Here is a 576,716-nt window from a genome sequence, read left to right on the forward strand (position 1 = left end):
TTTCTTGCCTGGATACTTGGAATGACTCTCCTCTAAGCACACAGTGTTTTCTGTGTTATCATTTCAAACTAGCCAGCAAGTTCTGTATGGCACCAAAACCAGTGCTGGAATGAGGTGCAAGCCAGAGATCCCAGCTAAGACAAGCAAATGCTTCTGAACTCACACACTTATTGTCCAGAGTTTGTGCTAAAATCAAGCCCAGAACACCTGCCAAAAATCATAAGACACTTGCACAGCTAGAAAGAAAAAATAAAAAAAGAAAAAAATATCTTGACCAAAGAGTCTTAAAACTGTTCTGAAAACATTAAATAAGACCACATCATCTCCAAGCTGGATTTTTCCTTTTTTCCTCTAAAGCAGCTATTAAAAACACACCAACCCTTTACAAATACCCTCTTCCATTATGAAGTCTCTCATTTTTGGGCCAAGGAGCTTGAAGGAAAGCATCAAAACAGGCAAGGCCAGGTGACTCAGGGCAGAGTGGTTTGCTTCCAAAGTCAAAGCTCAAGGGTATTTCATGACTGTAAATTCTTTTCCTCTTACATACAGGTCTGGTGAGAATTTACAGGAAAACAAAACTGTTCGAATCTTGGACTACATTTTCTCATATCAAATATTGTCATTTCAAGCCGATGTATTTCAAAGTAGCTAGAGGAGTGCTGTAGCAGTCATTTCTTGGGCAAGCAGCAGGTACTGCAGCATCAGGTTGAGGGAACTGGTAGGAAAGGCTGGGAGCAGTCTGGGTTGTGTCCTCCCTCCCTCCACATGCTGAGTTGCACAAGAACAACCTGGATAAAATGGGTTCAGGTGTTGCATTTTTTTTTGTCTTTACAGGTTGGGGGACTGTGCTACCCTCACTATTTTCTGGTCCTACAAGAGGCGACGTTTGTGTGGGATGAGAGAGGAACTTTGATCATTCACCACCAGCTTCAAACCCTTGTCAGGTAGTTATGATCCGTCAGCCTTCCATTAGGAGGAATTTTATTAAAGTAACAAAACAAGCCTTCCTCTGCAGAGGATCACAGGCACTGTGTCATTACTAATTACAACGTCCCATCTGGAATTCTGATAGATTTAAATGTGTTATTCCCTTTTGACTAATCTCTTTAGTTCAGTCCCTCCCAGCAGTGCCATTGCTGCATGACAGGGAGAGGGGAGAAGCTCTGATTATTACCAGTTGGTGTGGACACTCTTTTAGGTAAGAGAACTGAGAAGAGAATAATCAAGAACAATTTGCAGGTCCCTGAGTAAAGAAAAAATTTACAGCCTGGAAGTCAGCACCAGACTTGTAATTCCATGAACTTGTGCAGTTTACCTGTGAATGGGGCATCCAATCACACCACAGCATCATCACACACATACAGGCAAAAGGTGTACAAAGTGTTTGTCCAGTACAAGAAGGAGGAAAACTGATGCCAAAATACTCTTTGGAAGATATACACGAGAATTTGCATGATACTGTGTTTGTGTACCTTTGAAAGCTCTCCCACAAATTAATAACTAGTTAATAAACTTCTTTTTTTTTTTCAAGTCCAATACATCCAGTTCATATAAGAGATGGACTTTGAAATCTATATTTATGGGCAACTTTGGAAAACAATACTCTTAGGAAGTCCTGTTTGGAAGGGAGCTGTTTACAGAAGCACAGATACTGAGGAACAGCCAGCAGTGTTTTGGGCCAGGTTTGGTACCAACTGAGTTGTGTTCACCTTGCTTTGGGCTTGTCCCCTCCACAGTGGGTTGAGTACAAGACTGAGAAGCACAGAAGGGAGCAGTTGAGGAGTGAATGGAAGAAAGATGAAGAAGAAGACACAGCATATATAGAAACAATGTGACAGAAAGAAGAAACCTACTGAGCAGAACTTTTGTAGCAAAGGAGAGAATATCAGGTGGGACAGATATGAGAGATAAATATACTGCAGAGCACATCAAATAGAGCATATGATGATAATGTGGGCAGGTGGCATATAATCACATCCTATTGCAGACGTGGATGCTTTTTATCCATCTCACCAACACTGGAGCAACATACCCTCATAACAAACATGCGTGGCTGTATATGAGCCACTGCTTTTCTGCCTTTGGAAAAGGTCCCAGGTAGATTAGCTCCTTTGCTGGATTGTCTGAAAGACGACTTGGAGGGACCAGCAAGCATGTTAGATCAGAGAGTACTGTGTGCTTTGTATCTTCTTCCTCTATCTCCCATCCTTGGTTTCTGATTAAGAGTTATCCTCTCTCTGGCTTTCTCTGGAGATTACTGTTCATTCTCTAAGCTCTTGATCCTGGCAAGTTTTATCTGCTACAATATCTGACATGCTTACCACACAGATTTTCCCATGCTCTCTTTGCTCTAGTCAAAATATTTGCAGGAAAGCTGAATAGACAACACTTCGGTCTCCCTTTTACCTTACATGACCTAAATTAGTACTTATACTCTTCTTAGTGGTATAATGTGGTGAAGGCAATTTATTTGCCATTTCCGGGAATGTTTGCTTTTCGTTAGTGAAACTAAGAGATACTAAAAAACCTTCAATTGGAGACATATAATTTTACCAGGGGAAAGACCAAGAATCCTTTAAATCACATAAATGCATGTGAGCTCTTGCATATGGATGTACTTAAGTTTTTAGAGAGCTAGACATCTTTTTACAGTTAATGTGTTACTATAGCAATAGCAGTACTTACTCTGGTTCCATCTGACATTCAGACATTAATAGCTGACAGCATTTTGGATAGGTTATTTGGGGGTTTCATCCTCCATTTTGCCTTGTTAATAACAATGAAAATTAAGTATTGGGACAGATTCTGTTGATATTTAAAAAGAAGCTTATTCTCAGATGAAGAATTGCGTAATGTGATCAGCAGCAAAACTTGGCTTGTCTAAAATATATTAGGAAAATCTCTGAAGAAGATGAGCCCTTACCTTACAAGCTTTCTTAAATGAGAAGCACCAGAGAGCTAAAAAGAAAAAAGTTCTTTAGTTTTTCCAGAAAATAGGTTTATCTCAGTAAAAGTAAAGTTTGTACTGGCTCTCTCTTCTTTGCAGAATATAAATTAGTTTATGAATATTTGATTGAAAATACTCTTTGTTATCATGATTAGATGTTATCATATTCACTGCTTTGTGGATTAGAACTCATGGATGTTCAGAAGTCTAACTAAGCAAATTGGGAAACACCGGATACTGTTTGGTAGAACTTGGTGGATAACCCAGGGAATAATCATTTGCCCCAGAAATGATGTTGATGAAAACAATTTGGCCATGGTGACCGTAGGAAGCTGCCCTTCCATACTGAGAAGGCTTGGCATTCTCCTAGAACAAAGAACAGGCTATAGAGAAATGCTGTTACTTTTACCCATGTATAGTTTCACTGTTTTTAACACACAGATATATGCAGTTATACTACCTTTCTTCTTAACCAAACAAAAAATCTCTAATAATTGTCTGGAAAAAGGTATCTGTAAACATATCAGAACAATATTTGTGTCTACAATGCAATATAATTTCAAGGTCTTTTATTGAAAGTACAATAACTCTGTTTATGTTTCTGGCAGAGATTTTAGAGTACATAATACAGTATAGGAAACAGGTGGGACAGTAATTTAATATTCCCAGTGGCATACTTAATATCAGAAGAGGCCACTGAGAGTCTTCAAAGAAGTCTCATAACAAGAACCATTTACTGAAATGATGTGTAGTGTCTACCAGATTTTGCATCAAAGCATGTTTTTAAAGACCACTATAAAAAAGAGAAAACACCACTTTTATTGGGAAATCTATCTTTACAAAGGGAAAAAGTCCATCATCATTGCATTATCTAGGCTGCAGCTAGGAAGCATTCCAAGATTTGGGATAAGTTTACAGAATGGTAGGTAAAACATTTAGGCACATAATTCATGTTAACCTCAATGTCTCTCAAGTGGTGCAGTTACCGACCAACTTATTAGAAAGTGACCTCCTCAATTCTAAAGTTATATTAAAAACCTTAAAGGAAAAAAAGGTAAACTATTAAAATGATGGGTGAGGAGCTGGATCCTAATTTCTTGTTTAAAAACAGCAGGAGTTTTAATTTTGTTACCCTGCTGTAGTAGCAGTGCCATTGCAATAATGATGACTTAGGAATCTAAGTGATTTGTAGGGCTAAATAATGTGTTTCTAGGCTATAAAGCATTTCTTATAGCTTAAAAAACATAAGCCCTTTTGGCCTTTCATGTGTGGCTGAATAAGGCAAAAGCTACTGCTTATGTGAAGGACATGTGGTCTTTTTTGGCAAACTGGCAATCTTTTTTGCCTTCAAAAGACAGTGCTATTGCTGTCTTTCAAGACAGTGTGCCTCCTTTTCACCAGATGGTTTGTTTTAGCTGCTATTTATACCCCTGTATCTATTCCTGCACTGAAGAAGGGCAGGGTAAGGCCTTATTAAGGATTGGCGGTTTTATGAAAGAAATAGACTGGATTTTTCACTTGGAAGAGAGTCTCCTTCTTGTACAGTTGTACTGTGAGCAACTACCCAAATGAAAGGTGTGGTGGGATTTCTTTTTTATTGCCCTTCATTTCCTTCTGATTCAAATATTTTCCATTTGCTTACTTAAAGCTCTAACCAACCCTCTAACCAACAACCATGAAATATAGCTCCCAGTCAACACCCTCCATTTAAAGAGGAAATAGGTCTGTCACAAACCCAGTAATAGGAGAACTACTCAGTGCCAGTTACCATCCTTTTCCCCTGACAAACAGGCATTTTGCTTGTTTTGTCACACAGCCTGGCCTCAAGTTAAGAGATAAAACAGCCTCACAGTGGCCATCGAGATGGTGCAGACACAGAGGTGCACAAGCCCAGTGATAAATATGACATTCAAGCACCTCTATTCATCATCAACAATAAAAATTCTGTGAGATGTTACTAACCATCAATTGTTATTCCTGCTGCTGACAGGCAAAATTGTATATATCCTAGCTCAGCATCACAAGTCTGTATTGCTTTCTCCAAATTAGGAGCCCTTTAAGGGAACTGGATAAGTATTGAAATGTCTGTCAAACGCCATTTGTGAGTATGTTGCTCAGCCATCTCAGTAACTACCCTAATAATTTATTAAACGGAATGATTTGATTTATATAAGTAGTAGCCAAGATAGCCTTCTCAAGTGCAGTTATTATAATAGCAGATAACCCCCAAACCCATCCTTGGAAATCTTTGGAAAAGCTGCAATGTGGGCTTCAACCTCCCATGTGTCTATCCCCCACCTCTTCCTGTTTTGTAAAAATTATTACAATATGACATTAAAAGAGTAATTGTCTTTAAAAATTTCAATTGGAGATTCCACCTTTGAATAACAAGTCATGGTATATTTTCCATATTCAGGGTGGGGTTGCCAGCAAGCTAACGGGAGCTCATTTGTAGATGGTGCATAGTGCTGTGTTAATGCCTTCTCTGTATGCTTTCACGAGAGTTCTGCCAAAATACTGGCATAACACACTCACCCAGCAAACAGTTCGTTGCAGGTAAAAAAGGTTAATAAACATATGGTATAGATGAGGTAAAATATCTATTCTGAATTACATTGAGTAATTGGGAAAAAAAACCAGCAGAATAATTAAAACTTTACATAAAATTTACATAAAATTTTATTGTTTTATTCAGTGTGAGGCAAATCAGCTAAGAAGCCAACAGAGTAGTAGTTTCTTGATGTCAGGAAGGCATTCAAAGCATCTATATGAAGTGATCTGCTCTGAGGAAGAGAAGCAGGGCTGTGGGATGCTGAGGACCAGCCCTGCTTGCTGCAGCATCACTGGGGCCATGGGGGCTGACCTGGCCATGGGCAGGATACAGGGAAAAGGGGCAGTAGAGCCTGAAATGCCCTCTAGTCAGAGACAGCCTGGTCCCTGTGGAGCTGCAGAGATTTCAGAATCCAGCCTGATGCCCAGTTCAGCAGCATGTTTGGGGAATTTCAGATTCAGACTGAAAATAAAGAGATAAAAAAAAAGAAAAAAAGAAAGAAATCTGAGGCCAAAGTTCCTTTTCAACATGATAGCCTTTCTTGCCAGACAGGATATTCTAATGATGTTCTTCTGCTGAACAATATGGAACATCAAACAAGTTGCTTTACAATAACATGGGTGGATCTAACTGTCTCCATATGCACATTTTTACAGCATCATTCTTCAATTAATACTTTATATGGTAAAAAAAGAGTAACAAAAATATTTCATCTGGAAGTATGATCAAAGATTTGTTTCTCTCTGCTGAATATTGTGAGTGTATATAACATGGGACATAAGTCAGCTTCTTTTTCCAAAAATGTCTTTTGGTCTAATATTTTGTAAGTCTTATGGCTTTTATTGCAAAGACTATATGAAATGCCTGGGGAGTAGAAATATATATACATATATATACATATATATGTTTGTCTCAAATGATCCTGAAATCCCTCAGAGGGGGGAGGGGGAGAAGGAGAAATAGAAAGTAATTTTGCAGTATTGTTCTCAGCTTTAGCAATTAAATGAGCATGATGTAATATTGAATAGTTATAGGGTTACTGCAGTAAAAAAAAAAATTATTTTAAGGGACAAACTCCTGGAATTCTTGACTTTCTTTCTGCTGTTAAAGTCATACCTTCTAGTAAAGAGAGGGAACATATCATCACAGGAATAATAAGCTTGTTATTAGAAACATGAAATATTAATATCAATTTTCATCTATTTATAATTCAATGAGCCAATATAGATTAGAATTATGGCAGAAAAAACAATTTTCCATGTGATATTTCTTATTCTATGGCACATTTCATTTCAGGGTGAAGTTATGGCTTCCTATGATAAAGGTTGTGTTACCTGTAATTCCCAGTGATTCTGCAGCAGAGATGGCATCAGGTCTGCGGTCTCCTTCCAAGCACAACAAAGAAACATAAACTAAAGGTAGCCCTGGGATTGTGCATTCAGAGCTTGCCTCTGTCACCAATGTGATGTGTTACAAGGAGCAAATTCACTTCATACTTTCTAACTGTGAGTTGAAAAATAAGATAAATATTTCTCTGTACCATTATGGTAGGATATGCAGGGACAAAAAAAATCACCCATTGAGAAAATGAAGAGCAGAGAAACAGACTGAAAAAGTGATACTGAACTTCAACTGAACCCAAAGGTTATCCACATCTTTACATGGCTCCAAACACAGATAACCTGCAGCCTTCCTGTCAGCTGCAGTGCTGAAGCAGGTCGCTTGGCACAGGGTAGGTGTGAGGGCCCTCTCCTGTGCTGATGTAGGACAGAAGTTACAGAGGTCAGAGTAGCACATTGGATCTGGCCTACCACCAACCTGCAAATTCATCTCTTCCAGATGAGAAAGAGGAATTGCTAAAGATACATCTACTCAGTGGATTCAGGGAATGGAGGCATCGCCTATATTTTGAACTTGTTTCCACCAGGGAGGAACAAAACCATGTTTGAAATAAAGACAACAGCTTTCCTGTTCCATTTTTTCCCCCTGGAAGTCTTCAGAGAGAGAAATGTGGTGGGCTTAAAAATGCTGAAAACAGCAATGCAAAATAAAGCTGATTGAGCCAGAAGTTTTCCTATGGTGAAAATGAGTGAGGCAGATTATTGCTAAATGTAAAAAAAAACCCCAGCAACCTAAGAACTATAAATCTCACTTGCTTCCTCATGTTAAGGTATAAGCATCTTTTAATATACATATGCACATTCTCTATGAGTAATCCCTATCCTTCTGTGTGTCGTCCCCCTAGGGAAAATTTATGTTTCATGGAATTTTTGCTTTGTTCTCTGTGGTTTTATAATTTTCAGTTTTGCAGTTTTGAGGATTTCATTTATTTTGTATAAGTCACAACTCTGAATTCCTTGTAACAAGAAGTGTTTTCTTGATATGTTATCAAAGATGGAATAGAAAAAGTTTTATGTTTTAACCACAGGCAAAATGCCAGAATTTTGTCTGCTCTGGACAAAAAGTATGGGTCTAAACAGACCTGATGAAACATTTATTTTCTCCTCCTAGCAACAGTATGAATTCTGCTGCATATCATTTAAAAAAATAAAGTTGAGGTAACCCAGAAAACACCCATTTCATGACAGATGCCATGTTCAGTACAGGGACTACACCATGTGATTACAAACTCTGTTTACTACATTCTTTTGAAGTTTTAGGCTTCACCAATACTCAAACTAGATCAGGGTGTCTGGAAAAGGTCACCCGAAAAAAGGTCACTTGCAAAAAACTCCCACATTGCAAGTATAACAAACTGGCCCTCCTTAGCCTAGGGCCAGCTTGCAGCTGTAGCAGGGAAAGAAAAAGAATTTTTTTTTTTAAATGAATAATTCATTTAGTATGTCAAACATTTTCTAATTCAGCACTTCTTTGGAATACTTCAGTCAAAAATTTATCATCCCCACCTGAATGTCCTTGGGATGAGCAACTTACAATATGTGAGATATGCACTCCTCAACACATTTCAAGATGAAGCCTATCTATCTCTTTACTTGGCCCAAGCTTTCTGGCATCCAAATCTGTATTGCACCTGAGTAGACATTTTCATCCTGCAGACATCTGTCTGCATCTCTGTTGCAATGAAGTTGGTCGTGCAAATCCTGTAAAGGAATGTCACGTGTGTGATCTGCTCTTCAGCTGTGCATTCTCCTCCACATAAAGAGCTGAGAGGCCACGGGGAGGAGACTGCCAGGAAAGGTGATCCAGCTACAATATACTGTTGGTATCAGGTTAAAGCAACCCCTTCAAAACATACCCAGGGAAGGGAGATGAAAATGAGAGCCCTACCTCTGGTTTTGTGCAAGCCTTTCTCCTCCTTCAATGCAGTCAGGGCTTTACATACTGAACTTCAAAAGTTTGAAGACTTTAAAATTATTAAAATATCCCTAAGTCAGCTAAGTATGGAGACTTGTTCTTTATGTCACGCTAGTCTTTTCATTTCCAGGAAGGAGGAGATAATGCAAGGCTAATTTAAGCTTTGCTACTTAAAACTGAAAAAAATATCAAATCTGTGATAGAAACTGATCAATGTGACACCTGGTAAACTATGTCTTTGGACATCTATGTCTAATGGCAGAGCACACTTGAGCTTCTCATACATTCTGAATGAATGAAAATACACAGGGGTTTTATCTGTCACATTTTGGTGGTTGCTGCTGCTGGTTTTCACCCCTTTGTCACTCATACAAAGGAAGGCTATAAAGTCTTTTAAAATGCAATAAATAATGACAAAAGAAAACATACTTTCCCAAAGAAAATATGACCTTAAATAAGATTTGTTTTACTGCTGCAAGAATGACATAAACAAAATAGAAGTAGGATGATTTCCATCATGGCACATTTTTATTAAAGATAACACAGTGCAATGGAGTGGTGGGAGCATCTGGGCCATCTTCTATATAGGGACAGAAGTGACCAAGGGCCACTTGAGGAGCATGAGTCTTTATTGATGCTAACTTAATTGCTTATGAGACTCAACAAATACTCTTTTTCTCTTCCTGTTATTCTTAACACATAAAAATCAGGATTTGCAGATGGATTTTTTAGCACTTTTGAAATGAGACTCCTTACCTGCTGAGAGTAAAATGGCCCATGATGGCCCTTACCAAAAGCAGCAAAGGAAGTGGAGCAGCCCTATGGCCCAAAATTTCATCAAAGCAGCTCTGAAATGAACTGTCTTCTAGATGAACACTTCTTGCAAATACTTCATTCGTTATGTTTTGCTGCACAGCTGACTTTCCAAATGGGACTTGTCACAGCAACAAAGAATATGTAGCTGTGAATTAAAAATGTCATTCTAACTCTGCTGTTAGTGGGATGGCAGAGGAGACAATGCATACAAACAGCTGATGCCTCAAGCAAGCTAATGTGCTTGAAAAGCTTCCCTTCAGTTGAGTAAAAATATTTATCTGCTGTGCAATATTATTTAATATTAAGTTAAGTTCGAGTCTCCAAGGCCAAGCTGAAAGTCAGGAGGACCTTTCTTCTTTTTAGTCTAGTAGCCTATTAAGGTTATTCCTAGTTCTGATCTATATCTCCTATTCACTTGAGACAAAAGTAAGATAAAAATAAAAATGTAGTCCATCCCAGAAAACATTTTGATGTTACATCCACTCAGAATTACAGTAAAGAAGGAAATATTTCCCTCCTAACATCTCATGCCATTTTTCTTCAAACCTCTTCAGCTGCAGCCTCTACTACAGAACTGAAGACTTATTTGTCTATGTCACTCATACACATTGACATCTGTTAATTCTCAATAATTATTTCACCAGAGAGGTAAAAGGGAATTAAAACCTAAAACATTTGTGGTGTAGCTATGGAGTCTGATTCCTAGGACAAACAAGAAAAAATTGAAGTGATACTTTACATCAGTTATTCGGCCATAAGAGTAGCAAAAGAAATAGGGACAATTTTGACTGTCATATGACATTAATAGCCTTCTGTGGAAGTGATCGTTGTTCTTCTTCATGCAGTTCATACTTTAGGATGAAGGAGCTTACAATACCCCCTTGACTGAAGTACTGTCTAGCAGTTAAAAAAAATGGACTGTAATTTTTGTGTGTACATTTTGTAGTCTTTATATTAAATGATTGTATCTTCTGATGTCTAATTGCCTTAATTTCTTAAGGTAGCATTCAAAAGAACAAAGTTTTAAAATAACCGAATCTGAAGTTCTTTTGGCCGTGTCATCGTGTTGCTACACATGGGAAGATTCAACACAAGAATCTGGCACAGAGTCAACAAATTATTTACAGCGCTTCCCTACCTTTGGAGGTCTGGCACATACAGAGCCATATGTACTTTTTTTATTTCCTACTTCATAAGACAAACTCTGCCCATTTTTTTAACATATTCTAAGAGAAACTCCAATAGACTTATGGATCATCTGTATATTAGAATATTAACCTATTTAAAAAGATGTTTGTATTCAGAGCCAATACATGCCAGATTGTACGTGAAACAGACTTTACATAAGTCTTCACCTCACCAAGTGCAGCATATGGTTGATTTACACAAAATAGCAGGTCTTATTTAGTGAAGTGTAGCTTTCCAGAGCTTCCACCAATGAGGTTTCTTGTGTGTTTTTCCTTGATGGTATGGCCCAAGAGAAAATAATTGGGGTTTCTTATTCTAAGGACAGTAGTCTTCAAATGCTTAGAGGTATGCACTGTCTGCATCTCTACAGTAAATAAAAATATAAAAGTTCTGGTGGTCATTGCACAACTCCGCTCACGAGGATAACAAATCTTCCTAAAGACATGTTTGGGAGGCTGCAACATCTCTGGGAGACATGACAACATGCTAGATACAGTTCTGCCATGGTTCAGGAAAGATTCATGCTTTGGGGTAGAAGGCTAGATGGGATCGTTCTGGAGATTTTCTTCCTATTTTGTAATACTTTGTCTCATGCTTCCAAAAAACGAATCAATTTTTTGTTGGCAACATAAAAATATCTGAGTTACGTTTCCTGTGTCCCGATTTACTTCATGCTACCACCTGGAACAGGGTACACACACACACACACACACAAAATATTGAGATGAAATTTGACAAATTTGTTTTGTTAATTGACTACTCATCTGGTGTCTAAGTTCTATAAACAGTGCTTCAGGTGCAATTGAACTACACCTCCATCTTTTTTCTCCCCATTTCAACTATCATATTCCATGTTCCATGGAACAACTGCTGCTCTCATAAAGCATCAATGAGGCGAGAGGTTGCCAAGTGCTCATGTCTGCTATACCAAAGTTTTCTAGAAAAGAGAACTCTTGTCTGTCTTCAAAGTCAGGATAAAGCACACAGGAGGTTTAAATGGGGGAGAGATCTTTTGGGAGTATTCTTCAGATTTTCATTCATTTTAAGGAAATGGTGCAAATGACAGAAGAAGTGTGTCATTGTGTTCTTGATAATCCCTCACCCAATGCTTTTTCCTCAGGGCTCTGAAGACATGATATGCAAGTGCTGAGCAACGTTCCAGAAACAGCATGCTGCAGTGTATTTATTTCTTTTGCAAGGGCTTATCACCAGTTTGCACATCACTTGTGACCCACTGTTTCCCTTCATGGCAAGCAACCAAAGGGAACATAGGCCCTTAATAAGAAACAATCACTTTTGCAAATGGATCTCAGAGTAGGTTTAAGAGGCAGCAGGACTGCAAGTGCTAATGCTGTGAGGATGCCCAGGAAACATGCCCACTACATAGTTTTGGGTGTTAAGTACTCAAAAAAAACCAAAAAAAACCCTCCAACAAGCTAAAGAAGAAACATGTTGGCTGTTGTTGGGTATGAGCCTTAATAAGATTGTTTCTGCCATTTGTTGCTAGACAGAACCTAAAGCTATTCAGTGATATTATCTGAATAAATTCGTTTTTAGAAAGCAGCTGTTCACCAGATGTTCTGCAACCCATATAGTAAAATTACAGGTAGATATATTCCTTTCTTTTTAAGCCACAAAAACATATTGATAGGCATGGAATCTGACTTTGACTATCCTCTTACTATTGCCTTCAAACAAAAAATAACATTTACAGCATAGTATCCATTAGCAATCACATAAAAGCATATATGCATGCTAATTGCTTTAAATACACTGTGAAGACTCCTTTCATAATGTGCTGGCTACTGTCAATATGGAACTGATTAATCCATGAAAACTCTCCTGTGATTCCAGAAAGATCTGCCTGCAACATTCATTCTGCAACTATCACCATGGGAAGACCAAGCAATGTCATCTACCTAGACCTCTGTAAGGCCTTCAACAGTGTCCCACACAACATCCTTAACTCCAAATGGGAGAGACATGGGTTCATAGGGTGGACTATTTGGTGGCTAAGGAATTAGCTGAATGGACAAAGCCAGGGAGCTGTGGTCAGTGGCTCTACGTCCAGGCTGAGGTCAGTGTCAAGAGTTGTCCCTCAGTGTTCTTCAATATTTTCATCAACAACACAGACAGAGGGATCAAGTGCATCCTCAGCAAGGAAGCTGAGCAGGGCAGTGGGCACAACACAAGGATGGGATGCCATCCAGAAGGACCTGGGCAAATGTGAGAAGTGGGCCTATGAGAAACTCATGAAGTACAAGTCCAAAGGCAAGGTGCTGCACCTGGGTCAGGGTAATCCCAGACATGAGCACAGACTAAGGGAAGAACTCATTGACAGTCCTTCCCTGTGCAGAAGGACTTGGGTGCTCTCATGGTTAAAGAACTGGTCATGAGCCAGCAATGTGCACTGGCAGCCCAGAAAGCCAAAAGTATTCCGGGTTCCATCCAAAGCAGTGTGGCCAGCAGGGTGAGGAGGGGATTCTGCCTCTGCTCTTCCCCACCTGGAGTGCTGCATCCAGCTCTGGGATCCCAGCAGAGAAGGGACACTGACCTGATGGAGCAGGTGCAGAGGAGGGACACCAAAATGGTCATAGGGCTGGAGCACCGCTCCTGGGAAGACAGGCTGAGAGAGATGGGGAAGAGAAGGCTTTAGGGAGACTTTTTAGCACCTTCCAGTACTCGAGGGAGCACATGCAAAAAAAGGGAGAGTGAGATTTTACACAGGTAAATGTGACAGGATAAGGGAGGATGGCTTTAAACTGAAGAAATTCTTCACTGGGAGGGTGGTAAGACACTGGAAAAGTTTTCCCAGAGGAGCTGTGGATGTCCCATTCCTTGGAGTGTTCAAGGCTAGGCTGGATAGAGCTTTGAACAACCAGGTTTAGGGAGACATGTCCCTGCCCATGGCAAGAGGGTTGGAACTGGATGATTTATAAGGTCCCTTCCTACCCAAGCCTTTCTGTGTTTCTATATTTTTATAATTCTCTCAATTTTGTAAAAACAACTTTGATACATTTTGTACCATGCAGCACAATATATTTTTGATCAAACCTTAACAGAAAAAAATATTGAAGACATGCAAGACATGCATACCTGACCACTGTTATATGTGCTTGTTCAAAGTAAATTACTGGTTTTATCAGTAATTACAAAACAAATCAGAGCAATGATGCCTCATATAAAATTGAGAAGGGTTTTGTAGAAGATGAAAGTCTGACAGAAGTAGTCAAAGAGAGAGATAATTTTTCAGAAACAAAAAGTATTCACCAGACTAAGCCAAGAATACCTAAGCTTGACAATGTATGTGTTATCACAGTGTGTTAGGAAAATGTATTTTTTTGCTGCAATTATATTTCCCCTCTTATTTTAGTTTATCTTTCCTTAGATTTTTGTTGTCAGTCTGATATTTCAAAGTGCATCTGTAATAAAAAGAAATATCCATAGCATCTAAAAAGGCACAGAAAATGTTGATCAGATGCTAGAAAATGAAATTGAGAAATCTGCAGAGGATAACTAAGTCAACTGGACAGAAGTATCTTCTATCAATGAAGTCATCAGTGGGTTGAAGAAGCTACTTTTAAGAGAAAGGTCCAAAGGATGGTTATGAACTCAGATTGTTCAGGGACATTACTACAACAATATCTAGAAACCATTCAGAGAAAGATACTGTCTTTGTGGTGGGATGATGAACAACAAAGTGTCCCAATTCAGTATGTCTCATAACAAGTTTCTACTATATCTATGTTTTCAAAATAAGGAGAGGGGGATTGACGCCAGCCGGCAAAGTCAGCCTGGCTGAAGTTTCTTGTTCACAAATTTACAAGGCAACCATGAAAACCACACACACCTGATTGCCACCAAGATGAACCTGCAGGAGAACTGAGGGGGAAAATACATTGCAGTAGGAAATCTTAGTGTAGGAATTCAAGAGGAGCCCAGAAAAACTTTGGTCTACACAAACCTTAACAAGCTTTTGCTCCTAGGAATTCTTGGCTACCCACCTAGCACATCCTGGCATAGGCTGAAAGGGATGACTACAGAGCCTGTTTCTCCATACTGCAGGATGGCAATCCTTGAGCATCACAGACTCTGTGTATGGTGTGTGGGTGTGGGTGTGGGTGTGGGTGTGTGTGTGTCTGGGGGGGTGTGTGTGTGTGTGTGGGTGTGTCTGATCGGTTTTTCCTAGATCTTTGCAAGACCCAGGCATTGAGTAAAAGGGAAAATGGCATGTTCTGGAAAGATATTTGATGAATATGTTTGGTGATATGAGACACTAATTTCTACCTTATCATGAGAAAAAAACTATAGCAAAACCCCTTTGCATGCAAGAAGGCTTTAGAATAAAACACAAATGTGGAAAGGTAAAAATTTTGCTTCAAGTGGGGGCCTTGTAAAAGAGTTAGACAACAGGACATGATAGCTGTGCAGAAACATGGATTTATGGTTTTCCTTGGGACAGCCTAAAAATGCAGCAGACTAACTTTCATCTTAATAACAGGCACAGTGTAATGTCTGTCTCAGAATGTCTTTAAGGTTGGATTTGGTCATGGTTTGGATGGTAGAAATAGGAAAGAATTCTGGCAGTAAAATTCCCATAATATTTATCTCACTGGAACGATACTGCAGGATGATAACACTGATGTGTGTGTGTGTACATTTGTGTCTACACGCGTACTTTAGCACCCTCTCTAAACAAAACTCTGCTCTCTGAATACTGGAGCTATCTGATTAACTGACCACCTGGCTACACCCTCCTTCCTGGCAGCTGTAGAGACTGATAAGGATTTTCCTGAGCCTCCTCTTCTCCCGGCTAAATAACCCCAGCTCCCTCAGCGACTTCTCACAGGTCTTGTATTCTAGACCCCTCAGCAGCCTTGTTGCCCTTCTCTGGGCAAGTTCCAGCATCTCAACATCCTTCCCAAACTGAGGGGCCAGAACTGGACACAGCACACCAGGTGTGGCCTCACCAGTGCCAAGTACAGGGGGTCAGTCACTGCCCTGGTTCTGCTGGCCATGCCATTCCTGATACAGGCCAGGATGCCATTGGCCTTCTTGGCCACCTGGGAACACTGCTGGCTCGTGTTCAATGTGCCATCAATTAGTACCCTCAGGTCCCTTTCTGCTGGGAAAATTTCTAGCTGCTCTGTCCCTAGCCTGCAGCACTGCAGGGAGTTGTCGTATTCAAAGTGTGCCAGCACTTGGTCTTCTTGAACCTCACGTTATCGGGTTTGGCCCATCAGTCCAGCCTGTCCAGGTCCCTCTGCAGAGCTCTTCTACCCTCCAGCAGATCACACTCCTCAATATCTGGTGTCATCTTCAAATTTCCAAATAGTGGACTCGATCCCCACTTCCAGATCATCAATAAAAAAGTATTAAACAGCACTGGGCCCAACACAGATCCCTGGAGGACACCAGTAGCGACCAGCCACCCGCTGGATGCAGCACTGCGCACCAGCACTCTCTGGGTCTGGCCATCCAGCCAGTTCTTAACTCAGCAAAGGTCCCACCTGTACAGGCCGAGGGCTGCCAGCTTTTCCAGGAGAGTGCTGTGGGCGATGTTGTCAAAGGCTTTGCTGAAGTCCAGGCTGACACATCCGCAGCCTTTCCCTCATCCACCAAGTGGGGAGCCTGGTCATAAAAGGATATCAGGTTGGTCAGGCAGGATCTGCCTTAAACCATGCTGGCTGGATTCCATTCTACAGGAATGAGTGCACTGTAATGCAGGGAAGATCACTGAATGTGAAAATTGAGGTAAGTCTAGAATATGAGCATGGTGTAGCTCAGGGATCAGCAGCTGGGCTTTCTCCTGGCAACGGGCAAAAAAAGCATCCAGATTTTGAGCCTGATCAAAGCTTGCCAAAGAAGCAGATGCAGCCTGTAGTTTTGCCTTCAGGACCCCTCAGACGTCCTCAGGAGCATGATAACTCCCCACAGCTTGTAATGAGGTAAACACCAACCATGCACACACATGTAGGGGAGATTATCAAAGTCAAACAGTAATGAAAGGAGCATTAATGCAACATAAGCCCAAAATGTCATTATAGCATGTATAACTGACAGCAAAAGTGTATTTAAATACTTGTGCTACTTGGGTAAATTTTGGTGGCAACTAGAGCAACTTGACAGAGGAATTATCTTACAAAAAGAAAAACCAGCTAAAATATTTGAACTTCCACATTTTTATCTTATATGAAGAAATAGATTGTCTTTTATCTGGAGTTTAGCAGGAGGTTGAGGTGACAGCTTCCAGACTGCACAGCTAAAAAATGAATTGCAACAACAGAATTTTTTCCAAACTCAAAGTTGTTATGCCACTAAATGTTGATGCAAAGATACACAAGAGACAATGGCAGCTCAGAAACACATGGTCCATGGGGACTAAGTTTCCTAATACTTGATAAACATGAGTTTGCAAGTGTTGTATGCAAACAATTTCAAGTTTGCATATCTATGCAATAATGAAAGAGGTGAACATTTTCTCAGGAAACACGTTCTTCAGTGACAGGAGAGGGAGTGCATCCACAAATCACCACATGGGAGTCACATCCCAGCTCCGCTGTTCCAGAAACTCCTTCTATTTGCTGGTGTACTGCAGATAATATCCCCAGCAAATTCACTGCATGCAAAATATGTTAAAGGTAGGGATAAAAAATTATATAAACCCAAAGAATTTGCTTGTAGGTCACAGCAAATTAGAGACCTGTATAATGCTCCCTTAGCTATGACAGAATAAAAAGAAATCCCACAAATTGTTTTAAAACCAGCAACAAGTGCGTGTGCATTAATTTTAAACATTTTATGCTGTGTTTATGTTGACCTTGCCATCTGCTGCCTTCTACATATGGGGCCTTGTGGGTCTTGAAATCAGCATGATTTCCCTTTCCAATAGCCAGCACCTCTCTGGAAAGAGGGACTCCTTTTGTTTTTGTCAGTTCTTGGGCTGCTGCCCTTCTAGGCAAAACCAGTCCAATAGTCTCAGCAGGAAATCACAGCCAGTGCTGTCGGAGCCAGTTGGTCTCCTATTATCCTATTCATGTGGAATGGCTTATCTTGAGTCATTGTTTCTTTACAGCCTCTTTTTAGATTGAATCAATGTACTCATACAGTGTCTATCCTGTAATAAGGCCATCAGTTTTTATGCATTTTTATGGCCCACTCAACATCCTTCACAACAGTTAACTTGAGAGATTTCTGTCATTGCAGAGATGGGCCTTAGGCCCATAGAATCTTGGCTGAACTAAAAAATCAACTTTTAGAAAGACACACAAAGCTTAAATAATTTTTGGAAAATATGGTCAAATCCTTCATAAAAACAAATGTGTAATGAGGCAAAGAAATATAACCAGAAGAAGATGAAAGACTGGGCAACCCTTTTTCTTTGAGAGATGGGAATGTGATAGTTGAGACAATAAATAATATTAGAAAACAACTTCAACAACAAAGTAATAAAAAGGATCAGGAAGAATACCCTGGAGATCAACTTCACTGAGTCTGGTTTCAACATCAATTCTTGAGTGCACTAATATTACTCACTCCTGTCCTAAAACTGCTCCTTCCAAATAAGACACAGTTCTGTGTAGCCCCATTAATCCCCCACATCCCCTCTCTGCTGATTAAGTGGCTTAAAGAAGTTTATTTAGTCTCTCTAGCTTTCAAGATGAAAGGCTATTTCCTCAAATACTCAAGGCTTGTAGATACAGAAGGTTCAAGCTTCATTCCATATACTAGACAGGAATATCCTTGGCCAAGGACCCCCTCAGAACACAAACATCAGAGCACAGTGCACTGGGAAGTGCTAAAATGAGAAGAGACAGGATGACACCACTTACAGTGACACTCTTTAGTTCAGGTCACAGTGTGTTGTTCTTGCAAGATGTCCAAGATAACAAAGAGATAAAGAGAGTGAGGAAGGCAAAACAGAGCAACCTTCTGCTTCACTTGTCACCTTCATTCAGAGTAAAAGAGTGAATGCGAATCCACCGGTGAATGCGAATCCACCCTTGGCCATGGCTAAATGTACCAAGGGGCAGTGCTACTTAACTAGTCAATATTTCAGTAAAATTAAGGCAATATTCATGCAACAGCCAAAGAATAGCTCAAAGCTCTGCCACAGATTGCAAACACTTTTCATTCTGTGTGGACATTTCTCCTGTCTTGAGCCTTCTGGAGTATCTATCTCCTGAGATGCCTAACCTATCCAAAATTGCTAGATCTCCACATCATGAGAAGAAAACTTCCAAAAGGCTTTTTCATCCCTTTTTGCGATTTAAAATTAATAATTTATCAAATTATCAATATGAATACTAATGAGAAGTTGTATTGAAGTTACTATTAAGAACATGTGATAAAAATAAAAGCATTTTGGCTGAAAAAAATAAAAGTTAAACTCCAGGATTTGCATCAGGTAGGTATAGAACTCCAACATGAGGCCTGTCTGAAGGCTGCCTGGGCAGAGGAATGAGAATCTCCTTCCCTAGCACATGTGAATTTCTGTATGGACAAACCTGGGCCATACCCAGCAGGTTGGGTCCAACAAGGGGCTCTCTCACTCAGAGCACAGGAGCAAAGTTTCACCTTGGTGATGAGTGGTCTCGTCTCAGACACATTTTCAAGTGAAGGCAAGAGCATCAAGCTTTCACTGGTTCCATCCACACGTGCAGCTCTGGTGCATACAGAAATAGCGTTCAGCATGACTTGAACCATGCCTTCTGTTAGCAAGTAAGGACCAATAAAGGCAATTCTCCTGTTCTGTGAGGAGATACTCCACGTACCTTTTAAGCTAATTCACCTTCTCTCCAAGGCAATAGGGTAACAAAATACATGAATATAACTGGCAGGCTTGCAAATTGACTGAACTTTAAAAAGTAGACATTTACAGTGTTAATGATACACAATATTTATGAGGAGCCTTATTCAGAAAAAGTACACTTTGATTACTGACATTTTTACCATTTAAATTTTGCCCAATAAATCTCATAGAGGACAAGTGTGTGAATTTGTTCTAGGACACTGCCATGTTCATTATTTACAGCTGCAATTTTTTTGAATGTTCACTGTAACCGAATCCCTCTTTGCTTCTAGAACACTCTAACAATTTATAATTTTTGCTTCCATCTTTTGAAGCTTTTAATGGTAGATAAAAATATATGAAATCCCTGTGATCATTGCCAGCTTATATATGCAGGGAGAACATGTAAGAGTATTTTTGGTATTTAAGTCTAAAAAATGTGGAAGAGAAATAAAAGGAAATGGAAAATTTAGAGGAAAAACTGTGAATGAAAACTTAAAGAATTGTGTGAGAGCTACTGATTAGATAATTGAGTTTTCTGATTATCCAATGAGGAAAGAAGATAAGTTTGGCTAAAATCTTGTAATTTTTTAAATGGTAAAGTGAAATCTGTAAGGTGACAAATGTCAAATGAAAAATAAGATGATGGAATAAACAGGGCAGGGCAATGAATGTTAAGAAGGAATCTGAATATACTAGTCATTAATTTGTGTAAGAGGGAGGCTGCTTATGTGGGAATGTTGATGGAGAAAAGACAGAAGTCTTTTCTGTCACTAATATGAGACTAATATTTCTGTCACTAATATTTCTGACAGGGATATTTCTGTTCTGCATTTGAAAAGAAACTGAACAAGATAATCATAAGAGAAAAGTAAGATTATAATCACTTTGCTAAGCAGTATTCAGTGAGAGAAACTAGGAAAAAATCCAGAATATCTTGAATGCTAAAGTTCTGAATTTTTTTGCTGGGGGATCTTTAGTCCAGGGCAATAAACTTTTTATAATACTCTGAATACCAGCAGGAATCCAAATTGTGCAGGAGTCAAGGAGGGTGAGGGGTTCAACGCACAGGACTACAGCAGGCTTCTGTTAATCCCCCAGAAACTAAATGGAAAAAATTAATATGGTATTGTCTCAGCTGGAGGTATTCAAGGACAGTGATATAATTAATGTGTGTTGTAGGAGTTAAGTACATTTGTAGGAAATAAGTTCATTTAAACGAGCCCCACATGGGTGAAGCCTGTTTACAAGGGTGTTTTTATGCATGCAGATCATCTGTTGGCTTATGTTAGAGGTTGAGGAGGTGAAAATAACAATACTCACTTATGCTAAGTGATGATTATCTGTTCTGAACTGGGCTTTTCATGCTCTAAAGGCACTAGTTAAGGACCTTCTTCAGACACATTCTTTGCTTTTCTCAGATTTTTGAGAGCTACTAAAAGAAAAGCACAGCCAAATTTGTGCTTGTCCTGGCCAAGATACATCTGCAGCATAAACAGAGAGAGCACCCCACACTGAATGAAAGATGCTTTTCAGCTTCATAAAGCCCATCTAAGTGCTCTTGCACATCTCCAGCAGGTGCTGCTCAAGGTGATGCCTGGGTGACTTGAGCTGTCCTGCCACCTCTGTGAGGTGTGGCATCAGCTCTGCATTCCAGAAGCCTCCTTGATGAGAAGCTAATCAAATGTGCAGTATCCTACAGTGGGAAGTCCCCCACACAAAGTCCCTGGTGAGGTTTTCAGGACCATCTTCTAGAATTACTGGGTTTGGTCAGGCTGGGTTGGGTTTGGTTCTTTGTTTTGTTTTTTTGTTTCCTTTTTCCATTTCTGCCCCACTGTATGAACATCTGGGCAAACTGTCATTGGCACACTGTGCTGAGATGCAACTGGACTATAAATAAATATTAAACCCTTTGTTTACACACAGAGTGAAATCGTGAAATCCATCTGACAGGTCAGCACAAATCAGTGCATTATAATGTAAAAGACACACATTTTAGATGGCAGTGATATTTTGCAGCCTCATACACCAACTTTAAAACTTTTGAGGTGACACAGAGAGAATACTGTGATCATTAAAAAAAAAATCTCTCCAACTCCAAGAACCTGTGGTCAATGCCAATTATACTTTGGGTATAACTATATGCACAAGGTTTATCACAGCCAGTAACTTCAGCCAAAAGTTCTTTTCAAAACTGTGGATAATGCAATTTCTGCCAAGTATAAGTAAAGACTGAAAACACAAACTGCTACAAGGCAGTTATCCTGCAACCACAGTCCTCTTAGCTGAGTCTTGTATTCATTGGTTGCAACATTTAAAATGTTGACAGGGCTGCTCTTAAGGCTTATGTATTTTTCAAGAAGTCATTTGCTATCATTTGCAACAAAGAGCATCTCAGAAGAAGTATCTGTAGTTGAAAATACACTTAAGAATAACACAGGCTTTACTGACAGCCAAGTACTTTCAGACATTGGTGCACTCAAGATTGCATTCACATTTTATAATGGGAACCAGGAAAGATTTCCTCTATTCCTTGTGGCTGTGGCAAAGTGCCATTTTATCCTGTAGCCATTCTGAGCGCAAGCAACCTTTGGTCTGGTTCAACATCAAACTCTTGGTAAGCAACCTTGAGTAAGTATTACAGAAACAATTCTGTATCTAATGGTACTACAGTCTACTCTGAAATGCATTTACAGCTCCAAGTTGCAAAGATGTCTAATGTTCAAAGTAAAAGGAAGAAAGTCTCTTCTCCTTCAGTTTGTACTGTGAGGTCAAATTTACACCTGTAGCTCATAGAAGTAAGACAATATAATGATATCAGAATAAAGGAGTACCAAATTCAAGTTCTGTTTTCTGCCTGCCAAGCCCACAGAGATGGGTATACATAATTGCCTACAAAATTTAATCCATCACCTATTGAAAAACCATACATCCATTTACAGTCCAAAAGCATCACATCAGAGCATTTTGTTTTAAACTCCCTTTTACTGAGAATTACTGAACTCTTACCATGAGTAATGATATTAGTAGTAGCACCTTATAATCTTTCTGAAGTACAAGTGTTTTATATAATTTTCCATATTGTCCTGATTTTTTTCTACTGGAGTTCAACAGACTCACTCTAGTAAGGCTCACAGACTTATCTGAATTTTATTATTCCAGCTTCAGTTTTCTAGGTCTCAAATTCCCAGTGAAGATAGTACAATAAGCTAACTGTAGATAATAAGCAATTATTCCTTTACATAAGCAAATTCTATTCCTTATATCAAGATTTGCTTAACCTTCCCATCTATTACCTCTATATCTTAAAAAAACTTAATTTTCCTTCTTTCCTTCCTTCTTTATTTTTTTTTCCAGGAGGTTCACCAAGACTAACCACCTTTACAAAAATTGCTGGTTTTATTTTCCTCATCAAGAAATTCCAACTCCATTCCAGTTACTTTGATTTTGCAGATCAGATTCTACATTGTGTCACTGTATGTGCATCATCATGTCCTGTCCATCACTAAAAATTTTACCTCCTTCCCTTTGACATCATACTCTTACCAAAAAGTTTTCCTACAACTTTACTACAAGTTTTCCTACAACTTTCACATTGAACTTCTCCTTTTCAAAGCCCCTACATTTGTCTGTGCCACTAATCATAGAATAAAGTCTGAAAATTTTTGGCATGAACTAGAGGAGAGCATGAGCTTATTTCTCTCCCTCACTTTCTAGCAGTACATTCTCTAGTAGATATGAAGATGATATTAGAAAATGAGTATTTCACCCTGTGGTTACTTGGACCCCAGGAAGGAAACACAGAATAGGAGCACAGTGGTACTAGTTGGCAAATGGGATGTGATCAGGGTTCTGCTCTGGAGCCTCTTCTTACTCTTGCACTCTTGGGTCAGCACTCTGGTGTCAGGGACCACACAGGGAAACTTAGAGATCACTTGCAATGAATTCCTGGAACCTATTGCCAAAAAAAAAAAAAAAAAAAAAAAAAAAAGAAAAAGAATTGTCAGAAGAATTGTCAGAAGCAGTAACATATGATGATGAGTAATTGGAACTTTCAAGCTGATGAAAGAGAAAGCCAACCATTTCCTACCTGGACTTAGAAACATTTCTCAAGGACTTATTCTCTTTGTACTCTGACTATGTAAGAAAACTACCCCTAAATACTGCAGAGATGGCAATGTTGTCAGAAACAGTATACCTTCAGTGAGGACTTTTTAAGAGTTTCCTGCAAATTGTGGTCCTTATATGCAGAAAACATACATATTTTCTACAAGCAAATCTGCTTTCTCTCCACAATTACACCCTTTTAACTGCCAAGGTAAAAATTAAGCTGCTACCAGTCTGACTGGGGAGACCACAGAGCTTTTTCACTGTCATCTTCCTATTTCCTCTGATCAGATTTGGCAGCTGGGGATGAATTGCATTAAACTTTGCCTGTATCTGCTGACCCAAATGCTTTAGTAAGAGAATAACTTCTCCAGGGTGAATAAAGAGTGACTGACAAAGACAACAACCCCAGGTTTGACTGAATGTTCTGTTAGTGAGATTCCTGGATACAAGGGGAGTGACCAACAGCACATTTCCCTGAGCATCCAGAACCACTAACATAATCTCACTCTAACTTCTGCTTGCTCAGGGGAGCTAAATTTGCTACATTTGCTAAATCCTTCTAGCTGTGTACTGAAATACTTCTTACCAAGATCTGGTCCAATTTAAAGCACACTGCAGCCATCTCCACAATATTCAGCCCCCACCTAAGATGAGAGGGCTCTCTGTGCTCTCTTGCTGGGGCCAGAATACTCTTTGGCATCTTGTCTGCAGCCTCCAACTTGTTATCACCAGTTCCAGTAGCACTGTATCCTTTTTTAGCCATCCTAAGGGTACAAAATGTTACCTGAGGGAGCCCTGAGGCTACTTGATGTAAGGAAAAGAGAAGAGCATCTGTTACCAGGGAGAATTTCTGGCTTCTTCTGAATCCACTGCTGCTTCAATATAGATAATGAGAATGGGAGTCACAAGCCACAAAACTGATGATGCTGAGCAGAGTCCAGCCTCTCAGAGCTTGGGGAATACAAATTCCTGACACAGACAGAGGTGCAACACCAGCAGAACCACACATTATCCCATATACTCCAGTTAGGATTCTATTACAGTCCAAGAGGTGATGCCCTCACTGCCACACAGAATTTGTGATTATCTGAAGGCAGCAAGGCCCAGAGTAGCTCCTTTATATGAGCCATGCCTCATTGATGTTGCACTTATATTTTTGCTCACCTCAAAAAAGAAGACTTGGAAATTATCAAATTCTTAAAACAGGTTAGATAGTCTGCTTAAGGGAAATTCACTTAACAGCCTGTGTGATGTTCCCTTTCTTATCTTCTTTCTTTGTACATACAAACTGTCCCTCCCTCCTAATAGTGACAGAGGTCATAATCAATCCCCTTCTTTTCTTCATGTAGTTTAATACAAAATTTCTCTACAAGTAAGCCTTTCTACCTTGCACATTAAGCTAAATGTTCCTTTCACAGCCTTTCAGCTCACTCCTGCATTTGGGTTTCATTTATTCCAGTGCTTGGAGTTGCTGCTAAAATGATCTCTGCACTTTTCTTTGTTGGGTTTGCCAGTATATCAAAACAAGAATCTTGCCCTTGCCTTTGTTTATTTTTATCCTATACTGTCAATTTGGGATTTCCTTTCTGTTGCCCAAATACCCTCTTTCCCAGTATCCTTTCTGCCATGGGGAGTGCTCTTTGATGGAGTCTGAATTTTCATATGCACCTCAGTGTTCCCCTATACTGGGACTGTGTGAGTTTCTGATGTCTAAACACAGAAGAAGTTGTGATTGCAGAAGAGAACACTAAAAATGTGTAAGAAATAGGTGCTGATCATGCTTCAGGAAATCCATATCCCAGTGTATTAGATCTCCAGCCTCGTTGTTTGGAGAGCCATGCTCTGAAAGATACAAAGAGCTACTACTTTCTAATAGTGTAAATCCCCTTTATCAAAAAATAATCTCCAAAATTAAACCACATATATTACCATCTCATTTTCTTCCCACCCTGAAAAAAAAATGTTCTGAAGTCAAAGTAAGAAGTTACCAGATTATGAAATCCATTTGCATATTCAAAAATTCCCTTGTGGTGTGACAGAAACATAAATTATATAATGCTGTTGAGATATTTGAAAAAAAGGCTATTTATCTATTACATACCATAATGTAAGGCTCACTTTCAGATTAACTAATATCAAGTAATCACAACTTTATGAATACCATGATTACCTCTAGAAAGATTTATAGGATATTATAAAATAATAAGCTATTTGCTCATCATTATGTGTGTCAACTAAGTCATTCCTATCATAGAAAAGTAAGAAAACATAAAGATGTTGGAAATTAGCTTTGCATGGAAGATGCAGATTTGGAGAAGTAACTATTTACATTAAGCAAAATTACTTGGCAACAAACTTCTTAGAGTTCTTAAGACCAGGCTTAAATTTAAACTTGTTAGTTTATATGAAACTGTCTACCAGTGTCTTTTTGTAAAGAAATAGTAAACATTTTGTAAGAGTAATAGAGTTTCTACTGAAATTTTGTTTTCCTATGAGGAAATTTAATAATTGTCACATTCCATAGTAAAAATAAACAAACAAACAAACAAAACCCCAAACCAAACCAAACAAACCCCAACTCTCCCTCGCTACCAAAAAAACCCACAAAAAACCCCAAAAAAATAAAAAAAAACCAACAAAAAACCCCAAAACAAAACAAAACAAAACAAAAAAACCCAAAAAACAAAACAAAAAAAAAAACCAAAAAAACCCCACCCAACTGGCTTGTGCAGGTTTTTTTGTTTTCAGATTTTATAGTGTTTTGGCTTCTAGAAAGATGTAGAATTTCCAGACCATATAATTTTGGATGCTAACTGTGTTTTGTCCCATTTGCTTGTAATCTGAAGACATTTGAGATAATTTCTCTGGAAACAAGGATTCACTCTTTATTTTCAGGCTATGTGGTGCTGTCCATTCTTGAAAAAGAATTCCCCAGTGTAACTGGCGAGGTTAAAATGGTTAAGGCCTTTTTTGCCAGAGAAGAAATTCCATTTTCCATCTAGTTTAACATTCTAATAGTTATCTTTGGGGGCTTGATTCAGGCTTGCTGATGTCCATCAGGCTCTTTCCACTGCTCACAGAGCCAATATCATCAAATTTTCATTTGGCTTTAGTCACTGCTGCCTGATTTTCAATATACTTTGTCATTACACTTACAGCTACTTATATTTAGATAGAACTGTTGATACAGGAATTATTTAGATTTTTTTTATTAACCTGCACAGCCGTTGCTCCTCAAAATTAGCGCAGTACCTCTGGGAGGTGTTCCAGACAGACCTCTGTGAAGGCAGTCTAGTCCACATTCAAACAGGTATCTTGCCATTTTACAAGAAGAGTTTCTTTCTTTCTTGACTTTACTATGAGGTCAATAATTTTCCATAAGTTTATGTGAGGAAAAAGTTGTTGAAACAATATCCAGGGCCTCTTTTTAACAATAATTTTCCTTTGCTATATCTTGCCAAGATTATTTAAGCCTCCCAGTGCATATTTATAGGAAGCCTGGACAATGATGGAAGGAGGATTCATTTTTTTGAGATCTCCTTCAAGAGTCTCAGTATTCCATCGCTTTATTAAAAAGGAGACTTTTTTACCCTGCTGTAGCTTTCCGATTCCTGGGAGAAATGTGTTTTCACAGGTTTCTCCAAGGTCTATAGTACAGATATTTACATCCAACAGGCACTTAGGGTGCATGCCTTTACCGTGGTGGATATACTCCAGAGGTGGATCTATGCCAGACCCTTTGTCACCTGCTGGCCCCTCACCTGAGCCCTGCCAGGCTCTGGCAGAGCTTTGTGCTCCCTGTACCAGGGATAAGATTTCAAACCACTGCTGTAAAGCAAATGCAGAGCTCTTCCAAGACAGGCTTGGCTAATGCTGCCTTCAGATGGAACGAGTAGAATATTTACTGGAGGCTATGACATGGCTTTGACTCACCTTTGCCTTCAAGTTTGTCCAGTTTTAAGTGCCGTGGATTTCACTGACAGTTAATTTCCTTTATTGCTTGTTAACTCCTGTTCTTCTTGTATTAAATATGGACCAAAGATAGGAGAAGACATACAGAAGTGAAGACTAGTCATTATGTCTATTTTCTAGGCAGAAAGATCTGAACACTCACCAAGAGAGGGCTACAAACCTCTTTGCAAGATTTTGGCACATGCTTAAAGCACTTCTGCTCATTTTAACACCAATTAGACAGCAGGATATGCCCACGGATGTGTCCTGGGACACAGAAGGAGTCTCACCCTCCCCAGTGCTGGTACACATCTTCTGCACAGTGACATGTTCCATGGTGTTTTGCAGCTACATAACAAATTACAGGCTCTGGAACTGGCTCAAGCAAGAGAGCAGGCTTGGTGCAGCTGTGGGAGAGAGGTTGGTGTCGGAGAGAACTGGACTCTGAATAATGGAAACTGACAATTGGTATTTTTGAGCAGAATACCTCTTCAGATGGGTGAGTCCTGCTCCTACTCAAAATCCACTCAGAAAAAGCTGTGGAGAGGCCCTCACTGGCATGACACTTCATGTAGGCTGTGTTCTTTTTGGGATTTCCCAGCAGAAGTTCATCTCATCAGAGAAATGCCAATACAGGCATCATTCTGCATTTCCTCCAAAGCAACTTGCAAGAGGTGAAGCTTTGAGAACAGCCCTTTCCCCTTTCCAAACTGCATTCCCATCAGAAAACTTGAAGAAGCTATGATAGGAAAAAAATTTTTTTTTCTTTAGCTGTGTGTTCTCAAACTGTTTTGAAGGGTTTATAAACCAGGGCATGCAGCTTTGCAATGGATAATCTGCATACTTACTCATTCCCTGACTACAGGCCAGAGGCTTCTCTGTGACAACAAATGAGTTCTGACTGGGCACCAGGTCTGAAAAATATATGTACACATTGTCATTGCACATCTGGAATTTAGAACTGCTAATAGATATGCTGTGATAGAAAAGAAAAGTGTCTGGCCAATAAACTTGGTTTATATATTTATTTTAAAAAGCATTACCACATTTCTGGCTAGTAGCCTTTCATCCTCTAGACTTTACACCAGTGCATCTGGAATGCTAAGCAGCTCTTTCAGGGATGCAGCCATATCCCCAAAAGCACCTTTTAATTTGAAATAACTTTAAAAACTAATTAAAAAGGAGGAAGGCTTACATACCTAGCCTTGTATATCAGCTCCTACAATCTCAGAAACCACAGGTGAGAATTCTCTCTCAGACTCTCTGTCAACCTCCTTTATTTTCCAGTGTGCTGCTATGAACATGTGCAGCTGTCTTTGAATAATATATGTCGACCTCATTACATGTGCAACTCAAAAGAGCAATTGTGAGTTTCTTTTTCCCAGGACTAGCAGTGGAAGTCTGAGCATTTTGAGTTCCTACAAGTCACTTTGACCCCCTTGTCACCATAGTCATTGAACCCTCAGGCAGAGCTCAGCTCAACTTCTGTAGGGGCAGGGATGCCACTTTTGTCTACTCAGCCTCTCTCCAGTGCTGGGAAATAGCAGTAAAAGAAAGCATCAGAGACCAGCAAGGAGAGAAAACTGCACAACCACTGCCTCTCCAGGCATGCTCATAGGCAGCCACCAGAAAAATACATTTCACAATGATACATGAAAAGTACTTCAGCCAAGTTGAAGGCAAGTCTTGTTTACAGACCACCTTTACAGCTCTGAAGCTCTGTCAGGGACAGTTTTTCACATCTTGATGCAGAGGCAATGGGAAAAGCTTCCCCACATAGAGGTTGTCTTTCATCTTATTGATGTTTGCTTCTGTAAATCCCATACCTGTATGCTGTGCATTCTGCACAGAGTATTTTTTAGGCAGGAACCAACTCCAAGCTGATGGCAGTCCCATGTATAAGTGAAGATTTGTAGGGCTGGGGTAGTGAAAGCCTGGAGAACCAGAGACACATTTTCACTTTCCTCACTCAAGATTAGGAATTAGGCTCAAACTGTGGAACTAGGTATAAAAGATCAGCTTTTTATAATCAGGCCACTCAGATGGCTTATTGGCAGCTGTTTTGATGTCCACATGATGACATTGCAGGTACATGGAGGATATGAGGCAAAATAATTCAGATCCCCCTTCCCATCCATTTTTCACCCAAGCTCCCATGATTCGCTTCATCAACAAGCATTGCAGGTACATGGAGAATATGAGGAAAAATAATTCATGATCCCCCTTCCCATCCATTTTTCACCCAAGCTCCCATGATTCGCTTCATCAACAAAACCAGAACCAGCCCAGACAGTGCTTTATAAAGCTTTATTGCAAGATGTGTTTACATAACGCTGTAGAGGTGAGCTTTTTAACTACTTATATCAAGAACTTTTGGACACTGGTCTGCGGTCAGTTTTCCATATTGACCCTGCATGGCACAGAAAAAAAAAATAGGGTGTGATTGGATCTTTCCAGACAGTAAAGTGGGAAGAGTTGGGGGAGAAGAGGAGATAAAGATAAAATCCCCCCCTAGTTTACACTAAATGTGACACAGCTTCTGAAGGATCAACACAAATGGTAGGTGAGCTTGGTGTGTAATAAAATCTTAAAAGAGTAATTCAAGTTCTTTATGAAATAGAACAGAAACAAAAATGCATTTTCATGGACAATTGAATTTAACATAGAATGAGTTCAACTAAAATGAGAAAATAACAAACAAAACCAAAAACTCAACCAAAAGGACCTGTAGATAATATCTCTGACCATGCATGGCTTTTTTTTTAAATTACAATTCACAGAATAACACTGCTGGAGAGCCTATTTTACACTATGCTACACAGAACATGGAAAAACATGAGTAGTGACATTTACACAATTTTACAGTATTTCTCCTTCGTCTAAGAAACACGTCCTCTTCTACTTTACATTTTTTTTACAATTCCCAGCTCACAAAAAAGGACACTATATGCGCAAAGACAGTCTTTAAAAAGGAGAAATTTATCCAATGCTACAAATAAACCTCTTCTTTCACAGAAGCCTCTGTATTAGATAATGATTAAACAAAATATATCTCTATCTGCCACTCAATGTGAAATGGACTAATTAGAATTTTTTTTTTTTTTTTGGCATAAACATCCAACTATACATCTCTGAAACTCCTTGCTATGTTACTATTAAAATGCTTGCCACAAACTTCTTGGGGTCACATCTGAAATGCCAATTGAGCCAGTTGCTGCCCCAGCTGAAGCAAAGGAAGGTGAGCCTTAAATGCTGTTCAAATGTTTGTCAATGGTTTTCAATGGTTGCCTACAACCAAACATTTTCTCATTCAAAACCACTTCAGTTATTTTCAGTCAGAGACTGTAAGTACCTGGCAGTTTTTCCTCCAGAGGAATCTCAACATCGTATCCCTTCCACCTTAAACAAGTATTTCTTGCATCCTGGTGCTGCAAGCACAGAGCCACCATCTAACTCTGTCCGGGGGTCAGGCTGCCCACAGTGCACACTGAGCCTGCCTTGAAGGTAACGGGAGGATTTGAACGTGTGCAGTGAGCTAAAGGAGAGAGGAATATGCTCCTGCTTCTGCCTAACACCATGTCCCTGTGCACCCTTTGGATGGAGGTAGGCAGTGCCTGCGCCTGTCCATGAGCTGCAGTGGAAGGATGAAGGATGTGAAACTGGCGGGCTGGCACTTTGTTCCCATTTCATCTCTGTGAAATCAAGGCATTGCAATAGCCACAGCTGCACAGTGAACCAGAACACAGACAAAGCATTCTGGACAGCCACTTGCTATGGTTACATCCCCAGGGAGGCTGCTGCAGGGCAGATGACTGACAAAAGGAACCATTTGCTGCACCTACAATGGCATTGTGCCCCTGGGGGTTGCGGTGGTTGGTGAAGTCCTCAAATGTAACTTTTTAATAGCTTTTAGTGTTGGCCAGGGTACATTTAGAACACAGCACTCCAGGGATTTAAGGTGCTGTCCTGCAGAACTTTACAGGAGGCCCTTGCTGTTCACTCACATCATGACTGGCTCAAAATGTCAGTGAAATTGGGACGATAACTCATATCTTGCTATTCACATGTGAGTGTATATTATGTTAAAGCTAAAGTCTTGTCTATCTACAAAACTGAGAGAATCAACCACTGCAAGGATTCACTAAAAAGGGTGAAAAAGAAAAAAGAGAAAAAGAAATGCATTTTTGAAATTATGTTTGAAGCTGCTTCTAGTATTTAAGGGAGAAAGAAAGACCTTCGTTAAACCACCTTTTTTTTTGTTGATTTTGGATTATGGACAAGGAGCTATCAAACAGAAAGGTCATACATAGCAGCCAAGGGGCTATAAAACATCTGGAATCCATGAGCCTGGTGCCTGGCCTGACTGAAAAGTGAAGAGTGATGAATTTAACTTTTGTGAGGGATCTTTTACTCTCGAGTGTGGCGCACAAGCATTCCCTGGGGGTTTCTTCACCGCAACTGCTACTGAGTGTTATCTCCACTTGGGAGTGAGATTATAGAAAGTATTTGCATGCAGTCTGCTTTTAAACATCACGCGAGATGAAAAAATTAGCATAGATTCCCTTTGGAGGTTATTTCATGTGCTAAAGCTTACCTCAGCATCCAGATCAGGAAGGCATTATGCTGGCAGTCAAGCAAACACAGTGCTCTGGGCACTGCATCTGCAGCTGACTGTATCTATCAGAAAGGGGAGAGAGGTAGTTATTATGGCTGGAAGTGTTTAAAAACAGCCTTCATGGATCTCTGAGTGAGAAATGGGAACATGTGTTACTAAATTGTGTATTCAAGATTTTTACATTTGTCAGAAACCAATCCATATCTCACACAAAACTTCTCTTAAAACAAGTGTAACATCCTTATGGTGGGCTCTTCCAGTGATGGAAGGGCAGGCAGCATCTCAAAACCTGAAGGTTATAACCTCACTAGACAGAGAGAGGCATAAAGATATAATGAATTCCTCCACTTCATCTGGAATCCAGTAGTTAGATGAAGGGGAACAAATGTTAATCCCACAGTTAGGGCACTCTGGAGGAAATACTGCCCCCTTACAGATTAGTCGGTCTTTTTTATCAGGAACCAAAATGGAAATGTCTCCTGTAGTTACTGTGCTACACTGTGTCTGATGATCTTGTTGCAATAAATGGTGAGGACAGTGGAATTTATCTGACTGTATACTAGTGCATAAACACGAGTTATTCCTCAGAAAAGTTGCTATCAGTTTTACAGATAGAGAGCACAAACAGAAAAACAAATGTCATGGAAGAACAGAAAAGGAAGAATCTTCACATGTAGGACACATCCAGAGAATGTGAAAGAAACCACCATTTTTTTTTTCCCACTGAACCTATCCCAACCATTAAATATATTATTCCCCATATTTAATGTTCTCCTTGATACAGAGCATACAAAGTTTTGCACAATTTTTGCACAATTTGGAAAATACATCTGCCCAACTATTAGGGATTCACCAGCTATAGTATGTTTCAGAGACAGACACTGTACTATGCTTAAATGAAACACAAATATGTTCCCTGTTAGAAAGTGGCCACCAACAGCCAAGTGGTCACCGATTTTGCACATTCAGCATATTTTAATTAAAATATTAATTCTTAAAGACTTGTTTGATTTTCTCCCTCCAATCAAATCTAGGATCTCTGACAGCATAAATGTACTTTGTTGTGTTTTGCTTTTTTTATCACTTAGCAAGTAGCACAGTTCAACATGACATTTACATTCAGGGTGTCTTCCTCTTGTTTCAGACTTCAAACACCTCCACGAACCCCCATTACCTTCAGTTCTTTGTTCTAACCATCCTTAAGCAAGATTTTAAAAATACATAGTGGTGAGCAGCACATAAAGATCCACTTTAAAATCCAGATGTTTATAGGTCTTGCCTATTTTACACTGAAATTAATTATATGCCATTTCTGTTTCCTAACCAGCTTCTTCCTTTCCATAGCCTTCAAATACACAACATATTGTATTGATTACCCAACTACTGCCTTCTGTCTACTTGTAAAATTGGCTTTTTAACAAATTGAGGGGAAAACCACATCAAACTCAATGCTGTTCTTAAGAACCATTTCTCATTAGTGACTTTTGATTCCATGGGAGATTCAAGGCATTGGCAGACAAAGAATGAAATGTTACAATCAAGAGGGTGGGCAGCATAGGTCAGATGTTCAGCCACAGGTCTCCCTGCAGTGTTGCCAGCTACCTGGCTCTGTCATCACTTGGATGCTGTGCTCAATGCAATGTGATGAATGACCATGGTTTCAGAGGTTTATTGTGTTTGGTTCAACTCTCTTGAACAATCTCCAGTGATTATCCTGTCCTTAAAGAGCAGAGTAGAATCACTTGAAGTACCTGACCAAGCCTGGGTGCCAGAAGCAACTTTGCTATGGCATTAGGACCCCAGCATAGACTATTATTTAACTCTATTTTCCAAGTGTGTTTGCAGCCAAAATGGAACCCTGTTACCATGACTAAACTGCTGCAGTTCCTCAGTTAACCAGCTCGAAGAAAGTCTCAGCTGTTACTGCTGTGCAGACATACCCTTAATCTTAGAGGATAAGGCAATGGAAAAACACAATCCTGTGCATCCTTGAGGATCTATTGGACATATACAGACTTTGGCTTAAAAAGTTCCCTTTATGTTATTGTTGTTTGCAGCTCTCTTTAAAATACTTCAATACTGGCTGGGGTTCAATTCATCTTCACTGTTGTATATGTCCTCCACTTAAAGGCAGATGACTTAACTAAAGGTTCTTCAAACATGCTGGGGGCAGTTATAAAAGTCAGTTATAAAACTGTGAGATAAGGGCAAATATATTGGAGTTGTTTACTGTCGTACCCACTCCACTGGTATCAAGGATAATCACAAAAAACCAGTAAAGAACAGCAAAAACACAGCAGGCTTTTTAGCAGGGCTATTTCATATTCAGATTCATTAAATTGAAATAAAATCACCACCACATTATCTTGCAGCAGAGAAAAGCAGCATGAAGGGCACAGGCAAGTGAACAAAACTTCTTGATCTTAGCATCCAAATGCATTTATCGAGTATGTAAAATTGTTGACGTAGATCTCTCTGAAACTGTACAAATGCAGAGTACAACCACAGCTCAACAAGAGGGGGAATTATGCTCTCTCCTCTGTGTGCATGCTGCTGTGTACAGTATGGGTGTGCATTAATGCACATGAATTCAGGATCCCAAACTCTCCACTTGTACTGCAGGCCATGGCCTGCCCCACAGGGTGAATCATACTGAACAACACTGAGTTCCTGCAAAAAAGACATTCTTTTCCTCCTGTCCAGGTGGAACAGTAAGGCCCCACAGTGAAAATCATGGTCCAGCTGGCTTCAGCAAAAGCATGATTTCACACCATGACTGCATATGTACAGATACATGCACACGTCCACACATTCATTCTGTACATATACAAAGGTACACATACATTTTTACATTCTTTGGAGGCAAAATAATAAAATACCCAACAAACCACAGGGTTGCACAGACTGTGCATCTTTGCTTAATGAATCTACTTGAGAAAAATTTGGGTTGCTGTAACAGGAGTTATTTTGCCTCTTTAAGGACTGTTCCTTGCATTGACAAAACGCCACACATTTACAATGACTAAAACAGGGCACAAGGAAAGCCAACGTAGACACAGCTCATATAATGACAGATAACTTAGAGAGCCCCCTCCTACCCACATCAACACACCATGAGAAGAAGAAGCCATGTGCTTTCACTTAGGAACACTCAAATGCTTCCTCAGTTACCATCTGGATGTCATGCTGAGCTGTGGCACACCCTTCTTCTGCCCTGGATGTGGGGTTTTGCTTTTTGTTGCTTATTAAAATTGAACTAACAGAGGATGGGATGTTGGGAGCAGCAGAGGAGGCTGGCAGTTCAGTGCCACGCTGAAGGGCTGTCAGCCTGTGTGCTTCAGATGAACGGCTCTTCTTGTGGCCACCTCTGGGATGTCAAACCTGCATCTCAGAAGTGCTGATGAGGCCCAGTGCTTTGGCTTCTTCTGGTGTTAGCCCACTCTTTAGTGTCCTTCTCACTGCACAGTCGTGAATTCCAAAAGCAGACAAAAACAAAACAAAACAAAAAAAACCCACAAACAAAACAAAGCAAAAAACAACAAAGAAAATGCAAACAATTAGAATCAGTAATTACAACAAACAAAACAAAGCAAAAAAACAACAAAGAAAATGCAAACAATTAGAATCAGTAATTACACAAGACTTTCAGCTGCAAAATCCCCTGTTAATATGCAAGCTTAATCAAACCAATAGTTGCTATCTATTTAGGCAAGTTCAGAAACACTGAGTAATGCCCTATGCCAAACTCATGGGAGCATCAAAAGCAGCTCCAAACAGTCAGGCAAAAATACATTTGTCATTTGACATTTAGTCAACAAAAAGTTTTAAGGAAAAATACCCCAGCTTTTTAAGAATTTTTTTTCTGAAATCATATCAGTTGATTTTCAGTCTATAGCAAGTATCATCTGCCCTATTATTTTACAATTTCATAAGAATTTTTAAAAAGAGCTTTGGGATCTTTATAGGGATCTAGTGAATTTACCACTATCAAATAATTCAAAAATATTTTAATTTGTAAAACTCTTCCCCCACAAAGTTAAAAGACTATAAAAATAACTATAGTTGATTAAAGTAATTAAAACTACTGTTTTCATACATGCTCCCCTTTCTTTTGTAAGGTTCCCCCATCCTAGCGCCATTTGCGTCATCTTTGCTTTGGTACTCTGCAGCATTTCAGCTGAATTTAAATGATAAATCTAAGCCAAAATCTTGTTTCTTAATTTTCCATAGAGTGTTCTGAACACTAGCCCCGACAAGAGTCTAAAAATTTGTGATTGCCTTTTTTATTCAGAAACAAGTGACTGTGTGACAGCACACATTGAGCATCAGTGTCCTCCCAATTTTACTGGTGCTTTGATTTCCAGGTGGATGGACTTTAATTCAAGACAAAAGTGGGGTACTCACACTTTAATGTTCCTCAAGAACAAAATGCACATTGAGAAGTCCAAGCTTCATGCAAAGCACAGTGACTTAATATTGAACAGAATATATTTGGAGCCTAGGAACAATGAACTCTAGAGGAAACTAATCTTAGAGAAACCAATTGCAAAGAGCGGTCAAGGAGTTCTTGCATCATTTAGCACAATCAAGGTCTCTCATTTAGTGAAATGTTCAGTCCATGTAACTGAAACTGGGTGGTCACACTCAAGGGTTGAGCCGGAGTGAAAGAAGGGAATGGATTGGCATAGAAAACAAGGGGATAAGATAAAGGAAGAATATGGCATATCTGAACATTTGATAACATGCAGGTTGAATGTATGCAATCTATTTTTTATTGTCAAACCACTTTCATCAGATACTGATGTTAATCAAATGAGCTGGGAATGCCACATTTCTAGTTCCTCCATTATCAAACCCTTACTTGAAAACTTTTTTCCAAAGCTCACTCCTTTCTCCTAGAATATTTGTATTATTAAACACCACCAGGGTCTGGATGATAGCTTTTTAGGATACCCAGTTTTTCCTATAGTACTGATCAGCAACATGTCCCAAGTTCACCAGTACTTAGCTTAAACTACTACAAGGTTAAATGAAACTGACAAAGCTAAGTTTAAGAAATACCAAGAAAATTATTACCAGGAGAGAAATAAACTTCAGAAAATGCTCTGGTTTCCTTGGTAAAGAATAGCCAACAGGACTTTTGAGTCTGTTTTTATCACTGGTACTCTTTCTGGCTTCTCAGATTTGATATCCAAAGTGTCCATCGTGACAAGCAGTAATTTCTAGACATATGCTGTGGAATACCTTAGGATCTTAAGGTCTCAGTGAATCACCCAATGCTTATTTCTATATCAAAATAAACTGTATGAGGAGTAGAATGGAAGAAAAAAAATCCAAGAAAGCTGCAGTAGAAATATTTCTGTCATATTAAACCTAAAGATTTCCCTGTGTATTTCACTTGCTTAGCTGCCTACACTGCCTCTCCCCTGAATGCTTTTTTTCTTTACCCTCTGTAACATCAGCAGCCAAACATGGACCATAGCTTGTTTGACCATCAGACAATAGTGCCATGCTAAAAAATACAGGGGACCAAACTTGCCCAGGGTGGCTGGCTAGATGACATTTCTTCTTCCCACTGATGCAAAAGTGAACTAGAAAACCAAATATGGAACGAATTTCTACATTTTAGACACTTCTGTGGAAGTGTCAAACCAAATGCATTCAAGACTGCTCTCACACATATGCCCAGCTCTCTCAGACCACACTCACTCACTCACTCACTCACTCACTCACTCACTCACTCACTCACTCACTCACTCACATTTTCAAACTGAGCACAATAACTACTGTAAAACAAAGCTATTTTTTTTCTTGTCAAGCAGGAAGAGCAAATTGTTATTCCTGTTTGTAAACATTTCACAGGAACTGATGTACTCTGCTAACACTGGTTAGGTATTGGACTAAGCTAAATTCTGCTCTTATTTATAAGATAAATCTGGACCAACCTTCTTTAGGTCAGTACAATTGCTACTGAACAAATAATTGAGCTGAGACTCTATCTAAAGGAGAATGAGGGCCTCTGTAAATTCTACCAAGCAGAACACAGTTGCTAAATTCCTCCATCAGCATGAGTAAGAGAATTACTAGTTTACTAGGAAAAACCAAATGTATATACAATAATATATAGGTTTCTTTGAACTACAGGAGTTTATATTCAGAAACCATAATTAGGAGTTAAAATACCATGGTAGAAACCATCTTCATGGAAAAGCAAGTAGTCTTCTTTATATTAAACAATATAAGTCTCTGAGTCTCCAGATGCCTACCTATCAAACATACTAAAGTATTAGACTGACATGCTTTTGTATTAACCCTTTGATGACTGAAGAAAAGAAATCCTGTATGTAGCAGGTGGTAAAGATGAGTGCCCTGTTCTGGGTTTGCTATATCATTCACACAAGAAGTCTGGAGACCAACCCCACACTTGCATTTTTTGTGCCACTGCAAAACAAGTAGGAATGGCAATATGCAATGAATTGCTGGGACATACGGGGCTATAATTAAACGAAACAACCCGAGGTTCTAACTTAGCTCTCCTTTAATACAGAGAATGATAACTTGGGTTTAAAATATTACAGCAACTTAAGGTATTAAGCAGGAAATTTCCAGCAGGAAAAAAGAAAAAAAAAGAGGGAAAAAAAAAGAGCTCCAAACAATGCAGAACTTTGGTGGTCATAAAGAGATTGTCAAGAAAATAATAAAAAGCAAAGATGTGAAGAATATTTTCAGTGACAGAATGATTCCCATAAAAACTGATGGCAGCTGACTTGTATAAACTAAGCATGTGGGGCCAAATACTGCAATATACTGTGGCTACTGGCAAGATTAAAGCTGTCCACCGTCAATAGGCAACTGGAAGGATAACAGCTGACAGAACCATGGTCCAGACTCAAATGAGGGAATTCTTAACCCTATAATGTAACAGGACAGTATGACACAAATGAAGCAACTTAGTGTTTGAAGTATTATGTACTTAGGGAGATGAAAGTAGTTTAATAAATGGTCTCTTTGTAAAAAAATTGTATCTACTATGCAGAAATTGCAGTACATTTCCCCATATGAAGATACAGTGGGTGGGTGCAACATACATCGTAACACGATTTCCAGCCCCACTATTCTCAGTGCTGATTTGTTGAACACAAAGGCTGGGTGATGAAACCAGGAGAAGGCTGAGTTATCTACAAGAGCAAAAACTGCTGTGGGAGGTGGGCGAACCTTGTCTTGACATTCTGTTACACAGATGTCCTCAGTCATTTGTCTATTTCCTCATAAAGCTTGGTAGGGTTCCTCTACCGTAGGTCATGAACATGTTCTGTCATCAAAACTCAATGCAGGGAGATATTTTTATTCCATGTTTTATAGACAATGCAAAATTACATTTCTCAACCGAAGTCTTCACTCTCCGTGCTTCACTGAACCTTGTCATGTTTCTAACTGGACTAGACATAATAACTTGGCTTGTAAAACTCTTGGCCTGCTGCAGATCACATTAAACTGAGTTATGGAATGCATTTTGGAGGCAGTGACAATAAAAATAAGACTTTCAAATGACCTTTTAGGTTCTTTGAGCAATTTTTAAAACATTTGCTAAAGAAATATAACATAGAGAGAAAATAACTTTTACCCTTGTCACAAGCAAAGCCTGCTGAGATCCCATAACCAAGAAACTAAATGTTGTTTTTCTGGGGTTAGAGGGTATGATATTCTTTATTAATCATGAAATCTAGAATTCGATTTGATATTCTGGCAGAATGCAGAGTGCTTAGGATGAACTCAATGAATTTGACTCTGCCTGTTGGGTCAAAATCTACAGGGATACACAGCCTTCGCATTATACCAGAAAAGTTTTAAAATGAGTAATACCTGAAGGATAGCTTCTCTGTTAGTCAGAGAACATAATTATCTAGGGTTTGGTTGTTTCTTTAAAGAGCACATAGCACTTCTAATTTCCTCTCTCCACACTTTTTTTTTTTTTAAAGATTTGACATAGAGTAAAGATCAGTCTGGCTGGCACCATGTGTGTCTACACTTGTGCGAGTCACTTGTAAGGCAGCACAGATGTGACAATTCTCCTTCTCAGGCATTCACAGAATGAGTGCCATTCCTGTTACAAAGATGTGGCAGCCACAGAACTTTCCTTCAGTCCCAGCTGCAAAGGTAAAGCAGCAAGTTGCTGATTTGGAATGAAGAAAATTCCACATGCTGTGAATTACACAGTGAGGACAGCAAAAAGGGCAGATTATAAGAGACAATACCAGCCAGCTCCATCATATCATTTCATTTTATGTATCTTAGGGGTTTTGTTCTGCTACCTATCCACATTCAGCTAGCACATTTTAAGTCTATGTTTTTATATATTAATATTTAACATATTGTCTTGGACTTTATTACAGTGAGTCCAGCAATGGCAATTTGCAACTAAAAAGTTAAATACAGGCAGCCTTACTAATACTTTCTTATTTTAATCCTTGTCATATTTTTATGCCACTGTCTTTATAAATTATGTTTAATTATGTGTATATCATTGCTTAATATGAGTAGGCCTAAATACTTAATAGAAATGTGTAACATTATGTGCAGCGATTTTCTTACAGAGATTTGTAGGTGAATTTTGGAGTATATCACACACTTCTCTGAAGAAGTACGACAACTGAAATGTGGTCTTTGTCTCTGTCAGACACATAGAAAGCTCTCAGAACCAACATATTATCATGCATTATTATTCTGCAGCTTTGTTTTGAGTCCTGTCAACAGTTCATAGATGGCACAAGTCTCCCCTAACAAGAAATCTAGTAGGTCACAATCACCTTTGGGTGTTGCTTATGGTGGCTGTGACATAAAGAGGAGTCTAGCAGTGGGAAAGGAGAAACTGGCACTTTATAAGGAAAGCTCAATTTGCATTTTTCATCTCCAGGTGGCTTATATTATAGGGAACAAAAAGTAACATTGCTTTAGAGAACCTGGGCTGCATATGAAGAGCATATGTGTTTTCAAAGTAATATTTAACATGTAGTTGAAACTATTAAAGTTTCCAACTTTATGTATTTCACAGATCATCATTTACACAGTCCCAACAGTAGGGCAGAAAAGAAGATTTAACTCCTTCCTTGAAAGTCTTCTGTGACAAAATCCCCTTAATTTACATGAATTCCACTATGAAGAGTTGCTACTAAAAGCAATCCTGCTGCCACCTCTTTCATAATTTCTCCCACTCAACTTCACCAGTCAGAAGTGATTCCACTAATAATAGGTAAAGCATCAAGAGTATAAAGCTCACCAGCAACCAAGGCTGCATGACTGAGTATATATTGAGTCATGACAGAGTCACCATACACTATTTTCAAGATCTGACTATGCATTAAAAATGCACAGCTTGGAAAAAGACATGAGATGGGATAAAGAAAGTAAATAATCTACTGTAAGTGTTTAAGGCCTGCAGCCTTTATCTTTCATTTTGAATTTCAAGATGACCCACTAAGGGTATTTATCAGGGAGATGTCTCTTGGAGAGTGACTTAGCAGAGGAGTGCAACCAAGCTTGAGCACCTGGACTCTGCAGAATGCAAATTAATTATTCCCATTAGGAATCCACACTGGGGAATAAAACAGTAAAAGGCATCCTCTCTGTGAGCCCATCAGATGAAAAATAACTGTGATCAAATCAATCTTGTAAAATCACTAATCAGATGGTGTTATTCTGGTGTTATATATGGCCTAGAGAAAGCCATATATATATATATATAGATATATATTTCTTGGCCACACCTAGAGAAAGCCATATATATATATACATATAGATATATATTTCTTGGCCACAGTGCTAGGGCAAGATAAATGCAAAATAGCTTTTTATGAAACATTTTTGTTCTTCTAAGAGAGACTTCCCTCCAAACACTTCTGATGCTTGTGTCCAAGCAAATCCCTGCCTTCCCAGCTCCTCCTGCTAATCTGCTTGGTGGCAGCAGAGGGCTCCCTTTGGCAGCTGTAGCAGCGCCTGCCCGGGAAAGCCACAAGGAGATGGTGTTTGTTTGCTGCACCTCTTTAGAAAGGCAGCATGAAAGCTGCCTTGCACCTCTCTGCCTTCTCTCGTTCTCCGATAAGGTGCTTTCCAGAATAACTCAGTGATTTTGTCAGCCAGCAACTCACTGCTGCCAAGTTCCTACTCGGATGCTGATGGACACAATCTTTCAGGAAGGAAGGATGATGAAAATAAGAAGAGAAACATTTGCATTTTACTTTAATACCGAGAGAAAGAAAACAAAATACATATCCTATCAACTTTGGATTACTGGTATGCAAATCAACTATTTCTATTTTTTTTTTTTTTTAGATACTTAAAACTTAGGTATCCTACTTTTGGGAATGAATCCTGTGACAAGAATTCAAAAGCCTTTACCTGTAAAAGATATCAATTAAAATGAAATCAGAGGACAATATAGACAAATTCACTGATGCAGTGAATGGCAAACTGGCAAAAGTGAAAACAATTTCTATGTCTTGTAAGATGCAAACAAATGGAGTAAAGTTATTTCTTCTTCCTACAGAACTACAGTTGAAAAAGTAGCAAAACTGTGTAGCATAATGGTATTTATATAGAAAATATCAATGCCAATATGCTGTGATCAGGGAACAGGAACAGCCTTTTTTCTTACATGTAATACTGATAGCACTTGCTCTTTATCAGCTGCTTATCTCCTGCCAGTTTTCCCTGCATTACCTTCAGCTTGCTCTCTCCTGAAATTAAAGAAGTGTCACTTAGCTAAGAAGAGAGATTCCAGCACTTGTAAGTCCTTGTCTAGAAGCCCATGGGAAGTTGCATTTGGCTCTCCCAGTGCTGGAGACACAGCACAAGGATGTTCTGCCTATGCTGTCAGATCCTGGGGGGACACTGGCTTCACCTAGACAGACACTTAGACCCATGAGGTGACAGCTACTCTAAAACTACCTGGGATCACCCATCACAGCAACAGTTTTCTCCTTGTTCCTACATCACACCTTCTGTGCTTGGGTTGTAATGGACATGTGCATGTGAATGTCTGTGTAGTGTTCATATCTCTCTTTTCTCTGTGAAGTGAAATAAACAGGGAGAAAAGATACGTAGTTTTTGTAAGCATTGCATATTTAATTCTGACTTCCCACATCGATGCAATGACTTCTTGCCCTTTTTCAGGTGATGTATTACAACAATGCCGCCCCATTTTAAGCAGATACTACAATCCACAAAATCTCTAATAGTGACACAGGAATCCAACATAAAGTTAAGGAATGTACATATTAGGATAATTTGTTATGTGACCTCTATTAAAAAAAAAGAAAAAAAGAAAAAAAAAGGCAGTTTCAATCAGGAAGTTTGAGGCCAGGAGCTCCAACAGAAATAATTTCTATCAGAATAATACTCATTTTAGAAATGACTCACAGATTCCTCTAATATACTGATGGAAAATGAATTTAAGCCCCTTTACAAGCCATTTTTAAATAGATATTTAAACCAGCCTTTCAAAAACCCTTTTGTTTTGAAGGCTACGTGATGTACAACTGTACAGGATGATTGCAAGTTCCCTCTACAGCGCGAGGATCAGGCAAACATTCTTGAACAAACCCTGAGGTATGAGAGATATGGTCTGAAACTCATGGAGACTGCCAACAAAATATATAGGTACTATACATTTGAACGTGCAAAAAGTAGAATGTCTACCCCTATCTGTCAAAATCAGATATCTTAAAAGAAAGCTATTGAAAAACCCTGTAATACACATTGTAAAGCAGAAACTGAACACCTATAAATAAATGTGTGCCAACTTAGAAATGGTATTGACATCAACAATCACAATATGTATGCCATCAATTACAAGGGACAAAACTGAAAACATGGAACCAGCTATTCAGCCTCAAGAGTTAAATAAATTTATAACTATCAAGACTCATGACAAGTCCTATGGCTTATGGAAATAATGGCTAATGGTTGCGCAACAGAACGGCAGATATGGTGGTACTTAGGCAAAGGCTGGACTTGATGAACTTGGAGGTCTCTTTCTTCCAATCTGAATGATTCCTGTGCTTCTATGATTCTACCTCTCCTGTTTGCTCTCCTACAGCTGTTGATGTTGGCCTCTGGCATAGATGAGATAGGGGATTACAGAGACCTCACCCTAATCAGATACATCAATTTCTAGAGCTTACTGTGCTCAACTGCATTTATTATTAATCTATGAGGTGCTATTAATAATTTAAATTAATTGATTTTGGTTTTATTTATTGTAGATCATGGAGTTTTATTCTCCTACTTTTGCAAAGATCTTGCCATCTTGAGGATGGAAGAATGTATTACTTAAAAGGCATCCAAAACTCAAGCTGTCTTGGCATCTAATGGAGATAACCTTCCAGCTGCCAGAGCTCAAAGTGCTTTATCTCACATTCTATTTTTATTCAATAATTACTTTTTTTAAACCATGTACTGGCATTTTGAAGGCTCAGTACTTTGTGCAGGGACAAACAGACTTTGATACTGAATACCCTCAGTCATACATTTATTTTTTCTAAATGCAAAGAATGGCTCCTAAATATGCATCACTAACTAGATTACTCTGTCCCATACTCTAACTCCTGATAGGATCCAGCTACTCGAATTCTAAATAATTAATTGCAAATTCAAAGTGATGTTTTTTGCCTTTAAAGCATTTTATATAGTCCTTCTTCTTGCAAGGTTTTCATTTTTTAAAAAGTATAATTTCCATTAACTCCTGCTTTTAGACAGGCTATAAATACCAGAAGAACAGTCTCCCTCCTGGTATTTTGGCACTTCTGTACATTTTCAAAGCCAGAAAAAGTAAGTGAAGAGACATGAAACTGAAAAGTAATGAAAATAACAAAGAAAATATGAAGAAAAAAGTAAAATAATGCACCCTACAAATGCTCAACAAAAAAAAAAAAACATTTATCCCAACCTTTGGATTCAAATAATGTCCCATGTAGTACTTTGTTTGCTACAATATGTTTATTCCAAAGCACCACTAAAACTTGTCTAAAGCTGGTCTCCATGCCTGGTCCTTTGGCACAGCTCTTTCCCACATTTTAGCACCTGATGACACCAGGCTGATTCCTATTTCACTTTTACAGTATGAAATATGAAACACCTGATTGAGGATGTTCTGTAGTTTAAATTTAACCCAGCAGCCCTGAGTTTACTTGTCTAGGATTCAGGTAAACTTGTCTCAATTCCTATCTCCACCTACTCGAGTGGTGCCTTAGACCCATTTCTGTATCATGATTTGTAAGTATTTGTTACTCCCTGCAAGCCAATACACAAATAAATCATAAATCCCTATGAGATGTTTCCATACTCCAAGGGGCTGTCATTATTAGGCTAGCACATGATTTCAAAGCCTGATAAAAGAACAAGGCATTATCATGTCTCTCTCTTTTTTAAACATCACAAATCAGTTTGATCGAGTTATCTCACTCAAATATTACATTAAATTGTGATTCAATTATTATATGTTCCAGACCCTATTTTCTAACTCATATCTAAAGCAGATTTTAAATTTTAATAAAATCTAAGAGTAATAGGAGTGTGTGCACACACACAGAGACACTCTGAGATAAAACAATGTGTGGGGAAACAAGCCTCTCACTCTGCGCCGTCCCCACACAGTGTCTCCAGCAGCATCTGATAAAACCATCACTGTGCTACTCATCATCAAATACCAATCACACCCAGTCCTACATTAGAGTTCAGCATCCAGGGTCAGATGAAGATCTAGATCCAAACAGTGCTGCACAGTAAAGCCATCTTTAAAGAGCTATTTGCTTATAAATAAATAGCCCTGTTTGGCTATTTATTTCTAAGGAATTCACAAGTGTTGCTCACAATTTCTAAGCATGGACAAGTGTTGCCCAGCATATGCTAGAATTAGTGCAAATATCTTCCATATGCTTATTCATGTTTAATAAACTTGAGTGATTTTTCCTGATGCTGACTCATTGGAATTGTATCATTCTCCTGAGACAGATCCATCCAGTTCAATAAGACCAACACAGAGATGGCACCACAGCAAGAGCCTAATCCTGAGAAGACTGATTTTCCCTTAAGGGGTCTATATTTAAATAGACAGCGTGGACAGAAAACAGTAGTATCTTCCTACTTGCCATTATGGAGTTTTGGGGAGGCTCTTTAATTAAATACATGTAAGTAAAACAGTGTATCTTATGGATGATACTGCTAGTCTTTATGAACTTTGGAATATCAAGAAGAGTGATTCCTAAAACTTATCCCAACTTTGCCTTGCACTCATTGTTTGCTATGGCACCATTTGTGAAGGCTTTCCTGAACTTACTGGAGAACCAAACAATCCTAATTATATTATCTTTATTTCATTGCTAAGTTGAACATGTTCCTTTAATGTTATAGAAAAACTTCTCACAGAAAGCTGCCCTAAGACTGCAAGAACAGAAACAATATATTTTCATCTTAATTTTTATGCTTTTAAAACATGCTGAACTGAGATCTCTGGTGGCTGGAGCCTATTTTTTTTTACACACAGAATATAAATATAAGAGAAAAAAACCCCAAAAACAACACAGCAGAAGCTTCCCATGGCAACTTCCTTTGAAGCTGTATTTGAATTATTACCTAGCGGGGATGACAGAGCATTTCAGCTTCTGTGGCTCATTCAGTCCTGTAGCTTTCTGATGAACAAATACAACTGCAATGTTATTTTCTCAGATGTAATGCCACTCTAGAGTATCTGGTAGGCAGGTCACTGAACACCCGTCATAAGGCAGTGACTTCCAGTTGATGACTGTATTTCTAACAACAAATTTTATCCTGAAAATCTTGTGCTGTGTAAAGGTCTAGCACAGAATCTCTCCAGATCATCATGGGAACTCAGTTGTTATGCACTTATCATGTACCTTAGATTTCTGTAATTCACTTCAGCTCCTACTGAACAAATTCCTTCCTACTAGTAATATCTTGATTTATCAGTGACCTTTTCTATCTTCAACCAACAGATACAGACATTTCCATCTGTCTTTTGCTGGATGGCTCCCTGCCTTATTTCTCCTCCAATTTTATAGTTCTGATGATTACCCTGAGCTTTCAAACCAAGCTCTCTCCATACCAGATACAGTCACACTGGTCAACAACAATAAAAGGTAAAATGCTTCAAATGAATGTATCAAGATATCTCATTTTCCCATTGCAACAATTTAATATGAATTCAACATAACATTTTCTATAAACCTATTTCTGCATTCCCCTAGCCATAAAGGACTTGATTAATGATGAATTAGTTTTGTTTTTTGTTTGTTTTTTGTTTGTTTTTTTTTTTACTTCACATTTCACTGACTTTTTTATGGGAAAAAAATCCCTTGCCCATGAGCACCTTCTGCTGAAACCACAGCAAACATTTATAGTGCAACTGCATATAAATATTTTGGGTTTCTGATTTTGCTAAAAACCATGTGTCTCAGTTCATGCACACTAAAATCTTTGCTGAATGCTAAGTAAGACTGACAAGTTTTCCAGTTGTGCCCTGAAAGCAAAGAGACATATGCAACATGATGCACAGGGAAAATAATTCCTTTCAAGTGAGTTTCTCCTTGATGTTTCTGAAAAGATTGAATACCAAGCTCACGGCAAAAGCCAAAAGTTGTGCATGGGAGTCTGAAGATTGAAGGTGAAGAATCAAACCTATCAGATAATATGGTCTCTACAGGCAATAAATATTGTAGTGTCTGCTAATCGAAATAATTGAGATATGCCTAAAAATCTGCTTTCTTACATGTTTATGTGTTTCTAACTGGAATATCTTCTGCTCATTTAACTCACATCATGCATTAGCAAGGGATGATCTCTCTTCATTTCCTGGAGATGTCATATTATCAGTCCAGCTGAGTGTATTTTAAAGATAAACTACTTAATTAATTCATCATCCAAGTATATTGACTATCTATCAGAGAGAAACAGTTCAGTTGGGATATTCTCCTTCCACGCTTTTGCACATGTCAGCTAAAAGGGACATTAAACTGCTGAACTTTATGTTTGTTTTGAAACTGTCTTTTAATCCACTTAAGAGTCTCATCCAGATCTTGAAGAACAAACAAGCACAAGAGCTGGATTCTATCATGATTAATTACAATGGAAATCAGTCCCAGCCTAAACATTAACTGAATGTTTAATCCCTGTTAATGCTTTTACTGAGTATAAAAGACAGTTCAATTGAAAAATAATATAGTATTTTTATTATCATTATCCTGTTTTGTTGTTTCTGCAGCAAGTGCTTCCTAGGGAAAAAAAAATCTGGGAAAAATTAGGAATAAGAGGTTTTGGTATATGCGTGTATGAAGACAGTGTTGCCAACAGAGGAGATACTTTAATATGGGACAAACCATGGAAATAGGGATAAAGCATGGAAATAGGCAAACATACAGGAGATTTATTTGATTTGCACAAGCCAACTGCAGCAGTCAGCACGTGCAGAATGCCAGAACTGTGTGGGGAAGTGGGTAGCAGCAGGTGATGCCAGAAGGAGGTAAGGCACAGTGTATGACAGAAAGTAAGACAGACAATCCAGTGTCAGCTCATTTTCTTTGTTTAGAGACTGGCTCATCTAACCAGAGTGTCCACTTTGCCTCTGCTCTTGCCACATGCATGAGTTCCTTTTTTAGCATGTTGGGGAAAGTGAATATGCTTTCAGCACATGCTGATTTATAGCAAATACCAAATGTTTTTGATCACCCATTATGTTAGAACAACTCCACAAGAAAGAAAATCTGTGTCATTTTTCACTCACTGTTGTTGTCTCCTCTTTGTCCTAACTTCCCAGAAATGCTAAAAAAATGGATGGAAAGGTAGTCAAAAAGCCACATATGGTTAATGACGTTAAACACTAAAATCTTACATTCTTTGGGTAGTTATCCTTCTCATAGTATTTGCACTAGCTTCTGCACAAGAGGAAAAAAAAAAAAACACAAAAACAACCCAGAAAGTTCATCACCTCTTAAATATTGGATTTACTAAACCATGAAACCAAACTCCTCAAACTTGGGTGTTGCAGCTCATTCCCAAGGCCACACTACACCATTGAAAGACCACCTTATAAATGTGCTACCTTTTCTTCCCAGTGGAAGTTAAACTCCTCTATAACCACTTTGCAGCCAAGCAGCAGTAGACATTTTGTTTTCAGGGCTGCGGAAAGATAGCATACAGCACGAGAGAGAAAGATTTTAAAAGGCAAAATATCTCAAACTATTTTTTGCTTTATGAATAAGTTCAGCTACAGACACAACTATTAATCTTTATGCCAGTTCACAGTAGGTTACAGCATTTTAAGCAGTCTCCATCTGAGGTCCTGATCTGAACTCTCCAGTTATGCATAAGCACTGTCATAAATCACCATAAACCATTTTTCTTATTCTGCTAAGGACATTTCAAGCTCTGTAGAAGGCAGAGTCACCCACTGCATACAACACTGATTAAACAACAGTAAGAGGAACATAAGCCAAACGTCAGCACACACTCAAGCCACTCCCAATGCATGTCTGCCTACCAAAGGCCTGGTTCCTACACCAATATACATAAATATTTGCATGTTCCCTTACTTTGAGCAATTTAATAGCCTTGTACTCACATGACTTCCTATTTGCTCGCGACCGCTTCCTCTCTCTAGGCACCGCTCGCTGGCTTGGCACTTGGGTGGCGGACTTGACAATGCGATCCATGATCTCATCCGCGGCATCATCCGTTGCGTTTGGTGAATCATCATTGCCAGCGTTCCATGAACCGATACGGCCTGGAAAAGTCCAGCAAGTGAATTTGGGGAAAGGAAGAGAGGAAGTCTCTTGCATCACTTTGGTTTTGTGATTGGATTTTTTTGGAAATTAGAGCATGCAGCTCAGTCATCCTGACTTCAATTCGACCAAAAAAGAAGCAGCTGCCTAATGGAGAATATTTCTAAATAATAGCCTAGACTTTTTGCTGCACCAGGAGACAGCCAAGAGCTCAAACACAATTATAATATATATATATATATATTTATATACACACTTTCTGTTCCTTTAAGCCGTGGTGTCTTGCTCTTGAGCATACAACTGGCAAATGCCTGCTAGCGGCTGCCGATAAGCCAAGGATGGATCATATTGTGTGACCATGTTTCTCTCTGTTCCTATTACAAAGACACTAGAAGACATGGCACATCTTAGAGATTGATGCAAATCAGAAACTCAGGTCCTTTTGTACTGAAAGAAAGAAAAGGACACAACAATTTCTGAGCATCTGCATCACAACCTAGTGCAAAGGAGACAAGAAAAAGGCATAAAGTGTGGTTTGACATGTATTGTCCCCTTCACAATGAAGAATTCACCTTCCTATCAAAGAGCTGTACATGTCCTGGTGTGACTGTGTGTGCTCTGTTGCGAGTGGAAGAGTTGTTGGCAAGATGAAAAGCTGAAAGCAATTTTGGTTAAAACCACGAACAAACAAGTGAGCCATATTTCCATCCATGGCCCTGGCACTCCTCACCCCACAGAGCATTGTGTAACACATCTTTGGGTTCCTCCACTACTGGCTACTGTTCTATGTGCATTTTGTTTTTAAATTATTTGAAGGCTAGTGTGCAGTGTGAACATTAACAGCGAGCTTTGCAGGAGTGGATGTGGTACAATCGTAAGCAGCTAAGAAATCACCAGCAAGACCATTTTATACCACATCTCTGAAGTCCATAAACAGCTTTGATTAGGCCTTTACTCGGCTACCTTCTCTCCTTGCTTTTTCAGGAGCCGTTCTACTATAACAGTGCTCCTGACAAGCTCTTGTCTGGCTCACGCATCTTCTGTCTCTGCTGTTTTTCTGGGGAACACAAGCTGACTGTCACAATCAGGACACTCCCCTCATCAGCATTCAGAGGATTACTTCAGCTGTTCAGCTTGTTACAGTGCAGCTTGAATTATTTAATCTTTGTACTTTAGTTAGCTGACTGGCTTCTTACACTGGGGCTGTGAAATTTCTGAATTAGCCAGGATCATGGTTTTAAGCCTTAGTAAAGTACACACACACAGAGTTGAATGTTCTATCAAGTTCTATTAAAAAAAAAAAAAGTATCAAGAAAATGTAAGATATCCAGATATGAAGGAGAAGAAAATGAGGACTTGAATTTTGGTGCATCATCTTTACTCCAAAACCATCTTCCTTGTATTGCAAGTATGGGAGTGATGAGGGGAAGACAAAAGTGAATACCGGTTACCTTTGCATTTTAGCTTTAGCAGGGAGGTGGTTAAAAGACACATCACCTTCTTCCTACGCATTTTCTCCCCAATCTCTCCCCAGTCATCATAAAATACTGCAAGGTCTTTTCACTAGTGTTTGAATTGCTGCTTTCTACTTGCTTCTATTGCAAATAAAGAGAAAACCACATCCTGGATTCTCCAGATGGCCGATTTTGCTTTTGTGATGAGAACAAGAATTGGTGTGTTAGTGGGCAGTCACCATCTGTAGGGAGAATTGAAAATTGCTGCAGGCTTGGACCCCTACTCTGGCTGTGATCTATGTTTTGAAACGTCAGGAAAATTCTTCTTCACCCCCTTGCCTCAAATCACTTCTATCATGAAAACACCACTGGGATGTTCGCCTTCCCCTTCCACCTTTTCAGCTGTGAGTGCTATGCAAGGGGGACATGACCCATGTTTGGGCCACTGTGTGGCTACCACAGCACAAGAAATGTGGCCAAGAGGAAATTCTGGCACTTACCTCGGCTGGCCCGGCTCCGAGTGCGGACGCCGAGTGCCATGGTGCTGTCCCCCGCCACGGAGCAGGTCTTCAGCACAGCCTTCATGTTCTCGTGCTCGGCAGCATCCTCGGCATACTGCAGGCCCTGGGGCTGGCTCTGGCAGGGCGGGGAGCTGCTGGAGAACTTGCCAGACTGCGGGAGGAAAAGCATTTGTTGTGTCAAGTGAGAACAGCATGGACAATTGGCCAGGGGCTCGACTGCGAATTGCAAGGAAAGAAGTGTCCTCCCAGGCTTGGTTTGGAGTAGAGCTATTCCCAAAAGAGCCCAGCAACAGTTGCTCCTCTCCAGAGCATTCACTCTGACCAGAAATAAACCTGAAACAGGGTGACAGCAGGGAGCAGACACAGTCAGAGGAAGAACAGATGCATTATCTCGAGCTTTGTAATTTTGACCTTATGTCTGAGAGTAAAAGGTACAAAGCAAGGACTTGCTTTGAAACCGTCGATCCAGACTGGGTCTGATTTGGGGTCAGGCATAATGCTGAGAGGAACAGCATGAGACCCAAGAGAAAAAAGAAATTGCTTTTTTTCCCTGTACAATCAACTTTCACTAGCAAGGCAAAATGGGGACAGTGGTCTAGGAAGAGACACCTTTCCCTCTGCCTTGCTGCTCAGAAAACTCTCAATATGCTTGAAAACACAGTTATCTACAAGTAACTTTAATACACATTGCCACTAATGCTTAAAAAGTCCCCGGTCCCAAAACACCCAGACAAATTATTTATGACTGAAACACAAAAATTTCAGTCAGAAGAACAAAAAAACCTTACAAGAGATAGAGGAGTCTGCCTTCTGCTTCCCTGTCACCATGACTATGTGAACAGCAGCAGCTATACTAGCTGGGCATGCACAGTGTGGGTATGCAGCAGCCCCACCAGTGACCGAAACAACCACCTAGGAATGGGTGGGAGCAGCAGAAGTTGGTGCTTTCTAAGGAGAAGGGCTTGCATTGCTGGGCTGCTCTCCCTTCCCAGACACTGCCTCCAAAGGGCTTGGATGCTGGTATTTGCCACTGTGCTCTTATCTACAGAAAGGTCAAAGCACACTGAAAATACAGCCCTGACTGCAGGAAATACCAACCCTGTTGACAGCAAACAGGCATCAACAGATAATAATAAACGTCGGTACTCTCACTCATATCAGCCCAGAATCAGACACCAAAGTATGTTTTGTTATTCCTTTTAATCTTTCTTACTCTAATTCAGCACAGATGAAAGGACAAGTGCTGCATTCTCTTCTTCCTTTGCATAATAAACAACATTAATTATTCACTTGATGATAACATTTAAAGGGATGCAAACCTGCAAAGCTCTTCTGTCAGAGAACGGTAAATTGAAAGAAAAGACTGGGCCCTACTTTCAGAGCTTTGATCAAGTCCCCATCTGAAGACTGCAAATTGAAAAAGTTAAATCTGGAAACCAATGATAAGATGATTCTATTTTAACATAGTGACTTTTTGGGGTAAGATAGCAAGTTAACTGAGTAGCAAAACAATAATCCCTACAAGGAACTAAGCTAAATATACCAGTAAAAGACCTATTTTGATAGTAAGAAGTTTGTTTTCTTGCTAAAAGATTAGCTTGTAACATTTTGATGTGAAAAATACGCAAGTGCTAGAGTTTCACATGTGAAATTAATAGACAGAAAAATATTAGAGAAAAACTCCTATGAAAGGACATGCTATTTTTGCATTAAGACTACTCTCTTATACAAAGTGGGTTGCTCAGTAATCAATACAAGTTCCAAAAAATTCCAAAGGATAAAGTCTCCACATAACTATTAGTTCCTGTTCACACAGGTTAGTTACATATTGGCATAAACAGGCAAATTAATGTAATTTTCTTTCCATGCCCTAACCTATACAGCACAAACCATGACTGGGGGGCAAATCTCTAGAGCCAAGTTCTATTTAATTTCCTTTTTTTTCAGATGTTGCCATAAATTGCTGGCCAAACCCTAGCCTGGTGAGAAAATGACCACCACTATGAAACAGTGAGCATTAAGCCACATTGTTTATGTTCAGCAAATTGAAGAAAGCTCTAATACTGAACAAAAAATGCATTGCAGAAAAGATGCTCCTCAAACCAATAAACATTTATGATGAATACAGCTAGAATATCACCTTCAGGAGCACTTTATGATAGATACATGAACTACTCCATGGCTCACCTTGATGATGAATGAAGTGTCTCATTCTCTATTTATACAGCAAGGCAAACAGTTAGGGTTTTCTCAACATCCCTATATACTCATGATTTTGATGTGGGGTTACAGAGCTTAAGGAGTATGAAATTATCCTGGTAATCCATAGCCCATGGTATCTTGATATCCATAACATTTAGATCACTGATGTTTTGGGTAATGGGGATACTTTGCAGTACATTACAGACAGTAAGGAAAAGAAATGAGGAAACTTAAAATTATTAAGCCCTCAGATAAGGATATCCTTATTCAAGAGGGCAGGAATGCATACAGTTAAAGCTGACTGTAAAAATGCATTCTTATGATTGAGACAAAAAGGTATGAGAAGTATGTCATGGTTCATAGTTCTAGCTGAGCAGATGGAATTGAGCAGTCCATACTGCCTGAGTTAGAAATTAGACGGCACAGCACACAGAAGACATGAGATGACATGCTTTTTCAGAGAACCATACCTCAACATCCTCTTCTTCATCGGTCTGCCACTGGAAACAAAGGACAAGGTGGAGAAGGACAAACAGCAAGATTTAAGAAATACAGCACCATCAAACCATGACAGAGTAAGAGGTAACCATGGTACTGTTTATGCAATAGGAGGACATAAAAATAGAAGACATATAAGGAATTAATATTCATGCCTTAGACAACCAGCTTGCTCTTTTTTTTTTTTTAAGCTGATTGTATGTAGAGCAGACTGTCACTGTCAGTAGGGTATGTAGAAATTTCCTGATTTTCCTCACAGAAATGGTGAACTGCTACTACTCCTAACCTATCCTATTTCTCTCCCTTGAGTCACACAGTTGTTTGCTCCATGGAAGCTGACAACACTAGGTAGGGCTCCTTCTCTTCTTCCAGCTCTGTGCAGCACAGGGAGGTCCTGGCTGCTGTTCCTCTCAGTGCAGAGGTCAACTTCTTGGCAATTCCTTTTCTCTACACTTAAGTGTTTGTTTTAATTCCTTTTTTAAGCTGGGGTTTTTCAACTTCGAATTCAACAGAGCACTCAAATCAAATGCTCGGTAGTCTTTCAATAAATGCTTAAAGATATCCAGTAGCTGCCTGATACCTGATCCTGGAAATCAGAGGGATGCAATTATCCATTGTTATTCAAGGCCTTCGCATCTGTGACAGCAGGCATCTAAAACTATCTTGATGGTTGCACTACATTAAATGCACATACAAAAACATTGTGGGATATGGAGTATTCTTAAATTTGGGGATTTATAGGGAATTAGTGAAGTATTTAGATCTGTATTCCCAAATGTCTTTGGAATTCTTCACTGAGTTAGAAGATACCCCACATGGAAGTTTCCCAAAGTAAAACATGGCTTCTCAAGTATCTGGGTTCCCTGTTTCCATAATTTTCAGTTTGATTGTTTATAAAGTGCAAACATAGTCCAGAAATTTTATGCACTTCTTTATTTGTGGGTTTTGTTTTGTTTTTTATAGAAGAAGCATTCCACCAATAGTATTCCTCTCCCTCATGTTACTAATACACATTTTTGACCTTATCTCCATCTCAGCTCTGATTTCTGTCTGGGATTGATACATTCTGTTCCAGAAACATTAATCATTAAAAATGAAAGCCTGATTTACTTTGGCCCTCAGTTTAGTTTCAGCACAGTCTCCATAAGAAGATTAGCTGTGACTGCTGAGCAGCATATTAACATTACTTTTTAAGGGTATGTTTTATGCAAAGAGTGAGATGCTTATTCTAATTTGGACACAGTGATACTGACAGAAACACAGGCAGTGTGTTTTGCAAAGGGACCATGGCAGGTATGTTTCCTTTGCATTAAAATTGTCTGTTTGTCTTTTTTTTCTGTCCCCTGGGGGCCAGGGAATCACTCTATAAAGCAATTCTTCTGAAGAGGACCCCTGTTCACTTTTTGCCATGAGTAAGAAACAGAAAAAAGAATAGGAAATATAAACAGTGTTGTATTCTAATTCTATCTATCTATCTATCTATCTATCTATCTATCTAATCTAATGCATTATTCTGTACATTCAGCTAATAAGTAAAGGGCAGCAGGAGAGTAAATTCTTGTATTCTAATTCTATCTATCTATCTAATCTAATCTAATGCATCATTCTGTACATTCAGCTAATAAGTAAAGGGCAGCAGGAGAGTAAATTAAGCTAAACAATACAAAAAGGCAGTCAAGGCAAGGTAAAATAGTAGAGAACACACATTACCAAGACTGTGCTCTAAACAAAAGTGTATTATAGTATTACTTTGTATCAAGCTAGCTTTTTATAGGGTAAAGGACCAGCTGCTGACCTTCCAGCCCATTTAATCTAGCTAGCGGTGATTTGCTGTGGACTCACTTTAAGGGCACTTCTTTGCTTGACTTTGCTCATCTCCAGTACCTGGGCACTACTATTTATCTCCCTCCTGCTCTCCATGGAGAGCACTCGCTCCTAGAACCAGTGTCCTACACCCAAGGCTACTGCAGTGCACTGGAGGAATAGTTCACCACTCCCTTCATATTCCCATGTCTGAAGAGGAATTTGCCTCTAGCAAATACTGACAGCAGTAGTAAAGGCAGCAAAATAAATAAATCAACATTATGTTTCACAAGGGAATCTGCCCTCACCCTGGTGTGTATATTCTGTCTTGTATTTACTTCTTTATTTCATCATTATAAAACCTACTGAGAAATAGCAATCAATTAACAATTTTTTAACATATATTATCAAAAAGCAGTGAAAGAATATTGGTATGCTGAATACCACTTGCAGACACAAGATGTTAATTTAAAGGAAAAAAGGCCACTTGATTCTTCTGTCATTCAATATTGGATGTTGCAGGACAGTTTGAAATCTCTCTCCTCTTCCTCCTGCCCTCACATTTTTCCTTTAGGGTAGCATTTCTGTGCAACAGATTTGCTGTTTCAAAATATTATGTCTATTACATAGCAATTCTGAAATTGAAACTCTTAAGTACCGTGAAAAGCAGAGCTTCATAAATCTGGGAGACAGATGCTTATATTACCTACTATTACAAAAATCATTTAAAAGCTCAGACTTGTACCTATAATTGCATTTCTTCCCTATTTTGCTTGCTCCCTGAAATGAGTGCCATCACTGGCTAAAGCCAGATATAAGGTTACAGAGACTAGGCTATTTTCCCTGTGAAACTGTGGCAAAAAAACCCTTTTTTTTTTTTTTTTTCTCCTTACCCCTCTCCTCCAGACAACATTCACCACGATTTAAACTGACAGTGCCCAGTCCACTTCAGCTATTAAAGAATATACAAACACAAAGATATCTGTGGTAAAAGGCTGAAAGGAAGACTGGAAATGTTCCCCATGGTGCTTCTGAGCCCTACTCTGTGTGAGTAGTTGAAGCTGATGCAAGTTCTCCATGTAAAGAGCCAGCAGAGTCTCCATGCAACAAGCCAAGACCTTCTGCCTTCCAAGTCTGCAGGGGGAACAAGGTTTAAGAGATACAGGCCTTCTCCTTAAGAACCAGGCTGGTTCTGGCTTATTCCTTTCCTGCTTTTGTCAGAATCCCTCCTCATCGGCCTAAAAGCAGTACTGTGAGGTGATCAAAATGAGACCCTGAGGAAACTTTCAAAAGGACAGGGAGGTAAATTTTCAAATAACTGTGCAATACTTTTAGGTCACCAAAAGCAGAAAGTAAAATTCCATATGACTATTGCATATTATAATCACTTTCTACAAAGAATTTCTTTCCAATGTCAAGATCTCAACTTTCTTCTATCAGTATTTTGTAACTAGTGAATCGCTGTCCATGCATTACTGATCCATCTCCCCTTTCCAAGCCTTCAAATATAAAAGACTAAGAAAATCAAGACCAGATACAAACCACAGCCAAAACAAAACTACAATAAAATTCCACGTTTTCATAATTCTTCACATATAAATATCTTCCATCCTGCTGACTTGGAAACTTGTTCTGAGGTAGATATAGCTTTGAAGTTGTCAGAGGAAGCCATGACAAATAGTCAACTCAGTTTTACCATATACTGCAGTTTCAATAAAAGGTAAATGGGGCCATATTACTGGGCTATGGTCAAAGAGATTTAGCTAACTTCTGAAATAACTATGTGGCCACATTAATAACTCCCTTAAAGAATATTCCTGTAAGGGCAGTTTTAAAGACTGTTGGTTTTTACTCATGCAGGCTATTTGGTTTCAACCTAATAGGACTGTTCTATAATTATAAATTAGTGATAGGCAAAATATACTCCCTTTTTTAAGATCTGCAAGATATTTTTTGGTGCAACACTAACTGTCAGATGGCATTTAATTCTTGCCAAATCTCAACAGCATCTTGAACTTAACAAGAGATCTTCCTCCAATATTACTTTTGTTCTGGGAAAGGCCTTGATGCCTCCTGCCCTCCATTTTCAGGCCATTGTCCCTGGTTCTGCCCCTTGCTGACTCACTGTCAAGCCTGAGAGTTTTTGTAGTTTGAAAGGGTCCCATTTCTCTGCTCCCTGAACCGAGCTGCCAGTGACCAGAACTCCTTTCACTCTTGCATTTTCTGCAGGCAGGATATAGACAAGCTTTTTGTCCTGCCACAGCAGTTATTCTGGACAGATAATACCTAAGCACTACATTATATAGTAGGAACATAGTAGGAAAACAGGAATTCCTTTGTATCTCAGTCTTGCTTAAACTAGTAAAAAGTGTCAAAGCTATGTGAGGGAAGGAAAATTTTAATTTACAAAGTGCTTTGGTTAATGCTGTCTTTTGGGTCCTTTAGAACACATCAGGAAAACCAAGAAGCAATTGCAGAAGGTGATTTCACTTCTCTGGTCGTAGTTTTGTAAATCTGTATGATTGTATTATACCCTTGGTATAAAACCAGAGCCTCTTCCTTAACTTGAGACTACACCAAAAGAAAAAAATCTTTTGATTATAATGCAGGTTTAACATCTTCTTTAGATGGGGCAGATTTCCAAATGTAAAGAGGATATTGCCAGGAAAGATCGACAAATGATTGTGAGTCAATGACTTAAATAAAATCTCAATTCATGTCAGTCCCAATACATATATATGTATTTATATATTTATATTGACCCATGTTGCCTGAGCCATAAAACTGTAATCAGCTTCGGGCTTTTCATGCCAAAGGCAGGGGTAGCTTCATATGCAATGAAACACTTGCATTTAATCGAGACTCCAGATCTGGATTTTGAGACAGCTGGAAACTTTTATTAAGTACTGGCACTTCTTAAAACTCTATTTGGATTGAGTCAAACTACATCAACTTAAAAAAAAAAAAAGATAGAAAAAATATAAAAAGGGGATTTTAAAACCTATTATGCTGAGAAAACGGATCTTACTTTAATTTATTCTATGAGTATGCAATCTTACAGTCAAAAAGTTTACACAGTAACATGTACTGTGGACATAAATTTGTCCATCCTTTCAGAATCCCAAAGTAGTCTGTTGCCATAAAATTGGCTGGTCTGTGCTCTAAAGTTAAGAAAAAATGCACATGAAATACATGTATATGTGCATATTTATATACACAGACATAATAAAAATAAAATATTAACGCTCAAGACTACTAGAATATTTAAAGATGGAGAAAAAAATCCATTACAATTTGGCTTCAATCACTTATATAGCTACAATGATTCATCATCTAAATTATGTTCTCAATTAGGACTCTGATTTCTAGGTTTTTTTCTTTTTCATATTCTTGGCTGGTCAGATACACACTAATGGCTTCTGATGTCTTCTAGATATTCTGGACACTGTGCAGCACACAGAGAAGCACTTTTTGGATAATTAATTTCAGTTTGTTCTTTTCCTATACAATTTTATGAAGCAGAAATTATACAATCAAGGACTTGCAAGTTTTGTCTTCTAATGGAGAAGAGTTCACTACTTTCAGCACAAGGACCTCTAAAATTAAAAATAGAGTAGCAACACTTCATATACCACATGCAATGAAAGAAAGTTTTAAAAATCCACGCTATGGGAGATACCATTTGCCACTTACATCTGTTATCATTTTCCCTCTGGTCTTGTTTCTTTCCCTGTGGTTAGCTCGTTTCTGTTTTTGCTGCAGAACTCGTTCCCTGGTGGTGCGGTATTCCAGAGCAAATTCACTAATAATCTTGCAGAACTTATTGATGTTGACTTCACGTATCGCATAGGGAGGATGGCCCATAAATAACAAAAATGAGTGAAACCTGGAAAAAAATGAGTTATAAATATAAAGGGGAAAAATCCTTATTGATGGTCTCTTGGAAAAAAAAACAACAACCCTATATTTCACTGAATCCATTTATTACTTTACTAGCTCCCATCATTTCCTTTGTGCTACAGAATTTTCATGGATGCTTTGCATAACATTGGTGTGTTTTATAATTAAAACCATGAAAGTCTAGCCTATGATAACTTCATCCTAGTCTACTTTCCCAGGCTGATGCAGGAGATAAAATATTTATGGAACTCTATCACTTTATATGACTAATTTGGCACGTGAATGACCAATTTCATTTCTGTTATAGAAAAAAAATATTTATTAAGTTTCAATTCTATTTATTTGTATTAAGCAACTTCAAAGAGCCTGTTAGGGCTTTGGACAAAGTCTAGACAAGAAGAATGCAGATTTACAGGCTAGCAAACACAAGAAGGAAAGAATTTCTGGTTCACAAAACTGACCATAAAATTATATTATCTACCAAGTACATTAGTTTGGGGCAGTCTCAATTCACAGTTTTACTGCTTCTGTGGCATTCAGAGCTTTTGCACTATTTGCAATTTTTACTATTGCTTCTATATTGCATGATTTACAGCAGTACACTGAATGTGTAAAAACGTATGGGAATTCCTTTTTACTGCATCTATATCCCTGAGGACAAAAAGTTTTCCCAATCTTAGAAAGATACAAGTATACCAAAACATTTTTAATAACTATCATAGCAGTTGCAGGATATCAGAGGAGAAAGCTCATACTTTTTTAACTTACACAATGCCTATGATAAACACCATAGGAACCTAATGAATTCACTTCCCTTCCATTGCAATTGGGATTTCTGCTTACTTGTGTCATAAACCCTAAGTCATTATAAAAATGAAAGAACTGAATCAACTTCTGAAGTGTATACCCACAAATTTGGAATAATTTGGAATCCAGTTCTTAATTTTGACCACAGCAATTCAGAAATTATCCAGAAGTCGGAAAATCTCACAATTTCATTAAACCCAACTGCAAATCCGAAGGAGAGAAATCTTAAATCTGCCTTCAGCTGGTATAAGCATAAAACACATAGTCAACGATCTTGCAAATAGGAGTGGTTCTGCCTACAAAAGAGCTCATTGTATAAGACTGGTTTCAGTTTCTGCATATGATGAATTTGTCAAAAAAACTTCATTTTTTTGCTACAGTCTCTTTTTGTTTATCAGACAGTAAACCAAGCCTCCTTAAAAAATAATCCAGGGATAAACAGAAAATCTATCAATTTAACTATAAAGCTGCTAGCTTTTGGGGACTAGGAGGCAAAAGACACAGTTATTGCACCTTGGAAATAAATGACTGCCTGGATGATTGCTTTTTTTAGTAAAAAATATAGAAATTTCTGGAGTGGGGATTGGAGTGGAGTTTCTTCAATGGAGACTATAACAAAATATGCACCACATACAACCCAGCAACATTCCCTGCAGGAACAGGCATTAAACACTTACAAAACACATATTTATGATGCCATAACTTATAATTTTACCAAGTCATTGACTATCAAGGTATTGCTGTCACCAATATAATTCTGTACCTGTTAATTATTCTTCTATGAACAATCTTCAGGATTATGATTCTTTCTGCACAGTCTTTAAGGAACTCAGACATTTTTTGCTTCAGACTTGGCTTCATTTCATGCTTTGCTATAGCCTTAAGGTGATCCCATGATGCTTTGCACCGTCTTTCCATCTGACACAAGTTTTCCTGAAGTTGTTCAAAGTCAACCTGAAAAAAGAGAAAGGAAAAGAAAAGGTAACACTTGAAGTGAAAACACTGAAGTTGTATACTTGGATATCCGAACAATGCCATCTGTGTGTATGAAAGAGTCAAGGCAGTGGCAGCACAACATCAACTGACATTATTAATTATTAGTAAAACAATAAAAAATAGCTTTCTCTATCACACTATGTCTAGGCATGTAATATTAGTAAGGAAAACTGAAAACAAAGCAATACCCATACACATATATTTGGTTTTATTTCTGGAGGCCTAACATCTAAAGAAGGGGCAAAAAAAAAAATATTGTGATGTGTTTTTTCCCTTGCTAATAACTTCATGTTTGCACCAAGCAACTGCATGACTCAGTTCTTTCTGAGGTAATACAAAACTTTCTCTTTTTCTAAATCCTTTTCTCTAGTACTCAAAGCTTTTTATACCCTGTTTACTGCTCACTGTTTTACTCCGCCAACAATTCTCCATTTTAGGAAGTACTTGGATCTATTCCCTGCTCATGCACTGACTTGTTAATAGATGATCTAGTTCTAATCACAAAATTCATGGGCCAGAATTTTTTAAAGCTCTATTGAAAGTATGTGTTATTTAGTGATCTCAGCACTGACTTTCATCCCTTGATATACAATACGAATATACTGGCTTATAACGAGATCATATAACGACTCTGAAAGTCTCTCAACACAGTTAAAATAAATGATTACACCTTACAGTAACATTCATCAGGATAGATGCCAACACATTCCACAGAAGTTGAGGGAAAGCTTCTCCTTTATTCATCAACCAAAAAAGGTGTTCAAATTGTGATACTGTTACAGGAGACACTCAGGACGTGTTGCTAACAACTTAATAAAGTGCATCAATGACCCAGCCACAGCACACAACAGATGAGAAAAATAAAACTACCCAACATGTTCTGAATTCTGAAGAAAGGAAAAAATGATTTTATAATACCACTTCACAGTTCAGATGAACTCAAGCTATAGAGCACAGACTTAGCTCCCAGCTTCTAAACACATCAGTGTTTGGGATGTTACAGTCTCATAGACTGCAAGTTAATTCCTTAATGCTAAATGAAAACCAGCGTCAGGGGTAGGTTTTATTTCATTCTTCTTAGCTGTGTGCAGCATCCACTGCTGAGACCTATACTGAGAATAGCCATAAGAAATGCATTATTATTAAAATGCTCCTGGTATTGATTTGATTTGTTTATGCTGTGATTTATAAAGTGATGAATTCTTCCTCTTCCCAAGGAAATAGAAACATCCTTTGATCCACTCTGCTATTCACAAAAGCCCTGCAGGCGGAGCAGCTGTGGGGTATTTGCTTTCCTTATATCCATATCAATGCATATGTTAAAAAAAAAAAAAAAAAGTCCTTTCCAGGTCAGTATTTTCACTGCTGATGATAAACACATTGCTGCTCTCCACAGATGGTGTATCTAAAACACACATGGAGAAAAGTACTGGCATTGCTGTTAAGGAAAAAAAAAGAAAATCCAAGGTTTAGGTCTTCCCAGTAAGAATTATCCAACCTGGCTGAGGAAGAATCTCAGCCTCTGTAGCTGAGAAATTTAAACTCATGACATTTTATGGCAAAATGAGTTTGAATTTATCAAAAAGCTTTGAGATTCAGGCCTGTAAGGGTTCAAGAAACATATTTGCAGAACAACAAATCTGGGGGGAATGTGGTGAATTCCTGGCCCCTTGAAATCTGCCAACAGTCAGCACATTCACAAGAGTGGAAAGTTCCAGCAGGGACGGCGGCTGGCAGGTTGGGCTAAGGGACACTCATGAGTTTCTTGAGCACAAACAAAAATTCAGTCTTCTGTGCAAATCCTAAGCAGACTGCAGTAAGAAGAAGACCACCTGAACTCTCCTGGAATAAACCTCTGTGGAGCACAAGTGTGCTCAAGCAGAAGCTGTAAAGTCCTGGAAGGAGTAAAGTAGGAACTCCAATATAGGATAGTGCAGGCAAATGTACAGTACCTGAAAGAATGTGCCAAACCTTCATGGAATCTCTGTCTGCCAGCTCTCTAGTGTTTGGTCACTTGCTTGTGGACAGAAAGGAATATACTTGCAGAAAAACATCCTCATGTGAAATATTCAAGTTCCAGTTTTTCTTGGATTTAATCAGGTACCCCACCTGATACTTTAAGAAATGCTATTTCACCAGTGCCAATTTTGTGTGTAGACACAGGATCCATAACATTTCAGTCTGCCACAGGTCTGTGGTTCTGCTTAGGATATTATATACAAATATAGCAAGGGTGATGAGAAATCCCAGCTACAAGAGATCCCAAATCATGTGTTCATAAGATAAGGAGAACAAAAACTTGTGTGGAGTAATAATTCCAATTATTCAATATATTATGCATAAAGAAAACATTAAAAGGCATTTGTAATACCATTCTACCTCTTTACCAGTTCACACAGCATTGCTAAGGGAGCATGGGTTTCATCTTCTGATTTATGTGCTTATTTCCAACACTTTACTAAAGGAATTAATGTATAATAGTAGAGAATAATGATGTATAATAGTAGAGAAATATGAATCCTCTTTTTTGTTCTTTCTTTCTTGGAACGAAAGATGCACCAATTCTTTCCTGCAGGTGGATGGTCATGCTGGGACTAAGAAGGAACTCAGGTGAGTTGTGGCTCCAGGAGAGCTCAGCATAGGAGGTACTCAGACAAGAATTGCTGTGGCATTATTTTATAACTATGCTCTACTGAATAAAAGGAAGCAGTAATCTGAAATAGTTATTACAGCTTTCTTGACAGACAGTAGTGTTCCGATATTGTACCTGGCCCAAGGATTTGGAGGAAGGTGGAAACATATATTCTTCTTCCTCCTCAGTACATATATGTGCAAAAGACATGCAGCTTGCTGCCTGAATAGTTACCTTCTGCTAAAATTTTTAAAATGTTATTTTCTGCAGGAAAAAGAATGAGTGGTCTTAGGCTGTTATGCAAAATAGGAAAGTCCTTTCTTTCAAACAAAAATGTTTACTTACTTTAATTTGTTAACTAATTTAGAAACAGCAACTTTCTAAATGGTTCTGGGACATATTTGATATGTTCCTCATTTCTCTGGCCAGGTTCCTCTCCATTCACAATCACACTAGATAAAAAATATTCAGAACTATTGATATATGTGAAATCTCTTGCCAGGCCCACTGCTCAGTCTTCTGAGAAGTGCCTTAGTAGACACTGATCAGAGGGGAGTAGCCAGAGACAGTATATGCAAACAGGATGCAAAGGCCAGTTTATGTGACAAAAGCCCCTCAGAGTAAGCCTCAGCAAACCACTGCCCTAAACTCACTAATGGGCAACTTTAGAATTAAAAATCTATTCTTCAATTTAACACAGCACCATATTTTGCACAAATGACTCAGAACAAAGAATAAAACCTTCCAACCACATGCCAGAAACAGCAGCACTCACTTTAATCACTTTATATCATTATTTACTGCTTGCTACCATAGAAGCAGATGACTTTGCCATAAACAATAAAAATAAAAAGAATTCTACCAAGTTTCTCATTCCACTGGGCTGAGAATTCAGTACCTTGTGACAGACCTACAAACAAACACACCAGAACAAACAGCTTCTGTTCTCACTGTTTTTCACCTGACTCAAAAACTGCCACCACCATCAAATGGCCCATCATTTACTTCCCTGCTCGTTCTGGTTCCCTGAACTTTGGTCCTTACAAGGCCTAGTCTTTTCAAGTTCAACTCCATTCAACATCACATGCCATGTATAAAAGTTTAAAACTTTCTCATTCATGAAATACTATATCATGTTCCAATCATTCAGGCAGGACAGGGATCAGGGAGCCTTTCTGGTCTTTGGGTTGGGGTGTTATTCCTCTGTGTGGCCACAAATACCTCATGGCAACACAGGAATTGCACACTTTATTATTTGTTGGGACAGAGAGGAATGGCTGCTTTGGGAATTAAATGCAGTAGTTCAAACCTGAAATGCCTTCCACTATATATTCCCCAGGGAAGCTTATACAACTCCAGGTATGCTCTGCCATGCACTGCAATCAACTGCAGCCACTATGAGATAAGAGGTCATTTTTCTTCAGCTTCCCTTAGCTGGAATGTGCTTTACAAACAGGTTCTTCCAGCTAAATCTCCTCTAGTCTTTGGGCTAAGCTCCCCCATTGCTGCAAATACAAAACCATCCTCAAGTCAAAGCTGCCGCACCTAAATACACTCATTTTTCCTGCCTCCTGTGCTAGCATTCAGCTCTTCAACAGGGTCAAAGATGTCACTAGTGGATTGAAGCAAAAATATGCAAAACAAGTAAATGAATGGAAAATGATGAAGCACTTGTTTTCAAAATCACTCTATCTAAAGTTTGGTTCTGAAGGCCAGTGAATAACTTATTACATAGCCTCAGCATGCTTGTATAAGATTTCTGTTGTTTGATACTCTATTGTTTATTGGTATAGCTTGCTTCTTTTAGTGGTGAACATATAAAATCCAGTTATTTTCTAAGGAAGACCTGGATCTCTGCATTTTGTTCTTAGTCACAAGGTGCATTTAAGAGAAGATTGATGCTTTTGCAATGACATGTTGTCTTAAATGCACAATAAAATGACAACTATTTTATTGTACCTCATAGAAAGATATACATAACCACACACAAGCTTTCTCTTTTCAAAGTTCAAGATAGTTTCTTCAGCAGACTACAGTCTAGTCTGAGCTGTTTATAATTTAGGGTCAGACTGTTCATTCTCACATTATTACAGGGATGCATTCTGGCAGGGAACATGAAATTGTCCTCTTTTCCTGAGTTGGTGCAGTGCCAAAGGAAATTCTGAGAATTGCTCCTTGCAAACATACTGTCATCTGAGAGCAGCGACCTTCTGTGGCGTATGTTCAAAACTCCTCTAATATTTCCAGACTGGTTTCCTTCACCAAGTATCACAAGAATTATCTCAAGACCCTTGTTAGTCTGACTTGCACACTGTGGGCAAGCATTTTAAGCAAGATAGATGCCAGCTCTCTAAAGCAAGCAAAATATAAAGAAGGCTCTGCCCAGACATTTCTAATTTTAGTGCATGAAGCGGCATCCTGAGAAAATAATTTTGGAAAAGAGAGCACGTGAATCAACCCACTAATGAAAAATTACAGGACAGAGGTGGCAGAGGTGCTTACTGAGGTATGACCAGATGAGTCTGTCCAATTGTACACACATCTCTACTGTATTTTACTTCATTAAACAATATCCTAACTACATGGGATCTTTTTGCAGATGCTGTATGGCAGTTCCCACAATCTGGGACAAAGGGGAGCCAAACTACACAGTGGTGATGTAGGTCCCTTCAGGTAGTGTTATGTCACCCGCAGCAATTCCTGCAGTCGTATCACCTGGAATGTTATTGAAACACCACAGTGCTATCAGGCACATGTGCTGAACTTCATCTACTTTCTTTGAGACACGACCTCAAAGTTTGATTTGCCATGGAAGCTCCTTCCCCCTTGCCCCAGTATGCTCTGCAGCCAACAGGATCTGCCTTTCCCTGCTCTGCTTTCACCTCTGCTCCTGCTAGCCCATGCCACGATCTGAGGCAGCTGCTGGCATCACAAGGAATGACTGCAAGAAACCTTGCATTCCTGGACTTTTTTTCCATGGAAAATAATTTGACTTTTGGCATTTATTTTTGTTTGAAATAATGTAGGGAAAACATACTTGAATGATAACTGCACACTGTATTTCTGTCAAGTGAGACATGAGAAACCCCACTGAAAGAGTAGAGGAGGCAACATGATTTTCCCTACCTTTTTTTTAATATAATTTTTTTAATCCTTTCTGTGCTTTCCACTGTATCAGGCAGAAGCTACAGCATGTCAAATATCACTTCTGTTCCAGCCAGCTCCTGCCTCCTTATGCCTCCCTGCTCGGAGGGCAGACTGCTGCAGGCTTCCTCCTCCCCTGTGTATGCCTTAGGCTCATCCTAAGTTCTTTCCTATCAGCAATCCTTGTCCCCTCTTGTGCTGCTAACATTTCCTATTTCTTACTTTTAAAAGCTGCCTGCTTCTCCACTGCTTAGTAGCTGTGAGTGTCCTGTGCCAATGTGTCTTGCTGCAGGGGTTAAAAACCAGATGGAAGTTTGACATCTTGTAAGTCAATTAAAATCAGGGGAAGAAAATGACAATTACAGTTAATCTATAGAGCTGGCCAGTTTTCAGATTCACAGGGAAAATATTTATGGGTTAGAGAGAGAGGATGAACATTTTTAATAAGGACACATTTTTTATTCAGTAACAGAGGAGATATTGGGGTTGAGACAACCACTTCTTAAGGAAATTTCTAGGAACAACATTCGATCTTAACTGCAGAAATCTGTGGGTCTGCTTCAGTATTAGGTTCACCAGTTTTGGTACAACTTCAATAAAAAAACAACTTGAAATATCAAGAAAATAAAAAGGGCAAGTGATTTTAATCATGTGATGCTAAATAATCAGTGCTGTGCATGACTTTATAAATGCTTTTATTTATCTAGAATTGTATTTTTTCTTAATTTTTTCACTTGTGTCTGTTTTTTTTGGTGCCATTTATGACTTCAGTCCTTCAGTAAAATTTTTGCAGTAACTATACCATTTTGTTTCTGGTCTTTCTAGCTCCTTTTTGGTGGGGCAGCCTGCTTTCTTTATGGTTTTGAGTTTTTTTCATTAACTAATGCTCAGGAAATTCTTATATTATGCGCATTTCAGGGGAAGGGGCATCTCTGTTTATCTACAGGATGGAAATTGTTTAGCCTTTGTGGTTTCTGAAAGATGTTTGTAGGCAAAACAGAGCTCAAAATACAGCCTAATCCACAGTGATATATTAGTTCTCCTTTCCTGTCAGCTTTCCTAAACCAAGATTTTGCCTTGTCTGCGAACATTCCCTTGAAGAGGGCAGCTTGGATGGCTTCCACATCCTAACTCTCTGATTTGTGGCAGCTATGATCAAGTGGGAATAGAGCTTGTTACAGTAATCCATCAGTGGTTTAACACATGCAGGAACATCCCAAGGAGGGAGACCTTGGGCGACATGAGGAAGGTTAAGGCTATAATTTCTCTTAATGTGATTTTGTCTGGCCTTTTTAGATTTTCATCCGCTTTGGGCAGGGCCACTGGATCAGCAAACCACAGACTGAAAGACTGTGCTCAATTTTGCACGCTCTTAGACCTAATTTTTTTTTTTTTTAAGTGACAGCAGTAGGTTAAGCTTTCTTCCACTTTCTATGACTGAAAAACAGAAGAACCACTTGGGAGAATACCATACATGGTGGCGAGAATTTTGGAAAACAAAAGCTCTTCTCTTTTGTGGTAATTTTTCTTCATAGTGATCAACTTGATCTCAATCTAAGAAAAAAGGGAAATAACTTCTTAGCAAAGCGAAGAAGCAGGAAATGAGAAACTAATATACCTAAATGTTAAAAAACTAAGAATCACTCAAATGAAAAACAAAAACATAATAGAAAGTTAAAATCTTGCAAACATGAGAAACCAAACTCACTGAAGGCAATAAACCAGAGCCTAAATATAGGCTGTACAAGAGGAAAACTAGGAGAAAAGAGATGAAATCTAAAGAGAAAGTATCTAAGCATATAAAATACAAGCCACAAACTCCTTTATGGTACAAAAGAAAAAAAAAAAAAAAAAAAAAAGTAGGAGGTCCTGGATCACTGGGGAGATAAAAAACTGAGGAAGACAAAAATTAGAGAAGGGAAGCAAGATGACTTCTTTTCATCTGACTTCACCACAGAGGATGTTGGGGAAAAACCTACTCTGGTGCTCCTTTCCTTTTTCTGTATTATATTTTTAAGAGATGTGAACTAATAGCAAGGTTTGAAACCTTACTAGCAGAAACAAATGTTGGAGAGAGATGATATCTTACAAAGCAGTAAACAAGTAGAATACAGTAATTCTGACATCAAAATAAAGAAATTGAGCCACTGGCTAAAAGGAATATGAATATGTATGAAACTGTACTTGGTAACTTGGAGAATCAGAGGATAGCAAAAGTTTGGCTATCTCTAGAAAAGCAGCAAAGTTGATGCAGAGGTCTAGGTTTCATTACTTTATCTGGTAACTTGGCTGAAAGGATAGTGACAGGAAACTTAATACATAAAAATAACCACTATGTTCTGAATGCTTATAAAATAGGAAATAGATAAGACTAAGTAAAGAAAATTAAATCTCAAAATCTTTTCCAGGGAATCATGGGAGGCCACATATGAATTGTGAGGTTTAGAAGAGAGCAAAAGAAAAGAAGTACACCTTGATTCTCATTTGTTGACAGGGCTAACAGCAGGCATCTCTTGGTTTGTACTTTGTATTTCAAAATTATCTGGAAACAAGGAAGCACATCCAGAGGGTAAAATATACAGATGGCAGGAAATTATTCAGATTAATCCTGACTGAAGATTATTAGGAGTTTGAGAGATAAGCAGTAAATCTTCTTCAGCAGATCATGGTCACTGCTGTAGACTGCAATGAAGTGCACAGTGCACAGCAGCATTCGAGTCTGTTGAGTGTCCTGAATGCTCTGTGAGCTCAGGAGACTGCCTGGATGTCCTCGGGGTGTCCAAAGGGTAGCAGCAGTCAAAGAACACAGAGAAAACCTCAGAACATCTAACAAAACACAGCAGAATGGACAAACATAGTAAGATATGACACTGATAAGGAGAGGCTGGGGTACTGTACTTACTATTGTTTAACACATTCTAAAAAAGTAAGATGAAGGAAAAGTGTGGAAGTTGTCTTATAAACAAAAGCTATAAAAGGATCATTTAAGACTTAGACAAGGATCTGAGCAGTCTGGTTTATCTGGTCTCGCACTGAAAAGGGTGATGGATCATATGACCTTCAGAGATCCTTTCCAACCTAAGTTATTCTGTTAATTAGAAAGAAAAAATATTTTTACTGCTCAGTATGTTCAGACAGTAATTCCTGAAACCAGCAAACTGGATTGTGGGGGCAAACAGAGTTGTTTGCCCCCACACTTTCCAGCTCCTCTCCCAACATCTAAATAAGGTGGCCTTTGGAAAAGGAATCATTCCTCTATTTGATGCACATAATGAGAATTATGGCTCATGAAATAACATTTTTCTAGGAGAAATCTTTCATTCCCTTAGAAACTTGTCCTCTTTTGTCAACAAGCTGGTATTGGCCACTGTCTCAATCAAGACACTGGACTAGGAGAACACTATAATTATCTGCTGTAATTATTAACATTTCCATGTGACATGACTCCTAAAGAGAATTTTTATGGTTGCTGTCTCTGGAGATGCTCAAAACCCGCCTGGACTTTTCTTCTGCAACCTGCTTTAGATGAACCTGCTTTAGCAGGGGGTTGGACTAAGTCATATGCTGATGTCCTGTCCAACCCCAGAAATTCTGTGGTTCTGTGAGTTAAACAAAGTATTTCAAAGACTCTTTAATTCTGGAGACAAATTTTATTAGTAAAAATTTCCTGCCTTCCATTCGATTTAAAATACAATCAGTCATCAGCCTTATAAAAGAGAATCCCCCACAGCTACAGAATAAATATGTTTGAAGATACTGGTCAAATACAGTTTTGACCTGAAAATAGTTCCTAATAGTTATATACATTAATAATGTACATAACATTAACATGGCTGTCATAACCACTGGCTGCCTAAGAGTGCACTGATGAGGGAACCTTGTGACAGACAGAAATAAAGTTCAGAAGAGGTAGTACTGGTGTCTTTGGAACTCAGTGCAAATGACACAAGAAACACACATTTGTAAATAGTGCCGCAACGAGGGAGGATCAAAAAATCAAAGAAGAGAATAGAAAAAAATTTTAAATATTTCACTTCAGAGAGGTGTTATAAAAATGTACATATAGATGTATTTACCTACTGGACATACCTTGGCTGACCTAGTGATAGCCCCGATCTCTGAATAAAGATCAGTGCTGTCTGGGAACTTTTCTACCACCATAGTGCAGACGTGGTGCAGGAGGGACTGTTTGTGCACTGTGTCCTTGACTTCTGGAACCTTCTCGAGGTAGCTCAACTCAAAAGCTTTGGCCTGTAATGGAAAAAAAGACATTAAAAATAAAAGGACATTCAAAATAAAGACATAAAAAAAATTAAAAATAAAAATGCTTACTCCTTCCCATGCAGATTAGTAGACAAAAATGATGACCAATAAGGGGCAGAGGAGAAAGAAGAATCCTACAGGAGAGGAAACTCATTGCTTTTATTAATTTTTAACTTGCTGATGGCCTAAAATCAGTCCATTTAGAGTGAAATGACTCATGACACAGTTCTCACATTTTGAATGCAAAGCATCAACTTAAGGGAGTTATACAAGAAGAGTACGTAGCTCCACTTTCCTTCAGATTATGCTGAAAGAGGCAGCACACAACACAGAACACCCTAACATAGAATAAACGCACATTATAGTCCCTAAATTACTTTTCTTGCATAAAATAAATAGTGGGCTGCAATTTTTACAATGGTTTTGACTTCTGTTTTTTTGAAGGAAAAAAGCTGCAGGGGAAATGTTGGGACATCAGGCTTACGTTGGTTCCATTCAGAAAGTTCCCAATGGCTAGCAGAGTAGAAAGGATAAATCCCAAAGTTTTATTGTGCTCCAGTTGGTCCATTCCCTCCTTCAGGTCTAGCAGTGGTTCTGCAACTTCCTACCAGAAGAAACAAGAAAGTGAAGGTTAGTTTTTAATTCTATGGTTTAGATTAATTGCTGCAAAAAGTTCCTGAACTGGCGTCTTGCAGAGTGTAAACTGGCCATGTGTGCTGGCTTTCTTCCATGTTCCAGCTAATAAATCACATGCAAGGACAGCAAAAAAAGTACATAAAATATTTTCCTACTGTTATTCCTTTATGTATGCAACTGCCTTACTTGTCCTGGGGACTATCCTGTGATTCCAAACAGGAGACTGCTGCTGCATTTCAGTTAAATCCATGAACACACCCTAGCCCCAACTTATAAAAAAGCTTCTTGAGAGTATTTTTTCTAATCTTTGAACAACAAATTAAAAAAGTAAGAAACCTTGCTGACTTAAAATTTGTAGCTTGACTCCACAGATTTCTTCTAATTATAGCCATTTCTGTGTTTTAGATATGGTTCTGTGCTCGTGAGAATTTAAAACTGAAAAAAAACCAACCTCTGCTGTAAACATCAAGCTTTACAAATAGTCTAATTTCAGTATTTTAATTTAATGCATCTTCCACCTACACATGTTTTCTGAGTATAGATGTGCATACTGGTAAGGTCTGAAATCATACATTCTGTTCAATTACCTCAGGAAGTGAACTACACCAGAGAGTTCAAAGGAAGAGAGTGAGGGTAATTGAGTAGACAGAACTTATTTCTGTGTCTCTGTGTGAGGCCCAGGGTTATTTATTTTGTATGCAGACTAACAGTTCACATTGTTTCTATCTTCACATGCCATTCTAAGCATCTGTGAGCAGCATTCTCTTCACAGAATCATATTGGAAATTCTATTGGAAAAGACCTGAGAGTCATCTAGTTTCAACCCCTGTGCCATGGGCAGGGAGACTTTTTTCCCAATTTCCCAAATTGTTATACTCTTTATGAGCCAAGAAAACAAAATTAAGCTGCTATTTTAGACCAAGAGGCAAAGTAATTGGGAATTTAACTTTCTTGGAGATACACAATGGTTTGTTCAAGAACTGTAGTGATATTTTACCATAAAAGATGAATGAAATACATTTCTAGTCCCTACAGAACAATTTGTCTCTTGAAAAGAATATGGTAAATTAAAGACAAATTAAGAAATGAGATAGTGAGCTAAGTAGTTTATACATCAGAGGAGAGGTGCTAAATAATCCAAGAATTTATTAAAGTGAATTAAAATGATCCTGCTTCACAGTATTCTTTGAGTTGCTTTAAAGTCAGAGTTGATTTAGTTTGTTTTGTTGCATTATGGGATGACTCAAACTGCTCTGAATCTGTGGTAAACATGGGCTTCTGAACTATTTCATTTAGATCAATTTTCAACCTGTCAAAAAAACATTGCTAAAAGACTAATTTAAAACACTCCCTAGGTGAATAAGAAGGTGGCATAAGAGGCTTCCAGGCTAAACCAGGCCATACTGAGCCCTTCATTTAGCTATTTAGACAAGTTATCTGATCTTAGACTTTCTTGCATATAGTACACATTTAGAATTACTCTTTATTTCTTATTTTGTTGTAGGATTAAAAAACAAAAAAAAAAAGACTGTGCAAGATACTGAACAATAAGACAAATTTCTGATGTTTTTCAAATTCACCCACTCTTGCTTCCTATAAAATGCACCTTCTACCTAAAGAGGGCAAATAGATAAGGCAGAGCTACCTCATATCCTTGGAGGATATTTTTATTTTTATTTTTCAGCTAAAGATTAGGTTTGAATGAAATGTGAGGATTGGTCCAGAACTTCTGTCTGAAAGACACCTCATAATGCCCAATTCAATGTGGGATGGACATGCACAAATGAACTCAACTCATTGTACTTTTTTCATTTCTACACTTGCTTTTATTAATTTCGTGATCTTTGAAGTTGTCAGCAAAAAGGATATATTTGTCTGCAGTCATCTTAATTAAAAAAATCAAAGTTTCTATTGCTTTTTTAAAGATCTTTATAGCTCCTCTGAGATAACAGAATTTGACAATATCTGCATCATAAGTAATTCCGTATGAGGAATGAGTAGCAACACAGTGCAATTTTTTAACCTCTTTTGTCTGTGCATTTAAACTAGGATACCAAAAGAAAGGAGAGGGAAATTATTGTTCCGCTAACGAGTTTTGGTAAGCATTTATGTTAACATTCATTCATTTTTCTTTCATTTTAAATTTTCTATAGAGAGCAAAGAGTGAATATTTATTCATCCAGTTCAGCTCCTCACAGGCTGAGGATGCTCCCCACTTGCACATGATGCAAGTCAAGTACCCTGACTTGCTTCAGTTAATTAAATTCAAGCTAAGAAAGATGATTTCTCTTATTATGCCTGAAAAGCTTTTAATGAACATAAACAATGCATCACTTAACACATTTCTTGAACAATTCATATTATTTTCTTTCAGGTTGTCAGGGGTGAAGCTAAAACCCACTTAGGCAGAACTCTGTTCTTGGCAGGTTAGCAGAAAAGTCTCATGTATGAGAACCCTGGGCTTACCAATAACTCAGGTATTTCACACTGCTGGTAATAGGGACCATCGAAAACTTCCAGCCTCATGGAAATAATAGCACTCATATGTTACATAAAATGTATGTGTGAATTGGTAAACAATATGAGTGTTGAACTAATTGTGCTAATTCTGAACGGCTATGAGGTTTCCTTGTTACAAAATAAGATTGAAAAAGAAAAGATCAAGCAAAATGCCGGACAAAAAAAGAAAGGCAAAGCTGTGGAGCTAAGTGACTTTGGGACCTATGTTTCATGAAGCGTTTGCCCTTTTGCAGATAGATCTTCTGAAAAATCATAGTTTCAAGAACAGAAGAATGTTTGCAGCTCAAGGGTCTCTTTTATCATCATAACCACCAACATAAATTACTTCATTTTTAAAAAACTGAATATCACAGTATCTTATTTCAGTCTAAATAACATGTACATTTACTGATTACCTAGAACTCTGACCTTAAGCTTTTTTAACTGGAGACACCCAGGTGCTCAGTCTGCCTTGCACTCCTGATGTCTGATCCTGTCTCTTTGTCCTCACCCAAGACCCAAGCTGTCTGTCCTATCTATCCTTGTCTGCTAGGCTTATCATGTGCTCCTCATACGTTATCACAGTTATCATGTTACTTCCTCTACCATTTCATGGTAAGTACTGTGCTTAGTCCTATCTACCTTCAAACAGGGATAAAAATGTTGGGTTTGTCTTCCCTACAGCTGTTGCTTCTCTGAGTAATTTAAGTATTTGAGACATTTTGTACTAGTATCCATTCTACATGGATTTTAGCTGGCAATAAATTAACTTTATGGCAAAAGGAAACTCTCAGAATTTATGTATCTTTTAGCAATGCTTCAAATGTTGCTTTTTGATTGAGAGGACACTAGAAATTCTAGATATATGCAGAGATTAATAACTACTGCTAACTCATCTTACATGAAAGGTACAATTTAGCCTTGTGTAACTTTGAAGCAGAATAAATAGCTGTACCAAAGTGAAAACAAAACAAAACAAAACAAACTGGCAAACCCATGTTCATGCCAGATACAAGTATTTTGCTATACAAGTCAGAAATGTAAATGGATAATACTAAAAGATTCCAATAAAAATCCTGAGTACTGGTGTGACTGCATGTCCTAACATCTAAAAAAATGAAATAAAGATTGAGTAGTCCTGACAGTACCTCCTGCAAATCAATCCACTGTTGCATAACTCAATAAATAACCATTGCTGGGTAAACAAGGCATTTTCACAAGCATGTGAAACTTTTTTCACATTTCACTTTTTAGAATCCACATTGCACAGTTATACTGATTCTTCAATACACACCTATGTGTACAGAAACATATACAAAAACCAGTATGTAGGGGAGACAGCTGCTTTAATGGCAATGCCAGGTGTATAAACCAGAAGTGCAGCCAAAAGGAAGCTCCCGTGCAGAGATTCCTGAAAGACCTTGTGAAAGGCAGCCAGCACCTGAAATCCCCTACACAGTTTCATTCTGTCTTGTCTATGCACCAAAATTTTATCCTCTTTTTAAAACTTTTTGCCATGATTCATCATTCTTGACAGACACCCCAATTACAGTGTTCTTTGAATGAATGCCAGCCACAGAGAAGATGGCAACAACTGTGTGTGACTGAGCTGAAGTGTCTTATCTTTTGTTTAGAATCTTGAGAGCTATAAACAAAAAAAAACCTTAATGGATGGTGTTTTCCTTAGTTCAAATGGATGTAAGATCAATACTCTCATGATATAAGACTGAATACAGTAGTCCTCACTCAATCTTTACGAAAGAAAAATTCTCATTGCTCTGAAGTAATTTCCTGAATAACAACATCTGGAGAAGATGTGGCAGCGATTTAGCCCTCTTCTTTGTTTCAATATCATTAGTGACTAATTAAAGGAAGGAAGACATAATCTCTCAATTTTCTTTTATAGAAGGAAGAGATTATGAAGGATCAGTTTAGCTGTTTCCTGCTTGGCCACCAAAACAAAAGCGACCCATTTACCATTTCCTCAAAATGTCCATATAATACCAAGGTCAGGGAAAGATTAAGCAAAGCCTCGGAAGAGTCTCCACCCATCCCTGTGTTTTCCCCTCACCTTTTCCACTATCTCATAGTCCATCTTGAAAGCCCAGAGCTGGAGCCTGGCGGAGAGTTCGCTGATGGAGGAGAGGGTGAGAAGGAACTGCTCAGCGCTGCCCAGGGGGACATCAGGATTCGCCAGCTGTGCCTCCTGGATCTTCTGCTTTTCCTCCTCGGTGGGGATCATGGTCAGGATTTTCTGTACAGGGAGCCAAAAGGCAAGAGTCAGTGGTGGGGCTGAGAGGAGGGTGAAGGTTGGTTGCTGTGTGACCCCACAGCAGCCACAGTAGAAGTCCTAAAGTCCTTGGCTGTTAAATTAGGTCAACCAAGAACCAATACACTGCACAAGGAAGCAAAACAAGGACTGCTATCTCACACACCTGCAGTTTGTTTAAAAATATATCTGGATAGAATTTTTTTTTAAAAATCTGTATTCAGTAGATAGTAAGTGGCTAATCATGGGATGAAACACTGAAGGACATGGAAAGAAATTGGTTAGGACTGATCTCATCGACTTCCATATGTCTAAGTCAGAACTTAATATATTTTTGTAATTTACATATGGAAGTAAGGGTAGAAGGAGAACAGTTTTGCGGCCTGTGATTTACAGCAAGTCAGACTAGATTTTAAGGTCCCTTTTAGCCCCAATACCTACAAATCTTCTAGCATACTTGTAAGTGTACAGGAATAACTTGAAGACTCCTGTCCCTTGCTGTCCCCATAATTTCTTACTTTTTTGTTTAGTCTGTCTTGTTTTTCTTATGGAACATGGAAACTATTGCAGCTTACTAGGTCACTCCTAAAGATTCTACCCTAACCAACAACTTCTCAAGGAACACATTGAATTTAAAGCAGAATTATGCATTGCATAATATATGGCCTTTTTTTCTTTTTATCTGAAAAAGGATCTCAGTATTTTCAGTTTCTGCTGTCAGTGTGGCACAAAATATTTAAATTTTCCCTTTAAGTCATGAATTTTACAGGCTTGTTTAAATGTGGCAGCTTTCCTTCTGAAAGTATTGCTCTCTAAAGTATTGCTTCTTAATCAGTTTTTAACACAATAAATGCACTTCAAAATAAAAAAGAAAAGCAACAAAGACATCAGATAAGCTGAGGTTTCTGCCCTACTGATCAATGCCTCCTTAAAGCAAAGCAGATTTTTAACACAACTTATGCTTATTCATCTCTGGAATGACATGTTTTTGCTGTAGCCGTCTATAATGATAGAGGCTGTTTTGAATGGGAGGAGAGAATAATAAAAATACAGCCAAAGAGCTATCAGACCTGCCAATCCAAACTACAGCCTTATTCCAACACTGGACATAGCCAATTCATCAAAGCAACTGCTCCCTTCCAGTACTGATGGTTTCCCTGGCTGTTTGCAAGTACTGGAGTTAAGCATGGATAGAGAGCAAGGGACTTCTGATCAGGCAAAGAACAAGAGTTAGCAGGCAAATAATGTTCAATTTGTTGATCTGGGACTTATTTAATTTCAGCCACAGCATTTCTATTGCTGTGCATTTTCTTCTGTTGACTTCCATAAACTTTAATAAAGAAGCATTTTTTCTGTTAATGTTCTCTCTCTCTCTTGCTCTCTATTATAAACAACGACGAAAACAAAAAAAAAAGCCTCCTTCCTTGGACACTCAAGATTCTACCTCAACAAATAAATATCTTAAGTTAAAAAAAAGACGATGAGGAGGAAGATCCCTCAACACACTCTGATGCTTTTCCTTAGCCTGAAAATGATTGCTTGGAAAATATTCTGATGTACACCTGTTTCAACTGACAGCATTTGTGCATTGATTTTGCCATCCATCCATCCATCCATCCATCCATCCATCCATCCATCCATCCATCCATCCATCCACCCACACACCCACCCAAGCTGAAATCTGTACCTTGGGTCATATCTAACATAAAACTAGATTTCTAAATAGCTGCTTCATGGTCTCAGTGCTGAATCAATACTCATCTAAAAAAGTCTGCAAAAAACCCCAGACTGAGCCTGAAACTCATAAATAAAGATGTTTTGCAGTGTCCCTTGAAGGAGTCACGCATCTTAGTGCCTACTCCTCTCTTCCACACCAAGAGGAAGACATGCCCTCAGCTGAGACAGGGCAGCTTGTAAATAGGATCATATTGTACATCCATACATGGAGAGTTTAGCAGTAGCCATGTGATGGGTGTAAAAATACTTCTGATGCATTTCTGAAGGCTAACACTGCAGCGGTATTCTCAACTGAATCCTACAAATAACCAGGACTTTTGGCAGCTACCCAGAGATCCCACAAGTATTTTGTGGTGGGGCAATGCCTTCACTCCAGATTTTACACTGCTTTGGGGCATTTTAAAAAGAGCAAAGAAACAGTAAGCTTTATTTCCAAAGGGACTCTCCTCCTCCTTGAGCTTTATATAAACATCACAAGACAGATGGAACTGACAAAAAGCATTCAAGTCCAAGTTCTGCAAGACTGCTGTGCTGCATACCATACTATGTGAAACAGAGGATGCCAAACAAAAGAGCCTGTGCTTGTGGTGCCAGCTGCTGAGGATCAGCCCTGCTGCTGAAAGCCATGCCTTGGTGGGGCCAGAGCTGCTGGCAGGTCTCACACCATCCAGGGTGCAAGCGCCCCCATAACAACAATCTACACCAGCACTCCTGACCTGCTTGAGCAAATGATTCTGATCCTGCTGGCCATCATCCTTGGTGTGCCCCTGAGCAAGTAGTGAAATTCTCCTCTTCTTGATTTCCACTCTATGACTAATTTGAGCCATTTGTTCAGAGCTGGAAACTGATGAGTGTACCATCTGCCACTTTATTATTATTTTAATTTTTATTTCTATTATTTTTGAAAAAAACCCTAACAGTAAAAGTAGCATAAAATCACAGCAGGGCAGAAGGTTACTGGCACCTGATGTGACCATTAAATCACAAACAGCTTAGAGTCCAATCATTAGTTCATATTGCTCTTCCTAGTACACAGAATCCCAAAGTGGGTTACATTGGAAGGGACCACAGTGGGATTATTGATCCAAGCTCCCTGCTCAAGCAGGACCATCCCAGAGCACACAGCACAGGACTGCAACCAGATGGTTTATGAGTATCTTCAGCGAGGGAGACTCTGCAACCTCTCTGGGCACCCTGTTCCAGTGCTCAGTCACTTGCACAGTAAAGAAGTTCTTCCTCATGCTCAGGTGGAACTTCCTGTGCATCAGTTTCTATCCATTGCTCTTGTCCTATTGCTGGGAACTATTGAGAAGAGCCTGGATGAATCCTCTTGACACCTTTCCTTCAGATACTTAAACACATTGACACTCTTCCCCAGGCTGGACAGGCCCAGCTCCCTGAGTCTTTTCTTGTAACTGAGGTGGTGTCAGCAACCTTCAGGTCAGTGAAAGAACTGGTTATCAATAAAACCTATGCTCATATTCTCTGGTACATGTGACACATGTATTTCACCTTCACGCACTCTCACACAACTGTTTGGGCCAAAGCCTTATGTTTTGAGGAAAACATATGTGCAAATAATTGAGGAAAATAAGCAATTTTTGCATGAGATAATGGACCCAAATTATTCTGCTGCCCGACTCAGTCACCTGATTGAACTTTCAGAAAGGGATCAGACTGCTTATTTCCTGGACTCTGCCATCCTGAGGTATAATCTCCAAAAGTTCCTGAGAGGGAAGACTTACATATGGCTGCGGGTGACAGACCTCAGTGTGGGATGCAAGGAAGCACCTAAGCAGTGATGGCCAATAGCCCAGTTCCTGTGAGGAAATTAGGTGCTTAAGTTTTCTCTTTCATAAGATACTGGGGCTTCTCAGTGACTGTGAGGTTGCAGGGTGTCTCATCTTCGGTGTTTGGTTTCACCTGATCTTACCAGGTGAACAACAGCCTGAAAAAAATTAGTAACTCAAATATCTGTTTGTTGTTGTTGCCCTCAAAACCTTCTGTGGCTTGAGGACCACAAATACATAAGCTGCATCACCAAGTACACATAAGTGGGTATTTCACCAGATATTTGACAGGCCTCAGAAGACAATCCAACTCCTGAAAGGCTCTCTCATATTTCAGCTTCCCAGACAGCTGTTAACAAGACCCGTTGCTGGTTCACATTACCTGTTGAAATTCTAACAAAATGTAACAGCATATGAAGGTCAGAACTTCACTGTAAGGGAAGCTGCCTGCACTAATTTTATTATAACTCTTTCCAAAATGATCCAATTCTGAGAAAGAATTACATCTAAAATGCTGATGACCATCTCTGTAAATCAGGAACTGATACCATTGCCTCAGTCAGACCAGTCCTCTTCCTCAGGTCTCTACAAAAACACATGAACATGTCATTGCTGATCACAGAAACTGCAGATTATGTTTTGGTCTGCTTCAAGGAGAGAGAGTGTGGCTTTTTTTTTTTAATAAAGTCTGAAACAGATTAGGGCTGTGATATGCTGGCTGTGGGTCAGCAAGGCACCACTGAGGCCATTCTTTCTTCTGTCTAGACTTGTGAAAAAAGGTGTTCTTTCAGGTCACACAAGCTAGCATCATTTGAAACATCCCATCATACTCTTACAAAGCATTAGACAAACAAATTGGAAACTGCAAATGTTGATGTCAAGGATCAGAATAAAAATGTAAATACCTTACTTGTTTCCAAAAATCAAATTTTGATTTTTGTTTATACATATCACCATCCAGATTTTTAACATCAAGATGTCATTTCTTACCCCTTTTACATCTCAGAGCTATCTAGCCAGTCCAGACACCAATACCATTTTATTATGGGTATGCAGGGTGTAGCACAGCTGGGCATGGAGAGTACAGCACACCTGGAGAGACTTTTTTTTCACTCCAAAGATTTATTAAAAAAACTATACTTACTAATGCAATCAACATTGTGTAGCATCACAAAGCCACATTGTAAAGCAGAAATCAAACCATGCTAATTTCCTCACAGCATTACCCTAATTTTAGTCTTCTAAATTAACCATAGTCTTTGGTATTAATTGATTTTGGTCCACATTTCCTTAATGAGCAGCCCTTTATTGAGGGATCCACTCATTTCCTTCTCTACAGACAAGCACCAAGGACTTGTTTATTGGACTCCCTTCTTGCAGTTGCCTCTGATACATACAAATTAGGTGCCAGGATTTTAGGCTTGCCTCTTTTGCTTAACCCACAGCAAGACCTCATCTATTGTAAGGAGGCAGTTCTTCATTCTGCAGTGAGCTCCAAGTTGTTTGAACACAATGAATGCCAAGTTTTCAAAGAAAGGAAAACATAAACACTTTGGCAAATGTAAGGTGGCAATTTTTTTTTTTTTTAGCTGGACTGGCTCATGCTTGCAAACACATGATGTGCATTCCTCTGAAAATACATTTCAAACAGTGCCTGCTTTGCATACTAAATGGACTACATCTGCCTTTCTAGTGTCATGGCCCCACCTTCTGCTTTATTTCACAGCTCAGGGGTACCTAACTGCTTTAAGACCTAAAAATAGGCAACATACTTAGGAATAGAGGGCTTTAAAATAAGTGGAGCATTTTTTCCACTCAGTTATATATTTAAAGTTAAAAAGTAAAGTACGGAATATTGACAAGAATTCCATGTCAAAAGCAAAGCAGCATTCAGCAGGATGCAGGGTAGCAATGGAGGCTCTATTGGACCTAATGCTCTAACTGTGGACTGAGCAGATGATGAATTGGGCTATCCTGAAGTCGGGCCTGCAGCCCACTGCATCCTTGCTTGTTGCTAGCACTACTGCCAGCACTGCTTTAGTCCACTGTCCTTAAAGGAATTGTTAAGGTCAGTTTTAAGGCACCATTTAATTCACTGAGGTGCAGAACTAAAGCCACACACACACCCACATGACAGTGGCAATGCTCCTCAGCAAAGGACACAACACAGAGCTCACTGCCAAGGCAAAGGATGTTTAAGGTGACTTTTTACACTGTAGGTGCTCTGCTCTTTGTTGGATCTGACAAAAGCTGAAGATGATCCTAAATTTTAGCTTCTCTGAAATTTTAGCAGTGAATGTTATGTTGCTACTGCACACATCTCTTTTCCTGTTGTTTTTACATCTCTGTTCTGCTTACTGGATATGACATCTCTTCTAGACAATTATTGTGCAGAAAGGCTTTTGAGTATCCACTGTGGTACAATTTTTTAATTAGGCAAATTGCATACTTTTTTCCATACCAGTTCTGCCTCAATCAACCCACAGACAAGATATCAATTGCATTATATAGCAAATTGCTGCATTATCTGTGGGTTTTTTTAATATATGAAGCTGATTCTTACACTATTACTGATTCAAAGATGCTACCAATTATTTCTTTATATTTAGACAGAAATAAACCAGAAAACTTCTAAAAATCTAGACTGAAACAACAACCTCTCTTCCCTCTATGCTAACTCAAAAGCTAAAGCCAATGAACAGACAGATAAAGAGAAGAGACACAGGAAACAAAGCTTGCCTACGTTGTAGACCAAAGGGGCAGTATGGAGAACTGAGGTAGGGATCTGCTGAAAGCAGTGGGGCTCACAGTTATGAATTTTTGTATCAACCTGTGTGCTACCTGGCCAATACTGAATTGTTTAATTCAGCCCCGTCTATCATTATAGAGGTCTGACTCTGTAGCATACTGTAAGAAAAATATGTAATTTGGGATTGAAAAAGAAATCTGAATTCAGCATAGGGTTTTACCTGATAGGAAGTAAATACATATATATAACTGAGGTAATAAAACCTCTTTTCTCCATGGACATAATCCTTCCAACCAAGACTTACCCTTTCTCTTGATTTCAAATACCTGAATGATCACATGAGGAGTACTCACATCCTTAGCTTCAAGCTGTGGGGACAGACCTCAGCAACCTTTTCTTTAGCACTGGGAAAGTATATTAACAGTGTACAATTTCCTGGTTTCTTGAATTCTTCAGATTGAAACCCACCTTCATACATATTTTAAATGAAATTATGGGTTCCTGGCAGCTAATGGAAAGGCCACCCAAAGGAGGGTGTGGTCGTACAAAGCACAGCTGTGGACACCACAACAGCCCAGATGGGCAGCCCAGTGACCAATGTTGGCAGTGCAAAAGGTGGGCTGGGCAGAGCACCTGAAGCCAGAGAAGGACACGATTCTAAGGAGATGATACCCAGAAGTTAATGAAGACTTGTCCTCCTTTGTCAGCCATTTAATGTTGGACTTTGTATGGAAACACTGCCTACAGCACTGAGATCTAACTGGCTGTGAGTTGGGCTTGTCTGGAGGGGTCCTTCTCTCCAACATTTTAAAGCTTAGTACTGTAGACTGCAGTGGTGAGTACATGGGCTGGATCATAAAAGAATTACTGGTTTTGGAGTGATCTGGCACCTTCACAATACAAGTAAAATATGCATACAGCAAAAAGTAATACAGCTTGGGAAAGATATGATGTTCTAGCAGGGATAAATCAGCAGTTGTCTTCTAGCTAGAAGGATTTTTTGCCTTAAGTATTTCTTTTGCATGCATCTGTTGGCAATACCATTTTCATTCCAGGAAGTTTTTCTCATTTTCTTTTGTAGTCAGCAAGGTGGAGGTGGAAAGGGGGAAATCATGAAACACAGTGCCAAACCACTAAAAGGTGACTGTGAATTAATATATGACCTCTGAGAGCTACTGGTTGAGATTTGTAGTTGTGCAGATTACTCTTACTAGATGATACAGGCTTCTTGAAAAAAAATTAAAAAATTGAAATGAATATGACCATAATGAAAAAAACAGTGGAGCCACAGGCTTCTTTTACACTTCACAGAATAAAAATGTTTTGATAAAAAAAAATAAACAGAGTTCATCTTGGATCTTGGTAAGAATATCTGCAAAGTCAAACCTGTAGTGGTAAAAATTACATCATCTGTAATCTTTATACCAACTGCTTTTCTTCAAACAACAGTAACACAGAAATGCTATTCTGGGCAGAACTAGTTGCCGTATTTGTTTTCCATTAGATATACAATCTAGACTGACTCCAACAGCTAGCTGGGCATGAAATTTATTAAACCTTGTACCAGTTGCATCAGCCCTAGTAACTCGCTGCCTATTTTTGCTGCTCACAGTATTTCAGTCAAGCTTCAGATAATACTCTGAAAAACCTGACAGGAATTAACACCATTGCTACTCAAAGCAAGCAGATAATCCATGAGCACTGAGCATGCCCAGCCTCATGACACTTCCCGCTTCTGAGTCCACTGCACTGGTTCCACAAATTTCAACACTCAGACATGACATAATACAACCCCTTCTCCTTCTTCCATGACCAGTGTAGCCTGTACCATATGCAGCATGAGGAAAAAAAGTATTGATGATAGAGACTTGAAGACATCAACTGTTCTTTCTTACCTCTATTCCTTCCTTGTTTAAGGCATATTCATCAAAGTTCAAAATAGCAGTCTTGATGGTTCGGGGAGGGGGCAGCACAGTCAAGCCAATATTAATGGCGTTGCTTCGCTTTGAGTCCAACACAATGATCTCCTGTCGCTTCCCATCTGCAGCAGTTTTCTTGGTAAAGAATGGAACAAGGTCATTATTCTTCTGATCTGTTTTATAAAGGAAAAGTCACTCCTTTCACTAATGACTTCCCCCACTCAAGAAAGCTGACACTGAGTGTAAACCTAATTTATTTTTAGGCATCAAAACAAGCTGAATTCTTGTAGCACGTCCTTATCCTATCAACACGAGCTGCCAGGATTCAATCAGAGATCTGAACAGTGCTGTGCAAAGCAGAGCCAGTCTGACACAGTCCTCAAAAGGGCACTTTGGGGCAGGAGCCAGTCTGAAAAATACCTGAAACTGCCTCTGCCAGCCCAGAGCTCTGCTATGCAGCAGGACTGGCCAGCACAGGCCTGCTGGGGCAGCAGCTGGGCAGCCAAGGGGCTCCAGGGCTCAATTCCCTGTTGGATGAACCAGTCTGGACCCTCTCTCTCGTGTAGCTGGCTGGGAAACAGAGTAGTTCACACCTGCCTGACATCATTCTCCTGTGTTACAAATCCACCTGGGACACTGGCAAAGGAGCTGTAGGTGTCTCTCTGGAGGCACTGGCTTGCTTTTCTGACCTTTGGCTGCCAGGGGAAAGTTATACGACCTTGCTGCTCATTATATATCTGTCAAGTCCTTCGTAGATGCAGAAAAATATCAACCCTTGTGCTTTTTACAAAGTTGTATTTGAGACTATCCATATCCTTGGATCTTACCTCCAGTACAAATAATAATAAAATCACAAAGAATTCGCAACATATGCTTTAAATTCTATTCTAGAGTAGACCCAAGGAATTTTTTTCTCTTTCTCCCCATCCTTATAGTGGCAAAATGTGAACCAACTATGCAAGGTGACTCAAAATCCACTTATATGGCACAATGTAGTGTTGAATGTAGTCTTTGGCTTTACACCTCAGCATGCCTCTCTCTCACTCATCATCCCATGCTAGAAGGTGTCTCTTTGGTAACTATGTACGTTGTGCTGGGTAGCTGAAAGCTGAGAGGACTCTGCTCCTCATGCTCGGGTTTTTTACCTCCCTCTGCATATATGTGAACATTGTAAACATGTTTTCTGTGGTTCTTCTGCGTTATCCCTATCAGAGACAGACTGAGGTATGCTGTCAAGCACAGGAGTGTAGGGAGAAGTCCTGCACGCTGATGTATCAGTCTTTTATCTCTTGTGAATTTGGGGAAAGCCCAGGAGGAGACTTACTATTCGAGTCTCAATCTGTGGTCAGGATTATTTTTTAGACTACTGAGCTTTGTCCTTCACTTTTTTAAACATGCCTCTTTGGGTCTGCACCACAGCCACCGAGACACAAAATACCCCACTACCAGGCCTACGTGCTGTTTTTGAATTGGAAGTTAGTAAATATGATTTCATCAAAGCACCTCCAGCTGTGGACAGCACATAATGGGGAATGCAGCTGTATCATTAAAAAGATACCTTTTTCTGGCATAGCTCAGAACACTGCTTGCACAGGAAGAGGTTTACCCACTGCTTTCTGCAGCCTGTCCAGCACCTGTATGATACCACAGTCCTTTCATCATACCAGAACAACTAACGTGGTATGATGCAACTTTTGTGTGCAAGTAGGACTGAAGGTAGGTGCTTTTTTACAGGAATTTGGGAAAACCACATATGTATGATCTGAGAAAGTAAAAAGAGTTGTTTTTTTAAAAAACTCAAAAAGAAACAACAATTTTGCAGTAAATAGAATAAATTTTAGGAGAGCAAAGATAACATTAGTTTTCCATGTTTTTCTATCAGTTCTGTCAGATCTGATCTCTTCTTAACAGCTTAAAAGTATCCCTAAAGCCTTCTTGAATTTTCTCTTTTTAAAAAAATAGACTCCTCTTTTTCTTGGGGAGCTACCTGCAGAATGTGAGATGCAGCTTCTCCTTTAATGCAGTAACTTTTAGTCCCTGAGCCACTAATCACATTCTCAGGACCACAGTTAGTGGCCAAGACCATGTTAAAACCAAAGAGGGTTCACCAGAGACTGCTTCCTCTTGAGTTTGTATTGCACTAAGCCTTTTTTAAACCACCACTTTTTACCTTGTCCTTTGGAGCACAGAATTACACAGCTCCAAAGAATTTATGCAGAAGGGAAAAGGCCAGAGGAAAGGAGTTAAATTTAGGCTTCCCACATGTGGTATGGGTAAGTAAGCCTCAAATCTTCAGCTCTGTTTTTAGGCTCCCAAGTCTGACAAGAGAGACATATTCATTTAGGGGACGCAGGACTCTCACAGCTGGGATCATTGCGATCCCTACAGTGCACACACTCCCTAGGAATTGGCTTTACACCTCAGATGAGCTGCACAGGGCATGAGGGTATGGAGGTATTTTCCAGAGCTAGAACTGCATATAGGATATAAAATGTTGGGGTGATAACCCTTTTAAAAACAGGGGCTGAAGAGATTTTAAATCCATTCTTGGGATGATGTCTGAGTTCCAAAGAAATCCTTTCCAAATAAATAAAAGGATGAAGAAAAGAGAAAGATTTTACGACTGTGAACTTTACTACCTTACCACTAGGAAAAGAATTGCTTTTTGTCTGCAATGAAATTGCACAGGTGGAAGTGTCTGACTTTTAAAATAAGCTACAACTACTAATTTCTACTACAATATTTGGTACCTTCACTCTACGCTTTATAAATTCATTAACAGAGAGTTAAAATGCTTGAGGGAACAGTGAACTAGTGCACTTGATTTTATATGTTAATGTGTCAGTATGAAGTGTATCCCTGAACTTCTGAATATTATATACACTATATCATTATGTGTAATTACAAAGTAATTATAATACACAAACATATCAGGTAGTGTAATCTTTGGAAAACAAACACTTCTGCAATTTATTAACAATTATAGTGAATTTAGGCCTTCACAAGACCTAACTGGCCACATTCTCTTGCCTCTGGTGAAGACTGGGTAGTCCAGATGGATTATTTAAAACTTATTATTATCCCACAGAAAGTGATTTGCAGTCTGATGAGAACATAGTCTTAAACATGCCTCTTTGCTGTAATTAATGTGGGAAGCAGAAAAAATTAAATAACTTTTCAAGTGGTCATGGAAATAAACAATTATATTATAAGCATCAATTCAGAAATATCTTCTGCCTTTAAAGTTGCAAAAATCTACATCAGTAGCGCAGAAAAAATCTACCTTAATAGTGAGATGGCTTTTAAAATTTTTTTTGTTTAAATTTTATTTTATTTCTATCTCAATTAGCAAGGATTTAATACAAGAGATTTAAAATGAAATCACTCAGCTGCCACTAACTTTTTCCAAGATATTTGTATGTAATCTTTTTCAGAAATTCTGGTCCACATTTATGACTTGTCTTGGCATTCACTGAAATTGCAACAACTCCTTTCAAAAGGAATATGTGTCTAAGCATGTGTACATGAAAACAGATTCCTTCCTTTTTCTCTCCTACTAATTTTTATGTCTGTGGGCACATGATGGATTACTATATCCCAGAGGGTATACATGAATCAGCAAAATAATACTTTCATGCAAAACCAAGTGGATGGTAATAGGGTTGAACAACAGCATTTAATTGAGGAGTGCCTGCATGTTTTCACTTCTCTTCACAGAAAAGTAAACACTTTGAAGTACTTTGCCAAAATATCTGCTTTGTTCAGTGGAGTGGGAAGGAAGGAAATACTACACTGGTTTGGAGGGGATACCTAATCACTTCTTCTCTTGGCAAATATAATTCAGGGTGCTCTATTCTAAAAAATAAACCACCTGCAACTAAAGGTGCTCTGCTAAATAATATCAGTGTGCAAGTTTCTCAGTGTGGCACAGTTTTCCTAAAATCAAGAATCTCCTCTCCCAGTCCCAGCCCCCAAAATCCTGTATTATATCCTACAATTTTAAATCCACTTTATTTTATTACAGTGTATTGTGTTTAATGAAAAACTTCTCATGAGCCAGGAAGTAGCTGTTTATAGCTGTGTGTTGTGGAAATCACAGTGAAGGATTAGAAACTGGAGTAAAATTGGTTACAGCTGTATGAGACAGCATAAGCACAAGATATAGCCAAGCCCCCCCTTTATGCATCCTGACTTTGCTTTTCCTCTCATCCTTCTGGACTGTTCCTTTTCTATGCACCTACTTCCATCTCTGAATATGAAATTTAGAGATTTGACTTCTGGTTTGTTGCTCTGCACTCTCTTTTTTCAGCTGAACCAACTGAGCTGTGAGTCAGACTTTATGACATTATAGAATAAACCTGTTTTGGATTGCAGCCATTGGACAGGAGAAACTAGACACAACGGGGAATGTGCTCTCTGGAAATAAACCAAGCAGTCTGGAAAAATCGAGAGCTATCCTAATTTGAGTGTAATCTTTGTACCAAACATCAAGTCTTTTACGGATTCGGTGGTCTGCTTAATTATTCCCACTCTCACTTGAGGTAAGGACCATCTCCTGCTCTGGAAGATTTGCTGGTGTTCACAAAAACCAGGCAGGAGTTTCAAAAGCCTGCAAAGAGCTCTACTGTGGCACTCCTCACTCCCCATTGTCTTCTCTGCAATGAGACAATGAGACTTCTATGTCTGTGTTATGGGACAAGGTGGAAAGAGAGCCAAAAGTACAATGTCTCATGCAGAGAGCAGTTATTGGTCATCAAGGGGAAAGCACCTAAATCATTGCTCAGACTTGCACTAATTTCAAACAAACCTGCTCACTCATCTTCCAGCCAGAAGCCAAAAGCTCTGCCAAAGCATCAGGCAGCTTTGAGAAGCAAGTGTGAGGGAGGGAAAATGGCCAAGGGTAGTTTGGGAACATTCATGATGATTGACTGGAAAAGTAAACAAGTCATAACTCCAACAACTTAAAATTTTATCAAAATTTCATATAAGAATAAAAAATTAGGAATCAGAGTACTCCATTACAATGCTGGCACTTAACACAAAGCTAAATTTTGGAAATGGCAAATATGTTATCATTCCATATTCAATGCAAGGAATTAAATATTTTATGGATCTAAGAAAATGCTCTCATTCCTTCCATCTATGAACCATCTGTGTCAGATTTGTATTTACGGGGAGAGAGATGAGGAGTAGCATGCCACGATGTCACCAGCATTCCTTCCTCAGTAGAAAAGGAATCAGAGAGAGAAATTAATCTTGACCTTGGCCAGATGAACAATCATCTGAATGTGTTTTTAAAGGTGCTACACCATACGTTACAGATTTGCATGAATCTGTGTTACAAAAAAATCCAGCTAAGAGCAGTGATGGCAGTGCATGAGCCATCTCTTTATGTACCTGCTGCTTGCTAGGTAATTGTGGGCTTGATTATAGAAATTCCAATGTTTCCACTTTGTCAAGATGATCAAGAATGACTGTTAGAAAATTTTGAGTTAATAAAGTGGCAAGTGACACAGAGAACCTTTACTGTGAGACATCCAGAATCCCCAGAGTAGGAGCAAACAATATCTACAATACATAATAGATGTAACAACTCTCTAGCTAAAGAGAAGTAATATATTCAAGGTGCTGACTGTTTTTATATCACTACAAGACATATAGGCATACAGAGAAAACACACAAGCCATTCATTTATTTTAAGAGAGATGGACATTTTTTACTATCATTTTAACTGGAAAAAATATTGTTTCCCTGATACCAATTATGCTGCTTAGAAGAAAAGAGTTTATGTAGCCATGAAAAACAAATGTTCAGGCTAATAACTTTTATAATGCTACTTCAAGTTCCTCCTAAGTGTAACTACAAAAAACTTCCTTTCGTTGTTGATTCTAATGTTAAACAGCCATGTCATGAGCCTTTGTGAGTTTATTTTATAACAATACTAAAGAAGAGGGAATCCTAGCTAGAGGTATTTCCTGTGCCAGCTTCTATCCTAAAATTGCCACATTGTATAAATTAAAGATTTTAAATAGGCCTGATCACCAGTATAAAACAAAAACCTGACAACCCTGCAGAGTTCAGCTGTAAACATGGTCCAGCTGATAATTCCATCCTTCAGAACAAAGCACATGTGTAGACTCTGCAGCAGATCCAGTCTGATATTCTAAGCTTTCCACATAATGATTAGGAAAATATTACTAAGTGAAGAGCTGTCAAATACACAGATATGAATCACCACGCTGTGACCTTTTCATGAACGCAACAGAAAATATTTCAGATTCCAGCATCTAGTTTGGCACTCAGCTGTGGACAATCTAATGTAAAATTTGTTGGTATTTGCCAACTGGAGTGATATCCCACAACTGGCAGACCTGAGACGAGGGCAACCTGGCACATACACCACCCTAGGCTCATCTCTAGTGTCAGGGCATGGAATATCTTCCGTCATAGGCCAAGTTAGAAATACATCCAGTGATTTCCACTGGTTTGATATAAACAACATAAATCACCTAGATCTAATTCAGAATGAATACCAATACAATAGCAGAAAAATAGCAAACTGAATACAAGCTGTACCTTTGTGACAGGCAGTTCTTTGGATTTAGACTCAAAGAGATGCTCCAGTTTGGAAGTGTCTACCTTAATGGGTTCCAGTTTCGACCACAGGAATTCTCTGCAGCGTTTGTTGTTTTTACACTGCCACTCAAATGGCCGTACCTCATTCCAAAACAGACGGATGGTTTTCTTCTTCTTTATAAATGCTGGCTGACCCCTAGAAACCTGGGGTGACCCTAAACCCTGAGGAGTGCTGAACAGTGGAGGAGGAGCCAATAAATTAGCAGAGGGTGGTGGTGGAGGCGGACATCCAAATAAGGGGGGAGGTGGTGGAGGAGGCAAACCCAGAAAAGAAGGTGGAGGTGGAGGAGGGGGAGCAAGGGAGTCCCCAGGACCCATATCCATGTCCAACACATCTACATCATCCTCCTCCCCCAAGTCTGTAAAATCCATGTCCTTAATTTTAAGTTCTCGAGGATTAGCCATGAGCTGATCCCAGATGTAATCAGATTCCTTCTTTGTCTGTGCTGGTGTTTTCTCAGGGACCTGTTCACTGATTTCATCTTCAGGCACTGCTGTCCCCTTAGCCAGCTCACCACTGTTAAATTTTTCTGCAAAGGCTTTCACACTGCCTTGGTTGTCCAGATTTCCTATCTCCATCTTTTTGACACTTTCATCTTTGGCCTGCTTTGTGGCCTGAAGAATAGAGATCCTGCTGGCTAGGCTAGTGAGTGACTCCTCGTTTTCCTCCGTCTCCTTCTTTTCCTCCTTCGCCTCCAGCTCCTTCTCCTCTTCATCTTTGGGCTTTTTGTTATGCGCATACAACATGTCCAGCATAAACCGCTTGTTGTTGAGGATGTTGCTGCACTGCTCATTCACACCAGCATCCTGAATGGTCTGTGACCATGGACCTGCAATCACACACACACAGATGGGGACAGTCAAGGGAAGGAAGTCAGAGCACCAAGAACACTCTTCAACCAACAAAAAAAACCATGCGAGGGATGGTTTTTAAACTACTCTTAAACTAGGTAAACAGTTACTGTGAAAATTTTGAAATAAGATACAGCGCTGATATGGCCTGATCTTGATGGGTTAGGAGTAATTCTCAAAAAACGAAGGGGACTAAAGAACATCATGTAGTTTGGTAGAGATATAACTTTCAGGATTTGAATGTTCGGGTTTCTCCTGAAACCTGAAATCTGTCACCTGAAACCAGGTTTCATTTTGTACTTACTACCTCAGCTCATTTTATACAGTGCATAAATTCTCATAACCTTTGGTATTTCAAAATGGGGCTTAAATATCATGACAATGACACAAAACAGGTTATCATCATACTCTTCACCTGGCCATGTACTGGAACAACCTCAGGAAAATATTATCATATGAAAGAGATCTTCCTTGCCTGATGTCAAGGTTGACCTGTAGCTGTTAACTTCTCCTCCTCCCACCCCGCTGGCTAGGAAAGGGCAGCTTTCATACCCTCAGAACCCCCTGGCTAGGGGCCATCTCCACAACACAGACTATTGGAATTACAAAGTATGCTGCATACCCATGGTACAGCTCTCAGGGCAATTCTCAGGGCAAAGAGTGTAATCATAAGCAAGGTTTTAAAAGTTGTTTATGACATGAGAACCTTTACAAAATAATTCTGAACATGCTGCTCAACAACCACTGTTAACCTCCCTGTTATATGTCAGTGTTGAAAGGCTATTGGCCTTCCTACATTACAATCATTTAACATTTCACTGTAATGAAGCTTAATCTTTCTGACTACTGCTTTTCTCACCAATAATAAGCAAAATACCATGTCTGAGACAGCACCATAAATAACAAATTATAGTGGTCAAACTTGAAAAATATATGATATAAGCGTCTCTGTGACTCCATTTCCCTGAATTTAATACTACTAACCAATGTGGATAACGTGTCTAACAATTATGGTGCTCCTTTTTCCAGTGGGCATCAGATGAAGTGATTAAACATGCAACAATGATAATTCTTCACATTTACTGTATTTCCTGTATGGAATTCCTTCTGTTCCCCATAGTCCTTACACATTTTTCATAAACTCTGCCTCTTTTATTTCATCATTTTACTTTGATTGCTAGCCTGCCTTTTTGGGGGGGTCCTTCTGGTTAAAGATTTTCTTTTATACCTCTAGGTTGCCATTTTTCTTAAATTCCCAATTTATCTTGGTTTCTTCACTTGTGCTACCACCTTTTTCAATACCTTGGAGTTTTAAGTACCTTTTACAGCTTTCTCTGTCAATGGAGTTGCTTTCTTAGCACATCATCTAGTCCTGTGTTCTGGAGAAGGTGAGAAGGTGTCCTCATGGTGAGATCTACATCCAGGGCCCCACAACTCCCTGCCTCCCCTCCCTTAAAACACTTGCAGCACAAAGCGTATAGACAGCAGTGACTCGTGCCTCTATTTAGATCAAGCTCTAAACCATGTTTTAAAATCAGTCCAGAGGTTTAACCCCAGACAAAAGAAAGCCCTTTTTTTTTTCAGAAATGGATACAACCTACTTTCCTGCTGGTGGATTGACTGCTTCCATTATCTGCTCATTTTTCCTCAGACTTGATCTATGGGATTGCTTTCTTACCAATATTTGTTCACCTGAGGTAGTCTCTCCGACTTCTCTCTGAGGTAGCTTCATTAGACAGCACCACAACTCCTTCCCCACACTATAGATTCTACCCAGCTGTGCCCTCGCAGAGGATTTCCCCCTACTCTAAGCCTTTCTTTCAAAGACGTTCAAGATGGCTCCCAAGATCCATCCCACAAACCCCACATGATCTACCTCCTCTCAGTTTCACCAGATGGGATCCTCCAGTGTTTAATCCCTTTGCAAAACTACTCATCAGAATTAGCCCAGACACAATCTCTAATTTGCATTCCCCAATTCCACCCTCAACTGTCCAAGCTGATCAAAGATCATATCTGTGAAGACTCTTCCTACCTTGGTGGCCTCTTCTGCTCTCCTCTGCACAGGTAAAGCTTTGAAACACCATTGGAGAAACAAGACCTATCGGGAGCCAAATTTGGCAGGATGGCTAATGAAGAAGCTTGCACCAAGGGCAAGCCTTTGTCCTCAGTGCACCTGGGCAGAGCCAACAGGCCACCTCATAAATGGCAAAATGCTCCTTGGGAATGTCAAAACTGCTAGAGAAAGTGCTTGTTTGCTTTCCAGAACTCCACACTACACGAGAGCAAACAACTCACTACATGAGTCCTCCTATTCATCACTACCAAATAAATCTTTGGTCTACTGGTGGTGTAGGAGAATTTTAAGATGTTGATTTTAGTAAGAATACATTTCTTGGCTTTTAACAAAAGTACATAAGGACTTTAAATTAGAGTGGTAACAGGTTGGTAACAGACAAAGCAATGAGAAAAGGCTTGTAACTGTTCTTTATTTGCACTTGGACTATCTTGGACTATACCACAGTGTAACAACATCCTTCATTTGTGATCCCTCCCCAGCCTTTCCTACAGATATATCCATCTACATTCTTTATGAGTACAATAGCATTCTAGAGTAACTCAATCTTGGTATTGACTGAAAGAAATTAGCTCTAAAATTTAGGATGTAATTCATGTAATGCTTCCTGGAAAAAAAGTGACAGATTTAAACTTGAACAAGTCAATCTGACAGTTTATGTCTATGAGGTAATTGTTGGGATTTAGAGCTATCCCTCTTCTTTCAGGACACAGCAGGACTATTTCACACATCTCATTTTCTTATCTAGAATTTAGAAAATATAAGACAATGCATTCCATGCTTCAGACCAAAGAAAACTTGGGAATCAAATGCCCTAATTACATTACATTTCTTCACCTCTCTATAAAAAGGGGGAAAGAGTAATCAACAAAGTCAAAATCTGCCTTTTATTCCCTCTCTGCCTGGGCTGAAAGAAAAACTCTGGTTATCATTATCTCTCTAGGCAGAAACTTGGTACTTAAAGTGTTTCCCAGGCTGAGCCTTTCCAGGCTGGTACCTCGTGGCCTATTTGACTAGATAGAATCCCTCAGCTCCATGAAACTGGTCTTTTCCAGACAAGGTGTATTTCATGTGCCTCCTCCACATGATCTAAAGAAGGCCATGACCCACACCTATCTTCAGCAGCTCCTATGTATCTCTCTCTGATGTCCGAAGCCTGTCCAAGACAGGAGTACTGATGGGAAGGAACAAACATTTCAGCCCTCTCTGCTCCTCCTTTTCCACTAAAATGATGAGAAAAGGTATCTGAAAATTCATGACGAATCGTATTAGCACAGCCCTTTGTCTCACTGACTTATGTACAGAAAACCCAAATAAATTCTCCAGGAGCTAGAGATCCAAGTCTATGCACATGCTGATTCAGTAGTTAATATATTAATCTTAGGGGAAGAAAAATATCTCAAATCAAATGAAACTTCATTTCATCACGGCCCTATTGTCCCCCAAACACAGTAACCCCAATAAAGTATGGATGTCCAAGCAGCAAATAGACAAGACTTGGCCATGGTGAAGAAAGGCTTAGATAGGTGCAAATGGTTTGTTAGCTAATTAACACAATATCAGAGCTGCTAATTGAACACTTTTTTTCCACCAGAAACCCTTCATTATTGAAAAAGCTTCACTTTACCAGTTTCATTGTCACTGGTTAACTTGTCCTCTCTCTCTTCCCTCTCTAAAGTGCTGCTTGCTGAGGATATACTGGATGCAGAACAGTTGTCTTTTTCATTCACTTCCTCATTCTGCCTCTCCTTTTCACTGAGTATTGCACTTTCTTCTGGCTCTCTCTCTGGTCCTTGCTCCACCTCACTCTCTGGTCCCACCTCTGCAGCCTCTATTTCCTTGGGTGTCTCCGTTCCCTGCTTGGCCTCAGCCTCAGCCTCCTGCTCTGGTTCTGGTTCTGTCTCTGTCTCTGGTTCGGGTTCACTGGCACTCACTGGTGGAGAGAACAATGGGAGAAAGAGATTCACTTAACAACAGAGCCGTCTCAGGTTCACCCCTCAAAACGAGAGTGAAGTGAGAGTTGTACAAGTGCCTTATGGAAAGAAAATAAAACGCAAGTCCACGGTGTGCTTAGGAACATTAGGAGCAACAGACTGATGGATGTTGTGCGATGACAGCATTGCACGTGAGAGTGGCCTGGCAGGCCCCCTCACTCGCTGTCTGGAGCCAGCCCACTGTTTTTATACATACTTCCACAGCTGCAGTGTTGGACTCGCACAAGGATTTGAACGAACCAGCAGAAAATGGGCATCTCACCTGAGCATTGACAACTCAGTGCCTAGACAGAGCCAGGAAAGAAGAGATTAAAAAAATAAAAATCAAACAAAAAGGAGGGTGATTGTGGCTTTTGGTTGAATTTTCTTTGGGTTCTGGGAGAGTTCTTTTTTCACCTGATGAGGAACACTTCAACAAAAAAAATACAAATATTAGTTTTAATAACACACTTGAATGGCACAGTCTCAAAATGGCACTGTCACACATTTGGCTGACAAAAACCATATGTTCTTTCATGCACATTTACTTCAGAATAGCCACATCAAAATTCAGCAAAGTTTCCAACTGCCTGGCATATGGCACATATTTAGTTTCCAGTTGGCTGGCATATGGCACACAATGAGCTTTTTTATCAGTTGGCACACAGCAAACCCTGTTGATAGTACACTTGGTTTCTTCTTCCCTGCTTTCCCAATAAAAATAATTCATTCACCTTTAGGGTTTTTAGCAGTAACAGCAGATTTTCACATGCAAATATTCTCTGCATGCTGCAAAGAACCTCAAGAGCATCCACAGATATTCACATCAAGAAGCTCACAGTTCTGTAAAACCTGAAACGGCCATGCAAAGTGTGGCAAAAATGGACATGCATGTTAGCTCTGCATACTTCCCAAATTCCCTCTGTACTAAATCTTCTGGGTGGCTGAACTATAAAGACCAAGTCATATTTGTTTTGTCCCTCTGTTAACTATTTTTCATTACAATATTGCAAAAGAGTCTTCTGGATTTCTCATTATCTTTGGATTACACAAAATGCAACAAGAATTTCTTCAGGTACGACACAAACCTTTGAAGGAAAAAAAACCCCACACTGAAATACTGGAATGTAATCCAAATATTTCCGCTCTCTAGTGAGCAGCTAAGTAGATTTATCCTAAGTAAATATAAGCCAAAATAATGAAGATGACATTCTACTCCATTGAGAGCACCTAAATGTCTAATACTAGATATGCAAGCACCTCTGCCCATGCCTCGTTTCTCCGAAAGTACCTTACCTATGACTGTATCCTGGACACTGCCTAGGAAAGAGTCAATACTATAGAGGGCTGTCAAGAAATTGGCAGGTGCTGCAAATCCCAGTGATGTGTTTCTCACCACAGCTGTCAGTGTGTAGGTATAGAATGAGAACATTTTAAAGTCAAGCCAAGATTTGAATACGACTGAGATGAAAGCTTAGGAAATCTTCAGGAGTTCCTGGAACTAATGTGGTACTTCAGCAAGAAAGATTCTTGGCTTGCCATGGTTCAATAGTCCATGTCACCAATTAATCCATGAATAATCATAATTTCATATAAATTTTAGATATTTATCTCTAAAAAAACCCCTAAAAAACAAACCAACTGTCACGCAATAACCAAAAAATCAACTCCAACAGCTCAGATGGAGAAAACAGCTGATTAAAACATGGCCAGGATTCCTATGCTTACTGCAACTTTGTCATCATGAAGCCACACTGAAGACACAATAGAAAAAAGTCAGGAGAGATGTAAGAAATGCTTGAGAAAATGTGAATCTTCAAAAGAATTCCAGATACTCTCCTAACAAAAAATATTCCACACATACCAGAAATATGCAGCAACTTAGCAAAATCAATGCATAACAAAGAGTAAAGAGCACTATACTGACATAGTCTGCTCTTTTGAGTTCCAGGAATAACAAAATCCAAGAACTGGAACAAAACAAGGATATGTTGACACTCATTTTGACACCCTCATTCTCTCTATATATAGGTATAATATCAAACAATCTACCTGTAGCCAAAATCACTTGAAAATAGTGAGCTAAGTCCAGCAGCATTTCCCTTAAGGAACAGTACAAAAATAAAATCTGCCAAGAAACACTATCAAGAGAACAAAGCCAGCAAGCTAGACATGTGTCCATCACTTGCATTTCCATCATGTAATCCACTGCATTGACATTAGTGAGAACTTCTGAAGATGTTAAAAAATAAAATTCTCAGAGAATGCTTGGTAGTGGCCTATTTAAAATGACCTCAAACTTTCAGTCCCACACCTACTGGGTTCATTTTCATATCAGACAAAACACTACTCTCAGTGGCAACAGGTGGCAAGAGAAATAAATAACAGACCAGGCTCTGTCCCCTGTTTTCAGACTTCTTGCTGGTGCAGACTATAGAGGTTCAGGAAAGCAAGCCTGGTCAAATCAAAAACTATCAACAGCAAAGAAGGTGTGCCTGAGATGTTAAGGAGCACAATACCTTTATAAGCTGATCTCTTCTGAAAAGCAAGCCTAAAAACTTATAATGCAGTAGAGGAATATGGACATTTTCTTTAATACTCAACAATAAATCAACTTTGAAGCAGACAAAAGATGCTATATCCTGCTGATAAGAACTCAACCATCCAGTCTTATAAGCCTTCAGAAAGAAGAAATATCCCTCTGGGCTCACATCTAATCCCCTGTCAGGCTAATTGATTAGCCAGCCACATCCCCATCTATTTTCTCTGCCTTCCACTTGGAGGTGTGAGATACATATGCTGAGTGCCTCTTGTGGATGCATACAGTAAGTCTGAAAATGTCTATGTCTGCCCAAGACCTCTTGGTTCAATTGTTCAGGCACTACCTAAAGTCTTGAATGTTATCTCCCTTCAGCTACTCTAGCACAGGATTCCTCTTCCTCTGAATTCTGCAGGGACTCCTTATCTCTCCCCACTCCCAGTCCAATCTTTTCCTTCCATACCTTGTGCTGGTAAGAACAGGTGCAGACTGAAGTGGCTCTTTTTTCGTGCAGTCAGAAATGATCCTTTTTTGTCCTCCCACCCCTGTTCCTCCTCAGACTTTGTGTATCACGGTTCCTTTGGCTCTGCAACTGGGGCTGCATTGGCCTCATTGCATGCTCATGCCCTGGTGCTTCCCCACCTGCTGAGATGCTCTTATCAGCCATGCTTTGGGCAGCATTCAAACCCTGTTCAACTACCACTATGTTCAGAAGGTCTCCTACTGTCCACAGTGTGCACTTGGGTTGGCCTGTTTACTTTCTCAAGTGCTAAAAAAGCTGCTTCTTTCAAAGAAGGGTTCACCTGAAATTCCTTTGTAGACTGACTTCAGAGATGTCTCAGTTATTGTTGTTCCTCCTTGACTGCATACTTGCACTTCACAAAATATTCTCCAATGAAATTACAAAAGAGTAAGTAGCTGCTCTGAAAAAAACCTAAGTTCCTTTTTGCAGTTACAGGACTGCCTTCATTTCCTCTGAATGCCATAACATAAGTTTTACAAGAGTAAGTCCTACAAGACTTGATTACTTCAGTGGAACCAATTGTTTTATATGAAAAAACACTGCAGCTGAGTAAGCCTAGATTTTTATATTGGGCAATGGTACTGACATATTTCACAGTGTGAGACAAAGTTTCACAGACAGAATCTGTTTCCTCCTTAATACTAGTAGATACTGGATGGCCAAAAGATATTTCAGCACAAAAAGAATAAAAGTAATCTGACTTCAAAAATCCCTTATTGTTTTTCTAGTAGATGAACACTATTTGCCTTTGACCTCAGGTCCTGAATTCTGCAGATGAATATCACACATCTGTTAACACCATTCTTGCAGAGTCGTTAGAGCATTGTATGCACAGAACCAAGGAACTGTTTCCCTTCTGCAGTTTCATTCCTGCTTGGGAAGATGGTGAACTCCATATTAAAAGCAACTGTTTGGGGTGCAAGTAATTTGAGTTCTGTCCATGGCTCTGTTTCAGCTTTTCTTACAACTGACTTGAACAAGTTAATGCTTCATTTTCTCTACCGATTAAGTGGAATTCATAATCCTTCCTAAAACCAGTAAAATTGAGATTTTAATTCAGTATGGAGCATAAGGAAGTCAAGTAATAGTATAGAGACCATGGCACAGTGTCTACATTAAGCCTGTCCCCTGCTGGCAGATATCCAATAATATGGGCACTTCCAGATGGTGTATCCTGACCACATGCTCATGACTTCCTATGACCTTTCCAGTACTTTTGATAGGTCTGAAAAAACATTCCCCATGCCCAGATCTCACAGATTTCAGGCCTCTGTTCAGGTTCTGTCCTGGCCATCTGCCTGCAGCTGCCCTTGGCTGGAAGGCTATCCTGCCCCATCCATATAGCCTCTCCTTGTGGTCCATTTGCCAGGCTTCCAGGTGCTGCCCTCCAATGCCTACTATTCTGGCCCGAGTTTTAATAGAGATGTCCTGTCTACCCACATGTTGATAGCTTTGCCATATTCTGGCTGTCTGAAGCTGTCCTGTACACCTGCTCTAAATGTATTCTCCAAATGGTTTGTGCTGCTCCATTTCATGCTGCAATTTTTTTTTTTAATGCTTGCAGGAGAAATATGTTAAAATAATCATCACAATAGATACTTGCTCCCTACCCAGCTCTGAAATCCTAATGGTGGAAAAATCCAGCTTATTTGCTCTAAAAGCAATATAGCACTAAACAAAATGTGTGTTTGGATATTTCTGACTATCAGTATTGGAGGAAAATATCTGTGGTTTCTAAGTTCAAACGATTCCACTGAGACTCTTAAGGTTCCAAACAAGAAAACCAGGGAATATAATTGGGAAAATATATAAAACTAAATAAAATAAACTTCACCTACTTAGTACGGTGAGGACAAACATATGCAGCATTCAGTATTTGTAACATTTTTCTTAAATTGCCTTGCTTTATAGCATGCTACCAGCCATAACACTCCATAAAACCAAGCAGTGCAAGTTACAAATGCATTAATCACCAATAGCATGTAGCAGGAAATCAAATAAAATAAAAATGAGTGATGGTGATAATTTGCCCTCAACATGCATTCTAGCTCCCAATGTTAATGCAACATCATGTGGTGCAAATATAAATCTGTATGGCATGTGTTGTTTTGAGGACTGAAGGAGAGGTACATGATACAAGTGGCAGAATGACATACAAACATACACAGAAAGCATTGCTCTGTACACCAATAAATTATATGACAGCAAACCAACTGTGCAAACACTAGTTATACTTTCCTTTCTACTAATTGTCTGTGGTCTCTTTTAAGTTCTTTATGACTTGTGCTACAATTTTAAGAGTTTTTTCTTGGTATTAAAAATAATCAACACACTCCCCCTGCCTTCAATTCAAGAACTTTTCAGTTGGTCACATTCAGCCTGTGCTCTACTGAAAGGTTATTATAATCTTGACATTCATCTGTTGCATTTCTTTCAGAGAATCCACATAGGCAAAATCTGTTGGCAGGAATACTGTGTGTCTAGTATTCAGTAACTCCTCATATATAAGGAGCATGACATTAAAATTAAGACCCTGTGTATTCTCTATTTTCTAATTATCCCATTTGAAAAGCAACAGACAATGATAGTATGAATCATAGCTACAATTTCCAATGTATCCTATTATTGAACAGATTACATGATATCTAAATCAATGCAAAAAAATATGCAATTTAGGCAGGCAGGATGAAACAATGTAGACCCTTTAATGTGGCACCCTATAGATTGTATTTTTCCACTCATTCATCAAAAAACACCATCCCAAGAGATACTGATAAACCCAGCATTGTCTCCCCTACCCTCTTTTTCACTTACCTTCTGAGGGCTGAGGAGTTCCACATGGGATGGAAGGGGTCTTCAGCTCTTCCTGGGACCCTATGGATGCTGGGCTGGTGCACTTGGATACAGGTGAAGATGGAGCTGAAGGAGATCTCAGGTTCAAGGACAGCTCACTTCTGCCTCGGCTAACACTCCGACTCTTCAGCTCCTTCTCATACTCCTCTGCTGCCAACTTCTCCAAGTATTTGTATCTGAAAGTTAAATTCCAGAGGGTTTCCGTAAAGAAAAAGAAACCTGTGGCTGATGCTTGTTTATGGATGAAACACCTGCAGAGAATGAGCTGACTTCCTGACACAAGGAGTGTAGCACTGAACTGCCTGCTTGCTCAATCTGCCAAAAAGCACACACTAAAGCAAAGACTACTGCCCTGAAAAGTGTTAAATTGCTCATTACAATACAAAAGTAAAACCCAGCTGAGTTAAAGAACCTTTAGCTACAGTATTTTGTCTGCACAGTCCTCCTTTTTGGAAGCATTTGTCTGTCCTCCTTTTCACCCTCCTCCTTCACCTCCTCCTCCTCTTCCTCCTCCTCCTCTCAGCCCTCCCTCTCTCAAAACTAAAACGGGAGAGAGAAAAAAAAAAGAATAAAAAAAAACCCTCCAAACCCAGAGCCCCTTAATACTGGTGCAAATTGCCAAAATCTGAGACTTGCTGTAAGGAGAGGAAAATGCAGCAGACAAAACCAGATCTTCCTGAAAATAACACCAATAATAAACTATCTAAAGATTCTGAACCTGCTTCTATTTGCTCTGAGAGCAATGCACTGGAATTCACTTTGTTCTCTCCAGAGCCTACAATGGAAAGTTTTTTTTTATTCTGAAAAATTTCTCTGCCGGACTCAGACATCCAATAGCTTGTACCTGACGTCACATGTAGTTTATTCATCAAAGTCACTTTAAAAGAACAAAGATACATCTGTTTTGCATTTTAGGCAGGCAGAACTCACTAACTGTTTATTAAGACCAGCTACCAATCATATTCTTCATAGTATGCTTTATACATTTCGACCAAAATAACTTTTAAATATGTGCCTGTTCCAGATGTCTGCTAATTTTATCCACCATTATTTGCTAAGGAATAAATTCATGAATACAGCTGGATTGGGCTTTAGACTGTTTGCCTTATCCACAAGTGAGCTGTTAAACAGGTTAATCAGGACTACTTCTTCTGTCCCTGAAACACTCTGGTCATTCCCTGTAACACACTGTTGTAAACACTTCATAACACTGAACACCTCTCCTCCCCCATTCTGCATCACTGACAGCCCAAATTAGTGTAAGAGAGTGCACTAAAAGCAGGCAGGGTAAAGAAGTCAGCCATATGTGGCAAAAAACATGCTTAGTACATATGGTAGCCACACACGCATGCACATTTGCAAACATTCATATAGAGGACAGAAATGTGTCTTTGAAGAGCAGCCCTTGTGTTTTCAGAGGCAATTTGCCTTACTGCAAACAGCAATAATGAAGAACAAACTCATTTTCTTTTATTCCTCCAGAGGTATGCACAGGCTTTGAAAAAATTCTGCAAGAAAAAGAACCCCTACAGACTCGGGATGAAAATATAACAAGCTACATACTTGCATGGTTATAAAATAGGAACTGTTTACAGTTCTAACATGAAGCCAATTCTCGAGAATGAATCTTGCCTTTTCAATAGAGGGGAAAGCATTTCTCTGGCATTAGCATGATGTTTTGTTACAGCTCATGAAGCCACTCTTTCTTTCAATGTTGGTCACTTACGTATGGTGCCTTCCACCTTCTCACAAGCAGAGCAGATGGGACTCCAGACTCATAAAGAGCCATTCAAATTGATCACTTGGCACTAACAGGTACAGCCCAGCTGCCTGCTGCCAAGGGGGCTTTGCAGTTTGCCAACAGACTACAACAAAATCTGGATGGATCCTTATATGATGTGGGAAGCTACAATGTTTTATTGTCCTCAGCTCTTTTTCAGGTGCTTTAACATTTTCTGTAGCTGTGTGCTGCACCGCCAACCACCAAAGCAGAGACTATCATCAAGAGGCAACTTTTTGAAATGTGTCTGATTATTACACTGAAACAAAAAAGGGAACAAGAACAGCAACTCCAATGGCAGCACATCAGCAGAACTAGTTAACAAATGGGAAGCTTAATAAATAGGTATAACTGAGAAATTAAAAAAAGAGAATCAGTTATTAACACTTCACACTTGATAAATGACATTATTTAGGTTATTTTTGTTACTGACAAATATCTTCATATTGAATAAATGCCAGCAGCAGATATGCAAGGCCATGTAGACCAAAATCTGAAGAGGTTGAAAGGATGAGCTACCTTACCTCCACTACAGGATTGACAAATTGCCCCTGCATATGCTGCCATATTCTTTTAAATCATGGAAACCTGCAGACACCATCTCAGCTATGCTGACTCTTCTCTATAGACAATGAGCCAAAAGTCTGTGGCTATCCATTTGGTATTCCTCACAATATGAACACAATACTGGATTTATCATTTCAAGTAGAAGAAAGTGTCATTTTGAGCTCTCTAGGCATCTGAGTAATGCCCCGAGGGCAACTTAAAATGTTAAGGTACCAAAAAAGTCATGGGAGTGGAGAGCACACCTCACACCAGAGAGGGCTTGGGAGCTCACCTTTCTTGGTTTTATTCTTTAATTACCACTGGAAAACATCCAACCAAGCAAAGGGAAAAGGCCTCAAATCAATTGAACAGCCAGAATTGATATGGAGGAAACATACAGATCAGTTTTTAACTAGGATTTTAAGCATCTTGACTAGAGGATTTTCTTACAGTCTATGCACTCTACTAAAACAAGTTATCATGCAACTTCCCATAGGAAATAAAACTTCATTTGTGCAAAAGTGTCTGTAAAACGTAGTTACAGAATGTCATTGTAATGGACTACTGGTGCAAGACTTCATTTGCAGAAGTTTTCTCCAATATCTATCTCCTGTCAAAGCAGACATTTCTTTCCGCTTTATGAGTAGGAACTGATAGTTTGTTATCTCAGCTCAAAAGAGCTCTACAGATAACAAAACATTATTAATGAATGGTGAAATAGTCTCAGATTGTGCAGCAGTGATGGTGAACACTTCCCCAAAAATACTCCAGTTGGCATTTCCCCTTACAACTTGAAAGATCTGAAGAACTCACTTCTAATTTGTTTCAAAACCTGCAGATGAGCACGCTCACTGAAGAAAGGTTTTATTCAGCTCAAATCAGTCTATGATGCTTATGTGCTCAGATGCACTTCATTTCAGAAAATGTTTTAAACTATTTCTAATTGTTTTGGGATGGCAAGCACAATGGAAAGCCCATCCACCTTTTCTTAGAGATGTTAAAATAATTTTTTAATATCAGCTACTTCAGCCTCAACAGATAAAACTTCTGTCTGCAGAAACAACCTGCCCCCTGTATGATGATTTTGTGAAAAAAAAACCCCAAAACACAAAGACAACCAGAAAAAAAACAAACAAGTGAAAACATAGCAACACAATGATTTCTGAGATGGCTGCTCTCATATTTTGGTAATATAGCTCCAATTCTTGACAATCCAAAAGTATCTCCAGAGAGTAATCTCTAGAGGACCATAAAAGCAGAACTGAAGCACTCTGAATGTTTTTTCATCTATTTGTACAGTAACTTGCATATTTTCCAGGTAAAAACAAGCACTCCCTCCAGGATGCAATTATTAGCAGGGGTAGAGATGAAGCTACTGAAAGACAAAAGTCCTCAGTTGAGCATTCCTTGAAAAATATGCTTTTATAAGCACATACCTCCCAGCCTAGCCCAGACTTTCTAAACTTGTTCATTGAATTAAAAATAAAACCCAAACTCTCCATCCCTTCAAATATGCTATTTAAATAAAAATAAAACAATGCCCCAATGATAAACACTGCTAAGCTTTGTAGTTTACTTGCTGACGTTTAAAGAGATTGGCAAAGAAAACTTGGCTCTGAAAGATAAAAATATGCTGAGATTGGGTCAGAACCATTCCATCAGCCAGTTACTGTGGTTTTGCAATGCTTGTGACCCCAATTTCTTTATCCTCACTTGCCTTTTCTGACCCTCCAGAAAGCTTGGGACCCACTGGGTGAAAAAGACAGGCTTATTCAATTTATAGCTCTCCTAAATTTGGGCAAATTTCTGAGGCAAATGGGATAAGCTTATTTCCCACACAAATAGATAAATGATCATCAATCATTCTTAAGCATTCTCATTGCTCTTCATTTATTGCTGTGCTTACAGCTGGACTTCATTCTGCTCTTCAACAACTTCTTTCTTATAGAAGTCTTTCGGAATAAAAGTGTTTTATGCAAGCAGAGTTAAAAATGTAAACATATGACAGCTCCACACTAAAGAATATAGGAAGTACAAACAGGCAGAGGGAAGGATAGGGAAGGACAGATGTATGACATACAAACCTCTCTTCTCTTGCTTGTCTTAGTTCTTCTCTTTTGTCTAAATAATCACGGCTAGAAAGAGAATTACAGTAAATTGCAGCAGAAACCAGAAGAAAAAGGTAAGTAATAGAAATAGAAGTACAGTAGGAGAAACCAAGAGTGGTACACACAAACTAATTGGAGACAATGAAGGCTGTATTCAAAAAACCTGTTTGTTTTTGAAAAAATTGCAGAAAAGTGTACACTTATCCATATATACACCACCAAATATGTAGTTTGGAAGGTCATTAAAAGTAATTCTAAAAAAAACTGCAAAAAAAGTGAAAAACTTGAAGCATGCTTTGCAACCTGGTATCTGAAATGAGATTCAATGAACTGCACTTATCCATAGGGAGCAGGAACATGAGTGGCTATTTAACCATCCCTGATTTGCTCCATCTCAGAATGCCCCAAGAGAGTGACTGCAGCCCCTGGCAGGACAGACTGAGGCAGTGAGCAAACCTGTTAGCTTTCTTTCTAAGGAACCTCTCCTTAGTGAGTTTTGGTTGCCACAGCTGGAAACAGGACAGGGGACTGGCTTTACTAAAGTACAGGGGACTGTACTTTACTACAATTCTGCACTCCAAGAGAGTGTGTGCAGCATCATTGGACAGATAACAACCTTTCACTTCCTTATTTTTCACCCGGAGTTTGAGATACAAACTTCTTTTATGTCAGCTGTCACTCCCACAGCTCCTCAAGTAACCCATATATTTAACTTTTGCCAAGTCAAGTTTGCTGGATGCTTGAGTACTATGATTTTGGACAGGCCTGCCACATCCACAAACATGGATGCAAATTTAACTTGGAGCACAGCAGAACCCAGCAAATGTCCACCCTGTCTCATTGTCACAATGAGATGGTTCCTTACAATGTATTTTTCATATCTGGTAGACTGATGTGATCTTCACCTTATCTGCTAGGTTCTTTCACAGTGTAACCTGTGAGTACCAGAAAGATTTTCAGAACTACTCCTTTTATTAATAACCCCTGTTTTTTTTCCCTTTATATTGTGTCATTAAATGAATTACTTATCAGTAGTATACCAGTAGCTATCAAACATCTGCGTGCAAGTGGTCTTCAAAAGTCCTTTAATAGGGAACACACATTACTGTTTCAGGCCATCTCCACAGGCTTTGAATTCTGAACTGGTTATACTTTCACAATATTTTAAAAGTATTCCAGGAAATCTTCAGCAGGCAAATTTTAACATTACTCTTTCCCCTCTGACAACTTTCATTCTTCCCTACAGCTGAAAAATAACCACTTTATTTTAGGACATATTGTTCTACATATGCAATGGGTACAATAGTGTTTCGACTGAGAAAAATGTTCATTCTGCAAAACATTTCTTTAGTTAGGAATAGCTTATGAAGCTTTGTAGCTCCTCTCCTAATCCTCCAGCTCTCCTATCCTCCAGCTCTTTCACAACTAGTGATGCTCTCCTTTAAATTATGCTCAGTTTGTCAATAATGGTGCCAGAACCTAGTGCAATGTTCTTAAAGCAGAGTTGGAAAGAATGAGATAACAAATGAGTCACAATGGTAAATCCAGTACAGCTCACGAGTTTAAAGACTGAATTGCAAGTGCTATTTTTAATCAAAAATACATCTTCAGAAAGTGTGTTTCTAGCCAGACTGATGATATGATAATGAAATCCCAGGAACTCTTATGAAACTGTCCACGACTGCTTGCTGTGACTTTGCTTCCTCCTGCCAGACTGTTTAATCAACTGTGGGATGCTGTCTGTTTGTGAAGTCTGGTGGCTTTGGAGACCCTCTGCTCAAACAAAAGTTATAACTTCTGGGTGATCACAAAACTCAAATCCAAAAGATGAAAACATTGGGCATTGGAAAATAATCTTAAATATGGAGTACAATCATGAGATTTAATTAATCAGTTTCTGATTCTCAAACAAAGGGATAAAAATGTATGTTTTGAAATTTTTTTCTGATTTTAAGAATTCTCTTTTAGTAACAGAACAACCAGTGTAGCCAACCTCTACTGAAATGTGCAGATCTGTTATTCAAATAGGTCAATCTGCCAAATGCCCTGTTGGCTTTTTCGGTCTGGGAGTTTCCTTTCTGAAAGATGATGTTGGCTGTCCATGGCAGCCTGCTGCAGCCTGATGATACCACTTAGAGGGAGAGTTTTTGGAAGAGGCTGGAAGACTGCAACCTTATTGTTTCTGTTTCAGGAGGACTTGGGCAGCTGCTGGCTGCCAAAGATCCTATTATGGTGCTCTTCCACCTTCCCTCTGCCTCTCATTTCCTTCTAAACTAGCTATCTTCTGGAGCCAGGAGAATATCAATCAACCACTCCTCAGTTACTCCTCTTTCCAAATTCACAGAATCACAGCCTGTTTCCACTTCATACTAAAGGGATGATTACAGTGAAAACAATCCTGCATACTAATAAACAAGCTAACATGAAGCCCTGTGCCATCTTTTCTGTAACTACCAATTCTAAGGCTACAAAACATTTATATTACCATTCTTTAAGTTATTACATTATATCTTCTAACTACTAAAAATAGATTTGCTTTTCACTCCTGTCTATGAAGAAACAAATTGTTTTCTTAGTGTACACTCTTCAGACTGAAGGCAAACAATTTCAGGTATAGATTCCATATCTATCCTTGGTCCACTGCAGTTTTTGTTAAAGTCTCTGCTGGGATTTCTAGGCATGGACTGAAGAGGTTGAGGAGGCTTGTCTCTTACTATCCTCAGGCAGCACACCCTGGGATCCCACATCACACAACATTTTCTCAGATGTGAAAATGCGAAGTCCCACATTTAGCTATGACATTTGTCTGGCCAGGGTTTGAACAGTTATTTTGGTCATTACCTTCTGTCACTTGTTGATTCCAGGAGGAAGAGACACATGCTCAGAAACCCAGGAAAAAGTAGTTAAAAACCACTACCATACAGCAAGACATTTTTACTTTGCATAAAACAAAAACATGTTTCAGTGCTGTCCCTTCCTCCCTTCTTGATACTTTTGTCCCACTGTTTCACCTTCAAATTCTACGCCTCACTGAGATTGTAATTTGATGAGAATATTAGCCAATAAAATGGAGCCTCTGTACATACCCAGGCAGCGTAATTGGCTGCCTTAACAAAAAATAGCTTTTTTATTAAATGCCAAAATTCATGATGTGTTTAATCTATCAGTTTTTATGATAGTTGGATCAAGAAAAGTATCTAAATGGACAAACTATTAATCAATTCAATTATTTTGCAGTTGAATGTCTCAATGATTGATCAATCTATCACACATTAAAGCAAGAGACTGAGAGCAAATTTGGGTCCTACTTGAATTTGTTTCTTTCTTCACGTTCTATCCTTTGCAACCTTTCTTCTCTCTCCTGACGCCGTCTTTCTCTTTCTGCTGCCAAGGACTCCTGGTGCTGCCGAAAAGATGATGTAAGAAGACCACCCAAAGCTGGCCTGCAGAAAAGGAAGATCAGATTTCTCCGTGTCACTTTTATTGATTATACTGGCAAAAAATGAGTAGCAATCATGCAGCAAGTAACATAATCCTGACCAGCAAAATGACATGGCAATATTTATGTATGGATCTTTCAAAGCATTGGCTAAGCATCTTCTTGCTAAATTGATTATACATTCTGTGATGAGCTGAAGAAAAACAATTAGGGAAATTAGGGTAGACAGCCAAATTTCTAAAGCACAAATAAAGCGTGTGTAAAAATTCTTCAGTCTGTTTTAACTTCAATATTATCTAAATATTTTTTTAGCTTTATAATCCTGTTAATAGAAAAGCTGAATCCTGTAAAGGATTTTTGAAATTTTAAAGGAAAAAAACTGTTATGCAATGATGTTTGTGGAAGATGTGTCACAAACACCTGAGAATCGTCTCTACAGAAAAACAAAGGTAAAGGAAGATGTCAGAAGTGCCCTAGAGAATGCAAATGCTCTCTTAAGTATCAGGCATATTTTTCCTTTATACATTAATAAATTTGATTTTCATGATTTCCTTGCTGCATGTGCTGCTGTAAGAGCAAGATCAATCTCGTATTAGAACATACCAATAAAACACAAAGGAACAGTGTTCTCAAACAATTTTTAAAAACTAACAGAAATGATGGCCCCTACAGTAAAAACTATAGCAAAAATATGTAAGGCTACTTTTACATTCACTTATAGTTTGATGCTGACATAGATTTTTTTTTTGGCTTTACTCTAAGTAGTACTTTGTCTGGGAGAGTGGGTCCTCTTACACAACCTTCCCCCAACATGGTGGTATTGGTACCACCTACCTCTGACATGGCAACAGAGTGACCTCAGAGTAAACACGTCGTGTCTTTCTTTCTGTCTCTTAGACAGGAAAAATCCTGTATTGTACAGGGTAGCTTTATACAGATGCACACTGATTGAATTAGGCTGATAAAATCAAGAAGACATAACTCATGTAGAGAGGTTTCTGTGCATTGTTGTAACATGAGTTTTGCAATGAAAGGATTAATGAGAGAAATAGATACTGCCTTTTGTGTAAAAAGAAACTAAACCCTGCCTGCCTAGAGGAAGGTTCGTTAACCAGTAATGCAAACCTGAATAAATTTTTCTTATTTTTAAGAACTCAGACCCTGTCCCGTATTTATTTACTTGCCTATGGCTGCACAGTGTAGGCATTTAGCATAATGGCACCAATTCACAAGTGAACATAGGTGCAAAAGAAGATAAAAATATTAATGCAAACCTATCTTCCCCGAGAGTCTATGTCTGTATAAGCAGGAACACCACAAAACATAGCCATTTTAGCCCCAGTGGCAGCAGGGCAGCATGAATATAATGTCAATAATTTCAATAAATTGAATTTTAATATGTCATATCCCACCCGCATAAACATTACATAAGATGGTATAAAACTTGATATTCTGTAAGAGTCCCTGCTGGCACTCCTCCAAAGCTGCAGTATCAATGCTGGATCACACTCAAAACCATAAAAATCTCTAATATGCTTCAGCACTAAGAAAAGGGGGAAAAAATCCTCAAACCCTGACAGTCAAGTACGTGTGGTGAATTTTCCCTTGAGCATATTTTAAATTTATTTTAACTTTTGACCTCTTAGTGCATGTTTCAAGAGAAAGCTCTTAGCAAAAACAGTAGCACCACTGTACTAAAATTCAAAAGCTAGAGCTCCATGCCTGTAGTAGCACAAAAAAACCATGGCTACATGGTTGGATATAACAGCAGAAATTACTTTTGGAAGGGGAAACATGAACAGTGCCTCCATGTGAAGATATAGGGAAATTAACTAGGAGAGATTGCAAAAGAGGGTCCCTATCAAGTCTTTGTTTTTCTGTTTTGTGTATTCAGCTTGATAACCCACCCTGCCCAGCTGCCATGAAGTCTCCAAACTCCATTTAGAGTCAAAGGAAGGTATGGCTTAAAAGAAGACTGAAGGAAAATTAAGGGGAAGGATGGGGTGATGCTGAGAGACCAAAAGAGTGATTGTAGGTCTGTACATCATCTAGCAGGTTGGAAGCCTTCAGCACTGACTGAGCTCTTTGAGGCCCTACAATAAATGCACATTCTCATGCAGGGGATTATAGGGAAATCACATGGAGATGCACAGCTTAGTCCTGCAGACAGGATTCTAAGCTAACCCTGGTAGTAAAATACCTCCACACCTTGTTTGGAGGTTTGATCCAGCATACTTGGCTAGCATGGCTCACTGGGATAAAATTTGCAGATGTATGAAGAGCAGCATCACAATCTAAATAGAAGATCCACAACCGTATGTCCAGAAGAAAAGCCACTATCTAAAGAACTGAAAATGTTAACTGGCCATCTCTTCAAAACTAATCAAACCAACAACAATTTGTCAAGACTTGAATTTCTGTATTTCTCACTGGTTATGAGTGTGTACTTCAGCTGAATTACAAACTGTGAACACACATACCCAGTTCAATTCCTTTGTCCCAAACACAGCCATATTGTGTACAACACTTTGTTGCATGAAAGGGTCAAATCTAACAGTCCAAGATGCCAGAAGGTTCTGTACATAGAGGCCATAATTAAACAGACAGGAACACGGTCAGCTGACCCCTTGTGTGACACTGACTTCTTAAAGCACAAGTAGTCAAGATTTTGGGTGTTCAGTCACATTTAGAAAAGGGCTGGCAAAGAAACAGCACTGCTGTAGCTGAGTTAGTGCTCGCTTAGTGGTTACACCCACTCAACCACACAGATCTGCCCTTGGCAGGGACCACACCTCACACTAAACGCAGAGACCAGCTGCCTTATGAAGCCTCATGAACTCACAGCCTCACTGTAGATATCAAACACCATGGCTCAATTGGTGTCTGGGTGCACCAATACTCTTTTTATTGTGAACTGCAACTGGAAATGCATGATCTTAGTATTTAGTAAAGTCAATCAGTAATTTTCCACATGTGCATAAAAACCTGGGTAAGCAGATCACTTTCAGGGTGTACAAACCTGTAAAGCAGCCAGAGGAAAAGCAAGCATTAAGAGGTATTCCTCACACATTCTAATCAATTTGAAAAGGGATTTGGCTATGTACAGTTTGTCAACAAAATCCGATTTTTGTTTCTGTATCTCCCTGGCAATAACACTTAAAGTAAATGTTCCCTTTCAGTGAGCACATACTTGAATTGCAAATGGCAGCATGACTGACCAAACCAGCTGATGGGAAGGCTTGGGCTTAGCCATTGGGTAATTTTGTTGTTTTGATGCTGTTTCAAGGGTGACAGTGCCTTCAGGCCTCATGAATTTTTAGGTCTTATTGCTGCAGGCTGCATTTTAAAAATGGATAAGCAAGAAAAAGGCTAAAAAACTTCTGGCATTGAATCAAAGGTGATAAGAGATTTTAACAGTAAAGAGAATGTGAATGCTCAGTGAAAGCATAATAGAGTGATCACTTGCAAAATGGGGTTACAGCTAATATATGCTAGCATTTTAGTGCTGGTGTCATATGTTACCAGCTGGTAATATCAACCATTTGTTCAGCTCCACAAATACAATCCAGAAGGATGCTTACTCTGACTACTATTTTTAGTCTTGTAGAGAATGCAAGGCTATTAAGAGTGGACTGCTAATATAAAAAATGTTAAGAAAAGCTTTCTTATGCCTGCTGCTAAAACCAGTAAAAGCTAAACAAGCTATGTTATTACTTTCTCATTCCAGAGAGAAAATACACAACCAGAAAGCATCTAGGTCTGTGGATCTGTGAATAGAGCTCCTCAACATGGAATCAGGACACAGGGCCAAAGAGGTCATTAGTAACTTATCTTACTGGAAGAAGAGATAGGAGAAGGAAAGAATTGGCGGGGGGGATTGGAAGAAAAGAAGGCAAAACATACACAGAGCAGAGGATACAAAGCCAAAAGGTTGACCATAGGCCAAAGCTCTTCTGAATAAAAATTCAGCTAGCCTGACCTACAGCATTTAACACAGCAGTGAATCAGTAATCATTATTATAAACACAAATTGATGTAGATGTAAGACCTCTCACATTTTTTTGCAAGTTCTTGAAGTTTTCTGAAAATACTCCATCATGGACTATACATTGTGAAGGGGATTATGTGCCCTAAATTACACTAATCTTGCTGCAAACCGAAGAAAATATTTCTGTTTTACTGAAAGTAAAACTGAAATCCTGAACTTCTAACATTCTTCTTTCACCTAAATTCTGAGATACTATTTTGTGGCTGCCTTTCCCTCTGTTTAGTTGGGTTTTTAAAATTTGCTAAATAGAAATGGTTATCTACAGGAAGAATACAAAATACAAATGCATATTTTTATGAGCTAAAAAAAATTAACAGATGACTTACGAGAGGAAATCGCTTCAGGTCATAAGGTTAATATTCAGGATTGTCTTTAATACAACATGGGGCAGAATAATTAATAACTTTAATAAGGAAGCACTAATTACCTAATTTTGCAAAGTGCTCCTGTTCCAGCAGCCATGGGAATGCTACAGCGAGGGTACAACAGTCAGCAGCTCCTACTTGGCCTTAAGTAACTCTAAAGGTCTCTTGGCTTTAACAAAATAAATCCATTTTCCAGCTTAGAAAGAGACAAAAGGGGAGGCAAAGCTGCCAAAAGCCATATTGCTTTTCACAGTTAAAGAAGCTCCCTGTGTGTTATGTCTCCCTACATGACATGGCAAATTCAAAAGCATGTTGATATAAGACTTTGCAAACAGACTAAACATTACTTAAGGAATCTTTATAAAACTTCTCTCAAAAATAAACATAAAATTGAGAGCTAAAACTACTAATGCTTCCTGTAAGAAAGAAATTTGAGAATGACTAAGAGAAGAACTGATTTATGTTAGACTTTTAAGTGATACAGAGGACTACCCAAATTAGAGCTACAGCAGGACAGAGCTGCACACAAAGCCTGGGCAATGCACAAGGACTTTCTACATACACTCTCCTCTTCCAGCTGAACTGTGCAGCTTTTGCACTGTGCTTCTGTCTTCAACCTGCAGCTTCTCATTCTCATGTGAGTTACACCTTGCTTGGAAGTGAATTGCAGAGCCCAGGCGTAGATCAAGGCAAGGTGGATGAGCCGTGAGCATCAGCACTGCACATGGCATGTTCAGCCTGCAACACTGCAGTCTGAAACCAGACCCAGTTCATGCTTCTGTTTAAACATATGCCCTATGATGAAGTCCACAAAGCTGCAATCAGGAATATTGCTTACACAGTAGTTTGACAAGCAGCTAGGCCAGTGCTACTGTAGCAAACTACTGCTTCCCAAACTGTAAATCATCAAGTAATTCCTAAGGTCATTTTTCCGCTTAAAATCTCAGCAATAAAGTTGAGGCTTTTGCTCTGGGCCACTATTATCAGCTACCAAGCTATCCATTCCTCATTATGTTACTCAGTGAGAGATGTTCTTGGCAGTTACCACAAGGAAAAATCATCATGATCTTTGGTCTGAGAGCCCAGAAGCACACACAGAAAGAACAGAAAGCCAAGGAAAGAGAAGCAGTTCCTGGGAGAGCAGCATCTTTGTAGGCTGTATAGCAGGTTATGTTTCGTAGGTTTCTGTTTTACCTCAGTGCTTAACTAAGGGAACTGCAGAGCACAAACTAGTGATAAGTGATAAATGGCTAAAAAAAAAAAAAAAAAAAAAAAGAACCTGCCAAGAAGTTTCATCCAGCAGCATCTCCCTGGTGTCAATTATTGAGACCTTTAATTTTAGTAGAAAATCTACCTGGAAAGCTGTTTGGCATTCTTAAAGAGTTTGGTTTTGCTTTAAAGAGAGAAATTTGAACAAAAGCACCAGATTTCCAGCAAATCACTATTTGAGGCACCTGGAAAGGGAATAAAACTCAAAAGAAGAGTATCTGAAGACTTTTGCTGCACTTTATGCTTATGCTTCAGGTATGATGTTTAAGTGTCAGAGGAAAAAAAAACCACCTATAATCTAGGCATGCTAATCTCACTGTCTGTGACCTGTTTTAGAAATAAATGTTTGAAGGAACATTTCCTTTAAAACATATAGAAGAACATGGAAATGAACATTCAATATTCAAGGTCCTGCATCATGGGAGCCCAAGGTAACACTGCTGTAGATCACAAAGCAAGTGAGATGGAAAACATATTAAAGAATGTGAAATATATTTAATATTTCTTAAGCCTATTTTCTAACGCTCTGGAAAAGCTGGAGATGCTTCAAACAGGAATAATCTGCAAACACCATAGCAGGCCTTTACCAGGATTGGAGATTTGGAAGAACTTCTGAGGGACCAGCCAGAGGTGGAGACTAAGTTCACAGTGACTGGCCAAGAGCCTGAAGAAGTGGAGGTTTGCAAGCTGAACTTTCTGGCAATTGATTTAACAGATAGAGGTGAGACCATGAACTCCAGCTCCTTTGGCACACAGTGCCCCAGGAAGGCTTTCTGAGCTAGGCTGACTGCACTACTGCTGGACTGTCCAGCCCAGGGGGAACCACCTACAGGCAAATGCATCAGAAGAAACCCACCCTGGAAAACACACCAGCAGAATTTTTTTTTTGGTAATGGAATGAATTAAAGCTGGTGCTGAATTTAGGAGCTCTTGCCTGAGAAGTTACACTCCTTCATGATCTCTTCTAAGGATAGTCATGATCAACAACGTAAACACTTCACCAGCAAAAGGACACTATGAGGGGGTGTGAAGTTTTGCAAGTAACAAGTTTGATGTCCTGTGGCAGACTCCAGGCTGCAGTTTCAATTTGAGTGACTGTCTTAGATTCTGAGTCTGACAAAGCAGTCTGGCTAGACAGAAATATAGGTGTGAACATAAGGCATGGAAATACAGACTAGTCCTACAACACCTGACCCCAGGCAAGGGGCCAACTTTGAGGGACAGAAAAATGCTTTTCCCCTGATATGTCTCAGTCATGCACTGCTCTTCCTCTTTGTTATTAAAATTTATGAGGTTATGAGAGTGATTTTTAAATTTTTTTATTAACTGGGGAGAAAGAGTTAATTGGTGATTTAAGTTGTGAAGAGTGGGAACAGCGTATTTATGGAGCAAAAAAGAAAGAAACCAGGCAGACTGGGTTATACTTCTTATGCATTAGGAGTGACTTTCACAAGCAGAGAGACACAAGAGAACTGACACACTCCTTCTTCTCTCCCAGTAAAGGGCTGAACAGAAAGTGCCCTGCAATTTGCCCTTCTTCAGCAGGATTCCCATGGCTGCAATATGCACTTCACAAACATGGCTCTCCACAGGGGACCCAGGAAAATGAGAGAGAACAACAGCTTTGCAAGAAGTTGCCAAAAGGCTGCAGCTGTATTTAGAAATGGTAAAGTAAGCCTTTTCTTCTGCTGTACAATCAGAAATATATAGATGATGTGGATTTCAAAGAACAAAATCCAGCTACTCTTGCACAGACTTATACTGCTCTTATGATTCCCTACTGATCTCAGCCAAAGAGGGTTTTAAAAGTATGAATGTCAAAATGTCAACCACACTGCTTCTTCCCACCTAAGTTGTAGCTTTTGTTTACATAAGCAATATGCAGCCAAGGGTTTGAAAGGCCTGTCAGGGCAACTGGAATGGCGCATGAATCACTGTGCTGGTCACTGCTCTAAATGCCGCTTCTTCCTTCCTTGTCATTCTCGAAGGTCAGATAAATGGTACCAGGACGTGCATGTGAAGCTCTTCTCGGCCTGATAAAAGACAGGAATCTTTCTGGGAAGGCTTTGCATAACTGTAGCATAAGCTGAAATCAGAAAACACACCTTACAGCTAACCTTAGATATGCATCTGCTTCTTATCAAAAGTCTTCCTCTCCCTGCAAACACCCATCTTTTAACTTTTTTTGGGTGTTTGAATCCATGTAAATTTTTACTATCAGGAGGTAGGAAATAATGTTTACATAATATGAGGAAAACACCATTCATAGAAAACTGTGAAAACCTCCACAATACTTTACATTTACTAATTAGTGCCAAGCATTGTGTCATGCACTACATGGCTTACTCTCCAACAAGCAAATTCCATCTGTCAGTGTCTACATGGACATTTCTTCAGTGCATATCTTTCAGAACAATGAAATTAAGGGAGGCTTCTGCCCTTCTTCAACCTGTCAGTTCTTTAGAGCTTGCAGAATACATCTGCAGTGGCAGCACTCTCAAAAAGAACAGGAGAATGCAACATGGCATCTGAAACTGGAAACTTAATTATCTTTAAAGAAATAACTGCAGCTATTCTGCAGATAACACGCAACAGTGGTGTACACACATTTTCAGAGACTCATATATAGGAAGTATCAGGCTGTAACATCACTCAAATATAAAAAATGCAGAAACCCTGATGAGTTCATGAACTACCATGAACAGCAATCTGCAAATTTAAACAGGAGTACGGAGATTTTTATCATGTGAGGTGAAAAGCAGCAAACATAACTTGAAGGAAAAACAGAGATGTGATGCTGAGGACTGTGTTCAGTCATTTACAACATGCAAGACAGATCTGATAGTTGAAGGTAGAGCACTTTACAGTTTCCCAGAAAAAAGAAAGATGAGGTGTGTTGGGTGAAAGATGCTGCTAGAAAAAACGGCTTCAAAATATAGAATATTTTCCTAGCAGTGATAATAAATATTGGAATATTTTCAGGAGAAATCATGTGCTGCCACTTGAAAACACGTGAGAGTACAAGGGTCTTTCATTTAGCTTCTGTGAAACCCATTATAGGTCACAACAGATGATTGCAGAGTCCCCCTCTGGCCTGACTCTCCATGAATCTGCAAATTTTACAGCTTCATCCTGTGGGGCCGAGGCATTTTGGCTCCAAACCAGCAAGGCACTTACGCAGATGCCGAAATGAAAGCTGGCTTTCCTCACTGGAGCAGGGCCAGCACCATCAGCCTCTTGCAGGACAAGCCCAACCATCTTTAGCCATCTCAGCGTTTGACCACTTTGGGGTTTCTTTGCCACAGTAGCAATCAGAAGCTTACAATAGCAGGAGCTTGAAAATCTTAAACTTCCAAAGCAGCGGGATACTTTTAACTCTTGCTTATCTTGCATCAATTTTGCTGAGGTAAACAGGGGTTTATATGCTGTTTATGAATATGCTGGTGTGGAGTTTTTTTATTGTGGTTGCACTTGGCAATAATTTAATTGAGATCAGGAAAGACAAATCGAGGCAAGGTACTCCAGGAAGATGAGCAAATGAAAAACAATGCCTTTCTCCAAAGAGAAACTTAATTTAATTACTCACTTGAAAAAACAAGATTAAATCAATACCTCATGGCTACAAATACATATATGCTGGAAGAATCTAACTGGAACCATTCTGAGCAGCAGTCTGGAAAGGATGTGATGCATTAGGAAGGTTCAAACATATATACACACACACACAAACACACATACATATACAGAAATAAACCAAAGAGTCATTAACAAAAATAAACTGGAATGCAGAAAAAGGGTTCTGTAAAAAACCTTAAGTTCAGAAAACAGGGTGGAATATGCAGTTTTTATGAAACTGCATATTAGAGGCCAATTTGAAAACAAACAATCCAAACCCCATCTGGCCTAACTGGATACTATATACATTATTGCATCATATTATTAAATTAAATTAATTATAAGCTTTTACCTTTCCTTCTTAAAATCAGCATGATATCCTTTGAAGCTGTCATTTACTCTCAGGTTGTAACAGATAGTTAATTTCTGATGGTCCAAACCTCTTGCCAAGAATTTCTTTCAAGTATCCATAATATTTTCCTATCTTTTTTCTTCCCCTAGTGCCTTACATAATTCAAAAGAGTATTTTGATTCTTCAAAACAATTTTTTTTTCTGGTTTGGGTTTTTTTCCCCTTTAAATTATTTTCTAAAAGCAAGCTGATAACTGGTTGGTTATTAGGAGTTTGCTTTAGCTATAGCAATAAATATTTTGCTTTTGATGAAATACAATGAGATATATCACATATTTTCAAGAACGGACAAAATTATGGCCTAGGAAATTCTGAGCTAAGCACATTTCCAAGATTTTGCAGTTGATTTAAGAGGATAGAAGTAAAAATAGATCTATCTAAATTTATTTTTAAAAATGTAAAGAAAGAAAATTTTAATTCACCTTTTAATACTTAGAACAACTTATGTGTGAAGCAACTCTGCTTTATCCATTTAAGTGGAAGAAACAGAAGTGGGATGGAAATACACCCAACCTTTAACACCAAGTCAGACAGAAAGGCTTTAGAATGAGTGGGAAATGAACACATTTAGATTTTTTTCCATTTTCCCCCAATGTTAGAAAAAATCTGGCTAGAAGTTATTTGCAGTACTCATTCAGAACAGCTTACATTTATCTCCTTCATTCTGTCTGCAAAGGAACTGTTGTGAAAACACTGATTAATTTACAAACCTGTCAGATTTGGTCTCCTGAGGTGGTGACAGAGTTGTCCCATAACGAGTAGTGGGTGTTGTAGGGGCACTCACACCAGCATAAGGTCGTGGAGAAGAGTAAGAGCTGCTGCCATAGCTATTGTATCTGAAGAAATGGGAAGAAAAGAAGGAGAAAGGGAGAGACAGAAAAAAAAACTGTCAGCAATAGTAAATCCTCTTGTTTACGGGGTGATAATGACTCCATACCCCAGAATTTTTCAAACACTGACCTTCTGAAAATGTTGCTCTATTTCCAAATATGCAACCAATCATGTACTCTTAATATCAACTATGGCATCAACATACATGATGTATCAGTGAGCTATTGGTAAGGAAAATAATGAGAGATTTGAATGGTCCTCCCAGGTGACAACTCAGAACAGGAATACTTGAATACTGCTCAGTTACTCAGAATTATTAGCTGTTTTGTGAGTGATATCCAGCCATTAGAAAAGGGATCAAACCAGCCCACGACAGCAGTATCCATATCTACTAAAATTAAGGAAAATGGCAGCACTCCTGAGACATGATCTGAATATGGGATCCATGACTTGCAAATGCTTGTATTTTAAAGCAACCACATTCTTTTCAATTAAAGCCAGCAGTATTTTCTTTCCCCTCCCCCAACATAAGTAAGAGCTTATGTGCCATTTCTTACAATGCCTGTAAAAAATCATCACCATGGTTAAAAAGACATGTCTCCGGAAGCATGGCTTTAGAAATTTCTATCAGCCCTTCTCTCCATTAAAAAAACCCCATAAACTCACTTCACTTCAATGTGAGCTTGCTGATCAAAGAGAAATTGTTTCCAGGACTCCTGGAATGGCCACCTCCCCAGAGTCCTTTCTATCAATGTTTTCATCCTGGCTCCTGTACTGAGTAGGAAATTCAGTTGTGTTGCTTTGCTGTGCCTTTTAACCATTGTACTTAAACAGCATGTCAAAAAAAGATTCTTGATTTGGGAAAATGCTAATATTTCTCTCTTTAATACAGTTCACAGACAATGCCATTTTCCCACATGGAAAGCATATGGTGCTCTGAAGATCACTACTCAGCAGGGTCAACTCATCCAAATTGCAAAATTCATTTCAGGAAATAGAGCAACATAATTTTCCTTATACTTCACAAGATATAATATATTCTCCTTCACCATATCTTTTCTCTGCTGCTTCTTCCCTTGCACACACCAGTAATTTCACTCAGCAATTTTATTTGAAAAGCCTGGTTGGTTTCCTTCAGCTCCATTTAGCACACTCATCTAGCCATACAAAATTTCATTCAAAGTTTCAAGTTTTTCCTTAGAGTTCAACAGCACTGCTGCCTGCCAAGGCCCATGTCAAAATCAGAGTAGATTTCAGCGAGGTGCTTTTACAATGTAAGGGATCATGCTTTAGAGAACACGTCCTCTGAAACAGCAATTTCAGGTGAATGCTTTAGAAAACACCTCCCATCCCTCATCTGTTTTTTCAGACACTATACTGACCAGCAACAGGGTCTTGGAAAAAAATTCTAACATGCATGTTTCTGAGCCACAAAAGGAATTTTGCAGGAAATAATTGCTGTCTGGGCCTTCTTGCCCTACAAGAAAACTAACTACAAACCAGAGACAGTGGTCCATTGGAGGCTGTGTAACTGGACAGTGTGGAGCTTCCCTGGTAGCACAGACCTAGCTTGGGTCTTCTCTCCCACAGGTTCAGCCCAGGAAATGTTCTGACTGCACCTGTACTGAGTTACAGATGAGTAAACTCCACTGTCCTGATAAGAACTCAGAGCTCATTTGGTATGTTCCTGACACAGAAATCTCCATTTCCATTTCGATTGACTGCAAGGAGACTTTCTTATCAACCATTACATGTGCTTTTCTTTTTCTCTGCCCCATGAAAAAGCTGACATAGAGGAGAGCCCTTTTTCAGACCAAGGGTTTTCAGTTAGTCCCAAGATAACTCTCATGAAAATGGAGGGAATGCACCTCCTATGGAGTCAACAATTAAAAACATGACATTCAGAAGGACTGGTCTGGACACCACATCCTACGAAATTTAGAGGAACCCTGAGTTGCTGTAATAGGAGCAAGGCAAGACTAGAATACGAGGGTAAGTCTCTATGCTGTACACAAAGTTTATCTTTCCAACCTTCCTCTGATACTGACTATTGCTTCCATTTTCCCTTCTTGTCTCATGTACCAGCGTGGATGCAATAGTCTTATCCAGCAGCATTCACTGTCAAGACATGCTCTTTTATGGGCATATTATTGAATAAATTGTGCAGCCTTTGCCCTCCCTTTCCTCCAGATAAACCTGGAAGAATCCCCATCCCCACCCCTGAACCTCTGTCCTAAATGGAAGCAGAAAAGATGGTTAGAGGAAAAGAAAAATCACTGCAGAAATACTAAATATTGGAGGAGCAGGAGGTATTTAGGAATCTACCCTCTAAAGTATAACAGCAGCAGCAATGGGAGACCAATAAACGAGTTTGAGAAGTCTAGAGAAAAAATGCACCTATCAAGGAAAATGTAAATTTAGAGGAATTCCAGTGTTCAAGTTGCAGGTAAAGGAAAAATATGTGAACTAAGTCACTTGTCAACAACTACTTGGATTTACAGACTTTTCACAAAAATGAAAAAGGGACAAAACACACCCACCTATTAGGAGAGAAAGATCAAAAATTAAAAGGATCAAAAGAATCAAAACATTTGTTCACATGCAGAAACTCAGAAGGACTGCTGGAGAGAGGAAGAAATAAATATGCATGCAGTATAAATGTACATTTTCAGTACCTAATTCAAACAACACTAACACCTGTAAGAGACAGCAAAAAATCATCAACCTCTTTCAAGGTGATTCTCTGTCATTGTTTTTAGTGCTACTTACTGTCAGAAAACAGATGAGACAAAATAATATTTTTTGTTTTATTTTAGAGGGATGGGATGGGGAAATTAAATTTAAAAAGTAAGATAAATGCATGAGGAACAAGTAAATTCAACAGATGTTGTGGAGATACAACTGTCTATTCTGAAGTGCTTTCTTATCTTTATAGATCTCTTATTACAAGCATGAGCTGAAATTGCACATGAGATGGACATGCACTGTAATCAAACAATAAATTTATGATTTGGCAGCTCAGCCTTTGAAGCCAGGACTTCACCCCTGAATTTCAAGTGCTGATCTGACCTCTCTTGATTTCATAACAGAAGAGTCTCATTATTTTTCATGAAAACATGTCTGCAAATTACACTGTTGTACATGAGAGCAAAATGGTGCTCTTTTCTGTGATCTCCCAAACCAAGGGTTATTTGCCCACTGCTTACAGAGGAGGCCAGGATATTTATTAACTACAGACCTGGAAGAAGAGTAATGATGTCAGCAAATCAAAATACAGGCTTACATGGCTAAAATTAGTACAACATGTTCTGGAAATAATACAACAAATAGAGTAGCATTATTAGCACTGTAAAATTCTTGAAAGGTTTTATTACTTTATCTAAAAATTATTGTATGCTATATAAAATCTACCTGTTTTCCCTCATCATTTCTGCTTCCTTCTCTTTCACAGATGCTGGAGAGTCTTCAAAGTCATACGAGAAGAGATGAAAAGGAGTGTGTGGTACATAAGGTAATTTCTCCACTGTTGGAGATGCCTTTGGAGTAATGGATGCTGAGGAATTTTGGGGAGAGCTCAGCAATGCTGTTGCAGGTGAAGATGGTGATGAAAGGACAGAATTATGATGAGAGACAGATGAGTCAGGCACAGAAGAGGAGTTGCTAGAAAAGCTCTTTGCTCTAGAGCAGGTGAGAGGCCTCTCAGCTGGAGAAATGGCACTGGAGACAGCTGAAGAGTCAGAACACTGTGAAAAGCTTTCCTTCACAATCTCATGAACATCTGGAACCTCACTGCAGGAGGAAAAAATCATTAGAAAGGGAAGCAGAGAGAAAAATGGGGTGAAGGGAGATCACAGATAGTATCACTTGCAGGGGAAAAAAAAAGAAGAAGAGTTAGAAGAACAAAAACTTCCAAAATTTAGACAATCATCACATCTTTTTAAATAAAGATAACTCACATCTTTGTATCCCAGTGGGATTCTTCATGTTGTTGGAAGGACTGGGGGAAAGAAGCAACTCATTCTACAGGAAAAGAGGGGATTTAACCTATAGGCTTCAGAACTAATTTTCATGAGCCTTTTCACACCTATTTCTGGAAAAATTTTCATATATTTCAAGCTAGGTTTTAAACACAGCTGTCAGAGCAGTACAAAGCAGCCTGAGCACACTGGAAAATACTCCATGGAGTACAGATGCTTCAAGATACAGTCTGCAGGACTGCTTCTCCAAGTCCAGAGATCTTATATAGATATCTGGACTATGTGATATCTGACTATCATCCACCCTGGGAATCTGATCTTTTTACTAAAAATGTTCATCCAACAAAGATGAAAATAAAAAAGTACTCAATTAGCACTGTTCTGTAAAAATTCAAGTTTAGAATTATTTCAAAAGCAACACCTTAACAGATATTTTTTCTAGGTATGAAGGCACTAATTTCTGGTTTCTCTGAGTATCAGCATTCCAGGCTGGTCTTTCATAGAGACTTGCAGAGTTTGCATCAAAGAAAAGAGAAAACACATCTGCTTTGCTCTACTGAAGGCAGACGTTGGTGAGTGACAGAAGGCACAAAGCAGGTGAAAAGCCATGGGATCTGCACTGCAGGGTGTCTGTTTTCACTAGTAACTCCAGCACAATCACTGTGCATGGGCTTTGGTCTGGATCATTAATGTGGCTGATTTCATCCTCCTAAGACTACTTCTGCAATCCCCCAGCTGGCATGGAAGGCACAGTCCTTATTTGAGGACTGTGGGCTTGGCACAGCATAGGCAACAAAAACACAACTTATGTTAGATATGTTGGGATCTTATGCAATTAATCATCAGGTTTATACCAGGTAATTGTTCTCACAATGGAAAATCTGGAAACTTTGATCTACCGCACCTGCTGTGCTTGACAGGAGACACTGAAGCCGTGCCAGTCCTACCTGTCAGCATCTAACACAAATAGCCACATTACAGATTTTTTTTTATGCTGCAGCGACAGTGAAAGAAGGTACTTAGGAAAGTCATGGGAATATAATCTAGTTATCTTAAAGAGATAATTGTCTTAAAAAGACCAATGATCTAAAAACACATTATGCTCTTCACATTTCTTAGTGAGGCTCTTCCTCACTTTTTAAAGCAGTGTTTTAGTATACTCATGAGATTTACCAGTAACTTGTGTCTTAGCTTTGACTTTTAAGAATCAGATTTGAGGAAATTATCACTTAATTTTGAAGTTTCAGGCAGCCATTGGCAAGATTTGCAGACTGGAAGATAATAATAACAAAACTACAGTATTTTCTTTGGAATTCACACATTAAACAGTTTCCTTTCTTCCTTCTGTGCTGTACAGTGTCTGCATGAATGTGGTTTATTAAAAAAATAAATTCCAATCTCATTTGCTGAGTTGCAAAGCCAAATAATTTAACCTAAATCAAATGACTGTCCGGAACAAAGAATGTATTTTTTTGCTTTCAGTTTATTAGGATCAAGTTGCCAAATGCCAAAATCATATATATGATATATAAGTGGAATATTTTTACATATTAAGTAATAAGTGGATTATATATAAGTGGAAAATTTTTACACAAGAGTATTGATAGGTGATGAAGAATATTGATTGGTGATTTGCTTGTATCTGTATATACTCAGATAAGCAGACATTTATAATATTTTATATATACATATATATGTATATTTGTATATATTATATACACATGTATATCAGTTTTGCCTCAAAGTAATTCTTTGGTATTAAAACATGAACAAAACTTATATGGAATCTAAGGCAGCATTCAAAAATGTCAATTTACTGCATAGCAACAGATATTCCTAACAAAGTAGTACTGTGAAGATAGGGATGAAAACCTAAGAAACCAAGCAACATCCTCAGCTAAGCATTGCAGTGTTTCATCATTGCCTCAACTAGCAAGTTAAACCAAACCATGCTCAAAGTTACGCTTTTCACTAAAGCTTTTAGGATTTGTGAGCATCATCTAAAGGGAGTGAGTGCAGACAGCTCATAGTGCACTGAACCTATATAATTAAGTGTTTCCATTAGCACTGCCACCCCCCAGCCCCTTCCCCAAAGCTTTTAAATGCAAAAAATATTTTTTGCATAATGGGGGTGGCTTTAACGGGTGATCAAGGAATGTGAGTGAAAAGGTGGATGCCGCTGCACACTGTGCTTGTGAGTTCACGCCAGAGCCTGAAGAAAAGGTGGAGGGACAATTCTGAATCCTGGTACCTGGCTTTGACCTGCCTAATGGCCTCTTCCTCCCCCTCATCCTCAGTATTGGGCTCTGTGACTGGCTGTTCTTCTTCCTCCTCTTCATACTCGTCCTCTCTGAGGTCAGACCAAGGAAAAAGGCATGCAGTGGGATGGAAAGAAAGAAAGTGGAAGAGAAACAACATGAGTCCCCAGGAAAAGAAATGCAATGAAGTTAGGAATGGAAGGAAGAGATTGATGAAGAGGGAGTTATGGGCCTCTTATATTAGCTACCTAAAACTTCCTGCTAAGCATGTGCTTGCACAAGGGTAGCTACCGATATAAAACTGCTATCCTCTCCCCTATTTACATTTTTTTACTATTATTTGAAGATTCAAAGCTGCTATTGATTTTTCTTGAGCTTTACTTTCCATTTGCAGCTGCCCTACCTGCAGAGGCATTAATGGAAAGCATTCATGACAATAGCAATGTTCAACTCATTAGTCATTAAGTTGTGTCTTTTTGGCCTAAGGACAGTACACACTGTGCTGGCATGGGGCAGCTGGCACTGGACATCACTCTTCCTAAATTAACCCAAATAAAACATTCCTGCTAAGTAACCAATAGTTCAACTGGAAAACAGAACAGGGTGAACCCCTGAGTTAGAAATAACAGAGACCAAATCAGTTCAGGACTATTAGCAAATAGCAATATTTAAGTTATCAGATGCAAGTACAAGAATTATTTCAGTAAAGTCATTACTATGGTAAAAGCAGGATTCAGTTCAGCAGTAATTCTGGCAGGAGAGAAGTGTAAGTCATGCATAAAGCCTCCACAACCTACAAACCACACAAGTAAAATAGGAAAACTATATTAAACATAATGAAAAAGCTGTACTGTCTGCCTCCTATCCATCATATCTGTGCTTTTCACCTTCCCAAACCAACAGATTCACGGAAGATGCATTTGCAGTTGATACAGTTCTCCACTTGATTTAATGATGTATACACCATTAAGTTGTGCTCCATGCAAAAACAAAAACATACAATCAGTAATGAAGTTTGTAAGGCACTTATATCCTTGCATTTTCCTGATAGCTTGTTTTCTTTCCTCTGATTCTGAAGGGATGCTCTATGGCTTTTTTCCATTTAGAATTAGTTTCCATGTTATAAGAATAATGAATATTTACAATGTGAGGTCATGAACTCATTGAGTGCAATGCAAAAGGTCAATCCAAATCTGTTGCATTTATGTGGAGTTAGAGAATAACCAGGCAAATGGCATCACCTGGAACTTTTCCAATACACTGGCAAACATTTAGAGAGTAAATGCTTTCAACCATTCCTAAGGTGGCTTAGTGACATAGCCATCTCAGTTGTCATCTCATCATCTCCCTGTCCTGCCCACAAATATATACCTCCCTTACACAGACACCTCTCAACTTTCACACATTTACTCATTTACTGGAAAAAAGAAAATAAAGAGTTGAACCAGGGAGCACTCATATAATCCCTTCTTACTAGCTCAAGCTCTACTATTTCCTGTGAAGGGAAACTTCTGTATCTTCTTGTCCTACAGCACTCAGATTTAAGAAATAGCTCATGAAGCTCTGTAGGATCTTGGTTTTCTGTTTAGAGCACAATGCATCCTATAATGCTGGCAGCACAGCTATTGCTTATATGAACAAGTGTCCCCATTATTGCTGTGTTTAAAGCTCCCACCAGGATTCCACATTGGCGATGTCAAAATTTCTTCTCTCCTCAATCGTCTCAAAATAGCAAAAATCATTCGTGAAATACTCATTTGATTTGGTGGATCTCATAAATTTGAAAGAGTTCTTTGAGAATTTATTCCACCTTATGAAGGCATGGCTAAAATAACAGGAGTTTACACAGCATGGAGAAAGGAGCTGAAAAAAAAATTTAGAGATTCCAGAGTGATAATTCTTCTGTCACGCCAATGGCTCCTTCCTCAAAGGGTCCTTCAGTTCTAGGTCAAAATCTCAGAAGGAGCTTTGATTGGAAAGCTCTTTTCTTTTGCTAATATTAAGTGCAGGATGGCAGCAACTACATGGCAAGTGGTTGGAAAAGCCAGAGGAAGGATCTGGCTCTGTGTGACTTGGTAGCAGAGATGATTGGTGTGCACAGAGGCAGGCATAGCCTCCAATCTGGGCAGCCAATGTGGTCAAGAGAAACTTGCACAAAGAACATAAGTGATCGCATAGGGGAGATGCTCAGCACTCTTTTAGCAACTAAACTCACAGTTTCAGAGTCCTTGAGTATCCCCAGAAGGGGGCTCAGATACAGATCAGAGGAGAGGGGTAAGCTCACAGGCAGGAATGATGTGTGCTCTTTTAAACAAAGCAACAGTGGCAGCCATTTCAGCCTTGTCAGAGGACAGATATTCTGTCCAACAAAACAGGTAGTACCTGCTAACTAAGTCTTTCCTAAAAGGTAGAAAAGGAACATTTCCTTATGAATATTTATCAAAATGGGAAAACACTAACTAGAGTCAGATGCTCAAACACAACAGCAGACAGGTTTGTGAACTCATGTGAACTGCTCAGAGTTATATGTTCATTTTGTATGCAGTGGAGAAGGGATGGTGTGGAAAAGTTCATTGTCCCTCTCACATACAGATGCAAATTTGTAGTCAATGCAATAGTGGAATTAAATGAAAAGGACTCATAGGGAGGTTTCCAATTAAATGAGGTTGCAGAAGCCAGCATGATTTTTAGTAGCAGAGAAAATTGTCCCGTTTACAAAAGGCAAATATTTACCCAGTGGCAGGAGGAAGGCCTTCAGCTAATGTTGAAGAATCAGATACATTCAGCTAACCTTAAGGCTATTCCTGAGTTACTTCAGTTCCATGACAAAAGCATCAGGTTAGAAATATTTAAACAAAAGCTTTATAGAACTGAAAAAAATTTCAAAACAATCACTCTGTTTATTTTCATCTTTAAAATGCAATACTGCTCCAGGCTAAAAAAACTAAACAAATAAACAACCCCTCCCCCCCACTAATCTTTATAAAGTGTGTCATTGGTCATGGCAACTAATAAACATCTTCTAAGGCACAGGTTTTGCTTTGTTGTTTCAACTAAAATTAAAGTATTTATAGCCCCTTAAAATAATGTGCATATTAAAAAAGACTACGAAAATGCAGTTTATGGAGAGAGAACCACTAGATGGCAAAACAAAATAATGACAAAGGGTTTAGAATTAAAGGATTAACTTCCCTCCTTTTCAGAATGCAAATTTTCCCAGCTGATATTAAATAGCTATTCAAAGCTGCAAAGAGAAAAGCACTAATAAACACAGACTTATGAAAAGAAATTATAAGAAATGTACTCTTCTACAAGTTTAGCTGAAGGCAGGGACAGAGTCCTTGTGATGCCAGGCCTTGCACCTCACACACATCTAACATATTAAAAGTTGGATGATTTTAAAAGTAAGAGCACCCTGAAGACAACGGCTCTTAGTCTACAAGAACTCAAAGCACCAAAACTTGCTCTCTATCCCACTGGACGCTGGAGCTGAGTAATGTGTACAAGGTTTTCTATAGTCTCTGTCTTCTCCAGGCTCTCCTCAGTCTCTTTGCAGAGTTTTGATGAAGGCAGCTTGAAAGAACTTAGGATTTCTTTCTAGCTTGTAGCCCAGAAACACAAGTTTCTCACTCCTCGTCTCCAAAAAAAACCATAAAGTTAGAGCTAAAAGAAAAATCAAAGGCTGTCCTGAAGGAACAAAAAATGCCCCAAAACAAGCAAACAATCCCAAACAAACCAAACAAAAATCCATACCAACAAAATAAGCATGAGCACAGAAACATTCTCCTTTGCTCCACTTCAAAGAAAATGTTGAAAAGGTAAGATATGCTTCAAATAATTTTAATTCAGGATGGATTTAAACAGTAATGAACAAGAATATAGAACAATTGAAAAAATTATCATCTTGCCACAATTAGGCTGCCAAGACTTTGGTCAGCACATACAATGCACATAGAAGCTAACTCATGAGAACTAGCAGATGATCTTTAGGTCCCTTCCAACACCAACCATTCTATGATTCTATGACCAGGACTATAAGCCACATTCAGTGAAATAAGGCCACCATTACCCTTTTCACAATATTATTTTAAATGGCATACTACAGCTGATCTCATAAACTTTCCTTTCAAGGTTGTTTTCCACTCTCTCTCCTGAAAACCTCTGACCTCTTTTACCTCCTGCACAGCGGCATCCCTGAACTTCAAGTGAACAAAAAAACCCCTGAAAAATTTTCCATCAAGGAAAGATGTAAGTCACAGCAGATGCAATTTTATTTTCTCTTGCCATTGCTTGCCATTTTCTTAAATTTATGAGTTCAATTCCACTTTTATAGCTTAGATGGCACAATTCGTAACCATATTCCTAAATCCTTGTAAAATAAACAAATGCTTTGGGTACACTTCTGTTGCTTCTTCTTTTTTTTCTATCCTAGCTGCCAAAACAGATTCAACTAGTCCTTTAGGTGAAAGCTAAAAGTGGTAATAATTCAAATTCAACACTTGTAAGTCTGTATAAAGATAAGGCAATACACTTTCCTCCTCCATTAAAATAAAACTAAAGAAACCAGCTATTAACCCCACTACCTATTTCTATTCCACTGCAGTTGGTACAATTATGTGAAGATGAAATTACATGAAATAATATGGATAACAATGTACTTACAAAGCCTCAAAATCTGACTTTTTGCATACAGGAAGACTAAGGTGATTAATTACAAAGGTCAAAAGGAAATGATCCTGGTATTTCTGCCCTAAATAAAGAAAACAGTTCAGAAAGAAGGTGAGGCAATGTCAAATGCTGTGAAGTACATACACTCACTATGCTTTCATATCTGTCCTTTATCTTTAGGTTCCTGTTACTTTTTATCCCTAAATTATGGTCAGCAACAGCTTTGCACACCTAAATAATAACTAGGCAATGCCTCCAGACTTGTTTAACCGCTGCAGTTGGTTTATATAGGACACATCAAAGCAGAGCAAGACAGCAGAACATTGCTTAAGATGCTGGCAAGGCTTTGCAAAGACTTCAGGAGTCACAACTCTCTGATCATTGAACAGCATTGCTGTTTGTACATTTCTAAGAGCAGAGAGGTAAAGAAACAGAATAATGATGCAGACAGACTTTTGGACCAATATATACTGAAACATATACAGAAAGAGAGAAGAAATGTTATTTTCAGAGCTTGGAAGAACACACTGGTTAACAGTTGAAGGCCACTGTTATTCACTCTTCAAAGGGAAATGGCATCCTACCAAGCTGCTGTCTTTCCCACCTCCTACCACTGCCCCCACCCTGGCCCTTGCATCCTGTGTGTAAAAAACCTTTCCTGTTCTCAGAGGATCATGTTTACAAACACTGGGAACACACTGAAGAGGTGAACTCTCTAAGGCATGTACACTCCAGTGGATAAGACAGTACCATAATGATCAAAAAAAATGCATTCACACCCTGGTCTGGCATTGCATTTCCTCAGGTAGCTCATGAAAGCCAAACACACAGTGGAAAAAACCAAAGTAAAATAATTAGGCTAAGTCATGCTGTGATTTCATTTGCCATGCAGCTATAATCTATTTAAACTTCAGTGTTTTCTTGATTCTTCCTCAAGTCCAAATAGGAAAATCTACCATTGCCTTTCCAGCAAAGTGCACTGCTGTTAACTGGACTCTGCAAGTGTACCAAGCATAAAACATTTCCTTCAGCAAGACATGCAGTCAGAAGAGAGTATCCCTACTAGAAAACCTGACACATCTACGAGATGTTTTAATTCATATTAAAAAAAGCTGATATCAACTTGAAACAGTAATTGGACCTGGACCTGAGATACTCATCAAGTTGTAAATTTTAAATTTCTTTGTTATTATTACTTACTGGGTTGGTAAGTCAGTCAATCCCTATCTATATATCAGTGCAGTCCTTTTTTATGGTATGGCTTAAAAAATTTTTTTTCTTAACCTATTTTATACATTTTCCTCTACCGCAATGGGAGCTTCCAAGATATTCTTACAAAGAGTAAGATTGCAAATTTCACACTTTTAGGGTTCTCCTTTAGAATCTGCTTGACTTAATGCTTCAAATCCTACCTGCACTGGAGAAATTAATGTGTTATCCTGCTCCAAACCTAAAATAGCAGGTTGGATTTTTATATGGTATTGTTGTCAAAAACTAATAAAGATTTGATGCTACGAACAGACAATACCTTGGCTACCTTACCAAGCCATTTCATTTCATAGATCAATCTTTCCAAAACCTCTTCTTTTTTATATCCCATTTTCATTTTCACCCATACCAACCAAACAGTGAAAAATTATTATCTCTCTCGTAACTGATCATATGGCATTAAATGTCAAAGCACACCCAAATGCTAGGTGGCTCAGCTCATGTGTATGTCTATGTCTGTGTACACATATCATGAATTAAAGAGGTTCACATCCACAGATATGTGCCTGCGTGCTTATCCTGGAGATGTTTTCTTTGTCTAATTTCATGCCTCACTTGTTTAAAATATCTAAAACTAGGAACCCGAGACAAACATCAAGGAAAAAAAAAACCCAAAGTGTTTCTTTCTATTGCAGCAATAAAAAGGAAATGAACTTCTTCTCTCATGTGGGCCTTTAGTAATCTATACCACAACCTGTGTCTTACATCAAATGATGATGTTGAGACTCCCCACTTTGCTGTTTCATACCTATATATCACTCATCATATTTGACACCGACAGCAACTCTAAGAGTTCCTAAATAAAATAAAATAAACTCCACCTGCCACCATATCTTTGATCTATACCTATTAAGTATTTATACAATCAAATCTTTTGTTATAGTGTTGTGGAAAGTCACCAGAACTTGAAACATCATGACAAAAGCTAGAATTTTCCATAGTAAATGCTAGAGAAAAAGAAAAGATTAGTTATGGTTTGGAATGTCTGAAAACATGGAAAATCATGCTAATAATAAAAACAAGTCTCAGCTGTATCTTGGGCAAACCAACCCTGCAGCCCTGGCTCTACATGAAGCAATTTGAACAATCAGTTAATGAGGCCTAATAAGCAAACTAAGGTCTGTGCTGCTGGTTAGAAACTCATCAGGAATCCAAAGATGAGCCAAAAAAATGCTTAGCATCAGAGGCTCAGCTGTATTCATTGTTTTCTGGTAAAACCAAAATAGCATCACGATCCCTGCCTGCATCTTGGCAATCCTCAAACATCAGAAACATGCATTTTCTAACAAAGAGGACCTTACAACTTCTCAGCACAGCTTTCCTTTATTTAGACAACTATTTCCCTGTTTTCTTCTAGGACCATAAAGGGTGTTAAAGACCTTGAGCCCAGGGTGCACCATGCAATGGAGCTGTGTCCAGCTGGCCTAGGAATTTGTGGGCAACTTTGGAATTCCCTGTGCTACCCTTTGCTCAGAGGAAGAGTTCTGACAGGCTTCCAGGCAGGACCCTAAAAAAAGCAAAGTCCATAGATACATAATACCCTATTGGCTACTTTGTTGTTTTTACCTTATAAAATTAGCTCTCCTGAAGGCCAGCTTTCTTCAAATTTAAAAATCTGGAAGCCTCAGGTGGACCTGAACAGTTGGTCTTCCTCATATCTTTTTAGCTTCATAACCATGAAGCTTAGTAGACCTACTAAGAGAAAGCTTCCTAAAGCCAGCTTTGGTTACTGATGCAGAATGCACTGATGCAGGCTCCACTCTGGTAAGTTTTTAAGATGGCAGTCAGTTATTTCATTTGTTAGGTGTCAAACACAGGAATACTGAAAAGAAAGTTCTAACCATGGCCAAGTTATCTCTAGCTGAATGTATTTAGTGTTGTAAGATCAATCTTAGCAATTCTTTGGTGATTTTTGATAATATAAAACAAATCAAAGCTATGGAAATAAAAAGCAGACTCTAGTAAAGAGAGGAAAATAGCTAATCCTAGCTATTTACAACTTCATAAACCTCAGTGTTTGACCCATAACTAATTCCATAGTGATGGAACTGTTCATTCAAATGCTGGTAAGAGGTGTCAGTGGAAATCTCCCAGAAGCTTACTTGAACATGTTTGCTAAGGTCTGGCTGACACAGCTCTGATGGGACACCCAGGGTGAGAGATGAGTATGGTCTCTGTGCAGTACTTAAAAAAGGGAAATGCACAGGAAAACGTGAAACATTAATTTGAAAAACTGGGAGGAGCACTTGTTTCTGGTTTGGATGTACAGAACTCAGAGAACCTGTGCTGTGCTCAAGACAGCACTGAGAACTTCTGAGCAGGCTGCCTTTTACTCTCTGAAACCCAGTCAGGATTAGATTAAAAGACAGAGAGACAGAAATTTGCCTTTTAATGCTTATTTAGCCAGAAATCACTGCATACAATAACAAAATAAATCTAGTGCAAATCCCATGCCACTCCTTGCATTTTTCTGACTCTATCCATGGTGTGGCTGGAAAAAGCTAGCTTTACTTTAAAAAGAAAACAAATAAATAAGCAACACAACCCATGAAGAATGTGTTTAAAAGTCTACTGCATAAGAAGCAGCATGCTAGACCACAGGCTGAGAGCTCTCAGTTTGGACAAGGGCAGAAAACCTTAGGAGGTAGCTCCAGCACAGCATTAAAACATCATGTTAAATAGGACCGAAGTTCCCACCAGACTTATTGGTGCTGTATGCCATCATGGTAAGAGAAAGAAGTTTTAGCAAAGCAGACCTGCTGCTGGTCAGGACAGGCATCTTAAAGTATGCTGCAGTAGGTACAGATCTTGAAATCAACCTTCAGCCTTTCTTACTTAGTAGCTGTTATCAACTTCTTTACTTATTTATTTAGTAACGGGCACATCCAGGCTGGGCTTTGCTCTCCATGAAAATTATTTTAACACAAAGCAGATTTGGATCCTTATTTGTTTTGAACCACAGGCAAAAAAACAATACATTTAGTTTGGAAAAAGGCTGCCAAGTGGATGAAAAAGGCCTGCAAGTTTTCCTTTTGGTCGCCCTTAGCATTTACTGTCAACTTTTCCCAACTCAAAACCCAAAGTCTGCTCTCAATTAGCCTGGTGTAGATCAGACCAACTCCACTGACTTCAGACAACTTTTTTGGATATATGGCAATGTGAGACAGAACAGAATTTGGCCAATATTGTCTTTTTTTTGTTGTTTTACCGGCACCACGAATTTCTCTCATTTTGGAAGACTTATCGGTTGACACAAAGCAGATGACTGTGGAAAACCTGTTTGATGTGGTAAACAAAAGCAAAGCCATTTCCAAAACAGCTGATGAGCTAAAAAGAAAAAAAAAACAACCCATGAACATTGTGGGAAGGAGAATGATGGGAAAGAACTTGAACCTTCTCCTGATTTTGGTACAGAAGTCCAAAAATAACCTAGAATATTTCCCAAAATAAAATTTAGTACAGTGTATGACTGCGACTTCAATCTCTAACCGTGTTCATCAGAAGCAATTCCACTGGGTCTAATCCACTGTAAAACCAGACATAAGACATCTGCAGCCACACACAAAGTGTAGAGCTTTCAGCAGGAACAACACAGGAAGATTATCATTAGTACTGTTACAATTCCTACTGGGAAAGAAAATGTAGTGAAGGAATAAAGACTGAAATCCATTTTGTAACTATTTTTTGGGAAATACTGCACTGCAAAAACTTACTGCCAATTTTTTTTTTCCTCAAGAGGAACCACCAAAAAGTCATTAGCAGGAGACTGTTATTTCATGGCTGAATAGAAGTCACTTTCAATTTACAGAGGTAATAAGTAATTTTTATCCATTTGTATATATTCCTCTCTACAACATTAAAAATGGAAGCAACAGGGTCATAATGAGCATTTCTTTTGACAAAATCAAGCGATGCTTGCATCATATTGTAACACAGGATTTTAAAATTTAAATACAAATTGCCACAAGATCAATCTATTGAAGTCCTTTAAACCAATAAATATCTTGCATTGAAGACCATATGCTCCAATTTGAAAATGTGATTACAGAAACTTTCTTTCCATTTAAGTCTAATTCAAACTATATAAATGTGTAAAAACCTTAAAGGACACATTCAACTTCACTATTTTTCTGCCTACACATTAATGAATAGAAGCCATAAGGCTTTTCCTTTTTTCCTTCTTGGTTGTTTTTTTTATTTTTTTTTTGGTCGCAGTTTAGCTATCAGGTGTAGAGATACTGTTGCACACATCTGGACTATTTCACTGGAAGTTGAGACTTACTGGAATAAGATAAAGCAGGAAGGCTGTTTTTCCTCTTCCTACCACAACTACAGATTCAGGCAGATAATAAATCTAAAAATGTGAAGGACAGAATCTGCTTATCTGAAAAGCTTGTTTACCAGAAACACTTTACCAGAAAAATGAGAATTATAGAAGATCCAACAGTTGACTAACTTCTTTTTATGGTAACTTAAACAATTTCACTGAGCATAGAACTTGCATCCTCAAGTCCTGAACATACTTTGTAGTCTGTAATGTCCCATAGGAAAAAAATCTGACTTGCCAGTTACAAATAATTCTCTGCCTTTATTTGCTAACAGGACTGGAGAATGGGAGTGGGGGCTGAGGCAGTATTTTCATTTAACTAATATGCAAAGTAAAGATCAGAATCATATGCATTCATAATTGAATGCCTGTTTCCTTACAAAGCCAGGTGAGCAAGTTGGACATTCCAAATGGAATTGAAGAGAATTTAATTATTGTCCTACAGAAGATAACTGCAACACAAAATTAAAATTCACTGCTTAGATAAAGACTTATTTATTGTATTTAAACTTTAATTTTATGCTTTAAAATATGTCACTGTCAAAGAGTGTGTGGAGCAGAACTAGATAATTTTTGCTTTCACAAAAGTAGCATGATTATTGAAATTATGTTATGTTGGTTAAAAATATTTCAAAGAGCTTCTGGAACTAATCTGTTGTGGTTTTATTCCCTCTATTCTATTCCCACTAAAAATTAGCTCGAACACAAATTTATTAGAAGTTACTGAAGAGTGCAAAATAAAGCTAGCAAGCACACACGATAATAGTGAGAAAACATATTGGTAGAAGTTGTTGTCCTGGATGGCTTCTATTTGTTTAATTAACAGTAAGAGAATAAACAATCTCTGCAGAGTAGAAGCGTTTCCTCATTTTTAATCCGAATTCATAATTTTAACAAGAAAATCATATAAACCATATAACCATACATGTCTGTTTCACATTCATGGCTACAATTCCCAGTCATATTGTTAAGTCCTGAAGCAGGGCCCAAGGTCATGCACAAGGCATCCCATCCAGAGCAGCTGAAGTTCCCAGCTGTACTCACACTGAAGATGCTTTAAACTCATCCTCAAATGCACTGTCATCCTTATTATCAGCCTGTAACACCATGGGGCTCTCAGCTGTCAGCCCACTAAAGACCAGGCCATGGAAGGTGATGGAAAATAAGCGTTAATGTGTTGTCAAATGCCAAAAGGGAAAAAAAAAAAAGAAAATAAAGTGCAATATGTGGTATACAACATTCAACTACTATTTCAGTTATCTGCAGTCTTACATTTTCATATTACCAGAACCCATTAAACTTTAGCCAAGCCAGCTCTCTTTGCAAGAAGGAACTGCTTTACATGCAACATAGGATTTTAAGGCTCTAAGTTTACATCCCCTGCTAACCAAGAGAAACCTTAAATGAATTTCCCAAAAGTTAAAATTAATGCGAGATATGCTCTTGTACAGACCACGCTTCAGTTTTTCAAACTGCATCTTCAGCAGTGAGATGACAATGTCCAAGTTTGGCTGTCTGTAGCTATTATGAATCACCACCTGAGCTAGTCATCCAGATTCCCTTTAGAATCAACAGCCAGTCTCAGAGCTTGATTCATCTTGGTTGAAATTTCAGGCATGTAGAACACATTAGATAACTGAAGGCCCACCAGCACTTGCTGCACTCGGCTGACATCAAAGAGAGGAGAGCAGATCAGACATGTAACTGTGGTGAATTACTTCCAGCCCTCTTGTGCAGCAGTCAGACATGCTGAGGATCTGCAGCTCCCTTTTTTTCCTAAGCACACACAGCCTAAGCCAACCATCATAGAACTGGCAAAGACACCATCTTCGACTGACTCCACTGTTGCAGACCGCTGCTCAGCTAGCCATTACTGCCTTGCTTTTGCTAATTATAAAACATTAGATATATTCACTACTCTGCTGTAGCCTCAAAGGCAAATATTTATGCTGGAATGAAGAGGAGGAAATAAAATAAGAATGAACTGTAACATACACAGGACAAATAGCTATGAATTAATGTTACCATGCTCTTGTTACAATCTTCTGTTATGTGAACATAGTGAATAAAAAAATCTGTCGATGGATGAAATTAGGTTGAGTTAGTTCTCATACCAAATGCTCTGTGTCGTGTGGTTTGGGTCTGCTTAGGATGGATGGTGCTAAAGAACTTAGATATGCAAGTAAGTCACCTACAAATCCATTTCTTTTTTGTGCTGGTGTTTTAACTCTGAATATGCTTTTGCTTTTTTCATTTTTATGTCAATGAAAAGAGGAAGATAAAGAAAAGCCTATCATATTAATAAAGAGCAATGAGCAGAACAGGACGGGAGAAGAAAGGAGTATTCCTCAGCTCCTGCCCTTACCTCTCACTGAGCTCCTCCACGCGCTGCCCATGGCTCAGCACGAAGCTGGACTGCCCGCAGGGGCTGGCAGGGGCTGATAAAGTGCTCTTGACGTTCTGTGCCGAGTGCCTGCGGCTCCGCCGGCGCTCCAGCCCCCTGCGCTCCCCAGCACCAAGGCTGGCCCTCCTCCGATCCTTGCGCCCACTGGGAGGGGGCTCAACACTCTCATCTCCATCTTCATGCCTCAGTGTCACCTGAGAAAGAAAGGAAGAAGGCCGACACGGTCCCTTCAGCTACCACAGGTCTTCACATCTAGGCTTAAAAATTTCCTGGTCTCAACATGATTAACTCCAATTAGCATCACCATTTCTACAGCTATCCCTGAAAGTCACTGTCTATCCGTTAGTGCAGTGTGGCAGCTCTAACAATGGAATTATATACTGATGCCTTGCATACAACACTATAGGACCGGCAATAACACATTTATGTACCTCCTAATCTGTTTTCTTTTTCATGTGGAACCAAACTTTCAAAGAAGCTGAGCAGTCTTGGACAACTAGTTCTCTTTATATCATTCTTTATATCATCAAAATACTTAGGAGAAGACTTGGTTTTAGTAAAGTTCACAGGAAAAAACTCCATGCATTGACTGATTCAACATTTCCTCATGTTCAGACATGACACTTGAAGTTATTAAGTAGAAGTTACCATCTAGAGTGTGCTGGAATTAGCAGGGGACTAACAATGGGTGCAACGCCAAATATCTCAAACTGCTGCATGCCCTAGATGCGCCACTGTGAACTACCTCTAATAGAAACAGTGTTATCTTATGGTACATGAGGAGAGAGATCCCTGGCAGAAGCAACATAGTATCTAGTGGCTCTCATCTGAAATGCAGCCTAACATCTAAATAATCATTGTATGAGAAAGATCCACTCAAATGGGCAGAGGTACAGAAAGGGCGATGTGTGCCATCAGAAGAATGCCTATCTTCTTGTTGCTATCAGTCTTGTTACTCTGACAATTCTTACCAGAAGTTTAAAAAAAAAAAAAAAACAAACCAAAAAAACAAAGGGGGAAATGAGACATCTCTGCTTGGGGTGTAAAATCTATTTCTGTGAGGAAAAACAGATTTTTCAGGTAAAAAACAAGATTGTCAGATAAAAGGAAGAACCTGCATAGATGTGTTTAAATTTAATTTGGTCATCAAGAAAAAGCTGGCACCCAACTAAGTCAACTGCCAATTCTGTAAGTCATTCAGTAGGTGCAGCATGCACAAAAAACCAATCCATCCTTTTAAGATTAATCACTATCTTTTAAAAAGGGTGTTATAAGATGATGCTTCTGATGATAGAAAAAGAAAGAACATTACTGAGCCCTCTCATTCTCTTGTTCTTCCTAGAAATTGGTGTATATAAAGCTTAACCCTGCTAGTTAGTGAAGTGACATGGAGGTAGAATTGATGGATAAAATGGAGAATCAAATCTATTAAATTCTTCGCTGGACTTAGGCAGCAATGAAATAATTTAATTTTGTCATATGAGAACACTAATTCACATTTACATTACAACTTCAGCCTAAACCTCCTAGCTCCAACACTTCCCAAAATCTGAAAAAATCCTAATTATAAAGAAACTGGATTTCCTACCCCTACATATAAATGCTTCAGAAGTAGTTATTTTATACCTAGGTGGTAAATGTGCAGTCACTCATTACTGCAAACTGCATAGGATCTGATCCAGTGTAAACTCTTAAACAGGGACTTGCTGGATATTCAGTTGCAGAACAAATGGTACTTGTGAAGTTGAGCTCAGCCGAACCTTTTTGATGAGCTGAATACTTTTGTATGTGGTACGAACTTCTATTTGCTTCAGCATGTGCAACTAGCAGTTGCAGAAAGTAGGCTAGTAAATGTGCTGGCTTGCCTTGGACTATGCCCCAGCCTTAATACAAAATGCCTTTGCATTAAAGGCAGCTATGTGCCGTAGCAGGTCACATATACAAATGTGTACATTACTTACAGCAACCAGATGTTTTCCTTTCAAAATAGGAGAGATAACCAAATTTCACCTAGGTTACATTCCCCACCTCCTCTCAGCTTTGAAGTTTGCACAAGCTGTAAGATGCATAAAACAGGGCATGTTATGTTACCTCATAAATGTTAAATTGCTCAACTAAGTCCAAGTCTGTTCCTTTCTTGTTCAAGTGTCTCTGTGAAATCGCTTCAATGCCTAGCTCTTCCAGACAGTCCACCACATCGTAGAAAGAGTCTTGATCTGGCAATCCTGACAGCGTCTGAGAATCAAAGGAAAAATATTTAAATCTGTTTGTTTTGAAAAGAATTAAACAAAGGATTTTAAAAGTGGGTGGCAAGTGGTGCTATGTATGATTTCAATAAAGTAAAACCCATGACGTGGGATTAGAGACACTGATAGAAAATAAAAAACAAGTGGCACAGATTTTAACAAACAACTCTCTGCACTGTGTAGAAAAATGAATAATTGGCAAAACAAATCAATGTTGTTATTTTATACAAAAAAAATGGAAAATGTAGGTCTTTAAAATACACAGTTGGATTCTTTCTGGCTGCATTCAAGTGCAGATTTAAAGAACAGAGAATGTTAAACCATCAAACACAGGGATAAAAGCAAAGAGGGAAAAAAAAAAACCAAAATGCTCAGCTAAAAAGAGTAAAGCTTAGTTCCTATTGATTCTTTTAATTTTAGCCTTAAGAAGAAAAAGTCCAATGCACAGCTGTGTGATGTGAGGATAGCAGGAAATATCCTGCACCATGTGCCTACTGTCCTCCACACCTGCAGCATCTTCCCTGAGCACAAACTGGTTTGTATTACAGAGATAATGCCTCCTATGCTCCCTTTCAAATTAAAAAGTCTTATTAAAGGTACACTGACTCCTTAATTCCTATACCAGCTTGCTACTGATTCTTAGTCAGTTTGTGCTGATTTTTTACTGCTCCTTGTGCATGATGCAGAAAGACTAGTTTAATCCTGCACATGTTGAGCGGAAACTACTGAGTGTACCATGCCATCTACCTGCAAGGCAAGGACATCCCTCTGCCCAGGAACCAGTCTGGGCAGAGCTTTTGCTGCAAAATACCTGAGAGCGCAGGCTGGAGGCAACACAGTTTTTCTGGATTACCTCACCAGAGAGAAGTTTACTCTGAAGTAGTTTCCTCTCTCCCATTCAATTAGCTAAGTAATTTATCTATATTCCCAGCAGAGGAGAGAAAGAGCAAGGGAAAGAGATGCAAAACACAGACTCTCTCAAAGGAGAGTTACATCTTCTCATGCCTGGGATGAACTGTGCTCTGTGAATGCTGTTTTTCTGGAGCCCTTCTTTTCCAAGGTAGTTCTGAGCAGCAGAGAGCAGAAAACAGGAGTCCCTCTGGGCTGCCTCCCTACATCAAGAAGCTTTACATTCAGAAAAATGGGTCTGGATTACATGACTAATGAGAGAGAAACAGGCAGCTGATATAGATGTCTTGTTAAAGCACATCTTTCTTGTGATGTAAGCTACTGAAATATGTGCATCAACAATGTACATTTTAATTGAAATTTTTTCTAATTAAACACAACACAGCAACATTTTCTTCTTCAGTCGTTACAGGATTATTAACTGGTGAAATCCACCACAACAGGAATTGTTAGCACAAAACTCAATTAAGTGTTAAGGTTATACGTTCAGGCTTTAATTAAGAATTTGTCTCTTTCCAGAACAGCATTTAAGCCTCTGTTTAGAACTCACTGAAGACTATAAAACATCCTGAACAGTGCTGAAAACAGGTACCACACTTATTTTCTTCCTTCCTAAACTGACACCCAGCATTGAGTAAAAATCTGAGGATTCAGCAAATGAAGTTCTCACACTGCACATTCAGTGGAATGATAACTTGGATGTGGAAATATTATCATAGAAAAGTGTTCAATTATGAAGCTTTCAAATGAAAGACATGGACAGCAACTATTCTGACCCAAATGCCTTCATGCACAGTAGGATGCAATGCTTTATCTGCAGAACGATGGAAGAACAGTCAGATCTTCTGAGCATTTACTTCCTAAAATAATAGGAAATTATCTTAATGTTGATATGCAGATCACCCACCTCTAAGTACAGCTTTTTTTAAAATTCAAGGTAAGGTAAGCTGTAGACTGGAAAAGCAGCAGTATAAGGTAGTATTTACTGGCAACTGTTGCTGTCAGCAGCCTTTTATTGGTTACTATAATTTTAAACCACACAGTAGTGTAAATCCAATTTTCACTGCATGTTGTTGACCAGAACTGGACAACTGAACTCTCAAATATAGAAATATTTTTCCTTTGCACGGTTTGTCGTTACACTCACAGATCCACTTTCAGAGCCTAAAGCATATCAAATTCAATTTCTAACTACTCCAAGAAAAATAACACAGGTTATACTGGAACTATGCATAACAAAAGAGCATCAACAAAAGAGAGGGAGAGGATAAAAGGACTGGAGCAATTCTTATGTCTGGGCAGATATGTTTTCTGCTCTGGAACAGGAAGGAACACAGTCTGTAAATGGATACATAAAGAAAAAAGAGTACAAGCATGCCTCAAGACAAATCCTTCATGAGGACTGTGTCTGCACTGAAAACTTTGACATTTTCTTGTCTAGAGAAGCTGAAACCATCTGAGCCTTCTTTGTATTCTCTGTGGGGTAAAAAATTACAACTGTTACATGCTGCTTGCTGTTTTCTCTATAATCATGAAAAATATCCCATTAAAAACATCATAAAGCTGCCTATAAGCCAGATCATAATTATAAGTGTGGATTTGTGGGATTCCGCTCTTCCTTGATCTTCATAATTGCCTTGCTCCTTTGACTGTGACATGCTTTTTCTTTTTGTATGTTTTTAAAGAACTACCTCCCCCTAAAAATAGCTTTAAATGTACTGAAAAACTCAGACTAAAGGAATCAACTGCAGGATAATAAAAGCATCAGCAGGGAAAACCTTTGAGGAAGTCAAACACCAGGTAGGTTACAAGTGTGCAAATGATGAAGAGAACTATCTCAGAACAAGGAATCAGTACACAAGGGGTAAAGCAGAGTCACCTTGGCTTTAATAGCAGCTACAGACAGAAGCATGTATAACTGGTGATGCTTTTCAGAAAGAGTACAGCAGTAAGGTAAGGTGGTCTTTTAAACTCAAGAGGAACCTTACTACTGTGGCCTCTAGAGCAAGAGTGACTCAAAGTATAAGTACACTAAGATCAGTAATATCACCAGGAGAGTTAGTCTCTCTTAGACATATTTGCTGGAAAATACCGGCCATTAAGAAATCATTTTATTAAAAAACCCCCAAAAACTAACAAAACCCAACAAAAAAGCAACCCACAATTCCAATCATGTAGCCAAGAACCCAATTAGCTGGCAGCAAACAAATTCAGCATCTTCAAGTGAATACAATGAGTAATAATAATATTTCCTAATAATCTGCCCTATTAAGTATAACCATAAACCACAAAATTATTTTGTTTGCCAGGAGTATGCTGGCTTTCTGTGTTGTTTAAAAAAAAATTAATCTTTCATTTTAGTACCCCTTCTCCCTACAATTCGTCCATGACTAGATGCTGATTTTTAAGGAATTTACAATTATAAATTTTTAACTTTCAAGAACTTTCCATTTTTTCCCTCCCAATAGCATAAGCCAATATTTCAGAAAATATTTTACTTTATTGCAAAACTATGACTTGTAAAACTGGTCACCAAAAAATAGAAGGAAATTAGAAAAAAATGTAACCTTACTTTTTTTAAGCAGAAGCACCCTTACTAGCACTCACACCTGTTAAATTAATCACATTTATATCACAGCAAAAAGAAAAAGAAATTAAACTATATGAACTAGAAACTGTGCACAACACAAGCCTTTGTTAGCATGTGATCTTTTCATCAGCACTTACTTTCCTTCTCCCCTTGGATAATCTGTTGAGTTACTTTGTCATGTTTTCCTTTAGCACTGCATTGTCAGCGCTGGGAGAGGAGCCATGTCAGACCACAATTCCACACAACATCCACCAAAATAACACCTCTGCTCCCGGCTGCTGCCTCTGAGTGGCTGCAGCACAAGTAACAGGAGTGTGCTGATTGATTACAACTTGTCCTGCAACTTCTTGTGACAGGTCTCTTCCATCACATACTCTCAACAGGGAAGTTCATTACACAATTGAAAACACTAATATTATCTACACCAGTCATGCTAACAAAGTAAACAAACCTTGTTAACCAAGGTCATTGCATAAACCAGTAGTTCCGTATCAACCCCGTCCTTCTCCTCCAGTATCTCCATGATGTTGGACCATGGCTTGGCTCCTAGAGGAAAAGCAGAAACTATTGGTTACAGTGATCAAAATGGAAAGCTATGTAAAAAACTTCTACTTATCCAAGAAGTAGCACAAATTGGAACATGTGGCCGGGTGAAAACTCAAGCAGAAAGATCCAGCTTTGTCTACAGTTTCTCCTGCTCCCCTGAGAGTGAAGTTAATGTAGACAGTGAAAACTGCAGTCCAGCCTATTGCAGGGATATAAGATAGGCAGGTGGACTCTCTACAAAAGTAGCAGCTTCTCTACCTTGATGATGAAGGAAGTTTTGTTAGCACAGTGTGACTGACAATAAAAGTTTAAAAATCAGGTGACTGGAATTTTACCCAACCTATCATAGGTTCACAAAGGCTTTGATAAATCTTCAGCAGAGACCTACATGCTGTGCTTTCAGTGTGCCTGCTGCTCCTACTTCTAGCGTTATTGCTGAGTTGTGCTGCATTAAGGTAAGGCAGGTTAACAAAACATTGTGGCAGAGAAACAGTTTTCTCAAATAACAGGCTATATGTCTTGGGGAAAAGAAATGATCAACGAGGGAAAATATTTTTGCCATGGCTCGTTGTCAAAATACTTTAATAGGAAACATACCTACAGAACTTTCAGATATGATTCTCTCATTTTCCACTAAGAAAGGTCAAAATTTGTGCTTTTAGTTATTTGCTTGATTTGCATGTTGATTTGAATTTGCGTATTTCTTTGATACCTAAACCCTAATGGTTTAGTGAGTTATTGAGCTAAAAACATCAGGCAAGCAACACACCACCCAGACTCAGCCTCTTGTGTGGAAGGTAGCTTGTACAACTGTCCTGTCTCACTTGACTGAATGGCAAGATGGCTGTATGTACCAAATTTTATCTAGGAAAACTGAAATAAATAACAAAAGACTGCAATTCAGTGTTTTGTTTGGAGTAAAGTTAAATGTGAGGAGGACTAAGCAGAGAGCTAACCTTAGCCTTGAGATACACTCAATTCAAGTACACAACATAACTGTGACAGTCTTTCAGTTTCAGAAGGAAATATGCAGAGTATTCAACAGTCCACATCCCCTGAACACTATACAGGTGATGAGATTTTGAGTGTAATCAGGTGGAAAAATGCAAATATGCCATCACAGCCACCTGTTGCTGACTGATCAGTCACCCCAAGGTCTAAACTCTGTATTACCCTGTTACAGCCTTTGCTTATTAGAGATGATACTATATATGCACCCTGCTACACAGACATAAAATCTCTGCTAATCAAGGACCTGCATTTTCAAGGCAATGGCAGTGCACTGCATGGAAAAACCTGTCTAAAAGTGAATGAGCAGACAGCACTATTTCTCTTTTTCTTTCCTCTCCCCTCAGACAGTCTCTGATCTTTGCTATTTAGTCAGGGCTTTTTTATCTTAAGCAAAATCAAAGGAGGAAGGGGATTCACTCTGAGCTCTCCAGATGTATCTATATGCATTCCTAATTAAATACTAATTCAAGTATACATCTATAATGAAAATACACTAGACACCTCTTTACCAGATTCTCTATATTGCCAGATATTTTGTGCAGTATATGTTCAAAGGTCATGTGGAACAAATTCACTCAGCTTGCAAATGATATATGATCAGCAGGAATGATATTCTCACTACAAAAAGGTTTTCCTGTGGTTTTCAGTGAAAAAAATGAAAAATTGAAGGAAATAGGAAAGAGAAACAAAACGAGGAAACCATGCAAATCTGACTAAAAAAATGCAATTTGGAAGAACAGTGAGTTGGTAACAACATAAAAACATAATTATTAATCCACTGAATTATTCAGTGAGAGCCCTCTGTTATTGCAGGCAGGTCCTACTCTTATCGGAACAATCCTGGTTTGTTTTTTGGGCAGCATCCATGTGGATTATTTTTGTTCCCTGAATTTCTCAATAATTCCTCATGATAATAAAATAATCATAATTTCATGGTCACCTTGCTGTTTTCCTGCAAAGACGATATATAATATTTTTCTAGAAATGCTGCTATTTTATTTCAGAATATAATTTTTAAAAAATATTGTTGATTTAACACACCTGCTAGTAAGGCAGCGCTGTAACAGCTCATCTATCTTTCAAAGGCTTTCTTTATGCTTCTGCTACTAAACTTCCAAAATCTAGGCTTAAATTCCAAATTCTTCATCTATTCCCTAACTACAGTCAAGAGGAGGCAGTACTATCAATAACTTTGACAGAGCTATTCCAGTTTGTACTAGGTTAAACCGTTCTTAAACCTTTCTTTCAAATGCTATTTTCCCCATTTTGATCTCAATCTGAACAGCCAAGAAGTGAACATGGAAATAGCTGTAAGGCCATCTACTACCCACCCAGGATAAGGCAGTGCTGCTGTGGAAGTTACACTATGAGCTTAGTGCTTTGCTGTCCTTGAATATATATAATAAGAATCTGTAGTTTCCAACCTATGATCCGTACAGCATGGGACATATACACATCCAGCTCAGCTCCCCCTTTCAGAGCTTCCCCTTTGAGAGCCTGTGCAGTCCAGCATGCTTAAAGTGAAAAGAGACCTGTGCAGATTAAGATTATAATGAGGAAAATTGCATTTGAAAATAAAGGTTTCATCTTGTACATATTGGAGTAGCTCTTCCAAAGTCATTGATAGTACTGTCTCCTCTTGATTCTTCTTAGGGAATGGGTGAATTTCTTCCTTCACCAGATCCTGATGTAGAAAAATGATGATATAGAAGATTGATGATATAGCATCCCACTGATTTTTCTGGGAACAGATGAGGATGTTTCCATAAAGTTATGACTTTAATAAAAGACTTTGTGGGAAAATCAGTGGGAGTGATGAAACAGGCTCAGTGAAGAGAAGCAACAGAGACTGAGTTTTGCGTGTTTTCCTGCCTCCTAATGGGTAAAATGAGAACTGCTTGATTGCCCTTTAGAGGCTTGTCACTTGGAAGAGCTCTTTATCACAGCCCTTCTGACTGGGAGGCTGCAGTCTCTGATGCTACTTGCAGTGTTATGAATAACCATGCACGGTGTACAGACAAAGAACATTGAGGCTGCAACAATACAGCAAATATAAAACTAATACAGTCTATTTTCTGAATGACATTGCCCACTGTTTTAAGTCCCAGTCTTTTATCAGTTTTCTCTTTAAATGTTTTTACATATTTATTTGAATGCTTTTGTTCATGTCATACACAAAACCTTGACACTAAAATTACAACACAGCTGCACAGTTTGTATAAAGCATGAAATATCATGCACAAGGGCAGAACCTTGCATGAGAACTGCCACCAGCTTAGAAAGTGTCTGTCTCCAGCAGCTATAGGCTGGAAAGGTAGTGATACTTTTGTAAAGACCTTGACATCTCATACTTCTGGCTATTTATATTTGAATGGATCTTTCCATCGTACCTACAGTGTGTGAGTTAATTTAGTGAAATCTAACTATGAATGAAATTGCAGAAAAAGCAAATAACAGATAATGTTGGCTATTTGGCTTTAATCTCTGTCGTAAAATATGATTGTGATAAAGAAGACCCAGACAGCAGAGTGCAATGCCAGCTCCATTTCCCAGAGCCTTTGCAATCCAGTATGCTTAAACTGAAAAGAGACCAAATTCCTCTGGACTTCTGAAAAAAAAAGCGTGGGAGAAGGGAGGAACTAAGTGGAAGTGCAAGTAGAAGCTAATTCCTACATGATAGGGCCATGCAGTTATTCATTCATGCTGTGCTTGCACCTCAGAGTAAAGCCGGTACTTCCATGGTCTCTGCACTCCAGTTTGCATATGGATGTATTCACACATAGAAACCACAGCTGGGAGCGCTTTGAAACCAGAATGAGTTAATATGGGGTTCTGTAAGTTAATCATGTGTGCTACACATGTTGAAGAATTATGTCATATCTCATCACCTTGTATGTACATGAAACATCAAACTTTTATCAAAGCAGTGCTGAACTTAATTACATACCTGCAAGATTTATGACAATGGCTCAAGAAAAGGCATACTCCTTTTTTCTATTTTTCTGTTTTGTTTCATCAGTCATTAAAGACAGGTACTTCTCATTTATAGGCCACTCATTTAAAATTATAAATTAAAACATAGTATATCCACATCTAAAAATGAAGGGCTTTGCCATTGTATCCCACAGCATTCTTCTGGACAAACTGGCTGTTCATGGGGTAGGTGCACTGTTCACTGGGTAGAAAACTGACTGGATGGTTGGCCTAGAGAGTGGTAGTGCCCGGAGTTCAGTTCAGCTGGCAGATGATCACTCTTAGGGTTCCCCAGGGCTCAGTGTTGGAACCACTCCTGTTTAACATCATTATCAATAACTGGCATGAGGGGACTGAGGGCAGCGTCAGTCAGTTTGCAGGTGACACCAAGTTAGATGGGAATGTTGATCTGCTGAAAGGCAAAAAATCTCTTCAGAGGAATCTGGACTGGAAGGATCAATAGGACGAGGCCAGTTGTATGACAATCAACAAGGTCCTGGTACCTGGGTCACAAAGCCCTGTGCTGTGCTGGGGACAGAGCAGCTGCAAAGCAGCGTGTCAGAAAAGGACCTGGGGGTGCTGGTCAACAGCAGCTGAGCACGAGCCAGCATGTGCCCAGGTGGCCAAGAAGGCCAATGGCATCCTAGCCTGTATCAGGGATAGTGGGGACAGCAGCACCAGGGAAGTTATTTTCTCTTTGTACTTGGCAGTGGTGAGGCCTCATCTTGAATCCTGTGTTTGGTTTTGGGCCTCTCACTGCAAAAAAGACATTGAGGTGCTGGAGCCCGTCCAGAGAGGGACAATGAAGATGGTGAAGGTCTGGAGCACAATCTTTATGAGGAGTGACTGAAGGAGCTGGGGTTCTTTAGCCTGGAGAAAAGGAGGCTCAAAGGAACCTTACTTCTCTCTACAACTCCTCAAAGGAAGCTGTAGACAGGTGGGGACTGCCCTCTTTTTTGGTTAACAAATGACAGGGTGAGAGGAAATTACCCCAGCTTGCATCAAGGGAGGTTTAGCTGGATATTAGGAAGAGTTCTTATCACCAAAAGGGTTATCAGGTTTTGGAACAGTCTTCCCAGGGAAGTGGTGGAGTCACCATCTCCAGAGGTATTTAAAAGACATGCAGATGTAGCACCGAGGGACATGGTTTAATGATGAATTTGGCAGTGCTGTGTTAATGGCTTGACTCAATGGTCTTAAAAGTCTTTTCCAACCAAGATTACTCTGTGACTCTATTATAATGATGACCTAAAAAGGGAACTAAATATAAAACCAGAAAAAAAAAATCTCTAAAGGAACTAAGTACAACTGCTTAGTGAAAATAATTTTAAAAAAATAGGAAGAAGGAAAACCTCAGTATTTGGGCTAAGGTATTTGCAAGAGTTCATAAAATAATCTACCAAAGCACAGGTCTGAGAATTCCTGTAAAACCTCTCATTATGCTCTTAACATATGCTCATCCAGCTACATGCATCAGTTTTTTCAAGTCTTGTGTTGCTACTTAAGTTGTTTTATTAACTTGGGGCATGTAAATGATTGCCTAAGAGTGCTCTACAGATAGAGAAGGGAATACTTTGTTTCTCCTTTTTCTTTAATGACTTTACTTGCATGTTGCAGATATAGGGCATTTTGAATTCATTGAGAATACCAGTGAGTTCAGAAAGCTGATGAAATATTAAGAATGACTGAAAAAAGGAGTCATAGTGCTCACAGGTACATGAATATTATAATCATATTTATGCTTATGGCATTGTAAGGTTTACTGCTTTTAATTCAAAACAGAAAGCCAACCTGCAGAATTTGCTGTTTTGAATTGCCCCTGCCTGCTTCCATGCTGTAAGAGATAATTTGGGTTTTTTCTTTTCAACCCATTCTGATAACTGAAAGCAAAATCTGTCTCCTTTTTCCTGTTTCTGGCACCACCTTTCTCCCCAGCCCCCAGAATCTTCTTGCTTCACTTTTACCATATCAAGTCTCTCAGACAAGTTGAGTATGGAGGCAATTGCTCCACAGAGGGAAGCTCACTTTCAACCTCCATGTTTGAGACCACAACAATGGATCTCCTAACCTCAAAAACTCTCCTTGAGGAAAAGGAATGTTTTGCATCAAGAGAGAATGCCCCAGGAGCTTAGTGATGGCTTTGTGGGAAGAACAAGAAAGAACCATTTTTGTTCTATTTATTCGTAAAAAATACAGTATACATATTCAAGTATCTTTCATGAGCCTGAAGGGCAACAGATTTCATAGTATAATATCTGCTCAAGGGCTTTATTTTAATGTAACAACAGATGGTTTTGCTTTTTCTATAAAGCCTGTACTATTACTGACCTCATCTTTCTCTTCAAAGGGATTACACTGATTAGATATTTTCTCTTCTAAATCAGACTGCTGCTTCCCAGAAGGAAGTGGAAAGATGTTCTTGCCCAAAGGAGCCTCTGAGTCAGAAGATAGAGTGGGGATGGGGCTTACTTAGCATATGGATGCAGGGAAAGGGCAATGACTCTGGTACCCCAGGAGGTAATGGAGTTCCTCAGTTTTCACTCTTCACTTTCCCATTATAATTAATTCTTCAAATAACCTCAGATGATAGAAATACTTACAAAAAGGCTTTTAAGAAATGAAGGGTATGCTGGACAAAGCAGGCATCAATGACAGCAACTCTAGGACCACTGAAAGCAGTGATGAAATGCTACCTTGATCTCAGCGGTGCTGGGATGCTGCAACCCCCTGGTAAGACTACTCACCTCTCTTTTCATCCACGGTCGATACCGCCTGGATCAAAAGTGGTGCGTTGGATTCTGTGTACTCCACAAACACCAGCAGCAGCTTCAGGGCTGTCTTTACCACCAAGCGAAACTGGAAGAAAAGAGTGTGACTTGTCATTCTCCAAACCACAGCATTCCCAGATGTGGGAAATAACATTGGGCAAGAGGCAAGCCCAGCAGTCCACATCTGGTAGTAACACACAAACAGAAGAGATTAAGCTGTGACAGCACTGAAATAATGGAAGGTAAACAGCTGGCTGAGAATTTCATTCACTGGACAGTACTCTTCTAGGGAATCCCCAGTAGTCAAGGAATGCAAACAAAAGTTTAATACTGCCACAAGTAACAGAAAGGTGAACATCCCACCTCTGCAAATTCCCAACATTGCTGCCCAAAGCTTGATGTACACAGAACCCACTGAGCTAACAAAGCATATAGTTCGTTATTTCTCAACACATGTATTTCCTCCCTCTGCTCTAAGACTTTAATCCTGTCAAAATGCTGTATGATGGGATGATTTCCTCCTTATGCTTTCTTCTCTTCTTGTAATGCTACTGTTTAATCCCTAAATTATTAAATAGATTGATCTTCACTATTAAACACAACTTGGGAGGAAATGTGTTTAATATCCAACTATCCTACCCTGTCACAAAATGTGTGATTTACTGGAACTGAGCATTCTGCCTGCAAGTTTTCAAATTCAGGTTTTTGTACATCCTTAGGAGTGAGTGTTCTTCAAAGACATTGGTAAACGGATCTGGCCAAACCCTATTTCACCTCAGAGCTCCCATTTCCAGAGAGGATCATTTGACTAAAAGAGCCGAGTAAGAATTTTTAGGAATGATCAAGTATGATTACTTGGCATGATCAGGTATGTGAAAAACCAACTCTTTAATAGAGGAGAGGATTTTTTAATAGGCAAGGCTCTGCATGTTGAGAGGGCTTTTACTGGGGGAATTGATACAGGTTCAAATTTGCTATACTTTCAATCTAAATAATGGATTATTATACAGTTTCTGTCAATATTGACTAATTCCCATTTACCAATTTTTTTCAAGTCCTCTCAACACAACTCTCATAAGAGGCCAAAAATCATTAATAATAATTTCATAGATGTACACATGGTTGCAAGGCAGTGACTGTGTCTATATTCTAAAAAAGACTGCAAGTGCAACAGGCATAGACGTAAGCTGCTGGGATGTACTGGAGCATGTATAGATGTACTGGAGTGCACTTGAAGGTAATGAGCTAAAATGCAGCTTGCTGTTGTTAACACACAGTTCAGTGTCAACAGTGGTCCCAGCTATTTCCCTAGTTTCTTGGGGTTCACCCACTCATGCAGAATTGAGCTTAATGCCTACAATGGCACTACTAGCAATGCAAAGTAATCTGCTGTTGAATCTACACTTTTCTCAGGCTTTATTTGTTGTCAAATTGTTGAATTTTAGGGCTGGCAGCCAGGAAATCCCAGTAATAAAACTGACCAGGTCTATTAAGACTCTTGATTAGTCTAATTTGCAGTTATACTGCTGCAGTGATACTTCATAGATACATGGGGTAGTCAAACCATAGGAAATTGAAACCTGATAACACAGAAAAATCACTTCCCCACATTTGCATTGTACATCCATGTATTTGCCTGTCTGGCCAATACCACGGTGTTGCCAGTCTGCAGTGACATTTCTCTTAGGAATCAAGTTCAATTGTTTACTAAACACACTGAAAGAATTTCCAAAAAGTCTCCACTTGTTTTGTAAAGTTACTTTGTAAATAGGAGTTATACCAGATTACTATACCAGATTACTATAAATTATTCTAAAATTAAGATACTTCCCAGATAACCGTTTACATACTACCTACTAATATGATTAGGAGCTTTTTTCCTTAAAAATAAAAGCTTATATATTACTTTTCATGGTTCTTAAAGCTTCAAGTCTCAGTCATGTGGTGACAATGGGATGAATTCTCATGAAAGTGCTGCACAGCAAAGTTCGGCAAAGTTCCCATATGTCTCCAGTCAGTGGGAGACACACCAAGCCTAAGTCTGTTTTTGCAAATCTTTTTCTTCCAGGAAGAAGAACCTTTGGCAGTACCTTTGCTCAGATTGTTGCCTGCTGGCCATGGCAGCTGCTGCAAAAAGGAGCTGGTCCTTCTGCACCTGCCACACTGCAAACCCTGTGAAGCCCCAGGGTAGCCTGCTGCATTTGCACCAGACCAAGGCTCAAGCCAGCTGATTTCAGGTGCTATTTGCAGCTTCCTCTTATCTTCTGTGCTTAACAAGCTAATAGATGGTTTTTTAAGGAATAAATGCCACTTAGAAGCAGTCCTGGAGAAAAGGAGTGATTAGGAAAACTATGTTTTGCTTGCCATTTAGGTCTTAGAAGGACACTGTAAATTCAGTTCATGAATCTGCAAATTTTCAGGGCTTATCCAGCTCCTCACAAAAGATTTAATCAGCCCTGGAAGTGCATGTGCTTTCCACTGAAGGTGCATACCATGGCTGTTTTCTTCTTGCACCAGCACAAATATTAGCTTTCAGAAAATCTACCTTTAAAACAATGCTTAATTCTGCTTAATAGAAAATGGTATTTGGGACTCCTGTGGGCACTTTTAAGCCTGTCTGCTGCTCTGGACACTTTAGGCAAGGACAAAAGTAAAACACTGCAGTCCTAGATTAAGCTGTACAATGCCTATACTGAGGACTTACCTAACTACCCATGACCCACACAATCTTTGTGCTCATCCTACAGTGCCTTTCTAAACTGCACTAACAGTGCTTCTTGACAGGAGCAGGCAATCATTGCACAGCTTCACTCCCCCTAGGAAACTGAAGACTTCAGCCAGCCAAAGGCACTCCGAGACGTCCGATAGCCTGTCATACCCAGACACAAAAACAGTCCAGAGCCTCACATACTCACATTAAAATCAGCTCTAATTATCTGTTGTGGCACCAAACAGTCTCTGAAAGGTTTGTTCAGAGATATCTGGTGGCAGGACCCATGTAAAGCACAGGGAATTTTTTTTAATGTAGCCTCCCATATGATGTCCAATCTGTTAAATGTTCCCTTTGTGACCACCTGTGGGCCTGAAGTTCCCATTTGTGAGTAACTATTTGACTGCCAAATGAGAGATCCTCACAGTTTTCTATGAGTTCTAAAATGTGTTTGCATGACATACCTTTTCAATTAAGTATACAGCTAGATTGCAAATAAAATAACTAAATCTCAAAATTGAAAGATTGCTATACAAAACAAAAACCCAGCAGCAATTCACTGATTTTCTTGCTTCCTTTTGTGAAGTCATGGGACTTTTTACCATGATTCATTTTATGGTATTACCATATCATTTTATTTCACACGATTCACCAGATGGCACAGCAATGGGGGCAATAGAAACAAGTTTCATATTTCATTCACAAGCAGGTGAATAACTAATTAGCCGAATCACTGTTAAAAACTTAATGAAAACTTGTCACTATCATTTTATTTCACATGATTCACCAGATGGCACAGCAATGGGGGCAATAGAAACAAGTTTCATATTTCATTCACAAGCAGGTGAATAACTAATTAGCCGAATCACTGTTAAAAACTTAATGAAAACTTTTAAGACTGTTTGTGGAATTTTTTCCTGGTACTCATTTACTATTGAAGAGAGGAACAACTGCTTTCTGAATCTGCTTCAATAGTCACAGTTTTTTTTAAAACCGATGGGCCAATCACACTTCCATTTCAAAGAGGACTGGAAAGAAGCAGACATGCTAGTTCAAAAAAAGTCCTGTTATTATCACTTTGCAAACATTGGTTGATCTAATTAAATCCAAATTTTCATTTAAATATTGCTGCTTAGTTAAAAAGGAAGGCTCACTAAGGCAATATGCATACTCACTGGCTTGGTAAAATAATTTTTTAACAGTTCTGAGATTAAATCAGGATTCTTGAATATCCAAACACTGAAGCATCAGAACTTCTATTAAGCTAGAAAATAAAGTTCATGTTGTGTTTTTGTATCATGTGCAAGCCAATTTACAGAGAGGAAATGATGTTAGCATCTTCTGGCTAAAGATAAGAGCAAGCCAGCAACGTAAAAGGAAGAAGAAAAATTATAAACTATTTCCCTCTGACTTGCTTTACCTTATACAGTGCAGTTTGGCAATCCCTTTCCCTTTTATCTCTTTATATTTAGACAATTATAGACTCAGACAGGGATACCACACAACAGGCTGCAAAACTCATGTCTCATGGAAGGGCTTATCACAGTTGTTAATCACTTGTCTGGAAAGGCTTTAACCTTTACAAGGAATGTTGTCATAAAGTTCATTGACTTAGAGACCAAAGCAGTATTTGTAGAGTTCAGATTGAAACATTCAGGATTCAGTTATTTTTCCTTTTAAAAAGGAAGAAAGTAAAAAGGAAATTGAATAAAAATATTTTACTTGGGGAGATGTAGCTACTTCAGATTTACACTATTCAAATTTAAAGGAGAAATAGGCATTGAATTATTAAATAAAGATTTACTACTGCCAAATCCTCTGAAACCTAATCCAGGTGAAGACTTGGATTTACTGTAGGTCAGGTACTCATCCTTTTTTGTACAATACAGTCAGGCAGAGCTGCAGCTAAGGAAACACCCAGTGCAACCACTGTTCAGCCTGCCTGGGAGAGGTGCACAGGGAAGCTGGAATCCCTCTCTCTTGTGGGGTGCAAAGATGCCCCCGACTTCAGATCTAGTGCTGCAGGAAGAGCCCATTGGCATCCCATTAGCACCTGCAATTTGACTCAGTTTCATGTTTTCTAAGGGAATAAAATCACCTTCTGTTCACAAAAGGAGGAAAGATCTTCCTGGAATGAAAGGAATATATATTTATATAGTATATATATAAGGCTACTATATGGTAATATTGTAACATACAATATTATTATAATATATTGTTTTCCTTTGTAATAATAAAAAAAAGGAAGTATAAATAGTGAGCTTGACAGAATCTCAGAGTAATAATTTTAGTTGGAATGGCCCTGATAAGATTTTCCTTCTTATCTTTGGTGAAAAAATGCCATTCCTTTCCTCATATAGCACATGCTCTATCCCATCTCACCATCATGGTGAGCATCACTGCACTTGCTTCCTTCACCTCGGTGGCTACGCTCCCACCAGCTCAGCCTGGGATGCGTCTGACCTCCTTTCACACAAAGGCACACTATTAACACCTATTCCAGTTCATATTCTCTCTTATTCAGAATAAGTAGACAGAATCAAATGGTGCGATGCTAAAAGAAACACCTGCAATTTTCCAGATTTTAAGTAGTGAAGGGGTAGTGGCTTTGAACTGAAAGAGAGCATACTTATATGTTAGGAAGAAATTCTTCCCTGCGAGAGTAGTCAGGTACTGAAAGAGGTTGCCCAGAGAGGTTATGGATGCTCCATTCCTGCAAGTTTTCAGGGCCAGGTTTGATAGGGATTTGAATAAACTAGTCTAATGGAAGTAAACCCAGTGGCAGAGGGGTTGGAACTATGTGATCTTTAAGGCTCCTTCCAACCCAAACCATTCTATTGTGTGATTCTATGAAATCCCACTATTTTTAAATTAATATTAAATTTTCTGAAATCTCTGCAACAATGTCATTTCAGTATTTCCCACACTGTCCACCTGTATTTATGTAAAAGAATGTCTCCACTGCATCCAACATCTTAGTGAACCTTTCCCACATCTGCACTGCAGAAAGCCAACCAAGAGCTCCAGCACTGAGTACACAAGCAGGAAGAGCCACCTCTGTGGTGACTGAAGATCAGCTGTCTCAGAAGCATTCAGGGCTGGCTAAACATCAGAAAGTGCCTTAACACCTACAGAAAGATCTTTGGAAATATGCGTGCTTGCATAACCCAGACAAAAATTGGGACTGAGGTGCCAAATAAGCAAGGGGAAAGACATTAGGAGGTAAAACATTTGAAGTTCCCTAATACTAGGATTTGCAAATGCCTTACAGAACATAGACACAGCCCAAATTCTTTCTAGTCTCTCTCTTGTCCAAAACTGACATTTGAGGTCAGTTATTTCAGTTCAAAACTAGGTGACAAGTCTATTTAGTAATTCAGTTCCTTTTTGTTCATAGTTCGTGAAGGCAGGAATGATCACAAGAATGAGATCCTTCTGTGTCACTTATGCCAAAAACTTCCAATCACCCTTATTTTCCATCAGAACTTTAAAGCAGCATCTTTAAAGATGGAAAATTTAGAAATTCAAATGACCTACAGAATACCAACCAAAACTTTGCAAATGAGTGTAATCTTCCTTTACCAGAAGGAAGAAAGAATTCATATGGCCTGTGGCCCTAAAAGTTGCTTCATGGACCTCAATGAATACTGCCAATTCCTCCACCGCTTACTTTTCAGAGACGCAGCATCTGCCCAAGTCACAGGGTGTGCATGGCACAGGGAGGATCACAAAGCTGGGAGGCAACAGTCAAATACAGTGTGCACAAAGCACGTGAACAACCCCCATTCTAGGTACTGAATACTGTGAACACCTAGGCATTTCATATCATTAGGGATTTAACTATTAATCAATCTCTGTTTCTGTAGGCTGGTGTACCAATAGAACAGATAAGAATGCATGTGATGCCATATCTATATTTTTAAGCAATTTTTATAAGTTTTAATATAAAACAATGCCAGATTGCATTTTTATATTCAGCCATTTTTTGCTCAAATCTTCAAAGAGGGATGCTTAAATAAGATAAATTAACTGTTGCTAAGGGCTTTGCAAGCTCAGGACTGAAGCTGTGAAAGGAATTAGATTGAGTTGAAAACCCTTATAAACTTAGATGCAAGGTGCTCCAAAATCATCAGTTACACAACAGTCTTTTTATTCTGAAAGTTCCTTTAAGTTTTTTTCCTCCACATAATGTGTAATGCTAGGAATGGCAGAGAAATACATGCATTTACTCTTCTGAAAATGAAATTTCTCAGAACTTTGCAAACATACTGGATAAGTTCTGTGCACTGTTACATATGTGGAGTGTATCTGTCATTTATCTGTGGTGAGACTTCTGACATGAAGAGAAAGAAGGTCATTAAAAAGAAATTCATCTGGCCTACTAACAAAACACAGGGATGAGCAAATAGTGATTAGTGAATGGTCAACCAGAGAAAAAAGGCTCATGCCTGGAAATTACTATGTACACCATCAATCATGGTCCAGAAGAAGAAGGGGGAAATACAATAAAACATCTGCACACAGAAGCTGGCAACTCATACAACAAATCAAAGCCTACTGAAGTCAAAGTGGCACTCAGATGAATACATGCAGTTCTGATGGGAGCTTTGAAAGAATATGTTTGGGCTAGAAATCAGCCCTGTCTTAAGTCACTTCTAATGAACTGCTGATGTACTGCATTTCTCTTGCAGCAATTGCAACATCAGACAGACATTGTTTGAATAAACCTGAAGCTGCAGTGTTTGGAACAAGTCATGAGATGCTACAGGGTTTTTTTGAGCATTCCCCTCTCCTCCTTTTGGAATATCAATGACAATCTTGAAGAGGTGGGGAAGTGATGATTTTCTGCTCCAATAGAGTAGTCTAAAATTATTTTTTTTTTTTATATTTTTATGACAGGATAAATGAAAGACCATTTACAGCTCTCCAGGACAACACATAAAGTGAGAGCAATCTTATTGTGCTTTCCCCCCCTACAACCAGACCAATCACCCCAGCGTCTCCCACAAGAACTGTTCATTGTGTAAAAACCACATGTAATTATTGAGCTAGAAAGAAGGACAGGGTAGGATTTGGAGATTTATAGGACATAAAAGGATTAAACTTCTTTACCCTCAGGTGACTGCTGAGCTGGTGTCCTTGCACCTTTGTCAGGGGCCCAACCACAGGTCTATTAGGTGTTACACAGTTTTAAATGCCTTTCTATTTGGCTTTTTCAGATATTGCTGAAACAAAATGGTTTGGTTTCAATTAAAGTTTTAGTTTTTTCCATTGCAAAACACAAACCAAAAATATTTCACTGGAAATTTGCCATCAGCCCGTGTCCAGACTAGGAATTATGCTTCGCTTGTAAAGATTTATGCTCAGATTTAATTTTCTTTCTCTCTTCAAATAGTGCAGTTTCATTGAATCATCTGTTGATTTTTTTATTAACCATTCCCAAACACTGGTATCTTTTAGGACTCCAGGAAAATAAACACTATCAGTACCTCTAGCACTGTCTTCTCTGTCTGGATAAAGATTGTGATTGAATTATCTTAAATAAGGTATAAAACACTTAGCTTGAGAGAAACCACAGTAACATGAGAACCAATTTCTGGTTAAACTCATGCTTGTGTGTAATGTGCTATCAAACATGATAAGGAACAGACCTCTTTATTCTCTTTTTGTCTTCTACAAACATGTACCTCATGTATGTCTAGCCCCAGTTTTCTAGCATTTTCCTGTTATGGATCATAGAGTAAAATTGCCTAGTAAAGTCTGCTCCTTTGATTAGATAACATCTCGGTTGGGTACCGAGATTTTGTTATCTAATTAAATTAAATTAGCTTTATGCAAAAGCAACAACAACAATGTATTATTATATATATAATGTCATTCTAACACAACTTAGCATCTGGAAACATACTGCCTGAGTAGGCCAGTTTTTGGTAGTTCCTGCAAATCCATGACCCTAAAGTCTGTAAGTCGCAGTCAAACATGAGAGGTCTTTAGGAATTAGTCACATGTGTATTACATAAAATGTGTGCTTCTGATCAGCAAAATAAATTAAAAATAAGCTTCTCTTGAACATTAACCTGATGATCTGTTCAGCAATGGATACAATAAAGAGATTTAATGTTTTGGTAACAGTAAGGTAAGTAGATAATAAGCAACAGGATTTGAAGCCATGCAGCATCAAAATTCCATATTAGAAATGAGTTTGGAAACTGAAATGGATCACACGAATGGCGTTTCTGTGCCTGCATAGCAGAAATATGATTAAGGCCATTTGGCATGTCCTTTTTTTTTTTTCTTATGACACAGGAGTTACATGCAGAGCTTTCCCACCAGCCCCCTAAATTGATGTATGACTTTAGCCTTGAACTGTGCTGTCCTCAACAGATGGCCATTGGGCTGAACCTCTAGCAACCGGAAAGGTTTGAGAGATTGGCAGTTTCAGCAACTTCTTTTCCTTGGGCAGGGCCAAGTTGATATTTCCTTAACTGTGTTACAAAAAAAAAAAAAAAAAAAAAAAAAAAAAGAAAGGTGAGGAATATAGTTTTTATGAACTTAATTGCAGATAGGACTTTATCTTTGGTCCCTGCTCTGAAATCCCTCTCATATCACACTCCTTCCGCTTTTGTTATACTGCTGAATGACATCTTGGTTTGAAAAAACATCTCATGTAATACAAAGTCACCTTACTCCAGACAAAAAGCAATTAATTTTAAAGAGAGAAGGGATTCAATAGCCTATTACTAAGGTATCTCATGCAAAGCATGTAAGGATCTGAAAGTCATCTACAATTAATCAAGTCATGCAACAGCTCTTTGATGCATGCTGTGTTTGATCACATTTTATGTACAGAAAAGCTGAAGTACTGTACATTTAAAAGGCAAACAGAAGATCTAACATTGCATCTTTTTTTTTAGTCCTCCAAGTAAATATTTGACTGTGTGTTTTCAGAAATATTTTAAATTCCAAATTAAGTCTTTAAGTTTAAGATCAAATTACTACTGTATCATTTTCTTGAGTAACTAAAAATTATGTAGAAGGAAGTTCACTTGCTCCACATCAATCTTCCATAGCAAACTACTTTCTTCCAAGACCCACTCCCTATCATCTGATTTATATAGCTGGTGACCAGAAATTTCCTCAGCAGCAGAGAGGGCTTCACAAGCTTCATTATGTTTGATATGGGAATTGTGTACAAAGCAGAATATCAAAACTGTAATGTTTTCAGGATGTTAGTTTTCCTCCTGTCCAATGCAGAGTGGCTCAAGTAGAGCTCAGAGATCACCCTGTCCCTGATTGTGAAAGCCATCACCAATAAAATGAATGAATTACAGTCAAAGCCAGAGGAAAACAGAGAAATAACAGAACCATTAGAGTACCTTCCCTTGGAGCCTCTTAAAAAATTAAACCTACTGAAATACATGACAGCCAGGAGGAGCACAGCATTCTCACCCTTGTTTCCTTAGGCAGCTGTGCTGTCCCTCCCACTGCCTTTCCTGTACTATGGGATTGGACTTCTGGACTCTTTCCTGTAACTATGGGATCTATCTGCCCACTGCCCTGTCATACTTGACAGTAATGGAGCGATGTTCCTACTCAAGTTGAAAAAGGCATTACAAAAGACCCCAAGTCGGCAATCTCATAAGAGAAAAGGAAGTTTCCAGTCATTTTGAAAGGGGGACAGCTAGTCTCCCTTTAGTCCTCAGCCTTCACTAGCCATGCTGCAGGCTGCCATTCTCATGAAAGACAGCAGGCATGGGACATACAGCAGGACTGAGCCACCAAGACCATGTGGGACGGCAAGCAAAAAGCAAGGAAGAAGAAAAACAAAGATAACAAATTGCTTCATTAGTTCTACTGCTTATGAAACAACTTGCTAAAGTTAGTGGCCTTGGAAATGTCCTGTTTAAATAATATCAAGGTTGAGTTCAAGGACCCTAGGGGAGAAAACTATTTGAGTTTGCAAGTACAGTGGAAAACTACTCTATTATTATTCTGTGGTTTTATGCACGTGAAATTTGTTCTTTCAACAGTTTCATTAAAATGTACTCGTATTAAATACCCAAACTATGCCTGTGTTTAAATAACTTTGCCTGAAAACAACCGTAAGTTTAATGATATAGCAGTCCTTTCCTGACACTGCACAATCTTATAGACAACATTTCAACAGCAAAAACACAAAATCATAACAACCTATGAATAAAGTATGTAGAAACAGTTGAAGACAGTATGTCAACAAAGACTCCAAATTATAAAATATTACCTCTATGTCAACATCTTTCTTAAGCAATGCATTATCAGCAGGTTATTCTTTTTAAGCACCCTAAAAAGAAAATGTTAGTGGTTTGAACTACAGAAATGATAAAACTGTTGAAAGAACAAACATCACACATCAAACCATGGGACAAACCCACCACAAACTCTTCTTGAAAGAATATGTAATAAAGTAAAACTAGTGAAAGGGTATATATATATTCCACTTATTTCTATAATGATAAAAGCACTATTATTTCACTGTATGTATAGACCGAAGATTTTTCTCTACTTCTCTTTTCTCAAACTTCTGAATATTATCAGGCATAAAAAGTAATTCAGAAGCAGAGCTTTGACTGCAAAACCAGACATACTTATCTACCTTTGGACAACTTGCCAAATAAAGTTAATGAATAAAGACACTTTCTGGGGGACATGTGAACATAACAGAAATGGTCATATTTCTCCAGCAATCATCTGTCCCAAATCTGGAAGAGGCTGCTATCCTCAAATCTAGTTCCCATCATCAGTATAGTCCAGATGCTTTTTTTGTTAATCCAAAATACTTCATCATGAAAACAAAAATGTAACAGACCAGACACATTTCCAGCTTTCCTGAAGTGAGTAGCAGAATATTTCATGGAGCCATTTAGAAACCTGATTTATGGGGACAAAATCATTGCATATCAGCTAAGGCACTGTTTAATTACACAACCCTAGCAATGTCACATTATTCTAACTCCCTCCTTTGCCATAAGAGGACAAGAATGGAGATATTCTCAACTTTGATTTTCATAAATGCTAGCAAGTATGCAACTTCTGCATACAGCTAGACAACTGCAAGGATATATTATTGTAGGCTTCTCTCAACAGGGCTCTATTGATGTAAAGTTATCACATTACAGTGATAACTATTACAGGGATGTAAAGTTATTACATTACAGCGATAACTATTTTTTAAGAGTTACAAAGCCCAGTATTCGAAGAAATAATGTAATTCCTCTGTCTCACGCTACCTCCTTCCTCTGACTTTTATCAACCAAACTCATCACATCCACCCCCAATTTTATAGCAAATCAAACAAATCAACAAATTGAAATATGTATGGTAGGTTTTGAATCGCAGAAAGGTGAAAGAGCTGGAAAAAGACTCCTCAGATTCCTGCTTGGATAAGAGAAATGGAATTGTTTCCATACAGCACTTCTGGCGATGTGGCAAAGGCTTACCAATACGGGCTTAAATCTAATCACATTCATGTTCAATTGAGTTCCAAAGGTCTGCAGATTAGATGAAGTTAACTTCAGCTTCACTAACCTCCATGTCCAGATCCCAATTGTAGTTTGACAAAAGCAAATGCCTTTGTTACAACTCATAAAAAAGATCTGGCTTTTACAGTTTTCCTCAAAGCATAAAGCAAACGCATGTGGGTACCACTACAGCAGGAAAAGGAGGAGGAAGTTTGGGTGATTCACTTAAGAGTTGAGGGTGGAAGGGATCTCTCTGGAGGCCATCTTGTCCAGTTCTCTGCAAAGCTACCTACACTTAGTTGTCCAAGATGGTGTCTAATTTATTAAACGTGGCTAAAAATTAACAGATATACAAAATATGAATTTTAAAAATGGTGACTCTTAAATATATATTTTAAAGTATTCTTTATTTTTCAAAGCATGGCACTTGAAACTTATTTTCTGCCTCTCTCTCACACACCCATTCCAGCTCCCAAACACACATATACTGAAAGAGAAAAAAAAAATCCCTGACACTTATTTTCACCAGATCAGAGAGATCACCTAATTTCACTATAACAAAGCAGTTACACATATGCTAAGATTCAAATGCCCATACACGTGCCCAAAATGTAGTTCACAGTTCACCTATCATGTGAAGACAAGACCTTTTATGCAATGATATCCAAGTAGTTCTCTGGACACCAGGTGTGGTCTGGGAGTACAGTAAAAATCTGTGATATTGTACATTAAATGAATTCCATTTTCTCAAGCATTTAAGAGAATATGGAATGGTTTGCTTGGGTACCTCCAAAGACTCACAGGTTTTGTGTCTCAGTTCCTCAGCAGCACCACAGTAACAGCAATGCTCACTTTGGTTCTAGTTTGACAGCAGATGGAAAAGGATAGAAACACGTTTTCTATACAGCAGAATTGGAACATGGCTGTGGAAAGTAGTCAAGGCTTGGCAACTCATGGTCAGAACTGACAGGTCCAGAAGGGCCTCTGAACTAACCCATCTGCATGTGTAGTCTCCTTGCAGCCTATTTTTCTGGAAATCTGGATGTGCAGCTCAAAGACAAGACCGGACGAGGTTCCTATCTCCCAAGTGAGGTTAAAAGAGCCTCAGAAGTGCAACAGAGCTTCATCTGAAATGACCTGAGATATGACCACAAACACCAAACGGCAATGTGATAACTGAAGTCTAGAACCTGTGCCTGTGCACTCCTAAGAGGCTGTAGCTACCAAGTATGGTTGCAGCAGCAGTCTCGAGGACAAGGGATCAGATTCCAGAGCCTGTGTTTCTCTTCATCTGACCCTTAGTGCACTGATCTGGACCTAAATACTAAGCACATTTGACTAAGCTACTGCACAGTAAGATGTACCTTTATTTGAGGCATTGTTTCACATTTATTTCAGTTTTTGTTTCATCAGAATAAAATCTATTTTAGAAGTAGTATTTAAGAATTATTCAGCATCTGGGATTTGGATAGTTTTTAGCCAAGTAATTGCCAGGGTCATTCAAAAAGCTGAACCCACAGAAGCATGAGATCATAATCAGCAGTGATTTGACTTGCATCATAGATCAATTTTGAGCTGTTGTTTCAGTTCTTTGGGAGCAGTACAGAGGGATAGAGAGGAGACAGCAGGGCAGGGGGTGGGCAGGGGAACCCAACAAAAAAACCCCAAGACTTTCTTTTTTTTGAATTAACCACAACAGATTACTTCCACTTTCTTTTGAAATCAAGAGCAACTGCAAACAAAATCAGTAAATACAGCGATGCCCTAATGAGGGGCAGCAGTTAACAAAAGCAGTAAAATAAACCACTCCAGAACATGACCCTTTGTATCCAAGAAAGCTCAACTGAAATCCACTGTGGTAGCTGTGTAACGCCTGATGGGAATAGTTCCTATAGATTTAGCCAAAAACAAATGTAATTGAGATTTGCCCCTTTCAATGCAGTGGACTACAGGTTCTGAGAATGTGAGTTTACTAAGAGTACTAAAATCACACTGAACTCTTACTTTTGGTGTAATTTTGCTTGCTTTTAGAAAGTTTTCCATGGTAGGCTCTCACATGGAGCAACCATGAGAATAGCATGAAAGATACTACCAAGTAACCATGGAAACACCAGAAAAAAAAAAGAAGTGTTTTTCTGGTGGTGTTTCCATTCCCCCCCCCAGTTACTATATGAGCACATCTTTTATAAGAGCAAAATGTCTCACAATATTTGAAAGAATTAAGTTTCCACATAGTTACTATATGAGCACACACACATCTTTTATAAGAGCAAAATGTCTCACAATATTTGAAAGAATTAAGTTTCCACATAGGGATGTAGTCGCACAGTTCATGAATATTCTTCTTCCTATTAATAATAACAACACTTTTGCCAATGCTATACAGCAAATTAAGAGTCTTGATAGACAGTCACCTGCTTTAACCAGGAAAATAAGATCTCAGAAGCTGGAAAGGACTGGACTTCAGCCTTGCTGCCAGAGATGCCTCGGTACTGCCTCTGAGTAATACAGCAGATCAGCCTAATTGCATAATGCCAAACTAAAACTCTCTGCAAGCTGGAGGTCCTACTCCTCCTCCCTGATTACTGAATCATGTTTTTTTGAACCCATATATTCACAGCACAATTCATAAGAGAAACAGTGCTGCTCTGGCTCAGCATAACCAGCTACAACTCATACTCTGAAAGCATGACATTAATTGCAGCCCTGACTTTTTCCTTCAATCTCCTAAACAGCTTCCCATAAGTGGGTATTGCCAGAGTCTTTCATTCCTGCCTGTTTAGGATGGCAGGCTGAAGGCTAAAAGGCTGTGTAAGCTATGGAGATGAACAAAATTAATCAAAGTAGAGGCAGTAGGCTCCCATAGAATCACAAATAAATACTTCACATTTGCAGCTCAAAAGCAAGCGCCATGTTCTGGGTCCCCTAGAAAAACAAACATGTAAAACAACTGCTTTTGGAAATAGAGACATCTAGCAGCTGCAGCTTAACTATTTCATAATACATCTTTCCCTGCCATGGGAGTGGGATAAGGATGTGCTTAAGGATGTGCTGGCCTCTTCACAGTCTGTGCTCTGGCAGTATTCCTCAGCAGACAGCTGGGTAATTCCTCCCCAGCACCTCGGACTGATTGCAGACAAAAACATAAAATTCCATGATAAGTAATGCCATCATTTTGATTAAACTAGGTGCTTCAGAAATACATGGAGTTAAAGAGAAAAACTCCAGATTACAAAAAATACCCCAAAATTGAGGTTGCATTTCATTAGACATGCAGAGAGATTCATTAGCTGTATGAAGCTACAAATATCCAAACTAAATGACACCAGCTGCCTGAGGGAAAGAGAGCACAACTAATTTTTTATCAATAACCTGTGCTAGGTATTAGACGGAATCCGTGTTTTAAAGCACGTAGTCCTGCTCAACATTGTATTCTCGCAGGAGCATTTTCCTCCAGTTCTGTCCTCACACTGTTTATTCATATCGATCTCTGCCTGCTAGGTGGTGCTGTGGGATGGTTTTTCTAAGGCAGAAAATGCAAGTTGCTTTTTTCATTCCTCTCACTGATATTTTTTTTTTCTTCTACACAAGAACAGCTGGGGTGTTTTCTGTAGCTTGGCTGTACAGGATGTGTCCTGTCAGGTCTCTTGTCAAGCAAGTGGTGGCCGCTACTCAGTATGCTGCTTCTCCAGAGCAGTGAGGGAAAATGAGTGTTTCAGCTTTCATCTGCATGTATACATGCAGGAAAGCTGAAGCCTCAGATGGAGGCAGGAGGTATTCCTATCTAGTCTAAAATTTTCAAAATTTTCATTTTTCTTTGGTTCTAAAGATACTGGCCATTTAAACTAACTATTTTTATTGACAAAGAATGATTTAAAATTAATTTAGATACACAAATCAAAAGCACGGTTTCAAAGAAAAGGGAAAGACTAAAACTTCCCAGAGGTCCAACAAGTGAAATGCCTCCCTTTTTCCCTCTCAGACTGCAACTTACTTCTATGATGAAAAGCAACCTACTGCAAAAACTTTGAAGACACCCTTTGAAAAGGATGCTCATAAGAAGGATACTGGTTTAGGCTTCTTTTTATTTTTTTTTTTTTTTGTAACTAACCAATAACTCAAGCGGCAGGATGCTATCAGTGCTATAACATCTACAGTATCATAAATGTTGCAGACTGGGATTGAATTATTCAGACCTGTAGGTAAATTCTGGTCCATCTGTTCCACATAACTTCATGTTGGTTTAGCCAAAGATGATGAATAATCCTAACCCACCCTTCTGAGCAGGAGGGAAATAAAACAAAACAGCCTCCAAGATGAGTAACTGTAGTACTACATCCTATCATGACATCAGGAAAATCTTGTGCTCGGTTTTCAGATCCTGTCCCATGGCCCAATGCCTTGGGACACCCTCAGAGCCCTTGCTGTTCTTATACAAAAGACACATTAGTAAATGGCAACGTGTCTTTAACATAACCTTCAAGCCTTCTGTGTAGTGAATTGACATTTTTTGTCTGATGCTCTGCTAAGAATGATCTTCCACTGCCAGGAGCAGAACTTGGGCATTCATGTTGAATCCCTTCATCAGAAGGGGATGTAAAGGAACAAGAACAGAAACTTTTGCAGTCCAGTGACAAAAGTTAAAGTATATCCTGATTCTAAGGAAGTGTGCCTCAAATCTCTCGATTGCATCCACAGCTATTATAGACATCTGAGCAGCGCAGATCTGGAAGCAAACCTGCTTTCGGGTGGTGTAACATGTCTTTCCCCCTACAGCCATGCATAGTTCTTACTGCAAAAGGCTCTACAGTTCCTGTGTGCCTGGAAGGGTGGCCCAAGAAACACCAAACATGAGAAGAGTGCGTATTTGTGGAAGCTAGACTGCAGATGAGAAAGGGAAAAATTAAAAAATAACTGAACATAAAGCATTGCAAACCACACAGAGTGGCAGTGACACAAAGGAGCAAAAATTATGAAGAGAAATTCTATCTTCTCTACTTAATAAATAGAGAAAAACATTTTACTGTATTTAATACATATAATATATATTAAATAGTTAATATAGTTTTAATATATTTAATAGCTTCAGGAAAACACAGTGAAACTAGAACACAGTCCCCAGGGATTAACAGTTTTGAAGTTACTCCATACATTAATAGCTGTGGTAGTCTCTTGTCCCTCTTTACTCTTTCTTTACTATAAGAAAGCCTGTGTCATAGCAAAAGCTAAATAGGGGAAGCAGAAGCATTCAAACTGTAAGTTAGAAAAGTCTTACATTACCCTCCAAAATCACAACAATAAGATGCTTAGACAACCACACTGACATTTAAAGTGCAGTGGAGAAAAAGGGCTTCTGAGAGGTTTAATTTAATTTTAGGACTGAGCTAAAGAAGGAAGCAGTTACACACTGCTGGAAATGAAAAAGACAAAGCATACATTTACTACAGTTGTGTGTCTTCTAATAAGAAGAGGAAATTCAAAAATAAAAGGGACCAATCTACAAAAATTCCATGCTGGCTGAGGTATTAACAGTATGTTTTATATTGAACATCACATTCTTGCTTTTTATTAATGTGGTCTTCAAAAAGGGAAAATAGTGGAGAGATAGAGGGGGGCAAACCAGGAAGCATCCGAACTCCTTGTTCAATTGCTGTGATCAAAGAGGGTCAGAATATGGGAAGAGAGTACACAGCATGCCCAGATGAGGCTCATTTCAGTGTATCATGGGAGCCAGCTAGAAAACCTGCTGGTATGCTGGAAATTATTCTGAAAAGTCTTTATATGGTATAAACTACTCTTAGAGAACTGTGGATTGAAAAAAAAAAGGAAGAAAGAAAACCTATCAAAGAGCCTTTCTTTTGAACTTGATTTTATGAAAAGTAATTGAGATCCACACATCTTACCAGACCTTTTTCTTCCTAAGGATATGTCCTGTAACTGAGGAGATGAACATAAAATCTGTGAGGTAGCCATGATGAGCCCTGGGTAATACCCTGGTGAGGGACCTGAGCTGCTTGCAATTCAGAGGTTCCTTGGGGTGCATTACATGCTGAATATAGAGCCATCATGTGCGTTTTGGTAGTTTCCATTTTTGATACAGCATATTTTTTCTCTTATCCAAGTATATTCAGCTTTTGCTTTAAAAAATAGCTATTCTAAATAAAAGAATGACAAACATTTTTGAGTGATGCCAAAAGAACAGATATGGTAACAATTAGTATAAGGTTCAACTTTTACCTACGTATCTGTCTTCATATATAATCTGTCCTTGTACTCCCTTATGTTCTTCCGCCAGGCCTCTAAAATCCAAATACAAATTTTCCAGATGAGGGACCAAGGCAAAAAGGGATTTGAAAACTGGTTCAAGAATGTGCCTGGAAGCTGGATTCAGCCTGGGTCTCCCAATGTAAAAACTCTCTCCCTATCTGGGCCATTCTTCCAGGCTAAGCTACAAGCAAAACACTGGTATATTAACTGCTGTGTTGGCTGAACTGTCTCGGATCTGGTTTACATGACACTGCAAAAAATGTTGGATACCACCTTTCCTGCAGGCAGAATTCCACTACTGCACTACATATATGGGAACGAGGATAGATATGGATTTAAAAAGAAAATTAGGATGATTTTAAGAAGAAAAATAAAGTCAATTAACAGTCAATAAAGTATATAGTAACTCAGTTTCTGTTCAAAAAGAGGAACATTCAGGAAAATAACAGAGAGAAAATTAAGAAGAACAATTCTGCAGAAAAAAGATGGGTCCTCTACATCTCATAGCAGCAGCTGCAGAGTACACAGCAGATTCAAATCACACTCTTGGAAAAATAAGAGATCCTTGCACAGACAAACATTTGAAGAGACTTTGTGTGGAATTTCTGCTACTTCCATGCAAACTCTCCTTGCATTTCTTCAAAATCCTATAAAAAGCATGCACACCAATTGTACAGTTCTCAAAAATCTTTAATAACAATTTAATAAACATTGAAATAGAGGTGAGGGGAAGAAGTAACTTGTTAATGAAGTTACAAAGTTTACTACAGTTTGAGAAATTAAGTGATTAACAAAAACATCCTATCCACATTCTATGAATTAATTAATTCTGCTTGTACCAGAATAAATATCATACTACATTGAGATAAATATGTAAACTGAGCCCAAAGCTCTGTTAAAATAAGGACAGAATACCTGCATTTTTTAAATCTGATGGAATAAGTAAAAAATAACCATAGTGCCCTTTCTTTAACAGTTATAAAATCCCAGAATATTAACACCTACTCAAGAATGCAACATGTTGGCCACCTCCTTTCTTCTATAGGAGTGCAGGAGTCTTCTCAGCACCACCACTGCAACGCTCCACTCCCATATGCTGCTTTCTACTGCCAGAAAAACCAAAAAGTTCTGCCAGAAATTCAAGACACTTAAGTCTCAGGAGATCTGGATGCCAGGTTTGTTTCTTACACTGGTCTCACCACACAGTTCAGATGAGGTACTGGTACTTTGTGGAAATATATCCATTCACTATGATGCATTTTCACAGAACCACAGGATAGTCTGAAATGGAAGGGACCAGCAGGATCATGAGGTCCCCCTATTAAATGAATGGCCCATTCAAGGATGGAACCCACAACCTTGGTGCTATTAGAACTGTGTTGTAAACAACTGAGTCAATCTCAGGGCATTTTCTTATGTTCCATAGTGATAGTGATCTATCTCCTGTATCACACATGCCACTGACATGGTCCTGTCAGTGAAGGCAAGAAGGAATGACAGAGCACAGAGGGTATTTGCCAGCATTACAGCATGTTTTGTGAATGTTTATTGCAACTATTAAATAGATTAAGAAAACTGTATCACTTGACCTTCACTAAAGGTCTGAGCTAACAAATTTGAGTTTGGTGACATTTCAATGACTGTGCACCAGAAAAGATTTCCCTGCTGCTCCAGCCAAACTTTCTAATAGCCCACTTTCTAATGCCTTCTGCCAAGCACCACAGCCAGTATCATAAAAGATACATCAGTTTAACACCTAAGAGCAACAAGACCAGAAAATAGGCAGCCCTGGAAACTGAAGCATTATGCGCCAGAGTTCACGAAACAGTGTTCCCACAAAAGGTGCAGACACAGCTGCTTATTTTTCTTTTTAAACACTCCTGAAAATGCAGCTTATTAAACTCCTAAGTTAAGATTATTGCTATTTCTACCCTGAAAAATGATAACACAGCTGTCCCAAAAGGTTTGTCATAATGACCACAATATGCTTTATACTGGTCAAGTTGATTTCTGCATTCAGATATGCATAAAAATCTCATGTCTATACTACACCATAAGCCTGGATTATAACTAGCATCTTTTTATCCTTTGAGCAGCTGTCTTACATTTCTTCATTTTGTTTCACCTGACAACATATTTTCTATTTCTTTTGGTTAGGTAATTTGTTTTATTGTCAAACACATTTCCCACTGGTGGCTTCAAGCATGCTGGAAGAAGTAGGTTCCATTTTCTTTAGTCTCAGTCCCCAATACAGACTAACTTTCCAACTGCACCTTCTCCTTTCACTGCAGTGCTGGACATAATGCTTGTTAGAAAAAACTAGGAGCTAATAGCAGATATAGATATTAGTATAATAGTAGTTAATCAATATATTATCAAATTAATATATATATTAATAGCTAGAGCATGAAGCACAGCACTTTGCTCACACATGTGAACAGGCCTGTGACACTGAACTCCTGTAGTGAGAGAGACCAAGGCAATCCTAAAAGCTAGCAGTGACTTAAGGGCTGTTTTTCAGTTTTTACCCCACCTAATTCTAGTATAACTCTTACTTTTTTTCTCTCTTGCCTTTCCTTCACAACCAGAAATTTACACATCTGCATAGATGCATGGTATTTTCTGGGAATAACTGGACATATTTTATTCACCTCTAACCCGACACTTTCTTAAACAGTTTTGAACAGATGAGACTGAGTGAAAAGTTGTGTCTAAGCATTGGCCACATTGTTGGCAGTTAATCATTACATTTTCTCATTCCCCACTTCAAACAAATTGAAATCAGATCTCTGATGTCTTGTGAGGGAACTGTGTGTTTTCTAGTATCTCCTTAATCTACAAGAGCTCATTTTCACCACAGAAGAATGTGTATTCATCCCTTCAAAATACTCATAAATGAATGCAACACATGGAGGTTAGTGCTGCAGGTCTTAACTACTTTTATATTTGATGGAGGGACTTTGAAATCTACCTACAAATATGTTTGGTAAAGAGCAGCAGCACTCATAGCAGTCTGTCTGCTGAGTTGGAGACACCAAAGCAAGTGCTTAACACAGTCTGTGCTGGCTAGTATATCCTATTCCAAGTTTATTGCAACATCCTGATCCTCATCTTCAAAGCACTAATTAAATACAATTCAAAATAAACGCAGTTCATGCAACAGTGCTGATCCAGTTTCTGAGTGAAAAAAGAAGAAAGCTCTCTGATGGCATGGGTGAATATAGGCTCAAGACCTCAAGAAGCAGGAAACAGGGAAATTCCTGTAAAGCCAGTATTTTGTTTCTCCCTCCCATAGCTATTTTCATAACAACAGTTCAATGGCCAAATGCACAGTAGATTAACTATATGAGGCAGCTGCTAAGCTGAGTTGAACATTCAGGGTTTCAGTGAACTCAAAGCAGTTGTACCTGTTCACCACAGCCCAACATCTCAAGTGCCCATGGGTGAGACTGCAATAATTTTAGGCTTTGAAGGGAGATCTTAGTTTTGCTTTGAACACTTCCAGGAAGCAAAGGAGCCAGAAAGTCTGTTAAGACTGATACCCAGCTAACATTTCTACCTGATCTAGGCCTGAAAAAACAACAAAACTACAGGCTTGCCAGAGTTGTGGCTGGAGGTGAGAAAGCAATGATGCAATCTAAATAGCCTGTGCTTATATTGTATGGGGCATCTTATTTATCAGAAGCTACAGGAACCATCAGGGCAGCAGACTGGGAAGAAAACATGCAAAACCGATCACAGCAGGTCCCCAAGCTATGTGATTTTTCCTGGGTTCTTAATTCTTTTATCTAGACAGAGTTCCTAGATCACCTTCCAAACACATTGAGAATAAAGCAATAAAGAACTACAGTTGCACTTACAGTTACACTTGCTCAGGTCTACAGCACAATCTCCTGCTCACAAAAATTTGGCATATGAATAGATCACCTATAACACAATTATTTTTCAAAATATATGGCCATAAAATTGAATGAGATTCAGATACTTAGTATTTCCAAGATTCTCAACAAGAACCATCCAGGTTGGCAGTGATTTCATTCAACATATTTTGGGGTTAGGTAGTAGTAGTACTACTGTTTTTGATTTTATTCATATCTGTTAAGACCCTTAGAATTGCAACCTTCTCCATTACTACAAACCAATTTTTGGTATTTATTTGGAGACCCACTTTAAAATCCAGTTGCATAAGATTAGGTGAGAAATTTCTTGAGAAAAAGATCAACTTATGGTATTCTCAACTTTGCTTCAGCACATGTATAAATGACTTGTGAAATGGATACTAATTTAGTCAAGCTTTTCGACTGAGTATCTATCTCTACATACCTTAAATGATTAATTTGTGAAAAAAAAAATTAAAAATTATGTGTTTTTTTGGAAAAAATTTCTCCCAAAATTCTCATGAAATGACTACCAGCCACGTGCATGCTTTAACCCACACCTGGCACCATGCAGAAAAAGCAGCCCCTAATGGACTTGTTTGAAGCCATGCTGATAAGGGCCCAGAGAAACCTGGTCTAGTGGAAGGTGTCCCTGCATGTGGCAAGGGGAGCCTGGAATTAAATTATCTTTATGAACCCTCCCAATGCAAATCAATACTATGGTTCTATGATTTTATGACTTTCCTTTTGCACTCAACAAATTTACCCACTAAAACTACATTGTTCTATCTGAATGTGTTGGGTTTTATTTTTTCCTTTTGCTTTGAAATACGTTTTTTGCTTCTTTTGACAGAATTACATTTTTAAACATTCAGAAAGTAATTTCTTCAATACCAAAGAAGGCAAAAGGTTCACACAAGGCACAGGGAACAACTTGATAGTTAAAAGTTTGTAGTTAACTTTGCAATCTAGGACTCACACAGAAGCAAAGTAGAAAAAAAAAATTAAAACAATATGTGAGATAGGAATCTTTAATCAACTTCGTTGTATCAGCCTGGGCCCAGCATTCCACCCTGTCTTCTGAGGTTACCCAGCACCACTTTGAAAATGGATTATTTTCCACTGAAAACAATGCCAAAAAGGGGCTTTAGCTCCCATGGGGGAAATTAGAACAGCCTGGATCATCAAATGGGAAAAAAATAATCATTATCAGGAGCAGTAAAAAACTGGGGGAAAGAAAAGGTGAAACTAAACTCAGATTTTGGACCACTTTATGCCTTAGAAGGGGCTTTGAAAACCAAGATGGATTGGCAAAAGCTTGTGGGTTTGTGATGCAAAGCAATGTTTGCTTCTCTAGATATAGTGAAGCTCCTATGTTTTTTCCAAGATGTTTGGTCCAGAAACGTACTTTTTGTAAACAGTCAATAGCTAGCCCTGGAGGATTTAAAGCACTGATGCACTAGAAGTATTGTACAACTTCTCTTACCAGGCCAGAGGAATTACAAACACATATGAAAGATTTTATATGCATATATATAAACTTATACATGCCTACAGATCAGAAATACATTATATGGACTTAATAAGGCTTAACATATACACGTGTTTAACTTGGTGTCCCTTCTTGTGGGTAAAGATAAATTTTCTGAGAGCTGTCACCATTTACCTGCCAGTGATCCACCAAAGAGCTCCAGTGCCAGCTGCCAGCATAAACAAGTCAATTTAAAACCAGCCTAAATATATTTGCAATACAACACAAAAACTTAATTCCAACTGCAGGAGTAGTAATGCATAGGTGGCAAAACCACTGCGAAAGTGGTGAAATACTATCTCCCAGGCACCATGAAGTTGAAACATGAGTGCTGTTAAGGCATCATCTTTAACATGGCTTAACTGTTGAGCCAGTTAAGGTATCATCCTTGACAGGTTAGTTGAAAATAAAAATAAAATTAAGGAGCAATTCTGAAAGCACTGTTAACTAACATTCAATTGACTTCTAGTTTTGTCTTCTAAGAACCAAACTCTATTGCATGAATGCCCCATGCTAGCACCAAATGCTGAAAGACAACTTGGTTGACACCAATATTTCCTATTTACATAATTTGTAGCTTATATAAGATGGTTAGAGCCTTGGCCCTGCTATAGCCCTCTTTTGCATGCCTGCAGCAGCTCACTGCTGACCTCGGTTATGTATTAAAGCTATTTGGAAGCCAACAGCATGTAACCATACACCCATAATTGAGTACATACTTGAACGCTTTGTCAAACAGGGAACCACTGAAGAATTGCCCATATAACTAATGATGAAATAGTAGTAATGTACATTTACATTGGGATTATGCTGCCAATATTTTATGCCAGGGATGTATAAGCCACTGATGACTGGAAAGCAGTCTACAAGCAGCCTGTGAAAGCCCACTGCCACACACTGGTGTGGTCACTTATGGGTGGACACAACTTGCAAAGAACCAGCAGTGGGCCTAAGAGTCTGGGATGTGCCAGTAATGCTCTTATCTCCACATAATATCACTAAAGAATGGTACTGCTACCATCACACTTCCAATCTAGTGCCTATATAATACCAATCTTCAAGAAAATGCTCTTTCTGTGCCACAGAAATCAAGTCATGTAAGATTAACTTTCTTCCTGCTTTTCAGTTCTTCACCCTGACACAGCTGGTGCCTCTGAACTGGTACAATGACAACAGTGCCAGTGCAGTCACACCACTGGAATTCTAACTGCCTCCCTAATAACTTTATTCAGAGCAAACTAAAATAACAGCACTAAAATTATAAACTTCTGATAACCTATCAATGTAAGCATTCACTGATTCTCAGCAGGGTAAAACTGCAGCAGAATTAGCAATAGTAAGGAATACAATGGCAAAAATCTGGGGAGGCTTTCAGTAAATTGCTTAGAGGCCTTCTTTCATACAAATTTAAACTTTTATTTCACAAATCTTTTTCCCATCCCTATACAGAAGTATTGCTGGGTGCATAAAGTGATCTTGGAGCTGGGTACCAAAATCACAGCTATTGCAGTGCTGAGCATGCCAGCCCCCGAGGTGCTCTGCTGAACCCATGTGATGCAACAATCCACTGCTCAAAGTGAGCAAGGGTGACAGAGCCAGCAGCCCCTTGCAAGCAGAGCAGGGCAAGCAACAGTGAAGGGGCAAAACCACTACAGATTTTGATAAAACAAAAAAAATATCAGTGGAACCGATTCAATAACCTCCACTGCTAAGTATATTAAATGCAGTCAGCGCTCTTGAGAAGGCAAGAAACCATGTGTCACAGCTGTGGCAGCTGAATAGCTATATTGCTCCTGCATCCTATTAGAGGGATTTGTCCCAAGACTTAATTGGCAGTTTCACTATTCCTTTCTTGCTCAGTAATGTTAGCGTATTTTTCATCATTGCTGTGGAAAAGGCACCAGCATAGCAGGGCTGAAAATCAGACTGTAGGTGCATTGCAAATTCCAGGGCTTCATTTTTCACAGAAAGGCAAAACCACCTTTAAGTGAATAAAGTAGCTATCCCACCACACTGACAGTAAGCCTGCCATACCTTCGGTTAACTTCTGGCACACAGACAGGGACTTAGATCTCCTCCAAGACAGTTGAAGAATAATGAAAAAGCAACTTTGATGCTACCTGAAACCAAACTATTCAAAGCACATTGCCTGCATTCCTCAGCTGCAGGCACTGAGCCAGGACATGGAGATAATCATTCAGGCTGGCAGTGGGGGAGGGAGAAAGGAGCTTAAGGACCCAAGAACTGAAGTACTCAGAGCAGGAAAATCTAGAAAGAATTTAATCTGCACGGTAGCAATACAGTCATGTTTCTCTCCCATTCCACTCCCATTATGTGCTTTAGAGAATTAAAATAGTCACGGACATGGAAGTATTTTTGTTCCTTTTTTGCTCTTTTATCTGTTCCATAGAAAATGTAGATCTGTATGAAGCAAATGGTTTCTCTCTCATCTCACACTGCTTTTCCAACTGTGGCAACATCCCCTGTTTCAGAAGGGAAAATGGCTCACAGTAATGCCTAGACAACAGTGGAACATTTTACACTGAGGCAAGAGTTTCTCCTTATCTTTTCCCAATCATGAAGCCTGCCCTTTAAGCCTGAGATTTGATAACCATCATTAACTTACTTTTACTTATCTACCAGTATAGGTATGTCAACCCAAGATAAATCAGTTCTTTCAATACTGCAGCACCTGTTCTTTGACTTGACAATCTGCTGCAGCAGTGAAGTTTGCACATGGTAGAAAAGAATTGTAGTGAAAAAAGGACCCTTGGGACATCAAGCTCTTCCTCCTTGTGTTATGAGAGTTATCAGAGTTAAAGTGGAGAACAGCAGCCTTTCCATGTCAATACAGTACCCAACAGCAACTTTGTGTGACTCAGACACTTGAAACAGTCCCAGAAATTTCTTAGTAACTATAACTACAGATTCAATTCAACTCCGCCAATTCTAGCAATTTTTGAGTTGTAAACAACAACTACCATACTCTGCTCTATCTCTTGTGTCATACATATCTATCTATGTACAGGTCTGCACGGTAAGAGCAGCAGCAGCCCCTGGCAGGCCTTAATAAGCTTCCTTAAGCTTATTAAGAGCCAACAGGCCAGAGAAGGGTATATTTGTAGGTTTTCCTATCCTAGGGCCCTCAGGATGGCATGTCAGTAGAATCTGTGTTCTGCTTGCTTTTCAAATTCCAGCCAAGATAGCCTTAAAGGTAGACTGTGCACTATGTAAATCACTATTCTACTGGAGAAGACCTCTTCAAGCCACACATATTCCAGCTTTCAGCTTCTGTCTCAATATGTGGGGACCAACAAAGAATACCCTGTAGGCAGGCACCAGACATTGCCTTCTAGGGCTCTTCAGGCAAAAGAAGACTTGAGATTAGGAAACATTTCTTTGCTGAGAAGGTGGAAAAACACTGGAAAAGGCTTACTGGAAAGGTGGGCAAAGTCCCAAACCTGTCAGTGTTTCATAAGTGTTTGGACAATGACCTTCATAAAGTGAAGCTGTCGGGCATTTGGTTCAGATGATTGTTGTAGATAATTTTCAATTGAACTTATGTATTCTAGTTTAAGAACGAGTCACTCTGAACTGTCCTTCCCCAGAGCTTAGCTATGTAGAATGGTGAGTAGAGCAGTTCCAAAGAATGCCTTGGGAACTGCAACTACAAAACCAACACATTTTCTCCATGGTCAAATGCAATGGCAGCACAGACAGTAATGAGGGCATCTTTACTTTTAAGAGCAGAGTATGTGCTGAGAAAAGAGTATAAAAACAGTAGAAAATAAGTAACAGCTCAGTGTGACCTGATTTCCTGATATTATGGAATGTTTTAGAACCTAACAGTCTATTTTTACTCCAAAAGCATAAAAAAATAAAATGCATTAAAAGAACATCAAAACCATATAAAATGAGAATATGTGAGAGTCTTACCTTTGAGCCAATAAGTGTGTACAGCCATTGGATGGTTTCATTATGATTTATCACTCCATTCATGCCATCAACATAAAGCATTATCTGGCCCAAAGCTATTGCAAAGAAAAGAGATAAAATATAATTAGAGCTGGTGAACACTTTTTATAATTCTAAGCATTGCTGAAAATTTTCTCTGAGCAGGGTTTACCAGAGATGTGTGGAGCTCAACTAATGAAAGATATATTGGGCAAGATTGTGCTGAATGAAATCCTGGGAAACTGCACTGACTTTACTGACTTAATCTGAAAATATATCTGTGAATTTCATCCTGAGACAAGCCCAAACACTCGTTCTTTCCTAGAAGATGCCATATTTTATGCTCCTCAAATCTGCAAACAGTACTCTACACACTGCTCACTGTCACAATGAAGAGCTTTACATATTGTGAGCCAAGATTTTCACCATTTATTTCAGCACCATACATAATGTTTGGAATTAGTATATTTGGATTGACAGTTTCAGTGAATACCAGTGATATGAAATTAAAGCTGGACAATTAACATCAATAAAGACATTAACTATTCACTACTGCACAGTGCTCTCTTGAAAAGAAATTTTACATTTTACTGAGAAAATACAAAAAACTGAAGCATAGTCATAAGTGTCTTCATTAATTTATCCTAAAGCTTTTATAACAGAATTACAAAATATACTAGTAAAATATTTTGTGACAGTAATTTCATAGTTTGCAATTGTGATAATATGAGACTTTCAAGAGACAACAGCTATTAAATCTTTTCTGACTGATAAGGACAGACATTTTTTGTAAGGATTATGAAAAGTGAATTAGTTCAATTCATCTATCATCTTCAAAAGTTTCCACTGTTAGATCTTCTGCTTTATAGCAGGAGATCAAAGCACGGTGGGATGAAAAAGAAATCTCTGATGTAACACCTTTTAGCACAGCCTGCTGGCATAACAACTCAATTATTTAATGCACAGCCTGATGAGCCCCTAGCACACCGCTTTGTGGGGGAAAAAAGGAAAAAAAAAACCAAAAACAAACACTCAAAGGGTGAGGAAAATTATGACACTATTAATCTTCCAAACACATTCTGAATGTTTGCTAACTTTTACACAGGTTTTGCACAGCATCATTTACCCTGAGGACTGATTTTCAAAGACATGAATGCTAGGCAAGCACTTATGTATCCCTATAGCCAAATAGCTAACAGTCATTTTTGCACCATCTCCTCCTTTTCCCTTTGGTCTAGTTGGCTAATTTATGGTTAAAAACTTGAGGTACTATTTTACATTCTTTATCTAATCTGTCACACGAAGCTAGAAGGAAAGCCACACTCAGTGAATGCCACACAATCAATGAAGACTGAGAAAAAGCAAGCAATAGAGCTCTGGCACAGAGATAATACATTGCATAGGCAGGCACTGCCACTGGGGCATGCCAGGCACTCTCTGCTCCTCCTCTCCAGGAAGCAATCAGTCAGCACCCTCTGAAGACAGGTCTCTCAGGTGAATAAAATCAGGTGGGAGGGACACAGGCCCAAGTGTTATGGTAAAATAAAAGATGTAAGTCAGCCAGTAAAAAGAGATACGAATTATACTGCCTGAATAAATGGCTGCTTTGAAGCATTTTGTTGCAGGTAGAGGAAATGCTACTATCCCAGCAGTAATCAGAGAAAGTTCTTAATTCTTGTTTTTACTTCCTTTCAATGCTAAAAAGATTTGGCACTGGATCAGGATGAGATCCAGTCATGATAAGGTCAACAAATCCATTTTTTTCCCCCTTGAAAATTCTTTGGTTGGGGGTGAAGTGCTTTAATTTGAATTTGAAACAAATGTGAAACAAATTTAAGTCTTGAAGCATGTTTTCCAAATTAATATAGAAATCAAACACAGCAAAAAGTTTGCTTTAAAAAAACATGTACACAATACAAAATGACTTCACTGTTTATACTTAAGACTAATTAGACAGGATGGCTAAGTAAGATCTGGCATGCATTTGTTTTCAGCCTCTTAGATGTGACTCTTCATAACAGCAATATGTTAAGGCAAATCAGTAGACCTTAGAAAGAAGCCAGAAAATCGTTTTAGGGATTCTTGAAAACAAGGAAAAAACCACTCCCATTGCTGCTTGAACTAGTGGCCAGTAAGTTTCATAGGTCAAGGAATTACAAACAATGCCATGAAACAACCAAGATGTAGAGTTATGTGCCCACATCACATCTCCAGTAGTTATCTCCTACACATGAAGCTCTCAGCTGCTGACAAACCTCGGTATAGACGTTCATATTGCTATTTCCTGTCTTCAGGGGTCAGAAAAATGAGACAAGATAGGTATGGTTGAGGAGAAACCTGTTTTCATTAAGAGGTAGAATAAGATAAGGAAAATCTGTATACACTGTACAAAGCTGAAGCCCCATAAATTCTTAGGAAAAGAAGGCCAGAAGACCTAAAAGGAGGAGAACGATGGTTTTCATACCCCATCAAGTTTCTGTGCTGAGCAAGAAAATGTATTTCCTTTACCATAACCACACCACACAGCCAAAATGGAAGACACCACCAAAAAAACCAGTGCAGGAGCAGGCTGGAGGTCACTGGGCCCTTCCAGACCTTGGGTCTGGGTGAGTAAAACACAGCAGTTTGGCACTAAATGGAGACTGACAGAGGACATTTTACATTCTTTGAAGCTTTTCTACCCAACTGCTATCTCACCTCCCAGCCCACAACTGTACCCTGCTGAAATGGCTGTGGCTGAAGCGCAAGCTCCATGCACCAAGCGTGCCCACACATCCGCCACCAACATCCAGGGCCCTGATAAGGGAGGACAGCCTCATCTGCAAGACAGTTTGGAAGTCCAAAATAACTTAAATTCACATTTTTATGTGCCTTTAACCAAAGTTTTTTTGTTTTTTTTTTTCTTTACCAAAAGATGAGGAGGCTATTTAATCCATTTAATCCCATCCCTCAGCTAACTGGAATTCTTTTTGGAAGTATATCAACAACCTACTTGTATTAGGAAAGTTTACTTTTGTGCAACAAGGGGCTGGGAGAGGGGAGTTTAAATACAAAGCAGACCTAATTTGGAATTTCTTTGTTCCTACCCTTGTCAAACCCTTAATCTTTGAAAGTAGTGTGTGACTTTACCCATAGTTATTTTTGAGTGGAAAATTGCTGGATTTCTTAGGAAAGGTTTAGGCTAGAAAAGGATAGACCAGCCAGAAAGCTCAGAGATTTCTGTGAAGTAAGAGGTTTAAGAAAGCCTCTAAAAACTTACCAATATTGGCACTGATATTCTCCTGGGATATAATGTTTACAGGACCAAAGAGGAAAAGCTCAAGCACAAAACATCATCACAATGAACATCACCTTAACTTAAAGTCTCTTTATCCCACCCATACTGGAAAAAGTTTCAAAGCTGCTCTTTGCCCACGCATGCACCTGCTTCTCTAGTCTGCTCTGCTTCCATTTCATCACAAGACTGACAGAGAAAACAAAACCAGTGAATGAACAGAAAACTTATTTTTTAACAATTTCCCATGAGTGAAACCCCTACTCATCATGTCAAGAATTACAGCAGGGATGCATCTTGTGATTGCAGTTGTTTCCATCAGAACAAGCAAATGTACAGCGTGAAGCAGGCCAAAGACAGACCTTGTCACTGCAGGTTTCAGTTCCCAAGAAAGCTTCTGGCCCAAGTTCATCAGGCAGTTCATACCCGGCAGTAGTGGTGCATGTCACATGCTGCATACAACTACAGGCAGGTATGCACAACAGACAGAATGGTGAAGAAACTCATGGGGAAGAAGAACCAGCTGCTAAAATTCATATTTTCATTGCTAGCTGAAATCTTATCATCAGTGAGAAATCAAGGGTCTGTGTGATTGCATTAATTCCATTTGAAAACTGACTGCTAGTTTGGTTATGGTATCCTGGGCACCAAAAAGGCTTACTCAATCAAAGCAAACATCCTGATGAAACAAAACTCCGTCTGTGTCTAGTGAGGGATCCCAGGAAAGAGATAATACAGTTACCTAATATACTACTACAAAGCTACTACTATACCACTATTACTTGGTAGTAATGTCAAAGAAAACAACCATACTTCAATCTTCTTTCTTGGTGTTTCCTCATTAGAGAGAGGCAAGATCCCAGCTACCAAGTGGCACCATCTTGAATACAAAATCTCCAACTCACCTCAGCTTCCATATGCTGGATGTCAGAAGCTGCTACTTTTGCTTGTAGCACCCTATCATGCTTGCGTGCACACCCTCTGATCAGAGCTTATACAAAATCCAAGGATATTTAATTTCCCTGATGATAAATCATTATTAACTACAACTTCTGTACCATCCAGCTACTTGAAAATCAGCAAAATCACAGCAGAGCTCTCCTCCTTCTAAGAGGTGACATCAGATAAAACAGATGACCCGGACTCTCCACTGCTTCTGAAAATGATCTTACAAAGCAACACTGTGGCAAACCTCATGACTCACACTCAGTCCACATCACTAGAACCACCTACAATTTGTATGTTTGGGGGTTGGTTTTGTTTTTTCTTTCCTGTTACTATTTGTATGGGTTTGTTTTAGCTTCAGTGAAAAATCTGCTGTTTATAGAGCTATTCCCATTTCTTTAGTATTGTTGACTCTATATGTAATGTCATCCAGAAGCTAAAACCAATCTTGTTCCTGGCCACAAGTGCATGAATATTTTGTTTGTTATCAAATATTTTTAAATCCCAACTCTTTTAATTTTGCATTTTTGCCCTCTGTTAATTTGTTCTTTCTATTACAACACATATCATGGTTGATACAGGCTAAGGAATTAATTTTCAGAACTTCCATATAAACCATGGGCTGAACTTCTATTACACAAGAACTGAACTATCTCAGAAAAATCACACTGAAGAAATAATGCTATGAACCAAAGCTGCAAAACCAGTTCTGAACAGAAGTCAACGCATTAAGTTGCAATTATACTTCAGAAGTTCTTATGCTGGTCAACACTACTTTAAACTTGAACTTTTTGTCTTATGCACTTTGAAAACTTCTGCAAGCTAGTTTCAGACCTAAAGTATTATTCAAAGTTCAAATATTTTGCAGAGACAGAGTTTCCAGATGAAACTTAATCTTCATTTTTTCCTCTGTCTACTTTACAGAAAATACATAGAGACACCACAAGTCCACCACAAAAGAAACATTCTACAGAGGAATTTTCTCCTCTCCCTGTTTCCTCTGCCACCCTTTTCCTCTGGTGTTTTTGCCTTTAAAACAGGACACAGCAAAGTCAAAGGGGACACAGCCCCGTTATTCAGTTGACATGTTTCATCAAAATCTGATCCTTTACACACACTGAAACACCTGTGGCAATGCACAGACCCCCCCAGCAGAGCCAAAGCAGTTTCTCTTCTAGGAAATCTTTTGTGCAATTTTAGAAAATTTACTTGAGTGCAAAGAAATAATGGACTCTCACTTGACTCTACCAGTAGTTAAACTACTGACGGCCATTTTATATGAATTAAAACCCGGCTTACATATATGCATTATAGAGAATTGCATGATTAGTCATAATTGTTTTAATCATTATTTCATGGTGCAGCACTCAAGCTTTAAATGGACTATGTTCTAGCATGTTTTACAAAATTAATAACACAGCAATATAAAGTAAACTGGGCACTGCTTATATAGCAATAGGTAAAAAAATTTCCTGATGAAAAAGAAATGTCTAATTAAAATACCTTATTAATAAGTGAGTAAATATAGCTGAGAATTAGACTGCTATTTTGCAAGGTGACTAGAAGCATGAAAGGAGGAGGAGAAGGAGGAAGAGGAAGGAGAAGGAGGAGAAGGAGAAGGAGAAAAGATGGAAGAAGGGAAAAAAAGAAAAGAAGGAAAATGAAAGGTTGACTAGATGGCTTTAAAAGATACTTATTCATCCTCAGTGCTTCATGAAGCAAAATGCATTTGGAAAAAGAGATGCCTGGTGGCCTGTAATTAAGATGACATATATGCAGATTTAGAGCTGAATTAAGGCAGCTGCTTCTTAATGGAATCAATGCTGGCTGTAAGACTGAATAATGTTCACCCAATAATAAGTATTTCTTCAGAATTGAGCTTTTTTTTTTAGTTTTAAAGCATTTTCCGAGGGGACTTCCTCATTGGCCCTCAGAACTTAAATTCTGAGGGAGCAGGACGTAATGACAAGATTGCCAGATTTTCTTGTGAAGGTGAGCTATTCTGCAAAAGCACCATAACAGAGCAGGACACTGCCCATGCAAATACTGAAGACTTATCTCCAATGGACTTACTCATCTCCTAGCTATGGAGATATGCACTGAATACTGATGCTGCAGCCACTGAGAAATGGCTTCATTTTATGGCAGAAATTAGAATCTGTTTCAGGATTAGGTCTCTCTTCTTATCTTTACATGTATTTTAAACTCTTTATACTAGATTTATCATGCTAGAGGCTGCCAAGCCCAATCTTTCACTCAAAGTAGGGAAATCCAGAGCAGGTTATTTATGACTGTACATCTAGGTTGACTGTAGCTTCAGGTAGCAGCTCAGCCTCTTTGGGCAACCTGTGCCAGTGCTCAGACACCCTCACAAGATTTTTCTTTTTTTCTTTTTAAGTTTAAATAAAATTTCCTGTATTTCAGCTAGTGCCCATGGCAGACATCTTATCTTTTATTGTGTATCTCTGAAATCTGGCTCCGTTCTTACTCTCCCAGTCATAACATAACATCATAACCCTTTCAGAACACTGAAATTTAATTAAACTGAATTTAAACTGAAGATTAATACACAGTCAAGAAACCAAAACTACATGTTAAGCTAGCAGTCTCAAAAAAAAAAAAAAGTAACTTTAATTTAGGATTAAACTAAGGAAATTTAGTGAGCCTCCCAACTTAAGAAGTGATACCTTAGCACTTCTATTTTGGAGCTGATTGAGTAATTTAGTCTGGCAGTGTGCTAGATGTGATGGATTTCAAGGCCTTTCCCTTTCCATTAATCATCATGAACATAAGCCTTCTGTCTGTGTAAACAATACTAATCCTGACTTTGAAGGTACAAAGAAGGAAACACAAACCAACCTTTGCAGAATGGAAAAGATAATTTCTGCAGGTCCCTTTCTTGAGCTCCTCAGACACCTATTTACCCTGCACAAAGAAAAGGTCCTGCAGGTGCAAGCTGTCTTTTATCAATCATTATCAATTACATACAGCACAGCAGTTTGGAATTCCAGCATCTGCTTTACATGCCGAAAACCTAAGCTTTGAGAATGAACTCAGCTTTTGGACTGGGAAACACTGTGGAGTCAGAAGTGGGTTTGGAAGAAAATGCAATCAGAACTCAGTCTCAGCAAAAAGCACAGGTTATTTTGATTGTTGGACTCTGTGTGTTGTTGCACCTGGGGCAAAGAAAAGTATGAGGGAATATATGGAATTTTTTTTCCCTATTATACATCAGCAGGATCTTTGCTCACTGCAAGTAGGTTGCCAGTGACTATGGAAAAAAGTACACTCTCTTGGGGTTCCTGCCTTCTCTGGCAAGTGAAGAAGTGTGGCACAGCTGGGCTATTTAACAAATGGGCTAGAGCAGAAAAAGGACATATGGTAGGGTACAATTGTTCACATACCGAACATTTGTAGTCATCAACAGTATTTCTTCTTAGTACAATTGTAAACCTTCGAAAATGAAACCTGTGGTTTCAAACTGAGCAAGTGATAAATTCTCACTGACTTTTTCCCCCCTGTTTCTCTTGGGGGAGAAGCCACATTTCCAAATACATTTTTTTCCTGAAAATCGAGAAGATTTTCAGGGAAGCAAAAGGGGGAAAATCAACAATTCCAAGCATTTCTGTATTCCTCTTATTACACTAATATCTTACTACATTCTTATAATTTAATAATCTATAATATTAATATTTCCACACAATTCTTATTAGAGGAATATATTATTGTATTGTATTCTTCTTATTAGAGGACTAGAAGAATAAAAAATAAGATAAACAACGGTGCTCATCAAAATTTCAAACATTGCCCAGCTCTGTCACCATGGTCTTTGTAAAGCATAGCATTGATCAATGATTTCTTGCTGTCATGTAGCAACAAGTTAGCGCTATCATGAGAGCTAGTGTTCCCCTAGATAGCAGTTCTTTGTTTTCTAAGCTCAACTTCATTCCCTGAGGTCCAGCCCTGGGCAAACATGGGCTCAGTTTGGCATCCTGGGATAACAGTGTTGCAGTCAGTATGGTGGCTAAATACACTTAAACCAGTGTTCAGCAGAAAGGCTTACAGAGAGTTGCAATGATTTCCAGGGGCATGTAAATTTACCTCTGCTACTCCCATGCCAACAGTCAGACTCCAAAATTCATGTATTGTGGCATTCATTCAATAATTCTGTAATATTCAATGTAATAATTCAATAATATTCATTCAGTAAACTTGGACCTCTAAAAATTATACAAACTATGTTCCTGAAGAAGAGAAAAGCTGTGAAAGAAAAATTAATGTAAAGCACTGAAAACAGTAATCCAATCACTCGTGTTTTACATCACTTCTCACAGAGTGTTTTGCAGGAAACAAAGCATGCTGCCAAAAGTGACTCTCAGAAAGCCATCCAATTTTGAGTTAAATTGAAACACTTTTTATTCTAGCCACTAGAATAAGGCATGTTTGGGGAATACCAGGGTAGAGATGCACTGAGAAAAAAATACAAGTAAAATTCTGCAGCTATTTACTTCAATATAAAGCTGTTTTCTTAATTCTCACATAGTTCCTTCACCGGGACATGCATTCCAAACACAGTTCCCTCTTCTTCCAATGTAAGGTACCACATGTGAAAAGCACAATAAAAGAATGATTATTTTAAGAAGCACTACAAAAAACTTTATGTAGAATCACTTTTGTAATTTCCTGTTGCTTAAGTGACAACAGGTACATGACTTTACACAAATCCAGAAGTTCCTCTAAAAGGATCCATTATCATCTCAGAAGACAGGAATGCAACAAGTGAACACAGCACAAATGTATTAAGATTATTCCAGGGCATTTGAGTAGTGTTTGAAATGTTATTGTCAAAAAGATAAAGAAGCTGTCTTTTTCAAAGGTATGCTTTTTAATATAAACTTGAGAGTTCTTCAATGCTTTTATCATCTTCAAACCAACTGATTTAAAGACCACTGTAGAGAAGCACAGAAAGTCTTTTTTCTTAACTGTATTCCATACCATCCAAAATTCTTGAATAAAAGTTTCCTCCCCTGCTCAAGAAGGATTGACTCAAGGGCAGAAATCAGTAGGATGAACAAGAATTCACTATGCTTTAAATTTAGCAACTAAATTAAAATAGCTCCTAAGCAAAGTGGGAGAAAAAAATGTCTGCTCAAAGCAAAGACAAGACTGGAAGTAAGGTTTCCTCACAGCATCCCAGCCTCCTCAGCATACTGTGTTGGCTAAAAATGAATCAAACCCAACATCCTGAAAAGAAAAGCTGTTTGAAGCAAGATCTGTGTCTTTTATCTACTGAGGGATAGATCCCAACATCCAATGATTTTATGAAAAAGAATGCATCTGTCACTTTTTATTCATTTATCTGTCTTAAAACCAATAGTGAATGTATCTTTCTAATTTCCTTTATTGTAATTATACCATGACAGATGCCGAAACTAAATTCCTGATATACTTTTCAGATATTTATTGCTCTTCAGCATGCTCAGCCTGTCTCTAATGCTTCAGATAGACTCTACCCTGCAGTAATGTGCATGCCATTAAAGAATTCACTTTCATCTCTTGAATTTATGCTTGTTATGGCAAATTAATGAAAGACTCTATTCTTTAAGTACTGGCTAAACAAAGCCAAAGTCAGCAATAGAAAACAAACCAATACAACACTTCATTAAATGTGCTTTTTATTTCTTTTTGTTTCAAGTATGTCTGTTGCTATGTGAATTTTAGGGTTATACAGTCTCCTTTCAAATCTCACAGTAAAGAATGTGCTCAAGCCACAAGTTCATATCTCCCATTTGAAGTGGACTTCTCATGAGAAAGGTGCAGAGAAGAGACATAATTACAAATCCCTTTAAGTACAGAGCTCAAACTCTCCCAAAATATTGACTGAAAATGCTGTTTTGTGTCTCTGCTCATTCATCTCAGATAATGAGAAAAGATTCCTTCCAAATTAACTGTAATTCTCTTCTAATCCCTCTATTCTTTTTTTTCGCCCTTCAGCACAGTGATAGTGAGAACTCCTTCGAATTCTGAATCCCACCTTATCACAGCAATTCTTAGAGAGAAACATAACAAAATTATCTGTGGCATGCTCAGACTTTCCTGCTCTCTGTCTCAAGAGGTGGACAGCTACACAAAATGCACACTGGTCCTGTTTTTTCGCCTTCTCAAAATTCACAGTTGACATTTACAAAAAACTTTTTAATTCTAATTACTGATTGAAAGAATAGAGACTCTCTGCTTTGAAATTCATTTCCTTAGCATATAAAAAATGAATAAAATCGATTCAAGAATTAAAAAAAAGTATTTGGGGGCATAAACTTCCTTTGACCAAAGAATGTAAGGTCTGTCATTGGTAACCAGTTTTCATCTATGTGGTGGCAGGGAGAGAGAAGCATGTAATAGCTGAAGATGAAGGTGGTGGCTTTGACCATCGACATTTCTTATTTATCAGTAACCCTGTAAATGAGAAATGTAGTTGAATAACCATATTTTATTTATAGAGAATATTTTTAGGTGATTTTATTCCTTTTGATCATTATCCTATAATTCAGTGATCACAGCATTATTGGTAATCCTCATATAAACCATGCATGTTTCTATGACTGTATGATTGGTCAGCACTCCCTTAGCAGGAGTTGCACAGGACTGTATGGTTATAGGATCCCAGGATAACAACACTGAAGAAGACGGTGCAGAGACAATTTGGAGACAGGAGTGTTTTACAGCTCCTTGTGTTAGTTTGGAGCAAGATTGCTGAGCTCTGCTGTATGACCAATAACATCAGGCTCCACATAGAAGCAGCTAAATTACTTCCAGACCCAAACCAGTCCTGGAAGTATCACGGACACTTCTGCACAACACTTCTGCAGTAAGTGATGTGGCCTGAACCCAAACCATCTGTGCATAACTGGCGCAGAAGGTTATGCATCTATGGAATAATTAGTCCACAAACAAGAAAAATCCATCACGGGCAATTAGTTGTTTCTGGGTACTTAGAAAGAAGTTAAAAGAACATTAGGTATACAAAATTCGAGCACTTGAAACTTCAAGAAACACCACAGTTAAGATTCCCGCAGAAAACTTTGTTCAGCCTACTCTGTGCATAAACTTAACTATGTCAAAATAAATTTCAAGAAACATGATTACTGAGCTTTGGAGTACTTCCTCACTCAAAGTAAGTGCTGCACTCTCTCACTGTGTGGTCCTAGGAATTTTTAGTGCAAACCTACTGTGGAGACAGAATATTTCATTTCCTGCAGGATGATGTTCCTCAATACAGTGAGTGCTTCATGGGTCTGAATACTTTTTCTGCATAGCATATTGATGAGGTAAAGAAACTATTCTGTTCTGGAAGGAAACTGGGGCTTCCACTAGCTCTGGATATCACATCTGAGACAGCTGATAATCTGATTTGTATTTGAGAATATCTTTTGTTATCATAGTACTTCGAGTTTAGGTTAAGCTCTGCACAGTACGGTCTCAGATTGGCCCCTCCAAAAAACAGCAAACACACCTTGACATGGAACATAATGATACTTTCTGACAAGTTGAACTGAAATTACTTGCCTAGCAAGTACAATACATACTAACACTGTGGCAGAGGTTCAGTTAAAACCTCTCTCCTGTTACATCAGGAACTTTAAAATGTGTAGCACCACCATCGCTTTTCTCTCCTTGAACTTCGAGGACTGGCAGCCTTATTTCCAATGTCTGGAAAATTTGGTTTATAAACATTCTAATCCTTTAAGAGTTGGACTCAATGATCCTTGTGGGTCCCTTCCAACTCAGAATATTCTTTGTAATCTGTTTTTGTTAGATTGCTTTGTTTTGGTTTTGAGGAAAAAAAAAAAATGGTGTGTGTATAAAAGAATCCCTCATCATGCTCATAATTTCTGGAATGAAATTGTGAGGTTCATCACACTGGGTTTTGCCATTTAATTTAACAGAACAAATACTTTTCCCATTAACTTTTTACACACCCTAAAGAAACAAACATCTACAAGCTATTTCTGGTTTATGATAGAAGTCACATTGGCAGAATTTGCTTCACCAGCTATGATTTAAAAAGTTCAGGACATCATTGCAACAATACTTGGAGCTTGAAGAAGCAAGAGTTATTTCAGATGGACAGCAACTCAAATGAGGTACTTGGCTGGTCATCTTTGATACCCCTGAACTTCCACAAAACACCACCCACCATCCATCATTCACAGCTTTGTCATCCTCCAATCTATTCTCTGGATTCGGGACACCTTCTCTCTTTATCCATGTTTCTCAACAGCAAGACTGATAAAATGTCACAAAATGGCAAAACTTTCTCATTACCCTACTGAACCCTAAGAGAATGATGAGCATTCTGCTGCTCTACACACAAATTCTGGCAAGTGGAGATTATGAGAGAGGGAGAGACAACAGACCTCTGATCTGCTCTAAGCCACGGTTCCTCAAGGCTACTGCTCTGTGGCCTCCCACTTGTCCTGGATGGGCATCTTTAGCTCCAAGCATCTATTCAAAATACACCTCACCTTCTTTTGGGGCCGGTATCCATATGTCTGGGAGAATGCTGCTAACAATTTAATCATCGTTACCATCCAGAACCATCTGTTTAACAAAAGATTGTTTAAAAAAATCAGGTAAATTACTTGCATGTGAAATGAAATGGGTGTATGCTATCTTCAGCCTTCCTCCTCTTCAAAAAATGATGCCTACCATCTCTAGAATTGTTACTTTTATTTCACAGTTGCAACTGGGAATTAGTTTTAATTAATCTCATCCCTTCTGACTGCTCAAGGCCAAAGGGTGATTTTTTTATCACAGCATACAGAACATACAGACAGTTTTTCACTTTTTACACAGTACAAGTAATGCAAAAGTTAAAAAGTAAATAAAACACCTGAGTTGCTTTATTGGTGTAGAATATAAAGTGGAAGTAAAACATGACCATTTTGATTCACTGTTTGATCTACAGAAATTTATGTTAGCACAAAGTGTAAAAGCAACAGAAAAGCTTGAAAGCCAGTAATTCTCATTTTGCAGACAAATAGAAGAAAAAATAAAAGTAAACAACAGTTATCAGCTAAAGATAGGACAGAGGACTGCTGTTTGCTACTGTGAAAGAAAATTTCAGAGCTTTACAAAATCAACAGTACTATAGCTGATATAAACCTGTAAAAATTTATTTTGCAACCTCTACATAACAAATTGCATTAAACTGTTTCATATCTTTGCAATAAAGTATTCAGACTCCAAAATACCACTCTGTGTAAACTTTTGAAAGCTCAATTTTTGCATATCAACTTGGGAAAATGCTTCCAATTTAGTTACATAAATAAGTTGCCTATAATGCATCCAATCCAAGTGACCTTACAAAAAGAAATAAAATATGAAGTGGTGAGAGAAAGAATCAACATTACTGGTAGAAGCACTAAAAAAATAAAGGCTATTCTCTCCTGCCTCCCCTAATTTCATTTCAAGTTTAACATGCAGAAAGGCTCAGAGCCAGAATACTTATCCAAACTATATAAATCTCTAGGCAAACTCTCCTTACTATATGGTCCTGTCCCCATAAAACCTTGCAATTCTTCCTAATGGTGCTTTCCAGCAGGAAAATCTACTAGAGAGCTATCTTTTCTCACCAAATCTTCGACCAGTCTTTTCCTACCACATCTTTCCTTGGAAGAATTAATCTCCTTCCTTGCAATATGTTTATTAAATGAAATGGAAATTGAAACAAGCCCCCAAACCTAAAGTGAACTCTACAGCAACTGGGTACCCCACACTGCTGCTGAGGCTGCCTCTGAGAAAGACCCAATTAATTCCCTTATTCCCTTCCTGAATTCCTGAGCAGGGTCAAAGGGAGGCAACACCATTTACCCCCACACAACCCATTTCAGACAGCTGGTCCAGCTAATAATGTAAACATGGTAACACCTTGGAAAGGTCAACCAGAGGAATGGTAGCATTAGTAAAGCAATTAATTTTGGGTTGCATATTTCCCTCTCACTTTACTCTCCTCCCTTCCTTCCCTCACCTTCTTCAAGGAAGCATTTTCACTCATCTGAACAGAAATTTTCAAAAGGTGAGAGATGGGATTTTCTTGAACATTGAGAATGCCTTATTTTCTTGGGATGATTTCCAGTACAATATTTTATTTATCTGTTGCCAAAAGAAACACTTTTTAGTTTTCTCATTAGTCGAAAGGCTTTAAGAACACACTTGAGGGAAATGATCCAACTAAAAAAACAAGTAAAACCTTTCCCTGTACTTCACATGCTCCATGAAAAGTGGACACTTCATGGAATCAGCACCTGTAGAGCTAACTGCTCAACCTGAGGTGGGTTTACTGTCGCCTTAGCAATCCTCATTCACCAATGCATACGGAAAAGCCGTAGACCCTCTTCATCCATCCATCTATCTGTTCTATCATTCTATTGTTTTTCACTAAAGTGAAACTCGAGGAGAAGGGAAAAAAAAGTTCTAAACTCATGAGATTCAACACTCTCCTTTCATTTCTCTGAGGGTTTAATTACATGACATTTCATATAGATGGAGAGTAAAATGTAAACCAGAGACAGAGCAATTCACCAGAGTCCCAGGTGGATTTCCAAGGTTACACTGAGCTTGCTCGCCCTCAGAGCCCTCAAGAGCTATAAAGCTGAAATCAGATACTGCTGCATTTACCACCTGTCTTCTTTCACCACCTTTTTTTCTTAAATCTAGACTGCCAACTTTAACAAGCCTTCTATATGCATCACACACTGTACACATTCCTCATCTAATTGACGTGAAGAATATGGAGCTTATGGAAGGAAGAACTCACAGACTTACTATGTAATATAGTCTGTTGGTAGAGCTGCCATAGTGCTTTCCTGTTCTAGCTTTTGTACTGTGTTTTTTCTTTGCACAACCAGTCACAAACATGCCCGTAAATAAATGGATCAAGAACTGAAAGAATTTCAGACCCAACAAATTAATAGGAAATCAGTGAATTTAACACATTCTAGACCAGTGGATGGTGCAGAACACGGCAACAGACAGCAATAGTGCAGAAGGACCGGGAGGGAATAACATTTTGTTCTGCTTTTTTGCAACAGCAAACTAATGCTTTCCCTATGATCTCAGTCTGAAGTAGAGGCAGCAGAGGCTGTCTTTTTACTGACAGACATATATAATAGCCTCCACTGTTGCAAAGACATGCCAAAGGAAAGCTTAACGCCTGTTACAGTGGAAATATTGCTTTGTAAAAGCAAAGCTGTCTCTATGATTTTGATTTGCTGGATCTTATCTGCTTGCAGTAATGGTGATGTAAAGAAGATGGAAATCATCAAGAAGAGGAAATGAAAAACTGAATTTTTCTTGTCTTCGACTAAAAGCTCTCTGAATTTCATTTCACTGGAAAAATAAGACAGAAAAAAAATTCCAAAAATATAGCATGCTATGTTCCTCATTAGCAGCAAGAATAATATAGATTTAAAATTCTTTCAAGTTATTAACTAGCATATATAAAAAAAGACCTCAAACACAATGTGGTTCTCGTCATGAACACAAGTGTTGGGAGAAAACCAGAAATGCCAAACCAAAATAATCAATCACTCTATTTAGAGAAACATTAGTCCTATGTATTGTATATAAAGCATATAAATAAGACATCTACTGGAATTTCATTACGTATAGTAACGTGTTTGTGTTCTCAGAGGATAACCCAGAAATTTGCTGTTTTAATCTAAAGACTTTTTAAAAAAACTTATAAATAAACATGAAAGAACACAATTGAAAAATAAGCTCTTCAGCTAAAGCAGCACTGCATTATACTGATTAAACTTCAGAGAACCTACATAAAAAAAAGCTCTTGTGTTTCATAGTTTCTTTTGAAAAGAAAAATGGCCAGTAAATGTCAATACAACATGCGGGAAAAATAAAGATTACTTTTTCAATACGAACATATTTATCAAGATTGCTGTGTTTTTGTTGGCTTGAACATTACAAGTGACAGGCAAATAAATATGGAGGACTTGGAAGACTCTTATTTTTAGTTATTTAAGATTCTGGACAAAATTTGTGTTTTACATACATGTCAAGAGTTAACTCTTATTCATGTCAGTACAATAAACAAAAGCACAATCAAGCCCATCAGATCTTAATCTAGTTTGAAATAAAACTTTGTAAGTTACTACTGGTAAGAACCATCCTGGTTTACAACATTTAAAAGCAGAATTATAGGACTTGGTCATGACGCACACACCATGTGCTAAAGCAGCTCTTTCAAGGATCGTTTGCAATCAGAAGAAAGAATATTTCTTGCACCATCACCTAATATGGAGCAGCAACCTGTCTATGTTTTAACTACAAGATCAGATTTGGAGTGATGTCATTAGCAGACAATCTCCTCCATGCTTCTTGGTCTTTTGACTGCTGAGTAAAACTTAGAAATATTATACTTCTTCCATTTAGAAATCATTCTGAAAATGCAGAGAATCCAGTACATTTTATTTCTAATAATTCAGTATTATGTAAGCTTATCTTACAGCTTAAAGCATTGGTGTTCACCATGCTTTCCCTCAGTTACACACAAAGGCTAGAGTAGTCATAACTGTTTCCCTGACAATTGCAAGTGAAGAACAGGAGAAGAACCCATAAATCAAAGAAAGAATATGTGTTGCCTTATTCACATTGACCACATATCAAGAAGTTTCAGATTCTTGAGAGTAACCATTAGATACTCTTCAAGTACTCATGCAGTACTTGAGCATTTCACATCTCATCCTTACAGCTTATGAGCTTCAGTGTCTCAAGTTCAGACTGCTTTCTTGGCCCAAATATATCATACACATCCATCCATCCATCATGTACCTGGTCTTGTCTAAAACAAACCCATGATGCCAAATGCAAGTAGTGAAATATTTTAGGATAGAAAAAGCTCAAACAAAAGCCCCAACATATTTTTGTTTCTGCCATAACCCTTGCAAGGGGATGCATCTAAGAACAGCCCTCTTGGGTAACCACAGACAACCATCTGTCTAATTGTAACCAAGCAATATATTCTGATACGCATCTGGAAGAAGTCTGCCAATACTTCCAATACAAGTCCTAATGCCACCAAGGGCAGAGGTCGCTTAAGGTCAGTGGTTGATCACTGTGGTCAAATGAAATATCACATAAAGAGTACAGGCTCTAACTTCCTGAAATTCACTCACATAGGCATTCAAAAATGGTTTTCTCAGCACCATCTGGGAAAAAATCCAAGAGAGGACTCCATGAACACCTGTAGTACTTTCTCAAATCTACAGGAAGGAGTAAATTTTTCTAATCTTTCAGCATTTTAAGAGCCTTGAGTAGTTCTGAACCAAACACAATTGCACAGGAGGACTAAATCTGGAATGCCTGTGAGAAAAAGCTCAGGAGAGTTTAGCTGTTTTACATGCACTCAGTAATAACTGATTTGACACCAACTGTGTAGGCTTACAATGGTGTTTTCCAACAAGGCTGTTAAACCCCAAGTCGGCTTAACAGCCTTGTTGGCTCAGCTGCCCCTGTCCATGGTACTCAAAGAACGAGCTCTGGCCCAGCACAGGTCACTGTGTGCAATGACTTTGGGTTTAGGTGGCACATCCAGCCACTCTGGTTGCCAGGTTTGGAAGACATATACTATGGTTTTGTTGGCAAAAAAGCTGGCTTTGCTGGCATAGTCTAATTAACAGGATTCAGGTTTGCTCTTCTGAAAGACCTACTCAGGTCTTCCTTTAACAGAGGCAATGAGGCTAAAACGCTCTTGAAATAACAATTCTGCCATCTGTGAATGCCAGTCAGGGAAAGCGAGCAAGACCAGCCTTTGACAATTCACGGCTCTGGGTATCATTCAGTTCCAGTGGAACACAGTGCAGAACACAGGACTTTTTTTGACTGAGTCCTGTGGGGCAGGCAGATCCCTGTCCTGACTGGTTGAATAGTCCCAAGCATGCAAGAACAGTTGCATGTACTCATCAGAGATCCAGGAGATCTCCAATTTTACAGGTCCAAATGTCTTTCCCAACTTGTTCTTCCAGATCCTTCCCAACTTGTTCTTTCAGAATCAGCATGGCTAAAGATATGTATTACACAGGGGTGGTTGTTTCTATAGTGTGCGTCCAATTAGTATTAAATATTACAAAGCAGGCTCATAATCTTATGTTCTTTCACACATTGCAGTTCCTGCTTGCCTGGAGAGACCTAGGGAAAGGTGACATTCATAGTATATAACTTTGGACACCAAACACAGGAGGCTCAGTCTTCCTGAGCCCTTAAAATCAAAGGGATAGTCTTGCCCTTTTATTAGGTGATTCAGGGAACCATTACACCCACTAAACACATAATGGTGCCATGGTTTTTGACTATAGCACTGTCTATGCCTATTGACTACAACAATAATCATGTCACATCATCAGAATTTCTAAAGCCTGAAAATGTGAACTCTAGGTGTTTATGCTCTCTGATTTTTGAGCTCAGGAGCAGAAGACATGAGTTTGTGTCGCTTTCCTCATTTCATCTGATCTCCAAATACATACCAGATGCAATGGAAGTCACTGAAAGACAAGTACTTTTCTTAAAGGTAACTATATTCCAGCTTATTCAACCTCTTCAAGGAGAGACTGATGAGACTCATTGTTTGAGAGAAACAACCACCGATATTCACTGAGACTCTCCATCACCAATAGGTTTCCTGTCAGAACTGAGGGAGCCTACAGATCCAAAGTGGTTTTTACCGAGTTCCCTCAACTGGATTTGAGGAAGAGTTCCAATTAAAATGAAACAAATTGCATCAAATACTCAAGACCTTCCATGTTATATAAGTTCAGACACAGACTCATGACTTCATATGGAAAAAAAACCCTGAGAAACAAAAGATAACAGGAGATATGAAACAAACCACTAATCAAGGAGCAAATCCAGTTCAGTCACAAGTGTGTACTGGGTTCTTTCCTGCTCAAGGAATCCACCTAACTACTTGAGAGAAGGTAAGTGGAATTAGGTGAGATGAATTCTATCCTGTAATCTAACTAAAAGGGATTATTTTATGCTTCCTGCATCTTTAACTTTCATTATATATTTCAAAGGATTGATATAAAGGCAAGATTCCAACACACATTTCTGATAAACATTTACTTCTCCATCAGGTCTTGCTCTACTAATTAATGATTAAGATATTACACAAGAACTCAACATTAAAACACTAAATTAAAAAAAATGTTCTTTGTAGGCAAAATCAAAACAATTACACTCTCAGTGTAACTGATTCAGTAGTCACCCCATCAAATCACGTTACTACAGCTAAAGACCAGAGTAAAGCAACACAAGCCATTTCAACCTTGTAGCCAATAAAGCACTAGCTCCCTAAGTATTTTCAACATTTAATGTGAGCCATCAGCCTCATTTCACACAGAAATTGAAGGCACCCTTCCTATGGGACAGTCTGTTTGCTTCTAAAATAGCCTGTTAGTTCCCATGAAAACACTCCAGGTTTTAATTGTTCATAATCACCTCAAGTTTTAGGTTTGAACTGAAACTTTCCCTGCGGTGTTTGAATTACAACACTTTCTTGTTTTCATGGAAAATCTCCAACACTTATTATACTTGGGGTGAGTCTCTAAAACGCAGGAAGAAAAAGGAGGAAGAGAACTGGAATTGATTCCAGTTTCAACTGGAATTGAAAATACTGCTGAGAATATTTTCAGAAAGATGAATATTTTGGGAATTTGAGCTCTTTGGAATACTCAAAGTTATAACCTCATGTCAGTGAAAAAGTTCATACAGAAAACATTAAAATGTGCCCAAACTTTGTATATGTGACTAAAAGGTCAGTATATGTTCAATAGAGGCTGTTGTTTGACACTTGTAACAGCCTCTACTGAACATATACAATCAGCTGAAATCTCTGTATGCTTGATTCTCGAAACTCAAAATATCCCCATAATGCTCCTAGCTGCTGCCCTCCCATCAAGACCAACGCATTCAAAGAAAGAGCAGCAGCTTGTGAGAGTTTTTGGCTTTGTTTTAAAGAATTACCTTCTTACTCAGACAGTGATAAGAGGAATTCTCATCTGAATGCAGAAGGAAACAAAATACAAACCTAGAGATGTTCAAGGAAATGAAAGAGGGAGAAATTCTGACAGAATACCCGATGAGTGCCCAAGAGTTATGAAAAGAGATGAAGTGACTGGGATAAATGATGGAAATAATGGGAAAGACTAACAGCTATTTGGCTGGAGGAAACACACAGATTAGGGCTGATGTGAGTGACGCTGAGGAAAGAAATGTACAGAAGATAAGATACCAAAGCTTGACCGGATCCTTGATAATGGCACTGCAATACTCTCCCTTATTTGTTTGACTCAGATGAAAATCAGGGTTTTTCTGACACAGGAGTTTGTGTACCAACATTAAGAAGTGTAACAAGTAACTTATCAGTACTATAAAAAAAAAACAACAACAAAACCAAAACAATAGCAAAATTGTTTCATACAAAACAATAGCAACCGTTTCATACCCATTTTTCAGATGAACACGTTCCTTTGTCACGTATATTACACCATCACACAAACAGCTGAGGTGTCAGAAACCCAGGACAGACAGATGTGATTTAAGACATTTAAGACAGCTTAAACTGGTCAAGAAAATAATGTAAATTAATTATGAATATTGTTGAATGGATTGATGATGTAAATAAACTGATAGGCTGACGGAGGTCAAAGGAAGTTGACATGAAAAGCATGAAATAGAAACAGATCCAAGGAAGAAAATTAAGACAGACCGGACAAGAGTCTGAATAGGAAAAGAAGTGCTAAGAGTAACAATTAAAAAAGGAATAAACAGAAAATACCATATCAACTTGTAAAACCAGCCCAAGGACAAGCTCCAAACCAGAACTCGGAATTACTGAATCTTTCTAAAATCAGAATGTGTTTTGAAGTGCCTCATTTCCTTATCTGCCAAACAAAGATAACATTGCCCTTTGAGCTCTTGGATAACATCTAGTGACAAAACACAGAATCATGCATGAGGAAAACAAACGTTTTATAACAGAGTTTGCATAGCATGAAATAATCGCAAAGCCTGGGGAAGGACTGCTGATAAGAGCAGCTATTTAAAAGGTGTTCAGTAAGTGCACAGGTGTGATGGTGTTCACTGGCTAAAGCAGAGCAGCTGAGGGAAAAAGCTGAACCACTGTGCCATCAAAGGCTGAATCAACTGCCACACAAAGGGGGAAGGCATGTCTGCAAAGAAAGCTCAGACAGGTATTTTTCATTTTCAAGAGTTTTGTTTATCAACCTTAACAGTATTAGTGCATTTGTGCATAATCATTTTAGGAAAAAAAAAAAAAACCAACCCCAAAAACATTTATCACCAGCAAATATAAAAAAATATCCTTAGCAACCAGTATATATAGTTTATACACAATACAGTCAATGTTTCCATTATTGACATTGACCCAAATACTAAAGCAAGCTTATAGTGACCCACTACAGAATTTTGGGAATGTGGAAACAGTGTTTAGAAGTTGCAGATTTAAAACCAGAATTTCTGCCCAGTCAGTGGATTTTGCCCAAGTGAAAAACAGTGTCTACTCCTAAGACTGCTCCCTACATGCCGGGGGAAAGGTACTGAGACTGGGAACACTGGGGATGTAAGTATGCCGATAGGGAGGGACCCTTGTCATTACAGACACTTGATCCTCATCAGCAATAAGTGCTGTGCAACCCTGCTGTGCCCAAAGCCAATTTGGGGCATAAGTTTAGAAATCACAGAGGTGTCTCTGAAGAAGGGAATTGCAGGGGGGAGGGGAAGGGACAGAGAAAGCAAGAGGGAGTTGAGAGCCTTGTCTATGCTGGTGATAACATAAAGAAGGAGGAAGGTTAAGTAAGAGGAAACAGGATATTGCCCAGTATTGGCAGAAGTTCTTCAAGACCCCACCTGTCATTTAAATAAACCTACTTAAAACACACAATAGACACAGTATATCCTGAGTAGCACTTCAGTGACTCAAGCCAAAGTGCCGTAACAGAGCTATTTGGTGGCACTCCTCACAGCACACAACAGTATTTTTAGTGTTTCCAACTTCATGGAACCCAAAGCACTTATAAGGCCAGAGGACAGAAGAATATTTGTTTTCTAGCTGTAAACAAATTAAAGAGGCAAAGGAAAAAAAAAAGCTCATTTTATATTGCACCTACATCAGTAAACTCTCTTCACTAAATTGATTGGGAAGAAACCTCAAAGCAATAAATTATTGAAACACACACCCTAAACAACAGAGGTACTCTATTTTTAGGAGGTAGTGCAGGCCAGTGATCCTGTATTGCTTGAGTGCAGGAGGTAGGCATAGCTTTTGCTTCTGGCATGACACCACCAGCTTTAGTGCCAAGAATTTAAATGGAAAAAGCTGGAAATGCCTCACACACTGAAATAAGAAACAGAAAAAAAATCCTTATTGTCAGGCAATACAGAGAGAAAGAAATCATGTCACAATTAATAGTGTACCAAACCCCACTTTTTGTAAAACTGTAGGAATGGGATGAACCTCTTCTCCCCACTGCAGGCAGGGAACCCCAAGTACAACCCTTCTCCCTCTGGCGTGCAAAGGGAAGACAATATCCTGTCTGCCTTTACACAGCACCTTGAATTTCCTGCCTTACACAGTCTGCTCAGCCCCTGCCTGTGCATCCACTGACAACCTTCACACACACGTGGAGATGCCAGCCCCCACTCTCCTCACTCTAACACCATCCTTAGTGTCTCCAGTCCTCTGTATGGAAGGAGGTGGAGACAGCAGAGGAGGAGGATAGGAAGTAGAAGGCTGGCAGAAGGCAAGCTGGTCCTTGCACTTCATTACAAAACAGCAAAAAGTTTCACTCTTTCTCATTCAACCCCTGCATTTATTTGCTAGTTCTGCTTTCCTCAGGGGCATGTGCTGCTCCACTGATGCCTTGGGCTGCAGAGAAGTACAGGCAAGCAGAAACCCTCTACAGCAGAAACAGAAACATTATTACTCCCATGTGTTCATTAAGATCATCCCTAACTGTTATCAGCCTAAAAGCATTCTACAGTTTTTCTAAGACACATATGTATGAACACAGCACTTATCACCAGTTAATAATTAATACCATGGTAATACATGCAAGTCCCATGGCTTAGCTTTTAAGTTCTTCAATCATCTACAGTTTCTTAGTATTTGATACAGTAGTAATCACAGACTTAAAAGCAGGTCACTGCCTAACAGTAATGAAAAAAGTACTTTAAGAGCTTACAGTTCACTGGTCCAGCTTCCTGACTGTACCTATAAGAACATGATTGATCAAAATCCACACGCATGCACATTTGCAAGGATTCCAGACACACAGAACTAATATGCAACTTAAAATAATGTATCTGGACATGGAAATGAACTCCAAAGATATCTGAAGAACCTCATTTTTGTCACATTCTTATATCACACAATAATCACCTTCATGGAATAGCAGCCAGAACCTCTCAATTATCTTACACATTTGACTCCATCTCCTCCAATTCTCATTTAAAGTCTTTAATTTTCCCTGATTATGTATCAGGATGGAGTACTCTGTGTGGCACTAGCAACTACCACCTCAAATAGCTGTGAAAGTCTCTGATCTTGAAATGAGAATAATCAACCTCTATTTCCCAATGATATTTTAACATGTTTTATGTGCATATTTTCAATGTAAATAACTTACAGTGAAATTACCAGCAGCCATATACTCTGTGCAATTACTCATGTTTGTGCTGGCTTATGAATGTCTTTGCTTTTCTACACATTTTCTCCTTCTCTACTTTGGGGCTACAATATTACTACAAAAAGGCAGAAACACTCTGTAATATGCTCATAACCAGTTGGAATCGCTACATTGTTTTCAAGGCTTGTTCATGAAGTTTGATTAGTTAAAACATAAAATACCCACAATGGCTTTGAAGGCCTCTGGGAGTACTTCCCAAGTACTTAGTCTTTGCTCAATAGTTCATTTCAGGATGTGCATTTTTCATATTCAGTTCCTCATTTTACATGGAATCTGCATAGACTGAGGTGTCACATTTCATGGGAATTTCACAAAGCATAAAAAAAATTACTCAGAACCTGAAGATTCATTTTCATAGAGACAGAAAACAACTCAAAGGCTCCCAGCCTCTGTCAGCTTTAAAAACAAGGGAAATCCATAATTTTATGGTGTTGTTATTACTGAATTCCATGTAGACCCTACATCCTCCTCACAAACAGTCCCAGCATAAAAGGCCATTTCATATAATGCATGGTGCAAGGAACAGCTCAGTTTTTTTTTGTAGATGTGTAAATTACTATAGGGTGGTTAAACTTTTGAACTCAAATTTGCTTTGATGCTAATTCCCATCCCAGACTGGGAGGACTTGTACTGTATGGTCTGTGTGAGGACTATCTGGCTCTGCTTCCAGATGGATAATGCATCACAATCACATCCTGAGAGAAGGGAGGGAGAAGAAAGACAAAGGAGAGTGCAGTGCTTGCTCCAACATCTAAGGGAATGCCTAAGGTTGTATTCAGTAGGGAACTCAATGTAATGCATGCATAGAACAGATTTAATAAATATAATTTTAAAATATGCAAATGAGAAATGAAGAAAGGAAACGATAGAAGTGTAGAGTGGAAAGGAGAGAGGCTGTTTTCCCTCTTTTGAAACTGCATGGCTTCCAAGGTCAAGCTCTCATAACTACCTCTGTACATATAAACAAATGCATTTAGTCTTAAAGAGATATTTGCAGAAGTGAAGGAGGATTCATCTACTGGGACAAGGAGGTTTAGTGTTTATATTATTATTCATGGATATAGGATCGTGTGCCCTTTTCTGCTGGTATAACAAAGAGCATCTTAACATCATTACTTCTAACCTAAAGGGTTCATGAATCCAGATGCCAAATCTATCTGTATATTTTTTTTTTTTCATTTCATGGCTTTTCAAGAAGAGGAACATCTTGAGGTTGCTGCACATGTAATAGAAAGTAGTACTCATCCATGAGATATATAGGTCTGATTTTTCTGGGACTGCTACTTTTCATCTGAACTACAAGTGGTACCAACAATGTTCGCTGATGGAAAACTGGCAGTGCAGTCCATTTCACCAAGGGAGATGGTATGGCTGCATGCCTGCCAGGCTGTACCTCAGCTCAGCAGCACTGCTCATTAACAGGTCTTGTTAGCTCAGCTACACTAATCTGCTATTACCCTCATACAGCTGTGGCTTGGTTTGGTGTGTTTTATTTGTGGATTTTTTTTGTAGTGGTAGTAAGAAACCTAGGTTGTATCTCCATGTAGAGCTGCCCTGTACTGTGTGGGCATAACAACTTCCAGGTGGAGTTGCCACCTGTTGGTATGGTTCCACAGGAACTGTAGTCTGATGTCCAGCATAAAATTGAAGGACATGAATTTTAACATGCCCACAGGACAAGTGTCCAATTCTGATAAGATTTCTAGAAGGCCAAATAACTGAATTTATTGGGAGACTGTGCCAGCAAATCTCTCAGAAGAAACACTCCCAAGTAATCAAGCTACTCAGTTTGTCTTTAAAGTTCAGGCTGTTACGGCAGGTACTTTGAGATGGAGTGAGACGTTTATATCCTTTTAAATATTGCACATAAGAAGACAACTTGAATATGTAGAGACATATATAGGAACTTCACAGTTGCATATGGATACCTTCAACTGAAAGGTAAAATAAAAGAAAGAAATACAAAGGTAAGCCTAATCAAGTGCTTCTATTCCTATTTACTTGGGGCCGGGATACTTTTCTACAGCTGGAAAACTTTGAACAGTTCTCCAGTTCACACTAAAACAGGAATATTGCAAAGATATGGAGTAGTCAGAATTAGCTCCCTTTTCCCTACTAAACTTACATTAGTATCATCTGTTTTACTGCTGCAGTACCAACCAACAAGACACATCTATTTAGCACAGAAACAGCCTCTCACAGACTTGATTTCTTTTTTTTTCTTTTTTTTTTTATTTTTATTTATTTACACAACCCCTGCTTCCCATATAGACATTTACTGCAGAAGAACATGCTTCTCTATGCTAAATGTTTTGTAATACCTAACCTTTAATGCAAAGGCCCAAAGCAACACAATTTATCAGGCTGAGGGAGGAAAGTTCAAGAGCACTGGAAACATTCATGCCCTTGTAAATAACGAGGGCTCTTTTTGATAAAAACAGCCAGGCAATTCCTGGAAGCAGATCATCCCTGTGTTACAGAGAGCACACTTACAAACCCCAAGCATTCCTAGTAGCAGTTGGCTCAATGCAGAAATGCCACCAGCTTGCTGATAACTTCATGCCTGGCTTTCAGAATGAAAGGGTTATCAGCAGCAGCTTCCACTGCCTGCTTGCAAAACCTCATCTTCACCTTTTACTTCCTCTAGCTCCTTGACATGTTCGGGCACACATGGTGTCCTGGTGACAGACAGTAACCAGATGGTCTTTTACCATCCAGCACTGACTCGCTTCAGGAATTTAATCTGATTTCCCAGAATATGCAGCACAGCCCTTGGTTCCAAACTTGGCATGCAGGTGGGATTGCACGCCTCTGGCTTTAAAAATAGGCATAACTGTTGGTGGCCTTGGTATATGTCAGTGTTTGAGCTGTTTGCCTGTTAGTTTGGAAAACCTGACCCCCTGCCTGGGCATTCGCCTGTAGTTCTGACTGACTCTGGTGGCTCCTGTGCATGTCCAACTACCCTGTCAAAGAGTTCAGCATCTCCTAATTCCAACAGCAAAGCCACTTTCTGCTTTACAACCTAGTAGCTCTTACAGTAATTTCTATTTTTTATTGCTGTCAGCTACACTGTACTGTATAATTAAAAGCACATGCAAAATACAGATTTAGAATCACCTTGCTGCAGGAGGGAGCTGAGGTTACTAAAAGGGTAACTACCCAGATACAGCTACACTATTTCTCTCTTCATCCATCCCTTTGCAAAGGTTGGCTCCCATTTACCAGGTAGACAGGCAAGGAATCAAAATATTGCCCCATTCTTATGCCTCAGTGGGGGACTAGAAAGTTTCAGACTTCTCAGTTCTCATTGCTCTACCTTGGGAAGTCACTGCTCTTCTTGGGAACTTCTCCATCACTGGCAGTTCACATCTATGTGAATTGCAGCTATCAGGAAAACTGAAGGAAACTGTTTTGATGGATCCCTCATAATTTAAGCATGTACCAAGATCAAAATGTGCCTTGGATTTATGCTTCACATGTGATTTTAGTGTTTTAAGACACTCAGTTCTTTTTTATTTACATTTTAGGACTCATATAAAAGGTTTCAGGTAAAAGCCCCTCATAAAATTACTTAGAAGTCTCAAAAAGTCTTGCAAAACTCAGGAAAAAAAAAAAAAAGAGCATTATTATATACTGATTCTATCTGCATGAAGACAAAAGCATGCTTGTATAAATGCAATTTCAAAACAAACTACATTTACTATTTATAAGGAAAAAAAAATGTAGGGCATAATAACAGAGGTGCTGTTCTATCAGACTGAAGATGCTGTCAACTTTGTGCATGAGTTTATCAACATTTAATCCTTTTAAATGGTATGTCACTGCCCCTCAGAGTATGTCAGATCCCTTACCCAGGACCATTGCCATTATCTTCTCTGCTTGCACCAATATCTGTAGAAACACACAGGACTTCAGCACTTTATCAGAAGTGCACAAGATCTGTGACAGGAAAATGGTCTACTGCAACCTAGGGTTCTGCCCAGATTATTGACGTAAGTCTAAATTATTGAAGTTTTGACTATACTGTCCTTGGAGACACTTAAAGGATGTGCAGACATGGTGCTTAGGGCGATGGCTTCATGGTGGATTTGGAAGTGTTAGGTTAATGGTTGAACTCAATATTAAGGGCCTTTTTCAACATAAATGCTTTTAGGATTCTAATTATCTTTAATTTTAGATTATAGTAATGGTTTAGGGATTTACGGGAGAGTGGTTAACTTAAAGCACAAATATTACCTCAAATCATAATTCCTGGGCTCCTCCAAGCACTTCCTTTTCTTTATTTCTTCTTTTTAAAAAAACCCTACACTGGAAATTCAAAACTGCCAAACAAAATTGAAACCATCTCTCATGCAGACTTGACCCTCAAATTCTTATTCTCCATATAAGCACACAGCTCTCACTAAATTAGAGAGCTGCATCCAAAAGCTGAATTTGATTCAAGCATAGTCTAGTATGAGCACTGCATGACTAGTCTAGTACGACTTCTGTCCTACTTTTTTCCTCAGCCTTAGCTCCTTAGACCTTGCAGCAAGGTCAAGGCCTTTGCCAGCTCAGACTGAACACTTGGCCTGTGCTTTCAGATCACAAGAACAATATCTAGCTTTCATCTAATTATGGACACCTCTAAATACTGATCTGAATCTATAAGCAGCCAAATATGGACACAATTAGACTCTACAAATGAGGCTGGATGACCTTTTGACAACCTTCTCGTTTGATCTGAGGGACAGAACACAGGACCCCACCAGGCAGAACTCCTCATACCAGAGGGCCAGCAAAGTCATCCCTGAACCTCATAGCCTACTTATTCATTATATCTTTAAAATAATTAAGTCTTGGTCTACACAAGCTGCTTTTTTCCCTCACTTTCCCAACAGCACTGGCTAAATTATCAGAAAACATGAAGGCTACCATGGCATTTCATGTGTTGCTTTTTCATGCTAAGCAAGGAACACATGATCTCAAAATTATATCAAAAGAAATTTCAAAATTACAGTAAGATTTATATTAATCCTCATCAGTTATGGATATTTTCACTACCTTTAACCCATTCCTATCTGGTTTTGAATATTTAGGTAACATCCACCATACTGCAATCTTGTAACTGGGACAGAAAATTTTAACTTCAGTGTTATCAGTGAAGCTCTTAATCCTTGTGGATCCTCGTACAAAAAAAGGAAGAGGGAAGAACGAACAAAAGGAAAACAAGCCTGTTTCCATGTGGGGAGGTGGGGGGAAAGTCCCTCAAAACATGGTTTCTTTAGATGTCTATAATAACTAAAAGCAACACTGGAGAATAAATTTAGTTTTAAAAATTGTTAAATAAGGAAGATCAAAAGCTGTTTTCTAAACTAGTCTTTTTAAAAAATAACTCTTGAGAGAAGCCCTGGCTACTGTTAGCTTCCAGTCTATAGGTTACATGCTGACAGAAGGGAACACTTTGGGAAAGGTACAGTCAAACAGCCCTAGTTCAGGGGACCTGACTAGAAATAAACAGTCATTCCTTAGCACTCAACAATAAATTCTCTGGATTTCTCAGCATTGTATGTAAAAGCCACACTTACCTTCTCTTCACTCACCTGTTAAAGCAACTAAAATTTTCATTACTTATATTTAATAATTTTTTGGCACTCTGACTTGAAACAAGTCAAAACCCCTAAGCAGAAATTCACAATCAGGAAACATCAAGAGTGAAACAATGCAGACTTTTGGAAAAAGGAAAATAATATTCTCAGGAAATGACTTGTACCTGGAACTCACTGAAGCACCTACAGCTCTTAAGCATACATGTATTTCCAGACTATTTTCCCTCCAAAGTACAAAGCTATTTCTTTATGAGCACTGGCAAAGAAGTTGATATGAACACTGGGAAATTGCTCAGTTAAGATGATGGACAGTTTCATGTAGGTGAGTCCTCAAAGCAAAGGAGGCAATGCCCTGCCTAAGGCTGCCACTTACTGTTGTAAGCTCTGCAAGCTGAGTGGAAAGAGTGAATGACTCCAAAGGTGCTGGAGAAATGCCAGAATATGGAACTTAGGAGAAATCCCATCTATTTATGATTTAGGTTAAATGCAATGAAAATAAGGAGAATATTCCACTCCAAAAGAATCTGTAGAACAAGGACACCAGAGCAGGAAGGCACAAAATCTCTAAAAAAAGACTACTTTTTACTTCTTAAATCTCCACTATTTAATAATAATCTTAGAGCTTACAGGACTGACCTCTGTGCTAACTGTGATGTACCTTCACTAAAATTTATTCACCTATTTACCAGTACTCTGGGTTTAGTAAAATGCAGCACTGCAATAGGTACACACAACTGACACAAACAAAACCCCAAAAACCCACAAGCAAAAAAAAAAACAACAAAACAACCTAACCAATCACTTTGATCTTCCAAAAATAATATACCAGAAACACTCTTACATGATGTATCTGATGCTTCTTCTCAGCACCCTCCTCAATGTATTCAGATAAGATTGTTAGGCTATGTCGTACTTTGTCTCATTGCACATGCAGACCTATTCAGAAAGTACATGCTGCCTCCTGGAACTGCAAACCACCAGACATAATTTCGGAGTTGTAATAAGCTTTGAAATTCCTGAAACACAATCAAGACCAAAACTGAAACGAAACCCACGTCACACACAAAAAATTTCATGATTGTAAAGGATGCTAGGATACATTATCCAGAGAGAAACTTCAGCTTCACACAGCAGCAATGCAGGGGAAAAAAACCCTGATTTCTGAAGTTACCAATCCCTAAAAGCATCTTCCTAAAATAATGTTTTTACCTTTATAGCATACTTCTACTTAGTTTTTGTTATTGTTAATGTTGTTTTGTTGCTTTGTTATATTCATTTTGAACAAGCTGTAATCACTTGTCAATACCAATGCAACAAGATGAGTTTGCAGGTGCATTTGTATGATGCCATGGGCATTGACACTAAGTCCCTGTTTTATCATTCATTGAATTCTCACGAAAATTTCTAATTTTAGATCATGGAAACCAAGCTCTTGAAAGCCACCACAAGAAAGAGATTATTTCATCTCCTTGAATGCTGGATTAATTAGGGTATGGGAAGGGAAGGAGAATGGGAAGGCTCCTAGACTGAGGGCGAGACTGTCCCATACAGCACTTTTATTTTGCTTCCAGTCTGAATTTTCTGAGATGATCTATGGCCAGTTTTCTCCCAGAAACTTTTAACTAGACATGTTTCTGTGTTCTTGTCTTCTATTTAAGTACTTTTATGCGACAGCACATCTACTGACACAAAATATAATTCCTGTAGTTTGTTTCTTTCACACCTCCAAGCCTGGTCTTCAATATCTTCACATGAAGCCCCACTTACTATTTGAATCCTTGCTTTCCATAATTCAGCATTTCTGGTTCTTAGAAAATCCTTCTACTTATTTTTGTTGTTTGTTTGGGTTGTTTTTTTTTTTTGGTCCCTCAATGTGTAGCTTGCGTTTTAGCAGTTAAATACATCAAAGTGACATTTTTAAATACAGCTATATACGTCAGTCTAAGAAAACTTAAATGAGCAATCTACCACAACTATGCATTCGTAAGCAGCCTCCATTTACTATGGGATCATGCAGCAGCAAAGATCCCTTGGAGTGACTGTTCTCCCCTCAAAATACTGAACAAACTCTCCAAACTTACAGCCTAGGTTCTCTGGCTAGATGAAAAACACATGCATCCATTTGGCCCACAAAAGAGGAAATCAGCTTTCTAATCACATAGCACACCTTTTCCAAATCTCTCTCCAAGCCCTACCTTTGCTAGTTATCTTTTAAGTGCAAAGAACAGAACATTAACCTCTCATTACCTGTTGAACTCCAAAATGCCAGATAGCTTAAAATTGTTTCCAGTCAACTGACCCCTTAATGTATTATTTTCTCCTGGTTTATTCCATAAAGACTGCATGATATCCACAGATTCTGCTGCACCACAACAGAAAGAAAAGAAATAAGAAAATAAGAAAATACATCTCCCAGCAGGGTGATGGAGCAGGCTGGGTGCTGCCCCTCTGTTTCCCTGGTACTTTTCAACTGTCTAAGCAGCATGGAGAAAACCCTCCATCACTGCAAAAAGGGAGAGAAACACAGCTCCCAGAGAAACACAACTCACAGAGCTGCTCCTGCAGCGTTCAACCTACTCCCAGCAGCTCCTTTGTAAAAGATGACCACGCTCCAAGAAGTTACTTTGTTCTGTGCCCTCTGACACAGATATCCAGTAAAGGCTTTAGAATGCCTTTTCTTTCTTACAATTAGAGATGTGCAGTGTAATCTACAAGAAAAGGTGAACAACAGGGAGAATATCACAATTCCAAATATTAAAATTAATTCTGCTCAGTGGTGAGTATTAACCTTCTCTTAATTTTCTTGCATAACATGAAAGAATCGAGACCAAACTTAGAAGCAACTTCAAAGACACTTTACACAGCAAGCTGCTGCAGACCGGTGAGAGCTTCCAAGCAATAAAAACAACTTTTGGATACATTTCCTTTACCTCTCAGGATGTAGTTCTGATAATTCTGGTCAGCTTCTGCTCCCACTTTGATTAAGCATGTCAGACCTTCAGCAACAACAAACTCATGAACCAAGTCCTTGTCATCCTGTCACAGGAGAAAGAAAAGCTGAATTAGATTTTTGAAAGACAACGAAACAGATTATATCATAATGTAAAAAACAAATGCATACCTGCAACACTGATTTTATGTTTCACATGTTGTAAGCAAGTTGATATGAAAGTTGTTATACAGAGAATCAAAAACAGAATTTTGAGTTTTAAAATCAGAATGAAATACATCAGTGCAAAGCAAAAAAAAAAAAAAAAGCTTCAACCTTTCAGTCAACTACAGAAAATTAAAATCTGCAAAACATGACTTTTCTTTTTTTTTCATTGAAAGCTTGCAGACATTCTCCACAATACTAAATCTCTCATCACACCACATGAACTAATATCCTAAAAGTCCTAGTGTCAGGATCAACAAGAGAACACCATCTCTAGTCCTTAGCATAATTCCAGTTTCAGTGTTTTAGCCGTGTACAGCAAAACATTAAAACTGGTTTTATTGCAATGTAATATTACATGTATTACCTTAACATAATATTATTTCATTATATTTAGAATGGGAAAGTAAAGTGTTAAAGATAAGAGCACTAGTAGACAATACACTCACACTGTGATGGAAAGCAGCAAATACAAGAGAAAATTTCACAGGAATTTATGCTTGCTAAAGTGGCTCCCTGTTTTTTCATCATCATTCCTTTCCTCAGGGTAGCAGAATGATCCCATAACACAGTGACACCAGGGTGTGGAGGGGTGTCCTGGGCCTTACATGCACAATTATTGTGCCAAGGGACTACAGAGCACCACATCTAAAGCCTATCTGTTCTTAGAGAAGGCTCATGCAAGTAAGAAGCTACTAAGAGCTGGACTAAACAGCCCTTAATGAATTACGCATGCAAATTAGGCACAAGACCAATTAAAGATATTAATGGGAGAGGATTACTCTGCAGTCAATCCCAGTTGCCGACTGCCTTCTTTTAAACAATCTTAATTTATGCTTTCATACACAACAGTGTAACAGATATAAACACCAGCTTTCCAGTAATGCTGCTCCAAGAACCCAAGATCCACACACAAAATTTGTTGAGAGTGATTTTTGAATTCATGGCAAATGCTTAGCAAACTGCCAAGAGAAATCAAATAATCAAGCCCCTTTTAGCAAGAACATTTTACTTACTGCAAGTTTCTTTCAGCTGGATGGTTTATTTATTATGAATTTCCTTCTTTCACCAGAGAATTCACATAATTCTTACAGTCTCACCAAAGGGGATATTAATAATTGGAAGATGATCTATCAGTTTGTGAGAAGTTTAGAAATTATGAGAAAAAAAATCCATTTCATGTTTTAGCTGGTCAAATTTGTGAAATCAATTTGAAAAATATTATACAGTTGTGTACAGATACACAAATTTATCAAATGATAAAGGTGATTTATACTTTATTTAAAGTATAAAAGTACACGAAGTGGAAGCATGCAATCCCACCCCACATCCTGGTGAAAGGATATTGTAAAACCCCAAAATATATAAATTAAAATTCACCCCTGCATATGCACCCTTGAGCTAAAAATTCTTCTTATTTCTTAGTCTCAATGTTTTATCTTTTAGAAGTGCTATTTTTTTTTTCAGTAGCTAGACAGAAGCCTTAATAGTGTTTTCTGGAAAGCTAAGAAGATTACAAACTCACATGTCAGACCAAGGCCATACAGATGCAAGCCCACAATTTTATGAAGACAAATTTCCTCTATTAATTTTCACCACTAGGTGAGTGGTCCCTCCCATGTATCCCTTTATTATACAGTGTTTTTAACTCAAAGATACCTGAATAATTTCTTCTTCTTAAAGAATTTTGAAACCTGTTTCTTTTAAAACTCAAGAGAGGAAACATATCCATACAATCTCCTGACTATCTTAATGTAAAAAATATATTAAGGTTTCAGGTAAACTAAGCCTATGTGTCATGGTAACATGTTGTCTAATTTAAGAGGAAAAAAATACATATATAACAAATCTAATTATTGAGTGAAGCAATCACAATTTTTTTCCAGACAGTAATGTTATCGTAGTTCAAGAACATTTCCTTTTTCTTATAATGTCTTTTCTTGATACTTGAGCATAAATTTTGATTTTGCATTAAGTGTGTTTGCATAGTCCTTGATTTGAGGAAAAAAGGAATCTATTCTAGCTTGACACATAGTGAAATAAAGATCATTGGAAAAACAGGAAAATGTAGGAATAACTGTGGTCTGCAGATTCGGACTTTTATTAATAGACCTAAAATGTCTGTTTGGGAAAAATAAAGGATATTTGGATGAATGGGAAAAAAAAAAAAAGTCCATGTAGCAGAGAAGTTGACAGTACTCAGTCTTAGAGTCTTCCAGATTGAACCCAAAAAACAAAATAAAATTTTTAATACCATCTAGGAATTAAGGGCTGCTGACATTCAGTGAAAGATCAACACTGAAACACCCACTGTAACTTTAGGGTGTTTTCCCATAATCTCAAATAGTGAATACATTTCAGTGCATCACCTGAGGAAAATTAGAAATTAACATTTGATTGTCAAAATAAAGCAAACTAAAAATCAGATGTTTATGTTGATGGTATTTATTTGTCTAGTTAATTATTTAATTATTTCTTTTTAATATGGACCTTTCCAAAGCAAATTTGAGGTCTGTCTTCTGGGACTTTTTCAAAGCAACCAAGTCATAGAGTCACCCTAAACTGGAAGGAGATATATTGCAGGGTAATAGCAGAGGAAATAGAGGGGATGAGAAACTCTGACCAGACTGCTTTTGGAAAGCACTGAATAAACAAATCAAATCTGAATTTAAAAAATGGCTTTTAAGGTACTTCTCCTTTCCCAAATAAAAGGGAAAAAGAAGGTGTAATGACGTAGAGTACAAACACATCATGCCTTAGACATAAATTTCAACTCAGTACATTATCTATCCCATCATGTATATATGATGAGAGGAAAGAAGCAAACATCTGGAATGTGCAGAGAAAGATGAAAGGCATGCAAGCCCATACGTTCTACATTGAAAGGAGAATGTTTACATCAATTTTGGTCTAGGATAATCTTTTCAGGCCCATTAACTCACTGACTTGCCAAGTTAGGTGACCTCAAGAGTAAAGGCTGCTCTCTAGCAGTGGTTAAGAGGTTCAGGTTACCAGGAAGAGAGCATTCATTGTTCAGAATATATGGCATGAGCGTGACAATGATACCTACAAGTACATGCCACACATGTGTGATAGCAGCTAGAGGAGGCCAGGAAATGTTGCCGTTTGCTATGGAAATGGACTCCTCTGCTAATATTGCAAAGATTTATGAGCCCTTAATCAGCAGGCATTAAGGCACTGATGAGAAAAGCAGCAAACAGGCAAAGCTCTCTAAGCTTACTGCTAAGCTCCTGCCACCATAAAGATTGTGCAGTGACAAAAAGGCTGGCTACTTAAAGTCTTTATGGAAAGGTACCATTGGCCTCATCAGATAAATAGATTTTGCTCATTTATTCACTGACTTCACTTAGATCATGTCTTTTCCTTTTTTAGGCTTCTCAAAAAAGATAATGCATGTCTGCAATAGATGTCTATTTTCATCCAATGTATAACAGAAAAGACACTAAATATACTCCAAGTGATGACTTTAAAACTTGCTTACGTGGCTGTCAAAGTGCACAAACCATACTTTTTCACTTCCATAGCTCAGCATAGCAACTAAAAAGACCCCACAAACCCTGTGATCAAGCAGTCTGTACCATGGGTTCCTGTGCCACTGGCAGAAGTAGTGGGGGATTATTGTCTTCTTTCCCACACATTTGTACCATTTGAGATATTTTATAATGCAGTTTTGCAGGGTCTTACCTGAAGATGTTTTTCTAAGGAACAGCACTTTGCAAGAACATGTTTTATCTGATATGCAGCTTCCACATGCAAAGATAAATTATTTATGTACTGTTAAAGATACATTTTTCTGAAGCCTGCTATTTCTGTGGGCCATATGGTTGAAAGCTTTTACCCAAAGCATCATTATTTTTATGCCACAAGAAAGTTGCTTCATTTCCTAATAAGAATTGAAGTTTTAGAACTTAGTTTCTCAAGGGGATTTTTTTTAATCTAACAAGAACTGTTGAAAGCTTCATTCCACGTATTTGGAGAAACTGGACTAGAAAGTGAATATTCACACTTGGATATGCACATATGTATTTCTTTCTTACGTGGCTAACAGCTGTGCAGAGTACTATCTTTCCAAGGAATCATAAAGCAAAACAAGTTGCTTGTCTATAAGATTTTCACCAAGAAGAATCTCAATTTTATGTTTTGAGCTTCCCCCCCTTCCTTTAATAAGCTAACCCATTGTTTCTGTGTGCTTAAGCATTCCCATATTTAATTCTATCTTGTACAATTCTCTCCTGTTTCTGTTACAAAGACTGCACATTTTATAATGTTCATTTCTTTAAATAAGGAAAACTATGCGTTTCCCATGGTTTCCAGGTTCCCCAGCCTGTGCTCTCCACATGACACATTATTGAGAGAGCCAGCAATCACATTGCATACTGACCAGACCTTCCAAAATGAAAAAGTTGCTGCAATCCAGCCTAAAAGTGAGAGCAGCACAGGCAGAGCACCAGTCACAGACAAGAGAATCTCCTCGCTAAGCTTTGCCTGTGAGTTTATAAGAAGGGATTGCATTCAAACCAGCTCCAGTGGTTGATGCATTTCACTGCTAGAGGAAGAGCTTCCCTCTTCGCTCTGCCACTCTACAACATCCCTATTAAGAGAGATTTAAACTCGGATTATCAGGTCAGCTCTGGTTTTGTCTGTAGACCAAAAATTGTAGCTTCACAAAGATATACTGCATTCACAGTCCAACACTGTGATAATTCACCTAGACAAAAGATAAGATGAATATTGTCAATTCACTGGGCACCATGCATATGAGAAGAAATATGTACCGACTTAAAGAGGAGAAGAAACCTCCTCTGCAGCCTGAAATCTTTTGGGACAAGATGATGGCAGATACCAATACAGAATCCTATGAGCAGAAAGGGCACAGCTCATATTCAGATACTACCTGGCCTGGGTCCTTAAGTAAATATCCCTACTTTTCAAGAGGGAGAGCTAGTGAAATTTTGTTCATTCCTATGTTCATCTATGAAACAGTATCATGGCAGAGTGCACTGTCCCTAGTCCACATTATTATGTCAGAGCAAGGTCTCCTTGGAAAGCTCTCTTCCTCAGATTCCCCTGCCAAGAGTCCACACTGCACACCAAGAAAACAGAACTGAAACAGAAACCCCAAATGATTATGCACAATGTGAAAAAAAACAAAAAACCCCCCAAAAACAACAACAAAACAAAAACCAAGGAAAAATACACTGATCAATAAAATGCCAGTGCACTTTAGCCCTCTGAAAAACATAAAAGATGGCTGCACTCTTTAGAAGTTAAAGCACATTTTTTCAAACAGCCCTCATCTCCTCCCCTCTTTTTTATTTTTAATCTCCTGCAAAGTCAAGATAGGATCACAAAGTTCAGCTGGTTTTAGGAGGATTAAGGTTTAGGGATTAAGCTTCATTCATTTGGGGATGTAAATTAGCGGCAGAGGGACAGCAGCTGACTGGTGAGGAAAGGGAGGAAGGAGGATGCAGGTCAAAGAGCAAACCATGCACGACTGCAGGCTTTCGCTGGCATAAATCTCAAATGACAATGTATCTGGCACTCCACCACAAGAAAGTAAAATAAAGGAATATTGCCCAATATACTTCAAAACCTTTCTCTGTTACTGAGTGCATAAAGTCAGAATGATAAAATCCAGGTTTCTATTAGCAATAGCATCAACAATGAGTAGGTACTTGTTCCACCCTTCCTATACTTAATAGTACAAGGAGATTAGAAACAGATCTTTTCTCCTAAGCATTCTTGTGGATGTGGAAGATCGTCACATACACAAAAAAAAAAATCCCAAACCAACCCCATACTTTGGTCCTAATTTGGCTGCCCTGGGCAGCAGCAGCCATGTGGCAGCACAGACCAGAACATATTTCAAAGACCTGAAAGACCTGAGAGCCTTCATATCCACAGGCTCCCTGTAAAATTTGAAATGCTCATACAATTCCCCATCCCAGCAGCCATGGATAATTAACAGGCAATTCCTCTCAGCTGCCCTTTCGGCTGCCTACCTCTGCAACCTCAGTGACTGCATTAGAAATATATCACAACTCAGCCTCCACAATAATGTTTTTAACTATTGCTACCTGCCTTAAGTATGCATCACATCTGTTGAAGTTACCAGCAAGATAATTACTCCCACTGACAAGACTAAAATTATGTAGTAATAAAAGTTATGTCATGCTCTATTAGAAACAGAAATCCCAAAAGCATTTCCATGGTCCAGCTTTTTTATTGGCTAAGTGACAGGTTGCATTTTGGAGATCAAGATTGGCTTACAACGTTTGCCATTAGAAAAACTCACTCTGGCTTGAAACTGAGTAAACACAGTCAGGAAGTGATTGAAGGAGCACAGATTGCCAAGATATAATTTATAGTTGCTTTCCCACACTTCAAACTGTAGTTCTGTCCTTTGGATTCCAAAATTATTTATATAATTAAAATACTAGATTGCCAATCCAGAAGTGCCTGATATTATCTAATTCAATTGTCACTGTTTATTTCAGTCCATTTTAAAAGCCAAGTTATCTATTGCAAACAAATTTGGAAAGAAATCATTCCAAAAACATACACACACGCACATATACACATACATCCATACAATAACTACACACATCCATACATAAACTGAAGTCCTACGTGTCTCTCAAGACTGTGCTGTCATTTCAACCTCAATTATTTACAAAGCTACAAAACAATTCTATGTATGGACTAGATGAGCCAGTGGTTAAGTAGGCAGGTCTTGTACTAAATACGAAGCCTCAGCTCTATTTTGTGTCAGGGCATTGCTCCTAGAAGATGAACCAAATACAGGTCTGAGAGTCCTCTGCTGTGACAAAGAATTCATTTCTCTCAGACATGTATTTCCACTCTGTGATACTTGGTAACCCAGAAACTACCCCAAGATAGATGCTTGGCAGGTTCTCTCACTGTCTTTCTTCTGTCAAATTCCCACGAGCACACCTAGAAGAACAGCTCCTTGAGAACAGGATGCCCTGGACTGGGATGTCCCAAAACTGTTCAGCTGCTAGAAATAAATGAGGTAGAAGCATTTCAGTGGTTAAGGGTCTGCAAGGACCAAGCAGCTGGTTTGTATCTCAATGGAAGCTCCTTCCCCCAGCTCTAATTGATTGCAAATCACTTCACCCACTTTACGGATCTCACCAGCTTTGCCAAGCTTTCATTCTTCTTCCCTCCAAACTTTCCCCTACACTCCTTCATGCTGTGGCTCCACTCCTCATTTTCTTCTGTTCACCGTCTTTACACCTTCCCAACTCATTTCATATACATCTGTCTAGAAGCTTGGCGCAACATGACACAAGGACATCAGTATTTTTACATTGTTCCCTTTTTTTCCTATTCTTTCATCTATTTACATGGAGCAACATTTTACAACAACAGTGTACATAGAAATTACCATCCCCCACTACTTTCAGTGAGGCAATATACTTAGCCAGCCTGCAATGGCTTCTGGGGATGACAACAATGAATTTATCGCCAGTTCTATTGTTGGAGGGAAGGAATGCCATCCAGAAGGACATTGATGGGATTGAGAGGTAGGCCAATGCAAACCTCGTGGAGTTCAACAAAGTGACCTGGTCAATGGCAATTGCAGACACATTTACAGGTGGAGCAAAGAAGAAATTGATAGCAGCCCTGTGGAGAAAACTTGGAGGAACAAATATGGGGGAAACTTGGGTTGATGAAAAAATCAACATGAGCCAGCAATGTGCACTGGCAGCCCAGACAGCCAGTTGTATTCTGGGCTGCATCCAAAGCAGTGTGGTCAGCAGGGTGAGGGAGGGGATTCCGCCCCTCTGCTCTGCTCTGGTGACGCCCCACCTGGACTGCCATGCACGGATCTGATGTCCCCAACATAAGAAGCACATGAGACTGTTGGAGCAAGTGCAGAGGAGGGCCATGAAGTGGATTAGAGGACTGGAGCACCATTTCTACAGAACCAGGCCAAAAGACTTAGGGCTGGTCAGCCTGGAGAAGAGAAGGTTCCATGGAGACCTCATAGCAGCCTCCCAGTATCTGAAGAGAGCCTACAGAGAAGTCAGAGAGGGACTCTTCATCAAGAACTGTAGTGATAAGACAAGGAGTAATGGGTACAAACGCCAAGAGGGGAAATTTAGGTTAGACCAAGGAGAAAAATCAGCCTACAGTCTTTCATGTTTACATTTTTCTTACAAGTCAGTAAAACACTCATATTGGCACCTAACACGAAGGGAAGGAAACAGAGATTTGCACAATTAAGACAAAAACAAAGATTCCTTCAGTGGATTTAACTGAAAACCCCAAAAAATTACTGCTGTCTTAAGTTAATTAAAGACAATATTTAGAGAGGAAAGGGTTCTTAGCCTGCACAACGTAGCTGCTCCCATGCCACACCTATGCTCGTTAAGTTTGCTTTCTTCAATTACCAGGACTGAATTATTGTGATCCTGCCTCATCTTCACCACTATCTTCTTCAAAAACATCCTACTTCCCCTTTACTCTGAACATGTTGCTTTCCTCTTCTGAGTCTGTGACTTGAACTTCACTATTTTTACATAACCTGCCTGATTCCTGCATCTGATGAGGAAGCTGCAGGTAGAAACCATCCTACTGTGATGATACAAGGCTTACTTCTAGTGCTCCCACTGAACTTAACTTTGTACCTGGGATGAATGCCATGCTCACTTGAGACAAATTCCAGAGTTATCATGAAGTTCTACTACTAAAAATGTTGGGCTGCCTTTTTTGGATTGTGCAGAACAATAAACTGTGCTACAATTCTTAAAATAGGCTGAAAGAAAGAACACAGAAAAGAAACTGTGCTCCTGTTTAACATGTTGAACAATTTGAAAGCACCTTTCTGCTTTCAATATTTTATTTTATTCAGTTAATAATGCTCAGATAATTAGAAGATCTTATGTCTCCACATAACTTCCCACCCCAAGAGCAAGAAGCAAGCAAGCAAAAAAAAAAAGTCACACCTCAGTCTCACATTAAGCTACACAATTATTAAGCAGAACATCTTTGGTTGCCTCCCCACTATAATGGCATTTAGCAGGAAAAGAACAGAAAAAGTCCTGCTGTACCTATCTGTTTACCACAGTCTATCTCCCTATATACACTTCTATAAGGAGATAGGTTAAAGATTAAAATAGCAGTGAAACTAAAGACACTTTATGCCACTGACTTGATGGGGACAGAATTTCATTTTTTTCACCTTTCATAGACAGCAGATACATCAACAAGTGTTTGTCCTCCCAGTTACAGCAGAATTAAAAATTCCTAAAAAAGTCACCTAGAGCAGATCCTACCAGGTATATTCTTCATGGCAGACAAGCAATAAATCAAACAACATCCAGACATTGTATTACATACCTGAGGAATCTAAAGTAGACAGGGGCATCATACTAAACATTTCCTGCTACAATTCAAGTGTTCACAGTAATTAGAGAAGGAATACTGTTGGGTTCCAAAGTTTTAGGCTATCTTTATGGTGTAAGCAGTTCACATTTTTTACTCTCATTAAGCACTGTTTAGATCTTGGCCTGTAACATTGTCTAGACATGAAGAAGGCACTCTACTTGCTAATGAAACTGAGAAACTCATTTTGGCATTTAATATGTCATATCTATTTTATTAATAATCTCGAAACAGTAATGAGACATCTCCTTTGTAAAATAGGATTAAACAGATCTGTAAACTGCTACATAGAACTCTGGTGAATTTGATTTGTGAAGGAAATGAAGGTTTCGCTTTTTCATGACTTAAGAACACTTCCAAGAGGCTCTTAAAGGGGAAAGGTGGCAGGCAGCCTCCTCACAAGTGATGACAGCAGCCTCTAAATCAAGTGTCACACAGCTTCAAACCCTAAGGAGTCATCAGTCATGCTTGCAGGAGGGGAAGGAGCAGCCTCCTTCCTTGAGATCAATGAGGTAAACACAGAATACTCCTTCTGCACTCCTAAGGGTGATTGATGACTCCTTAGCAGCTGAAGTGTGTGACATTTGATTTCACTCACTGATAAGATTGTGTCTTTCAAACACCTTCTAGTTAATGTTTCCAGGGCCCCCACATAGCTGTTCTTTGTGACATTTTTTAACACAAAGCTCAATTGTTCAATGATTAATGAATTTCTCAACAACAGATGAAAATTCTGTAAGAGAATTTTGTAACTGTGTCCCTTGATAGTCTGGTCACAACACAAAACAGGAATCTAGGCTCCTTAAGAAAACTAATGGGAGATCTCCTGCCCCTGCCCCTGTCAAATGGCACTTGCAGGCAAGACAATCTTAAAAAAGAACTCTTTTTTTCCTGAAGACTTTAAAATATACACTTGAGGTCTGCTTATCAGAAAACCTAATACATTGATTGATACTGAGTGAAAATATTTTCAAAAATTTTAATAAGCAGATTTCCACAAGATTATCGATTTCAACAGACTTGAATTGTGCTTTATGGCTTTCTTATTTTTCTTACAGCATCGTATTCTTATCCAGTTATTTCCTATTTTGAAATGATGCAATCAGCATGATTTGAAACTGTGCTTTATAACTACAAGGTACACTTGCTTACAGGTTCTAAAGCATGCCTGCTTTATATTGCATCCTGTTGTATCACAGGCCATGCTACTTAACTTTTTTAGTGTCACTTAAATTTCACAGCACTATTTATATTAATTTTTGTGGTTTTGCTAAATTTTTTTTGCTTTTAAGAGTGATATTGAATTAAATGCTTTATGCAGATGTATTTTTAACTCTTATGAAATGAACATTTTTTGATCCTGATTTTCTAAGTGCCACTTTTGGCGGGATTCTGCTCAATGCCTTTGGAATTTTTAGCACGTTGCACAAAAGTCATGAGGTTTTGATAAATACAAGAACCAGGCAATTCAGAAGTCTGTCAGAAAATCCATTCAAAAGGAGAGAAACTGTACTGGTTTTCAATCCTATCTTACTCTGTGAGTTTGTTTGTCAAAAAGCATACTGGTAAACAGAGGAAGAAAACTTCAGTACAGTCCAGAAAAAGGTGATGGCTGGCTCTCTCACCCCTTCAGAATGAATGACTGGAGCAGAATGGCAGCCCTGTCACAGAAAAACGCTCCACGTAACCTTCATCATTTTGCCAAAACCAGTCCACCAGAAGAAATCAAAGAGAAATTCCAAGTGTGGACTTGCCAAATGAATCTTTCATCTAAATTTTGAAACAAAGACATTGCCCTTGCCAAACATTGCTAAGCTTTGCTGAGGCCTCACGTGAAAAATCAAGAGCTCCGACTATTTGGAATTCAAATTCAATGGAAAACTTGGACTTAATCCCAATTAATGCAAATGAGACACTGCACACGACTTGAATGTCTTTAAATTAAAAATGATCCTGATGTAGAACTGTGCCAAATTAAGTCAGCAATGATGAAATTATTAAAAAATGGTGTTATGAACTGTCCTGGCACTTAAAGACATGATGACGTCTCCATAACACTCGGAAACTTTGTTATTATGAAAACACTCTTTTTAAATCAACATCTTATTTCCAAAATGTTACACTCTCAAGGAATTTAAAATACTCTCTTTTAAGGGCATACAAAATTAAAAAATATATTCATGTTGAAAAATACACTTTAAAAATACTATTACCATAATGATAAATTTCTAATGCTGACAAACTTTCATGTCATATACAAAAAAAAAGAAAAAAGGACATTTTGGACAAGAATGTTTCATTTATAATATAACCTTATTATATTTACTTGTATTTTTCCTCAGTAAAGAACTGGAACAGCTTTTCTTTCTAAAACTGATACAAAATTACTTTACAGTCTCTCTCATGGTTCATTAAGAGAAAAACTAAAATGACACTCAAGGATGCCCTTTAGCAATGCTGTTGTTAAGGACAGCAAAGCTGGCAGGCAAACCTGGGTTGGCAGGGGCTTATTTTCCAATTGAAAGTCTTCTACCTCAAATACTTGTGCATATTCGACGAATACTCTCCAGGCCAAGGAACACTTTTCAAGCTGTCCCTAAGAGGACCTGTATTTCAAGAGTATATGTAGATTTTTTAAGAGTATGTTTGCTCAACAGTTAGCCACAGTTCCATGGAAATGAGCTTCTTTATGTGATAAGTCATAATTCCTAAATTTCTTTCCCTACCACATTAATCAGAAAACAAAGTTAAATTCTTCAACGAAAATTATGTCCTGAAACAGCCAGACAGGTTTCACTCAGAACTCAATTCATACACAGATATGGGTTTCTGCATCGCTTTTCCCTTCTCTCTTGTTACTCTTCAACACAGTCAACCCCCTTAAATTAACTAGGATAAATATTTAAACAGCATTTTCATTAGAACAACTGATTAGCTGGAAGTGAGAGTTCTTACTGGTGTGTTCTCTGAAAGCACTGAGCACTTGTGTTCAGAAATACCTACTAGACTTCAAATAACCTATAGGGAAGAGGGCATTTATGAATACCCAAACTGGGAGAATTCATGATGGAAGGGCATGGGTGGTGGAAGAGAATTCTTGATGGGAGGTGCAGGATGGATGGGAAGAGAGGCTTAGCCTCTCATTGCTAAATATGTGTGAATGCCCAGATTATCTGTGTAACACAAATTCAGAGAAATACAAACATTTCCCAGAAACAGCTGAGGTGCACAAAAAGAGAAGAAACCAGAGAAGACTCTTGGAAACCTGCCTGATTTCCTGTGAGCACACAGGCCACATGCTTGGCAACCTCACAGGGTTTCCACCTTGGAAACTCAACTTGCATCCCTGTGACTCTCAAGCAGTCTCCCTCTAGGAATGAGGGATGTTTCTTGAAGACAGTGATTTTCCCAATCTTCACTCATGAGATGACCAGACTGTTTTGAACTGGAACTCCTTTCTTTGTCCAAAAATTTCAAAAATCAGGGACATTTTTCTGACCCAGAACACATCTTCAACTACTGAGATTTAACATTAAATGGTCCACCCTTCAGCACTCACTCCTATTGTTTACAAAATTTTAATTCTGGAATTCTCTAAATTTGAATTTGAAACTGATAAATAGGATTCTATGTTTAGAAAATTTTCAATTCTGCAGTCTTACAGATTTCTTAAATGTTTTTATTCTTCTTAGAATAAATGTCTATTTAAAACAAGGCAAAAATGTTAAACCAAGAGTTTAAAATCTTTCCACCTATCTATTATAGCTAAAAAAAGGATTATAGGTTTTCATCCTCCATTTGGATCCATTAGTAAATAAGTGCTCCTCTTATTGTTCTCACTTATATTTACTGAAAATGGAATGTCTCAAATGAATTCTATTTTAGAATTGCATTGAGAGCATGCTCTAATTCACACAGATGGGAGGGTTTTTTTCACTTTTTCTGACCTCTTCTTTCCAACAAGTTTCCTCACAATCCTGCAGTTTGCCCAAGCCTTCTCCTTATCCAGTGAAACCAATCTGAAATCCAAGATTTTAATTAAAAGCAAATGAAGTGGCACCACACCACTTGTCTATCACATCGTCTACTTCCCCACAGGACCTCAAATTCTCCAGATTTCAGATTTCCTCCATAATCAACATTCACATTCAAATCCATGCTTTTCCTTAAAATGATCAGTCACTACCATATCCTCCTCAGCTCTTATGCAGTATCTTTCTGGCTTATCAGTAAATATTTTCCTCTAAACTGAGTCTAAATTCAGACATCTCCCAGTACATTTTGGTTCCTCATCAGAATAGTTGCATGTCTCCCACAAGTCTTTTCAGTTTTTGATATGGCTTAAACCCAGACTATTTGTCCATTATTAGGCCAACACCAGGCCATCACCCTAACTCATGGTTTCCCTGGCTCACCTGTTCAAGTTCCCCTACTATTCTTCCCAATACCAAGATATTCCACTGTCTAAAGAGCAGTCTATATTTCCACCCAAGAGTTCCAATTTTCTTGTCTCCCTTTCTGGCAGGTTTACACTCCTCACTCTGCCATTATGCCACATCTCATCCTTCTGACAGACTGAAGGAACATGGGAAGGGTTTCAGATCACAAAAACAAAAGACTCTAAAAAGGAATTGGCCAATTCCAAATTACAAATGACGTCTTAAAAATCTCTTTTGCCAGAAACTGCAAGTTATTCTCTAAACTAAATTAAAAAGAAAAATTAAATTCATGTTCAAAGTTCAAATCACAGAATAGACAGCTATTATTTGCTCACCTGAAATATTTGTTTCAAGGAAAAAAGTGCCCGTCTCAGTTCCCGTCCACTGGAATTGTAAAGTTTTTCTGGGAAAACAAAATAAAACAACAGAAAAAACTTCAGCATAAACAAAAATGATAACACAGCAAGAATGTAGTACAGTTTTGAAAGAATCATAGCAACCATTTCCCGTTAGGCAGACTTCTCTTAAAATTAGCTTTTTAAAATATAGATACAGGACTTATTCATTAAATGTGCATGTAAACCATGATTTAGTTGTCTATAACCAAGATGGCATCTTTCAGGTAAATTCAGAATATCTTCAACAAGATCAGTGAGAAACAATTGTCTCTGGAGTTTTTTAAATGCTTAAAAATACTGTTCTTTCTGTATTAAGTAAATTTAGGGTTTACTGAAAGTACCAGATTAATCTCAAAAGACTTGTCTGAGACCACTCTTTGCCTTTGTTATCAAAGCTGGAGCCACTGAATCCCATCCTTGACTGCCTTCCCTCTAGACATTCTTTTCTCATGTTCTCATCTTTCTATTGTTAAATCCTTTCTCCAATAGCAATGAACGTTAATACCAGAAATAGTCGGACAGTCTGTTCTTAGCATAATTCAAAACAGTGTTTTATTCTCCTGAAAACTGATCTTGACCTTTTTCTAAATGAACCAGAAGCCTTCTTTTCATCATCCAATACTGAAATGTATTACTTCATTTATTCCCCTACTAATGCATTCTCACAGAAATAATTTAAAGACAAAAGCAACTCTGATATCCTTCTGAACCCTGCTACAATGTTTGTGCTTTTGGAAGAAGTCTTGGACTGTGCCTCTCAAGTCTGTTGTTGCAAATTTGTGACTGTGCAGGGATAAAGCAGAAGGTGAGCTCTTCAAACCTTCCTGGTCTACTATACTTGGTGTATTTGATAGAAAGAGACTTTATGCAAAACATCTACAGTCCTAAATTTAATTTTATTACACTACTATAAGCCAAGAGCAATGACAAAGGAAAATCAAATCTTCATGGTCACCTCAGATGACACACTTGCCTCATCCACAAATCACCATGAAAGCACCCTCTCTGCAATCGGCGGAGTAGTGGCCTGGAGTGGTCAGCAGGTCCTGAGATCAAAGCTGGAATGCCCATGGAATGCTAATAATCTTACAGGAAAATTAAATATCGAACCCCAACATTTTGTATCTTACTTTCCTTTGTCCATTTCTCTTTCAATTACTACTTTACACTACAAAACCAAATTAAATTTCCCTGTCAGGAAGTTGCAAAAAAGGAAGTAGTATTTGAGGATTCAATGCATTTATAACTCAGTGACAATTTTTTACTTCAGTCAAGGAAGGCGGGGTTAATTTTAGAAAAAAAACATTTCTTATTCCAACAGTCATCTTCAACCAAAGGAAAAACACCAAACAAAGTGTCAGCAGAACTAACACTATTTTTTTTAAACTTTGAAAATGGTTTTTGTTCATCCCTAATTGCCTATGATTTCAAAGGCAGAATGTACAGAACTGGCAAAACTCTTGTTTTTATAAGTTGTCTCCTTTCTTGCACTTTCATAGATTCTTGACAAAACATTGGAGGAACAGATTTCACTTCAAGCCATAAACTTAGAGGCACACTTTAATTACTCTCACTTAAAAACGCACTGGCATGTGGGACCACATTTCTTGGCAGGATAAAGAGTAATTTTGTCAGGAAAGCCTAAAGAATAATAAAGATCTTCTAAGACCCGGTCTGTCAACTTTACATGCCACATTACAGAAAATATTTCTTTTTAAAAGTCACCTCCATCTGGCATTTGTTATTACTAATTTCCCTCTATTCATAATTCACCAGCATCATTATGAGCAGAATGTCTCCAAACAAGGCAGTGCATTATCATCTTAATTAAGAGAGGCACCAATTCTTAAAGTCCTGGCAACTTTGTACATAAATATCAATGTCCTAACAAATGCCATCTGTTGGTCTTGGTCTTAAACAGAAATCATCATCCCAGCCTGGGGTGAAGTCCTAACAAACCATTGTTATGATACCATAATGCTGGCTGTTTCACTGGTGCGTGAAGATTTTTGGTACATCTCAGAGGAACAATGCTGAACATTTTTTCTCCTTGGTGTTTTCACAGAGCATAACCTCATCCTTGGCAGTCAGCACAAACAATGCTCTCCCCGCTTGTCTGTAGCAAGGAGGACAGAAGTTACTGACTGGAGCTCAAAAAGGGCTCTATCATTAGAGCTAAGAATCAACAACTACTGCAAGTATCAAGTTTGACAACAGTTATGGCACATGTCACAAATGTTTGAGGTGGGTTGCCAATCCATCTGAGGAGTGACAGTCCAGTTAAGTCATCTCACTTCTGACATCTTCTACTAGAGACAATGTACACTCGCACGTACCTCCTCATGCAGAGTTGATCTTGTTCAATCAGTTCAAAGATACAAGTCCACAGCATCGTCACCTGTTACTCTTACACATGGGCGACACACTCTCTGCCTAAGTCTTGACACCCACTTATAACAGTGTTGGCAGCCACCAGAAAAATTCACTGACCATAACCCAAGGAGGAAAGTGAGGTGGCAATGCTACATCACATGACATATTGGTTTAGAAAACCTCAGTCCAGGATTAACCTCACCCAGGGGAGGAAAAGCTTGTGTAAGCCAAGGTACTGCATGGACCCTTAAAAAAGCTTGTACTTTCATTGTGTGTGCTGTTTTTCAGACTACTGCTGGGGGACACTTGCTAAGATGCTCTCAAGGCCTTAGAGAATTTCCACTTGCTAATAGTAGCTTTAGCACCCCAGGGACCTCAGGCTCATCCTGAAAGCTCTAGATGGCAAGTGAGGCTACAAAAATGCATCAGAAGAAACTGAAAGGCAAAAATCAGTTCCAAGCTCTTTTCCCATGGTAGAAAAACAAAATTTAAAAAAAAAGAGCAAGAGAGAGGAAAATCCACATGTGCTTACAAAGTTTTCACACTGCAGATGATTCAGAAACTAGATAGCAAATGCTTGTTAATGCTTGTTTGACATAAGCAGTTTAAAGTGTTGCCCTATGAAGCAGACCGAGAAATAACTTTCCATGTTAAAGCACAGAGGTGACTAATTCCCATAGTACCACCCTGGCAGAGCTGTCTATAATGGAAAGAAATGATTTCTACAGCTTTGAAATAGGAGTCTAGCCTGCTACTATCACCAAACCCAGAAAATTGGGAGATGCTCCAAGGACAGTCCAAAAGACTCACAAGTTCACTGCTTTGTTAGTAGGTGTCAGATAAGCTTGAATATGTACACCAAGACTGCTTTACACCAGCAAACAAACTTCTGCATTTCAAGCAGGAACATGTGCTGCAACACCTCTCCCTGAAACTTCTCTGGCCCTTTGGTAAAACACATTTCCTGTCCTTCTCCAGGCCAGGTGCAGGCTGGAGACAATGTACATTCATATACTTCAAGGTAAGATAAAGTGAGTTTGTAGGTCAGGGAGTTTGTGATATCTGACACATAGACTTCATCTGCCTATAATGACAGTGGCTTTGACAGCTGTGTCCTGATAAGTGACACTATTGCAGCCACTTTTACAACTTTTCTTCAAGAAACATAGAGCTGCATTCGCAGCTGTAAAATACTTTTAATTGCATATACACAGATGACAGAAAATTCTCCTTGTGGTTCTCGCTGACGTTAACTAACACTAGAGGGCACTGCTTATTTCCTTATTTTATGTAAGAAAAGTCACTTTGCCCCTCCATGGGCTTCCCACTGACACAGCAACACTGTTTGGGATAGAGTTAGTACACCAGTAACCTTGAAACCCTGTTTTTAATCTGTAGACTGTAAGATATCCAAAGAAATTGAAAAGCATCAGGTCTGCCAAGCTCCAACATTCAAAATCAGAGTCAACTCTTTTGAAACTGATAGAAAACCAGGTACTGGTATGGGCCTGAGTTTTATTTACTGCAAGAACTAAGAGTCACATTTATTAAATTATCCTCCACATCATAGCAGGGAGGTGTACACCCTTGAAAGACAGAGAGATTTCCTTAGCTCAGCACTTATTTCTAGAGGCAGAGAATCACAGATATCCAGACTTTTGGTAGAGCCAGACGTGTGACAGGTAGCAACCTGCAAGTGGCTATTTTGGCTATTTTTGGTTAAGAGAAGCCATTATGATATAAAAGAAAAATATTATTTGTTACTCTGTATTTTTTGCTTGTTTTTAGTTTTGTGGAAAATAACTCGGGCTAAGTAAAAAGGGATTAATATAGGTGAATTTGGTACAAATGTAGCAGTGGAGGGAAGGCAGTTTGGTTTGAAATCAACATGTTTTCAGAAAGGAAAAGAAGCCTTTAAAAATATTTTATCAGACAACTTGCAGCTTTCAAATGGATTTTATATTTTCAAAGATAATTGTCAGAGGCTAAAATTTCACTGGTTTTCACCTCTTTTGATTACATGGGAAAAGAAGCTTTTTAAAGAAAATAGTAATTTGTCCTTATATTCTTAAATAAAGTACTGACTTTTCTTCTGTCTTCTATGAGGAAAAAAAAAAAGTGTTTTCAATCCACAGTAATAAAAGAAAAAGTGGAACGGGCTAAACATTGCTTGGTTCAGTCCCATGTGTTACACCTGACCTCTGACCGACAGGGTACCATCCTCCTCCCTTCCTCTTCCATCACACCCATTGAATTAGTCCCTGGGATATAGTAATTTATACAGCATCAGCCTTTTGAGCTGTTGGCAAAGGCTTGTGAACATCTGGCTGAGCACAAATGGGAGTTGCTCTGCTTCACTTGCTGCTGCCTGAATGACCTCCATGTCTCCCATCCATGCTTCTTTTCTTTAAACCATAATTTCAAGATGAAGCTCCTTTCCTTACAAAAACATAAAAGGGAGATTAACTCCACATTTGATTACATTAGCAGGATACCTGGTGCAGATCCACTTAAATGACATTTGAAACATTTCCTGCCTTTCATTTTTACCTGGCATTGGACAGAAGTAGCAACATTCTCTGGCATCCAGTAGCCACTAGCCAATTAGCAAGTACTTAGAAACTAAAAAAATTAATTCCTCTCCCTGCAACAAAGTATAAAATATTATTTAAAATGCTCACTAGGAAGAAGTGTTAATAAAATTAAAAGGCTTTCCAATTTTAAATGAACTGCCTACCTTTCCAGCAGCACTGATGGGGAAAAAAAACTTGAAAGAACACAAAGAAGTATTTATAATGGTAACAAATTTTGTCATTCATTCTTTCTGTGAATGCCCATGCCACACTTCTAAATTTATTACTAAACTATTCCCATTTTAAATGCATGTTATTTTATCTGAATGAATGTATACAATTGTAGAACTAAAAATTTAAGTAACACAGCAGCAAGTCAGGCAAATGGGTGCACTTCTGTGAACAGGCATCAGGAACCAGCCAGGCAGACTTCACTCGAGTAGGCCCACGGGTACATACAGGGCTGCAGATCTATAAAACAACTGTATATAAAACTAATTAGCGTAGTGTGCCAGTCTTTCACTTTATGTCAAACAAATTAAAGCAGTTCTCTAAGAAAAGACCTGGTCCTGTGCCAAGAATAGGCTCTTAGTTTAGCTTTTGTCCACGAAAGCTAGTCATAAATGTGTTGGCCAGACAAGGCACTCTCCTTTTCTTCCCAGACCCCCTAGAAAATGCACGAAGAAGGGATTCATTCACAGGCATATTGCCCACTATTACATTAACACAATTGCTGCTTCTGCTGAGATTACTTTGTTTTGCATATTACAAATTTCTTTTCTTTCCCTCTGAATTCGATCTTATTTTGTTTGGATAAACGGTTAAGCATTAATTAGTGGAACATGTCACATGTGAACTCAAACTACATATTCTCCCACTGATCCAAGGATTGATGGTTAGCACTTTGCACAGAAAAGGAACTTTCTCACAATAAAGGACCTTAGCCAAAGCAAGTGGCCACGTACAAATTTTGGGAAGCTGAGCCCACATCATTGTCAGCACCGACTGCTTTGGAGGAATGTGCAGGCTGCCTCCAAGGAATGCTGCCCCAGCTCCCCAGCAGAGAAAAAACCTCCCTACTCTCCTTTTCATTCAGACACACAGCAGCTGCTTAGCTAATTATCTGGGACAGTGGGTCCCCTCAGCGAGCAGGGTCCTTTGCCCCCACTGGGAGAGGGGGATCCTTTGTCGGGAAAGGATCCTATTACGCCTGCATATGAGAAGAGCTCAGCTTCAAGCCTGCATCCTTATTCCCTTTCTCTGCAAAGGACCTGCAGGTGGGGAGTGGGAGGAGGGAAAGACAAAATAGTCTTGGACACCCTTTCCTATCCCATACCCTAAAGCCATGTTGGCAGAGGCCCAAAGTAAAGAGAGCAAAGAGCCACCTGCAAACCCCAGGGAGCCTGCGGGTTTGGACTGACAAGCAGGGAGAACTCCAGGGCAGGATCTCCCCTGGGAATGAAAAATACCCAATTTGGTCAGCACTTCAGAGCAATTGTATACACTCACGCATGGGATTTTATGCTTCTTTGAAAGTAGAAGTCTGCTTTCCTGACACTGCAAAAAGTACTCAGCTGAAAGAGTCCCTGGATTTCCACGGGGAGAGTACACATGGCAAAACTCCCACTCCAGGAAGATGGGTTGGAGCTAATATTTTTTGACTATTTCTCTGAAATGCCAAATGTCTTAACTTCTCTCACAAGGGAATTAACATAAGACTATCAGCACAAGAATGATTATACATTTAAATCCACTGAAAAATGTAACTGCTCCTGCAGGTGCAAATGTCCTCCCTCACTTCTTCCTCCTGTGTTTCTAGGAGATGTGAAATGAGACTCAATCAATTGTGGTAAATGAGTAATATACAAGAAAAGTCCGTAAGATCAAGAAGAAGCACGATGACCCTGAGGATGAGCAATCACAGACATGCAACAACAGGTCCTTTTCATTCTGAACATATTTCTGAATGTCCTGGTGACTCCCCTACCCTTGGTTCTAGGTGTTGTCAGTGCTGGAGGTTCAGCATAAACTACAGTAACATCTAAATAATTCCATGAGATTTAAAAGGAGGGTTTTATGCAGATATCTGGCAGAAGGGACTTTCCAGTCTTTATCGTACTCCACTGTAATGATTTAACCCCAGCTGGTAGCCAAGCTCCAGGCAGACACTCTCCCACAAGCGGGATGAGGGAGAGAATGGGAAGTGTAACAGTGACAAAACCTGTGGGTGAGATAAAGATAGTTTAATAGTAAAGAAAAAAGCTACCCACACAGCAAAGCCAAACACAGAATTCATTCACCACTTCTGATGGGCAGGCAGGTGTTCAGCCATCTCCAGGAAAGCAGGGCTCCATCACGCCTATGAGTGGCTTGGGAAGACAAACACCTTCATTCCCAGTGTTCCCCCCTTCCTCCTTCTTTCCCCAGCTTTATATGCTGAGCATGATGCCATATGACATGGAATGTCCCTTTTTGTGCACCCCCAGCACCTCACTGATGGGGTGGTACAAGAAGCAGAAAGTGCTGCTGAGCAGTAACAAACACATCCCTAGATTACCAACAGCATCTTCAGCAGAAATCCAAAACAGTCCAAAAGTCCAAAAGTCTCTCCCAAACTAGGTACTATGAAGAAAATTACCTCAGCCAAAACCCCTCTAGTAGCATAAAAGGAATATAGTGATCTCAACCATTTCTACCCAACTTCTGCATATCTGCTTGGTTTCAAGCAAACTACATGTCATGGATAAACCATTAGCCAGAGTTTCCGCTTTACAGAGCTCTAAATTATTATGCTTTTACTTCTACACACTCATCCACACGGAAATAGGAAGAACATTTGTTGTGCTATCTGCACACATTATGGCAAACAAATGCCAGTGATTTACACTAAAGAGAGATGTTAAAATGCAGCAAGTGTTTATACAGTTAAGTGCAAAAGGAAACCTTAATCTTCATCTGCTAGATTCCCGCATTTAAAGCTGTGGAAGATGGGGCTCTCTCTGTATGCTGCACTGCATTATGCGAGACATCCTAAAAACTGATGGTGTCAAAACTTCCTCTTACTGTTTCCATGTCTAAATTAGCATATTAAGGCCCCGCTTGCTCATAATCAAAAGAAAGGACATATAAGGCAATGTGGGCTGAGAGCAGGGTGAAGCTGCCTGACAAAAATGGCTTGTACTTTTCTTCTTAGTTTTATATGTCTTTGCTCACTACTGTTTCCCCAATACTTTACTGCAGAAACCTGCGTCAGTTGTCTTTGACTGCTGCTGTGGAAAGAAAGGACATGAGCAGGAAAGCCCAACAGCAGGAGAGCACAACAGCAGGTTCTACCTAATGTATGAAGTAAAAATGAGAGTAGGACATTAAAACTCAGTGTCAACAAAGAATCACTTCACTAAACAGAAAGCAAAAGATTCCAAGAAACTTGAATAGTTTGCAAATTTCCATGATTAAGACCCCCAGGCTTTTAAAATTAGCTGTAGCCGGAGAGATAAAGAAAATGCATGGGGTGTTCATTGCCAAAAGACCTTTTTTAGAACTGGCTTTCAGGGTCTGGCTGGGAAAAATATTGCAGGCCAGCGTGACAAAAAGCATTCCGTCTCTCTATGAGCCAAAAACTGTGACTGGGACAGTAAGTCAGCTCTTAATCCACATCCCATCTGGTTATCACCACAGCTTTAATTTCCAGTTTCAAATTAGTTGTCTCATGTATCCTTTCTGATTTTGTAAGCTAGAATACAGAATTCCTCTTTATAGTTACATCTGATGTAGTCTGATGCCTACTGATAACTTTGAACCCATGGGGACACTATGGAGGTCTATGCACACAGAACAAACTGCTCAATCAGCTCAGTCTTCCTTCCTTCCTTGAAATAAAAAGCCATATTCAAAAGTTACAGCCTTTCCAACATATTAACAAAATAAAGAGCCTCTGCCTCTTCAGCCTACTTATTCCAGCCATGGAACAGGCACTATAGTGTACTTCCCCACAATGATTTATTGATATAGGTCCTCTCCACTTGAATGCAAAAGGCACTAATATGCTCTTTAGTTCTGAGTTCTGAAGTGCAGGAAACAGTACTTTGGGTTGACAGCTTCAAAGGAGGGCACTTCTGCATGTCCAAAAAATGCTATGACTTCTCTTCTGTAAAAGTCAAAGGGTTACAAAAGGGAAAAGGCTGGGTAACAAGGTCAAATATTACAGCACCATATTAGAGCAAGTGGTGATGGAAAAGACTTGAGAGGTCATCTTGTTCATCCCCCTGCTAATGCAAAATTGTTCCCTAGAGAGTAATACAGCAGGAAAGTAGTTGTTATGCTAAAATATAGGTTACATAATTCAGGAGAATGAGGCTGGGGAAAATTGCTAGAAAAGAAAATAATATAGAAGAACTTACTGCTTCTTTAGAGATTACTGTAGCAAAACTGAGGCTAAACCATAATTTTAAAAAGTATGTGGAGACCAACCTTTAATGTTTGTTTCAGTTTACAACTCAGTCTCCGAGTTGCTGATCTGTGCGTTTGTGATTGAACAAGCACATTAGCCAGTGCCTCCTGGATTAGAAATATTTAATAAAAATATGCTAGTCGTGATTTGCGTTTTCTAGTTTTATTCCACTTTAAACACAGTGCCAACATGTTGCTCTGCATGTTCAATCAGTATCAGTAAACAAAGAGCAACAAGAAAATTATAGCAACCCATCACCAAAAAAAAGACAAAAAAATTTAGGCACACCCTCTAGGCACTTAGGCACTATTCCTTGAGTTATGGATGCCTTACCTGTGCTGACAGCTTGGCAAAAGGCAAAACATCTGAGTACAAAGACATCGCACCTTTGTGCCAAAAACTTGAAGGAGCTCCTGGGCTTAAAGCTCATATCAAGATTTTCTGTTGCATAATACATAACAAAATATATCAGATGCTATCTCCAAGACCAAGTTGTTGCAGTGATCCTAAGCCCAGCCTGAACAAGTGCATCAGAACCTAACTATTCCTTTCACTTTGGAGGATGCAGCCTCCTAATTAACTGCCTGCATTGAAGCATCAATTTGTTCAGAAATTTGGAAAGCAAGGATGAAACCATTCATCTGTCAGCAAGTCAACCGGCAAAAGAGAAGCAAAATGCAGCAGTTCACGTTGAAAACCTGATAAAGATGCTTCTTCTCAGATTGCTAGCAATTAAAATAGTGTGGGCATTTTTAAATATCTGAGCCTGCATTGCCTATGTGCATGTGAGACTTCCAGTCTCACAGCCATGCTGCTGGAAACAACTGGTTCTAAGTCAGTGTTAGGGGTTTTTTTGACCATTTGAAAGGCGAAGACCAAAAATCCACCACAAAATCCTCAAACACAAAAACCAGTAGATGTGCCTGTGATTGTGACACACCTTCAATATTAAGGATTAGTATTTAATTGTACTTCAGCAACCCCCAGAAACATCATCCACACAATTACAAAGATCCCTTCTGGAAAGCTTCTAGAGGTGACACCTGAATTCAGTGGGGCTTCGTCTTCACAATTTTTTTATCCAAAATTAATTTGAAAAGAGAATAAGGAAAGAATGCCAATGTAAATGCCATAGCATCTTCAGGATATTTATTTCAAATTTTCATCACATTTAGTGATAATATTGACTACTAAAACAATTTTTTATAATTTAAATTCAATATACAGACCTCCTCAGTCAAACTCTTGCAATATCTCAATACAACAGCCTCTTCCTTATGTTAAGAACTTCATTTGTAGCTTATCTTTTCTACACCTTCCTGTTCTTGTGCACATCCTCTAATCAATCCACATCTTTAAATATGTAAACCCACACACAGCAATACAACTAAGCCTTTACTGATTTTGAGTATAGAGGAGGAAGAGCATTTCAACAGACAAAGATTTGGTTTTGTTTTAGTGTTACAGCCACACAACAAAGAACAATCCCTTAAGTAACAGTCTCATAGTTTCTAGCAGACGTGATCTCAGTCAAAAACAATAAGCTCGTTAACCAGCTTTGTTCTAATAACTTAAACTGCCTTTTCCCATGTGTCTTGATGCATTTTAGAGTTTTTTGGAAGGATGCTCCTTTGGAATACTTGAAGGATATAGTTAAATTAACAGAAATTAAATTTACAGAGATGGATTTGCAACAGAGGGAGAATGAAGAAATATCAGATGTGCAGAAGGAAAGACTGCTGCACAAATACTTTTAGCAGATGTCAAAGTAATTCAGGGTCAGCAAGTTTCCCATCATTCTGAAATTGCTGGGACATATGAAAAACACACCATTTTGGCAACTGAAAACAAACCCCACAAATAAACTGGAACAGAACCACTACGATCTCAGGCTAAATCCATGCCAATGCATGACTCTCATCTGATGCAGATGCCAGATCAAGCACATGGCCAGTCCTCCTTCAGTAGGCTGGGGAGGCTTGGAGATCCCCGTTATCTGCTGGACAACTCACTTCCCAGGATTCCTATTGGTGCTGGACCCTGTGCCTTGCCATCTCCGGGTCACACTGGCACACAGGGGGTGCAGATGGCTGGCACATCAATGCTCCATCTGCTGTCCCAAGTCTTACAGCAGCAGCGACAGGAACAGGCATCCCAGGAACGTGGCACAGGCACCCTGAGCAGTTTAACACAGGAGGAAGGAAGGTGACAGCGTGGGGCAGCCAAGGGTCTCGAGCTTCACATGCTGCACACAGCAGGTCTGCAAGAGAGAACTGCTGCTGTCCTGTACTCCAGAGCAATCTCTTTGTCCTTCAGTTACTGTCTTTTATTATCACTCAGACTGTTAGAAATACAAAGGCTTTTTCAGAAGTGGAGACACCTTTGTACCCTCTTAAGGACCTGTACATCAGACTGCAAAGGTTTAACAACAGAAGTACTTCTGTGTCTCACATCCACATAAAAATTATGTAAAAGTAGTGTACGTCTCCACTTTCCAAGTACCATTTCCAAGTTCCATGATTAGGGTGAAGAAAAGTGTCCAAAGCTACGTGTATTAAATGCAGGAAATTATTGATAGAAGACTGTTCATCAGGTAGAAATTTCCCTTTTAGAAATTCTCCCCCATTTTCATAGCTGAAAAATATCCTAGATTTTCCAGAAACAAGATGCACAATGGTTGTAGGGTCCAGAAGAGTATGATTGGATCTTTGAGAGGGAATACAAAACCAATATCAGAACAATCATTTCACCCCCAATAACAAACACAACTATACACCTCTGTGCCAGATGCTTCTCTGAGTTCTGTTTGAAAATCAGTGAGTTCAGTTAAGTGCATTTGCAGCCAGAGAGAAGCTGGTATATGAATCCACCCACTGCTCCAGCAACACATTTTCCCTTCTGAAACAAATGTTGGCCGATGCCTCTCCAAGCAATAGTGTGCTGCCCATCAGGGCATCAGCTCTTCACCTCTCTCTCTGTCTGCAGAGACAGAGGCAAGAGAAACCTTGGAACAGTCTCAGCCTCACTTGAAATGATTTCCTGCCTAAGTTTCCCCCTCAACATCTCTACATCAACAGTTTTCACAACAAATAATGTAAATGAAAAGTCACTCAGGCTATGGGGTTCCTTTCCATATGGCCCCATCCTCTGCTGAATCAGGGCACTTTCCAGGCAAGTTTGCAGCATAAAAAGAAAGGCTATCCTCACAGCGCTCCAACCATACCACCCTACCAGACATTTACATTTTCAACATTCCTCAAGCACAATTTCTGTTTACCATACCATGCGGAACCCGGCCTGAACTTGTTTAACACATGTTTGCGTTATTTATCCAAACTCATTCATCACAGTTGTAAAACATCTGACAGATGATGGAGGTTTTCCAGTGTGTATCAGGCCTCTTGCTTAATTCAACCACTGATTATTTCCACCTCTAAGTAATTTGACCAAAGCCACACGAAAGCATTCAGCTATACTAAATCTTTCTCTGTTTGTTATTAACTCAGTCACTGGCTGTAAAGATCTCTACCTCTCTCTACTTATCTAATTAATCAGAAGAATATCTATATACACATATATAAGATATATATTAACACACAATGTATACCCACATATACGATACACATATTCTACACATATAAATACAATAGCTTCTTTTTAAGAGGCTCCATGTGATAAGAAAAGCTTAACTGATACATGGATTGAATTGTCATTTGTACCATAAACACTGCTGGGCAAAGTGCTCCCCCATGCAAAATGCACACACTACAGCACACTTTAGCTAAATGTGTGTAATGTGATTTTTTTTTTAATTCTCAGTTTTAGGAAAAACATAGCGGCATAAAATCCATGAATTCACAAATTCACTTACTATAAGCACAGCAAGCCAATGGAGCTTTGAATGAGATCTTGAAATTGGACTTTCTGTGATTGCTGAGCACAAGCACTGTATTTATTGCCTTTTTACTTCTTGTCTCTTGCAGAAGGAAGATTTTTCACTGTTCCCCCCCCCCCTTTTTTTTGCATACTTTCCATTGCTCATTAATCACACTGACACAAGTCTGTAACTATGAAACTAGAAGCAAGTTACCAGCTAAGACTGCAAGAACATCAAAAGGACCAAATCCTGTATTCTATCTAGGCTTCCTATATTAAAAAAAAAGGTTCAAAAAGTGTCATATTCTGCAGGAATTCAAGATCTGTTCACTGTTCCTCAGCTGACAAACCCTCAACTGTTTGCAACATGGTTTGGCTGCCTCATATGTTACCATTTTCCCCTTTGGAAAACTGTATAAAAAACCACTATGAACTACATCATCACACTTTCACTTGACAGCATAGGCTGGTTAATGCAGACATCAGAGTAAATAAGTAAGTCCCTATCCCTTCTCACTTCAGGAATTAGCTGTGTCCTGGGAGTGTGAAGCCAAGGTAAAAGTTGGGACAGTAAACAGAGAATGAAAAATCTCTGCTACTCTTAATTCAATGGTGTTGTGCCATTGCCTTTGAGAATCACTATGTTCCAAGGGCTAGTATGGATGTGACCCCTTTGTCTCCCTCAACTCCCACCCTATTATTATTTCTAAAGCCTATACAGAGACACTGGAAAATAAGGATGATGACAAGGGATGAGTACAGAAGACAGCTCCAGCAAGAAAACAATAGGGTTTGCACATCTGATTATATTCTATTACATTCAGAAAACAGGAAAATGTGGGTTCTTAGAAGAAATGTAGGATATATTATTACTGTCAGCTAGAGAAGGAAAACCATGAAGAAATAACCAGTTGCTCAAGGTTGCCTCAGTGATGTTTCTGGTCTGCAATCACTACTAATCTTTCATACAGAAAGCAGGCAATGAAGCTGAAGGGGCAAAAGACTTGAAGAAAAAAACAACAATATCCTTATTCTTTTGACTGAGGAACACTTTCTTACTGTATACTTTTTTTCATTGCTCTTGGCAAGGCTTTTTATGCAAATAAGTGCCCTACAGCCTACTGTCATATGCTGTATATAAGACAACCTCTCAAGTGTGTACAGAAAACTTAGCTGATGTAGAATTTGGCAACTTGTTTGTTAAGTGGCACTTTAGTTCATGAGCATATTAAATCCATGATGCATAATCTGCTTGGGCAGCCTACTAGTCTTAAGATGTTAGTCTAGACCTATAAAGCCCTAAATGTCTTGGGACCTATTTATCCAGGCACTGAGCTTTTTTGGAGGTTTTCTGATGAAACAAAAGTTATAATCAGAAAATGTCAGTCACTAAATTGGAAACACTGCATTCAAAGTCTCTCGCAGCCAACAAACTTTCTTTAGATTCAAGACAGGATCCCAAAGAAGTCTGCCTATATTCATTGCAACTGAGGACCCAGGATAGATATGATCTCCAGCCTTAAGATTGGTGCTGTGGGAAACTGTGGTGCTGCACCATGATGAGGCAAGTCAGAGGAGAACAAAAGTGCAAGTCCTAAAAAGCTGCACTGCAGACAACCCAATCCTGAGTGCAAGTGCCAAAAATCAGTCACAAACTTCAGAAAAGAAAAATCCATTTGTACTCAGACATGTTCACTTCAATATCAATTTTACGCAGAGGTATTAGGATGGTATTTCCTGAGTAGTTTCCGAGTCGTGCCACAGAATATTGGGTGTGTTTGTGAAAGCTCTGTCACTCCTCACTCCCTGCAACTTCAGGGTTTTGCATGTCTGGAACAATCTTATTTTTTTCCGGTGTTTCATTAGCAACCCCTTTCTGAGAAATGCCAGGTGGCACCATGCCCAGAATCACTTGCCAGCTAATCTCAGAGGATTGGGCATTATGCCATTTGAATTAAAAGAGCTCAGCTCTAACTCACTGATAACATTTAGGAATCAAACCAATAAAAATGGGAAAACAAAACGAATACAAATAACCTCTGAATGCACACAGATGATAGTTTTTAACTGAAAATGTATACAGTTGTGGAGAAAGAAAGTAAAAACAAAGCAGTAGAGGTCTTTTTCAAAAACTTAAACCAGGGTTCAAAAGAGAAAAATCAGCCATGATTACATTGGTTTCTGAAAACAGCAAAAAGAAAAAGGAGTTTGCACATTTAAGTACAAAGTTAATGTCACAGGGTTCCCTGCAACCAGGGAGCTGAAACTTTAGGCAAGCTGTGCTATGCCAATCACCCCATGAAGTGCAGAGGAGAAAGAGGAAGAAAAGAATTTGCATTTGAAGGGAACAATGGAGTTTCCCTCTCAATCCCTTCATTCTGCCATTTTGACATGTCCTTCCTAAAATAAAAGCGACATTTAATTCAGGACGACCAATAAAATCATAAATATCCCGTTAAAATTCTGCATAATCCTAATGTCCACATCAACAGTAAAACATGGGATAGTTCAGCATGTGCACGTAGACGAGCAGGCAAGAACACAGACTAACAGTTCTGTAAATTGTAAACTCTTCTTCTGTCATGGGTTTTTAAGTTTTACAGGCTAGAAATTCCCACGTACAACACACTTCACAGGAGGGGTAAGGGAAGGAAAAACACAAGGCTAATAAGGATGTGACTATTAGGAAATAAAACAATTCAAAACCATTTCCTATAACACAATTAAAGAAAAATATGGGAGGCAACTTTGGCTTACTCTGACTTCTGTCTTTATAAAGCATATCTGTATTATTTACATCTTCTCTATTCTTTCAGAGACCATGAGTCAGTACAGGACAGCTATTTTTCCTTTCACTTTGTCATACATGTCTTGGAGGGTCAGAAAGCACTGGTCTTGTAGTATTTCACAACTAATTAACAGAGATAACAGCTAATCAAATTAAATAAATCACACAGGGAAACTGCCTTTCTCTTGTGGCATAACAGCATCCAGGAAATTTTTATAGGAGAAACAATTGAGATGACAGGAGGTCTCTCCCCATCTTGCAAGGATAAGGCAATTTTAATTTTGGTCGTAACAATCCCCCAACAGTTCAGATGGATGAAGGCCCACAAAAGTTGCTTGCTTTTCTGGCTCTGTTTGCAAAACATGGACATCAGCCATGGGCAGACGCTTCAGCACCCTCCAGACAGAGGCTGGTATTTCACAGAGGATGCAGTCCTATGTAAAATGCCTTCCCTCTCCCTGTCTTTGCCCCTCATGTGTCCTGCTGCCCATGGCAAGCTGTAGGACTTGCTCTTTACAAAACACATATTTCTTCCAGTGAGAAACACATCTGACTTGCTACTGATCCAGGCAGAAATTCAGAGGGAAAGGGACTAGCTTCAGAGGTGCTATCCATAAATATGTCTGCTACCCTATTTGTTACTTACTAATCATTCTGGGGTTTCTAGGGTGACTTGTCAATCCTCAGCAAAGCTTGCTTGTGACAAGACATGCATCAAAGCAAAACCAGAAACAAACCCTGCTCCAAGGAGAGCAGGGCAGATCGAACCTAGAAATTAATGAAGGACAAGAAGTGGAATGACAGATGACGTTCGTACAAGGTCACTTCCACATCCCAGCTGTGTGTTTTTATACAGATCTTTCAGCTGCTGTGGAGTTGTACTAGTTACAGTGCTTACGCTAAGAAAGGTAGTCAGATTTTCAAATAATTCCATACATCCCATTTCTTTTAAGGACATTAACACCCCTTATGGAAGTCCTCAAGATATCAAATGCTACGATAGCCAGAAACTACCTTGATTTGTCCTCTCTATTATATCATATCCATCATCTACACTAAGCAGTAATATAAGATGTATTTGCAAGAAATATATGACACATACAAACACACCCATATAATCAAAGTATATTTTGCCATTTGCATTTTTTGATACCTTGTTTTAGTTACACTTCTGATCAAAATACACCGCTGTTTTCCTCTACCAACAATATTTATCCAATACTCGGATAAATAATTGGTAATTTATCCAATACTTGAATACCAAAAGATACATTTCACCAAAAAATTATATGATGTAAAACAATACCCACCACAACTTCTTTTGCTTTGGCATGCTAGCCTTCCTTGCATCATGATCTGTGACAGACAGATTACAGTTTACAGGTTGTAAGTAAAGTACCCTGAATAAAGATGATCACCGACTACAATCAGAAAACCATCTCACTTCAAAATCTTTTGCTCTAGAAAACAGTAATGAAAAAGAAATAATAAAGAAATCAAAGTTCCTGTGAGAAGCTACCTAGGATCTGAACCTCAAATTCAATTACTCCTTAAGCCCTAGATTCATAGATGAGCCTGAACCTGGCAAATGTGCTCTCTCTAAAGACTATCAAAACAAATGAGACTTTATCATGCAAAAAAAACCAAAAAACATTGCATAGTTTTTATATCATTACATCAGATTTTGCCTAAAGAAATCCTCATTCCCGAAGCTGGAGCAGTCTAGCCATGCTACATGTGCTGTTGGAGGCGGGTTAAATCAGTTGAGAATCCTAAATGCCTACTATCTGCCTTCAGTTTTCCCTGGCAGTTACTTCCTTAGCATTAAACTGCATTGAATCAGTACACTACTAGGCCTGTTTCCTTTTCCTTCTCTTTTTGTGATACTGTCCTGTGAAAATCCTAACTAAAAGAAATCTTTTGCAGGTGGATGGAAATTACTTTGCAGGCTACAGCCTTCAATACATCACTGTACTACCTACTCACCAAAGACTTTTGGCACTAGATAAACATGTTTGTGTGTCTCTTGGTCATGTTTTCATTTTCTCTCGGACTGCCTTCTGAAGGACAAAGCAAAAGACTGTGAACAGATTTGTGTAAGTGCTTTGGCATGGGAATGACTTCACACAGCAGCATTTCCATACCACCCTGATGAGGTAGGAGAGTGGTAGTCCAGCAGCACAAACCAAGTCACACCAGTTTGTTCTGTCTGGAGACAAACTGCTCTCCCTCCCAAGAGACCAAACTTGCAGAAGCCACAGACACAGTTCTGCCTGAATCAGAAGAGATTAAGTGACAGCAAAAATGAACTTTTTTCTCCTACAAGACAAGTACCAAAAAAAAATTGCCAAAAAGCTACAGAGATAAGGTATGCACACATTTGGTTTGTGCTTTCCTCCCTTTTGATAAACTTTTTAGTTTTAGTCAAAAGCAGCTTTCATGACAAGTCCTTGGTTGAAATCCTTGAAACTTTTACTCATTTGGCTCACTTACATGAAAGCCCAAAACACAAAAACTTTTGTTTTCATGCCATCCCCAGCAAGCAGAACCAAAGCAAAGACTTGACGGCTATTTTATGTTTGAAATATTGGCTTCAAAGCAATGGGGACAGCACAGTGTGGGTGGGCCTGACACTACAGCTGTCTTAAAACAAAGAGGCTATATATCAAAAAAAGCTCACAAGAGACAGGATTTACCCAGAAAGAATTACATCCAACAGAAATGAAGATGAGGAAGAGGACATGTATGCACATGTGTTCAGGGGAAGCAAGGGAAAAAGGGTAATGGTGTAGTTAAAAATTAAAAACAAACAACAGAAAGATACTGAAGAATGTTGTATCCATTTCAGCTGTAACCATTTCTATGGAAAGTATTTTTAAAGAGCTTTCTGACTGCATTATACTATTAGTGCAGTATCATAAAAATGAGAAGAGTCACTTGAGCTAGTAAGGGGGAAAAACACTCACAAAGGGTTTGTATTCAAATGAGGCATCCCATGCATCTCTAAACTAACTTGGAATAACAAGATCCATAGGGTAACTGAATAAAAATGTCAATGAAGTGGTTAAGGTTTAGAGCATTCTTTTAATCTCTATACTCCACTGCAATGGATTCAGAGTGATTTTGCTGTTTAAGCAATGGGAAGCAGCAAACATTAAAATACCACACCCACAAAATTCTTGTCAGCATGTATTATTAAAATAATAGAAAGCCTAATTTTAAACAGAAGTAAAGCAGATGAAGATTACAGGGGCCAATCATTACCACAATTGTGCCTGTGCCTGAGTTTGCCAATGGAGTTTATGACAGGTGAATATTTTGACTGCAGCATCAGTTTAAAACATCTGACAGGCTTCCAGGCAGTGGGAGCTGTTAAGTTCCCAGAGCCTAGATTCTCTCCTCTTACTGTTCCAACTGCTGAAGCCAGTGTGTTCACACACAACAGCAGTGTCTTCCTATGCTCATCCCAACAAAAACGCTAATCAACATGGGCTCATTTCTGTCCCTCCCTCCTGGGACTGCATGGGACAATACAACACAGCTGGACAAAGGCACCTTACCTCTGGAAGATTCACTTTGCAAATCAAAAATGATGAAGATATCACCTGCTGTTTTCGAAAGGTCTCCACAGTGCCACAGTGCACACACTGTGCTCGAAAATGGCATTTCATCAAATCTCAGAGGTAAGTTGGTTCACCTTTGGGTGAACCATTGCAGATTTAAGATGGGAAGTGAGAACTGTAAAGACATACACCCACGTGATGCTGAAATTAATACCCTGACACCTCCATCTTGGAAAAGCCAGTGCTCTGGGTTACGCTGCAACATGTCAAACAACATTAGAAGCCTCTCCCTTGGTGCTGGAATCTTAATGATCCACACCACACGTACCCACCACTCTCCACAGCCTAAGAGGGCTGTGGTTTTTTGGGCCAGCAATAAAGAACATCATCAGAAGGGGCAGAAGCACTAGTTTAAAGCAAACCAGTATATCTTTGTATTGTAAATGTCTCCCATCTCTCACCCACGCATGCACAAAAACTTGCTATTCATTGTCTGTTCAACAAAATTATTTCTGTTTCGAAGCTGGCACCCTTCAGCTTAGAATAGCCATTTGGTGGGGGCAGAGGGATCTCCTTCATGCCTAGAGAGAGAGGACATCCATAGCTCCATTTGCTCCCAAAAGGGCCCTTCACTTCAAGGGCCCCTACACAGAGGAAAGCTGAAAGTCTCTTTTGCAATCCTCTCTTTGTTTTGTTTTTCCCCTTTGCCAACTATGATGATTCCAGAGCCATTGATAACAAAAGCAGATGTTTACAGCCACATGGGAGGCTTCCCTGTATACAGTGGCTACTGCATTACACTGCATTAATCACTCCATGACATCTACCATATGTATCACATTGATTAGTAGGCATTTTAAATCCCATTGACAGTGGTAGGATTAGATGTGCACAAATATTAAAATGTAGACTCCTTCCCCATATGGTGGTCATAAAAATGTTTCTCTAAAACATTGGCTTTTTTCAGGATTCTCATTTCTCCAACTGAAAAGTGAGTGGATGGTTATGTATCTTGCTGAGAAACAAATATAAGGCTTTCTTAGCACTAAATGCAATTGCAGGATCTAAGATGAAGCCTTCATAGTCTTTTACTATTTTTTATATATTTTAGAAAACAGAATTTCCCTCTTATTTCACATATCTCTGGAGACAGTGCAAACACCTCTGTCATTCAACACAACTGATAACCTCAGTAGATTACATAGCTAGAAAAGGGCTTCTGAAACAAGAAACAAAGATCCTGAAAATGACTCACTGATACATTTAGATCATTGCTACCTGGCCCTGGCTGGCAAAACTCAATGTGTGAATGGCTTTCTGCCATCTACTTAGTTTTGTTTGTTTTCCTCTGGTTTAGGACAGATTATTGGTCTGATTCACTGACTGCCTTTCACTGACACCAAAATCCTCCATTCTGACCATCAGTTTTGCTTTCATCTGTACTGAACCCAGTGATGGGGTATTCAATCTTCTATGATCCATAATCATTATTACAACTAAGGCCTGTTAGTGCCAGTATAAATGTTAGGTTATTTGAAAATTATGGGTACAATTTACAGACTTAAGCATTTCCCTGAAATTGCAAGTAAGGCTTTAAATTAGTAACTCATACAAACATCAGTGCATTAACTGGAACAGAATTACTCATCAGCTGAGACCAAGACATCCTCAATAAACTTGTATTAGACAGATACATTAGACACATTAGAATCTGGTTATCCTATGGTGATGGAGGCACAGAGTTCATCTACCAGATGAGGATGGGTATCACACGTGAAACTTTTCTGGTGATGTAATTTACAAAGCAGACTAGTATATGATGGTGTGTGGGATCTGGCATTGTTACAACAAAATCTTGAGGAGACTCCTTCCAAGAAAATAGATTTTATAAACATCACCTATTACTGCAAACTCTGCAGTGCTGACTTCCAATTGCACGTTTATTTCTTATGCCAAGCAGAAATGTGAAATCTTGTATTATTATATTAATATAACTTCAGGGGATGCTGGGATTCAGCTGTTGTAACTAACAAAGCCCATTTTTAGTGTTCATATACTGTCATAATGGGAACAAGCTGTTTTCTTTACAAGGCTGATTTCATGCTCGGCATGGCCTACTGCAGTATATTCATATAGAAAAATAAAAGTAGATAAAACTATCAGATAAAATCACAGGTCTTTCCTACAAATAACTAAGGTGTTACAAAATCAGATAAAAAAGCTGTTGTGTCTTTTTTTTTAATGAAACACTAGGTAACAAACTAGACAGCCTGGTTCATTTTGCTGTACTGCAGCATGCACAGCCTGCTGTGTCTCCTGCCCATCTAGGGATGGGCAGGAGACTTCAAGATCCAAACTCTATCTAACGTGAGATACAAACAGGACAGCTCCTGCCTGTCCTAAAGATTAGGATGTTTGGGATCCACATGTTGGCAGGGCTCCACAAGGCTCTCCAGCACACTGGAGATGTGGTGAGAGCAAACACCCATGTTAAGTCTCAAAGTCCTGCTGGCACAGGGTAACAGGTAACATGCAGGGGCACCTTTCCACCTTCTGTCCCTGCCCTCCCCAGCCCAAATGGACAGGAAAAGGCAACTTTGAAAGAACTATGTATAGGGATAACTCCTTCTTTGCAGACTTCCTCAGAAGATGTGAACTTTTCTGAATATAAATGTTAAGTGATCTTAGGGGCAACTCAAGTTTTTTGGTAGGGTGAATTCACTGGCACTGCCTGCCCTTAGACTGACAAGCAGCATCAAAGGTCTATCTTCTCCAGTACCTCCTTATCTTCATGTCATGCAAAGAACTTCTGGGCCTACAAGCTCAATGCTGTATTTCATATCATTGTACTGGTAATAAATTTAATCACAGCTCCCTAGACAGCACTCCTTGTGCTGGAAAGATGGGAGAATAGAGCATTTACATTTGGGAACATTTTTCTTCATTCTGGCTCAATTTGTGCTTCGCATGACAAAACAACACTGCGTGAAAGACGGCAGCTGTGGCTGTGCCAACTCTCAAGCATGCCAGTGAACTCTGGATACGTTTTCATTTCACACTAAAGAGCTTGTTAAGTCTCATTGGGACCTTCCTATTAAGTATTCCAACTGATAGATTCTGCCAGCTGCAAGCTAATCCCATCGAGGTAAGCCCTTGGTGCAGCTCTCAAGTGAGAGAAGTAGGAGATACATCTGGCTGCGCACACGCATTTCTCCTTACATATATCAGCTACTGCCTCACTGGCTCTTACATTTATATCACAAGCATCTTCACAATCCTTTCCCCTTGGCCAGAATGAATTACAAAGAAAGTGATCTGGGAGGTGAAGAACTGAGGTACACTTAGACAGCCCTAACAGGTCATACCCCTGCGAGCAGACTATCCACTGACTACTAAATTCCTCAGCACTTGCAATTGTGAGTGAATCCCCAAAGCAAAAAAATGCCATTTGTGTGCAAAGATTAAATATCAGTCTTTGTTTAGCTATTTTTTTATTATTTTCTCATATTTAAAATGGGCAGAATAATATTTCCATACTTAACAGAAATTCAGATATGCCTTTGGAGCAGGCTGCTTTAAGTTGTTCATGACAGATTTATTTGTAAGGACAAGAGAAACATAAATAGATTTCTTAATGAGTGCAGGATGGCACCAAACATTTGTTACATTCAGAACAGATTAGTTTTACTTTAAAGGGAGCAGAGGCAAAGCTGACACATCACACAGCTATGTAAAATGCCAATCTCCAGTCCAAGAGGCATGAGATTCTGAGATTCGCTGCTATGCATTTCTTACACCTGGGTTTTCAAATAGCTGGGCAGTGGAGCCAAATGCCTTCATAAATTTTGTTGCACTTGGAACTTCACTTAGCAGCACGGCCAGCAATTTGCTCACTGCTCAGACCCTCATCAGAGGCCTGAATGGCATCTTGCTTTATTACTCAGCAGATTTTAGACTTGAAAATAATTTTAGAGTAGCAAGGGGGGTGCAGGGGGAGTTGTCAAGATGCTTTAGCTCCAATGGCTATGATCTAGGATTTCAATCTGCTTTTGAAACAGCATGATTCCCACATAAGTCCAGCGTGAGAAGTGAGCTCTGTTGTTCAGTGGCACCGCTCCTTCCCTAGCAGCAGACACTTGGAAACAGCAGAAGGTGCAAAACCCAACTGACTCCAAGTTCTCCAAAACATTAGAAAAACATGAATCTGAAGCTCGCAGCTGCATTTTATCAGATTTATCCATATAAATAGACCAAACCCAAAGTGGATCCAGACCTGAACTTTTCACCTTGTGTCCCTCTGTGACGAAAATGGATCTCATTTTGTTACTCAGACTAGAAATTCTTTAAAGACTTATATTATATTTCTAGCTAAGGAATGACGCTCTCACCAAAACCCTACTGTGCTATGGTGCCTAAAATAGTTAGCTCACTAATACTGTCCAGGTTTGGAGGTTACATTCTGAACAACACGTTTTGACTGAATAAGGATTTTTTAATAAACTTTTCAGTTTTCTCCCATAATTTATCTTCTCTGAGCATAAGCACTCTGAGCCTGGACTGGTTACAAATAGCAGTGAAGAGAACACTGCTCTCCTGTGGGCACTACCAGAATATCTTCAAGAGAAGAAGAGATGTTCAGGAGGATATCACAAGTCTTTTGTCTGGTCTTCAGTGTATCATATACCTTGAAATGTCTCATTAACTCTTGGATAAATGTCTCCCGTAACACATAATAAAATTACTGATGACTGATCAACTACCCTTCTTTATCAAGGCCTGTCTCTCATCAAAACCAGACACTTTCACAGTGATTCTGCAGTATTTCTTTCCCCAAACTTAAACCCAAAACACCACCCTTTCAAATCCACAAATAAGATATTTCAGACACCATTAAAAAAATTTAAAGAATACAAATCACATGGAAATCTCATGCACTAAACACAAACATTATTACCATATAGGTTTTGGGGAGGATTTTAGAGCACAGAAGTTGGGAGCTTGGGTTTAATTAACACATTTTCCTGGGGCCAACTCTCCTTGTGTGGAATGAGGGAGATGCTGATTTTCCTGTTAAAGAACAAGTATGGCTAATATTGCTGCTTTCCAAGTTCTGTCTCAGAGAGTCAAACTCAGACAAGCTTTGTGCTGCAGTCACCAATGTGTTTAGTGCCAAGGTGACAAGAAAAGACAGCAATGTCTGGTGCCTGAGCTACTGGGTCTCACTTGACTGAAGCCAGCCTGCACAGAGACAAAGTAAGGATCTCTAAGTGGTAATGCAATCTGGTTAGTTTCCTTATAACCAACACAAGATGATTTTTTTTTTCCACAAAAAAAATATTTATAGGCAGATGTCAGCTTTTTAGACTTAGTCAGATAATTAAATAAGATAAAAGCATCTCCAGGCAATTACCAAATACTGAGGGACCTACCTTCTTGACAACTGAAAGGGCCAGATAGCTCAATGCAAAGTCACTGCAAACATAAAGCAGCACCAGAACTTGCTATAGCCACAACTGGCTACAGTGCTGTATTTAAGTGTAGGATGGGCCATGCTGTTCAATCACTCTAAGTGGGACAACTTTCTTTAAAATCAGTGGAAGTTCTGAGTGGATGGCAGGATCCACAATCTTTTTATTTACCCTAGGTCTGTTTGAAAACCCATGCAATTTAATTTTTTTTCTGTTTATTGTTTAGTTTTGTGGAAACAGATACATATAAAGCAACAGTCTTGACTCATAGGAGATGGTTGAAGCAGACTGATTTAAAATGAAGTAACAGCTTTCTAAAGCAGTTCTGGAGAGCATCCACTATGTCACTCATTCACTTTTTCTCTGATGAATTTTTTTTCCTCAACTTAAATTCACCACTAGCTTATTTTTCTTGCTTTGGTAGTGATAGGAGTCAATCCTACCAAAACATAGTTTTTATTTATTAGTAAACTTACAACTCTTGACAGCAGTAAACTTACGTTTGTGTAAAACTCACAAATAGCCAGTGTTCTGCTCGACAGCCACACAAAAATAGAGGAAGCCTAACATACAAAAAAGAATAAGCAAGTCCTCAAATTATCTGCTGTATTTATCTACAGGGCACAACCACTGGAAAGGGGAAAGCATAAAGGAATTATTTTTTCCATCAAAGAATCAAAACAATTCAGATTTCCTAGTTTCTTAAAGATAAGATATCTGCCCCCCACCCCTCTTACCAAGGCTCACTGCTGCAGCTGTGACCCCCAAACAGATTTACAGCCCCCAAATTCACAGTACCTACACAGGAGGTGTGGAACTCAAGATGTACAAAACACTGCACTCGGTATACAAAAAGAAGATTCCTGCTCCTTGATCCAACCCTGTTACAAAGTAATTAAGAGCAACACCGGCTACATTGCTGTGCAGGATACTCACAGGTATTAGTTTGGAGAATCTACTCTTTTGTTAACCCATGAATAAGCAACATGAAGAACACTGAATTGAAATAGCCCTGACATATGTCTGGGTTTGTATATGTCACAAGATGACTTCAAGCTGGCTACCTGCACCAAGAGCCAGGAAACCAGAGCTCAGTCCTTCACAGAGGTCTGTCTTGCATTTGTTCTGTGCTGCTGCAGATGCAAAAACAGCAGGTCCTGCTGAAGGGCAAAGGAAAACATGGGAGCAGATTTCCATTTATGCTACACAGAGAAGAGTGGACTTTCTCTTATAACAACAGATCAACTCACTGTTGACTGTGTCAACCAAGAGCTCCTTTCCTCATCACCATGGAATCATCCACCCTTGATGGAAATCTTGAACTACCTTAATCACTAAATGCTATGGTTTCAATTTGCCATACCTGCTAGCAGCAATCAAAGCACAAACACACTTCTAAAACAAACTCAGCAAAAAAAAAAGTATAAAGTTACAGTCAAAAATAATTTAGGCTGCAAGTGAAGTCAAGAACACCTGGTCCAACCACCCACCCAAAGCAGGGCTTCAAAAACAGAGGTATGAGCTACCTGCTGCACTGCATGCAATAAAACAAGAAAATGTCAAGACACCCACTTCCAGCTTTCCCTTCAGTGGGACCATAGTTGGCTACATGTAGTTGCGAAGATGCCATTGTCCTAAAGAAAACAATCAGATCCGCTTTCTTCCACTGAATGTTCTCAAATGCAAGGGACATATCATTTAAATGGCTGTTTTTTCTAACCAAAGACATCAGTTACATCCAAGAATCTGCAGCTGTTAAAATTGCTTAGGCTCCTACACTGAAATAGCTGTCTGGGTACTCAGAAGCAAAGGGTGAGACTCTAGAGGGTGGTTAAAAGGAGCCCAAATTTAAACATGAGAGATTAAAAAGTACATACACTTGAGCTGAAAAAGCAAGATGACCTGAATGGAATTAGAAATAAATTTTTGCAAATGAGAGCATTAATGTAGACAATGTGTGGGGAAAAAAAGAGCAAAACATTAGTAACAATTGTCATTTTCTTGTTTCCAGACTTTGAAAGCATTTGAATAAATACTAAAAGACAGGGGTGCTTTAGAGATAAATGACCTTCATCCCATCTCTCTGTCTCTCTCACTGCATGAGTTAAAAAGGCAGAACTTCTCAGCACTATATATAACTTCAGGGACTTGCTCACATTGGTATGTCAAATTAGTATCTCCAACAGTTTACAAAGTTTATTCCATACACATTTGAAGCTCACCACACAGGCCCTCTGAAAACATGTCATGTGTAAGCAAATGGCAGAACAAGTGATATATTCCTGCTTCCTTAAGAAGCATTGAATAGCTTCCTGTTTTCCCCAAGAGGTTGCATGCAGCCATGACTATCTGGTTCCTTTACTGGTCTGCCTGATTTGCTTTAAACACTTTTTGTGCTTTAGTGCTTTCCTTTCTGGGTCTTCCAAGAATATTTGGGTTCTGCCTGAACCTTGGTAGTTATTTCATTACTGTAATGCCAATTAATGCATTAAGCATACAGCTTTTTTGATATCAAAACAGCTTTAAAGAAATCAATCGATACACTTTGCTTATTACACCAACCAGACTTTGTGATTTTCCATTACAGCTGCTTTCCTAAGGTATCCCTCAGTTAGACTGTGTAATGACACTATTTCTGTACTCTCCCACAGCCTAGACTTATTTTCTGACATCTTTCTCACCATTCAAGTGTTTGCTGTAATGAAGCAACAGACCTTCAGCTAAGAGCTGCTTTGCCACAGGGAATATATCCTGGCACAAAAGGGTGGAGGGTGACTTCCAACCAGAGATTACATGGACTGGAAATGCCCATGTCCAGCTGTTCTGCTTATGGACCCTGTGGTCTCCAGCCAGAAGGGCAGGATATTTCACACATAAACCCAAAATGCCAATTGTGCAATTCCTCACAGAAAATAAGCCTCTGGCCACTCAGATTTAGCCCCATCAAACAGCTGCCAGTGCAGCAAAAATAACCCAGTGATCCTGCAGAGAATGAAACAGTGAATGTTATCACATCACATTGGAACCTCAGCACCAACAGATGAAGAGAAACCACAAATACTTCAGCAACACCTTCGGTGAACGTGCACATTCAGCCATAATTCAGCACTGAAATAGAATGCTGCTATTTAGGTATTGTTTAAAATGTCATGCATTTAAAATAGCCACTTTTAAAAGGTCTCCTCAGGGCATACAAAGAGATCAAGTGTCCCACAATGAGGTTGCAGTTTGGACAGACGAGAGAAGAAATGTGACTGTCTGCAGTTGGATTTTTATAAATAATCATCAGTCCCATCATGAAGCTGATACTTCCTCTTTTCAGTTAGGAAGGATGCCATTTAACAGAGAGAATGAAGAAACTTTTTGATTCCTCTGAGAAACTCTCTGTGTAGGATTGTCTGGATCCATGTTAAAGGTTAAAAAAATACTAAATAGTCATGCTGAAGTAAAACATTTGAGTTTAAAACCCTGCAAATATCATTACCTGTTACATTTATGACATCTTTTCTATTTAAGCAGTTAAGATTTAATGTCATAAAATAACATGATTTTATGACAATAATTCTGATCTCGCATCAGAAGTTATCCATAATCAAGATTTTACAAAGTAAACTGATACCTGTAACTCCACTGATAATTTGCCTATGAAATTCTCATGTTTCCTGAAAATCTGAAATCCTTCAAAGGAATTTTTATTCAAACATGTAAATAAAATATTCCAGCAAATGAGTAATCAAGATTAACATACAATGGCTTACCAGGACAATACTTTTGATTCCAGTTCTTAATGTAAAGTTATAATTACTGCCATATTACTACCATAAATGCAACACAATTTGGGATTACAACTTTCCCAACTCTGAAATTACTTTTGCACACTCAACAGCTGAAGCTGTTTAATACATGTTCTAATCCTGTATAAAATCTTATAACTACAGACGCCTTTGTTTTTTTTTCTTATAGCTGAATTCTCTATCCAGTACATTTGAATTATTTCAACTTCTCCCACCCTGTCCTGAGTTCTTTCAGCTTCCACAGCAATGATAAATACACAGTTAATACAGAGAAATTAGAACCCATTTTGAAAAATGTCTTCAAAAGTCTCAGCAATTAGAACAATGATTCAGATTGAAAGGGGTAGCTCCCCAAGCCCAAGTTATCACAAATACTTAAACTTCCTCTCTGCCCCAGTTCTTCCCTTGGAAACCAGAGAGCCACTGCTGCAGCATGGGCATCTTATAGCTGGGGAGATAAACTGCATCTCCTTAGCAAGCTGTGAATGTCACACAGAAATTCCAGGTAGTTCAGCTCTTGTCAGCAATGCTGAGGCACCCATTGCATCTGCCCCTGCACTTCTGCTGATCTCTGAGTAACTGCATGTGTACGTGAGCAAGTCTGCCTGCAGTTTTCATGCCTGAAGCTCTGCTAATGCTGGTCAGCATTCAGCAGACACCCCTAAAGACATATTTTTAGGACTGTTGAGAGCCATAATGCAAACCTGCTCTCCTCTGCTAGCCATAACACAGTACCACAAATAGCTTAGCAGTTGGCAGTACTTTCTATGTCTCATAAAAAGTTACTTCTGATCACACACAGAGCTTTTCTACACGTACTATTCTGTCCAAACAGGCAAAATATATTGTGGGTGTAACGCTATCTTTTTGGGCAAATATCCTGGACAGAGTTTAACTTTTTAAAAATTTTTAATAGTTTCATCTAGAATTGCAGCCTGAAGACTCAATATGAAATTGCAGCAAACATTTTTGTGTTACTTCTTTCACCTTGGCTTATTCTATATTAAGGGAAATTCCACAGCAGCAGGGATAAGCATAACATTCGTTCTCATCACCTTTTAAGCTGCAAGAGTTGCCTGTTGCATCAGATCCAGTTTTTATTTACAGTCTTCTCTAAAATCATCATGTATCTGCAAGCAGCCTTAGGTTTGAAATAGGGTGTGAAATGGGGTCTCAGATGCAAGAGACTGACAAAAAATTACTGGGAAACTATCCAGGCGAAAAACTCTACTGGAAGGTCATCAATCTTCCCCTTATTCCTGACTTGTTCCTTTCAGCCCTCAGTTACACACAGCCTTTTGTTTTCTGCACTGCCTGCAGCAGAACAAAACCCATGCACAGTTCAGCTGCCTTCCCTGGAAGAGGGCCTGGGGAAAGCTGCTCCTACAATTGGCTCGCTGATGGGAGAAACCAGTCTTCCAGCCACCACTAAAACATAACATCTGAAAATGAGCAAAAGCCATCAGCCTGAAACATTCACGGAAATATGCGTACCAGTAAAGTGACTAGGTATCTCAAGATATGATCCATGTGATCATATTCCTGTGTTCTACAGGTATGGAAATAAAAAACAGGCATCTGTCTTATTTAGTAAAACATGAGAACACACTGAAAAATTTTACCTCAAGGCTATAAATTATGGAAAGCCTGAGAAAAAACTTCAAACTAGTAGTTGAAGCATTATTCCTCCAGTTCCCCCGGTATATGTGAAAATGTAAAAGGAGAACACAGCCAAGGCAGGCTCTGAGGGTGGGGGGGTTAAGAAAAATACAAATATTTTCAACTCAACATTCCTACATATTTTTCAGCTCTAAGATTAACAATAGATTGAGCTAAACAATCAAAAAGAACACGGAGTTGGTGTTAACTCTTCTACCTTGTGCCCTTCTGGTTATCTGTGCAACTCCAGCACAGACTGTGAAGGGCTGAGGGGAACAGGCTATTTTACAGATCTAACAAGTAACCAACCAAATAACTGCCACAAGTGACAAGAAGTACCCACCTGCTTAGTGCCCTCAGAGCACAAGTAAAGGAAGTTGCAGTACCCATGGAGCATGAGAAGTCCTACAGCAAGGGCCAGCAATCACCTCTTGAGCTGAAAGCTGGCCACAGAATCGTGCTGCTAGGATGTCGTGGGGAATCCTGATTTCCCCTAATACAAAGCATTCAATATTCTGGGGACAAATACTTCATTCACTTGAGCCAACAAATCAATGACTATTACAAGTGATTCCAATTGTCAGACAGATTTTCCTTTACAAATTCCCTATACACTGACCAGATTTTGTCAACAAATGAGTAATAAGCTCAAATAGGTATAAACATCTTAACCATGTACTTATCAAACTCCTACTTGTTTCTCTCACATAATAAAAGGAAAACTGACAGTGGACCTGCAATTTTCAGGATTTACCAAAGCCAAGTGGTATAATAAAAACTGGCTGTAGGGTTTAGGACAACTTTCAAAAGCAGTGAAGTGACTTAACAGCCAGGGTCAAGTTCTGAAAAAAGTGATCTGGGATACGGATCATAAATGCTTAAGCAGCAGTGTGAAATGGGTAATTTTTCTTTTCCATGCCAGTGGCAGAGCATGCTGATAGGAACTCAGCAGAAGCTGAGTCAGTTCCTGGAGCTGACACCCCTCTCCAGGTGCTATGCACTCCTGCTCCCAGGGCAGAGCTGGACCTGCTGAGCCACGCAACATCTACCCACGCACCACTGCCCGTGCCTAGCTGGTGGATACCAGTTTTGGGCACGCCTGCAAGAGGAACTGAACTCTTGCATTCATGGAATTTCACTGCTTTCAGACAGGAATCTGTCACAAATTCATTGATGCTTTAATTAAGTTGTCAGAGGTGAGAGAAAAGCACATACATTCAACACATCCCTTGCTCAAATTAAGCATCCCTGAATCTGGACCCAGCCCAGACCCAGCCCCCGGAAACATTCCCTCCTGCTGGACATGAGACCTCTAGTACAATGATGCTGTGCTCCAGAGACACTAACAGTCCCCATGATTGGACAGCATGCTTTCCAAACTCACGCTTGTGTGCCTTCCTGGTTTAGAAAGTGCTTCTTCAGCTACACTATGCAGTTGAAACAAACAATAACAAGTTTTCCAAGAAGTTTGTCTGAAACTTATATGCATTAAATTCTACAGACAATTATGCAGCACACATGGAGATAAAAGAATCAACAATCAAAAAACAGAAAAGCCGAATCTTTATGACAGATTAGTAAGAAGACATACATGGCAGCCACAGCCCTACCCAGAAGCTATAAAGGTCCATATGAAAGACTCAGGGTGGAGATAGGAAGGCACATTGCAATCAGGGGTGAAAAAAAGCAATACCATAAAGAAAAAAATGCAGTTTATACAGGTTACTACTATGGGAAAAGGGGAAATGACAAACAAAAAGCCTCCCGAAATATAATACATGACATACTATTTTGGGGGCATGTTTATAATTTTAACTAAAATAATCATAAATAGTTTCAGTTATGCTTTGCAATTATGATCCAGTTTCACTAAAATGATGTGACCATATAGGCACAGAGACTACAGAGTCATATAAAAATATTCTTGAATAACAAGGTTTATCTCTTTTTCTTGTTTGTCTCTAACAAGACAAGGTAGTCAAGGTAGTTTTCAAACAAACGCTGAAGAAAGCAAGGAATGTGCCTAAAACTCCTGCACTTTAAAATTCAAGGAAAGATGTCCTTCCAAAGTAGAGATGTGAATAGCAATCCTCAAAAATGATTGGTACATCTCATCTTTTTCACTCTACACACAAACACACACACACTGGGTTGCTGAAGCAGCAGCCCCTCAGCTAAGAGACAGGACTTCCCAGACCTTAGCTTGATGGAGCAACCTGGGCTGCTCCATTCCCACAGGAAATGCCAACTTGGGGAGATTGCACATGTAGTTAACTCCAGTTAGCAAATTATTTTCTAACAACACCAACACTTGAAAGAACTTACTCTGAAAAAAAATCAGACATGGCTGCAATACATGCAAATACAAGAACCTGAAGATTTTGAGATTGAGAATAAGACGAGAACCGAAGCTGCATGATACACAGTATTTTGCCAAACAAACATCAATTGTAAGAATGAGAAAACATATAGGACATATCTGTAATTTCTGCTTCTGGAACACACAAAGCACTGGTTTCCAATATTCCTTAGAAAGACTCAGCCCACTGACTTACATCTAGTGTTAAAAACAAATAAAACATTTTACTTCCACGTCAAGTAAGATGAGTACAGATGTTCTGCAAAAAGACCATACAAGGAGGTGAAGTAAGGAAGTGAAGAACATGTCTGGGTATTTTCTAATTGAGTTTCAGCTATTGTTAAACTAATTTTATGGCACTTGAATCTTTAAAGAAAAACAATACTTATAGAAAATTGTGGAGAACTGAACTTATTCAAGGAATGCTGCTTAGTGTACAAATCAGATTTTTCCACTCTGCTAGAATACCCACTGATGTGCAAACAGGAGCAGTAAGGGTGACATCTCTTGATCTCAACTCAGGTCTTCACCCGAGTGGGAAATTCTCACTTAAAAAGAAAATTAATCCCAAGAGGATAGTCTTATTTTGGTATGTTGTCCACCTTCCAGATTTTCTTTTTCCACAGTATTCAATAAACTCTTTTAGTAAATAAGAATAGGCAGTTTATTTCCTCACCTCCTTTCTCCACTGTTTCTTTACATTAACAGAAATATTGTCATTTAGTAATACTTCTCTTTAGAGATGAACATGGTAAAATCTCTTTTCCCTTTTCTACAGTGTTGTCATATTTGCTTTGAGACACATATCAGACAGACTCACAGACCTTAGTGTGGGACAAAAACATAACATCAATGTTTCTTTCATATTTCAATGGCTGATTAAATGCCTCAGATGAAAGTTATGCGAAATTTTAATCAAGACTAAGCTGACTTACAGCAGCGGAGCTCATAATGGCATTTTTGCAGGCCACATTTGGCAAATGTACTCTCTAACATCTATTTCAGCCACCAAAAGGAGATCGGAATGAAGCTCCTTCTATTCCCCACTTTTCATTACATACTCATGGCTTGATTGCTCAGGTTCTGATGGAGGAATACCTATGCTGACATCAGCATTTTCCAGATACCCCTCCAAATAGTCATCATATTTAAGGGTGGCTTCAGCACCGATTCCAGACAGGAAAACTAAAAGAAACCTGAACCCTTGTGTGGCCCAGGACTGTAAAGACAGAAAACAGCATTTTGAACTGTAACAGGAGGAAGCTGATAACTGCATAGCATTTGAAGGAATGATTGAAAGCAATTCAAGAGTCATGGAATACACGAAGAATAATTAGTCTCCTTTAGTCAGGCTATTTTCAGTGACAGGACAAGAGGCAATGGGCACAAATGGAAACAAAGGAGGCTCCATCTGAACATCAGGAACCTCTGAGTGTGACCAAGCACTGTCACAGATTGCCCAGAGAGGCTGTGGGGTCCCCATCCCCACAGATGCTCAAAGGCCATTTGGGCAGAATCCTGGAGAACAGGCTCTGTGGTGTCCCTGTTTAAGCAAGGGGTGAGAACAGGTTACCTACAGTGGTCCCTTCCAATTCTGTAGTCTCACCCATTCTGTACTTCTATCACTTGCATTTCCCTGCGTATACTATGTATATTCTTCCAGACACATTGATGGTTAGCTTCCTGCCAAAATTAAGACAAAGGCAGATGAAGACTAAGCACCAAAAATACAGTCACTGAGTGTAATTCCAATCTAAGACCTAGACTGTGAATACATGGATGAAAACAGAAGCAAGCACTGATACAAGCACTGGTACAAGGGTTCATTTCTCAAGCTTGGACTGGGGCCCAGTCCAAAGAGAAAGAGTTAATATAATTCCCTTACTATGTGAAAATTAATGTAATAGACCACAGTTGTTCTCATGTGAAAGAGGATATAAGGCAGACTTTGTGAAACAAAAAAAATTACCTAAAATGTATAAAAATTAATACTGTGATTCAGACTAAGGGAACTCCAGCTAAGAACTGGCTGATGCAAGGCTGACAGACCAAGTGGTGAGTGGGGGCTGAGACATGAGTAGAGTAATGAGAAATTCTGAAAGTTTGAGTTTACAAGGTTTACTAAAAGCACACCACAAAACTTGTATAAATGTACACTTACTGCAAAAACCTGGCACACAAACTATCCTCTAGTGCTGTAAAAGATGCTTGTTGGGCACTTCTATTTCAACCACCAAGAAATACAAGATGCGAATCACTGAGCCAAAGCCCAGCTTGTTGAAGCAACACAGAGCTGCAAGACTCAGCAGCTGAACAGCCACAGTCCATTAATGAAGAGCTGGAGGATCCATCCCTAAGGTGACCAAAAGCTCAACATAGAAACAATGTCCCAACCAGCCAAGACAACAGTTACCTTAGGAAGTTGAAGCATAATGCTCTCTCAATTGCAAACCCTGTTGCACGTGCTGTATCAGGTAAATTCCCCAAAGGCTGTATGCAGCAATGAGGCCATGGCTTCAGCACAGTGAGGCTCCCACCCATGGCACACAGCACATAGAAGATTATAGAATCACAGAATATGCCGAGTTGGAAGGGACCCATTAGGATCATTGAGTCCAGCTCCTGGCCCTGTGCAAGACATTCTGTCATCCCCTCTGAAGGGGTTCAAGAGCGAACCAGAATCAAAAGTTTTCTTGCAAACCTTCTCGGTAGGAGCTGAATGATTTTTTTTGCTGTGTCTGTACAATTCTGTGAAGATGAACTACAGGCAAGTCGCTACCAAAGGAAGAACTCATGTTCTTTCTTTTCCTTGCTGTAATGTAAATTGAGGAGATAGGGAACGGAAGAGAAAAGTAAAGCAAAAACTTTAAAGAAACAAAGACTGCAATCACTCAAGGGTTATTCTTTCCAAAGAAAGATTCAAGACCATATTTGTAATGGCAATAAACACTTTAGTTATATGCTTACTGTATTTCAGATTAGCAGATATGTTAGCAGTCTGTCTTACAATAGCTTTAGGGGCCAAAGAGTTTGCTCAATTCAAGTATCTACTCTGAGACCCACAGGAGAGTAAGTAAAACAATTTGAGCCAAGTATTTGCCAGCACCCTAAATAAAATAAGCAGAAAAATCTCAAGTTGCAACCTAAACACGAACATCTATTACCATTTCCTTGCGGTCTATAAATCTAATCCTACTGCCCATACATCAGACTTAGCCATACGTTCTGCAACTTCTCAAGTGTCCTCTCTTTTAGGAAATCTTAATCTGCATTAGCTTTCTCCTTCACGTGCATTTAAGGTGCAAAATTGCACCTTGCTTCCTGAATTTGTCTTTGAAAGGCCTCACAATGAGTCTTGGTTTTCTCCTCTTCCTAATGTAATAGACTAACATAAATCTAATCAAAAACATGGTGTGGCAGCTGTCCTGTGACAGATTCTGATGATCAGCAAATTCATCACAAAGCCAAAACCAGAGAAGTTCAGTGAGAGCAATTTTAGAAGCAAAAAGGGCCATCACCCTTTCTGAAAGCACTTTTATTCCGCCAATGTCAAATTACCAAAAGATGAAAACTTGCTTTTGATGTTAAAATTGTCCTTGAATTTAATTTGTTTTCTGCAATGTTGGCTTTCTAAACCCATCTTTTGTTAAAAGAGGTAGGTTTCTTCAATTCCTAGACTATCACTCTTATGGCAGTCTTAAACAGTCCCTTCCAACAAACAAATTTTGCTTTCTTTTTTTAAACGGTTAAATCATTCATCTAATACAACAATGTTCTGTACTTATTTTTATGAATTCATACATTTTATGCCCATATAAGTGCAAATCTCTAAATTTGAAACATTTGTGAAAATTACACCACAGTTTAATAATAAAAAAACCCAGACTACTTAGCATAATTCTTAGATAAATAAATTAATAATGAAAAAATAATGTATCAATTATGAAAATAGTATCAACATAACCAGTTACCGTATCCTTATCTATATCCTAAGTCTACAATTAACTAATAATAAAATTCCTTTTTCCCTTTAATTCCAGGCAATGTTTCCCTGTGGTCAACAAACAGTACAGAAGGAAGGATTAGAAAGCTATCCCACAGAAAGCAGCATGAATGCTTATTAACCTCAAAAGACTGACTCAGAGGAAACTAAATTCCAAAACTTGACACATCCTATTTCTTGTATCCCAACCAGCTTTGTGGTTTCCACCATGATTTCTCATTCTCCAGCAAAAACATCAAACTATTTGGAACCAGATGCAATTCAGACAGTAATGGAGATCCCAAAACACAGCTTTTCTGAGCCATGAACAGACATCATCATCCAAGACCGGGTTTACGCAGAGAGGCATGGTTAAATGCAGATGTTATTCTACTGGAGTTGCAAAGGCTTTGAACTTTTCCAACTCATTTAAGAAAGTTGCTGCACAGTAAGAATGCTGTCAGAATGCTGTCATATGCAACAAAACATTTACTGCTCACAAAACACCAAAACCACATCTTCAAACTTCTCTGCCTGCTCTTTATTAGCAGGACACAATGAGGCATCCATTTTTCTGAAAGCAGGACTGTATCTTACAACAAATTGATTAATAAGAGTGATTCTAAAACCTTTTTCCTATGATACTACAATGCAAACTCCTGATCTGGTAAGATATTTTTGAGGTTTTGTGCTTACTGCATCTAAAGCATCAAACACAGTATATTTTCTCTTTAAATCACATGAACTTATAAGAAAACAATTAGTGCATCATTTAATAAACACTAGCACTACGAAAGTTGTCAGACTGGAAGTCAGTATAAAGCCTTTAAACAAAAGTACTTCAAAAGTGCTGAACAACAAAAACCCAGAAAAGATAACTGTATGCTAAAACATTTTAATATTCTACCATCTGTTCAGCAGCTGCTTCCAAAAAAATACTCTCAAAACCTTCTAACGATTAAAATAATTTCATATTTCCAAGGAATGGATGGAGAATACATCTCAAAATAAACAGATTCAGCTTCCATTATCTCTGTAGTAGGAGCAATAAACAGTCAAGAATGGGAAGATGGTTTTTCATGGCCATGAACACACAAAGTTCACCATGATGTAGAATGTGCCACCATCTTTTGTCTGAAAAACATACAATAAAAGCTACCAAAGGATGGCTACACGTAGGAGGTCAAACCATGAAACAATCACAGAGTATCATGAGATAGCTCATCAGGTTAGAATATTTCCAGGTAAATAATGGAATCATACAATGGGATTGTAAAAATTATCCAGTTCCAATCCCTCCACCATGGGCAGGGACCCCTTCCACTAGATCAGATTTCTCAGAATGCTATTCAACCTGCCCTTCAACACTTCCAGGGATGGGGCATCCACAACTTCTCTGGGCAATCTGTTCTGGTGCCACACTAGAACCACCCTTTCACGAAATAATTTCTTCCTAAAATGCAATCTAAATCTCACCTCTTTTAGTTTAAAGCCATTCCCTTCTGCTCTACCATTATCTGCCTGTATAAAAACTCACTGCTGCTTTTTTATAGCTCCTTTTAAGGACTAGAAGGCTTCAATGAGTGTTGTCATCTTATTGTAAAAGCTCCACACCTTCTTGGTGATTTCTCATGGGCAGCTCTTCCCAGTACTGACTCCTTCTTCCTCACAGCACAGCCAACAAACCCCATCTAACTTCTTGACCGGCCAACCTACTCTTTTATAACACCCATCCTAATTGGATACAGCCGTGGCCTATTAAGGGCAGGCCTGTTCCTAATTTTTGATAATTAGCACAGCTATAACTCCTCAGGGGCGAGATTACCTTCATCACTATCTCTATTCTCCTACATTCCATCTGTCCACAAATGAGGTCTCCCACGAAGCCTTCTCTTCTCCAGGCTGAGCCCCAGGCTCTCTCAGCCTGTCTTCCCAGGAGCGGTGCTCCAGCCCTATGACCATTTTGGTGTCCCTCCTCTGCACCTGCTCCATCAGTTCAGTGTCCCTTCTCTGCTGGGATCCCAGAGCTGGATGCAGCACTCCAGGTGGGGAAGAGCAGAGGCAGAATCCCCTCCTCATCCTGCTGGGCACACTGCTTTGGATGGAACCTAGAATACTTTTGGCTTTCTGGGCTGCCAGTGCACATTGCTGGCTCATGACCAGCTCTTCATCTACAAGAACACCCAAGTCCTTCTTCACAGGGAAGGACTGTCAATGAATTCTTCCCTCGGTCTATGCTCATGTCTGGGATTACCCTGACCCATGTGCAGAACCTTGCTTTTGGACTTCTTGACCCTCATGAGGTTCCTGAGGGCTGACTCCTCATGTTTGTCCAGGTCCCTCTGGATGGCATCCCATCCTTGTGTTGTGCCAGTTGCCCCACTCAGCTTCCTGCCATCTGCAATCTTGTGGACAGTGCATTCAATCCCTTTGTCTGTGTCATTGATAACGATACTGAAGAACAACTGTCTCAAGACAGAGCACTGAGGGACAACACTCATCAGTAGCACTGGCCTCAGCATGGCCATAGAGGCACTGACCACAACTGTCCAGCTGTGTCGACCCAGCCAAGTCCCTATGAACTAAGCAATCCCCCCTTCAAATATATGTCTCTCCAATTTGCAGATAAGGATGTCACATGGGAAATTAAAGATCATCCTTATCCATTTTAGACCAGACTTACAAGAGAATTCTCCCAAGTACTATCTTGTGTTTCTAAGTTCAGCATTTAGAAAGCTTCTGATACGGTCAGAAATTTCATGTTCATACTAGTAATGACTGCCTTCTTTAGAGTGAACATTTTCCACAACCTCCCATGGCATCTAAGCCATTCTGCTAACCACAGACATATGTTGCATATTACTATTTGCAGTAACAATCTGTTTGGATTCATAGTCTCTGATTCTGGTTTATCAGTGAACCTCTGTTACACAGTGCATATTCACTTCAGTGGTTTTAGTTTATTAATTTTTTGTCCTGTCTTTGTTAGCTTGCTTCTTCCAATTTCTTGAAGTTTACAATTAAAAAAAAAACAACACTCAAACATTCAATGACATAAAATGGTAAGTAGAAACAAAAGAATGCTATTGTGAAATTTCAAATAAACATAATCTAACAGTTCTAGGCTCACTTTTATGCTCTCAGTTCCCTCATATTGCAGAAAATAATTTGTTATAGGTCTCATCTTTTATCTGCACACACTAATACTACCACATTTTTTAATGAACATGATAATTTTTAACATTTTTTTTAAGTACTAGGAAAAGGAAAAATAGTTAATTCAGCACCAGTTTAATGAATCCAGTATATCCCTTTTCATCCTTCTAATGAATCGGCAATTTGCTGAGGCAAACAGTTCTTTCTGTCCTCCTTTCTGGTTTCCCAAAGAGATCTGGCAGAATCAGACTTCTGTTTTGCCATGGTCAACCAGACCTGATTTTTCTGACAGCAAAATTCCTGATGATTGAATTAAAGACTTCTAAATGAAAGTTAGCCAGATGATTAAAGCTGCTTCTGCTAAAACAATGAGAAATACTTAATTTGCCTAAATCAGTATCCAAGCACCAGCCACAGAGTACATCAACAGCTCACACAAAGAAATTAGATGCAGCATCATCTACTTGAATGCAAACAAGTAGGTATCAGGAGGGTGGGATGGGGCAGGGAGCAGATTTGAGAAAAGGGAGATGGTGATTTACGTAGAACAGGCATCAACCCTCAGTTTTGGTTTCCCATTCTGTCAGATGCTTTGCCTTTGAGAGGGGCAAAGAAAGCCAGAAAGAAATCATTCAGCTTAAGGGTCACTGTCTATTCTGCTGCTGCTTTGAGCATAAAGACTGTGTGCTACCATATGTGCTAAAAATAAACACAGCAATTTTTTTTGCAATATATTCTTATTTTTGGATTTAATAATTTTTTTTTCACATTCCCCTTGCCCTTTTCCAGTTCACAGAGATTGCTTCCCTCAGCTTTTCTAACAGCATTCCTTTTGGAAGCCGCACAAGGTAGCCTGGATGCTGTCCTGTTTGGCCTGCTGTGTTCTTGCAGTAAATTTTGAGAAAAAAAAACACTACATCAGCACAATTGCAGAACTCAGGTTCCTTTGCAAATCACAGGAAGCAAAGAATTTTGCAAGTTGGCAAAGCATCAGAAGGACATCATCATAGTCAGGAGTGCAGCAGTTACAGATCAGAGAAAAGCCTGAGGACATTGAGGGATGCATTTCCAAGGGCATGGGTTTTACCACCACAACCAGATAGCAAGCAGACTTTTTAAGTGGTGCTTTCCAAATGAAGGCCAGTGGGATTTTTCCACCCTGTCAATCAATATTACAGAGTTAGAAAACATTTTTAATTGATCTATCTGGTTGTTCCCATCCTTCAAATAACCTCTGTTGACCTATCACTCTAGGCTGTACACTGCAAACTCCACCTCTGCAGAGTTCCACATTAAAACACTGCTGGTTTCCTCTGTAAATTAAACAAAAACCTTCTAACTGCACTTTAGGCAATTTAGCAACAACACACATGAAGTCTTTTAGTCAACAACCTTTCAAAACACACACTTTTTTCTCACTCAGAAAGTGTTGTTTAAATCTGAAATACTGTATCTCTTAAATCCTGGAAAGCATTCAGCTTCCCTTCACCATCACAGTTCATTTATCTTGCAAAAAGTTTCCGAGTTCTTGCTACAGAGAATAAATTTTTTAAAGGCACAGAGAGAGACAGAAAATGTCATGGTGCCTGACACTGGGATCTGGACCTGACTCATGCAGGCTGCACCTTGGAGAAGGCTGCACTCAGACCCACACTGGAGCCGTCATTTCAGCTGGCCACTATTTCACACCTGGAGTTGTGAAAGTGTGAACAGTGTCACCACAAAATTATACGCTCATTTTATTCAGGATTTAACAAGTCTTTCTCCACAGAACAATTTTGTTTCTTTCTGATCTCTACCCCAACATAAAGAAATTTTCATGAAAACGTCTAGATAAAAAAGACCTTGTGAGCTGACGTTATACAGAATGCAGTGAGCACAGACAGATCCCTGTAGTGACTTTTTTTTCAGTTCCTCTCATAGTCATCTTCATCCTATTTTTGAAAACAGAAATCCTTGTGTTGAGTACCTCTTCCTGAGTCTCTCCTCCCACAGGAGAAAAAAAAAAGTTAAAATAAAAAAAAAATGCATTGGCATGTCTGGCATAGTCATGGCTGAGACACAGCTAAGGGGCATTTAGGTACCCAAGAGAGAAATGTCTAAACTTTTTTAAAGTATGAGTTGCCCACACTTTCCTCTGAGGAAAATGGGAACACAACCTAGAACTTTCTGTGACCTTGCAAATAAAATGTAAAAAAAAAAAAGCAAAGTATCTCTCTGTGGCCATTAAAAATATTTTTTTTTAATTTCCAAATAAATATAAACATCCACCTTCTGTGAAGATGCAAATATTCAACTTCACCCTTTATCTCAGTCTTCAAAAACCTTCAATACTTTGGCAACAAAAAATACAGAACCTTGTATGACTGTGGCCAAGTAAAGAAAATGCATGCAGCTCCAAGGTTTATGTCACATTGATATGTCTTAAATGTAACAGATTACCACTTAAATTTAAAAGAGACTGGAGAGCAGCATAGGTAATTAACCAATTTGAGGTGAATGTTCAAAATGCACACATTTGGGAGTGAGAGCCACCAAGGCAGGGGTGGGATTCAGTTTTGAGAGGACCAACTCTTAGCACTGAAGGTAATGTATGTTAGCACTGAAGGTAATGGAAAAGAAAAACTATCACCTGAAATTTCATTGAACTTATTTTCTGCTCTACTGAGTGAGTTTTTCTTCTCTAAACTCTTTCTGGCCAAATACAGATATTTACATAGATCTCGTTTTGCAGCATGATAAGTAGAGAAAGTCTTTAAACTAGAAAGTTGTTTGGGCACTGATTACAAGAGTCTTTCAAAGTTTTGCTGTTTGTTTTTTTTTTCCACTTAGCAGTAATTTCATTTTTCACCATCTAGCCAGCCACACCATTCTGTGAATTGTAATTCACTCATCACCAAGCAGAGGCAATCTAATCCTTATCTTGTTAGTCTGTACTAGTTCCCCAGCTTCATTTATTATTTGTTCTGTCTGAAATACTTCATATAATGGATAGAATGAGGAATTAATATGGGGAATTTTCACAGATGTATATAAACATTTAATATGGCCAAGTGACGTGGAGACTGTGGACTGGGTCCAGTTAATTAGGGCCAAGGCACTGGCTTCTGCAAACGCTTAGTGTGAGTATTTGCTGGAGGAAGGGGGTCTGTAACACCTGTGAAACACATTCATTTTCAGAAAACTAAAAGATACTTCAGGCTCCTACTTTTTTCAGCCTGATGTGAAAGGAACTGAGTGGTTTTCTGTCTTAGTCCTAGAAAGCCTTTCTTGTAAGCATCTCCTTTACTCTTGAGACAAAACCAGTGCCAGATGAAAACAGCCACAGTGGATGCAGTGACACTGCAGAGGCAGGGGAAACTGGCATGTCCTCGGGTCCTGACCCCACACCAGCATCCATCTGACAGATCATCTCACTGTGGGGCTGACTGGGATGAGCCCAACCCACCAAGCCTAGCCTCCTAAGTGCTCCTTCCTTATTTCCCTCCTACTGATGGGCAGCGCACTGTTTGCAGCAGGGATCCTCAGCGAGCTGACAACACGACAAATGGTGAGGAAAGAAACAGCACCAGTGTCCACTGCTTAAATCACCAAAGATATTGAGAAGTCCTTGGCAGCACTGGAGCTGTCTCTCACAGGAGCATCTGCTTGGCACCCAGTTCTCATGCTTCATGTGGCTGTATTCCATGCATCTGTTGCCATATGGGAAGGATAGAAGGCAACTGAGATGGGATCATCTCAGAACATCAGAATTATTTCTGCCTTTCTAACATTTGTCTTAGCATCAAAGGAGTTTTGGGTTGTTTTTTTGTTTGTTTGTTTTCTTGTTTATTTTTTTAGTACAAGGACAAATTTCACCAATTTGGCCATGGTCTGGAGCAGGCCCCAAAAAGACAATGGAAGATGGTGGATACCTACTGACAATATGAATAAGGGCTTCAGAAGGCATAGAAATTAAAACACTGACTTTTATTAGAAGATTTTGGCAGGGGCAAAAGCCACCTTGAATGAAATTATTTCAAAAGAGACAACTCTCAGGAGGAATTTCAATTTCTAGTGAGGAGGGAAAGAAAATAAAAGTGGGGGGGAAAGCAGTACCATATTGAAAAGAAAAAAAAAATCTTATTTAGGAGGGACAAGCTGCACTCAGAATTTGCAAAAATAAACTTCTTTTAGGACCCCAGCTGGGATGGAAGTGTCTCCCATTCACGTAAGTTAAAGTTGCACAAGGTTTTATCTCACAATGACAGAAAATTAAATCTTCCGAAATTTTATCTTTCAGTAGATAAGCTTAATGATAATAGGAACTTGAAAAAAATTATTAAAACATGTCACAAGATTTAGCTGCATCTTAAATGTCATCCTCTAAATGTCATCCTCATTTAGAGTACATGCTTAAATCACTAAAACAAGACCTGAACCACCCAGCTAGAATTATTTAGGAATGATAATTTGATCAAATTATGTACTGAATACAACACCTGGTCATTCTGCTGTACAGGGCTGCAAAATCAGCTGATTATGTCAACATGTTTTCTCTTTGCTACAAGGGTTACTATGCCATTTACTCTGTATTAGCATTAGGTTTTCACAACTAAAGGAAGTATACTGTGCTATAGCATACTATAACATATTTTTATATTATAGAGCATTACCATGCTATAGCATAGTTTTGAAACTATTACCCTCTTAAAAGACAATTCTTACCATCCTTCTTTAAGATTTGGCTTGTGTCAGACATTTAGAAAATTTTATTCAAGCAGAAAAATAAATTATAAGAAAAAGTTTCTCAGTTCTACAGTAAGAAAATTACTGTAGAAAAACTGTAAAAAACAACAGCAAAGAAACAAAGAGCTTTTAATCTTTAACACCCTGTTTGGGCTTGTAAAACTCTCACTGAAGAAGGCAGGGATTGTGTGTCAGCAGCTGAACTTGAGACTGGGACCAGGAAAAGCCACTGTGCAAGTGTGGAGAAAAAATAAAAAGATTAACAGCTTCTCCAAAAAACTACATAATAAGCTACAGAACAGAATGTCATTTCCAGAAAAGATAAGAAGCTATTGCTTTTTTGGTTACCACCAAAGCTTAGTCTAAGATTTCAATCTAGCACATAGTTGCAAAAGAGCGATCTAAGGCAAGAGCAGGATATGGGCAAAATGCTTCACTAAATCAATTTCTAAATGTTTCATGAACAAAGGGTGATTTCAGAAAAATTGAATACTCCACATTTGAAGAGGCTTTTGCATCAAGACACCATACATAAATAAGATTTTGAAAACTGGATTTAACCTTGCAGTTCTGCTAACGGAGTTTCATACACTGACAAGGTGCTCTGGCAAGGAGTGCACACAGGCTGCATCCCCCTGGGCATCTCCAACTTTGGCTTCTATGGAAAAGTAAGTAATTATTTGTTAATTCAGCTGTTATTGCTTTGACTGCTTCTGTTTTCTCAAGTACAAATTTTGACTAGCTAAAAAGAAAAATAAATTGTTACTCAGGAAAGAAAGCAGCATATATTAAAACACTTCTCAGGGTAAGACTTTGTTCCTGTATGGTCTGAAATGAGACCCAGTGAGGAAAGTATTTCATGAATGTTAATCCAGGTCCACTGAGTCTCAGTCCAATACCCACAGGTTTACATACATCAGTTCCACTAAATTACACTTCTATGTCTGTCTATCTGAGGTAATAACCACGATTTTCTCTTCACCATTACTCTGCTCTGGTGAAAGTTATACTAATGCATGTATGTTTATTTTACATAAAAGTTCCTTCCATCATTTGTCTAATAAAATATAAATTAAAAAACATTCTGCAGAACATGGATGAAAAATAAAACAACTTAGTGTAATTTCCACACAAAACTTGACAAACCACACTAGGAACACTAAAATCAGAGATGACAATGTAAGACTAATTTTCACTTTCCTTTGTCTTTTCTTATTTAAAAAAAACAGAGCATGGGAGTCTTTAACTTAACTTTCATATGCTCCTCTAAAGACTATGTGCAAATGGACTTAATAATTATGATTTCTGGGACCTTACTTAATTTTTTTTAATACCTGCTGCAACTTGAATCTGGGGTATGTATTTATCCCGGAGCTGTAAGACAGAGTGCACTAATGCCTAATACAATGTAAGGAATGCTACTGTCTGCATAGTTTACATATGAATGGGGGGACACCAGCTCCTACCTGGAAAGCAAAGTCTGCAGAGCCCATGCCTTGGCATGTATATAAATTTTTGACCCTGAGACACACTGAAACCTCAGCAAGTACTGGTGCAGTCAACAATGGCTGTGGTTTCAAGTCCTCTGAATCCAGTTTGCAGCAGTCACTGAACTAGAGCCAGCTCAGCTCCTTTGAGAAGGCATCCATGTGGTCCAGGATGTGAGCAGTACTGGAAGAATGAGCTCCAAAAGCCAGGTGCTGCAAGAAGCCATTTGCCAACTGTGACAACTGAGCTATTATCCTGGGACACTCTGGAAAACAGACATTTTATCTCATCTTTTAGTGGCTGTTCTTTACTTTCAAAATACTCCAGTAACATCTGCCATACTATTTAGACATCCTAGAGATGTTCTCTGCTTTAAAAAAACTCACATTATCTGAATGCTAAAGCTTGGAAGTATCAACTACCTGCTATCCTCTGCAATATGGTAGAAATGCTAAAAGCAATGACTGAGCAGTAATGACTGGGCAGCAGTAGGGCTGAAAATGTTTTTCAGCTTAGTGTCAAGCACATCATATATGCTCTGAAGCTGGAAGATTAGAATATGGAAATCTAGGATGCAGATGCATGAATTAAACTGGAATTTTAAGACACCAAGCCAGAAGATCATAATTTCCAGGCATGGGACCAGGGCTGTCCTGCAGAGGAGATGACGTGGAGTGTGCCAGCTGCTGTTAGGCAGGGCAGCAAACAGCTTCTTCCATGAGAGGCCTCAGGGACTGAGGAGCAGGTTCATTGTGAGAAAAGTCAGTGTCACTGTGAAAGAAACCTAAAACTGACCATCTCCTAATCAAACTGCCTTGTCCCTTCAACACTCACAAACCAGGTTGTCTGTTTTATTCCATGGTGCTACAGTATGCAAGTGAAAGCATACCTTCCTGCTATCAGTATATCCACGAGTGATTGAGCCAGACCAACTTCTTCTGGAGGAAAAAAAGAAATGGAAAAAAGGGACCTGTTGATTCAATAACAGGAACAGGTTATGTTATCTGTTCCAGAAAGGTCTGACGGACTTCACTTTTCCAGCTTCATATTTCTTTCACCAATTTTATTTGAATGATACACATTAATACGTCTTAAAAAAAAATTCAAAGCAGGTATCTACTTGCCATAGTCCAGTGAAAACCAGACTGAAATCAAATTTATAACTGAAATAAGATATTAACATTTTTACTATGAATTTTTGATTGAAGAGTGGATTGTCATTCCATAATTCCCTGTGATGCTATGCACAGTTGTTGTCTGCTTATTTCTTAAGAAGTTACATTTTCAAGCATCATTGCTTGCTGTCCTGAAAAACCTGGTCATATTTTCTTCAAGGGAAAACACACAGACTTTTTCTGGTTGGTTGCAGCCTCACACACACACACAGCACCAAGACTGTAATGCAAAGTATCCTTTTTCAGAAGCAAGTGTAACACAACAAAACATATTTTGAGAAATAATATTTGTGTAGCAGTCTGTAATATTTTAAAATGTTCTGCTACAAGGAAAAAAACCACAACAAAACAACAAACCTCCAACTTCTAACTTGCAATGTCGTGGATATTTCAGCTCCTCAAAGTATCATATTATCATACTCAGACAACCTAACCACCCAGCCTGTCATATTAAATATGGGAGTAATTTACAGGCCAGACTTTAGGTCTAGTTTTACAAAAGCAGTCCCTCAGCAGAGGGATGTCAGATTCATTGATCTGGGCACTGAGTGACAACCTTCTCCACAAAACAGGAGAAAGGAAAGAGAGAGAGCTAGAGAGAAAAAGATGAAAAATTATTTAATGCAGTATTCATAAGTGCTCGTCCTCATTTTCAAAATACACCTACAAAAAACTTTGTATTTTTTCCCCTGTGGTTGTATGAAACATTCAGCAGAAGAAAAATTATGCAGCTACATATTTTGCATGTTTTGAATCTTTAGGAGGATTTGAACAGAAATGCTAGATACTGGTACTATACTCTTTCCAGTTCACATCTCTCTTCCTCACAAAGAGAAAAATCCTGTAGATGATTAAAGACACTTGCTTGTCATGGACATCCCACCCATCTCCCAGGGAGAAGGGTGCTAGACTCGAGCTCTGCTAACACTTCAGAGGGGACATGGGCTCAGGTACGTTTGTGCAGCTGGAGAGCCTTGGCAGGGGTCAGTGCTGTGCACAGATCTGTGGGCATGGATGTGTACTCTGGGTATCTATTAGTCAAATGCTGTTTAAGGGATATAGAACCCCAAAGTGGGACTTAGCACAGTCAGTCACCTCTAGCCAATTCTGAGCCATCCACTTCTGCTTCACATCTTCTGCTGAGGGGCAGGTAACAGGTTTAGCTGAACATGGATTTTCTGTATTAATTTTCAATCAACTTGTCTCCCTGGTCTAGCTCACCATGTAGCTGGACAAATACTGCTTGCTGGGAGGAAGAGGAGGACAGAGACAGATACTGCATTTCTATTACACTGAAGCAATTCTGGATCCAGCCCTACACTACCAGGATTCAGCTGTGCCTGTAGTTCAAGCACAGCCAGGCACACCAAATTTTAAATTCTCTCAGTGAACCAAGGCCATATCCAGTTCTGGCATATAAGAAACTGGTTTCAGGTTATGAAATACAGCTGTAAGCAAATATCTTATACAAAAAAGAGAAGGTATTTTCATAGTATGTGATAATTAAAAAATTAAAATACTGTTCAACTTCTATAGAAAGTAAGAAACAGATGGGAAGAAAGGGTGGGGAAGATGAGGGCTGCCCACAGTGAGAACACAATGGGTTGTCTTAGAAGTTCCTCTGAGGAAACCACACTGAAACAGTAAACCTCCAACACGGTGAGCAGGATCACTGCTAATGTACAGAGCCAAAGGGCCAAATTAATTCCTTGTGTAACCCCAGTGACTTCAAAGGAGTTAGCCCAGAGATGAGTTTGGCTTAAGGAATTTAAAAATGGACCCTAACCAATTCTCCCTAAGTAGATTTCAGATCTGTGGCTTCTTGTGTTACAAAATTGCCTTGGCTCTGCACTGTTACTGTGTCCTTTATCAGCATTTTTATTCATACAGAATGACTAAGAACTCCAAACCAGTAGCACCACCTGATTAATATCATCCACTCTTCAAAGCATTTGTCTTAACACCAGGGGTTGTTGTTTTTTCAAGCTGGTGGGTCTCAGCACTGATGACTTCATTGTGTGGTCTGTCTGGTCAAATTTGCTGCTGAAATCCAGTCTTTTTGCAGCTGAAGGGTAATATTTTAAGTTAGTCATGAGCAGGGATTGAATACTAAACTTGACCTTTCCACCTTTTCCAGTGTGTGTATTTCTGTGCTTCCTCTGCAGCCTCTGGATGCCCATGTGCAGTCTGCTTCTTCTGGCTCCCAGAGAGACAAGATTAATATTGCCTTGTCACGTATCGATAGCCAGCAGCGAAACATAAACAACCAAAAAGTTGTAATGAGTCCTACTTATTATCTTTATATAAAACAGGATTTATGGTGACAGAATACATTTCCAGCAGCCAAAAGATGTGTAAGGAGGGATCATACAGTCTATTCTGACTGCTTGTCTCTGCTTCAGCTCTAACAAGACTTTTGGGTGGCTTGGACTAAGCACACCATTTTTACACATTTCTGCCCTAATTGTTCAAAAAGCAGCACGCCTGCCAAAACCCATCTCTGCAGCCAAAATTACAATTTTAATACTCAAGAATGCAGTCAGGTGTGCTGCACTGCTGAAGCAGTTCCAGTCATTTAGGGGAGGAGAAAGGAACCACTCTGCACAGGAAAGGCCATCACTGTTAGGCCCACAGGCATCTATACAGCCCTTAAAATATAACCTATATTTTTTTTCATGGTCTGAGCAAAATTGCATTCTATCCAGAACATCTTTCCCTTTAGAAGCTTTGCTGTGACAGTGTGGGTGGCTGAAAGATTTGTTTGAATCTGCTTTTTCCTCCACATTGCTTCTTTCATTGCGATTTTCGTACATCTTACAGGATATTCTGTTTTTCATCAAACTAGGACAGACTTTCTGACTGCATTGCTACAGCCAAACTTTAGAAGAAAATATACATCAAAAAGTGGTATGAAGGTAAAAACCCTGTTAACAACATATATTCATGGCTCAATTCCAACTTATATCATGTGCTTTTTACCACTATCTTCATATAAACTCATTAGAATTCACAGCAAAAAATCAGTGACTATCAGCAAAACAAATAATTTAACAGGGAGCAAAAAGCATTCAAAATATTTATCTTCCATGCTCAAAGTGCATGGCAAGTAGGTGATTTATCTGGTGAAAGACCTATTTTCTTTTTTGTTAACAAATTCATTATTTCTGGCTCATTGTTTTCATTAAGTACATCTGGCTGCAGTAAGGAAAGCATGATGAATATTTTATACATGATTTTGCTCATCATTTCAGAAAAAAATGAAAATCGATTCACAATAGAAGTCAAAACTGAAACTGAGGAAGACAGGCATTGCCATATTAAATCAGAGTGGAGGCACTAGCTCTTGACAGCTGTACAGCCCAGCTGCTCGAGAGACAGCTGTAAGACCTCCACCACAGACAGATGTGGGATAGTCAGCCAGCATCCTGAGGCACATCTTGATCTCCAACAGATAAGAAATTGGATTATGACAGATAATGGTTTACTATATCTTCATGAACAGTAACCAGACACAGATTTACAGGCAAATGAGGAGGATTCACAGACAGGGGAGAGCTCTAATCCCATTCCTTTGGTATATTAGTATGTCCAAGAGCTTAGCAAAAGCACAAAGGAAAGTCAGGCATTTCCTTTCTCCTCTCCCCTCCAATTCAGATCTAGATGGAGCATAAGAAGAGAAAGCATCCTATGAATATGATGTCTGAATGAGGATGTCTGGAAATTTACTACAGAATAAGGAGAGAGTATGCACTACTATCTCACTCTGGGACATATCTGTAGGACCTACACAGTTTTCCTCTTCTCTCCACATGCTCTGAAAAACTGAAAGAAAATGAAAGGTGTCTCAACATTGAGCTGAAAAAAAACATTCTCCTCCTCCTGTCTTGCTAAATCCATTATCTGAAATCATTGTCTACATTACACACCTGCATAAATAAAAATGAAATGCAATTCTCACATACCTAACTAGGAAAACACACATGTGGCCTCATTTCATGACTTAAGCTAATCATTTATAGTCACTGTGGTGCTGTTATCTACTATCTAAATGACATGGAAAATTACCACTATCAGTGTCCTAATGCTGATATATTATCCCTATCAGGAGTAATTATTTGGTTTCACATGCAGAGTTTCAGTCAGTATCTGGGGTCTGTGCCAATAAGCATCAACAACAAATAAAAGAGCAGTCATGATACAAGCAGACCTTTACCATTTTTTGATAACTATCAGTAAATCTCTAAGAAATTTGTGGCTCTTCTTTAGGGCTTTTAGCTTTTTTAGAAAATACTGAGTGACAAAAAACAAAAAAGACTTTCAAATATTTTTTTAATTCCTGGACAAAGCTGAGGTTTCTCTTTTCAGCTAGGTATGTAATTATTATCTTAGAAAACAAATGTACAGTGATTTCTTTCAAAACACTGAAGTGCATTAGAGTCCTTTCTAGTGTTCAAAATTAACAAATATACTATCAAAGTAAACCATAATACTAGAAAATAAATAGGAATTTATTAAATTATATGATAGCTGGAATGGCTTCGAGTTCTTCAATTTAACTAGCTTAATCTTCTGAAATTCCTAAGTTAGAGCTGTTTACTGCAAATTCACTATCTTCTTTAAGGGGTCCTACAGGAAAAAGCAAAATTTGGTTTGATGAAATAAAACTTGACAGCTATAACTCTGCCTTCAAACATCACAGGAAATTCACTGAATGGAACTAAATCACACAAGTTGTTTTGATTGGTTGCATTTTTTTGTTGATTGGTTGGTGGGTTTTGCACATAAACATTTGACTACTAACTGTCTCCTCCAAAACAGAGCTGTAAGGTCTTTCTCAGGTCAGTTCAGGAAACATAACTGTTGCCAGATAAAGAAATCTGAATAATCCAGCTGTACCATTCATCTGTGAAAAAAGTTTTGTCTCCAGTGATTCAGCATATTACTGGCTTGAATTTTAACTTTTTAATCAAATTTATTTTGGTGATTCTTAGGATAGGAATAAGCCAAACATGGTCCCCTTGTTCCCCCAGTCTTCAACCAAGCACCAGAGCAAAAATTAATTTTCATATACAGAGTTGTTTTATTCAGGGTGATAAATAAGTGCACAAAATCAAGTGAATTGTCATACTGAAGCCATTGAAACGAAGCCTACTGCAAAATGAAGCTTCTTTTTCTCCACCTGAAAGGATCTGCAGGGTATCTTCAGACGTCCTAAATACAAAAATGAAACATCCCAATCCCAGACTTCAGGCAGGTAATTTAGTCGATGCACAAAATGCAAGTCCCAAGAGCATGCTACTTTTATGTATTGATTCTCCTGCAGTCTTTTATGCATTTGGTTCTCCTGGAGACAAGCAATATGTAATTCTTTCTCCAAGTCTGAAATGCTATCTACAAGTTACACATATCAGGCCAAAGAGATAAAAAATAAATCCCTTTCCTAAGCATGTAATGATTATCATCTTGGATATTTTTATATGTTTAAAAAAGACATTAGCTCCAGAGATTACGCATTGTATCTCATATCATTATCAACCTCCTTCTCACCATTTATGTTATAGGACGACAATAAAAGAACTTAATGGTTCCTCGAATTAGTAATTAAGGGCTGCATTCCTCTGAGACCAGTGTTCCAGTCTTGCATCTCTTTTCTGCAGTGCTAAGTGTTGATGTTTCAGTTTGTAGCATTTACACTGCTGGAAATCTGTCAGCTCCCATAAGAGTCAGATGATCAAATATAGCTCCCTTTATGAACTCATTCACTGCACATAAACATGGTATAAATAAATATTTGACATGCAAGTTTTATTAGTTACTTCCACTGAATCCTCACCAGGATCATGAAAGTACTGTATACAAAAAATTGAAAGTTAAGAATTTAGTGACACAAAAGTAAGGGACTCAGAAGAGAGAGACTGACTGGAGGAAGACAGAAAAATTATGTATAGCTTATATCCCATATGACTTACAAATACATTTTATTTCTAGCCAAATGGTCCTCCACTCTGGAAAGTTTTATTAATTCCGACTTTCCAGAAGGGCATTAGATTTTTACACTGTAAATACACAACGGTGCTCTAAAATACATGAATCCTCAATTTTGGGTACCTACTCTTTAACAAAAGATGATAAATTCAACACTTACCAAGCTCTGACAATACCGTAAAGTTAAAATTTCAAAGGTGTTACAGAAAAGGTTTATTTTGAGCCATCTCCTATTGACAAGTTCAACCTTCCAAGTAACATATGCCAAAAGACCACAAAGGTAAGGGAATATGTTTGTGTCATAAATAATGATAGTTTCACTTACCAAGTGATAGGTTCTTCAGTGATGCCTAACAAACAGCTCCAGAAATCAGACAAAAACAGAGTGGCTGCTACTGAAACATAATTTATATACAAGATTTACCTGAGTGCAATTGCTTCATGTGCTATGAAATACACATGCTTCTGTGCACATGTATATGCAATTATGTAGGGTGTGGTCTACTCATGTATATATGTGCATGTACACACATTTTGTTTGGATCATGTACAAATCACATGTACTTTAGAGTAAAAGAAATTTATATGTGTCTGTATGTGGGGATGCTGGTTTGATGTTTTTAAAGGGAGTTGGTTGGTTGCTTCTGATTTTTAAATGAGATAACAGCATATTCCTGTTATCTCATTTACATAGTCATGATGGGAATAGCCAGGAATGCAATAGCTCATACAGGATAAACCACATAAAGCACCACACCAGTGAATCCTTTCACAACATAAAAAATAATCTCCAAAAACTCTGTATAATATATACTGAACTTAACCACGCAAACAAAATGAGATTCCCTAATGGGACAAACTCTTGTCTTCTTCTCAGCGTAAGTGCTTTAAGGCAAATGTAATTTCTACTGCAATTTGCCAGCTACTTGTATTTTACTGATTTTTTGTTTTGTCCCTGAACTGCAAGCATGATATCTAAGCAGCAGAACAGTGATCTAAGAATACTATGTACATCTATGTAAATCTGTGAACAAGAAAGTTGGAGATTATCTTATCAGCCTATAACAAAAAGGGATAAAAAATCCTGAATTTCTAGGAACTGCATCACCTGGTCAAACATGGAACAAAATATGAAAATATGTCACAGTATTTCAAATGCTGTCTTTAAGAAAGTCCTTATTTTGCAGGTCTTGTAACATATCTCATTATCGTATCAATTTCAGTATCTCTTTCTGAGAAATTCATTCAATTCAGTAAAATTTCTGATGGCTTAAAGACATAATTGATATTAGTCATCTTTTTCACACCAACCTGTACATCTGTATAGCTTTAAAACACATTTTGATGGCTTCTTACACTTTTGCTGTTATTTCATACTATTATTTGTACAATATATATAATGTTATTATATAATTTTGCTATTCCTGCAAAATAAATTTTTGCTCTGTGAAGCCGGTGGTCTATGCTTAAGCTCTTTACTCAAGAAGCTTTTTTTTTCCCATATACTGGGGTACTGGAGTTAATGAATCATGGGAGTTTTTTGGTGTGTGGTTTTTTTTTTTTTTTTTAATGCCTAGGGTGGTGAGCAGGCTTCAGATTTTGGTAAAGATTGAGCATGTGACTACACTTGCTTACAACACTTAAATATCAATACATAAATAATTAGCTAGGCTAACTGTGCTTTGGGGAATTTCCACAGGCAGTAAAATTCAATGTCTCTCATTCAATGAGGAGATGCTTTTTGGAGCTTATGGCAGTACAACCACATCAGTTCTTTCAGTTTTAGCCAGAATTTCTGATTTGTGTGGTACTTCAGGCTTAATCTACACATAGAAATCTATTACTTACAAAAATTATTATCCATTATTTTTAAGTGTAGAGAAAGTGTGAAGAAAGGTCAAACACAGAAAGACTTCACAAGAACAAAAATTAAATGTGTCCAGAGGAGGCAACAAGGCTGGTGAAGGGCTTGGAACACAAGCCCTGTGAGGAATGACTGAGGGAGCTGTGGTTGTTTAGCCTGGAGAAAAGGAGACTCAGGGGTGACCTTATCATTCTCTACAACTTCCTGAAAAGAGTCTGTAGTCAGGTGGGGTTTGGTCTCTTTCACCAGACAGCAACTCAAACCAGAGGACACGGGCTTAAGCTGGGCCAAGGGAAATATAGATTGGGTATTAGGAAAAAGTTGTTTACAGAAAGGGTGATAAAGTACTGGAATGGTGTGCTCAGGGGAGTAGTGGTTTTTAAACCATCCCTGGATGTGTTTAAAAGAAGACTGCATGTGGCACACAGTGCCATGGTTTAGCTGAGGTGTTAGGGCTGGGCTGGACTTGATGATCTTGAAGGTCTCTTCTAACCTAGTGATTCTGTGATTCTGTAGAGTGTAACTCTAAGATCCTTATCACCAAATTTAAAACAGAAAACTTGACCAAAACAAAGTGAACCAACACCACCAGGTTGTCCATAAGTGACAGGCATAAGAAACCCCTGTGTTTTCTGAATTAACTACTGTACCATGTATAGAAAAGGATGGTGTTTGCTTGACTCTCTACGAGGCAGGTAACATTACAAGTAGAAAGTAGTCTTCACATGCCAAACACAGCAGGTATGTGTACTGCAGAAAGACCTGTGTGAACAGCATCTACTGTAGCCTGAAACCAGGTGTGTGCGCCACTTCAGAAGGACTCAAACATTAATGGGAATTAATGGATTTTTTTGTTGTTTTTGCCAAACAATTCCTAACTTTGGCTTTCTGTTGTAGTATAATTATTTGCAGAGTAGCAGCAAAATTAAATACATCTGTTTACCAAATGAAAAATAGTAAAAGCTCTTGTGTAGTATCAGACCATTTACTCCAAATACTCTTAAAAAGCTTATTCATCTGCTACCAGACCCTTAGGCCACCATACATTAAAAATCAATGACAAGTAAGAACAGTTTGGCTCCACTCAAGAGCTGAGTTCACTCAGAAGGAGCTGAAGTAGAAAGCTGTAATGATTAACAAAATGAATGAAACCTACACCAGTTTCTGAAAGCATATTTATAATTTAAAACACAGACATTGATAAAAAGCATTAAAAATAAAGGTGAACAAGAATCATTTCACATTTATATGCCAACATACACATTATTCCTTTATTAAGACACAAGATATTATATCCAGCACCACTGCAATTCTAGCAGTAGGAATATGGCTTTATTTTTAGCAGACCTTACATATATTCTTCAATAAAATGTGCTTTTTTTACTGCTTGCATTTCAAAGTCCTCACAATATAAAATGCTTTTAAGCAGCAAAATGGGTGGTTTGTGGTCAGAACACCAGCACACATTTTGATAATTTGTTTGTTTGGAAATTCTGTTTCCTTTATTATTTCTTAATGATAATACTACAACCATGAAAATTGAAAGTACTGTTATTCCAGACACCTTTCTCTACCTTATCAAACTTGTTAAGAGGGACTTAAACTGACTAACAGCAAGGGTTTTTTTTTTAAAGAGATTAGTTTTGAATAGATCTAGATAAAGTAATTTTCCAAAATAAACCTGTTAACTTGCTTGAAAATCTTTGCAAATAATAAAATCATTACAGTATAAAGATAAAATCAGTGGAAAATCCTCAGAAAAACTGGCAAAGAAACCTGCCCAGCACAGGTGCGCTAGTATAATCAGAGTGTGTTACTGTGGCACTGGTATGTGGTTGGTTGTGGTCAGGCGAGTACTGAGGAATGCAGATTAAGGCAATTGCAGATCAGAATTCCACTCTGCATTACGTAAACTTTTGTTACCACTACTGGACAAATATCTCAGTCACCTTGCCCCTCACATGGCTAAGAAAAAAATATTTCTCTGGCTTCTGTGTTTGATACCAGAGGTGTAAAGGCTCTTTGGTCTGAGAAGATCAATGGTCAAGGTCAATCTTGTGATATCAGTGACAGTGGTGACTCCTGGTAAGTCTGGTTAGCTCCACAACATTTTCCCCTGCAAACCTAACAGACATGGGGGAATCAATATGGTTGTGGCTGCTGGAATACCACTAACAAAACTTTGGTCTAGACTTGACACTCAGTAATGTTAGAGCAACCTAAATTTCGTTCCACTTACATTAACTAAGACAAAAATTAACTTGTGATGCCTGGCATAAAGGTCATGTTTCACAGCCCCTGTGGCTGCAGCTGCAGAGTTGGAGGATAAGTGCTTTCCACCCAGCCCAACCCCTGTGTCTGGCTTTACTTTTGCTCCTTTAAGGTACACAATAACATTTAAGAGATTCTCAGGGTTAGTTTTTCAGTTCTAGACCAGAAAAGGTCAATGAAATGGCTGAAGCATGTCACCTATACATGGTCAAATGGAAAGAACAGCTACAAGCCAGGTTTCTACGTAGGTCTTTATCTGCAGGTTTGACACTTGACTAGAAACTTGGATTCAATCCTAGGCTGATTTTTAAAAAAAAATGAAAAAATGAAAACTAATCTAAGACTCCTGTAAGGTTTCCTCAAACTCAGAGACTTCCAATATTTTCTTGTGTCTCCTGTCACTCTCCTGGCCCCTTCCAAAATGCCTGGCAGCCTTCTGGCACATTGCCAACAACCTCAGACTCGCCTGGATTGCTCACCTGGCCTGCCGGTACACTCCTCAAAGACTAAACCTTAATTTAAAGTATCTTTTTCCTTCCATTTTCCATTCCTGCCAGCTATTTTGCGCGCCTCTCCCCCCCCCCCCCCCCCCCCCCCCATACCTAAAAGGGAACTGGACATTTTTTTCTTTTATTCCTCTGACTCAGAAGTGGAGTTGCATGAAATTTCTGAGGGGAATTGGCAGTTACTTTATACCATCATTAGACCCTTATAATTCATCAGTTTTACACAGCTTTATTTGTTCATTTTCTTTTGATTTCTTAACTGCATTTTCCTTTATATGCAGTTGGATTGCAAAACCAGTTGTTTTTTGATATCCAAATGGCAACACCAGTCCCCACACTTCTTCACTTGCTCCTGCCTCAGGAGACTTGGTGGAAATGTTGAGCATCCCACACAAATCAACAGAAAATACTCCCAGTGTGTTGGAAATATTTTCAATAGCAAACAGATAGGAGATAGATAGAAGACTTTTTTTTATACTTTCTGGCATCTATATGAGTCTTTGATATGGTTGCCTTCCTTGTTTTCTAAGGCTATATTAAATCCCAAAAGGCAGCAAGTCCAAGAGAAAACACGCACCATTGAACATTATTTCTGCCACTTAAGCAATTCAAGTATATTAGTTTCAGAAGACAATATCTGGACACAAATGAAACTGAACTAAGGAACAGGCTTGAAGGCAAACTCAGAGATAAATTTTAGTTTTATTGCAGTCAAAATTCAGTAAGATGTTGAATGGCAGGAATTAAGAAGATGCTGTCTTGGCTGGATCTCAGTGGTGGGGGGAAAAAAAGACAACTCTGAAATGTAGCTAGAAAGAAATTGTAGGGATTGATTTGACCCCTGGAATTTGAATCAATTTTCTGCTTTGAAATATGAGAAATAACAGATTCACTTTAAGTTGGTCCTAGATTGCAACAGCAGAAGAAAAGCCTCTGACAAAATCGTAACATAAATCTGAGAGTGACAAAAAACACTCCTCCCTTTTCCATCTTTGTCTTCATGAACATCAAATGCAGAGCAGCGCCAACAGCTGCACAGTGAGTGATTAACTTCAGCAGAAGAATAATGCTGCCCCAAACCTACACTACACTACAGTTCAGAGCTTTCTGCCTGTCTAGACTCAAGGGAGCGTAAGATTTATGATAGATTTATAAAGCTGCTGCTAGATCTGTATTTGCTGTGGCTCAACCACAGAACACCAAATTGTCAGAAGAACATTCCCACATAAACAGACCCTGCTTTCTCTCTGGTTCTGTGCTCTGGGACCCACCATGGGCTGCAGCCTCTTACTCTTACAAATACACAAAGTGAAAGTACTTAACATTTTCAAATCTTGCCAGTATCCAGTGCTGTCAAACTCTGCTGGTTAGAAATCTTAAGATTGTTTTTTGGGGTTTTTTATAAATACTGAATGTTCTTAAAATTATTAAATTTGTGATTATTTTACTTCTCATTTAATTTCAAGTCTTAGGAGACATGCACAAACATTTTCATGTGACCTTCCAAGACTATGAAGTCGAAGATTTCCTTCTAATAAAAATTTACCCCAAATTTTCACCCAATCAATTTGCTTGTGAGACTGATTTTGTAAAATAATGAAAGGATTTGGGTGTCAGCCAGATCCCAGGCATGCCTGGTCTCCCACACTACCTCTGGCTGGGAGCAGCAGCAGCTCCAGAGGTAAAGGGGCAAGGTTTGTGGCAGTCATGCAACACTTGCAATTCTACCCACCAGCTCTTCCTCCTGGTTTGAATGCACAACAGGTTGATTTAGGGTCTCGAGTATGGAGTTTAACTACTTTACTGATCATTAAAAATACTTCCACTAGTGAAAGGGCAACAAGTCTTAAGAAATTTTAATCAAGTGTGAAAGAGCTTATTTAATTGGAAGTACTGAGTGCTCCTGAGTCTTCACAACTAGTTAAGTGGCTTTAGTGTTGAGTTTTGCACTGTCCTTCAATATTTTAGCAGCATTTTTGCTCCTTAGCAATAAGCTTCCCCCACAAAGCACAGCCCGAGGGAAGAAAATAATAATAAAAAAAAGAATGCAAAAAAAGAAGAAGGGCAAAAAGTGCCAAAAGTGAGTTGGTTGCCCCTGAAAAATGTCTTATTTTTCATGTGTTATGCTAAATATTATTCAGCACATTTCCATGCTACTGAGATAGAGAGAAATCATCTGTAGCAGAAAGTACTTTCTATCAGCATTGCATAGTCTATATTATATAAAGCTACTTGTATTCCAAGGAATAATGGGCAATCCTTACTCAATGTGATGGTGCAACCACAGCTCCCTGTCCTCCCCAAAGCAGGAGATTTCTGTCACTTGTTCCTGGACCATGGCAAATGAACAGGGGCAATCCCAGGTACACACGTATGCTCCTGAGCCAAAACAAGGACTCTGTCCTGATTTGCATTCGTCACTAAAACTTCAAAACAGGAACAGTTCCTAAAACTAAGTCAGATAATAATGACATAATTTTTCAGAGTATAAATAAATAAGCTCTGTGAAGTTACTCCTTCTGTTTACTGGTATTTCCAGAAAAGTTAGAACACTGAAAAAGATGAGATAGATTCACATTTTACTCACTCCCTTGAAAGTCTGATGTGCATAAAGTCAGTGCAAATTCAGGTTAATTATTCCAGAAGAAATGGCAGCAAATCTTGCTCTAGGTGTCTTGACTACTTAGCCAATGACATAAGAGACTTATGAATGCAAAACTGAGTTTTAAACAACAGCACAAAAATACCCACCTTTAGCAGCTGGTCGAGATGCAGAAGCTGCCCACTACAGTGAACAGCGAGAGCGAAAACCAGGTACCACCCAGCCAAAAATAAGCTCCAACACATCCCAAAATAAATCACGATATGTGAAGAATATACATGCACAACACAAAGAAAACAAAGAAAACCAAGCCAAACTGAGAACAGAAGCCACAATATATTGATGCACAGCAGTCGTAAAATTGCCATATGTAAGGAAAATCTTCCCAAGTGAATTAACAGCCTGACTGACAGCTGCCACTGAGCTTCTGGCTCTACCAGCCACTGCTCAGAAGTGGCAGTTTAGCTCTCCTTCAAGCATCTATCCATATAACAAGAAAACAAAAAATATGCTCAAATGAAAGGGGAATATGACAAGAAGGCTGTCAGACAGCAGCAGACAGTGGAAGTTGAAGGACAGGGACTACTTTTACAACAAATGAGGGAAGAATATGGAAACAAACACTGACCTGCATGACATGGAGTTCATAAATACCACAAAATAATAAGCCCATAAATACTATATAACATGCTTGCAAGTAAATATTCAGGAAGGCATAAAGAAGTAATCTCTATCAAAAACTGCAAAAATAAAACAATGCAGTATGAATACCACCAGTTTTGTCTACAAGAAAAAAGTATTCCACATTTATCTTATTTCAGTGAAAAAGCAATTTCCCCCAGGTTTAAATACACTGTGTTCTCTTTGCTTCTTTTATTCCCATTCTTTCTTACAGACCTCCATGCCATAGTGGGAAACAGGCCAATGGTGAGCACTGATCTATTTGCTTTAGCTGAGATGTCAATGCATTCCACTACAAGTCAACCTGACACAAACACAGTTATTTCTCTGTAACCTATACTAATTTAATGTACATTTGCTCTACAAAAAGACAGCTAAAAAAGGTCAAAGAAATATCTGCTTTATATTATTTAAATGAAAAGTTAAGTCTGCTAGGAAAACAACTTTTTGTACACAATCGTAGGTTTATAGATATATATATATATATACATATCTATATATATATATATACACTAAAAATCCCCACAAAAACAAACAAAACCATAACCTCCAAAAAAATCCCAAAACAACTACCAAATGCTGAGGATTTTCATTAAATGGCATTCTGACCCACATACTTGACTTATTCCAGGAAGAGAAAAAGCTTTTGCAAGGAAATATCAAATAAAATATTTATTAGCCTTCTCCAGGTTGCAAATTTCCCAAGCTCCCACATTTTGTAATGTCAGGAAATTGCTACTATAAACAGCCTAAATCTGCCAAAAATTAAAGTAATTGGGGCCAACGAAAGGTTTCTCATCCCTCATTTCTCATCCCTTGGGAGGTTCCTGCCTCAGGGACACACTGAGCACAGGTGCTGCCTTGACACAAGTGAAGCCACGGGCTGCAGAGAGCTCACCTCCCCCTGCCTGTCACCACAGAAGAGCTGCAAGGACGTGGCACAGGCAGCAGCTGTAGGCTGGAGCAGGGTGGGAGCCCCAGGAGCTGATTAGAGCCTCCATCCAGGCAGGGTTGGAGGCCAGGGGCTTGTGAGCCATGGCAGCCTGGAGCCTGTTGTTCACCTGGAAGGTCAAGCTTCCCAATTACTTACTCTGCAGCATTTTAGCTGCCCTTACACAAACTTTGGTTCTTGGATGTCAGATGCAATGTTACTTTTTTTTAATATCAAAGACAAGATTAAAAGATGTTCTGATTTTTTTTTCCAAAAGTCCACTTCATCTCTCGCTCCGTTTAGAAAGAAGAACAAGTCAACCATTTCACAGTAGCTTCTTCAAAATTTCATATCACATACATTCAGTGGTTTTATTTACTCAATAGTTCAAAGTTTCCTTTCATATCAACATTGCCCCAGACAATCCCTGTCATTATGTTAAGAAAAGCTAAAATTGGAAACTTTTCATGTAGCCCCCACTCAGGTTATTGTGGCAAGGCATGGCATTTCCACCACCCCGCCAACACAGGCGCTTTGTTAAAATGTGGCCAGACAAAGGCAAGGCAACAGAGCACTCATTGACTCCTTGCTGGAGCTATTTGGGCTGGCAGCAACCTCTGACTGACTGGGCAGAGCCCCTCCAAAGACAAGACTCTTGCAGAGGCGCCAAGGGCCTCCCACACAAAAGATGCTACTTTACAATGCCAATCAGAACTCAACTCTCTCCTTCCTCAAGGAACCAAAGTCAGGCCAATATTTACACTTACCAGAGAACACCAAAGACTATTCGTTTCTCTTGGAGGAAACTGCCCCAAAAAACACATTCTCCAAAATAAATCTGCTGCAAGGCAGACTGGAGGGTTTCCAGGGAGCTGGCTGTGCTACCACCACAAGGGACTGCCAAACTTGATACCAAAGATCAGGGCAGAGACAGGGACCCAAAACAACATCTATGCCATGATACATATTTTTTCAAGCACTCAGTCAAGACTGATGGAAACTGAAAACAACCTTGAATCAGATATTTTACAAAACTTTTCCTCAAACTAAAATCAGATGGGAGGGGACATTAAGCTTCTCAGCCTCACCTTGCAAACACAGTAATAGTTATTTCTGCTTTGTGGAACAAAACAAGTATCAATAATATATAATATTAATTAGAATAGCTTTATCCAAATATCTAGCTATTTTCTTTCTCAGGTATTTTGCTGGATACCTTATTTTCCTTTAGAGAATCCTGAACTACCTGTGTTTTGCAGGTTGGCAACACATCCCAGATAGTGGTTTCTTGTCTCAAAGAAGCATGTGACTCCCCCAAATTAAGCAAAAAGTATTTTCAGGTTCTATAGCACCTTAAAAGTTATTTATTGCTACAATTTTACAAGCAATTCAGAAAGTCTGCCATTGCGTGCAGTTCTGGATCCAATGTCCATCAGATCCACCTCTTTCATTTTCAACCTTAACCTTACATTTTGCCAAAGGTCATACAGAAATTGAATGCAGCAGATATTTCTTTTTGGCCTCTTATTGGGGAAAATTACTTACACAAACACATTATTTCAACTGAGTATGACTGAAAGAAAAAAGATCAGATAAAATGGTCTTTGAGTGAAATTATTGTAAGACCACTTAATTAGAAATACGCCAGAGATGCTGGTTTATATAAACATAAGCAGCAACTCAATTGCAGTCACCTCATTTGCTCCTGTCTTGAGCTTTGCCTGGAATGATTGCATCAATACATCTCAGGAAATTCATTTTTCCTCTTCAAATGCTTTTACAAACAGTATCAGATCCTTCTAACAAACTAGGAAAGCCAACATCAACATGTGTAAATGCATGACAACTCAGCATGCACTGCTTTAGCATTTACTAATGCTTTTTCTTTGCCTATTCTGTATTTGCCATCCCTTGCCTTCTCTATTCCTCATCCTTTCCTGGCTGTGGAGCTTGCTGCCACTTCCACTGCCCAGGCACTGAAGGAAGTGCCTAAGAGGCACCAAGAGCCAGGCCATGCCAAAGTGTGAAGCCAGCTGGTAACAGCTTTGGCTTCCTGACATGGGCAGACCATCACCACGCGGTCTCTCTTACAGCTGTTGTGTGGTTTTTTGTTTCACCTCATCCTCATCCCTACAATCTTCAGCACTCTCCTGCCACCCTTCCCTTACACTCTGATATAAAGCTTTCTTGAGTCCCTAAAACCAGCACACACTGATATCAGTGATTTAGAGGCTCAGTTATGCTTTCAAAGAGGAATACATTTGCGAGTTTTATAAATCGCTCTAAGCCTATGGTATATTCATTTACACTACATTTTCCAGCTCTTGATAACTAAGTCACCATTCCTCTGCCCCAGCCTCTATTCCTCATTCTGCAGAGGCTGCCATGAACAAGTTCTGTATGAAATAGACCACCTCAATTGCAATGCTTTATGTACCAGAAAGCAGAAAACATTGTTGCTGAAAAAATCTTCACCTGCTATGGAACTGGCTGCAGGGACTTATACAGGAAGGGAAAATAAGAGCAGATTCACAGAAGAAGATGAAAAAGAAAGTCAAACAATAGGCAAGGGCAACACAAAAACAGGTAGTTGCACACAGTATGCAGCTGCCTGCACAACAGGATCATTCTTGAGAAATTTCTCTACGAAATAAACTTGGAAAAATTAATCAGCTAAATAAGACACACAATGAAAAATAAAAATTTTAAAATGTATTCTATTTGCACAGAGAAAAAAAATGGCCACAACAACCCCCCAGAAAAATAGAGTTTTATTAACTCAGAAATGTCTGCCAAGTAATAAGATTTCTAAAAAGAGCAGGATTAAAAAAAAAAGTTTTAAAATAAGAAGAGGCAGCAATTTGTTTTGAAACATGATTCCAGCTGGCTTAGCATCTGAATGAAAGAAAATTATAGATCACAGTAAACATCATGTGTAAAAATAAAGAGTAATCAGAGTCTCTCTTAAAAGAAAAAAAAAGTCAGACCAAACAAGCTATCCATACAACCAATAATTCTGAGCCACTTCCATGCCAGCTGTAATTGCCACATTGCAAAATACATTTTTCTTAACAATACTCAACTTCTTTGTGAAGTTCGCCAAGTTACTATTGGAAAGCAGAAAGAGCAGCATGGTATTCTCAAGAAAATAAGTTAAAAGTATCATTGCAAGAAGAAGTATTATCTTGCGGAATTCAAAATACATGCCACATGAATGTGAAATGTTACAGCAAAAAATGAAAGGGGACTCTACTCTTTCTTTCAATGAAGGAAACATAAAAGTGACTTAAGTCAAACTTACAGCAAAAACAATTATAATATTCAATGACAGTATGTAAACCTGAACATGATCCATTTGCTTTTAGCATGGACAGGTCTTTAGGAAATCCCAAATGCACTCATCTGGAGGTGGAGAACCAAACCCATACGGCACAAATTAATGCTCCAGTTCCCTCTCCTCCTAGTTCCAACCCAGCATCCTCAACTATATTCAGAAACACAGAAATCAATACAAACATAAATAAGTTTTATTTCTTTGTAGAAAGCAGTTTATGGTGCAGAACCAGGCTGAAAGGACAAACAGTGCACTGTAAATTTTGGTGTACTATAAGAATCATATAGCACTTAGTCAAACTTTTGTACCAATTTAAGATAGAACATAAATTAAAAAGACAGGAGTCAGAAAGCAGCACTTAGGATACAGTCTACAGCTTAATTTCATATGCCAATGCCTGATTTTCTGTATGCTATCACCAAATACTACAAAGATTTGTGTTAATACACAGAAGGGTGTCCTGCAAAAGGGTGTCCAAAAGGCTTCACTGACCCCTTGTGAAGACGCTGGTCCCCTGTTTGTGGTCTACAGCACGTGGCAGTAACCCATGCAAATACCAATAACTACCTGTCAGCAAGGTTGGAGAAAGAATTCCATGCTCTAATCAACATACATATGCCATCAAAATTATGAAAAACCCCAAAGAAAAGCACACAAATAGATATATCCCAGTAGGTTCAATCTAGATTTGATAGGCTTTGCTATTATATAAATATTTGTTGGACATTTAATCCTCTTTCCCCTGCCCCTAATCTGCCTCCTCTATCCTGACCTTCCCATAGTAACAAGTTTACAAACCAATTTTACTGCACTCTTCAGAGTCCATTACCCTTCTGGGAAAGGATAAGTAAAATATGTCAGGTTTGCCTAGAAAGATGCCCTGCTCATAACAGCTTCTTAAAAATCAGTTCTACCACCAAGATTTTTTTTCATTTTTTACAAACTGGTCACAGATTCTTTTAGGAAGCAGTGGGATGAGATGGAGTAAAATCACAAGGGGCAGAAATCAAGGGGAGCAGAAGGGGGAAATGGCCCTGGTGCAAAATTCCCCAGTAAAATCTTCCATTCAACTCTTGTATCAGAAATCTGATATCAGCCACTTGTTCAGCAACCATCTATATTCTCAGACCTCCAGCTGCATAGCCCTTCCTTTTATCAAAACCTTCACCAAACACTTTACTACTGAGTGTTATAATGGCTTAATAACCCTTAAAAAGATTAGGTACAGAACACAAATTAGATAACACAGATTCATAAAACAAAGTCTCAAGATTAAGGTCTAGATTGACCATCTCTATGTCTAAGGTGCTTGGAAAAGCCTATTGAAGGGTAACAGTTTTTTGGTCTCTGAACTGGGCACTGGTTCTAGTGACAAATGTCTCTAGTGTTTCAGCTGGAACCCATCCTCAGCTGCAAATCAAACAGCTGGCATTAATCAGTGTCTCTTTATACACAAGCCTTCATCCCCACGGAGGAGAATTAAAAAACATGCAGGAAATCCAGCCTTTGTATTTGCTTGCAAGGCAGATAAAATGAGCTGTCATCCTTTCTCACAGCAGGAAAGACTAAGGACAGCTCAGATGAAAGTGCTGACAGGCCTGGCGGCGGGTGCTGGATGATAGGACTTTGAAAGCACCGTGAGTTCATAGAAGACCACCAGCTAGCAAAATAAAACATTGTTTAACACCAGGTACATTTACAATGATTAAATACAACCAATTTGCCTAATGTTGCTCAGTTCCAGAGAATTAGTTTGTTCCACTACTTTACAGGCTATCACAAATGAAAAACCATGAAAACAGCAAAATAAAAAGCTTGGTGTTTTACCAATGTGTAATTGGTAAAACAAAAAAACCCCCATTCTTTATATTATCTACCCTTTGAGTGACCAGAAACCAGTTAAAGGCTGAATTGCCCTTTTGAGTCGCCATCAAAAATTATCCATGTCACACTAGTCCACACAGAGTGGTCTTGTATTGCAGTGCCAGCACAGTACAAAACATAACTAAAAATGAAAACAATCCAAGTGAAAACATCCTGTAGCATTAGCTCAAAAGTGCAACATTTTATGACTTGGACTTCAGATGGAATTTTTAGCCAGCCATCTAAAGAAGTTAAGTTTCTATTGCTAGAAAGCTTTGAGGAGAATATTCATCATGGATGAGCTTTCATCACCAATGGTTTGGGTATAGGTGCCAGAAGTCTGCAAAAGGAAATGGACTTTTACCTCATAATATGAGAATAGAAAGGAAGGATTGATGCTCCAGAAAGTACTGAACAGTGTTTCATAATGACTGGGGGAAATATCATGAGTCAGCACCTATGTCTGCACAAAATTAAAAAATCAATAAGGTTGTGTGTCAAAAGAAGCAAAAGTCACATTAACACTCAAGCTAAATTACTAACAATTTTCACACTACATAAGAAGCACAGTGGATTATTTCAGGGTTTTTTTGAGATACTTGCTCAGTTTAGGCAGATCAAAACTTGAAGCTGCTTATTTAAAAAAAAAACAAACAAAAAGCAATACATGAACTTACGCTCCCACCCAAAGCTGAGATCTCCAATAGGAACCCACAATTCCAGGAGCTGAAGTTTTAGAAACTTCACTTCCTCAACATTTCTGACTGAATGACAAGAAAAAGGAGAAAGGAAGCTTTTAAAGCTTCAAACAAAAAAAACCAAAAAAAAACCAAAAGAAAACCCAATTAAAAAAAAAAAACAAAACAAAAAAAAAAACCAACCACAACAACAACAAAACCCACCAGAAAATATAAAGCAAAATTGCAACCAAACTTGTCAGGAAATTAGAGGAACTGAGTTTTCAAAATGCAAGAGTGCTTGATTGACCTAGGTCACAAATTACTGTTCCTATTCTTCCCTTTTCAAACTGAACAATGCCTTCATAAACCTATAAAAAGATAGCCTGTAATTTCAACTGGTTTAAAAGTGAAGTTAAACCACATGTTTTGTGTGTTGTTTTTTTTTTATAGCAAAGAGAAAGAATGCCAACTGATACATGGGATGAAATATATGACTAGCGAGATCCTTTGCCATCCAGACTGGATTCACCTCTATTCTAAAAAGCAAGGACCTTTTACAAAGAAATATACAGAGTGACAATAAGAGAAGTTCCACACAAACCCTCTTCTTCCCATGACCTTTAATATACTAAAACCCCAACAGGCTGCAATGCTGACATACCCATTGCCCTCCTCTGGCACACAAATTAATCACCAGAGACGAAGGATGACCCTTCTACTTCCTGTCCTTCAAAGCGGAGGCTTTGACAGGTATGGATGCTTTTTAGGCCTTACAGCTTTCTGCTTTTCTCCAAACATGGGCCCAGTTACTGAGATGCTACCAAGAAACACGGTAACACTCAATTATAAGTTCCCTATATGCATCACTTAAAGAAAAAACTTACCAAATCCATATCTGGTAGCAATCTGGTGTGGGAATCCTTAAAATAAACTGGTGTGCTATTTTGACTGGCAACATGAAAGACTGAAAGCCATTTTTGATCCAAAATGTATATAACCGGGCTGTATAAAAAACTTATAAGACCTGAATAAAGTGTAACTACTCACTACTGCAGATGTTTATCTTATTACAAATCATAGACTTAAGACATGGATTCTCACAACAGCTTTTCCCATAAGACATGACCACATCTTTGCTTGACAGTATCAAGACTACATGGAAGGACAGTGCTTTCTGAATAAAGGCAGAAATCAGTCACTCCGAGGTTTGTTCTGTGGAGCCCTCCAGAATACCAGCATTTTCAATCTCAAGCATTATCAACACGTATTTAGAATACAAACATGTCTTTGATAGATGCCTCACTATCTGCTGGTGTATAAACACTGCAAGCAGTCTCTCTTGTGTATGTCCAAGCTTAGCAGAGTGTCAGAGCCAAACACCATCATCCTTGATCCCTGGACAGCAGCAGCAGTTAGAAAGGTGATATAAAAGATGGCTTGAAAACCCATTTGAAAATCCTGACCTTTCCTCTGCAGGCTGGGGATATTGGGCAAGGGCAGCTGCTGCCACCTCTAAGCCAGACATCCCAGAGGACAGGGGCTGCTCTCACTTGAGGCACATGGCATTCATTGCCCTGACACTGCCCCATTCCTCCCAACTCCCCTACTCCGAACGCAGAGCTGTAGCAGGTGAGATGGGTAGAACAACTGCAGTCTTTCAATCACACCCATCTCATCATCTTTCAGTCCCATATGAAAAAATTGAAACAGAGGGCAAACATGTCTAGGGGCAAACATGGTTTTCAGAGCAGAGATCAAACTCACAGACTGCTATTTCATTTCTGTGCTGGCTCTTCACACCTTGTCCTGACAGTGTGAAAACTGATTAAATCAGTGAAGTTAAATGATGTGGTAAAGCTACAAAAGCCAACAATTTGACCTCTAAGTTAGATGGTAGTACCTTAAAACTTTCACCTAATTTTTCACATCTTCTCAGTAGGATCTAATATTTTCTTACAAGTTTTCTAGTGTACATTTGTTTAGTTCTCTTAGGAAACTCACTCCTGATATTATAATTCTATTTTTATTTAATAAGAAATTTACCTCCCTATCTTCTTTATGCTTCCCAGAACTTTATGCCTTCTGATCCTAATAAAAGCAAGAAATCACCATTAACTTTATCACCAGCTTGCTTTTGAGAGGATGATGAAATGTTCTATATGCTGCACATAAAAGACCTGCAAGTTGTTCTCACTGCTCAAGCCAGCCAGAGGACAGGCTGCACACACTCATTTGCAGCAAACAAGAAGTACACATGCTTAGAGTGGTTACGGCAGAGTATGATTTGAAACCTACCTCTAGTGATGTGATTTCCACCTATTTCTCTCCTTTTCAATAAAAATCAGAAGTTTGATGCGTATGTGTAAAGGCTGCCATTAATGTCAGAAGCAGTGGACTGCACAAGTTTGACTTTCTTTCTCTTTCCCTGGAGTTTACACACAACTTCTGAACAGCATTAGGGACAGAATGGAGTGAATTAATCTACCAAAACTATTTCCAATGTTTATTCAGTTTTAATGTTTTCTTTTGAGGTTTCTCTAGCTGGCTGACCTGAGACCTGTTTCCCCCTGGAGCCTGTGTTGTGGTGCCAGCCCTTTTATTACAGCAGGTTCACATCTAGCGGTGAGAGCAGACGAGGAGGAACTGCAAGCTCCCTGCTGCTGCATTTGGTTAGCAGCCTCCTCCTCCTCCCACTCTTCAGCAGATGTTTCTGCTGTTTTACCACAACGGGATCTTTTCATACCCTCACAATTCCTAAAGCAAACAGCAGCCAAAATCAGAGGCCCATCTCCAAAGAGCCACAGCAAAAGCACTGACCCAAACTACTACCACAATACAACTGGAATAAAACCTTTGGCCCTTTGGAGAAGAGGAGGTTGCACACAATGTCACCAGGACAGTGACTAATCTTTGGCAGATCATGTGAGAAAGTCCTGAAGTAGCTGTAGTGACAGAGAACAGCATGAAAACAAATGGATGATTCAGATGTGCATAATATTTCTTAGAAGTGATATTATCAGAAGCTCACATAAAACATTATCCAATCTTTTCACCATTCAGAAAAGCCCATGGCATTTACAGCCGTCTTCCAGATGTTGTGCATTTTCAGTTACATGTGTCTGTGCGCATGTGCATGAAATCAGTGGGTTCAAAACAGGTGGGATTTCTAGAATCTCCGTTTGAAAACAAATTCCTAGATACCACTAAACATACATCCCATAGAGTAGTAAAAATCAGCTTTCAGACTCTGTGCCAGGCTCTTGCAGCTGATGTCGAGCCCATGCTATGAATTTTCTCATAACAATTTCTGGGAATGAAACAGTTATTCTTGGGTTCCTCAGGTCTCAGTGGCTGGCAGGGTAGAAAAAAGGTCCATTTGGATTTAAGTACAGCTATGTATGCCAAATAGTTAAGCTAGTCTCCCTTTAAACTGCTGATGTACACACAAAAGGCCCTATATGAAGGTTCTCTGAAAAGTACTTAAACTAGTTTGCCCCTATTCCCTGCCCTCCCTCCCCAATATCATCTTAATTAAGCCTTATTGCCCATAATAACTAAAATTGCTCCTCTTTTTACATGCAGGAATAGACACCATATTGCTTTGTCCTTCAGACTTGTTGGATGTAAATAATCTGCGACTCTGCTATTGCAAATACAGCAAATCCTACATGGTGTGACACTGTCATGTATTTACTGACAGAAGGCATCTGCACCATGCAGTTCAGGTAATAATCAAAGCTATGGCTGTGGCTGAGCTAAGGTCTTTGCCTGCGCTGCACTGCTACTATTGCCTGCTTTGAAGAAGCCACATGTGAAATGCTATGAGGTGATGTGAACATTACCCAGACCTTCCATCTGGTTTCAAACACTCCTCAGGGCTGAGTGCAAGCACATGTGTGCCCATGCACAGATGTCCAAAGAAACTGCACAGCCGCAGTCTCGGGCTGGCCTTGTAGCACATCCTGCTGCCATGATCTCCACTTAACACATGAATGGCAGCGATGCTCTGCTACCATTTCACTCCCTCAAAACCAAAAGCCTGCTCACTCTCAGCCAAGCATCTACGCTTGCTGCTGCTTATCCATACAGGGTTCCTTAGATAGCTGCATTTCCTTATTCTTCCTTAGGTATCTGCTTCTCTTTGATGTTCAGGCTTTCATCTGTTGTAACAATGAGGAATCATCTGTTTCAGGAAGAAAAGCACAGCTCAAGATACTCTTAGGAGAGAGAGTTGGATGCCAACAGCATCTACAGTGGAGGATGACTGCAGGTCAATTACTATTTTCCTCCTGATCTTTAGCCTGGAGGTGGTTAAAGGGAAACTGAATGAATAATTTCCTTGTTCTAGCGACATTTGTAAATCCTGTGTAAACGAAGCTATCTTTGACAAAATCTCGGTGAGCCTTAAGTTAAAATAACAGTGGTGATGTCATTGACCGGGCAGTTGTACTGAATGTTTCCTACAGCTTCTGTTCAACTGTTCCATGAACACCACACTGGAAAATTGTCCATGTTTTAGCCATCTTTCAAAGTCTGCAATTTGATTTCATCAAGTAAAAATGCCTGATTTTTTTAAATTAGCTGTTCTTTAGATGAAGATTAAACCCAGAAGCAATAATTTTTGAAGCATCAAACATTTAAAATAATACTGAAAACAGGTATGCTGAGTTTAAAATCCTAAGTGAGTATGGTGGAGAAGGTTGATTCAGAGAATTTTAAGAAAGATGAGTTTTCATCAGCTGGGTTGCATAGAGCTGCTAGTGAAGATTTTTGTGGGATTTTCTGAAAAAAATGCACATTAAGTATTATTTTGAGAGCTTCTAGAGGGAGAGTTTTGAGAGCAAATACAAATATTTACACTATAAATGCACTTTAATCTTGTGGCTCTTACTTTGGGGAACAGATCAGAGTACCACCTAATCCATGGGCTTTATAATAGAGGTCAACAACACAGCTTGGGATCTGAAATACTGCTCTTCATAATAGATTTCTCACAAACAAGCTGGAGAACAAGCACTACCTGCAAGAATTATGCAGACCCTTCCCATTATAAGGGAAGATTGATACAATTTTAAAAATTTAAGATTTCTTGCAGAGTGAACTGTTTTCTTATTAAATAAATTCTTGCGAGAAGATTTATTAGTGAGATAAAGAGAACTAAGAGAACCCTGGCAGAAAAGCATTTCCAGCACCAATAAAAGATAAAAAATAATTAGAAAGCTGAAAACTGAGTTGAGGACTCATTAGCACAGAGAAATGAAAACTGAATTGCTAGATGACAATGAAAACAGTCATTTGTATCCAGACTATAAGGTATCACATAAGGATTCTTCAGGCTTCTTTGGTTTTTGTTACTTAAAAATTAAAGCTCAACCATTATTCAGAGGATTAGAATGACATTTGAAGCCTTTTGTCTGAAATTCAAATTCTTAAATCAAATGTATTTCTCAAGACTTTATTTTTGAATGGGTGGTGTACCTAGACTATTTGTTTGTTTCAGTTTTTGTCTTAAATCATTAAAAGGCTGTTTTGATACAGCTCTCACACCATGGGTACAGTCGCATTAGTGCCACAGAGACTGAGGCTGGACTGCTTCATTCTGTTTCAGTAAAGAGTGATTATTGGTACAGGATGACATTATTGCAATAAAACTGTGGCAACATTTGGCAAGGTTTTACCACACTTAGGCACTTATATGGGCATACTGTGGGGGCATACTTACTCAAATATTTGTCCTTGTGGATGTATCCTACACACATACTGGGCAAGGCAGGTGCATCCAGAAGGTTGTTGAGAGCAATCACCTTGGATGTCTAATGTTAGACTGGTGTTCACTTTGTGTGAATAAAATACAAAAATATTTTATTTTTCATTTTAAAGCTTGTTGAAACAAGCCTACGCTTGGCAACTGGCCTACGCTTCACAGAGATGGAAGATCAAGTGAAACTTTAGGCACCTCAGTTCTAAGGACAACTCTCACTGGAATCTAGCTTTCACAAGCAAAATTTTTAAAATTTTCTTAAAATCAAATATGTATTATTTTGAGACATTTCTGATGCACTAAATTATAGTGGTTTTGCTATTACTTTTCTTTTAAATGGAGGATACTGTTCAAACCAAAGTTTATAGGGTATAATAGCACAGCAATGGACTCAATTAGGAGATGGAAGGAAACACAAAGGAAATTCAAATGTTTTTTCAGGCCTAAAATAGAACTAACAAACTTCCAAGATAAACAGCTTGAGAGTAACTGCTTCAAGTTTAATTTGATAAACAACATTACAAAATTACTTTATAATGCTCAGCAGTTTGATGGCACTGGAGATATCTGGAAACAAGGAAAATCTGAGCCTCTCATGAGAAACTTTCCTGCTTAACATTTTAAATGATGAACTAAAAACAAGGCAAGAGTCCCTAATAGTACACTCTACAGTCTGTCTTAGATGCCCCACATCACTTCAGCAGTAATTAGCAAAATGTGGTCAGTAGAATACGTGGCAATGACTTTACAGAGATACTGAACTTCATAAAAAGCAGTATGTATTGCTAAAACTGTCTGCATTTGTTGTACACAGTGAATTTTTGAGTCTTAAGTTTTGTGTATCCACTGCTGCAGGCTCGTGGAGTCAACTTTATCACCAGAAGTTACTGCAGCCTGCAGCTTACAGGTCAGCCCCAGCATAAAGGTATTAAACCTAATTAACCACTTGGTGTTTTAATGGTAAGGTAGAAGTTCCTCTACTATGTGTTTTATTTCTTACAATTATACTCCTACTTTTTAAAATCCCATTATTCTACAGTATGTTTTTCTCAATACATCAAAACTCAGTTATTCCCAGGTGAGTTTTGTTGATTCTATTAAACTTTAAACTGTTGACTATCAGTTACAGAATCTGTATTTCCTTCAGACCTGAATCAGACGAAAACTTGACATATGTTCAGCAAATTAAAAAAAGAAAATTTCAAGGTGAACAGCTCAGCCATGGTACAACTCAAACTAGCTGCCTGCTAATAACTCCTATAACAGAAGACTCGGGAAAGCCCCTTCCCCATTCCAGACCAATACCGATACCACTGATGGCATTGACACCAAAAGTAAATGTTCACCCTGCATCTTCCCTGTTTCTCAAAACATCATGATTTCCTGGGGCTTGTGACTATCTGAAACTATCTCAAGTAAAAAGATTCAAGATGTACCATCAGGTTTTCAGTAGTCTCAGCCAGAAACAGACACAAGTACTCAGACACAAGTCAGAGGAGAACAAAGTTTCATAATATAGAGATAAGTTTGTTATTAGTTATGAAAATAACTACAGCCCAGCTCCGAAGATGCTGACACAAAGCTACAATAGGATTTCGGTGCTGTTTAGGCATGCAAGAGTTTGGACACCTCTATTTAAATATAAAAATTTAAAAAATTGTGCTATCAAGACTTTCATCTCTGTCTACGTGTTTATCACTGAACACCCAAGAACTCATCACAGCAAATTCAACCAAAGAAGAATAAAAGTCCATAATCTGGATTATGCAAAAAGTCCCATGATAATTTAAATAAAGTGCAAAGAAAGAATCTGAATAATGACATTTCTTAAACTGTGATGAGGTTGGGCATCTTTGTTTGTTACCTGGACCTCAGAATGCAAATAAGTAAAAGTACAAAGAATAAACAGAAGTAGAAATAGCACTGTCACAAAGAATTAAGGCACATCCAGTACCCTCTTCTGTATGATGACTGATGCAAGTAACATGTGAAATAGACCCACAGAAAATTAAAACTGACAATAGCAAGCCTGCATTTTTTGAGCCATTCAGCAACTTAAGATGTTAATCAATTTCTTTGGGACGTCTCTGCTGTTCATTACTTCAGCTTACTCTTCTTTATGCCTTACTACTATTCACTGAGCAGCAAACAAATACAATAGCACACAGGAAGCAGCAAACAAAAGTCTTTTTAACACTTGCTCACACTATTTGCTGCACATGTCAGGGCTGCCCAGAGGCTACTGGTTTACAACCAAACTGAGTTTTCTCAAACACATAGCAGAACAGTATCTCAACTTTGAAAGTCAAGAAAGTTGGTTTTCTTAAAACTTGAGGGAGCAGGGTAGAAAACAGACAAAATCACAGTGCTGACACAACTGGTTTCCTTTATGTTTTCTTTATTTAAGTGTTCTGAACATTCCACTGAATTCCCACAAATAGTTTCGCTGGAGGCATTTAGCATACATTTGCTCCATTTCACTTGCTCCTCTGCTAATACTGACATTTTTGGCGTTAAATCATTCTCACAGATGAAGACACATCATAGACTGCTTGTTTGCTTTCTAGGCTGAGCTCAGGGAAAACTTAGAGACCAGCCACTCAAAGTACTCCTTTTGTGTTTGTATGCAAAAGAAATTAACTGATAGGTGTGCTTAGCAAAGTAACAGCATGGTCTAGATGTCCATTCTGCAATTATTTTCAGAAATTTGGCTTAAGTACTTAGAAAAAATATTTCTTTAGGAAAAATTGCTTAAGTTTTATAGTGGTAAAAAGGTTAGAATTTATTTTTCAGTTTTTCTCTAAGTGGAAGCATGATGCATCAATACTGCACAGACTCCCAAAGCAAACTCTCAAAGGCCTCATTAAAAAATTTCATGAAAGCACAAATTTCAACAAGTATGATTTGGGAGAATTTATCACTTTGAAACTAACCCATCACAGAAATTTCTCTTGCAGCCTATACCCAGAAGCAGCATTACCAAGGGCAGTTAATACAGCAGGAACCTGATTTACACTGCTGTCCTGTGCCAAATGCTTTACCTCGTCAAATTCCAGCTGCACAAGCTGTCCTGCCTCTTACAGGAGAAAATGTCAGTCAGGGACAAATACCGTCCTGGTTTTTCTGGGTGAAGTTACAAAGAGAATAAGGCATTTCTGTACTAGTTTCTCAGAAGTTATTATAATGTCTTTTTGAAAGGGAGGGAAAGAGGAAGGATAAACAGGAAAAAAAAAAAGAAACAAAAAAAAACCAAAAAAACCAACCAACCAACCAACCAACCAAAAAAAACCAAAACCAAACCAAACCAAAACAAACAAAAAAACAAAACAAAACAAAAAACCCAAAACCCAAATTATTTTATTTTAAAGTTTTTATTATGGACTAACATTTTTTTTTCTTTTTGTTGTAAATTAACACCATGAATACAACAATGAAATATATCTCAGTGACCTGAAATTTGGTTCAGATGTTTTTTGCTCTGTTCTTTAAGCAGTAGCTAAGCACCAGCAGTGAAAGCCTCACCCCTACTTTGGAGTAGCTAAACTCTTTTGTAAAATCATGGAATTTTTTTGGCAAAGGATAAAATCAAAGAAATTTAAATGGTGATGGAGTCCAGTATCCATCAAAGTAAGGAAGACCAAGGAAAAATTCATGCAGAATTCTAACACAGGACATTATGTTACAAGCAAGACCCAAGCAGAAAGACTAATCTCAGTACACAGTCCCATCACCTTCCCATTTTTCTTTCTCAATGCTGTTGAAGTAGCTCTGAACACATGCCATAATGTGCCCTCAAGAGAATAAGAAAATTTTAAAAGTTTTGGGCTGTTTTGGTTCTTCTGTGTTTTGTTTTAACTCTTTCTAATTCTGTACCACAGTTTTGTCATTTTAAGGCCCTGAAAAATAATTTAAATCACCAGTAAATTGGACAAAGCTATAAACCCATAATATTAAAAAAAAAACATTGCACAAATGTTCAAATTTTACCACATAGCATTGCTGTTTGATTTTAGCAGAAAAGCTTTTTTTATGTTTAACCCATTATGTCTTGGCACTTGGGTGAGGGAGAAATCAGAAGGAATAAACGTCCCCAGAGGGGGAAAAAAAAACCCCAAAACAAAACAGAACAGAACAGCATAAATCAACAATCCAAATCTCTCTCTCTCCAGTATAAAAAAGAAGAAAAAAAGAAGAAAAAAAGAAGAAAAAAAGAAGAAAAAAAGAAGAAAAAAAGAAGAAAAAAAGGGCTCAGTATATCACAGCAACAGTAAAGCACAAAACACCTTATGAAAGCAAATTCTGCCCCTGTGAGACCACCTCAGTTCAAGCAAGCATCAGGGGAAGGGAGGAAACAATTAGGAAAAAAGAAATACTAGTCTTATCCTAGGAACATGAACAGCTTTAGGACAAGGCACATAACTCACCTTCGGGTTATAGAAATACATCTCTATTCACAGCAGGCACTCAGCCAATAAACCCCCTAAAACCCTTGTTATTTTTCAAGGTTATCTAACAAAGTAGACAAAAACGTATTCCACCTGCTCTCTTTGTGCCTCATTTCCTCCCCTTCAATCCCATCCCTCTTGCCCCTTGTCTTTCCTGGTTTTATATAGATCCAAAAGTCATGTTTCAAACCAGCACATTTATGTCAGCATAAGAGGCATGGAAAGTGCTACCACAAAGCCTTAAACTGAATTATAGTCATGTGTTTCAAATAACAAAGAACAAGAGCAAAATACATGGTTAGGCCCCAAGCCTCTTTCCATAAACACAAGCACAGCCAAAGGATGGCATACATGTTTCTTTAGGACCCTGCACAAACATTTGGAAGGAGAGGTACAGACATGCTGTCCAGCAGGGGTATGTGGACCTGGCACAAGTGGGAACCTCCTGGTAAACCCACTTTTTCACTCTGATACCAATGTAAGGGCCAGGCTAAGGGCTCCTTTGTCAGCCTCAGACAGACTTATGGAAAACCAACATGATTATCTGTCTTTCCAGTGAAAGGGAGACAAAGGAAAGACAAAAGGATTTGCTGCAGATGGCAAGGACATTTCTGCAGACCACTGGAAAGCTAGCTGCATTGGGAGCACCCTGAATCCACAGAAAGTTGAAGCAAAGTTGGCTGATGTGGAATAGTTAAAGACTTTTTCAAGAAATACAAAAAGGATCCTGGAAAATTAATTCCATAGAGAATGAATCTTGCAAAATTCACATGCTTTCCATGGAAGGGTGGCTTCAAATGCATCAGCAAGAAAGGTGAGCTTGTCCAAAGGCCGTCTTGAAAGCATTATGACTTGCTCATTAAATTATTCTCTTCACTTCAAGTTGCTGTCAAATTGATGTCAGCCTATTATTGTCAAAAAACTTAATCATGGCAACAAGTCAGCCTGCACACAAAGTTCAGACCTGAGCTGTCCCAGCCCACCTAAATGCTTCCACACCAGCACATCACTAACGGGGATGAGTGAACATCCAGCTTGTGTACAGCAGCTCCTTCCTTCTCCTTGTAACTATCTGCTGTTAGAGAAATACTAGGAAGAAGCTCAAAATATTACCCAATTTCTTAAGTGCACTGCAACAGATGCTAAATCAGACAAGAGCTCATTCTCTCTCTCTTACTCATTTTAGTAAGTTACACAAGTTACTCACTAAAAATCTCTTGATGAGATAGTGCTTTTGTTTTGTCCTCTAGCTTCCAGAAAGATGTTAGAGCACTACAGTATAGCAGGGCTGCTGTTTTAAAAATGTAATTCCAGAAGTGGTTCATCTGTTATAGATTATATATTCCAACTATGCAGCAGGTTTTTCAGAGGACAATTTTTTTTTCTGATCAGTTCTCCTTAAGCAGTAGCAGATTCAACATAAGCAGGATTTCTCAATACACCTTTCTTTATAGTGAAAAGAGAGGTGCAAACACTCATCACCCTCCTTGATATGCAGCCATGCAGAGGGGAAAGGACACACCAGCAATGTTGCTGAATTCTTTTCCTAAATTCCTTTTCTTCTCTCTGCTTTCACAGTATTTCTCATCAGCTATATGGCAGGTTAATCACATTACCCCATTTCATTCCTCTCCTTGCCAGTGAGGGAGTACAATAGGGGCAGAGTTATGATGTGTCAAATCCTGGCACATACTATTTCATTTTCCAGAACTGTTTGAAATTGTAAAACACCCCTATTGTTACTATTGTTTCATCTTTGTTAGGATTTGCATCTTTCTTTCTGCATGACAAGTAGACACTGCAATTTCTACAAGTCCAGTTGGATGAGCACACTTAAAACTGTTCCTGTTCCCACACAGAATTACTGCAGTCAGGAAGATGCCACGATCAGCTAACAAAGTGGGTATTCTAAGTTTCTGGCACCACAGAAATAAAGGGAGAAAAGACTTCCAAGCTTTGACTAAGTCACTGCATGTGAACAAACTGACTTTTTATTATTAAACATAAACCCCTTCCTCTTTTCAAAAATGCACTTACAAAATGTGAGAAGCCAAGTGGATAAAACTGCACTTGAGGCCCATTGAAGGTTCATGACGATCGCTGCAGGATCATTACTGACCAGTCTCTGCCTCTAAGCACCCTTGGAATTTTGCCTACCATAAGGACCTTCTGATAAACAGGAGACAGCAAAATGTTCAATAAGAATAGAGGATAAAGCCAAACTACTGAGAACAAAAGATATTTTTCCCCAGGAACATGAAGTTTCAGTACTTTCCACATAATTCCTAGCAGCTAACAACACATTCAAAAAAGAAAATACAAATTGGTCAAGGTTATTTCTCTTTCAACTGAAGTAGGAGAACTAAAAGGACACCTGAAGCAGCAACATCTAATTATCTTACCAGAAACCTTCTTGCAAACCAAAGAAAAAATGTTGCTGGCATTCACACTAAATAAATAAATACATAAATACAAAACCAAATAAATAAATAAATAGAATTAAGTCTGAAAACAAACAAGCAAACAAAAGACTCCATCAAAACTCTTTGCACAAGTAAGCCTAAGCACCACATTTCAGAAGTCCTTTAAGCAACCCTTTGCTATCTGTAAACAGACCAAGAAAAGAAATGGCCACTTAAATGTTCCATGTGCTATCGTACTAAAAGGTTACACAGCCCATTCAAAGGTTTGACAGGCACTTCCCCAACTTTTTATTTATCCTGCAGTGGTATAATTGCACACACAGAGCAAACAACAGACTGCCAGCTTGAAGAACATTTTAAACTGCATTTTGGAGAAGAGTTTTTAAGTGTTCATAGAATCATACAATATCCTCTATGGATAGTTGGAAGGGACCAGAGGAATATCAAAACACAGCTCCTGTTACAACAAACACCTTGCATTAATTGCAAGTAACATAACTGGGAAGAGAGATGGTATACATCTAATAGTGTTTCAAAGAGACAAAATCTTTGCCCAGATTATCACATTTTATTTCTGGATATTCAAAATAGCAAAACTTCTGCTCCTTCATGCAAATGTTCTTAAATACATTCTTAAAATCTCTGAAAGGCATTTAGAGAATAATGCAATTATCTGGCATAGTCAACATGGGTTCACAAAGGGCTAGTCTCTTCCAACTAAAATATGCTATTACATTCAAATATTTTTAAGGTACTTAGGATTTCATGACCTCCAAAAGAGGAGGAATCCAAATGCAAACCAGCACAAAATATTATTAGCATTTTATTGTAACTTCTTAATAACATAAAAGCCCAGACCACAGAAAACTAGATCAAAGTTGGGTTGCATTCATAGAACAACCACTCATCACACAGAGAGAGGTTTCTCATTCACAATCTGGTTATGGCTCCAGCTCTCAAGGTGACCAAGCAAAGTCAGGCAAATTTATAAACAGGAATTGGGCATGAGATGCTCTCTGAAACAGCACTCTGACCTTGAATTTAAAAAAGGGTTAGAGCTTTGTACCAGCTCCAAGGTGAAGAAAGATGAGCTCTGTTCACTGTTCATTGAAAAATCTCAGCAACAGTTCTCACTTGGGAACTAGCACATGCCAGAGGATGCCATCACAATGCAGCTTCCAGCAAGTATAGACAGTCGTCTGCTCGTGAACTTCTCTTCATAGAAATTCATGGGCCATTGCAGGAGCCTACCCTTGGCATCACAGCTAACACCTCTGGAGAGCACTACCAAGACACCGTACTGATCAGGCTGGCTAGACTCTGAAGGTCTGTTAACAACATGGATAGAAACTGTGCAACAAAACGCTCATTACCCACTTAAAATTTACCTTTAGAAATGTTAAAGGCATGGACACAGAGAAGGTTATACTAGATATGTAATTGTCAAAGCTAAAGGAATATACAGACAAGCCATGTATTTACTAGAATGTAACAAGCATATAACCATGGGCCTCTGTCAGGGTCTGACTTCATCCAACACTAAGAAAAATGAGGAGGTGGATTTTTCTCAGTTTGTCTGAAAAGGTTTGTGATGTGTCAGACTGAGATTTTAAATATTAAGTTTCACCCTGGCAAGCACTGTATTACCATGGAGGTACAACCTCCACAACCTCTGAAGCAGGATTCTACAGAGGAAGTGCCCTATATGTGCAGTACTACCAAGGACAATTAATTCCTGAGAAAGTCTTTTGGAATCATTCCAGTCATCATTTTGCAGAAACATGCACACACGATGCCAACAATATACATATTGGTATATAGGGCAATATACCTACCATTAATGTTTATTGCACGTTATTATACAAAAAACTTCCAAGGTCTGGACAGTTTTCTTGTTGTTGCTGTTGTTGGAATTTTTTTTAAGCAAGACTGATAAGAGGAAGATAAAAAGACCTATGTGAAAATACTATTAAGGTTATGCATATAGGACCAGAGACTTGGGTGGTGCTTTTCATACATGAAAAATGACTGCAATACGCAGTTTGTATTCTACCAGCTAATGGAACCATGAAAGTAGATGGTTTTTTTCATGAAGCATCTGTATAACTTCAAAACCTCTTTGTATAAAACTTCTTGAAAGATTACAAGCTCTGAAGACACAGACCTGATCATGCATTTCTGAGAAGGAAAACATAAATTAAACCAAGATGCAGAAACAGATCTAAAATTACTTATTTCAATATCTTTCCCATCCTACAAACACAAACTACATCCTATGCTTCATCACTGACCTTGTGTCTTCACTGAAACCTTCTCTCAAAAGTTCACAGTAAAATAAAAACACATAAGCAGCATCCGCATTTTTGCAAGAAGAATTTATTACATGGAAACTCTGGTTAGTGGTATGTCCAAGATCTTAATTAAAGAGAGACCAGTCTGCTCAAAAGTGTGACCATTCCCACAGGAATGAGAAGAAATCCTTCTTATTGAAGTAAGAACAGAAAAATAAAATGGAATTCATTCTTGTTTCTGGCAAGAAAGGCATTTTCAAATCCCATTTGGTGTTGTAATTCTAATAGCTTCTTCTTTCAACACTACACTGAAATACATATTTAATCTTTCCAAGACTCTGGCTTTTTCATTGTCTTTAACAGATTTATACATATATTAAATATGAGTACATCCATCCATACACATATCTCCCCTTTTTTTGTACATCCTACTTAAGTTTGTCAAATAAAGGAACTGAACTGAGTAACAGACTGATCTGGGAATTCAGACATTTCTTAAACTGTGAAATCAAACCTGCTGCTACTCAATCAAATAATGCTCATGACCTAACATTTCAATCCCCACCCTTATCTGACCTATACTAATTTTACACTGGCATCCAAAAAGGTCATGATTTCAACTGGAAATCACCTAAGGAGATTTTATTTTTTCTGGGAACTAGACATTTAACTCCTTTCTGACTAAGATATACAACTTCAAATATTCCTACCTTTAGCATCACCATGACTTCAGCTTCATAGTCAACTTAAATGACCAATACTGATCAGCAACATTCAGAACAAATAATGTTTTTCATTGTTCCTGAACTTTAGGGCAAATGCGACAATATTTGCAAAGTGAGGTTCAGCAGAGAACTGGCAACTAAAAGCAGTAATTAATATTCCAGGGCTAACACCTACAAACTGTTGCAATTTTTTTGTTTTGTTTTGTTTTAATTGCCAATTATTCATCTAATGGAAATTAAGTGGCTGTGTGATTTAATTTTCTTCCATTTTTCCCTCTGAATGTACAATGGTGTCATGATACCTATCAATGAAATAAGACTACTAAGAAAACAGTGAGAACGCTTTTATCTAAAGCTGACTTCAACTGGTTACAATATGAGCTTACAGAACAACTTCCAGCCCATGTGTTTTTGTCATGTCAACGGTTTCCAAAGATAATAAATGCTCTTCAGTATCATGCCTGGCATAACTAAGCCTGTGAGCAGGCTGCTAAAATTATATAGAGAATGTACAAGTGAACTCTTCAAGCAGTTCTCTAATGACTTCAACCCAAGAGCAGCACTCCAGCGAAATGGAGGGATTTGGGCAGGAATGCAGACTATACAATAGGCAGCCGTAAATAGAAACCAAACTTCGTCACCACTAGCATCCGCAGCGCGTCTCCACGTTACGCTGCACGATGCTGGCTCTACCTCACCCAGCTCCAGCAAGCGCTCACCAGGGACAGCATAGCTCTGCTACACTCCCTTGTATCTACAGCCCACTGCAAGGGCTCTGCTCTGAGGTGGAGATATATATATATAGTCTCTTTATCATCTTTTCCCACGTTTTACTGACTATTTTCAAGCCTTGGTACATGGACCATTTGAAAAGGGTACACAGACCACAGTTAAGAAAAGCAAGGCTACTGACAAGCTTTAAGTTATTGTGCAGATTGCTGCTCTGGGCTCTGCACCATCCACAGAGAGTGAACCCTGTGCATGTGGTTGTGGCATGGCCCATTCCTCACCAGCAACGATGTCATATGCTTTGCAGGCAATCCTGCTAAGACTAGATTATAAATATATATACACGCACACATACACACCAATTAGGAAAAAAAAAAAATTTATGAATTTAGCATAAGATAACATAGATGCATTAAAAAATATGTTGGGAACCCACAATTACTAAAAACAAAAAATTTGGAATCAGAAATAGGTAAGTTTTTCCGTACAAACCGCTGCAGCCTTTAGGCAAGATCACAATATAGCTAAAACTAACTTCACAACATTACAACCCATTTGAACAATACTTCACTTTTGAGAGAATATTATTTCCTTGAAGTTTCAGTTCCTACAATCAAGAAACTGCATATGAATTTCACCATTATAAATTAAATTAAAAAAAATAAGCAAATAAAATCACCTCAGTTCCTGAAGCTGGGAGACTGAAGATGTGTTATCTACTTCTTATCATTTGCAAAATACCAATCATCCAGCTCCTATGGAAAATGCCTGAGCAGGCTTATGTACCTTTTATACACAATTTACTGTGAAATCTTAAACTGGGCATCCAAGGGGCACTCTCAACCCTGAGATGTGAGATCTCATCTCAGGGCTGGATTCGATCCACTGCTGACAAAAGGCGAAAAAGCTTTCTCCTCTGACAGCATGGTCTCCTTGACAATTTCTTAAAGGACTCAGAAATGCAACTTCTTGAATTTCAAAGCTTTCTCAGGTTTAGTCTTTCTCAAAGCTGATTTTCAAGGAGCTGATCCAATGCTCAGGGAAGCAAGTGGAAAGACTCCAACTAAGTTCAGCAGCCTGTGGAGTGGGTTCTGCAGCTGGAAGAGCTATTCTTCATTTGGTTTTTCATTAAATACAAAAATCACCATAAGATAAAAGTATAATCTTAGTGATCGCTATGATACAATCTAAGAGGACCTTAAGATAAAATTCATACTCAGTTATGTCCTTCCTTTGACTTTTAAAACATTCAGAAATCTAAAATATATTCTTTTTTTCCTTTACTCCTTTCCTTTTCTTCATTGGCAAACATCTCCTCTTGCTATTACTTCTTTAAAAAACCCCAAAAAACCAGAACCGACACCCCACAAAAAATATTAATAAAAAAGACAGTTATGCAGAAGTCAGTACTGTACTTTCCAAAACTCATAGTAATTGGAGGCAAGGTAAGGTCTTAAAACATAGAGGGGGCAATATTTAAAACCACTGACAAAGTTAAATTTCTTCCACCTTTTCTGAAGAATTACAAACTATGCTCTTAAGCAACAAATGGTCAAAAGCAACATGTCAGAAATACATTATTACAAGACAGTAGTATTGCCAAAACCTCATTTAAGTTGCTACAGCCTACAGAAATATTCATCTTAAGGATTTTTCCACCTGCAGCTAAGAAAAACACTCTTTAAAAAAGCATGGGCTAAACTGGTCTTTGACTCCATCCAAAGAAATCAAGAGGTGTAATGCTTAGACTTTATTCCACCACACACAGCTGTAAATATGACACCATTGATCCCTTCCTTCATGCAAAAATTTTAAACAAAAATAACCAAACACCAGCAGGAACTGTAGTCTCAAGAAAATCTCCTTACTAATATTTTATCAGAGAGAGTTATGAATACTTGTTACTCTTTATTCATTTTTGTTCAGTGCTAACACCAAAGTGATGAACAAGGAAGACTTATGAAATTATGTCATTGCCTGTTGTTTTTCTGTCTCCATTTCAAAATACCTGAAGCATTAATGGGCTCATCTCTACAATATCCACATGTAGGCTCACAAAAGAGCAATAGTCCACTTGCAAACAAAAATTATTATAAAACTCACCATTAATAAACCATATGAACTTCAAGGAAACATTCATACTATTCTACTTTCAACCAGCTTTACGTTCACATGTTTTAAGTGATGATGTAATTTCAGCATGGAGAAATGCTGCCTGCATGCTGATCCAAGTGCAGTATTTCTCAGGTTGCTGCCTTTTGTCCATGGTGCAGTTAGGTGACTGCTCATGGGGCTTGGGCTTGAACAAAGCCAGCAGCACAAAGCCCTAACTGCTCTTGCTGCTTTCCCACAGCCCCCTGTGCCAGGGGTGGCAAAGGCCTTTCAGGGGGTGCCCTGGGACTCCCAGCTGCCATTTGACATGCAAATGGCATCAAAGATCTTTCAATCCCACCTCAAGGAGGGAAGATAAAGGCAGCAGTTCCCAGAGGAGCTCTGCGCCCACAGCAGAATTGCTGCATCTCTTCAGGATGCTGGCACTGCTGTGCACAAAAAAATCACCCTTGAGGTTATGTGAAGGACTTAAAGAAAGCAACTGAGGGGAACTAGAGGAAGGTACTTCAGGCTACAATTCTTCCCTTCACACATAACAACAGAGTATCTTAAAAACTTAACTTTTATCTTCTTATTTGCAAGCACGTGATAATTCCATCATTTCCATTCCACACTCAATAATTCCATAATTTCCATTTTATTTAGAGACCCAACACAAATGGTAAAATTCACATCTGAATTTCAGGCTCCTATTGCTTCTTGTATCTGTCCAGCTTCATGTGCTAGTATTTTCCAGCCACTTTCAGTGGAAATCAAGCTCTGCAAAGCAATGTACCTTCACAGACCCCTAAGTAGCTTACAGGTAGCTTACAAGGTTTTTAGAGTTTCTACTCTTATCTTCAACCCAAACAATTATTATATCACTTTTGTTATAAACACACCCAAAATCAAAATGCATTTTCCTCTCCAGTTTAATATGACCATCTAAACCCAATTATTTCCAACTGAAGGCTGAAAATTTAACCATTACTGAAATAAAAGTTGAGTAATATTCAGACACTCAAAATACAGAAATGTGATCCCATGACTTTAACCAGAAGAGCACCAGCTGATCCTTGTTTGTAAATTAAAGTTCTTCAGGTTAGGATGTTAAATATTGATATCAATATGTTAAATGATTATTAAATATTATAATTACTACTACCTTCAGAAATACAGGAATACATAGGGAAGAATCTAAGTTAACTAAACTCTGAAAGTTGGAAAAAACTTGTGGAAAATATGAGTATGAAAGAGAAAGAATGGTGGGAGCAGAAATAGCAAGCATGAACAGATCCTACCTACCATAGTATCTAATGGAAAAGGAGCTTTCTCATTTTTGTACTTTAAAGTACATCTATTTTTTTTAATGTGCCTTATTTGTAAATTTATTTTTACTTTCATATCCTCTTTATTCTTTTTCAGTCACTGAACAGAACATGACATGCTAGTAAGTAACATTAATGTCAAAATCACATGGCAAAAAAAATGTGACCAATTTCTTGGGATCAAACATTGAACAGCTTTCAAAGAACCCATTTCTTCCTTGCTTCTTGCACATATTGACAGAAAAAATACTGTCTTCATCTCAGTGGTACTGGTAAGAATAAAGATACATAGAGAGCTGAGGAGAATCTGAACACATTAGAGACATATACAGAACTAGATATAAAGTGATTGATAAAACCTTACCATGGAATCGATGCAATGGCCTCCGATCTCCCCATAAGAAATACATTAGTCAAAGAAATAAATCAGATATTTTTACTTTACAACACTCATGAAAAGGGCTAACAAGTAGCTTGCCTAGATTCTCCCTTATCAGCTAATCTTGCTTCCTTACAAACCACACTCCGTGTCTGTATTTCTAAATACTTATTGCAACATCACAAAAGAATCTGTACTGATTTGGTGAACAGCTTGATATCTTCCCAAAGCAATTTTCACAATCCAGATGATAGTTATGGATAGTAACTGAAGACTGTTGTAAGAAGAATGCACAAAGGATTCCTGTTTTAAATTCATAAGTTAGTCATAAACTCAGGTGGTTTGTTTTTCCCTCACCCCGAATTTCAGCATTGTCATGGATTACATATGTTTCCTCAGTCAAGACTTTGAAAAGACTACTATATATCATTTATTCAGCTTGAATGAAGCAAATGTGGATTGACTAAGGGTTTTCTGTTTATCTATTTTGCATCACATTTCAGCTTCCAGCTTTCTAACAGCTTCTAGATTGCTGGACTTGGTCATCATATTAGCATGGTCAAGGCAATGCTTAAAAACAGTATTTTAAAGCTTCAAGAAAACTAACAAAAAATTAGAAATCCAAAGACCCTGACATTCTGCCTAGGCATCACAGTTTGTGCATATTCCTGAAAGGAATACTCAATGTGAATCTGAATTCACACTGTATTTTTAGTCACCAAAAAAGCCCAAACACAATCCAGAAAAAATAAACAACAAGCCACCCACCCTATCCCAGTAAAATTAAAATTGAAGTGTGCAAGAACAAAGCAAGTCCAGAATTTAGGGATGTAGTCCTTTTGGTTGCAACATCTAACTAATTTCAATACAATTTACAGTTGCACATTTATAGACAGTGCAAACCACACAACCTAAAAATTAAGACACTGAAGAGATGCGATAGTGGTATTTTTCAGCATAAAAGACACAGAAGTTGTGAAATAGCTGGTACATGTTTTTCCCATATGACAGACTCCACCTTCACATTACACATACTCAGTTGAAATTACAGGAGTGCTTAACTCAATAAAGCTCTAAACCTGTTTGTATTGTTGAACACTGTGTAAAGAGAAATTCCATGGAATCAAGTACAAATCCTTTGTTCTCTCAAGTTTCTCAAGACAAAGAGCCACAGCATAATTAAGAGTCGAATGGGTAGTACAGAAAGCATTCTCATGCACATACTGGAAACATTTAATAAACACACGCAAATTACTACCAAAAGAAGGAAGAAAACTGAGAACTATGAAGACTGCATTCTGTATGAAGAAGTATGCTATACACCATTCAGGTTTAGGTATTCTTCAATCCTACAATGCAACAATTCTCTCTTCAAAGGTGCAAAGTTACTGCAGGCATGTCAATTCCACTGAGACCCTCATCCAAAGAACAGCAATTGCAGCTCAAGAGTGCACTGAGCACAACTGCTGAAGTCTGTTCATGCACTTAGGGTTATTTATATGCACCGGCACCCTGGGGATTAGACTCACAACACAGACCACTTGCAATCTCTCTGGGTAATTATATAGTGAAATGATCAAAACTAGCTCACTTGGAACATAGAAACTTTTGGGCATGTTCAATATAATTAACCAACATCCACTTTTGCCTTCTGATGTTAAACTGGAAACAAGTATCTTGCATCTTGCTCCAATTTTTGAATGCTTTATTAATGAAGTTGATGTGAAAATAGAAACATATAAAATAAATTGTGTGCTATTTTGAGAGTTTTCTGCTGCAACTCTTATGTTACTACAGTAAAATATACTTAGTGCTTTATATATATATATATACACACGTATATACACACTCTATTAAATACATGAAAATTTAACAAAGAAAGGGGTTGAAAATCTTCTTGTAGAGGGTGAGTGCTTATACACACCCAGATTACTTTTACATAGCACATTACACATTTGGGAAACACCAAATGTTCTAAAATAATTCTCCAGTTCATGTACTTGCATTTCCAGCCATGCTGCCTAACCAGCAAACACAACCCACTGCCACAATCACTAGAAATAACAGCCTGACATGGAAAGGTGCAGGATCCCCCCTTGGCCCAAGGCCTGACAACAGCCATAGCCAGAAATGTAAATGAGCAAGACTTCTTTATTTCACTGAACCAATGGTACCACCTTGAAAACAGCGCTAGAACATTTTCTGGCTGATAGTCAATCATTGCCATACCCCCAGGAGGAAAGACATCAATGGCAGGACTTTGTTGAACAGCATTTCTTTTTAATTTGCTCCATAAGCGACACTGCTAGATGTGACAGGATAGATGGAGAACTACAGCAAAGCATTCCCATCAGTTGATTTTCTGGAACCTCTCTTGACAGCTAAATTTGCCTTTGATAGCAGCTGGAGTTGTTTTGAAAGGAAAAAAAACTCCAGCTTGCTCCCACTAATCATTCATTGCTTTGGTTTACAGAGCAGTTTTGGTGTATGCTAACATATTCCTTCTTTTGGACATAAATTACCAGAAGTCATGATCCAGACAGACAACAAATATGTTCCAACTCCTAAGGACAAAGTGAAAGTCCACATCAATGACTGGTCTTTTATACAGCTGTGAGTGACACATAAACCAGGCTGAGAGCATCCAGGGGCTAACTAAATGCAATTTGAAGACTCTGAGTTGTATATATAGTACAGAAGTAGAGGCTTCCAACACCACTCATATCAGTGTCCACATTTGATCATACCTCACCAAATTACACATTGATTTGCATGTAACTAGAATCTTAATTCTAGAGATCCATTTATGATCAAATAGGAGCCAGGACTAAAAATCCAGCTTTTTAAAAAAACATCTTAACACATACATACTGTAAGTAAAATCTCCTGCTTAGATACTCTCCAGAATTATTGATAGTTCTCAAAATACAGTATGCCAAACTTTGCCTCAAGGTTTACAAAATCATGAACTAGCATTTTTAATAAATCTAACAAACAATTAGTACCATCAGAATCAATGAAAGAATTTACTCTCACCAGTTACATGACAAATCAAAACTAATTCTATTGCAGTATGCAGAAAAAAAAATCCATTGTCCAAACTCTGCTGTCATATTCATTTTATGAATATGACAGTTTCCTATACAGTAAAATTAGCAACTGACAAAATAGTCATTACAGACAATGGTCAGGAATAGTATTCGTGTTTAAATATAAATGTTTCAATAATCTGCAGAAGCTCAATAATCTCTAAACAACAGAGGATTACAAAGTTGTACTACAGAAAGCCTACAGACGCCTTTTTTGCCCAAACCTCTCTAGGACTCAGAACTTAAGCAGCATGGACTACATGTTTCCCCATACCACAGAATGCTATGCCCTGTTCCCATTTTCAGCAGTGCAACCAGAGGAGACCCAGCCCAAGAAAGATCACTCTCTGCTACAGGGAGAACACATCTCAGCAAGGCCAGTTCTGTACTATATACTACTGAGAGCTGTAATGACAATACTACCTCTCTGACAAAACTCTAGCATTCAGTAATAGCTTAAAATTTAAGCTACATTTTATTACTTAGTTACTAATATGAAGACAAAAATCAAAATATGTATTATGGAATAAGCAAAGTAACTAAGTGCAATGCTGACACTACAGGAAATAAATATTCTCAACACTTCATTACACAATTAACAACTGAAGGACACAGCCCAACATATTGACTTAAATAAAGAAATCTAAATGAAAAAAGCTCCTGTTGTTGAGGGCCACTCAGACACCCCTCCAGCCCAGCCAGAAGGTGGTGGCAAACAAGTGCTTGCCAACCCACCAGGAGTGGGACCTTTCCCTGTCACTACCCCACTGTGCATCAGAAAATAAGAATCATCCCTGCTTCCTACTTGAAAAAAGCCTTTCAGACCTGCTGATCTCACTTCAACCCCACAGACAGATTTCAGCCTGCACACCTCCTGCACGTGGCCTGAGCCACAAGACAGAGGGAGATCTAGGGATGCAGACTGTCCCCACCACTCCCAATAGCCTATGCACAATCTCAGCCTCCACACAGTTTGTTTTTATCCATCACTAGCAACACTTGAAGGTCTCTTTGCCCCAAAGGATGACGTGGCATTCAAAACTCAAATTTGGGCAGAGCTCTGCTCCTGAAAATGAAGCACTGGGACACCACAGGGCTGTGCTGACTTCATCTCAGGAAGGCAAAGACAGATGTTGATGCTGGGTTTTAAATCTTGTTCTTTCTTTACTCAATTATTTTAGTTACGACTGCTAAAGTACAAGCTCTCTTATCAGATATTCCATATCCCTTTGAGCTCTGAGAGAAGTTGTACCTGGTGGGTTTCAGGGACTGTTAACACCAAGGAAGAAAACAATTCCCTTTTGTATGCTGACCATCTGGACAATCTGTTAACCTTCATGGCAGTTGTTCTATGTAGAGGCTTGTGAGTGGTTACAAAGAACAAGCCTATTAGAAAAGAAAATATAAGACAACACCACTGCTGCATCCAACTTTAATTGTAATTGAACTTTCCTCCATCTTAACCTGGCTCTATTTACTCAGAGATCTTGATTTCCTTTGACAGACACATCAGCCCACTAACTGCTTCAGCAAGAAAAAAATATCTAATTACCTACATTTGCTATCCAAATTCTAAGAAAGAAAAAAGGTTTCAAAGGAGAAAAAAAAAAAGTAGTATTAATTTAACTATTTATTTCTGCTCACTCTAACCCAGGATGTATTTCACTAATCTGAAATACTAGTAAGGGAAGAAGTAATTTACATGTAACAGGACTCAGTTGAAATTTAGTAATAGAAATAGCAGACAATTAGGGTGCCTGATGTGTGGATCAAAAAGAAGTATTTTACAAAACTTTACAGAATTTACCTGTTGAATATTTACAGACCTGTTGCGTTGCTGTGGCATACCAGTATACAGCCTCTGCAAATTCAGAAACTCATTGATTCTGAATGAGCAACAAGTTCTTTGGTCTCTTTAAAAAAGAACAAACTATTTCAGAAAATGAAGATAAATCTTTACCTGACATAAGGGTCTAGTGATCTATCACAGAATTTGTCAGAGTTAGGAAACTAATAAATCAACAGATTTTTTAAAATATGTACAAGATAATCAGAGTTGATAAGTAGCAATGCAGATTTTATAACAAAGAAGTTACTTATTCCTTAGTTTCAGCTATCAGATTCCCTTATAGTAAAAAAATGGGGGTTTTAAATATATATGCATTAAGCTTTTAAAAATAAACAACCTAAAAAATCAGTGCAGAAAAATCAAACCCTAATGTCACTGCCTTTCTATTTCTTCTGGAAGAACCTCTCAAGGAGTCGAACTTGCTCATCTCAAGAGAAAAATCTCAAGTGTCCCTTGCTTTGAGAGAACAGCAACAAAAAAAAAGGAGGCAAGGACCCTTTCTCTTTCAAATACTGAGATTTAATTGATGTCCTCACTTACTAACTTCTTTCATTGCTGTCCCCTTCTGCAAACAGGTGTACAGTACTTCTCATTATGCTGAACATGGATGTACATATAACTGTGTATCTACACACACCTACAGGTCTTTCTTTTTAACAGTTGACCTCTTAAATATCACAGTCCTTCCTGAAGGTGGATTAACAAAAACACTACCTCAATGACTTTGTATTTTCTATCTGATCCCCAAAACATGATCCAACACCATTGTATCCTACAGCCAAAGGAACTGAATTTATAATACTGCAGTCAAAGGGTGTTTAGCATAGCAGCTTCACTATGCAGCTGCCGCAGAGTAATGTGAAATTGAGGAAGAAGCTTTTATAAATAGAGCGTGGGGATCCCCTGTCCTGTGGAGCTTGAATTTTTATTTGTTTTTCTTTAAGCTGTTGAGACAGAAATAGCATGGGCAGGGAAACATAACTGCTTGGAGACAACAGCAGAAACTTGTGTGCCAGCCAGACTGATTTGACTCGTGCTGTCCAGGTGGTCCAAGAGGACACTGAGTAACGTGGTGCAACAAACTCTGCCTCTAGCATACTGACTCCAAGGAGGAGGAGGGGGAGTAAGTGCAGCTCAGCACACAGCAGGACACACACTACCTGCCATATACAAAACCAATCTCCTACAGGCTGCCACTCTGGTCACAGCAATGTTGCAAAGCAGCAGTCCAGCTGTTTAAAAAATCTTTACTCACCCCCACCCCTGGAGGATAACTGCTCTTCCAGAGCACTTTCCATTCAGCCCATGGCAGAAGCAAGGAGCCAGTCTATAGGAGACTGCAGAACACAGAAATGGCAGGACAGGCACAAAAAGTTGGCCTTAACAGTGAAAATCAAGCTTTGGAGGACTAAGTGGTCCTTGTAATGCCTGTAACCATCAGTTTACAACACACTATTTTGCATTTCTCTCAGCCTTTTATTTAAGACTTCCACAGAAACCAGTTCTTTGAAAGGCTCTATGACGCATTCCAAATTAAAATAGAATACACACCGCTGTGTACCTGTCCTGAAAAGGGGTAATAGTGCAGATACACAATGAGATACAAAGATCCAGTGAGCTGCTAATACCTGAATATATGAAGTCATCATGCGATAAAAAAGTATTGAAGTGATACAACTAGATAAAATTTAGATTGCAAAATCCTTACAATATTATCCATTTACATTTAATTCTAGGATCACATACAAAATTTCACTCATTTTTATTTTAAGTATAAGAAAGCCTCTCACCTTCCCAACATTGTAGCCATGTCTAGAAAAGCTCATAAAGAAACACACAAATTATATTTTAAATAAACTGTATCGCCACTCCTGCCTGGTTTGCTATACTGGAGACAATATATTTATTTGTTTGTTCATTTATTTTGATAAACTGTTTATTTTGACTGTCAATTTTTTGTGTATCAATACAAAGAAGAAACAGATTTCTATAATCCTGTAACCTGTGAATACAACAGGGGAGAAGTGACAGGGAATGGAGAAGGAAAAGAAAATAAACGAGGTTAACCTGAATTGAACCTCTGAAATAACACATAACCTATACAATGGCCACCTAGAGCTGCAAACAGAAGAAGAAAATGCACAATCCAATGCTTGGCAACCAAGGGACTTATGTTTTGATGTGGCACTTTTCCTGCAATAAAGTGCCTGCTGGAGTACTGGCAGTCACACATGGTTTACCTCCACAAGACGTCCTTGGCAGTAACCTCCTTTTGGAAAGATATTCAAACAGTTGGATATGGTTTGGAGGTCAGCTCAGAGAAAACTCAAATGTCTATGCTTGTGCTAAAGGTTTTCTTGCACCGTCTTTAAACTCAGTGGGATAATTTACAGCTTTTGGTAACTACTGTCCTAAATATAAAAGACAGGAGGGGAAGGGTTCAACAGTGCACTGTGCCAACCATCTTCTTTTCACTTACAGTTAAAATAACACTTGTTAAATTTTTATTTTATGAGAATTTTCTCCCTTGCCCTATATGTTGATGGAAGAAGCAGCTGTTTTATCAGTCATCCTTAGCATCCTGTGAGTGACACTTCTGTTCCAGAGCATCATCGGTAGGTTAGCTACAAGTGAGTCTGGTAAGCTTTGCCACTTGTTAATATCACCTAATGCTTGTTTTTATAAGACCCTACTCTTCACTGTTTATTTTTTTTAGCCAAACTTTAGCCATCTGGTCTGCTACTGTCCCCTCTTCTCTCCTTCCTGGGAGGCAAAGAGGCAGTCAAGGAAAGATTAGAAAGGGAAAAATGGTTCAGTCATGGAAGAAAGAAACTTTACTCTGTTCTTTTCTCCTCTACCAGTAGCTAGAAAATCTAGCTACCGAAACAGAAAAACTTGGTGGTTTCTAATACATACTCCCTCAGCAACTGAAGTTAAATCTGAGTTTTTCAGCGTCAACATACTTTTGATGCCTGCAAATAACTGAGAAAACCACTGGCAAAATATGAGTTCCCACAGAGAACCTCAACCTTACCATGCCATCCATTAGGGTGGTTCCAGTTGTGCCAAGAAATCCACAACACAGATTCACCTATGTCTCCCCAGAAACCTTGCACTCAGCCTTGGATGCCACACAGACTTCGACAAGAGCCTTTCTGCAAGCTGAACTCTAAGACTTGTATGCCATGCTTAATTAAGGAACAAATCACATCTGGGAAATGCACTGCCCACTATCACTTCTAGGCTGTGATTCATCTGTCAGTACTTCACTCTGCCCTTGAATTGCCTGCAGGATGGTGGGAAGTGTGCCACGACCTATGGATTTGCTGCAAAGGTCCTTCTCACCCAACATCTAATAAAAACAGTTGTCTGAAACAGCAGAAGCTAAATTCCATAAGCAATTATCCCCATTCAGCCTTTTCTTCTTCTACAGCATGCATGGCCAAGAAATGAAACACAGATAAAAAGTACATAATAAATGCTTTGAAATCTACTGTAATTCCACAGTTGCTAACTTTTGAAAGTTTAACTCTTAACCATAACTGTCTTAAGTATTTTCTGGATAGGAAATTAGGTATTTAAACTACATATACCTTTCTACATTTCTGCAGTCAAAAAATGAATGCTTTAAAGCAGAGATTATCCTTTTCAAGTATTTGGAAAGTACCTTGCATGCAAGCATATAAAAGAAATCAAAATAGAAATAATGCTTTGTTTCCAGTTTTATACTCCTTCCTTTTGGTGTTACAGCCAAAGATCTCCAGGAAGGTTGCTGTTGATTGTAGCCCTAGTCATATACCTAGTGTCAAGCAATACACTTGGATCCTGCCCTAATTACCTCACTCTGTTTCAATCTCTTTCCCAAGCAGTTCTCTCTGTCTGTTGCAACAGTATTTTACCTCTACTCAACTGACCTGTCCTCTAGGAGTGAGCCTGTATTGAATTAACTCAGCTTCATTTCAACCCAGGTATCTGTTCACAGCAGCACTGAAAACTTCCCCAGTAACACTATCATTTTTTTCCTTAAGCAATAAGGAAATTCAAGTGTTCCATTTGGATATGAAGGTGACCAAGACCACTGTAATGTAAATATACACCACTTAGACATTCCTCATCCTCAGAAGCTGGAGGGAGGGAAGGGTGAGTGGGTCGGGGTTTTATCCCCTTGAGTTAGCTTAGTAGCTTCAACAGTATTTCTATATTCTCAAATTTCCTTTTTGGAGCAAAATAACCTACTGTAATCCCAAAGAAAGTTCAGTGGCTTTAACTGCCTTCACAGCTGCTCCACTGGAAATCTGCAGGGTATGCAACACAGCAGCATCCAGCACCAATCCGTGTCATAATTTGCTCAAGATAAATTGCTTGGATTCAGAAATTCAAGACTCATGGACAAACTCATAGTCTCCTCCTTCCCACCACTCTAGACATTTGTCCAGTGCTTCTAAGCTGCCAATATTCAATGAACACATGCCACATACAACACTCTGTTGATTAAAATAAATGCAATGAAAATATACTCAGCATAAAACTAATTCTACAGAATCCCTAAAGGAGAACTGCTGCTGTACAGAAATGTTCAATCTGAAATTTGAGCATAAAACCTTAGTTAATCTTTGTCTGCTGATCTCTACCTCAACTGTGTTTATCCTTATTTTATTCCACTCTCAGATTCCACGTTGGAAGCTCCTTGCTGCTTTGAACCCAAAATCTACAGAGCAACAACAAAGGTCAGCCTAAGTATTTCACATCTATACATGACAGAAACGACATACAGGCTGTACCAACTTCTCAGCTGACTTACAAAACAGTTAGTTTGCACAGGCAGAATATCTGACTCGGCACACTCAGCTGTTCCCAAACTTTGGATGCCAAGTCAGATCAGCAGTAATTAAATCATGGGTTGCAGGCCTAGTAGAAATTGACTTTTATTCGAGATCTACAGGGTGAACTTAGAAATCTGTAGATGCAACTGAAAGTAAAAAGAGTGGTTGTTGCAATATCCATGTGTATTAAGTAGGAATTTTATAGCAGAGATTAAGAAATGTGGGATAGCAGAGCACTGTTCTCAGAGGATGCCCTTGCCAGTCTTAAATCCTTTCATAGAGACTAGCAAAGAAACCAAACTTGACTAAAGTGATTTTTACTAGATGTGATATAGTAAACCAACTTTAATACAGAACAGTGCAAAATAGCAGTGATTTCCCAAAGCACATTCTTTATAGCACACAGGTTTGAAAGCATGCACAAATTTTCAAATTAACATCCATAAACACCCTCATGCATAAAAACTAAGGCTGCAGAGGATTCTTTTTTTCCTTGTGGAAAGCAATGCTTTTATCTCATGAGTGGCTTTATATTTCTGATATACAGATAGCAGATTTGCAGAGACATTTTGTGAATTTCCATGGTAAACTGATCTCCTCTGTAGACAGGGTGTATCAGCTGCCCTCCCTGCTCAGCAGTAATTGCCCTAAGAACCCCCATACCTTGCCACTGTGGGTCAGATTTACACATGCAAACAGACTGCAAAATGTTAGGATTTTCAGCCCATATCAAATGGAAATTCACAATGACTGAGCAATCAAGTAATAAAAATGAAGTAATCAACACATTTCCTGATGGTAAAAAAGTACCAGTGACTGAAGTGCACAACTCTAAGACACTGCAAAGCAGAAAGAGAAGAAAAAAAAAAACAAAAAGAGATCTTCAAATAATGAGTACTTAACAAATAAAGGGACTGATTTCAAGATAAGCTAATGTCCCAGAGCTTCAGCAGAAATTAATGCAACTGTTTCTGGCTTGAAATGGGGAAATTCTGTTCAGAGAGTGAAGATAACAGGAGGACAAGTTGATCAGGAGATTTAAAATATGTTAGATGTTTTAAAGCAGGACAAGGAACAAGTTTCCTCAACAGAACATTTTCACTGGTTTGGATAATGCATTCCCAGTTTGCACAGGTGATGCAGATTTCTTTTTCCTAATCCTCTGAAATGTAGCACCTATCTGAAAAACATTCATTTTTTTAAACAGGATGCTCATATTTTTTGGTTAAAATTGAGGCATGTATAAAACATCTTTTAGCACTGTGTTTGTAGTCCATCCCCCTCTTGTGCCAGGACACAGACCGTGATTATTCCCAGGAATCCCACTAAATTCTGGTGGATCCAGCAATGAACACAGTCTAGCAGAGGCACTTGTGGGACTGAGAGGATGGCAAATTGTGGTGGAGGGGCAGGAGGCAGCAAAGTTCCCCTTGGAAACCACAACCTGAACTTAGATAATCCTCAATACACACAGAATTCTCCAGCTCACCCACATCACCAAACTGACCAGGAGAAGGAAAGCTATTACTGTATTTAATTTTGTTCCCCATGTGTGCACAAGGCTGGGACATTAGTGTGCATTAGTGGCTGGGACACCACACTGACTCTTCTGAAACCCTAATTATTAGAAATCATCAATAGGCTCAACGAATTGCTGGACCTTTCCAAATAGGAAAACTTCCACAGCAAATGTCTGCAGAAAATTCTTGCATTCAAGCCTTATAAAAGTACCATTGTGAGGGAGAAGAGAAAAACACCTCTACAAGCACTGTACCTTTGGCAGTTCAACAAGTAGAGGGGAAACTACAGTGACAGAGGAGTGGTGTTATTTCTGATAAGGTAATGAGCTCATAAAGCAAAGACCTGTTTTCTGTCAAATTATAGTTATTCTTATTAAATAACATTAATTGAAATTTACTGGTAATATTCAAGTAATTTTCCACAAATGATCTCAAATTTCAGCCAAACACAGCAAACCTTTTTTCTGAGTCTGTTATGGACTCATAAAAAATCAGTGATGAGCAAGCAAAAAGAGGTATTAGTTACATTTTGATTAAAATGAAAAACAGATGTGTGGTGATTAATCACATTCAAGTTAAGACAAGCCCATCCTGGAACAATGAACAGAAGGGTTAGTTCTGCTCCTTTAATACACCTAAACATGCATCAGGGTACACCTTCATTTTCACATCAGAAGAGATATATTAGGGCAAGCTCAGATCTTCGTTACCTACTCAGAAATTCCAGAGCTAAAATTATATCCCATTTATACTCACAAAATTTTAATGTAGGGTCTAGCGAACTGATCTGATGAACAGGCCCTGTGCTGGTTACATGATCATTAAAAATGTGAACAAAAATATTACATGGAAAGGGAGAAACAGGTGAGCAGAATGAACAAAGGAGGTAAGAGTTTCAGCTATGAAGAAATGACATAGGAACACCCCATACTTACTGGGTAATAGAAGAGAGAGATGACATTCAATGCACAGCAGTGTTACATATTTGGTGTGTGTTTTTTTGATTTTGGGTTGTTTGGCTGGGGGATTTGTGGGCATTTTAGTGCGGTTTTAAAATCATACAAACTCTCCATATAGTGATGGCCTTGAATTGAATTTTATCACTCAGAAGCTGCTCAGATTATGCTGTTCTGTAGCAACACTCCTTTTTAGCTTCTCCAGAGCATAATGATCTTCAGAATTATTTTAAAAAGAACACAAAGACGAAAGAATCATGAAAGTACTGTTTGAAGAAATTGTGTACCCATTTTCAATAGCAATTACAAGTGAGATCCTGAGTCTCAAACATTACACATAAAGCTCTAGCTCTTCCAGTTTCGCCATTAGTCAACTTTGTCACAGCAGGTAACAGTTGAAATATTTTAAAGAAGCATAACACAGCAAAAACAGTCCAGTTTGCACTGGAGCCTATTGCACTGGACACCTAGCCATTCATAAATACTTTACAGGCCTTTCCCATCCTTTATGGGGATTTCCACTCCTTAAAGAGATGATCTGGTGAGAGTGAAGAAGAATAACTGAGAGAGATAGCTACCGAGCTCTCAGCAGAAGGCTGAAGTTGAACAGCAAACTCCTTTTCCAATACAGCTACAGGGAATAAAATTAAAGTTCCAATTACTAGAAAACAAATAAACAAACAAAAAACTCCAGAACAAAAACCCAACAAAACCAACCAATCAACTAACAAAAAAAAAAAAAAACAAAAAAAAACCAAAAACCAAAAAACCCCACAAAAATCCACAAAAAACCCAACCAACCAATCAACAAAAAAACCAACAACAAAAGAAAAAACCCCAAAAAAACCCAAAAACCAAACCAAACAAACAAACAAAAAAAAAACCCTAAAAAAAACTCTCCCTCACCCAGCGGCAGGGCTGCAGTTGAATTGTTTGAACTCATGCTTGTGATATTTTATATATGCTGAAAGTTTGAAGGGTGTCTCAAATGTAGCTGGGCAGGTTCCCAGAAGGAAAATCTAGAGAGGATGACAAATTTCACAGACAGCATCTTGAAGATACCACGTTTGAGTCCCTAAAGCACAAAACTGCCAGAGGATGGAGAACACTCTGCTGAAACACTGTCACTCTTCTTTATATTCTTCACTTCAACAACTCAAACTAGCTGTTGCAAAGAGAAGCAGGACTGGGGAACTGGCCTAGCTGAACCTTTGATCTGATCCAGCAAAGGCCATTTTCTCACACAGCCCATTTGTGAATCACTTCATGCTTGCCCACCCTTTTTAAGACGGAAGATGAAAATCAATCAGAAGATATCAATTGGGAATAATCCAATTTATGTCTCTAAAATAATCATGTACAAAATAAAACAATCACCTTCATAGTTTCCTTTGACCATTCAGTATAAAATAAGTCAGTTCTATACTTACTTGCACTATACCTGTGCACTGTATGTGCTTGCAAGCCTATTTTACTTCATCAAAGCACAACAGAAAGACCAAGTATTCACAATCTTACTACAAATAACTGCTTCCTGAAGATGCTGGAGTTATTTAACACTGCATTATTACGTGCTTAGTTTTCCAAACATGCAAACCCGTGTTGCAAGGGGGGGATACAGTATTATTCTTTCTACTTGGTTCCTAGGTATTACAAAGTTGTTTCCCTTTAGAAAACAGAACAAGTTTTTATGCTTTTACCTCACTTGCTAGCAAGGAATGCTCCTACAGCTCCTGCCTGTAGACTATCTGTTTTCTACCTGCACAGCTGCCCCCAGGCAAGAGACACTAAATTTTTTCCTATTGCACATGTGATTCAGCTGCAAAAGGGAACAGTATTCAGGTTTCAGGAGATGATCAGAGAAAAAGTACACTTAAAGAAAGGTGGCACCTTAAAAAAAATAAAAATCCAGGGTGGAATTTTCCAGACCTGAAAGCAGAGAACCAAGTGTCTCTAACCAGCATTTGTTTTGCAGCTGTCCAGAGGTGTTCATTCATTTTCTGTGAACATAAGCAGCACAATATGAGCACTTCCTACTCATGCAGTTCAGAGCAGCCAAAGTACCAGGCAGCTACAAAAATCAAGAGAACATGGAACAATAAACATAAGATGGAGAAAACTGGGCTATTCACTAACACATCTTTAATGAAAGACTGACGAATCAAAACGGAAAAGAAATACCCATTCTCAGGAAAACCCATTTTTCCAAGAAATTTAATCTCCTTATATTTGACCAAGACTGTCAAAAAAGTGAGCCTGAGAAACATAATCCTAATTACCTCATAAGGGAAAAATTAATCCAGTCACATGGGCACACGTGAGAAATCCACGGAACATGAACATCACCTTGTCCCCAGCATGTGTTTTGCTCAGGCTGATTAAAATCCCTGAAAGCCACAAACAAGCTGCCTGCTTTTCCAGGCATGAGGCAGCACATCGGGAGCCTCAGGTTCAGGGGAAGATGCCAAGTTCTCAGTCACACACTTCCCGCTGCCCCATGAGGACCATGGGATTACTGAAAAAGCACTAGACCAACAGAAAGAGATGGACCCAGCAGTTTAGGCCACTGCTTTGGACAGACAAAAGCAAGGTTGAATGCTGAAGGTGGGGATCCATGCCAATTTACACCAGCCAAGAAACTTCCTTGTAAAACTAAAGCACTCAAGTTCCAAATTGGATATGGTGCTCAAAATGGCGAACACACATCTGCAAGCAAATGCTCTATCCATAACAGCTACTTTTATTCTGAAATGAGAGGTTGATGTAAGTAAATATAAGAGGTTCCCTGCATAATTCTGATATTACTTAACCCCAAAGTATTCATGAAAAGAAAGGGTAGGCAGAGAGGAATTTGGGTTCTTCGTCCAAACTGTGCTACTGTTTTTCTTCCTGAAAAAAACAAGCTAACCCTGATAAGAAGTACTGAGGCTGTAATACATTTCATGTACTATCAATGAGGTAACAAAAAAAGAAAAATTAAAAGCAGTGTTGTCATGCATATGCAAGCACATGGACAGCAACAGTACAGACAGATCTGAAGAGGTCACCGGGACATAGCTGGGTTGCTGTAATGCTGGCTGTCATATCAAGAAGGCAGAATTGACAAGTGTAAGTCACAATTTCACTATCTACCAACAAGACAGGGTAAAAAGGGTGAATGCTGACATGTGCCACAGCCACCTCTGATAAGGTATGTTATTTAGATGCCCTGGACATTCAGCTGCCCTGAAAACAGATCCCTTTTTTTCAGTGAGGAGAAGGCAGGTACAGCTACAGCCCACAAAATGACTCTCTCCTCCGTATTAGTCTTTGGGAACACAGACAAGATCTTTCCAGCTGGGTGCTGAATGCCAAAGTACAGCTGAGTCGAGCCTCAGAGGCAGGACAGGCAGCAGGTCATGTACGCTGCCGGGGCTGCCTGACCGCCTGACACCGACCCATCTGTCAGCAGGAGGCACGGGCAGGCAGCTGGAAACTGCCAGCTGCAGGGCATCAGTCTCAGAAGAGGAGCAGGCAATGCCAGAAAGTTACTCTTTGGCAGCAATAGGAGAGACACAAAATGAAAATAAATCCCCTTTTTAAGCATCCACAGCTTGGCACATAACATGGCAGGCTCTGCAACACAGGAAGCTCCTTGATTCCTCTGAGGGCAATCATGTCAGAAAGACCAGAGTAAAACTCTTTAAATTTCCTCTTCTCCTGGGAAGGCATGTACCTGCACATCTGATCCCTGGGAAACTGGCTGGTACAAGTTATCAAAAAGCACCATCTCAACTGAGTACAGATGGTTTTTCGTAAGGGTAGAATGGACCCACTGTCACACCAAAACACCTTTTGGTGCAAGGGTTTGCACAGAAAGTCTTGTGCACCAACATTGATAATTCCTGTCTCAGTCTTAGCAAAGCTTTCACTACATGTGCAGAGCAGATTCCATCTCCATTTGATTCCTTATGATGGGCCTTACAGCCAGTGGAGGTAACTCATAGCCTGAATCCCTGAATCCTAGTCTTGCTTTCTTTCCAGTGAAACTTTGGAGGAGTTATTCCAGCAAGTTATTCCAAATTTACATACAGAAATTATGTATTAGATCCTGACAGGAACTAGGAAAAAGTAATCAGTGCACTATATGTCATAACCCAGGACATCCCTGTGGATGCCCTGGATGGCTCAAAGCCCTAGCAGGGGGGGGTCAGAGACCCAGGCATGCAGCCAAAGATCCATATGGCTTTGAGTTCAACCCATGGAGCAAATTACCAACTTTATATGAAGAATTACAAGTCACAAAAGTTTAAGTAGCATAACTGTAGTTGTCAGAGGGTGAAAGGTGGAATTTTGAAGAATTTTACTGTGGGAGTCTAGGGACAAGATGGAGGGATTACGGCATTGTCCTGTCCTTCTTTCTTCTTCTTCTTCCTAGCCTCCATCTTCTTGGTGATGGTGGCATTTTGGGATTGGTTTAGAATAGAAAGTCACTGTCTAACATAGGTGATAGGTATTGGGACATAACTGTAAATATCAAATACGTAGTTTGTAGTGTAAAAGACAACACCGGCCCCATGGGTGGGGAGTGTGCCTCAGACCAACCTGCAGAACAGACCTTGGCAGGCCAGACAGAACATGTTTTAGATAAAAAATAATAAACAACCTTGAGAACAACAGCCAAATACTTCTGATTTCTTCTTGGACAGCTGGGTTGGGGAAAAGAGACTTTTAACACACCTTGTGATCATCTCTCGACCAAAGAGAAAACTCCGAGAACTATATTCAGAGCTTGGCAATGAACCAAACTTCAATAAAAAGCTGCCATCATTTGAGACTATCAGAACTCTGAAGACAGAAACCAGAAATGGGCAATGGACCATATGCATACCTCTGCAATTCATCTCCCAAATCTGTTCCCTTTATGGTCAATGGAGCAAGAGCAATTCAGGGCAGGACCCTGACTGAGATGCTCTGGTGTGCCCTCTGGGCTGGTTCTGCTCCCCGTGACAGAGGAGGCCCAGAGGCTGATGCAGCAGCAAAGCAGCATGCCTGGCATCACTGGGAGGCTGACAACAAGAGAAACCCTGGCAGTGCTACAGCAGTAAACCTTCACCTAGAAACAGGTTTCTCCTACATAGTTAAAACCAATTTAAGCATTATGAGAAAGAATAACTCTGCCTGATGACTTGAAGCAACCTGGCAGCTGAAAAAAAATACTTGCAAGGGTCTTACTACTTTCCTACCTCAAAGAAATGAGGGAAGAACTAAATCCATGCTGTTTCCTTGTTTCCTTTGGAGGGTTTTCTGAAATGGAGGGTTCTCTTGAAGCCTGGATGATCATTTTTATGGGTTTTTGGTTTTCTTTTTAAGAGTAAGACAAAATGTTCTCAGTCTTCACAAAACAGATACAATTGCAAAAATGCTTTTTCTGCATAGCACCTGCGGTTTTTCTGTTTAGCTTTTTGTTTTGTCTTTTCCTACTGAGAAATTTAGAAACTGGGAATTTCTGTGTTTGAATTGCTCCCACTTCCCGCCTTCCCAATAAACATCCCTAGGGGCCAGCTGGAAACAGTACCCAGCACCACAAGGTAACAGGCAGCTAGTCAAGCAGGTACTGCCAACTCACAGATGGTCCTTTAGGTCCATCTAATCCCTCTAATTCTATGCATTTTAGTCGCTTAAAGCAAAAAGATTCAATCTCACAGCTGTTGGGTTAGAAAAACTCCTCTTAAAATCCTAGTAAAGATCTGCCAATGACTGAATGTCAGCCTGAAACATGCACTGTACAGAAGGGAAGACCACACACAACAGCAGCAGTATACAATATAAAACAGGAATACCATGGTGACAGCAATGTGCAGATCACTAACCTCAGAGTGAAAATCCAGGAGACTCAGTCACTGCTACCAGAGTGTGCTGCCTAAGGTAGCTATAAGATGCTTGTTATTCATCACTTGTACTCACCTTGTGTCAAAAGCACAGCATGTGCTCACAGCCAGGGCTTTAAGGAGCTGTTCAGAGTATCCCCGCAGCACCCTTTTCCCAGGTTACACTACCCCTGCAGAGAATACTGCAGTAGTACCTGACTATTCCAGCAAAGATATAAGGGCGGATTTTATTTGCTCACACACTCTTTCTAGTTCCAAAATATTTTTAATGTACTGTGAATTTCAACATATTGGTATTAATAAAATATACTGTAATATACTGGTTTTGAAGAGAATAATATAACAGACCTTTTTTGTGAGGGGTTTGGCAAAGTTTTTCTGGTTAGTTACTTATGGTGCTAGACCTTTCATGCAAACATACCCACATTTTCTATGGCAAGTTTTTCCTGAATGCAACACCAAGCATTTCAACGTAACAGCACAGCAGGGAAAAAAAGGTAAGAAAGAGGAAGCCTCCTGATGTATTTCTCATGCAGTTACAAGGAACCAGTCATGCATGCTCTGAGAAGCAAGAAGCAGAAAGGCAGTCACAGGTGGCTGCCATCCTGCCGGCATCACCACCACCCTCCCTACCCAAAACAGCGTATGCAGTCCCTACACATCACAGAACAAGTCCACCTGCTGAAAGGGCTAAAGAAAGCCCTAGTCCCTGGGCACAGGTGAGATCAGTCCCAAGCCTCCTCCCATGCCCAACCTGATGAGAACCCTTCCACACTCTCAGCTTTCTTTATTTCATACAAAGTCAAGGAGAAAGCAAATGTCTCCACAGGCATTTGATTCTGAATAGGCTTTTAAGTGTCCACTGAATTGAATTTAGGATTATAGGAAGAAGTAAGGAAGACATCAAACATTTATATTTCACTCCCTAGTACAGAAACAAGTTAACTGGATATGCCAGTTTTTAGACATTCTGGCCATTAAAGCCAATGTGTAATCCTTGTGTATAGCCACAGGGAGAAATAAACCGGCAGAGACAGGGTCTTTATTAAGCAAAGAGTTTACCAACATATTCCTCTTCATGTTTTAACACAAAGACCAGAGCTAAATATTTAATGCCTGAAAGGTTAAAAGAAACCTGATATATAACTTCATACATACCAGACTTATCTCAAACTGCTAAATATGAATTGACATAGCTTATGACATCCTACATCTTACAATAGCATGCTGCTCAGCCACAGTAACTACTGGGGTTCTAAATAAAGAGGTTGTAACTTTATCTTTTTGTAGCTTAAATTTTATGTGCCTTGTTGAGCCATAAGCAGGGGGAAAAAAGCCTTAAAGAAGCTGTTATCATTATTAAAATACAGATGCTGCACATCTGTATTTTCTTTTCACAAGAAAACAAATCAACCAGCCAACCAAAAAAACACCAAAACCAAACACATTCTCCCCCCCCTCCAAACAAAACACCCACACCCACAAAAAGATCAGCTCATACTTAAAAACACTTGAAGGCATGAAAAGTTGTGAAATAAAGCTAATTTTCCACATTGCATAATATTCCAAATTAAATATTGCCATCTCTCTCTTCCCCTTTTCCAGACAGAGATACCATGATTTCCTCAATTTCACCAAGCTCATGCAAGTACAAAAATCATAATGAAAATGAGTGGTGCTTCTTCCACCATTCATGACCACATCTGACCATGGCATGTTCTGAGCTCAAAACAAGAATTTCATCCAAATGCTTCCAGACGTACTGTCACAATATTTTTCATTATAGTGAACACTTTATTCTTGAAACTGGATCGATTTGGTATATCTCACTTGAGAGTCTTAGAGAAAACAACACATATTAAATTGGGGTGCTCTGTCACCTATTTAAACAAAGCTCCTCAATCTTTGAAGTATTTCTTTAACGAAATAAATAAATTGAGAAGCACACAATTTACAAATTAAATCATCTTAATTTCTACAGAAATAAAAGCAGCTGCACATTAAAAAGATGAAAAGAATATAAATGAAATAGGAATAGAATAGCTGAAGGCTGGGAAAGAACAGTACACACTACCTGAGTGTCAAAATGAAAATCAACAACAGAGAGCAACTATTTCTTGACTGCTGAATTATGAGATAGTGCATTTATCATTACATATCATTGTGGGAAGAAAAGTTATTAAACCATACAAAAAATCAGTTGAACTATTTCTTGACTGCTGAATTACGAGATAGTGCATTTATCATTACATATCATTGTGGGAAGAAAAGTTATTAAACCATACAAAAAATCAGTTGAACAGCATTATGAAACCACATGTATTTGATATCATCTTCCATAGTGAGATCTTCAAATGATAATAAAACTTAGCCTTCCTTTCAGTAAGTATAACGACTAAAACTACATAGCTCTGATCTAAACTATAATACTTGTATACCTGTACTTGCAGCAAGTTCACAAAAAGTTGGCAAGTGGCATTTGTTTGAAGCATCATTGACCATGAGTTTGCACATTTGAGTATGCCATTTTTAAAGATAATCAGTCTGACAATGTTCAAACATGCATCTCCAGACCTTGCATTTCAATGACATGGGCACCTTTTCTTTTTTAAGCTAATATGAAATAAACCATCATAAGGCATCAAAAGCTTAAATATAATGCTTCATTTGAAGAGAAGAGAAGCTTACTTTCCATACTAGCATGGTTCCCTGTTTTATGAACTAACACTTTTCTTCCCTTTTATTGCACTACATGTGCAGGTCATGCATCTTGCAACACCTCAGAGAGGATTGAACTACATTTAGCCTAATTCCACTTCAGCAAAATCAGCAACCCTCGGCCTTCCTTGCAAACAAAGATAAATCAGAAGTTGGGCTGAAAACAACATCACATAGAAATACCAACATTTCCTATTCCAAACCCACAGCTTTTAAGTAACAGCTTCTAATTTTGCTTCCATAGTTTATGTCCTTAATTTAGTTTTACTGTTCAGCAGGGTAAAGCTTAAAACATGAGAATGTGCTGGATTGTTTCAAGAGAACTAATCTGAATCCAATTCACTTGTTTGGTTTATATGTTAAGTATAGAACAGGTTTACATGGAGGCAGGAAACAAATAATTCAGTTCTTTTCCAAGTGTAATGCTAATTAATTTGAAGATATTTCATATGAACTTTTTTTCTCCCTAATTAAGGGCTTGAACATGCTGTACTTCAGTCTACGGCAAAATGAGTTCAACAGTCTGAATACCAACCATAAGAGGAAGAACTGCTTTGTCTGTCAATACCAATATCTGTAATGTATGTGGGAAGTGCAAATAGCCAAAAAGGGAAACTATATGAAAACTATCAACAGCTCATGATGTGCTATCAATAGCACTGATCTCATTAACATAGATACAACTGTTGTTACCAGTTTTTTTCAAAGGAGTCCATTATAAGCAGCTGTAAACTGTTGAATTTTTTTTTACAGAATTGTTTTTAATCCCCAAGAAGATATGTTTAGACGAAAAAAAATCTGAAACTAGTCTAAATGGATTTCTGTTGGGCAGTGGGAATCAAAGTATCATACTAATTTCTCTTCCTGGCTTTATGAGGAGATAGTTTCCTTTATAGTACAATTAAAGATGATTGAGGAAGTCTTATTGTTTTTATTTTGTTTAGAAATAGGACTTGTTTTAAATCTTGCTATTCAGAGTCAAAAGTAGATTTCATCTTCCTTGCAGATTTTTACATATGGTAAAAAAAAAAAAAAGGAAAGTTGTCAGGTAAAAAAAAAGTCAGAAAGAGGATAAGAGGATATCTGAATTCAAATACATATTACTCAATTTCTGCAGCACTTCCCAGTGTGAGTTGAGTCAGCTAAGCTTTCATATTTTAAAACAATGCTTCCCAAAACAAGAAAAGCATCTCACTAGCATGCCCCACAGATGTCCCTTCAAATCTGGAACAAGGCCATCTGATGCAAGAATCTACCACTTCAATATGAAAATGCCACTGCTAATGGAACCGTTACCTGCTCTAAAGCCTCTCGGTTCTTCTTGCTACAAAGTCTATTTAAGTATCATAATTTAAAACAAATATGCAGGGCAAATCTTGAAAATGTACCCTTGTCTCAAACAACTTCTGAGATCCTACAGAACTGGCCCAGTGGTTTCTCAGTGAGATAACAGAAGGCAAATCAGAGGTTATGGGGAAGTACCATGGTTCATGCCCACAAAAGAGGCTGACCAAATACGTGCACAAGGAGTACAACAGAAATCTAACATTTCAATTTAAAGAGGTGTACATTTTTAAAGCAAAACCACAAGTTATATATATGGATAGATTTTTCACAAAGTAATCTGATCTGGGAACCAGGGGATTTTACTTAGAGCATCTGCGTTCCACATACTCAGGAAAGAAAATTTAAATAATCCTAAAAGCCAAAAAAGGTATTTTTATCACAGCCTTTGCAGCTATTTCACATTTCACTCAAAGAGAGCTGAACCAGATATCTCAAATCACATCTGGATGCAGGCCCCAGTAAGTACTGTGTGCACTGCCTTAACTAGAACTCAAATTATTCTATTAAAAAAAGCCTAGCCCTTAAAAAACTCCCCCCAAGTTCTGGCATTCCTTCTCAGGTTTTTTCAATTTGTGTGATGTCAGTTTACATCTAATAAGTATGTTGTTTATTATCTTCATTTAAGTCAGGACTTTTACCAAGTTACAGCAAGAGTCATAGGAAGCGTATCACGATTACAAATCCATAATGCATGCAAGATCCCTGTGTAGCACCATTAAATCCATTAATCACAGTCTTTTTGGTCCCAATTATGCTAAGAAGATATTCGATAAAGCAATTTCAACTCACCTCTCTCTCTCTCACTCCTGTTACCATCAGTGCAAAGAAGGCAAAACCACAGCGCTTCCGACAAATTCTCAAGGCACCTCTTTTGTTCCCTTTAAATTAAATCCGAATTGGTTGCACGTTTTACTGAACTGCTAATGCTCTCCACATGTTCCCTCTCTCAGACTGAAAATGTTTTCTATTAGGAATGCCTAGCACTGAACATAAAACTGTAAAATGTCCTTCAAACAATCCAAAGTTCCTCTCTTTCTTTGGAATGTTTCACTACTTGCCCAAATGAACAGCTCATTGTCCTACAATTAAGCTTCCTTTAGGAAAGCTTTTTGGTAAGACTCCTTTTCTTAGTGTGTTCAGAAACTCCCTTATCAAAAGAAAGCTGTTCATTTTAAAATCTATTAAGTTATTTCCTTAAAAAAAAAGCACCAAGGTTTTAAAGCATGAGCTAGAGGAACTTCACATTGTCCATGGCCATGAAAAACCTACTCCCGCACTCAGCAAATGCAAAAATTCCAGAAAGATGAAATAGGGTGATGATATTTGTAGGGAGAAGCATCTCATGTGAGACAGTACCAAGAACCCAAGAACATGGGTTGCAGGCTCAAGCTTAACTTCGCTCTCAGAGAATGAAATGCAACATGGTTTCATATTTCCTTAACCATAACAGCACTGACTTTTAAACATTTCAATGCTCTTATGAGGAAAAGCCACGTTTCCCCCCCCCCACCACCACTTTCAGTCCGTGTATCTCAACTTCTCTGCAACAAACGGCCAGGTAAAATTACAGACTCAAGATAAGATTTTCTCTTTGTGAAAGCACAGTGGTTCCACTCGGGAGGAATTTGTCCCTCCACATGCTTGAGGTGCAAGTCCTACCAGAACGTTCAATAGATGTAGAAATAGTTGTAGAATCTAATCATATCTTCTCTAACACATGCGACAAGTCCACATAATGGATAACAGAAAGGAAAACTGCACATGGAAAAAAGGACTAGGTGCATAGCTCAGCTATTACAGGACAAATAAAAACAGCTGTCTTCTACTAGGCCCCTGGTTACAACCAGCTTACAGCTTCCCTCAGGTATCCCAGAACAATACAGGCTCAAGAAAATATTTATGGCTACATTTCATAAATGATATTAAGAGCAAGGGGATATCAAAAAGATAATCCCAAGAGCTCTGTGGAAAGGCTGAGTTATTGGTGCTAATACTGCTGGTTAACACAGATGCCCTGATAGTAGGGACTAGAAAGAGCTGCTCTACAGCACAGCAGCACTGGTGTCCCAGAGTTGGGAATAATCCACTGTGGAGTAACTCTGCATCTACTCACATGCAACAGCCAATAGAAGAGGATTATAAAATGGTTATAACAACTTATACCAAAGCTGTATTATACATTTTGCAAGACTCTTGCAATAATACACTTGCATTCTGTTTAGGGCCCTGGATCAAGCTATGAAATGCAATATACACAAATATCTATGCAAATTATTTTTAATCTATTGGCAGATAAAAGAAAATTTTGCACAAATATAGGAGAGAGATCTAACCATACAAAAACTTGATTTTATAGAGAAAAAGCATTTAAATAACCAACTGCGGGTCTTGGGTGTCTGTTTTGGTTGGTTTTGTTTGTTTATTTGGCTTGGGGTTTGGGGGGGATTTTTTAATAATAAACTGACACAAAAAGGTAGTAAAATTTAAAATACTCCTTGCAACATTTGCTAACCTTCCAAGACACAGTACTCTAAGTAATCCCAGGTCAATACATCCACTCAGAATCACATCAACTTTTGTTATTTGCATTCTTCTTGTATTACATTGTATTAACAACTGAAGCTTATACCATACTTCTTTCGGCAGAATCATTCTAAGTCATTGTCATGGATCCCTGTCCAAACATCACTCTCAGCATTGATTGCAACACTCCTGACATAACATCACAGGAATAAGCATTGTAGAAGAGGACATGGGAGCTCTCTTGGGTTAAATAAAGCATCCACATATACAAGAGCAAATGGTGCCTTTTCTCTCAGAGATCACACCAGAATTTGAGAAAAAAGCCATGAAGCAATGAACAAACAAATGAAGCAGGAGCTGCAAACAGAACTGGCCGACCAAGGACCTAATGGTTAAACCGAGTCCTTCTGCAGGAAAAGTGGAGCTCGTAAAGATCTTTAAAACTTCACTGTCATAATGTTGCTCTGACTACAGCCATCCATGTAGTTTCAGGGGCTAAAACTTTTGACATTGTTGGTGTTCATTCTCTATAGTTACATTCCCATTTACATTAGACTCTATCAAGGCTTCAGCTGAGCCCTGTAATTGTTAAATATATACAAACTAAAATAATGTTAAGACACAACTAATACAAAGTCATATGGCTGCCAAAAATACTAAAAATACTTTTCCCACAAGGGTAGTAAGTCATAATAAATGTGATTTGAATAAAAGGTCAAATTCGAAAGCTTGTGGGAAGAAAACCCTACAGTTGACACTATGTGATTTAAGGAGCATTCAGAGTCCAATAGGCCAATCATGTTCTAGGCTGCATCAAAAGTGTGGCCAGAAGGGTGAGTGAGGGGCTTCTGCCCCTCTATTCTGCCCTTTTGAGACCTCATCTGGAGCTCTGCATCCAGCTCTGGGGTCTCCAGCACAGGAAGGGCATGGACCTGGTAGAACAGGTCTGAAGGGCATGAAGATGCTCCAGCCCTCTGGTCACCTGTCCTGTGAAGGCTGAGAGAACTGGGACTCTTCAGCCTGGCTTCAAGGAGACCTTATAGCAGCCTTGCAGTAATCAAAGGAGTCTTTTTAAAAAGTAGAGTGACTTTATATATGGATAGGACAAAAGGCAATAGTTTTTAACTGAGAGAGGGCAGATTTAAATTAGAAGTTAGGAAGAAATTCTTTACTGTGAGAGTGGTGAGAAACGGGAACCAGATGCCCAGAGAAAATGTAGATGCCCCATCACTGGAAGTGTTGGAGGCCAGCTTGGATGAGGCCCTGCGCAAGCTGTTCTAGTGGGTGGCATCACTGCCCATAGCAGGGGGTTAGAACTAAATGACTTTTAGTCATTAGGTTAGAACTAAATGATTTTTAGATTCCTTCCAACCCTCTCTATTCTTTGATTCTATGATTCCTCCACTAAGGTCTTTGGACATCAACAAGTACAAAAATACATCTATAATTTTCAATTAGTTATGTTCTCTGAACAGAACTGGTTTCAGCAATGTTCCTTTGATTTAAAGAAACATTCTAAATATTGACGTTTGTATTAAAACCACTTAAAATTATTAGCTATTAATGAATCCTGATAATTTAATCAGGATTAAGCCAAAATGGGAGAATAGAGTAATATTTAAAAGAAAAATTATTCCTTTATGTTGAAAGTTCTTAGTATGCACATAAGAAAAGAACTCAAATTGAGAGTTGAAAAAAAAAAAAGAGAAGAGAAAGTAGTAATGCATTAAATTAAGGTAGTTAAGATGGACTTGTATTTAACAGGGTAGAAAATACCACAACTTCTACACTCAAGTTATTAAGTATTATTCCTTCCCTGCTCTGTTTGAAACCAAAAACTCTGCCCCACTTGACATGAGACTTGTTAATTCTTCCTGAGTCTCAGAAATATCAGTAGTAGTAGATGTAGTCAATACATGCTGGGACACTGAAGCCAAATTAATTCTCCAGAGATTTGAAGTCACTAATGATGGAAAACTTTATCTGGACATCTGAACATAAACACTTCTGTTATTTCCCACAATTTGAAAGTACAGTAAGTTAGGAAGAAGGAAAAAAATATTGATCCAGCTTCAAAATGGGAGAGTTTATGGCAGGAGAGCTATTCCTTTACACCTATCAGCTCTTAAGAACAAAGTAAAGCTCTGAAAACAAAGATGACAGGAGGCTCTGCAGAAAGGTCACAACATAACAAACCACACCTTCTCAGAAAGCAGCCCTAGCAACCTGTTGGGGACTTTGCAGACTCAGTAACATTGCTAACAACAATGCCTTCCATGGAGACTGTGAAGACTGAAAGAAAACACCCAAAGCATGACAATTTTACTCCACATAACACCATCTCAGATTCCTCTAGCTCCTGGCTTCTACTCCAAATATGTAACACATCTTTTAACATCTAAACCTAATGCTTGCATTTCAAAAGAGACGTTAACAGGGAGCTGATGTTACACACACACCCACCCACCAGCAGTACCCCATTGTGCCAGTGAAATAACCCTCTTATTCTGTGACAGGTTTGACTGCCAGGTGGCACACCTCTGCAAACAGTGCCAGTAGTATGAAAAACAGAATATTCCCCAACTCTTTCAAACTATCCCATACAAAAAAAAAAAAAAAAAGACAAACTTGATATGAAAAGAAATTAAAAAGAAAATAAGAGAAAAGAAACTACGTTACATCCAGCTAGAGGCTGAAACAAAAACTTACCCCAAAAATCTGAACTACAGCAGGGGGGATGGAAATTAGAACCAGAATGTGCATTTGGCTTTTCTGACTACAATAAACCAAGCCAAAAGCCCATATCCAAACACACCTCTTCTCTAGGAGTTTGAAATCTGGACTCAAGTTTTGCAGCCTGGCTTCCTCTGTACTCACTGCTGAATGCATCACTGCCGCCAGAGAGCAACAGCACCTGACAAGGGACTACACTTTCATACAGGAACAATTAAGATACATGCAGAGTAATATGGCTAATTGCCCACAGTAAGCTTGAATGAAAACAGATAACAACAATTCAACCACACGTCGACACTCAGAACCTTATGTGCTCCAATTCCTCGATGGCTGCACTCTGGAGAAAAAAAAAAGTAATGAAAATTCTTTTTATAAAACCTCAATCCGGGAAACTTATCAAATCTTGTCTTGCTGTACTGGTCTGTTTTGCCAAATATACTTCCAGACCTAACAAGAACAATCTTCTCCAAGCTGTTCTTAATTTCACTCACATTTATAAAATCAGTTTAGGCTTTGCATCATCTCTGTTCCTTCTCTAACACGTAACACGTATGCTTGCTCTACTTTTCTTCCCCAGGTCAATGATAGTAGAGGAGAAACTGTTCCTGCACAAGGCAGCCTAGAGATTGTTCTCAATGAGAGGTATTTGTGGAATTCTGTAGGTTGCTTATACTCAGTTCAAATTCTCAGAAATGCCATTTCATAACATATCCTGGGGGCAGGGGAAAATGTTTAGCTGTATTTAAAGCCTGAATCTTCGAAAAGTCACTGCAGAAATGACACAAAACTTTGAAATCCTCCTATTCCTTTTAAGGAAGAGACCTATATTTCAAGGCTTTATCTACAATACCTTGAAGCACAACCAACAAGTCAAACATATTACACTGTTGATTCTACTACAGAGAAGCTGAAAACAACTGTGGCACAGACACACATGATTTTTAATTTTTTTGTTTTAAACCAGCCACACATAGAATCTCTCATACTGTCACCAGGACATGAGCATTAGCTTTGCCACTGACTCAAACATTCTGCTGAATTCAGATTCCTTTCATGCAACCTCAAAGCTCTTTTGACACAGATGTTATGACTTTCATTAGACTTCTTCTTGTGACAACTTTGTTTTAACCAGGGTTTCTAAGACACTGACACTGTGATAATGACAACAATGCAGCCAAATTCTGCAAGATGTGAAGTAATAAACTTTATATGCTAGTAAAATATAGCAGTTAGCTGCCAGCCAACAATTCTTCAGATCCCATTCCCTAAGCTAGAACACAGTCTTTTTCAGGTGCACACAAAGGCTGTGACAAGACAGATAATTAAAGATTCTTCGAAGAACCACCCAACCATCTGACTACACTGTCAAATGCTATACTCTCCTGTGATATTTAACATGCTTTAAAGGTAGTGTAGCTAATACAACCTAAGTTCAGCATGCAACAAACAAAATAATAAAATCAGTTTATTGGCCATTACTGTCAATTTGGAACACAGCCAAGTCTGATTCATACTCCCCAGACTTGCTTCTTGGATATTGATTCTGTTTATTTGGTCTCTTTCAGACATGTGGAACTCAACTTACCAATGCAGGCATGGACTCTCACTGACAACTGGGTCCTCAGAATTATGCTGTGCTTCTTGCCCCTCCTAAAAAGAGAAGAAAAATATGTAAAGGTATAGTGAGGAAGAAGAGGAACTGGAAATAAACAAGTCAAGGTGAGCCTAGGGAAAAAAGGGTGGGAGGGAAGGGAAGACATTAGAAATTTTGTCTTTGTTTCTCATAATCCACTTCCATTTTAATTTGCAATAAATTAATTTTCCTCATCAAGATGGTTATATCTATGATAGCAATGGTTAAGTGATCTCTCCATCTTTATCTCAAACAACAAGTTCTTTTTATCCTATTTCCCCTCCCTCTTCTGAGGACAGGGAGCAAGAGAGCAGCTGGATAGGCATCTGGACACTTGCCAAGGACAGCCCACCACAATGAAAACTGTATTAGAGAAGTTATGACTGCACATTTTACTTTTCACAGAAACACTTTCATGCTAGGTATAATTAAGTATTAAAAGAAAATCCAAGGTTAAACAAGAAGTTGTTGACACTTTCACAGCTCTGCCTGCTTATGTAGCCCAAAGGGTCTTTAAAGCACAAAAGTAGATGTTTTTCATGCAAAGAGGCAAAACTGAGGTCCTTCCTCACTCTGACTCTCAGTTCCATACTGGGCTTCAATGGAATGACTGTTTTAATTAGCTGCTAAATACCTCATTTGGGTTTCAGCCAAATTACGTTTAGTTGCATTTCTTCAACCTGGACAAGAACACAGTTCTTGATTTCTAGTGCTACACCTGCAAACCAGTATGAGGGCACTGACAACACATTGTCTCTGCACGCAAATGTGCTCACCTGATGGAAGGTGGGAGGGTAAGAAATGCCAAATGTCTTTTATGCTTGTACAGCAGCATATTCTCCCTCTTTTTTTTGAAACTAAAAGGGCAGTTCCTGAACAAGTGGCTCTAGGTGGTCTAGAGGATATCCAGAGGTCCCTTCCTACTCAGCCATTCTGTGATTCAGTGAATTTATTGTGGGAAAACACTCACGAGGGCACACTGTTTTTACAACACTATCAGATGCACCTTAATTTGTGTCATGCGAACTGTAGACCTACTTTGACATACAAGTTAGAGCACAAGTCAGCACAACCTTCCTCAGTTACATATTTTGCAACTCTGCTGAGAGGATTCAAGCCCAAACCCTTTACACAGACACCCAGCAGCATCTTATGCTGGCTGTAACTTAAAACAGTTTTCTAGCAACAACAGAAGTTCTTTCCCACCTTACTGTTTTTCTGCTCAGTTATTTTGCAGAACAAAATTTTTTTTTTATTATTTTCATTAAAAAACTGAGCAAAACATCTTATATTACTTCTCAGAAAGATCTGCAGGGGAAGAAAGGAAGGTAAGTAGTAACAGGTATTTTCATAAAAATATTGTCCTTAGGAAATATAAAGGAAAACAAAGAAAAGTAAGGACCTGGAAAAAAGTGATTAATGTTGACCTGTGTACCTGCTAATAGAGGACAGTTTCAGTTCCAGTAATCTATTTCTCTATAGATTTTTAAAAAAGGTTAAACAGAGGGAGTTTCTTTTAAAAATAGCAAAACCAAAAACCTTTAATCAAAATTACTATTTAAAGGATCCACTTGGACATCATTAGTGGGCAAAATGTCACCCTTCTCTTCATAACTGGAAGTGCCAAGCAGCACATGCTATTTCCCCCACAAAAGCAGGCTGTAGTTTGGACTGTGAAATTCCCTACAGCAGTTCCAGGTTTAGGACTCACTCTCTGTCCATCTAAATGTCTCCTGTTGTTCTGGTAGAACACAGTCTTTTCCTGCATTCATATTCTTCAGATTTTTAACGTCTGTCCTTCCCCACAGGAGTGCCAGGATTCAATGTTCCAGAATATTGAATTTGCCAAGTTAGTAAAGAATTTTTTACCAAACCTCTTGCCCTTCACAACATCTGATTCTGTACAGAAACTGCTTCTCTTCATCTCCCTTCCTTGATGGACTTGTTGATACACCTGACATACACAAATCCTCCAAGATAAAATCAGAAAATGGAAGAATTGAGTCAAGATTGTTTATTTCAGAATTGTAAAATTATAGCCCAGAATTAGCAAAGAAAAAGGAAGTCTATATAATCAGACTTATTATTTTTCCCATCCTGAAAAAACTGATCAACTAAAAGAAATTGCTGTTTTAACAAATAATGAACATTACCATCATAGAACTCTCTAGTGTTTTAGCAGTCTGTAGGGTACAACGACTTCACCAATGTTCTGTTGAAATCTACAGGTCTGTGGTGATTTGCTGAAAGAACAGCAGGTGCCCAGCCATCAGAGAGAGACTAAACATGAGGACCTGAGAAATCAGCACCATTTTAAGGTCTGTAGAGATTCAGGCCCATTACAATTTAATAGAGTTTTTCCTTCTTTTCTAAAAATCCAATGTTCAATGTTTCCTGGTATAAACAAGGCCTTTTTTTTTTTTTTTGGTAGTTCTTCAACAGTGGTGCTACTTCCTCCTCAACCTCATCTCCTTACAAAGACCCCTGAAAACTTAAAGCAAAACCTAGAGCAAGCTCTCTTCTAAGGCTCTGTTCTACACTATCATTGCAACTGTAATACCTCCCAAGACAGAAAAAGCTCACAAACACAAACATTAATTTTTATCTCCCACTGGTTGCACTGGCAATTTTTCCAGCTTACCAAAATCAATGATTCAAGCCCCAGAAAGTACAAACATGAAGACTCACTTATGATGGTGCATTTCCCCCACTTCCCCCCCAGGCCACAGCATGATCATCACTATAGAGGCATTTTCTGTGGTTTAGGCATACTAGATTTACCACACAGCAGCTAATTCTAATAAGACCAGTCACATGTAAAATATTAGGAATGACGCAATTTCCTGATGAATACTTTTGACTGTCATGCAATATGAATAAGACTTTTGCAAAATGAAGATCACCTCTGAAAATTACTGCATCCCTGATTCTACACATACCAGTTTCCTGGAAAGCATATTACAATAAAAAATTCCAAGAAAAGGGTAACTTGAGATCCATCAATGATTTCACAGACTCATGAACTACCGGCCAAATAGTATTAAAAAGCATGCTTGTAATCAAGCTTGCCATGATATCAGGACAGGGAAGGGGGGGTACCACAGGACAGACAGGCCATTTGCATTAAAAACAAAGCAGGTTCAAAAATACACAGAAGAAAAGACTATTTCCAATAAACAAGGTTCATTTATTAAAAACAAAATCTAGACATGTAATAAAGTTTGTAATCTACTCTTAAGTAAGGCTTATATTTTTATTGATATGACTTTAAAAAAAAAAGTTTCAGTCAGTGCAGCTGGCTACTGTTTATTCAAAAAAAAATCCAGTAAGTATTAAACAGAGTTAATTTCATAGCTGAAATTTAGCAGAAGAAGAGTAGGCAAATTTCACATATTTTCCTGAAATAGCATTATGTTGATCTGTGTTGAGATCAGAATCATTACTGCTATAGGATTAACTTCTAGTCTTTGTAGTTACCAAGACACAAAACGTTTTCTATATTCAATTTTTCTAATAAATTAAACAAGCACATGCCAACTGCTCACTGAGTGCCTGTCTTATGGAATATAAATGCTTTATTTTGTCATTGTTTATGTACCACATTACAAATAGTTTCCCTCAATTATACATTTTCAAGCCTTGATTTAAGTGACATTTTGAAAATAGTACCTCAATTGACTGTTACTTGTTTTGAAGCAAAGCCTTTGTCTGAGCTAAGCAATCCCTTGACCAGGGGAAAAATACCAAGAATGTTGTTAGGAGTACAGAGGGGAAAAGGCATTAACAAACAAAATAATAACCATTTAACGCCAAAACCACACATTAAAAGAAATCCACAAACAGTCTTCTCTTAATGTTTCAAGGAAACTTTGAAAGGAAATTTTAAAAGAGTTTATTTTATCAATACATGATATCCTTCTTCTCAGACCTATACTAAAGACCTGCTGGTATAAAAAATTGGACTTTTATGTAAATATGTAATTAAGATTCATTAACGTTACTAGCAAGATAGACCATTATCATTTCCTTGAAAAAGCTCGTCTTGGTAAAATAGGAGAATGCATCAATTAACATACAATTTCTATTTCAATGTTTTCTTTCTTTCAGAAAGCAACTATTCAGACTTCCTAATATTCTTCCAAATGGCTACATATTTCAATTCAATAAATTTTGCTCCAAACAATCCCTGATTCTGAAAACACATTATTTTATAATTTAAAACCCAAGCACAAAATCACTTTTCTAACTTTGTTAATGATTACTTAAAAACTCAGTAAAGAAAATTCATTAGATTAAAGGTGTTAATTCTACAAAAGGCCATGCTATGTCCTTCTGGGCTCCTCCTGTTCTGTTTTCTACACAATACTTGACAGCCATGGAAAAAGCTACAGTTTTATAGCACAGCAGCAGACAATTGCAATGGTTTTAATAACACTGTAGTCTCACAGACAAGCAAACTTACTATTCTTCATTGTATTTGCTCAAAAAATAAAATCTGTTGCAGACATCTGAATCATGAAAAGGCCATCATAAGCAGAAGCTGAGTCCAATGCTGTTAGAAGCCATGATTAGCTCACCAACAATTTGGATTTTTCAGTTAATGTAGATAAGAGAGTGTCTAAGTTCTGCTCTTAGCCAGGGTCTGTACACTCTTCTATTTCAGAAATATTTAAAGTATATAAAAAAACATTACCCCATAAAGGCAAACTTGGATTTCAGTCTTTCATGCTGTGCTACACACATTCATATGGCAAAACAGCAACTAAGAGTGATACATCTTCTTAGGGTGACTCTGTTTTTTGGGGATTCTTTAAAAATAAATAAATAGATTATAATAGGCAACCATATCCTACCCTCAGAACAGTTTTCAAGTAGCATATTCTTATGACTTTCATTGTACTCTTTTCCAAGCAGGGATTTCATCCATTAAGATTAGTGTTATCAGTCAGTTGTAGACAGAGATAATTCTTGAGACTAACTCAGAGAGAAAAATCATTTCATGTGCTAGAAAGTACAATTATGAAAAACCTTTGAAAACTACAAAGTAGTTTGTTTGTGCACATAGAAGTTTGGCTATTTAAACTAATGTGCATCCTTTCCCTCATATCCTAGCCAAAATTCTGGACATAGAGCCCAGATGTGGTGGAAAATGAATACTAGAAGTTTCAATTCAAACGGACAATAGCAGTAAAGGGATTGTAAGAAGGGGGTTCAGAGGATGGACCTTACCTTTCCCCCTGCACAGGGCCAAAAGCTCAGCTGAGGCCCTTTCTCATCCTACCTTAGAGGAGCGCTGTAAAGCACAATTGGTTCCCAGCAGCAGCCTGCTTTTAACTTGTGGAACAAAACAAAAACCTACAGGTTTGCCCTCCTAAGTTTCACCAAATCAAGGAAAATAAAGGAAAATAAAATCATATCCTGGCAAACAGTATAGGTACCTTGTATTTTCATTATTTGTTATAAGATGGGAAGGTTTGCTGCTCCCCTAGCTTCCAGCTCTGCCCACATTTAGTTTTTCACACTGCTATGAAGCGCAGTATCAGTCAATCACTCACAGCAAGGCCAGCTCTGAACCAGAGGAATCAAATGATCCAGGCACACATTTACCTGACACCAAGGCTCTCTTGAAACAACCAGATGATTTTTTTCATTATCCTTCAGAATCACTACCAAAGCAAACACAATGGGTTACTGAACCCAGCTACACCAACACCATGAGCTGTTGCCTGTTTATCCCAAAGAGAGCAGAGGTTCGATGAAAAGTAACTTCAACCTAGTAACACTGAAACTATTTCCAGACTTGGACAGCATTTAACATCAGCCTAACCTGACAACTTACCCTATAACAATTTTGCAGCTAATTCTGCCTGATGTAACAATCTAACCATTATGAGAACCTATCTAGCACAGATGCTGCTTTCAAACTACACATGCACAACACATGCTTCAAATTTTGTTACAGCTTCTCATAGCACTCAGGTTTTTTCGTGGGCCATTAACCATCTCCAATAATCACATCCATGTTTTCCAACAGAAGTAGCTTAATGAGAACAGCATCTAGCAATTCCTGAGCTCAACAAAGAATCACTGACTCCCACAAAAAAAAAACCTAGACTACAGTATGCCACCAGAAGCAAACACGTGGCAACAGACTTGCTCCAGAGTGCATTATTTTTGCAAATGGCTTCTGCTTTTTCATTTTAGAACCCATCCATCTCCATCTTCACTTGCACACACCTTTTAGGGAGTGGAAAATGCTTCTGCAATGGGGTATTGCCTCACAGATGCTTCACAGCAGCAATGGAAAACAAACTGTTCCTTGCTGAATGTATGAAGGATGAAATTTTTGCCAGAGTTCAAGCACTTGAGTCTATCAGGCTTTCCCTAAAAAAGATCTGCAAGCCAGCACACACACATAATAAGGAAAGTGGTTTTTAACCTGCTATTAATCAGACAGCATAAATCCTAGGCTTTGATTTCAAAGCTGTTAAGATACAGTTTGACTGCCGTTTCACTATGATATGCTTCTCCAGTCAACTGCAGATTCAAGAGATCGGAAAAAAAATTCTGACACTTCAAAAAAAAAGTTGAATAAAAGCCAGGTTTTTTAAAGTGAGAGAGTGCACATGTGCATGGAGAGTGGAATTAATAATCTCCCTGAAACGCATCTGAAAATCTTATCTAAACAAGTAATGTTTTTGAAATTCTTAGGTGCTTATTATTCAAGGATACAACTGTCATGTTCAAGCTCAGGTTATTGCCATTGAATACTGGAAGCAGAGGAGCTCAGGACATAACATCAATAATTAGAAAGAAGTCTTTAACATGCTAATACCCTTCAAATGTATGACAGAACTAGCAACTTATTCTGGTACATGAAAGTCTGTACCAGGCAAACACACACACTCATCCTCATAGGAAGTCAGTGGACTTTTCTTTCCTACCTCATTTTTTCCATCTAAAAAAAATAGTGTGAAGTCAGAATGCGTCTGCATCCTGTTCATGTAATACACTTGCAAGTCATCTAATTATTCTGCAGGCTGGTTTTATTCAGAGCATTCCTGAATCATGACAAATGTACTAAAGTAACAATCATTTGACAAGAGTGGACAAAAATAAGTAAACAGATAGCAACCCATTCATGTCTGTTCACTCTGCATTGAAAAAAAACAAAACATAAAAGTAATTAAAACTTTACTAATACAAGTAGGAATAGTCCCAGCATATTCCCTAAGCAAAAACTGGGACGGCAAAATCTGGCCAATTATTAGAGCAACAAACACTATACAAAGGAACAAAGAATGCTTAATTTGTATGGTTTTTCCTTGCAGAATATTCTAATATTGCATTCTGTGTTTGTCAACATGATTCTAACAAATAACTGCCTCATTCCCACTAAAAATCTATAAACCACCACCATCTGAATGCCAGTGAGTGGAAGGGCATCCTGGCTGACACACCAGTCTGTACAACTGTGCAAATAAGGACTACACACAGACTGACACTACAAGGTGCTGGGTTTTTACATTGCTCTCACTCTTCACAAGTACCTTTACTAGGCAGGGTTGCTATTTTTCTTTTTCTTTTTTTTTTTCTTTTCATTTCCCCCTGTTTTTAAATGGAAACAAAATGTGATTGAAGGAGAAGGTGGAAGAAAATGAGAAACTCAAAAGTGTGGAGTGAAACAATAAAGAGATTCACCAAATATGGATTATAAGCCACATGAATATCACCAAATTATTTATTACTAATATTGTTAAAAGGTGCAGTCTTCTGCACACCTCGCCACAAGGTAACAATTTTTGCCAAAAGATAATTAATCATTTTACACTCTCTAAAAGGTAATGAGTTCAAAACAGGGGAAACATTTGTTCCATTTGTCCTTTTTAGTAGTTTATGTGCAAGCAAACTTCAGAAGCTGGAAAGTGAGAATTCCCTCCCCACTTCCTCCCCGTACTTTTTGAATCATCATGCTGGCTCCTTTTCAGTTGTTAAAGGCTCTATTTCCACAAATTAAAACAAAAACCTTCCAACAGCCCCTCAAATATTTGAGGGCTGACTGCTGCCTTCACAGTCAGAAAATGACCATTTTTCAGGAGCTGTCATTCATGAACGAAACAATGTGCCCTCCCAACCCAAAAGCTCAACTCATATAATTGTTTTGAGTGGGATGTTTATCCTGTCATTTTGTGAAACACTGATAGCATTTTCAATTAAATTTCCATCTTATATTTTTGTATTAAAAAAACACAAACTTCATGAGTTGGAAAATGGTGAAGAGAATTGCATTAGAAGACCTATTTTAACAATAATATTGTTTCTGGGTAAAACACAAAACCAAAAGCAATGTTTCCACACTTCTTGTCAACCTCACATCAGGTCTCCAGAGATGACACATCACTTGACCAATGCTTTCCAGTTTTTAGGTTATGTATTTCCCACTGCTGTCAGTAACTGTAAAGCCCTGGCTGTACATTCCTCCCAGGAATCATTACACCAGGTAATTTCTGTTCCTATGGTTTTGCCATCACTTGTACTTGAAGTTCACATTACATGAAGATTTTAGTTTAAAACTTCTTCACACTTGGAGAAACAGATGCCTTTGAAATATCTGGATTTTTGGGGAAAAATGTTAGAAGAACTGGTAACCTACAGGACAAGGGCAAGGAGAAAAGTAAAATTAATTAACCTCCAATAGCTGAGTCACTTGATGTTTCCACATCTTCAGGCAAAGAGTCCTTCCAGCGCTCCCAGCCACACTGTGGGACCCACAGTTTTGGTTCCAGGCCACTAGGAGTGGTCTGGGTGCATTAGGAAGAGCATTGCAGCAGGTCAAGGGAGGTGATTCTGCCCTTCTACTCAGCCCTGGTGAGGCCACATCTGGAGCGCTGTCTCCAGTTCTGGGCTCCTCAGGACAAGAGAGACATGGAGCTCCTGGAGCACATAGAATAGAGGACTACAAAGATGATTAAGGGACTGAAGCATCTCTCTTATGGGGAAAGGCTGAGAGTGCTGGACCTGTTCAGCTTCCAGAGGAGACAACTGAGAGAGGATATCATCAGAGTCTGTCAGTATCTGAAAGAAAGGTGTCAAAGAGGGTGGATCCAGGCTCTGCTCAGTGGTGCCAAGCAGTAGGACATGCGGCAATGGGCAGAAGCTCATACACAGGAAATTCCATCTGGACATAAGAAAGAATTTCTTTACTGTGTAGGTTACAGAGTACTGGAACAGGTTGTGCAGAGAGGATGTGGAGCCTCTTTCCTTGAAGATATTGAAGAACCAGCTGGACACAATCTTGTGCAATGGGCTCTGGGATGACCCTGCTTGAGCAGGGAGTTTAGACCAGAAGTCCCACTGTGGTCCCTTCCAACCTGACCTATTTGGTGATTTTGTCACCAACTTCTAATGAAGTTCCATTGAACTTCTAATGAAGTTCCATTGTTTCAAAGCAGAAACAAACAGCACCTGAATAATAATTTTCTCACAAAGACCCCTGATAGCTGACATTAATCTAAGAGTTCCAAAACAGGCACCAAATTTTTTAAAACTAAAAAAAAAGAAAAAAAATTGACTCTATTTGTAAAAAATAGTTTTAAGAACTTTTCATAAACATTTTCCTTTTACTAGAAATCATTCTCTACTACCTTAAGAGAAAAACCCTAATCTTGTATGTTTTTTCCAATGATGATGCTAAAAAGATAACAAAGTGAAGAAGATATCATCCAAAGCAACACAACACATTTCAGAGCAATGCCCTACTCACTTAATTGGTCATTTAAGCTTTATCAGAATGTGACCATTTTAACCAGACTCAGCAAGAACTATTTAAAAGCTGTCCTACCTTGAAGTAGAACATGCATATGATTATGTAAGTACAGAAAAATAAACTCTACTTTGCACTGATCAACATACTATTTTGTGTCTCCTTCTTTTGGAAGTTTTCCATTAGCCTTATATTTGGCAAGGGCTTCTTCCTAACCTGACATACAAATTTTTAAATATAAAACACTGTTCTCAGGCCACTTATTTCTCCACATTAATTCCACTTTGGAAATGGGCTTTATATTTATTGCTGGGCCATCAATGCTTTTGCTAGCAAGCACAATTACTGAGCAGTAAATGTGAAATAAATTAGTGTTTTGCTGTACTGCTGTGGTCTTAACCCTGGCAGCATTCACTAATTTTCATGGCTTCATTACCAGAGATCCTGGGCTAGTCACAGATTTGCAGCAGTTTAAGCTGTTAGCTCACAACTGGAGGCTAAATTGGAGACACTTATTTTTATCAGAAGCAGATTACCACCTTAGCTTAGTCAGGGGTAAACCAAATAAACACACACCACACACCGAGCACACAGACAAATGGATTCCCATGGGAGAAAAGCGTGTGAGCTTGCTTACACAAACCTTTGCGTTTACCGCCGGGTAGGAGCACATACAGGAACAGTTGCCATGGAATAGGAAGTGTAGCTAATTCACAGCTTTTATTAATTACCCAGCACAAACTCCCTTGGCTGCCCACACACTCTGGGCAATACTTCACGGGTTTGCCCAGGCAGACAGTGAGTGCCCACGGTGCTGGTACTGTTCCAGGTTTGGATTCTAAATCAGTGGTTCTACTCACAACAGGAGTTCAGAGCAGCCCTGCAGCACTTTCTGGCAGCTTTACCTGAAGCCCTGCAGATGATCTGTTTATGGAGAGAGGAAGGGATTTCCTCCTCACAAGCTGAAGGGAAACACATTTCCAAGCCTCGAGAGCCGCTCACTTAACTTACAGCCTCGTCATCGAGGAGGAGGGCAGAGTGCAAACACAGCCATTAAGCAGCTTCAATGTTAATAAAATTAAATGGTTTTAAATAGAACATCTGGCATCAGCTGTTTCCATAAGCTGTTTTTTATTTAAGTTTCCACCAAAAAATACTGGACTTCTCAGCTATTTTCACATGTAAATCTGAATGCCAGATTAGGCTATCTTTAAAAAAAGTTGTCCTAGCAAAAACCACGAATTATTCACACGCTTTTTGGTTTGGCACTTTATTTGGTATGTAACGGGCTGGGAGAGAGCTAAACACAACAGTATTTTTGCAATACATTTTGCAGTGGAAATTATTTTTCAATAAAAGTACTCTTGTTGCATTCATTTGCCAGCAGTAATCACTAAATTCAAAAACAGCAAATCTTCAAATGTTTCCACAGGTACTTGGTACAGATGTAGAATTTTTCCCTTAACAACTGAGTAGACTCTGGGGCAAAGTGGGAGAGAAAGAGACACAGCTGCTGCAGTATTGAAAAACGAAAGCTGTGAAATAATGAGTCAAGCTCTTAAATACCCCAACATTTAAACACCCTCAAAAAAAAAAAAAAAAAAAAAAAAAAACCACCAAACCAAAATCACACAAAGGGTACAGAGCTCATGAAGCCTCCTTGTCCAAGCCAGGGGAGCCACTACTATGGATGCTGGCTCCTTCACAGTCAGAAGGATGCAGTACATTTTCCAAGACTGGGACATTTGGAGAACAGCAAAACCAACTCTGCTTCCCTTTGAAGGACATGTTCAGCACATCAGTGAAAGTTAACACTATCCAGTCTTGCAACTTTGTTTTTGTAGGCTACTTGCCTGAAAGTTCTCCATCTAGACTGGAAAGAAGCTGTAGGGTGCACAGACTGCACTCCCATGGGACATCCCCAGACTTCTGCTACACACAGTAAGTTGTGATCCCTGTAACTTCTGTGCTTACTGTCACACTCCAGACCCCTCCTTGACAGCACACACCAAAACAGGGCAGCACAGCTTATTTTAAAAAGCTTGCATAGACTTTGCATTTTGTATCTTTTGGTGCGAGCAAAGAGGCTTGCAGTCTCTGATCTCAATATATGCAGAAGAGATTTACTTTTATACCATCAAGCCAGCTTTAAGCTGAAACTGTATAAAAACAGTTGCATCTAAGAAACTGTATGTAAGCAAAGCTTTGGCCTGCAGTAAAATTCATTCAAGTTTGTTATTATTTTGAAGATGCTTGTTTTCTAAATACGTTTTATATTCACAAATCAGTACATATTTCTTAACTACAAAAGTAGTAACATTTTATAATTAGTAGGAAGCCTTATTTGTCAATCACTTCTTCACAAGATACTGTGTCAAGGAGATCCACTGACAAGAAATCTCATAATTGGTGAATAATTTTCATGATGGAACTTTCAACTGTTAATTTTCTCCATCCTGCTTTCAGAGTACATCCCTCAAAGTCACATGTCTCTTTTGTCAGGCCTACAAAATATATGCACATTTGTGTAATTATTTTGATTACACACTCTGGAAGCAGGAATACTCAGAGATACCTTGCCAATTGTTCTAAACAGAGAAACCATATGGGACCAGTAATTTTATTTCATTTTTATGTCAATGGTTATTGCAAGATAACTATGAAAATTAATTACCACAGTTCCACCAAAAGATTAATTTCCATATTTTACCTATTTTTTTAAATATAAAAAATAAAATTGTATCAGGATTAAGAAGCAAAAAAGCTGCATAAAGTTTTGGAAATACAGGTGGTAATAGTTATTACCCTCAATCTTTTTGAGATAATTAAGAACAGCATCAACTTACTCATCCATAAAAAACAATGCATTTCTTTAGGAATATGAAATTTTCATCTGTATCACCATTTATTCTGCAACAGTAAAATTTTAGCAAAACATCCCCTTCAAAACGTGGCTCAACATCTCAATCTGATACATTTTAGAATGGAATATTGCTACCCTGTAGAAATTCTTACACCTTCCAAAAATTACCACAACCTTTTAGTTTGATGTTTCTAAGGAGCTGTTTTCTTGTGTTTTTGTTGGGTTTTTTTCTTGCTTTGTTGCATGCTTTTAATTGTGACCATCAATTCCATTTTTCAAATTCAGAATTTCATCAGACCTAATAGCTAAATATCACAGAAATCAAAATATTTGGGTGAACAAATGAGTAAATAATGTCAATAAGTAGTCACAGTCTCCTGTTCGTAACAACACAATGACAATCTTTCCCTGGTACCTCCCTTATTTTTCTTGTTGTTGGCACTGAGAAACATAGAAATGACATCAAGACAAAATATGGAGAAAAAGCTATCAGAAGCTGAGAGCATTTTCCACCCATGAACAAACACAAATACATTCTGTTTAATCTAATATAAAATCAGCATAGAATCTGCTAGATTTCAGTACTGCTTCAAGAAATAAGCCATACCATTTTTGTAAGACAAAAACTAAATTAACTTTAAAATGTAACCCCAAAATCCTTATGTAAACAAGTGACAGAAAGTTTTCATTCTCACAATTGTGCTATTTGCAAAGTCTAAGTGGGAAAAAATACAGCACATATGCAGGAAAAGAATGTTAGAGATCCTTGCCAGACTCCACAGTCTTCAACAGATTCTGAATCAAGACCAGAATGAACAGCACCATCAAGAGGGAAAAGGTCCGTCATGGGACTCACCCATCCAAAATGGCTTGAGATAGGGTGTCTAGAAGGAATGCAAAAACATTAGCCCTGAAGCCATTTTTCAGAAGTACTTTAAAAGAATCCCTGCTGAGCAGATGTCTTGAAAACATACTCCCTGAAGAAATTTTCATTGCTCATAGTATACTGCCTGAAGAAACTCTTGCTCCACGTTTTAGGAAAGTGTTACCTTGTGGGCTACCATGAGGGCCTGTTAAAACACATCCACAGAGCTTGAGCAATTATATGGTAATTTAAACACATCAGTTTCTTGACAATTCTTGCTTTCTCTGTAAAACTTCAAGGAAGCCAGGGAAAGGAGCTTTGCCTGTCACCAACACCTTAAAGCAGCCAGTCTCACTAAACAACGTCCATTGTGCACTACCCTACACAATGAAGCATCCACCAAGTAACCTGTGTTGGAAGCAAGAGAAAAAAGCCAAGCAGCTAAGCAACCCAACAAGCAAGCGAGGCATGGACACAATCCAGACTTGAAAAGAAAGGCTGTTTTCCTACATGCTCCTAATGACCATTTTGCTGGTTGCAACACCTTCTTCAGGACCAGCCTCATTACATGGCCAGATGTTCATCCTGCCTCTTCCAAAACCAGCCCCCCCAGTCTAATTCTCCTGAATCCCACAGCTATTCTCAAGGGTGCAAATGGCAGCAGATAAAGTTGTGGAGACTGGAAAGCCATCCAATTCCCACCCATGTTTTAGTTAGTCCTCTGCAGTACAAGGTCCTGTGTGATGTTTTTCTCCTTCACTAGACAGAAGTTTCCATTCTGCTGGAGTGGGCAGCAACTACGAAAAGCCTCTTTTCACTATATTCAGTAACAGAACAGCATTCATTTGAAATTGCACAAGTGCAGATGTTTCTTATACAGGTTATTTACAGGTACGCATTTCTAACCTCCAGCAACCACCACCATCCTCTTCTTTCCTTTTGAAGAAAAATCCTTCATGTTTCCACTATGCTAATCCAATCCCTCACAGAGAAAGCAAATGTTTAGAGCCTCTCAAACCAATCAAAATTTTTAAGACTTTGCTTTCTGCTTGTTTTCTTTTATTTATAAGTCTCCTTTCAACAGTGTTTAAAAATAAAATCTTCATCATTTTTCCCTGGATGAACAGGAACTTTTGGCAAAAAGATGCTGAAAACAGCCAGAATACAGGATATTCTGGCCACTTTGAGTAGGAGTTTCCACAGCTAAGGTTCTAAAATTTTGAAAATGCCATGAATATCCAGCTACTAAAGCCTTCACTCAGAGTTCAGCAAGCTTCAGTGACCCTGATGAGCACAGCAGCTTTGGCATGGCTGAAAGGCAGGTCCTGAGGTAGCCTAATCTCAGAAAATTAAAAGCTTTGAAGATTAAGAGCAGGACCTTGAAATGACCCAGACAGAAAAAGAGAGAGACTAAATGGTTTCTGCAGCCATTCCCTCCCAGACAGCAAGCTGCTGTTAAACTCCCAAGGTCTGCAGCCAGAAGGTCCAGCTCAGGAGCACTCCAGCTCAGTGTTCTGGTCTCAGAACTGCAGGGCCCAAAAATGGAGTTTAATCTGCTAGAAATACAGGACAAAGTAAGACATTACTGACTGCATTTACTACATTATGTCTAGAATATTCTGTTTTTCTGAATAACACCACATAATCTGCATTTACTGTGAAGTAACAATGTTAAGTCCTACAGAGAAGCTTATCCCACATACTTCCCAAAGCTCTGATGGTTTTTGTTTATCTTTTCTTCTCTCACAAAACATTGACAAAAAATGAAATGCAGAAATCCATCTGACTCCTCACCAGTACAAAACTTTAAGCAGCAGTTCCATGTTTTTTGTTTTGGGTTTTTTTTCCCTAGAATAGCTACCACAGAGAAAATTATAATTGTGCTTCAGGAACAAATCATATAATTGATTTTACATGCCCAAAAGAAGCATAAAAATAAAACAAGGTGGACAGTAGCTTGCCATTTCAAGAGCAAAGTCTGGCAGGAAAAGTGCCAAATGGTGTCTCACTTGCCAGATGGTCTGGCAGTGCCAAATTAGTTCTGTGGAGTGTTAAAAGTAGTGAAGTTAAAGTTATCAAAATTAACACAGAGACACCAGTGGAAGGGAAAAAATGTGACCAATTAAAAATGTATTGCTGCCCCCCCCAAAAAAATCCTTTAAATTACTTGCTTTCAGCTCATTATAAAGTTAATTGGAAATATGAACTTGCTGTTCTTTGCAGTGATTTTTAACACCTATGCACAAAACTGAAGACTATATCGATTTCAACAGTCAACACTCCTATTGCATAGGAAAGAAGGCTCAGTTCAGTTTGTATTGGCTACTCTGTCTATCAACAGACTCTCTTCTAACTGGTTTCTAACAGAAGTTTTTTATCTTGTAATGGTTATAAAACATGTCCCAAACTGGCCCCAAACTTATGTGCAAATAGGACATACACAAATGCACACACATGAATATCTGGAAAATGTTATTTAAAATTCTTCTCCACAAAAAATAATCTTCAGAGGCACAGTTCAGATTTATAAGGCATATTCATCAAAGGCAAGACAGCTACCAGAAGTGGAGAAGGAGTATAAGAAAAGGGCTGTATCTCCTACTGTTAACAAACTCTGACCAATTTAAAATTCAGTTAAACACACCCATAAAATAACCACAACTATCCAGTCCAATACAGTAACCAGAAAGACAAAAATAGATCTAGACTTTCTGTTCATTTTACATCTTAAGTAAGACAACCACCTGAAATAGCCAGAAAAGGAAAATTCTTCAAAAAAAACCCCAAATCTCCTATGTGCATTTACACAAACACACACTGATGCTAACTTCTGCTTTCACTTTCAGTTCTCAAAGAGATGATTATGGAAACTGTGTCATAGCAATGCATGTGTGCCAGCAATAACTAAATAAGAAAAAACAGCAAGAGAGGAGAATATTAAAGAAAAAAACAACATGCATCCCCATCCCTTGGACTGGCTCAATCAATCCCAGAAGTAAAAAAAGAAACCAATACAGGTCTTTTCTTCAAAAATATAAATGGAGGACTTAACTTATCAAGGCAAAATAAACTGAGTTTTTAACTTCAGGAACACCACCCCAATATAATCCTCTACATGACTAATATCGTAAGAAAGATCTCAGAGTTCTCCAAACAAACCATCCTCATTTATCAAGTTTTAAAGAACTATAAAATCTTACTAGACTAATCAAGATATTCATATTCATATATTTCTTTACAGTATGCCATATTTTAGAGAAACTGTAAGAGTGAATGTAGAGAGAGAAGTCATAAAATTCTTAATCATACAAAGGGACAGACATACAGGCATGCAAGGGAAAGATTTTTATCTTTTCTCTTCCTATGCTGACCTGAACACATGAAGTTAACCACATGCTTATTTATAAAAACTTAGTAAACCTTTACTTACCCAGCATCCTCCTGGAAGCCTTCTAGTTCATCTCTTTGTTCTGCTAGGGTGGATTCTAGATCCAGATAGGTACCATTATGAGACAATTGCAGGGTGCAGTCATCAAGCTGTAGAACAAAATTCAGACCATTAGATTACAGCAGTCTTTCTCTCTAACATATCTCTAACACTGCCCTCCCATTTACCACATCGCCAGACAAGATGTCCCTAAAACAAACAATATGATGGGAGCAGGTAAGAAAAATTTGTTGGCGATTTATTAAATTCCAAACCCATGTTCCCCAGACCAGGCTTGCTCACAACAATATCAACACAACTAACAAACACAGTGAAATTTATTAGAACATACAGAAGATTAGAGGGCTTTAGCATAGAGCCTTTACAATGTAATACAGAAAGAAAAGTTAATTTCAATGTGTATCAATTGTTCTCTGTTCTTACAGTACAGTTGTAAGTAGAGTTTCTGAGCCCCTGGATGCAGACAGAAGGAAGAAAGAGCTGTTTTGTGAGCCACTGAATGGCCCCTGTGAGGACAGATATAGCCAAGAGACAGAGCAAAGTGTGGCAGCCAAGATTTGGGGTCGTACAGTAAGGGTGAGTACAGTCAACCAAGTCACAGATTTTTCTGACATTCTGCTTTTAGGGCCAGGCACTAACCAGCCTCAGAGGGTGCAGGAACAACAATCCTAGGCAGTGGCTGGGGGTGGACTGGAAACCTGTGCCAGCCTCCTACAAAGGTACGGAGGTAATCAAGGACCAGACCTGAAAGCAGAAATCTGCCCACAATGATGGGAGGGAGGGAGGGAGACTAATACACTGTCTTTATTTCTTTTCTGTTTTCCCTCATCTTCAAGTTTTCCATTAATTGTTCCATCTGTTAAAAAGAGCCATATTTGACCAAAGTTAGAAAATAAATTTTCTGGGGTTTTATTTGCATGGTGCTCATCATAATAGAAGACCTAGGATGAATCATCCCAAAACTCTGGCTAACTCATTGACCAGGAACACAAAATAGTTACTGATCAAGAGAGAAAACTAAAGAAGCTGAGAGAAGAGCTAGAAAGGAACATGAGCTCGTCTCTCACCATGACATAACTCAATGTCAAATAACAAATAATGAGGAAAAAAAGCCTTCCCAGGGCAGGAGAACAGGACAACATTTACCAAGGGGCAAGTGAATGTACAGGGCTGTCCTGCCTCAGCACTAGGGTTAAGTGACCATCTGCTCAGAGAATCCAGCCCAGAAGCACAGAAATGGACATCTGTGAGTCCAGTTGAACGCGCTGCTGGGACCATCATGTGCAGCACTGCACTGTGGGTTCTTCTGCAACTGCTTCCAAGATCACAAATATTGTAAGCTCCAGATGTGCTGTACTGCTAGATACAAAATCCACTCTGACAGCCAAACAGAACAGGGAACGATTAAGGCTGGAGAGGACCTCTATGATCATTGAGTCTCACTGTTAACCCAGCACATGTTAATCACAAAAGCATGCTCCTCCATGCCACATCCACATGTCTTTTGAACACTGCAGGGATGGCAATTCCACCACTTCACTGGAGAGCCTGTTCCAACACCTGGTCACTCTTTCGGTGAAGAAATTTTTTCTAACATCCAATTTAAACCTCTACAGGTGGAACTTGAGGCCATTTCCTCTTGTCACAGAATCATAGAATGGTTTGCGTTGGAAGGAGCCTTAATCACCTACTTCCAATCCCCTATGTCATAGTTTTCCTGCTGCACAATGGGTTCCACTTCCTCCTGTTGGTTGCCCATGCCCACGCTGCATACGTATGTGTAGATGTACTTCATTTGGGTGATAAATCCCACTGCCTTTTCTTGGGAAGAAGCTCCGATTCCTGCATGAGCATTCCCAAGTGCTTCTGCAGTTTCTAACACATCAATAATCCTTGCTGCTGCATGGATCTCTATCCCCTACCACTAACAGGACAGCGGACCAAAGGACCTCATTAGCACACTGTCTCTCAAACAGTGGCATGCTGCCTCCAGGTCTGTCTTCAGTGATCATGATTTTATGCCCTCACCCTTCCAAATCTTGTTTAAAGCTGTAACTGCACCAGAGGGGGAAGTGCTGCAGCCGAAAGGCTGGAACTGGGTTTTCTGGTTCTGTTTGTTGTTAATGCTGTAGTTGTTGTTGTTGTTTGTTTATTATACACACTAGTAAAGAACTGTTATTCCTATTCCCAAATCTTTTTGCCTGAGAGCCCCTTAATTTCCAAAATTATAATAATTCGGAGGGAGGGGGTTCATATTCTCCATTCCAAGGGAGAATGGAGAATATGAACCTTCCCTAGCAGACACCTGTCTTTCAAACCAAAACAATCAAAGAACCCAAAATGAAGATGGTTTCATTCCTATGGATTTAGCAAAAACAAACCGACAGTTTCATTGCATGCCTCCGTCTATCAAAAGGCAACCATGGCAATGGTGATGTAACCATACATCCCTGCTGCTAAGACCACTTTGAGAAGAGTCAAATATTTAACACCATACTTAATGCCCATCTTCTGCAACAGGTGGCAGCCAATGACTCTCTGAAGGTGTAAGCAGGGATCTGAAACAGCCAGTGACTCAAGGAAAGGAAATTACCACCCTTTATCACTTCCATAGATTTTTCTTTCTGCTCTTTTTAATACTTAGAAAGAAAATCAATTAAAGTCTATCCTTGATGAATTACCTCTTTTAATTTCCCATCCAAGCTTTGATTCTCAGTACCTGTTCAGGAAAAGCATAATAAGCAGCCACTTGTCTTATCTGGCAGTCAATACCTAAACTTAGTCACTCTGTTTCCTGCCACCGATTTAGATACAAGAAAGGAAGACAAATAGTGTATTCTGGATTAGCTGCATTGGAAATACTGTAGAAAAGCTCATTTACAGTTAGTGATAGAGTGTGACTTTTGCAATTTGAAAGAAAATTCTCTGGAGAAAAGATAGAGGATGTCAAGTTGTATTTCAAAATTTTTTCCATTTTTTTTGCTTTTCTTTTTTGGATTTTTCCCTGTTGAAGGAGTAAGCCATTAAATAAGGTGACATAAGATTTTACTCTGATTCCTAGGGATTAAAGAAAGCAAAGAACCTGCAAGTGCAACCATCTAATATTAAAAATACAATAGCAGTGCTACTCTGTCTCTTTCCAGTTACAAAGGAGATTATTAACCTATGTTAATTCAAAATACACTCTTCAGAAAAGAAAGACTAAATACTAGTCTGGGAAACTTTTTCCAAGTAGTTCAGGGTATGTAATGAAATGCTAATTTATTCAAAGTAATGCCAAAAGGCAAACTACTAATTAGATAAGTGTTGTGCTGTCTCTATGGAGATTAGGAGATTTGCCCACAATTTCCATTTATACCGCATAATTAGAGAAAAGTAGTTGAGCCTTACTAATATCTTGTGACTTTAGGGTACAAAAAGCACTAGGGGAACAGGAAGTCCTTCATTGACAAAATAAGTAAGAATACTACATTGTACTTATGTTCATCTCATTTTCATAGTTTCAGCTGAACATGGTATTCATTCAGGCTTTAAGGATCTGTATATTGCATGCTGCATTTTGTTAGCAGGAGTTACAGTAATGAGAGAAATGGCAATATCTTTTATTTCCCTTACTTAATTCTGAGTCTTGCCAAAAAGTTGGGCGTTTTTTATTCTCTTTCATGTGTACACACAAAGATGGAAGCGATCAAAACAACACTTTAGAAGTTGGTAAGTATGAAGGCAATGAACTCTTAAAATCTTCCTTATATAGGATTACTTTGCTACTCTGCCTCCAGCTACACTTGTGCACATATATTACAGGCAGAATACAAAAAGAGAAGCCACTTCATGAATTATTTTTAATTAGTAAATTGACTGCATTTTTCAACACAAAGGGTGGCTGATGTTCTCTCATTAGTGCTTATTAGTAACAATTCAGGATGTTGATCCCTTCCCTTTGCCCAACATTAATCCCATGTTTATCTGCTACACATCACTCCTCCTGTCTCTAGAGACTGTCACAAATAGCCCCATCCAGCTCATTCATTACATGCTTCTCCCACTGAGCATAATTCACATTGAAATCCTTATTAGAAAACATCTTTTAGGAAAATCAAGAGGCAGAATTCCTACAAACAATATTTTAAAGAATATTTAACTGAGTTGTTTTACATCATCATGAATGAGATGTCTACTCAGCTTTTGAGAAATTATTTAATTTAACCCTTTTATTCATAATTTTCTTTAACCATTCAGTATTCCTTACTAGTCTCAAAATTCTGATCTGAATTTTGTTGTTATTAAACTGCATAATTAATTTATACTACTGCCAAAAGGTGAGATTCTCAAAGACCTTTTCAAAATCCTACAAAACCATTTGTTCTAAAAATCTCTAACCCATCCCTCCAAATTGTTTATCATTTTTTGCATGACACTTTACTGTACTGCCAAGAAGACCCAAAAGGTTGATACAAGTTTAAATGGAACTCATCCTATAGGCTTTTCCAAACTTTCGTATAATCACATTAGAAGGATACTACCAGTATTGTGGAACCATAAACAGAGAAAAGCACCATCAAATGGGAAAAAAGTAATGCTACTTCTCTGAGTTAAACACAGGGTTACTCAATAATCAGTCTTCTGCAAGATTTCAAGGCTTTTGATTTTAGTATAAGCATCAAATGGTATCAAAAAGCCATAAAAAACCTATGTGTTCATTTCAATTACGTTCTCATCTTTGCAAATGAACAGGTTCTTTGGAAAACATCCATGGTATATTTCTGAATCCGCATGAACATTTCTGAAATCTCTACAAAGAGTGGGACTGCCTAGGAGTAGTCTTATTCACACAAGTGAGGAAACAAAAACACATGCCACATTCAAAAAAATAAGTGCTTTAGTCAGACTCACCAGCTGTGGGTAGTCAGACCTGTGCACTGGGTTTACAGGAAGGAAGCAAAAAAATTAAGACTGTCTGTACTCAGGTCATCCTCATTAAAAATGTAATTGATATACTAATTATCATCTTCAGTTTCATCCTGAAATGGCAAGATCTGTACTCTGTCATGACAAGATCCATATCAAGAGGTAGCAGTTGCTTAGGTGCTGATTCACTGATTTATAGCTGTCTTTTTGAACAAGAGGAGAACCTGGAAAAAGCTTCTTAAGCAGCACTGACCTCACTAGCTACTCACTGATTTTCCATAACTGACCAGAAACACAGAAACAGTGAGACAATCAGATGCTTGTGTACAACAGCCTGACATATAAGTAGAGCAACTAAATCAAACCACCATTTCTGTAATAAAAGTTCTAGAAGAAGAACAGAGAGATGTTTTAACTTTTTCAGATTGTATCTGGTGTCCATACAGTGGTAACTGATCCACACCACCCACACACTACAGTACCTATGCTACAACCAAAACTGGCATGGAAATCCATGAAAGCACCATGCACACAAACCTAAACACCACCATCCAAACAATTCCATAGATAAAAAATGGATATAAATTATGCATGTATTTTAGATTGTTTTCCCTGCAGTTTAAAAAAAAAAGTAACAATTGCCTAAATTTGACAGACACATCTAAAACAGGTGAAGAGGAAGTACATAGATTACATAAGATCATAAGATTACAAACAATATTTAGATTGTTATATATTTATACCTACACTGGTTAAAGTTTCACTTAGTTGAGCACAATTCATTATGCAAAAGCAAATAAACATTTGATTAAAAGGTTAAAATATGAGAATATTTAAAAGCAGATCTTCCTACTCCTTCATAGTTTGCAATTTCCCCCATTACAGAGTGAAACTGTACCACACAAAAGGATAGAGGCATTCTGGCTTCAGTTGTTACCAGGAACAAGCATAACAAGGTCAGAGCTGCAGAGCTTGATCCAGGCCCTAAATCAAGGGTCACCCCCACCTCACCAGCACATGGAGAGCCCTCAGCAGCAACACACCCATTTGCAAAATTGAACACATACAGCTTGGAGAGAGCTAAGCAACCACTCATGCAAGTGTTCCTTATGGGAGACCAGTAAGTCAAGTACATAGGGCAGAAGCTCAGTTTGTCATCTTCTGTCTCAGGTAACCATATCTGGCTAGTAGTGGCTAGTTCCTCATCCTGTGGGGCCAAAATAGCTCATATTACAAGAATATCAAGCTTAAGAAGACTCAAAATAGATCAATAGTAGTACACCAATGATGACAATATTTTTTTCTCATTTCAAGCACTGACCCACATAAAGAGGTAACAGCCATTTTTCATCATAAGGAAGTCCTTATTGCCGTAGGACTTATTGCAACAGGAAAGCACTTTTTTTTTTTCATTTCACAGTTGAGGTACATTACCAAAAGGAGCAAAGAATAGCAGGGGAAAAAAGTAGAGCAGCAACAAAAAAAGTTGTTGAATGAGCCAGCTACCTGGTGCTGATAAATGACTGCTGTCGCTTTCAGAAACTAGTTAAGTAACAGAAATTAAATTAAAAAAAATATAAATGTGCATTCAGTCATTGTTTTCATCTACTGCCTTTAGCTTCTTACAATCCAAGAGAAATACCAAGAAACCAAGCACGAGGGGAGTGAGGAGAGAAGAACAGAGCAATTCCTATGTCCACACACAGACTGAGGATGGCTGCGTGCTCCTTCTAACACACCCTTGCGAGGCTCCATGTACACGAGTCTCCTCGCTCAAGAAGCCCACTGGGCACATAATTCAGTGCAAAGTCAGCACATACTTTACTATGCCAAAATAAACTCACACAAATCTGTTTTCCTTCAGAAGGCTTTGATAGGCACCAGTGTACATCCAAGTGGAGGTTCCTTGGTTTTAATGTCTCTGTCCCATGGTAGCAGTAGGTTGGCAGAGGTTAAGGCAGGGAAATGGCAGATGAACCTTCCACCCGTGTCAAAAAGGCACAGCAGACCCACAAGCCCTTCTCGTCTTCCTTGTTTATTCACAGACCACAGAGTTGTACTTTTCCAACAAACAATCATGAGAAATGCTCTTTTCTCACCCCCAACTCCCTGCCCTGAGAATCTATTCAGAAGAACATCTTTTGAACAAATCTCTCTAAGCAACATGACCAGTAGATTGTAGTGATTCTCCACCTGTGCCTGAGACCCCAGCTGGAGTACTTCATCCGGTTCTGTAGTACTCAGCCTAAGATGTGGACCTATCAATGGGCTCCAAAGGAAGGCCATGAAGATGATCGGAGGGCTGTGAAGAAAGGAGAGGTGCTTGTTCAGCCTGGAGAAGAGGAAGATTCAGGGAGACCTCCCTGAGGCCTCACAGTACTTAGAGAGTGCTTATAACTAAAAAGAAGAGCAGCTTTTTTTAGGAGTAGATAGTAAAAGGACAAGGGGGAACAGTTCTAAACATGAGGAAAGATTTAAATTAGGTATTAGAAAGAAATTCTTTACTCAAGAGTAGTAAGGCACTCTAACAGGTTTCTCAGAGAAGCTGTAGATGAGCCATCAATCAAAATGTTCAAGGCCAGGTTGGATGGCCTTAAGTAACCTAATCTAATGGGTAGCATTGCTGCCTATGGCAAGACGTTGGAACTAAATGATCTTTAAGATCCCTTCTAACCCAAACAGATTGATAATAAGCGTGAACAAAGTCTTACCAAGTTGGCAGCTAGTGTGTGCCAAGATTTAGCCAAGTACTCTCTTTACACTACCTTCTGTTTAAATAAAAGTAAGCACACCTCAAAAATGCAGTTCAAACAGTGATCAAGGATTCCACTCCTAAGACAAAGGGTCCTACAGTATGAGATGAGGGCACTCTTGTTTACTGGTGTTAGTACAAATCACCAAAACCACTCAGCTTTGCAGTCACTCACTGGAATCACAGCCAGCTCTTCACCAGACTTCCAGTAATTTGACCCACTGGACAGATTACTTTGTTCATTTGGTTGTTTCCAAAATTTACAGAGAAAGGGAATGAGAGAGGGAGAGATTAGAGTAATCCAGTATCAAACTGTGGAAATAAAAATCCCTCTTCAATTCTAGCCTTTGGCACAGCCTCTGAAAATCCTTATCTTACTCAAATGTCTTAGCTCATTTTTCATTTAAACATGACTGGCTTACAATTGCTCTTATTAGTGGTGGTGCACTCCTTATTCACCTATAGCATGTTCTGCAGAGTAGGGTTGATGAAAAGCAAAGTTTCTTTACGCTCAGTTTTCCCTTTCTAAATCTAAAGCCTTGTTTGGCTTTACACATCACGAGTCTGATACATTCACACACTTGAGCTATGCAGTTCTTAAACACTCTCCCTTCTGGTTCAGCTGTTTCCAACACAATGGGAATCCTGTTACCAGGGCCATCAAGTCTCAGTTTTCCCTTGGCATTCCTATATCCTCTCTTCTTTAATAAAACAAATTACTCCTCAGTAAAAAGCAGAAAAAGAAACTCTTCCTACTCACCAGCACAGAGGTATTCACTACTTCTAAGCAAAGTAGTACAAACTGATTGGCAGAAATATACATTTAATACTGTATCATCCAAGACCAAGCTTCACATGAGAATGACCATGCTGTTTTCAGAATGTGCCATATTTTAATGTTTTTCAAATTTTATTGCAGATCAGCAGATTCAGGTTTTCTGTACCTGCATACAGTGGTCCTTTGGTGGCACTTTAAAACATAACATGGTTGCTGTCACTGTTACTTGTCACAGACTAAGAAAAAATAGAAATGGTCTAGTTGCATCCCAAAGATCACAGCAAATGCAACAATTATTTATCTGGCTTCAGTTACAACTAACTGCTCTCTTGTGTCTCCCTTCTCATGTGAGTAGGTGCTACCTGGTCTGTGTTACATCATCATCACTTTGGGCAGTACGATGGAGAAAGACCAAAGCATCTAGGCCAGGACTGCTGCCACACAAACTTTCTTGAGTAAAAAGTTTGACATTCATGAGATAAAAGGAAAGTAAATAATCTGTAGGTAAGCCACATGTTAGTGCCCAAAATTAACAGTGGGCACTAAAAACTATTCTCATTTTCAACTATGACAGTAGCCCCACACACCATCACTATCGTGATCTAAAAGCGCTGTGTGCCAAGCAGCTCCACTGCAATTACTTGAAACAAAGCTATACTCTTTCCCCCATACCTTTCTCCTTTTTAAAGCTAATTTTGTAACTCAAAGTATCTTCTAAAAACAACCCAAAAACCTATCCTTTAAAATTCCAACTAGACCAATACTTCTGTGTGGTCAGAGTTTTAAAAGTAAGGTCAGGCACAGGGGCTGTACAGAAGGTCATTTTTGGTGATGGCAACTGTGCCACATTCAGTCATCCATGCTCACAAGTCAGTAGGTTGCTGAATTCTACCAAACTCACTCTTTCATACTCATTCAGGGGTTGGTGGAAAAACCCCTAATGACTTCCTAGATCTTAAACTTTACATTATAAGAAGTAATCCAGCATATGCAACAGTGTCCCAAATTTTTCAGTCCTTTAGGAGTCATTAGCATATCTTGTAGGAGTAGTTATTAATGCTAATGCTCATGTGATTTATTTTTAGCACAGTAATTGCCATTGTCAAAATACTTCATAAACTATGCTCACTTTGCAGAGTTTATGCGCAGTCACATTGACCAAGCCATGCCTCCACACAAAGGATAATCCAAAGTTTTGCACAACTGAACATAGGGACACAGGAGCACAATCACTTTAAAAGGAACTGCTACTCTGGTATGGAAATGGTGGTATTTTGAACATAGCCTGCACTCCTAGTCTGAAACAGAAGCTTTTATCTCTGGTCTGGTAGACGCCACAAAATACTCCTGGGGTCAGGTAATACAGGGCATGAAGTGAAACATAAATGCCACATTAGATCCTCAAGAGCCACTGGAAAAATACACTGCCAATAAAAATATTCTGCTGAAATAACAAAGACATTGAAAACAAACACAGAAAGCTGTTATATTAATATTATGGGTTTGACTTAAGAATAACAAAAGGAAGTTCAGAGTTCAAAATTCTGAGACTGCTATTACAGAGGTCTCAAATACAGACAACACCACAGTGAACACGTAATGAGTAGATGCCTACCTGTTGCTATTCTTGGGCAGCTTTGTCACTGACTCTCAGACCTTTTGCTTTGTGGTTCCCTTCAACACAGTATTCCCCAGGGACCAATTTAGAATTTATTACAGTATCTGCATCCAAGTGTGACACCACAGCTTCTAACAGCAGCCACACAGGCATTGTTGGAAAGCGTATGATTGCTCAAAATGTCAATAGCCATGAAACAAGACAGCCAAATTCACTTAGTGTTTAGTGCAATGTTTACTGTTAACTAAAAAAAAAGTAAATAAAAAATGTAAAATAATTGCATTTCTGCATAAAAACCCCTGATAATAGCATATGGAATGGGGAAATAACACACCTGATTCTACCATTTTAAGTTAGTTAAATTTGAGATGACACACAAACTAAACAGGGAACATGATTCAGCAAAGTCAAATTTAGTCTAAAAAGCTACATCTCTTTAACTCAAAAAAACCACATTTCTCTCACACTAAACATAACAAACCTATAGCATGAGAATAATTTAGCCTCTGCATCTATTCAAACTTTTTAGCATCTAGATTTTTCAAATCACTTTCCTCATCTGTGTTCAGCTTTTCCTAACTAATACGAAGAGCTGGCTCTCCTCACCTTCATGATTAAGGACATCTTCAGCTGAACGGAAAGGAGAGAGGCCATAAAACCAAGATTCTTTATTTGAAAGTACATACAGCTTTTTGGCTGATACACAGGGGATGCCTACAGCTGACAAGCTCTCATTAACATTTGGCTGGAATTACTGTGAAGGTATCCAAGGAAATGGAAATAATCTCAAAGAAGGAGATAGGTCAAGAAAAGTGAGAGGAGGAAGAGGAGAGAAAGGATTAGGTGCAATGAAGTTTATCATCCAAGGAATCTTTTGTTCAGAGTGTGTGTATCTGTGTGTGAGAAAAGTACTGAGTTAAAATCTCAGAAATCATTATTTTAAAGGTAAGTAGTAGTCCAGGAAGGCAAAAATGATAACTACTTTATGATAATTTCACCTATCTTTTGTGCATCTCTTATTAAACTGAAAACTGAAGTATTTCATATTTGAAAAAGCATTTTTGCAGTCATGTAGGAGAATGAATGTATAAATTGCAGCCTCTTATTCTTAATACATAACCCTGAATAAAAGCTTTCTATTGATATCCTCCATCTAGCACACAAGGATTATACCATTGCTATTCTAATTGCATCTGGGACACTGCAGGTAGCTCACTATTCTATCAGAAAACTAAAATACTGGACTACTTCAGAACCACCCACGCAATTTACAGATATGTACGAATGCACACAGTAAGCAATTACCCATTTTTGGCTGTGGTGGTTTCATTGCCATAACTGGTTGAACATCTACTAGACAATATGCCACAAACAAAAACAAAAACAAAACAAAAAAAAAAAACAAAAAACAAAACAAAACAAACAAAAAAAAAAAGGCAATATCACCCGGTAGTAGATGTAGATGGCATTTCCATCTATATGACCCATTCGACCCACATCGGCACTCTTTTAAAAATGGTGCAGCTGAAATGTCAGTCCTGCAATAAGATGTACTTAAAATCAGTATTTGATACAAGAGGTTATTTGCATCCATGAGCACTGCTCTTTGAAAAATGAAAACTAAGGAAAAATGAGAAAGGTAGAGGCAAGATACCAGGCCATTTGAAAACCTAGAGCAGGAAGGTCCTGGGGGAAAGAAGACAGCTTCAGAGAAAGAGGAGTAAGGAACAGTTCTGGAACAACAGCAGTTCCAGTAAAATTCACAAATCTTTGAGGGCCAAAAGAGATGGGAAGTTAATGAGAGTCAGAGACTGCGCCAGTAAAAGATATAAGAAGCCCAGGATAAAGTGTCTTGTTGTAATCAAACTTTGACTCAGAAGCTTATGATCAGGTGTCTAAAAGCTAAAAAACCCAACAACAACAACAAAAAACAAAATACTAGCACAAACCCATAGGTTTAAATAGAAGAAAATGCACTAAACATAATCACACAGGGTTTGCATGAAATACAAAAGAAAATAAAGTATGGCAACACTATTAAAGAGAACATCATACATTTGTCAACAGAATCATTTTTCAGATATAGCCTGAACCTTGGAGGTTTAAATGAAAGATCTGCTCTACTAACAGTATTATAACGAGTACAGTCATCAACTCTTCCTAATACTTAGACTGCCTCTTAAAGGCTTTGTGGTTTCTAAACCAAACATCAATTGCGATGTCATTAAAAGAACAAGATTAAAGTTTATGAGAATGAAACTCAATATAAGAACACCGAAAAGTGGGGAAATACATGTATCCTGCAGACTCTCAGTTCAAGATTGTAGAAAAGCACAAAGGATCTCAAGTCACATTTTCTACCCTTAAGCAGGATTTATTTGGCACTTATGCTTCTTTTTTTTTTTTTTTTAATCAGTCATTTCTTCCTTGTTTGATTAGCTGCCAAGAGGTTTCAACGCTCAGCTTTTAAATAGTTGTCTGGACTAGAACAGGCAAACAAAAAAAACCCCCTCTGAATTCATGAGGATAACATCTGAATAACACTAAAATGAAAAACCACACTGTTCAATGCAGTTACAAGTAAAATAACAGGTTTGTGGGGAAAAAATGAATGCAACACTACCAGTCATATCTCAACAATACTCATTCCTTGCTTACACTCTGATCACCCTATTTCAAAGTTCATCAGGAACATAAGTAGGAAAAAAAAAAAGGCTTGAATAATAAATTCCTGATCTGTTTTCCTTTAAAGTGGACAGACTCTAAAAAATACCATGGAGGACTAGCTGATGCCCTTAGTGGAAAAAAAAGACTGGAATAGCTTGGGGAAATAGCAAGTGAGGATCATGGTGCTCAAGAACACCAACAACAAAAAGAAAGCAAATTATAGTTTTAGCCTGATGGAAATGCAAAATTGTTTAAAAGTGAACATTCAAAACATTACATAAGGTGTCAATGAAGCTCATAATTAGAGTAAAGCTTAGATATCAAATCTAGTTAAATACTTTTAGGAATAGGAAGATTAATTTTTTTGTACTTAAGAACAAATAAAATACATATGTTTCAAGACATCAGCCATTCAACATATATTATTTAAATTGGTTCATTGGGGCGGTACTCACTATAGGTTATAGACTCATAGATGGTTTGCATTGAAAAGGACTTTAAACGTCATCTAGTTCCACCCCCCTGCCATGGGCAGGGACACCTTCCACTGCACTAGGCTGCCCAAATCCCCATCGAGCATGGCCTTAAACACTTCCAGGGAGGGCATATCCACAGCTTCTCTGGGCAACCTATCCCACTGCCTCACCACCTTCACTGTAAAGAATTTCTTCCTAATATCCAATCTAAACTTACTCTCTTTCAGTTTAAAGCCATTCTGCCTTGTCCTATCAGTACAGGACCTTGGAGAAAGTCCCTGTCCAGGTCTCTTACACCCCATATAAGCACTGGAAGGTGCTATATGGTCTCCCTGCAGGCCTCTCTTCCCCAGCCTGAACAACTCAACTCTCATAGCCTGTCTACAAAGAAAAGATGCTCCAGCCTTCTAACCATTTTTGTGGACCTCCTCTGGATTCTCTCCAACACATCCATGTCTTTCTTATGCCAGTGGGCCCAGAGCTGAACACAGTACTCCAAGTGAGATCTTATGAGAGCAGTATCTCTCTGGTGGCATCCCTTCCTTCCACATGACACAGCTGGGTGTCATCAGTGAATTTGCTGAGGGTGCACTCAATCTCACTGTCCATGCCACCAACAAAGATGCTGAACAGTGTTGGTCCCATTACCAACATCTGAGGAACATCACTTACCACCGGTCTCCACTTGGGCACAGAATCATTGATTGCAACACTTTGAGCAACACCACTCAGACAATTTCTCATCCACTAAGTGGTCTGTCCATGAAATCCATGTCTCTCCAGTTTAGAGAATAGGACTTTGTATGTTACTTTGTTGAATGCTTTGCACAATTACAGGTAGATGATGGCAGCTGCTCTTCCTTCACCCACAAACACCAGAACCCCATCACAGAAGGATACCCAATTTGTCAGGCACTATTTGCCCTTAGTGAAGCCATGTTAGTTGTCATCAATGCCCTCATGATTTTCCATGTGCCTCTGTGTAATTTCCAGGAGGATGTGCTCCATGACCTTCCTGGGCACCAAGGTAAGACTGACTGATACGTAGTTCCCTGGGTTATGTTTCGCCTTTTTCAAACAGTGAACCTTCACCAGAATGCCACAGCTTCTCAGATACAATGGATAGTGGTTTAGCAACATTATCGCCAGTTCCATCAGGACTCATGAATGCATCTCATCAGGTCCCATGGATGTTTGCACTTTCTGGTTCTTTATATGGTCTCAAACAGATCTCCTACAATAGGCAGCTCTTCATTCTCGCAGTACCTGCCTTTGCCTTCTGCATCCTGGGTGGCATGGATGGAGCATTTGTCATTTAAGACCAAGGTAAAAAAGTCATTGAGTACCTCAGTCTTTTCCATATTTTGGGTCTCCAGGTCTCCTGTCTCCTTCCGTAGAAGGCCAACATTTCCCTAATCTTTCTTTTATCACTGACATGCCTGCTGAAACTTCTGCTGCCCTTGACATTCCCAGCCAGTTTTAATTCTGTCAGAGCTTTAGTTTTCCTAACCAAATTCCTGGCTGCTTGGACAATTTCCCTGTATTCCTCCCAGTCTACCGTCCTTGCTTCCACCTTCTGTATGCTTCTTTTTTGAGTTTGAATTTGTCTAGATGTTTCTTGTTCATTCATGAAGACCTCCTGGTGGTTTTGCCTGACATCCTTTTTTTGGGGATGCTTCACTCCTGAGCTTGAAGAAGGTGAACCTTCAATATTAACCAGCTTCTCTGGGCTCCCCTTTTGTCCAAGGCTTCATTCCATGGTAATCTACTAAGCAGCTCCTTGAAGAGATCAGACTGCTCTTCTGAAATCTAGCTTGATGTGCAACCCCCTGGCTGCCCCAAGCATCTTGAACTCTACCAGTTCCTGGGCACTGCAGCTGCATCTGCCCTTGAGCTTCACATTCCCCACCAGTCCCACCTTGTTGGTTAGAATAAAGTTCATCATAGCACTCCTTCTCTATGGCTCCTCCAGCACTTGGAGAAAGAAGTTATCATCAACATATTCTAAAAACCTTCTGGAGTGCTTCTTCCCCACTGTGTTGTCCCTCCAACAGATAATGGGATGGTCAAATACCCCTTTGAGGACTAGAGACTGAACATGAGGCTTCTCCTATCTGTCTTCAGAGGGCTTCACTTACTTGGTCTTCCCACTTAGTCAGTTTGTACCAGACACCTGTACCCACTACAATGTCTTCCCTTAAATCTTGACCCATGAACTCTGTGTTGTGTCTTCACTCACCCCTAGAAAGAGCTCCATGCACTCCAGCTGGTCATTGACTAGTGGGCAACATCTCCTCCTTGTGTCCCCTCTCCCTGTCCTTCCTAAGGAGCCTGTATCCATCCATTCTAGTCATAGGACCCATCCCACCATGTCTCATGCAAGTGGCCAGCTCCTGGCAGGTCTTAGCACTTCCCTGGGATTTCCCTATTACAAGAAACACCCTTATATGCTGTGATCTCTTATTCTGCTGTGGTACCTGCATCACCTCAGTAATCCCTCTAAACCACCTGGCATTAGCTACTCTAGATCAATTACATCAGTTATCACTTTCTTTAATGCACAAAAGAATAACCAAGTACCTGCATTTTGCTATAAGCAAAGAAGTTCCTACAAAACAACCCACTCGGGGTCCTTGTTTTCAGTGCTTGCTACCAATGTTAAAAAAACCCAACCAACCAAATCTGAATGACCAAAATAAAGCAAAAAAAGAGCAGTTCTGATAAGCAAAATGGGTCAAACCCACTAAGACTGCACATGGCTTTCTGAAGTACTTGACTGGACTTAGGAAGTCTATCTGATTGATTTGAAGTGCATTTGCCTGCAAAAAAAGCTACTGGAAATGGTTACAGACCCCTACAAGACCTCCATAGGTCCATGGCACCTTTATGTAACCATGTGTCATCATCAGGCAAGCTGAAACTTTGTAGCTTCAGAGCAAACAAGTCTCATGTGTGCACTCCAGCTCCTGCCCAGCAGTCGCAACTTGTAACACAGATAATTTTGACAATTTACCTCACAACAAATGGTTGGGTTTCCTTGCGATGCAATTGGGCATCAAGCCATCAAAATAGCCCTGGACCAGCTGTTTGGAAGTGTCTGATGCAGATTTGTAAACAAACCCATGCATCATGGAAGAACTCTCCTTTAGAGAGCTGAGAACAAACAAGGAAGGGAAAGATGCTATTTTGAAAATTAAACTGTCAAAATTATTTCACAGATGTCCGGGGCTATTGTGCAGATCTGGTCCTTAGGGACGTGCTCATACGAGCTGGGCACGACCACACACAGTTCTCCACAACCAAATTAATTGATGTAATATTTTGTATCACAGATAAGCCTTCATACCCATGTGGTTGAGAGCTCAGATGCTCCTTGCTGCTGCCTGTAACAAAGTACCTTGAAATACCCTATTACATACAGAATATGCCCTAAGGCTGTTTGGATTACCTGGTCTAATATTTCCTGGAAGGTGCGGTAACATCATACTTGCACCTTACAAAACTAGGGACTTCCCAACTTGTGGGGCAGGACTTCTCTAAAAAAAAATATGAGGAAAAAAAACCTCAATAAGCACACTAAATACACTGATTTATGATTTTGAGTTAAATGGGAATGTGGATGTGGTTTATGAAGGGAACTCAGCTGCATGTAGATACCTTTAATACTAAAAGTTAAAATGACTTTTAATGTTTTCACATGGAGAAACATGCCCAATGCTTGAAGTTTGGAACAAAGCTAGGAGCAAATTTAAAACAGTGGGAAGAATCACACTTCCCACAGCAGAGGCAACCCTAAGATGGTCAACCCACAGTCACACAGCAAGCTTCTGGCACATCCAGAAAGAGCAAATGTTCTCCCAAGCCTTAGATCAAGGCATTCATCTCAAGCTTATCCCCTCTTTCCAAACATGGCCTTTTGGTACTTGTTTTGAGACCCGAAAGTCTCAAAACAAAAGTATAGGCTTTCTTCTAACACAGAATTAATTCTATACTACCTTACACTAAAAAAAAGCATCATGTTAATTAGTAATGATGAATAAAATAGGTTTCCCTCCCATTAAGCTGCTTTAACCTCATTACGAAGCATATGGCTCAAGTAAAATAGCAAACTCTCCCCTCCGATGAAAAAGCGCTCATTTTGAGCAACTAGTAGGAAGACATACCCATCTCTCACTTCATATATTCCCTCGATAATCACCATACCTTTCACTGACTTAAAAAAAACCAGTAGCACAACGATAAAACACAAAAACAAGTAAACAACACATTCAAGAAAAAAAAATAGCCATTAGTCTCTCTCTTCAGAATTGATTTTACTACTAATTACAACAAGAACTAATTTATTATCAGAGTGAGTTTAACCACTATTATACCGCAATAGCATACCAGAACTTTACCTTAGAGCTGTTGCTATTCATCCTTCCAGTTTCATTCACTACAGGCAAATGTCTCACATAGCTCACACTCTCTAGTGGGAGCTAGCTACAATCAAAAACTCTGAAATACGAAGCACAAAGCTCTGTTTTATTTATGGTGCTTTTGTTTGCCAATTAATTTGAAAGCAATTTTGACAGTGGGAAGAGAAGTATGGCTTGGTTAAGCTGCCCTCTTAGACTACACAATAAAAGGACAGAGGCATAACCCCTATATAATTTTAAAAATTAACATATAAACAACTGCAGTTTGCAAAGCATCAGAGCCTTTGGTGCCATTCTACACTCACAATGTATACACCAGTGTAACTTTATCAGCTCTGCAGAGATGATGTCATCTTCTCCAAGAGCTTGTAAGTGAAATAAGAAACTGGTTCTTTCAAAAAGCAAGAAGGCCCAATCCTTTTTTGTGGCTTTCATAGAATCATAAAATAATTTAGGTTGGAAAAGACCTTTAAGATAATCAAGCTAACCATTAACTGTAGTACTGTCAAATGAACCCCTAAACCATGTCCCCAGATGTCACATTTACACATCTCTTAAATACCTGCAGGAATCATGACTCTATCACTTCTCTGGGCACCCTGTTCCAGCGTCTGACCACCCTTTCCATAAAGAAATTTTTTTTTTTTAATATCCAATCTAAACCTCCGTGATGCAACTTGTGGCCAATATCCTCTTGTCCAGTTAGCTGGGAGAAGAGACTGATTCCCACCTTCCTATAGCCCCCTTTCTGGGAGCTGTAGAGAGTGAAAAGGTCTCCCCTGAGCCTCTTCTCCAGGCTAAACAGCACCAGCTCCTTCAGCTGCTCCTCATGAAGCTCGTGCTCCAGATCCTTCACCAGTTCCCCTGCCCTTCTCTGGACAACTTACAGCACCTCAATGTCTTTTTTGCAGTGAGGGGCCCAAAATTGGACACAGAAGGTCAGTGTGGCTTCTCCAGAGCCTAGTACAGGGGGAAAATCACTGCCCTGGCCCTGCTGGCCACACTGTTACTGATACAAGCGAAGTGCTATGGGTCTTCTTGGCCACCTGGGCACAAGCTGGCTCATGTCCAGCTGCTGTCAACCAGCATCCACAGGTCCTTTTCCAGTGGACAATTTTCTAGTCACTCTGTCCCCAGCCTGTAGTGCTGCCTGGGGTTGCTGTGACTCAAGGGCAGGACCTGACACTCAACTTTGCTGAATCTCATGCAGATGGCCCTGGCCCCTCGATTCAGCTGGTCCAGATCCCTCTACAAAGCCTTCCTGGCCTCCAGCAGTTCAACAATCCTACCTAATTTGGCGTTGTCTTTGAACTTATTTAGGGTACACATGACCACTCATTTATGATCATTTATTTATTGATGACCATTTATCATCAATAAAGATATTAAGCAAGACTAGCCAAAATAATGAGCCCTGGGGAACTCCACTTGTAACTGGCCACTGACTGGTTTGTAACTCCATTCACCACCACTCTCTGGACTCTACCACCCACACAGTTTACCCATTATTTTTTCAGTGCACACACAGTCCCCTCTTGAAACACTAGTCCTTCTCTATTTATAAGGGGCAAAACAAGGACTGAATACTGGGGGTGCATTCAAAAGGCAGTCTGTTAAAGAGCAGACAGTTTTGAAATTCTCCACAGGTGCTCTGGTGTTGTAGTTGGTTGGTACATGGCCATGGAAACCATGGGCACCCAGGAGCATTCCTGTGGCCATGGATACTCTATTCCTGCCTGCAGTACCTCTGGATGACTTTTTACTTCCAGAGAAAAAATAAATTTAAAAAGTTTAAAAAAAAATTTTAAAAAAAGGGCATGAGGCAACATTCAAGCCCATTGTGGCAGTGATCCAAAGGAAAAAAAAACAAACAAAGCACAAGCCAACAAGCAAAGATCTGCAACATTGGAAAAATGTTGACATCCTAAGTAGCAGGAAGTTTTGATAATACGAAAGCCATTGTGAAGCCCAATTAAAAAGAAAACAACAGTTATGGTTGCTCAGCTTGGCCAGGCAAGGAATAGATAACTCAGTCATCCTAAAATGGGAGAGGAATGACCCTTTTTGTCATGCATGAAGAAGGCTCAAAGTAAGAAATTAGAAATACAGGTTTTCCCTCCATTAAAAAAAATAAACAAACAAACAAAAAAACTCACAAAAAACCAACCAAAAAAAAATAAGAAAACATTTTCACTATGTGTCAGTTCAGTGTAAAAAGCAACTGTGAGCCCAAGACCTTCCCACTCTTCCTTTAATTTGAAAATGATACTTTAATTTTTGCAGCAGAGGCATTTCAGGTTGGGCTTTCTGAGTCCTTTTTTTCTGAAGCATTTCATTGCTCTTCACTGGTAGAGCAAACATCCTGGTAGTTATTATGTTTAAATACATGCTTCAAACAGTTTTCAGGTTATTTGGTTTTAGACAGAGAAATAAGCCCCAGATGTTTCACTGAGAAGGTTTTCCATCAGGAAATTCATGGCCCTTCCAGATGTCTCAGATATCTAAAAGTCGAAACTTATTTTTTTTCAAGACAGGCATGAATATGTTCTTTCCAACAAGTTGTTATAAAATTATTATAAGTGTATCCATAGGCTATAGGTGTAGATTGCACCAGATGGATTTGGGATTATTTGGAAGAGTGAGCAGCAACTAAATCTTCCTAGTACTTTCCTCTTAGAAGTGTTTTGCATATCTGTATCCTTGTTTGGCATACTACGGCAAGCAAAATTTGACAGAAATAATCTGATTAAAAAATACATCATCTCTACTTCTAATTACATTAAGTAGGTTAAAATGAGGGCTGGTTTTCATTTCTGCAAACTTTGGACAGTCTTGTAGCTTTAATGATATGTAGACCTATCTTTTAGGTACTAAGATGCAGAACCCTTGATGATTATGTTATTTCAGTAGCCAAACTTCATATCTTTTTCTGCTTTTCCTCATTGATGGATAACTTTTGGACATCTTGCAGGCAGCAACTGCTGCCATTTCTCCCCACCTTCGCTAGCATTGTCTCTGCATCCCAGTTATCAGCCATCTTCCCTCTCAAATTTTTTTTGTCATGTTAACATGATCTATCACAGAGTGCTCTGACATTCAGGCCTCAGAGTTCCTTCTTCTATTTCAGACCTGAGGAAAGGCTCACCATCTAAGAAAATAACCCTACTTCTCTTGGCAGCTTTGTCTTTTTTTCCTGAGACAGTGGCACAAGAATTCTAAACAAGCAATGCTGGGAAGAAAAATTAATACCGCATGCTTTTTTTTAAACAGGAAATATGTCAGCTGTCGTCTTGGGAAGCACTATACAAGACCAGGTCCAGGTTTATTTAATGTACTCTTGTTGGATTTTTTTCTGGCAGCAGCACCTCCTACTCCTCATAGATATACAGGCACAATTCCAGAGAAGATACTGGGACTCTACATGGCCACCTGTAGGAGCAAACAGATTGTGTACTCAGATTTCTTAAATGGCCACAAAAATATATTGAGACATATTAAGCAGGAGGAGATGAAGGTCCTGATTTTTTAGGAGCAAACAAAAAATGTTCTCCTCAGTGGAACAGGAGTGGGGTCTCTATCATTCTCATGGTTATACACCAACTTCTCATTCACACCATAAGCACAGTTCTTCCATAAATCTCCATGGAATCAGCTTCAATACCTCCTGAGTATTGAAGAGCAAAGCAGAAATCTCTGGCAACACAGTTTACAAGGATTTGCTTACAGAATCTCCAGAGCTAGAGCTCAAGGCAGTCTTTTCTTGTCTCAACTACCCGTTTTCCTGAACACACAAAGAGAAGATCATATTTAACTGATTTATATGTTTTATAAGACCAAATGTACAAAGCTATATCTTGAGTTGCACTAGCAAAAATTTTTAAATCTTGATTCATTGGGACACAAAACACTTCTAGTAAGAGATTAAATCTATGAGATTTCTCTTTTTCTCTCTCCTTTTCCAACTGGACACAGTGTTTACAATACGAAATTGCAGTACATTTATAACAAGAAATTACACTGATAAGTAACTGGATGAGTAACTACAAGCCCTATGAACCAACAGAAAAGTTAATAAACACAATTCATTTGTCCTGACTGCCCTTCCAGAGCCATATGAAAATATTGATTACTAGTGAATAAATAGTCCTCCTTTAGAAACCACTTATTAAATAATCGAGGTGGCGGGTTGTAAACAGCGTAGGGTATAGATCTGCAGTCAATTTCTACTATGCTTTGCAATTATTATGTAAGTGGCAACTTTGTCCTTATGCTGGAGGGGAACCACAACTCAAAGTCCATCACTGAAAACAAAAGCCAAGAATGTTGCAAATACATGATAGACAGAAATCCTGCAAGTGAAACTTTGCAATTTAAGCTTCTGTTGGATATCTCAATCCCAGCATTAGGCTCCCCTCATTAGCTTTGACAAACAGTGGATTAAACATTTAATCTGTTGGGCATATGCAGTAACTTTTTCATACTTGTATAGCTTAATGGCCCTGTGAGCTGTGAAGGTAATAGGGTTCCCTGCTGAGCAAAGGCAACCATTCAAGCACAGGTGACAGAAACAGAGTTTCATGAGACACCAAACCAGAAAATTGATTCTGTAAAACAACAACAAGGCTTCCACAGTACAGAGGGTCCCACTGCAGAAATGCATATAAGAGAACCTCAGTATATAAATGCGTAACATGCCAAAGGCTAACTCAGGTACCCATGCTTCCCTTCCACTACAGCCTTGGTTCAAATTTAGCTTCAGGTGACACAAGTTAATTTGAGAACAGTGGTATATTTCGCATGAAACATTCAAGAGATTATTTTCCCAGGTCACAGACCTTTCAGGTACACTATGATCATCTTTCAAAGAGACTAATCAAGTCATTCAGCAATTTCTGCTCCAGAAAGATCAGCTCTGATTGCTAAACATGACAAGCTGACCCTGCTTTGGCCTGATTAGACATAGTGATTGCTGAAATCTCAACAGGATGTGAAGAGAAAGGAATCCAAGATCATTACTAGCTATGGTTAATTTTCTGCTGGGAGGGTTTTTGGTTGACAAACCACTCTGCTGAGTTACCCTTAAACATGTCCAGCTTCACATACTTCTGTATTCCTTGGTAGCAATTAATTTGTTTGCAAAATGCAAAAAATATAAAAAATGCAACAGATTTCATGTAAAGCCTATAGCAGTTTTTGGATGACTGTTATTATAAGCCTAAATGATGGCTTGTGACAAAACAATAATTGTAATACCAAATAAGGGTATTTACTTTTTCCAGGAAAAAGAAGAAGCAGAAGGACTATCAGACTCAACAGACAAGTACAAACCATAAGCTGCTTATTCTTATATTATGAATACTGAATAATTTGACAGTATGATGAAAAACACTAACAAAGGGGTAACAGACAACAGAAGTACATAATCACAAAAAAAAGTAGAATAAAGAATGCACACCAGCACTAAATGTTCATTTAGTAGTCAAATGACATCTACAATATATTTGAAAAAAGTACCTGGAGTTTGGCTAGTAAAACAATTACTGTAATTTACACAAGGACAGTGCACAGAAATGTACTGTTTAAGCCATTTTTTCACTATAAAGAGCTCTTGGAAAAATAACATTTTAGAATCCAGCTGAGCTGCATATTAAGGCCATACTCATGGCCCACTACTCCACTTCATCCAATTCAAGATGATTCAAACTTTCAAGAAAAATGTCTCCTCTGACACATATCTAGAAAACCTCAGTGGAGATTGCTAAGCAAGTAGGAAAATGGCTCATTCACCACTGTGCTGTGGAGACACACACAGGAAAATACAAAAGTACTTAGTGTAAGATCTGAAGTCAAAGTTCTAGCCAGCGCTGTGTCATCAAGAGCACAAAGAAAATATCCTCACCTTTGACAACTGTCCTGCTACAATCTGTTAAGTAAGATTAAAATTAATTAATATACGTTTGTGCAGAGAGCACCTTAAATGTCTGGAGAGTCTTTCACCACATATGCCAACATGGTGTGCTCCTTCAACAGCAAGTATTTTGTAAACAAGTATCTTCCCATTCATTTTCTATGTGTCTCCCAAAACAGAAGGCAGCTCAAAAAAACTTGTTCTCAAATCAAAAGTTTAATTTAATATGATATTTTTATTTAGGTTCCCATTTATATGTTCCTTCTTTACCTTCTTCAGTTTAAATGACTTGAATTAGTAGCAAAAATATATACTACTTTTTAAACAGAGTTCTTACTCATTATTATAATTTCAAATATCAGTAACATTCTCACAGGAAACATGACAGAAGACTCTTAGGCCCATTAAAAGAAGTACATCCCAAAGGGAAGTCTCATTGACACCTTTCCTGTGTGAATGCTAGGATTCAACATACCAAAACTAGCATGATTGCAGATTGCAGCATGTGTCATATTATCAAACATCACCACTATCTTGTATGCTGGATTTCTATTTTTAATACAACTGTGGAATGATCCACATTTAACAGTGACAGCCCTCTCCTTAGAGATGAGAAATGCATACAGATTCCTTTGGGCAAAGGAAACTGAATGTTGGTAAGAGCCCTCTTCAAAAATCAACTGCTTAAGCAGGTACTGACATGACTATCCTGACAAATTCTGCTAAATTTTTCATCCCAAAAACTTTTTCCAACAAGCATTCAACTTTTAAACACATGAGGTTTACATTTGAGATAAAACAGTCCATCTAGATACAGTTTTATTGCACTAACTGGGCATTTCTAGTACATTGGACTAGCATATTAAAACCATGGCGTAAACATGTTTCACCCAATACACAGTAAAAAGCCAGTTTTCCTCACAGCAACTTTAGACACCTGCTGCTCAGACACTGATGAGACCATGATGTAAATTTAATTTTTCCTCTGGAAAATAAAACAACTGGATATCAACTCATAACTGAAATGAGTTCTAAAAGTTTTCTCAGGGGCTGGCTAAGGTATAACAGTTAGTTCAGAGAAGTTGGATAGACTTCATATCTTTTTCCCTAGCAAAAAATATATTTCTTAAGCTTATTTTCACTTTAAAAAGTTTGAAGACTTTAAAGACAACAAAATAATTCCCCTTCCTCCAAATCATAAAACAATAGATTATGTACAAACCTTTTTTCTCCTGAACAAGAACAAAACAAGGTGCAATAAAAGATTGCTTATCAGTTAAGTACTTTATTTTGTACTTTAGAAGATTATGCTAAGGTTGTAATATAACACTCAAAGGAAAACTACATAAACAAAACATTAACTCTGTAATCTGCATTAACTCTGTAACAGCAATGTTGCTATTCAAATGTCATGCCAATTTTGCCATTAGGAGCCATTCAGCTGAAATGCTTCTCCTGGAATCCCAGGCACTGCTCTCCTCTAGCACCCCACTCACTCCTGCGCCCAGAGAGACAATGATCCATGCTTCAAAACCTTTTGTTTCTCTGGGAAGATGAAATGGCTATTTTCCAAGACTTAATACAGGAAAGAAAATCTGTTTTGCATTCTTCATTATACCACAAACATACATGTGCATCCAGGGGTGAGGTATACTTTCTCTGTATTACAAGGCTTTTGTTTGGTTCTTCCTTTTTGTCTAGCATAGCAGCTCTACCAGTTCTGCCCTTCTATACTGATGTGCTTCAAAGCCTCACCTCTTCTCCACTTCCAACAGAAGCTCTTCACTCAGTGGCCTCAAAAAATTAACAAGTCATCTTTATGTGACAAGTCATCTTTATGTGACCCATTGCAGGCACATCTGCAACAAACAGTAAGCATTTCCCAAATGTAAATCAGGAATATGGGGAGTACAACAAGGCTTTGAATATTAGGTTGTACTGCATAGTTCAAATGCAATTTCCTTACTTGCTTATCCTTTTGTTAGCACTAGAGGTTACAGACACACCCTTTCATAGATGGCCCTCCAGAAATTGCTTCTGAGAATCAAGCAATTACAATGCTATTTCTGGCTTTTAAATAACCCTTTTCTTAAAAAAGAACAGACTTTCCTTCCTCTTTCACCTGTAGTGCATGAAAGGAGCAAGCCCTGGTTACTCAAGACAGTTGTCCTATGCATCAAACACCCATCACCATGGTGTCACCCATGAAGAAGAACAAGGTAGTTATCATCAATCACCAAAATCTGTCTCCTTGAGAAGGCTGACTCACAGCAAGCCACAAACCTACAGATTTAAGCTGAGCTTGCCTTCTGATATAGCACAGACTGCAATACTGAAAAACAGAAAGGGGATGGATAGGAAGAATGAGACTTGGCACAAACTACATAGCCTGCTTTGCTATACAGGCCTTTGTAATTGCCCAAACACCTCCATGTGTTTGCATAAACATTCTATGGTCGGGGATTTGCACTCACCTCCGTTCTCCACAAGACAAACAAACTAAACAGAGTAATTAGCTTCTGATTAAGTAAATAGGGTTTTCCGTTTCCATTAGTAGCTCATAAAGGCAGACACTAATATGAACACCACTCAGGTCATGGCCCAGTGGTGACAGTTTTACAGTCAAGCCAACACAGGTTCCACTGCTACAGCAAACATCAGTCAAATTCCCTGGTAGGACAGGCACAAGTTCACACAACTATGCTGTTACAGGCTATGGTAAGAACATTCAAGGCAAGTCACTCAGACTTGCCCAAGCAGTTAATTAGAACTTCTCACAACAAATCCCATCCATATTTAACAGAGATATCCAAAAATAAACAAGGGGTTTGGTTTGCTAGAACAGATTCTCCTTCAAAATATCTTGACATAACACCTATTCAAGTTACAAGTGACAAAGTGCAGTCTACAAGAGATACCTAATTGGGCTAGCAACCTGCTCATGGTTGTATTCTTGTTTCTGGACCAGGAAAGCTGCTCATGGTTGTATTCTTGTTTCTGGGCCAGGAAAGCTTTAGAGACTTTCTTTTCTTTCTTATCGTGTACCCTCACCCTACTCTATCAGTCTTTGGTTGTCTCAAAAATCTGCCTTCAGAAATAATTTGAACCATGCAACTTATTAGTAGCCACATGAACATACAGCATGAAATCAGTCACTTTATTTAAACTGTCAAACATCCAGCTGGTTAAAAAGCACCACAGGGGCATGGCTTCAATAATAACCTCCTATGACTCACCTACGGAACACACTTCAGTCTTAACTTATTTGAAGAAATGGACAAATAACCAACGTGAGAAAACAAAGGTAGGATTAATATTACTTTGACTGCATTTACATACACATACAAATGTCCAAGGAAGTAATCTTTTTACAGTAATTATTTGTAGCTTACTTTCCCTTCCCTGATTTTAACAGTTAAACACAGAGACTGAGTACCCATCAGCCTTCATCCCATGGCTTGTCCTTCAGAAGAATTCAGTGTGGAAAATGGTTGTTTTTTTTTTTCTTTTTGAGTATTTCTTCAAACCATAATTTATGAATTGGTGTTTAATTATCTCAGACATTTAGATTACTCTTTTTATTTCAAGAAATCTAATTTGGTGGATGAAGAACATGAAAGCATAATTTTAATCAATCTCCCTTGAAACTTCTTAAAATAACACTAGCTGATGACTACTCACAAGATAGTAAGCTATTTCCCTCTTCTCAGCTGCATTTATCTTTGTGAAATATTTGTTGGAATACCAGTGACAAACCGTAATAACATAAAGCAAGTAAATATAGCTCAAGTTACAGTGCACTGAAAAATACTTCTAATCTCCTTTTTGTCACTCAAATCACACCTAACTGTAATGATTTCCAAATGCTATGGTCTATTACCAGTGGCTTTCCCACAGAAGCAACATCAATCTAAAGAATAGGTTTAAGACAAGGACATTCTTTCAGCAACCTACCAGAACTATCGAAGAATAGTACAGTAGGTCATTTATTTGAGCTATAACCACGTGAGCCAAATTTATCAAGTTAAGAAAATACATTCTTTAAGCATTAAATGCCATAAATCATGGGAGAGCATTCTGCCTATGGCCTTTGTCAACTTTTAGTTATGTCATGTTACCAACAGACTGCCAAAGCAGAGTGCAACTGATAGCACACAGCATGTCTGAGTACAGCCTATTTTTAGTCTGCAATTCAATCAGCACTCTTACAATGGCAAGGATTAAAGTCCAAGAGAGCCACGGTGCTGTATATAGGCCAATGCAATTACATGTTGAAACACGTTGAGAGAACATGGTGGCAAACTGGAGTCAATGTAGGGAGCAGCAGCACCAGGCAGGCAGCTGCTCCGTGGTTGCTGATGTCTTTACTGGCAGAGCCCACACTCCCATCTCACCCATCTTTGTTAACAGACCACAAAGGAAAACATTAAAACAAATGGCAGTTTTACGGCAATTCCTTTCAATATGATTTACCACTTATGAAAGACAGACAACATTTTGGCAATCTTGAAAATCAATATCCTTCTACCTTCATTCAGAAGCTTTTAGCTTTGCCAATTCTGAGCAGCCTCCTTCAATCCTGCCTGAGAATGCTGCCAATGAAGAGACAACTCCATCCTCATTCTGGCTCTCCTGAACTCTTGTGCTGAGGTAGCAGTTGCAACATTTGCAAGGATGCTTTTAAATAGCTGTCTTTCGTAACACCGAAAAGAAAAATTAAGATTTTTTCAATATATTTTTACACATTCAAGTGCTAAATCTCAATTAAAAATGTTACACTCTTGCTGTGCTTTTAATCTTCAGGAGTCACATTTTTGGGCTTTTCCCATCCAACTATACAGACATATTTTTAATTTTTTTTTAAATGAACCTTGCTGTGCAACAAGGACCAGACTTATAGGACCTATAGGACTTAATGCTTTGAAACTATCAAAACAAAAACAGGTGACACCACAATGCAATCACTTATTCTCTAGGACATAGTTAAATGATTCATCACACAGTAAAGACTTTTGTACACTAAAACTATGGCTGAATACTAATCAATGATGTGAGGAAGCTTACAGCTGTGTTCCATTACCAGTTTCCCAGGACCAATAATTTCTTTTGATATAGCCTCTGAAAAGTAGCCTAAACAGTGTCGTATTCCTCTTAATCTTTATACAAATGATCATTAGGAAACACTTCCTTCAAACCCCTTGATTAAAGAGAGAAAAATACTAAAATGAACACGTACCTATTCTGAGGACTTTCAAGCTAAACACATATAAACTATGGGCACATCTAATTAGCGAAGAAAGAATTCTATACCTTGAGATAATTCTCTCCATTATAACAAGCTCTCAGATTTCAAAATTACTACAGGTTGTCATTTCTCCAAAGGGCACATTTTTGAACACTGATCACTTTTTTTTAGCAAAATTAAAGAGAAAATGAAGGCACCAAAATCCAGATTCAGAGTCTCTAAACAAGAAGTTCAAAAACTCGAAGATATGGGCACACCCCAGGCTTGACATAAACTCACATTGATAACTTGTGGCTTTTCATCCACAATTCAAAACTAAACAAAAGAAACCAAAACATTAAGAAAACAAAAAAAACCTAAAAGCATAATTCAGCAACATCTGAACTGAGACACCCATTTTAAGCCTCAGAAACTACACTTTTTAACTTCTAGAAGATGAGGAATTTCTTCTACCACTTTCCCCCACAACTCTCAGCTTTGTCAGAAAAATGAGTCATTTTTCTTCCCAGACAAGGCTCAGTCTAGAAGAAGCATAACAACAGTAATACACACACAAGGCAGAGTAACATCCAGTAACACCACCACACAGTAGCTGAAACAATACTGCAGACAAATTGACTTTTTAATTAAGCTAAAAAAAACCCAAAAATTGAAATCAGCATCTAAACATGAACACATTACTGTCTACAAGGCAAGTATAACAAATCTAAGTGCATTAATTGCAGTTATTCAAGCTCACTTCTGTGCAAAAATAAGAGGGACATAACAAGTAAAATAATGAGCAATACTACAGTATAAAGTGAAGGCTGTATATAAGACACTACAGGAGTGCTCGGGTCCCAGGCAAACACAACTGTGAATACTAAACTCAGAAGGGCTGCATTTCTGTCTGCCTTGTGTAGTCACAGACAAAAACACCTCATGTATTATAATCAAACCAGAACAAAAAAATTCACAGTAAGATGAGAGTCCTTCAGCTGTGACCAGCAATGATCATTGCAATACATTAATCATTTAGAATGCTCATACAGGATAAATCAGTCATGTCTGTCTGAAATAAAATACACTGCTTTTCTACCTGTGAATGAAGCCTGCCTGCCTTACTTGTTATCACTGGGATTACAGGTTGCTTGCATTTATAACTGAAGCTCAAATCAACTAGTAGCATGTTAGAGGACTTGAAAAAGAATGATGAAAAAACTAAAATAACACATGTAGAGACTAAAAAGCACAAACACTGTAATTTAGCAGCACCTTTTCTTCCTCACTAACACATTTTGTTTACAAAACACCTATTTTCAAATCACATTACAATTTCCTATAAAGATGCCTTAAGGTAGGAGTGTGATGAAATGTGCCTCATGAGGGGGACTTCTGAAATTCAGAAAACCTTAGGACTGGCACAGTTTCATAACAAGACATACATGAATCTGCATTTCCTTGGCACTCACAACTATAAAGCTCCCCCATCCCTACACCTTTTTGAAGGTGACCAACTTTAACAAAAATAAGCAAACCCAAACCAAAACACAGAGAAAATCCTCCAAATTCACTTACTTTTTATAGACAATAGTCAGACAATGAGGTCCTGCCTGCCTGTGAGACAGGGAAGCATAGAAAAAAATCTTACAATTTTAGGAATCTGAAACAGGTATCCTAAATTCTCTGCCTAGCAAACCTAGAAGGGTCTTCCATAACAGAGACACCAAGACCTCCTTTAAAGAGGGCAGAGGACTCAAGATTTTCACAAGCCAAGTCCCTCACAATGCTAGAGCTGAAGGGGAAAATAACAACCCTTTGTGTGTGGAGTCAAAGGTCATGCTCCAGGGCCAGCTGCTGCAGTATGGGAATAAACAGAGCGTAGATATGTGGTTTTTTCTGATTTCTTCACTACCCGTAAAATACCAAGTCTTTCCAAGTACTACAAATCTATTAATGTCTACTCCCTAGCTAGAATGGGTTTATCACTGGCACTTAAAGCAAACTCAAAACCTTAATTCCACACTGAGAAAAAACAGACACAAGACCCCATTTGTCATTTCACTAGCACAGATGAGACTCCTGTTGGTCTCCTGATTGCATACTCCACTATTACGTTCTTTCCTTGCAAGCCTTGCAGTAATGAAACAAAAAAGTAGACACAATGTGCTTTTGCAACTAGCTTTACCTGGCATGTGACAATCAGATAAGCAACCTGGCTGGCACAGCTGTGAGAGCTACAAGAACCCTCTTTGCCAGCCCCCAAATCCAGGTGGTTCAAACTGAACACACAGAGAAAGCCCACCAGAGAGAATCCAGGGACTTCATCTTCTCCTTGTCAATAACAAAGCCATCCAAAAAAAAACCTAAACACAAAACCCACACACACCTCACCAGCAGTTGGTGCAGCTACTTTACCTCCAACGCTGCTACTTGTGGCTGCAATAGCATATTTACAATTCTAAAGAAAATACTTATTTTCTCAATTTCACTTACATAGGTTTCAGGGCTCATTAGCAAACCTGAAGCAACTAGCTTCAAGGAACTGCACTGAATTGTCTCTCATTTTTATTTTTTAACCAATGAAGTTACTTAAAATTATCTTTAACTGGCACAGTCTGTAGCTTCTAGAAGAGAAGACAACACAGAAACCAAGATGAAAATAAACTTACTTTCTTTCCTAAATAGGGCAATACAAGCTATCTGTAAGTGCATTTTATTCCAATATAATCATGCATGCTGTGTACAAGAGGAAGAGCGTATTGCTTTATCTGTATCACTAGAGTTAAAGCAATACAACTGCACAAGATACAGCTTACTACTTTTGTGGCTGATGAACTTAAACCTTCAAGCCATACACAACCCTCCACTACTGCATGTAATCACACATATTTGACTTTACTTTGTGTTACATCTTGTTTATTTATGCAGCTTCTTCATAGCATTCTGATACTAAGAGTTTAATTGTTAATAAACACAAGAGTTTATTTGTTAGTAAACACAAGACAACACTGTCTGTTTCATTTTTTCAAGTATATATATTTTGTCATATAAACACCTCCAGAACTACAACTACAAGAAGACCAAGCTGCTTTTCCAGTCACCCCAATCCTTTCTGTTCAGCCTAACAATCATTACCATGTAAAATGATGACCAATATGACCAAAAGATTAATAATAATGTACTGCCCACATTTAATGATAGCAACTAGGCACGCAGGAGCAAAATTAGCAATTTTCCAGGATTTTGTGGAATAAAATAAAAAAATATCCTCCTCACAAAACAGCTAGAGGGTCAGTTGAGAAGTATGACTACTGAAGTCAAGTAGTCATACTGAAAGCAAAGGAAAAGGTCTAAACCTTTTTTTTTTTTAAAGCATCCTTAAAATGCTGGGAATGACAGAATTACTTCTTTTTAACTTGGACATTGGAAACTGCAAGGCATTTTTGTGGTATATATGTGTTAAGCTGATGATGTGGACAGTGAACTTCCAAGTCTTCAATAGTTTCATATGCCAGATAGTTGCAGATGTTTCTAGGTAGCTAGGCCTACTAGAGAGCTCACTGCTACTATTGTCCCAACTTGTTCCACTGCTAAAAATATGTAACAACATTCCTTGTGTCTTATTAATAACTGCAATACAATATAAAGTTAATATTAATATAACGGAATCCAGGTTGTGTGGAAAGTGATGACAGAGGTGTAAGTAGCTGGCACTCTTTCCTCTGAGCTGGTAATGAAGTAATATCTTAGCACATGGGTTCAGCCTACTGAAGCAGCATTTACCCAAGGAGCTGTATAGCCCCAGCCCAGACCACTTTTTTTCACTCAAAAAAATAAAATATCTTTTGAAAGAGTAGCAGTACCAACCTGTCCTGGCTGAATTCCAGCCAGAGAAATGGACTGTAAAACCAAGTAGGGTTGTCACCAGTGACAATGTGATGGATGAGTGAGTTACAGCCTGGCTGCCTTGCATACATTTGCACAAAGGTTGTAACACTCATCATCCCAACCCAGAGAGTGAGATCAGACAGAAAGAAAAGAGATTCTCATTTAGACCCTAATTACTGGCAAGTTAGGATGGCTAGGTGGATGCACTAGGAAGTGAAAACTCTTCTAAAACATTGTGAGAACTTCTGCTCTTATTTAGAACGCAGGAAGAAGAGGAAATTGCGATATGCCAGGTCCTACATCACTGACTATTCCTTTACCAACATAGATATGAACTGCAGCCATCCTAGTTTCTTGCTCAGCTAATCCACTAGTAATCTTTACACAAGAAGAATTTGGATAAAATGAGGTATCGACAAACTGGTTTTAAGTGCAAGCATCAAAATTTGGAATTGCAAGTACGAGATTTGTGGTAGGATAAATCAAGGTCAGACTTCTTCCTATTAATCTCCTTTCTTTGAATAAGAACTTCCAGGAAACACAGTGTGATGCAAGTTTCCAAAGGCTGCATCTGACCAATCTGTGATCTAAAAATTTAGTGGAATCCTGAGAACTACCAGTGCACTCACTCCTGTCATTCCAGACATGGAGTTCTACGAAGGCTCTTGAGTAATGATCAGCCAAACTCAGTGACCTGCAAGAGAGGTGTCAAAGTCAGGAACTGAATCTCTGGGATTTTACAACATAGCTTTTAAGCCTGGATCAAACAACTGAACTGAACTGCAACTTGTCCAAACCATAACTTGTCAGAAGAACCTTGCAAGAACTTCAAAGTCATCTTACCTTAAACTGCCAGAGGTAAACCCAGGCATTTGACAATTACTTTGTATCTGTTCTACGGCAATTTCTTCTCCTTTGAAGGTCCACATGCAGAAGACAGTCAGCTGGTGGAGACTGAGAAGCTTTTCACAGTTGTGCTTTAGGGCAGGTGTTTATACTCCCCCAGAAAAGTGTGCTTCAACAGGACTCATATGCAGCTTGTGCTGTCAAGTCAGGAGACAGAGCAGTATCCTATCCCACTCTGCCCTCATAAATAATTCCCTATAAAATTCAAGCACACATGTCTGCTACAGGGTAAATCTCCTGAAGCACAGGAATTTGTCAGCTCCAGAAATACTTGACTAGAGTCAGAATACTTTGGAAACCTTTTGGAAAAAAACTTTGTGTTAAATCCCCTCTTCTCTCGAAGGATGAAAAAAGGCTGATGTCCACCTGCTTCAGGCAGAATATGAAAGACTTATGTGTCTTGACAGCCCTCAACTACAATACTTCCCAGTCCTCAGCAGCAACACTTGCAGAAGATACCAGCCAGTTTTCCTTAGGTGTGGGTTCATTTTCGCTGGGAACATGACAATATTCCAGTTTCCATCTTCTATTCTTCAGCTCCCATTAGCAACATAATTACTAACTCAAAAATGCTCTCTTGAGAGAACAGCTGCTCTTTACCAGTACCTACATCAGGATCAGGATTCAAACCATACTTCTTTTTCTGCCTAGCATCTGTGGACCAATGCATTATTACTTAATGCCAAGGAAACCCATGGAAGAGGAGCCAGCTGGTAGGCTTACTGCTCTCAGAAAACCTGAGGCTGCTGCCAAGGTATAGCCTGGCACTGAGTTCAATGCCAGAGCTGAGCTCCATGCCAGGACACAACCAGTGGAACTATTCCTGCTATCAGTTTACATCACACCATGCCTCAGAGTGAGCCCTGGCTTAAATGTAGGGCTAAATCACAGCAGCTGAAGACGGAAACGTGGATGGCTTCTTTATGAATGAAACTCCCAAATCCCTCTAGCGCTCACTGGATTTATTTGCTTATACCACTGTTTTCTGAATGACACTGTTCCTAATTACAAATTCTTGTAAGGCATTTAAACACAGAAGTTGCCTCCAGTTTTCTCAGAGGGAATAGGAGATCAAAACAATTATCCTTACGGCACTATAACTCTCCTTTATGCCATCTCCACCAGTACCCCATATGCATGGAAGGATTTTTTGTTGCTTTCCATTGTTACACAAAGTATTTCAATTACGTTTTCATGATAAGTTAGGCAGTGTGATGTCCTATATAATTGTAAAGATATATTTCTTACAGAGGTGCCCCAACACTGAACACTACCGTGGCATGTGAAAACAGACTATGGCAACATACTCAGCATGGTGTAATTATGTGAATAAGTTATAATGAAGAAGATCTCTAAAAAAAGCACACCACTTGACATTGGCCATGTATATATAGCTACTCTCCTGAGCGACCCTATGTCAGCAAGTTATAAGTATCAAGTAACTCAAAGCAATTCAAAACCAACAAACCCAATGTACTGAATTAGATTCAAAGAGAATTATTGGCATAGGGCCTGAGCCACAAATTTAGACCCAGTTCTGAGTTTTCCCAAGGTTCACAGAAATGGGCAAAAGGGACATCTGAAGTCAGAGTCCAAACTAGATCCAATTCTACTTCATACAACAGACAGTAGGAGTGACCTAAAATCCTCATGAGCAATAAAAGCCAAATTCAAAATGGCACCTTAGGCAGCCAAATCAATATAGGCAAACCACAAAACTCTGCAACGTGGCATAGATACTCAGCAAGAATTTGTAAATGTGGCTAAAAATACTGTAACAGAATTTGTAGTGCTTCATTGTACCGTCAACTAGGATGGTGTGTTATCATCTAGGACCAAATCGCTCATAACCATGGGGATAGCTGAAACAAGCATTACTGATGGCAGTGCCCTGCCCCATGAGGCTCAGTGTGAATGCCAGACAGAACTGAGCACAACCCAATGAACAACAAGCTGCTGTATCCAGAGATATGGATGTAGAGAAAAGTATGTGCACAGAGAGAAGCAGGGGAAAAAACAGGGAGGAGGATAAAATTAGGCACCCAATTCCAAGTGAAAGAAAGATTACAGAGACTCTTTTCAGTTTTCCCTATCAAACCGCTCAGGTGCTCTACGTTATTCAGGGTAGTAAAGACCATCCCAAACATTATTCTCAGAACTCAGTTTCTTAACTGAGTCCCAGTGAGCCTGCATAAGGACCTAAAAACTTTGCTGATCAGAAGACAGTGTATAGATCTAAACTTGCATCCAAACTCAAGTAAAAGTGTGAGATTAAAGAAAAGAAGCAGTAAAACCAACATGCAAAATTGAGTTGTACTTTCAAAGAACTAGAGTGAAGAAATCCTGCTCTTTGGAATGAAGCTAGAACATCTGTTGGTTACAAAAAAGCTACTAATGACATACTATGACAGGTCCAAATGTCAAAGCATTTTTTGTTTACTTTTTAAATGGTTTTCTTAATAATTGTTTATAATGTTTAACTTACAATGACTTGCAGTATACAAGTTGTTTTACTAACTACAAAAATACCACTGTCACTACACTGTCGTCATTACTAATTTCAAGACAGCAATGGCGAAATCTGACCCCACTGAAGTGAGCTGGATTCCTGACACTGACTTCATCCTATCAAGTACATCCCACAGTGGTACATCATCTAAAAGATGTGCAAATCATCCAGTGGAGCAGAGGCAACAAGCTGGCAGCTCTGTTCAGAGAGTAAGTGAATGTTCACCCAAGTCAAGAGATGGCAGCTTAAAACTTGCTGGAAAAAAGCCTAGCACTGATCACTCAAACCTGCTGGCAAAAACACCTCCAAGTTTATAAAACTTCAGAAATTATTTAAACATTGGTGTTCCTATGCATTTCATCATTGTCATCATAGAAAGGCTTGGGTTGAAAGAGACCTTAAAGTTCCAACACTCCTGCCATGGGCAGGGACACCATTTGAGGTAGAAACTCCTAGGTTTGTTTCCAGAGATATTGCTCTAGCCACCGTGATGATACTAAATGGACCCTCAATCCATTAGCTCACCAATTTTCAAAGTAATTAATCAATCAAACCTTGGATGCCTCAATGTAAATGGACACCTGAATTTCAACCTATGCTCTGCTTTGACAGCTGCATTCCTCCAAGATCAGAATTTGCCCTGATCTCTAGGTGAAATGGATCAAAATTCTTCTTAGCCAAATAATGTGGTGATCTGGTCTTGAGGAAAGGCTGCAGAAAGAATATGCCCACCTCCCAAAAAAAACCCCAAAAATAAAAACCCCAAAAAAACCCAAACCAAACCAAAACAAAAAAAAAAAAAAAAAAACAGAAGAAAGCAACACAAATCAGTTTATTTTACAGAATTACAGGTACAAAGATTACAAAGATGTAATGCCAAACACAGAAATGCTGCTCTAACTTCTAACTGCAAGTGCAAACACGGAACTATGCTTTCATTATGATGAATAAAGGTAAACAAGTCTAATCAACCAACCCTTTTTTTTTTACCTTGTAGCAGCCAAGAGATAGCCAAGAGACATAATTAAGGCAGAAAGAGGCAGCTCTGCAAACACAAAGGTAACTGTAACCATGTAAGCAGATTTCAATGAGCTTGCCTACACCCTCACAACTGAAACAAAGTATTTGGAAGAGCCAGAACCTCAGATTAACAACTCACTGGGCCAGGACTTGCCTCTAGCAGAGCAGCTATCTTTCAATAGCCGGGTTTACAGCACCTCTAGAGACACAGGCCATCTCCCACCCCAAGTCTGCAAGTCCACTTTCCAAATATTAATTAAACTTGAGAAATGCTGCACACAGAAAGACTGGGCAGGAGGGAAGCATATACAAGTGGCCATGGATTTTGGCTGGCTCTTAGGACACTAAACCAAGTTGGTGGTGGTGTTAGTATAAAAAGTTACAAAAATTTCCCAGGGAAGTATTCAAACCAAAACAAAACATAACAAAGTGAAATATCTCTGAAAATGAAGTTGAATTAACTCTAAATCCAGATTTAAAACTATCTCTTTATTTACTTCATTAGGCGTCAGAATCCATCTTGCCTTTCTTTTAATTAGCTCTAACTCAAAAAAAAAAAAAAAAAAAAAGCCTCCCATGAAAACAATGGGACCACTCTCTGAATTGGGGACGACTGAGCACATGAAAACAGAATTGACCCAGCGCACCAAGAGCTTCCAAAGTTTTTGTGCTTTAGGCAGAGCTCTGTTCACTGGATGCTGTATCCTTGGCAACTATTATGTGAGGAAACCGTTCTACAAATGCAAAACTTCTGTCTGCTCCATGAGCTTTTCTCTGAAATGCTTTTATGGGGTTTTGGATATCCTTAAATCTAAGGGGACACACAGCCCTTTGTCATCTTTCCGCAGGCTCCCATGAGCATAATACAACAAGTGATGTTAAGAGAGTATTTTCCTCCCACTTCATCACAGAGCAAATAAAAGTTTTACAACTTCTACTTTGTAGAAAAAAAGAAAAAACGTAGGCATTTTTTCCTTTCTTCTTCAGTGCACTCTGCAGAACTAATGTGCAGATACAAGGTAATAATGAGAGGACATTATTATTATGTCAATCAATGGCATTGCTTTGAAAACTAAAAATTCAAGGATAATGCTCGGGTGCCTGATTTCAAGGGCAGGGCTACAAATGCCAGCATATGTATTAGAAGAAGCATGCAAGAAGAGATAGGTGAGACTTGACAAGGGCCATGCTGCAGTTCTTCGCAAGAGGGACTAGTAGCACCGATTGTTTCAAGGGCAGCAGACGCTGCTATTTTTACAAAGCCCCGGCTGGGACTGCCTGGCTCATTAAACCTCACCAGGCAAAGCCCGAGTCCTGCCGGCGCGACCGTGCCCGGCCGGCCCGACACAGCACCTTATCCAGCAGTATCCCCGGATACCCAGACAACGCTAAGCCAAGGACAGGCACCGAGTCCTTGATACCCAACTTGGCCTTTGGTTTGATGAGGTTCTTCTTTCTCCTAGGGAAAGAATGAGGCAGCTACAGCTAAAGCAGAGGGGGTAGCCGCCCTTGAGAGCGTTTGGGAACGCAGGAGAACAGCAGAGGGAACCCCTCCGCCGTCCCGCGGGGCCTCTCCCCAGGACTTACAGAGATGCCCATACAGCCGGGGCGAGAAATAGCGCCGGCGGAGGCACGGGAGCCGGCGGGCGGCCCCGGGCGCGGAGCCCTGGCTGCCGCCCCGCGGGGGCCGGGGCCGCCCGCCCGCCGCTGCCGGGCGCTTGCGGAGAGGCCGCTGCCCTCCGCCCGCTGCCCCCCCACTCGCAGCCCCTGCCCTCCCCGGTACCTTCTGCGGGGCGCGGAGGAGGCGGTGCACCCCGGCCAGCTGGGTGGCGAGCGGGATGTCCTCCCGGAAGGTGTACAGCGGCGGCCGGGTGGGCTCGGGGAAGTTGGTGCTGTTGAAGGGGTCGGTGTCATCCAGCAGCTGCACCCGGCACACCAGCGTGGCCATGGCGCATCCATGCACCGCCGCGGCCGGGCGCGGGCGGGGAGCGGCACCCCCGAGTCACCGGCACCGAGGCGCTGCCTGCGAGCGGCGCTCCCTTCCCCGGCGCAGCCTGGCCGGCCGCCGGCAGCCTCTGCCCCCGGCTCCCCGAGCGAGAGCCGGCCGCCTCACAGCCGCCGCGCCTCGGGGAGGCTGCCCATGGCCCCTTCCCCGCCGGGATCCGCGAGTGCGAGCGCGCTTCAGGCCGAGCAAGGAGGAGGCGGCGCCGGAGCCGCGGGGCGCGGGCAGAGCGCCGCCCCGCCTCCCGCGAGGCCAGGGGAGCTCCCCGCGCCCCAGCGGGAAGGGAGAACGCTTCCCGGGATACCCCCGCCTCCGCCGCCGGGCCCGCGGCACGGAGACACGCACCGAGAGGGAGAGAGAGAGGGACGGGGGCCAGCCGGCCCGCCGGCCGCGCCCGCTGCATCACCCTTGGCTCCCGGCAGCAGGGCGCGTGTACTGAGCTCGGTGTTGCTGTCACAAACATCCCAGATGTCCTGAATCTTCAGTGTAATATTTACCCCGTTCCAAATAAAAGCTGTAAAAAAAAAAAAAACCGCTTAAAAAAAAAGCGGCGGCGGCAGCTCCCCCATTCCCGGCCGCTGCGCGCCGAGCGGGCAGCGGGAATGCCGTGGCCGGCACGCGCAGCCCCTGTGAAGTTTTAGAAACTGCCCTGTCATGTGGGTATTCTTTAGAAACTGCCCTGAAATGTGGGTATTCGACACAAGATCGTTCTTCTGTATTTGTACTAAACCCTTTCTGCCATTAGGATTGTGCATACCCGGGGTTCGTCTGGCTTCCCAGAGCATAGGGCCTGGGCAGGCTTCCCATCCCGGACAGGGGACTGCCTGTCTTTGCATCTTGGCTCTCTCTTGCCTTAGGCCTGCTCTTTCTTGCTTTCAGGGGAAAATGGGGACAAAGTACCAAGCCCCTGGGTGGGCACTGTGCTCTTTGCTCTTGGAGGTGAATCTGCACTCTGTCTGCAACCTCATGGCTGGGGATTCAGGATGCACACCCTGGTCTTCACTCTTGGGGGCACAGGGTGCAGGAAAAGAGCAGTGAAATAATTCACAGGCGAAATACAGAGAATAAAGGGTCTCACCTGTGGGAATGACTGCTTTTGCACAGGCTGAGTATGTGCCCAAGGGGTTGCTTTAAAGCCATGGTTTATAGCCTTTCATCCTTGCCTTCTGTGGGGCAAGACCTGAAGCACTGCGAGAACTGGGGGATTTACCACAGAAATGCGTCTTAGGCAAGAAAGTATGACCTCTGGATCATAGTGTTTGCATGAAGCAACTGTTTCCTCCCAGAATGATTACTGGCTTGGGAGTATTTGTCAGAACTGAGACAAAAGGGGATTTCTGTCCACACTTGGTCTGTCGTTCTGTTTCTGTTATTCTTGGGACTAACTTGTCATGGTTCAGTTTTGCCAGCAGTTATGCATATTTCCAGAAAAGAGAAGTTGTATGTGGTTGCGATTTTTGCATCTAATTAATTTAAAATTCCTATTTTGCAAAGAAATCTGTTTTCACATCTCCTCTAGCAACAGGAAGTAAGTTTCTAGAGAAAACAGTACTACTTGTATATCTCTCTGCTTATTTATGTTATATATTTTTGTCACCATGTGAAGTGAAGGTTAAACAGGGTATTTTGGTTTTCTAAATCATAATTTATTAAATTGCTGTTCAACTTCCATTTTTGTAAAGCAAATTTCTATATTTGCTGCTAATCAGTGGTTAATATGAGGTGGCATAAGATTGCTATCCTTGCTATTCACTGGATTAACCCTGAGGTTTTGTAAATTAAAATCTGGCACTTGCCTCATTGAAGAGGAGTTAATACTTGGAGGGCAATTTTAAATAAATCATGGAAGCCAAGATTTTGAATAGAATCTATGTGACAGCATCAGCTTCTCTTTTGTCCAATACTGGAAAATGAAAACAAAGGATGGCTGCAATCCTTGGAGCTAACAGAGATAGAATAACTCTGAGGCTCAACATCTAGCCACAGGCTCTAAATCCTATAAGGAAGAATTAGACCTTGTATGTTATGCTCTTCAGCTGGATTTTCAAATAAAACATGGCCAGTGGACTTACATTTTATGACCAGGAAGGAAGGAAAATTACAACCATGAAAGCATTCTCAGTTAGCCAGAGCTTTTTTACAATTATTTCTTAATTGTAAACACCCCCAAACCACCATAAGCCTATGAATTTCAAAATCTGGGTTTTACTTGATTTAATTCAATTTATACAGGTAGAAAGTAAAAATAAATCTGCTGGATAAAACAGAATAACATTACAAGGTCAGTAAGTGTGAGTGTAGAGGGAGAGATACACACCTATATTATACATTTGAATATTTTCCCACCTTTCTACATATTTTTCAAAGGCCTTCTGAATCTGCAGTCTCTTCTCATCAACCCGAGCCAGGTCTGTATATAGTTTGCTCCCTCCTCTTCCAGTCACCAGTTTAAGCTTCTGCTGCAAAGCTGTGCCTTTGAAAAGTCCTTTCCTCACACACTGCCTGCTTTTGCAGACTGCAGGAAAGTGCCCTCTCTCCTCTCTTCTCTCTCTTCTCTCTCCAGGTTTAATTTATTCAATGCAGCAGCTAAACCAAGGTAAGCAGCCTGACTTTCCTTCTCACTGTCCCACTACAGCCTTTCAAATGAGATGCTTTTAAAAGACCTTAGCACACAGTCAGATGCAGACAAGCAGTCAGCTACCACCCGTTAGAAGTCTGTGGCATGAGGCACTGTGGGCATTGCATCTGGAAAGACAACACCTGACAAGAGCTGCACTAGAGGTGACCTCATCCCATTCCCCATCATGGAAGGGGAGAGACAGAGCACGTTTACTTCAGTCGTGCTGAACAGAATCAGCACTCAGAAGCTCTGAGGAATTGTCACCCCATGGAAGGTAAGGCCTTTCCAGAGAGAGAGAGCACGTTTACTTCAGTCGTGCTGAACAGAATCAGCACTCAGAAGCTCTGAGGAATTGTCACCAAAGGTCAGGCTGTGTTCCTTGTGCCTTCAGTGGTACCATGGGCTAGCCAGTCCCATTCCTGGAGGAGGCACCTGACATGGGCTGTGTTACCTGCTGACCTTGGGGTCTCCAAGGGGCATCTCACATACCCTTGCACGAAAACAAAGCTTGCACACTATCAAGTAAAGTTCAGTTTCAAGCTGACAAGTTTTTTTGGGTTTCGGGTTTTTTTTCCCCTTTTCATGAGGGGAAAATCCTTCATGTGCACATAATTATCAGGAATGAAACATAACAGGAGTTTTTGTTTTGGACAGGTTTATTCGTCTTAACTCATCCCATTATTGGCATTTCTTAGAAATACATTGTTGAATGAGTTAAGATGGTGTGTCAAGCTTAAATTTGAATTTCATTATTGTTGAAACCTCAATGTTAAAATAACATAGGGGTTTCTTGTGTTTAATTTCCTCCTTTTTATTAAAATAAAAATATGTATTTGAGGGAAAGTTATTGAAAGCATATTTTTTAACCCAAAGACCACCCAGACACAATGTAAATGTGTATTTAAGCATTTTTAAAAAATTATACTAGGTATCAGAGCAATTGGAAGAGCTCCACAAGAATATTATTTTTTTCTGGTATATCATTGTGTCAATACAGATCTAGATGTATTCTAAGTACGTGAAGTGGCCAGTCCTTTGACATTGTTTCTTTCTTTTGGACAAATTGAATTGCATTCCAAATTTCATTGTTTGAACTTAAAGCCAATTTTAGTTATGGGAGAACAAAAGCAATTTTAACTCCCATGATTTATTCACTTAACATTAATAAAGCTGAAAAATAGCAGTCTGTTTGGTAATGGTAATCAAAATGGGCTTGCAAACCACTGGAATTTAAGTATGGTAATGGAAGTGCTGACAGACCCTCTACTGTAGTGATGGGACCAGTATTCCTGCTTTATCCACGCTATAATCTGTAAATAGCGCTTCATTCTCTCAGTGAGATGTGGAGAGTTATTTATTGTCATTGTTAGCATGGACAGGCAAATAACCTAACACACTTCTCAAAATAATAGTGTGTAAGTGAAATCCAGTCTGTCACAGGACCAAAAAAAAATACTGTGGATTTTGGCCTTCACCATCCAAGGATCTCAAAGCGCTCAGCTACCATTAAATGTTGCCTGCTTATTGCCACCTTGCAGATGGGGAAACTGGGAAGCTGACAGGTCAAGGATACAATACTAATATGATTGATTTTTAATTTTTTTTTTTGTTACTGATTGCAATGGAACCCGAACTGGGTGTCATATGACTGGTTCACAGAAGACATCCACAGAAAAACCCATAGTAACAAAAACTTTTTCTTTGGTAGATAAGGACTTGTGATAGTCCCTAAGTTTGTCAGAGGTCTTCATCAAGCTTGAACTGCAGAATCACACACTCCAATTCTGTTGAGTCGTACTGAAAATTATTTTTCTGTAGTGGCTGGCTAATACTTTATATGAAGTAATACTGTATGATATTAACACTGGCTAACACTGCAGTCTGGTGATCAAGCTCAAGGTTCACAATTCCAAAGTCATTCAATATTCAAAGATAACACACAGATTGTAAAAACCAAGCCCTAGATCCATGGATCATACAACCCCAGGAGATAATCTGTTAGATGTTCTGGTGGTAATCCTGCAGATCACTTTCTGTGCAAGGTCTTCACCTAAGGCAGCCAGGTATTAAAGATGTAACCATTGCTGAAAGGGCTGAAAAGTGAGGTTTCTGTGATGTGAAGCTTTCTTAGTGCCACTTAATGCAGTTGTCGGTTACACAAGCATTTGGTCTCCTAAAGGACTCCTGCTTTTATCAGCACAATGACCAGGGGGTTGATCCATGCATGGAGGTATTTAACTTCACCTTCACCGTTTGATGCTCAAGGCCTCCTGCCATATCCATTGCATGCTACTTAAACCCTGTTCTGATGACAGAACTAATTTCCACAAGAGATTTGCTCTAGTGCTCCGTACTAAAATAGACAATTGCTTTGCAACTATTTATTAATTTATTTCCATGGCACTCCTCTGCAGAGAGAAGGTCATTTTTCCCCCCTTTGATGGTTGGAGTGTTACCAGACAAAATGCGGATGAAGTCAAAACTAACCACTGCTGTCAGCTGTTCAGTTCTGGGCTGCCTAAAACCAGTTTTCAAAACTTCTAGAAACATTATGCTTTGGAAGTGCAGCTGAGAGTGACTCGCCTGCACAGAGGAGGAGAAAACACAAGCAGTGAGACTGAAAACATTCCTGGAAGTGATTTTAACTATGCACTGGAATTTTACCATGGCAGAATTTATGGGGCTTAATCATGACTTAATTGTGGGGTTTAATACCCTTACCTGAGTCCAAGCCTCTGGATTAATTCACTTTAAGAGACTCAGCAAGTGAGGTGGTGAGCTTGCACAAAACAATCTTCTCTGTCAGTCAGCCATGGTTCTTTCTCGTAAAGAAAACATGTATATCATATGGAGTTGTAAAGTAAAATTTATTCTGATAATACTTTATTCAGCACCTGTGTAAGCCTGTATATCCATGTGCAGAAAAGTTTTTTTTAGATTCCAAGGAAAATTCTCACTACTCTTTACTCTTAATAACTGTACATCAAACCTCCAGCCAAGGACCATCCATGCTTTATCAAATTCCAAATAACTGTAATTGTTCAAGCTCTCAAGTCCCATGGATATCAGTGAGGTCACAAACATGTCTAAGGTGTATAAGGACATAAGTGTGAAACAATGAGGAAAAGCAAGCATCAGTTAAGAGCTACTTCTGCTTGTGGGGTCTTTTACCATTCGTAATGTTGCAGGGCTGTAACCACACGTGGGTTTTGAAATGGTGACTGATTGTCTAGAGCTGACCATCAAAATCAGACAAAAACACATTCTTCAAATCAAAGTACTCATTTAGTCATCTAGTTAGGTCTTTTATAGATTTTCTGACCATTTTTAATTATCCTTTAAAAAATCAGGGGCTGTGTAGATTCTTCCAGGTGACATTAATGTTGCTCCTTTCTGGGAATTGTCTTACTAGGGTGAAGGAGAGGAAGTTTCACAGCTTAAAGAATATGTCAAGGTGGAGAGTGAGGGTCCCAGGAGGGACCTCAGATGGAGAGGTTGCTGATTTGGGCACAGAACGACTGGAAAGAAAACCTGCTTGGGGGCAGAGAGGAAGGCACAGAGTTTGCTGCCACTTAGAAAATTAATGAAATGACTGAAAAGAAAACTGGAAGCCAGCTCTGACTTAACTCGGCCAGTGCATTGCAAGAGGAATTGACTACAAGCATTTTCTATTTCTGCTCTGGGTTCCTCGCTTTGAGTTTACTGGAAATATACTAACCTATATTCTCACACGTCTGGCTTTTGAATGGAAAAGCCATTTGATCCACTTTGGAAAGTTCACTTTGGGGAAGGGGGTCAGTAGAGCTTGCCTCACTTCATCTCTCTTCTCATTCTGTGATGCAGGCTGTACACTAAAGGAGAACAGTAGAGTGGTGACAAGTGTTTCTGAGCATTGCCTTCAGAGAGGATATGGGGAAAAGGCTATTTCCAGAAGCAAGGTGAGACTATAATGGGCCAGTTGTCTGTCCTGGTATGGCAAATTCTGTAAGGACTCTGAAAAAATTCAGTAATTTCCTAACCAGAAGTTAGTTGAAAACTTCTTCTTTTTTTTTTTTTTTGGCTCAGCAATGATGCTGATTATTTCTTTTCAGTAGGATAAAGAATAAAGCACCGTCCTTTTTCTCCATTATAAAAGAGCACCTGAACTGAAAAAAACCCCACATGCAGCAGTGAGAATAGTTGTTAAAGTGCTTCTTATTCCTTGGCACACGAATTCTAAAATAAGCTGACATTGGTTTTATCAAATATAATGTTATCTTGCTAGCATAAGATCTTACCATAACCTCAGTTAGTCAGTCTTTCTTGGAAAATGGGAAGACTACCATAAAACTCAGTCAGTCTTTCTTGGAAAATGGGAAGACATTGTCATAGATTATATTACTTAGCAAAAGAGTTATATTTTCATGTGTAATTTGTTATACTGCTCCTTTAATTCTTTTTTTTTTTCAAAGGAGAAAACTCGTGTTTCATACACATTTGTACAGAAAGCCTCCATCATTGCATGACTAAGAAGAAGAAGGAAACAAGGATAAAGCAACCTGCTTACAGGCATGCTGTAGCTGTGGTGGCCGTTTTTGCATTTTCAGCTCAATAGAAACAAGCACCAGACAAAAGCAGTGCAGACATTTAACAGACAGCAGCCAGGAATGCAGTGGCCATTTGCTGGCACATGACCATAACTGAGCACAACTGAAAAACTGTCAAGACCCAGTTCATTTTCAAAAGTATTCTCTATGATAAAAATAGCATTTCCTTGAGTAAAACCAGTACATTTTGGTTTGAAATCTGAGCATGCAAAATTTGCTTTAATTTGTGTGTTACCAACAGCATTTATCCAGGATTAATTGTTATCACATTACTTTTGTCTTATAAAGTAATGTTGTTTTGACTTGGTGACTTGTATAAACTAAACTTTGGACATTTTACATTTTGAGTTTCCACTGTGTATTGTGGGTGTTCTTTTGATGAAAATTGATCTAGAAACTGGGAAGGTTAAAATAAACAGATTTTACAGGGGAAAGTGTTTATGGAAAAAAATGCACAAATACTTGGTGTGCTTGACAATTTATCAGTCCTTTTGTCTACAAAATGAGCTTCTGCAGCTTTACAAGTTGTTTTGTAGTTGGACATTTGCACCTTAAGTTAGTTAGTTGCTAATTGAAATACTACTTAAAATATATTTTCCCTAGTCAGTGTGTACACACACAACAAGTGTATTCCAGGACTGGACCAAAAATAAATATTTGGTTTGATGAAAACATAGGGGAGTGTTCATATCAACTTTTATAAACAAGTGAAGTGACTGTAGATAATCCAGCATTATTTATTTTGACGTAAAGAGTCCTATGTTGATATAAACATCCTCAATGCAAAATTACTTATGACTGGTTTTGTAAACACAGGATCATAAACAAATTTCTGGGTACAGTTAAAGCAGGAGAATATTAGACTTAGTGACCAATATCACCTTCTGCAGGATGAGGAACAGGAGACTTCATATTAAGAAATGGCAAGATATTTTGTACATACTTTTTAATGATAAACACTGTTTGGCAGATGACTTTGTATATTCCACAACAGTTTTGGTTTCAAATATTCATCTTTCATACACTTTTCTAGGTTCATATATTCCCATAACTGTAACCAATCCCGCCTTTCTTGAATGCAGGCATATATTTGACCTTGTTGCAGTTTCACATTAATAAGTTCCACAAGCTGAATATGGATTTTTTTTTTTAATCCTTCCACTTCATCATTTTGGAATTCCTCTATTTTCAATTTTCTTTAAGCTTACATTATTAGACAGCTGCATAGATATTAATACTTTTCCTTTTACAGCATTCATTGTTTAAAATAGTTTTTTCACTTTTTTTTATTCCATTCCTTTGTAAAATAAACATGTCTAATATTTTTTTCCTCTCTTCAAATGAAAATTTTACATTCCTGTGCTATTTTGTAGTCTGTCTCTGAGCATGCTGTATGTTTGGCTTGTATTTTGGGGAGAGGAAAATTGAAAATTGGACAGAGAATTGTAAGAGTAAAAAGAACTATCTTCATAAAGCCATTGTAATGTTTTCTGTATTAGTTTTTATCCCATTCTTTATGCATCCAAATAGTTTTATTTATTAAATTTTTAGCTTTCCAGCCCCTGGTGTATGTAGAGCAGGAGTTTCATCTCTCTTTTCAGAGTAAAGCAATGCTATTTTCCTGGAATGGGCACAGTTACTATAGAATCTAGTAAGACTTTGTACCAGACACAAACTGCTTCTTCCAATGTATAACAGAAAGACATTGCATATTTTAAGTTTTCTGAATAATTTGTTGTAATTACTCGTCTTACCTCATCTCTCTTGTGTACATCAATCTCCTTGTAAATTTGATTATAAATATTTGTATGCATAGGCAGACAGAAAGCTCCTGCATGCCCCTTACTTATGGGAGCAATTAAACATCCTTCTTGAGTTGCAGGTGGCCATTTTGAACATGGGCATTGTTGAAGACTTACAAAATAATTCCCTACTAGGACCCTTATTTAGAATCTCCGGCTTGAGGGCTGAATGGCACAAGAATCCTGATGCCTCTGGGCCAGCAAGCTGTTTTCTGTTTTGCTGCTCTAAAATGTCTTCTGCCTCGGCTGCTTTCTGTGACTTGCAACTCAGTAAATGTCCATTTTCCTTTCCCTGAAGAAACATGAAGGGATCCCTATTTATTCCAGATGGATAAAAATCTGTTCTGCTGGCTAATCCTCAGACCTTTGCCACTTGACACTAGCCAGCTAAGGAGTTTGCCTTTTTGGATATTACTTTTCAAATCAGTCCTTTGGATTTCTGCTAAGGAAAAGTCCAACAAACCTGCACAGAGATTGCTTGTCTATCTCCTTGAACTGTATTTGGTTAAGAGGGAAAACAATTACACCTCTCTAACCATTTCCTTTGAAGCATTGGCAGTGCCAGGTAGTCACAACCAACAGGCTCTTCTCCAGCAGACTCTCCACTCCTCAGTCTGCATGTTAGGCACATGGCTTGGTCAGGGACTAGGTGTTAGAAAGGTCTTGATGTGCTCCGATCCCAAAACTTGGAACTGTTCTAGTCATGTGAGAAGTTTTTTATCCTGGTGAACAAGTCAGTCTGAATAGAACACTGAGGAAAATTTTGTAGGATCAGCCAAATGTTTGTAGGATGCCAAAATTCATCCCCTAAAAAGCAAGAGTGATAGCAAAAACTCCTGGAGCACTTTATAAGCAAAAGCAAATATTTCACTTTTTGAAAATATCATTTGTTTTTTATCAGTATTTTTAATCAAGAGAAAGGAACTCCTTGCAGGAGCTATTTATTTTCTTCAGTTTGTGCTATCCTGTCCTAACTCTGGGTACCAGCATATCCTGCTTACCACTTGAACTGCTGTATCAAAAGGCACTACACCCTATATTTTAATGTGACACCCTTTCCCTCTTTCCATCTTCAGAAAGAACCCCCAAACCAAACCCACAATGTGTAATCCTGGTGGTCTAATCCTCACCCCATATCTGCCAGCATCTGAGGCAAAGAGCAGAAACAATGCACAATGATTTAGGAGGACAGAGGGCATTTTCTTATTTTATCATGGGACATCCATTTTACAAAATATTTTATTAGTAGTATTGAAAATGTCCTCTGGAAACTCATTTGCATCAGCATGCTGCCCTCTCTTCTTGTTACTCTTTCTACTGTAGAAAGGTACTTCTCAGTGTTATCTGTATGAAAAGCTTTGAGGTTTACCTTCTTTAGTTTGTGGGATTTTTTTCCCCTTAACTGCTGAATAGTGCAAATAACCTGTAGATCTCTGCTGAGATAAGGAGTAGTGAATGGAATTTTTGCTTAAGGCCACTGTGTTCAAGCACAGCAGCCTGGGCACCTCCTACAAACCCCTGTAATCAAGATTCAGAAAATGACCTTGCTCTACCTCTCCTTCAAGCCCCCAAGTGGGTGCATGTGAGATTGTGGATACTGAAAGCTAATGAGGCTGCAGCTAGAATAAACCACATGTAAGATTGTGAATGAAGCACAGATGGCTGAGGAGGATCACAGACAGCTTTCCTGTTGGAGAGAAGGATAGGAAAGCTGCAATGAAGTTCAGACAGGACTTCAGTAAAGTGGTGAGAGTGGTGAGAGTCCTGATTCCCAGGGGGATACAGGAATTAGGTTGATGGGCTCAGTGTGTCAGTCAGCATGAAGCAGCTAATTTTGAGCACTGCATTAGCCAAAACAACTACCCCAACATCTGCACTCTCAGTGCCTCACGCTATTGCAGTAGAGCCATCCTCGGATATACCCAGATGAAGAAGTACATGCACAACACACAGATATAATAGGAATTTATTATGAATGTTGGATTGGAGAAAAGTACTGGGTCAGCCAAGTGACTGATCATGGACTCTGGAATTCAGGACAGTGACATCCTTTTTTGCTCCTGGCACTGAATCTTGGTATTTGCTTAATACTGATTTTCTTTGATTAAAAAATTTGTTGAGCTATCACAGACATCTTTCTTGTCTTTCACTTCTCATCTAAACTGGCTATGTAGCAAAAATGGAAACAACAGTCAAAACCCATGAAGAACAGCACTGCAAAACATCTGTGGAGTAAAAAGTTATAAACTCCCAATAATACATAGTTTGTTTCCTTGATTTTGAGACTGATTTTCATAATTGCAACATGAACCACTGTCTTTTTTCTGTGATATTCAGTTTAATAGGTAGTCCATCTTTTGGGTTTTAGTAGTCCAAAGCAGTTCGGAATACTTTTCCTTGAAGTGGTCACCTTTCTCCCAAAAAAGAACAAATCAAACTTGAAAATTATTTTGTGGTGTTGAAAAGGTAATAGATTTGTCTTCCCTTGTTTAGGGTGTAATCTCTTCTCCACACTCAGAGGAGATCTGCAGTCAGATTCCATGACAACAGAGTTCAGTGCCCAGCAAAAAAAAAAAGGATCTTCCTGAATTCTATGGAGAGTTACCTTGTTATAAAACGCAAACAAAGCAAAGAACAAAAGCTTAAATATTCATGTAAAAGTGATGCAACATCAAGAAAAACAACAGCATATGGATATAATTTTTTCCTCTGAAACTGGAAATTATGATTTATAATTGATAAGTTTTTTCACTTGCTCTATCTGCTCTATCTTCTGTTTCTAAAAGTAAAACAAGGTTAAATTCAGCTGATGACTCTGAATCACTTGCCCTATCTGCTCTATCTGCTGTTTCTAAAAGTAAAACAAGGTTAAATGCAGCTGATGACTCTGAAAGCCAAGAGCCAATCTGTCAGGTGAATTCAGAAGGATGACAAAGCAGAGGCATCATATTAAAACAATTAGAAGATCCATGGCAATTAATTAAAAAGAATTTACTTACAGCTGAGCTCAAGAATAGAGTGTTGTTGTAGTATTGTACAGTCATACAGCAAGCAATATATCCTAATTGGCTTTATAGCTAATGAAGAATGACATAGAATGCAAATCTCTTATTAATCTGGATTAAGTAGAGAAAACAAACTTGTTTTAAACCTAGTCTTATAAACAGAAGGTCTAATCCTGAGCCTGCTTGTATAGGGGTGTTAAACTAAATACAGTAGGAATGGTGTGTTTGCTCAGTGGTGGAGAACAAAGCAGGAGGCAGCCCTACACACTGCCAGTGAGGGGGTTACTCTTTGCAGTGAAATATGAGTCACGGGATCACACACACAATTAATAAGCCAAAATCAACAGAGGCAGGAACATAAGGCTCATTTGTTTAATTATTCACTACAGGCAAAGTCTGTTGTTCATTTGATTTCAGAATCTGGGCAGCACCGTTTTGCTCTGGATTGATCCCATTCAGATCTACCTCTAGACCAAACAAGGGAGTTTCTGATCCAAGCAATGGCCACATCTAAGAACTTTGGATAATGTAGTATTTAACTTTTGTCTAGGAGTTACAAACTGTCTGCAAGGTATAGTGGCTTAAATTGACACATGCCAAAAGATTACTAAAATTTCAACAGCTGTATTGCATATCAAGAAGGATTTTTATAAATAACATTCACAAGAAAACAGTTACAGACTAAAATCTGATTCATTCAAACACTCAGGAATTATGTGAGAATCTTGACTATTGTTTTTCTGAAGAATATTTATGCCATCAAAATACACAATTTTGGCTACAAGGAAATATTTAATGCAGAAGTGTCTGTGGTAACAGTAGTTTAAATGGAGTATTTTATCACATCTATAGGAAGGTTTTGAAAAGATAAAGATTATTGGTTTTAATCATCAGAATTTGTATGGCTGGAGAAAATTTGATTCTGTGACATTGTTCCAAAGACTTATGTTCAGCTCGCTGTAAGCAGAAAGATGCTCACACGTCATAATTCATCAAGAAACTGAGCAGTGATCTGTAAGCCATCCCTACAGGGCAGTAATTATTTTGCACAAAGGGAAACTAAGGTATAATTTATCTTTTCACCATTAAACACTGAATTTTACTATTCATTTATTTTCTAAAGGAAAGGTGAAATTAGCTAGTGGCCCTTGGGTACTAACAGAAGGATCTGGCCACCAGCCTAACTCAATGCTTGTGATAGCAAATGTCAGGCATCAGCATTTCTGCAACAATGAAGAAAATAATGATTACCTCGATAAAACTGTTACTAGCTCAATATATACACTAATATCATTTATCTTTTCACCATTAAACACTGCCTGATAAGAAGCCAACACTGAATTTTACTATTCATTTATTTTCTAAAGGAAAGGTGAAATTAGCTAGTGCCCCTTGGGTATTAACAGAAGGATATGGCCACCAGCCTAACTCAATGCTTGTGATAGCAAATGTCAGGCATCAGCATTTCTGCAACAATGAAGAAAATGATGATTACCTCGATAAAACTGTTACTAGCTCAATATATACACTAAGCCGAGTTAAAAGGAAGCACTCTGCACTGTGTTCCTGTGAACACACCCAGGCACTTAGTGCATGTCTGGATGTTCAGGAGTCCTGACCTCTCTCAGCTGGTCTGTCTGTGGATTTCAGTATTTAAGTAGCTGAGAAGGAGCTTGCAGGCTCAGCACTTCTGTGCATCAGGCCACCTGTTGAAGTGCCTAAATATAGTTCTCTGGGCTTAACCTCAGGCTTGACAACCTTAGCTATTACAAACTGCTACTGCACCTCTAGCAGTTATTCTAAAAGCAGTTCAAGGATCCTGTGGGTCAGGAAATTAGCAGGAAGACAACTGCAGCTCTCTCCTTGCAGAGAGAAAGGCAAAGCTGAACGAATTAGCAAATAATATAATGAGATTTGGCAAAGAGCTGAAGTGTGAGGAACCACCATGTTACCACTTAACGCTAACGTTGATGCCTGGCTAAAGCTTGCCACCCCTCTTTTAGTGGCTGTATCACATTTGGGCTACCAAAGGATAAAAATCTAACTGCAGTACGTAGCTCAAAAGTGGAAACTCATAGAATTTCTCTGGTACTGGATGTATCTCTTTGTCTCTTCTAAACATTGATTTGGTTAGATAGCTGAAAAAGTGAGTGGAGAGCAGATTTTCATGATTAAAATAAATCAGGTTGTCTCTAAGCTCTAAAGATGGAATTATTATGCACAGAAGTGCTTTCATGTGACCATTTGGTTTTTAAACAAGATAATTGCAGCAGCATAAGTAGATAGATCTTTGTATACAGCTGTAGTGTTATTGAGGAGATTCACACCAGCGTAGTTATTCCACTTCTACTGAAATGACCACTGACAATCCTGAAAAAAAAAATCCTTTTATAGTGCTGGGTCTGCAGAGATCTTACATTTGTGTACATTTCTGTGTATATTATGTAAGCAGTGCCACTATGCTTAAAGTGAACACAGCCCTTGGATTAGCAATTTTCACAAGATCATCAGGAAAATCTTGTCAATAGGATTAGCTCACCTAATTTTCAAAGACAGAAAACAAGAATCTGTTGTCTCAGCACATTTTGTAAGCACAAACAAAAATACCACTGCAGTACAGTCACTTCTCAGTTGAAAATAATACTGTTTGTCTGTCCTGAATGCCAGAGGACCCACTGAAGAACATGTGACAAAACACCAGAAAGGAATACAGCGTTACGAAAGGAAACGCCAGCGCAGTTACGGTAATGGATGTGCTGCTCTGCTGGGGGTCTTGCTCAGAGACCTCCAGTTCTGGAGAACGCTTTCAGCTGGTCTTGATTAAACAAAGACTGGCAGCACAAGTACTGAGGTCTATTTCCAGTGAGATCTTTGAACCTTGTTTATGGCTAGCTGCCCCCGACAGCAACCACCTGACAGTGGGTGATGTTTTCCCGTGTCTGCTGAGCATGCCGGATGCTCCCATACCCACGCAGCCAGGGAATCGCAGCCTCCAGCCAGGACACCAAGAGTCACTTCCAGCATCAAGCACTACATCCCATCGCATGTGCTCCCCTACAGCTGTGCCCCATGTACATCTCTGCCACGCTCCCCTTTCATACCCTGGAGATCATTAAAACTGCAGAAAGTTGCTCCTCAGAGACACTTTGCACTCACAGAAGGCTGCTGGACTGCTATGCAAATAACTTCTTAGCTACCAACTTTCATATGTAAATATTTTTCAGTGAACCTTACACTTAAATTGAAATTATGAAGATCACGCAGTGTCAGGCTGTAGGACTTGTCAGATGGATTGCAATATCCTCAGAATAGAGGTTTTGGTCCTATTATACCTCCAGTTAATTGATTACTAATTAACTTTAGTTAGCTGAATTCAACACTAAGTGCTGGTCTAGACATGCCACAAATGTTTGTTCCAGAACATTCAGAAGAAAAGCCACAAGTATTTGAATACTGAAAGAAAAAATGTGTGGAATATCCAGACTAGCATTTGCAATTGTGTTATTATGTCAAATTAGTATTGCAATTAATTACTGTGGGGTAGAGGGTACTAAAATGCTGGCACTAACATTAACTAATAAATTTGGTGTTCCAGATTGCCACTGACAGAAAATGAAATATTTCATGTCATTTGTAGCTGGTCAGTAGACATGTGAGAATTTTCTGATCTCAGAGTATAAGGTTGTAATAAATATGTAAATGTTTTGGGTAAAATAAACTTAGCTACAAAAACATTAGCAACTTTCTTGTTTGTGATTTCTATGTATTACCTAAAGTTCTAACAATGTATTTACATTACATCTTTGCTTAGGTATGTTAATTAACTTAAGCTTAACAGTCATAAACCACCAGGAATGTAATGAAGAAAACTAGTATTTGCTTTACTACCTTTTTCCATACTTTAAAATATTGATGTAAGCTCAGTTTTTACATTCTTATGCTTTTCTTGTCTTTTAAGTCTCTCCCCTTTGTATTCTTAAATCTTTGTTCTTCATGGGTGGGAGCAAGCAGCTCCACATTTCAACATTTTCCAATTACAGTAATATAATAAAAAAAAACATTGTAACATTTTCTATGACTGACATCTTCCAGAAATAAGTGTTATGATCAAATGATAAGCCAGTTCCTGCCCCATGCACTGCACATTTATGTTCTTAGTTGCAGCCTCCCACAGCCCTGCTGAGAGCCAAGTGGGATATCTCATGGTATTTGCAGTTTGCACCTAACATTTTATCCCCTGCCTTTCCACAGGCAAACCTCTTAGTTTCCTTGTGTTATGTGAAAAAGCAGTGGCAGATGTCTGGCCTTTGGCTCTTCCAAAGTCATGTAAATCCCAGAGTCTTGCAGAGGAGGAGTAATTAGCATTATGCTGCTCTCTGGGGAGTGGGCCTTTCAGAAAGTCTCTTTGAGCACAGGGCTGGAAGAATCCCCTCAACACCCACAGTGAAAGGGTGCAGAGCACACCCCGCACAGTGCTTGTAGGATGGGAGCTGACCACGAGCCTCAGAGGTCACGTCCTGATAAGTTTGGGAGAAGACTCTATCAGACAACTTGCCTCACATCTAGGCTGACCTAGCATGGATAACTCATACATGGAAGATCCCTCCCACAATGCCAGCTTCCATAATTCTTTTCTGTCTCTGTCTTGTACATGAGGCAAACTCTCTCAGAAAATCCCTGTACCCACAATCCCACATGCAATCAGATGGTGATAAATGGAATGACAGCAACTTTCCAGTACCTAAAGAAGACTTGTAAAAAAGGGAGAGGGACTTTTCACACAGGCATATAGTGATACAACAAGGGAGAAAGGTTTTAAACTGGAAGAGAGAAGATTCCAATTAGCTGTTAGGAATAAACTCTTTATTCAGATGACTGTGAGCCACAAGCACATGTTGCCCAGAGAAGTTCTGGATGCCTCATCCCTGGAAGTGTTGAAGGCCAGTTTGGATGGGGCTTGGAACAACCTGGTCTAGTGGAATGTGTCCCTGCCCATGACAGGTGGTTTGGGACTAGGTGATATTTAAGGTTCCTTTCAACCCAAACTATTTTGGGATACACTGATGTAGAATGGGATGCATCAACCAACAGTAAGAGCAAGGGCACTCCATGAAGAAAAACAAGCTGGGAGATAAGGATGACCACAACACAGACAAAAGTCTCACCCACAAAACACAGCCCTTGAGCAGGGACAGTGAGAGAACAGGAGAGCTACAGGCTTCACCAGGACCCCACTGAACACTAGGAGGTGAAATAAAATGTCAGGTTCAAGACCAGTTCAGGAAAACCAGCAGCAACTTGGAAGGACCAGGAGTTGAAAGAAGGCTTGCTGTAAAAGGACATGCCGGTCATATCTTCTGCCTTTGCCAGCTCCAGAGGCAACAAATTTTCTGCTGAAATATGTTAAAGTAAAAAAAACATCTTGTATGTAATACTCTGGCTGCTTATACCTAAGGTTTTGGGGTGTGTGATCTGGGCTGGTGATGAAAAAGGTCTGGGTGATATGACTTTAGCAGGGAAACCTGGAAAAAATAGATAGATTTGCAAAGACTGTGGGTGCTCAAGGAAGTTTGTTACTGGATTAATGTGATCAGCAGTGGGAAAAGGCTCCGTACAAAAATGGCCTGATTTGGCAGATGTTTTTTCTTAGAAAGCTGAACCTGGCTACCTTTGATAGCAAATGTCTGGAAATGTGTCCCTTCTGGCCCTCATAAATTCTTCTGGCACTATTTATGAGAAGACTATGAGCCTGGTGAAATTGGGCAAGCAGGCTGCAGGAATGTGGGAAGGGGCTGGAATATTTTGGTGGTAGAAACTGAAATGAACAAAGGATGGAGCTTTTGGTGTGGGTATGTGGATATTATTGTCGTAGGCAAAACTCTGACTGTTGAGGGGAGGTGACCCAGCCATCTTGGAGAAAGCTCATATTATGCTAGATATTGTTACAGGATTTCATTCACTCTCTTTGTGAGTAAAGCAGAAATGGGGTAGAAATCAGTCTGCCTGACTACTTGTTTCACAAACCCACAGAATAGCTGAGATTGAAAGGGACCTTTGGCAGTCTTCTTGTTAAACCCCCTTGCTCAGGAGCATAGGCCCATGTTCAGGTGGCTTTGTAATATCTTCAAGGGGGAACACAGTTTGGGGATGGTGAAATGAGGACAGGGGAGTTTACACTGGGAGAAGACCCATGAGTTTCTTCCAATACCTGTCTTTGTCTTGGGCCTTACCAGTCATTAAGGAACGATGGGGTAATTATTGCTTATTAGGACTTTTGGGGCACTGGTAAGGTTCTGGGCTTCCCCAGAGTAAAATAATGGTTATGAAGGAAAGCTAAATTATGCTGATGGCTTTTCTTTTTTCTGAAAATCAACTGAAAAAATGTTACCTGATGTTATTCTTTAGAGCTGTAATGTAGAGACTATATGTTTAATCTAGGAAATTCTTCCACACTGCCACTTTTGAGCCCATTGCTCTTTCTGCAAATTCAGGGAGATCAGCTCCCTTGCATTTTCTTTTTTTTGTATGTCCAAATCAGATTACTGGTTTGATTGTGTTTTCATCATGTCAAATTAGTAGCAGCAAAAGCCTTCACATCCTGTCCCTAGAACATATTTGCTATAAGGCATTGTTGTATAGCTTTTTTTCATGGAAATGTGCCTCTTTCAGAAAGGGAAAAGGGACTTCATGCCTTTGGGTGTAGCTGATAAGCTTCTTAATTCCTAACCAATGTTCTTATTCAGCATCTGTGTTTGTATCATCAGGTAGCTGTGCTTCCTGTAGGACTTGTGCTTATTTTCCATGTAACATTTGCACATCCAGCTGCATTCTGAATGACGGGTTATATGAATGACATCTCTTTTATCTTGATTTTGATTTTCTCAGATTTCGTTTTACCTGCAGTATGGTAACTTGGAGCTTCAGAGGGACTAAATTTTGAATCAAATATTAATCTTTGAGAACAGCAAAAAAGCAAATCTTTGGAAACATCTTCTTTCCCAGTTTTGTTGTTATTGATAAGCTTTTCATGCTTGATTTCATAATAATGCCAAGATGTCAGTGGGGGGTCCCACTGATGTAAGGCTCTTTCCAGATATGCATGGGAGCGTCACCAATTAAGTGATTACAATATAAAAGCTAAAATAGGCACAAAATGAGGGGAAAAAAAGGAAGCATATGGTCTTTCTGGAGCTCAGCAAACATGGGAAACGTGGCAAAGGGGGTAAGGGGAAGTTCTTGCACCCTCAGGTAACAGTCATACAATACAATAGTCTGTCTACCCACAAGACCTCCCAAGCAGCCTCATTCAAACTGCTTGTGCCTCTGCCTTCCAAACACAGGGAAGAATATATTAAAGATTTAAGGTGCCTTCAAAGGTTCAAGTCCTAAGTATTGAAGATACAGCTTTCTTAACCTGGAGAAAAGAGGTGTCCAAACACCAAGGGCTGATTTTCATACATATTACTTCACGTCAGTAAAATGCACAGAGTAGCAGTGCATGCAAGATGACTATAATAACTTCTTTTCAGATAAGGATCATTATTTTCTACTTAATGGATCAAACACAAGCTTTATGCAGCTACTGTGCTTGGAAGAAAGGGAACCAGTGAGGCCTTACTGTGTTGGAGGTGACTGATTTCTTTACTAGGTGTAGAGTGCCACCTGCAGCACCAAGTTTGAAGCTGAAAAATAGGTAAATAAAGCCATAGCCATAACTGAAGTGCATGCAATATTATTATTTATGTATTGTAAGGGACAAATTCACAGGACTGAAGCTGAAGAACATGTGAAACAAAACATATCAAGATGACTCTTATTTGTCTTTAAAATGACATAAGGAAATTAATGACTATTTAAAATGAGTAAATGAATTTATAAAGTCAATATATTATTTGGTAGGAAAATATATTGTTGATTTTTGGTGGGATATATCCAGAATGTAAAATGAATGTAAAATGAATGTAAAATATATATTGCAATTGTGTTTACTTCAAGGAGTCCTTAATAGTCTTTTAAGATTCCTTAAGACTTTTAAACTTATGTTTTGATTACTGTCAATTTAAAAAGTGTATTTGAAAATATACTGTTAGTATTTGTCACTGAAATGGATGGAAACTCCTTTATTCCTAAGTAGCTAGATGGGGTCTGAGCTTTTAAACAGATTTCATAGTTGTTTGTCTCTGTATGTGGACAAGCTACCATCCCATATTTCCACACACTTGAAATCAGAAAAAATTGAAGCTTATTACAGATCCCAGCTTTAAAGCTTGCTTTAAAAATATTTACAAATTAATTTGGAAACATGTCAAACATATTTTGCACTTTAGCAGTATAGTTCATGCAGCCATTAAGTAATCTGCAGATGAAAGGTGATGTTTAAAGACCTCAGGAGTACAAGGAATCTGCAAAAGAAAAGGAAAAAGGCAGATGGTAGTGGCAACTCTGGCATCTTTTTACTGATGCCTTGTAACCATCATATCTCTGGCTTTGAATGTGAAAAAGAAAAAAAGCAATAAAAGGCACTTATATGGTAAATATGCACTGGGCTGGAGCCATGGCTTTCAGATGCTGACAGCATATTGCTAAGGATTTACACAGAGCAGTACAAGGAAACTACCATGCTAACCCTGAAAAACCCTGGTGGCCTTGGGAATTCCTCTAAGAATTTTGTTTTAGTTACCACCAACCTGAGTTTGACATAATGTCATTTAAAGGCCAGTGGTAATTTTATTGTCAAGGTACAAGGACAGAGGAATTGGTCTGTATTTTTAGTGCTGAATGGAATCAGATACTACTTTTATAGCAAAACAACCTCTTTGCTGCTGTAGCCAAAGGAAAAAGAAATAAATTGGGAAGCAGGGTGTGATACAAAAATACTCAGTAGTACTCAATTTCAGAGACAAATTGCAGCTTTGAGATTCAATGATGTTTGTAAAAATACTTGCTGTGATCTACTAGTCTGAGAGACACTTTGTACAAGTTCTCATTTTTATGAAATACTCTATACAGGATTTTAAAATAAAATAATACTTCCCTTCCCTGCCAATATTTCTGCTGGCTTCTGGGCTAAACAAAAAACCAAAACAGCAAACAAACAAACATACAAACAAACAAAATCCAAGCTGAGAAAACCCTGTAATTAAAATCATCTTGTGAGCTAGGTGTTGTGAATAAGTCAAGAGGACACTGAAGACATCAGTGTTTTTTTTGATTGGGGATTCACTTTTCTAAATTGAGCAAAAAAAGCTGAAAACTCAAATGGAAAACTAAAATGGAAGTATAACCAACTTCTGACACATGGATTGTTTCTAAAAACGTCATCTATTTCTTAATTTTATTAGGCATAACCAGTTTAATCAAAATAAGCCAGTCACAGTTAACATGGCCATCAAGAGTGAAAAGACATTTTACAAGTTCAATTACTTAAGGGACAGAATGAAATATTTTAGGTTCTAAATGAAGGATCTGAAGAGGTGATGTTGTATTTCTCAAAGAAAAGAGTAGGAAAATATCACTCATTCTGAAAAAAGCTTTGAAATTGTAACAGTGGATTTTCAGCAAATACAAAATACTCAGCAAATAAAAACTGTAGCAGCTTGCATTTCTCTTCCCTTATTAATGTTTTTCAAACGTGAAAATACCTACTCTGCAGTAAAGGTAGAATTGCAGTGGAAGATTGAAATACTGATTTCCTCTTCCTGTACTTTCAATTTTAGCACAATGCTGATTTTTTGTATATATACATTCTCACTCAGTAAAAGTAGAATTGGTAGAATTTCAGTGGAAGATTGAAATACTGATTTCCTCTTCCTGTACTTTCAATTTTAGCACAATGCTGATTTTTTGTATATATACATTCTTGCATTATGTTGGGTAATATTCAAGGTTGCAAATTCAAAATGCAAACTGTGGTAAAATAAAATATTCAAATCTAAACAGCTGATTGTAATATTATAGCTGTATCTCTTACACTGCTGGTGGAAAAGAAGAGGGGAGCCTTTTATCCCATGGGACCTTAGAGAGAAAAACCTAAATTTGTGATAAGGATATTTCACTTATATCTGACTTTATTATGGTTTGTATACTTGTCCCAAATTGCAGTTTACTCAGTAGAAAGGTCATGAGTGTGAGGCAGGCTGCAATCCCAGCAGACCTTTCTGCTGCTTTTATCCGAAAAGGCACAGTTTAAAGCCTTGCAAGGCAGGCTTGGGTAGCCTAAACCATTTAGGTCCATGCACCACCGATGGGGAATAACAGCCCTTTGTGCTACATGGCCTTCCCAAACCCACAATTCATCAGCAGTGGTGTCCCTATCTCTTCCCTTTTACATTATCTGAGATACAAGGTGTTCCCTGGAGCGTGTGAGAGAAAGCCAGGCAGCACTGCTTCAGAGAATTTTAAGTGGGTCTCTAGGGAAAAAACACCCATCCCTGTGAGAACATCTGATTTTGACTAAGCCTTGAAATAAGAAAATGTAGTATTAGAATCTCCACAAGAGGGCATTATTAAATATTAACAGAGTATTAGTCCAGAGCCTGTGTGTGGAAGTGCTTGTGACACTATGATTAATCAGATTTATTTTCACTCAGTTTTTCATGGGGCTACTTGAGTTGAGAGATTAGAAAATCCTAAAACTGAGATAAAGGCAATAAGAGGCAGCAAATATCAGTCCTCCATGTTATCTTTAGCACAGATTATGCATGTACTATTGCCAGCTCCCAACATCCTGGTGTGACTGAAAAAAAAATTATGAAATTAGATCCTGGAAGTCAGTGCTCCACAAAAAATAACTCCTGCCTAGTCAATAACAGGAGGCTCTGCTTAATACTAGTTACCCTGTTAGAAGATAATGGATTTACTTGGAAATATAATTATATAGTTACTTTGCTCAGTGGACTCACACTTAATAGGACAAGAACAGGGGAATTTGATCTTGTGGTAGGAAAAGCTAGAAAAAACCTAGGTAAATAGAAGGAATAATTAAGCAAAATAGGTTGTGATGTCTGGGAGGGAATTATACCAAATGCTGAACAAACAATACAAAAAGGGACAAAAAGCACTGAAGAAAGGTTAACAGAAAAATACAATGAAAATAGGTGTCACTGGTGTTTTAGTTATTGCCAGGCACAGAGAAGTGCCTATGTCCTTGACTGTGGCTTGCTCCAGGAAATGTTCAGTGATGGGCATGGCCATCTAGTCATTCTAGGTCCAGTCACAGCCCTGTGTCCTTCCATCCCACATGATCCTGTTTATTTGCCAGGGCTGTGTATGTGATTCCTAGCCCTGATAGCTCAGCCATATCAAGGGTGTGAATTCAAAATTATAGGAAGAAGAAATAAACAGAAGTGATTATAACAAAGAAAAAGAGCTCCAAGGGGCTTGTGTTTATAAAGACTTTACAATTCAACCATATGGTGCATTCTGCTTGTACAAATGCTTTTTTTACATGCAAAAAATGTTACCTATAACCACTGAGATTCAGTCTGAAATCTGCCACAGGAGTTTTCTAAATTGCAATAACTTTTTCTCTTGCAAGAATCCAGAAAAAGCTGAGACTTGAAGCCAAATTATTTTCCCCTGCCAAAGAATATGTATACACAGAGCAGCAGTGTGCTGTATATCCTGTTGATCTGGTGTTTTCTTCTTTAGAGTACAGTTAAAGCCACTACTGCTCACAGAACCTGAGGAAAATGTTCCCCATGTCCCATATTACAATATCATTATATTCAATTGGCAGAAAAACTCCCTACCACACTCTGCTATTGGGTCTTTGTTAAAATACTTCCATTTTGATTGCTCCCTGCCCCACCTGATTTATTTGTTTATGTATTATTTTGTTAACTTGGAGGATTTAACAGCTTCTGGCGAATATATGGGACTGGCTAAGCTTGAAGTAATTATTTTTCAAATGAGTTTTCATGCTTGAATGATTCCCTCTTGTGAAGAACTTCCTTTGGCTCTGAACTTTTTTTTACATAAAACACGCTTGAAAAACAACTCATAAGAAATGATCACACCCTTCAAAACTGCTCTTCTAATAATGCTTCTAGCAAATTTGCTGTGAGGAAAATCATTAATGTTCTTCTGAAAAATTAAAGTTTCAGAAGAAATCAAAACCAAAACCTTTTTTTTTAATGGGTAGGGAAGGATAACACTTAGAAACCCTGTGTCCTAAAGGACTGAAGGTGGAAGAGGAGATATTTTCAGCACCTGTAAGGAGAAGATGAGGCTGGATCCATCCAGAGAGGCAATCATCACCTTGGTTGTATGCAACCAAGAATGGATCAAGAAAAAATTAAATCAAGTCATCTTAATTCTAGTAGAGTAACAGAAGGAAAAAGCACCTGGGTTTTCCTCCTCCAGATAAACCTGAAGCATCTGGTGAGCTCTGATCCCAGCTTGTGACCCTGAAAAGGGTCACCAGGAGCCCACTGGGGTGCCCTGAGAAAGGGATTACAGCCCTGCTCATCACTGGTATACTTCCCCAGTGGTACTTGAAAATACCTTAAAAGACAAACATATTCTGCTTGCTTGTGCTGTTTTTGCACAATTTCTGTTGCTAAACATAGCATCTCCATCTTCACAGAATCTCTAAAGTGTCCACACTTTAATAAGAAAATCAAATAAGTTTTCCTCTTTTTCCTTTCAAAATATGCATGTTCTCTCAGTTCATCTTTTTTGATATCAAGTGCTGAAACTTTTCATTTGTGCATTAGAGGGATTTTTCTACATGTAAAATTTTGCAAAGGTTAAAATTATTCTGAAAGTTTTGTATCATTGTGGCAAGGAACATCTTTGAGAAGGAAAATTCTGGCTTAGTGCTGGGATTTGCTACTTGTTTCTTCTTTTTATGGCAGCAGTTATATTAAACTCACTTTTAATACGGAAATGCTTTCATTTTAATCTAAATTTATTTGTGGTTATTTTGCCATCTCTAACAACCATTCCATGTAGTATTACCCAGGTGCCAAAAGTAATTGAAGGAAGCAAGAAATGGTTCCACATAGCAATAGCTAAGGCATAGCTTACAGATAGCAATATTAATATTTTCTTTTCAATTAGGAATTATTCATGTATAAATTTAAGTTAATGCATAAATATTTTTAGAGCAGGAATATGAAGGGTGTTGGCTGCATGAGTCTTCTTGCTAAATTTTCTAAGGAAGCCAGTCTTTGTGAGTGCAATGATGTACAGTTTTACTGAAAGCATCTCTATATGGGCCCATTTAGTGCTCTTGGGTATTTTCTGGGCCTATCCTAAAAGTTGTGATCGGAACAAAAAAATGTGTGAATATGTACAAAGATATTAGCAAAAACATTTGAATTGGATTGTAAGAGGAAACTGTTATTTTTTCACAGTGCAACCTAGAAATTGGAAAGGACGGGAGTCAACAAATGAAAAAAAAGAGTAAGTTGTAGGATGTGGGCTGAGAAATGAGCTTCCTCTCTGTCTTGTTTGTTGTAGCCAGGAAGGCCAGTAACCAAATTCTGAGTTGTTTCTGAAGATATATCTGGGGCGTGATGATGAGAAGATGAAAGCTGACTTTAATTCAAGCAGGTTTTGATTGAGGAAGAAGGGGAAAGGTTTGGTTTTGACCAGATATTTGATGGACTGTAAAAGACTCAATTAAAATATGAGAAAATATACCAGTGACAATAGGTGGCAGTGTCGTCTCAGAAAAAACAATTTCTTATATTTTTTGCTCTTTTAAGGGGAAGGGAGGGAATAATAACCCTCTTTTGCCGTGGAGAGCATCAGGAGTCAGGAGTCAAGATTATTACTAGCTTTCATCTGAGGTTAATTTTCTTCCTGGCTTTTTCTTTTCTTTTTTCCTTTTGTCATCATGAAGATTTGCGTGAAGATCTCCTATTTGGAATTGACCTTGAATCTTACAGTTACAAATGCAGACCAAAAAGTAGTTTTTAATACTTGGTCTGTATTCTGGGATTTGAAAGCCTACAGGGCTCAATCAGCTGGAAAGCAATTCAATTGATTAAGGGATGAGTTGAATTTGTTTAGGATGCTCTGCCTGCCTTTCAGCTCTTCTGGTGATCCCTTAGAGTTTCATATTTCCTGGCTTTGTGAGCAGCAGTCTCTTCTCCCCTGCTGCAGTGTGAGACCTTGCATGCAGCAGCAGTGAGAAATGTCACTAGGCAGATGAACAAAACTATTCTCAAAGTTGATAACACCTGAGAAACAATCTGCCTTCCAGGCTCACAGAAGTAACTTTTACTTACAGGCTAAAGGAAAGTGATGGTCTGCAGCTTTGAATAGGGTTCAAGGCGTCTCAGCTCCTCACGCTATCACTGATGTTTTTTCCTGCAACCTCTGGCAACTTGCCTAATCTCCCCCTCTGCTGCTTAGCCTGTACAATGGAGATAGCACTTTAATTTGCCTGACTTCAGGGTAATTCTTGTCTCTCACTCTGCTGTCCTCTGCTAGAGGCATTCTGATACTGAGTTAGACTTTTTGTTGTGTAATATGAATAAAATTAGCTGTATCTTCTTAAGGATTTCCAGGTTTGAGGGGAGCAATAGAAGCAGAGTATAGGTAGCACAAGAAATCACCTAATATGAAGTGCTTCAATGGACCAGACTGGAAGCCAGCGCTAGACCACTGACCTACAATAAAGAAAGATCTAGATTAAATTTTCTCCTCTGCCAGAAAATGTTTACAGTTTCCAAATTACCTGAAAGAGCATTAATTTGTAGGAAATGGGATATTTGTGGGAAAATTAGGCTTGGAATTTTCTCATATTAATTTTGTGTACAAAAGAGTGAAAATACTTACATACTTAGATCACTCAGATGAGTACTAAGAGTTGTAGCACAAGTCTTACCTGCTCAGGCTGATATAAGGAGTACTGCTTGTGAATAGGTAGAAAAAGCACCTAGGCATGATTGAAACTGCCTTTTGTTATCTATCCTGAAGCAAAGAACTCCGCCTTGGTTGCCTTCCCCTGCTAGTTTCCTGCGGAAGACTACATTGGGTAAACCCCCTTTTTTCTTTCCCAAAAACTTGGGCATTCAAACTCTGCATAGAATTTTTTTTTCCCCTCTATATTACCACTGCAATATTTTTTCTGGGCATCTCCTGGGTTTGCACTAGAGTCAAGGTGCAGTCTCCAACACTGAAAGCAGAGGTTCTCTTATACCTGAAAGGCAGTGGGCTACTGGTTCTGTATTTCCTTCTTGGTACTGGATCCTCAGAGGGTGTAGAAATCCCAGGTACCAATACTGCTGTGGTAGCTGATGCTCAGCTGCAAACATCGAACACGTTTGGGCTCTGAAACCTCTGGTAAATTTGGGTAAAAGAAGTCTTGCTTCACTGACTGCCCTGAAAGCTGTAAACTGTCACTCTGCTCCTGTTGTGAAGAACTGCTGATCCATGTGGCTAAAAATTAGTCTTCTCATATGTTTTCTTGTCTGAGTCTTGAAGCTGCTTGGTGTGCAGTGGGAATTAAGTCTCACTGTTGGCATAATCATTTTGAAATATCACCCTGTGAAACTTATTTGCTATGCAGTTAGATGAATTCTGGAAAATAATTAAGCTTTTCTCTGGCTTTAGTTTTGTGCACTGGCTTCTGCTGTGATCACAACTAATCTTGGAAATGCTTGGCTCAGGGAACTGATGTGCATTGGTGGAGAGAGCTGACACTGGTATCACCCACAGGTTCCATCCTCTGGGTCCTTTGTCACCAGTTGTGCTCTGCTCTGTAGAAAAGAAGTGTTTATGAAGGTAAATGTCTTTATGATTCTATGACAATAACTCTTCAGTAGGTCACTGCTGCAAAAGAGGGAATTTCTGTGTGCTACATCCCTATCAGATGATCTAGGACAATAAATCCTTAATAAATATAGAGAACAGAGTTTTTCTAGATGCTCTGAACAGCAGTGAAATGTGGGATGCTGTTGGGAGAAAATAATAACAACTTCTTAGTTTATAGACTTTGGCCAGCTGTGGTATTTTAGATATAATACAATTATTATCCAGACTAACAATATTTTGCCATGCCTGATGTCTATGGAAACTCTTTCTCCTACTTGGAAGGAAGGACTCCTGAATATTTGCTTTCTTTATATCTGCCTTTCCTGGAGTCTATAGGGATTCATTGGATAATGATTGTTTTCAAGAGCCCCTGAAACACAAAAATGCTTAAATCCCACAATACTTTCAAGAAGAATTAAGTACCTAAACATATGTGGGTGTCTGGGTTCTCAGAATAGTATTTTTAATTAAAAATCCTAGATAGAAATATCCAGATTTGAATTAATATGAAACTAAGAGGAAATATATGGTTATTTTCTGAATTATTATAATATATAGCACATAATATATTAATATGTATGCTATAATTCATGTTTTATTATAATTGCATATGAATTATGAATATGGTATGATATGAATTAATATGAAATCTATGGTTAAATTTGCACCAACCTCCACTAAGTTAGCTATAGAAGAACGAGATGTCTTTGCCCTATTCCAAGCAGGAATGAGGTAGCAGAAATCAAACCATGAAAACTGATATTCTCTGGTTTTTATTTCTTCATCCACTGCTATTTAGTTTGTTGCTGCATTTTTCACCATGCAGTGGCTGTTGGCAGAGGATGACCTGTTTTCCTGAACTGTTTTCTTGTAAAGCACTGCTCAAAGTAAATGGAGATGGGGAAGGATCTCCCACATGGGGCCTTCTACAAAAATACTGTCAGCTATTGATTTGAGTTAAATACTTGCGCCACCTATGGGAACTTGGATATGTACTACATATTCCTGCTGCAGAGCAGTTATGAACAATTGTATAGGGTATTTTTGCAGTAGAAGAAAAGGAGGAAGACAGCAAAAAGGTAAGCTTGCTAAAAAGTCCCAACTCACCACCTTCAAAACTATTACTCCAAGTAGTTGAAATTATCTGATAGTCAGCACTAAACAAATGAATTATTCCTTCAATGTTCATGACAGTCCATTGTGTCTGCATTCTTTTGCATTATTTCTTTAAGAATATATTATTCTGGTTTCTGTTTTTGTATGAAGTCTGAAATTGTGTTTACCAGATCTGTCAGAGCTGGCCTGGAGCACTTCCAGTCCTGTCTAAAATCTTGATATATAAAGGAGAATGTAACTTTATTATACTTTTCTCAGTAGAGACAACCACTGTTATTGGTTTTCTTCTATGTTCCTTTTGGTTTTTTAACCTGGGGGTGGGAAAAAAGGAAAATCAAACTTTTAATAACAGACTACATTATGATATGCATTAAAGATATATCATTCATGTGTTAATATCTGTTTTATTACTAAAATCAAGCCTTTCAAGAGCTAAATAAAGTATTAATAATATTTTCTTGACCTAATACTCAGAAATGTTGGTAAATTATAGAAATATTCCCTTGTGTAGATCATACTGCTGTCTGCTAAAGCCTGAAAATCTCCTAAATCTTTTACTCTGAAAAAAATAGTATTGTACTTAAAGCAGTAAGACTTTAACTGTAATCTTCCTTCACTTATCCCTCACATGGCCTCACATCCCTTTGGCCCCCAGTTATATCATGACAACTTATTGTATTTGGGAAAAATGAAATAAATAAGTTCCGTATATTTTTGTCTATGTGCAATTACTATAATTAACCAATTGTCAGCAAAAAATACCAACAGATGGTAAATCTTTAACTGATCTGTGAGTAAAACTTGTGGCAGATTTGATAAAATACATTTATAGTAATTGTATTTGAAGAAATTAAGAGGAAAAAGAGAAACATTATTATAAGCTAAGTGATTTTTTCTGAACTTGACTTTTAAAGTTTTATCTTAGGTCCAAGCAAAAACACAAATAAATATTTTGTCTGAACTAGCCTGTCTCCAGTGCAAATACTGACTCTTTTGTATCTCCACATGTCCCCTTGTTCCTGATCTAATGTGCAAACACATTTCCTGTCAAATTACTTTCTGCTTAGCGTCTGATTACCAATGGTCCTTTCTGTATCAAATTGATTCCTGATCAGAGGTATAGGCTGGCTAAATCCTGTAGAAATCTGCCTAGGAAACATTGCTGTGAGCAATCATGTGGGAAGCCTGAGTGCTGGAATAGCTATTTCTTTCATTAATATTTACGTACTGTCTTAGAGGCTGTTATAGCTATACAAAGTAAGTAGCTAAAGCTGTAATTTCAAGTCTAAAACACATCCAAATATAGTTTCAGGAGAAACTGCTATCAAACCTTAAGTGTGTGTACAAGGTAGGTTATGTTGCCTGTCTTCTTCAAATAAAACCTTTTTCCTTTCCTTGCTGTTTCCAGTCTCTAGTTTTCCTGTTTGCTTATGACTTGGGGATGCAATTTCAATCCAGTAAGCATTACCTATAAAATAATCTTCAGCATTCTCTAGGAGCAGAGGTGGTGACACTGGAACTGAGGTAGCCTGACTCTAAAACCTAGAGTTTAAATGAAAGAAATACAGGATTCTAGTAATTGCCAGGTCAGGCCAAAAGTACCAGGATGTTGTTTCAATTGTTAAATGCTGTATTTATAAGTACAGATGGGGAAGACTGATTTTTTGTTGCTTTGGACAGCCTAAACAAGCTGTCTATTTTCCTGCATGCCAGACCCCACTCTTCCCAATGCTTTTGAAGAAGTACAAGACTGTTGCTTTCATGTTTCATTTCTGCCTCCTGTCCTGTATTGGCTGAGAAGAAGAATGGATTTCCTAATGGGCTAAAGTGAGAAGGAAAAGGGAAAATATGACTCAGGTGCCAATATTGCTGTCTGTCAGACTTAGTAAAATCATTTAAAGTGGCCTCATGTATGGATGCATGCGGATAACAAATTACTGTTTTGCTCAGTGCTTGCTTTTTGGGTCATCAGGCTTGGAATGCTGTAGGCTTTATCCTTGAAGTAAGTCTTTAAAACAAGTGCAGAAGCTGTGCACTAAGTGTAACAGAGTTGGTAATTATACTGTAGCACATGCAGAGTTATTTAAGTTGACATGTGACCAAGACATGAGATACTGAAAAGGAGGGTTTTATTTTGCAGGATTATTTTAATTTCCTTGTTGTAAATAGAGCCCTGGATCCATCAAGAAAGATGCTCACAGTAGGGTTCTTCTATGTTTTCAGTCTGCTCTCTCCCACTGTTTCCTAAACAGCTATTCTTTGAGGTCTTTCTTGAGCACCTGTGCAAGGAAAATGGAAAAGCTGATTTGGGATTTAGTTTCCTGTTCAGTGGGGAATGGGAATGACAGGATGGGAGGGGGGAAGAGGGATTAGTCCTGCCCACTATGGCACTAATGAAAGTATGCTTCTCCATGAAAGAAATTTGTTCTGCTTTGAAGTCAGTGGAAGGACTAATGATATGGCAGAGTTGACTAGTGATGTGTAACACCACGAAAATGTCTGTATTTTATTTTATACTGAAAGCAATTAGTGCCTTCTGTCTTGTCTTACAAGCAGGCATTTTTCTGCCACCTGTTGTAGATATTGTTCCCCACATATGCCAAGTGCACATAGCATTTCATCCTAACATAAAGACCTTTGGTCTGAGCATGGTCCCTGCAGGCATAAATTCCAGTATGTCCAACTTTTCGCAATAGAAGAGGGTGTGAACAGGACTAACAATGTTCTCAAGGAAGCAGATTTCTAAAGGAGTGAGTATTCAGAGTCGTTCAGGTGTTAATTTTCTGTTTTGTGGAGACAGCTTATGCCAGTCAGATGGTTTAAAGTTTTCTGGGACCACTAGTCCCAGAAAAGAAACCATGACAGTTTCATGCCAGTTTTGAGGAAAATAATCTGAAGTAAAAGACAAAAAGAGGTACTACAATGTGAAATGTTCTAGAAGTGCTTCTGGCACCCTAACCTACTTTAGTCAAATAGATGGGTGCCTGCTGTTTTTCACTTGTTTACTGACAATCTCTCTGTTCCCTCCATCTCTTCCTTCCCTGTTGAAATAACTGTGGAATTACTTCTTCATTTTTATTTTGCTCTTTGATTAAGGTATCAGGAACAGTAGACTCTGAACTTTTTAAAATAAGTCTAGTACATATCTGTGTCTAGGGGGGATAGAGAGTGATTTTACCCATGTATAGATATACTTTTTTAGTTTTCTTAAAAAGTGAACTTCTAAAATGAAGAAGGCTTCCTCTGAAAGCCTTGCTTCATTTTTTCTAGAACAAATTCCAAATAATTCCATATTGAATTTAAACTCTTAGCTGGGCCTAAGTTCAAGTAGGTTTATGAGACTGTCTTGGTCATATAAAAAGCTCTGGGCAAGATTTCACAGTGTTTAAACTTCTGCCACAGTGGGGAAAGAAGAAGAAATTCAGAAAATCTAATTTCCTTAGCAAAAACTGAGCAGCCAAGGAGTATTTTGGAGTTAAAGCAATCAAAGAAAGATGACCCTTTTTCTTAAAGAACCATAGATCCTGCGCTGATGGGAGCTGTTGAAAAGTTTTCATGTAGTTTTTGCTGGGTTTTCTGCTTAGACCAAATTTTCAGCTATTTTCTTCCTTTTCCTGCCTTTTCTGTAGTGGACACATGATTCAACTGTCTTTGATGATTATTTTTTTAAATACTATTTTTTCATGCATTTCAATATGTTTTAAATATATATTACACAGTGCTTCAACTGGGAGTGTTAGTGCCAATTTGTCCATGGAAAACGTGCTCATCCCAGGCTCTGAAAAATTCATTTTTCTTATAACCAGTAAATATTTCCACTTTATATTTTGCTGGGAGTAGTTTGTCTTTAGACATTATGTAGATTTGTCTAGGACTAGCAAGCTCTGTGTCTAAGAAATTGCTCATTCCTGGAAGCTTCCAGAAGCATCAAAGGAACAGGGACCAGATTTCACATGTTTAAGGTCAGGAAAGTGAGGTCAGGAAGGAACCAAACAAACTTTATGTTAGTTTCCAATTGCTACTGATGTGAACATAGTGTGGTGCTAGGGAAAGGTAGCATGCTGAGAAGAGGCATCTTGCAGGTATCTGCCAGCTCATTGTTCTTGCCTGCAGTGCCCAGCCCAATGGAATACAAAAATGGAGCTATCCTTCCCAGCACAACAGAGAAACACTCGAGCTGCTCTTAAAGATATTAGCTGGGGTGTTGCACTTGAGATAGCACCCATCAGTATCCATGTTTGGACGGTGGTGTGTTGTAGGCATTTGTTCTCCATTTGGCAAGGAAGACAAGCAACTGCCTAAAGCCCTTCCTACAACCCAGACACTGGGAAGGCTCACTGGGCAGCAGATGGGAGTCAGATGTCTGCAGCCCCACTGGGCCATATGCTGTTATTGGGGACTTCAGCTCCTGTGAGAATAATGACTTCAGCCTCTTGCTGCCACCTGAAAAATCACTGCTGTAGGTTATTTTTATTGAACTTTGCTTGCTAGCCACCATGGTCTGCAGGAAGGGCAGGGAGCACTGACACCACAAGCAGTCTTGGTTATGCCATGTTTCCCTTCACCACTTGCCCATTGAGATTTTAATCCAGGCTCTTGAGCATGGCTGGCAGAGTTACCAACTGTATCTGCACTCCTGGGTTATGTGCTCTAAGCTTTCTGTATGGGCATTTTGTAGGAGCTCCTCCAGGCCTGGAGCCAGGTATATGTGCTCAGCAGTGGCCATCCCACTGTGCTCCAGGAGCTTGCATTAGCTGGGACTAATGGTACACACACAGTCCAGAGAGGGAGACTGTATCTTTTCTGTCTCTGGGGCTCTTCAATTAGTAAAAGTGATGCAGAGATGATGCAATCAGTTTTCCCAATTAAAACAATTTTGAAGCCATTATAATAACTTCTGAAAAAAATTCCTGATTGCTCTTCAGGATGTAAATGAGTGTTCTGTTTCCCAGGAAGGTCACTAAATTGAGATCATTAATCTAAGGTCTCTTTGTCTCTCTGACCATTGATTTAATAACTCCTTTCCCCTCTGAGCATCATCTATGGCTACAAGTTTCATACTGCTCCCTTACAAATGACTGTTTGCTACCTGTTTTTCAGATCAGACAGCAGAGAGATTGTAGTTTTGTCTTATAGAACTAGAGCTAAAAATTCAAGCTGATGCCAGAGGCATAGCAAATCTTGTCATCCGTGGCTATTCCCCTTTGTTGTGGCTGAAACCAGGACACCCTTCCATCACACGACCTATCTTCCCACAACTCAGCTGTATTGTTTGCACCCCTGCATTAACAATGGTTTTTGAGAGGAGATGTCATGTATGGGCCCCTCCACGTGATATCTGTTTCCCCTTCACCCCAGTTCTCTCTAGCTCTGCCTGTTTCCATGTATACCAGACTGAACTGATTTGTTTTGCCATTAATTCTTAGCACTGGGGACAGACACACATGATGATGCATGGTGCATACCTTAGGTTATATGCAGAAATGTAAACTCCTGATGCTGTCATGATTCCTCAGATTAAATGTTCTGCGATCTAATTAAAGCGTATGTCCACACACCTTGCAATTTCAAGATTACAAACTCTCTTCACAGATAGAGAAACCTAATGCACAATATCATCCACTCCTGTAAATGTTGAATGTCTGAAAATGTTTGTGTAGCTGTCTAATAGAATTGTAAATCTGCTGAACTTCCCAGATTTCACCCTAGCTGCCAGTAAGTAATTTATTGTGAATGCAAGACTGAATTCAGATCCTACTTATGACTGGTGCCAAGGCAGGGGGGATAAAAGGGTAGATTCCACAGTTGTCTTGAGAACAGTGGATGCTGCTAGGAGCAGTGACGAATGTGAACGTTTCAGAAAGCAAACCTTGGTATACAGTGCGTGTCTGCCAAGCATCACTAAAGTAACAAAGCTGTCCATCCACAGGCTGGTTCTTTTGCACCCTCCTGGCTGCTGGGTGACACAGTCTTGTATCTCTTCCACTCCCAAACTTTATGATAAACGCACTGCTGTAGCTTTTGTATGCTGTAAGGTGCCAAATGGGAACTAGAACGCAAATTTTATCAAGGCTCACTATAAGTAAGCATCTTCACTATGAGATGCTGAAAAGTCTGAACTTGTTATTTCCTGCTCTTATTAGAAACAGTACGACAAAACCAATATAAACAAAAATTTCATTTGAGCTTGATGAGAACCCCAATTTAGCAAATCCATGAGTCCCAATTTTCCACCACGTTTATGCCTTTACACTGGTCTGTGGGTGCAGGATTTCTGACACAGCAGCATCACAGACCTGCTGGCTGGAGTACTGACTTGATTGCTTGCCTTCCCTCTAAGGAGAAAGTTTATAGCCTGCTGCCTATTTGTAACATGGCAGTTTAGAAATGCCAGAGGCTGGAAATTGGACCAAATGTGCCATTCATAGAGTTACAAATGGGAATCATTTAATGCTAAAAACATCTCCTGCTTTTCCTCTACTCTCTCTTTTCTAAAGGTCAAGGTATTTGTATAGAAACATTAAGCCAGCTGTAGAGAGGTTGCAAGACCATTCCAGCTACACTGTGATGTGATTTTTATCTCCCATCCTAACAGGGAATGTCAGTCATAATTAGTGTTACACATAAATTTTTCACTGGGATTCAGGTTTCACATGATTAGGAACTAAACTATGTAGAATGCTGATCTTCTGACTCTGTAGTTTCAATTATCAGATGCAGCAATGAAAAACCACAGTGAGAGATAATGGCTGAGGTCAGAGAGGTTATCTTTTTTTATAGCAGTTGTCATTGTAAATGAGAAAACACAAACGAAAGAGAGTTTCATTAACCTGACTAAGGAAATGGCTGCTTCAGATAATGTGTCAGCAAGAAAAGTGTGATCAGGATAAAATCCTTCCCATGGCCTTGGTCACTGCTATAATCATCCTAATCCCCAGTGGGTTTGGTGATGATGTGCAGTACAAGCCTGCTGTAGCCTAACTCTGTTTCATTGATGAAGCATGTAAACAGATTATTACTCCTTTGATCAGTGCTCTTGACAATCAAGAAACACTTGTTACTTTAGAGCAAAGAATAAGAAAGCCAGAAGATGAAGTAAATACTGCACAGTGCTGGGCAGAGACAGAAATCCACCACTGCAGCTCAGGAAAGTGGATTTCTTCCTTTTCTTTCAAGGCCCTTAGAGTTCTAGAATCCCTTCCTAAGAAATATTCAAGGGATAGAGTATTTAAAGGAGTTAAAAAAAAAAATACAATTATAGGGCTGGCATTAGCATTGGAAAAATAGGTCTGCCTAGGGCAGATACTAGCAGCAGTGGCAAGGCAAATGGACATGCTTCATGTGTGGATTTTGGGGGGCTGTGTGGAGTGACTGCCAGAGAGATATTATGAAGAAACTAACTCACTGTTTGAAATGGTCATTGCCAAGAAATAGAAAACTTAACCTGCAACCTGGGCATAAAGATGCTGACTTGACCCTAGCATCATAATCTATCTAGAAATGCCTTATCTTATGGAGGAACAAATGTAATCTACTTTTCATGGCTGTTTTCACAGTGTGAAGTTCTTCTAGGGATCAGGAATATCTGCCTGACATTTCTGTTTCTCTCTTTTCCTTCAGGAGACCAGGAATGTGCTGGCCGGAGGGAAGGGATATTCATATCTTTCAGGAGTTGCTTGATCTAAGTACCTGAGTTAAAAGGCTATGAAAGTATGTTATACAGATGCTGTCTGTGTGCTATTTGTAAGGTCTTAGACCAGCAGGGAAAAGTTGGGAGTAGTTTCTTTTTGGTAGACACCTCACTACACACACAAGAAGGCTTTGGATATCTCTGCCTTGAAAAGTCACTTATAGGTTGAATGTTAGAATGAGGAGGGGCAAAAGAGTAATAAACAACCCCATTTTCCCTCAACTTTTTAGTCACTGATGCACAGTGATCTTCATCAATGTCACCTAGTACTGGCACAGAGTGACTTCTGTGTATGCAGATAGCTCAGAACTTTGGCTGTTCACATCTTTCAGTATTAGAGCTCATTTGCATCTATAACTGTTCACCTTGATAACTGCTCTCTGTCACATGCTTGGAGTGTTCTGCAGTTTCCAGTCTGCATCACAGCTCCTCTGGGTGATGTTCAGGCAATCTCCAAGCAGAATGCCTATGAAACAAGGTTATAAAATGAAAGATCTCTCTGCTTTCAACATGGGTATGCAACTGTTATGTCCAGAAGACAAATGAGTGTTGATTTCACTTTTGGATTTTAAGGACAACAAATAATTGAATAAGAAAAATTATTTTTAAAAACTGTAACTGCTTACACTTTAAGGACAAGACTGAACTGCTTTCTTCCAGCTTGTCTCTGGTTGTGCTGGTCCTTACTGGATGGTTGAACCTGGTTACCAGCTGTTCTTGAAAGGCTGTCAGCTCTCAAAGCAGACCCCTAGCACTTTCTCCCCTTCATTCAGTGGGAATGAACCAGATATCTCTGGGGATGGTGACAGCTAGATGGATTTTCTTCCTAAATCTGAACATTTTTTTGTGGTTATGCAAGGAGAGTGTTAAAAAAAAATTACTTAATCACAGCCTTCCTGACTGTGTTGTAAAGGGTGAACCATAATGTGGGAGAGCAGATCTGAAGTCACAGGTCTCTAGCTGCTTTAATTTGAAAGTAGCATCATTAAAAGAAAAAAGAAGGAAAAAAAAGAAAGAGAAAAAGCATTAAACATCTGAAATACATTTTAGAAAGATAGAAGTAAATGTGAGTTCTAGAACTTTTGCAAGGAGTTGTATCAAACAAATGCTTTCAAGCAGACAGCATAATGGCCTATTACAGAAACACAATGTCACTTGTAGGTGGCTAGAAGTACAAAGTAGGAAGATGATAGCATCACTAAATGCTTTTTCCAAATTGCAAGGATGGGTGTTCACTGAAATGTTTTCTGGCTGAGTAAAGATACAATTGCATATAGATGGGGGCAAGAGGAGACGAACAGTCTGTTTTCCCCAAAAGGCTGTCTCTTGTCTCTTCATTCTGATTCCAGCATCCAAGATTTGTGGGTTATTTACTGAGGCTTTAACATAATTCAGCTATGTATAGATACCCAGTGACCATAGAGAAGTGCCCATGTTTGTTTTGCTCTCCCTTTAAAGCAGTGTCCACAATGTTATAATATTGCTGTCATTTTGGGGGAGAAAAAAAATAATCAGCAACAAATTCTGTTTTCTGGAGTGTTGGGGAATTTTTTAGCTGTTTTATTTTGGCTGCACTATAGAAAATTAAGCATATCTATAAGGTGTGCTGCAAAATGCAGTGTAGGTTGGGGATGTCTGTGCTAATTTTAAAAGACTCAGCTTGAAAAATCAGGAGTTATCTAGCTGTCACTGTACAGAGCTCTGCACTGACTCACATTGTCATGTTATTCAGGCAAACTACTCGTCAAGAGTTAACTCGGTAAGTGCATTGCCTTAGCAACCAGAATATTAACACACTACAGCAGCAAAGAATAGCCAGTTTACACTTTGATTTCAAGCACAGGAGTTTGAGGTGGTGATGTATGTGCTGTAGTGCTGTGCAGGATTGGAATAAAAAGTAATGATAAAGCTAAAGAAGTACCAAATGTAATATTTATTGTGTATCTAATGCTTAGGAACTTCTGGTTACTGGAGTGATTTCAAAGCAAAAAAAAAAAAAAAGGAAATAATGCATGAGCCAGAATATATGGGCAGATCACTCCATATTCTCTTTCCACTTCTTTGCCTAACATTCATTAATTTTACATTTTATTCCTTCATGAGCAAAACCTATCATGAGCTTTTTAGTGTCCCTTACTTTTTCCTGTCATTCATGCATTTCATTCAATATGTAAAACATATTGCCTAAATGGAAAATACTTTTAAAGCAGCAAAGATGTAGCAAGTGGCAGAGTGGCAGATACCTGGCAGAGCATCATCTAAGAGAATAAACTGAGCACTTACTATGACTCAAAGACAAAGTTTAATTTTTAGATGACTCAGTATTTTCCTACGTATGGATCTGAAGTAGTGGGAAAACCACTATGAAATTCAACATTTATTATTACGCATCCAGGACAGCTCTGATTCACCTTGTTTTATTGCTTGCTGCAGCTGTAGGTACACTTTACTTCCTGAAGCCCAGTGTGCCCCAAATGTACTTTAAATAAGACACTGTATGAAGTAAGAAGAAACTTAAATATTCCATCCCTACACAGACAGTTACTGCCCATTCATATGACCTGTTATTACCATCTCCAGCCTTGGCCCAGGGGTGTGAATATGACTGACTCATGTAAGATGCAGCGAACTACTTCTTTTATTTCAAACTATTACCTCCAATTTTAAATTCAAATGCAAATCAAAATGGGCATGAGCAAACTCTAGAACACTCTAATGGCTGCTCTAAAGCCATATAGAATAGCTTCATAGAGCTCCTCTGACAATCAGCTGTGGGACAGCTTTATGTTTCAATTCTGTTTTGCCCAAGTCTTCAGAGTTATGTTGTAAAAAATTGCTTGGACATTATATCATCATAACAAAAGTCTTCCTTTGCCTCTATGAAACAGCTCTTTGTTTAGACACAAATTATACTTCTGAAGGCTGGGATCATACCTATAATTTCATCTAAAGAAAAATTAAAATGTGATTTCAATTTTTTCTTATGTTGTTTCTTCACTCCAGTCTTAGACAAGGGAACTCTTGAATTCTGTTTTTTGAAGTCTGACTTGGTCTATGCAATAGGGACCTAAGCAAAAGCCTGCTTAAAAATTCTCCTGTATACTATATTTATGTTGTATATTTAATGTTCTTTTGACAGCTTGTTTAATACTGTGTTCAGGTGATACCCACAGAATTCTGGGCAGTTTGACAAACCTGTATAAGATTGTCAGTGAGATGCAGATTTGCACACATGGAAGCAGATGGTAAACCAACTAGCAGTTCAGGGAGGCAGGCATCAGGAAATTACAGCAGTGACAGAAATTAAACACTTAGTGCCAGTGGCCCAGTTTCTTAAGTGATGTGAATTTCTGTATGTGATGGACACCGTATTATGAAAAAAAGGAGAAATGGGACAAGATATTGCATGTTATAATTGCTCTTTTAAAATAATCTGGTCCCTAAACACTAAATTTCCTACAGTAAAGTCTTTCACAATGGTTAAAATGAGAAAAAAGAAAAGAAAAGAAAAGAAAAGAAAAGAAAAGAAAAGAAAAGAAAAGAAAAGAAAAGAAAAGAAAAGAAAAGAAAAGAAAAAACAACCACCCAAAAAAAAAAAAAAAAAAGTAACAAGAAAGCCAAACAAAACTAACCGAGTCTAAATTTTGAAATATTTTATATTTTTAGTTTGAAAAATTTTGTCCCCTGCCACATTCTTTAACTTTTCCCACAAATATGACTTCCCACTTTGCTCTTGTGGGAAACACTGAATGTGTGACCCAGAGGGACTCACTTCTGGGAGGCTGAAGTTAGAATAAGGAAGTCCTCGTGGTGGGTTAAAGAAGCAATTTGATGGATGAAGAAATTACTGCCCCTACCAGCAGAAGATGTCTGGAGATGAGTGCAGCTGGGTCATAAGCTAAGAGTAAAAATACATTTCATACAGGTTTTTCAGCTCACCTGATTTTAGGCATCTGTAACAACAAACACTGCATTCTGAAAGTAATATAGGAGTTCTTGAAACAGTTAACTTCTGTTTTCCTTTCTGTGTACCTCTTTTCAGAAGGAGGACTAGCTAAGGAAACTCCTCTCATGCCTCTCTAAGTAGTCAGGACCCCATCTTCCATTATTTTCGCTCTCAAAAACATCTTCTTTGCCTCATTTCTACATCTTCAGAAAGAAAGGAAGGTCACAATACTGTCTCAACTCCTGCAAGTGCACATGGTGTACATTTCCTTTTTCCATGTAGGCAAAGTACTATTTGGCATGTGTTGATCCCCATCATCTGTGTTTGTGAAACAAACTGCTGCCTTGTATAACTCCTGTCAGATATACTCTGGAGGAAAACTCTCCTGTTTTCATTCAAGTGAAAATAAAGGCTGGGGAGAAAAGATTTGGGATGGGGAGAATTGAGTGGGAGGAGGGTGTGGAGGAGTAAATTGCATTTAATTAATTATCAGGGCAGGGGGAAGGAATAAAAATTTGAAGGAGTGGTGCTTCATGTTTCAAGCTGTCTTTCTGATCTATAACTCTGGAAGCAGTATGAACCTCCAACTAGCTTGGATGCTTTGTCTAATGACATTTAGACACAAATTCAATGAAAATTCTCTGTTTATACTAATTCTGTAAAAATCTGACTAAGTGAACTTTTTATTTTGGGTTCCACAGAAAGCAAATACCCAGATATTCTGGACTTTGTATAAAGCTGAACAATGCTACGTTGTTGAATAAACAGGATAGTTCCTTCAAGCATCATGGTGTTAAACTTTTGTTTGTTTGTTCAGATTTTTTTTTAATAATTTCATTGATGTGAACAGCTTATTTTTATCTGTTTTCTTACCCAGTGCTCATTGAGTGGCCACAGAAGACCTGTTTCACCATTTATGGAAAAGACAGAAATCTTAATTCTGGGGTTCTAAATAGCAGTTCTATACATGGCCTGGAAACAAGGGTCAGATTGTGGACCAACATAGCTGTGATTTTATTGGTTTCAGTTTTACAGAAGTATTAATATTGAACACTTTTTAGAGCATCTACTTAACACAAGTGCTAGATTTGCCGAAATTACTGCCTGTTTCTGTTCCCTTTTATGACTTCCACAGCTTGATATATGTTCCTACTATGACATCTCTTCATAATATGAATGTCTGGCTTGCAGTGAACCCTGAAGATTTGGGTTCTGTACATTAACCCACATTCTGAGAGCAATAGCTCTTCCTAAAAGATCTCAAAGCCAACCACATGGCTAATTAGTAATAAAGAACTACTTATACTCCTGTAAATGCCTCTTAGATCCTCTGACAAAGACATGTGATAGCTGTCAGAAACTCCTTAGGAAGTAGTATCAATTTAGTAAACGATGCTGTTGGTTATTTCAAACAGTTTCAGTATTAGAGAGCCTGGGAAATTCCCTCCCAGTCACAGATCCAGCATATATTTTTCCATGTGGTTCATTTGCTTTACAAAGAAATTGCATGAAGAAGCATTAAATGCTAAGTCTGCTTGAAATTAGTGCATCCCCTTAAATATTATCCTGGTGTCTCTTGACTGTGGAGTAAAAGAAATGATGGGTCTATGCCAAGTAAACTCTGCTGCTGCTAACTGTCTATAAGTACTGAAAGATTCCCGGGAGAAAATGCCATGGAAAGGTGCAAAAACCCCCTTCATTTTAGGGATTTAATTCTTTTCCCTAGCAAGAAATGAGGAACATAGTTTCTGCAGAAATAAGTATTAAATAAGTACTTAATCAAAACCTATAAGGGTTTATAGTTGAAAAAAACCCAGTAGACCAGCTGAGTTGCATAGAAAAATTGATTATGGACTAATGAGAATTAACATGACATTTGACTGTACCTCCTAGGTTGGTTTTTTTTGGATTTTTTCAGGAATAGAGCTACTCTGGAACTGTGGATGCATATGATAAAACTTTGTTTAAAAAGGATACCCCACTGAAATTCATAGCTCTAAGCTGAATAGTGGATTTATTACCGGTGGCATAGATTTATAAATTCATTGTCTTCATTTAATCATACAGAAAAAAACTCTTAATCTGTGTGGTTCACAATTTCAGCTTTTCATCACAAACTAAGACTGATACCAAGAGCACAAAGCTAAAATTCTTGAAATAATAATATTTTGAGGGTTTGCCAATGACAATGGTTTCCACTCAGATTATCAGCTTTGCCAAACATACTAATATGTTAGCTTAGTATTAAATAAGAAGAGAATGCTTCTGTGCATGATTTTTATTTGAAATTTAGTTGCTTTGAAACATGATTTTGCTTGATACCTGTTCTTTTTGCAACATTTTCTCCAGTTTTATTAAAATTGTCAAGAATACTCATCTAATCGGTGGCTGTTTCTAGCTGTGCTTTTGGAAAAAACTCTGTTTTCACATCTATTTCTTTTTTATCTCTGAAAGCATGTAGTTGCTGTCTAAAGTTGTCTTCCAGCTACAGGAAATGTATGTATCTAAAAGCTATATTTATTAGTCCCAATAGGATACATTTGGAACCCAATAATCTTCAGAATTTCCCTAGCAAAAATTGTGTGATTTACATACACCTTTTATGTTGCTCTATTCTCTTTTCTTTTCTGTAACATTAGGGAGATATCTGTAACTCCTCACTGCATGGAAGAACAGAAGCTCTTAATCTTTTGTACAGTCCATCTGTCTAGCATTAGATGTCTGCCTAGGCTGTGGGGACCTCTGCGCAGCATAGCAGAGAGCCAGCCTGAGCTAGACCAAAGATTTGTTTGGTCCAGCATCCTTGCTCTGGCAGTGCTAAAATGCCAGAGAACAAGAGCAGAACAAACTCAGCCTTCAAGGGTTTTACAAGCAGCAACACTGAACACAGCAGGGTGATCACATCTTATGATGGTCATGCTGTGTTTGGTGCAGCCCAGGGTGGGGTTTGTTCCCTGAACTGCCAGGGCACACACACTGCTCTCTCAAGCTGAGCCTGCTGCTAGTCCATTTCTGGACCCCATGATTTAGGAAGGATGTGAAAATCCATGAATGCATCCAGAGTAAGGCAAAAAAAAGGTGGTGAAAGGGCTGGAAAGAATGTCCTATGTGGAGCACCTTTGACCTTTGGTCTTATTTGGTTTGGAGAAAGGAGTCTGATGGGCAACCTCATTGCTCTCTGCAGCAATCTGAGGAGGGAAAGTGGAGATGGAGATGCTGAACTCCTCTCCTTGGATTCCAGTGGAGGATGCATGGGAATGATTCAAAGATTGGATGTCATGAAACATTACCAACCAGGAGATCTAACAGTGGAAAAGGCTTCCTAGAGAGGTGACTGATATCCCAAACCTGTCAGTGTCTAAGAGACATTCAGATAATTCTTTTAATTATATGCTTGGACTTCTGGCCCTCAGCTGGTTAAGCAGTTAGATTAGATGATCACTGCGGGTCACTTCCAAGTGAAGCAGTCTATTCTAGTCTGGTCTAGTCCAGCATTTTTAGCACAGGGGCTCTATGCATTTGTACAATCTCAGTGGATTTACTCATGAACTTATCCAGTCATTTTGTCGTGTTTGGCAGCATTTTAATTTATCACATACCATAGTACATTCTATATCTTCACTACCTGCCATGTGAAAAATCAGGCCCTTCTGAATAGTTTAAATTATGCAACTGGTAACTTTATTGAAGGCCTGCAGCCCTCACATTGGCAGGAGAAGGGAGCAATTGATTCCTATCTATCTATTCATATCATTGTACAGAGATTTTACAGACATATGCCATATCTTTTAATTTATTTTTATTTGTTTGTTTGTTTGCTTTTTCTTTTAGAATCCATTGTATATTTTGAAATCTTCTTCAAACCCCCTCTGAAGGGAAAAGGAAGGTCAGTGTTGTATATGGTGTTCAGCCACAGTCATGCACAATTTGACAATGATAGCATCCATTTTGTTATTTAGTCCTTTTTTAGTAATTCTTATCATTGATTTACTTCTCTGACCACTACTGAGCAGTGAGTTGATAGTAAGCTCAAGAGCACATGCTGATGGCTGGAAAACCATTGTTCCATATGTGAATATAGGACTGTTTTCCCCATGTTGCTTAAACTGTCATAAAGATACTTTATTTCTCAGCAACTTCATGAGAAATCTCAGATGTGGTTCCTTTTGTTCTAAGGACTGAAAGTCAACTGTAGGAGAAAATCAGAGAGGAATCCTTAAGGGCGCAAGAACTGAGCTTTGGCTGGTTTTATATTCTGTAACCTCCAAGGGGCATCATATTATAAAGTCTGTAATTTACATTTGGTTTCTTTCCCCCTTCTCAAAACTCTGAACTTCTGTTATGCATCCATGACGATAAATGGTGCCTATGGGCAGCTGTCAATCTTTTACTGCATGTTTGTGCATTAAATTTTATGTACTGTTAGAGGTGAAATGCTGCCATTAAGAGTAAGCAGTCTTTCTTTTTAGTATAATGGATACAAAACTCTGAAAAACAAGGAAGGTAAATGAATATTTGAAAGAGGCACGGGATTTAGGCTGTGTTAGCAAAATCTCTGCTGAACATTCAACCACGTCCACTTATATCTCTGCTCTTTTTTAATGGCTAGGCCTTCTGAAATTGGGTCTTTTTTGCCTTGAACCTTGCTCTGTAGTACAGCTCTTGTGTACATGACAGATCTTGTATCTGTAATGTCAACAAATCTGGAAAATAAGCTATCATTTTGAGGAAGACAGACACATAAAGTCTCCAGGTGTGTTACTAAGACTATTCCTACACTCATAAAAGTTTGGCTGCTTTATCAAAGCCCCATCCATGTCACAGGTGTGCACTTTTAAAGTGAGGGGGAAGAAGTCAAAAACATAAAAGGAGACAAAATGTTTTATTGGCTTCTGGAAGCAGACAGATTTTTGTAAAATCTCATAAATAGCTCTCTTCCCAGTGTATGGACTTACAGAAAGCATTTTTTTTTCTATTTCTGCTTACAGACATCTGTTCACATTTTCTGGTGGGAATTCTGGGATTTAAACAGCCATCTGCTTCTTACTGTAGCAGCTCAACAACAAAGGGCATTTTCTCAACTAACAAAGAAGAATCTTTGACTAATATAAAGGCACAGTTAGGAACATATGCTACTTTTTCCTTTTAACCTTAGTCAATATATTTTTCAGTCTATTTAGATTACACCAATTTACCAAAACAAACTGAAGAAAGCATTCAACATTTCACACAGGGAGTTGAAACTTTCACTAAAGCTGCAGGTGTGCAGCTATTGTGTGCCTCTGCATGAGTATGTTGCTGAGTTCTGCAGCTTAGCAAAGATGGAGAAATTCAGTGGGGTTGCACTACAAGCTTATTTGTTTCAACAAGATGGGGAAAATGGCTACATGGCTTGTAGACTAGAAAGCAAACCAGACCACACATGTCTGGGAAGCAGAAGGCACCTGGGAGCTGTGTAGCTGTCTGTGTCCTGTTCCCCTCAAGTCTCACTGGTAGCATGCAGTATGAGGTTTGTAGGGTGAGGCATTTTCTGGCATGTGAGCTTGTCTCTGCAATAATCAGACTAGACAACCTTTATTGTAGGTTTATGGGCAATATGTTGTGTATTAACTACCTACAAGTGGTACATATTAAATATAATATTGAAAAGGTCAGCCTTCCCTCCTTCCCCCTCCCCCCTGTGAGGGCATTCCAAGTATTATTCACTGTGCTTTGCATTATGTGAATTATCATATTACATTTCCAAGATATAATCTATCCCTAAGCCATAAAGAAGATCTTCAAGGATTAATTCTGGGAAAGATCTCCATTCAAAGTAAGTAGCATGTGCATTATATATACTTAATGAATTGAAATGAAGCTGTAAGTTACTGTCAATACAGAGGAGATTAAAACAGAGAAGAGCTAAAATGACCCAGAAGAACTTAGAGTCATAAAAAGGGGATATAATACAAGGTCACAAACAAGAATTTCTGCCACACAGCAGTCATTTATTAGATAGAAGCTATGTCTGTGCTCATTAAATAATTCTGATTCTGGAATGCAATTTTAAATGTACCAGACGTTTTTCCACTGGTCACATACAGGACATCTGTGACCCTTGGGATGCAATGTATGTTGATTTTGTTACTGCACTTGGGAAAGATATATTCCAAACAAACTAGGGAAGAGACAAAAGGTTAGTCAGAAGAGTGGACACTCTTAGTTACAGGCAAGGCTTAAAATAATGTAATCACTGGCTAACAGGAGGTTAAGAAGACATGAGTACACTCTCAATACATTCATGGGGAACAAGCAGTAGGAAGAGTAAACTGTGAAATAGTCAGGAAGGTGATCTTGGCACAAGAGCAATAGGTGTAAACCAGCTATGAAAGCAATTTTTAAAGGATATTTCATTCTGGAATAATTTTTTAGTGAGAATGGTGTAAACAAGGAACAACAACCTTTAGAGAGACTTCAATCAGTTTACAAATGGGTTTAAATAATATTTTTAATTACAATGACCCACAGTGGTTCCCCATCAGAATCTGGGGGAGGTGTCACTCCTGCTCTACTGTGATGTGGGGAAAGGCTGAGAAATTCTTTTTGATGGACTTGTCTTCAGAACATCAAGATATACCTGTTGTCTGTTGTGAAGTTCTCTACCATAGTTTTCAAAATTTCTCCCTGCAGCTTTTCTTTCCTTTTCTTTCTTTCTTTTTTTTTTTAATTTTTTTAAATGTTTTTGTAGTCTCCATTTGCAGTTGCACCTCTTCTCTCCAACAAACATTGCAAGGCTTTTTTGGAATGTAACTCCTCTCCTCCCTGCACCTAATCTTCTTATCCAACACTGCAAAACTAGGTTCCTGTCACATTAAATCTTACACTTGTGTTGTTATAGGTAAGTTTCTGTTGTACAGATCCATACTTCAACTATACTTAAGTGTTTGTTCAAAAAAATAAAAATAATCCCATCTTAGTATATCAAATTTAAAAATGTATAAATTTGTGATGTTTCTGAGGACAAAACCTCCACAGTCCACCCATTTTCTGGACTTGACCTTGGCAAATGAAATCCAATACAGAATCTTGAAATGCAGTGAAAACTCTCTAAAAGAGGGGGTTTTTAATTACAAATTGTAGTAAGTCTGCTTTTATATACTGCTAGTGGAGCAAAAATACTAAAGGGCCATGACCAGCCTTGTAGGAAAGGTAACTGGAAGAAAAATTATTTTCTTTTCTCTCAAACTACCTGTATGAAGGTCACAGAATTGAGCTTTGTGTTGTCATTCCAAATCATCCCATTGTTGGAAAGTTCTACATTTTTTCCAGATTGACTTCAGTTATGAGTGACATTAGTCCTACCACAATTAGAGGACCACCTAAGAGAAAAGATATGCCTATTCTGCTTGGGAATGGGCACGTAGCCTGTAGTTCTGGAAGCAGCTATTGGCTTTTGAGGAGTTAGCTGGGATTTTATGAGCCCTTCAAAGACCTGCTGTTTTCTTACCAACAAGACCACCTAGAAATAATAATTAAATTTTCGCTCTTGGCCTCTGTTATTCAAAAATTCTCTTTCTCTCTGTCCACTGAAAACTTTATGAAAGTACTGTATCATGGTAAATGGAACAGCTTGTCAGTTAGAAAACTGTTCACTCTGGAGTCACTTAAAATCAGTGGATGTTGGCCACAGGGTCTTGAGACCCCCTCTTCCCACTGGTATTAGAGGTAGAAGATTATGTACATCGCCTGTCTAGGTACATCTCTTTGGTGCTGAGCCAGGGAAGAGGAAATGGGAAAAGTGACCTTTTTACTGCACATACAAGAAACTAAAATATTTAGGAGGGAAATGGTATGCATCTGTTTCAATGAGCAAAACAAGACAATTGAAAAGGAAAACAAAAAAAAGGCCTAAAAAAATTTAAAAGTACTATCAGATGAGACTAATCCAAGATGCTGCTGGGATCCATGTACATGCACACAGACCCTTAAACTGTATTCTGAGAGGTTACTTGAGATTAACTGTCATTTCAAAACCAATAAAGTTGTCCATGCAAATCCACATTTAATATCCTACTGAGATGCATTTAAAACCCATTAGCAAGATAATATTCATATGCCTCATAGAAAGGGCATGAAAAGTAGATTTTTAAAGATATGAATCTTCACCAGTTTTACTGGGAGCTTGCCTAAGGAAGGACAGAAAAAATCATTTCACTATCTCTGTCAGTGCTGGCAAATGGAGCCAAGGGACCAATCTGTTTTGGCAACCAGGTCTTGGCAAAGAGGTAAGCTTTTGATTCCTTCCTCTCAAGGAATTCCTCTCAAGCTCCTGCCCCTACCCAGTTAAACCTACCCAGGTTATTTGCAGAGAAAGCCCACTTACTCAGCTTTCCAGTGCTGGAACAGACTATTCAAGGTCTGTCTTCAGAATATTTCAGAGTATGAGGTCATAATTCTTCATTTGATTGTGCCTGAATGCTGCCTATTACATCTTGCTGAAATGTTTCAGGTCTGATCCTTTGCTGGTGACCAGAATCTTTCCATTAGTCTAAGCAAGGGAGGTTTGATTCTCTCTGATTTGTTTATCTTTGATGCATCAAATCAGTAGAAGAGGGAAAGTCTCTTACACTTTAACCAGGTTTTTGTTATCGCAAGAAAGTTTACTTATCTTTCTAAACCCAAAGACTGTATGTTTTTCAGTATATCAGTTGTTATCCTCTGCTTCTAACTAAAGCAGTCAAATTCTATGTAACAGAACAGGGTTTTGTAACTGATTTCAGTTACAAAATCAGTTTTTGTAACTGATTTCCCTATTATGTTCTTATGTTCCTTCGGTACTTTTAATTGTGGTGCTCTCTCAATGTTATGGTCTCATTTGCTTTATATAAGCAGTGTTCTTGCCCCACCACTTTTTTAACACTTCTCTAAGATGAGACTTATTTTATCTGTTTGGGTGCCTCTCTTTCAATTGTTCTTGCTTTTGTGAGTTTTTGACATATGAAGTAAACCAACCTTCCTTCAACTGTACTAAAACCAACTTCAGAAACAATGTGAATGAAAGTGCAAAGAGAAAATTTAGTGTTATAACTTTAGACAGAAAAAATATAGCTGGGTTTCTACAGGAATGAAAAACATGCCCTTTACACCAGAACTGCACGAAAAATTGTTTATATGGTTGCTTTTCTCTTTGACCATTCAATTCAAACCCAAAAATGGAATCCTACAAAACAAAACTGAAATTGTGTTTAGAAGTGCACCATTCCAATCCTGACAGCTGAAAGGAAAACAAGTGAAACAGAGCTAACTCCTTGAAATCAGGTGAGGGGATGAAGTTCTCTCTCCACTTTTTCCTGTAGCCCAGAATTACAGGAACTGTGCAGAGGGATGAGCACCATTGCTGTGGGTGAGATAGTCTTTATTTCAAGAGTTTCACTTAATTTAATGCCAATTAACAAACTTCATTTTACTGATTTGGGTACTGAAAAAACCAAGAAGATAAACAGTTAAACATTTACTGAAACATCTTTCTTCTCACTTCCCCAGGCTCTGTTTCAGTCCAGTACTTCTCCTCCTCCCTTTCTATTCTCAATTCCTCTTGTTTTTACAGTGAGTTATGTTCAGTTCCCTCTCAATTCCCTCTGTGAGGTAAAAAGTGGTGCTGGAGGCTGGAATCAGTGCATAATGGTTTCTATCAGCTGCTTCTTTCTCCTTACTCTATTTCACCTCCACTACTCCATGCACCTTACTTAAAAAACACAGAACCTGCAAGGTCACAACACTTTGAATAAATATCCATTATTTTATTTTTATTTTCATCCATTACCTTTTATTCTTGCACACCGGACTACATAATAATACTGGTTTGCATTACTTTATGGCCTTCTCTGTGCAAAACTCTCAGCCTAGAACACTACAGCAATTTCATTACACATGCTTTACAAATTCCACACTTTATCACTGCAAGGGGATATCTCCTTTGGAGGAACAAGAGGATTCAGCCATCACTGATGACAAGGTTATCTTGCTTCTGCAGGGCAGCTTTTATGAGGGGAGTGTCCCCCAAGTTATGCTAATCAATGCTTTCTTAAAAAATCACCTCTATCACAACAGTGTCACTTTGGTTGCATCCAGGCGGAATGTAGATCTCTTATCCCAGCTAACAAGAAATAGGACAAGAAGAAACAGCTTCAAGTTGTGCTAGGGAAAGTTTAGATTGACTGTTAGGGAAAGGGATTGCCCTAGGCCCATTGTGTGTGGGCTGTGGCCTCTCAGGGCTGCCCTGGCCCCAGTGCATGGTCCTTCTCTCCTGACGTTCCTGTGCATGTGTCTTAGCTGGCCCCTCTGACTGGTGGAGATTCTGAAGTAGGTTTGATCAGCCAAAAAACCATCTGCAGCTGACTGCAAGGGGCACAAGGCAGCACAAAGCCACCCCCATCCCCAGTGTACCCCATTGGGACTGAGGAGAGCCAGACTCAAATGTCTGGAGAATATTCTGTGGTCCATGTAATGGACTGCTCTATAGCAGGGCTCTGGAGAGGGGCAGTGCTCTACTGGCAGCAAACATTGGCCAGCTCATCAGTGAAGGGATGGTGAGCCCAGTGGGGTGTCCCTGGTCACTACAGCTGGAGGAGTCTCTTCCATAGTCCAGGGAACATTCCTGTGATATGTCAGAAACTGAGGGAATGACAAGGAAATCTTTGGGAGCCCTTGGTCAGGAGTGGTGCAGTCTGAGGCACAGAAGGTAAAGCACTATGTAGAGAACTGTGCATGCAGCCATTTCAGTTCAAAGATCTGGTGGAATGAAAAGGGAACAGCCAGCAATAAAGGTATTGGGGGAACATGAATCTTTTCCTCAAATCTCAAATACTTGTGTTTTCCTTCTGCAGTTTCATAAAATTATTTTTGTTATAGGCTTTAGATGACAAGACACTTTTTCTCATTAAGCCTATTTGTTGGTGCTGACTCCTAAGTGATTCCCAAGCTGAGTGCTCCTTGCAGACCGCAACACAGGGTGCAGAGTAGTCCTGTGCAATTTTGTTCCCCGCCCTGACTCTTTGGGAGGCAATGACAAACTGCTGTCTTGACTTGGCTGTCAACAAAATTGGATCCTTACTTACCAAGAGTGATGTAGTCTTTTAGGCTGCACTCTTATTGATCCTATTAACTTTCTTAGCAATTCATGAATATTTATGGCAACATACCAGCTGCACAGTTTACTGGTTCCCTTAGAGAGAAAGTTGTATTAAATTGGACATAGCTCAGTGACTTAAAGGCATCAAATATTCTCAAAGCTCCTGAGCAATGCATTCCGACAAAGAGGAAGTCAGGCAAAAATGCCAGGAGGAACAAGGAGCTCTTGAAGCAGCTCCATCTCAAAAAGGAAGCCTACAAGGGCTGCCTACACAGAAACTGGCTGAGCAGCCAGGGATCAGGTTAGTTAAGATAAAGCACTGATAAAATTATATTTGGTCAGGGACATCAAGGGCAACAAGCTTTTATAGTGATAAAATGAAGACTAGAGAAAATGTTGGCCGTCGCTGGAAGGAAATGCGTGACTTGGTTACCCAGGACATGGAGAAGGCTGAAGTACTCCATGACTTTTTGCCAGTCTTCACTGGCAAGTTCTCCAGCCACACGCTCCTGCTACGTTCCAAAGGCAAAGGCAGGCACAGGGAGAATTAACCAGCTCGTGGAGGAAAAAAACTTGGTTTTGAGACGCCTAAGGAACCTGAAGGTGCACAAGGCCCCTGTTGAAATAAATTCATGGATCCTGAGGAAAGTGTTGAAAAAGTGGCTAAGTCACTAGGAACCACATTTGAGAAGTCGTGGCAGTTCAGTAAAGTTCCCCCTGACTAGGAAAGGAGATACAACCCTAATTTTTAAAAAGGGAGCTACAGGCCAGTTAGTTTCACCTTAGGGCCTGGAGAGATCATGGAGCAGATCGTCCTGGAAACTGTGCTGAGGGACATGGAAAATCAGGAGGTGATTGGTGACAGCTAGCATGGCTTCACTAAGCAAATGGTGTCTGACAAATTTGGTGGCCTTCTATGATGGGGTTGCAGAGAAGTTGTTGCTGCCCCATCCCTCAAAATGTTCAAGGCCAGGGGTGCTGCACAACCTGGTCTAGTGCAAAAGGTGTTGCTCTAAGTTCCCTTCCAAACAAAACCATCCTATGATTATGATTCTGTGTCTTAAAACTCATGCTGAATTAGTCTCCAAGTAAATACATAAGTTGTATGCTTTAGCATATCCCCCTTTCTTTTTTCAGTTGTCTAGATTGTCTAGAAGGGGACTTGCTGTGATCTCCACCTTAGTCAAATTCTGATTTGCTTAGTGAAAAGAAATTATGCTGTATAGGGACTCTCCAAGGATTGGAAATGCAATGGATTTTAGGCCTACTGAAGTTTTTGCTGCTGTTGGTATAGATCTTTAATCCTATTATCTTTTTTTCTGAGAAGTTCTGTTGCTTCAAGTCTCATGGCAAGAACCAAAGCAGAGACTGTATCCTTAAACAGATAAAGAAATGCCACATGTAGCTGACTGGGGACAAGGATTGTGAACACAACTCAAAACCATTCCTGCACACTCTTCCTCCTTGTGCCTTTTGGAGTTTGAATCATCAGCGCTAAACTGAAGGGTTCCCCATGTTTGCAGCACTTGGATTAATATGCCTTTCTCAACACTTGCTTGATTTGCATGAAGCTTTAGAAAATAATGTAACTCCTATTACATATGAGCTGCAGATTGAAGCTTGAAAAGGGTGTCAAACAGACTTCAAGCTGCATTACAGATGTCCTTTCTGGTACTGAGGATACCACTCCACATACATACTGCAAAGACAGCAACAGCAGTTCCCAGTATCTGACCTGTAGTGGCCTTCTGTGTTAGACACACCTTAACACCACCTCCCATCAGTAATTTTTGCTGGGGTGTCTCTTGCAGACAAGTTTCTGCCACAGATGGTGCTGAGGCATTGTTTTTTTGAATCTTACTTTGGAGATTTTCGTTTGCTGTCAGAATCTTCTGGATAACTACTGGGGCTGAGCTGAAATGATTAAAATGGAGCAATTAAAAAGAAGGGATAGCAGGGAGTGCAGCCCACAGAAGTCAGCCTGCTACTGCAGTGGCTTTACAGCTGACTGCATAAGTGGATATCTGACACAACAAATGTTGCTTTGAGCTCTGTTCTCTGCTGAGCCATGGCAGTGATTCCATGGAGGCTTTCTTGCGGGATATTATTATTATTAGAGACTTCTGATTAGAAAATTAAACCAGAGATATTCTGACTACTCAGAATGTGTCTTTGCAGAAAGGAAGGAAATAACAAGGTGAGGACCAACAGGGAAGGGTAAGATTCTTGGGACTGCTGTGATGGTAGTTTCTGAGCAAGCTCATGAAATCTGTCATTCTCCTGTCCCATAAGAAGGCAGAAATCCTAAAAGGCAGAGAATTTTGAGAGTGTTTGTCAAATCTATATTTCACAGATTAAAAGCGGAAAAAAGAAAAGGATGGAAAAAAGAAACAAAACTGAGAAGAAATGGACACGTGTTTCTGGAAAACCAAGCATAAATATGCCAAAATCTGTCAATTAAAATAAAATTTTGCAAAAGTCTTGTATAACTATATAAAATGTTTAGGCTAACAGAAGGGAATTCAGCACAGAGGCTAGAGGAAATATTAGTCAGGGAAATGAGAGAGCTAAAGGTGATGGTGTATGTTGGTGCTCTGAAAGAACATTAAAGCAGGCAGTGCCAATCTGTTTAAAATAGAAGAGAAAAACATGAAGAATAAATATATTTTGTTTATTTTATTTTGCTTACTTTTACTTCACGGTTGTGAGAAATGCATTTTCATTTCTCCTTTCAGAGGTCACAGTGCATTATTGATCTTATGCTCATCCTATGTTAACAGAAGTTATAGGGACTTTTTTGTGGACTGCTGCAGACTGCAGTGGTGTCAGTCACGATCTCCCACTGTATCACCACACATGAAAAACCCCAGAATACTTTCTAACCCTAATAGGTAGCAGTTTACATGCACTATTGTATGAGATACTGCAGCACTGTTTTGATATTAAGATGAAATAATGAGAAATAATGGAGGTATAAGCCTGAGAAAAGGCTTTTTGTCAGCCTAGCATGGGAAAGCACATTATAGACAGAACAAAAGCTGCCATTTTACAGGGGAAACAACCCCATGGGGTTTTTTTTGTTTCTTTTGTAGTGAAGTAGATGATTGCAATCAATTTGCCCTGCTTTAAGTCATTATTGCCTTTTCACCTACTTTTAATTATGTATTTGGAATCTGTGACTCTATCTCAAATTGTCACTTTTATTAGTGGTGGCTGAACTTGTACTGCTTTCACAGTAAGCCTGCCTGAATATTAATTCAAAAAGGATTTTGAGGTTTTAGCAGGGGAGATAGGGATAAATTTGTCAAAGGCAGAATGTTAGTAGTTTAGAGTGTCTGTCTTGTCAGATGGTGGCCTGCTCCTAACCTGAATACAGTACAGTGAGTACCTGAAATCGTAATGTAATCATGTCTTCTGTCACACACACACATATAAATCACAAAAGGACATATGGGCAAAATGGTGTGAGGATAAACTTTAGAAAGCTGTTTCAAAGTAATTTCACAGACAATCCATCAGTTGCTGGAGTTATTTAAGGAAGTGATGACATAAAGGCTGCATTTGGCTTCTGGTCTTCTAGTGCAAGCTCCTTTAGACAGACTTTAAACTTCCTTTTCAGTGTGTGTATTTATGTGTGTTTTGATCTTCTTCTACAGTGACTTAGAGAGTTGTTTCCCTCACAGGAATGGCAGTAACTGCTTCATTCCAAAAAGCCTAAATGGAAGATCCATTGCCATGAGTTTCTGGCCCCAGATACATGACCAGAAACATCAGATTGCAGGAGGGGAGAAAGGGCTCAAAACTAATTACCTTTCTTAAGAAAATATCTTCCAGGGATTGTTAAACTAGAGGTGCAAAATGATCAATTTTATGAAAAAGTAGGCTTCATTTGGGAAACCTTACCAGATGGAACACAGGGAGAGTGAAGTCCCTCTTTTCCTGTATTGAGAAATGTTCTCTATTTTGGAAGCAGTCCTGTGAATATAGGTGTCTGACATTTTTTCTTTCTGGGTTTCTATTCTCTCAGATATTCATAATTTTCAGACTATTTTGGTTATGCAGTCTGGATAGGGATTCTGTTGCTGACTGAAGCAGCCCAGAGATTAGAGTCTGACTAAAACACTTTAAAATGGCAAGCAGTTCTGTGGTTCTTTGAGGGGATTTGAGGTCCTTTAGCTTTTCTTGGGAGGATTTAGCATCTGTCAATTGTACTAGAAGCCACAGTCATCCTAGCAAGGGCTGTCCTTGAAGGCACAACAAGCTGGTGGATATCCTTATCAATTCAGCATTTCGTTAGGGCTCTCTCTTTGTGAGAACACAGCCTGTTGAAAAAAAATAGCCAAAATAACTCATCCAAACAACATGCTATGTGTGGACAAAACCATAATCCAGTGGAGATTTGAGTTTTGCTCTTGGGGAGCATCTTGGGGAAGGGTAAACCATTATTTCCTAAGGAAGCTTATGCTTTCACCTGATTGCTACCAAGGATAATTAAGATGAGGGTCAATTGCACCTTACTTAGGGCTCTCTCTTTGTAAGAACACAGCCTGTTGAAAAAAAAATAGCCAAAGTAGCTCATCCAAACAACATGCTATGTGTGGACAAAACCATAATCCAGTGGAGATTTGAGTTTTGCTCTTGGGGAGCATCTTGGGGAAGGGTAAACCATTATTTCCTAAGGAAGCTTATGCTTTCACCTGATTGCTACCAAGGATAATTAAGATGAGGGTCAATTGCACCTTAGTGACAGCCATGTATCTGTCATGAAGCATTCCCCTCAGACACCTTTAGTGTATTTTGTAATCTCTTCTTTTTTGTCCTTTTGAAACAATTTATTACACCCTTGACAACAGAACCATCTTATCATGGATTTTAGTCATTATTACACAAGTTGAGCTATTAGTAGGGTGACACAATTAATGTGTAGTTCCTTCACTGTTTTCTTAACATAAACCCTGGAAAATGTGGATTTTCTTATAAGGCCAGCATGTTATTTGTTTTCCCCAGCTTAAGTTTTAGAGGATTATAATGCTTTTAAGTGCTTCAGAATCCACAGATGGTGGTAGAAAAAAGGCTTGGTGGGACGTAAAAGAGTAGCTTTTTCCTTGTGACCCTCCTTTCCTCCATCTCTTCCTTCACAGCAGCCTTTATTATATAGAGTTTGTGTACATCTTTATATGCATCTTTTGTTTGAGGGAAGTACATTTTCAATAAATATGAGCTAGAGTAGCAATATTTCTAGACAGGAATAATTAGCTAATTGATGGAGCACTAGACTAAAATTCAAGAAACAGAAAGTGGTTTCAAGTGAAACTTTACAATGGAAGTGGTAAAAAAAGATTATGCTTTCCTTATTTATTGTGTTTTAGACAAAGCATGTTCATTTTATAACAGAGAAAGGAAATCAGTCATCCCATGTGAATCAGTCATCCCAAGTACTCATTATTGGGACCCAGAGGTCAAACTGGTGCATTAACAACACCAGAAATTTCCACTGGCAAAGTTATGTGGCTATCCTGTATCTCTCATCTATACATCCTTGATTATACAAATGAAAACCAAACCTGTATGATATAAGCAGCTTTATCCATGATATCTACTTATTCTGTGTGCTCTCCTTTCACATTTTAAAGAACTAGCTGCCTAGAGCCCTTGGCAAAGAAAGAGATCAAAAAGGATGCACATTGTATTCCTGAACTGGGACTTATTACTTAAGTAGCTTCTGTAAGTACTTATCAGGTTTAAATTACTGCTGAAAGGCTATCTTGGATGCAGCTAGGGGGTTGTTAAAATGTGCTAATGGCTTATGGTTTTCATTGTGGGGCACCAAGGTGGATGACTTCAGTTCCCATGACCTACATTATGTCCTGTGCAGGTGCAGAGGAGACAGAATAAATTTTTATTTTAATATAATTTATTTGAGCTAGAGCTTAAACTAAGGCCTTGAAAATACCTCAGTGGTCTCTTTCTGTAAAAGACACCCTGTGAAGGGCAGCTGTTAACTGTTCACACATGGGAAGGCCTGGCAGGCTGGAATAACCTCTTTTCTAATTGTGCCCTGTTACACCTGTGATCATGACTGCGAGTCTGCACTGATGGACTTAATTATCTTCAGTGGGATTGGGGCTTATGGAGAGAAGTTTTGCTCAGCAGGTGAAACCAAGGCAATGTGCTAATGTGTCAGACTTTATGTATTCAAACAAGCAAGCCATGCTTTCTTTACCTGTGGCTGTGTTGGCTTTGCACTGTTTGGAAGTAGGAAACTCTTCATTGAGTCAATTCAGCAAAGATGACTCTAAATGTTCATGGAAAATGAGTCTGCACAGTGAGCGGGTGCCATCTTTATGCAGTGGAATTGTCTTGCATGGAGACTGAGGAATGGGTTTGCTGAAGGAGAAGGTACAGCTAAATAATCAGACTGCTTCAGTGTTTGTATCTCTGCTGTTTTGCAGCTGCAGGCATGGGAATATGCAGCCTGCTGGCCCTTCCAGAGGGTGAGAGCTCCTCTCTGCATAACACTAAATTCTTTTGGTCTTGGCGCTTGCACATGTGGGATTAGATTAGCTCAGGGTAAAAGTGTATGGGTGGTGGTGGCTGTTGTGACTGCAACAGGGCAGGTAATGTATTTATGCTGAATTTATTGAAAGTAGAGGCTCTTTTGGATGGAGCTCTGAGGTGAGTTTAGAATCGAGCCTGGCTGGAAGAGCTGTCTATGAGCTTACTTGGGAGAAGTCAGGAGGGTAATATTTTTAATCATGAGGCAGATGTTGATAAATGAAGGTTAAAAGATTATTTGATGTAGAAAGCAAATAACACCTTGCTGTTACAAAGACTCCAAACTACTATATCTAGAAATGTAATAGGTGTAATCAAGTAATTGTTGGGGGGTTTTATGTTTGTTAATAAAGGAATTTCATTAGAGAATATCCTTTTTTTGACCTCTCTTTTGAAAGTCCTATCAGCTGGCTTGATACAGAATCCATTTTACTGTAACTCTCTGTTGCCATTTCTTGACAGCTGTCTTTGTAGCAGGAAAAACTGTTCTTGACTAGAGGTGACAGAAGAAGTGATGGCTGTAGAGGTGAGAGGATGTGGTCTGATAACAGTGATTTCTATAGCATACTCAGTGGTATTTTGAGGGAAAAATTGAATAGGGACAGAGAATTCCTTGCCTTTCTTCTTAAAAATAAAGTTATTGCCCAAATACTTTGTGAAGATACTGTTCATTCAAAAACATTCTGGAAATGTTATAACAGAAATAATGATTCCTTTTTTCCTTTCCTGAGTTAAATAATAATCCTTAGACTGAGAAACCCCTGTGGGAGTAGGGTAATGGGGCTTACCAGATAATTCTGACACCAGATCATTTTGTGAATGGACCTAGTGGATAAAAGTAGAAATGATAGAAGCCCTTTCATATCAAAACCAAAGTATGTCTGGATAGGAAGGTATTCCTCTTGTTCTGTAGAGCAGCCTGACTGGTTGGAACTGGAAAAGAAGGATCATAATGGTTTGGGTTGCATAGCTCTTCAAGATGCTGATGGTGAGGCTGATTTGGTAGCCTAACAGTTGGGATATTCACTTGGAAGAACAAAAATGCATGTCTGATGTTTGAAAGCTTGAGACGTTGCCTTGTTCAAATGTCACAGACCAGAATCTGTAGAGCTTATTGACTCTTCCTGGTCTGATAATGAACTGTACTGACTATTTATTGCGTTAAAGGAACATAGATATGGCTAATTCTACAGAATGCACTGTGGAAAACAGATTTGATTTGGTTAAGCTTCAGATTTGCTGTCATTGAGTCATAGGTTGATAAACTAGATCACGTTTTTGTTAAACTGCTATTAATGATTTCTGTATATTTTCAAAGAATTGGTCTGTAGCTGTCTCCTCTCAGTCCATGCTTGCTTTCCTTTGCACTGAAATAGCAGAGTGCTCAGGCAAGCACAGAGCAATTTACTCAGTGTGTTGCCAAAGTACCAGTATGGTTTACAGCTTTTGCTGCACGAAGGAAAAGTTCAGTCTTCAATGCCAACCTGACATAACCTTCGTATTCTGGTCAAAGACGGTTTTCACATATTGTAGGAAGAGACCAGAAACTCTGTAAAGGCTGGGAGAAGTGGTCTGAAAACTAAGGCTCAGATTCTAACTTAAATGGTAATTTGTCTTGCAGTGTGAATTTGCCTCATGTTAGTTAATTCAGAGTCCTGCTGCATGTCTGGAATGTGGAGTTCAGTGTAAATGAATAATAAATGAATGTAAGAATGTTAAATTCAGAAGTTAATTTTAACAGCACCACATGCATTAGTGACAGCAGAAAAAAAATGCATGTGAGTTTATATTCTGCGAAGTTGTGACAGTGATTTTATGTGAATCCCCAGCACTTGTTAATGTTTAACTTAGATGGTGCTCTTGCATACTATATTCCTGAATTTTTATGTTCTGGGCTGAGTTGAAAGGAGTTTGACATGGGCTTTTTCTAACTCTAATACTGTAAGAGATACGTAATGTACTTGTGTGATAACTTTAAATTAACTAGTCTGCTTATGACTAACAATTTAGATATGAGATTATAAGAGTACTTTACATGTCTGAATAAATTAATTTGTGGATTGTTTTTGTGAAATTTAGTAGGATTGTTTTTCCTGTGCTCTCTGCCTAACCTGAGTTATCAAATTGAACATCAAGGATCTGATTAAATGTCTAATATTTAAAAATAATAATATGTAGCTTAAATTTTGTGAGGAGAGATCTCATGCCTGTAGCCTCTCCATTCCCCCAGTCCCAACATCTGGTTCGTATTCCTAGAACTTTGCCTATTGTTTCTTAAAGCAAGGATTGCTAAAGTAGGGAGGTTTTCTTTTGTGATTTAATTCTTGTTTAGTCGATCATGAATCAGTCTCAGCCATTTGTATAACAGTCAATTTCTAAAAGTTATTATTTATAAGCTATATATAGAGAGTATAAAAAACACTTTGGAAAAGACTTTCTGAACAAAACTCTGTGAGCAAAGAGTACTTTGTGGTTGGGTCTGTGGCAGCTCTGTAGGAGTACCTCTCCAAGGCACTCTTTGGCTCTGAAAAGTGATGTTGGTTCAGTGATGTTTCATTCAATGTTGATTACAAAGACAAAAAAGAAGTTAAAGGCAGGAGAGGAATTGTCTTCCAGGTTGGGAGCTACTTTTTATCCTGTTCTTGTAACTCTGTGAGCAGTCCTAGAGCCTCTTGGCTGCAGCAGAAACATCACTGTTGTCCTCAAACCAGACTTGGTAGGTGGATGGGATTTGCAAATTGATTGATCACTGTTTTTAAGAAGTTGCCTCTTTGCTGTAATGTAGACCTCCTGCTTTTAAGAAAAACTGGAGAAACCAGTTTTGATTCCTTCTGTGCTTCATACATCTTTTTTTATGCTAACTAGCCACACTGGAAACAATCAAATGTATCTTATGATTTGCATTTTCTATCAATTACTGTTAAAAGAATGATGGTGTAAAAAATGTGTGGACTCCACCAAAACCAGATGCTTATTCTTTTCTGATATTCAGAATATATGGCCCTGTATATAATCATTTTATCAGTAATATAAATGGAACATTTTTGCACCCAACATAGTCCTCTTGTAAGAGAGAAAGTTTGCATATTCAATAGATACATAGGGCTTTATGGAAATTCACAACTCCTCTGTGGAAGTTGGAAATAAAAAATTATAAGTTGTGGCATATGTAAATCTCAGATCGTCACTAGTTTTATTCTACTGTTATGAAAAGTCAAGATGGAGTGATCACATGATAATATAAAACATTAAAAGAAAATTGTCTCTCTCGTTTGTATACTGAAGTAGCATACTTTGCTTGGAGATTGTCTATGTAGAGCAAAGTTTGAGTTCAGCAGTACAAGGGACAGGAAATCTGTGATGTTGCTGAACAAAACTTCTAAAAAGACCTCAAGAGATACTAATGAACAAAGCAGTGAATACCAGAGACTACTAAAAAGGGATCTTGGTGACAGCCTCTGTGGACCATGAATGATAATATCAAAAGCTTCTGTCTAGACATTTTTCCTTTTTATTCTGTTCTGTGAATGTTTTTCAAGGGTATGGCTGTTAAATTTTCAGTTATTGCTTGTAATGAAAGGCTTTTGGGTCCCATTAAAAAGTAATTCTATTTACTAACTGAGCAAGCAAGTTTCTCACTTCTTGGGCCTGATGGCTATATGTTTCAGCTGTTAGGATGTATTCTGTTTAATGATGTTTGGAAGATATAGGCAGTTGCAATTCTGAGACCTTACTCTCATCATTCAATGGAACAGGTGACCTGTGTGACTTGAGGTACTCTGAGTACTTAAAAGCACAATTGCCTGTTCCAAATGCTTTTAAAAGCTGCAGAAGGACTTTTCCATGAGATAAGCACAGCAGGGAGCAATAGGATGGCATCAACTCCAGGCCTGGCAGAGGCGAGATCTAGTTAGCACATTCTGCGTGATGCATCCAAACAAAAATTCCCAGTTCAGCACACTGTAAAGAAGCAACTGCCTGTAGTCATGTCACAGGTCCAAAGAAAGATCACAACAAGTTATGGGACAGATGGCATCTGCAACCACAGAATACTCTGTCTCTTCCCTTACCCTTTCCTGCAAATATGTCTCTTGTAAGTCAAATCACTCTGACAGAAACCTGAGATAACACCTAGACAATAATACCATCTTTATCCTATCTCAGACTTAGGAGAGGTGAACAAACCTAGGAGACAAGAATGTATTGCATGTAATAGACACAAAGAATGTGGAATTTACAGGGCACAAGGAAAGTCAGCTCAGCAACTGTGCAGAAAGCAGGTCCTACTTGATAAAAGTTAATTTCAGTAGGGGGAAGCTGTGACCACTAACTCATGGCACACTGACCCAAGAAATCCACTGACTAAAAAGAAGAGAAACACTGCAGACTAATTAGCATGAGAAGCAAGGAAATAATTTTACCAACAGAATAAGAGAACTGTGCAGCCAATGAGCAATAATTCCTTTGTTTGTAAAAATGTATAAATAGATGAGTTTGGAACAATCTTGGGACCCCACCCCTGCTGAGAATCCCATGGTGAAACAGGGTGAGTGAAATGCTGCTGGATCCACAGGTGGTGTGTGGATCCAGCTTGATTTCTCTCTCTGCCCATCCCCCTCCATCCATCTATCCATCTAATCTCTCTCTCTCACATTTAATGTTAAATAATTCTGTATTACCAACTTTGGTACATGGTGTTGTTTGCACCTTAATTTGGGCAGCGACATCTCTCACTACTTAGATCATAACAGGTAAAAAGAAAACATAACCATTTTGGAGACTGAAAATATGTATTATTTAACTGGGTTTGCGGTGTTGTCCTTTGGACTTGATTTAAACACATTTCTAAAGATGAGTTGGACAATCCTACCTATTTAATAACTTGGACTTCTTTTCCCAAATAGTGATGGTGAAAAAAAAGGTAATAAAAAAAGATAAATTTGCTGTTACAATCTCCATCAAGCAGGTATAGTGGGTAGTTATATTAGGTGGTATGTTATTATTCAAATATTAAAAAAATAAGAAATGGCATCTTGTTTTGAGAGAGACACATCAGTGGCCTACAAAGTGAGGCATATGCAAGATGGAGTGTGGGAGGAAATACGGAGCCTACATTTATGCATACTTTTTAGATTAAAAAACAAAACAAAAATAAGTTTACTAATACTTAATATACAGCTTGACACTGGTGCTCTAACTTGGTCCACCTGTCAGATCAAGGTCACAAGGTCTATTCAGGGAAGAGTGGCTGCTCCAAAATGTAGAGGGTGACAATGGTGCTGTCACTTGTTCATTCCCTTGAAATATTTTGCGATATATTACAGTTTACATGTATCTGGTTAAGTGGATTTAAACATTATATGATCTACTTTTAGCTAAAAATGTCCTCATAAGATAGACAAGCATCTTAAAAAGGTACCTGCAAAGGAACTTGTTGATCAAATGTAAGGCTAATAATGTGAGAAGAGGTGAACAAAAAGGAAATGGCAGAGCTGAAACTTCTAGTTATAGTAGAAGCTGTCAGCTGCATTATGAGGTGAAAGCACTGATGTCCTTACAAGATCTGACAACTTGGAAAAAAAAATTGTCATGATAGAAATAAACTGAACTTTGAACCAGACTTTTGAAACTTGGAAAAAAAAAATTGTCATGATAGAAATAAACTGAACTTTGAACCAGACTTTTGAATTGATGCATCAAAAAATGTTGAACCAAATTGGCAAAAATAATGGGCAATATTCAATCACATACCTCTCCCTAAAAGAAAAACCCCTAAAAATTAGTTATATTTTTAGGGCAAAGCAAAAAGGGGGTTTTTATGCTGTTAATAGGTAAAATTATAATTAAATTATTGGTTATTGAATCCTCATTTTAATTTACTTTTCTTGTTTGTTTTAAAATGTGCATAATGTATTAAAAGAGTAGTACATGTACATATTTTTTAAACCAGAAACTATGCATGTGTTGGGAATGCATGCTCAAATTTATTTTACTTTATGCTCAATAGGCTTATATGAAAAAAAGAATTGGAAACTGTTGAACTAGGGAATAGACACCTAAAGAGTAAATAGAGATTAGATCATTTACCTTCATTCACTTAGAGTCCTACAACACTCTAGACTGTTGGTATTTTGAAAGAATGGAAATTTTCCTGTGGTTCACCACAGTTTGCTTCACATGGGATATCCCAGAGGTGAATCAGTTGTGTCATGTACAGAATGCAGCATCCTGTGATGCTGCTGTCACTCTGAGACCTGTGTTGTGCAGTGCCTGAGTTATGAATTCAGCTAAAGATCTATACATTAACTGCTGGTGTTTTGTTGAGTTCATTAGCATCCTTTTTTAGGTTTTAGCTTTTTAATGTGAGTGGCTTTGACGGAGTGATTAGCACTAACCTTGGTGCTGGTGGGAAGGTTAACATGACATGAAATTTTGGAACACAAACTTTGTCATGGTCATCATTATATGAAATACTGCTGTATAAGTCAGCCAAGGACACCTTGATTAGTCTGTAACATCTTTTGATTAACATTTCCTTTTTCCCCCAGTGACAGATATTTATTAATACAAGCTACATAATGAAGATTTATTTCTTCTACAGAACTATATACATGTTCTTGTATTTCTGATTATATAGCAATTTTTGAATTAATAGTAAAAGACTAATGACCTGAGGAAAGATCTGTGGAGATGCAAAACTTTGCAACTCTGACTGTATAACATGGTGCTTTTTATGTTGGTTCTACATGAATGAATGCATAATCATGTATTTAATGTGAATATTGGACATTACTCTGTGATAATGAATTAGCACATTATTTTGCACAAGAATTGCACAGGGAAATGCAATCAATGATATTTCATGTTCGTTTCAGCTAATGTCATTATTTTTATAGCCTCATTTCAGTCTTTTCTTTCACTTCAAAAGTCTAGTGCTGTTATTTTGTGTGTGTGAAACAACACTAAATCCACATTTGTTAAGGGCACAACTTTTCATACATCCATACTAATTCTAGAATTTAAACTATGAGTGTGCAAGTTAAGGCCTGAGATAAGATTTCTTTATGCAATTATAATTTTTGGACAATGAAATGTCTTTGCCATGAATATGACAAGAGATGATACTGTATTAAGTGATTTTTCTTTTTTTTTTTTTTCTTAAATGCTTTTCCTAGTAGTTTTCAGTCATACTTGGTATGTTCTATCCAGGGGAAGACGTAACTTGGGCATAACTCAAATCCATTGACAATCATTTAATTTCTTGTAGTTTCATCTTTCTGTGATCTTCCTGTCTATTTTCTGTCTGATTCAATGTGAAGGCAGTCCCTTTCCACTCCAGTTAGTTATAAACCTGGGATGTCTTTCCCTATATCCTTTTTATCTGCACCTGTGCACCATTTTTCTATGCCTGGGCAATTTGCCCTGCAAAGCAAACTGTAAGGGTCAAACAGACCAAGCCTGTCCTCTTCATCCATTGCCTGCTGCACTGATGAAAAATGTGCTTCTGGTGCTAAGCACCAAACAGGACTTGTAGAAGAGGCTATTTCTGCCATGCAGGTCACCTGTCTATAGCTGTTCTCCAATGATTGAGAGTGAGTGGTGTGTCTGTCTTGAAAATGTTGCATTTCTGGACTTGCTCAGCTTGTCCTAAAAAGAATTCATGCATTCTTTTCAGAAAGCAGGAGGAGATCAGAGGACTAATTGTTACTGCAGCTTGCTCACGTATTGTGCTGGTAACTGCTGGGCCACCACTGATTCTGTTTTCTAGAAAATATATTGCCAAAATATTCAGAAAAGTCTGAAAGGGGAGTGGAAGGAGAGTAGGAATGATTCTTAGAGGATGTAGTTCAACAGAAACCTGGAAGGTTATTTAGTTGCCACTCAATATTGGGAAGTTTTCTACCTTCTTGTTTTAAAATGCACAGCTTCCAGGTTTTTAAAAATAGTTGTGTACTTTTCAAAGCTCTAGTGAAGTTCAATATTTTTCCCTGTTATTTATGGAAACCATGATTTATTTAGAGACTCATTTGGACTTAAAATGACTAATTTTATTAAAAAGGATTGGCTCGGCTTACATGTGAGGTAACTTTCAAACAAGTCTTTTACAATTGTGTGTTTTTTCTATTTTGTTTCAGTTTCAAAACTCCCTCTTCTTTAAATTTTTTCAGCTCTGAGACAGGTTCTTCCTACTTGTGTTAATTATTTATATCAAATAAAGAGGAATGGTGGAAGAAATAGAGTTGGGATGAAGTTATTGTTATTCAATAGTACCCTGGAGATACAATGAATAAGTCAGGTGTTTAATATGAAAGAGTGATCAGTTTAATTTCTGCATCCTTCACTTCTCTGTGCAATCATGTAATTTATCAGTAGTTAGCACAAAATGTCACTGTTATAAACAGATTTTAATTTACAGATAAATGTTACAATGCAGAATACTGAGGAAAGAAATTGAACTCCTTTTTCCGTCTGCTTATGTGAATTCCCACACATATGTCAAGAGTGCAGCAGCATGTACATAAGTTATGAATAAAATGTGTTTATTATTTAAGTAACATGTAGTGCTCAGATTTTAAGAGAGTGCATCTGGTCTTGCTTCTCAGTTTAATATTCAGTTTGTAAATGCATGGAGACTTAACTTTGGTGTTCAAAGTAAAACAAATCTAGTGTCCTTCCTGTATTTCTTCTTAATCTTTTCAGCCCTTGTTTTTGTTCAGAATAAAGCACCATATATTGAACTATAGTACCAAGTCTTTCACTCTTGTGTTTCTCTCAGCCTTAATTTCTCCCATTCTCTCTCATGTTCTTAGTAACAGTGTGTGGAGGGGTTTTTTTAAGTTTTTCAATCTGAAGCAGTAGACTAAGTGCAGATTATCATTCTTTCCCCTGGCTCTGCTTTGCTCTTGTGATGCTGGAACTGAAATATTAGGAACACTTAAATGAGACCAAACTGCTAGCTTGTGACAGGAATGAAGTCTGGTTTTCTACAGGTTTTGGCCTTATGAAATATGGGTTTGAAAGCAATGGCAAAATAGCATACAAATGGGCAGGAAACCATCTTGACACAGATTTTTGGGGTTCTGGTTTTAGCAAGTCCCATCTTCCACTACATTTCCATCTTGCCTAGTCAAACAGGAGGAGGTGCCGTCTCAAGATTAAGATTCCAAAGTTTTCAGTGATTTCTGCTCCCTGAAACTCTCCTCAACAGTCAAGATTTCACGGTGCTTCTCAATAAGGTTCTTGGTTAAGATTTTTCTGAAGAACAAGTTAAATATTGCATATAAATAAAAATTACTGAATTGGACAAAAAAAATCTGATTTTGTGGGTAGCTGTGGACAACTCCATGTATCAAAATTTTCAAATGACCTTGATTAGATATGAGGAAAAAGATCTGCAAACTACATGCCACATTTCTGCCTCTAGGACATTCCTCCTGCTTGATGACAGAGTTTGAGCACTGTTATAACTGAGTGGCTGTAAGCAAGGTCTTTGCCACAGTTCTTTGCTTTTTCCTTGGTGTGCAGAAAAAAAAAAGTCTCAATTTTTGCATTTTTAGTTTGGGTTTTTTTAATGTTTTAACATAGCTAAGTGTAGACTGTAATATAGACCAAGTCATTTGAAAATGGCCTTGCAGAGTGGTGAGAGTGTATTTCTGGACTGTCATGGCTCATAAATTTTATGTGGCTGATGAATTACACAGTAGACAACCACCTCATACTTTGTATTTCCTGCTGTGGATAGAGAAACTTCCTGAGATCTCTGTGGTAGAGAAGGACAAATAATTTATTGGCTTTTCTCACTTCTGAGTTTTGTAGGCAAAGGACCAAAAATACTTCTTGCTCTATGACAGGAAACCCAGACTTTTCCCTAAGTCTGTTATTCAACCATCTGGGAAATGATGTTTGTTCTACCACAGAAAAAAGAAATTCTATTTAATTTCAATGTGGTTGAGCAAACTTGAAAGTGTATATATGTCATTATAAGAAACATCTCTTCTGTAGTGCAAGCTAGCATTTAAGTGCTGTGACTGGGAAGTATCCTTGTCCTTCATGCCTTCCAAAGGATCTTACCCTAATTTAAATTATGGGATACTGTAGATTTACTAATCTTGGCCATAGCCAAGAGTATCTGGCAGCAGGATGTTCTTGGGACAGCTGGGTGCCTGCAGTACTGCCTCTGCATCCATTGCTCCCATGCTCCCTGTGCTGCTCTCTCAGAGGACTCTGGTCAGGCTCAGGGTGTCATCTCCAGGTGCTCTTCCAACATCCCATGGGACAGACAGCTCCTTGTGAAACTGGGTTCCTCTCCTGTTGCCTCCCTGCCCTCTGCATCTTCCTGTTGAAACTGCTCTTTGCCCCCATGGTCTTCCAACACACCTCAAAACACCTGGCTTTTTCTTTAGTCTTCCCACTTCTCCAAGGATGAGAAACTTGCAGGTTATTTAAATTCTAAACACAAAAGTGTTGGAATAGACTTGGTAAGTAAACTGAATAATAATAAGGATATTTAAGTAATTAAATTTCTTTGTGAGTGAGTGCTTGCATTTGGTTACAGGTATCTGAACAGGTGCACAGAAATGAGCTTTGAACTGGCCTGACTGGTTTTGTCTGTGTTTTGGAAGAGATATGCAAACAAACCAGTGCTCTTAAGCTGTTTGAGGTAACAGTGAAGACAGAACAGAAAACAAGTAGACCATTAACCTAGTTGTCCATGTACATTTTAACTTCTGATATATGTGAAAAGCATAGTTTCTTAAACAGTAATTTTCTTTACAATGGTATATTTTTGCAGTCTGAGTTAGATGGAGTATGTCTATATCTGTACAGATTATATCTCTATCTGTTTATATATATTGCCTCAAGATCAAGTAGTCCAAGGATCGTTTGAGGCCTCATAGCAATGACAGGAATGACAAACCACAGGGCAGTGTTTTCAGGCTTAGCAGAAACCTGAGAAAACTCACAACAGTAGGTATTGCCAGCAGCCCTGCTTGACTGGGTAGCTAGGAATGATGGACAGATTTATCACAGGTGAGTTCATAAAGGTCTCTATGATTCCAACAGCAGTGCAAATATATTGGTTGTAGGTGCTATATTTCAGAGGCATAAAGTCAAAGAAAGGCTATGTTCCCAGAAGGGATTAGAGGAGAGTCATATCGTATGTTTGGAGTGACTTTCATTTGCAAACAAGCTAGGGGTGTGTCTTACTAATGGGCTTAGACTGAGCAAAACACTACTGCAGAAAACATGTGAACCACAGCTGATCATGTTATCAGTTTCAGTGATCACTAGAGCTGAAGGAAAAACAGAAACTGCCAGGTGTGTGTTTGGAGAAATCGTGTGCGAATTTAATTCCATTAATTTGAGATAAAGTGAGAAGAAACTTTTGGGGTAGTGTCTTAGGGACCTTTCTCAGGCACTTGTTTATTGGATTATGTGAGAATATAAACTGTATTCTTAAAGCAATAGAAAACAGTGCTTTTAAACTCTGAATTGCAGTGCCACTATTTATTTTAGAATATCAGATTTTATGGGCTAGCATCCTTACTATCCAAAAGCTGATGCTGATGTGTAGAAGTCTAATTAGCCATTACAAAGGTATGAACCAGCCAATTATGAGGAAATAAGATTTTTCCATGCCAAGAGCCCTGAAAAAATCTTCACCACAGGAGCATATGTATTTAGTCAAACCAAGCCATTGTGCATTCCTGCCTCATCTCTGATAAATGGCTGGAAGGAATAAACAAGCTGAGAATAAAAGCACAGGGCAACTGTTATTACAAAGAATAAAAGGACACAGCAAGTGTCTACAATACATATTCCTGATTCTTGTCCAATTTTTACTGCTCATTTCCAAGGAATTTCAGAGCCACCTGTGATTTCTCCATGGTTATGTTGCTGTTAATGGATTCTTTTTTATTTTTTTGTGATTATGCCCACTCTCTTCTTTTACTTGTATAAATTTTTAACATAATTATATCCTTGTCAAGGAATTCTATGACCTATCACCAATTTAAGAAACAGCTGAGTGGGGCTGTGAAGAAGGATGCTTACTAGAGGTGTCCATTTTACTGGAAGCTTGAAAACCACACAAGTTCCATGGAGAAACATTGTCTTCTGCATGATGTTGACATATATTTTATGTCCTATATTTGCTTATGGGACACATTTAAACATATTGATTTACAATTCTGACTTAAATAGAGTGGAAAAGGAGTGAGAGAGTAGAAATAAAAAAATAAATTCATGGGATATACTGATTAATCCTGCTGAAATTTGGGGTATGTCAGCCGTTCAAATCAGTGTGATGGCTGTGACTGTCAGGAATCACAACTTTGAACTGGTGTATTGTGACTTGTGAGCAGGCAGCTCTGAGGAGTTTGTTGTGGGAGCTGTGACAGTAAACTGGTGTCATGGACAGGACACTGAAAGGGACTGAACAGCCCCTTAGATATTTTTAGCTGGGATAGGCTCAGTTTTCTCCATCCCTCAATGGGAGATAAGATGGATCTGGAGCATGCAGGAATAGGATATACTAAACCTTGAACCCTTTCACTTTGTGGACAATACCTGCCTCATCCTTGTCTTCTTAAGTGAAGTGGGTCTTATGTGTTGTGCTGATGCAGCCTGAACAAATAAAAAGATTGATGACTTTTTATGAAAATGTTTAGATAAAGTGCAAAATGAGAGAGACAAATTTTTACAAAATCTGTGTGCTGCTTTACAAAAACATTCACAAGTTCTGGTTGGTTTTTTACAAAAACATTCACAAAATTTGGTTGTCTCCTTACAGAAATTTTCAGGTTAGGAGAAAAATGAAAGGGTGAAATTGGAAGTTCTGCTGCACATAGAAAGAGGCCTTGTCTGACAGCTGCACTTTGTGCCCTGTGTGGCTGCAGAATGGGAGCTGAGGGCACTGTTGGATGCTGGGATAGGAATGAGATGGCTTTGGGAACGTTTATTTTGTTATTGCACTATGATTGAATTATTTTAAGGATCAAAATGATGACGAGACTGCTATGGGAAATCTGGGACTGAGTCAGTGAGGAAACCTGGTCAGATTATGTGAGTGTAACTGCAAAGGGGGTGTGTAACTGCAAAGGGGCCTTGATCCCAGCTCAGGTGGTGCAGCTGTGGCTTGCCAGATTGGCTCCTGGATGGCTGGAAAGGGAAATATCCTTAACAACTGTACAATAAAACATATAAGTTCCCTGATATGTGGTCTGATGTCTTTGTACAACTGGAACATCTCTTGTCCCATTGATGGGCTGTGACACTGCTTCCTGCTCTGTAGAAATAACCTATTTTTTTGTTCACTGTTTTCCCTAACAGAGGTGATTCACATCACCAACTTGAGGCAGATCTGGAGTGAATTTTGAGAATGAAGGGTGGGTTTGAACACATTTTTAAACATTTCTTCTTGTGGCATTACATAGCCTCCATTTCTTCTGGTTCTCAGACATCTGCAGGAGTGTGAAGGACAAACAAGGATCCTTCTTTTGTATTTGTGTAGAAGTAAATTCAAGTAAGTCTCCTAGGTTTTTATCACTCTCACCCCATATTTTTAAATGAAGAAAAATATCTCTGCTATCAGGTTAATAATGATGAGGATTCCTCTGCTTTGGATTTCTTTGCTCTGTGCAGCAAGAGCAGCATATCACACAACTGAAATCATAGCTGAAACTGTGATTATGGATAGTGCAGGCATCTGTGTTTGACACAAGTCTAAACTACCTAGGAAAGCACACTTCTTATGTCCTGTTATGGTGAGAGAATTCACCTTGATTTTTTTAGTAGTCTCTCTAATTGGTTGAAACAGGTGTTATTTTATTGTGGTTATAAAATCATAATTAAAAGCTGAAATGTCCTCCTTTTTCCCCTTGTATGTAATGAACCATACCTGAAAATACACACAGATGTAAATGTCTGAAAATTTTCTCTGCAACAAAAGCAGACTGTTAATTCAAAATGGGAAGGGATTGCTAAGTACTACATGTCTAATAATATTTAAAAAGTTTCTTTAAACAGTTCTGTGTCATTCAACAAGAGTGCTTCTATGGGAGTGTTATTTTAGGAAAAAAATACTTGAAAACATGCTGAAATATGCATTGGAACTGAATACTTAGCATTGCTGTAGGAGTTCACATTCAACTCTGCAACATTTTTCCTGCAGACTTGATGTAACTTTATGGTGGTCTCTTTTTCCCAGTGAATCTGTTGTGAATGCCTGTGTGTGCTGTCTTGTTTAATATATTAGAAATAATGATTTTTTTTTTAATGAGATCTCTTCATAAAGAGTTAAGGAAGTGCTGTGATAGTAATGTGAATGCCTTTGGTGAGCCTAACAGTATAGTGCAGGATAATATGAACCCTCAGAAATTTCCAAGTTGTTTTTGTACCCGTACTAAGGCAGCACATAATAAAAATTAATATGATCTCCACTGGTATTTTAGCATGTTTCTCTCTAGGCATCTTAAAGCACAGTAAAAGACCTATGATACACTGGTCTAGATGATGTTTAAGGTCCCTCCCAGCTCAAACTGTTCTATGTTTCTATGAGATATTTTTATTTGGGAACAAATGATCAAAGCATATTCCTTTGCAGACACAACAAAACTTTTGTTCTTTTTCTTTCTTGGGATGTGTATGAAATGAGGAAAAATCCTAGTCCCACTATATTCCTTTACACAAATCCTCTTTTCTCTTACTAGTAGTTTTCAGTTGTTGTCTCAAAAGACGTTTTGCTGAGAAATCACTTGGAATGCAGTTTGAACCATATATTTTAAAGTGAATAATCAGCATGTAGCTAATGCTTTTATGTCTACTATTTAGATTAGTAAATTGAGGTATGTATCTTCTCTCTGTACAGCTGATAGAAAATCTTTCGTTGTGGAGAATATTTTGTGCATGAGATTGTTTCAGAGCAGAATAATAATGTGCTTCAGCTATGTGTGTTTTCTTCATGGTTCAATTTTTTTGATTTTGTTGTTACTTTTGTTCTTCTAAACTTTTCTTTCTGTCTTGCTCTAAAATTATTTGTGGAAAGATTTTTTTGCCCTTTCTCCAGGACAAAAAATTATGTGCTTCCAGTGTCCCCAGGTCGATGCTTGGTATTTTTGGTACAGTAAGAAGAGGAACAAAGTGTTTTCTTCAAATCACTTTTCCTTAGTTGGAATTGGCTTATATGGGGCTTTTAGAATTCTCTTCACTTCCAGATATTTGTTCTTACTGCTGTAAAGAGTCATGAAGAAACAGATGAGCAGATAACTGATGGGTTTGTGATCTGCAGTCACTTGAAGAGCTGCACTTCCCAACCCTGTGTTATAATTCTAGAGAGAGAGATCCTCTCTCCCAATGCAGCTGTCAGATCACACAGTGCATGTTCCAAAAAATATTCCAGAAAATATTAACTCTTCCAATTTTTAGCTCAGGTTATCCTAGATCCAAATTTCCAGTGCAGAAAATGGCCATCATTGTAAAATCACAGTCATCTGACACTATTCAGTGAAATGATTAGCTAGATTGCTCTGGATTACAAAAAAAGTGAACAGCATTGATTCAAGTTGAGATAAAAAGTACCAGCCGCACTATGGGTCTTGGAGTTTGTTGTTGCTGACAGAATGGGCAGTTGAAGCTGCTTTTGTGAGCAGTCAGAGTTTGTTGTATTCTTAAACTGTCAAAAGCGTTTATTGTGTTTGGAGTGTTGAACTAGAAAATGTCTTGTTTTCTGTCAAGTGTATTGCTACTATTTCTCTAATATGAGAACCTCTCACTTTGTTTTCAGGATAATTCACAGACCTGCACAAGACCCTAGGGTTCCAGCAGACACTAAAATCCTCTAACTGACATTCCTGGCTTTGCTCTAGGGCAGTAGCTGGTAAAAAAAAACTGACTTAGTATCATTAGACTCTTGTGCTTAGAGTTATAGCCCTTCAAAATGCTGTAGTTGTGAATAATTAACTTGCAAGTTAAGTGGAAATTCATTAGAAGTATTTCAGAATTCAGTGGATGTGGAGAAAAAAGGCTTTGAATGAAAAACTGCTCTAAGTGTTGAGTGGAGTTCCTCTGGTGATCAAAGGCATTACCAACCTCATTAAGGCTGGTGCTGGAAACCCGGAGCTCTGCATTCCCATGGGTTTTTCTGGGGTGGAAGGTTACTCTGTTTCTTCAGGACTTTTCTGGATATTGGAGAAAATTCTCATGAAAGACCATAATCTTATGAGAAAGGAGACACAGGGGAGTAAGGAGAGTGGGGAGTAACTTGATGTTCAGGGTATGAAGCTGATATGTCTGTATGTGGTAGTGTAACAGTGATAAGGGCAAGAGGTTCACCAGAATCTGTTTGCCAGAAGAACATTCCTAACCAAATTGCTTTTTCCAACTCAAGAAATTCTCTTAATTCCAAAGCAGATGTAGTAGGTTTATCTTAGAGAACTTAGACTTTTTTTAGGAACACCAAAGTATTAGCATAGATGGAAGGTGTGAATGTGACACTTTTAATAGGTGTTGAACTGCATCTTCAGTAACACAGGATGATTGTGAAGCTCTACAGAGAAGTAATAAAGGTGGTAGAAGGATCTCTGAGAGGGACATGAAGACAAGAAGATACTCAAAATTCAAATCAGGTAAAAACACAGAGAGATGACTTTGTTATATAGCACTGTATAGGAAATGGAAAACTATGATCCTGTTTTTCTGGAGACAATAAAATTTATTTAGAACAGGTAAAAAATAAAATGTTCTAAGTCATATCTGAATATCTATCTGAATGACATTACATTATTTAATACTGGAAAATGAACTAAATTCCCACAACAGGAATGTGTTTATATTCTATAGGTTAGGATTTCAAAAGTTCCGTCAGACTTTATTTTCATCTGAAACTGAAGTTAAGAAATATTTCATAACCTTAGGATTTTGACAGCTAAACACTCTTGAGATCTGCTTACGCTGAAAATACTTAATGTTTTGAGTTTGTATGTGTGTAGTTATGCTGCCTGCAGCACTTTACTATCATCATCTGCTGTGATTGCTGTAAAAAGGTTAAGATCATTCTAAAAGTATTTTCACAGGGAAGAAAAACTCAGTAACAGAAGAATCTTTCAATAAGCACTGAAAAGTACAACAAGTGTCAGTGTCTCAAAACTGAAGCTGGAAAAAAAATCAGGCAAAACCCAAATAAACAACACTACCTATAATGTTTTGACATCTTTCACACACTCGTTGAAATGGATTTCATATTTGGTGTATTTAGTGGCAAGGGATACTATTTTTGCACTTCTTTTTGCTGTACTGTCTTCTGCTCACTCTCCACTAAGATGATATTGATTCATTTCTGTACAATTCTGGACAATTCCATTTACATTAAATTTGAAACGAAACCTTGTGTTTTTATTTGCTACTTCTGGTTTTAGGGAGTCTAACTGTTACTAGTTGTTCCTTTTTTTCTAAGCAAGTTAATAGCATCCCTGTGCTTTGAATTTATTTTTCTTTAACAAGAATATCTGAATTTAATGAACTTGGGAAGAATTCAAGTGGGACTAAAACAACTGGATGAATTTGTGAGCTTTACTACAATTGAGGCATCTGACTTGATAGTTTAGTTAACTAAGAAACACTCAACCCTACCTTTTTTGAAGACCAAGGTCTTAGGCTCACTTCTTTTTCCCTTTTCTTTTGGTTCTCTCTGAGCTGTTGCTTCATAATTCTCCCCAATTGTTACCAAGTAACAGCCAGCAAATTGGCCTTGTCTTTAACAGGAGAAGGCTTCAGTATTGTTTGACTGAAGATGTTTCTTGCTACTTGACTCTCTTGAAGAGAGCAGTAATGTCTACTTATTTCTGCTAGGAATTTCAAGTATGCTGGAAGGACTTTTTTGCTTCACTGTGCAGGTGGCTTCTGTAATTAACCATTAACCTGGATTGCAATGAGCCTTTTCTTCTCATCTCATCATGCAGTAGGGCATTCAGTTTCTGGAGACTGCTTTGAAGATTTCTTTTCTGCTTGTGGGTTTTTATTTATTGAATTAAATTAGCAGTTCCTCCTCATTGATTCTTCACACTGACACGAACTCTGGGCTCTACTGCATCTGCAACATTTGGTATGGGTGTGGTTGTGTTGAGTAGTATAATGCTCTTTTTAATCTTTGCTTTCTTTATTCTTGTATGTTTCCTGTGAGGGGCACAATCCCAGTGTTCCAAATCCTTAAACATAAAACCCCCAAACCAATCCTCCCACTGTGTTGTACAAAGTTTTCTCTTTTCCTGAAGAAGTTTCAGTACAGAGGTTTCTGCTGTGACCCAAGGGGTATTTAAAAATCTTCCTTAAAGCAAAAATTACCATTTTGTTATAAGTCCTAGTCTTTTACTTGCCTATCAACCTTTTTTGCCCACAAAATCTTTAAAGTTCAGGTATCCTAGTTTGATGTCCCAGGAAACTATGCCAACTTCTAAAACTAATTTTAAAAGCTCTTTCTACAGTAACCTTTTCAATTATAGTATTACAACACCAGTATATCCTGCTTTGCATCGTCACTGTGGTGATCTTGTGACGAGACTGACATGGCAACACAGGCCTGTGGGATAGAGGGACAAAGACCATGCCTGGAAAGTGGTAATCTATCAGTTCAATAGTCACAAATGAGATTATGTCTCAATGAATGCTGTGGAAGTGATAAAACCTGTAGCATCTTAGGAAACATCTTCCATTTTCATCAAAATATCTTTCTCTTTGAAGGAGACTTAGTCTGCACTTTTCAGTTTGTGTGTACTCAGACATGTGCTCATAAATGTATATTCTGAGGAATATTTAGTGGATTTGTACCAGGTAAAAATTCAGTCCAAGACAAAATTTGTGATAAGAGAAATGCTTTCATGGGCGGGTCTGTTTCAGACATCTTTTTCTTAAGAGTTGCAAGCTATGTGTGCTGCCTTTACCTCTGAAAGAATGAGTGAATTCTGCTGAACTGAGTGGTATCTTTGCCACTGCTCTGAATGTTTTGACAGGAAGATCTATGTTTTGGCTAAGCTTGACTGATCTTTCTTTTATATATATATATAAAATCTTTCCATATCTATCTTTCTGATACTTAGTTGTCTCAGACTATTTAAGCAATGTGGCTGCATTGGTTGTGACTAGGATAAAGTTAATTTTCATCAGAACAGTTTGTATGTTGCTATGTTTTGGATGTGCTTACACAGTCTTCACTGTTTCCCAGAGTGTTTCACCAGCAGTGGAGGAGGCTGGGAGTACAGAAGAAGATAAGAGGACACAACCAGGACAGCAGACCCCAAATGACCAATGTTGTATAATGATGTTACCAGGGGGCACAAGGGGAAGAAGGAAAATTGGAAAATTAGGATGAGGGAAGTGACTTTGGGAGTGATGGTGTTTGTTTTCCCAATTTGCTGTTAAATGTGATGGAGCCCTGCCCTTTGGGGACTGGCTGAACAGCTGCCTGACCTTGGGAAGTGTGAACAAATTATTTGCTTTGCTTTGCTTGAGTGCATGGCTCTTTTGTACCTTTTAAACCATCTTTATCTCAGCCCATGTCTTCCTGCATTTTTATCTTTCTGATTCTCTGTCATCCCATAGTGAGGGGGTTAGCAAGGGTGGTGTTTTGTTGCCTGCTGGGGTTAAACCATGACAGAAGCAAATTCTTTTAATGAGTGAGACTGATTTGCACTGCCAGTGCTTTAAATACTGTTTCCCATGGATTTCTGTCCAGCAAAGCTGACCAGGATCCCAACAGGATCCAAAGTGTTCTTGAGGGTTTCACCTTCTTCTCACATGAAAATTCCTTTCAAGAGAGCAAGTGATAAGGTCTAGCCCAAGTATTATTTTATTTAAATTCACCCTTTATTCTAATACAGTGGATGTAGCATACCCCAGTACATACATATGTAGCTTATGCATGAAAATGGAGCAGAATTTTTAGGTGTGGACTTCACAGTGTCTATGCCAGAGCATACATGTAATAATATGCCTGCTTTCTTAATGCCCTCCATATCAGTTTCATTGGCAGAACAGCTGTATATTTTCTGCTGACATTTTTATGGGAAGTTATATTGGATGACTGTGGGAACTATGTTATGATGTTGTATTACCTTCAGAAAGTGGCACTATTACTTATGTCAAGTAGCTTACTTTGCAGTCTGTACACATTCCCTAGTGGTTAGAAAGCTAATGATTTAAAGATCATTTTATGTTTTAAAAGAGACTTCTGTGGATACATTTTTTTGTTTTAAAAGAGACTTCTACTTCTGAATGTGGTAGGATGCAATTAGTTGTAGAATATGTTTAGTAACTACCCATTTACAAATAGCAGGCTAAATATAAAGTTTTGTAGCTACTGCTAGTTCTGAAAGATGCTCAGTGGGCAGCCGCATTTTTTTTTTTTATTAGAAAACCTGTAATCTTTGATCTGTTAAACTTTGTGTAATCAGAATAACTGCACTTAAAACATACAACAGGCATTGTATTAAGACCAGGTAATGATTGTTTTTCTTGCTTTTGTCCCCCTCTTTCAGCTTTTGGGAGCCTGAGAGTATGTCACCTGTGTAGGGAAAAAAAGTCCCACAAAATCCCCATGCTATAATCAGATTTTTATGCAAGTGTGTGAGCGCCTTCTGGTTGGGTTCATTCCAAGGTGCAGAAGTAGCTTTTAATGTGTTTGATAGTATCTGGGAAGGGAAAGAAGGTGGCAAATCACATCCACTGTGAGTATGAAAAATAAGGTGTAAGATTATGGCATACACACATGTGCATACTCTTCAGGTTCAAGGCTGGAAAATTGTAAACCTGGCCATTACATTTGCTTGAGAGATGGATCTGAGGTATGCAGGAAGGTTGTGATGACATTTCTTGCTTTTTTTTTTTGGGGCACAAGAGGCAGAACTGAGTGTTGGCTTAGAACAATGTGAGCACTGTGCTCTGTCTCCCAAAGAAGGTTGGTGTGGCTGAAAAGAGGTGGTGATGTTGCTACTCTCCCTTCTGCTTGAAGTTGTTTGGCAGCATGTTGAAAGTCCATCTGTCTGTGGAGATGGGCAGAGCTCACAGACATTATTTGACTACTAGTTTATCCCATCCTTTCCTATTCTATCTTCTTCCCCTGATGCAGTAAGTTTACCTCTAACACTCCAAAAGTTAAAATTCTACTTCCATAACTTTATGACTTGTGCAGTAAAAGTTTTGAAGGCTTAGCCTGGCAATATCACTTTTCTGCTTGAGAAACCTTGTTTCTGGACTATCCAATTCTGGTGTGTAGTAGGAGGATTTATGCTTGGTGATAGAGGTAACTGCTGAAGCATGGCAAAACACATTTACTTAAAATTTCAGCATTTTTTCCAGGTAAAGAAAAGAAACAGCATGAGTAAATGAGTGAGGAATGTTTATGAATTAGATGTGATATAAAGAAATTAATTTCTTACTCAACTCAGCCTGAGTTGCAGCAAATGTTGCTATATTAGAACTGAATGTCATGGATCCCCTTGTCAATATAAAATCTTTGGTATAAGTACTATTTCTTGCATATATGCTAGGAACATGGTGGACTCTAAAAGAGGAATTGAACTAATCTGTAAGCAAGCATGGTCTTTAAAGATTGCAGGCTATTCTTCTTAAAGGGAATTAAGCAAATTGTGGTTATATTCTTCTAGAATTTTAAGTGTGAACTAATCTTTTCTTATTAATTTGCTTTCTGCTTCATGAATACTTATGCTGTCTTTGCCATATGTGTATGATATATTGATTCCATTAGTCTTCCTGGTTAACTCAAAAGGCATCAACAATTGCAGTCTTAGCCAGGCTTCTTACAAGGGAAAGCCCAGGGAAGGTTATGGACAAGTTTATTAAGTTTTAGCAGGTTATTTTTTGGACAGAGCATTATCACTTCTTTAGTGGTTATATGAACTCTGGGTGTACCACTATTGCAACAGCAATGTCAACTGGTACTTCTCAGAAGCCCTTAAGTGAATCGATAATAGCAGTTCTTGCTGTCCTTGGAAGGGCTTTGGACAAAAGGGTTAAAAATAAATAGACCAATGGTGGAGTTTAGCTGGTCCTCTAAACTATTTGTCACTTAAAATTGCAAGTGAAGAAAGAAGTAAATTGTCAGTGGGAGACTTAAAATGGGCACGTTTTCCATCAGAAAGAAAAAGTCCTTTACTGTTTCATTCTATTGTGTCTAAATGTAATAAAATGAACACTTCATTGGTTGTGCTGGATTTTTTTTTAATAAAATGATAAGCAATAAAAATGTAATACCACTTATCCTACTTATCTCAACATTATTTTTTTCCTTGAACTTGTTTCTGTGTATTTTCAGTTTCTGAGTTCTCATTCCCCAAATTCAGCATTACTGCTCAAATTGTTGGTCCTGTTTCACGAGATCAATAACTCATTATTCTTCTCTTTTTCGTGTACCTATGTCTTGCTGAGAGATCAATTTTTCAAATATGAAATCTGAGTAGCAATGATTATTGGTGTGTTAAATATGTTAGGTTGGTAGGAAAGATTTTGAGAAGAAAAGGATAATTTCCAGTGTGTGAATATGCTTGGACAGAGCCATTCCTGAATGATTAAACTAGAATATATTTATTAGTCTGATTATGATCAAGCATACGAAATTCTCTGATGTCTTATTGTTTTTCTTTTGATGCTGATCATATTGTAACTTGATTGCGGAGGAAAAGAAGAGCTAAGTTCATTCTTCATGAGTTAAAAAGACTATCTCATGTTTCCTTACTTATTGCTGCGATATATTGGTTCTGCCTCCCATTTATACTAATTTGTCTGCAAGAGGATGCATGAACACTTAACAAACCCAAATTCAAAAATTTTCATTGAAATTATAGATTGATCCAGGAAGGAAAGGTGGAATAATAAGCCAGTTCAAGAAAATTTATATTTAACTGCCACCTCTGTAGCTAAATTTTTTGTAACATGTGGAACTGTGGTTTTCAGCTTCTCCTAAATTTTGACCCCTTATGTACTTTTTTTTTTTTTACAAGGATGATCAAGTTGATGAGTCTGAAAGCAGTTTTTTGGTATACAACACTCTCTAAATTCAGCCTGAATGGCTGTATGTTGGGAAGTGGTCAAGGGGAAAGGAGTGTTGTGAAAGTACATAATTGCAGTTGTGATTTACTGTTCTGTGTAAGTACCTGCCCCTTGGTCTTAGGAAAATAAAGTCGTGTGGCTGATCAGTTTTTAAGAGAAAGCAAATGAACATGAAAAATAAAAATCATACTATTATTAAGTGAGGCTTTAAAAATAGTTAAATGTATGTTCGTTTCTTATGTGATCTTACTATCTTTTTGGGAAGAATCAACAATTACAAATAGAGTTATGTGGTTAAACCGGAGAGAGAATGAAAATAACTTGTAGATAGTATTTGTGAATTTTACTTTTTTTCAGACTCAGTTGTATTCATAGGTATAACCACTGGAGATGTTCCAGTCAATAGGCAAAATTACTTAAACAAAAATCTTCCTTTTTTTTCTTCCTGTTTTCTGCATTGTTATTATGTGCCATTATTTCTTTGACTTTTGTAGGAGGAAAATGTAGTATTTAAGAAAGGTAGGTCTGTGAAAAGCTTGGATATTTTTCCTGCCTCTGAATGTGGTATGAAATAGTTGACTGGCACTTCAGTATCTCATTACTCTGCTCTACCACCTCCAAAGAACAAATCTTGTCCTGTTTTCTTACTGGAAAGAAGAGTTTGTGTCTTAGGACTTTAACCTAAAAGATTTACCTTTAGGCTATACAACACTTGAAGGTTAATTAGAAGCATTGTTTTGAGTCACTGGTCCTTTGAGATGTACTTGTCATTGAATATGCAACATTTGAATTTAAAGTTGGGAAGTTTTGTTTGTTTGTTGTTTACTGTCAAGTCTGTACCCCCTTAAGCCAGGTAAATTATCTTTTGTGTGTATTTCCAAGTTGTTTGTAGGGTGTACTCTATATCTTCTGTGTAGTTTAGCTGAGAAGGTGCTTTAAAGGACTGGCTTGTATGACATTTTACAACTGATCACTGTTTCTGTGTTTTGTGAAGACAGATTGGGATGAATTAAATCATTTCACTCAGTGAAATGTCACGGTACAGACAGTCTTTCTAACAGTTATACCTTGATTTCAGTGTGTACAGTGACTGGTTGATAGCTCCAACATAATATGCACAAGTCACTATTGAGCTCTGGTTTAGTTAATGTTGGGGATTTTTTTTTTTTTGATTCTCTGTGCTATTTTTGTTCTTATGTTGTCATTTTGTCTCTTGCAGAAAAGAGGAATGCTATACTGTCTTACTAATGAGAATGAACAAACATTCATTCTAAAAATTCATAAGACTTTTGGGATTTCCAAGTGTTTTTACACAGCTTGCTACTACAGTGCTCCTAAATAACAACAGACAAACATCTCTGTGAATTACACAATAAAAATGCCAGTTTTTTAGGTTTTTTTTGCTTGGAACTCTGTTCCAAGGTCCATAGCTTTGTTGGATGGCTTGCATTGACTCTTCCAAACAGCTGTAATTTAGTTGTCTTCTGCAAGGAGAGGTACTGAACAATCTTAAGGGAAAGTAGCTGTTTACTTATAAAATGTATTTCTGGCAATGCATCCAGGCAATGTTTTTTTTCCATTCACCAGTGCTTCTCTATTCATTTGTATCCAAGGTTTTTGAAAAAAAGTAAAAAACCAGCAGCTGCTTCTATTTTACCAGAGCTGCCAAAAGTCTCTGTTAAACACTCCAGTGTAACACAGAAATTTCAAGAAAATTTATTCAGAAATGCTGTAACATATTTCAACCTACAATCTGAACATCTTTGTATCTTTGCATTAGTCCATCATTGAATATATATAGCATATTTAATCTGTGAGTGTGTTGGACATTGTAGGTTTCAGACAGCTTCTTCTTTCCCTGTTTTCAATGATCTCTACTTACCATAGATGTGATTCTGAATCCTGTTTTATCATCATATAGTTTGCCATCTTGAACTGTCTTCTAAAACATTAAAAATCACTTGGATTGGTAACTCTGCTCCTAGAAAGGGAGAGTAAATCAGTTTTCCCTTACTAATTTTGTTTGTATCCGAGAGCTGGGGGCCATAACGAATAACTGAGCTCATGCTAGGGAGAGCAATGGTCATTATGGTGGAGAGGAAGAAATTTCTGCCTTTCTTTGGTGAAAGCTTGTTGTGGAGTCGTCTGTGGGAAGCACTGTTCTCTATCGCCTTGCAGTATTGGTATCAGTATAGTGTTGGAAAAAATCTCTCCTCAAGGTAATAATTGACTGCACATATGGCACTGCTCCGACTACCCCTGTGACAGGCACAGCAAATAAATTGTATCCCCTTGTCAGTGGCAGTAAGTGAACTCTTAGATGATGAGAGAATTTGACAAAAGAAAGATTTCTCCTTTTTCTCTGCAGGATATAATTGCTCCAAACAGATGTAAGTGTTACCCCCTGCTCTAAAGCAGTTTAGAATAGGGTGAAGCTGGGAACCAAAGATAAAATTCATGTCAGAGCATTTACTGAAGGCGTAATTTGCTCTCCCAGCTCAACTGAGTCCCAGTGGCTGCCTCAGTGCCCTGCTCTGATATGCAACAGGGCTGCAGAGCATCACTGTTACCGCAGCAAATGCAGTTGTAAGCTCGGTTCAGAAAGAAACTCTCATGCCAGGATGATTCATGATCATCTAGGAGAAGTGAACAGAAATTCTGGAAGAATTTTTCATTCTGCACAGCCCAAGGACAGGACTTGTTCTCTTTGGTATGTCTTGCATTGAGCATTTTAAATTTAACTGTCAAAGTTGAATGTTTTTTAGGGTGCATTTTAGGTAACAAACTTTAAAGTTCAATGAGTACCTGGCAAACACAGAAACTGCAGCCTTCTCTGAAGGTTTTCCTTGAAATTTTATGATGTTTGCAGTAATGCATACTTGTTTCCTAAAATTTGGAGACAAAAATGCATCCACCTTGCTTTTCTTTGGGTGTGGCAATTTATTTGGTTTCTTGTTTTTCTTTCTATGTTTATTTGTTGTTTTTTTTCCTTCCTTAATAAATAAAATTGTTTTGATGGTGGAAAAATTATAAACTCATAGGATAGCTTGGGTTGGAAGGGACATTAGTGATCATTTAGCTTCAACCTCCCTTTCATAGACAGAGATGCCACCCACTAGAGTAAGTTGCTCAGGGCCTTTTCCAACTTGGTCTTGAACAATTCCAGGGATGGGGCATCTACAGCTTCTTTCGGCAACCCGTCCCGGTACTATCACTGACATATTAGTGATGATTCTGAACTTAACTGGGCTGCTTCTTTGGTAATATTAATTTTTATATATTTGAATTTATTAGCCCTCTGTTTCTAAGTTCAACTTGTGTTCTCTAACTACTTGTATGACTTTTTTTAAAGTACTCCTCCACTGGCACAGCTGCATCTACAAACTCTTTAAAAAGCATTCAAGGCATCCTTGTAAATAACTGTAACTGACTCTATTTGATCACTTTTTTCTCCTGAGACATTATTTAGAGGAGTGCGGAAGTACTTCTTCCAGGTAGCTCTCCTGAGGGCCAGTACTCTGTCATGCTGATTTAGGCTGTTTGAACAATGTTTTTTCTGTATTCCAGGAATTCTTTGTGTAGGCAAGCAGAAAATACATGTGTATTCACTCTTAAATTCACTAATTTACCTCTTAAGTGTATAAACACATCTGATGCAATTTTGCCATCTCAAAAAGAAGAGAGTAAGCTTTGACTAATCAGTAATAAGAAAACTCAATTTTTTGAATTTTGAGGATATTTTTTCTCCTTTTGTAGCAGGCCAAAATTATTTGTTTAAATGTGTTATTTGTTTTAACCAATTTGTTTTGGAAGTTTGGCAAAAGTATGCTGAGAAAGGAAAACAGAACATAGGGGTGGATATCTAATATGCAAACATACTGAAACACTGTTTCTTAAGGACCAGAACAGCACTGTGGTTATATGACCAAAATGTCTCTGAACATTTATAACTGTTCCACCAATAGTTGAGAAAATGTTGTTAGATAATTTAGTTTACTGAGCACTTGAAAGCATAAGGACTCAGCTTATACTTTGTAACTTGATGTCTGGAGCCAAGAAAGAAAAGTGTGTTGACATTTCTCTTTCTCATCATTCTGTACTTTTCTAATCCTTGGAAAAGATTGACTGTCCAATTTAGGCTCTGTGAGATACTTCTGAAGTGTGTCAGTTTTCAAAAGGTGTGATTGCCCAGATCTTAAATATTAAAAAGCCCAATGCCTCTGGAAATGGATAGTCCTTTTGGATAAAAGAAATGGATAGTCCTTTTGGATAAAAGAAATGGATAGTCCTTTTGGATAAAAGAAATGGATTATCAGGGAGTGTTATCAACATGATGCATTTATTTTTAGAAAACATGATGTTTGCTTCCAGCAATGTGCAGTTATGGGCTCAGTACTAATAAATCTTTTCGACTATATATAAGGAAGTTTATTTGGTTTAGTGACAAATAGATTTAATCAGATTCTTGCCTTTTGCTTTTGTCAGATCTGTGCTGTCCAAGTGGAAGGCATTGGGGATGCACTTGCCAAAACATAACTGCAGATGTTTTTGCAAATTAAGTTTTCCCAAAGTAATGTAACAGCATGAATCTGCTCATAAAAGTATTGCAGGAAAAAAAAATAGACCTTTATTCAAGTATGTGTACCAATAAAATGTGTCATAAAAGATGATAATTTTGACTTTATATTGACATAAATCACTTACTGGTGAGCAGTACCTTTTTGTGAAAGTGGCATCATAAGAACAGGCAATAACCGATTGGAAAGGTCATTTGATAAACCAAGAACTTCAAGCATCTGTTTATTATTGGCATTCTTCTTTTCTCTCTCAGAAAACAATTTTCTTTCTGTCACTCTCAAATTTCCATATAAATTGCTAAGAGTAGCCAAATACCTTGGCTCCAGTCAGGACCTGAAGGAATTCCTCCCCTGTCTGCAGTATCCAGATCCTATAAGGCAGACAATGTGCTTCCAGTTGGTGCACCCACATCAATACAAAAAAATTTTTGTACAGAGATCAACACAGACAGGCAAAAACCACATGTGGGGACATCCCCACAAAACATGAACACATCTACTGGCCTCCCCTGAATCTTCTCTTCAGCGAATTTGTTTTAATGTGTGCTCATGGAACACACACATGCACACATGTATTCTCACTCAGCTCATAAGACTGGCATTATTAATGGGGTTATTTGGGCACTGATGATCTTGGAAAAGATGCTGATCTGTCTCCCAAAAGATCTACTTTTCCCTCAATTAGCAACTAAATTTTGGGCATTCCTTGCACATCTTCCCCTTCAACCATCTGTGAAAGCCATCTATCTCTTAATGTGCTTTCAGGAGCATGTAAGCTGCTTGATGTTATCCATTTATGTCCACCAATTTCTTAGGTCACCTCAAGTAGTTTCCCATACTAGGTAACTAAGGTACCTAACTTAGTTGGTTCAGTCAGGTAACTTGAGAGAGCGACTAGTATTTTGTCTCCAGCCTCAACAAGTTTTTTTCTCTGTCTTTATGTGCCCACTTCATTGTATGACACTAAAGGTTTCGGCTTAATTCCAGGCAGCTGTTGAAGAATATCTCCCATGTGAGGCTATCTGATCTGCACTTTAATGTACCAAGTAAATACCGTCTTCATGTTGTGATTTAGGAATGGTACCCCTAAATCCAGTGCTCCTACTGAGTGTCCCAAACCACACACTGCTCTCACACCACCTCACCCCTGCCTTCCCTTTTTACCTCCAACTGCAGGGGAATGGACATGAGAATTGGAGGCACAAAAGGTGACGATTACAGGTTGAGAGAAGAACACTTTACTGGAAACAGCCACAAGACAAGAAAAGGGACAATAACAGCCACAATATTAATAACAAAAGTGTACAAAAGAGAGGGTAATGCGCATGCAAAAATGCTTATCATGGACCCAGAGACAATGAACAATAGTAGACAGCTTTGCCACTACCCTGCACTTCCAGGCATGAGGTGCCCAAACTTCTCTGGGCAACTTGTTGCAGTGTCTCACCACTTTCAAACTAAAGAATTTTTTCCTGATAACTGATCTAAACCTACTCTTCTCCATACTGAAACCAGTCTCCCTCGTCCTGTCACTATGTGCCTTTGTAAGCAGTCCCTCTTCATCTTTCTTGTAGGATCCCTTTAGGTACCAGAAGGCTGCAATTAGGTCACCTTCACTTCTCCAGGATGAACCCAATTCTTTCAGCCTTTCCTCATAGGACAGGTTCTTCATCTCTCTAAACAACTTGGTGGCCTCCTCTGGACTCGCACAAACAAAACCATGTCCTTCCTGTGCTGGGGCCCCCAGAGCTGCATGCAACACTCCAGGTGGGGTCTCACCAGAGCAGAGCACAAGGACAGAATCCCCTCCCTGGCCCTGCTGGCCCCACTGCTTTGGATACAGCCCAGAACATGTTTGATTTCTGGGCTGTGAGTGCACATTGGCTGGGTCATGTCCAGCCTCTCAATCACCAGCACCCCCAAGTCCTTCTGGGCAGGGGTGCTCTCCATCTCTTCATCTCCCAGCCTGTGTTGATACTGAGGATTGCACTGATCTAGGTACAGCACCTTGAACTTGGTCTGGTTAAACCATATGAGATACCTATTGGCTCACTTTTTGAGCTTGTCCAATTCCCTCTGGATAGCACGCCACCCTACAGGAGTGACAACCATACCCTATAACTTCCTGCCATCTGCAGATTTTCTGGAGGTGCACTCAATCCCTTTGTCTACATCATTGAAAAGATCATCATGTTTACATCATGAAGAGATTAAATAATATTGGACTCAGTACAGACCCCTGAGGGACACCATTTGTCACTCTTATCCATTGGGACTCTGAGCCATTGACCACTACCCTCTGGACAGGACTGTCCAGCCACTTCCTTCTCCATCTGAAAGTCCATCCTTCAAACACATTTCTCTTTAGTTTAGAGAGAGGGATATTGTGAGGGACCATGTCAAATGCTTTAGAGAAGTTCAGGTAAATGACACCTGTCCCTGTTCCCTAGTCCATGGATGTAGTTACTGTCACAGAAAACCACTGGATTGGTCAGGCAGGACTGGCCCTTGGTGAAGCTGTACTGGCTTTTCAATTACAGCAACATTGGAACAGATTCTCTGTATCACATTTCTTGGTATAGTGTTCAATATTGTCACTTCAGGTTTACTTTATAGAGTCTAGATTTCAGGGGGAAAATTATTTATTATGGTTAGAAATCCAGGTGATTCTAAACCAAGTGCCATTTAGGCCATAATATTGTTCTGCTTCATATATCACAAAGTTTGACTAAGCAGAACACAAATTAAGAAAATTAGTATCAGAGGAAATCATGGAATTTTTGACACTTCTCTTTGGTTGTGAAGGGAAGGCTGAGGAAGGAGGATTGAGAGAGAACAATTGGAGTAAATAGTCAAAAATTCAGTATTTTGTTTAAAAATAGTACATAATTATGTATTTATTCTAAAAATATGAAAAATCTACATGACATTTAGTAAGTAAGCAAATTCCTTTCAACAGATGTGAGGATGCTCTTCATGTTAATTGTGTAGCATTGTGTGATATTGCTTGGCATTCAATATCTTCCTGTAATTATTATTGAGATTTGTACTTCCTTGCTTGTTTAGAGAAATTCTCTGGTTTATTTGTAAAACTTATGTTCTCTAGATCTTTTTAATGGCCTTACATATTTTCATGTAAGCTTTCTGTACCATATAACATAAATTGCTTCTGAGGTTTCAGTTTTCCTTTTTTTAAAAAATTTTATATTCTGGATTTTGAAAATACTCTCTGATGTATTCCTGGGAATATGAATACTGCACAAAAACGTGTGATGCAGAAATGTTAGCCTGATGGAGAATACACCATTTCAGATTTTAAAAAGAGCATTTATTTTTCAGTATGGCTATGCATTTCCACAGATATCTATTCAGGAGCAGGTGCTTTCTGTCTCTCTATCATCTACTTTCCCAAACTCAAGTGTAGGAAACTACCAGAGAGATAGAGAAAGATAATACTTTCAAATATCTCTTCAGCAGCAAAGAGGTATGAGTCAAAATCTTCTCTGAGCTGGCTTTAATTTAGAGTTGCTTAACTACCTTTAACTAGTTTTAATCCCCAACCTTGTTAAGGTTGGAGATAAAAAAATTACACAAGTATTACCAATAAACTTAAGTTAGACTTTTCTCAGTTTCTAGCACAAATAGTTCCTTCATAGGCCATTTCCTTTCAAATTATTCATTAACAGAAAAACAACAACTAGAATGTTTTTTCACTCTTAATGTGGTTAAAAAAAATGTCCACACATTTTGACACTAATTATACGTTTCTAGCACTTTAATTTTCAGCATTTTACTTTCTTCAGTTCAAGTATAACAGTTCTCTGAAGGTTTTACTTCCACTTTATGATCTTTTTTGAAGTATTGTTGACTTGTGAAAGTTAACATGATATGTTATGGGTACTTGATATAATAATGAAAACTCTTTCAATATTAAATAAGTATATATGGTCAAACTTAGTACTCACTTCATGTAACTTTGACTGTCTATCTCTAAGTAGTAAAATACAACATGAAACTGTAGATTCACAGAAGAATGGTTTTGGTTGTTTTTCCTAATAGGTAAATACAGGTTAGTTTTGGCATTGATTAAATGGATTACTTAGAAATTCTAAACTTTTTTTTTTTTGATACCCCATATTTAAGGGCTTATGTTACAGGAAGTTATGGGAGACCCAGAAATAAAGAACATATGTTTTAGAGAAATATGTCACTTTTCATAACACGAACAAGGCTTTATTTTTATAGGCTGGAGAAAATTTCTGCCACTAGAGGGATAAATAATTAATTTTAATGGTTCTAAGAATATTTAGATGCAAGGATCCAGTACATAACCTCTAATCTCCATCAAATCAATGCAAACTGACCACTAAAAAGTGCCAAGTTCCTATGGGACACAGATGAAATGCTGCAATATGAACATGTTATTTCATTCAGTGGGAAAATGTCAATCTTCCTCATTCCAGAGGGACCACTCTACTTCTCAGTAGTCATGAATGTATAAAACATGGGAATATTCATATTCATTATTTAGGAAAAGAATGTTCATTGCATTATGGGGAAATCTGAGTTATATCCATTTGTGGATCAAGATAGGCACATTCTTGATGATTTTTTTCAGGACATATATTTTTGAGAGAGCAAACCATTAAAGCAACCTTTGTGTAGTACTGCAGAACATATCTGTATTTGTGGAAATATAGACATTAATAATTTAAGATTTCCATTTACACTTTTAAGTAGGTGTGGTGGGTTATCCCTGGCTTGATGCCAAGTGCCTTCCAAAGCTGCTTTCTCTATCCCTTCTTCAGATGGACAGGGGAGAAAAAATACAATCAAAGATCCATGGGTTGAGAAAAGGACCAGGAGAGATGAATCACCTGTTAACATCATGAGCAAAACAGACTGGACTTGGCCAGATTAGTTTAATTTATTGCCAATCAAATTTGAGTAGGGTAATGAGAAATAAAACACCTTCACCTCACCTCCCTCTTCTTCTGGGCTGAGATTCACTCTTGATTTTCTCTACCTCCTCCATCTCAGTGATGCAGAGGGACCGGGAATGGGGATTGTGTTGTGTTGTTTCTGGGTCCTAATGGACAAGAAGCTGACCCCATAATGCTTCCTTGTAGCAAAGAAGGCCAGAAGCAGGTCAGGGGAGGTGATCCTTCCCATCTCTTCAGCCCAAGAAGGCTCAGGGGGAATTTAGCATGTATGAGCACCTGATGGGAGGGAACGAAGATGGAGGCAGTCTCTTTTCATCAATGCCAGTGATGGGACAAGAGGCAATGGGCAAAAATTCATGTATACAAAATTTCATCTGAACACAAGAGAACACTGTTCTGCTGTGAGGGGAGTCAAGCAGAGTAACAGCTTGTGCAGAGAGGTTGTGGAATCTCCATCTTGGACATACTCAGCAGTCAGCTGGACAAAGCTCTGGACCCAAGCTGACTCCCCTTGAGCAGGAGGTTAGGATAGGGAGGTAACTTTCTAACCTCAATGATCCAATGATTTTGATATCCTTGATCATAGTCATCGCAATTGTTTTTATTTACGTTTTACCCAGTGCATCTTAAATTGTTCAATCGAGATATGCATTTAAAAGCTTTTTTTTTTTTTAATTTTATGAGAAAGATTTTATTATTAAGCAACGGAACTCATTTGGAATTTGCAAACCAATTCACGAGAGAAATGCTCATTCTTTTTTTCTATCACATGCAGAGTTCTGAAAATGTAAATTATTTATTCTACACTCTTTGTAGGATTTCAGTAGAGATGTTTCATCTGGTAGAGTAAGGTATCTAGAAAAATTAAGGTACATTTGTTCTCTGAATTTGTTACATTATTTATGTGGCAAAATATAGATTGGGTATCTGCATGCAAAATACATGCAGTAGCTTGAACATTTTTCAGGCTTTCATGCTTTCTTGCATGAAAAATAAAAAGAAAAAGAAATTAGATGACACCTCATATTTCTTCTTAAAAAGAAACAACATTAAGCAAAACGTTTGTAAAGTGCAAAAGACTTCTACAAAGATGGGGAGTTGATCTTATTTCTTGTCCATTCTGAAGTCATAGGTTTAATTTTTTGGGGCAGACAGGATGGATTCCAACCAAAATGTAGAAATTTTGGCCAGGTTAATCCTAGCTTTGTTATTTATGTGTTTAGCATTTCAAAAGATCCTGGAGACTTCCACATATTCATTGTGTAGATTTTTGTCTAAGAGGTGATTCCAAGTTGCCAGCACCAGCCACCTTGAAGGCAGATGTCATCAGTAACTCCTTTGGTTCTTTAAGATATGTCATTCTCTTGCTACATGTGGCGTTCCAAATCAACAGATATGGCCACTTTGGAATATGTACAAGAGGAGATGATGAAGTAGTGAAAGCTTTAAGCTATTGGTGTAAGCTTTAAGAACAGCATCAGTCATTTAGAGCCTCTAGATCTGCCACTGAGGAAGATATAGAAGTTTTATTTTTCCTTTTTGAGTACAGAGTATATTTTCATACCCTTAATTCTAGCAGCCCATAACTCCATGCAGGTGACTTCTTGTGGGTCAGCAAAAAAATCTTTCACTGGTTATTACTCAAAAAGCTGGATGCTAGTTTTCAAGGTGACAGATATTTTTAATGCTGAATAGAGAGTAGGTGTTCTTAGAGGAGAAATATAAATCACAGGAATACTATTGTTTAAAAAGAACTAAAAGAAACTAGAATATTTCCTGAGAAATCTATTGGTCAAGAAGGACCTATTGGTCAAGCATCCACCTTATTTTCTAAGATTTAATTAGGCTAAGATTAGCCTAATTAAAATGGACATTGAACAATTAAAACTTTTCCAATTGTGTTTTAGTTTTAGATCACTATATTCTAGGTATGTGAGTCATAAGCAGTATTTCTTCAACCCAATTACCAATTAATTGGCAATAAATGTAGCTACAGGGTGACAGAGACTTTCTGAGGGGACAGGAGGCTTTTCTGAAAAAATAAGCACCTAGTGAGAAACACATGAAGAATATGGTACTTCATTACTGTTACTGCAGTTAATATTGATGTTTTAATTGGTTGTATTAATAGCTAAACTGTACAACACTTATTTTAGGGTCTAATTTTATTTGCAGTTATAATGAGTAAGAGAGTTCTTGAAAGTGGTTTTTAGCTGAAGGCTTCAAAGTAGACACCTTGACACTGTGTAAGTGGATCAACAGGACAATCACTGCACAGAATTTAGCATTAAGTCCCTTCTCTCCAGCTATGTGAAATGAATTATCATACAAGTGTTTGGCTGCTCTCTCTAAATGGAAATAGGTTTCTAAGTATTTGCATGGTTTAAGCAAAATGATGAAACTAAATTTTGCATAGAGCTCATGCCTTTTCACAGGTAAAATAAAAACTGAAGGAAACAAAAGAAAAACAGAAGTGTATAGAAAAGTAAAGCCTCAGGGAAATAATATTTCACTAGCAGATAATGTGCCTAAAATTGTCACAAAAGTTTTCAAAGTAAAATGTATTTACCAGTAATAAGGTGTTTTTTTCTTATTGTATTTTCTGACTATATAGATGCAATTGGCCAAAATTCATTAGCAGTAATTGTTGTGTATTTTGTTCTTTGGTTGAAGTATGTAATGACAATGCTACTATTGATTTGTGAGTATATGACTGTATAGGTCTTGTCTAGCAAATTAATTTAAGATTACCTTAGTTGGTTGGGGCATGGTGCTAATAACACCAGGGTTGTGAGTTTGATCCCTGTGTAGGCCATACATTTGAGTTGCACTCCGTGAACCTTGTGGTGAGCCCCTTCCAGCTCAGAAGAGTCTGAAAATTGTTTTGGCATGATTGCTCTCTGTATTTTTATCTTTCAGGATAGCATTTAGATATTTGCAAGAAGCTTTTTTGGTGGTTGTATTTTTGCCTTTTTTTTTTTTTTTGCAAAATGTCCTGCCCATCCAGATGCATAAGATTGTGTGCATATTTTGTGTATGCAAAAGACCTATTTTGTGTGGTAAATATAGTACCCATTATTAGGCCCTCAGAATTTCAGGCTTTCATATTTGAGCAGCCTGCTTTTCATAACAAGTCTTTGGTTTTCTGAAATAAGGTATACTTTGTTCGGACTGGCACTAGTTCCAAATCTGTTCTCAGAAAAAGCTTTAGAATTTGTGAAACCATGGCACTGTCTCAGAGGACTTAGATGCTCCTGCTTTCTACTCTGGCATGATGTTGACTTTTTTTGTGATTTGCTGTCTTAAAGAAAACTGTATCTTGTCCTTTAACATTGCTGTGATGATGCAGGTACAGAATTTCTAGAAGTATGTTGTGATGGTTGCAATTTAACATCTTTAGCCTTATTCACCTTAACTTTTGTAGTCCTGCCTAAAAAGGTGATATTAATACTTGGCTGCATTTAATTCTGATTTTGAAACATTAAAAGGTACAGCATTTCTAGGAGTAAGTTGTGATGGTTGCAATTTAACATCTTTAGCCTTATTCACCTTAACTTTTGTAGTCCTGCCTAAAAAGGTGATATTAATACTTGGCTGCATTTAATTCTGATTTTGAAACATTAAAGGAAATGGAAATGAAAGGAATGGAAAGGCTCCATTAAAATGGAAATTTTAATACACAGCCCCTGAATTGGAGACATTGCAACCATTAGAGGCAGAGCTCAGTATTCTCTGTTTCATGTAGGTAACAAGAGATAACAGTGAGAAATGTTTCTCCACAAAGCCATACTGGGTGCTCACATTGCCTGTGAATCTTAATATTTCAAGAAAAGGTTGCTTTTAAAAAATAAAAATATTGGTTTTTAAATCAGAAATACTGAACGAATTGTTAGCATGTTGTTTATGAGCCCAATGCTCTCAATATTTGATATTTCTGTGCAATTATGGTAAAACTGAGATATAATTGTGGAGATGTAAGAAAACCCCTCATTTTTAAAACAAATATTTTTTAATTGAAAAATTTCAAAAAAGAAGAAACTTTTGGCATAGTAGAGAAATTCAAAGTCAGTGCACCAGTATGGTTTTAAACTAATATGTAAAACTTGGAAATGGGAGCCTGAACTGTAGAAATTGTTTGCCCTCTGTTCCTCCACAAGTTTTTGTACAGATTGAATTAATGTTGTTACTGAATTTACTTTGTAGTTCTTACCCATTTAGTAGTGAGAAGTGTTATGTGCAATCTGGGCAGCATACATACTTTAGTGTCTTAGTTTAAGCCATAATAGAGTAGAATCTCTCTAATCCCCACCAACGGGGTCAGCAACATGCAAATGGACATAAGGATATTATATTCATTTATTCATAGAAGTAGGTTTATGGATGTTGAGGCTGTGTAGATTAGCTTCAGAAACTTGTCAGTTAGCCATTAAAAATTGGTATTAGTTGTTGAGATAATTTCTTGACTGACTGTGCTGCTTTTGCATTGGAGCCACTCACAGAAGTGATTTCTTTTCTGAGGGAGCCTGCTGAGAGCTTCTTCTGTGCCTAGCAAAACTAGTTGCTGGTTAGCTTTGAGAATAAACATGTTAATTAGCCAGTTAAAACCAGATCCGTCTCTGTGAGATGCACATTTTAAAATGAACAAACTCTGGGAATTCTCTCTTAACTGAAAGAAAAAGAACACGTAAAGGAACAACATAAAGACGCCAAAAACTGAAAGAAAAAGACAGAGTAAAGACACGTAAAGGAACAACATAAAGACGCCAAGGTCAGTAAAGAAGGAGTCAAGTCCCAGATGGAGGAGAATGAGGAGGTACCTTAATCTTGGGCTGAAGTCCTCTTGTAAGGCTATAGAAAATATATAATTGATACATCAGACTCTTTTTCCCTGCAACTCATTGAAAGTATGGGGAGATGAAGTGTTCAAATTTGTAGATGTGAGCAAAGTTATCTATGCTAAAGGAAGCAAATGTTAAAGTAGCTGTGATACCATGAGAAGTTTGAACAGAGAGAGAGAGGAATGGTAAAGACCCTTTGCTCCCAGCTAAAGAAGAAGAAAACTTCTGTTCCCGGAGATGAAGATGATCTCAAAAATAGATAAAGAGAACCTTTGCTTTTGAATAGCTCATCCTTAAAATAGTACTCCATAAGGTGGAATGGTCTATAAACACAGCCGGGGGAAGGCTGCGAAACGGACTTGACAATTGCAGATTCCTGGGTTGCTGCTATTCATGGAAATGAGAGAACTGTTTTCCTGTGGAAAAGTCTCCCTAAAATGTCAAGAGGAACTCCTCTCCCTTAGTGAACTAAAGAAAGACTCTTCTACATGTGATAAACTGACTCAACTCTTTCTGCACATTGGCAGTGGGAAAGAAAAAGTTGTAGTGGGAGTAGAAGTGTGCTAAAAGTTTTATTATTCTTATTTATTTCACTGTTAATAAACTTTTCTTTATACCTTTTTGAAGTCTTGAGCCTGTTTACCTTCCTCCTAATTCTATATCACAGCAAGAAATCAGTAAGTATATTTTAGTGAGTGCACTGGCATTTAATCAACACTAGACCCACCACATTGACAATGTAGTGAACCATTAAGTTCATTGGATTAAAACCTTTGACTTTGTCTTGCAATCTCCAAGCATCCAGATATTCCTAACTGTGTTAAACCTGCTTCAGTAATGCAGAATTTATTCTAATAACTAAGACACCTGAAAGTCAAATTTGGTATTACTGCTTTCAAGACAAGGCATTTGCTCTTGTGTCTTGTCTTGCAAAGTAAAGATGCAAATATTTAGAAAAGTAGGGAAGGATTATATGTGTGGTGCTGTAGTACATAATTTAGGCTTCAAGTAAAGTACCAAGCTCAATTTCCTGTTTAAAACCAGTTCTACTTATGAATTACACCATCGAGCATCATTTTACCCCTGCATATAGAAGCGGCTCTTCAGTGCCCTTTCTCTTTTCTACAGGTTTCAGTAATAATTTTTAAATGAACCTCTCACTACTGTGAACTGAAAGTTTCTGAGAAACTCTGTGATGTATAGTATTACTTCATTTACATTTTCCTTTCTCTTTTCTTTCATGCTTCTTTTCTTTCCTCCATCTCTTCCTCCCTTTTCAATCCCTAAAACCTTTAAGCTGCAGACTAGTCACAAAATCAAAATTTAATTTTGTGGTTAGGGCGTCTCTTCTTATTAGCACAGTAGGGATTAATACCTGCCTGTTTCTTCAAGAGTACACAGCGTGTATACTGAGGCAATTTGGAGGCATAGGACATTTTCCAGCTGTTTAAGGTAATGGTAACACCTTGCTTGTGTCTTACTGTGACTGCTACAGAGGGCTATAGTCAGCAATTCCTATTGCAATATCATTCAGTGCTTGTCCTTTTGCTCTTTCAAAGTCTAGGATCTGTGTGGGTTTTTTCCCAAGGAATTCAGATTTCTTTGGTTTGGAACTGCAAGTTTTTCTATTGGGGACATTGGATGCATTCATCTCTGTCCATATTACTTTTTCCTTTACACATGTTGCACCTTTCCTCTGTGCATTGCCCGTACCCAACACTAATTAACTGATTTTTAGAGTGGTGTAAGAGTGAAACAAAAAACTATGTGCAATAAATGTTTAAATGTTAATATTGATTGGAGCAAACTATTCAAAAGAGCTGAATCACAACAATTAATTAATTTGAAACAATGAGCTTTCTTAAAGACATGTTCTAAAAACAAAGCAGTAGATCAATAGGGATCCTAAAATTCAAGTAATGCACTGAAACATCTAATTCATGATTATTGCTACTGTGTGTGCTGAACAGATTGGCAGTGATTGCTGTTGATGAGAAAAAGCCTGTCTCCAAAACCTGATGAGCATTTTGCCTCTGGCATCAAAAGTGGTTGGGATTTTACTGTTTTGTGGGTTAGTAAACACCAAGTTCATGACTTGTTTGTCCAGGGAATAGAGAATAAGACACAACTATTCTCCATCCTGGTGTCTGTATTAAAAATCTATTCCTTAATATTTGAAAATTCTATCCTTCTCCTGTTGCATCTTATAAAAAAGAGATTGTGCAGTCTGAGAGCACTGCGTAAAGGACTATTTTGTAGTCTCCTCCTCTAAAACTGCTATCAAGAGATGTGTTGCATGAAGAGGAAAGGAGGACTATTTCTGGCCAGTTTTGCTGGAATGCAAGGGAGTGTAGAGAAATTTAAAAAAAAAACAACATTATACCAGCTTTCTTTGGCTGTTTTGCACAGATGTTGTAGCAGTTGTTTCCCAGAAGCCTCTTTGGACAATTTTTTCCAGAGACATGAGGCAGCTGTAGGTGGCCCTATTTACTGACACTGAAATTCTCAAATGGAATCAAGTTGTTAATGCTTTATGTTTCTTTAAAAAAAGGTAGAAAAAAGAAACAATGGTGGGCAGCAGAAAATGGAAAAAAGTCATTGTGCATGTCTTGCTGTTCTTTAGACTGTTATATGATGCTAATCAATATCCTCTGATAGAGTTTGAACAGAGGTTGAGATTGTTATTAATGATCAGTACAGGATATTTGAATGTTTAGCAATCGATGCTGAATATCAATTTTGTTCAAATTACACCAAGAATGTTTTCCTTATTTTTATTCCCAAGATAAGTTGTATATCTTTTGTTATCCTGGCAATAAATAATTTTGCTACACATTATGTTGTAATTTGACAGTTGTACTGATGTGATTTATTTACCTTTTAGGATGGAACCTTTCCTGGGGATGTAACTGAGTAATTTGTTATGAATAAATGAAATTTATTCTCAGCCATGTCTCAGTAGAACATAGCATATTCAGGGAGATAAAGACCTTTAATACAAAGTTTGCCATGTAAAAAAAAAAAAAATCATTTTCAGTCTCTATGCTCGTGTAGAATTCTGCTATCATAATTCTGCAGTACAGCGTAAGCTGTAAGACATTATTATCTAGTTCTCTGTATACACCTGTATAGGCAAATGACATTAAATGAGCTCTATTTACCAAAAGGAAGAAATACCATGATTACCCTCCCTAATAAATAGAAACTCAGACTTAAGTCTCAGTCATATAAATTCACAGCAATATAATATTTGGGAGAATGATTTTTTTAGAACTAGGTCCCAGACTGGCCTGTTAAAATAATATCTACTATACTAAAATAGTAAATTCCAAATGTTCATTAAGATGGTTGAGTATTCATATGTCTCAGTACTGCCAAAGGTGAAGGAAAAAGAAATTAATGTAGAAGCATATAAAGAATGAGACAAAAAGACAATCTAGGAACGCCACAGTGTGTGTTGCTTTAGTTATTGCAAACATTGGCCAACAAAGAGATACAGAAAACATCATAGACAGTCACCTATGAAATCTTTTAAACTGTTGTGGAACTGCTTTAAGAAATACGTGTTCAACATTTGGCAAATGAAACATTTCTGTCAGGTAAAAGCAGAGGTGATTTAGTTATCACTATAAAATAAATACATCTTATTCCTTCCTTGACTACTTTCATTTACAGCATCTATTGACAGAAAAGAAACTACACATGGAGAACTTGATTATTTAGGCCGGTCAAGTGCTATTTCCAGGCTTACACAGCCTGGAAATACAAACTTGGTCTTCTGGATGTCCTAGTACTGGGTTGCTTCATGATGGATGCCTAACCTGAAAATGTCTTTCTTAATAATGCTTATTTAGGAGGAGCTAGTGTCTGGGGTATATTCCTAGCTTCCTAACAGTCAGTCTTAAGCAAAGAATCTGTCAGTATATAACTTCTATTTTTTTTTTTTGTGGTTTTTGGTTTTGTTTTTTTTTTGTTTTGTTTTGTTTTGATTTGCTTTTTGGTTTTTGTGGTTTTTTGCTTATTTGAATCAATATAGCCAGGAATTACAGAGGACCTACAAGTAACTAAAACCAGTTATTTTCAGATATCCTAATTTTCTAGTCTCCTGCTTCAGATCTGGTTGATTAATGCTTGTAGCCATTGTGCAACTTTGCTCTTTCACCTGAAACTAAGCGATAGATACACATTCAGCTTTTGTAAACTATGTTAGAACGGTCACAGTTTTGTAGTGAATTAGAATGTGCTGAGTAATACATCTTTGGTGATTAAACTGTGATGGAAGTAAATCATCCTCTCTCTGAAAGTCTCCTGTGGCAAAAAGAATGTCATGATGACAGCATGAACAAAGGCTGCCCCTCATGAGTGTGATTTGTTTTACTAGCAAGACATATCAGGAGTGGAGTGGATTTTCCTGCCTTTCTTATTGGTAGACAGGTGGGGAGGTAACTTCCTACAGTGTAGTCACTGCAAAACTACAGCGGCAGCTACATCCATCTTTGAAAAACCAACTATCCATTCTGAGGCAGCAATGATGTTTGGTCCCATTTAAAATTGTTTAAAGCTTGTTTTGCCCTTTGGGAAAATTTGGACAATATCGCGTTATGTTTTCACTTAAAAGATTGCACTTCCTTGTTGTGTGTATGTTTGTACATGTGTATTATTAGAAATACTTTAATAGAAACAGGGAAATTGAAACTTCTGGTTTCACAAGGAAGTATACCTTACTGTACCGACTCTATGAAGTAAGGTTTTGGTAGTGGGGAGGTGGGAGCTGCAGAGATAGCCTCTGAAGGAATACATGATGGTCTGCTTTGTTCTGGTTCCAGTCCTCTCTGTAATGGACTTACTGGAGAACACAGTGAGCCCATCAGCCACTGTGGGCACCTGAGAAAAGTTATGTAAGACAGGTTAAGAGCAAACAAAAGATCTGATGGTGGTGCTTAGATAAAACTTCTGTGCTGAGAACTATCTTAGCATGACAGTTTGGGAGGGTAGAGGACTGTGAATGCCTGTTTGCCAAAAGATTTTTAATTAAATCTCTTTATCAATTATCAAAAATACATCAGCTCATCTCCTCTTAGATGTTGTTGTATTTCTTTGGTGAGGACATAACATTATAGAGATTATAAATAAAGGTAATTAGAGTGGTGGTTTATTTATTTTTTAATGCTTACCTTTCTACCAAAGTGAAGAAACTAATTTACTACAGTACAGGAAGGCAAGTGGATGCTTCACACTTTATTTTCTCCTTTCACAGTGAATTATCTTGCCTTCATCAGTGTTTTGAGTAATATTTCTGTGACACTTCAGCTTCAACACCTTCCACATACACATAACAAACAGTAAACAAAGTCACTATGAGACCACAGGGCAAGAAAACACCTTGGTAAGTACATATTTACTTTACAATTATGAGCTAACTATATGGAGATACTGAAGTATTTCATGCTAATTTTACTAAATTATCATATGATTACGCAGGTAAATTGACATCTGCAAAGTTGTCTGAGTGCCAGGCAAGCCCAGCAGCAACATATTGTATAAATTCACATTTTAACAGCATGAAGCTCAGTCCCACAGGTCTGCTATTCAGTTATTGTTCCCAATCAAGCTGTCAGTATTACTTGGTGTGATTCAGGTGCTTATATGTACTAACATTGCTATATTGTCTCATTCTGAAAGCAAAAAGGATTAGTATACACATAAATATGTAAAATAAGATTATCAATTCAAGTAATTATATGCTAGTATACATCACCAATAAAATATTTAACTCAAATTCCCGTCTTCATATTTGCCTCCTTATTGACCTTTATTTGTCCCTTCTAGGTCCCATCACTTTCCCTTTGTGAATTAAAGCGACATCATTTTACATATAATACCTTACATGTTATGAAAATTATGCATAACAGCTTTTATCGGAGAGGTATTTAATCACAATATTTTGTACACAGCATAAGAATATGTGCCCGAGTCTTAGAGAACTTGAGACATCAATAGTGATGTCTAGCCTTTTTCCCCTCACTAAACCAGGAGAATGGTTGGAAATTAAAAATTATACTGTCAGACATTGGTCCTGCCCAAGAGTCCATCAGCTGTCACTCTGTTCAGATGCACATGGAGTTCAAAGGTGCCTTCTGTGAGGGCAAGACATAATACCATAAGATGAGGTAAATGAGCTTCCATTAGGGATAATCAGGAAGACAATCATGTTCATTATTCAATCGTTGTCCCAGAAGGCCATAAACTCTTAATGCTTATTCCTTATTCCTTTCAGTGAAGACTCTCCTTGCCAGCTAAAGGCTGCTGGGCTCAGTTCTTCAGTTTACTACTAAGGGGAGGCAGCCCATGTACCTGGAGAGGGCCTGTCACAGGTCTAGTGTTAAGAGCTCAATTTAAATACACTACAGGACTGCACTATGAGTAGCCCTTTTTTTGTGCAGGGGTGTAGATCTGCTAGAGGGTAGGAAGGCTCTGCAGAGGGATCTGGACTGGCTGGAACAATGGGCAGAGGCTGACTGTATGAGGGTCATACAAGTTGTATAGGCAAAGCGTTGGGTCCTGCACTTGGATCAGAACCAGCCCCTTGCAGTGCTCTATACTTGGGTCAGAGTGGCTGGGGAGCAGACCAACAGAAAAGGACCCCATTGGTGCTGATTGACATGGAACATGACCCAGCCCTGTGCCCAGGTGACAGAGAAGGCCGATGACATCCTGGTTTGTATCAAAAATAGTGTGGCCAGCAGGACCAGGGAAGTGATTGTCCTCCTGTACAAGGCACTGCTGAGGCTGCACTTCAAGTCTTTTGTTTAGCTTTGGGCCCCTCACTATACAAAAAATATTGAGGTGCTGGAATGTGTCCAGAGAAGGGTAATGAAGTTGGTAAAGAGGACAAGTCTCATGAGAAGTGGCTGATGGAGCTGGGGTTGTTTAGGCTGGAGGAAAGGGAAACCTTATTGCTCTCTGAAACTATCTGACAAGAAGTTGTGGTGAGGTGGGTTTCAGCCTCTTCTCCCACTGCTCAAAATGATGGGTTGAGAGGAAGTGCCCTCAAGTTATGTCAGGGAAGATTTAGTTAGGGATCAGGAAAAATTTCTCCATGGAAACAGTGACCCAGAATTAGAACAGGCTTCCAGTGAAAGGTTGGCATCACCATCTTGAAAGTGTTCAGAAAATGTGGGGTTATAGCGTCTTAGGACGTGGTTTAGAGGTGAACATGGTGGTGGTACTAGCTGATGGTTGGTCTTAATCTTAAAATTGCTTTCCAATCTTAATAACTTTATGGTTCTATTGAAATGCAGATGAGTGAGAACTGCAAACTCTTTTCCTTCCCATGTGCATTGCCACTGGGCATGTAGGCCGTTTCTTCTAACACCTAAATAAATCCTCTTTCATTATTGCACTGAGAAGACTGGGAATCACTTCAAGCACCAGCTCTCAGGACTGACAGGCAGATGGTTTGTCTGTCTTGGGGAAAATAGCTATGTTGGTGTTTCAGTGTAGCATATTCAGTAACTGCATGTGCAGAATAGTGAGGAATAAAGCTCTGTTGGGATGAGTGATGTCTGAAATCATTGACAAGTCTGTGAACAAAGGGCCTGCCAAATGGCATTCTGGCATCAAGTCTGATACCCACTACTCTTTGTTGTTCCTTGTTTATGGTTCTTCTCTGTATGATGTAGTAACTTTGTGATTGCCAACTTTATGCATCTGGTGATCACTCAGGATAAAATTGTTTTTAGCAGACCTGCTGGTCTGGAGAACTAGTACAGAATATCTCCTCTGAATGGCAATGCCTCAGATGATTTCAGTATTTATGTTAGAGATCAAGAAGGCTAAGATAAGAAGGAGGCTTTGACCAGTGGAAGAACAGTGATACTGTTTCCAGTGAATCCAGTCGAGAGCATCTGGTGGACCCAGCTGGATTACTGTGTTGGGCTCAGATGGAGTAGCTCAAACTTTGGCACAATCATCTGCAGTGTTTATTCAGTGTGTCGTCATAAAACCATAGTTTTATGAAACAATAAAACCATAGGAAGGGGCCTTAAAGATCATCCAGTTCCAACCCCTGTGCTGTGCACAAGGACACACTCCACGAGACCCTGTTGCAGGAGACACCCACAACTTCTCTGGGCAATCTGCATTCTACTACTGATGTTGATAGGCTGGAGAGTTTTCATACTGTAAAGACATGACACACTCTAGAGTTTTATCAGTCTTCAAGATCAGTATGTAAATTGATCAGAAATTTGCAAAAGGGGAAGAAAAGTGGAGGGAGGTGGACCATATTCCTGAAAAGAAAGCAATTTTTGCTGAAAGCTTCTAAACAGTTGAAAAGCTTTTTGTTTATTTTCATCATAATTTTGGATTCTGTGGTAAAGCACAGCAGGTAGGTTGGTTCTGCACAGATTTAAAAAGAAAATGTTCATCTGTACAATATAGCATATTTTTAGGAAATGGTGTTTTGTATAATGTGATTACTTTCATAAAGAAAACTTCAAAATGTCTATTTTGGAAGTCATTCAACTTTGAAAGCAGTTGAACAAGACATATGTATCAATTAACAGTACTTTTGCAGAAGAGGATAAATAGCAAGAGGGCATAAGTGTAAATTCTCACAAGGTCTAAATAATTATATTTAAAGGAGCATGTAATATGAAAGGAAAAAATAGAGAAATCTGTGCACCAATATTTGCCTCTGGAATTATTATGGTCTATTTGTTCACTCTTCAGGATGTTTGAATGGTGTTTCATGGTTGCAGTAGGCAACTTGTTCGATTATTATTTCAGACATTTTCTGACGTGGGGGCTGAATGTCATCTACAGTTCTAGCTCCTTTGGACCTTGTCCTGCAACTTGTCTTCAGAACACTGCATCTCTTGCTGTACTAAACTGGAAAGAGTTTGTATTACAGCACAAGAGAAAGAACTGTTATTCCAGGATATTTAAGTTGTTGGGTTTTTCCTGCTTATCAGTTAAGTATCTTAGTACTTTACTGTTATCTTCAGCAAAGAATGCATGCAATAATTTAAGAAGCAGTTTTAAATTAATTTTAATTTGGAAGATCTGTGCTGTATGCTAAATGTGAAAGAAAGGGAAAGACGAAAGGAGGAATTACCTCAATGTGAAACACTCTGCTTCTAGTTCCACAGTTCATATCCATCACTTGAAAAAATAAAGACCAGCTTCTGCACAGAAATTTTGTCTCAAATTGTATATATTTAATAAAATATTTATAAGATTTAATGTATTTAATCTACAATATAGAAATTAAAGATAACTAGAGCTCTAAGTCCTATTTACATAGCCATCTATTTCCACTGGTGCCTTGTTCTGCATTGCAACTCGGCCACCCTATCCCAGCTGTCTGCTTTTCCTGCTCCCATACTGAACACCTACTCTGCTCCCAGTGGGCTCTTGATTGCCTATCCTATTTCTTTTGTCCTTACTGTAATCTCATGACTGATTTTTAAATTTTTTGGTGCAATTTTCTTCAAGAGCCCTCGAGTTGTGTCAGTATAACAATTTTCACTGATCCTCTAGCCGTGTTGTTCTTTACTGGTCCTCTAATTTACAGTTGAAAATTTTTGCCTTATCTTGTCCCAAGTACTGTGGTCTTTCAGTGATGGTTGCTTTTCTGACTTGACATTTGAAATATTCCTCTGACTCTAATTTTACTTTTCCTGCTCAGATTCCATCAGCTTTCATTGTTTCTCATGGTTTTTGTCTTCCATCTTCATTTTTCATTCCTTTTGTGATATTTAGTCAGTAACAATGGTCAAGTGTCAATGTTGTTTGACATTGAAGGTGCAGGGGTGTGTCCCTAGGATAATGCAGCTCTGTGACTATCTTTGAATGCCTTACTAATTAAGTAAATCAAAGCAGCCCTGTAGAAGCGAGATGAGTTGTCTGAAAAGTCACTCCCTTTTTCCAATTTTTCACTCAGATGCGTTTCCTTTGGGAAAGATGTGGAGTGCCTAACTTTTTTTGTCCTTTGCCAGTTGAGCAGCAGTGTATAGAATTGATAAAGTCCGTGTTGATTCTGGCATCATTGTTTACAGCACAGTGAACAGAAGCAATTGCTCTCATCACCTGCCACTACAATTTAAAATCACACTTTTAAAAATTCATCTGTCCAGCCACAGTAGCCAGTCTGTGGTTACTTGAAACCCCTTTCTATTGGTTTGTGATTGTCGTGGGTGTTTAACCACAGATTTTAGTGTCTGGCCACGGATTTCTCTTTGTCTTCTCTATTTGTTTTTCACTATTCTCTCCCTTTTCAAGTCTGCAAGTTTAGAAACTTCCTACTATAAAATATAAAATATTAACAGAAGAGTGAGCATAGCATCAAGAACCAGATGACCCCTTTGAATTCATCATCTGTGAATTGCACATTAAATGTGGTCAGTGAGAGACAAACTAGCAAGATGCTTTGCTTTTCACCTGGGTGTTTTTCATGTACATATAAACCTACTTTTTGAAAGAGTGCAGGAGGGTAGAGCAAACATTAGGAGGGTAAAGAGGTTCTGCCTGAAGATATTAGCACTTTACAAATGGTGCTAGGGCTTAGTCAATCTTGGTCAAAGTCCCAAATGTTTTTGGTAATATAATACACGTGTAAAAGTAAAAGAAGTCATGCCATTTTTGTTAAATGCCATAAACCAAGGCAGCATCTCACTGCCACGTCCTTTCTCACTAATTGCTTTTCAGTAGTGAATGCATGAGTAAAGTTAATACCTTTGCTAATAGTGATCTCACTCATGATGTATAGTGAGTTTCAGAACTCTGAAACTGCAGCAATTGCTCATGTCCATGCAGAATGAATTGTGTCTTGCATCTGGAATATCATCTTGCCATGAGTACAACATCAGGCAGTTCAAAGAATGGGTAACAGGAGATGCTAGATCTGCTTTTAGGCAACACAACTCTGAAACATTGCAGCAGTTATGTCCAGTAGTGTAAACACCCATCTTGGTTTTAATGTTTCTTTTCAAGAGAGTAAGTGCTATGTATCTAATTATTTCTTACCTCTTTGTTTAGTTGTCTTTATTAACAAAATGAGCAGATTTTCTGCATAGATAGGAAGAACATAAATTAAACTAATACAAATAGATTTAATTTGAGGAATTACAAAGCCAGTAATTCATCAAATGAGAGAACTGTAATACTGAGGTTTGCAATATTGTAGCTGAGCACAGAGATTAAAATGTTCCACTCTAGACTGAAAAGATGTAGGCTCAAAGAAATGCGACTCTTTGGATTTCTAGAAGCTCAAAAGACAGCTGAAGTGCAAAGTTAAAGATAAGTCTCATATGTGCTCCTGCTTTTTGGAAACATCTGAGGCTGATGCTGGGCTGCAGTGGAATTTCACAGAGGGATACCCAAGGAACGTCCACCCCATTAGGTGCTGTATTGCACAAAGACACATCACTGAGGTACAGCTCTGTAGTTGTGTTGATCTAGCACCAAAGCCAAGATAATCACTCTGAGGATGTCCACCCCATTAGGTGCTGTACATCACTGAGGTACAGCTCTATAGTTGTGTTGATCTAGCACCAAAGCCAAGATAATCACTCTGAGGATATAATTAGCTGAAGTGCAGTGTGGTAGAGCTATACTGCTTCTGGCTTCACAGGTACTGTGATTTTTATCTCCCTTTGCTCTGTCTTCACTGCAATCAATAAACTTTTTCCCTTTCCCCCCCTTTTTTTTTTTCTCCTTTAAGTGAAACTTTGGTGAGTTGGCTGGTCACATTTCTCAAGGAGAACTTTAGATTTATGCCTTTAGGTGGAGCTCCATACTCATCTTCTGCTGAGGCAGACTCACTGGTGTGAAACATGCAAACCAAAAAGGCAAACCTTAAAAGATGACTTCTAAGTACAATATCCAATATGTAAGATTTTACAGAAGAACATGCTTAAAATTTTATAACAGAATGTTTCCAGTTTTCACAATAATGAGAACTGATAGCAGTTTTATGGTTGAAAAAAACATGTTTGTTTCCTTGTTCAATCATCTCAGTGGAAGCAATTTTTTCCTGTTTAGGCACCTTATTTAGCTTTATAAAATTTTAAATCTTAGTCAGGAAAAGGTAGTAAAAGCCCCTTTATTTTTCCTTCTTTTTAATGTCTTCTCTAATGTGAATGTTTAAACACGAGGCTATGACTTGCTTCCTGATAAAGGGATTTGTCAGCAGTCTGGTTTTGTCCATGACTTTCTTCTGTGAAGCATAAAGATGTAGCAGATATCAAACCCTGGATCGGTCCTTTGTGTTATAATCCCTTGTTTAGCAGAAAGTAATTTCAGAGTCACCTCTGTCCTACTGAGCACTGTGTGTGAACTCCCTCACATTTAATGGGGGATTTGAATTCTATGATGAGAAGAACCAGTGCAACCATGCTGTAGAATGACTATTCTTACTAATTCTTTTAATTAGCTTCTTTCTTTCTGTGAGGACTGGAAGAGATAACTGAATTTGGGTTATGATGTGGGAGTTTTCAGGTGATTTTTCACCTATGTGAGTTTCAGACCTTCACTGAAAGACCTTTTTTGTTTGTTTGTTTTCTTACTGTTTAATCCTCAATTTAAAGAGGAAATAAAAAAGAAATCTCTGTTTCTAATGGGTATTATTATAAGAACTCTGTTTTTACCTTGTTGGTTTTCAGTGACATATTTTTTTCCATTCAAATATCAAGATACAAATGCTGCAGTTAAAAGAATTCTCTTCTCTATAGTGACTTTATCCATTCTTCTCCAGATGAGCAATGGTGATTAGTTTTTAATGTGCTTGGAAGAATGGATGTGAGTAAATCACTGGTATTTGTAAGGCAAACTAACAGAACCCCCCAGGTGTACACTCAGCAGTGTATGCTCAGTACTCCTACTGTTCAGGGAGATGCATATTGGCTCCTTTAATGTACTGTTAGTCCACTTACAAGTTATACTATAAAACAAAACAATTCCTTCTGGGACAAATGATATTTTAAGAAGAGGCAACAGATGTGGTTTAAGGTGCTAAGCCTTCATTGTGCAGTGTCTTTTATATAGTATGTTGAAATTGTCGGTTGACTGCATTATGCTGCCAAAAAAAGTGTATTCTTATCAGAATCTGTTTTGTTTACTTCCTTACAGAAATATCCTTGTAGTATATGGGGCTACATCTATGTGGGTTGAGGGATTACTTGTGTGCCTGTAATAAAGATTTGTTGGAAGAAAAGGAAAGATGGGCAAGATTTCAGATGATACACAAATATCCCCCTAATCTCTCTAGCACTACAGTTTTACTGACAGAGGTTATTCCAGTTTTTGAACATCTGAGATAGAACCTATAATCTTGTTCACAAATAGCTCTTGCTATTTAAATATTTAAGAGCACTAAAATAATATTTCCTGAATTTCAATGACATAAATGACAGTACAGTAAACAAACATTTTATCCTTAGACTTAAGAATTAAAACCCCCACATTCTTTTGAAAGTGGTGGCTAGCTTAATTTTGAGAAAAAGGAGAAAAAATATTTTACTGGTTACTTATTTAAAGGGAACATCTTTTGCTGACTAAAAAGTGACAGCTTGATAACACATCTAAAATGCAGTGTGATATTTGTCTTCACAGGTAAGCAGACTTGTTACTGACATGGTTTTGACATGAAAGATTTTTTTTTGTAGCTTGATATATATATTAAATTAAAAGAATATTTCATGTTGAACTGACAATGCAAAAATCTTTCGATGATGTTTTTCTGATCAGGGTGGTAATATTAGGGAAGGTTTAAACAATTCTGGTACTGGTTTCTAGACTAGGAGTAAGACTTGACATCTCAGCTCTGGCTTATTTCATTTGCCGTTACTTTTTTGATCTTGTTTTGGTCTTTATGGAGTTCTCTTTACCAACCTTCACCTCAGAAATAATAAAAAAAAAAAAGGTGCATGTATTTCTAGAAGATACAATATCTTTTTGCCATCTCTAGACCATGTGCTAGCTGATTGTACCTTCACTTTCTTCTAGTCTAAAGTTCAGGCTGCAAAGGCTTGTGATTGATGTCATAAATATTCTGCCCTCTAGATACAGATTCACCTGGTCTGTCTCTCCCATCAAATTCCTAATTTTGGCCTGTATCTTACATTAAAGTTATGGCTATAAGGAATCTGTGACTTGTTTTAAAATCCTAGAGACTGATCAGGTCTGTTCCTGTTCATTGTAGCTTTTTGAAACGGCTGGGACAGCCAAATAGATCATGCCAGTGTGTTTCCTGCTGATAGTGCCTGGAAGCAAGTGAATGCTCTGGGTGCAAAGCTATGTCAGATCTGTCTTATGGGAATGATGCTTGACTATTAGAATGCCAATTTTACTCTTTCCCTACAGAATGGATGTTTCTGAGGCACCTTGGGGAATGCATGCATTGATATGTGGATGACTTGTGGGAAAAGACCAGGAGTTCTAGAGCAGACATAAAATGAAAAAGAAAAAAAAAAAGAGGAGTGGGGAGATCCTGGAAACTGAGTATACAAATCAGGGGAAAAAATGAATGGAGACGCATTAAGAGCAGATTGGACATTTTCTTGCCTACAAATACATGCTTCTTTAGTTTTAGAGTATGTGCTGGATTATTTATAGAAATTTTCATTCTGAATGTTTGTCTCTAAAAATAGTTATATATCCTAAAGTTATGCAGTTTATAAACCATTTTTTATTTTTCAATTACTTTTTTGCCCAAATTCAACTGCTGGTGGCAGTCTGCAGACTTATTGTAAGAGTAAGCCTAAAGTGTGTGATTTTGGTGATACAGTATTGATTACATTGTAGAAACAGAAATTGAAGGGCTTTTCCCTTTCTATCCCTAAATATTGAGTATAGTATTTTGTCAGTACTGAGTACTTTCAGTACCTTCAGTACCTTCTTGAGAAATGGGATTCTGTTACTGACTTGACAAACTTTGAATTAAACCTTTAACTGGGATTATTGTTTGTATCCACTTGCACTGTGGTATGATTTCATTTATCCATTCTTAATGTGTTTGGCCTATAGCAGTGCTATATGGAATAAAAATAAACATGATAACAGCAAAGCAACTAAGGATCTATTCCAAAGTCCATAGAAGTCACCCATAAGAGTCCTTTTCAGCCCAGCTGCCCCACTGCATTCTGCACCAACAAAACAAACAAACACAAAAAGGTAAAATAGTTTTCTTTCATAAGTCTATATTCTATGATACAGTGTTTTGATTATGACAATGGCATTTCCTTTAAGAAATTTTATTAACGAGTCTTTAAAATTCTATAGATTATTTCCTCTACATCTCTCAAATTTATAAAATCATTACTAGCATTATGTTGTGGGGTCTAAAACCTGTGAAATTCCGTGAAATATTTTCATTTGTTGTGTGCTTAATACAAGTTCATTTTTACTGATATCTTCCTGTTAAAATTTGTAGCCACAGATCATTATTTTCTAAAGACAAAAATAATTAGCAGTAAGACATATGAATGACTGTGTTATCAGGTAATGATGTCTTCGTTAATGCATGGCTCTAATCTTTGAAATAACTTTGTCAGTAGCTGCCTGTGGAAGGAATGCTTAGAGAAGAGGGAATGCTTTGATGTACCTACTGTCCAAATTCATTAACTGCATAAAACTCAATCCTGTCTTCTGGATGGTGAGGCTATACCTCAGGTCTTTAAAGGCCAGACTTGAATTGCCTTGAATTTATACTGGAAACTCTCTGTGATATCTGTTATGGTTTTGTATGTGCATGTGTGCATGCATTTGTTGAATACAAATGCCATATATCTGATCAGTGAGAGTTCATTCTAATATCTAAGGATTATCAAGACTAATGTGCTAAAAGAAATCTTTATTTGGATTTTGAATTGAATTTTCTATCACTGCCTTTTTTCTACTCTGGACTGAATTGAAGTGTTATATCCTGGACCCTAGAGACAAAGAGAAAGAATGAAATTTCTTTATGGATTCCAATTGGTTTGGAACTGTTTTGTTGTTTTTGGTTTTTTTTTTTTCTTTTGATAAAATATTCTTTTCCAGGATTATCATGGAGACTGGTATGAGAACTTGGAGGAATTCAGTAAAATGAGTAATGTTGTCAATATAACAGTAGCTTTAAGCAAATTGATATTGTTTACAGACTTTGCAAATACATATTATTTTGTAGTTGATAGAGGGGAAACAAAACAGGGAAATCCTTCTGTATTTAATTTTTCTGTTCTCTATTTAATAGCATTTATTTAGAACACTTATATGCTTATAATCCTTTTCATATTTAACTTCCAGCTCTTGGACATTCTCCTGTAAACTCTAATTGTGTTTTAATTATTAAAATAAGAGTGAGAATTTTGTTCTGCCTTCATAGCAGATATTTACAAATATCTGGAGTTACATGACAGAATTTCTATAACTTTTCTCTAGCTGTGATTTCATAAGCAGAATAGGGTTTCATTCTAAATACATTTTTGATTTCAATGTGCAAACATGCGTTGCTTTCTAATAAGTTTTTACTTTTTTAGAACTTCATTGGAGGTGTAAAATTCTAAAGAAATTATTTGATGTGAAAACAACATTTTTTCTTTTAACGTCACAATTTTTTTCTTCATTGCATAAAGCCTCCCTGCTTTATGTAAGAATATAGTTGGGTATTGGACTATTCTTTCCTTTCACCCTCTCTGCTTAAATGCATTTCCTTCAATCTGTGAAGAAAACCCAGCCTGAAAGCATAACATCCAAGGCCAAAAAGTAGAAGCAGCATGACAGGTAACAGATGTAGGTGTGAAGATTTGTTGTGTATTTTTTCTTAGTAGTAACATCTGTCTTGGCTAGTTTCCCCATAGTTATGTGGAAGACCAGTGATCTGTCATTGTTTTTGTTCATGGAAGTGAATACCACCACTTACTCCTGTGAATTCTAGACCATTGTTTTTCTTTTATATTGTCAAGTGAAGCGTAACTCACTTTAAGAACTACTCTGTTATATTTGATGTAACTCTGTTGCTGCTATTACAAGATTAGAGTGTTCTAAGACTATTCACCTGTGGATATCTACAAAAATATTTATGTGCTTGCAAAAATTAGCACCAGTGCTTGAAAATGGACTAGTCTCCGTGTCTGAAATTTTGATTTATGGGTGGTTCTGAAAATGTAAAACAGTGTTTCTGTAGAGATGATTATTGATTTTGCCATCTGACTAGTAGAACACTTAGTTTTCTGAAAAGTGGGGCAAGAGTCTATTGTTTCTCTTTTGCAGCAATATCACAATTTCAATATATCTCTGAAGACAAAGAAAAAAGACTCTTATATCTCATCAATCTCATGTCTAATGATGACAAAGAAATGTATCCTCTCTTTTCTTTCCTGTACCTTGTATAGGCGATATTTTCAGAGGTAGTTTTGGGGCTGCTTTTGTTCTGTATTCTTCAGAGTTTCATCATTAGTTGACCAAGTAAACACAGGAAATAGATCTTTTTTTGATAGCTCAAATAATTCTCTAGGAACATAATGAAGGCTGACAGCTACACCAGTGTTATACTGGATTGGGAGATTTTTTCCCCCTGATTTGTTAACTTCTTTTCCTCTAAAAATGAATAATAGCTAAGCCACTGTGGAGGTAGCGTGACCCACTGAGGCATTCCATTTTAAGACAAATATTGAGTCACACTGGTGTGAGAGACTGGAGAGACTGATGTCTTGAGACATTTTGGGGTGCATGTGTATGAACAGGACTGGCCAGGGGCAGGTCCTGTGGTGAGGTGGTGCACTGCCCTGTACATCACACCCTTCTAAAGCCTATATCCCTGCCAGTTCCAGACACACCAAGGCAATGCTCCCACTTTTGGAGTCCCTAACCCAGCTCCTGAGTGGCCAAATAACCAGGATTGCCAGCTGTGGGAAGGGCCCAGGAAGGCCAACAGGGTATTTAAGGGCAAACATATGGCAAGCACATCTTGCCACACTCTACCTCCTCTTAGAATTTCTATCTGAGCACTGCTGGAGCCCAGGAGTTGGTAACTGTAAGTGTGCTCTTCTACATATTTTCTGTCTTTCTCTCTTTCTCTTATTCTACTTCCCTTTTCTAGGAATTTTTGAGTTGAATAGGCTTAGGGTTCACTAAGTTGGGTGGGCCAAGTTAATGCTTTGAGAAATATTTTATGTTGATTAAATGTTGCATTAAAACTTTTGCCAAAGTTCTTTCGTTTTCCAAATTTGTTTTTGTTTTTGGTTTTTTTTTTGTGTTGACCTCTGGAGAATATGTTGTTGACATTTCTCCTGTGTCTCTAGATCAGAGTAAATGAACAACAGTAACATCAGCTCTTTTGAAAACCTCATTAACTGGCTTTTTTTGGTAGTCCTTACAACCGGAATTTCGAGAGTCCAGTTTTACAATTGTCATCATAGCTGACAAATAATGTGAGGACAAGAATAATTGAAAATGGATTGTAGTGAAAGTGATTAAGATGGGTTATAAGTCATGTCTATTCATGTGCTGTGGAGGGAGTAAGAATAGGCACAAAGATGAGAGACGGCAGAGAAGACACCCAGTCTGAAAGAATAATTATACCAGGTCTGTGTTTCAGTGAACCACCTCTTGTGTTTTCTGGGTTTCCTTAAAAAAAATTATGATTTTAAAGGGTGAAAGTAGCTTGTTTCTGCTTTCTTCACTCTCATAAAGTTTAAATTGTGTAGTTACTTGAAATATCTGAAGCTGGAGGTTGAGGCTTAATATCATGCAAAACTCACTAAAGATGTTTATTTGCAAGTAGCCTTCTGAGAATCCTTTCAGCAGTTTCATTACATTCTAACTTAGAAAAGAGATTTCTTTATGGTGTGTTGACTAATTCACAGTTGAGAGAGACTCCTTAAAATACAGTTTCCAGGATCATTAGATCATTTATGGACTGTAGTTTCCTTCACTGGAATGAGTGGGGAAAATCATGCTGTTCTACACAACATTATTAATCCATTGGAACAGGCTTTTGTAACATAAAATAACTATGGTGTAAAACAACAGAGAAAATCTGCGTGAGATATTCAGCACACAAATTGTGTTCCTTTTCCTGGAAACGGATAATTATTAAAGAAAAAAGAAGAGTGAATGAGGGAAAAAGATTTTTTTTTTTAAATGAAGAGAATAACTCAGTGAGTTAATAGTGTAATGACATTTAATGATCTGCCATCAATTCCTGATCTAAACATAGATTGCTTTTTAGACCTTTGTTTTGCATGTATAATGTTTGACCGGCAAACACAGAACATGTTATTTTAAAATAACTGTTATTTTTGTCCTTTAGAGAGAAACAAAACACTCTGTAAAACTCTGCTTGTTTTTTGTGTTGTGCTATATTTTTAAAGCGTTCTTCCACATGATAAAGATTAACCAAATGTTCCATGAAGATATTTTTTTTAGAAAGCTTTTCATTTGTTACTTTATTAATAATTTGTAGGTCTTTGGCAACACCTTGTTGTACTGTTGCACATGAACTTTACATTTCTCTGAAGGCAAACAAATTTATTTTGACAAGGTATTATTACCAAAACTAGATAAATGCTTAGTGATATGTACATCTTTCTCATGCTTTGTCATCTTAAATCCATTTTGTTTTAGGGCCCAGGTGGAGCTTTGTATATAATTACCCTCATAAGCATCTTGCTGAATAATATTGACTTTTGCAATAACTAAATCTGCAGGTTTTCACTGAGTTACTCTTTCTAAAGTAACTGCTTCACTGCTTCTTTCTAAAAGTATAAATCCTGCAGAGTAATGTCTGAATGCTAAATATTTTGTGCATACAGTGTATTGGGGAAGTATTATTCCTCATAAAAGTCTGTCAACAAACTTTGTAGAAAATGTTTGCACAGATGTTTTGGACAAGGAAGCAGAAAGGAGTGTACAGAGCCTAAATTGCTACATGGAAAATGCTAAATTATTGTGGGAGACTAATCCGTCATGCTGATAGAAATGAGGCAGCTCTGTATCATCACGGCCAAGAAAAAGCAAGGCTGAGAAAGTGTTGCAGACACACAAACATAAGTAGACACTATGTACATGCATGCAATGCTCTTCACCTATATTTTAAAATGTGTTCTCTGCCTTTAGACAGTGACCCCCCCTCTGACTAAATGGTGCCCCAGAGAGCTATCTCCTGTTAATTTATCTTGGGTTTCACACCTGGATTATGGGGCTGCTGGCTCTCCTGGGACCTCCCTGGGGCAGAATGGACACCCTGGAGAGGATATCCATTGGATTCCTGACTGTGCTTTTTCTTCTGTGCATATCTAGGCTCGTGGAGATGGACCACTGATGGACCTGGGAGGAGCTAGGACAGGGTATTTATTATTCAGGTTGCTGCATGTGCCATTATGTCTCTGTGTACAGATAATCTTTTTATCACATGGCATAACAATAGGAGGCTCAGGAAACATATTTTTGCCACAGATCACCAATACTTGTCTAGAACAAAATTGACATCAGACTATTGATGAAAATTAAGCTATGCAGTCCTTTGCCAAATTATTTTCTGCTGTAACCGTTGTGCTGATATGAGCCTGTCTATTGCTAAGCTAAAAGTTGGGCATTGGTGTTGGCAGTTTGTTAAATAACAGTATTAAGGGAGCTGACCTTCAGCTCATCTGCTGGAAGGCCTACTTTTCCATAAGGGATTTAATCCACAGGCTTTTGACATCAGTGGAAATACTCCTATGGACCTACTGCACTATTATTATTGAAACTTGATGTTTCCAACTGCCCCCTTGCTGGTGCTTGACTGACTGTTTTAAATAGGTATTATAAACTTTTTTTTTTTTTTAACCTGGCATAGGCTTGGATATGCTAACTTCTAGGTCTTAATTCTATGAAGGATCTGGTGGCATTCTCAATTAAGGCTGTGTAGTAAGTGGGTCTGTTGGTGAGGGTTGTCTAGTTTCTTTGGTCAGCTTGCATTTATTATCTCATGTCAAACTACTCAATTCACCCTAGAATGCTCATGTTTCTTTTCTTTTTCTTGGCATACTTTCTATCTTTAGCTTGAAAGGAATTTAGGCTGTTATGAGTTTGTGTGGCAAGACAAAAAATTTGCTGGTATCAACTGTGAAGGACTAGTTTAATATAAACAATAAAAATAATAACTAGACAATTACCTTGCTACAAATGCCTTTATCTCTGAATATGGTTTGTGTACACTATTATTGCATTTTTGTAGTCTTAGCATGTTTGTTGTCTGTATTGTTATATGTGAGTTTTTAATTAAGGAAAGTGAGACAGAGAAGAGAGCTTCTGTAAATGCATCTGTCTCCCTATAATTTGATCACCATGCTGCACTTTTTAAGCAAACTCACAATAGTTTTATAATTTCCTCCCTTTTAAGCCAGAGAGTGCTAGCAACAATTGTCCTGCTATAAATGTTAGGTGTGCATAATGATTTAAACATGAGCCAAAATTCTGTATATAAACATTTCTGGTTGATATAAAAAACAAGAGAGATGATAAACATAAGCAGTTGTGTATCTTCTATGCATGCATAGCACATAATTTTTCCACTGGTCAGTTGAGTACAGGCTCCTCTACGTCTAATTTAAGGCATATGAATGAAAATAAAATGACAAATATTTTCCTTAAAAAGCTGTTTAGAGGCACCATGACACTACATAGAGGATATGCTTCTCCCTGAGTGCCCCATTCTGCTGCTAAAGTGGCCATAGGTGCCCCTTGACCAGGCTAAATATTATTGCTTAGTTCCTGTGGCCAAGTCAGTGTCTCTGCCAGGTTCATCCATTCCTGTGAATACAGTGAGCAAACGTCTGAGTGAACCTCCAGGATAAGTTGATAATGTACAGAAAAAGGAAGTACTATTAATCTGACTAACTGTCATAAAATCAACAGTAGAAACATGACAATTTTAAGATGAGAAACTGTTGCAGCAGCAGGTAAATACTTGCACTTAATCCTTTAATGGACAACATGACAGGAAAACAACACAAAGGTTTTGTCTGTGTAGTCTCTGTGCTAACCAAATTCCACATCTCATGCTTTATAGCTATACCACATGTAACACTCCAGTACTGTTGTTCATCTAAAATGTAGAGAGTCACTGGAGATTTATCTTTATTTCCAGCCTGACATTTAAATGTTGCTAGGTATTTTTCTAAGCCTTTTCTGGTTTCCAAATGCTCAAAACTGTTTATCTCAGTATGTATGTGCAACTATATAGATGTATTTGTTGGTTATGCTGACATTTTAGAAAATAGTATCTACTTTTCTTGGTTTTTTTTTAATTGTGGTTTTTTTTTTCCCTTACTGCTTTATACTAAAAGAGATTGTTAATGCTTCATTAATCAACTGTTCAAAGTGTGATTGCTTCTGAATAGCTCTCAAAAGCTGGCTTTTTACCACTTACTTTCATTAGTGCTTAATTAACAGAGGAGATGAAAACTAAAATCTTCAGCTCACTCAAGAATGAGATATTGCTTTTCAAAAGAGGTATTCAGAAAAGGTCTGTGTTTTGCAAATTATTGCAAAAATGCTGTAAATTTAGACCAACATTTTCTGTATAGACTAGAAATATCCCTCCTTCGTGACAAGAGGAAAAGTGGTAATATTGGGCTATCACCTTAAACTGTAATGTATAACTTTGCTGGATGCATAAGAAACAGTAAATGCCTGAGAAAACATTACTAGATTTGGAAGCAAGGAGTACCCCATTAAAATATTCTCTCTGTTCCCAGTCTTCTCAGCTAACATAGTACTGATCTACTCTGGTCTGCCTAATACAGTGATAGAAAAGGACAAAAATATTTATCATGCAAAAGAAGCTTGGGAGTGAAACAGCTTCCTGAGCATCTTGTTTTGTTGGTGCTGTTTGTTGACAGGTATCTCAAGAGGGCCAGGTTTGTGTGACAAATAACAAACAAAAACCCCCTTATTTGTCTTCTCTTTCACTGCAACTCAGTGTTTGACATCTCACCTGACATCCTATAATAGAATTAAAGGAATTTAAGTCAAAAACAAGTACATAAGATGTATGTCCTATGAAGGAATTGGCTGTTACACGCTTCATGATTTAAAAGGATTAGGATTTGATTTCCTACTTCAGGATTATTGATTATTTTAGAGCCTGATCCAAATTTGGTCAGTACCACGGACATGTGCTTATCCAACTAAATGATCGAACATCTTGGCCTTAGTTGCATATAAAAGAAGAGATGATTTCAATGTTCCATGGCAACAAAAAATGTTATGGATTGAAGTGACATTATGTAACAGCCTAATCTAATAAAGAAAACCATAAGTACTGCATTTTAAAATATTACCAGACACTAGAATATGCATATGTATTTAGGACTGACTTTTTTGTTCTTGTTTCAGCCATTCAGACATTCAGGAAAATATTCACTCAGGTTTCAAATACTTGAACCTTTGCTTGTGAGTGCAAATTAAGGAGCATCTTTAAATGTGACACTTTACCACATTTTATGAGAATGTGTTTTGACTTTTTCTACTCCTCTGTAGGTGCATATAATATAGGTTACTTTCCCTTTCTTATACTTTCCTAAAGTTTACTTTACTAACAAGTTCTATACCAGGATGCTAGTAGTATAAGATATTTTTGGTCTTGTTCTGATTGCCATTATTTGACATGTTGTTGCTTTAGATATGCATTTAAACAAGAATGTATGTGAGAGTCTGTAAGGTATCAGACCATAATAAAATTTGTAATAAACATACAATAGCCTGACTACAAATAACTCCATCAAATTTTAGAAGGAAGTTGAATATTATGCTTTAACTTATCTAAAAACTTCAGAACTGGTTGGGGCCTCAGATCACTGAATCAGTACATGTGTATCTTCCTTGAAAGCTGTGATGATTAGTTGTGAAAACACATTTAAAGATTTAGCCTGAAATTTGGAAGAACTAATTCTTCAAAGGCAGCCTGGCACATGCATTAGCTGCATTCATGGGTGTGTGTGGCCTGCCCTGGTGTTCTGTTCTGTGGGCATTTTTGATCTAAGAAACAAGAAATCCCCAGGCCAGGCTACTTATTGAGAGTTTATGACAGATGAGGGAAATGGGCTGACAGGAACTCCATGAGGTCCTGCACTTGTGGAGGAGCAGCCCTGAACACTCAGTTTTGCAGACAAAGCTCTGGGGTTGGACACTGGGTGTACAGGAGCCAGCAGTGTGTCCTTGTTGCAAAGCTGGCTGATGATATTTGGGACTGCCACTGGCAAGGCACTGGCAGCAGGTTAAGGAAGCTGATCTCTCCACTGTGTTTAGCACTGGTGAGTCCACACCTGGAGTGCTGGATTCAGTTTTGGATGCTTCAGTGCAAGAGAGATGTGGACATATTAGAGGTACAGAGAAGGTCCACAAAGATAAGGAGATAGATGATCTCACATATGAGGAAAGGTGAGAAAGTTGAGGCTGTTCAGCTTGGAGAAGGCTCAGTGGAATCTTGTCAGCAGACACAAATACCTGAAAGAAGGATGCAAGGAAGAGAGAGCCAGGTTGTTTTCAGTGGTACTCAGTGACAGGACCAGAGGTAATGGACACAAACTGAAACTGGATGGCATGTTCCATCCAAACCTCAGAAAACACTTTTTCACTTTGAGGATGATTGAGCACTGGCACAGGTTGCTTGGGGCTGTTATGAACTGTCTGTCCTTGGAGATATATTCCAAAGGCATTTGGACGTGGTCTCAAGAATGACTGTGCTTGAGCAGAAGTATGGAGCACATGACCCAGCTTCAACCCATCTGTGATTTCATAAAGGTTCTTGTAGAAGTGATTTGCTGTTTCTTCTTGAGAGACTAGTTGACTCTTTATAAATTCTTCAATTTGACTTATGGTGCTATGGATCAGATGCTCTTTGTGACCTTCTGGTGTGATATTTCTTTCCTGAAATTTTTATGATTTAAGGCTGCATAGCTGTTGGAAATGATTGGCATGCATAAGGCAACCATATGTCATGGCTGCAGAAGAAAAAATGTTTTTAAAGTCACTGGAAGTCAGGTGACATAGCAGACTTAGACTAGTCCTTACTCATTCTAAATTACTTGAGCATACTTTTCTCTACTTAATTGATACTGGGAGGTTTTATGGGAAATTTAATCAGTCAGGCTTTGCCAGTTCTCAAAAACAACCCTATGGAACAGTATTTATGTGATATTAAACCACTAGGAGTTACTGGAAAGGCTAATTAAAGCAGAGTTATTTGCTAGTTTAAAGCTATATTGCATTGCCATATTTCATCCATGTCTGAGTTTTTAAATATATGTATGGAGGAACATCAAAACAACAACTTATGCTTGTGTGCATATATTATGTATATTTAACTTGTATCATGACAGTGTATCATGATCCAGAATTAATTTGATCTGTGGAAATTTTTTTTTTGTTTTTTATATAAAGGATGAAGTATGTGCACCCTACAAGATCACAGGTAATTAAGCAGATACTGTTTGGCTTGTTTATCCTCAGTGCCAGAAATTGTTCCATATCAGCTAATCAAGGTTGGAGTATGGTTCATTATGCATTTTCATTTCAAACCAACGCTTTAAAATGCAAAATAATTTTTACATAGTTCAGCAGTATTAATGCTCTTATTACAGAATAGGAGTATTTACTTTGCAAAAGATGACAAGGAGATAATATAATTTACTGCTTTAAAGTATGGTTTCAGTCCTCAAGATTTTTTTTTTTTTTTGTTATTTTACAGGAAGGGAAGTTTTTAGTGACCTAGGCATAGAGTAATAGGAAGAACAATCTGTACACTGTGGACAGGAGTAGAAATGGTGATGGATGGTCTGGCAAGACGCATTTGGCTTTTCAGGGTAAATATGCCTATAACTGCCAAATAATTCCTTTCTTCATGCTATTGATGTGTCATTCAGTAAACCATATATTTCCATCAAATAGTCTCATTTTGCCTCAGACTAAAAGCTGTGTTTGATGAAGAAAAGTGAACTTAAATATTTTCTCATAATCAATGACAGAATTGCAAACATAATGTAAATACAAAGATGTCTGTTTATATATGAGTAGATTTTTAAGATGAAAACCTAAAAACTGCATTGCTGCAAGGGATTGCTTAGGTAAGTAGTGGTGTATATAAATACATATAAATCAGAAAAGCTTGTGAATTCTTCACTGATCAGAAGATTGAAGTTCCTTATGGAAAGTCTTATATGTTTGTGTATTAGGAATATGAAGATGAAGTAAAAAAGAAGTCACATCTCACCTGATAATTATGGGATTTGTGTATTTTTCTATCAGAATGCATGCTGATATCATGTTTTCTTGGAGGCATCATAAGTAAGGCAAGCACTGCGTGTAGTAGTCATCCTTTTGTTGAAGTAAAGCCTGTATGACTAATGTAGGCTCACTTGAAAACAGAATTCTTATTGAAATAATTATCCTATTTTCTTTTTTGACATTTTAAAAATGGCACAGCAAAGGTCTTTCAAATATTCACATTTGAAGAGAAGACATATACTGCAGAAAATACAGAAAAATACCCCAGACTTTATTAATCACAAAGCCTCAGGCAGTGGTATTGAACTGGTGTCTTCATCTAGCTTGACTCTTTTCAGTCTCAGTGTTACATGTCATGACTTTAGGTGAGAATTCATGAAATTTTTTAACTTAATAGAGAAGAAACTCCGAAGATTATAGGTGGTTTTATGCCCCACTTATTCCAAAGCTTGATGTCTTTCTGCTGACTTTGTCACAGCAGTAGTTTGTGACATTTACAGTAGACAGCTGTGCAGATCAGATGTCTGCTAAAAGAAACACTTGCATTTTAATCCTAAATCTGTGACAGAGTGTTAAAGGAAACCGTACACCAAAAAATACTGATGTAGAGTTTTTTAGTGTTTTTTTAGGCTGGTATTTACATTAAGTCTTGCAGCTTTGGTCTCTGGAAAAACCCCCACAGTCTCTCTGTTTGAAAATGTGGAGGATTGAACACGGCCAGCAACTGAGCTCCTATCCAGTGATGTGCTCATTCCCCCACAACAGGATGGGCAAGCAGAAAAAAACTTGTGGGTTGAGATAAAGGCAGTTTCATTAATGAAAGGGGAAACCACACAAACTAAATTATGTGAAGGCTGTCACTTATCACCTCCCACTGGCAGACCAATGCCCAGCCTGTCTCTGAGCAATGGATACATTGGGAAAACTGACGCCTGACAGTTTTATAGCTGAGCTTGATGTTATGTGGTCAGGAACGAGTCCTTGGTGAATTTGAGTCAAATCTCCTGGCTGTGTCCCCTGACAACCTCTTGACAATGTTACTCCTCCCACATTGCTTCCACTTCAGCTGTGGATCTGGGAGCCATCACTCTGGTGTGCCACACAAAGATGGGCAGTCCCTCTGCTCCAGGTCCTCTCTTCTCCAGTGACGGCTGGCATCAGAGGGCCCCAAAGCTCAGCAAATTGCAAGCCAGCTACTGGGACTCCTGTATTTATAGGGTCTGGAAGAGAAGGCAGTGAGGTGGCTTACGGCATCAGCAGGATGCTGTGATGACTCCTTCCAGATATTGCAAGGATTTTTTTATGTGCAGCACTGTGACAGTGTGTACAGCCTACATTGCCTCAATGCCCACACATCAGGGACTGCTGCCCCATCAGGGGTTACCTAAAAGGACTCTAGTCCCCCTTGGATGAAACCATTCTGTGGTGACAGACCTTTTTGCATAAGGAGAGAGCCCTCCACAACCATTCTGGCTGCCAGGTCACTTGCAGTCTGACTTTCCTAGGCCTGTGCAATTACATGGGTTTCCTTCCCATCTTCTATGCCAGCTCCTGCCTTTATTCTCTCCTGCCACATGTCTGCATAGCCCTTGATTTGCCTTTGTCTCACTCTAGTTTTAAGGACAAACCTCACCACTTTTTCAGGTTTCTTGCCTAACCAGTTTAGAGAACAAAATTGCTGGGTGTATTTGAAGAACTGCAAAGAGTTTCTGAATTGGAACCTGCAAGCAGGTTGCCAGATTGAAGCTCCTGCTCTTCCATGACTTTGGGTACACAGAGGTTGGGGAAAGATGAAAGAAGCAGCATTATTTTTCTGTCAGTAGCTTCTTAAGGGAGAGTAAGAGCAAGGAATTAGAAAAGGGAGTAATGAGATGAGTTGAGAAATGTGTAGAGACACTAATTATTAAAGGTTTATCTTTGCTTAATTAGGAGGCTTTTTCAGGATCAGGTTCAGTTCTTGACGTAGTCAATACTTTCTTCCCTGTTTGCACTGGGTGTTTGGCAGCACTCTTTTCCAGGACTGTAGTATTTTTTTTCCCCTACTCTAGTAGATAAGCTGTACCATTTCCCTTCCTTTCTTTATTCCTTGATGTTCAGTCTGGTGATTCATATACATTAAAAAAGATTGTAATGAAACAAAAAGATAAACCAAGCCTTAAAACTTAATATCGTGTTATTTTTGTACATATCCTGAGGGATCTGGGAGACTTGGTCAACAAAAGGAGGTTGAATGCAATGTCATAATGAATACCAAGGAAAAACAAAAAAGAAATACATACTACCTCAAATGCTTTTTAAATGTATAGTATACCTTATGCATATGCACATATAATTCATATTCTTGGCTTGCCTTTACTGTACATGTACTAATTTTTAATTTTAAGAAGCTGAAATGAGCTCTCAGTGATTTAGTTTTACTTTTTTTTTTTGTTCTGACAAGAAATATTTCCTCTTTTGTGCTCTCCTACTTAGCTATGTCCTGGAATCTTTTGTTGGAACTTGTGGTGCAATAGATTTGGCCTCAAAAGGCAAGTATTCAAGTCTTTTCATCAAATTACTTCTGTGAGTTATTATTTCCTATTTCTTGTTAGCTTTTCCATGTTTAAGGACAACCAAAAAACAAGAACCCTCACATGAAAACAAACCCTTTTAATTTAAAAATATTCAATAAATAGGAGACAGGCATAGTTTTGCAGAAATGTTAATATTCATATTACTGAACTTTAACTTTTTTAAATGCAACTTCAACAGGAAGTTACAATTATGGACTAACATTTCTAGAAAATGATTCCTTTATGTTAACCTTGATCTTTCAGTGGCTTTTTTAACATCACAGCCTTGTTCCAGATTTGTTGAACGATGCTGAAGTAGTCTATCACAAAATAAAGCACAGAACAAATGGAATGGCAAACTCGCTTCATCCTGATTTGTCGTATTGGTCTTCTTATATTGCAAATTCATGAGGAAGTTGAAGGAAAATTCTCACTTCTTTTGTGTAGCTAGCGAAGTCTTTTCTAATGTAAAGAGGCAAAATCTGTGTATTTTCATTTAAACTTGTCTCTTTTTGTCCAGTGAATTTAAGGAGGTTTGCATAATTTAGATACTCCTTGCACTTTCCAGAATCTTCAGTTTGCTGTGATGTTTCTTCTATTGCATGTTTTAAAGCCTCCTATCTAAGAGTTGTAAAACTATATTAAAATCACCAAACTATATGAAATATTTATTCAATGCAGTCATATCTATTTTTCTAAAGTTCTTTTATGATTATTTTTTCTTCCTCCTTTTTTAAAAGTAGTCACTGAACTGCCTGTCTTCACTTCCTGGAAGAACCAGCATGTTTTTGTATATTGTAGTAAGAGAGAACAAACATTTTGGCAGAAATTTGACAGAAAACTGCTGGATATTTTAGTAGGTCTGCTTTCCACTGGCTTTTTAAAGTAAGATATTTAGACAGCTCTTTGATAAAGAACCAATTTCCATTGTTCCTGAGAATTTGTTTTCCAAAATTCCCTTGCGTATTTTTTTTTTAAGTTTCTGTATGACTGACCGTTTTGAAGTCTTTGGGTTTGAAGGATTCAAATTCAAATACTTTTAATCACAGCATGTGGACTAGAGAAGACTTTTTCTAGTTGTGATGGCATTATGAAGAGAAATTTTTGCATTGAGTTTTAACAGCAAGTCCTTGGTGGGAGATAACTACACTGAAGAGATACAATCAACAGAATCTCAGAGCCAGGAGAAAAAAGCAGTTCCCTGAATACAGCAATCATTACGCATGTAGCAATAAAAGCTCTGGCAACAACAAAACACATTATTTGACTTGTGATTAATTCTAGCGTGATTTGTTTGCCTATGTTTCTTGTTTCAGAAGAAGAATTTTGTTCCCAAAAATAGCTGGTTGGTGATTTTTTGAGGCAGGGCTGCAATATTCAGTTTACTTGGATTGATAAGCTCATGTTATTTTTCCATGCTTGCTGTTGCCTGGCAGTAACACTGTCTGCCAGTCTTTGGTGTACTTAATAAAGATGGCAATGCAAAATCAGCGTGCAGCATTGCTGTCTGTTAGAACTGTTTATTAAGTTGTGGAGGCTATTTTTGCCTTTCTTTGCTAGTCATGTATCTCTGCTTTTGTTTTTGTGGCTTTTTTTTTTGGTGTTTTGTTTTTGTTTTGTTTTTGTTTTTTTTTGTTTTGGCATCAAAAAGGGTAAGCAACTGGTTGTTTCTTTGATTGAAACTGCCAAAAAAATCCCTGAAGGCTGTACACTGAAGCACCTGTACTACTGCCACCTGTTTCACTATTCCAGCAATGCCAGAACATATGGTTTCATTCAGCTTCAGAGTTGCAGTTCTTTGATATTTTTCAAGGCTGTGCCTTAACTTTTTGCAACTGAGACTTATCAACAGGCATATCCTCCTTATCCATGCCATCTTTCCATCTGATTGCTGGAAGGTTTGAGTCTTTGTTTTTATGATTTTGTGAGTTCAAATTTTCTATGTGTGAACACGCAAAGTGAAGTGTGCCAGTTACAGCATGTCAACGAGCTAGTAGAAGTCTCTTAAAGAGGCTTTGACTTGCTTGTTTTTGACAATATAAAAGGAGCTCTACGTTTTTAAGGAGAAAATTCACTAAGGCTTTCTGAATCCTAACTGTGACATCTGTGTTCTAGGTCACTATCCATTTGTAAATTAGAGAAGTCAGTATTTAACTGTAATATTTAACTGTAAGGTATAAAAACACTAACATGCCCATCTTTTGTTGTAATTGCTCTGCTTTTCTGGAAATATAGGGATGTTTAATAGGCTATGTACTGGAACACTGCATCCACTCACACTGTTTGTACACTTTGCCCCTCATTGTGTTGTGATCTCAGTGGATTATCCTAAACATGATCTCTTTCCCGTTCATTTTATTCTCCCTGCAGAGTGTTTTGCTTCAGTGTGAGATCTCCTGTGACTCATTTTCATCAGATTACATCCTGTCACTTAAATAAAAAGTGATTTCTTTTTAGTGAGGCTTTAATAACATGCTCTGGTTCCAAACAGAACTTACTTGAAGAAAATATTTTTAGTTGTGTTTTCTGAGACTCAAAACCACATACTCATTCACTTTCTCGCAAAACAATTATAGCATCAGCTTAGCAGGCAATTAACAGTAACTTGTATTTTTCCACTAGGGGAGTGTTGGTGGCTGAAAATTATTATATTCCTGTTGGTAAGGAATCTGATGCATGGGTAGTTTTGTCCTAAATTTCCTTTCCTCCATAAAGCTTAATTTCAAGCAGATGTTCTATGCCTTCAGAGTGATGCTGTGTAATTTTAGGCATGTGGTAGATGTTATGTGTGTCTTTTTGGGTATGATCAACACAGGTGTTGTAGGATGTGTTGCTCTCAATTTCTGTAGGCAGTATTTTACTGTTGGTGCTATTTAACTTGTCCATCCAGAGTGAACCAGCAGGGTTTGCAGAGTAAGGGTAGAGCTATTAACACTGCTGTTGCTGCTGCTGACACTTTTGTTTATCCAGACTCTGGTTTCCATTCACTTTTCCTGCAAATTCTTGTGAACTAAAGTTTTCAGCTTTCTTGCAGTGTACTATTCTTTTCACTTCCTTAAATGTAGTGTGTTTTGGGCTTGGTTTTTTCTGAATCAAAATGGATGCAGACAGCTTGGAGAAACAAAAGGAAGCAATTGTCAAGATCTATGTTTTGGTTCAGGAGGTAAACCAAAATGCAAATTTACTTTTCTGCTCTTCATCATATATGTTTCCAAAATAGTAAGAAAAATAAAACTCGTTTCATCCTTTCCCTTCTACAACCTATAATGTGAGAGTTATAAGCTTCTTTACTAACACCAGAGGATATTCATCACAAAAGTGGTAGCTTTAGTAGGAGGTACACTGTAAGCTGGGAATTGACTACCATAGAAGACCACAGGGCTCTGAATTGATACTTTTGGTGAAAATGTAAGAACTGTGTCCTGAGGCTTATTTTGTCCTCATGCTTGCACTGTAAGTGTTTATTTGGTTTGTATTGAATACAGGATGAGTGACTGGCTAAAGTGTCTTTCCTTCCTATATGACTCTGACTTCTGAAAATAATGTGGAATGTACTTAACCTGCTGACATATTCTTGGAAAAGTTGAAGTATTTTATCTAGAGAATGTCAAAAATGAAACATTTTGACTTTTTTGAATGAAATGTCCGATTTTGAAAATGTTGCTGTAAAATGTGCTAATATTATGAAATTCCCTCTTTCATCAAGGCTAAGCTACTTTGCCCAATTTGACTTGCATATGTGATCAATTTTTCTCTGAGACAGGGCATCTGATGAATTTTCTATTCTATGATGTGTTCTTTGAGCTCTAAAGAAAAAGCCTGTTATGTGTTTCTATTTTTTAAAATTATTTGACATATATAATTTAATGTGGTCTCCCTTCTTTTAACAATTAAGGACTACTGGCAGTTGTAGTCTATATTTATGCATATATAATATGTGGAGGTAGTCTGCTATTTTGAATGGCTTTGAATTGATCATTTACATGTTTAAAAGGTTTCCCTCCAAGTAATTAAACTTAACATGTTTTTCTTCTTAAAAACAAAACAAAGCAAAACAAAACCAACTTTACCTATATTGTTATAGTCTATCTATAGTAGCTTCTCGTTTAACATGAAAAATTAAATCTGTTAATAGAGCAAAGTATGATGAATATGATAATGCCTGTGCCCTTTTTATTGGAGGAAGAACAGGGGTGGCCTCCAAAGACCAATGTAACCAAGGAACGAGGGAAAATTTTCTACTAGAAATGCATCTCTGATCAAAAAAGGTATAAGGCTTATATAACACTTATTCAGGTAGACTCCTTCACTGTCTTTACAGAGAGGAGTGTTAGATGAAGGAACAATTAAAATTTCTTCTGGATGTTGCATCAATTCTACTGCAGCTCTCTCAGCCAGTCATCTTAGCAGAAGTGTTCCAATTCCCCCATTGACTTGGTGTCCTTCCTCTGGACTTGCTCCAACAGGTCAATGCCTTTCCTTTAGTCCCCGAGCTGGATGCAGCACTCCAGGTGGGGTCTCAGCAGAGCAGAGGGACAGAGTCCTTCCCTTGCCTTGCTGCCCACGCTGCCTTTAGTGGTGCCCAGGACACATTTGGATTCCTGGGTTGTGAATGCCCATGGCTGGGTCATGTCGAACTTCTCATCCACTTTCAATCCCAAGTCCTTGTCCTCATCAGGACACATTTGGATTCCTGGGCTGTGAGTGCCCATGGCTGGGTCATGTCGAACTTCTCATCCACTTTCAATCCCAAGTCCTTGTCCTCAGGGCTGTCCTTAATCCATTCTTTGCCCAGTCTGTATTTGTACTTTGAGCCTCCTGTCCTGGATTAGGGCAAATTTGGAAAAAAACCTCCAAAGAGGATCCCCCCACAAAGCAAACCTACACAGCCCCTTCCCCCCACCGGTTCGGGAAGGATTCTTCAGAGAGAAGTGGAAAGAACCTGTTTATTTAACAGGCAAAGCATCCCCAGCACGAAAATGAACAATACCAGATGACAACACTCCTGATCTGAAAAGGATGACAAATTCAGAAAGTCTTTCCTGGGAGTGGTCGCTCTGTTGTTGCTCCCTCCGGCCCTGGGCATGGCTGCTGCAGCCACCAGATGTAAACTCTTGGTGTTTCCCAGGTCCCAGTCTGGAGCAGGTTTGAATGGTTCTAAAAAGGGAAAGGCAAAACAGTCTAGGGAAAAATCTGGACTGCTTAGCTAAACTGACTAACAAGCAGAAGCAAAAAGCAAAAGCAAAGCAGGAGCACAGCAGAAGCAAGAGCAAAGTAAGCAGCAATAAGCAGAGCAAAAAGCAAAAGCCGCACTATGTACTGCCCCGTCTCTGTGTCCTGCCAGCTGTGGGAGAGCAGGCTGATAACAAACCAAAACAAACCTTGCTCTTCAGAGCCAGTATTGAAGGCACAATACATAATATCCAGCATTAACAGAACACACAATTGGGGTACAAGCATCATAACTTCACCCTAGGACAAGCCTCTCCAACCAAGATAGAGGACCTTGCACTTGGCTTTGCTGAACTTCAGGTTTCACATGAAGCCACCTCTCAGGCCTGAGGTATTGCATATTCAAAATCAGTGTGTCAGATACATGTCTGTCTCCTTGCTAACTGCTTCATCATTATCAAAGAATTATTTTTCTCCTTAGATATGGATGATTCCCTACTGAATACTCCACCTGAAGGAGAGATATTAAAAATCATTCATGATACTTTTCTCTGTTGAGTTGTATTGTGCAGCAGAATCAGTTCATTTTGTCGAATTTTAGAATTTTTTATAGAATCTGAACTTTCAAAAAAAATATGCTTGACTACTTAAGCTTCTTATTATGCTGTATACATGATTAAATAAGCTGAAAAAAATCATCACTTTGAGAGTGTTCTACTTTTAAACCAGGAAATAGTGATCATAAATAATAATATATTATTGGAAAAGCGTGAGAAATTTTGGTTGTCTTCCCTTTTTCTTCACATTATATTGGTAATTTAATTGCAAAGTTTGCTGTTCAGTACATTTTAGTTTTGAAGTAAGATTTGCCATTTAGTACTATATATTTTAGTTGGAAGGATATGAAACTTCTAAATAAAGTTGTTAAGCCTTTTTAATATACTCTACATGGCAATACAAAAGACAGGTTGTCTGAGCCAGTATGGGAAAATCTCTGTCCCAATGTTATATTGCATATACTGTTTTTACTGCAATTAATGTTGTATTCTAGCATACTAGAATGTATGCTTTATGTATTTTACATGAAGCAAAGATTTCCCACTTTAATCTTACTTGTAATGCCACAGTTTCTAAGCACTTGGTGAGTTTGACTCAGATCGCCTATATTTATATTTTATTTATGGTGTCAACATAAAGCAATCACTAGTCAACTTTTCTATCATAATTAGTGAAGTCATGCTTGTCCTTTCATTTTTCTTTGAGGGAAATGCAGGTGTAAAAATGAAGGGAATTTGATGCGACATGTATCTTTCATTGATTAACTTGAAAGAAGGATTGCTGTTGTGGTATGGGAAAATTTCACTTGCAATATGGATTCAACATGTCTTTTAAATATAATTTTTGTGATTGCTCCTTGGGTAGAATGTAACCTCAGTTACAGTCTCAGTGCAAGTTAAGAGAGTTGCATGGTGCAACTGACCAATGGCGAATTATCTACCTAAAGCAAATCCCATGGATGGGATTTGGATTTCAATAACTGTCAATTGTGTCTTCAGAACACCAACTTTATACAGGGTGGAAAGTAAGATGTTTTCCTGTTATTTGTACAGTTCTTCAGTGGTCAGTGCCAAATTAATTGCTGAGAGATCAAGAGACCAACATTATCATGCAGAGAAAAGATTTTTTTCTCGATTTTTTTCTCTTCATTTCTCAAATGAAATCTTTTCATTTGAAAAAAGATTTCTCTTACAGGACAATTTAGGATTTTTTTCCTCCATTTTTATGGTGGGTCACTCACTATTTCTAACCTCAAACCTCTCTGCTGACAGAACTATATTTTCCAGTAAAACCAGATAAGGTAAGTAGGAATGCAGACTTAACTTCAAGGCTTTTATATGAAATAATCATGGATGCTGTTGATTTTTTTCTTTTTTTGTGAAAAGAAGGTCAATGATATTTCTATACCAAGTACTGCAGTGGTCAGAGGGCATGCTGTTGGAAAGAATTACTTCCTACTGACAGAGGTCCCAGCTGATGACAGGAAAGTGTAAAACATACCCTCGTAGCTCAGAGTGGCAGTCTGTCAATCCTCATACCCATCTCCAACGGTGACTCTGGGAGATGAGGGTTAGGGAAAGCTTTGTGCACTTGTACATGTTCTCAGGTCCTTTGTCCTTGAGTTTTTCCAGGATCTGCAGCTTTATGAGACATGTGAGAGGGTGCATCCTTGCCCAGTCCTTCTAGTACATGACATGCAGGGGTCCTGAATTTGTCTGATCTGTCACTGATCCTTCTAATACTGACTGCCTTCACAGCCTCCTGTGGCAGAAAAATGTGTTTGCTATCTGTTTGCTGTCCAAAGAGACACTTTTATCTGCTTTGGGCTATCTCTTTCCCACTGCTTTTGTCAAGTGGCCACCTCATTCTTGTGCTGCAGGATTTGCTGAATCACAGTTTAGCCATCGTTTTTGTGATTTTATAAACTGCAGTCCTGCCTTCCCTCATGCTACTTCTGTCTAAAATTGGAGTCCCAGGTTGTGGGGGTTTTTAAATAATTTTTAGTTGGGGTTTTTGTTTGTTTGTTTGGGGTTTTTTTTGTTTGTTTGTTTTTGTTTTGTTTTTTGGGTTTTTTTTCTCCAGTCCCTTACCTCTGGGTGTGCAGCCAGCATGGTTAGCCATACTCTATTTGTGAACACAGTGTGTATAGGAGGAGTCCAGCTCTATGGTGTTGGACACTCTTGGGGTTACAGGGCTGCTGGTGCTGAATTTCAAATATGATTTCTGTGGTGCTGCCAAAGTCTGCCACCTCTAAGCTCAGCAAAACAATAATGTTGTTTTCCACCTCTGTAAAATTTTCATATGAAAATCTGAAATGATTATATGCATATTAAGGAGCTCTTCTTTAAACAAGGGTTGCAGTAAGAAAGAAGAAGAAACACAGTATGTTTCTAAGTAGAAACTCCTAAAATATACTGTACATTAAATGATATGTTTGCACTGCCTCATTCTTTTTATATAAACCATTAAATCTGATTTTATTACATTGGAAGTTAAAATTGCTTCAATCAAGACATAGCTTGGGATGCTTTGGGATATGAGGATTTTTTTAACTGTGATTTCTTGATTATACTCTTAAAATCTGTGGAGAAAAAAAAGAAGAAGTGATTAAAATGTTATGTTCTGCATATGTCCTCCAAGTACACCGAGTTTTTACTGCTAAAACAGGAAAGTGATGACATTATTACGAGAGAGCCTATATATAAAACCTCTGTATAACCTATTTGATATAAAATGATACCTAGCAAATGGAATTTAGGTCAGAGAGCACACTGATTCCTGTATTCTAAGTATTTTTAGGCTTTCTATTATGAATAGGGTATTACCCATGTTGTAGTTCTTGAGGTACAATAACTTAGGAAAGTGATGACATTATTATGAGAGAGCCTATATATAACCTCTGTATAACCTATTTAATATAAAATGATACCTAGCAAATGGAATTTAAGTCAGAGAGCACACTGATTCCTGTATTCTAAGTATTTTTAGGCTTTCTATTATGAATAGGGTATTACCCATGTTGTAGTTCTTGAGGTACAATAACTAAATTTTCCAGCTGACCACCCAAATGCTTTCAGAATTTCTTCTTGAAGCTTGACTACATGATTGTGTCAAATTCAGGAATTGTCCACATTTAAACATAATCCTCAAATCTACTTGAGGTTACTCTTAAGAATGTTTTTACTGTAGAATAATAATGGAATCTCAGTCCTAGAATTATTCTTATTATCCAGTGTCACGACACTGTAAAAGAGGTTATATGAAAGAGAAAGACACTCTCTAATCACAGTGTTGCAACAAACAAATATCTGCGTTCAGTTTTTGAGAGAATAGATTTCTGTAACTCTGGGAATGTTTGCAGCAGAGGATGGGAAATATATTGTAGTATTTGTTAGGATGGTTTGTTTGGTTTGTTTGTTTGGGTTGCTTTTTTTATTTTCTCTTAGTGTGACAGAGCCAACAGTAATAGGCTGATATAGGAAGGACGCAAAGATGTCACTGTGGTACTGCAATTCAAAATAAACCTGGAAATAGAATTACTTGCTGCTACTGAGAGACCCTACCACACGACACTGTAGTATTATGATACCTTTTCTTATGTACTGGTTTGGAAGACATTCATATTCTATGACTCCAGATGTTCTGTAGTTCTAAGTCTTAAAGAGGTTTTCAGCCTTTCAAGTGTGCTCTTAAATTTCTGATGACTAACACATTTTCACCTGGCTCTGTGGACACATGGAACCATGCATGCATCTCTATTATACAACTGCTCATGGAAAAGGTTATTTCAAGAAGAAAGATCTGTTTCTTAGTGTGAATATTTGATTTCATGGCAGTATGTTGCCCACAGATGCATCAGATTTCCCCCTCTCTCCTTACTTGATGACTGTTTACACATTGTTTTATTTATTGATCTGCTCCAAATATGGCTTTGTTCTTGGTAGCTTTTTTCTTTACCCACTTCTGGGAAAGTCTCTGTACATGTGATTTCAGTCTCTGGACTGCACTAAACACAAACCGCTTGTCTGCACTTTTGTTTATAAGAAAACACTTGTTTGTTCCAAGAACTTTCTGTTTAAATGTAGCTATTCTAGAGAAGACTCTCACAAATTCTCTGGAAAACCATTTGGGCTTAGGGGAGAGGCAGGATAGATTAGGGCAGAAAGAAGTCAACTAAGTTTTTAAACATGTACTGCTTTTAAAGTTCCCTACTGCCTCAGTGCATTAGTTGGCATGTCACACCACCTTTTCTGAGCTCCTTTGTATTATGTCACACAATGTGACAGAGATAATCTTTGCGACAAATCACAGAAGCCAGTGTGTCAGTGGGGAAATAGAAAACTGACAGTTTTCTGAACAGTCCCATAAAAACACTCAATATATTTATGTAAAAAGCAGCTTTTTAGAAATTTAGAATTCAGACATGCTCTTGCCTGAAACCTTTTCTTCAGGCAGACTAAGGAGTATTAATTAAAAAATGAAGAAGAAAAGATAAAACAACCTGACATAGGAAGGGCTCTGGATGATGCATGGGAAAAGCCTAGACTTGACTGGACTGGAGAAAGGGGATCCAGACCCAGTTTTCCTTTCTGCTCCCATGGCACAATTGTCTGAGATGTTCATTCTGCAGTTTTACAGTCTTAAAGCTTCTCACTGGAAATCACACTGACTCCTGGGTAGCTCAAGAGCAGCTTCTGTATGAGGAGAATCACAAGGCGTTTTGCTAGCTATACAAAAATAAATACCTGGTATTTCCCCTGAAACAGAAGCAGGCTGGATCAGTAGATCCTCTTTCCTACCCCTCTTTCTGTCTTTGCACTAAATAGTAATTAAATGTTTAGGTTTTCTTTCCTGGTAAACTGCTGATGTTGCTTGTGTATTTGTACTCATTATTTGTATTCATCATGGTTTGCAGTTTCTATTTCAAAGACTCACCTTTGCTTTCTGAGTTTTCTATTTAGAAAGTGTCTCTATAACAACAACAAAAATGTCTTTGGTTCTTGGGTGGCACAACCCTGCAGCTGTTATAAAAAGAGAAAGGTATTAGAGGTGAACTTTCACATTTTGAAAAACCTTTGCTGTATATTGTACCTGTTTTCTCTTTTGTCTTCTTTTTTTGTTTGTTTTTTGTGTGTGGTGTACACTTGCAAACTAACCAAAGCAACACATCTCTGCTCAGTCTGTGTAAACCTAGCTACAGCATTCTCACTCAGATTACATGGGCAGCCCACAAATTTAGAAGTTGTGGGGGGGAACCTTTGTCCTGAAATATAAAGAAGAACTTATCGGTAATTGGAATTGGTGAATATTTACATAGATAATAGGCTCTTCTTAATATTTTCAGTGGTTCTTTCTGAACAATAGGAAACAAACAAATGGTGCTAAAATTATTACCTACAAGCGTAAAACCTAGAACCACTGATATACTATTGCTGTAATTGGTTTCTTGTAATTTTAAAATTTAAAGTAAGTTGAGTGATTGATAAAGCCCTCAGGCTGTTTAAAAAATAAGATCATGTTTCTCTGCTACAATTACTTCTAACAGTTTCTGTTTTCCATGTTCCTGTACAGCTAAAGCAGTAGCATTGCTTAGGGGGCTTTATGAGCAATTTGAAAAACTCACCTGTGGGTGGCATATCCCCCCTTGTATTTGAATATTGTTTAATATTAAAAAAAAATATTATAGTAAGTCCATCTCACCAGGCTGTGATTTACATTCCCTATAACAAAAATATTACAGTAGTTTGAGATGCTACAGCAACCGCGATGGCTACCCTAGTCTTAGAAGTTATGATCCCCAGGTTAGCCAGCACTTCCATCTCTCCTATTACAAAGTATTCCTCTCTGGCAGAGAGGTCATCTCTGCTCAGTTGGAAGGGTTATCTTAAACTCTTGCAGATATAGAGATTTATATATGTATATATGTATATATTTCATAGTGTCTGTACAGAGTTAAGTTTATTTTTATGGGTAAGCAAAATCTGCACTCTGTTTTTGTTCCAAAGCTTGAGAGGATGAATAGTTGTAAGACATTTGTTTTTGTAGAATTTCAGTATGTGAATATCATCTGCATCCTCATTCAGCACTGTGAGGAGGTGGGGAATGAGAGGGAGAGAGAAAATGCTTCAGGGATCTTTTGGAACTCAGTAAGAAAGACCTGACAATAAATGGAGCTGGTTTAATAAGATAGAATAAGAAGAGGAACACAGATAGCAAGTAAATCCTGCATCCATTCAGATGCTGGGAACTGCATTTTCATGCAGCATCAGATGGATCCTGGATGGACTTTCCCATAGCATGCTGCAGAGAAGGGTTCATAGGGAGCTTCCTCCTCTTTCATGCCCTTGTGCCTTCTTCATGAACCTACTTTAGAGAGATTGAATGTTACCTTTTAATAATATCCACTAGTCTGCCACACAGACTGGAACAGGGCACCCTGACAGGTTACCTTACAGCAGTTGCACATGCCAACATTCAGGTTTCTTCCAAGATATCAGAAGAGGCAGAGCTGGCATTGCCTATTCAAGACTGAAGTCATCTGCAGAGTTCTTAGTACAATCTCTGGTGGATGCTAGGTACTGGCTTTCAAGACAGTGTTTTTAACTAGGGCTAGGTTGAATGTGTATGGAGAGGAAAGGCTGGAACCCTAGAGAAAAGAAGAAAATTATGCTTTTCCTGGATTCTTTGAGAGTGGTCACCTGTGAACTTGAAAAGCTATAGTCATGTGTTTTGCCATATAGTTATGTAATTTGCCTACTGTAGTAAATCTTGATGACTGCAAAGCAATCTCTGATGGAAACAGCTCAGGGATTTATCTTTGATCACATAACTGCTAGCAGTGAGTGAGAGATGTATTTCTCTACTCCCAAATTTGTTTTCTGTGATGATAGAATCAATTGCATTTACTCATGCTGATTCTGAAACAGGAAAATAATTTGTTGAATGACTTTTGCTGATGCCATCAATATTTAGGTGTTCCTACCAACCTGTAAAATAAGCTTATGTTCTTTTAGGAAGCAATTGCAATCTGTAACACACACCAAATCAAATTTTGCACTTGTACAGAGGGAATAAGGTATAGGTGTAACACAGGCTATAGAAGAGTTCAAGATTTTTTGAGGAAGAAGGATAATTCAGTGTAATGTCCTGTTGATCACTAGTTGCTAAACTTGTTATCTCAGTTTTGAATCCTGCACCTTGATTTAAGTACAACGATCACACTAGAGTCTGATATTAACTTCCTTACTGCCTCGTTGATCACTAGTTGCTAAACTTTAGTTATGTCAGTTTTGAATCGTGCAGCTTGATTTAAGTACAACGATCACACTAGAGTCTGATATTAACTTCCTTACTGCCTTAGCAGTCCCATATACATCTTCTGTTAGAGGAAAAATTAGTGTCTGAAATCACAAATTCCTGCATTCCTGTCATTTGTTGTGTCACTTACATAAAATTATGTAAAATGGTTTCAGAAAATATTATCCTCCCTCCAAGCCACCAGAATCTTGGGTTTTGCTTGTTAATATAAATTGCTCATTCCTGTCATTTGTTGTGTCACTTATGTAAAATTATGTAAAATGGTTTCAGAAAAATATTATCCACCCTCCAAGCCACCAGAATCTTGGGTTTTGCTTGTTAATATAAATTGCTCTCCATAAAGATCTTGCTTACAGTTGATTGTGTGTGGTGCTTGCCTTGGTAAACAGAACCTTATATTTTTTTTCATTTTTGTTACTTAATATTTAAGAGCACCATAAGCTGTTGTATATCTGCAGCTGTTACAGGAAGGCATAAAAGTCATGTCTTTTTTCCTGTTTTCCAATGGGGATGTGTTAATGCACAAGCTGTTTCTTGACCTCTTGTGTTTCCCTTTGGCAGTCCAAGTCTGTGCAATTCCTTGGACTTAGCTGAACTAGGATTTTTCCAAGCCAATTTCAAAGTCTGTGACAGCACCAGGCATTTGAAATTTATGTACTCACTTTCAGCAGTGGTGTAACATTCCCTCACTGTTAACCATCTTGTTAACCCCTCTTCCATGTAAACATTAGTTGGCATTGTGCTTTGAAAACTTCTAGCTGAGCTGTATCAGAGCACATTGGGATATTTATGCAGCACTGTACAGAATTGTATAATTATTCCAAGTGTGGTATGTCTGCACAGTTCTGTGATATGCTATTATAAGTAACCCTTTCCCAGTTTGATTTTTCATTACTTTTCTATGTGTTTTTGTAGAACGGTTGATACAATAAATTTTTCCCAAAACTGAGATTTTGCATATTAATCCCTATTTATTTTTAGTACTTATTTCCTTTCCTACTTCATGACTGCTTTCATTTTCTTAGCCTTAGCCTGTAACCTGAAATTGGATAGGTTTACCACATCTATACCCAATAGTAATGTGATATGCTGAATATTGTGTTGAATTCACTCTTTTTTTTTCTTCACGTAGAGCAGGACAGTTTTTCTGGTGGCAATACAGTGACAGAAAAGCATTAATAAATATCTCCTGTTTTACTAAGCACAGAAATATTACAAAATCTGTGAGCTTTTTTGTATTATGGGATTCCATGAAAGCTTTGGTGAAGGATATTTGGCTGAAAAAATTATAAAAACAACAGTTAAAGCTTGACTAAAATCTTAGTACAATTTTGGGGGTTTGGGATAAGGACCAGTTGGCTGAAAAGCATCTCATAAAGGAAGTATGTATATTTTCACTATTCAAAGTGCTTCTCTCAGCTCGTAGTGTCTCTGTAGCCATCAGGAAGGGCAATTTACTGTTTACATATGTGAGATGTTGGTTGTACACTCTGTGGTACATGCTCCTGACCTCCAGAATGTCCCAGAGGAGGTGTTGTTCACATCTCACATATGCATGTTGTTTGAAGTAGCAGAGTACTTCAGATAAAAAGTACTGTTAGATATGAATCTTGTTTAGGAAGCATCTTCCTACAATGTATTGCTTTCCCTCCCTTTCTCTCCATGAAATCCTGCTTGATATTATGTCAGGGATATTTTTGCTGACTTTTACTTCCTCTAGGGAATTAAACCCACAGGATCTGACTGACTTAGCAGTTCATTCTGCATTTGGCTTGGTCTTTCTGCCTTCTGCATGGAATTCTGTTATTTTCAGACAAGTATGTGTACCTTACTTGCACTTTGCCAATTTGTGCTTTATTCCCCTTTTCACTTTGACAACTGTATTCACAAAGTGAGATTTCTTGTTCATTCTCTTTTTAATGATCATGAATAATTGAACAGAACCTTTGAATTTTTCTGATTCTCCGCTAACAAAATATGCGAGGAAAAAATTTTTGCTGGATTTATTTTGTTTTAACAAAGTTATATTTAAAGTCAAAACTGAAGAGATTTCTTCTCTGTTTGTTCACTTGCAGACTTGTTTTCCAAACTCTACAAAGTCTGACTTTTAAATATTACATGACAGTTGAGGCTGAATATAGTGGATTGCACTTGTTTTTATGTATCTGCCATATTGAATGTCATGAAAATTTGGCACATAGGAAATTCCATGCAAGCCTGCTTTCCATCATGTTGTGTTATCAAAAACTTTTTATTATTAGCGATTTGAAAGGTTTCAGTAATTAAATATATTGGGAAATTTCAGTGTCTGTGGACATGCATGTATAACAAATGTCAGAATAATCCCACTGATTCTGGTTGGTTATGCCAAGTTAAATTCTTCTCATTAACATAGGAAATTATTTTTTTATTTCCCTGTTCGCAGAGGACACTGTGTTTCACTGTGCTGCAGAGATATCAGCAAAATAACAGGAGTGTCACTGTCAGCTAGATGTTGCTGCTGTGTAGCTTGGTGAAAATCAGAGCTAGCTGGAAAAATGGCACTGTTGTGGCATATTTGAAGACTTTGAAACTTTTCATGTCAGCAATGGAAAAAACCCCAAATTCTGTGTAGTTTTATGTAATAAGATTATGCAAAATAATGGAATCAGATCCATTTTTTTTCCCCATACAGATATTTCACTCATACTTTGAGCTTGAAAAGCCCTCCTGTTGTAACTTAAAGCTGTTTTTGTCAAAATGTTTTTGAAGCTTCCAGCACTTATACAGGAAAACTACTAATTAAGTGTACATTTTGATTTGTTGGAAGCCATAACTGATCAGTACCTCTTCAAAAGCTAGGCAGATTAGTGGTGTTCTATCTTTCATCCCAATGGCAAAGCCAGCTAAAGTGGTGTTGCAACGATGGATGAGTTCATATGGATGTTTGGCAGATGTTAATTTTTTTTCCCAGTGTAGCTTTACTTAATACTTTAGTTTATTATTTTGTTTAGTATTTTTTTTCTTTTTTTTATCATGTCAAAGGCTTTGGAGCCATTTTCTGAAACCATGCATTTTAAAGACTCAGTGTGGACACAAGGGCACATTCCTTGCATACAGCTTCCTTACTCTGACTGCCAGGTAATGCCTTTGTGCATGAAATCACACTCTGTGAAGGTTTTATTTTTGAGAAGTATACATTTACAGGACATTTCTATCACATCTTCAAACTGCAGATAATAAGGACAATATAAAAGCAAGAGAACCATCTGGTATAGAGTTTAAAAATAGTCTAATTGGTCAGTTGGAAAAAAGAAACAGCAGGAAAAATTGGAAGAATGGGATTACGTGAAGGCAGTGAAGTTACCTGCCCTGAGGTGTTGCATCTTGGAGATATGAAGGTACATCAAAGTTTTAAGCTCTTTTGTTTTAATTTTCTTTTTTTCAGATCTTTGTTACACTGAAGCCTGCTCATTCCTGGCACTGGCTTCACAAATTCTTGAGCACCTGAGCTCTGAGCTGGGAAACAAAGTCCAGTTAAGAATATGACAACAAATAAAGGCTTTGGCTGCCCTACTACTGAGTCACATGGGAGGAGGTTCAAGTGAAAAAAAATCTCTGTTGGATTTCAAGTAAAAAATTTTTTCAGAAAGCTGATAATAATTTGGAGCAAAAGAGGGAAATTTTCCTACATTTTCTATTAAAATAAAGTAAAATAAAATATCTTGTTGGATGCTTTTGCAACTCTTTATTGGTTCTCTTCTAATAGTTTCTAAATTGTGTATTTGATTAATTATCTTTTATTTGAGATCATCATCCAAGAGGACACTTGAAAGAAGTTTTATGTGTGAGACAATGATGAAGTTATTTTGGTTGAAGTTTTATTTTGGTGAAGTTTTCTTTGGTTGTTGTTAGCCAGGTTTTTTGTTTGTTGGGGGTTTATGGGTTTTTTTTTGTGTAATGAAAGAAGGGTTACTAATTTTATTTCCCTAACTCAGATACTCACAAAAGAAGTTTTTTCGGAAAGATTTGCAAAACAAGCCTTCAAACAGGAACAGAAGGGTTGTGTAGAGGTGCACGATGGTAACACATTACAATGTATTCTTCAAATCATAAAAGTGGTACCTAGGAACAAAAATTTTAAGATGATTTAATGGTAAATGATTTTTTGTTAAAGTGACTTTCTTAGCAAGGTATCATTGCCTAATTATTACAGTGATTTGTTGCTGGAGAATCTAGTGGCTGGTGAAATTAAAAGAAAATTAAGAAAGCTGATAATAAAGAACCACTTTACCTTGAGCTCTGTTATTTTTTTACTGATAACTCATTTGATACAGCACGGAAAACAATTCTGGCTAATTAATATAGTTAGTATTTATTGAGGATGCTTAAGCATCAGCAAGTTAAATTGAGGTTTTTAGATTCAACAACCATTGGTTGTTCGTTGTTTCCATGCCATTCAAGTGATTCAAAATTAGGTTGAGAGCAACTGAGCAGGGAAAGATGGAGCAGGAATTCTCAGGACACAATGTGAAGCACAGGAAACCATTACAGGCAAGGCAAGTTGATTGACTTTGTAAATGTTCAGGGATATGCAGTGGGCACACTGACTTTATCAGTGTCATTAGTATTGTGGTGTAATAATGTCATAATAAAATAAACTGTGGTTTACTTAAATGACTGCTGTGCTTTGTAAACACAGAAGTAAAGTTTCAGGAGACACAGGACTGGAGAAACACGAAGCAGATGAAAGAGATTACTAGAAGAGCGCTTCAGGATGAAAGGCAACAAGTAGAGGTAAGGAATCTGAATAAACTTCAAGTCAATAACTTATATAAATGGATTTGATTTCCAGTTCTTTACTGTACTCAGTTTTGGTTAGTGTTTGATGTCCATACTTTTTTTGTCGACTTCCATGGTGATCCATTGAGATACCTTGACCTCTTGTACTTGATATTTGTTCTGTTTGTCTTGTACTTGACATGTGAAGTGCTTGGCAATTGGTGCCAGGAGGTGCTGCTCTGTTATGACTACAGCAACAAAAGCACTTAAGGGCAGTATAATTAAAAAATTTATTTATTAGAGTTAAAAAGTTAACTATAAATTGAGTTAAAAAGTTGTTTCTAATAGTCTTTCTCCTCCAAACTTCAGACTAGCTGTAACATTGCTGACAGATGAGATCATTGGTTGGTATTGCACATGGTGTTTGTTAAAGGAACTTAAGCTGCATGAGGAGTAACATCCACAGAGCAATTGTATGCCAAATGAGTAAATAAAAAAATATTATGCAACCAGGGCAGTTCTGAATATTTCTTTTAATCATGTTTCCTCTGAAAAGTCATGTGTAGGCAGCTTTTGTGGCATAAATACTATTTATTGTAAAATGTCTGCTAAGCAACTTAATGCAAAATTTTCAACCATTGTTACTTGTGGGTATGTTAAGTCAGGCTCTTACAAAAATGAATGCTCATCTTTTGTTTCTTTGTCAGTGAGGCAGTCTCTGTGGGATGTTGGATCAATTTATTCTTTCTTCTATGTAAGAAAAATCAACTAAAAAAGGAATAAATTACACTAAGTTTCCTGTTCATGAGAGAACAAAGTCTGAAGTGATGAAGAAGTAATTTTGTCTAAACATTTACAGTGTAGAAAGAAAGGGAGGAAGGTTTGTACCTTCACTACAAATCGTTGACTGCAGAACTACTATTATGTAGGCAGGATGATTGGTAACATCAATAGATGACATGGTTTTGAAAGTTCTTACTCTGAGTGCTTCCTATGGTTCATGGAAATGACCTTGTTTTTTGCTTTGTGTATGACCATGGAACACTCACAAGTATTTGAGTTTGAACTCCTAGTGCGGGTTCCTGTGTCAAGCACAAGGTCTGGGCCCTTTGTTGTCAGTGAAGAAAATCTCGAAATGCAGCTTGAACAATATGGATCAGCTCCTCTACCAAACTAGCAATAGAACTGGGGAAGAGTATTCTCTAACTATGGTGTGGGATTTATTTCCAGGGGTAGTTTTATAGTAACCTAGGTCAGTATTGAAAATTTTATAATTCCTATTGGAAAAGAAGAAAAGCTGGTGTTTCTATTTGCACAGTATAACCTGGAGAAGTGCATTAGTGTTTTGAAAATGATTGAATTATTTGAAGTTGGTCCTGGATTTGTATTTTCTATTTATTACTCCAAGAAGTACATTAGAAAATGCACATTTCCTATGATGGGGGTGGGGGGGGGGAGATTGTGTGGTTTTGTTTAAAAAGTTATTTATGCAGAGTGCATTTTAATATATTCTGTGTGTTAAACAGCAGTGTGTAAGGGGAAATAAAAATGAAATTTCCTTTTGGAAATTCTGCTGTTATAAAAAGTCTGTGTTAGAAGCTGTTTTTTACTTTTAAATCTCCATTAGGCAGTATCAGCTGTATTAATTGATATCTGCATCTGGCATGTCTAAATCAGAAGCTGGATTAGGTCTGAGCCAGGCTATTTGAACATATCTCAGATCCTGATGAGCAAACGAGTTTATTGTCAATTTTCTCACCAATGTCAACCTTAATTTAGTGCTGCAGATCACTTTGTTTTTGTACAAGATCTATACTTTCTGCCCTTTGAACTTTAAAAATATTATTTAAGCAAGCCAAATTTATTCTTTAAATAAGACAAAAGAGATTTGAAAAACACTTTCTGTTGGTTTTGAGAAAACACTTCATGGAAATACAATTTTTGTATTTGTGCTATGGAAAGCTGAGAGTCTTATCCTGTTGCTTTTACTTGAACCTTCTTTGTACCATAAAAAACCAATGCACTCTGTGCCAGGAGGCTTGTTCTCAACACTTAACTTGAGTGGGAAGCAGATGATGTTAAATGGAAGAGCAACATATGTGTGTGACAAAGCTTGTCTTGTCTTCTAACAGCAGCTATTTTTAAGGAAGGGTAGAAGGGCTCCTTCTTAAAAGAGGAGGGTGCTGATAACACATGGCTTTTGTTTTCAACCAGACACGGGTAAGATTAATTAAAGACATTTATTAGGCACACAGGCTTCATATAATTTTTTCTGTGATATGTTTTGTATTGAAAAAAGGTGCTAAAATGCCTAAAGACAAGTGATGAGCAAGGCCATTTATCTGAATCTGCAGCTTTAGTTCTAGGGCTGTGTCTAGCAGTGTGAATAAAGCTGGCTGTCTGCCAGGTCAAGCTGTGTGGAGGGTCCCTTTAGAGTTGTTTGTAAGCACAGGAGAGAAACAGCTGGGAAGCTGGGAAGGTTGCCCAGAGAGGCTGTGGATGTCCCATCCCTGGACATCTTCAAGGCCAGGTGGGCTAGGGCTCTGAGTAACCTGATCTAGTGAGTGGCAACCCTTCCCCTGGCAGAGGGGTTGGAAGATGATCTTTAAGGTCCCTTCTAACCCGGACCATTCTATGATTCTATGCTTGTTGCTTTGTTTGATGGCTCTCGTGTTCACTGTTATTCCTTGGAAAACCTTTATTTTTGTTGAAGTTAGATACTTTGTTTAGTTATACTGCTGCATTATTCCTCTGTCTGAATATCGGGACTATAGTCTTAAATACCCAAACCTAAATACATAAATACCCCAAGTATTTATTACCCCAGGCATGAAAGGGACCAATTTTTGTATTATTTACTCTTGCCTTGCTACTGGGCAATGAGGGGTCATGGTAGTGTGTAGGCACACAGTTTGTGGTGATTGGGAGTGGGGCTGTGGGAGCCCCCACAGCCCCACTCCCTGTGCAGGACAGGTGAGCAGCATTGAAGGCAATAGGATATGGAGTGCCGAGGTGTGTTGACCAATTCCAAAGGGCACAGAGGGCACGCAGGTGTAAGGCATGTAAGATGAAGGGTATAAAAGGTTGCACTGAAGAGCAATAAAGAGCAGACACTTGCAGTCTTCTGAAGTGGTGTTGGTCTGTATGGACTGATGCTTTCTGATGTTGTGTGGTGGTACTCTGTATTGCAGCCGTCAACTGCGGTATATGCTGCGACAGCAGTGGTGTTGATGTGTGGCTGTAGAAGACGCATCTGTAACACAATTCTAGCCTGATTGCCACAGGTTTGGGAGTATATAAACATGCTGTGTGAGCCATGTAGATGTATTGTGAAAGGGTGGCAGGATAGCTGATTGAGTATGGACCTGCAGCTCTGGAAAAAAGGCACTGGGAAAGGAAGACAGCCAGAAGGGGTGCAAAACAGTAGGTATTAGATTTGGCAAGTAGATTAGGAAACAGCAAGAGTAAGACAAGTTGAGAAACTCAAAGAGGAAAATAAGTAAGTCACAATATAAAGGGTGCAGAATTCCAAATTCTTGTTCATGATGAAGTGATTTGGCCAGTTTGTGTGAAGGGCAGCATTAGGGTCCAAAGGCTTGTGTTAACCTGCAGCCCATTCACTGCAAAGGGTGTAGAATTCCAAATGAATTCTTCTTCATGGTGAAGTGATTTGGTCAGTTTGTGTGAAGTGCAGCATTAGGGTCCAAAGGCTTGTGTTAACCTGCAGCCCATTCACTGGAGATAATGCATAAGACCTGGACGGCATTCTATCTTGCCAAACAACATGTGATTGACTTGTTCTTCAATCCATCTGATATAATGCTACAAAATGTGCTGGTGTTTTGCCAATAGATTTTTACCTCTTTATTCTTGAGTACAAAGTCTTGTATGTACACTTAAACAGTTGATCTAAAAAGAGCTACAAATATAGATTGAGTTGTGTAAGTAAAGCCTCAGAATATGGCCAGGCAAGAATGAATTATTTTAGAGCAATTCTTGATTTTATTTCAAGTACTGGAAGAGGATAAGAAAAGAAAACAAAAAGAACAAGATAGCTGTGGGAGTTTTGAGTGGAATTGGAGCTGGCCATATTACTTTAACAAAGAAGTTTGCTCATGTTCTCATTTGAGATTTTGTTTTTAGCTATTTAAATGCAAAGGTTTTCAGTAAAAATATGATTTTTAAACTGGTTCCTATGCTTTAGATTGGGTTTACCATCTTATCTTCAAGGGGAACCCCTTCTCAGGAGTTACTTGTAGGTATCTGAGCCATCTTCTGTCAACTATCTTCCTGTTTGACCACTTAGAAATCCAATGGAGCATGGAAAATAATCAGTGTTCTGTGTTGCTTTGTTTGCTGTGTGTGTTTTCCCTAACTATTTCTCTGTGTAAGAAAAAGGCAAGCAGGGCTCAGTTTGGAAAGGTTACAAAACGCTGCTTTGCCAGCTTACCTGGAGGATATTTTGAAGTTCCAGCTGTTAGAAGGAAAGTGAGCCATTTAAAATCCTGCCTAAGAGATTGTTTATCACCATCTTGCTGAGGCCACATAGCTCTCTCTCTCAGTGGGAATGGATAAGAATGTGCCAGATACCCAGTTTAGAGGGCAAGCTTTGTACTGCTTAATACAAATGGCATTCTTCCTCTTCAGACAATAATCCTGAAAGAACAATAGTCACAAGAGACAACTCCTCTTTTAGGAGGAGAGGGTCATTGCATGAATAGGAAGAAGTTTTCCCAGATGTATTTAAATCTTCTGAACTCTCAGTATGAGAGAGCCCAGAAGCTGCTGAGCTCTTAATGTGTTAACCTTCCTCAAGGCACTCAAATAAAATAGACATTTTCTTCCAGGTTCAGTAGATCTGAAACACAAAAGTTTCCAATAAAAATGTGGTTTTCAAGATTGTTACTGTGTATGTAGGAAATGGACATGTCTCTTTCGTAGTAGAACTTGCTTTTTATTGCTTACCGTTAATTATAGAAGAAGTATAGGACGTAGCTGTGGGCAAATAATCCGGAATGGGGACATAGTATTGGCCCATGAGAAGAGTGTTATGTGTTTAATTTTTCATTATGTTCTTCATGAAATGAAGATAAACATACAGACAAACTTAAAAAAAAATCTGTCACTAAGGAAGACAAGAAAAGAAGACCTGTCCCTTTATACTTATAAAGCTACTATATATTTTACAGGACAATGTTCATGTTCACAGATAGAGTACGAGAAAAAGTCAGTAAATAAGGAAGACAATAATCAGTGAGCTTCCTGAGATAGTCCCTTGTCTTTTATACTGCATGTTTCAAGGGATTTACCTATAAGGTAACTCTGTTTTAGTAGTGAAACATTGCAATGCCTCAGACAACATCTGTAACTAAAGAAGCCCTGTAGGTTACTGAAAAAGGTTCTGTTGTCTGCAGAGAGAAAAAGGGACAGACTTCAGTAAAATATTCAAGAAGTGGCAGATACATTCTGTTGCTGTGTTTTGTAAATGCACTAAACAGTTCCCTGCAGAGATAGAGAATGAGATGAAGGGAAATCCACAAAACTGTTTATGCTAAAACCAGTGCTGCAAAGGCATGCTTGAAAGGACAAGGGGTAGGTAGCTATGGGAGAAAGTCTATGTACCACACTACTGTGCTAAAACAACGAAGGCCAAATCTGAAGAGCTTTGGGCAACTGAATTTTTTATCTATTTTCATTCTCTCCTGTTGTCCCAAACTACGTGTGGCACAGGCATTTTGCAAGGGTGAAGCTGTTCTCAAATATTCTAAGGTCCAAGATGGGGCTCCTTTCCTGCTGTTTAACATGTTGTTTACCTTTCCTCACAAACAGGTATGACATATTTGAGGGGTGGAAATACACAGTCTGTGTTATTTAGTCTTGTGCTTATCTTGCTGTGTCTGGCTTGGCTTTTTTGCTAATGCTTCTCTGTCTTCTTAAAATTTGGAATAAATTAAACCCTTGTATTAAACAGGTAGTTTTTACAAGTGGGAAGTATTAAAGATGCTCATTCCTTCAGCATTTTGGTGATTTTTTTTTCAGTTATTTTTTAAAGGTGTGAATTGAACAATATGATTTATTCTATACAGTGCTTATTTATAATCATCTTCCTGATCCCTGTGGGCAGGTGCACTATTCTGTGGGTAAAACACTTCCTGGATGTCTGAGCCCACAGAGTGGATGGAGTAACATCCACCTGGCAGCTGGTCAAAAGTGATGCTCCCCAGTTCTGTGGGTAAAACACTTCCCATAGAGTGGATGGAGTAACATCCACCTGGCAGCTGGTCAAAAGTGATGCTCCCCAGAAGTGATGTGCTCAGTTTTGGGGCCAGTTCTGTATCAACCGGTATCTTTATCAACAATCTGCATTCTCAGCACTAGAAAAATCAAAGGACAGAGCCTGTGCATTGTATGCATGCATGAGTTTGACAGTAATTAATTTGGCTCTGAAAATACATATATTTTTGTTGGAATGTGCATTTCTAGAGTCTGCATTTCACTCTCAATGTTTGTCTACCACTGACCTGTCCTGTTCTTCCACTGCATGACTTACTGCTACTATTCTTGCATCTCTCACGCACTTGATGAAAATATAGCACTTAAGGTTAAAAAGGGAAGTCTTTCTTGTTTCATTAGTATCTCTTTAGTTTGCCCCTTAACTGGTTGAAGGGGACTTTTGTCCTTCAGCTGACTCTTCTCTTGCTTTCAAAAAAGGCTTTCATTCCTCTTAAAGGCATTTTCCTATCACAACTGGATTCTGCAGACTAGCTTCAAAACTTTGTAGTAAGGCACTTTAACATCCAGAGTGCCATTCTGCTCTCTCCCACATGAGAATTCTTTCCTGCCAATGTGTTGGACCAGCTCCCCTGTCCCAGAGTACTGGCAGTAAGTTCGCCTTTATTTGTCTCTCTCTTGCTTTGCTCTCTGCTCACTTTTGTTTATCACTTGATTAAATGCAATTATTTGCTATTGTGAGTTATCTTCAAATTTTTGCATTTTGAAGAAAGTGCAAAGAAGAAGAGACTTCAAGACTTTTACAAGTGAAATGTGTCAGACTTGTAGATCACGGTCTTGAAAAAACTGTTTAGGGGGGAACAAGTGCTGGTTGAATGAACTGTCAAAAATGGTCTGTTCTGTTTGGTTTTTTTTTTTTTTTTTTTTTCCTTGTTGCTACAAACCTAGAACTGATTAGGGTGATGACACTTCTTTTTTCAGTATGGTTTGACAAATGAACATGTGAGTATTTTCAGTACTTGGTCAGGACAGCTGTGATTGTGTAGACACAGTGAGTGGCTTGAAAACTCTTGAGAAGCTCCAAGAATGGGGTTTCCTCAGTCTGAGCAGTAGACCTAAGTACAAAGGAAGCAGCAGAGAGCAAATCACTCTGAGCAGTAGGGCTGAAACACCTTAATAAAGGTGGTTTATTGCTGCTGCAGTTACTGGTGCTAACAACTGCCATCTTTGCAATGGCTCAGCACAACTTTCAGCTTTGTGATTCACAAGCTTTTTACAGGGAGGAATAAACTAGAGATACTTCTGCAATGTTTTTCTTCTGTATTGGCTTTAGGATTTGCATAATGTCTTTCTATTTTTTAATATGCATATTTGCATCCATTAGGTTGCTTGTTATAACCCTTATTATTTTTTATCAGTGCTGCTAAGTCACTTGTCGTTCAAACAATGTAAACTCCAACCTGTTCATCAGTGTCTCTCTCACTAAACACAATTCCATTCACACCCAGTGAGCTTTGGCGTGACAGTATTCTTGGAGGAAAAAAAATAAACCAGAAAGCAGCCCTGTGTCTTGTTTAAATTAAACAAAGATGCAGGAATCCAGTACTATAACTGGCTTCTCATCAAAACTGGAGAGACTAAACATTCCTTTTACTGAAAAAAAATTAATTAACAAGCATCAGCACGAGTAACAGAATTAACATCCCTGGTTGTCTATGGGCTTGTTCCACATCCCCTAGTTTTTTCTCCCTTGTCCCCACTGCAGCCCTTCTACCTGATATATTTGGCTGAGGAAAAACAACAGCACACATGTACAGCAGCATACTAACCACAATGTGCTGACTTAATGTCTGGGGTTGTGACTTGATTACACAAAGACCTAAGTTATAAATAATTCTTTAATGATATACTTAGCTATCTGTTTTTTTAATGAAACCTGTAAGGCTTTAATCTATTTAAGGCAGCTCCCTTTATCAAAATGTATTCAAATGTGGCTAATATAGTCAAAAGATAGAGGGGAGTGCTGTCCCTTACCATAAAGCCAGTCTGAATGACACAACATCTTGCAAATTTTCATTTGTGCATCCTGATGGAATGTGCTCTTGTATGCTAAAAGTGTGCTGCCAGGTCTTTGGATAATGATTGGTACCACATTCTTTAAGGACTTGGTAGCCTCACAAAAGTGCACCTACCAACACCAAAAGAAAGAATTGAAATAAAGGAAGAGAAGCTGCTAGTCTCTGAAACTGGAAAAAATTATCTGCCTAATTAATAAAAGAGTCTTGAAAGAGACAACTGAGGGCCAATCTGCCATGTAAGAAAAAGTTTTTTCATAAATACAGATTTGCATTAATGTTCTGTCTGACTAAAGAGAATAGCTTGGATTTGGACTAATATTGGAATTTTTAGTAGTAATCCATAATATGCATTTATTAGCTTTAATTGACAGAAGGAATTGGGAGTGTGACAATTCAAATATTGTACAGACTTACAATTTTACATGAAAAGAAATACGTAACGTTTACTGCCAACCAGTCACATATTTCTGTAATGTAAAATATATTCATTAGTTCCTTAAATCTGCTTGTAATTTGAAAATCACAGATTTAGTGTTTAGTGGTTTTGGATGTTCAATACATTGTCTGCAATTGGTTACTTTATTTCTGTCAACTTAATTGTTAGAGGGAGACATAGAAGAGAAGTATGAAGAAAAGTTGTGTGAGGCACACAATTAGAATACAGTAGGTTTCTGGCAACTTAATTGTTAGAGGGAGACATAGTATGAAGAAAAGTTGTGTGAGGCACACAATTAGAATACAGTAGGAAAAATACAGTCATGATTTTCACTTAAAAGTAAGCTAGTGACATGCTCAACCATGGTCTGGGGTTTGACGCTGCATTTTAGAATTGTGCGGTACTTCCCTAGCTGTTTGTAGTTTGAGTAGCTGCAAAATACTTGGTGATTCCCACACATTCAAAAAGTGAGTTAATAGAGTGAGTAATGACCAGACTTTGATGGGAAATTCACAGTAAACAGTCATCACTATAGAAACTCTTCCCTCACTTTGAAGCCATGTCATGTAACCTGTCTAGGGCTTCATGATTAAAATATATACTTTTCTAGTAGGAGAGTTGTGGAGTAACTTTCAGTAAGTAATGGTTTGTGCATTCTTTGAAGTTGCAGTTTAGTTTCAAGAAAAGAAACCTCAGATCTCCTCAGCTGAAGTGCTTTTCTTTAAGAAGAGATGTATAAGCCATGTTTTCAAAATTTTGAGTCAGACTCTTTTGTTTATATAAGATACCATTTCAATAAAATATCCCTCATCTGAATAATACTCTTTAGTTCAATGTGAGTATGAGCAATTTAACAACTTCAATCTCTACATTGTTTTTGGTGTCACTTTTTGGGCTTCTTTGTTCTATTCTTCTATTTTTCCAAATGCATCTTATTCTGATTTCCATGGCTTAGTTTTTGTTTCTCAATTTTCTATTGTTATAATTCAAGCATTTTTTACTGTCTTTTTGAAAGCAGTATAATCAATTCATTGTAGTATTCAAATATTTCACTATATAATTAACTTCAGGTTTTTTGATACTTGCTTCTTATATGAAGTACAAAGATATTTTCTTTATGAAGTCAGTAAATTAAAACTCTACAGAGCTTAATGAAATTTTAATGAAATGCTGTTTTATCACACTATGGTGTTTTCTTTCATTCACAGTTTTGACATGGGTGAATGTAACTCTTGTATTTCCTAAATATCTTTGTGGAATATAAGGAATAAATACAAGCTGCATTAATGATTACTGGTTAATGATTGATCCTTGTATAAACAAAATTGAGAAATATTTTTACTTACTTGAGAAATTGTTTTACTCACATTCTTTCAAACTGGAAAATCTGTTTCAGTCCTTTAAAAGAACCCCATAATGCTGGAATTAGTTTCACCACTTATGCAGTGTGTTTTAGCCATTGATAATTTCACTGTTTTTTCTTTACTTGTCCAGTTCCTTGAATAAAAAACAAAACAAAAAAGCACCACAACCCAGAACCAAAACAAAAACCCATCAGGAAGTAGATTTAGAGGTGACAAATCTGAAGTGGCTTCAGGATGTCATTTGGTTTGCTGATATGTGGTATATAAAAGGACCTTTTCGTTCATAATCCTGTAATAAAGGAAATGTGCAGGAGTCTCACAAAGCAGTGAAGGGCAGTAATGAAATGAAGGGCTCAATAACACAGATTACAGAAGGGAAGATGATTTATATGAATTGGTTGATTTTCTGGGGAGTTTTTGAGTGACCTCACTAGGGAGCATATTTTTGGGGTTTTTTAAAAATATATTTCTATCATCTTATTTCTTCTTCCTGAGGTGTTGTCTTCAGTGTTTTATCACCAAAAAATTGTTGTTTGTTTTTTTATATTTGAAAAAAAAGAATTTGTAAGCTAAAAAAGAACAATAAAACAAAGAAGCAAAGTGGTAAATTACTGGGCAGGGGGATATTTCTGTTTTAATGTACTGTGAAATCTATAATTTCCAAGATAGTTTTTGAAGTTGGCCCCACCTCCACCCTTTTGCCTTTCTTTTTTTTTTTCTTTTTTTTTTCTGTAATTTCAAGCTTCTATGCACCTACATTTGATAAGACTGTAGGACCATTCTTTTGGGATAGAAAGGAATTAAATTTTCTGTTACCAAAGGAAAGATTATTGTTTTCAGTTTTAATCCTTCATAATTCCCACCCCCTTTATACCCCTGCAGATTGTGCAGAATAATTCAGATATGTTTTTTCTAGGCTCAAAAGGGCCGAAGGTGGATTTGAGATTTAATTTCACTTTTTCTCACAATTGCTTTCTAAAAACATAAATGATAAATGAGTTGTGCCAACCTACTCAGTACTGCAATATGAGGAAAGGCCGTCCTTTCTACAGAAGATACGAGTTTAAAAAACTGGAGGCTAAACAACTTGGATTTCAGCCTCATGACTTTAGAACATGGTTGCCAATAGATGAATCATGGTTTATCAAACTAGAAATTGCACTGGTAATTAAATGGACATGAAGTGAGACCAAAAGCACATCTAAGGTATGTTGAACTATTTAAGAAAATTTAGTCCTCTGTGAAAGTTATCCCTTTCCTAGTCAAAGTTAGAAAAAACTTGTCATCCACCCCACCAGGTTTTATTTAAATATTTGGTCTTAGATTAAGGCCAATAGTCACCATTGTCACATAAATTAATAACTGAGTATTTCTGATCATACATGCAGATGCAGCCCTGCAGGACATTGTTTAATTGAGCACTTGGCAGTGGTAGGTTAAGGGGTGGAGTCAAGGATCTTGGAGGTCATTTCCAGTCTAAACAAGTCAATGAATCTGCAACTATTGATTAAGTGTATTTGGGATAGTCATGTGTGCTTGGAAAGTGGAACAACTTAGAAACTGCCACAGAAAGGCAAACGACAAAGAACAGAGAAAGGGAGTGATGTATTACGATAGAGTAAGTGTGCAGAGGAGATAATATTAACCAGTGTACGTATGGAAAATTAGGATGAAAAAGTATTTTGGATTGTACAGTTCAAAAGAACATTTACAGCTTTTGTAAAAGCTCATGAGTGAGCCAGGAGGAGATGTGAATGGAGGATGGCCTTTCGCACCAATGTTTTGAATGAACTATGAGAAAAGAAAAGATGAAAGCAGATAGGCAGCATGCAAAAAATGAGTAATTTAAGGATGGGAGTAGTCTTGATTTGGTCTCTGTCAATAAGTTGGACATGTAGCTCAGTTTAATTTGTCTGGACTTCCTTAGTGTGCAGTGCAACTCTAAGGAGTAATTAATCCTGATTTTTTAAAATGCCTCTCAAAATGGAGTTGCTTTTGGGGGTGGCTGTTTTCTCTTTTTTTTTGAGAAGGATGTCTTAAGTGGTGACCTCACATGACCTCCCCAGCCTGTAGGCAACTGTACCTAAGAGGTTCTCATCCTAAAAAAAAGTTTAACAAGTAGAAGAATGCCAAAAATTTACAAGGGCAGGGGAGTGTTGGTGAGCTTTCTGATTGCCAGAAACCCAAGTTTAGTCCCCCAAGTTCCCCAGCTTATGATTGGCTGGACACAAAAATATCTATCTTTCTGGCCACAGGAAGAGCAAGTTAAACTGGAACTCCAAAGGCAGAGCTAATTATGATATAACCTGAAGCATGCTCCTTCCTCAGGGGGTATCCATAGCTTTTGACAGGATCAGGCATCCTTGCCTTAGGTTGTCTGAAGAGTCTGTCTCTACGTTCAAGAACTGGTCTTTTTGCACTTTTGAGTAGCTAAGATCTCACTGCTATTCATGACAGTTTTTTCAATATAAAAAAAGCACTATTTATTGATTAGTTGCATATCTCCTGACTCTAAGGGTCTCTTTCAAAGAAAATCACTAGAAGCCATAGAAGTCTTAAGTAATCCACAGAGATTTCTTGCAATTCAGTGGACTAATCTCTATGAAAAATGAAAATGGAACTTTATCTGAAACTTAGAGAAGTGTACTATATATTTAATTAACTTTTTGATATACTGCATTTTCACTACTTCTATTTAAAATGTCTTTTTGGGAGGATTATATTCCCTGGGTCATTTTAAATCTCTAGGGTTTTCTTTTCTGGAGTGTAAAACACTGCATTTATGACATTTCCCCCCCCCTTCAAATGGCAATTTTTCTTTCATAATTTTAGGGATTTTTTTGTTACTATCACACTGAGTAACAGAGGATTAGGCTACTCTGCAGAAAATTTGTATTCAATGTACATAGCTGAATTAAGGATAAAATTCACTGAGAAATTTATTGAAAAGTCTGAGAGTTGGAAGAAGTTAAGTTTTTCCTTATGTTCTATGAGAAAAAATCCTCTGTTGTCCTTCTTTAAAATCCATCTGGCTTTGTGTGCAGAGATAAGAACTGATGTATTTTTTCTGAGCATTTTCTCCTGGACATTAAAAAAGATATGGGGGGGATGTGGCTTGACTACACCTGCATTTCCAGTTTTCATCTGGGATAGCTGAATGATATGCATAAAAGAATGATGTTCTTATTCTTTACTTGAGCTTTTTTTTTTTTTTTTTTTTTTTAAAGGAGCTGTTCCCGTCCTTTCTCTTTTAATCAGTTCCCAACCCATCACAGGACTACTGCTGTTTTCCCTCAATGATACTATGTTTCCCTACATAAACGTGAAATTTCAAAAATTGTTATCTGTTCTGGATATGAGGAGTTCTGACCTCCAGAGTTCAGCTCCTCTAGGAATTTCTCCTCTAAGTCCATTATCTTCTGTATTATTGGAAACTTTTATCCCATGAGCAACTTCTACACACGAATATATTATAAGTAAGTAAATGACAATTTAATTAAGTCTAGTTGAAGTCAACAGGAATTTTCCTCCACATGACTTTGCAGATGCTAAAGGGTAAGTACTTTTGAATTTGGGAATAAGAAGTAGAAATCAAAACCAAACATTGATAAAACATACTTGGGAGTTTGTTCTGGTTTTGTATTTACTGCTTGTCTGTTCACATGCTATACTCTGAGAATAATGGCGTTTTTTACAAAGTGATTATTCACAGCCAATTAAAATATTTGTCCTTTAATGTAAAACAGGAAATACAAGAATTTTAAATATATATTCTGGATAGTCAGAATCGCTCTATATAATCAATATAAATATATATATTTAAAGAAACACATTGACTTACAAGTTTTAGAAGATTCCACAGTGAGACATAGCCAGGTCTACAAAATTCTTCAAAAGATTAATTTAAAGCTGTTTCCAATTCAAACCCAAGTTGATGTTTTTTGGGCTACTTTGTATAAAATATTTGCATCAAACTATTATGCATATGCTCATCCTTCTATTTTGTTGGATAAATACTATTTCTTATATATGTTTGCATCATATCTGTGCTTTTAATGTTAACCCCCACGATATGTTAGGAATTTATTCTTTGAAGAACACTGAACTTTAAAGCATTCCAAGACTCTTCAAAAAACCTGAATTTTTAAATATTCCAAGATTTGGACATTAGAAAAAAAATAAAATAATGAAATGCAAATCAATCCTTCGGTATTTTTGCATCAAAGTTCTGTTGAAAATAAAATATTTTCTTCATAATATGAGGAAGAGGAAAACCAGATTCAAATTCTGAAGGAAATAATTGTTCAGAATATGACTTCATTAAACAATAAGTACAAAAGATTTTGCTTTGGGCAAATGTGGGTATATTTCACATCAGATGAATTAAGAATTAAATTTTTTTTGGCATAAAGCCCTGAGGCTCCATTGATCTTCCGTTTTTTAATTATTTATCTGAGTATGTGGACTTAGGCTTTCTATATTAACTGTTTGTACTTTCTGATTTTTTTTATAATCTGATAAAGTAGATCTTGATTTTTACCATTGTGTTAAGAAAATGGTGAATTTCACAAATCCAATTTGGAGGTTTCCTCTAGGTCTTAAGTCTTGTGTGCTTTTCTGAACTTGCATGTAATATTAAGTCTTTAAGCATAGCTTTCCACCTCACTAGATACTTATTTGGATAACTAAATAAAAAAAATGCAAACCCAATGCCAATAGCATTATGTATTTTAAAATACCATTTTTGAAAATACTATAGAAACTATATCCCATTCCTCTTGTTCAGCCAGGTGAATTACAAGAACTGTGGTCTATGAAAAATTTCCTGCATAGAATTCTGGATTGCAAATTGTTTAGCGCTCTCTCTGTTTTACAGGGAGGAATAGCTGACCTCTGTGGTACTTAGGTTGGCATGTTTAGAATCTGTACTGAGACAGAGTGTGTTAGTATATATGGTCGTAGGAACTGGCTGAAGTACTTGAAAGAGATTTTGTGTCAGCTCACCTAGAACACTCTCCTTATTAACCATGAAAATTTTCAGCCGATCAGTCCAGTTAATTAAATGATGAACTATTTCATTGATAGCTCAGAGCAAGACTCAAGTAAAAGTAATAAAAGAGCAGCTGGAAGACTTACTTGCTCTTTGGGCCACTTTAAAAAGTTTGTTTAATTGGAATATTTAATCAGAAATTGGAGGTGGCAGTTACAGATTTGATTAAGGGATAGAATGAATAGGAGATAGAAATTGATGAAAAGAAACTTCAGGTGATGGATTGCAGGTTTTTGCTGCAGTGCATAAGCACTTTCTGAATGTTTAGTAATCTGAAACGAAGAAGTAGTAGAAATTTAGGAAGTGACTAAGGAGGAATAAAATAGAACAATGTAAGAATTACGAAGTGTGTGTGTGTATTAGATATGAATATTGCATGAGTATATGTATTTACATGCAGACACACATATTGTTGCCCAGATCGGATTTCCGAATATTGGGCAGTCTTTTCTTTGTCACCCATCAGCTGTCATAAGCACTGTATTGATATCCAAGCCTCCATTTCTTCTTTGCTTTTTTCTTTTTAATTATAGTACAAATAGTGTTGCATTATTTGAAAGATGAACCTGTGGCAAAGCATCCCCTCATCAAAAAAATCATAATTTTACATCTAGTTCTAAATACTGTTGAAACACTCATATTCGATCATGGTGAACTTCTACCATATGGAAATCTGCACTTGATTAAATTAGCATTTTCTTGACAACTTTAAACCTTCCAGAGTTTGTGACTGCTACTTCTGATAAATGCTTTCCTCTTGAGAGAATGAGAAGTACTTTTACAATGCTGCATTGTGGATGCTTCTGTGCCAAAAGCAACATGTGGCACACGTTCAAAGCAGTTTTATCTCACTCTGAATAGATTTGTTTTACTTACCATCAGATTTAGCCTGAGTTAAAGATAACTGTGGTTACATCTTTCTGGTAATTATATATAGAGAGAATGGGTTGATTAGGTTCAATAGAACTTTCCTTTTCCTTCTGGTGTCCAGCATGTGATAATGGCTTGTCCAAATGCAGTGCTTTAACTCAGGCAGGAAAAATGCCCCACTCAGACACTTGCTCACTCCACACCCCTATGAGGAGAGAATGGGGGAGGGTGACAGAATCAAAAGAGTAAAAGAGAGAAAACTAATGAGTTGGGATAAAGACAGTTTAATAGGGGGAGAAAAAGCCATGCATGCAAGCAAAACAAAACAAGGAATTAATTAATTGCTTCCCAAGGACAGGCAAGTGTTCAGCCATCTCCTGGAAAGCTCCATCACATGTAACAGTGATTTGGGAAGACAACACCATCACTCCAAATGTCCTCCTTCTCCCCCCATGCTGAGTGTGATGCCATATGCTGGGGAATGTCCCTTGGATCAGCTGGGGTCAGCTGTCACAGCTGTTTCCCCTCCCAGCTCCCTGTCCACCCCCAGGTTCCTTGCTGGTGGGGTAGGGTGAGGTGAGAAGCACAAAAGGCCCTGGCTCTGTGTAAGCACTGCTCAGCAATAACAAACTGTTTCCAGCACAAGTCCAAGCCATGGCCCCTGCTCATTGATGTGAAGAAAATTGACTCTACCCCAGCCACAACCAGCACAACAACCATGTGCTGATGGCAGAGAGCAAAGTCAGTAATGAAGAGTGAACAGTCCTGAACAAATGTTATGGTATTAAGTGGAAGTCAAGGATTAACTGGTAGCTTCTTGCTTATTGTTGGCCTTTTTTTTCTACAACTAAAAATATTAAAACGATGTTTTCTGTTGATCAGGATATGAATTTGGCTAATGAGCACCCTCTAGACAAGACTAAGAAATAGTAAATTATTATTACACATTATGTTTCAGGGCACTGTTTTAAATCACTGGGCATAAAAGTGTGTACACTAAGGAGATAATTCAGTCAAGTTGTTCTCATTGTTGGTGGGTTGCAGCCATCAGGCCCCTGGGCTCACCAGCAGGCCCTAGCTGTCCTGGCCAGCCTGTAACCATCCAAAGTCTACCAAAACACAATAGTTTTTCAACAGTGATCTTCTGGCCCTTGGGGGTGGTTCAGTAGGACACGGTTGCAGATAAGGAGGATTACAGCCTGGCCAGTACAACTGGAGACTGCTGGCATATGTAGGTTCCAACAATGAGGGGGAGCCCTTGGAGTTAATCTAGATAACACAGAACTCCTGGTTAAGGTTTTCTGTGGACTTCAGCAGATTTTGAGCCTGGCTTTAAGGCAGTTACAGGTGGCTATGCCTGCTCACTTAGACCTCTATGTAAAAAATATGTCATCTTTCTTCTTTTATTAGTTTTGATGACCATCATTTCTGTAGGAGTGGGAGGTCTCATTTCCCCCTTTCTGCAAATAGATGGGTGTGCTGCCAATTTTTACATATAGCTTGTAATTTTAGTTAATTTCATTGCTTCATAGAATTTTATTTGTGTTTATTTACATTTGCATGTAGTACTAGATCAGGCTGCTAATAGATAATTAGTTCATTATCTCTTTTTAAAGGAGGCAGTCTGCTCCAAATCATTACTTGCAATACTAGAAATTCAATCTGCAAAGTAATTAAGTGCTGAAGTTCTGGGGGCTTTTTTTCAGTGTTTCATGTTTTCTCAGATGTAGCTGATTCATAACCTCTGAATTTTTAAAAATGGTAGAAAAGGATATTACAGTTTGCTGCCTATTTTATGATGTCTGAAGTAGACTCTAAGAGAAGGTTTATTTGTGTTTTCCAAAAATTAACAGGAAGAAGTAACTGATAAAAATTTCATGTAAAGTTAATGACTCAAAAACCATTCAGTTGTCATATTTCCTCCTCTGATAAAAGTAGGGTAAAGATTTGTAAGAGAGAATTTACAGGGACTACAGAAAATTATGTATTGCATTTGTAATATTATATGGTCACATTATTGGCCTTTTTTATAAAATGTCTACACTTTGAAAAAAATTAAAAGAAAACACAATAAATCTGTTGTTTACTTATAGCATGAATTTATATATATATGCTTCCTTCTGAAACTTTATTAATATCAGTAATTTTAAGATGATTCCCTTGTTTTGTGTCACAAATTTATTTTTATCTTTGTAATTTAATTTGGCTTTACTACACATTTAGCATAGAAGGAAATATTATCTAATGTTTCCTAACACCAAGTGTGTTCTTGACCATTGTTGTCTTGTTCGCAGTTTGAATAAGGAAGGGGTAAAATAATACTTGATGGTAACAACCCTGGATTGGTTAGAGGGGCAATGCTGAAATGCAGCTTGATATACTAAAATATTTTCAGACACATGCAATCACTGTGATTGTTTCTGCAATAAGATTAAAGGAAGTCACAGGATTTCAGAGTGGGATTGTTTGGGGCTTTTTTACCTCTAGGAGAGCAATCTAAATGCAAATTTTATACCTGAATAAAATCCAAGAAGTCAGTATGAATGAGGCTTGAGGGGAAATAAAGTCAGTGCCGATGACACTTGGCAAGTTGGTCTGTCATGCACTTGGAGTGTGAAAGCATATTATTTTTTTCTCAATTCATCATATACTTGCAAGTAATAAAATAAAATCAGCTTTAATGTGTTGATCATCTAAAATTATATAGATGCTTGTTGGGTGAACTAGTCTGAAATAAAATCTAAAAGAGTTCTGCTGTGATGCTGCTCTGTTAGAGTTCTGAGTCTGTGAATGAAGTAGTCTGGTGATTTCATTCAAATTAAATTTGTAAAATACAGTTCAAATTGCAAGGTCATAATAAGGAAGCTTAAAAAGGGAGGGGAATTCTTTGAATTCTAGGAATGTAGAGAAGATTGGAGTCTATTATTCCGATGCTTTTCAAGTCTTTTGGTATTATATTGAAAAACACAACCTAGAAATTGTTGACATTCCCTTTTTCTTCCTGCGCTTCCCAGTCTGATACAAAACTCTAATGGAATAATGTACCCTTGGCCCTGGATCTCTCCAAGAGAAATAACTCAGTGTTTTCTGAAAGATATGGTTCCATGCCTGTTAATGTATTTGCCATATTTTAGACTTTACAAGTACTTCTGCAGTTTCATCTGGAAGCAGTATGTTTTCTTATGACCCCTATTACTGAAGCTCTCAGACCAGTGTAGTTTTGAGCAAAGACTTGTTTTCCCACCTTCTGCATTCTCTGCATCAATTAGCTTGGGAACATGTAGGAGGTATTACGAATCACCATGTATGAAGGTCAAAAATATAATAATGTTGAACTGTTAGGACCAGACTATTTGTAAGTTAAGCCAATTTAAGATAAAATACCAGTTTAATATAGTTGTTTACAGCACTTGAAAAACCATGTCACATTTGCTATGAAATATAAACAGGAAAAGAGAGAATATCATCCTGTTTTATTGGGGTCAAACTTAAATGCGATCATCTCTTCACTCTGTGTGCAGTTGTATTGCTGCAGGTATCAGGGAATCAGGACATTTCAGCACTATTTCCTTAAATCACAAAGTATGTAAGACACAAAAAGTACCTGGTGAAGAGTGTCATTTTTGTGGCTATTCTTCCTTGGAGTTTCCAGGAGTTTTGCTAGCATCTGTTTTGTCTTCAGTAGAGCTCCTTCTCCTTAGAACATCACAGGAAGTAATTGTCCTGATTCTAATCTTATGTTTTGGACTGCCCTTACTTTTTAGAGATACCAATGCTATTTTAACAGATCTGTTGTAATCCCTGGTTGAAGACTGGCTGACTGGTGCCTTCACTTGAGGCAAAGTAAGACTTTCTTTATAGGAAGACAATGTGTGGATATATTCAGCATATTCATTTAGTGTCTCAACCTGCTGAACCTGGTGTTTCATATTGACCTGTGAAGAGTGAAATATTTTATGCAATCACATAAATTGCACCTTAATCAATGAGGGATTTTGCTTCAGATTGGAATGATTACAAATAACCACTGTAAAATGTAACAGTTTTGGGACTTTTTCCCCAGAACGTCTAGAAGACTGACTGATCTGGAGCATATTTGCCAGTATCTAATGGTTAAGATAAGGATTGACTACACAAGCTCTTCTATTTTCTTAATGCTCTTTAAGTGACTAGAAAATAATGAAAGAATAAGGGTTTGCCTCTCCCACTTCCTAGTAATGTCTGTGTCTTTTTGCACTTACATAGCAACCATTTAAATTTTTTTAAAAACATTTTTATTTTATTTTAAAATTTCTTTTGCAGTACATTTTGTGAATAAAATATGACAATCTGTCAGATATATAGTATTAGAGGAATGGATACAGAAAATACAATGGTTTTTACGTCTTCCTTTCCCACAAACAAATGAAGAAAACCTCCTATCCAAACAAAAAAAAAAACCAAACAAACTTCCCACGCAGAAATATTCCAGTCCCAGCACTAAACATTGAAAAGTGTTTTTTTTCTCCTGTGTATGAAGCTTTTTTTCTGTCTATAAGTAAATGAATGTTTCCTGAGGATACATCAAAAAGACTGAGGGAAAGGAGGAAGGATCATAGACTGAGATTCCTTCTGAGGACATTTGACACTTTAAAGTTAATTAATCTTTTGTAAAGAGATCATTATAAATGAACAAAGTTAATGAGTCTTTTTGTGTCCTGCTAAAGTAAAGCTGGCTGAATTTAAGTCTTAGGGAGATCTTGAGTTCCTCTGTTTTTGTTTGTCTTGACACATATTGCTCTTCCAGACCTTTGCCAATATGTTAATCTACACATTTGCACTGTGAGAGAGAAACTTGATTTTAATTAAATTATGGATGGATCTCATTAGATAATGAAATCTATTTTTAGACTCTGGACTGCAAAACCCACATAGAATAGCATACAGTATAAAAACATAAATTATATTATCATACGAGTATTTTTATTTCAGCAAATTTTATCATGTGATTAAAATGTCCTTATTTCTATCATGTATGCTATACATTTTAAATTGTAAATTTGTATTTGTCAATTATTTTACACTCTTGAGGTTTAGAGGTGCTTTTGTTGTTTTAAAACTTTTCAAAAATAGTTGTCTATCATAAGGAGTTAAACCTCTTGGTGTCTTATATACCGAAAGCACTGATAAAATCCAGTTGGTCTAATGGCAATCCTGAAAGGAAGGTCAAATTAGCTGGCTTTGTCATTGTTACCTGTCAAAGTATCTATTTCTCATGTGACATGCTATGATATTTTGGCTATTGTATATAAACTTTTAAATGTCAAAAGTTCTTCTAGAGCTTTTTGCCTTTAGATCCACGGTTGTGAATATATTGCAAAGATTAAAGTTTATTCTCTGTTGCATCAACCTGTACCTAGCTTTGCTTAAAGTATTGACTGTTTTTTTGAGGGATTCTGATTGTTCCAGACACAGAGCTAGGATTCTACCAATGATTACTCATCTCTGCTCCTATAAGAATGGTTCTTTAATAATTTTATCTTCACTTCTTGATTAGTTTGTACACCTTCCAAATAGATTTGTGTTCCAGTTAATCAGCTCACAGTAAAGATGGTCCCAAGTCAAGAAGCATCAAAGTTTCTTGGTTAATGGATTTGCTAGCAGAAAGCACCAGCACAGAAACAATTAAAATTAAATTTTCTTCCATTTTTATTCACACAATCATGTAGATAAATGGGAACAGTAATTTTACATTTGAATAAACTGAAATTGAATATTAACAATAAAATTTCTTGCAGTGTACTTATATTAAAAAAACCAAAGAGTTTGAGCCAGTTTGTTGAAGAGCTGTCTCACCAGGATCAGAATCTCACTCCTGGCTTCAGCAGAAAATGAACTTCTCTGGTATCTTTTCCTTGCTTTTTGTTTATAAGGACACCCTATCCAGACTCTTTCTTTTCTGTTGCTTTGAACTTCAGCTCTTCCCACAGTGACTTATGGTACCAAAAGATCAGAATGTCTGGCTTGTTGCTTTGACATAATCTAACTTTAACTGCCTGTATGAGATACTAATTTTTCTGGACAGAACAGGGAAATATAAAGACAACGTGTTTTTCACTCTCTGACTGCAAGCAGTATGGAATGTTGGTAATTAGCTTTAAGGGACCTGTCCAGATTCAGTTGTATCTTGAAATTAATTAATTGATTTTTAATGATCTTAAAGGGATTAAAAGTGCAAATATGGACTAAGCCCCTATCTAAGATTATACAGTCAGTCAATGTTTAAAGTTGTCTGAGCTGCAAACTAAATGCCCAGGAGCAGAGCAGGAGGTTGGATGGAAAACTTGACTTATTTTGAATAGAAAAAATAACTAAAGGAAAACCAATATGAGCTAGGGATCAGACTAAGTAGAAATGACAACAGTAAAAGTCATCAACGTTAGTAAAATCTTCCAGTAGTAAACAGAATAAAGCTTTTAATCAAAGGTGTTCTTAGTACATGCCCTATTTTTACCTTGTTTCTTTTTAAGGGATATAATGGAAATCTCTAGGTATGTGAAAATTACAGGCTGTAGTTGGTAATTTCCCTTCTCTCAGGAAACAGTGGTCGACTTCATGTTACAATGGATTTGGGGCTGCACAAAACTTGGGTCCTGCAGGGCTGTGAAACTCCTGCCATCACTCTCACAGATTGGTGCTTTCCTTTTGCTTCTTGAAGACAGAAAATAGGGCATTCTGTTATTTAAAAAATTTTCTTTTGTATGAAGTGTTTGCTGCGAGTGGGCAAACATAAATTACCCTTTCACCTGTACCATTTTGTAGTGCATATGGATTGCTAAATGTCTTGAGAACTCGTGCCACCTTTGTCAGATACTTTTTAGTTTAGGAATGGTTGGCTCAGTTTCCAGTGTGTTTGCAGAGACAGAGAGCCACAGTCAGTCAACAGCTGCAAGTTTGCTAACAAATATGCACTTGGATTCGTGCCTAAGTGTACTTGTTGGGAAAAGTACAAACATTATCTCTCAACAGAGATGATGCTTTCCTCAGAGTGTTGTAAAGGGACAGGCTTCACAGAGTTACAAAACGGGTCAGGTTGGGAGGGACCATGGTGAGCCATCTGATCCAACCTCCCTGCTCAAGCAGGGTCATCCTAGAATTGCATCCAGATGGTTTTTGAGTACCTCCACTGAGGAAGACTCCATAACCTCCCTGGGCGCTGTTCCAGTGCGTGCTTACCTGCACAGTAACAAAATTTTTCCTCCTGTTCAGGGGGAACTACCTGCGCATTAGTATTGAAAATTTGGGGAAAAAAGGCTTTTATAAAAGCAAGTATAATGTATATGCCCAGTAATTTTTGTGTCTCTTTTGTTGGTTTTGATGCTTACCTGCACAGTAACAAAATTTTTCTTCCTATTCAGGGGGAACTACCTGTGCATTAGTATTGAAAATTTGGGGGGAAAAAAGGCTTTTATAAAAGCCAGTATAATGTATATGCCCAGTAATTTTTGTGTCTCTTTTGTTGGTTTTGACTACATTCTTATTCTGTAACATGAAAATAAGGGGGGCACTGATAGACTAAGATCCAGAGCCCTAAATGTATTTAAATCCTCATACCAACTGAAGTCATTAGAAATTCAAAGCTTACATAGGAGCCGAATGGTTAAAATCCTTTGTAGCTTACCTACGTGATTTAACCATGGTTTTGCATAAAACCACAAAACTTAATTTTGCATGATGTTGTGCAACAGCATAAACAAATGTGATGATACAGGACTATTTTGATACTATAACATATATATAATGAATATAAAAATTTAAAAGAAGTTTGTGCTTGCTGTGATTACATTACATTTTTAAGAAATACTAGTTTAGGAGAATCACATCTTCATGTCCTGGAGGAAATATAGTGATTACTGGCCAGATTAGCTATTTTTTAGTATTTTTACCCTCTTTCTTGGAGATATCCCTTTTACTCCCACACTTACACGAATAGCTGGCATTCAGAGTTCTTATATATGAAGAGCTGAATGAAAATGCAGGGACAATATTGGCACTTTTTGTAGTGTCTAGGCAGGGAAAATAGTATAATACATATACTAGTAGTATAGTAAAAATACATACTTGAATGTATTTTTAGCCTAGATCAGAGTAAAGCAGACTGCCAGTCTTAAAGAGAGTTTTAAACCAGTTTTCTTCCTTAATTTAAAAGTACGTATTCCTACTTACTCCAGAATTTTTAAAATTTCAGTCAGTAAACAGGTTGTATTATAATTGTTTCCTTTTTTTTTCCTTTTCCTGAAAAAAAATACATCTTAACTCAATAATAAGGTGTTTCTTTAAATGTAAAATTGGAGATCATTTAAGGCACTTCCAATTGCCTGGCCTATATTTTGTAAATCCGAAAAGTGGTGTCAGTGTAAGTAATTTTTAAATGTAATGTTTTCCATAAGCAGTATATATACAAGGTGTATTATTCATATTATGACTTTAGGACATGTATTGTCCTCAGAGTCAATGAATAAATGAACAGCTACTGGAGGTAATATATTGTATGTTTTTTTGTCAGTAGCAAACACAAATAGCTTGTTGTAACATATAGTACATCAATAATTTTTACATTTAATTGTATTGCTTAGAGGCACAATCACATCACTCTAAGTCAAGGGCAGGTGGATGGATATGTAGATGGATAGACAGGTGAAAAACTAGATTAATTCATTTGATGAGTAACACACTTGGAATATTAAAAAGAAGGAAAGAAATGCACAGCAAAGAATGCAAACTGCATCACTCATGTATTTCCCATGTTTATTAAAAAAATTGAGGGGAAAATTGCTGTAGTCTCTGTGTATGTGGCAGGAATACAGTTTTCATAGAAAGAATGGAAAATGTTTCTGCAGCACTTTGCAAGAGAAAAACATAATCACTGGGGCTTTTCATGCCTTGCTTCCTGTAATGTATTAGCAATATTGTTGGTATGTGGAAATGGAAAATTATAAATTGAGATTTTACATGATGTTTTGATAAATATTTTTTAAAAGACATGTTTTGTCAGCTTTTAAGATGTCTTGAGCATGTTGGGAAAGAAAAAAAATTGGATTAACTTGGATCTAAGGAATTTCCCAAAGATCATAGCAATTAAGAACAGTTGAAATATATTTTAGGTTAAAAAAGGAAAAATTTAAAAAAAATTTCCAAGAGCTAGGAATTGACCTTTCTAGAGAGCTTGTACAGGAGGGAAAGCAAATAATCTCTGAGAAACAGGGGAAGCTTGTGTTCAGTCTTATACTTCATATTTGGATTGCTGACCCAGTGAAAGATTGTCTTGATTTGTCGAAGGTCTTAAATTTCAACCAATTACCATGGCTATATGGCAGAAGTTCTAGTTTAGTTTATGAAGAAAAACAGAAAGAAAGTAGGGAGTAGCTTGCAATAAAGTCAAAAGATAGTGGAAAGATCCACACTATAAAGACACTGTAGTGTTTGGTAAGAATGGTGATAGGAAGGGGAAAGGGGAAAACGACAATAAAAGATGTAAAAGTTTTTTTCCTTTTTCCTGAGTTTCATGGTGGAACAGAAAATTGTTAGGTATGGAATTACTTATGTGTGAGCAGAGTATTTCTGTATAACAGACATTAGATATCTATTGTAATGTATTATATTGCAATATTATAATATACTATATAGTAATATTATATAATATACATTTCAAATATATTTTTATCTATAAAAATCCACTATGACCCCAAAATTAAAGTGTAGTAAATGGAGAATATTCAGCATTTTTTACTAGTGGCATAAATTGTGAAGGAGCTAGAAGAGAAATACTAGAGGTAAACATTCTCTTTCTTATCCTGTAGGTAAGAAAATAGCTGAGGAGAATGGGAGAAAATTGGATTTGCACCCAACAGTCTTGGTTGCATGGTGTGGTAGCCTGGTTTTATTTGTTATCAGAAGAAGTCTGCCTGCAAAAGAAGTGAAATATTAATAAGCAGGCCAGAGTGTCTTTTCAGTACAGCCTGCCACAAATGTTGATTGGGATTTGAGTGGTGGTTAAATGATCCCTGCAGTCAAAGATGAGTGTTGTTATTATTTTATATCACATTGGTTTTCTTTTTCATTACTGATAATTGTAGATACTTGGTTTTCTTCTGCTATAAATTTGGAATTATGCGCATCCATTTTGGTAAAATTTCACATCAAGTCACAGGAAACAAGGACAAATTGTTTCTTTCTGCCAGACAATAATTTGGAAGAAACAAGAATTCTCAACTTTATTTGCTTGTAAATTGGAACATTTTACAGCCAGAGTAGTTTGAGGAAAGAACCATGAACTGCTAAGGGAAAAAAAAAGAAAGAAAGTAAAATACACTGTCAAAAGAAACTTAAAAAGAAAGAAATATTAAGCCATTTATAATATGAGACAAAAAGGTGATGATTTTTTTAAAAACTGACTGAAATGACACTATAAAGAAACACAACCCTAAAAATTTGGATGAATACAAAGCTTAATAAACAAAGGAGGAAGCTGGAAAATATATATAATTGTTCAAGAAGATGATTAGAAGTTCTAAAGGTAATTCTATCATGACTGAAGACAGAAGTGAAGAATGGAGAAAAATGGAAAAGATGAATTTGAGTTTTTTCAGAAGCATTTTCCTGATACAACTGCAGGCGGTTGTCTGAATTCCATAACTGGTGTAGTAATCAAATTTTCTGATAATTCTTAGATGAAACAAATTATGATATTACATAAATATGTAGTTGAGGAACACTAATAGCACATCAGGAGTTCATAGCAGATCAGTAGGATCCTGAAAGTAAGAGGACCCTGTGTAGTGAAATTGTTTAATTCCTGAATCATAGAAATATAGAATAAATGGATGTCTGGAATTTAAATTACTTGTTGCTGTAGTATAATTCTCAGATAACTCCATTGAAGATTAAGTTTTAGATGGCAAAATTTAAACCACACCTTAATAATAAAATATCTCTCAAAATACCTTTTCAGAAGAGAATAATAATTTAAAATACAGTTTTACTTGCTGTTTGTGAAAGTGTGTATATATAATCATATCTAGGCATGTATTTCGAATCCAGACACCCAGATTCCATTTAATATGCTTAATTCAACAGCTGCAAATCTGGTTAAATAAAGATGTTTTAATGTGAGATTCATTCGAATATCGAAAATACAATAAATTTGAGAGCACATGAATGTTTTGGTATGTACTGCTCAGTCTTCAGAACAGAAATGAATCTTTATTTTGTTTAACTGGTAAAGTATGGAGAAGAAAAAACCAAGGAGGGCTTAAAGAACACTAGGAGAGTTTAAAAACTCCTCTGTCACCTGTTCCAGACTTGTACATTTCCCATAATTATTTAATTAACCAGTATTTTGGTGTCTCTCCCTTGCTTGCTTCTCTACTAATTTGCCAAAGAAAAGTTTAATGAGCTATTTCCTTTCAGATGTTGTGAGCTTTGACACAGGACCTGGAAGTCAGTACCTTATTCACTTAGCCCCAGTTAATGTTAAACCAGGCCATATGCTGGTGCTCCTCTCTCTGCTCACCCTGGTCAAATATATTTGGCTTTGTCCCTGCTCTGTGTAATTATGACCTAGCCTCCCATTTGCCTTCATTGGATTGCCCCAGTTCTCTTAGATTGTGCCTTATACCCAACTCTGCACCTCCTACTCTGGTTTTCTTCCCTTGGAGAATAACATTTCTCTTTTCTCGCTTTTCTTATCTTGAGATACTTTTTTTAAAAACTGATAAGAGTCAACTAGTATGTATTTTGACAACTCCCTGAACCTTCTTTGTGAGGAATCCTCTATAGGGAGCCTTTCATCACAGTTTCTCTTTTTCTTGTTTCTGTAGAACTTATGCCATGTTTGGGAAATGAGCATGTCAGATGCAGCAGAATGAGAAATACTAAGAAAAAAAAAAAAAAAAAGAGGTATCTTTTTTTGTGCCAAGGCCTTAATTTTAGTCTTAATCAAATGAAAAGGCTTGTGAATAGATTATTATCCCAAAAGTTTGTTTGGAGCAGATTTGCTAAAGCTAAGCAAAGAGGATTCCAGAGGCCACCATGTTACCTTTCAAGATGTACCGGAGGAAACCATCTTTCACTTGCTTTTTTGGGTTCATTGGTACAGCTGTCATAAAAACACTGGTTATCCACTTAGTTCTCCTTGGTGACACATTCACCTTTCTTAGAAATTTTAGAAATTATTTTTTTAAAATTAGTTATCATCAATACAAATGAAACTCTTTAATTTTGAATTCTCCAGTTTGCATTATTGCTAATCTATTTCTGTTCAAGTACTTAATTTTGATAAAATTGCTTTGAATAATATTTTCCTTTTCATGCACCATGTAAAGAGGTCCAAATCTGTTCTGGTATCATTTTTCTGCAGCAGTAACCTGTACAACTTTTTCAGATAATGGAGTAAATATGAAACATGAGAAAATCTCACACTGTGAGCTTGAACATCATTTAGTGTGTTCTACACAGCCATCTAACCTGCAGCCCACATGTAGATATTACAGTGGTGATGTGTGTAACCCCTTACAAAGAAAACAGCATTCTGAAACTCTGTGATCAGCAAAAAATAAGAAAGTTTAGGGGAAATATTGGTGCACGCTTAAACAGTTAATAGTTGGCCGTAAAGATGAGTGTCTTATTTATTTATTTATTTATTTTGCATCAGTAATAGATTTCATTGTAAATTGGCCCAGGAAAAAACCAGTAGGTTCAAGAAGGCCTCATGCACATCAGGGGTTTGATTCGTCATGATTTCTTCATGTCTCTGAGCAAGCAGATTCAGCTGGTGGTTCTGTGTAAGCACTACCAAATCTGTCCTGAAGCACATTTATGTAAAAACAGAGAGGTAATTAACCCTTATCAGACAATCCTCACATGGTTGTGATAAAAAATGAAAACCAGAATTTATCTTCTGGCTTTGTTTTGGAGCCTTTGTTTTCTTATATTTCTCTCATTGACACTAAATATGCCACTTTTTCATTCTAATCAGGTTTTTTAGTTTCTACTTCTTTGAGGAATGGAATAGCTAGTACAACAAACTTCTGCTTTATTCTGATAGTCTCAAATGTCTTCCATAATAATTGCTGTTTCTGATCAGCTCTTCAATTCTTTCTACTATAGTCTTGATTCTACTTCGAAGCCTTTTTATCCTGGTTCTATGTCAGATCAGTGCGAGGAAGGCATGGCAACCATATTATGTTGTTCAATACCATCTTATGTCATTGCCAAGGCTGGGGAAAAAGGAGCTCTCTCTCTTGCTTACAATAAGGAGAGTGTTCCTTTCCAGTTGGGAAAAAGGTCGGTATTTTGTTGTGGGCTTTCAGTGTAAATAATTTATGTGTCTTAAAACTTTCATTATTAGTATTGTTGCTGTTTGTTTTCTTATCTCATTGCTGTTTCCAGTAAATTACTCTTATCTCAACCTCTGATCTTTGTTTTCTGTTCTTCCAGCTGGAGGGAGAGGGGAAGTGAGTGGTGGTTTGAGTACTTTCCTAGCAGGACCAGTGAATGGGAGACTATGATTCCAAAAATGTGACACTTTTCCAGAAAGACTTTGCTGGTTTCATTTTCCTCTCTAGTCATAAGACACTTCTCTCTTATTAGCTTATTTGGCTACAGGGCTAATAAAAGCATAAAAGAATGTATGAAAATCAGTATGTTTAAGCAATAACATATACATATAGAAGAAATATATAAATATGGTATAATACACATAAGGAATTGGCTAGTTTTTACAGCTGCTTACTGCTACAATGTTTGACACCAGAAAAAGGACTACATTAGAGTGAATGTAATGCCAGCATATAATCCCCTGCATGTGTGTGTAGGAAAGGGCATCTTTTGAATAACTGAATGTTAAGAGTTACCTCAAAATTAGAAAACTAGTTTTCTTTTTTATGCTTGATCTCATTAGTTTTAATAGAAAAGATATTAAGAACTTAATATTGTTTCTAGGAAAATACGCACAAAAAGGAATGAAATATTAATTTAGATAACATTGGAATCCTACTTAAAATTTTCTAAATGTCTATGTAAATAGATGTTTTTCTTAATTTTCTTTTCTGTATTATTTTGAATTTCTTGACTTTCAATTGTGAATTTATTAGATTATGACAAAACATTGCTATTTCTTCTATTACTTTTTTCCTCTCTTTATTTTTGGTAGCTAAGAACAGTGAAGTGTTTAATAGAACATATTTTTATATTTTTCTTATTGTTCTCTGTGTGTCTCCAGTTCATCCACTTCATTATTCTACCAGGTTTAACTGCATTTGTTTTCTCAAATTGTCTAAGGCTCAGATACTCATGTGCTATTGAAGAAAGCTCAAGTTGGCTCACAATTTAAAGATATGCAAACTGGTACAGTTTAGTCCTGGATGAGGCTCGAACTGGTCTTACTTATTTTTGTAGCATTCTTTCTCATGTGGTGATTGCCAAATATGAAATACTTGTTTGTGAATTAGTTTCTATTTATTTTGAATTTGCAATTTTTATTGGTTGTTAAAATGCCCTTTCATGCAGTTGTAAGAATAAGGAGAAATATATTCATTGTATAATCTTAAATTCAATTTTAACTCTTTTACGAGTCAGTTTTATCCTTTAATATTTAATTTTGAAGGCCTTTAGGCCTTAATATTCATCATATTTGAGCATATGCTCTATTTAGACTATATAAATATAACTTCATATGTACCCTCCTTTAATGTCACTGAAACTTTCTTATTACGGACCAGTTGGAAAATTATTTATTTAGTAGACTGTTTAAACTTTTTGTTGAGATTTTCTGGAATTTTGAATACCAGCAATTTAAAACTTCTGTTTGTTATTGTCATATCCTAATTAGCAGTGTACAGTTCACATACCAATGTTATCAAGACTAAGCCTCAGAATTAATTTCCTGGAAACATTTCTGTAAAGCACTATAAAACTTCAGCATCATAATTGTTCTGCTGTTGTTCAGCTCTATGCATTCATGTTCATGTATTTTTAATATGTTTGCTAATGTCTTTTTTCATATTTGGTGTCTGAACAACTACTAGCTGCTGCTTATTTTGATTGTGTATATTTTAATGAGTAATTATGATCTTGAGTTCCTTTTTCTCTTTGGCTGTAAATGGTTTTTCAAGCAGAAGAGTAACCAGCATGAATTCAGTGAGCTGGCTCTCATGTGGTAATTATATTCCATTTGTTTTTTGTTTTTCATTGTACATAGGTAGCTGAAATTTACACTGTGTTTCTTTTATCTCTGTATAAGACTCTATAGACAGCACATTATTATGGTCTGTTATTTTGTCCAGGAACACACAGCTTCATCTTGCCAGCATAGCTATTAATTTTAGTATAACAGGTAATTCTCCAGAGATTTGTGTATCTCTACATTGTAGGACAGTCTTCCTTAAAACAGTCTGAAAACAGAAAATGGAATGACTTTAGGTTTCTCATCTTGCACTGCTTAAGAAACTGCTGTTTATGCATCAAAGTCTTATGGTATCAAAGTTCTTATGGTCTGCCCAAACATAAGTATATTATGAGTCTCTGATTGTTGCATCCAGAATGAAATAGTTATTTAATAAGCATTTATCTTGGATCAAGTGGGATTGCTGTGGTGGTAATCAGTTTATTGATAGATAAACCAGACCATTTTCAAGGCATCAGTGTTGGTTTTGAGATTACAATATAGTAAGAGAAATGAAAAGTCTCATTAGAGAGTTAAATGTTACAGAAAATGGAAATTCTGTTTGATTGTGAATTCATAAATTCTTTCCAGGTGAGAGACTTAGCCAGCCTTAAGCTGTGAAGAATTGCAGTGTGTATTCTGAAGGACTTAAAACACTTTGCATACTTAGGAATGGAAATTGTTCTACATTACAACTTTCACCTACCCTCTAAATTTCTTTGAGGCTAACAGTTCTACAGACAACGTGATTCATAAATTCTGCTGTGTATGTTGCTGCCTACTTGCAATACAGCTAGAATGTCCTTTTTCAGTCCTAAATTAAAGAAGAAAATCCAGCCTTTCTGAATCCACTTAAGGTGGTTTTTAGACTTGCAACTGAAAGATGTAAACCATCTTGACTTAGTCTTCTACATCTTTACATGGAAATATTTAATGGTATTGTGGATTTAACTTCATATATTTAGTTCTATCTTAATGGATTTATCAGCTCTGATGATCTCTCTGTCAGAGGTAACTCAAGATTTTTGTGCATCAAAGAACTTACTGACCCATGTTTACAGGTTTGCAATACCTTGTTGTTGTAGTGGCCTCTCTGGTGTTGTCATCTAAATGGCAAGCTTTCCACAGGAAAGGAATAGGAGGAGAAAGAAGTAAGAGAAAATGAGAAATGATGGAGGCTTCCTTGTTATCACACTTCTTTCTTTCCAAAGTATGTAAATGGATGATTTTTTTTTAAGTTAAGTTGTATTTTGCTCCACTTCCCTAAGCACTGGATTTGGAAATTGTATACAAGGGTTTGTAGGGA

The 576,716-nt window shown here is 38.3% G+C and overlaps 2 protein-coding genes across 12 annotated transcripts; one reads left to right on the forward strand and one right to left on the reverse strand.

Moving 5' to 3' along the window:
- Nucleotides 1–29,957: 29,957 nt before the first annotated feature.
- FHOD3 (formin homology 2 domain containing 3) lies at nt 29,958–402,177 on the reverse strand. 11 transcript variants are annotated; one of them, XM_039698701.1, is made up of 30 exons: nt 401,731–402,177; nt 362,855–362,961; nt 345,886–345,950; nt 228,486–228,553; nt 214,056–214,161; nt 181,523–181,617; nt 153,680–153,791; nt 146,857–146,951; nt 142,752–142,895; nt 140,622–140,854; nt 127,986–128,084; nt 125,169–125,546; nt 121,637–121,762; nt 111,088–111,222; nt 107,756–107,806; nt 103,307–103,521; nt 97,085–97,390; nt 92,469–93,358; nt 85,869–86,027; nt 77,500–77,682; nt 72,778–72,897; nt 72,120–72,281; nt 62,022–62,212; nt 60,245–60,437; nt 54,721–54,750; nt 52,028–52,199; nt 49,914–50,075; nt 49,395–49,471; nt 49,077–49,114; nt 29,958–35,742 (listed from the first exon to the last, which is right to left on the reverse strand). In XM_039698701.1, exons 1-30 carry the CDS (start codon nt 401,893–401,895, stop codon nt 35,673–35,675), a joined length of 4,947 nt encoding a protein of 1,648 aa, XP_039554635.1. In that variant the 5' UTR covers nt 401,896–402,177; the 3' UTR covers nt 29,958–35,672. The 11 variants fall into 11 exon arrangements, with proteins under 11 accessions (XP_039554635.1, XP_039554638.1, XP_039554637.1 ...); XM_039698704.1 differs by lacking the exon at nt 127,986–128,084; XM_039698703.1 differs by lacking the exon at nt 107,756–107,806.
- On the forward strand, nt 401,905–402,426 carry LOC120497353 (skin secretory protein xP2-like). The gene has a single exon (XM_039698717.1). It carries the CDS (start codon nt 401,905–401,907, stop codon nt 402,424–402,426), a length of 522 nt encoding a protein of 173 aa, XP_039554651.1.
- Nucleotides 402,427–576,716: the final 174,290 nt, after the last annotated feature.

This window comes from Passer montanus, unplaced genomic scaffold (genome assembly GCF_014805655.1).
Source record: "Passer montanus isolate IOZ18808 unplaced genomic scaffold, ASM1480565v1 scaffold129, whole genome shotgun sequence".
Lineage (NCBI taxonomy): Eukaryota > Metazoa > Chordata > Aves > Passeriformes > Passeridae > Passer > Passer montanus.

What these genes read in the sequence shown, in the direction of transcription:
- FHOD3 (XM_039698701.1), bottom strand. Translation starts at nt 401,895, where the DNA reads ATGGCCACGCTGGTGTGCCGGGTGCAGCTGCTGGATGACACCGACCCC. An exon ending in TAAACAAGGAAGGAATAGAG is followed by an intron (nt 77,683 to 85,868) that starts GTAAGAAAGAAC and finishes CTCCCTGTACAG; the next exon opens with AAAATCCTGACCATGATCCC. An exon ending in ACTATGAGATAGTGGAAAAG is followed by an intron (nt 72,898 to 77,499) that starts GTGAGGGGAAAA and finishes TTCTTCTGGTAG; the next exon opens with GAAGTTGCAGAACCACTGCT.
- LOC120497353 (XM_039698717.1), top strand. Translation starts at nt 401,905, where the DNA reads ATGCACCGCCGCGGCCGGGCGCGGGCGGGGAGCGGCACCCCCGAGTCA.